At 52.2% G+C, this 529257-nt stretch overlaps 6 protein-coding genes and 1 long non-coding RNA gene across 29 annotated transcripts; 3 read left to right on the plus strand and 4 right to left on the minus strand.

The window, feature by feature from the left end:
- Positions 1-25087: 25087 nt before the first annotated feature.
- LOC307175035 (alpha-1,3-mannosyl-glycoprotein 4-beta-N-acetylglucosaminyltransferase-like protein MGAT4E) lies at positions 25088-29894 on the minus strand (the record flags this gene model as incomplete). The annotated part of the gene is given in 7 exon segments (XM_079899809.1): positions 25088-26471; positions 26473-26517; positions 26519-26685; positions 26688-26786; positions 26789-27352; positions 29486-29538; positions 29818-29894. Coding segments are annotated over 7 exon segments (1500 nt in total). The 3' UTR covers positions 25088-25976.
- A 7897-nt stretch (positions 29895-37791) lies between these two features.
- On the plus strand, positions 37792-116762 carry KDM5B (lysine demethylase 5B). The gene is made up of 27 exons (XM_079933806.1): positions 37792-38139; positions 62530-62607; positions 63960-64082; positions 64737-64907; positions 80413-80547; positions 82327-82423; positions 83761-83870; positions 85400-85558; positions 86037-86156; positions 88218-88376; positions 89024-89205; positions 90480-90642; positions 92675-92794; positions 93769-93963; positions 97431-97612; positions 97727-97851; positions 98735-98885; positions 99017-99131; positions 99553-99908; positions 101143-101281; positions 103427-103606; positions 104277-104435; positions 107947-108432; positions 110013-110124; positions 110803-110957; positions 112178-112498; positions 112958-116762. The coding sequence occupies exons 1-27, from the start codon at positions 37951-37953 to the stop codon at positions 113093-113095; spliced, it is 4620 nt and encodes a 1539-aa protein (XP_079789932.1). The 5' UTR covers positions 37792-37950; the 3' UTR covers positions 113096-116762.
- Positions 116763-125425: 8663 nt separating this feature from the next.
- On the plus strand, positions 125426-209017 carry SYT2 (synaptotagmin 2). 6 transcript variants are annotated; one of them, XM_079900018.1, is made up of 9 exons: positions 172949-173787; positions 203529-203722; positions 204585-204751; positions 205625-205741; positions 205981-206148; positions 206320-206487; positions 207283-207400; positions 208111-208244; positions 208794-209017. In XM_079900018.1, the coding sequence occupies exons 2-9, from the start codon at positions 203545-203547 to the stop codon at positions 208998-209000; spliced, it is 1257 nt and encodes a 418-aa protein (XP_079756144.1). In that variant the 5' UTR covers positions 172949-173787; positions 203529-203544; the 3' UTR covers positions 209001-209017. The 6 variants fall into 6 exon arrangements, with proteins under 6 accessions (XP_079756143.1, XP_079756144.1, XP_079756141.1 ...); XM_079900017.1 differs by lacking the exons at positions 172949-173787; positions 208111-208244; positions 208794-209017 and adding an exon at positions 125426-125607 and having other exon boundaries at positions 207283-207898; XM_079900015.1 differs by lacking the exons at positions 208111-208244; positions 208794-209017 and having other exon boundaries at positions 207283-207898.
- A 1023-nt stretch (positions 209018-210040) lies between these two features.
- Positions 210041-218412, minus strand: LOC307175188. The gene is made up of 5 exons (XR_013824262.1): positions 213972-218412; positions 212075-212876; positions 211127-211265; positions 210353-210581; positions 210041-210174 (listed from the first exon to the last, which is right to left on the minus strand). It is a non-coding gene; the product is annotated as an uncharacterized lncRNA (long non-coding RNA).
- An 87-nt stretch (positions 218413-218499) lies between these two features.
- On the minus strand, positions 218500-411400 carry PPP1R12B (protein phosphatase 1 regulatory subunit 12B). Of its 15 annotated transcripts, none has more exons than XM_079934558.1 (24): positions 411012-411400; positions 361245-361375; positions 356544-356662; positions 350121-350280; positions 348809-348953; positions 347705-347779; positions 345801-345880; positions 345042-345139; positions 340238-340350; positions 337450-337650; positions 336392-336474; positions 335289-335414; positions 329407-329589; positions 306355-306445; positions 297227-297430; positions 293401-293590; positions 293202-293314; positions 292178-292219; positions 235200-235216; positions 231931-232060; positions 230987-231091; positions 228667-228720; positions 227982-228032; positions 218500-220169 (listed from the first exon to the last, which is right to left on the minus strand). In XM_079934558.1, exons 1-24 carry the CDS (start codon positions 411300-411302, stop codon positions 220083-220085), a joined length of 2889 nt encoding a protein of 962 aa, XP_079790684.1. In that variant the 5' UTR covers positions 411303-411400; the 3' UTR covers positions 218500-220082. The 15 variants fall into 15 exon arrangements, 13 of the variants coding, with proteins under 13 accessions (XP_079790684.1, XP_079790683.1, XP_079790677.1 ...); XM_079934557.1 differs by having other exon boundaries at positions 228667-228717; positions 344946-345139; XM_079934551.1 differs by having other exon boundaries at positions 344946-345139.
- A 4500-nt stretch (positions 411401-415900) lies between these two features.
- Positions 415901-424351, plus strand: UBE2T (ubiquitin conjugating enzyme E2 T). 2 transcript variants are annotated; one of them, XM_079923202.1, is made up of 8 exons: positions 415901-415927; positions 420795-420965; positions 421532-421601; positions 422643-422748; positions 422860-422958; positions 423093-423170; positions 423517-423595; positions 423752-423826. In XM_079923202.1, exons 2-8 carry the CDS (start codon positions 420857-420859, stop codon positions 423754-423756), a joined length of 546 nt encoding a protein of 181 aa, XP_079779328.1. In that variant the 5' UTR covers positions 415901-415927; positions 420795-420856; the 3' UTR covers positions 423757-423826. The 2 variants fall into 2 exon arrangements, with proteins under 2 accessions (XP_079779328.1, XP_079779327.1); XM_079923201.1 differs by lacking the exon at positions 423517-423595 and having other exon boundaries at positions 423752-424351.
- An 8396-nt stretch (positions 424352-432747) lies between these two features.
- LGR6 (leucine rich repeat containing G protein-coupled receptor 6) lies at positions 432748-527545 on the minus strand (the record flags this gene model as incomplete). 3 transcript variants are annotated; one of them, XM_079935877.1, is made up of 18 exons in its annotated part: positions 527194-527545; positions 503639-503710; positions 501313-501384; positions 497839-497910; positions 468303-468518; positions 463820-463891; positions 448947-449015; positions 447115-447186; positions 446883-446954; positions 445947-446015; positions 444976-445047; positions 444068-444133; positions 443104-443175; positions 442286-442357; positions 440981-441106; positions 440054-440214; positions 436815-436895; positions 432748-434003 (listed from the first exon to the last, which is right to left on the minus strand). In XM_079935877.1, the coding sequence occupies exons 1-18, from the start codon at positions 527391-527393 to the stop codon at positions 432748-432750; spliced, it is 2892 nt and encodes a 963-aa protein (XP_079792003.1). In that variant the 5' UTR covers positions 527394-527545. The 3 variants fall into 3 exon arrangements, with proteins under 3 accessions (XP_079792003.1, XP_079792002.1, XP_079792001.1); XM_079935876.1 differs by lacking the exon at positions 527194-527545 and adding an exon at positions 508452-508622; XM_079935875.1 differs by lacking the exon at positions 527194-527545 and adding an exon at positions 507135-507798.
- Positions 527546-529257: the final 1712 nt, after the last annotated feature.

Genomic DNA, 529257 nt, shown 5'->3' on the forward strand with positions numbered 1-529257 from the left:
GTGGACCAGGCGGCCTGCCTTCACTTCGGGTTGGTGCCCTCGGTCCTTTGCCCCCGGAAGCAGGGCGAGGCAGGGTGGGGAGTAGAAAGTTTCTAAGATGGATTGCAGCTCAGCCTCAAAAATCTCAGCCCTTGAAATTGGATTAAGGTGATCCCAAGTGGTCGTTGCCCCAGGCCTTTGGCATGAGCAAACAAAAACCCTCTCTAGAGGAAGATGTCACCATCCTAAACTTCAAATTCTTTCTGCAAACAATTTTGCTAAGACAATATACTGAATATAATAAAATGTAACCAAGCATATGAGACAAGATGATAAAACCAGTAAAACAAAAGGCCATGGGAACAGGCCCACTGAGGCTGGGGAAACAGGAGCTTTCAGAGGTAGACGGTAAAGTAACTGCTTACTCTGCAAAGGAGATACCAGACGTGTGAGAAAAAAAAAAAAGTGAATTCTAGAATCTAAAAAAATCCAAAACCAGAAGTGAGAATTCACCGGAAGGTTTTAATAGAAGATTAGACACAGCTGGAGAGAGAACTAGGCAACTGGGAGCTGCCAGTAGATTTGCAAGCCCACAACGCAAGACCTCATACGGCGTTACCCAGAGAAGTTGAAGGAAAACAAGCAAATTCACAGGGCCAGAAAACCACAGCCCAGATCCATTCAAGCTGACATCTGATTTATTGAGATTCGAGAGCCTGTGAATTAAGGATGGTTTTTGCCTACATAAAATTCTCAGTTTTGCCTCTTAGCCCACAAAGCCTAAAATATTTATCTGGTCCTTAAAGAAAAATTTTGCCAATTCGTGACTAATTGTAAAGATGTTGACTTTTCCCCAAACTGATGTATATAAATTTAATAAAATCCCAATCAAAAACCCAACAGGTTTTGTGTGTGTGAAATTCAACAAACTGATTCTAAAAGTTATATGTAAGGGGACTTCCCTGATGATCCAGTGACTAAGACCCCGAGCTCCCAATGCAGGGGACCCAGGTTTGATCCCGGGTCAGGGAAATAGATCCCACATGCATGCCACAACTAAAGATCCCGCACTCAGCGATGGAGATCCCGAGTGCTGCAACTAAGACCTGGCACAGCCAAATAAATAGATAAATATCTTTTTAAATAAAGTAATAAAATAAAATAAAAGTTATATGTAAGTGCAGAGGACTAAGACTAGCCAAGACGGTCAAGGAGAAAAAGCAGATGCGAGAGTTTCTCCTTTGGAGAGACAACCAGACGGGAGAGTTTCTCCTTTGGAGAGACAACCAGACGGGAGAGTTTCTCTTTGGGGAGACAACCAGACGGGAGAGTTTCTCCTTTGGGGAGACAACCAGACGGGAGAGTTTCTCCTTTGGGGAGACAACCAGATGGGAGAGTTTCTCCTTTGAAGAGACACCACAGTTTGTCACAAGGGTAAAACAAAATCTCCCAGAAACAGCACCATGCATATGGATACTTGATTTATGACAAAGATGGGGGTCGTGATCTGGAAGGGCAGGGTCAGGAGGGCTTCTGCAAGGTTGGTAACGTTCTAGTTTTTAAATATCTGCATAGTGGTTATGTCATAAATTAAGCTGTACATCTTTTGTGTGCTTTTCTGAACACGTTATATTTTCATAATAAAAAGATTTTTAAAAGAAAGTAACTAATGGTCCTATACAGAGCCCACTTTTGTAAGCAATTCAGTCATTTGAAAGCAGGAACCACCTGCACAGCCTTGTCACTGGCTCAAGAATGATGAGCCTGGGCATGGCCCTGGTGTCTCCCTGGTACCCTGATTGTTCACCAAGAGGATAATCTTGTTCCCACAAAGACTCTCCCTCTTCCTTTGCCCCTCCCCTGCCCAGGCTCACCGTGTTTGTCATTTCAGTTACATGTCATTTTGTTGCTACGTGATGGGGGAGCATGGGGCAGGGGTGCCGAGAGGAAAAGGATGCAGACTTGTCAGGATTCTTCAGATGGCTTGAAAACTAGAGTTGACCGTGGGCCTTCCCCTCCAACCTTGGGAGTATTTTAAATTCCTGGAGCTGAGATGACTGTGTGTGTGTGTGGGGAGTGTGTGAGAAGAAATCAAGGAACCTCATCTTACATGGAGTGGGGAGGCCGGAAGGGGGGCCTTTCACGCTCGTGCCTGCATCACCAGCAGGAAGAGGGAAGATAAGATGTTGCTTTTTTCCCTCTGGTACAAGGGAGGGCATTTTTCACATAGGCAGATTATCTCCTGCTTAAAAAAAAAGGGAAGGAAAGTCCCTCCCTGCCCAGTGGTGGTCCCACTCTGACCACCCCTGGCAGCCAATGAGAAGCCTCACAGCCTCGGACCCCTGTTCTTCCCCTGTGTCCTGTTCAGAACACATGTCCCCAAGCTCCTTCTAAACCTGGTGAAAGCACGTCCCTCCGCGCTCTCCCAGCTTACCTGCGATTCACCACAGCTTGCCTGTCCCAAGTCTAAATTCTCTGCCATTCCTGAGTAAACCCATTTTGCTGGTAAAATAACTGCCTCTTTTATTTTTCAGGTTAACAGGAGATATAGAGAAAGGGAGGAGGAAAAGTCAGAAATAAAAGTCTAAACTTGGAAATAGTCTAGATAGTAGAAATAAATCCAAATACCTTGTAAAAAGGACTAATTTTAATTGGTGTGATGTAAAGAAGCATGGTGTCAAGGGGGCGGTGTCATTTCCACAAGTAACACTGAGGATGTCACTGTTTCAAATGTATTTATAATCCCTGGGTCGGAGGGGCTCTATCCAGTTGGGGGATGGAAGGACTGTAACTGGGTGACTCTGCCAGCGGGTGGGATGAATGCCAAAGAGGCAAAGGCAGAGACGATGGTGTTGAGTTCATGGCCAGGCAGCTTCACTCTGATCATTGAAGTGCCCACCTTCAGCAGGACACCCCGTGAAAATTGTTTTGTTCAAGGCAGTGACAGGCAATAGGTTACATCTGAGCTTTGTACACGTGAGGTTTCAAAGCACTCACTTGAATGTCCACCCACACATTCTCCCCTTATCCCTTGACCGGAACATCCACTTTAGCGTTGGCAGCCTCAGAAAACCCCACAGTTGAGACCAAATGACACTTTTCAGAGTTCCAGGTTCAGCTGGGCACCCTGGACTTAAGCCACCTGAGACACCTGGGCATTTAGTTTTTTGGGTTTTTTTAAATTAATTAATTTATTTATTTTTGGCTGCATTGGGTCTTCGTTGCTACAAGCGGGCTTTCTCTAGTTGTGGCGAGTGGGGGCTACTCTTCATTGCGGTGCGCGGGCTTCTCATTGCGGTGGCTTCTCTTGTTGCGGAGCATGGGCTCTGGGCGCACAGGCTTCAGTAGTTGTGGCACGTGGGCTCAGTAGTTGTGGCTTGAGGGCTCTAGAGCTCAGGCTCAGTAGTTGTGGCACACGGGCTTAGCTGCTCCGTGGCACGTGGGATCTTCCCAGGCCAGGGCTCAAACCCATGTCCCCTGCATTGGCAGGCGGATTCTTAACCACTGCATCACCAGGGAAGCCTGGGCATTTATTTTTTTTATTTTTATTTTATTCTTTTTGTGGTACGTGGGCCTCTCACTGTTGTGGCCTCTCCCGTTGCAGAGCACAGGCTCGGGACGCGCAGGCTCAGTGGCCACGGCTCACGGGCCTAGCCACTCCGCGGCGTGTGGGATCTTCCCGGACCGGGGCACGAACCCGTGTTCCCTGCATCGGCAGGCGGACTCTCAACCACTGCGCCACCAGGGAAGCCCCCTGGGCATTTAGTTTTAAAATATTTCAGGATACTTTCAAATGACATGGCTAGTGTCTTGTGGGTAAACAGGTGCAGGAATCCAGGGGCACTGGTGGGTGACCCTAACTTTGTCTTCCTGAGCTCTACCAGCAGGAAGTCATTACCGCTGCAGGTTTTCCAAGGCAAGAATCCAAGCCTCCAAGCCCGACCCACATACACTGGGTGCAGTCACCTGTCCACAGGAGATGACAGGTGCGTGAGGTCCTTTGGACGGCGCTGCACAATGGTGAGGGTATCATTGCGGGGGCCCCAATCATCTTTTAAAACCAGACAACAGGGCTTCCCTGGTGGCGCAGTGGTTGAGAGTCCGCCTGCCGATGCAGGGAACACGGGTTCGTGCCCCGGTCCAGGAAGATCCCACATGCCGCGGAGCGGCTGGGCCCGTGAGCCATGGCCGCTGAGCCTGCGCGTCCGGAGCCTGTGCTCCGCAACGGGAGAGGCCACAGCAGTGAGAGGCCCGCGTACCGCAAAACAAACAAACAAACAGAAAAAAAAAAAAAAAAAAAACAGACGACAGCCAGCCTCTCACACTACAAGATGGACCAGCGAGTTTCACTTAGGTATTTAGAAGTAAAACTTCATCTCAGAGGTCCCTCAGTTGACAGCTTGGGGAGAGGGAAAACGTGTGTATGCCCTTCATCATGGAAAAATACGAAACCACTACTGGGGGAAAAAAAAGTACATCTGTGTACTGTCTAAAATGCTTCTCTGATCACATGACTCCTCTGATCAAAACCCCTCACTGGGGACTTCCCTGGCGATCCAGCGGTTAAGACACCGCGCTTCTAATACAGAGGGCGAGGGTTCGATCCCTGGTCAGGGCACTGTGATCCCACATGCAGCGTGGCCGCAGCCAGAAAAAAACCCCCAAAAACCTCAATGGCGCCCCATCGCCGGTGCAATGATGTGCATACTCTCCCGACTAGCATCCAAGGCCCTTTCCATCTCCAGCCACGAGTCCTCTTGCATCTGCCTCAGGCAGCCTGGACCCCTCGCCCTTTGGGGGACTGAAGTCACCTGAACTGGAGCAGGGGCCCCAGTCAAAGGGCAGGTAAGGTTTTTTTTTTTTTTTTTTTTAATTAATTGATTTTTGGCTGCGTTGGGTCCTCGTTGCTGCGCAGGGGCTTTCTCTAGCTGTGGCGAGCGGGGGCTACCCTTCGTTGCTGTGCAGGGGCTTCTCATGTTGCCAAGAAGGGCTCTAGGCGCGCGGACTCAGTAGTTGTGGTGCGCGGGCTCTAGAGCGCAGGCTCAGTAGTTCTGGCACACGGGCTTAGTTGCTCCGCTGCATGTGGGAATCATGCCGGACCAGGGCTCGAACTCATGTCCCCTGCATTGGCAGGCCTATTCTTAACCACTGCGCCACCAGGGAAGCCCCCAAGGGCAGGTAAGTTTCAGTCACCAGCACCTGCGATGCTCTCCCCACAGCTGTCTGCCACCCCTCCCCCAGCCACATTCTGTCCCGCCTTCGAACCTCCCCGCACCTGGTTCTCATCACAGCATCTCTCCCTCTCTGGTGGTTGCGCACCTCAAGTCTGCACCACCCTCCGGTTACGCACTTTTCCGACAGGTCTGCGGTGTTACCCTAAGATAAAAACGGAACGAAGGCTCTGGCCAGCGCTTCAAGCTCTCAGCCCGGCACACAGGCCACCGGGGAAGTGGGTCGAGCTGGCCAGAGGGACTCGACGCTCGCGGCTTTCCCTCCCTTGGGCTACAACCTGCCCAGTGACCGGCGGGGCGGGGCTCTTTCATAATCGGCCGCCCAATAGCGGCGCGAGGGGGCCTCGTGTGGGCGGGCAGCGCGAGAGCGCGGGGTAGGGGCGGCAAGGCGGCCGCTGCGGGGAGGTAGACCCCTCTAGGCAGCCGGTGCCTGGGTTGGGGGCGCCGCTCGGGGTAGCGCGTCTGCTTTGAGGTTCTCGGAGTCCGCGGTGCGGGGCTGGGCACCGTCGGGCGTCCGCAGCGACTGCACGCTGCGCGGAAAGGCGTGTGGCGTGGGACGCACGCGCCGAGGAGCCCGGGCGCAGCGGCGGGAGTTCGCAGGACCTCTCCGCCCCCGGGTGGGCGGGGCTCCCGCGGGCTGTCCAGTTCCGAGCCGGCTCTTCTGCACTCCGGCCCGAGGTCAGAGGCGCCCGACCTTTGGCCCAGCTAACCAGGGTGTTCCCGGCGGCCCTCTCTCCGCCGTCGGTGCCCAGGACGCGAAGTCCCTCCGTGGAACGAAGAGCCCGGGTGTCTCCCCGGGTCCCGGCGCCTCTCGGGAACCTGTGATCCCACCCCGTGCCGAGCCCCTGCCAGGGCCCTGAGGCCGTCCTGAGGGAGCTCCTAACTAAACGGTTGAACGGCTGCGGGTGTAGACGATCCGACCAGCTCCAGCGGGCTGCGCGCAGGACCAGAAGCGGGAGTCCGCCGGGCTCCGGACTCGCTGGAGTGAGGAGAGCTGACATGGGGGGTGAGTCTTCTGCCTCCGCGGTGACCCCCGGGCAGTCCTCATCTGGATTAGCTCTTCTGCACTGCAGGGGACCGCGACAGGTGTCCAGAGTAGGGGCACAGCCCCCAAAAGAGGACCGTGTGGGCGAGCTTTCAAACCGGCTTCACTCCGGAGCCTCTGCCTCTGTTAGCCCACGGCCCTGAACTCAACCCTCTGCCCCTCGGGGTGTAGGGGTCACAGGGTGCCGGCGTGGAGACCCCTCTCCGAGGGACCCGGGGCTAGAAGCACGCAGGGCTCTGGGCCTCCCCAGCCGCTCCGACCCAGCAGACAGGGAGGGGGGCCAGGGGGTGCTGCTTGGTGTCGGTTTTCTCTAGTTCCTGCCCCTGGAGACCTCAAGCCCTGAGCGCATGAAGAGAAAACGAGGGCCTTAAAGCAGGGAGGGGGGCCTGGAAAGGGAGTCCAGTCTCTGGGTTTCAGACTAGGTAACGCACTAAGAGGCGTCAGACTCCTGGAGAATCTCAGGCCCCCCTCCTCTCCCCACGCCCTGCTCGGATTCCCCCGCCCCTACCTCCACCCGGGGGCGGGGCCAGGCGGGCAGTGCCAGCCCGAGGGCGCCATGCCCAGGCACACGGCCTGGGGACCTAAGAGGCCCCTCACCACCCTGGCCAGCCCCGCACAAAGCTGCCTCCTCTGTGGACCTGGAGCCTGGAAACTCTCTCCTACCCTCAGACTCTTGAGCATAGCGTGGCCGAAGGAGAACATTCCCAGGGGCCCCTGCTCGGCCTGAACTGAGGCGGCCCTGGTAGGATGTGCCGCCAGCTCCCGGGGTCCTGGCCGTCTCCCTTCTGCATCTGGATCCTCCTCAGTTTCCTGTTCGTGGAAAACCCTCCCCGTCTTTCTAAAGACATGTTGTAGGTGTTAAGCTGTGGCCTGGGCTTTCTACATTAGCCTGTGTTCTTATCCCAATCAAAAGTCAAGTGAGGGGCTTCCCTGGTGGCGCAGTGGTTGAGAGTCCGCCTGCCGATGCAGGGGACGCGGGTTCGTGCCCCGGTCCGGGAAGATCCCACATGCCGCGGAGCGGCTGGGCCCGTGAGCCATGGCCGCTGAGCCTGCGCGTCCGGAGCCTGTGCTCCGCAACGGGAGAGGCCACAACAGTGAGAGGCCCGCATACGGTAAAAAAAAAAAAAAGTCAAGTGAGATCTCCCTAAACACCCCGATTCCTCACCAAGCAGGATGAGGTGTCTGTGATCTGAGGGACGGCTGGTACGGGACCTCTGAGTCCCCCTCCCTGCCCAGGCAGGAGGCAGGACTGGCTGAGAAGTGGGCCTCGGGTCCCTCACGCCCTGTGGTGGGCTCCACCTGGGGGCTTAGCCGCACAGTCCTCGTGCCCCGTGTCCTTGTGGGGGATGGACCTCGCTTCGCCTCTGGATGGGGTAAAAATTGGCATTTACAGGCACCCACCCTGAGCCGCTGGCATCTTGTGAGGAAGATGCAGCCAGCAACTCTGCCCAAGGCCACCGCACACAGGGAAGGAGATGCTCCAGCCAGTGCTGGACCAACTGGACATTGGTGAGTGGACCATGTGCCCTGGGCACCTGCAGGAGATCAGCATGTCTGGAGCCTCCTCTCTGGCCCAGGAGGCTGGATGCATGTGGAAGCAGAGGAACCACAGGATGTGGGCTGTGGCCGGTGCCAGTGGCATCCACATGCTTCCTCTGGCCTGTCTGTCCACTCAGCTTCCCCTGGGGCTGCTGTGTGTCCCGGGTGTGGATCAGGGACAGAAGCCTGAGCTGCCAGCCCTGCCCTGAGACTGTGGACGCAGGCCGTGCCGGCTGGCTCCTGGCTTTGCCGTCTGACTGTCTGATCCGAGCCTCCTTTGAACTCTGGTCCGTGTCTAGCCCAGCAGGTGGGAGGAATTGGCCGTGATGCTCTGCTTGTTCTTAGACTCCTGAGCAGGGCTTTCCAGGTGGGAGGGGCTCCTGCTTACCTTCTAGCCCATTCTCCAGGTCACCCCATCCCCTGGCCGAGGCCTGGAGAGCCAGGGGTGAGGCCGGCTGGGAGCCAGCAGTTGGTACTGGACCTTTAGAGGCATGTCCAGATACTGTCTGCTGCTTGGTGACCTGAGGACATAACACACCCCTAGGCTTAGATCTTTCTTAAAAGGAGAATTTTCTTTTTTTTAGTCAACAGCTTGCATAAAACCTGCTTTTTCTTTCTTTCCTTTTGCTTTTCTTTTTTAAAATTTATGTTTACTGATATACAATAGGCAACGTTCTATTAGTTTCAGGTGCACAACATAATGACTTGGTACGTGTATGTATTGTGAGTAAATGGAGAATTTTTATACCGTCACTACTGTGTGTCTGCTGTAGATTGGTGCTCTTCTAGTCCAGGGGGCACCAAGGGCGCTTGTTAAACCTGCAGGTTCCTGGGTTCCCATCTGAGGCGGGGCCTGGGAATCTGCATGCTCTACAAGGTACCCCACCCCCACTCTACCGCAGCAGGGTGGGTGGCCAAGCTCTGACGACATGCCCTCTGTCCCCCAGCCCTCATCTCCCCTACCTCACCTCCCCCATCACACACACACGCACACACACACACACACACACACACGGCACGGCCTTCCACGTCGTATGTCTCCCCAGGACTCCAAGCCCCTGTGGGCATTCTCTTGTCACCTCTGGACAGGTGAAGCAGCACAGCTCACCTGTGAGAGAGAGGGATGGGGATTTCTATATCTTCTCTGGCTTGTTCTCTAGGTCCATACATTTGTCGTATTGCTCACTGCACATATAGTAAAGCATATGTACTTAAGTGTAAAGTATGCTTCAAAGTCTTGTTTTTGACATACAGAAGTGGACGCAGTTGTATTAGGTCACAGTAGTTTTCTAGACAGAAAAGGGCCCTGTCTGGAGAAGAGGGCTGGGCAGGTGATGTGCCGTCTGCATCCTTACGGTGTTGCTCCCGCCTTGAATGGACCGGGGCACTGGCTTCAGGGTTTCCTGTTTCCTGACAGCTCTGGGGGCGCTCAGGCCCCGAGTCCCTGCTGGTGGCAGTGGCTTTCTGCTGACAGGGCAGGAGGTCCAAGTTGAAGTTTGCTACTTACCGGCCCCCAAGTGTCTACAGCAGTTGTAGAACCCTTCCAGCTCCATCCCAAGCACCCAGACTCTGTCCTCATGGTGGGCAGTGAGATCATTCATGATGCCCTGACCTGGACACCGAGTTCCCCACCTACACCAGCCTCAACTGGCTCATCTCTGCCTCCCTGCTTTGAGGATGGCCTGACCTGGACCTCACGGAGCTCCAGGTGCCTCTGGTCACTGACTCACCCGTTGTCTTGGCTGCAGAGGCCGACTGGAGGAGCTCTCAGTGTCCGAGATCTCCAGTGCCTGCTTTGAACCCTCCAGCCAGAGGGTCGAGTGCGGCCCCCGCCATGGCAGATCCACAGTGGAGACCCGGTGCCCAGGATGGGACCTGCCGTGGCTATGGTCAAGGGCAGGCACCTGTCCGGCTGGGCTGGTGTCCCACGGCTTTCAAGGCAAGTGGGAACGAAGGGAGGGATTGGCGGCGGCCTGTGGACCCCCTGAGCGGGGCAGGTCCTGCAGAGCTGGAGGCATGAAAACAAACACACTAGGGATGGGAGAGTCCTGCAAATTCAGCTTCAGAGGCTGTCTTTCACTTAACACATCCCACCGTGTCTGGAACCCAGGTCTTTGGCCTGTGCCACAGGGTCGAATCTATCTGAAAGTTTGCCTTTGTGAAAGGAAAAGTGTTTCGTGCCTGTTAGCCTGGCATAGAGGCACCCCCGGGCCTGCCAATCAGGCTGGGACGAGGGCCTCACCGGTCACATGCCGGGGACACACCCGCTCACTGTGGCTCCCACAGGGGCTGGGGCGGGGCAGGGCGGCCGTGGGGGTAACAGAAAGGCCTCCCTTCAGATAACAGACAACACAGGGTCAGAGGTCTAAGAACACGTCTCTTCCTTTTGAGTAATTGGTTTCCCCTCCACCCTCTCGTCAGTTCACAGTCCCGGAGGGAACCTGGCGTTAAGAGCTGGTGCAAGTTTTATGGGTTTTCTTCCAGGGTGAGACTCTAGCAGCTGTGGCGTTTAGGAAACAGGCAGCTTTGCCACCCTGTTACCCTGCTGCCCGCGTGAGCATATGAAGGGAGGGCAGGCAGGGCTCCTGATCACAAAGGTAATAATGAAGAGGTGTCTGTAGCTCAGCACGAGGGCAGCAGGGCAGCGTGTCTGGGAGGCTGCACGTTCGGAAAGCTGTGGCTTCTCGGGGCGGAGCAGCTGCCCTCAGGAAGTAGCACCCTTGCCGTCCTCAGACGCTTTGAGGGGAAGATGCCCTTTTTTCAAAAAAATTTTTTTATTGAAGTATAGTTGATTCACAAGGTTGTGTTAATTTATGCTGTACAGCAAGATGATTCAATTATACATATATCTATCCTTTTTCCGATTCTTTTCCCATATAGGTCATTACAGAGTGTTGACTGCAGTTCCCTGTGCTATACAGTAGGACCTTGTTGTTTATCTGTTTTATATACAGTAGTGTGTATCTGTTAATCCCAAACTCCTAATTTATCCCTTCCCCACCTTTCCCCTTTTGTAACCATGAGTTTGTTTTCTATGTCTGTGAGTCTGTTTCCGTTTCGCAGATAAGTTCATCTGCGTCGTATTTTAGATTTCACATGTAAGTGACAGCATATGGTATTTGTCTTTCTCTGTCTGACTTGCTTCACTCAGTATGATAATCTCTAGGTCCATCCACGTTGCTGCAAATGGCATCATTTCATTCTTTTTTTATGGCTGAGTAATATTCCCTTGTGTGTATGTACCACATGAAGTTGCCCTTTTTTTTTTTTTTTTTTTTTTTTTGCGGTACGCGGGCCTCTTACTGTTGTGGCCTCTCCCGTTGTGGAGCACAGGCTCCGGACGCACAGGCTCAGCGGCCATGGCTCACGGGCGCAGCCGCTCCGCGGCATGTGGGATCTTCCCGGACCGGGGCACGAACCCGTGTCCCCTGCATCGGCAGGCAGACTCTCAACCACTGCGCCACCAGGGAAGCCCGAAGTTGCCCTTTTTTAAAACACATTTCCTGAATAGGAAATGTATTTATATATTCTGAACAGAGCAGTGTTTAAAGTAGGTTAAGTTTAGATCCAATTGGAGATTGTCACAAGGTTTTATATTTTTTAAACTATTAATTTTCTAAACTACAGGAAAGTGGTGAGACTAGTGTAATTAATGCCCATATACCCACTACCTGGATTCAGTATGAGTCTACTGTGTTTATTTTGCTCTGCTGACCCACTTAAACTCACTGATAGCTATTACATAACACACAAATCTGTTTTTTGTGACTCATGAAACTAATAATACTTCCCCAAATAATACCTAATCAGTATTCAAACTTTCCCAGTTGCCACAAAATTTGAGTCAGTTTTTCAAAGTCAGCATATAATCGAGGACCAAGTGTTGTATTTATTTGTGTCTTAAATTTTTTGCCATAAAGCAGCCACCCTTTTTCTGGACTGTGATTTTGAAAGGGACTCGTCTCACCGTCTTGAATGCCCCACGTTCTGGAGTTCTGTTCCCTGGTGGTGGGCAGCACGTTGCTCTGTGCCTCCGTTTCTTGCAGGCTGGCAGACCAACAGCAGGTGACCGCCCTTCCCAGTTATAAGAACCCTTATACAGACAACTTCCAGGGAACACAGACGCAGGCACTAGTGCTACTTGCTGGTTCTCCTTAGCTCGACATCAGCCACCAGCCCCGTGGTGGCGCCGGGAGACAGCGGAGTGGGGGGGGGGGTCTGCATGGTCGGCTGAGGCCCCAGCCACGCCCCCCCCGGTGCCCAGTGTGTGGGTGCCAGGGGGGAGGACAGGAGTCCCCTGAGGACCTGGCCGCCTTGGAAGACCGTGAAGAGGGGCACAGGGTGGGAGGATGGCGAGGACGAGAGTGAGGACCCGGATGTTAAGCCGTCTCTCCGCACTTCTGCATCCTCCGTCCGCTGTTCCCACGCCCCGGGCGGGTGGAACTGTGATGCGGGATTCCGCCGGGCACTGGGCCGTCTCCAACCTTCCAACGCCCTTGCCCTCCTTCCAAGGTAGCGCAGGGTGGCCTCCGCCCGCAGCGGCGCCCGTGGTCCCGGGTGAGCCCCACGGGTGTTAGGACCGGCCTCAAGGAAAGGTGAGCCGCGCCGCCTAGGGGCTCCGGCTGGAGCTGCTGCGGGTGCGCCTGCCCGGGAGCCGAGGGAGAGCGTCTCAGTCCCTGGGCCCAGGAGATTGTCCCCGCGAGGGCAGCGGAGGCCGAGGCCCTGTGCACTCGCAGGCCGGTCCGCGAGCGTCTTACCACGGCTCCACCCGACACCTTGTTAAGGCACGGCGTCCAAGAACCAGGATTCCAAAAGACGAGCCCCTGAAATGATTTACGAAGTGCCCATGAGCCTCTTACGCGAGGAGGTCTATAGCTTTTATTCTCAACGAGGTCCCCAAAGAGAAAGGAACTACTTTTCTAGGGTCTGTGGTCCGAGAGATCAGTGTGTTGTCAGTGCAAGGGCACGGCAGGAGGCAAGGGCTGGGCGACGCCCTGCCAGCGCAGCCCGGGGTCCAGGCGGCCTGAGAGGCCCCTTCGGCAAGGGGCGCGGGGTCCCGTGCTCTCGGCCTGGGGCTCCCTGCTCTGATTTTTGGACACCCACTTCTGGCCTATAGCTCAGGATGTGTGTCTGCGCCAGTGAGCCCTGGGGCTGCCTAGGAATGTCACTGGAGGCCTTGCCTTGGGTTCAGGGGACGAGATACTAGCGTTAACCTAGGAACTGACGCCAGCATCTGTGAGCCCTGCCTGATGGACCCCTGGGAGGGGTTTGCTGAGAGGATGGTGCCCAGCCCCACCCCGTGACCCCCACGGGGCCCGCACGTGCGTGTCATGGGGGCTGTCAGTCCCAGGCTGTGGCTCTGGCCCCCCAGCTTCCTCTGTCCCCACAGGTCTGCGGGCAGAGGTCTGACAGTCCCCGCTTGACCAGGCCCTCAGCCTATTCTACTGGTTTGTCTTAATCTTAAAAAGCCCAGCTCTGGCCCTGGCCTGGGTCTTCCTTACCTGCACCCCTTTCTTCCATTTTAGGGAACAGAGTCTCCCTTGCTAGAGGTGTTAACTTTTTTTTTTTTTTTATCTTTGGCTGCGATGGGTCTTCGTTGCTGCACGCAGGCTCTCTCTTGTTGTGGTGAGCGGGGGCTACTCTTCTCTGCTGTGCAGAGGCTTCTCATTGTGGTGGCTTCTCTTGTTGTGGAGCACGTGCTCTAGGTGCGTGGGCTTCAGTAGTTGTGGCGTGTGGGCTCAGTAGCTGTGGCTCGCGGGCTCTAGAACGCAGGCTCAGTAGTTGTGGCGCACGGGCTTAGTTGCTCCTCAGCATGTGGGATCTTCCCGGATCAGGGCTCGAACCCTTGTCCCCTGCCTTGGCAGGCGGATTCTTAACCACTGTGGCACCAGGGAAGCCCCTAGAGCTGTTAACTTTCTACTTAAGAACCTTTTAACCTCCTGGTTCCTCTAGGACCCTGGGGGCTGGGATTGGAGGGGCAGTTAAGGAGCAAGAGGAAAGGGGGGTGGTCAGAGAAACCTTCCCCGGGGACGCGTCTAGGATCTGGGTCTATGTTGGGTGGGTCCATCCAGCCTGCTCTGCTGGAATCTTACCTGGACACCAACAGCCGACATTCTCTCTCCTCTCTTCCTTTCTCTGCTTTTTCCCTTGCTGGGCACATGAATTCATACATGTCAATGTTAGCAGGCCTTCTGTTTGTTCAAAGCACCAAGGAGCGCGACCACCCCTCATCACACAGGAGCCCAGGCAACGGGAAGGAGGAAAGGCCAGGGAGGGTCAGACACGTCACCCTGCACCGAGCCCCTCCCCCCAGCCCCCGCGTGCGGTCCCGTACCAGATAGTGAGTCAGTCACTGGTGGGCAGAGCAAGCCGCGTGACTCACCTGGATAAAGTCCCAGCTGCCGTCTCCTCTCGTGGCCCTAAACTGGAATAGATGTGAGTCATGCTCTTTTCCCACCTCCCATCCTTTTCAAAGTCTTTAAATAAGCAGGGAGGATCTTTGTTAAATCTGTGCTGGACCCCACCTCCAAGACCCAGCTGGAGCCAAGTCCCTCGGTCCCCAGGGAGAGCCTTGCCCGGGTTCCTTTCAAAGTAGGGAGCCCTTGGCAGGGTGAGGATGGAAGGAGAAAGCATTGCCTTCGGAGTTGTGGCCCGAACTGGAGATACCTGAAGCCAGTAGGTGCTCTGCCTAACGCGTGAGCGTGAAGTGACCGCTTCCCCGGCGGGGCTGGGATTTTCTCAAAGCTGCTGTTACTGGGCTGCAGTTGGAGCTCTAGGACCGCGGTCCTGGCCACAGCAGAGGTCCGAACCCAGGAGGCTTCCTGCAGGCACCACCACCTCCCCTGACCCGGTCCCCCGGGGGAAGCTGGTGGTTCTCCTGCTGATGGCGCAGGGCAGAAGACGACAGGGAATTAGCCCCATACCTGCGGGAAGGCTAGAGCACCTGGCCCGTAGCCCAGGCAAAAGTGCAAATTCCTGCGCTCGGAGACCCTATGGATGGGGCGGGAGGCGGTTCCTCTCCGTGGTGCCCGGTTTCAGGCTGGCTCCGCACCTGAGCTGTGCCCGGGTGCCTGAGACCAGAGCCTTTAGATCTGACCCCTCTCAGGGGTAAGTTTGTCTTCTGTCGGACGCGTTAACAGGTTTCCGCACGTATAAGGTGAAAGACAGGCTCCCGGGTGGAACTGATCCTTTGTGAAGCTTTTAACAGTCTTCCTAGTCTCATTTCCCCGCCTCCTCCCCCGGGACAGCTGCGATGTGAGAACCTGCTGGCTCTGTCCATCCTTAGAGCTCCGACGAATTGCATGAGAACTGTGTGGATGAGCCTGGAGGGCACGGGGGGCCCCGGCCCAGCCCAGGGGAGGCTTCCGGGAGCCGGGTGCTGAAGGTGGCAGAGGCGGGTGTAGGAAAAGGTGCGGGAAATGTGGTCACACTTATGCTCAGGTGATGCTGAGTCGTTTGTAGCTGAAACTCGAGGTGGAGGAAGAGGCAGCTAGAGAAAAGCTTACAGAGCTAGATGACCTTGGTTTTGCATTTCTTTCTCAAATATTTATCGAGCATTTCTACGTGCCATGGATTTTTCTAGACGCTATAGGGAACCAGTGGGGAACAAAGGAGTTTAACTTCCTCCTGTATGAAATCTTCAGGTGCCGCACTTGGGAAGAACCTGTCCTCAGGACAGTGGTTCTCAGCCTGCGGTGAAGCCGCGAGATGTTTTAGGTTGTCACCCTGTGGTAGGTAGAGACCAGGGGCGCTGTTCTACACCCTACAAAGCACAGGACAGGTCCCCACCACAAGAATGACCCCTCCCCCAAATGTCATTAGTGCTGAGCTGGGAAGACCTAGCCTCAAAGGATGGCTTGGTGTTTGCAGGAGGGGAGCTTTCGGGGTGGGCAGGTCTCCACGCACGGGCGGTGAAGGGACAGAGGCAGCTGTAGTGACCAAGGTGGTGAATAGGCTTCACTCGGAGCAGTGAGGTGGGGGAGGGAGGGGCTGGGGTCACGGCACTTGGTGGCCAGATGACGTGTCACGTGGAGCGGAGCGTGGTTGACTTTAGATTCCTGCCTCGGCCCTCACGCGATGCTGTCCCTGCCATGTGGTTGCATCTGGATTTGGAGATGGATTCAGCTCTGGACGTTGTATGACTCCCCTGAGGCTGCCGTAACAGAGTCCCACAGGCTGGGAGCCTTCAACCACAGAAGTTAATTTTCTCACCATTCTGGGGGCTGGACGTCCACCATCAAGGTGTCAGCAGGGTTGGATTCTTCTGAGGCCTTTCTCCTCGCTTCACAGACAGCCGTCTTCCTCCTGCGTCTTCCCTCTGTGCCTACGTCCTAATTCTCTCTTCTGTAAGGACACCAGTCATACAGGGCTCACCCGATGACCTGTTTGTCCTCATCACCTCTTTAAAGGTTCTGTCTCCAAACGGTCCCATTCTGAGGTGCTGGGGCCAGGACTTCAGGGGCATAGTTCAGCCCCTAGTAGCTCGTTCAGCTCGAGGTGCCCAGGGGCTGCTCTGGAGCCTGAGGTCAGGACGAGGTCAGCTGTGGGGAGTGTGGAAGGACAGAGGGGACAGTCAGGGTGTGGCTGTCCACAGCGGGAGAGACGCCCAGCCACGAGAGGAGAGCCACGGACGGCTAGAGCACAGGATGTGTTCTGGTGCAGAGTACGAGGCTCAAAGACGCGGTGACAGCTGGGTGCTTGGACAGGTGCGTCTGAAGGTGGGAAGTTGGACTTCCTGGGAGAAAAATTCATTTTATTTATTCACATGAATGCAAGACACGAGTCAGACAGTCTTCAAGACTTTCGATCTTCTTGGGGGAGGGGAAGAAACACCTGCAGCGAGATGACCCCCCCAGCACCCTCAGGGCCCATGACGTCAGCTCCTCAAGCAGTCCACGTGGCCCTACCCCCCGAACCCTGGGGCCTCAACACAGCCACTACCAAGGGGTCCCTGGCACAGGGGCTGCGACACCTGCCGTTGGAGTCTAAGCTTAGGAGGGAAGAAACAAAGTCAGGGGAGGAAGCTCTGTGAACAGGCCACAGTACAATGTGACTGTGAACCTGGGCAGACAGTCCCCGTGGGGTTGACTGAATGGGTTTTCAAGGCTGCATAGGAGTTGACCAGGCCGATTGGAAGGAATGAGGCAGAGGGCACAGCCTGACATCTCAGAACTACACCCAGCTTTCCCTGGAGGAGCAGGGCAGAGTGGTGAAAAAAGGTGAAAACTACGGAGCAGGCAGTTCACGGGAGAGGGACCCCTGCCCAGACAGGAGCCCCCTGGTGAGGAATGAGAGCCCCGGAGGCAGGGCCTAGTTGCGGCGAGCGGGGGCTACTCTTCTTTGCGGTGCGCGGGCTTCTCATTGCAGTGGCTTCTCTTGTTGCGGAGCACAGGCTTCAGTAGTTGTGGCACACGGGCTCAGTAGTTGTGGCTTGTGGGCTCAGTAGCTATGGCTCGCGGGCTCTAGAGCACAGGCTCAGTAGCTGTGGCGCACGGGCTGTGGAGCACAGGCTCAGTAATTGTGGTGCACGGGCTTAGTTGCTCCGCGGCATGTGGGATCTTCCCGGACCAGGGCTCGAACCCATGTCCCCTGCATTGGCAGGCGGATTCTTAACCACTGCGCCACCAGGGTCCCTGTGTGGGTGCATCCCACGAGGCACGTGGCCAGCTCGGAGCCAGGTGAAAGGTCTCGGGGCAAGGTGAGGGGGAGCTGTGGTGCTCGGCTGTGGGCAGAGAAGGGCAGTGACCCCACCTGAGACCTCAGGAGTGCAGGAGTTAAGGTTCAAGGGGCGGTCATAAAGGTTGGTCCTCCCTGTGTCCCTGACACCTCAGCCCCACCTCACCGTGAGGCCAGCTCATCGCCTGGGGAGATGCAGCTGGTGACCTAAAACCTGCTCAGAAGGACCCGGCAGGACCCAGCCGAGGGGCGTTGTGGGCCCCCCTGGGGTTTCCTCCCCTCTGCACCCCCGTCCTCGGGAAGAAAGCCCGGTGAGTGTGCTGCTGGGAGGAGGAAGTCTTTCCTCGGGTCTCTCCTCCTCTGTAAACTGAGGGGTGTGGACTAGATCTCCAGCTGAGGACACCCCTGTGTCTCTCTGGACGAGGATGCAGAACCCAGGCAACGGGGGAGAAGTTGAAGGAGGGCTCGTCTGCGGTTCTTCCCAGCAAGTCCAGGCCACTGCCGGCCTCTCCCGGGAGGGGCGGCTTTCCTGCCCTCGGAAGGGCAGCAGGCGAGTCCCACGCGGGATTTCATGCAGCAGCAGCTAGTGGGGAGGCGGCAGACCCTGGCCCGTTTGGCCGTCTTCTTCTAGAGAGCAGCTCGGGGGCAAGAGGCCCCACCCCTGGTGGCCGGGCCCCTCGGTGTGGATTTTATTAGCCCTGAGCACAAGTCACATCTACTTGTTGCGTTTAAGGCTCTGCAGAGGTGTGAGGGGCCGCGTGGGAATCCAGCAGTGTTACTCGTGCTTGAGAGCACACACTCTGAGGCCGGACTGGCCAGATGTGAGTCCCAGCTTTGCTGCTCAAGAACCGCGTGTGGCCCCTGTCCAGTCGCTGGGCCTCAGTTTCCCATCTATAAACTGAGACCGAAACAGTAGGACCCGCGGCTGAGGGCTGTGGGGAGGATTAAATGCCTAGAACAGCACCTGGGGCACCTCGAGGGTCCCCGGCGTTGGCTGTGGTCAGCGTGGCCGTCAGCAGAAGCCCGCCCCCAACCCCCGGGACTGATCTGAGGGGTCACCTTCCATCGGTGCTCTGCACACAATGAGCCTCTGTTCTGATTCCAAGGACTCCCTTCTTTGTGCTTCCCTGTAGCTCTTCCTTTCCCCCAAATTAAGCGCTTTTGAAGACACTTGCTGTCTGGTTAATTATCCCGACTTGTGCAGCCGAGGCCTCTCGCCAGCCGTGCTCAGTGTCCGGAGCCGCGCGACTGGCCCCGAGCGTCCGGGCTCATGGCACGAAGTGGCTCCCGGCCCCTCCCGCTCGCGCTCTCACCACCAGACACGCCGCCCGCCCCCGAGCTCCCAGCAGCTTGGACGTAGGTCAGAGGGGCCATTCATTAGGTACAGGCAGAGCTCTGTCCTCATTCCCAGCCACTCCGCCAGCAATGAGACCCGAGTACTTTATCGGAGTGATGGGCCGGCGCTGGTTCCTGGCAGAGGGGCCTCCGACAGAAGGAATGCGCATTAGTGACCAGGCTGCGGGCCTGAGGCTCGTGGCACTCGTCTCACGCCTTGTGACAAGCCACCCCAAATCTGGTGCCGGGCAACCACCACCGCGTATTCGCTCAGGACTGTGTGAGCGGGCAGGGCTTGTGGAGGTGGCCGCCGCCCCCCTGCCCCCCAGGTAGGGTGGGCGGGGCCACCTCCACTAAGGTGGCTGGACCGTGGCGTGGCCTGGGCCTCCCTCCCTCTGCCAAGCCTCTGGGTCCAGGGCCCCCCCCTCCAGCAGGGGGACACTTTGTTCACGGACGGCCGCTTCCAGGGGGTGCACGGAAACCAGGGGGACTCGAAGGACCCAGGCCCAAGGCCCAGGTTCAGCGGGACGTGTTACACGCCGAACACCATCCCCCCTCCCCGCGGCCAAACCGCATGCTGAGGTCCTAACCCTCAGTTCCTCAGGACCTGAACGTCACTGGAAGTAGGGTCTCTGCGGATGTAACTGGAGGAGGGTGGACCCCGAATCCGACCTGACTGGTGTCCATATGTAAGGGGGAGTTTGGACACAGACACGTACAAAGGAGAAGGTCCGTGAAGATTGGAGTTATGCGCCCCCCGTTACCAGATTCTAGGAAAGAGGCCTGACAACCCCTCGACCTTGGAATTCCAGCCCCCAGAACTGTCAGACAATGAGTTTCTGTTGTGTAAGCCACCCGGTTTGTGGTGCTTCGTGACCACAGCCCAGCAAGCTAATACCGAAGGGGAATGACGGCCACGCTTGATGGGAGGGGTGCCCTCCGCGTCCAGGCTGGGGCACTGCGGTGGCTGTGTTTGCAGACCCCCTGCTGCCCCCCGAGGGCTTGCCGGTGGCCGTGGGGAAGCCGTCCCTCCTTCTCATCCTAGAGAAGACGTGCTTCTTCATTATCCAGCTTTAAAACTTTGTGCCTCCCTGAGGGTTCTTTCGCCTGGATCAGAATCTCCTGGAGGGCTTGTCCACACAGACTGCTGGTCCCACCGCCAACAACTGTCCGACCCAGCAGGTGGGGGCCTGACGCTCTGCCCTTCTGCCAGGTTCTCTCAGGAGCACACGGGGAGCGGCCTGGAGGGCCTGGCGTCAGGGTCACTGGGGCTCGCCTGGCGTGGTGTCCAGGCTCTGGTGTTGAGAGAGCTGAGCTGGGGGACAAGCGCTGCTCCCGGGGCCCCAGACCACGAGGGGCCTGCGCAACGGGACCAGGTCAGGGCACACCTTTTTAGAAAAACTTTCCTCAGTGACACACACAGCCCAAGCAAGACAGAGCTTTAATAAAACAAAGAGAAAAGTGTTGCCGGGAGTTCCCTGGTGGTCTGGTGGTTAGGACGCGGTGCTCTCACTGCCGAGGGCCCAGGTTTGATCCCTGGTGGGGGAACTAAGATCCTGCAAGCCACGTGGCAAGTGTTCCTGACTCCCCGAGGTTACAGACCTGACTGCCCTGCAAGTCCCTGTGTCCTCCTCCCAACACTCTGGACCTGCCTCCGGTCCCAGCCACCAACAGTTACAGGCCAAGAGAGGGCGGCGCTCACTCCTCGAAGCCAAGAAGAGGGTCCCTGCCTCGGACGCGGCCTCGCAGGGGCCCCATGTGGGCACCGGGCCGCGCCCTTCCCACTGCGTCAGTGCCTTGTGGGCCAGGATCAGAGTCACCTGAACCGACCCTGGCCTGACAGGGCCAGCGTGTGGGTGGGAAGGAGCCCCGAGGACGCCGATGGACTCTAAGGGAAACGGATCCATCGTGCTGACACACTGCCGAGGTGCTGGACGGCCTGACACGCAGGCAGTGATTGCGTCCCTCGAGGTTTCAGCTCCTTGGGGAAGTGGCATTCCTGTTCCTCAGGTGCGGAAACTGACTTCCAGCCAGGACAGGCCCTGCTCCTAGGTTGGCAGGGAGGGGAGGGAAAGCCTGGAGGTTGGCCGACGGGGCTAACCTGGCAGTGGGACCTGACGCGGTGTGTCTCTTGAGACTGACCCTTCACACGTGCCGCCTTCATTTTCTCCCTCCGCAGCCCTGAATGTCTTCGTCCTACAGATGAGACCACTTGGGATCACGGAGGTCCAGACCCCACCCCATGCTCCTGCCCCACAAGGGAGCTGCCCCAGTGCCCGGGGAGCAGGGAGCCCTGGCTGCCCTGTCTGTCAGCCCTCTGGGTGACGGTACTGCTTCCAGGGACCCAACCAGATCCTAAAGCAGCCCAACCAGAAAGAGGAGGTGCGTGCCCTGAGGCCTTTTGGTGGGAAGTCTGCCCCTCCCCGCCCACCTGGGGTCAGGCAGGCAACACAGTGGAAACTCCTACCTGCCTGGGCCTGCTGAGGCTCCCAGGAGGGAGGGAAGGAGCTCAGACCTGTAGTAGGAGTCCCGGGATGCGCCAGCAGGGAGCCCCCCAGACACTGCCTGGGAGTGAGTGGAGGCCTGGGGTCCTCCTTCGTGGGGGTGGGGGGAGGGCTGGGGGCTCTACACGCTGAGCCTTGGCACCCAGAGTGAACGGGCAGACAAGCTGATGCACCTGGGGGTCTGGCACCTGCCTCACAGGTTTGATTCCCTTTAACCCTCGTGCCAACGCCGTGTGGCGGGTGGAATCCTCCGTCAGAATGGGGAGACGGCTCCGAGGGGTTAACGACGTTTTAAGATCTCTCAGCTCAGAAGCGGAGCTGGGACTAAAACCCAGGTTTGGTGACAACAAAGCCTCCGTCCGGGTTTTCCATTGAGGCTGGTTAACCCGTGGATAGAGCCCAAGGCTTCAGGAGAAGGGAAAGTTTGCACAGGTGCCTGGCACCCCTTGGGTACTCAGTAAAGGTTTGGATGAATGAAAAGCTGGAAGCAAAGGGTTGCCGCTGGGTCCTGGACTGGGGCCGGCGTGGGGGAATGGAGGCAGTGGGCTCTCCCCGGCTCCCTGGTGATGGGTGTCCAGGCCTCCCCAGTCTCACCGGGAAGCCAGGTCCTGTCCTGCCGGGCCAGCACTTGGGAGCAGGAGCCCAGCTCCCAAGACACAGAGGCAATCCATGAGGACGCAAAGCAGAGGATGTGGCAGGCGTGGAGGGAGGGACTGACCTGAGGGGAGCCCGACAGGCTGCTGAGGGACCACTCGGAGGGCGTGGGGGGCTGGTGGGAACTTTGATTCCTCCCCACCCGCACCGAAGCCCCACCTAACGACCAAGATCCCCAAGAAGTGGGGAGCTTGCTGTGAAAATTAGCAGAAGCCTCAATGAAAAGAGAGTCAGGAGGCCATCAGGGGATTGCAAAGCCCAGGAGAAGAGAGCCTGAGCGGAGCACGGGCTCTAGGCATGTGGGCTTCAGTAGTTGCAGCCTGCGGGCTCAGTAGTTGTGGCTCGTGGGCTCTAGAGCGCAGGCTCACTGGCTGTGGCGCACGGACTTCGTTGCTCCACGGCATGTGGGATCTTCCCGGACTAGGGCTCGAACCTGTGTCCCCTGCATTGGCAGGCAGATTCTTAACCACTGCGCCACCAGGGAAGTCCCTTCTCTGCCCCTTTAATGCAGTATTTCACTTGTCTCTCTCTCTGGACTAGAAGCTCTTCAAGGCCAGAGTCCACAGGCTTTTACTCTGTCCCTGGGCCCGGGGCCTGACATGTAGTGGTCAGTCAGGAAAAGTTTGGACATGAGGCTAAGCGGCAGGCCTAGACTGGGGTGGATGGGAAAGTAGGAGCTTACAGCAGTTGAAGCACTTTGATGGGAGAATGAGCAAGGTTGAGTAAAAGCATTTTAAATAAGCAATTCCAGGGGATTCTGATGCAAGTGGTTCATAGACCATTTTTTCAAAGCACTGTTTTAGGATTTTGAGTTTATGTATGTAAGGTAACCATTGCCAGAAACACATACAAGCTAAAGAATTTGGTGTCAGACGTGCTGGGCTGAGGTGACAGTTAAACCCAAGTGGAGAGTGTCGTCATCAGCTGGACACGGGACTCGGAGGCTCAGATTGGACACCCCAGAGGGTGCTGTCGACGTGGGCGGTGCCTCAAAGTTCATTCAGGTAAGGCTCTGACCGTGATTGAAAGTCATCAAAGAAAGAAGATACGGACAGAGTGAAAGACCTCGGAATTTTCCCACATTTGGGGATGGCGGAGATGGAGACCACGACTAGTCAGAGAGGTAGGTGGAAAAACAGGTTAGTTTATGATTGATTGGTGAGAAGAAAGCTGAGGGCTGGAAGGAGGAAGGGGAGGGAGTGCCTGTCCCGAGCCAAGTTCTCATCGGCTGCCTATCCTGACCCCCTGGCTGCCCCACCGGGATGCCTGGGGTGACCCCCCAAAGCACGAACAGTCACTCCGCTCTCCTGCTCAGAACTGCTCCGTGATTCTCTGTTGCCACCAGGGTGTTCTAAACCCTTTCATTTGCTTCTACAGCTTTTAAACAAACAGCTGCCTTACTGAGATATAATTCACATACCCTAAAATTCACTCTTCTTGAAGTATACAATTCGATAGTTTGTAGTATATTCGCAGAGTGCAACCATTACCACAATCAATTTTAGCACATTTTCATCACCCCCATATGAGTCCCTTTGGACCTGCTTATTGTGAACATTTCATACAAGCGGAATCATATACTATGTGACCTTTTGTGACTGATTTCTTTCACGTAGCCCAGTGTTTTGAAGGTTTGTGCGTGTTGTAGCGTGTATCAGTATTCCATTCCTTTTTGTAGCTGAGTAGTATTTCATTTTCATCATCTGATGTACCACATTTTGTTTATTCATCCATCAGTTGCTGGACATGTGGATTGTTTCCACATGTTGGTTATTATAATGCTGCTATGACCATTCATGTGTAAGTCTTTGTGTGGATATATGTGTTCATTTTTTCATTCATTTTCATTCCTACAGACCTAGGAGTGGAATTGCTGGATCATATGGTAACTCTATCTAACATTTTGAGGATTGTTCAGTGGTTTTCCAAAGTGGCTGCCCCATTTTACAACCCCACCATCATGTATGAGGCTCCAATTTCTCCACACCTCGCCAACACTTATTTTCTGTTAGTTATTTATTTATTTTGGCTGCATTGGGTCTTCGTTGCTGTGCGCGGGCTTTCTCTAGTTGCGGCGAGCAGGGGCTACTCTTCACTGCGGTGCACGAGTTTCTCATTGCGGTGGCTTCTCTTGTTGCAGAGCATGGGCTCTAGGTGCACGGGCTTCAATAGTTGTGGCACGTGGGCTCAGTAGTTGTGGCTCGCAGGCTCAGTAGTTGTGGCGCACGGGCTTAGTTGCTCCGCAGCATGTGGGATCTTCCTGGGCCAGGGCTTGAACCCGTGTCCCCTGCGTTGGCAGGTGGATTCTTAATCACTGTGCCACCCGAGAAGCCCTTATTTTCTGTTTTTTAAATAGCTGTCCTAGTGAGTGTGAAGTGTTATTTCACCGTGGTTTTGATTTGCATTTCCCTAATGACTAATGATGAGTGTCTTTTCACCTGCTTATTGGCCATTTTTGTATCTTCTTTGGAGACATGTCTATTCAGATCCTTTGCCCATTTTTAATTGGGTTATTTGTCTTTTTATTATTGTGTGTAAGCTTGCTTTATATATTCTGGACACCAGTCTCTCATCAGACATATGATTTACAAATAATTTCTTCCATTCTGTGGGTTGTCTTTTCACTTTATTGATAGTGTCCTATGAACCACAAAAATTTTAAATTTTGATGAAGTCCAATTTATCTATTCTTTGATGGCTTGTGCTTTTGGTGTCATACCTAATAATCTATTGCCTAATCCAAGGTCACAACGATTTACACCTGTGTTTTCTTCTAAGCGTTTTATAGCTTTTAGCTCTTACAACTAGGTCTGTGATCCATTCTGAGTTCACTTTTAATACAATGTGAGGTAGGAGTCACACTTCCTTCCTTTGCACATGGGTATTCAGCTGTTCCACCACCACGTGTTGAAAAGACTATTCTTTCCCCCACTGAACTGTCCATGGTCCTTTGTAAGCAGGTCTTTTCTTAGTCCTGTGGCCTCATCTTCTGTCCCACCACTACTCCAGCTTGCCCTCCATCGCCAGCCCCACTAAATGATTTTTTTCCCCAAACGAGCCAGGTTTCTTATCACCTCTGGCCCACTTCTCTACATGCTGTTTCTTTTACTGGAAAATTTCCCTGACCTTCTTTCCTCATCACCTGGCTATCTTCCCCAATTATCTGGCAGGTCTAGGCTTACACGTCTTCCAAAAAGCCTTTCCTAAGCTCCCAATAAAGTTTCAACACAGGTCTGTACTCCCCCAAGGACCCTGTACTTCTTAACCCCAAGAGGAGCTTTTTTGTCCCTGGCACACAGTGGGGATTCAGTCATTCTGATGAATGGATGAAGCCCAGAAGTCAAGGAAGAAGACTGATTTGTACTGTGTACCTGCTGCAGCGAGTGAAGGAGAATGAGATCTGAAAACAAAAATGCCACTAGGTTTTGACTATTTTTGTCTTTACAGAGAGGAGTTTCAGCAGCGCTGGGATGCAGAAGCCAGAATGCAGAATGCGGAGGAGAAAGTGAAGCTTCGGTTACAAGCTGTTTGTGCCCGAGTTCGTTTGTGAGGGAAGAAGGGAACTAGATTGGCGCCACGGAACAGCTTAAAAGGACAGAGTCAGGGGCTTAGTTTTATTGGTACGCGTCCATCTGCTGCATTCCAGAGCCTCAGAGAGTTCGACTTCTGATGAGAGGCCCTTCCTTGGCTTCTTATGATGGAAATTCCAGGGCCTGGCCATGATTTCCCCTCCTGCTACCCCTCACCCCTGGCCTCTAACTGTGTGCGAACACACACACCAACACCCTGTATTTGTGCTGATCTCAGCATCCCAGGGATAGATTCTGGGAATGACCAAGGCCTTGTCCCAAACTAGGCTAAGCTATGTCCAGCCCAGAAAAAGACAACCTATAAGAGTCACTTGTTTGGGTAGGAAAAGGAAGGAACAGGTCTAACATCTCGGTGGCACCAGAAGAATGACCACGTCTTCCCTCTCTGCCCCTCATTCCCTGGCATCCCCACCCCGCCCCCGGGTCACTCAGATAGGCTAGAATGACAGAGCTGCAAGACTTTAAGTTTTCTTCGCCTTATTGAGTTATCTTCCTCCTGAGCGGCCCCCATGTCCCCGGCATGTTCCTCCCAGAGGTCGATGTGCCGGATGCTGAGCCCACCCACCTGGTTAGCGTTCGCCACCAGCCTCACGCAGCTCACCTCGTGCCCCACGCTCTGTGGAACTACCTCCTGATCCGGCTGCCCTTCCAGGAGGTGGCCCAGCAAGGCGAGGCTGGTGCAGCGCTGCGGTGTCCCCTCGGGCTCGTAGCCCAGCTCCACCTGCCCCTTCTCCAGGGCGTGCTTGCCATCCACGATGGTGCCCGGCAGCACCTGCACCCTCCTCAGGTCCGCTGGGTGGTTCAGGATGACAGTCAGGTGGTTCCCTGCGCTGTGGGCCCAAAAGAAGGACTCGTCCAGACTGTAGGCCTGCCAGGGGAAATGGACCTCAAAAACCTTCATGTCTGTGAACACGGCTCCTGGTGGGTTGCCAGGGGCTTAGGGGCTCTTTTTCTGCGTGCCCGAGGCCTTCTGGCCGTGTCGTTCGGCGCATGGTAGGGGACTCGGTGGTAGAACAGGAACGGTCTGCAGAGGATCGGCTCCTTCTGGGCCAGGAGGGTGCGGAAGTGAGGGAGGAGCCTGGCGAGGGGCTTCTCCCCGTAGAAGAGGAGGAGGAAGTGGGCCAGCACCGGGGGTCCCCGCTGCGGAAGAGCCTGCCCTGGAAGCCCAGGTTGGAGAACTCCAGGAGCGCCCAGGGCTGGGACCCCAGGGTGTCCGCTTTCCACTGAACGTGGTGATGAAGTTGGGGGCGCACAAGGTGCCGTCCTCCAGCAGCAGGAAGTACTCCGAGAGCTTCGCGGCGCAGCTCATGAGGAAGGCGTGGTCCGTGGTCCGCTGGGAGTAGGGCTCCTGGCGAGAGGCCCCGCCCCGACGCCGCCCTCGTGGGGATGGGCCTCCGGCGGGGCGGGAATCGGCGCTGCCCCGCCGAGACCTGTGGGCCGAAGAGGCTGGAAATGCGGAGGCCGGCCTCCCTGAGCCAGGCCAGGCCAGGCCAGCGCCCGCCAGGTGGGCAGCAGTGTGTACGGGAGGCCGCTGCGGTCCGACCGGGGCCTCGAGCAGGTGCCGACCGTCAGCCACGCTGGGGCGGCCAGCTGCGCGGTCAGCGTGCAGGCGGGCCGAGTGGATGCTCTGTGGCACCAGCAGATGCTCTTCCCGCAGATGCTCGTCCCGCCCTCGCTGCTCGGCTATTTCCCACCCCAGGGGGCGGTTCAGATCCTCGCTACGCAAAGCGTGGGCGTTAGTCCAGCAACATCGCCCCGTTTGGAAGCTTATTAGACGTGCAGAATCTACTGAAGCAGAGTCTGCATTTTAACAAGGTCGCCAGGTGCCTGAGCTGGGGTGCTGCGTCCTCACGGGCCTCTGAGGCTTCTTTGAACTGGAATTTTGTGGCACATGGTTTAAGTACTCAATAAATATTAGCTTTTTTTTTTTTAATTTTTGTCTGTGCCACTCCGCTTGTGGAATCTTAGTTCCCCCACCAGGGATCAAATCTGTACCCTCGTCAGTGAACGCGCCGGGTCCTAACCACTGGACCGCCAGGGAACTGCCAATATTAGCAATTTTTATAGTCATTATCATTCCTTTTGGTTTTACCCAGCTCATCTTCCCAAAGCTCTCCTTTAAAGAAGATCTACTAGAAAAAGCCCTTCTCCTGGGAGTCAGGAGTCCAAGACTATTGTCTCAGCTCTGCCACTGACCATGTGGCCTCCAGCGGGTCCCTGTACCCCTGAGCTTAACACTGGGTGAACTGGACACGTGGCCTGAAGGCCCCCTCGCCCCCCAGGGTTCTCTCACGCCGTGATCCCACCCTCCTGGAGCGGCCGCGTTACCTCTTCCCTCCTTCCCCCTCCACACAAAGGCCTTGGCAGGGAGAGGACTGTCTGCCGGGCCCGATGCCCCCCACCTTCCCCCCTTCTTCCCTCTGAGCCCCTTCTTCTCCTGATGCTTCTTCCCCCCTGGGGAGCCCACTCCCCTCCTCGGAACGCACTCTTCTTTCTCTGCTGGATTTTTTCCAAATATTTGAAGGTGAGATTCTGCCAGTCTTCTAGTGGTTCCAGATCCTTCCTTCTCCTATAACGGCCCTCCTGCAGCCTGGGCAGAGGCAACTCCTGGTCCTCCTTTCATAAAAAGAACAGGGTTTAACCTCTACTGGTTTCCCATGAGCCTTTCCAGGGAAATAGCAGGTCAGTCTCCCCAGGGCAAGCCTAGCACATTCTCAGGATGTCTGACCACCGGCCAGAGTACCCAGGGCTCAAGCAGTATTTGCTGTCTTCCTTGCCTTAACAGATATGGGGGGGAACGCGGGCCTCTCACTGTTGTGGCCTCTCTCGTTGCGGAGCACAGGCTCCGGACGCGCAGGCTCAGTGACCATGGCTCACGGGCCCAGCCGCTCCGCGGCATGTGGGATCCTCCCGGACCGGGGCACGAACCCGCGTCCCCTGCATGGGCAGGCGGACTCTCAACCACTGCCCCACCAGGGAAGCCCCCCCTACTTTTTTAAACAAAAGTCAAACAATTTATTAAAATAGCTGAACTTGAAGTGTTGCTAAGTGCTAAGCAATTTGGTGCCTTTCTTACTTCTTGTAAAGGGCGTCCTTAATTTATCCCAATCCTTAATCTCATTCACAGACCTTGATTAGAACATGATTCTGGGACTTCCCTGGTGGCGCAGTGGTTAAGAATCCATCTGCCAATGCAGGGGACACAGGTTCGAGCCCTGGTCCGGGAAGATCCCACATGCCGCGGAGCAACTAAGCCCGTGCACCACAACTACTGAGCCCACGCCCTAGAGCCCATGCTCCGCAACAAAAAAAGAACATGATTCTGTTAACTCAGAGTAAAAAAAAAAATCCTTTTGTGAGTGGTGGGCTGCTGGAATTCAGGCTGGCTCAGACTCAAAAGCACTTGTGGGCTGCTTTTTCCCTGTTAGTGTCTTTTCTCCGGAGAGAATGTGATTTTCTGATTGTTTCTAAATGATCAGAGGAAAGGCTCTGATATACCTTGTCGCCCACTCTTGGTCATTTGTCTGCCTAGTCAGGACACAAAAGGAAAGAAATCGTAGTAATTTCTATGCTCCCAAGGCTATACTATTCTCTAATTTCCCCATTTGCAATTTGCATGGTTCCCTGCCAGTTTAGTATTTTGGTAGAGGTTACCATGCTTCCCTCCCTTAACCATTTAGCCTTTTGATAAGAGTTACAAAAACAGTACTTATATATGGTGGGAAGGCTTAAACTTTCCTTACCTGGTTTCCTTAAGTCAGATAGGTCATTCAGATACAAACCACTACATGTAACAGAAATAGGCTTCTTTTTTCTAGAACATAAATACATGGACACAAATACTGACTGAATAAAAGGCTCTACAACTACAGCCGGAGGAGTTCACCCTCAAGGGAACAGCCCTGTCCCCTCTGCCCCTCCTGTGCGGTTTACCTGTCACACCAGCGGGAGCGCTGCCCTCGCCGAGCCCTGAGTTTGACAGGCTCCTGGGAGACCAGGAGAGAGAGAAAGAGGAGTTGGGGTGCTGAGGACCCGCACAGCGACTGGGCCCCTCCCCCCAGCTCTCCAGCCTTGAGCTAAGCTCCTCTGTGACGTTGCTCTGTGTCCTGCCACCTGTCCCATCATCAGGGCTACACTCGGCCAGGACTTACCTGTGGGCGGTGCTTACCTGAGAAGCACGGAACTGCCCCCCAGCACGCCCTCCCTCTGCCCCATCCCTCCCGCCCTCGGTGGTTGGCTGGCTGCCGACTCTCATTCCCTCTCACCTTCTGACTTTGTCACCCCTGCAGTTACCCTTTTTCACTTCTGCGACGTTGCCACTTCTCCCGGTCTCCTGGACCATTCCCGTCACTGTAAAAAGGACGTCTGCTATCTTCCGGTGGGTAAAAAAAGCAAAAAGCAAATCCCTCCCTGAATTCATGTTCTCTCCAAATCCTGCCCCGTCCCTCTGCAGCCCTCAAGAGCAACACCCCTGGAAAGCTGTGTCGTCATCATCAGTCTCACTTCGCCGCCATTTCCTCCTGCATCTCACTCAGCCCCTTCCTCCCTGAGACACCCTTCCCGCGCAGCGCTCGCCAGCCTGGCCTTCCTTCCCTGGTTCTTTCCCTGGCTTCTCCTCTTCCCAGCCAGTGACTGTCGAGCGTCCCAGGTTCTGACCCAGTCCCGTGGCTTTAAGTGCTGTGTACATTACAGGCGTGTGCATACACGTGTGTACATACATACACATATAAGGTGTGTGCATATCTACATATATCCTTTCATATATACGTGCACGCGCACACACACAGACGCGCACACACACATGCACACACTGAGAACTCCTAGGGCTGATCTTACCTCCAGCTTTGGCCTCTGTCCTGAGCTCCAAATTACCCGACTCTTCACCACCTCCTTTTGGATTACAGGTATCTCAATTTTAACAGAGCCAAATAGAATTATAGACTCTTCCTATTTCCCAAATCTCTTCCTCCCCAAGTTTTCCCCATCTCAGTAAATAGCACCACCATTTTTCCAGCTACTCATGGGAAAAATCCTCAATGCCTCTCTCTCCTTAACACTCCACGTTCCATCTACTCAGTCCTGTTATCTTTTCCTCCAAAATGCATCCGGAATACGACCCTTTCTCTCCATCTCTGCTGCTACAACCCGAGTCCACACCACCATCATCTGCTGCCTGGACCACTGCCACCACCCAACTGGTCCCTCCTCTCCACCCGTGTTCTCCTGCAACCTTCCCTCCACGCGGCAAAGAGGTCTTTTACACTGTAGACCGAGTGATATCCCTTCGCGAACTCCAGACCACAGCCTCCTGGGTCCTGCCTGACTGGCCATGTGTCTCTTTGACTCCATCTCCCGTTCCTCCCCACTCCCCGCCCCTCCTCCCCCTTGGGGGAGGGGGCATCCCTCGGACAAACCAAGGTGTTTCTCAACTCAGGCCTTTGCATTTGCTCTTCTTCTTAGAACTTTCCTCTGGAGACTTTCCGAGAGCCGACCCCTCCCAATACCCACATCGGAGCTCAGACGTTCTTTCTCCGGCCTCCAGTCATCGTGGCTAAAGTCGCCTCCTGCCACCTCTCCCGTCCTCCCGTTGCGCTACCACGCCTTCTATTTTCTTAGCATTTCTTGCTACCAGAAGCTATCCTCCTTGTGTGTGTCGCTGTCTGTCTCTATCCACTAGGCTGATGGCCCGGCCTTTGTTTTGCCCAATGCCACATCCACAGCACTTCGCACGGCACCTGGCCCAGAGAGCGAGCTCAACAGGTGTGTATTAAGTCACTAGTTATCGGGATGACGCGATACGGTGAGTGGTCATCTCCCTCTTCCACACACATGTGCTAGGTGCCAGGGACACAGCAGTGCCAGGAGGACCGGGCAGTACAACAGAGGAGGGCAATACGTGTGCGATGGTTAAGAGCTCAGATTCTCGACGTAGACCCCGACTCGGGCCAGAATGTGCTTCTGCTAAACTTCCTGGCCAGGTGACCTTGGCCGAATGACTCAGTCTTTCTGAGCCCCAGTTCCTCATCTAGAAACTAAAGATAACGATGGCTACTCTCAGGTGTTCTTATGAGGATGAGAAGAAATCCTCCACAGGAAAATGCCCAGCATACGGCAAACACTCAATAAATGTCAGCACTTTTGTGCTAACAATGACTGTTTTTCGAACACGGAGACCAGCGATGCCTTCCTTTCTGTCATATTTGAGACGCCCATCTCCCTTTATTCCTAAATCCCCACCCAAATTTTTACTTTTAGACTCTTAAACAGACGCACAGCACTTTGAGAACACTTCTGCATCTTGGCACCTCATTCGCACTCCTCTGAGGGCCTTAGAGGGGGCAAACAGTGGAGGAAGAGGGGAAAATAGGTATTTTTTAATTGAAGCACAGTGGATGTAAAATGAAAATAAATACTAAACAAGCCCTGGCAGGTCCCTCGGCAGCAGCGCAGATCGGGGTGAGCCGTCTGAGATGCTGTGCCTGTTGCCATGGTGTGTCCCAGGTGTGGGCTCCAGACTTTGCTGCAAGTTAGAGCTCTCCTTCCAGCCTAGAAGCATGAACTTGAGCCCCGGCAGGGAGGTGGGGAGCTGGGCAGGAGCTCACTTCTAGCCCTCAGCATCTCTCTCTGGTGCTCCCTTGGTAACCATTGTTCTCCCTGAAGGTCAGCAAACTCATCATCCCACCAGCCTCTCCAGGGAGGTGGCTCCACGCAGAACACACTCGGACCACAAGCATGTCTGGTTGGGCCACACACTGTTTTTTAGAAATTTGGTTGAAGATTGAACATCTAAAAATCAGGAGAGATTGCATAAATAATTGGACTTCTGGCTTCTCTGGAAAATTGCAACTTGCTGCCACCATGGCCTGAGCAGTGATGGCCCCGGTCGCCGGACGTGCATTCTCTTCTTCAGAGTCCACCTGGCTGGTTTCTCTCATTTATTTCTGTCCCCTGAAGGCATTTGAGTCTTTGGCCTTTGCTCTAAGTCAGGTCTTGGGAGACTTGAAGACTATGCTAGGTCCTGGTCTTATACTGGGCACCTGAAAAGATGGGGCACAAAGTGACCCCTTGAGTTGAAGGGCTGTGGGCAGAGGTAGGAGGGAAATGAATAGAAGATTGCAGCCAAGTGAATGATAAACAGTACAAAACAGACTGAAGAGATAAGCAATAGGGATTGATCTTGTATGTGATGTGGACAGCGTTCTGGAGGATGTAGGGAAGACATGGCAAGGAGCAATGGCCAAACCTTGAGGTGAGGTGGGTGTGAAGAAACTACTGCAGCTACATCTTCTTGAAAGCTAGCAAACAACAGGAAAAACTAGCCTCCAAGCAGCATTTCTCCAACTGAGGGTCAGAATCCATAACAGGTTACAAAGCCAACCTCATGAGTCTCAACCGGCACGTGCGTCACTGTATAAGGGCAAGTATTGTTTTGTGAATCCGTTAGAATGTAAGTGAAGGTATTATAGATGACAGTCCAGAAAGTGTGAAACCAGCGTGGCTTAGAGGGGAGAGAATGGACACATGTTGGCAGCTGCAGGGCCAGCTGGTGGTCAGATTTGGGGTGGGGTTTCCATGTTCTCTTTCCTCAGCTTGGTGTTTAGGGAAGATCACAGGCTCCAGTGTTCCCATTCCAGTCCTAGCTCTGTTGTTACCTGTGTGATTTTGCCTGATAAACTCTTCTGAGTCTCAGTTTCTCCATTTGAAAAATGGCGACAGTATCACCCATCTACTTCACGGGGTTGGTATGTCCCATAGACTATGAATTACTCCCCAGCCACTGGTGTGGTCCTATTCCTGGTCGCACAGTATCTCTAGGTGCGCAGATAGCATCCCTTCCTGCCAGCGGAGAGAAGAAAGGGACTCAGCGTTAGGATTTTGTGTCAGACCCTGTGCCGGACATGTGACAGGATTTGGTTGAACGCTGGATTTCAAACGAGCACGGTGGATTCGGGAGTGCTCTGGGAAGTTCAGATATAATTAGTGTAGAAGTCCTTTTATTCCTGTTGCAAGACTTTCATCCTGGATGCAGAGAATTTCAAACATTCCAACCATCCAAGGCCCTAGAGCATGCTGAGAGGGGTCCTCAGTCCAGAGACCTTCCTTAGGGGTGACGGTGGCGGCTGCAGTGTGAACAAGGAACTTGAGTTCTTCTCTCTGCCTCTCACCTTTTCCCAGCAGAGTCCAGAACCTCCAAAGTGGCCCAACCTGAATGGGAGGAAACACCCCGAAGGGAGTGTGGGTAACGCTGCTACCCTGCCCCAGCCCTATGGGCAGGGCTGGCGGCACCAGGACTGAGGCTCCCTGGGGAGGGACCCACACACCCAGGTAAACCAAAGTCCTGATCCTGGATCCCTTTGGGCTGAGCCAGAGAGAAGGGGTCCCATGACTGGAGAGGAAGAGAGGATGCTCCCAGGGACAGAAGCCCAGGGATGAGACCCTTGTCTCCGTGGGAGCTGATCTGCAAGGGCAGCCCCCATAGCTGCGGCTGGGGCAGAACCGGGAGCACAGAAGTCCCACCAAAGAGACGTGCAGCAGAGCAGGAGGGGTTGCTGGTTCCAGGGAAATAAGCAGGGCGGGGGAGCTGGGGAATGTCAGGGGCGCATCCCAGTGCGTGCCCCCCCCCCCCCCACTGATCTGTTGTGAGACCTCTTCCTGCTTACCCTGGGCAACCAGATTCTTCTCCTTGTCCGGTCCAAAACTCCATCCTCGGCCAGACAGAGCCACAGACACTAAAGGCCATTTCCCTTCCCCTTCAACAAACGTGTGGAGCTCCTACCACGTGCCTGGTCCCGGGCTGGAGGCCGTGACTCCCTCCCTGCAGCGGTTTACAATCCGGTGGAGACCCTTGCCTGTGTACGGCACGAGGGCAGGGATGGCAGTGGAAAAAGACAAATGCCTGGTTAAAGGAACAGGAATAGAGAGACGCCGTGGGAGTGCACAAAATAAAGCAAAACACAGAGACCACCAAGGCGGCAGCTCATCCTGAGATCTCAAGGTCTGTGGGTCTGTCTCCACAGGGGACATCTGACACCAAGCATTCGGGCCCCAAAAGGGGTGGGAGAGGACGACAGTGGACTAGAGGGAGGGGCCGAGCTGGATCGTGAGGAGGCTAAGGAAAGGCCTGTGCGTCGGTGAAATTAGAGGAAAGGAGAGGAGAGAGGAGGTCCAGCAGCGTTGGGGAGGGATGAGCGCTGTGCAAAGGACGCTCGCAGAGACCGGGGGCCGCGCGGAGGGCAGACGCACGCCCACCCGGCGCGCCAGGAAAGCAGCCGGAGGCGGCGGCGGCCTCGGGGCGGGAGGTGCCCTCCACGTGCGCTACGTGCCGCGCGGGCCGCCCCCTTCGCGGCCGCCGGGGAGCCGGCCTCCCCACTCCTGGAGCCCAGTCCGGAGGTGGGCGCGGGACCAGGTCGCCCCCCCAGTTTGCGAGTCTGCGGCGCCCGGAAGGAACGCGGGGGCGCCCCATCACCGGGCGGCCGGCCCGGGGTGCAGGATGCAGAGCCAGGGGCGCGGGCCGGGTGGGGTCGGGCAGGCTGTTCGGGAGGCCTGGGGGCTGAGCGGGCAGGAGGAGGATAGAGACCCCAGGGACGTGTGCGAGGCTCCGGGGCCGCACACAGGCGGCGGCTGGAGACGGAGCCCGGCGGGGCGGGGTGTCGTCCCGGGTGAGGAGGGGTTCCTGGACACGTGGCACCCGGACAGGGCTCGGTTACGCTCCGGCCGCCGGGACTGCCACCCACCGGCCGCGGCACCGGACGCGGCCGCGACGCCGGCCCGCCCCTGCCTCGCGGCCAGCTGCCTAGAGACCCGGACCTCCGACCGAGAGCGCAGCACAGCCACTGGGGCGCCCTGCGGCCGCTGAGCAGACAATGAGGCGCGTGCCCCGCCCCCAAGCGCCGCGCCGGCCGGCCAATCAGCGCCCACGCCGGCCGGCCAATCGGCGCGCGCGGCCGGGCTCTTTAAAAAAAGAAGGACCGGCGCGGCGCCGCTGTCAGCTGGGTGGATCCCTCCGCGCATGTAAACACACATCATAAAGGGCCGGGAGCGTCTCCGCCTCCCCGCGGGAGGAGCGGCCGCGGGCGCAGCGCCTTTTTTCCGAGCAGCTCTATGGTCCCCTCGCCGCCCGGCGGCCGACCCTCTCTCAGCGTCACGACGCGTCCGCGGGGAGCCGACAGCCGCTGCGCCGTCAGGAGCCACGAAATCCCGTGGCTGGGGTTGCTACCGGAAGTTGGGGACGCGAGGCCGGGAGGGGCGGGGGCGGCCCGCGGGCAGCTGGGGACTGGAGAGTTTTCCGTGGGTTCGCTGTCCTGCATCACGGTCGTAATCCGTACGTGTCTAGAGTTTTCCTCAAAGTTATGCCTAGCTGGCTTGGCGGATGCCAATGCTAAGTGTGAAAATAGTCTTAACGTTGCTCCTAGGAAAGAGCACATGACAGGAAATCAAGTCTAGCGAGACCCTCTAAAGCACAGACCGCCCAAGGCAAAGAGCAACAACGAGGATTTTTTCTCCCTAGCGTTTTACTGTGAAAAAATTTGAAAGATTCAGCAAAGTTAAAACCATCTTTTGCAGCCGACTCCTCTATCCCCCGCACCTAGATTCTAACTTGCTATCTCATATCCTTCTTACACCGATGACTTTTTCTCTACTAGGATGCCAGCTGCCCTTGGCCTCAGTCTCCATTGTCATGGCTTAGGTAGGTCCCAAAGCCCTAGACAAATAAGGCCTGCCTTCTCCAAGGACCTTTCGGTTTACTTAAGAGTTTACTGAAGAGGAGCTTTCTCCCCTCGCCGGCCTTTTAGTCGAAGAATCCTCAAGGATGAGATCTGTTTACTCCAGGTGAATCTAAAAGCAGGGCTAGAACTCTGTTGACACCTACCTACGAAGGAGGCCCTGGCAAACGGTCCTTCCATGGGTTTGGCTGCTTTCTGGATAAAAGAGGCCTTTTTAAATGTTGAAGTCCTACTTTTTGAGTTCTCTCCCCTTTTCTGGGGAAGGATATTACCTGACCCCCCCCCCCAGCATGTGTCAAAATTGTTCTTACCTCTTAAAGTGCCTTCATGATCTGATCTGCAAAATGGGGGTAATAGCAGTGCCTCCCAAGCGGGGTGGGAGTGAAGCTTCAAGGAGCGAATATACCACTACACACAAGGCATTTACAAGGATGTCTTACACACAGTAAGCATCAGATAAAGAAGGGCTCTCATTCAGGCTAATCACTCCCAGATTTACATCTCCACTTCTGATCTCTCCCCTTCTGATTTACACGCTGAGCCTGTTGGGTATCTCCAACTGTCCCAGACACCTCAGACTCAACATCGCCAGAAGTGGACCCACGAGCTCCCTCCCCAGACTGACTTCTTGTTCCCCAGCGATGCCAGTGGCCGCACCCACTCAGGCATGTACCTATACCCCTGAATCGCTCCTCCCCAATTTGTCACTTTTATGCCCTCCATTTGCATTCCTCCCTCCTAATGAATAGCACACTGCCTTAATTTAGGCCCCATCATTCCTCATCTGGATTATTTCAAGGCTCCCGCTCTTCTCATATCCAGCTTCGCCGTGTATTGCTCGCGGACCACACTTCCCTGCAACACCCTACCTTCCAATAAGTGAAGTCTCCACCACTTGTTAACCTAGGAATTTGGGCAAATTTCTTAATCAACCTATGCCTCTCTGTCGTTATTTGTAAAATGGAAACGAGTACCTGCCTCGTAGGGTTGCTGTGTATATTAAAGATTAATCATGAAAGCACGTGGCACAGGGCCTAGGAGATGAAGTGATCAGAGTGTTAGTTTATTATCCTCCTAACTGTTGTCTCACCTACAGGCTGTTGTCACGTTCAAGCTCTTCCCTCTACCTGGAAAAGCCTCCTCCGTCCCCGACACCCTGCGCCCCTCGGGGTCTGACCAGGTGTCCTTGCACTTCCACCACGGCGCTTCCCACGGGGCGGGACGGGACGGAGCGTACACCCGTGGGCCCGGCTTTTCCCCCAGACCTGTAACTTCCCGAGGGAGGGAAGGGGCTCTGGCACGTAGTCAGTGGTCAGTGGGTGCCGGCTGGGCTGGACCGTGAGGACGAGCTCCGTCCCCCGGGGGCCGCCCCGCCCGGCCCGGGGGCGGGCGCTCAGCACGGGCCGGGTGGGGGTGGGGTGGGACTCCTTTTCCTCGCCGTGGCGGCGGAGGCGCACGGCGTGGCTGGCGCGGCGCGGCGTCGTCGGTCGGTGTCGGAGTCGGAGTCGGAGTCGGAGGAGCCGGAGTCTGAGGAACCGGATCCGAGGCTGAGGAGAAGGAGGAGAAGAGGAGAAGGAAGAGGAGGAGAAGAAGAAGGAGAAGGATTAGGAGGAAGGCCAAGGAACCGGAGGAGGCCAAGAACCGTCGCTCAGCCGCGTCCGCGGCGCCGCGAGGATGGAGGCCCCCGGCCCGCGCCCCGCGCCGGCCCTCGGCGGCCCCGGCCCGCTGGGCGAGTTCCTGCCGCCGCCCGAGTGCCCGGTCTTCGAGCCCAGCTGGGAGGAGTTCGCCGACCCTTTCGCCTTCATCCACAAGATTCGGCCCATAGCCGAGCAGACAGGAATCTGCAAGGTGCGGCCGCCGCCGGTGAGTCTCGAGCGGGGCTCGCGGCCGGCCGGCGGGCGGCTGGGCCTCTGCGCGGGGAGAGGGGACAGCGGACGGAGCGCGGCCGGGGTTCGTATCCGGACGGAGAGGCGGCAGCACCACCACCGGCACCGGGGTCGTGGCCGTGCGCCGGAGCCCGCGGGGCGGAGGGCGGGCTGGCGCGGAGGCCCCCGGGCGCGGGTGCGGCGGGTGCGGGGCGCCGGGGGTGCGGGGTGCGCGCCCCGCGAGTTGTCGCGAGGAGGAAAGTTTTCAATATGGCGGCGGAGCCCCTGGTCCTTTGTGTGGAGGAGGCGGCGGCGGCCCGGGCGGCTTCACCTGGCGCCCCACCCTCCGGCCCCGGACCCCCCGCCCCGGCCCGGACCCCTGGCGGGCCCCCCGGGCCGGGGACTAGGCGGGGCGACGGAGCCAGACGGGGGCACCGCGGGCCGGGCCGAGCGGACGTGCTGAGGGGGCGTGAGCGTGGGGTTCGGGGGGCGGCCGCCCAGAGGCTCCCCGGCCCCCGCCCCGAGAGCTGCACGCGGCGGGCGGTGTCAGCCCCGAAGGCGGAGGCCGCCCCGCGTCCCGACCCGGAGCGGAGGCCCCAGCGCAGCCCCCTGCCCGGGTGGGCGTGAGGGTGGGTGTTCCCGAAACGGTCACCAACGGCTGCAACGTCGGCGGAGAAGCCCTGCCGGCCCCTGCCCCCTCCCCTCCTCCTTTCCTCCCCTCCCCCCTCCCCTCCTCTCCCGTCACTTCCCCTCCCCCTCCCCCAGCCCCCGGCCGCAAACTCCGGACCCCTGGGCTGTGCCCACCTTTCGGACCGGCCGAGGCGGCCTCAGCAGTTGGATGGGCCGGGACCGTTGGCCGGAGGTTTAACTGCTTTTCCGACAGTTTGAGAAGCTTCTCCCCGCTCCGCCCCCGCTCCCTCGGAGGAAGCCCCCCCTCCCGCCCCTTTCTTTCTTAGGCTTGTTCTTTGTAATGACGTTGGAGTTGAGGGGTTCTGTGCGTAACCGCTCAGCCTGGAGAGCTGTGTCGAGGGAGATCCCGACTGAGTCTGTCTGATCCCAAGTCCCCCCTCCCCCCGAATTGAAATGCGGACTCTATATTGGAGTTTTTCTTGGACTAGTTTGAAATGGAGGTGAAATACCTGTCTCCGGGGATAACTGGTCAGTTAGGATGGGGGAGATGATTGAGAATAGATGCCTTTCTCTCAAGAAGTAGACAAGGTTGATTGTCGTTGCTCAAGGGAAGTGCGTGTCGGTTGGAGCGCAGAGGCCTGCAGAAGTTGTGCGGTGATTGGGGCCAGGGTTTTAGTTGTGGAAGAATAGGGCATGGACAGGTAGCAGCGGAGCTTTGTGTCAGCGTTAGGGACGGGGACTGTGAATAGTCCGCGTTCGCATCCATGGGCGTCCGTTCTGAAACTAGGCAACTTGAGCAAGTTCTCGGTAGCCCAAGTGTGCAGTCGGTTCCTGGGGGGGAGTTGTCCTCCATGTTGGTATTGTGGTGCACTAGGGCTGGGGTAAACCCTTTATCTACTTTCTTTTCCTATTCCTTTTGTCGGGTTCTTTTCCTAGAAAGATAGTGTTGCTCTGGTTAGGTCTGGCTACTCATTTCAGCATCTTGGCCAGAATATTAATGGTAAGCTCTGCAAAATGTGTGATCTTTCTGCCTTTCCCCATTCTGAATGTCAGACAGACGTGATGGCCACCATTTTGTATTGAGAGTGGTACTTACTACAGCCGAGGAAGGGTATTAAAGAGGCACAAATAAATAATCCACAAACATAACCAGTGCTCTGTTTTGGAGACCTCCTTTGTGTGGAGGAGGCTTCTTCCTCCTTTGTTTAACAAACTCCTGTGCCAATTGGAAAGAGTTTGGGAGTATTTCTAGTTGATATAACCGCAAAAAGGGAAACCTTTCCAGAAGTTGTAGCTCTTGAAGAAGGGTCTTGTTGGAACAAAGGGATCTTAAGAGATGGAGATGTAAACAAGTCTTTGTTTTAGAAACCGTTTTCTTTTAGAAAGCTAACTGTGAACAAGTGGTTTCATATAGTTGAAATAAAGCAACAACAAACCAAGAGATAAGAAATATTTTCCATGGCGATAGCTATATAATGCCCGTGTTTCTAGATGATTTGTTACCACTAAGTTTTTGGAATACAAGTGACTGTATTAAAATGGGGATTGGGTTTATTGGTATTTTATTTCTTGGAGATAAGGGAAAGAATTACAAAGCATTTCTATTTCCTTTTGTCCTTAACTTTGCATCTTTAATTAATGGTACTTAACGTAGCTTCAATTTATAGCTGCTTCTTAGTGATGGTCCTAAACTGCTTTGCTACTGAAACTTGAGGTTCACAGAAATTTGTTAATGAAAATATAGTAAGATAAGTATGATAAAAGGTAATAAAATCAAGAAGATGTTATTCAGATCCTGAGTTATAAGTTTAAAGAGGGTAGTAAACAAACCTATTTTCAAATTACATCAAGTATGTAGGATAACTAGGCTTGTTTCCTGGACTTTTTTTTTTTCCAATTTACAATTAATCTGACTTCTGGTTTGTTACCTTTAGATGCAAATTTTCATTTCCTTCTTGATGTACTTAGATTTCTTTTTAAGGACAAATTTTCCATGTTACTTTGTGGTATCTGCAGATGATTAATTTTAGGGGTATAACTATTAGGCAAAAATAGTGGACTGCTCAGTAAATACTTTTCTCAGTCTCTTGAGTTTGATAGGAATATATTTGATGGCTTCAGTAATTTACTCTGTTGCTCTCAAACATGTAACATTTGGCCATAGATAGGCAGATTCCACAAATTTCTTCTCTGGAGGTGTCCAGACGTTAGAGATTTAAGTCAAACCCCAGATGGCACAATAGACACATTTTTCAACTTTAACTTCCTGTGGTCATTAATTTGATCCCTTAGGCTTCATAGCCAAAGTGTAAAACTTTCAAATGTTCTAATACAGTCAGTGTCTTAATCCAGTCAGTGTCTTTGATTGAGCCTGTTGGTTCCGCCCTTAGAACATGAAGGAACTTAAATATACTTCTCTTTGTACGGGGGGGGGGGGGGGGGGGGGGGGGGCGGTGTGAGTGATACAGAGCTCTTTTACTCTCATTCCAGCCTATCATTCTCCCTAATGTTACGTTTGCTTGACTGTGGCCTAATCCTCTCTGTTGTTTTTCCAGTTTCTTTGGTGTCATGAAATTTTTCTCTAGTTGTGATTCCTTGCCACCGTAAACCTTTTAATATTTGGGGGAAAAGCTTATCAATAGAAATATCCTTGAGCAAAGGAAGAACTTATAATTACTTTTTTAAAATAACAGTTTTGTTCAGACATAATATATTTACCATATAATTCATCAATTTAAAGTGTGCAATTCAGTAGTTTTTAGTATTTTCATGGAGTTTTACAACCATCATCACAATCAGTGTGTTAGAACATGTTTATCACCCGCAAAAGAAACCCTGTACCCAATTGTAACTAGTTTTTAAAGAGAAATTTAGAACTATACCTCTCAAAAGAAGAACTTTTTTTTCTCACTTGGTAGGAGGCTGGATTAAGTCCTGCAGTTTTAGTTTAAGTGCGTCTGCCTTAAAGTAAAAACAAACTTCATTTGTTGTAGCCTTTGAATGGGTGATTGGCTAAATTTGACTTTGCCAGTGGTAGATTGGTCACACTCACAGACATCCATCTAGCTGTAACTCTTAGTGAACTAATCAACAAGTTAATAATAGACTCTTAGAATGGAATGTGAGTGATATTGCAAATATATGAGACAGCTTTAGGTTTACATCCCCACCCCCACTGGCAAAGTTTCCTTTCCTGTGGTTGTAGGATTTGTTTTTAAACATGCAGTCTAAACCTTTTCTAAAGAGCAGAATGACTAGAGAATTGCCTTTGAAGAGTCTTAATAAATGTTCTGATTTAAAGCTGGGGTGTTGAGTTCATTATTGAGAGACACTGATAAGGAAAATTAGAGAAAATGATCAACCCTCGGTTTCATTCTTTGTCTCTAAGGTCCTTAATTTTTTTTATTTCCGATTGACAGATCAGTAGTAAACTCATTTACTTATTTGTTTAATTTGGGAGACAATAACAAAGTTCAGGATGCTTACAATACTTTAATATAGGCAGACAGAAATCTGCCAGTGAGAGAATTTTCTTTTAGAAAGGCAAAAATATCATTGTGAACTATTCAATTTAAAATAAAAACAAAAAGGAATCTGGTTTATGTGCTGTAAATGGGAGCTTTTTGCAGGCTTTGGTAACCTCTCGTTGTTTTAATTGGGCCACATTAAAGTTTGGTTGTAGAAAAGGATAGAGGGAGACCTCATGCCCCCAAATGAAAGTGCTGATTAATTAGGTTCCTGGATTTAGGTTCCACGAAGCCTACTTGTGTATCTCTTGGCAAAGGCCATCTATGGGTTTAAAAACCAGTAACCTGGAAAGACCTTGCTTTCCTCATTGTACAGTCCTTGCATTGAGCTGGTGGTGTGATTTTTCCTTTCTAAGAGAATTAGATATTCTTTGGAGATTATGCTAATATACCTGTTTTATGTGTAGAAGATCACTGCAGTCTCAAAAAAAATTTTTTTAATAATGTGGAATAAATGTTGGGAACTGAAGGACTGACTATACTTTCAGAAAGTTCTAAGTTTGGGTCCCTTGAAGAGGAATCATCAGAAGCACACCAGTGAGTCTCTTTGGGGTGAGTGGGTCCGTGCCATATCACTGGGCCACTCTCATTTACTTTCGATTACTTAGGGTTTGAGAAACTAATAACTGGATTTTAAAATCTGAGTTGTGAGAAACTTGTCTAAGACATGAGAACTGTATGCAGCTTAACAAGGATTTCTTAAGTATTTATCAACTGCTGTGTCCTAGCATGGGATTAAAGAGAAAAATGAGACATTACCTTTGTACACCTAAAACAAATTCTTCTAAAAATGCTTTTTCTGTCATTAAATATTAGATGAGTTCAGTGGTGACTTCGCTTTTTCAGTCTCCAAGTTTATGAAGACTAATGGGGAGAAGCCGCCTCTAGGGCAGTGGGACATTTCTGTTTCGTAACTGTAAGATGGAAGAATTTGACTAAATGTATTCTTCCCTTTTAAAATTTTTTTTTAAACATTCAGAATTTTAATTGTAGACCATTCCTCTTAAAGCATTATTGCCATATTATGCCTTTGGACATGGCCTAGAGTCATCCCATCTGTTCCTCTGTTTTATTTCTTTTAATCATTTAAGTTTTCTTTCTGGACTTAAGACCAGTTACTTTGCTCTGCTAGAGGCTTCATTTCCAGGGTATAAATGACATTTTTTAAATTATGAAAATAATTCAAGCATACACAAAAGTGTAGAGAATATAGTCCCTTTACGTATTTTCCTGGGTGTAAGAGGACGGAAAGCAGAGCAGCAGTGTTGGAATTGAGAGCAAACTAGTGACCTCAGGTGTAGAGAACAACTTGGCTTAGCTTTTGTCTTATTCAGGGTGAGTGAGATTTGGGCAATTAGGAATGAGGTTTCTAGCCTTTAGTGAGAGATGGCCACTCTTTGCCTAATCAGGATGGGGATTGGATTTCTCAGTCTTTCCAGGGCCTTTGTTGCTTTGTGACACGTTTGTTGGAGCCTGTGTGGGAACCTGACCGCTGTCAGGCCAGCTCCTGGATGCAGAGGCGTGGTGGTCAGAGGTGGTGGTTGGAGGTGGTGCCTGTCGCTCCCTTTTCTGCCCTTGGTCCATTTTCCTGTCTGACGTCATCTCAGCAGCATAGAGCTGGGAGTCGGGGGTGACCAAGAAGTAGAACGAAGTCCCTTCTGGAAAAGGAGTTTGAAGGAAATGAGAGTCAAAGGGTCTAATGAGTGGCTGGTCAGGATGTCATTAGGTTCACTTTACTCTGAAGATGGTGGTTCCACTTCCAGCCTCGATGATGCAGTTCCTGTTTCAGCAGAATTGCTGATGAACACTTAGGTAGCCTCAGATGTTCAAAAGAAGTGAGTTAAAAGTCAAGCCATTGAAAAATATTTTCTATAAATAACCCCTTAACGTCTAAGCACTCTCCTCCCCAAAATAATAACTTCATTTTTCAGGAACTAAGTTAAACATCACTAGGCAGAAGGTGACATAATAAACAGGTTTTTTTTAAACTTGTTGATTCCATTTCATTTGGAAATGTTATTTTACAACTGATGTAAATTTTAAGAAATATTTTGCAGGGATAAAAATAAGCTTTATCAAGGGGAGTGTATGTGGATTTTTATTTTTTCTATTACGTAAAAGAAGGAGTCAGTGTTTCTAAATTTTTTTAAATGAGTGGGTAGAGTCTTGAATCTAATACCATCATGACCTTGGACAAAGTTATTTTTTTCCAGTGTATGCCTTCTTATCTGCTATAAGGAGATCTGACACTGACTTAGAGCTGTTGTCCAGATTAATTGATGGATTGCAAGGAGCTTAAATTCCAAAGCTTTTACTTGCTCGCTGCTAAGAAGGGTCTGGGGACAGATTTAGAGAGACGAGGGTTAGTGCCAAATACATATCCCTCACTTCTCCTACAGTGAAGGGATTTTTAAAAGTGAAACTTGAAAAGTCAGAAGCCCAACATCAAAACTAGAATATACAAAGTGTAAATTCTTCTGTTGGTTAAGATGAAGCTTTTCTGTACCTGGATGTTCTTTTAAATTAGTTGAAATAAAAAAGTTTTTTCAGGTAGAGCTGTTACAAATTATTTCAGAAATTTTGCAGTGTATGTGTGTTATACAGGCAGGAGGTTGGTAAGCTTTAAGAAGTGTTTAAAATTATTTAATTTTCCCTAGTGTGGGAAGGCTGTGATGCTGTGGAAGCCCTGCAGATGGAGAGTATTATATTTTGTCTAACATAATTTAAATAGTCCCAATTCTTGCCTGAAGGGTTAGTAGATTGAGTCTTTAATAAGTTGCTTGTAAAGTGAGGAGAAAAGTAGAAGAGGTGTCAGGGAAAAGGTTTATTTTGGTCTTCAGGACAGAGCCCGATTATATTTTATTCTTTTACTAAGAAGTAGGCAGACTTTTTTTTTTTTAAATCTAATTAGAGTTTCTATATGATCATACAGATTTGGATTCACCGTGGGGTTTTTTTGGTTTTTTTTTTGCGGTACGCGGGCGTCTCTCGGCTGTGGCCTCTCCCGTTGCGGAGCACAGGCTCCGGACGCGCAGGCTCAGCGGCCATGGCTCACGGGCCCAGCCGCTCCGCGGCATGTGGGATCTTCCTGGACCGGGGCACGACCCTGTGTCCCCTGCATCGGCAGGCGGACTCTCAACCACTGCACCACCAGGGAAGCCCCACCGTGTTTTTTTGTTCAAATATGTTATGGGATCTCATAACATTGCTTCTTAGGTGGACCCGTATATATTGTATTTCTACTATTGTGGCTTTTTTGTTTTTGTCTTGAATCAAGCAATTCACTCAATACGGTTTTCTGCATGTGTTAAAACACTGTCTAGTGGTGTACGTACGAAGTTTTAAAATCTTTAAATGTTGAAAGTGTTTGTTTAATTGCGAGCACATAGCTAGGCTGAGCTTCTCTTCCCAGCTATGTTCCTTGTGTGGCCCTAGGCAGATTTTTGTGCATTCCTACATTAATTCTTGCCACCTCAGAGCTTGATCAGATTGTAGTGTTAGAGAACTAAGTTTAAACCTGAGTGTGTTTTTAGCAGTTGGCTGAAGCTTTTGTTAAGGATGCGTTCCTATGAGGCATACAGATACCTGAACATGGCCATCTACTCCACTGCTAACTCCAGAGACAAAGGACAAATCCTGTCAAAACCACATAATTTCAAGGTCTTTAAGGCAAGATCCTCCCAATTTTCTGTGCGGTTGTACCAACTCATCATTTGGTGATATTTAAACCAGATGGGAACATGTCACCCTTGCCAGGCTTTAACTTGGACGGGGAGAGTGAGGATCTCTTAGGATTTGTACACTGGTGTCTTTTCATTTGTGGGACAGGGGGTGAGGCCATGGAGATGAGCAAGGTCTAGAAAGAATTTTGGGACTATAACCTCCATTTTGTAAAATTCCAGATATTCCAAGCTTTTTCCTCTCCCAGAGAGGCTCTTATGCAATATTTTGGACAAATTGAGAACAGCCACCAGATTTTCCAGCGGAAGGCTGGCTTCGGGGATTTGTGTAGGGTGTGAGTTTGGGGTTTTTAAAGATTGTACTTAATGGCAGCCCATTCTGCCATTCTTTCTATAAGTACTTTTTTTTTCTACTGCTAACCTTGTGGCTTTTCCTGTCTTCCAAGTGTAAAATACATCCTTGACTTATGTTAATAGATAATTGCTCATCAGATTTTTTTTTGAGGGGAACAGGGTTTAAAGTTTGATTTAGGATCCAAGGTAATTTGTTTTTGGCGGTTGGTATTAGCTAGCAAGGACGTGAAAACTTGCAGAGAATAGGGATTTCATGGAAAAATCGTGGAGCAGGAATCCAAACATTTGGCTTCTGATGAGTGTTCCATTATCTTCATGTTATCCTTGAGCTTCCAGCCTTGAGGTTGGAATTTCAAGGTTTTATTCCATTAACCTGCCTCTTTTTGTTTGTTTTAATAAATTTATTTATTTATTTATTTTTGGCTGCCTTGTGCTGTGCGTGGGCTTTCTCTGGTTGTGGCGAGCATGGCTACTCTTATGTGTGCAGGCTTCTCATTTTGGTGGCTTCTCTTGTTGCGGAGCACGGGCTCTAGGCGCGTGGGCTTCAGTAGCTGTGGCATGTGGGCTCAGTAGTTGTGGCTCACGGGCTCTAGAGTGCAGGCTCAGTAGTTGTGGCACACAGGCTTAGTTGCTCCGTGGCATGTGGTATCTTCCCAGACCAGGGCTCGAACCTGTGCCCACTGCATTGGCAGGCAGATTCTTAACCACTGCGCCACCAGGGAAGCCCTAACCTGCCTTTTAAAATGAGGATAATTCTGGCCCTGCTTTACATGATGAGGCATAAAGAGGTAAGTAAACATGCTCAAGGTCACCTGACTGCTAAGTGGAGGAGCCTGATAAGAGCCCACACAGTACTCTTAACCATTATTTATATTGCCTATATCCACATGAAATTGGGATTACATGAGACGGCAGATGAAAAATTATGAATCTTTTTATTCTTTTTTTTTAAATTGAAGTGTAGTTGATTTACAGTATTGTGTTAGTTTCAGGTGTACAGCAAAGTAGTTCAGTTATATATATGCTTTTTCATATAATTTTCCATTATAGGTTATTGCAGGCTATTGAATATTGCTCCCTGTGTTATGCAGTAAACCCTTGTTGCTTATCTATTTTATGTATAGTAGTTTGTATCTGTTGATCCCATACTCCTAGTTTATCCCTCCCCAACCCTCCCTTTCCCCCTTGGTGCCCCTAAGTTTGTTTTCTCTGTCTGTGCGTCTGTTTCTGTGTTGTACATAGATTCATTGCTGTTATCTTTTAGATTTCACATATAACTGATATCATGTATTTGTCTTTGATTTACTTCACTCAGTATGATAATTTCTAGGTCCATCCATGTTGCTGCAAATGGCATCATTTCGTTCTTTTTTATGGCTGAGTAATAATCCATTGTATATATGTACCACATCTTTATCCATTCATCTGTTGATGGACACTTAGGTTGCTTCCGTGTCTTGGCGGTTGTTAATAGTGCTGCTATGAACATTGGGGTGCATGTAGCTTTTCAAAGTGTGGTTTTCTCCAGATACAGGCCCAGGAGTGGGATTGCTGGATCCTATGGTAACTCTGTTTTTAGTTTTTAAGGAACGTCCATACTGTTCTCCATAGTGGCTGCACCAAGTTACATTCCTACCAGCAGCGTAGGAGGGTTCCCTTTTCCCTTTTGTTAACTTAGTTCTTGCTGCTAAGGTAGGATTTTTTTCCCCCGCCTGTGCTGTGCGGCTTGCAGGATCTTAGTTTCCCGACCAGGGACTGAACTGAACCCGGGCCCATGGCATTGAAAGAGCCGAGTCCTAACCACTGGACTGCCAGTGAATTCCAAGGACAATTTTATAGATAAAGTTCAGTATTCTTCTTTCTAATATGTGGTGGGCAGTGGCTCCTTTCGTAGATCCCAGAAATTAGCTGGGCTTTTGGGGAAGGAGAGTGTGATCTTCCTTTCCTTCTTTCTGGTTATCCTAACGCACTGAAGGAAAATCAGTACTAGAAAGCTGCCCTTATGTGATAACAAAGTACAGTACCATTTTATTTTGTCTGCTATAGTTGCCTGTAAAATGTAATTATAAAATTTTAAGTAAACCGTGTGTCCTTATTTTTTAACTAAACAATGTGTATGAGCTTGGCCATTCCATATACTTTTGGTTGGTTGGCTCATTTGTGTGGAAACTCCTGGCTCATCAGCTTCAGTGACCACTTAGCTTCAATTGGTAGAATATGGAAGAAGCTCCTTTGGCCGTTGGAAAGCTCAGCTAGGTTTGAGAACTACTAGTTTAGGTAATTCCCTGATGAGGTTTAGGCAGCTGTTAATATAAGGAATTTTCTTACCTGTTGACTTTGAATTAATAGAAATTCTCAGCTCCACTACAAGAAACTAAGGAATCCTTTCCGTCAGCTCTGGTGAATGAAGAAATGGATTGGGTCCTTGGGGTTGGTTATGGGTTCAATTTAGTACATTTATTGATATGTCAGTAAGTGCCAGGAATTGTGTGAAGGTTCTGCAGTTTACAACTTTGACTTAAAGGAACTCATAATCTGCTGGTGAGAAAGATCAGTAATTAGATTATATAGTAGGATGTATGCAAGTAATGGAAACTGCATATAGAATGGTTGAAGATAATAGGGTTGGGGGAATATGGAGGTGGGTGGAGTATGGGGAGAGGGGGCTGCCTGGGGGCATCTGGGAAAGCATTGGGTTAGGGAGGAAATAGGAGTGTAGAATGAGAGTGAGGGTCATGAGAACTCGCAGAAACACCAACATTTAAGGAATAAAGAGGATCTAGTTGGAGGCCGCAGGAAATGTGCAGGGAAGCCAAGGAGAGAAAAAAGCTGGTTTGTTGAGCCTGTATTTCAGACTTACATGACTTTTTGGTGATGATTTTCTTAAGTCTCAACTGTAGACACAGCTGTAAAATCCTCTATTTAAAATCTGGGAAAGTAGGTAATAGAAGAGTTTTTATAGTGTGTCCCATTGATACCAGGCAGCCATTCAAATGAGGACCAGTTTTATCAGGCTGGAACTTCCTCATATTTTAGGTTAAAGTGGGTCATCTTTTAAGTCAAATTGATTATTATTATTTTTGGCCGTGCCGCATGGCTTGCAGGATCTTAGTTCCCCCACCAGGGATTGAACCTGGGCCCTGGCAATGAAAGCGCAGAGTCCTAACCACTGGACCTCCAGGGGATTCCCCAAATTGATTATTAAATGTGGCAATAAATGTGAAAGAAATAAGATAGTGCTCTCTCTAAAACAGTAACACTGAGATACATTATAAATTTATTTTAAGAGTTTTGGACATGAGATTTATTTATCTACCATCCTAAATTGAGCTTGCCTGTGTAATAGTACACCCTTTTATCTTTCATACAGGAGATCTAGCCTTGAAGCATGGTCAGAATTAGAGTATACTGAATAGACTATCAGGTTGTCCTTGTGTAAATATTAGATGATCTGCAGTGGGATAAACAGAGCCGCTTCCTAGCAATTCCAGTTCAGGTTCAAGCTTCAGTCTTTTACTTCAGATATGGCTATTAGGGATCATATGTGTTCTAAAATTATTTCCACTTTTATTGCTAGACGTATAGTTAATATATCTTAATTGCAGCAGGACTGAAGAGCTGTTAAATATTTGCTTTTAGTGAAATGTATGGCTTACTATTTGTTTCTTTTTTGTTTGTTTTTTTAGTGCAGTTGCAAATGTGTCTTGAGATGGAACATCAAACAAAACAAAGATTTAGTATCTTCTCTGAGGCTCAGGCTGATTTTTAGTGTCACTACTGTCCCTTTCCTGACTCTGATTTTGAATCTCCAGGAGTGACCACCAGTTTGTAAAGTACTAAAGGTGTAGGGCAGCAAGTGTTTACAGATCTAATGAGGCCTTAAAGTTAGGGTGTGGGATGTTTAACTTTCCCTGCCCTTGGTGCCCAGGTGGGTTTGGGTGTTGCTGAGTGAAGGTTGAGGGGGCAGAGTTCAACCTTGTTCCTAAACCCCTTCCCCGACAAATCTTTTTTTTTTTTTTTTGACAAATCATTTTTAAAAAAAAATATTTATTTATTTTTGGCTGCATTGGGTCTTCTTTGCTGCGCGCAGGCTTTCTCCAGTTGTGGCAAGCGGGGCCTACTCTTTGTTGTGGTGCTCAGGCTTCTCGTTGCGGTGGCTTCTCTTGTTGTGGAGCATGGGCTCTAGGCATGCGGCCTTCAGTAGCTGTGGCATGTGGGCTCAGTAGTTGTGGCTCTTGGGCTCTAGAGCGCAGGTTCAGTAGTTGTGGCACACGGGTTTAGTTGCTTCGTGGCATGTGGGATCTTCCTGGACCAGGGCTCAAACCCATGTTCCCTGCATTGGCAGGCAGATTCTTAACCACTGCGCCACCAAGGAAGCCTGACAAATCATTTCTTGAACCTTTCTGAAGTATGTAATCTTTTCTTAACTTTAGCAGTCTCAGTTTTCTGTCAGAAAACTGCCTTTTCCTCACTGGGATCCTAGGTATGAAAGAAAACAATCAAAACTACTTACTAACTAATTTCCTTGCAGGGGGGGAACCGTGGCACTGTAGCTACTTGATCATAATATGGTTTGGTGTAGGCATATTGAAGTAACGTTTGCACCAGTTATAATTGCTGTAAGGGAGAAGGATCTGAAATTTCTTCTGGACTCGTTCAGTGACCATAAGATGTCTGTGAATGGCCTGAAATGAATAATGCTTTCCTGTTAACTTTTCATGATTGACCATCATGTTGTCAGCCCATTTCAGTGGAAGATGATTTGTTCTAGGGATTTAGCTTTCTTAGAATCCTTCCTTGTGAATTTTATAATTTTTTTAAAAAATAAATTTATTTATATATTTATTTGGCTGCATTGGGTCTTCGTTGCTGCGTGCAGGCTTTCTCTTGTGGCGAGCAGGGGCTACTCTTCATTGTGGTGCGTGGGCTTCTCATTGCGATGGCTTCTCTTGTTGCAGAGCACGGGCTCTAGGTGCGTGGTCTTCAGTAGTTGTGGCACGAGGGCTCAGTAGTTGTGGCTTGCAGGCTCTAAAGCGCAGGCTCAGTAGTTGTGGCGCACTGGTTTAGTTGCTCCGTGGCATGTGGGCTCTTCCTGGCCCAGGGCTGGAATCCGTGTCGCCTGCATTGGCAGGTGGATTTTTAACCACTGTGCCACTAGGGAAGCCCCCTCTGTGAATTTAAAAGGATACTTCCCTTATAGGCTTGATGAGACTTTTGGGATGTGCAAAAGTCTGTATGAATCACTCCAGGTAACTTTGGTAGCTATCTATTAAGGACATTTTGGAAGAGTAAGATGGCCTCCATGTGATCTAGTTATTCCCTCTTACTGTTTATAAACCAGATTATACTTAGCTTGTTCGTACAGAGGGGCCGGGGAGGAAACTATTTCTTTGAGGTTTGAGAAGCAGTATCAATGGGAGGACTGTTTTATATCAATGTTTTCATATGGCTTTAACAATAATAAATTTAAGTAATTTAGAGGCCGTATAAATACAGATTATCATTTCCAAGATTTATTAAAAGTGGTGGAAAAGGAACTTATTGGGACTAATGCTTAATAAGTAAACACCATGACATGCCTCTTATGTATTTATTTATTTATTTATTTTTGGCCATGCTGGGTCATAGTTGCAGCACGTGGGATCTTTCATTGCAGCATGTGGGTTTAATTGCCCCACGGCATGTGGGGTCTTAGTTCCCCAACCAGGGATCGAACCCACATCCTTTGCATTGGAAGACGGATTCTTAACTACTGGACCACCAGGGAAGTCCCGACATGTCTCTTTTTTACTGGTGTATTTTCATTTACTAATAGATGGTCCATAGAAACAATGCTTTGCCTTCCCAAATACTTAATATTCAGAAATTAAAACACTCTTTTAAACAAGAAGTTGTGTAAAACTGAAAACTGGCTCTTACCAAGCCCCACCTATAGGAGTTAAAACTTTAACAAATGTTCTTATTCCTGGTACTTATTATCTTAGTACAACTATCAAAAGTCCGTGTATGTTTGCAAATGATTGCATTGGTATTTTCAGGTTCTTTTTGGTGGTAGGACTTTAGGGAAGAATGGGTTGCCATATGCTTTTCTAAAAACGTTGGCATTACACAAGCAGGTCAAGAAATCATTGTTAGTGAATGGAGAAAACACTTGAAGTGGCCGCTTTTAAAATCTGTGTGGACAGAGTTCTCTGGAGGGGCAGATTGGATGGGGAACCCTGTAGGGGTCTGTTAGTTGTTTCCAAGGTTTGGGCTGAGGACTTTTGGAGAGTTCACAGGACCTTTTCAGCAGGTCCGCGGGAACTTCCTCTTTTCAACAAAATGTTTATCTGTGACCAGCTTATCTTCATATATTTTAACCAAAACAACATATACAACAACTGATTGACAGCAGAAGATATGAAACTCCAGCTTATTTCTATTAAGCCAGACATTAAAGAGATTTGCAAAATAAAACTCTTCTCACCAATTCTTTGCTTATTATTAAATGAATTTTTTTAAATGTCTTTTAATTTCTAATGCAATAAAAATGAATGGATAGAACCCATCTGAAGTAAAACTCTTCGAAGCCGTCAATTTTTAAGAGTTTAAAGGGGACCTAAGGCCAAAAATTTGAGAGTTGCAGTACTAAAAAAGGAACTTAACTTCTGCAAAGGCTTGAATAGGAATAAATCTAGGACCTATGCATAAGCAGTTTCTCTTTGTGCTCAACCTTTGAAGAGGATATTATAACACCAGTAGAGGGTTTGGTAAAAACTTCCCTTATTCACCTATCTGTTGCTTCTGTGAAGTGAAAATTTTAAAGTGTTTTCAAAACGGCAAACAGTAAGTTTTTCCACATAGCCAGTAACAACTGAACTGTCGAAGTGGGCCTTTATGGTCTCATTTTGTCAAGTTTAAATTTTTTTATATTAAAGATATGATTGTGTTTCATTTTTTGAGAGCGCTCTATTGGAATCAGAAGAGTTTGGAACACAAAAGATAAAAATTGATCCAAATGATTGACTTTTTATTTTGAACTGTTTTAGATATACAGAAAAATTGAGAAGATAGTTGAGTTCCCATATACTTCTCACCTCATTTCCCAGTTTCTTACCATTCTGCATTATCAGTATGACACGTTTATTATAATCAGTGAACCACTGTTGTTATTAACCCAAGTCCATGAACTTACACAGATGAACTCAGGTTTTACCTAACGTCCTCTTCTGTTCCAGGATCTCATTCAGGACACCACATTGCGTTTGGTTGTCAGGGCTCTTTAGGCTCTTCTTAGCTGTGGCAGTTTCTCAGATTTCTTGGTTTTGATGACCTTGACCGTTTTGAGGAGGACTGACTGGGTATATGGGCAAATTTTTTTCTTTTTTTTAAAGGGACATTTATTCTTGCAGTCTTTTCTGTTGGCTGTGGAATGATTTAAACACTAAAGCTGTGGGAGTTTTTGTATTACACTTAACTAAAGTAAACCCTGTGCTACAGTATGAACCTTGCTTGATACAGTTGCCCGTATCTAAATAAGGAGCATGATGTGTTTTTTTGTGTGTGTGTGTTTTTTTTTGTTGTTGTTGTTTTTTTTTGCGGTACACGGGCCTCTCACTGTTGTGGCCTCTCCCGTTGTGGAGCACGGGCTCCGGACGCGCAGGCTCAGCGGCCATGGCTCACGGGCCCAGCCACTCCGCGGCATGTGGGATCTTCCTGGACCAGGGCACGAACCCATGTCCCCTGCATCGGCAGGCGGACCCTCAACCAGTGCGCCACCAGGGAAGCCCGCATGATGTGTTTTTACTAAAACATTGTTCTCTTTGTTTCCAAATTCTTGTCACCGGGTTTCCTTCATTGGCAAATTTTTAGCAGAGCTTTTTTGATTTTATATTTTTTAATCTTTAGCTTTACAGAGACATTTAAAATTAATTAGACTTTTTACTTGTTCAGTAACATTTATTGAACATCCATAGCACTGTTCTAGGAAGGTAGTTTTCATTTTAGATTCTTCCTTAATAACCATTTTTACACTTCTCTATAGAGGCAGAACACGCCATCATTAATAAAAGGCAGTCTCAGGCAGGCATCTGCAATCACTGTGATCATGTTGATTTCTTTTTTCCTGTAACTGCAGTATGTAAAATGTGACCCTGAATGGAGCTGAAACAAGCTTCCTAGAAGGTATAGATATTTTGTTTATAATGAATAACATTGGAAAGTAAAGGAAATAGCCTAAATGTCAAATACTAAGAAATTTTTTAAGTATCAATACAATGAAATGTTAATGTTCCCAGTATAGTAATAAGTAGAAGGCAATATAATTTTTTTTGGTTTGAAATTATGAAGATAAGCATTTTGGAAAAAATACTGGAAGGACGTGTAACAAAATGTAACAGGTTTTTCTCTGAGATTTTGGCTCATTTTTTCTTCCTTATATGTTTTTTCTGCAATTTCATCAGTAAGCGTTACTTTTGTATTAGGAAAAAAGTATCAGGAAGTTTTATGTAGTGGATATACAGGAAATGGCTTGGTCAATATAAAATACTGATATGGGACCGTATGTAGGCTTGCCCACTAGAGTGTTGTTTTTTGTGTTACAGAAGCTGAATTCCATTGCCACCCTAGCAGCTCCTCTCTTGGCAGATCCATGCCTCTACCCTTGGATTAATAAACCTAAGACAATCTTATAGGAAGCTCTCTCTTTTTTTTTTTTTTTTTTTTTTTTTGCGGTACAATGGCCTCTCACTGTTGGGGCCCCTCCCGTTGCGGAGCACAGGCTCCAGACGTGCAGGCTCAGCAGCCATGGCTCACGGGCCTAGCCGCTCCGCGGCATGTGGGATCTTCCCGGACCGGGGCACGATCCCGTGTCCCCTGCATCGGCAGGTGGACTCTCAACCACTGCGCCACTAGGGAAGCCCTCTTTTTTCTTCCTTTTTTTTTTTGGCCACACCACGCGGCATGTGGGATCTTATTTCCCCGACCAGGGATTGAACCTGGGCGTAGAGTCCTAACCACTGGACTGCCAGGGAATCCCCTAGGAAGCTCTTTAAGCATGGAAATATGACAGTACATTCTCTGACTTTAAAAAGCAAGATGCATGTATCTCAATGCTGGAAAAAGAGTACAGCAAAAAAATAGATTAATGGACCTTGAGTAGTATATATTAATGAATTCTATCTTATACAGATTTATAATGAAGATTAGAGAATCAAAACCACTGTGTTAAACATAACCAATCAAAAACAAAAACAAGGTTGCAGTAGGTTTCCTGGAAACTACAAAGCTTTGCAACATGAACATTCCCTAATCATTGTCTTTTTTTTTTTTTTACCATTTACTTTGTAAATGCCAGGCACCTGTCTAAAGGCTTTGCCCCTATTATTTTATTTAAGCCTCCTGGTTTCCCCTTTTTACATGTACGTAAGGCACAGGAAGATGAACCTAGTTCAGACCCACACAGTAGAGTCAGGATTTGAACCCAGGCAATGTGACTGAGAGCCTACCCTCTTTAACATCTGTTCTACTGTACAGGAGGTGGTAAAGGGCACCACTGTGCCTTAAAACTCAGCACTGAAGAAATGACAGATGAGGATGATACAGGGGAGCCCTTTTTTGTTTTTGCTTTTAATTTTATATGTTTATTCTGATTTTATTGAGTTAAATGTATAAAATAGCAATGTGTACACAGAGGGATTTAATACATAATATATATAATTATCTTTAAAAAGTCAGGATGCAAGTTAAAACAAAAAGTTATTTTCTCTCCCAAATATACTGTTATTTCTTTTTTAAAAAATGTTGCTTTTGGGCTTCCCTGGTGGCACAGTGGTTGAGAATCTGCCTGCCAATGCAGGGGACACGGGTTCGAGCCCTGGTCTGGGACGATCCCATATGCCGCGGAGCAACTGGGCCTGTGAGCCACAACTACTGAGCCTGTGCATCTGGAGCCTGTGCTCCGCAACAAGAGAGGCCGTGACAGTGAGAGGCCCGCGCACTGTGATGAAGAATGGCCCCCGCTCGCCGCAACTAGAGAAAGCCCGCACGCAGCAACGAAGACCCAACACAACCAAAAATAAATAAATAAATAAATTTAATTAAAAAAATGTTGCTTTCTTCTTTTTTTAAAGGGAACTTTATTATATATTTATTTATTTTTGGCTACATTGGGTCTTTGTTGCTGTGCGCGGGCTTTCTTCAGTTGCGGTGAGCGGGGGCTACTCTTCCTTGCGGTGCGCGGGCTTCTCATTGCGGTGGCTTCTCATTGCAGAGCATAGGCTCTAGGCGCGTGGGCTTCAGTAGTTGTGCAGGCTTTGGTAGTTGTGGCATGCAGGCTCGCAGGCTCTTGAGCACAGGCTCAGTAGTTGTGGTGCACGGGCTTAGTTGCTCCCCGGCATGTGGGATCTTCCCGGACCAGGGCTTGAACCCTTGTCCCCTGCATTGGCAGGCTGATTCTTAACCACTGCGCTGCCAGGGAAGCTCTCTTCTTTTTTAAAGGTTATACTCCATTTATAGTTATTGTAAAATGTTTGCTTTATTTAGGGGAACTCTTTAACCTGTGTTGAAATTGCTATGATGAAAAGTGCTGGTTGGCCACTAGATGCTAACTAGAGTTAGGCTGAAAGGATGGGGTCCTTAAAGGTAAACTTCAGAGGTCAGTTGCTCCTTGAAAGTTGAGGTTGCATTCACTTCTTGTTAGAGGAAAATTACATTTCAGTGGTCAGAACTTAATGTCATGTAATACTTGTTATTTTTGCTTTATAATAAAACAAACTTTACATTTGTAATTTCAGTTCTTACCATAGTCCTGAAAGTAGCTATTGTTCGTACTTTACAGATGGAAAAGTTGAGATTCCTGAAGTGGTGGTAAGAGAAACGAATCGCAGATTCTGGTCTTATGACTTTCAGTGCGTTGCTCTTTTTTTTTTGGTCCTATACTAATCGCCTGCTTACCTTCTGAGGAACAAGTGTCTTATCCATTATTAATATGCTTGGTTAAGTAAAAAGAGAAGGGATTGAAAGAAAGTGGGTTGGGGTAGTGAGATAAGAACCTGAAGGTGCAAAATTTTTAAAGGAAAGCCGGACATATTCTCAGGACCTTTGTTTGGTTACAGACCCCTTTGAGACCCTGGTGAAAGCTGTGAGCCTTCCCAGAAAAATCCACATACACTCAGTTCTGTTTACAATTTAAATGCCTAGGCTTTAGGGTATAAAAGTGTGGTTCCATAGTCTAAAAAGGAAATCCTCAAAATAAAGTGTTTTTACTAGTGGCTCACTGAGGACCGGAGATCTTAAACAGGCTTTGAACAAATTGGTGGCTAATTAAAGCTGCTTGGGGCCAAGTCTGCCCGGAGGGAAGTAAGAAGCGGCACTAGCATTCTATTTACCTTTTTGGGAAGACTTGGAACGAGGCCTTTTGTATTGCAGAGCTTTCCTGACAGACACCGCCTTCAGTGTTGTCAGGAGCCGCATAGGTGCCTGGGGGTTCGTAAACAGTACGTCTGATCTTGTCATTTATAAGTGGGAATTTATACTGATTATGCTGTGCCGTGTACTACCTCTTCCATTTGTGCAGGTGTCTTAAGGATATCTTACTGACAGACCATTTAATTGATGAGAAAGTAGTCTTTTAAATTGTATTTCATATATGTGTTACTGAAATCTTTATTAAGGTTGATAAATCTTAGGCTCAACAGAAAGCTTTTCTAACTTGCCTTAAAATACTAAGATAAATTCTTTGTTTGGATCCTTAAAAGTTTCCCCGAAGTTCTGTGGTAATGTTGATAACACAGAAACTATAAGAACCTGTATTAACAACACTGAGTTTACCTCTGCTGGCATTGGATTAAAATCCTGTGAGTGCATTTATTCAGTGATGACTGGGTTTGATAGAATATACGCAATTAGAAAAATGCTTTGGTTCTTAATTCATGTTGTTATTTGTAAACTAACCAGAATGTGCTTTTGAGGCTGATTTTTAATTGGTTTTGTCTGCAGGGAATCAGAGAACTAACTTGTAGTGAGCTCTGTAGAGGGTATACTTTCTTGTTTTGCTGATCATTAGGTCTTAAAATGATGTCAGCCTCTAGAAAGATTAAAACAGTATTCCAGTATGTTAAGTATGTGGATGCTAACAGTGGATCATTTACAGAGTGAATTTTCATGGTGTTTTTGAAAAATCTTTAGCATTCGATGAAAGTTATTTTCATACTGGCCAATTTTATAATTTCAAACATTTCTCTCAGTTAAATGTGTGGTAACTTACTTTTGCTTGGTTAGTGCTAGGACTAAGGAAAATGTTTACCTGGTGTTTCTCAGGCCTCTCTGAGGGTTTTTAAGCGTCGATGGCCTACTTAACTGCTTTCCCAAGGAATATGTTTTTTAATGCTCAGGAAAATAATTGAGCTTTTAAATAATATAGCTGTACTTTTATTCTGAAAGGGTTAAAATAAAACCATTTTAAAGTTTTTAAAGGAAATTAAGATGAATTTTAGCAGGGAATTTACGTGGAACTCCTTGCAGTCTATTATCTTGTTTGTATGGAAATGCTGTTTTTTTTTTTTTAAAAAATTATTAATTAATTAATTAATTTTTGGCTGCATTGGGTCTTCGTTGCTGAGTGTGGGCTTTCTCTAGTTGCGGTGAGCAGGGGCTACTCTTAGTGGCGGTGTGCGGGCTTCTCACCGTGGTGGCTTCTCTTGTTGTGGAGCGTGGGCTCTAGATGTGCGGGCTTCAGGAGTTGTGGCATGCGGTCTCAGTAGTTGTGGCTTGTGGGCTCTAGCGTGCAGTCTCAGTAGTTGTGGCGCACGGGCTTAGTTGCTCCACAGCATGTGGGATCTTCCTGGACCAGGGCTCAAACGCATGTCCCCTGCATTGGCAGGCGGATTCTTAACTTGTGCGCCACCAGGGAAGCCCTGGAAATGCTATTTTTATGTTAGGAAAAAAATGATTTTATGAACCATTTTATTGGTAGAGGCTAAAAGTTTTGGTTAGATTACATGATATCCCTTTTAGATACTTAAGTGTCAAACCAAAAATTATCACGTTTCTAAATGGAGATTTTCATTATTTATTTGACTACTTAATTTGTTTTTTTGACTACTTAATTTGAGGATTATATTCCTGTTTGAAATTTTTCACTTCTTAGAGGCTTTAATATGGTCTCTTTCCTTCTCTGATGACTTTTTTTTGTTGTTACCTCTTTATTTACTTTTTTTTTTTTTTTTTTTTTTTACGGTACGTGGGCCTCTCACTGTTGTGGCCTCTCCCGTTGCGGAGCACAGGCTCCGGACGCGCAGGCTCAGCGGCCATGGCTCACGGGGCCCAGCCGCTCCGCGGCATGTGGGATCTTCACGGACCGGGGCACGAACCCGTGTCCCCTGCATCGGCAGGCGGACTCTCAACCACTGCGCCACCAGGGAAGCCCTGATGGCTTTTTTTTTTTAATTAAAAATCTTTTTATTGAAATTAGTTGATTTACAGTGTTGTGTAAATGGCTTTTTTCTGCATGTAGAAGTCATGGCCCAAAGAGGCCAGACTTTGCCAAGAATATCTTTGTTCTAATATGACAGTGAGCATTGCAAATAATATGTAATCGTTTTATTGGAGTAGAGCTTTACAGCTGACAAAGTCTCAAAACCGAATGACATTTATTCCATTTTCTCTCATTCTTTGTAACCAGAGGAGGAGACAATTTGCAGTGATCTGTGTTTAATGAAGGAATGATCTACTGACACAGTTTTAGTTTTAAACGTATTATACCCACTGTGTGAACTTCCTTAGTGACAGATACATAGTGTTTTCACTTTGATGTTTGATTTTTAGGATTTATTTTATTTGAAAATGGGTTCAGGCTAAAACAAGTATAAATTAAATAACGTACATACATACAAAGACACAGCTCACCTTAATTTATAAAACTTTAATATGTAGACTTAAGATGAGATTAATTTTTGTATCGTATTTTGGGAGTAGAAGGCATATTTGATTCATTGGAGGATATCATTATACATTACTCATAAATCTTAATCTATAAAAATTGCAGGTCATTTGGACAGTATGTTAATCATTTACTTGTATATTCTGACACATTGTCTTTGGTATATTTTTGGTCTAACCTTCAACCCAGATCAATTCATTTCAGAAAGCCTACAGCTTCTATAAAGTATTAGAGAGCAAAGCTCTGAGCAATATCAAGTCTTCCATTAGCCTGCCACAGAATATTAAGAAGTGATGGGATTTCCTTCTGCTACGTTGTATTATGTATAATTAAACACATTGCTTTCTTTATCTTTAGTTATCAAGGTAAACAAAAATCACTGTAATCATTTTGACCCAGGATGGCGTAGGTAGTATTTTTTTAAGTTTATTAGCAGTACAGTATATCTTTAACTGGCATTTAAACATTAGCCATAGTCTTTGTTGAAGAGGCTGTATGACAGCATTAGGCACTTGAAGTCCTGATCTGTCATTGACTTCTTAAACAGTATTGCCATTTTTTCTTTTCTTTTTTTTCTTCCTATTCTTTTTTGGGGTGGTAGTAAATAGCTTTGTACCAATTTGTAATCCGCTTTTTTCCTTTGAAAAACAATTGTAAAATTTACTTTTTAACATAACATTTAATCAGGCATTGCTGGTGGGCATTTTTACTTAAGTGTTTGTATCACAAAAACAAAACCTGTTTTACTTTTAAACTAAAAGCAGTGATAAACTCCAGCAGTATAAATTTGCAGTAAATAACCTCTTTCCCCCTTCCTATTACAACAGTCTTTAAAATTTACATATGTTAACACAAATTTCCATGTTTCAGTTTTTTACTCATCCACTGTTGGCTATCTTTCCATGTTTATAACATCTAGGTATTCTTTATTACTGCTGTAGAGTATTTTATTGTTATTTACAGATGTACCAACATTTGTATTAACTTGTTCTCTTACTCTAAAATAATTTATTATTTAATAGGTATTACTTAGTGTATTTAATATATTTCCGATCGTATTTAAGATGGGTAAGGAAGCAAAAGAAAAATCACCTATAATCCTACCAAAGACAAACCGCTGTTAACCATTTTGCTGTCTCTTTCCAGTGTTTTATTTTTCTATTGCACAGCCTGTTTTTCTTTCTTTCATAAAATATATATAAGGAAAATTTTCAGTGTCAATAGAGCTATATAACAGCATGAACGTTTTTGTCTTAAAAAATTATGTTGAAATATTAAAATACTGAATAATATAAAATATACCATTGTAACCATTTTAAGGGTGCATGCAATTCAGTAACATTAAATACATTCACAGTGTTGTACAACCATCACCACTGTCCGTCTCCAGAACCTTTTCATTATTCCAAACTGAAACTCTACCTATTAACACAGCATAATTTTTATGCCTTTAAACTATTCTCTTATCATGAACATTTAAGTTGTTTCCAGTTTTCTCCACTTACAGACAACAGTCCATACACATTCTCCTTCCTGTCTGTTTTCTCCTGATAGCAATTCTTCCAAGAACCTGTATCAGTAGATATGTTAAGGGTGATTCTTAAAATTGGTTTTGGATGTCAGTTTTTTTCTTTTCCCCCCACAGAAGAACTTATCCTCAACTTTATAATAAAAGTTAATGTAGGGCTTCCCTGGTGGCGCAGTGGTTGAGGGTCCACCTGCCGGTGCGGGGGACGCGGGTTCGTGTCCCGGTTCTGGAGGATCCCACGTGCCGCGGAGCGGCTGGGCCCGTGAGCCGTGGCCGCTGGGCCTGCGCGTCCAGAGCCTGTGCTCTGCAGCGGGAGGGGCCGCAGCAGTGAGAGGCCCGCGTACCACAAAAAAAAAAAAAAGTTAATGTAACTGGGTTACATATATTAAAATACAGTCTGTAGATAATTTGACATTAATATAGCTATTTTGTAGGAGGAGAGATACTTATGGAATAGAGGAGTCAAAGTCTTTTTTTGCCTGAGTTGATGATTTTTCAACGGCAGTTGAGGCTCAGTGACGTTGTTGGTTGGAGGAGTGCTAGGCGGGGTGTGTGCAGAATGTGTCATTTGGAGAAGGATTGTCATACATATTCTGCTGTTCTGGTGGAAAAAGAGTTAAGAAACTACTGCCCTGTGTTCTGACTCATTAGAGATAACATGCTTTACTTAACCAGGGTTTTAACTTTAAAACCATTTTTTAAATGTCAGAATTATAAATTTTTCTAATGAAAACCTTTGCTTCTCCACTAGGATTGGCAGCCACCATTTGCATGTGATGTTGACAAACTTCATTTTACCCCACGTATCCAGAGGCTGAATGAATTGGAGGTAATGTCTTAACTACAATGCTGGTTGCCTGTATTCCAGCGGGGGCTTCTTTGAAAGAGGCTGTGTCACAAATCTAGTGGTTTCAGTGAAGCGAAAACATGGCTAGTAACTGATAATCATGGTAAAACAAATGGCGATAAGCCTTTGCAACCAACCCAGTTTCATTAAAAACACTGATTTTTGTCAGTAATTGCCAGCCTATTAATTAATAAATGCATTTAAATCCTTCTCAATCTAGGTGACAACCAATAGAGTTTAGGTTTTGAAAGGCATGTGCTTTCAGAACCATTTAATGGAAAAGATTCTCCAGCTCTGATATTCTTCCAAAATACATGTCTTCAGTTAGATTTAATAACACACTTCACTTTTCCTAGGAGGAGTGAATAGCACAGGGGATTCTCTAGAGAAGAGGTAGTATTTCTTCTTTAGTCTGTGGGCGACTTAAGCCCTAAAGTGCTGGGTGAATAAGGCTTGGGTATTGATAGCATAGAGGTTCATTGTTTATATGAATGTTTTGCTAATCTGATTTTCATATTGAACCATGTTTTGTTTTTCTATACTAAACCAAACATTCTTAACTTAAATGGCACATATGCCCACTGGAATTCTGTGGGCATTGGCAGTAGTAGCATCTAGTGTATGTATTTTCAAGTATTTCAATGTATTTTCATGTTGAGCTTGAAAAATGGGGAGGTGGGTATTAACTTTGACGTGGTTGGGAATTTCTGAATATTGATCTCAATTTTGGTCTTGTGCAAGATAAAAGTCTTAAAACTGTCTGACTTAATTTCACAATGAGAGGAAAGAAAAATGACAAAATTTTAAAAAATGACTTGTAGGTGACATTAATAATCTGTTAAGGGAATAACATTTAAGAAAGTTTCTGGTTTTCTGTTATCTTTAAGTTATCAGGACTTTAAAGATAAGTGGTTGTGTTGTAAATCTGCTTTTAGATTTGTGTTTGAGCAAATCAGAAAATTTGTATTCTTAGAGAACAAGACTTTAAAATACCCAAACTGTAAAAGGACGAAAGGGGCATATAGAATCTTACTTATGATACTCCATAAATAAAGCACCTCTCAGGTCGCCTATTTATGTTACGAGAGGACTTACTGAGTGTGTAACTACTACTTACCTGGCACATGGTAGGGGCTGAATTAAATTTTTGTTGAGTTAACGTATAATTATTTAACCAGTTTTATTCTGTATATTTTGGGGAAGTTTCCCCTATTGAATTCATAAGTGGTATTGCACTTAAATAGTCTAAGGATGAAAATATCACATGCACAGGTAATAGACAGGAGCTTTATAATAAGCTAGGTAAAAGTAAAACTCAGTTCTTTGTCATTTAGGCTCAAACTCGTGTAAAATTAAATTTCTTGGACCAGATTGCAAAGTACTGGGAATTACAGGGAAGTACTCTGAAAATTCCACATGTGGAGAGGAAGATCTTGGACTTGTTTCAGCTTAATAAGGTAAAAGCCTAATGACCATCTTTCTCATTGAATAATTTTTCTGACAGCATGAATTTGATCTTCTTTGCCTTAAAATAAGAAACTTACTGCTTGAAATATGTAAAATAAATTCTTCATTTAGTTTTGTGATTAAATTGATCTCTGCTTGTCTGGTCTGAAAGCCTTATCTCGTGAAATATTTTGCTGCCACCTGTTTTTTGGTAATTTTTAAACTTCGTAATGGTCCTCTTAGATATTCCTGTCTGTTTTATTGTAGACAAGACAACAGAGGCTTTCAGTGTCCAAGTTGACCAACTGAAAAGGCTGAGTTATAATTCTATATCTTAAAGTTCATTTCAGTCTAAAGCCTGCATTATTTCCACCAGACATGCTGCCGTTCTTGCTACTCCTCAGTTTACTAGAACCTTTTCTTTATCAGAGATTTCATTGCTAATTTAATTCTTCCTCATGGAAAATCTTGGCTGCTTTGGGGAACTGAGAAGTAGCTTTTGGAGGGGTACAAAAAGTTTATGGAATATGCTGTTAAAAGCAGTGTTTAAAATTTCTAGTTTAAAATTAATAGTGCATATATATATATATATTTTACTTGGAAAATGTATTTTTAAAAGATGACCACAGCCAAAAACTAATTTCCTTTGCGGTTTTATTTAACAGTTAGTTGCAGAGGAAGGTGGATTTGCAGTTGTTTGCAAGGATAGAAAATGGACCAAAATTGCCACCAAGATGGGGTTTGCTCCTGGCAAAGCTGTGGGCTCCCATATCAGAGGGCATTATGAGCGAATTCTCAACCCCTACAACTTATTCCTGTCTGGAGACAGTTTGAGGGTGAGTGGGGCTAGCCTTAACCTGTTTTATTTCACTGCTTATTGGCACATGGTCTTTGGGAGGAATGAAAAAGCCTTGATTATGGGTGGAAGACTTGCTTGGAAGACTTTTGTTTTATGGATTTTTTTCCTTTAGTTCTGTTTTGAGAGCAACCATACTAAGAAGGTTTGGAGTGAATAAGGTTACAGAGGAAATATTCTTTTGTTATCAAAAACTGAAATCTGTATTAACTTTGCTATAGATGTTCCTTTCTTACAGCAGTTGGTTATTACCTACTTGTTGCGGCTTATGCTTTTGCATTCGCTTACTGTTTAAAGTGTATTCCTGGTTGTCACATGAAAACACAACATGTGAAATAACTTGCCTGCCTGCTCTCTTTTGCAAGCTGAGGTCTCTGAGGTCTCCAAGGAGATTTTCATAGAATGTTGACATTGGTAGAGAGTAGGGGACTCAGTAATGCTGGACAGCTCATGGAGCCCTCTGCTAATAGTTCGTATGTAACTGTGTTTGTTTCCTTACAAAGGTGGTATTTGCCAAATTATTCAGATAAAAACATTTGTTCTAATTAAAAGCAAAACAATATTATAAAAACTTCCCACGTATTTTAGGCCCTGGTAGAAAGCAGAATGTCATAATTGTTTACACCCTTTGAAATATTCTACACTAGAGCAGTGAGCCCTGTAATTTTAGAAATTGTTACTGTGCTATAGAGAGGGAGGAAGATCACAGCATAGTTTCCGAGGGTAAACCTGCTAATCAAAACTCTGTCTTGATACAGACATACCATCTGGAATGCTTAAATCCTATAGGTTTTCGTAGCATTGTGTTTTTCTTTTCTCTCTCCCTTGATTCCAGGTGGGCTTTCTTCTTAGCCTAGAAAATGTGACTAATACTCAGAAACTTGTTTAAAGAAATGTGCACTGTGTGAATGTTTAGTGAACCCATGGATGAAATTGTTTAAAATGTTGTATATGGAGCCTTTATGTCTCTGTTTTATAGTCAGATCTACATACAGTTGCCCACAATAGATTTTCTCCTTTGAACCTTCTTATCTCGGTGTAGAAGTTAGAAGAATAAAGGGAGAGAGAGAGTCTCTCTGCTTTATGGGTTTAGAAATAGCTCGTCTGTATACTTAGAGAGGCCCTAAGTTTCATAGTTGAAAAGTGGGTAAGCATTTATACAATCATAGTCTGAAACGAACATGTATTCAAAGATACCGTTTACAAACATTACATCTACAACACAGATAAATATCTGTTGAAGGGCCTACTGATACATGTTCACTGTGGAAAGTATAAAAACAAAGGAAAGTATGATGAAAATAAATCCCTTCTAATCCTCTCATCTGTTTTTTCTTTCAAGGCTATTTTTATGCACATATACACAATTTGGAAGTGTATTCTTTACATATACAGTATTTTTCCTGCTTAACGTGTCACTGTATATTTTTGAAGATACAGGTCTTTTGGTTTTTTTTTTTCAATTTATTTATTTTTGGCTGTGTTGGGTCTTCGTTGCTGCGTGCAGGCTTTCTCTAGTTGTGAAGAGCTGGGGCTACTCTTCGTTGAGGTACTCAGGCTTCTGGTTGCGGTGGCTTCTCTTTTGCAGAGCATGGGCTCTAGGCATTCGGGCTTCAGTAGTGGCAGCACACGGGCTCAGTAGTTGTGGCTCGCAGGCTCTAGAGGGCAGACTCAGTAGTTGTGATGCACGGGCTTAGTTGCTCCACAGCATGTGGGATCTTCCCAGACCAGGGCTCGAACCCGTGTTCCCTGCATTGGCAGGCGGATTCTTAACCATTGTACCACCAGGGAAGCCTGAAGATACAGATTTTAATGACTCTGTGTCATTCCATTTTTATACCCAGAACTTGATTTGATTTCTCCTGTTGCTGAATTCTTTTTTTCTTTTTGGAATTTTATTTTATTTTTTATACAGTAGGTTCTCATTAGTTATCTATTTTATACATATTAGTGTATATATGTCAATCCTAATCTCCCAGTTCATCCCACCACCATCACCCTATCCCGCCACTTTCCCCCCTTGGTGTCCATACGTTTGTTCTCTACATCTGTATCTCAATTTCTGCCCTGCAAACTGGTTCATCCGTACCATTTTTCTAGGTTCCACATATATGCGTTAATATATGATATTTGTTTTTCTCTTTCTGACTCACTTCACTCTGTACGACAGTCTCTAGATCCATCCACGTCTCTACAAATGACCCAATTTCACTCCTTTTTATGGCTGGGTAATACTCCATTGTATATATGTACAACATCTTCTTTATCCATTCGTCTGTCAATGGGCATTTAGTTTGCTTCCATGACCTGGCTATTGTAAATAGTGCTACAATGAACATTGGGGTGTAATGAACATAGGGGTCTTTTTGAATTATGGTTTTCTCTGGGTATATGCCCAGTAGTGGGATTGCTGGGTAGTATGGTGATTCTGTTTTTAGTTTTTTAAGGAACCTCCATACTGTTCTACATAGTGGCTGTATCAATTTACTTTCCCACAGCAGTGCAAGAGGGTTCCCTTTTCTCCACACCCTCTCCAGCATTTGTTATTTGTAGATTTTCTGATGATGCCCATTCTTAACTGGTGTGAGGTGATAACCACATTGTAATTATGATTTGCATTTCTCTAATAATTAGTGATGTTGAGCAGTTTTTATGTGCTTCTTGGCCATCTGTATGTCTTCTTTGGAGAAATGTCTATTTAGGTCCTCTGCCCATTTTTGGATTGGGTTGTTTGCTTTTTTAATATTGAGCTGCAAGAGCTGTTTATATATTTTGGAGATTAATCCTTTGTCCGTTGATTCGTTTGCAAATATTTTCTCCCATTCTGAGGGTTGTCTTTTTGTCTTGTTTGTAGTTTCCTTTGCTGTGCAAAAGCTTTTAAGTTTCATTAGGTCCCATTTGTTTCTTTTTGTTTTTATTTCCATTACTCTAGGAGGTGGATCACAAAAGATCTTGCTGTGATTTATGTCAAAGAGTGTTCCTCCTGTGTTTTCCTCTATGAGTTTTATAGTGTCTGGTCTTACATTTAGGTCTCTAATCCATTTTGAGTTTATTTTTGTGTACGGTGTTAGGGAGTGTTCTAATTTCATTCTTTTACATGTAGCTGTCCAGTTTTCCCAGCACCACTTATTGAAGAAACTGTCTTTTCTCCATTGTATATTCTTGCCTCCTTTGTCATAGATTAGTTAACCATAGGTGCATGTCTTTATCTCTGGGCTTTCTATCCTATTCCATTGATCTGTATTTCTGTTTTTATGCCAGTACCATATTGTCTTGATTACTGTAGCTTTGTAGTGTAGTCTGAAGTCAGGGAGTCTGATTCCTCCAGCTGCGTTTTTTCCCCTCAAGACTGCTTTGGCTATTCGGGGTCTTTTGTGTCTACATACAGATTTTAAGATTTTTTCTTCTAGCTGCGTAAAAACTGCCATTGGTAATTTGATAGGTATTGCATTGAATCTGTAGATTGCTTTGGGTAGTATAGTCATTTTTACAGTATCGTTTCTTCCAATCCAAGAACATGGTATATCTCTCCATCTGTTTGTGTCATCTTTTTTTTTTTTTTTTTTTTTTTGCGGTACGCAGGCCTCTCACTGTTGTGGCCTCTCCCGTTGCGGAGCACAGGCTCCGGATGCGCAGGCTCAGCGGCCATGGCTCACGGGCCCAGCCACTCCGTGGCCCGTGGGATCTTCCCGGACCGGGACACAAACCCGTGTCCCCTGCATCGGCAGGCGGACTCTCAACTACTGCGCCACCAGGGAAGCCCTGTTTGTGTCATCTTTGATTTCTTTCATCAGTGTCTTACAGTTTTCTGAATGCAGGTCTTTTACCTCCTTAGGAAGGTTTATTCCTAGGTATTTTATTCTTTTTGTTACAGTGGTAAATGGGATTGTTTCCTTAATTTCTCTTCCTGATCTTTCGTTGTTAATGTATAGGAATGCAAGAGATTTCTGTGTACTTATTTTGTATCCTGCAACTTTACCAAATTCATTGATTAGCTCTAGTAGTTTTCTGGTGGCATTTTTAGGATTCTCTATGTATAGTATCATGTCATCTGCAAACAGTGACAGTTTTACTTCTTCTTTTCCAATTTGTATTCCTTTTATTTCTTTTTCTTCTCTGATTGCCGTGGCTAGGACTTCCAAAACGATGTTGAATAATAGTGGTGAGAGTGGGCATCCTTGTCTTGTTTCTGATCTTAGAGGAAATGCTTTCAGTTTTTCACCATTGAGAATGATGTTTGCTCTGGGTTTGTCACATATGGCCTTTATTATGTTGAGGTAGGTTCCCTCTGTGCCCACTTTCTGGAGAATTTTTATCATAAATGGGTGTTGAATTTTGTCAAAAGCTTTTTCTGTATCTATTGAGATGATCATATGGTTTTTCTTCTTTAGTTGGTTAATATGGTGTATCACATTGATTGACTTGTGTATACTGAAGAATCCTTGCATCCCTGGGATAAATCCCACTTGATCATGGTGTGTGATCCTTTTATTTTTTAATTTTTTTCCCAACTTCATTCATTTATTCTTTTATTCAGTGGTTGAACAAATATTTATTAAACATATATGTATGAAGACCCTGTTAAATAGTTTAAGCACTCTGGGGTGAATAGAGGCATCAACAGATACAATTCTGTCTTTATACAAGTTACAGTCCAAAGGGATGATTGTGCAATAACCAAACCATACAAATACATAATTACCAGCTGTGAGATCTTGTACCAGTTACTCAAGCATACTAAGGTTTAATTTCCTCATCTGTAAAATGTGTCATTAATAGTGTCAACATTATAGTGTTTTGTAGGGAAATGAAATGATAAAATGCATATAAGATACAACACAGTGCCTGACATATAGGTAGTGAAAACTACCTGTAAGTTTTCAACGAACAGTCACTATAGCATTCTGCATGTGAACACTAATTGAGAGTAAAGATATGGGACAAATTTTCCTTTTCTAATTCTTGTAAGGCCACATATCACGCATCCAGAGGAGCGCTGGGGACCCTCGTGGAGCCTTGTGTGAAAGATGGTGTTCTTCAGTTCACCTGCTCTTCCTGACTTTTATTCTTTTATTTTCTGTTGTTTTTTTTTTCACACACCACACTGTATTTTATTTTTACAAGAGATATATCAACTGATACCAAGCATTGTAAATGGATGACCACAACAGGAGTAACAGTGATTGCAATTACCAAACACGAAACACACTCACACTATGTCATAATATTGACATTCAGTTCAGGAATCCTCCACTGTAACAGCTCCTTTACTTTGCTGTGAAAATTGATTTGTATATTTTTTGTCTCTGAGTCCTTGTGGGATTTTTTTTTTTATTCAAACAGAAAGTCATAAAAATTATAATCATCCTCATCAGTTCACTCAGTCCCATGTAATTAATTGTTTTTTCATATTGATCTTTTGTTAGCACTTTTATGAATTCATCAGTTTTCCGTTAGAGTTCTGAAAATGCTTATTCATTCAGTTCAGCAGTATAGTCAGTTACCAGAAACCTGTACTTGTCAGTCTCTTCCATGAATTCCTTGAAGGTGAAACCCTTTTATAGGAACATTTTTGCAAAAGCATCAGAGTACACCCAGAACTGTCTGTAAATGACAAAAGACTTAAAAATGACCACGGTTAAAGATTTGATGAAAGTTCATAATAATGCAATTGACAAGGAAATTTAGTTATTTGTGAGATGAACATTTTAAAGTAGTAACTAGAATTATGACTTATAACATTATACCAGAACATACAAGATTTTTAGAAATTTCATGTAATGTCTGAAACATTTATATTAACATATTTCCATACAAATAACCCAAAGAAAGTTTAGTATAAGTTGTTTCCTGTTTGTTTGTTTGTTTTCTTATACTGCAGGTTCTTATTAGTCATCAACTTTATACACATCAATGTATACATGTCAATCCCAATTGCCCAATTCAGCACACCACCATCCCCACCCCACTGTGGTTTTCCCCCCTTGGTGTCCATACGTTTGTTCTCTGCATCTGTGTCTCAACTTCTGCCCTGCAAACCGGTTCATCTGTACCATTTTTCTAGGTTCCACATACATGTGTTAATATATGGTATTTGTTTTTCTCTAACTGACTTACTTCACTCTGTATGACAGTCTCTAGGTCCATCCACGTCTCAACAAATGACTCAATTTCCTTTTTTTGGCTGAGTAATATTCCATTGTATATATGTACCACAACTTCTTTATCCATTCATCTGTCGATGGGCATTTAGGTTGCTTCCATGACCTGGCTATTGTAAATAGTGCTGCAGTGAACATTGGGGTGCATGTGTCTCTGTTTTTTTTTTTTCTGTATGCGGGCCTCTCACTGTTGTGGCCTCTCCCGTTGAGGAGCACAGGCTCCAGACGCGCAGGCTCAGCGGCCATGGCTCACGGGCCCAGCCGCTCTGCGGCACGTGGGATCTTCCTGGACCAGGGCACGAACCCGTATCCCCTGCGTCGGCAGGCGGACTCTCAACCAGTGCGCCACCAGGGAAGCCTGCATGTGTCTTTTTGAATTATGGTTTTCTCTGGGTATATGCCCAGTAGTGGGATTGCTGGATCATATGGTAATTTTATTTTTAGTTTTTTAAGGAACCTCCATACTGTTCTCCAGAGTGGCTGTATCAGTTTACATTCCAACCAACAGTGCAAGAGGGTTCCCTTTTCTCCACACCCTCTCCAGCATTTGTTGTTTGTAGATTTTCTGATGATGCCCATTCTAACTGGTTTGAGGTGATAACCTCATTGTAATTTTGATTTGCATTTCTCTAATAATTAGTGATGTTGAGCAGCTTTTCATGTGCTTCTTGGCCATCTGTATGTCTTCTTTGGAGAAATGTCTATTTAGGTCCTCTGCCCATTTTTGGATTGGGTTGTTTGTTTCTTTAATATTGAGCTGCATGAGCTGTTTATATACTTTGAGATTAATCCTTTGTCCGTTGATTCATTTGCAAATATTTCTCCCATTCTGAGGGCTGTCTTTTCGTCTTGTTTATGGTTTCCTTTGCTGTGCAAAAGCTTTTAAGTTTCATTAGGTCCCATTTGTTTCTTTTTGTTTTTATTTCCATTACTCTAGGAGGTGGATCACAAAAGATCTTGCTGTGATTTATGTCAAAGAGTGTTCTTCTATGTTTTCCTTTAAGAGTTTTATAGTATCTGGTCTTACATTTAGGTCTCTAATCCATTTTGAGTTTATTTTTGTGTATGGTGTTAGGGAGTGTTCTAATTTCATTCTTTTACATGTAGCTGTCCAGTTTTCCCATCACCACTTATTGAAGAGACTGTCTTTTCTCCATTATATATCTTTGCCTCCTTTGTCATAGATTAGTTGACCATGGGTGTGTGGGTTTATCTCTGGGCGCTCTATCTTGTTCCATTGATCTATGTTTCTGTTTTTGTGCTAGTACCATATTGTCTTGATTACTGTAGCTTTGTAGTATAGTCTGAAGTCAGGGAAACTGATTCCTCCAGCTCCATTTTTTTCCCTCAGGACTGCTTTGGCTATTCGAGGTCTTTTGTGTCTCCATACAAATTTTAAGATGATTTGTCTAGTTGCGTAAAAAATGCCGTTGGTAACTTGATAGGGATTTCATTGAATCTACTTTTGCAAAGCAAAGTAGATTGCTTTGGGTAGTATAGTCATTTTCACAATATTGATTCTTCCAATCCAGGAACATGGTATATCTCTCCATCTCTTGGTATCATCTTTAATTTCTTTGATCAATGTCTTATAGTTTTCTGCATACAGATCTTTTGTCTCCCTAGGTAGGTTTATTCCTAGGTATTTTATTCTTTTTGTTGCAGTGGTAAATGGGAGTGTTTCCTTAATTCCTCTTTCTGGTCTTTCGTAGTTAATGTATAGGAATGCAAGAAATTTCTGTGCAAAACCAAATTCATTGATTAGCTCTAGTAGTTTTCTGGTGGCATTTCAGGATTCTCTATGTATAGTATCATGTCATCTGCAAACAGTGACAGTTTTACTTCTTCTTTTCCAATTTGTATTCCTTTTATTTCTTTTTCTTCTCTGATTGCCGTGGCTAGGACTTCCAAAACGATGTTGAATAATAGTGGTGAGAGTGGGCATCCTTGTCTCGTTCCTGATCTTAGAGGAAATGCTTTCAGTTTTTCATCATTGAGAATGATGTTTGCTGTGGGTTTGTTGTATATGGCCTTTATTATGTTGAGGTAGGTTCCCTCTTTGCCCACGTCCTGGAGAGTTTTTATCATAAATGAGTGTTGAGTTTTGTCAGAAGCTTTTTCTGCATCTATTGAGATGATCATATGGTTTTTCTTCTTTAGTTGGTTAATATGGTGTATCACATTGATTGATTTGCGTATACTGAAGAATCCTTGCGTCCCTGGGATAAATCCCACTTGATCATGGTGTATGATCCTTTTAATGTGTTGTTGGATTCTGTTTGCTAGTATTTTGTTGAGGATTTTTGCATCGATATTCATCAGTGATATTGGTCTGTAATTTTCTTTTTTTGTAGTATCTTTGTCTGGTTTTGGTATCAGGGTGATGGTGGCCTCATAGAATGAGTTTGGGAGTGTTCATTCCTCTGCAATATTTTGGAAGAGTTTGAGAAGGATGGATGATAGCTCTTCTCAAAATGTTTGATAGAATTCACCTGTGAAGCCATCTGGTCCTGGACTTTTGTTTGTTGGAAGATTTTTAATCACAGTTTCAATTTCGTTACTTGTGATTGGTCTGTTCATATTTTCTGTTTCTTCCTGGTTCAGTATTGGAAGGTTATACCTTTCTAAGAATTTGTCCATTTCTTCCAGGTTGTCCATTTTATTGGCATAGAGTTGCTTGTAGTAGTCTCTTAGGATGCTTTGTATTTCTGCGGTGTCTGTTGTAACTTCTCCTTTTCATTTCTAATTTTATTGATTTGAGTCCTCTCCCTCTTTTTCTTGATGAGTCTGGCTAATGGTTTATCAATTTTGTTTATCTTCTCAAAGAACAAGCTTTTAGTTTTATTGATCTTTGCTGTTGTTTTCTTTATTTCTATTTCATTTATTTCTGCTCTGATCTGTATGATTTCTTTTCTTCTGCTAACTTTGGGTTTTGTTTGTTCTTCTTTCTCTAATTCTTTAGATGTAAGCTTAGATTGTTTATTTGAGATTTTTCTTGTTTCTTGAGGTAGGCTTGTATTGCTATAAACTTCCCTCTTAGAACTGCTTTTGCTGCATCCCATAGGTTTTGGATCCTCATGTTTTCATTGTCATTTGTCTCTAGGTATTTTGTGATGTCCTCTTTGATTTCTTCAGTGATCTCTTGGTTATTTAGTAACGTATTATTTAGCCTCCATGTGTTTGTGTTTTTTACATCTTTTCCCCCTGTAATTGATTTTTTTAAAAAACAAATTTATTTATTTTATTTATTTAATTCTGGCTGCATTGGGTCTTCGTTGCTGGGCACGGGCTTTCTCTAGTTGCAGAGAGCTGGGGTTACTCTTCCTTGTGGTGCGTGGGCTTCTCACTGTGGTGGCTTCTCTTGTTGCAGAGCACAGGCTTTAGGCGTAAGCTTCAGTAGTTGTGGCGCGCAGCCTCAGTAGTTGTGGCTCGCGGGATCTAGAGTGCAGGCTCATTAGTTGTGGCGCACGGGATTAGTTGCTCTGTGGCATGTGGGATCTTCCTGGCCAGGGCTCGAACCCATGTCCCCTGCATTGGCAGGCAGATTCTTAACCACTGTGCCACCAGGGAAACCCGCCTCTAATTGATTTCTAATCTCATAGCATTGTGGTCGGAAAACATGCTTGATATGATTTCAATTTTCTTAAATTTACCGAGCTTGATTTGTGACCCAAGATGTGACCTATCCTGGAGAATGTTCTGTGTGCACCTGAGAAGAAAGTGTAATCTGCTGTTTTGGGATGGAATGTCCTATAAATACCAATTAAATCTATCTGGTCTATTGTGTCAATTCAAGCTTGTGTTTTCTTAGTAACTTTTTGTCTGGATGATCTGTCCATTGGTGTAAGTAAGGTGTTAAAAGTCCCCCACTATTACTGTGTTACTGTTGATATCCTCTTTTTTTAAAAATTTTTTTATTTTTTTTTTTAAGTTATTTATTTATTTATTTTGGGCTGTGTTGGGTCTTTGTTGCTGTGCGCAGGCAACGAAGTTGTGGTGAGCAGGGGCTGCTCTTTGTTGAGGTGTGCATGCTTATTGCAGTGGCTTCTCTTGTTGCGGAGCACAAGCTCTAGGCGTGAGAGCTTCAGTAGTTGTGGCTCACGGGCTCTAGAGTGCAGGGTCAGTAGTTGTGGTGCATGGGCTTAGTTGCTCCGCGGCATGTGGGATCTTCCGGACCAGGGCTCGAACCCGTGTCCCCTGCATTGGCAGGCGGATTCTTGACCACTGTGCCACCGGGGAAGTCCCTCCATTTCCTCTGTTATAGCTGTTAGCAGTTGTCTTATGCATTGAGGTGCTCCTATGCTGGGTGCATATATATTTATAATTGTTATATCTTCTTGGATTGATCCCTTGATCATTATGTAGTGTCCCTCCTTGTCTCTTATAACATTCTTTATTTGAAAGTCTATTTTATCTGATATGAGTATTGCTACTCCACTTTTCTTTTGATTTCCATTTGCCTGGAATATCTTTTTCCATCTGCTCACTTTCAGTCTGTATGTGTCCCTAGGTCTGAAGTGGGTCTCTTGTAGACAGCATATATATGGGTCTTGTTTTTGTATCCATTCAGCAAGCCTGTGTTTTTTGGTTGGAGCACTTAATCCATTAACGTTTAAGGTAATTATCGATATGTATGTTCCTGTTACCATTTTCTTAATTGTTATGGGTTTGTTTTTGTAGGTCCTTTTCTTCTCTTGTGTTTCCCACTTAGAGTAGTTCCTTTAGCATTTGTTGTAGAGCTGGTTTGGTGGTGCTGAATTCTCTTAGCATTTGCTTGTCTGTAAAACTTTTGATTTCTCTGTCAAATCTGAATGAGATCCTTGGCAGGTAAAGTAATCTTGGTTTTATGTTCTTCCCTTTCATCACTTTAAATATATCATGCCACTCCCTTCTGGCTGGTAGAGTTTCTGCTGAGGCATCACCTGTTAACCGTTCCCTTGTATGTTTTTTGTCATTTTTTCCTTGTTGCTTTCAATAATTTTTCTTTGCCTTTAATTTTTGTCAATTTGATTACTATGTGCCTCGGCGTGTTTCTCCTTGGGTTTATCCTGCCTGGGACTCGCTGCACTTCCTGGACTTGGGTGGCTATTTCCTTTCCCATGTCAGGGAATTTTTTGACTACAATCTCTTCAAATGTTTCTTGGGTCCCTTCTCTCTCTCTTCTCCTTCTGGGACCCCCTATAATGCAAATGTTGGTGCGATTAATGTTGTCCTAGAGGTCTCTTAGGCTGTCTTCATTTCTTTCCATTCTTTTTTCTTCATTCTGTTCCACAGCAGTGAATTCCACCATTCTGTTTTCCAGGTCATTTATCCATTCTTCTGCCTCAGTTATTCTGATATTGATTCCTTCTAGTGTATTTTTCATTTCAGTTATTGTATTGTTCATCTCTGTTTGTTCTTTAATTCTTCTAGGTGTTTGTTCTTTAATTCTTCTAGGTCTTTGTTAAACATTTCTTGCATCTTCTTGATCTTTGCCTCCATTCTTTTTCCAAGGTCCTGGATCATCTTCACTATCATTATTCTGAATTCTTTTTTCTGGAAGGTTGCCTATCTCCACTTCATTTAATTGTTTTTCTGCGGTTTTATTAGTTCCTTCATCTGGTACAAAGTACTCTGCCTTTTCATTTTGTTGATCCTTCTGTGAATGTCTCTTCTTGCTGAATTATTTGTGCATAAATTTTTATGCCCATTTCTGATTTTTGAAAATAATCCTTAGAGGAAAGGAGAATTAAAATACATATTTTTTTTAAAAAAGAATGGAAAACAGCAATGAGACACCACTACACACCATTAGAATGACCGATATTCAGAACATGACAACACCAAATGCTGGCGAGGATGTGGAGCAACAGGAACGTTTTTCCATTGCTGGTCGAATACAAAATGGAACTGCCACTTTGGAAGACAGTTGGACAATTTCTTAGAAAACTAATAAACGTGCTTTTATCATACAATGCAGCAATCACACTCCTTGGTATTTACCCAAAGGAGTTGCAAACTTATATCCACACAGAAACCTGCACCTGGATATTTGTAGCAGGTTTGTTATTCATAATTGTCAAAAGTTGGAAGTAAGCAAGATGTCCTTTAGTAGGTGAATGGATAAACAAATTATGGTACAGCCAGATGATGGAGGCTAAAAAACAATGAGCTGTCAAGTCATGAGAGGACAAGAAGGAACCTTAAGTGCATTTTTTTTTTTTAGGATTTATTTATTTGTTTTATTTATTTTTGGCTGCGTTGGGTCTTAGTTGTGGCATGCGGAATCCTTCGTTGTGGTGCGTGGGCTTCCCTCTAGTTGTGGTGTGCAGGTTTTTTTCTCTTCTCTAGTTGTGGCATGTGGGCTCTAGAGCACGTGGGCTCTGTAGTTTGTGGCCCGCAGGCTCTAGTTGAGGTGTGTGAGCTCAGGAGTTGTGGCGCATGGGCTTAGTTGCCCCGCAGCATGTGGGATCTTGGTTCCCTGACCACTGATTGAGCCCGCGTTCCCTGCATTGTAAGGTGGATTCTTTACCACTGGACCATCAGGGAAGTCCCAAGTGCATATTTTTATGAAAGTTAAAGAAGCCAATGTGAAAGGACTGCATGTACTGTATGATTCCAACTCAGTGGTATTCTGGAAAAGAACTATGGAGACGGTAAAAAGATCAGTGGTTGCAAGGGGCTGAGGGCAGGAGTGTAAGATGAATAGGCAGAGCACAGAGGATTGATAGGGCAGTGAAAGTACTCTAGATGATCCTCCACCTTTGTCCAAACTCATAGAATGTACAGCACCAAGAGTGAATCCTGATGTGTGAACTGTGGACTTTGGGTGATGTGTGAATGTAGGTTCATCAGTTGTAGCTAATCAGTTGCTACATCAGTTGTAGCAAATTCTACTACTCTGGTGGGGGATGTTGATGATGGGAGAGGCTGTACATGTGTGGGGACAGCTGGTGTATGGTAAATCTAGGTACCTTCCTCTCAACTAGGCTGTAAACCTAAAACTGCTCTTAAAGAATAAACCCGTAATAAAGGGGGCAGGGGTAGAGTGCACAATGAAGGAACTGTTGCAAAAGGGTAAACTTAGGCCTAAAGTAAGTTTCGGGAAACTTGAGAGAAGTTGTGTGGTGATGTGCTGGATAACGGGACAGAAGCCTCAGTCTTGTATCCCTGTGTTTTCTAAATGTCTTAAGGGATTGCTCTGCCCCTGTAGGGTGATGTCATTACGGTGTGATGATATAAATCACCTCTAAATTCCAGTTTCTCAAACAAAGGTTTAAGAGTTGGCATGCGATAGCATTAAATATAAAACAAACACATCAAGTGTATGTTTTGAATCCTGGTTTCAAACAAAATAATCTCTTCATATATATTCTAAAGAGCTTCTGAGCTTGATTTTATCTTAGTTCTTCAAAGTCCTTATACAGCCAGGCAGGCCATGGATTACAGAACCATTTAGACTAGTGGGAGATGAGAACCACATATATAACATCTGAATTTCTGACCATCCACTTAATAAAATGTCTGTGATTCAGCTCAGTTCATATCTCCACAATCACACATACTTTCAGGTCTCAATAGAAAGTGTATATAATACACGAAGGAGGTTAATTTAGATGGAGGACAGGTTTTTTTCCCATCTGCATGTTTTCATTGAACATACTCTAAACGCTCAATTGAGGACTTGTTGTGGAGTGGGCAGTGATATTCCATACTAGTGGAGTTGACGTTTCTAGATCAGATCAGTGTGTAGGTTTAATTAGAAGGAGCAGAATATTTAATATTATAGGTTGTGCTCCCAGTGGTAGATTCGTTCTTGTTTAGAGTATCAAGAAATCTATTCTAGTATTTTTTTAATAGTACCTATTACTTAAATGTCAGAAATAGATTGTGTTAGATGGTTGCTCTGTATTTTCTTTTGTCCTTCTCCCCATTCTCTGGATTCTTTCTGCAAATGTCAGGAGGAAGGAGCCAAGCATGTTAGTGACACTGCATGGTTGTAATGGTGCTCGCAGAGCCAAGAGTTGTAGAAGGTTATAGTTTCAGTGTATCTTATTACAAGTATGGATAATACAGTAGACCTTCAGTGGTTACATTTTGGAGCCTGCTTTTAAAAATGCTTCCTGTGGCATTTGTAGGACCTCTTATAAAGGAGTGGTATTTACTTGAAATTCATATTAGATTCAGTGGTAATATTTTGTGGTCACTGTGTTTTGTTGTATTGGCATTAAATACTCTTTTTCGGTGAGCTTAGAATCAAACTAAAAAGAAAAATCAAAGCAAGAAGAGATTCTTGTATGATCAGAACCAAAGTTATTGCTGTGGGCTATCAACCTTTTTCTTGTGAGTTAGACTTTGTAGGAATATATTGAAGAAAAGGAAAGCTTTAATAAGGGATAATAGTCACATGATCTGTTTTCTCAATTCAAATGATATCTTTTTGATAATAGAAGGTTGCTAATTATGTTTAAACCTACAGGATTGTAAAATTTAGAAAAATTACTGGATTCCATATTTTATTACTGTAAACATTTTAAAAATGAGATATTCTGATTATGGAAAGCTATTTGGGGAACATACAGGGGGCCTTTCTAGCAGTTTGGGCCTTCACTTAATTTACAGTTGCAAGCAGGGATAATTGTTGGCTCATGGAGACTGCCTCGAGCCTGCTGTGGCCTGTTGTAACCTGATGAGGTGATAGCAACAATTAAATGAATTGAAGCAACACCATTCACCTCCTGAAAAAAAGTCAAGCTGTTAATATAACTATATGTGTGTGTATATGGTTGGTAACTGCAGACTTGTCTTTGTGTTTATTTAGATTTTAAAAATTGCACACCTGTTATGTATTTCCATAAATCATTGTAAAATATACCCTGCAAAAATCCAGTGAAATTCTCTTAAGATTAAAAAAGGGGGAAGGGACTTCCCTGGTGGCGCCGTGGTTAAGAATCCTCCTGCCAATGCAGAGGACACAGGTTCGAGCCCTGCTCTGGGAAGATCCCACATGCTGCAGAGCAACTAAGCCTGTGCGCCACAACTACTGAGGCTTCACTCTAGAGCCCGCGAGCCACAACTACTGAGCCTGCGAGCCACAGCTACTGAGCCCGCGTGCCACAACTGCTGAAGCCCACGCGCCCAGAGCCTGTGCTCCTCAACAAGAGAAGCCACCGCAATGAGAAGCCCGCATACCGCAATGAAGAGTAGCCCCCGCTCACCGCAACTAGAGAAAGCCCATGCGCAGCAACGAAGACCTAACACAGCCAAAATTAAAAATAAATAAATTTATTTTTTTAAAAAAGGGGTGGGGGAGAATTCATCAGTACAGTTGTGTTTTATTTCCAGTGTCTGCAGAAGCCAAACCTGACCACAGACACAAAGGACAAGGAGTACAAACCCCATGATATTCCCCAGAGGCAGTCTGTGCAGCCCTTGGAAACGTGTCCCCCAGCTCGACGAGCAAAACGCATGAGAGCGGAGGTGAGAGCCTCGTGAGGTTGATCAGACAGGCCTCAAGTCCCGGTGCTAACGTGTGTCTGACCCTGGATTTCTCTCATGCACGTGCTCTTCATAGATTGAACTTTACTAACCTCACAGAGGGATGCTGTTTATACTCTGGCTTTTACACTTGGGGGAATTGCACTGTCAGAGGGGTGAGGAATTGAAATCTTTCTAGGTTTTTGCTGCCTGGACAGTCAGCTGCTGCATGGTTAATGGTCAGAGGCTAGGAAGAATAGGTGAATAGGCGTTCATTGTGACCCTTGTGATGTTGGGCAAGATTTATTGGGAATTAAGGTTAGTAGGAGTGAAGTTGGAGATTTTTGCTGAAAAGTACTGTTTTTGAGAGGTTACGAAGAAGGTAGTGAAAGCGATTTTTCTCAGACTTCCTGAAGAGGAGTATGGAATCTGTGGCAAACATTTATGCTAAGCCAGAAAATATTCAGGGAGCAAGGGGGCTGGTGATGTAACACACAGATAACATGAGAGTGAAGCCTGAGGGAAGATGAGGAGTGAAAGACTTAAGAAAGACAAGTTGCTCTTAGATTTTTCTGCTCTGAGAGGTTTCTCCTGGAAAGGGAGAAGAGTGTTCTCCCAGTTACCTTGTTCCCACACAGAGCTGGGTAGGTTTCGGGTTCCTTGATGGACATATGAGTATGAAGAGTCAGTGATTAATATATTAGGAACAGTTTAGAACTGGGAAGCCTCATGGCATTAGTTAGGTTTCTGAATCAGTAGTTGGGTTATTTAATAATTATTGGTGAGGATGAAAAAATTCAGCCATTTTGGTTTCTGAGGAAATGGATAAATAAGAGAATTACTTTTCACTTAGGTAAGTTGGAGATATGAAAAAATTTAGCGACTCCATTTTTTTGAAGTGAGAATCCCTCAGAATAGGAACATATATGGTTATTTGAAGCCCACAAGCAGGCTGCAGGTTTATTCATCTTAAAGTCAGTTCTTGTTTGAGCACATCTTGATCTTTAAATGTGTAAGACATGCCCAGTGCTGTGGATGCCTAGGTCTGTCTTGATGACACATCATGGTGATGGTATGGCCCTGGAAGAAATCGTGTTAGCAGTAGATACCCTGATTGTGCATGAGTGAACACAGGCACAGTTCCACAATGTCACTTGTGTCCCAGAGCAGACAAGGCTTTGCTTATCAACCAGTATGAGCACTTCGTGGACACCAGGTACTGAGACTGGCTCACAGGCTCTCACTGATGAGGGAGCCGTGACTCAGCGGTGTTAGGGGAGCAGTTTGTAGTGACAGTTCACTACAAGAATTAATAGAAACTTGTTGTGGAAGCTGAGTTTTCCTTGAATGCTGTCATACTTTGGAAGAGCCAGCAAACTCTTCTAGGCTGATGAAATTACGTTATTTATGTAACTGTTCAGGATTTGGCTAAGTTTTGTAAGTTGTGAGTAGATGAGAACTGAGGGGCTTCTAGTAGGAAATACACACTGTTCCCAATTTGGGTGGTAACACTTCCTATAAGTCATCCCTGATCCTTTGACTTTTTCCTAAATTTTTGACCTGTTGAAGTGGAGAATACTCCTAACTTCTAAGTTTCCTCATTCATTCCTTAAGTAATAATAATATTAAGGGTGGAATCTCTGCTCTAAGGGAGAGAGTTTTGAATGTCCTGTTAATAGAGAGAATTTATAAGATTATAGGCACTTTGTGATTCCAATTGGATTTTAGAAGATTTCTGTCTTTTTAAAGGAAATATTCATGCATATGACAAATTTTTTTAAGGCCATGAATATTAAAATAGAACCAGAAGAGACAGCAGAAGCCAGAACTCATAACCTGAGACGTCGAATGGGATGTCCAGCTCCAAAGTGTGAAAATGGTAAGAAAGTTCATCCATGAATAGGAAGGAAGAGTGAATAAGTAAAAACAATCATTCATCTGGTAGTTAAGAAAATATTGGAGCAACTTTACATACTAGTCACTGGGTTGTGCCTTGAGAAATAAAATCTTATTAATATCCTTGTTTTCATAATTAGATGACTGGAAAGAGAGATAAACAAATGAATATATGCATATTAGAAATGTGATTGAATTTCTCAACTGTAACTAGTTGCTTTTGAGGTGGCCAAAAAGTTCATTCGGTCAGTGAATATGTTGTTCCATGCAGTTCTTGGTGAAAATGAAAAATGTGTCTTATTTTTACTTAAAACCAAGCAAACTTTTTGGCCAACCCAATACTTTGAAATTTGGTTCAGTAGCATTAATTGTAAAGAAGTGATTTGTGAGAAGCATAGGTGCCTTTGACTGAATATCTGATAGGCTTGTTTCAGGCATGGCAGGCAGGCAGGCTTTCTTAATCTGAGTTTTAATTGACAGATGCTCGCCTGGTCACTGCTTGATGTCAGCCACTGAAAGGTAGGTTTGACACTGTCTTGAGAGAAATTCTATATAGGCAGGCACTTAGTAATGAAGAAGTAGTTATTGAAATGGGCTTTTCTTAGTGACTGGTGAGTTAGTGGGAAAGGCAGCACAATGTAATGGAACGTAGATGGAGTTGTAAAAATACAGATCTGAATCTGAATCCTGGCTCAGCCACTAACTAGTTGTATGACCTTAGAGATACTTCTTGACTTCTTTTAATGTCAGTTTTCTTGTCTTTGAAACAGATTGGTTGCAAAGGGGTATATGATTGATATAATAACAATTGATGGAAAGCATTTAGCGCAATACCTTCCGCAGAATAGCTCATTAATTGATAGCTAGTGTTTTAGAAAATTCTCAGTCTTTGAAACCAGGAAGCTAGCGAGGCTAGTAATCTTAGATCATGGAGGGATAATCTGTAACGTGGAGGGGGTGCTGTTGGTGAACGGTCAGTGTCTTATGGTCAAGATCAAGAGGAATTTGCTTTCACCAGCATATGTTATGTCTTAGTCTTTAGAAGAGCATATCTTCGGCTCCCAATTTGAAAGCATACAGACCTGAGCAACATCTGGTATCATATCTTGTGCTTGTATCTTGGAATTTGAATGGTGTGAGAGTTATACGTCACCCTAAAGTAGGCAGCACGGAGCTCCTGAACGTAGTAACTCTGGGTGCTGCTGCGCTGGAGCGAGCAGAGAACTGTGTCCGGGGCACCCCAGCAGCAGGAGGGATGAGCACGGGAGGGAGCTGACGGGACAGAGCAGAGGGAGTGCTGACCTGGACTGCCTCCTACAGAGAAAGACGGGAAAAGCAGCCTCAAGCAAGAACCTGCTGAGAGGAAGGAGTGTATTACAGAGAGCGAGAAGGAGAAACCCAGGAGTCGAGCGAAAAAAACCACCAGTGCTGTGAGTCGACATCTTTAAACACTTTTACAGCCCGGTTTATACTTAGTGCCTTACCTGGGACTGCTGGCTCAGTGTCTCACAATGAAGAGACCTTTAGAGGTGGTTTGTAGTATCAGTTTATAAACAGGGAAACACAGATGCGTCGTGAAATCAGTAGTAACAGCTGGGGGCGTTGACAGCCATTTTTCTGGAGGACGTTCAGTTTAGCACTGAATATTGGTGAGCTCAATCCTATGGAGAATTGTCGATAACCGACTAGCCCACCTCCAAGCGAGCTGAAGGTAGATCAGAAATCAAGATGATGTTTTCCAACTTTACAGCAAGGAAGGATAAGGGAAGGAGTGCGCAGGTAGGAGGGAGGCTAGGGCCTAGCAGGGTCAGAGGCCTGGGGAGCTGTTCACTCAGGTGGAAACAAAAAGCCAAGCTCTCTTCCTCAGCCCCCTTCTGAGCACCTGGGAGCAGCTTGATGACAGTGCTTTTGATCTTGGAATTGGAAGTTATTCCAATTAAATGTTCTGTTCATAAATATCATCTCCCTCTGCCCCAGCACAGAAACAAACAAAGCAGTCAGAAAGCTAGCAGAGCCCAGGTTTCTATTTGCTACAACAAAAAAGTCTGCTCCGACTGCCATAATGAAATATCACAGACCGAGTGGCTCAAACAAGCGAAGTTTATTTTCCCACGGTTCTGGAGGCTACAAGTCTGAGATCAAGGTGTTTGAAGACTTGGGTTTTTCCTGAGGCCTCTGTCCTTGGCTTGTAGATGGTCATGTCCCTGTGTCCTCATGGTTTTCCTCTGTGTGTGTCTGTGTCCTAGTCTCTTCTTACAAGGACACCAGTCATACTGGATTAGGGCCCACCCATATGACCTTTTTAACGACCTCTTTTAAGACCCTGTCTTCAAATACAGTCACATTCTGAGGTACTGGGGGTTAGGACTTCAACATAGGAATTTTGGGGAAACATGATACAACGCATAGTAGGTAATGACTGTGTAGTTTTATTACTGTGTATTTGGGGGAACTTCTTAACTATCACTAATTAGAATGTAAAATGGTAATTTAATGTGGTTAGTTAACTTCAGTTTTGCCATGTTAAAAGGAAACTAAGTTTTGTAAAAACTGTAAAATCTTTGCCTTTTAACATGGCAAAATTGAACTTTTCCTTTATTAGTTCTGTTTTTGGTTAGGTGGATAATTTATTGCCTAACATGTTATTCTTCTAGAAGACTATCTTTCTGTAAGCTACTAAAAGCTGGATATTTAAGTAACAAACTTTAATTAAAACACACAATTGAGAAATCTTGGAGATCACTCTTCAGAGTTGGGAATGCATGAGATATTTTGAAATATCCCATAATAGAAGGTGAAACATTTTTATTTAACATGTCCCTTATAGAGGGTGAAACATTTTCACTTGCAGCATATTGGAGAGACTAGATTATGCCTCAGATCCATTTCATTCCTAGAGTTTCACAGAATCAAACAGCAGCTCATGCCCCTGTGTTCTGTGCCCATTTTCATGCTGCAGGTTGACCTGTATGTCTGCCTCTTGTGTGGCAGTGGCAACGATGAGGACCGGCTTCTCTTGTGTGATGGGTGTGATGACAGTTACCACACCTTCTGCCTGATCCCGCCGCTCCATGATGTTCCCAAGGGAGACTGGAGGTGTCCTAAGTGTTTGGCTCAGGTCAGAATTAATAGCAGAGGTGGCATTAGAAAATTTCCTTAAGAAGGTGTTTTCTTCACCTTCCGGTTTTAGATTTGGCAATTGATAATAAGGAGTATCATGACAAAAATTGGGGTGGGCCTGAATAGGAAAGAGGTCTTGGAAGTGAGCTACACAGCAGCTATGCAGCAAGCTGAGAGTCAGAAAAACATTTTAATAACTACATTTTTAAAAATTTCATTTAAAAAAAGCATTGCATGCTCTTTGCAAAAATTCTTAGGCACTGAACAACTTAAAAAATAGATAATTTCATAGTCCATAGATAATCACTGTTAATATTTCGATGTATATTCATCCAAGTGGAAATTGCACAAATGGAATTACACAAGTAATTTTAGTAAACATATATAATTTCTCATATATACATATATATGTGAACCAAAAGTAAATATACATATAAATAAATATCTTTCCTTTTTCTTTCTTTGTGTTTTGACAGGAGTGCAGTAAGCCACAAGAAGCATTTGGCTTTGAACAGGCAGCCAGGGACTATACCCTCCGTACTTTCGGGGAAATGGCAGATGCGTTCAAATCTGATTACTTCAACATGCCAGTCCATGTATGTACATATATAACTGCTTCAATTTAGGATTTTAATAACTTTTGGGGAAAGGTATATCTGAAGACGTTTGAGTTGGCCCTTATCTCTGATAGTCAGTCATTGTCTTGCACAATGAAACCTTTAATTTGTTCGGTAGTATTAACATTCCACAGTACTTCAAAATGCATTCTAATTTTTCATTTGATTAAAGATAGGCTTTTTGAGACAAATCATATAACGACAGTAACAGAATACCAATGAAAGGAAATCACCAGCAATCCTTTCAGCTCAACAAATAAAATTCAAAGAAAACTTTGCAAAATTTATTGAATGACTCCTGTGTGCCAATCCATGTGCTGTGCCCTGGGGGCACATTTACCTCTTGTTATGTTGTCATAAGTTAGCACTGTAAACTTTAGGATTTTATATTTATTTATTTATTTGGCTTCGTCGGGTCTTAGTTGCAGTGCATGGGCTCTTTGGAGCACGGGGCTCTCTCTAGTTGTGGCACGCGGGCTTAGTTGCTCTGCGGCATGTGGGATTTTAGTTCCCCGACCAGGGATCGAACCCACGTCCCCTGCATTGGAAGGCAGATTCTTAACCACTGGACCGCCAGGGAAGTCCCTAAACGTTAGTATTTTAAATTCTCCTTTATTCCCTTAGAAGCATAAGCATGCTTCATTCAGCATTTACTATTCCATCAAATGAGTACACTAAAATGAATGGTTTCCTACCATACTTCTGGATATTTAAGCTGTTTTTCCTCACTACCAACAAAGTGCTATAGCAGACATTGTATGCATCTCCTTTTGGGGGGGGCGGGGGCTGTGTTGGGTCTTCATTGCTGCGCGTGAGCTTTCTGTAGTTGCGGCGAACAGGCACTATTCTTTTTTACGGTGCATGGGCCTTGCGTTGTGGTGGCTTCTCTCGTTGAGGAGCACAGGCTCTAGGCTTCAGTAGTTGCGGCACGTGGGCCCTAGGGCACACGGGCTATAGTAGCTGTGACGCGAGGGCTCTAGAGCGCAGGCTCAGTAGTTGTGGCACACAGGCTTAGTTGCTCCACGGCATGTGGGATCTTCCCGGACCAGGGATCCGGGAACCAGTCGGGATCTGGTTGTTGAGCCCACCTGTGTCCCCTGCATTGGCAGACGGATTCTTAACCACTGCGCCACCAGGGAAGTCCTGTATGCGTCTATTTAATTGGATTATTTTCTTAATATTTATCCATTTTTTTCCCATCTAATAGCTGTATCATTTACGGGACCATAGCAGTGTATGAGTGAACCTGCTTTGCCTCACATCACTAACATTAACTGTTAAGTTACTTAAAATGTCCCCTTATTTAACAGACTTATAAATTCAAGTAATATTCCCTTTGAATTTTCAGTTCTTTTTACCCCTCCTGCATTACATATTATTTCCCCATATGTTCGCTTAACCAGTCCTGGTGCCTCTTGTATTTGTGGTTGGCTTTTTGCACTTTGAGGGACAGGCCTCTGGCCTCGTATCAGATTAGTGCAGATCCTAAGCACTCAGCCTGGCCAGCCCTTTACACTCGGGCCTGCAGCCGCAGAGTTGTTGCACCCTGCCTTTTCCTGGTGACTGCCCACACTACTCTCCGCAAGGTCTAGTGGAAAGAGTGAGAGGGTGGACTCAGGTGATGTGTTTGAACGCATTTCAGAGGATAAAGCATTGTTCAAATACAGCTAAGCTAACTACTGTTACTAAACAGAAGTCAACCAGGTTGTATATTAGATTCCTCAAAACAGAAAAACATCTCCAGTTCTTAAATCTTAGCACTTTGCTTTCCTTGAGTCCTTTTACAGTAGTGGCCAGGTTGTTGATAGAGGAACATGAATTCTTAGTCAGCTCTTGGTTATAAAATTCCTTTTAGAAAATGAGGTTCATGTCTGAGTTGTCGGAGGCCAGTTGAGGAACACTTGGGACGTCATGTACAATTCTTCCTCAGGCTGCTATCCTGGGATTCCTGTCACTTAGCCTGTCTAGTCAGATTGGTCACCGGCAGTTTGTGAGTGTCTGAGGAGAGTCACTCTCTTTACTTCCTTGTTTTGTATGCAGATGGTTCCCACAGAATTGGTTGAGAAAGAATTTTGGCGACTGGTGAGCACTATTGAAGAGGATGTTACCGTGGAATATGGAGCTGATATCGCCTCGAAGGAGTTCGGCAGTGGCTTCCCGGTTAGAGACGGGAAAGTGAAGCTTTCGCCTGAGGAGGAGGTAGGTGTGGCTGTGAGCATGTGGACTTGCGGGGGCGCCGGCGGGACGGGCAGGGGGCGCCTTTAGAGCGAGCCCACTGTTGATCCAGAGGTCATCACGCTGGGCTAGTAGCAGCTGTGCTACAACACGTATGTCACTTGGAACTTGAGATAGTCATGGAAATTTGTTGGTTGGCTTGAAGTAATTTATGATACTTTCAGCAAATCCTTAATTACCAGATTTTTAATGATTTCAAGAATAGCAGAAAGAACCCATAGAAGAATTCTAGTCCCAACTAGATGATAAGGGAGAATCACTTACCTCCCTTCAACTTCCGATTCTGTAACTTTGGTTGCTCGTTCTGAAGAAAATCTGAGGGATTGGAACCAGATACACACACATAATATAGACACACACACACAGACACACACACACAAGTCCATTTATGTAAAGCGCAGAGCTGGGCAGAAGTAATCTATGGGCATCCAGGAGGTAAGCATAGTGGCCCCCCCCCGCCGCCATTCTTTTTATTTTGAAGGAGACTTTTCAGCTTGCTTTTTGAAACCAGCAGAGTTCCAAAATGTTAGCATGATAAAGAATTTAAGTATAAAGTATAAACCTTTATTTATACTTTATTTATAATGTCAAGATATTCTCCTTATTTTTAGGAATATCTTGACAGTGGCTGGAATTTGAACAACATGCCAGTGATGGAGCAGTCTGTCCTCGCTCACATCACCGCTGACATATGCGGCATGAAGCTTCCTTGGTTGTACGTGGGAATGTGCTTTTCTTCCTTCTGTTGGCATATTGAAGACCACTGGAGCTATTCCATTAACTACCTGCACTGGTAAGGGGTTCCAGAGAACCTACAGATGGTATGCACGCTGAGTTGGAAAACTTACCCACCTCTTAGTTGTGACACATCTCTTAACTGAGTCTGAAGAGTGATGAGGTTTTTTTTACCATAGGTTTTTTTTTTTATTTTATTACTATGGGGCAGGTATCCTAACAATTTAAGACAAAGGTTCTTAAGAATCCATAGGAAATCCATGAAACCCTGCACTTGCACATGAGTTTTCAAGTATAACAGGCTTCTGGGGAGAAGATAAGACAGCTTTTCACTAATTGTCAAAGAAGTCTTTACTCGCAGAAAGGTTAGAAAGCACCAAGTTGCTTTTACTGCGGAAACCCCTTCCCGTTCTGTGGGCTTGGTGGCCCAGATAGCCCTTTGGGCGAGGAGTGGGGCATGGGGCGTGTGGGTCCTCCAGGACCTCGGGACTGACTGCTCCTGACGGCCTGCTGAGTTCTAGCATCACTGTGCACCGTAGGTAGAATGCGCCCCATCCGCGCGTGTCTGTGTGTGTGTGTGTGTGGTGGGCTGGGGCGGATATTTGGGCTTTCTAAGCTTTTATTTCACATCTGTTTCCCTCCCCTCCATTTCCCTTGCTTTCTGAGTACAAAAATATTTGAAGATCTGTAACTCACTTAAATTCCCACACAGGGAATTTGAGGATGTACCACAAGAAAGAGGGAGCTGGCCTTTTACGCGCCGAGAGTCAGTCCTGCTTCCCCAGGCAATTGCTCCCAGCTGTGAAATGATGTTTACCATACCTCACAGGGATGTTACAGATTAATTGGTTGACAGTTAAATGTGCTTTGAAGAGGAGCTCTTTAGAAATGCTAATCGCCTTAGAGTTTGGTTTAACTCGCTGTCAGGGCGGAGAGTTGCCATCCCTTGCTAGTTGCTGTAGGAAATTGTGGTGACCACATACCCTGTAGCTAACATAATACCTTATATTCTTAGAAATGCTAGATATCTACATTTTCTGAAGGGTCAAGGGTCAGGGAAAATGGGAGGGAAAAGAGGGACCTCAGATGGGAAGTCTCATGTTTAAACTTTATCCTTGAAGAGGGAAAATGTATTACATATGTTCAGATCATATTTCTGGTGATACTTCTTCAGTTTGAACATTGCCTTACAAAGCAGGATCTAAAAAATAGGAACTGGTTAACCATCTTGTTTGCATTGGTGTTCGCTGGTTGATTTTGTGTATGAGTTGAAGAAGCTACTGAAATTTCATGTAAATTTTGAGATTGATCTGCTTTTACAATCTATTTTAGGGGTGAGCCAAAGACCTGGTATGGAGTCCCAGGGTACGCTGCCGAGCAGCTGGAGACGGTGATGAAAAGGCTGGCCCCGGAGCTCTTCATCTCCCAGCCCGACCTCCTCCACCAGCTCGTCACCATCATGAACCCCAATACCCTGATGACTCACGAAGTGCCTGTATGTTTTGGGTCAATCCTCCTGCCACCCAGGCTTAACTCCCCACTTCTCTTTTTCCCTGTTGCTCACGTTTTTATGAAGCTGATTTGGCTGTGTAGAAACAGCTGTTTGGTGTCATTTAGTACAATATTGCATTAAGCCAGTGGGACTGGATCCTCAGACACCATAGAAAGCTGAGTTGTTGCAGCTGATGACTAGATTGCTGAGCAGCCTTACTTTGCAATAGTGACTGTGAGGCTGTCTCTTCCTTTCCTTTCTGGTGTTCAGTTCAGAGTACATTCACAGGTTGTACACCATCACCATTCCTGCTTTCTAAACTATAACTTTTGTTTATAACTTCAGACCTTCAACACAGCAAAACAAAAACCGTAAAAAATAAGTGTTGTTAGTATAAATTAGTTTACTCTGAAAATGGCTAGGTTCTGTTATTGATATAATTAGATCTAAACTCTTGTGTCAGAATCCTTCATACTCCATCCCCACTTTAGAAAATAACTCATTGAATTTACATGGTGACATGCTTGGTGGATCTTACATTCTCCCTGCTGCCCCTAATTAAGCTTAAGAGAAAATTTATTTCAGTGTCTTGAGCTTGGATTTCAGGGTTCCCACTCTAGACTGAAAGATGCTATTGGTGCTTTTTCCTATGAGGTTTTTCTACGAAGTAACAGTTATTTTTGCTTAGTGGCTTCCTTTCGGAGGAAACTCTGAAGGCATTTTGGGAGGCCAGATTGAGATGTATGAAGTTGAAGAATCCATCTTAGTTAGCTCAACCAAATGTAAATGATACATTTACAATGTTAAGAGGAATTCTTGATCTTGCGACCTTCATTTTATGCTTTTGGGTTCACAGGCCAGTAAATGGGGGCAGATGGAAAGGAATTTTCTTTGAGGGATCATAAAATATTCATGGGCCAAAGCTTAGAAAATAGTCATCAAAATACCACCATCTCCTCGTTGTTGGCATTTTCCATCTTGACCCCCCCCCACCCCCGCCCTACGTTGATGGGTCTTTCTGATCTGTTATGAGTCGCTGGCTTTAGAAGAGACCTCTCGCCCTGTTCTTTAATAGTTGAGCAAACCACGTGGGGCTAGACTCTGGACCTAGAGAGGTAGGTGAATGAACTCGTGCATTCGGGAACTCACAGTGTAAGGGAAAGACAGCGTTTACACAGATCACGGAAGAGTCGTGTGGTTTGACAGTGGTGTTGACTCGGGGGCTGAGCCATTAACTCTGAAAGGGCTGGAAAGGGCTCCTAATGGCGTTTGAACCAAGGCGTGGGCTCTGAAGGGGAGTTCGTGTGGCAGAGAGTTGAGGAGGAGGCCCTCCCGTTGGAGGGCTGGAGGGCTGTGCTCCTGTCGCTGTTGCCGACTGCAGACTTGGCCTGTCAGAGCCCGGAAGGGCGTGTTCCAGCACAGGGCGGAGCCTCAGCCCGAGTTGCACGGCCTTGTGGCCTGGGTGCTGCTTGAGAATTGGCATTTCCAACAAGTTCCCAGTTGCTGTTGCTGCTTTTGGAATGGGAACTACATTTTGGAGAACCGCTGGTGGAGAGATATGTATTGAAAAGACATCTAATATTATTACTATTATGTAGTAGTTCGTTCAGTCTGAGGATTTTGTGCCTAGAGCAATATAGGTGTTTTTCGGGTAGAGGGAAAAGGGGAATTGCTGGTGGGAGGTAAGTTTGAGGCCCAAATGAAGAAGATCTCTGTGTGGAATGAGATCCTTGAAATAGAGTGGAATTTCTTCAGTTGGTGGTAGGAGATCCTATTTCAGTATGATAATATTTGGAAAGATGTGTCCTGATCCTGGATGTAGCCAGATTTTTGTGGTGTAAGCTGTTTTCTCTTGAGATACTTTTCAACCTGGCAGTCTGGGGAACTACTCCATCTTGTGGCAGAAATGAATATCTTTAGGTAATATTCAGCCATACTTTTTTCCCTACCCTTTCTGGAGAATCATCTGATAGTCTATGTCTAGATTGTCTTTCGTGAGGATGTCGCTGAAAATCTCCAATTTCTGTCTCCTTAGGTTTACCGAACTAATCAGTGTGCTGGGGAGTTTGTGATCACATTTCCAAGAGCCTACCACAGCGGTTTCAATCAAGGTTTTAATTTCGCTGAGGCCGTTAACTTCTGCACTGTCGATTGGGTGTGTAATTAGGACCTAGCAAGCCTTTTCACATTTACTGTTTTTCCTGCAGAAATGGTATAGAATGCTTAGAAACTGTCATGTGTCTAGTTGCTTAAACCAGTTGCTGCTGAAATGGCAGGTCAGCCAGCTGTGTACCTTCCCAGCAGGAGAGGCCCTGGCCCTGCAGTGTCAGCCAAGACCTGGTGAAGAGTCTGCTGAGCGACGTTTTGGCTGAAGCTTAGTATCTCATTGCAAACTGATAACAACCAGTTCCAGTCTTAAGACTGTACTTTATGCAGCACTGGCTTAAATTATCCAAACACAGTAAATTTTAATGACATTTGATTTCAGGTAGTTGTAAAGTGGAGTTTTTATATTAGTATTAATACTTTTCATTTGCCTAAGAACTACCTAGTTTAAGTGGGTGTGGTGTTAAATCTAATAAATTATGACCTTCAGTGCCTTTTTTTTTTTTTTAATAATACTGGGTTGGCCAAAAAGTTCCTTCAGGTTTTTCCGTAACATGTCAGGGAAAAACCCAAATGAACTTTTTGGCCAACCCAAAATAGTTGGCCCAATAAAATAATACCCAGTAGTAATACCTACATCTATAATTATTTTCTGTTCTGTAGTTTTTAGAGCATTATTGTTCCCTGAAGTAGATTAACCACACCAGTTCCACACAGTTGTTTCAGGAAATGTGTAAATTCATATTTCCAATTAGATTCTACATTGTTGTAGACATTACTGCATTATTAATACATTGGGTTTTTAAACCAGATTTTAATCAATGTACCTAATTTGCGAGATCCTTGAGGTGCAAAGATTTTAAAAGGTCCAAGGCTTGTTAGAGTCTAGTTTTAGGATTGATATATGATATCAATATATGACCCAAGATGTGATATTTGGTAATTGATAATAAAGGTCAGGAGTCTTTGGAAACAGGAAGGAGAGAGATGAATGTCACGTGTCCTCCCTGTCTTTTGGCGCAGCTGCCCTTAGGCCGACAGTGCGTAGAGCATTACCGCCTGCTGCACCGCTACTGTGTATTTTCCCACGACGAGATGATTTGCAAGATGGCCTCCAAGGCGGACGTACTAGACGTTGTAGTGGCATCAACTGTTCAGAAAGACATGGCCATTATGATTGAGGACGAGAAGGCTCTAAGGGAAACTGTTCGTAAATTGGTAAGGTTTCTGGAACCCCAACTGCATGTCACTGGGTGTTACTTAGTAAAGTTCTTATGCACTTTGAAACCATTTTAAGGAAACTTTTCCTTCATTTCCTTTAAGACCATTCTAATAGATGTATATTGACGTCTCATTGTGCTTTTACTTTTCATTTTTCTAATGGCTAATGATATATTGAACATCTTATCATGTATTTATTTACTACTTGCATATGTATCTCTTTGGTGAAGTGTCTGCTCACATGTCTTGCTCTACCCCTTTTTCATTGGATTGTTGGGAGACTTCTCTTTATTCTAGACACCAGTCCTTTATCAGATAAATGTTCTGCAAGTATTTTCTTCCAGCTAGTGGCTTGTCTTTTCATTCTCTTAGCAGTGTCTTTCAAAGAGCAGAAGTTTTTCATTTTGATGAAGTTCAGTTTATCAGTGTTTTCTTTTATGGATCTTTCTTGGTGTGTCCTTCTTAAGAAATCTTTGCCTAACCAAAGGTTTTCTCATGTGTAGTCATCTAGATTTTCTAGGTTTAGATTTTACATTTAAGTGTTTAATCCTCTTAAGTAATTTTTGTTTATGGCAAGGTGTGGGTTGAGATCATTGTTTTTGCATATGGCTGTCTAACTGTTCCAGCAACATTTCTTGAAAAGACTCCTTTTTCCATTGAATTGCCCTGGCACCTTTGTTGAAAATTAATTCACACATGTGTGGAGCTACTTCTGGACTCTGTTCTAGTCTGTTAGTCTGTGCATTTGTCCTATTGCTAATACCATATGGTCTTGATTACTGTAACTTTCTAATAAGTTTTGAAATGAGGTAGTGTGAGTCCTCCAACTTTGTTCCTTTTAAAAATTGTTTTGCCTATTTTAGTTCCTTTGCTTTTCCATATAAAGTTTAGAATCAGCTTACTGATTTCTATCAAAAAGCCTGTTGGCGTTTTGATTGGAACTGCATTAAACCTATGGATAGTTTGGGGGAGAATTGACATCTTAACAATACGGAGTCTTCCAATCCATGGACATAGTCTATCCCCTCATTTATTTAGGTGTTCTTGATTTCTTTCAGTATTTTGTAGACTGCAGCACACAGATTTTACACATATTTTCTTGGATTTGTAATTAGGTATTTCTTATTCTTTGGTACTATTATGAATGGTACTTTAAAATTTTTTTTGATTTCCAATTGTTTATTGCTAGTATTTAAAAATACAATTGAGGGCTTCCCTGGTGGCGCAGTGGTTGAGAGTCCGCCTGCCGATGCAGGGGATGTGGGTTTGTGCCCCGGTCCGGGAGGATCCCACATGCCGCAGAGCGGCTGGGCCCGTGAGCCATGGCCGCTGAGCCTGTGCATCCAGGGCCTGTGCTCTGCGACGGGAGAGGCCACAACAGATACAGTTGACTTTCCAAAATTGACTCTGTATCCTACCTCCTTGCTAAATCCAGTAGTTTTTTGTAGATTCTTTTGGGACAGTCATATCCACAAATAGTCACATTGATTTTTTTTTTCTTCTTTTATGTGCCTCTTTAGAATGTTGGCTCCGTGGAGCTCACCTTGAACCAACAGCTCACCTTCCCCTGATATTGTACAATTGGGAAAACAATGCCCAGAGGGTTTAAGCGTCTTACCAAGGTCTTTGGAACTTTGAGCACGCATAATTTTTTTCCCAGATGTAGAAATTTACAAATTGAAATTGGGTGAACTGGGGCTTCCCTGGTGGCGCAGTGGTTGAGAGTCCGCCTGCCGATGCAAGGGACACAGGTTCGTGCCCTGGTCCTGGAAGATCCCACATGCCGCAGCGGCTGGGCCCGTGAGCCATGGCCACTGAGCCTGCGCATCCGGAGCCTGTGCTCCACAACGGGAGAGGCCCGCATACTGCAAAAAAAAAAAAAAAAAAAGAAAAATTGGGTGAACTAATATGATTCATTCTCAACCAAAATCCATGGAGTTGATCCTTAATCTTTAAACAAAATTTTAGCCATCTGCATCACAAAGTCCTTTTTAACGACTAATTCCAGATTTAAACCAAAATTCTTTTGTTAGGTTTTCCTTACTTTACTGATTAGCAGGAAGTGAAATGGTCAAAAGGTTGAAATACAGAATAAAAGAGTAAAACAAAGGAGCCTTGATGGTTTATAAACTGACTTAATCAGACTCTGGCATTCTCAGAGTTAGATCTGGATCCAGTTCCAGATAAGGAGAGAAAGTGGTACAAGTTTGATTTTTCCATAACAAAAGGTATATCCTAGAAGGGCTAGATGTCAGGTGGTACAAAGTACAGTAGAAACTTCCTGATTCGGGCTTCCCTGGTGGCGCAGTGGTTGAGAGTCCGCCTGCCGATGCAGGGGACGCGGGTTCGTGCCCCGGTCTGGGAAGATCCCACACGCCACGGAGCAGCTGGGCCCGTGAGCCATGGCCGCTGAGCCTGCGCGTCCAGAGCCTGTGCTCCGCAACGGGAGAGGCCACAACAGTGAGAGGCCCGCGTACTGCAAAAAAAAAAAAAAAAAAAAAGAAACTTCCTGGTTCAAGACCTCATTTATCTTGACAGTATCAATTGGGAAATTCCTTGTTACGATTACAGTCTCTGTTGCACAGATTGTCGAACCTTTTCCAAGAACTTTCCATATAAGAGGCTAATAGACCACTCAGCGTCTTCACATTGACAGTTCCTGCACGGTAGTCTTTTTTACCTGCCCCATCTTCTTTCCTTTCATTTATATTTGTTCTTTTTGTGGATTCTCCAGCAACATTACTCTGAAGCCCTGTATAGCATGTTCGCTGTAGTAGAAAGTATATGCATTTCTTTTGCTCTTATCTAGACCCAAAATATGGACAAGGCCAATTTGGAGTAGAATAAACAGCTAATCTCCGTAGTTTTATGGGCCTGTTAATAACTGTTCTCATACTCAGATCAAAATGGCCAAACATAAGGACCTACCGTGTCCAGAAGGGGTTCTCCCTAGATGGGTGAAATAGATTAACTTGCCCACATTTGCTAGGTCCACACACATTTTTTAAAATTTATTTATTTTTGGCTGTGTTGAGTCTTTGTTGCTGTGCGCGGGCTTTTCTCTAGTTGCGGCGAGTGGGGGCTACTCTTCGTTGTGGTGCATGTACTTCTCACTGCGGTGGCTTCTCTTGTTGCGGAGCACGGGCTCTAGGCGCGCGGGCTTCAGTAGTTGTGGCTCGCAGGCTCAGTAGTTGTGGCTCCCAGACTTAGTTGCTCCGCGGCGTGTGGCATCTTCCCGGACCAGGGACGAACCCATGTCCCCTGCATTGGCGGGCGGATTCTTAACCACTGCGCCACCAGGGAATTCCCCCACACATTTTTAATCACGCACTCTCTACTCTCTACTTTGGTAAGGCTCTTTTTTTTTTTTTTTTTAATTTAAGCTCAACTATTACATGTTTGTCTTGGGGGCTGATGGATTGTATTATCCTTTGGAGATCTCTAAAGTACACACTTTATTCTAGGGAGTAATTGATTCAGAAAGAATGGATTTTGAGCTGTTGCCAGATGATGAGCGTCAGTGTGTAAAATGCAAAACCACATGCTTCATGTCTGCCATCTCCTGTTCTTGTAAACCTGGCCTGCTTGTTTGCCTGCATCATGTAAAGGAATTATGTTCCTGTCCTTCTTATAAATATAAACTGCGGTGAGTAGGAAGAATGATTTTTTTTCTATGGAAAACACTAAATCCTTAGTGTAAAACATCTGATTTCCTCCAAACCCCCATATCTCAGAGCTAAGCCTGCTATTCTGTTTCCAGGTATAGATACACTCTGGATGATCTCTACCCCATGATGAATGCACTGAAGCTTCGAGCAGAATCTTACAACGAATGGGCCTTGAATGTGAACGAAGCTTTGGAGGCGAAGATTAATAAGAAGAAAAGTATGTGGTATATAGAAAGTGTGACTTAGTGATTGGCAAATTGGGACTGATTGTAACATAGCCAACTTAAAGTTATCAGCAAATGGATTACTTGAAGCAGCCTGACTTAGCCCATCTGTCCAGCCAGGTTTGGACATTTAGCAGAGGTTTTAAAGCCAAGAGTGAATGAGGCATATGTCCTTACATCAAAGTGAAGTCTTGATACATGCGTTTTGCAGGATCGTGTATTTAACAAATATCGTATTGTTACCAAATAACCTTTACACCTCTTTGTCTCAGAAATAAAAGTATTTCACATTTTATATGGACCTTTAGAAAAGGTTTTTGTTTGTTTTGCTTGTTTTTGAACTAGATCTCAGGACAAAGACAGCATATCATTAAATTAAGAGTCTGTGAAATGCTGGTTTATTACTTCTTAGTTCTAGTCAAAGTCTCTGTCTCTTGTTATTACATTTGAAAGTTACTGCTTCCCTTCAAAGCGTTTTCATTTGCTTTCCTTTCTGTCGCTCAGCAGGTGACTCTTCCCTCTCCTGTTTAGGGGTGGGTGCAGGTCACTGTCTCTGAGCCCACCAGTTCCCTGCCAGGTGCAGAGTAAAATGCAGGAGGAAAAGGTGGTTCCAGCCACAAGAAGAATTGCATTTGCTCTGTTTTGACAAGGCAGGGGTTCTTTGTTTCTTAAACATTTTCACATTGAAGGGCAGCTCTAGGCACTTTTTAAAGTATTCCACTCTCAGCCAAAAAAAAAAGAATAAATTTATTAGAGGTAAAGCATTGCAAATATCCATAGGTAAGAACTGATCAAATCGAACCTCCCCCTCTATATTTCATACCAGTATTTCATACATAATGATCACAGAAAAGGTGATCTTTTCTTTATTCCTAGGCCTCGTCAGCTTTAAGGCTTTGATTGAGGAATCTGAGATGAAGAAATTCCCGGACAACGATCTTTTACGTCACCTCCGCTTAGTGACACAGGACGCGGAGAAATGTGCCTCTGTCGCCCAGCAGCTGCTTAACGGCAAGAGGCAGACGAGGTGGGCACTGTGCACGCCCTGGCTTGGGCTCTTTGGCAGCCTGTTGTGGCTGGTTTTACCCATGACATTGGAGTCTGGGGCTGGTGGGGAACCTGCTCTCATGCAGTCTCCTTGGGCCTTTGTCTGTCTAGGTATCGATCTGGTGGAGGGAAATCCCACAATCAGTTGACAGTGAATGAGCTCCGACAGTTCGTGAGCCAGCTGCACGCCCTGCCCTGTGTCCTCAGTCAGACGCCACTGCTGAAGGTACCTGGATGGGGAGGTGGGGGTGCCCGCCTTCCTGTGTTTTGTACACAAGCCCAGGTCACATGATCAAGTTGTCTTCCCCTGTGGTTAATTTGTACATTTATTTGCAAATGCTTTTAGTAACCCGTTGAGTGGTACGTGTATATAAAGAGATTGTAACAGGCCTGCAGAGGAGAGAGAAGGTTGGAAATTTTTACCTTTCACAGTGACCACCAGCTACTATAGTTGGTACAAGTCTCTCTTAGAGTCACTTGTGTAACTGTCAGTTGGCTTATGTATTCATTACCTTGTTTACCTGTATTGTTGCTAGAATCAAGTGAAATGGCAGAGGGTCATGTTGAACATGCACTGAAGATTCTGAGTTTTCAAGAAGCCAGTTACTGAAAATATTGTTTTGATGCAACAATCTGTGTTTTTTAAGGATCTCTTGAATCGTGTAGAAGATTTCCAACAGCATAGCCAGAAATTGCTCTCTGAAGAGATGCCCAGTGCCGCTGAGCTGCAAGACTTGCTAGACGTCAGCTTTGAATTTGATGTTGAGCTTCCCCAGCTTGCTGAGATGCGTGTCCGGCTGGAGCAGGCCCATTGGCTGGAGGAGGTGCAGCAGGCTTGCCTAGACCCCAGCTCCCTCACCTTAGATGATATGAGACGTCTCATAGACCTGGGGGTGGGTCTGGCCCCATATTCAGCTGTGGAGAAGGCTATGGCACGGCTTCAAGAACTGCTCACGGTATCAGAGCACTGGGATGACAAAGCCAGGAGTCTCCTCAAGGCCAGGTAAACAAGCACGCCCATGCCTCTGCCCGGGGAAGGCTGGCACTGCGTCCGTCCAGGAGCACGGAGCATGGGGAGTAGGGCGGCATGTGGGCACAGTAACTGAGCTGTGTGTGCAGAAATAGCTGAGCTGTTCGGAGCTGCTTTGGAGCTTGGGCAAAAGAATATTAATTTCTTTCCTTGCGTAACCGATTGTGAAATGAATGGTTCAAATGGAAATACCTTTTCTAGAGTTGGTTTAATGAAATTTCCCTGGACCTTGAGGATAACATCTTTGAGAGAAGAAAGCATTTACAAATAAGTGGAACTGTTTAAACCCACAGTTAATGAAAAAGATCCCAAGGAGTCTTAAAGAGAAACATCTGAGAGTCAGTGTGCACTGTCTTTAAGATGAAAATGGGGCCGTAATTCTCCACATTAGTGCTGTTGCTTTGTGACCTTATCTATACGCGAGAGATGGGTTGGATTCAAGCTAACCATCTGAGGGGAGAAGATGATTCCCTCCCTATTCTTGCTTTCTGTCTGACAGATCTTTACTATTCCAACTCACAAGATAAAGTACAAGAAATACCTAGGTTCCAGACGTTATTTTGTAATCCTAAAATAGTGGTCATTGAGCAGAGAGTACAAAAGTTTTGGGTTCTGTGCTTTTGGTATGTTGATATCCTGGAGATTTTTCATTTTCTTAGTGAAGCTGTGTGAGTCTTGATAGCGTATCTAGTTTAACATAACGTAAATTATCCCTAAGTTATCTTTTGCAAGTGGAAGTTTATGGTTATTCCAATGTCAAATCAGAAATAAGTAGAACTTAAATGCTTCACTGAGTTATTTGCTATTCTGAATTTCCTTTGAAGTGATTTTTCTTTTTTGTGGCAAGCGGGGGCTATTCTTCGTTGAGGTGCGCGGGCTTCTCATTGCAGTGGCTTCTCTTGTTGCAAAGCATGGGCTCTAGGCGCACGAGCTTCCGTAGCTGTGGCGTGCAGTCTCAGTAGTTGTGGCTCACGGGCTCTAGAGCACAGGCTCAGTAGTTGTGGCGCAGGAGCTTTGTTGCTCTGCAGCATGTGGGATCTTCCTAGACCAGGGCTCGAACCCATGTCCCCTGCATTGGCAGGTGGATTCTTAACCACTGTGCCACCAGGGAAGTCCCTGAAGTGATTTTCCTATTTTCTCTGGTAAGTAAACCACGAGAAAAGTGAGCCACAGTGTAAAAGCTGAGTAGTGTCATTTGCTTTTGTAGGCCTCGGCATTCATTGAACAGCCTTGCTACGGTGGTTAAGGAGATCGAGGAGATCCCCGCGTACCTGCCCAATGGTGCGGCTCTGAAAGACTCTGTGCAGAGAGCCAGAGACTGGCTTCAGGACGTAGAGGCCCTGCAGGTAGGTTTACAAAACATCCTGTGTGTGTAAGTGCATCTGTAAAGAGCAGTAATGTAAACACTTGCAAAGGGGAATATGTTGGATCTCACTACACAGGTTCAGTGTTTGGGTTGGCCGGATTACTGATTCTCTTCAACCTTGTGTAGATGCACTTAACCCACCCCATCTACTGTCCTGACTAGTTGACTCAGTATTTAAAGCTTAGGTAATTTAACCAACCTTTTCTGGGAGCTTGGGACCCTCCCATAACAGACTTAATTACTTGGTTGGGGTTGAAGAAAAAGAGCTAAAAATGAAGTTGTGGGAGAAACACAGTTTCTAACGTCTGACAAGTACAGCTATCTCTTGCTGGCTTGCCAACTACTTGGAGTTTACATAATGAAGAGTAGCAGATTCAGTGAGTCTTGATACATGATTACATGGCCAAACTAGGCCCTCAGGCCCAGGACTTTCACCAAGTAATGACTTAAATGTGCTCCATACCTACAAAAGCAGTGAGATGAGCACGTTCTAAAGTAACTGTCCAAAGTAATCAGCACTGAGTGTCTGTGCCCCTGTGCTAGATGTTGTACTTGCTAAGACTTACTTATAAGTTAAAATAGAAAATTAAATTCACTTGTAACATTATTAAGGTATAGACAGAATATATTCTATGTTCTTCCCAATTTTCAGCTGGATAACTTCATTTGAAAAGTGGTTGGTGGGAGTGTCTTCCTTTTTCTAACGATCATAAACCAGTGGGTCTTACGGGCCTATTGAGAAAAAAGATCTTGGAATTATTTAATGGGATAGGTTTTTAAAATTTTAATTTATATTGTTCTTGAGGCTCAAATTCTGTTTTGTTGAAGCCATCAGATTCTAGGAATAAAATACCATCTGGTCTTCTGAATATCTATGTAATTTTAAGTGGTGCTAATTAACCAATTGCTAATGAGAAATGCCAAACAGGACAGTTTTAGCCACGTGTTTTCAACAAAACATCTGGACATCTATTCTTGTTAATAGGGAAGAGAAGATACATTGTTTGATAAATATTACATAATTAAGGGGTGACCCCAGCCCGCCAAAGAAAAAACCAAGGAAAGTGTTTGCTGTGTACATAAACTTCCCCAGTGAGGTTTTTGATGCAGGCTCTTGTCTGTGGTTGTTGGAACTGTAGCGGGTACAGTCACGGTCCCCCCTTCCACTCATGGTTGCTGGCAGCCAGAAGGTGAGGTCATGACGACGAGGAGAGGTGAGCATATGAAATCAGAAGCAAGGACACATGTCTGGGTGGGTTTGCTCCCTTCATGTGCTGTAATGTATGCACTACTTAGTACGGTGTTTGCAACAATGTCCATAAGGACGAAAAGCAAGTTTTGCTCCATTCCTGAAATAATAGCCTGGTCTTTCCTTGCGTCATATATTTAAGGACTAGTAGAGAGGTGTGACCAACAACAAGGAACCTCTTCGTGTTTAGTGGATTATTTATTTTAAAAGGTCATCCAGTATTCTGCTGTTCACTTAGGGAGTACTCCATATGTTTCTAAATGGAATACCATAGGCATAGCATATAATTTGTGAGTCACCTTTTTACGCATCCAGCAGAATACCTATGCCCTTACAGTTTCAATCCTGTGAGAATAAATAGAAGGCCCCCAGGTGATTCTTAATGAATAATAAAGTTGGAGAGCCAGTGGGCTTTCACAACTCATTTTTTGTTTCCTCAGTAATCTATACTGAGTTACTGTAATTCATCATTGGTGAGTGAATTGGAGTAAAATATTTGTTTTGTTGCTTTTCTTTCTCTAAGTCAGTATGGAAATCCTTTGAGTTATTACAAATTTACATTTCTGTTGAATTTTTTTCACACCATCCATAGGGACCAAAATGACAAGTGAATTGACAAGGGCATAAACAGTCTGAACAAAGGGAGCACAGTATATGCCAGGTCCAAAGTTGTATCCATGGGCCCAGCACAAAGTAGGTTCTTCCTTGTCGAGTGGAAGAACCCACACTGCTCCACCTCCACCACCATCGGTCAGCTGGCAGGTTTTGTCAGCACCCGTCCGTGAATTTAATATGTTGAAATCATGGGGTAGGCCCGGTCCGACTGGTACTTTTCCCACTTACATAGAAGTAATTTTTTTCGCCTTGATTTGTTAGGCTGGAGGACGTGTGCCAGTGTTAGACACACTGATAGAGCTTGTTACACGAGGACGATCTATCCCGGTGCATCTGAATTCTTTACCGAGACTGGAGTCACTAGTAGCTGAGGTTCACGTTTGGAAAGAATGTGCTGCTAATACATTCCTGACTGCGAATTCGTCCTATTCTCTCTTGGAGGTAAGTTTGCAGTTAGCCCCCCTACAAGACCTTGGGTCCCCTAGCCTGGCAAAACATGTAGTCCCTCACACACAGAGGTGGCATCACTGACTGATCTATGCTCTAGGAGTTACTTTTCTCAGCCAGGGAGATTCTTCTAAGTTTCTACTGAAACTTTCAATTGAAACTTAGAAGAATCTTAAAATGTTTTCTGCATATGTTTAGGGATAGCATTCACTGTCTAAGGAAGAAATTTTCCTCCTTGAAGTTCCTCAGTTTGTTGAAATTGGACGTTTAACCTTGGCCATGCTTCACCACTTGCTTTTAACAAGCTCAATAAACGATCTCATCCACCTCTCAAAGTACTATAGTTGCACTTCTTGTGTTTTTTTGTAAGCTGATGCTGGTCACACATTATGACTGGGATCATTCTGTATCACATTTTTTTACTTACTGTTTGATTGAATCTGGAATCAAAGTCTGTCTTTTTGTGAGATTTCCTTCTTTCTTTCCTCCCTCTCTTCCTTTCTTCCTTCCTTTGTAGAAGAGAGTTTCTGGCTTCAGGGAGGCATGTTACACAGAAAATACTAAGAAGCTCACATCCTTCCCACTCCTTAGGCTTTTATTTGGTGACTTCCTAATGCTTCATCTGAAATCCATTTTACCAGCGGTGGTGCTTTGTCCACATTAGGTGCTGTGTCCTCGATGTGATATTGGCCTTTTGGGATTGAAGAGGAAGCAGAGAAAGTTAAAGGAGCCCTTGCCAAGTGGCAAGAAGAGAAGCCCCAGAGTAGAGAGTCTGAGTGACCTGGAGAGAGCTCTGACTGAAAGCAGAGAGACTGCTTCAGCTGTACGTACTGGGGTTTTTCCTCCTCTTTTCTCCATGGGGGAGGATAATTTCTAACTCTTCTCTTACTTACTGGTCATATTGGGAAGGCAAGTAGAAGAATAACTTTAAAAGTACTCTGTTTTACCAAAACGACTTTGGGAGAATTGTCATTTGTAAAAGTTTTGAATGGAAGGTGCATAGAGGTGCAGAGGATTCAGGGAAGGCCTCCCAGATTCAGAAATAGTCTTTCCAGTGCCCAAGGCTTGGTCCAGGGATGCAGACTCAGGACACCCAGGCTAACGGATATGTGAACTGCAATGCCAACTTACTAGTTTACAACAAGAAATACACCTAAAAGGGTACTGGATACTTGAGTCTGACCTGCATTTAGCATAAGCCCTGTTGATTCAGAGATTGTATCATCTTCAGGAAGGTGAAGCAGTATCTAGCTAATGTTTAGTGAGCAGAGTATCAGAACAGAAGAAGATAGCTATGTGATCTGGATGCTTTTTGAAAATTAAAAAAAAATTTTTTTTTAATTGAGCTATAGTTGATCTGTAATATTATATTAGTTTCAGGTGTATAGTACAATGGTTCAGTATATGTATATATTGCAGAATGAGCACTGTAAATCTAGTTAATACCCATCACTACACATGGTTGCAGTTTTTTTTTCTTGTGATGAGAAGTTTTAAGATCTACTCTCTTGGCAACTTTCAAATATATAACATAGTATTAATGACTATAGTCAAACCATGCTGTACATCACATCCTCAGGACTTATTTTGACCTTTTGATCCTCTTCACCCATCTCCCCCACCAGTTGCCTTTGGCAACTGCCAGTCTGCTCTCTGTATCTGTGGGGTTGTTTTTGTTTTGTTTTGTTTTGTTTTTGTAGATTCCACATATAAGTGAGATCATGCAGTACTTGTCTTTCTCTGACTTATTTCACTTAGCATGATGGTCTCAGAGTTCATGTTCTTGCAAATGGCAGGATTTTCTTCTTTTCTGTGGCTGATAATATTCCATTGTATATACATACCACATTTTCTTTATCCATTCATCCATCAGTGGACATGTAGGTTGTTTCCATATCTTGGCTATTGTGAATAATGCTGCACTGGACATGGGGGTACAGATAATCTTTTCAAGTTAGTGTTTTCGTTGCCTTTAGATGTATACCCAGAAGTGGAATTGCTGGGTCATATGGTAGTTCTATTTTTAGTTTTTAAGGACCCTCCATAGTGTTTTCCACAGTGGCTGCGCCAGTTTACATTCCCACCAATGGTGCATGAGGGTTCCCTTGTTTCCACATCCTGACCAACACTTGTTATTTCTTGTCTTGTTGATGACAGTCATTTTAACAGGTGTGAGGTGATAATCAGTGTGGTTTTGATTTGCATATCCCTGATGATTAGTGATGTTGAGCATCTTATCACATACCTGTTGTCCATCTGTATATCTGCTTTGGAAAAATGTCTACTGGATCCTCTGCCCATTTTAATTGGATTTTTGTTTTTAGTAGTGGTGATGCTGTCTTGTTTGTTCTATTGAGATGTATGAGTTCTTCATTGATTTGGGGTATTGACCCCTATCAAATTATAATTTGCCAATATTTTCTGCCATCCTGTAAGTTGTCTTTTCATTTTGCTGATGATTTCCTTCCCTGTGCAGAAGCTTTTTGGTTTGATGAAGTCAGACTTTCAGGATGGTTTTGAAGGCACAAAGCATTGTCCATCCCAGAGCAGGAACATAGCTGCTACTGGGCCTGGGCTCGTCCTTGGTCCAGGCACCTTCTTTATGGTCTGATCCTTCGTAGCTGCCTGACCTCTCTTGTGATTGACATGGGATTGCCCTGATGTGTTTGTGTATTTTGACACAGACTTTCTTTGGCATGTTTGTCCCTTACTTCAGGCTCTAATCAGATGCGGCTGCCTGAGCATAATTCTGGTGTTTTCAAGGTGCTACTTTCCACTGTTATGTGGTTCGTTTTTGTAAAGACACTGTCTTGATCTTTGCTTGTCTGGTCTTGCTGATCTAGTCTGTGAACCTCTGTACATTACCTGTTGATCACTTTGTGATCACATAACCCGTATATGCTGCCTGTACATTGTTTTTAGCTAGAAAAATAAGTAGGTTTCTTAAATATACCAAAGGTTTGTTAGGTGGTTTACTGCTAGATCTGTTTCTTCCCTAATCCATCATTCATACATTTTCTTCTCTCATCCAGAAGAGTCGATCTGGCCTTAGGACTCAGCTTCCTCTTCTGGTGAATCGGGATGGATCTGGTGGTGGCTGGATCCGATCATCGAGAATGGTTTAACTATGACAAATTAACGTTTTAAGGACTTGCTTATAGGAATAGACTTGGGAAGGGAATGGTTCCTGCAGCCTGTAGTTTTTATTTCTAAAGGGGAAGGCTCAGTTTTAAAGGCCTATGTTTACCCCCTGTTGCTCTGTATTTCTCCTTCAGTGAAGTATTAGGATTTTGGTGGTCCAGCCTTCCGCTGTGGAAGATGGATGTGTTAAGTTCGAGGGGGTAGTGACTAACTCTGACATAGCTAGTGATTTGAATTGGTCACCCTTAGGCAGCTTTTACTTCATGGTGCGAGGTGAATAAGTCTGTAATGCCTGGACTGGTTTATGTAGTGGGCGCCTGGTCTGTCCACGTAGAAGTCCCTTGTGTGGACAGCTTGCACGTACTGGTCAGAAACATGTTCAGTGTCACTTCAGCTTTTTGTTGTGAAGCTGATTATGTTTGTGTTTTCAAGTCGCTTATACAGATAAACTGAACTCAGAACTTTGCTGAGACATGGCTCTCGTTTTAACAGAGAGAAAAGACTTTATAATGAGTATACTTGCCACTTTCTGCAGGAAAGCGGCTTGCTTTTATCTCTGCCCTAGTGATCTTACAGCGTGTGAGTGTGTGTGTGTGCATGTGTGTAAGGGAAGTCTGGTGAAGTGGTTCTGTTTCTTTCGTGAGGGACCCAGCTTCACTACACACAGTTCCGGTGTCCAGCACACATGTAAGGTGTAATGTTAAAGGCAGTAAGAGGCACAGGTTACTACGGCTGTTTAACAGACTTTCTCATCTAAAGTGCCCTTCTGGAAGAACTCAAAAGCTACTGGAACTGAAAACAAATCGAAAACCTCAGAAATTAGTACACCCAGACTGTGAAAAGCCTGTATCTTTCAAGAGAGGTACATTTTCTAAGAGAGAAATGTGTGAGGAATTTGGACTTGGAAGAATGGTGTGTGTTAGGTAGCTGCTCACACTGAGGGTTTGCTGGGTGCCAGTCAGAGCGTCTGTCACACAGCCCGTGTCATCGTCGTGGCGGCCCTGTGAGGTGGGCACTGTTACCGACTCTATACGTCTGGAAATTTAGCCACAGTGGGATGTTGTTGCCCACCTGACTTAGTGAGGCAGGCAGAGTCTACTCTGGAGCCCGGTGTTCTTAGCCACCAGGACCCTAGTTTTAGGGGAAGGCTGAGTTCTCTGTGACATTGTCCCTGATTGTTTTCTCCTTTCTAGATGGCAACGCTTGGGGAAGCCCGCTTACGAGAAATGGAAGCCTTGCAGTCTCTCAGACAAGCCAATGAGGGGAAATTGCTGTCGCCAGTCCAGGATGTGGAGATGAAGGTCTGCCTGTGTCAGAAGGCCCCAGCTGCCCCCATGATCCAGTGTGAACTCTGCAGGGATGCTTTCCACACCGGCTGTGTGGCAGTACCCAGTATTGCGCAGGGCCCCCGGATCTGGCTGTGTCCCCATTGTCGGAGGTCAGAGAAACCTCCATTAGAGAAAATTCTGCCCCTGCTGGCCTCCCTCCAGCGTATCCGAGTTCGCCTTCCCGAGGGAGATGCGCTGCGGTATATGATTGAAAGAACCGTGAACTGGCAGCACAGAGCCCGACAGCTGCTCTCGTCAGGTAACCTCCAGCCCACGCAGGAGCGGACGGGCTCAGGACTGTTATGTGGCAGACGGCAGGCCGCAGCAGGACAGGCGCCAGAGACAAGCAAGGTGAGCCGCAACGCTCCTTCGCTGGTTATCGGACTCAGCTCTGTGCCTTCTTCCGGAGCCGGTAGCTCTGGTGGTGCCGCCGGTACCAGCGCCCGCTTTACCTTCGAGGGTTGCGCGCACCTGCCGCGTTGCCTCAGTTCCCTCTGCTCCTGATAGCCGGGCACGCGTCCTGTGGAGCAGATTTCACCTCTTCGTATGCGCGTGGGATTTTTCCATTGATGTGTGGGAACCAGATGTGTTTCTTTGTTTTTGTTTTCGTCTTTTTTTGCGGTACACGGGCCTCTCGCTGTTGTGGCCTCTCCCGTTGCGGAGCACAGGCTCCGGACGCGCAGGCTCAGCAGCCATGGCTCACGGGCCCAGCCGTTCTGCGGCATGCGGGATCTTCCCGGACCAGGGCACGAACCTGCGTCCCCTGCATCTGCAGGCGGACTCTCAACCACTGCACCACCAGGGAAGCCCCAGATGTATTTTTAATATACGTGTATTTTAAAATTCTTTGCTTGGCTGTTTTTTTCCTGCTTCCTCTCGTGTAAGTCACCGAGGAGAAAGGGAAAGTGCCTCCTCCTGCCTCTGGTTGCCTTTTGAGGAAGAAGAGCTTTTGATGTGTCTTGAGTGTTAGTAAGTTGCTTCAGAGCAGAGGCGGTGGGTTTCATACCATCTGTGGTCTTTCTGCCAAAGCCAGATTCCCCTGAGTGTCACTGGGACGGCCGGGCTTCTGTCTTCTTCCGTGGGAGACAAGGAGTGCAGCCAGGCAGGCAGTACTCAGGCCTCTCATAATGTTAACCTGGTGACTTCCAAGTCTGGCAGATTCTCTTGCAGATACTACGCGTCCCTTGTGCTGCACCAGCAGAGATGTGTGAAGTGTAGGAGTTGAAGGTCATACAGATTAGGGACAAGGACAGAAGATTGGTCTCTGTTTTATTTGTTTCCTTGTCTTTTTAAGTTCTCCCCAGGCTTCTGAAATACAGTGCCTGGCACTTAGCAAACGATGTGTTACATTTCTGTCTCATAGTTGAGTTGTGGGTATTTGGGCAGCCTACGCTGGAGACATTTGTGTTCCTTACACACGATGTGCTAGGAGTTCACCTATGTTAATAAAAGGGAAAGGCACAGCTGTTATTTACTTAGTAATTTGTGGTCAAAGGACTGTTTCTCCCAGCTCCTCTCATAAGCTCTGGTGAAGGTGGTGACGTGGGTGTGAATGCTTTCTGGCAGTTCCTCAGTTGGTTTACCCAGAGCGGGTACACGTCTGTGTCAGTCGGGTTATAATCTTCAGAAGGAGGATTACCTAGAGATTAAAAGGCTGTGTGATCTGTTGCCACGCAGAGAAAATGACTTATTTCCCAGTGGTGCTCTTCACCTCTGCAGTCAGTCCAGGTACAACCAGGAAGACCAAAGGCTTGGTGGATATGAGTTGGTTTGGCCAAATCTGAGATGCCAGGAGACTTCTTTCAGTTTGGGAAAATCAAACCTTTCTCTTTGCTGGTTGCTGCCTGATAACCCAAGCTACTTCTCTTGGGGTGGTGGGAGTGGCTTCAGCCCTGGAGAAGCCTCACTGTGCGATGTTCTCCTTCCGCCAGCTATCTCAGCCTCCTGCCTCCACGTCCTTCTCCTTGCCCGGTGCCTGGGACGGCAGAACCTCATATTTACACTCTCCCTTCTCTGCTGGATGGAGCTGTATCCCCCTCCATGGTCTGTATTTATTATTATCATCACCATTATTATTGTTATGATTTTGAGGGCTGAAGAGTAAAAAGTGATGGTGCAGTAGGTTTTTGTTGCAGATAAACTAGGAACCATTAAAAAGGATTTTATCCTCATATGTAGGATATGGATTACTATGTATTTGCAAGGTAGGAGAAGAATCGTAGTTAAAGGCTCATAAATGCAAAAGAAACAGAAAGGAAGTCTTTATATCCGTTGCTTTCAGGGATGAAAGGGTTCGTCCCATGCCATCTGATAATTAAACACCAAGCATCTTGGTCATCAGATGCTAAGCCATGGGTTCCCTTGTTGCTTCATTACTTAGGAGACTTGAGGGGGCTCTAGAGACCCTGCCTCCTTCCTCCTGTCCTTCCCTGAGGGCAACTCTCCCCCATGAGTTGTGCCTGGAACCTTGGGCCCACTCAGAGTGCCCAGGCCCTGGCTCTTCTGTGCTTCTGTGAAAGCAGAGGTATCTCCCTCCTGCATCAGCGGGAGTCCTCCTAGTCACTGATGGACTTACACAGTCCAGTTTGGGCCTGCTATGCTGTGGCTCTGGGCCTGTGGAGGGAACCTCACTTGAAGGGAAAGGGTGGTAATGGGAGCGGTGGTCTTCCTCCACTCATGTCTCAGGTGGGTGTCACCGTGATCTGGTCTTGTCTCCGACAGGTCTAAGCCCAGAAGTGAGTGAGCTGTTGATGGAGGCCCAGCTGCTCCAGGTGTCCCTTCCTGAAATTCAGGAGCTCTACCAGATGCTACTCGCAAAGCCCAGCCCCGCGCAGCAAGCTGACCGCAGCTCTCCAGTGAGACCCAGCAGTGAGAAGGTGGGCGTCGGGGTCTGGGCGGCAGCGTGCTTCGGAGTGTCATCATCCTTCAATAGCTCGGGGACGAGATGCTGTCTTTGGTCCAGGAAAGGATGCAGACCCACCTGCCCCACAGCCCTGCTCCAACGGCTGTCACTGAGCACTTTGGGCTCACAACCTGGATTTTGATGCTGGTTTTTAAGCCACTGTGTGAAATTGTGTTTTCTTTTTAGCAAGGTGTGCTTCTCATCATTTCCATGTGATAATAGCTAGAAGCAGGATTATTTTTCTTCAGTAAGAGAATTACTGTAGAGATGAAAATGTAATTATAGCTGGAAAGGCCTTTGGGATAAAGCCTTCATTCTTGGAGTCAACATGTAACAAATGCTTTAACTCTTCTAAACCAAACCCAGCAGCTGGTGTGAGGACCAGGTGACTAGACCAAGGGTACCCTTTTTTTGTTTGTTTGTTTTTTGGGTATTTTTTGGCCACACCACACGGCATACGGAATCTTTAGTTCTCTGACTAGGGATTGAACCCATGCCCCCTGCAGTGGAAGCAAGGAGTCTTAACCACTGGACCGCCAGGGAAGTCCCAAGGGTGCCCGTTTTGAGTGCTGAATTACTTGAAGGGGATAACTAATAATGTCCTGTTTCTTAGCAGCGTAAGATGCTGCTGCTGCTGCTTCCTGTGAGTGAACTTGCTGACCTGTAACATTTAATGCCCCTGAGAATGTAGTCAGATAGGGAGGAATCTCACTGAAAACAGCATGAGGGCAGACGCTGGCATTTAGGATTTGTTTTTCATTATGACACCAAATAGCGTAGCACTGTTATCAGTTGTGTTCAGTTAATGCACCATCCTCCTATAAGGGGTGGAGATGTGCATAAAGAAGCAAGGTATTGCCTTGGTTCCTTAGCTGTCTGTGGGTTAACACCTAGATAGAAAACACTCTGTGGACGTCAGGGACTTCCTCGTGGGTTTGGCCAAAAGAATGTGGCACCTCCCCTCTCCCGGAGCTGGTTGGCTAATTTGAAACGAATTGTGTCTGTGACATTTCTGTTTTCCAGTGTTGCTTTGGTAGACTAAACAGTGAAGTTAGGTGGTCCTGTAGGATGTGAAGGGGGGGGCGGTGCAGCACGTGTCGGTGTCGATGGGGAGCACCCGCTTCTCGTGCAGCCGGTTCTTGGCATCACTGGTTTTGGCGAGGGGCTAAATGGAGTTTGCCATCTTCCACCCAGAGTGACGGCTGCCGTGGGAAGCGAGACGGAGTCAGCGGCCTCGAGAGCAAACTGAAGAGACGCCTGGAAAGAGAAGGTCTCTCCAGTGAGCGGTGGGATCGAGTCGCCAAAACGCGGACCCCTAAAAAGAAGAGGATCAAACTGAGCCACCGCAAGGACACGAACAGTTTCAAGTTAGAGCGGGCACGTGGCCATGAGCTGGTCCCTTCTGCCGACACTCAGTCCCTGCCCGCAGACGCGTCCTGCTCGGAGCACGAGGACTCTGGGGACGAGGACGCCGTCTGCCCGGCCGTGAGCTGCCTGCAGCCGGAGGGAGACGAGGTCAGTGAGGTTTGGGCCGCGGAGGACGTGCGTTCCCTTAACTCAGAAACCCTGTAAGCTGCAGCTCGCCTGGCCGGGTCTCTCCTGCTTACCTGCCTTGAGCCCATCTGAGTGGATTGCTCACCCTCCCCCACTGGTACCTCTGCTCTCACATCGCTCCTGGGTCTTCTCCCTTTTCTTGAAGAAACTCTTCCTCTGCCCTTTTTCCTTTTCCTGCTCCTCCAGCTTTCACCGCCCAGCGCTAAGAAGGTGGGAGGGATGCTGCTGCCACGCCCTTTGCTTCCTTGTCACAGGGCGGCGCTGTCTTAGCCCCAGAGCAGTCACCACTTGAAGACTGGCTTTGACTCGGTCGCTTGGGCTGCTGTGCCCGAGGTCCCAGTGCTGGGGCAGTTGCCTGCCTGGTGTCTGTCGGGCCTGTTCTCCCCCTGAAAACCCCGTCTCCCTGCTCTCTGTAACCAGGTGGACTGGGTCCAGTGTGATGGCAGCTGCAATCGGTGGTTCCATCAGGTCTGTGTTGGCGTCTGTCCCGAGACGGCCGAGGAGGAGGACTACGTGTGCGCGTGCTGTGCGGCGCCGGGCGCGCCAGGCCGGAGCTAGAGCAACGGACCCTGACTGTAACTCAGGACCCGGCCAGAGGACTCCTCCAGGGTCGCAGCAAAGCTGCAGGCCTGGCACTCAAACCAGCCTGTGAACGGTGCTATTTCTATTCCTTACGGGATCATTTTTCCAGAACTCTTTGAAAAAAAGAAAAAAACGACTAAAAAAATTTTTTGACACTTTTTGTATTTTTTTCCTTAAGAGCCGTTTGTGATTGTTGAGGTTTGAAATGCTGACTGTTTTTTGCAGGGGTTCCCACCAATGTGGAAGGATTGGAGCTTGCACCTTTCATGTACAGCATTAAAATCTTACCTCTTTCTGGGATTTACCGGCTTAAGAGTCCAACTCAGTTTCAGTGCCCAGAAGAGCACCAGAAATTCCAGTAAATCCTCATTTGAGGAATTTCTCTCTTGTTTACTCTGTTACCATATTGGGGAGCTTAAGTTTTTCACTTTCGGGGGTCTTGTTTGTTTCTTTTATCCACTTTTCTTTTTTCCTGGTAGACTAGGTTTATTTATCTAAGCAATAACTTCCATGTTGGTTTCAGTGGCTGGAATTAAAACAAAACAAACTTCCAAACAGTGTGTTGGTGCTTTAGCATCTGGTTGATGTCAGAACGCAAACGTCTAGTTTCTAGTGTCACTGGTGACCTAGTGACATAGAAAAGAGGCTGCTCTGTAAGTACCTGCCACAGCTGTATTTTGGCTTTCTCCTTGCTCCTTCCCTCCTCGCCTGTTTTTTTGGTAGCTTGTATCAAATGTTGCAGTTTATATTGTGGAATAAATCCTTGGTCCTAATATAACACTAAATGCTGGTTATTTAGAGCCATTAGCCTACATCTGCTTCTGCCCCTCCACCTGTGGGCTTTGAAGAGCGGCGGGGTTGCTTGCTTTTGCCTCTGCCCAGCCAGGCTACAGTAGCGGTGGCTGGTAGCCTGCAGACATTAGGGGATTCTTTTGTATCCTGCTCTGTTCGGTGGGCCATATGCCTCCAGTCCCCACTCACAAAGACCCCTCTTTCCTCCCGTCTTCAAGGAATAGAACCTGTCTTAAAAGCCATGCTATTTTTAAATAAGCTTTCTCAGAATGTTGGCAAATCATTCCAGTCCTCAGATCGGCCCTCCTCGTGGGAATGATGTCTTTATTATATTTGAATTGACAGGGAAACTTAGTTTAGGGTTGAGATGTCAGAAGGGGAGATGTAAGGAGAGTGCACCCTCACACAGAGCTAGGAGGGTGTGGGTCGAGGAAACACTTCTGAACACCCAGGCTCTGCCCTCTCACTTTCCTTGCTATATCTCGCTCTCTCTCTCACTGTTGTTACTGGTCATGGATGGCTCACAGCCTTTCTCTGCCTTTTCTTTTAAAGGACTCTGTTCTGCAGTGGAGAAGACATTCTGGTGAACAGACTCTTGCTTGCTGTTTGCTATCCTGTTGCTAATAATACCTGTTTTCCCTCCATTATATAGCCATAAACCTGAAGATGGGTAGAAACAGTGGGTCTTTAATAAAACAACAAAAACAGCAGTTTGTGATGTAGCAGAGATTTAAATGTGTACTGCCCCCTTTTATGCAATTCAGATAATTAAACCTCTTTAAGAATGACTTTGAATCGTCTGCAGTTTTCCCAGAGTTGTCATATTTCTCCTTGTCTGATGGGCTTCTGGGGCCAGTGGAGAAGAGCAATCTCCAGAGTCTGATCTGGAGTGGCAGGGGTTTTGGCCTTTGTTTTTTCATTGACGTGTAGTTGATTCACAACGTTGTGCCAATCTCTGCTGGTTTCTGGCCTTTTTAAGCACCCCGATTCTTAGACTCCCCGACATTGGGGCACGATGCTGACTCTCCCAGTTCCACGGAGAACATAAGGTTAAAGGGGACTTTGCTCCTGGAATAAAGCCTTTGCCTGTAGGGAGGGAGCTTCTGCCCATCTGTTGTGCACCTCCCCTGCCCCACGAGCTTTTCTTCTTCACCTGGAGGGTCCCTGACAGTAGCACCCTTGTGCTGAAGAGTCTCTGCCCCGGTTGGGGGGGGTGGGCAGGAGTGTGTGTATGTAAACCACCTCCCACCCAGGTGGGGCCATGGTCTGTTACACACGTCGATACTGAAGTTAAAGGCCTGTCACGTGCCAACAGTTATCCTGCTAGTGAATGATGACGGCTCTCCTGGAGCCTCCATCCTACCTGCACGCCAGCACGATGTGGAAACACGGACCCCCGATGGACGCCTTCTGTGAGGGACCCACCGAGACCCCGGAGTGGGGTGTGTTATCTACAAACCGTGCTTGTGCGTGTGAGCTGTGAGGCTGACCTGTACCCTCGTGGAAGCACGAGGCAACACGTGCGAGACGGTACCACACGCAAGCTGACACTGTTCCGTCCCGGGTCTTGCAGCTGCGTGAGGTGTGAGGAAGAAAGGGCTGAGTGAGATTGGAGCCTAAGCCAGGAGGGCACGTGGGTGAAGAATCTGGTGCCCCCACCTCAGTGCCGTGACTGCTGTGTTTGTTTTTCCTCCCAAATCAGGCTGTAGGATTTCTCACCGAGCGCAAAGGGCTTGCCTGTGTGTCGCCTCTGTCCTGCAGGAAGCCTGGGATTTGGACGCGCTGTAAAAGGAAGGTCTGCTGCTTTACCGCTTCGTTTCAGCATCCTGGGAGGAGGGGCTTGTTTACCCCTCTCAGAGCGAATCTGAAGCCAGAGATGCCACCTGAGGTTGTGGCAGTTGGTAGAAACCTGCTTTGTTCTGCCTGCACGCTCTAGTAACGAGAGGCAGAGGTGTTCATGAGACTTGAGGTCTTCAGTGGAAGCATGGGTCCCTGGGCAGGGGTAAGCCTGCGGACAGGATGGGTGTCTCCTGGAGGGCTGAAGCCCGGCCCCCCTGTCCCTCTGGTTGGGCTCTCATCATGAGCCCCGCCGCTCCTTTAATCTCACCGCCCTCTCAAATGGAGACCCGCTTTCGGCTTGCACCAGGCCTTCGTGCCTGTGGGTGTTTTTCTGGGCTCAGCCCCACCTGGGGTTCCTGCCACGTGACACAGACTGGGGTGGACTGTCGATGCCACGTACCTGGGACAGGAGGCGGAATGGCACAGCAGGGATTTTAACCGTCGTTGCGTGTTGTTGTTCAGTACCTGTGCCTAGTCTGTGCTGCGCGTTGGCCTCTGTTAGAATGGTCCTTCCTCGGCGTAAAGATGCAGAGAACACAGTTCCTTTCTGCTGAACTTCACCTGCTGGGAGGAAGAGCCGAGGAAAAGGATGAAGAGCCCGGTGCCTTTCCTTGAGCACCGGGGCGATGGCTCCCATCTTCCACCCTCTCCAGCCCAGCACATGGATCCTTTGAGGCCCTCAACTTCTCTGGGCGGTTCCGTGGGACAGAGAAGCTGCCTGGACCTCGTATGAAGTCGTACCATTATAAATCCACTTCCAAAGCATAATGAGTCCATCTGTAAAGTGTACCTTTCACTTCTTCCAAATTTTTGTAAACATTTTCGTGTTTCAAGATTGCTTACATAGGAATACATCTTCACCTTTTTATCAGTTAGGATGGAACCTTTAGATGGTGACCCAGCTCCCTCTTCTGTTCTGGGCTACTTGTACTAGGATGAAGGGTGGCGAGCGATGTGCTCTTAACTTTCAGGAGGACCCGCTGCGTTGGATGGAAGAATGGGATTGCGAGGTCGTTGGAGCTGCTGCAGGTGAGTGGAGGCCAAAGGACTCTTCTTTCTGTTTCCCTTGAATGGGAGCACAGAGAAATTTTAAATGGCCTTTATCAGGGAACAATGTTATTTGCTCTGTTGAAAAGAAATGCCCAAGACACCCTCTCCCCGCAAGGAAATGTGGGGCTCCTGCAAGCTCCCCTAGCCGGATGTTGGGGTCGGGGGGAGTGCGGGTTCAAAAGCACTGGCTCCTGTCTGCCGGTGATCCTGGTAGGAACATACACAGGAGGAGGCCCCTTCTGCATAGGGCCGGAACAGGTCGTTGGACAGTTCATCAAAGAGTCAGTTAACAGATGAAAAAAGATATGCTTACCTAAGTTGTATGTCCATCCACTTAAACTAAAATTGAGAAAAATTAGTTTGGAGAGGCAAGGGCTTTTCTTTACAGTAATCACATGCATTGTGTATGATTTTTCAGTTTCGGCTTCCTTTAAAATGGATAAAGAATTTAGACATTGTGAAGGAATTTGACTTTAGAATTCAAGATACTTATGTTCTCCAATCTTTTGTTAGAGTTTTCACCTGTACCTAATTTAACAGCAACTTTTTAAAGCAACTCAATCTAGTTTTTATAAAAACAGCTCTTCACACTCATAGGTTTATGTAATAATCAAAACATAATGGCTACAACAGACTGACTCGTGGGCAACTAGGAACAGGTGAGACCGGAAGAGGGCCGACTTCGGGCCAGGGAAGACCCGAGCCGGGAAGAAGCTGCCGTTGGCCAGTCGGGCATCTGCTGTGTTCACAGCTACCTGGTCCAGCTCTTGCAAGACTTCATAAGCTCCTGGGAGATAGCTCGGTGTCCTCTGGGCGGGGCCGTCCTGACCTGCTGGCAGGGTGCGGCCCACCGGGGCTTCTGTTCTCAGCGCGGGTGTCGAGCATCCCTGTCTCACGGGTGTGAGAGCGGAGGGGCGGCAGTCCTAGGAGCGTGGGCTTTGGAATTGGATGAGCCTGGTCTGGCTCTATGCCTACTCTAAGTGAGAGCCAGCCTCGGGGCTCTCAAAGATCGGAGCGTGCTGCCCGGGGCCGGCGAGCCTGTTGCACCCCTCTGACCGTGCCCCACTGTTTTCTGTTCCTAGACAGCAGGGACTAGAGGGGGCAAGTGTGATGATCTAGGTCACTGCCATCGATGAGTCATCTGTGCCTTTGTGGCCCTGGTTGTGAGGGGCTTTTACGTTACAGAGATGCCTTGAAATCTAGCCGCCCCCCAAATTCCTCACTAAGTTTCCTTTTCCCCACAGATATCAAGGACAGCGGTGTGTCTGTGATGGTGCTTGCCTTACTGTGCCTCTGCGTGTTCCCCGTGAGGCCAGGGTCTGTTGGGCACGGGCCTCCCAACCTTGTTGTGCTCGAGACATTGACTAGCTGAGGTCGTAGTGGACGTGGGTGCCCAGCCCGTTTCCTGCTCTCTTCATTCCCACCCCCACCCCCCGCCCTCCAAGAAACTTCTCAAGGAGGGAGAGTGAGCAAGTTAGAGGGCACTTGTTGCTGCATGAAGGGCAAGCAGTTCCCAGAAAGCAGAGCAGACGGAGGCGGGAATGAGGCAGCGTGCCTGGGAACGGGGCTCTCGGCTCAGCGAGACCCTATCGCAGCCCAAGGCTCTGCCCCTGGAGCCCTGCTCGTGGGTGCGGGCGGAGGTTTCCCTGGTCGGATCGGCCAGGAGAGGAGCAGAGTGGGCTCAGGCAGTCTCTGGCCGCCTTAGACGTTACCAAGGCTCCAGCCCTGCCTCGCATGCCCCCTTCCCCAACTTCAGTCTTCGGGAAATGGGGAGGGAGGGATTGGGGACCGAGGCCCTCGGTGCAGGGATCACAGTTTACAGGATGACCACAGGGAAAGGCTGGGCCGGCAGAGGACTGAGCTGTGCTGACTGGGAGCCTCCCAGCTGGTTCCGGACTCCAGAGCCCCGAGCAAGCATCGTGGGGGTGTGGCCTGAGCAGGACTGCGGGGGCACTCATGAGCCGGACCCCAAGCCTGTGTCCTAGAAATAACGCAGCCAGGCCTTCCCACTGTGCCGAGACCAATGCACGGCACAGCGCTTTACGGCGGCCGGGTGCCGTTCTTAAGGCTTTACCCCCGCTCCGGAGCTGACATTCCCCCTTGGGTGTGCGGCCATGGCCGGAATTTTGATGGCAAATTGTGCCCTTAATCCTGAGCTTCAGAATTGGAAATAGGGAGCAGGTGGGTATCAGTCGAGGGAGGGACGTCCAGGTTCCTGAGGAGATTGTGCCTCCGGCCCGGCTTTTCTGTCCTAGCCTGAGTTCATGGCAATCACAGTTCTGGCCGACGACCGCAGTCTCTGAATGCGCCGACACAGTCGGGTGGCCCTCAGGACAATCCTGCAGGAGCGTCTCGCGAGCGGCAGAGGGCAGCAGAGGGCCGGCGCCGGGCCGCTTTCCTAACAGGTCCCTGAGCCGGGCCTCTGCGGCCCCTGCTGGAGCCCTGCCTGGGCCTCTCCGTCCTGCCTCTACGCCAGCGGCTGCAACGTGGAGCATCTTAGAGGTTCTGCTCCGTTTAGGGGAGACTGAGTCGTGGACTTCAGATGGGCAGTCAGGCCTTCTACCCAAGCTGCTGCTGGTCCCAGTTCTGTGCCCCGCGCGAATCTTGTAGATTCGGGGCCCACAGAACGTGGTTGCCGTCCCCGAGCACCTCAAGTCCAGTGGGGGAGGGGCCTGTGTAAACAGATCTTTGGGATTTCTTGCTCTCATGGGCGTCACAACTGTGACGGGGTCAGAGAAGAGCTGCCCTTGGGTTATCTCACTACAAACTGGCCGTGTGGCCATGCTGAGGATGAAGGCCTGGCCCACTTGACTCCCTTCCCCGCCCCCCCACCCCTGACCCAATTGCCACCCAGTTCCCACCTAAGGGAATCAGAGATGCTGACTGCACGTTGTTCTGGGGAAGGGGCAGGCCTTGCCTCCGAGTGGGACCCTTGGGTACAAACTCTGCTCATGTGAGTAGAGAAAACACCTTCAAGGACGCCCGGTGTGGCCAGAACAAGATGTATGTGTGGGGCGAGCAACGACGAGAAATAATAAAAGCCGACACTTCATACATGCTGGGCACTCTCTGAAAGCCTTGCATAAAGTGACTCAATCTCCGCAGCCTCCCAATGAGGTCAGTACTCTCGTACCCATTTCACAGATGGGCAACTGGATTTCAGAGAGGTTAAGACTGAAGGCCATCTAGCTGGTATAGAGGAGCCAGCATTCAAACCCAGACAGTCTGATTCAAGAGTCTGAACCCGTACAAACAAGATGGAAGGCCTCTGTGTATCCTTGAGCCTAGCGTTTGGGATGTGTGGCTCCCCAGAGCAATAAAGAATTCCTAAAAACTCCACAGCAAAGTTTCTGATGCCCTTAAAGGCTGTGGGTTTTCTTCCACCACCAGTAGGGTGCAGCTCACAGAAGCCTTACTTTTAGAGAACTGAGTGACCTTTTGTTTTTCGCCTTAAACTTGTTTGGCTAATTCAAGTTGGAAATGCATTTCAGCTGCCTCGTTAAGGTCTGGGTATCGGCTGCTTCAGGATGCAGGCCTGGGTTCCGGCACCCTGCCCTTAGGGGCTCCTGGGGTGGGCAGAGGCACATCACTTGGGATGGAGGCCAGGCATAGCCGTTGAGATCCTGGCAACGAGAGCAAGTCAGCGCCAGGGAACAAGGCCTTTAGCGATGGGAGGGCCGTGGCTTCCAGGTGACTGGCCTGACTGGCCCGGCCTGAAGCAAGGGCTCTGTGGTAGCAGGGCCTTATCTGGGCAGAAGTCCACAGTCAACACCCGCAGCCCAGATAAAGGACCCATCAGGCCGTGCCGCTTGTGAGCACACACGCACGCACACATACACACACACGAGAATGACATAAGAGTGACGTACTCCCTGGCTCCGATGGAGCCCCTTCTGGGCCGGGTGTTTGGACCCCCTCCATTGATCTTCCCCTCATTCGCATGAAGTGAACTCACTTGCTAAGGACCCAGGCCTGTGGGAGGCAAGCTGAGATTTGAACCCAGGCGGCTGGGCTTCAGAACCCAAACTGGCCGGCAACACACATGCGGCCCCCTTTGATAAGCCAGCAGGGGAGGGGACCAGCCTGGGCCTCCAACCACCTGACATGAGTGGCTTTTCTAAACCACAAACTTGACCAGGTTCCTCCTGTGTGTAGACGCCTTCAGTGGTCTCCGTTCTCTTCTGAAGAAAAGCCTAACAGCCTGGTGTAGAGCCCAACCACCGTGGTCTTGCCCTCGCGTCTGACCTTGCACAACCCCCCAGTCCCAGCACACGTGGCCCCGGTGGGGCTATTTTCCTGTCCCTAAAGCATCAGAACAGTAGTTGCCTGTTGTCAAGGTCCTGCTCAGGGTTTCTGAAGTCTTTTCTCAGTGGTGACAGCACTGCCTCGGTAGGTGCTGGAGTCTCCATCTGACAGACTCGGGGGCTGAGCTTCAGAGAGTTAGGAGACGCGCCCCTGGCCATGCGGCTTCCTGTCCGACCCCCCAGTTTAACTGTCCACCTGACCCACTGCTGCCATCTGGCCTGGAGGCACTGGAAAGTCACTTGGTCAGTCACTGCGGGACCCTTGCCGTCCCCCTGGGGGTCTCTCTCGGGTTCCAGTTGGTGCACGTGGCTTCCACCGTCTTCTCTAAGGAGGCCATGAGCCCTGGGCGGCGTGCAAGTGTTGGCCTCCGTGCCGCCAGCCCCTGGCGGGTGCCTGATAGACAACATCCTCAGTGATGGGAGAGCTCTGACTGGACAAGATGAGGCACGCGAATGAGGCTGAAGTCGAGGTTTTGCTCCAGATTTGCACCCGAGGCCCGGAGAAGCGTGGCTGGTGGCCCTGGGACACCGAAGCCGGCCCTGTGTCCATCGAGGCCTCTCCCCCTGCTGTCCTCTCCTCTAGCTTCCGGTGCTCACCTCGCCGGGCCCCACCAGGCCGCTCTGAGACACGACCTCAACACAGAGAGAGTTCATGGACGCGGGCATGGTAAAGGGCCCGGGTGAGTTATTCAGAAAATGTCTCAACTGATTTGCTTTTCACCCCCTCGATGGTCAGTGTCCTGAGAGCCATGGTTGCCCTTGGGAAAGAGGAGTCGTCCTGCCCGCTGTGGTTTCCAGCTCGGAGCACGTGCCCTGCACACGCCGGGGGGCATGCCCCTCTGTGCAGAGCCCCTCCTGCATTTCTGGATTCACTGGAAGAGGGCCGGGGGGTCTGGGGAAGGGGCAGCCTAGTCCAGGAGAAATCTCTCCTCTCCTGGGGGAGTGAGAACCCGGGCTCAGAGGATTTACCTGGGACACAGGACTGACTGGAGCTTCACCGAGGAAGGAGGAAATACAGTGATAAAATCCGGTGTTTAAAATTATTACTCCCTTTGACTCTGAGAAAGAAGAGAAATCACGTTCACTTTCAGCCAAGTTAGGGGATGGAAGAATGTGAAAAGAGGAAGGCCCCATGATGTTCACTAGGTCCTTCGATCTGATGAGAATCTGAGATCGTTATCTTTGTGACTTAGTTTCTTCTCTATGCCAGGTATGGTCCTGAAAACCGTAAGATGCCCCCTCTCTGGCAGTGTGAAATTAGAGATGAGAAGGCCTCCTCCACCCTCCCCATTCTGTAGTATTTAAAAGTTTCATTGGACTCACTTTTAAAAATTGTTTTTATTTTGTTCATTGCATGGGGAATAAACAATTATAGTTCACTTAATCAGCTTCCTGGAGGAGTTGGCCTTCACCGGCTTTTTTGGGTTTTTGGGGTTTTTTAAATTAAAATGTAAGATATGTGAATTGTATGATATTTAACTTTATCCATGTTTCATTTTTTGGCCCCATCTAATGAGTTAATGTCTTCTGTATTAAAAGCATTTTTATGCAATAGCTAAAATTAAGTGGACTTTAGTGTGATATATGTTGATGTAAGTAAATTCAAAATACATTTAAGCTTGGTATGTCTACGAAATCAGATTAGATGAAGGTCGCCAAGACCTGAGTGGCAGGAATTGCACAGAAGTGTTAGAAGCCTCCACTCTCTTACAAGCAGGAAAGCAGGTGTCTCAGTGGAGAGCTTCACCAAGGTCTGCCGAATTGTCAGGAACAATGCAAACTGCTCCCGAGAGTGACAGGATGGGCGGGGCGGGCGGGGGTGCCGCGGGAGGATGGGAAGGGCAGGGTTGGGAGCGGTTTATGTTGGGAGGGGTGTGACGGGAGCTGCCCAGGCCCTGCGGTGTTATGGCGGCTGTGGCTGTGTTCTATCTGCTCTGATGGCAACAGCAGAGCTTTGACAGCTTCGTGAGGACAAAGACATCACCAGAACAGAGGGCGGGAGCAATCCAAGTGCCAGCAGACCTGTAAGAGAAGGAGATGGGCAAAAATGGGATTATTTAAGCAGATCAGCGGCCGGTGGACATTGGGGCAGGGAGTCTGGGTCCCCGGGGAGAGCCTTGATGGGGGAGATGCTGCTCTTCCCTCTGTGCCCTGTCTCCGACCTGGGAACAACCAGAAATGAAACAGCAGGAAGCTCTTGTCCAGTAGAAAGTGGAGAAGCCACGTAACCGGGGGCTTATGGGCTCTTTCTCCCTGGAGAACTCTCAAAACTAGGCAGCCCTCCCCATCTTCATGGGTTCAAATGGTACTGCACGGAGACAGAGGGATTGCCTTGGTGGCCTAGTTGAGCAGCAGTTCAGAGACGGTGGTCTAGGACGACCACGGACTCTTCTTTCAAAGGATAAACAGTTGAAAAGGAAGTATCTAATAACTGGCGGGTGGGTGGTGGACGTCCCTCCCACCCTTTCCTTTTCTAGCCCCTGAGCCCCGGGGAGTGGACGCCAGGGGTGCTGAGCTCCCAGTCAGGTTTGTGGCCGACACTGCTGGTCCTGATGAAGTAAAAGAACATGGAGGCCGTGGCCAGGGACACCACATTTTTCGTGTAACTAGATTGACCATAGCCTTGACTCTCTAAATAGTCTGGGAGGCAGGCTGGCTCCCTCTGCCCCTAGGTCCCCGGGCTCATTTAACAGATGCGGGGCCAGCAGGCGACACAGGTTTTGAGTGGAGTGGTGGGCGGCAAGGCGGCCCAGTTGGCCTGGCCGAGTTCTGTGGCGGAAGACCGCAGCCCTCTCTCTGGCCTGCGTCCTGCAGATTCACCATCAGCTGGGAAGAGCAGGAAGGAGTGACCTGAGCCTTTTAGGGAAGCAGCGGGGTCCTGGGACGCACTGGCTGAGGTGGGTAGCCTGATGACACCCTCCCTCGTGGCCGCGGATTCAGACTCCACTCCCGGCTTCGTCCTCTGCCCCTTGCCCGGTGAGTGGGGGTGACCTCCAGGCCTTGGGCGGGCACAGCTTCAGTTTCATTTAGGATCCCCCAGGCCTTCCATCCCCTTGAGGCAAGCTGGCTGGGATGGCCTCCATGTTCTACCTCGTATTATCGGCCAAGTGATCTGGAAAAGCCCTGCTTCTCTCCCCGCCTCCCCCCTCCCCTCTCCACGAAGCTTACCTTCTCTTTGCTTCCCGCCTACTGCGGTATTCCATCCCTCACTCAGTAAGTATGTACTGAGGACTGACGTCAGGTCAGGCGCATTCTGGCGGGAACCTCTCTGGGCATCCCTGGGAGAGGCAGGTGCCCGCAGTCCTGTTGTAAAGTTGACTGGAAATGAGCTCGTGAATATTCAGATAGTCGCACCGTGCTGCCAGGAGCTCCTGGCGCGGGCTCCTTCCCGCTGCCCGGGAAGGAAGAGCTCCACTTGGCGCTTGCCACCCCTGCCCCTTCTATCCACCACGGACAGTCCGCGGCTCCTTGGCCAAAGTACCATCGCGGGCCGTTTCCTCCCTGCGAACCGCCCTCGTACCCACCTAGAGGGCTGTCCTTGGCACTGAGAGGCCAGCGCGTGTGGAAACCCCTGTCATGTGGTGAATGGTCATCCGCACTCCCTCTGGGTCCTCCTCCTGCCCACCCTCCCCGTTCTCTCACCTGCCCCAGGCACCTTTAACTTCTCCCAAGCATCCTCCCCTTCCTCCCCAACCCTTTAGGCTCAGAAGCCCCTCCCTCCAGGTGACAACTGCAGGTAGAGGTGGCCTTACGAAGAGGAGGAGGAGGACGGCGAGGAGTGGGGCTTAGAGATCCCAAATGGCTACGGGGCTCCTGAAGCCAATAATGGAGCCTCGAGCTGCAGTGGGCTGGGGAGGCTGGGGCGAAGGAGCTGGCCCTACGGAGACAGCCCATCTCGGGCGGGGACTACGAGACCCGGTTCCGGTTCGACTCTCCCTGACCCTGAGCAGCAGCCGTGACCTTGAGCAGGAAGTGGGGAGGGGGCGGGCTCAGAGGGACTCCCCGAAGGGGTACCCGGGTCTGCTCAGAGCAGGCCCGCCCCTGCACCTCCTCCAGACCGCCCCGCTCCTCCTCGTTCTCCGCCCCTCCTCCCGGACTCCGCCCCTCCTCCCGGACTCCTCCCCCTCCTGTCAGGTCTGCCCCTCCTCCCGGGCTCCGCCCCCTCCTGTCAGGTCTCCACCTCCTCCCCGGACCCCGCCCCCTCCTCCTGGTCCCCTCTCCCCCCTCCTCCCCTTCCCTTCCCCCTCCTCTGGGACCCCGCCCCCTCCTCCGACCCCGCCCCCAGCCTCCTCCCCGCACTGCAGCGCGCACCACGGGTCGCGCGCCTCCCTGGCAGCGGCGCAGGCTGCAAGCTCAGCAAGTCTTGCGGCAAAGACACTCGGGCCGAGTTGGGGCCGGGGCGCAGCGGGACTCCGGGCCGGGAGCGGACGCCCCCTCGGCCGTCGTCTGCAGCCCGCCGCGCCTCACTTCGGGGATCCGGGTCTCTCCTGGCTGGCCACCCCGGTGAGTCGTACCCCCGCGCCGTGGGGGGCACCGGCCTCCGCCTCCGAAGTTTCTGCTACTGAGGCGAGGGGCCTCGGGTGGGGTCTGCTCCCGTCGGTGGGTGGGGTCGGGGAACTTTGAGGCCAAGGGGGCCTGGCGCCCGCCCCGTCCTTTGGGGGGAGTTTGCACGCGTCCGGATGAAGCTTCGTTTGGGGAGCTGGACCCGAGCGGCGAGCAGTCGGCTGCGCTGCCGGTTTGGGGCGGGAGGAGGGGGCAGGTTTCTGCCCTGGGCACCCCGGGGCGAGCTGCAGGGCAAAGGGGCGGCAGACGTCCCTTGAACCCCCGGCCTCTGCGCCCCCCGCCCTTCCCGCGTCTCCGGGACACCCTCACTCGCGTCTCGCCCACCCCTGCCGCCTGAGCGGTCTCCAACGGAGGTTCTCTTGCCCCCGCCTCAAGATTCGGGGACCGCCGGCCCCGCCGTCGTGGGGGAGGGGGGCGGGCGGGGAGCGTCCTAGAGCTCCGGGAGGCGGAGACCCTGGATGGGGAGAAGGCGAGGAGGCAAAGTACGGGGATTGTCTGGAAGTGAGGGTCCGGAGGAGCTGGGACAAGGGCCGCGAAAGGGATGGAGGCGCCCCTCACCTCCTCCAAATCTCATGACTCAGCAGACCTAGGACGTCCCGTCCCACGGCAGCCCTCCGCCCCCGCTGGGCGCCCAGACCCACCCGCCTCCTGGGCTCCTTCATTTACTCTCCCGCTTGGGGTTCCCCCTTCCCCTGCCTCTATTCCCTCCCCGTCTCAGGACACCGGGTGCTTATTTTTTAACTAAAAAGATAGGTGATTTATCGTTTCTCCTTCCCCCTTTTCATTCCCACATTCCACAGGTGCCTCCAGGACACCCCCAGCCCATGGTGTGTGTGTGTGAGGGGGGCCGCCAAAGCCCCATCTCTCCCCTCTGCAGCATCCTCCCCCCGCCGCTGTTAGGGTAGAGGATTAAGTACTCACTGCTGCTTTCTCCTGTGGTGGCCGAGAGAAAGCGGCACAAGGACAGAGGAGGCGGCGGCCCAGAAGGGGACACTGCAGTGGGGAGAGAGGGCTGCCCAGATTGGAGTGGGGTGGGCTCAAGGCCCAGGAAGTCCTTAGGATCCAGGGCTACCCAGAAAGACGGGAGGGTGGGCTAGGGTCTGACCTGGAGAGCCCCCTCCCCCCTCCCCCCACCCCACCCCTGCTTCGGCCCTGGGGGGAGGCTCCCATGTATAATAGATGGTCCTCGACCCACCCATCCAGCTCCCCATAACCTGGGCACTTCATCAGAGGGTGTGACCGTAAGAACAGGGCAGCCTTAATCCTCCCAAGTCATCTCCCCCTGCTTAGGTCCGACAAGTCCAGTCTCCAGGCTGCTAGAAGCATCTCTGTTACCACCAGAGAAGCCAAAGAGCCGTGCCCAGTGCCCCTGCAACCCAGGCACAGGGGCCGGTGGGAGGGGCAGGGCAGCTCTGATGCAGTGGGACGTGCCTGGCGTCCTGGTGAGCAGCGGCCTGGCAGGCACTGCAAGCTGCGGCCTGTGTCTGGGCTCTGGGGGTGAGTCAGCGCCAGGGGTCCTGGCCCGGCACGCTGCAGCCTGGCCCAGAGAACCTGGCCCCAGCCCTTCTCCTCTCCACGGCCCCAGGGAATGACCAGTGCTACCTGGGTCCTCACCCCAGGCTCCGCGCTGCGGGTGAACTTCCCCTGCCCTGCTGGCTCTTGGACAGATGACCCTGGGGGGCCCGGCTTTTTCTGGGCACCTCTTGGGCTTGAGGCTCGGCCCCTCCCCTCCCTGCCTTGTCCAAGGAGGAGCTGACGCAGAGGTAAGCGTTCCACTTCTAGCCTCACGTGGACCGGGCCCTCCTTCCCCGGGAAGTAGAGCCCAGCCTGCTGTACTGAGAGTCTGTTTTGTTCCGCAGTCCAGGACTTTTTTCCAGGCAACAGTTTTTAGGTGGGGGGGATTATGCAAATACAATTTTCATTTTTTCAGCTTTGGGACCTGATACCCACCGATCAGGACCAGGGAAAGAGAAAGGTGTTAGTGTTTGTAAACATTGCCCTTTCCCTACAGAAGAGCTTGCAACTGGCTTCATCTCATAACTGGTGTTGGTTTTATCCCTGGGCAAAGCGCGCCCCTAGTTGCAGACCTGGCAGGGGCAGGGAGACCCTTTCTGGAGCTGGGCCAGGCTCTCCTGACTTTGTACTGCAGCCGGAGGGCATCCTCCCTTTCACCCTCAGGCGGCTTCCAGGCAGATGCCACAGGGCTGTCCCTGGCACAGCAGAGACCTGCAGAAGCCTCTTCCCTGTCCTCTCCAAGCCAATCAATATTCCCCAGCCCCAGGCAAGTGCGACCTCTACTGGCCCCTCTGTCTCCCGCTGGGCGCTCAGCTGGGTCCCCTCAGGTAGAGGGCAGCAGGTGTGTGGGCTGGGAGCGGGTGTGGGGACGGTGGGGATGGGGGGGGGAGGAGGCTGGGGCTCCTGGGCTGGGACAGTGGGACTCGCCGCCCCCTCCCTGGACAGAGCGTCCTCACGGGTGGTCCAAGGCTGTAGATGAGGAGGGACTGTTTCACCTGGCGCTGCGGTTGGGTAGTTGGACTTTCATGATGTAGGTTCTAGCTGAAGCTGGGCTCACTTTTCTTGAGCTGGACAACACAGGGTCCAGGGTGATGGGGACACTCTTTCAGAACCAGAATGGCAGCCAGAAGGAATAGTAGCAGGTGCTCACTCAGTACGGGGGCGGTGTGGTTGACATAGGAGGCAGCGAAGCATAGAGGCTGGGAGCCCTGCAGGCCTGGGTTCAAATCTCCTGGCCACTAATTACAGAGTGTGACTTTATGAATTCAACAAGTGCTTGTTGGTGAGCCCTGCTATGTGCCAGGCTCTGTTCTAGTCACTGTGGATGCCACGGTGAGCACAGCAGATGGAATCCCTGGCATTTTGGATTTTGCGTTCCTTGGGGCCCGAGGCAAGTTACTTAGCTGCTCTGAGCATCACTCAGCCGTTAGTTTCTGAGAGTCAGCGATCTGCCAGGGGCTATGCTAGGCAATGGAGATTCAGTGGGAACGAAACAGACCTGCTTCCTGTCTTCATGGCACTTACGGTCTAGTGAGTAACACAATTAAACAGATAATTACATAGGTAATTAATCACGGCTGTGACAGGTGTTAGGCGCTCGTACAGGATGCTTGGAGAGCACATAATGGGCTAACCTGACCAGGTCTGGTGAGCTCCATCCATAAAACAGAGGTGGTAACACTCACTCCACAGTAACTGGTAACTGTTAACATAGCCCGCTGGACAGATAAAATTCTAAATTCTCCACGTGAACAATCACTGCACAGACAGCGGGTTGATATCCGTCATCCACTCGGTCAGAGGAGCTGGGGTCCAGTCCTGCGCTCTCAGTGAGGAGGAAGCCCGCGCGGAGCTACGGGGCTTCCTGGAGGAGTGTCACAGTGGATGTTTATTTGAGGCCGGGTGGTGACTGGAGCCAGATCGCCTGGGTTCCCTCGGGCTCTGCCACTCACCCCGACTGTGGGCAAGTTAACCAAACTCTGTTTCTCAGTCTCCCCATCAGTAGAATAGAGATAAAACTCACACGTGTGACACAGGTTCTTGGTGAGGATCCAATGAATTAATTCCAGGAACGTGCTTGGAGCAGTGCACAGCGCCGGGAGCACCGTGGAAGCGCTTTTATCATTATTGTGTTGCCTCCTAGCGCTTAGATGGCTCCTTCTGGGTTCCGCAGCTGGACTGGGCACTTCCCCCTTGGCTTTTCTTAAAAACTCAAGGGAAGGAGCAGCTATAGCTTCCTTGGGCGCTCTTCCAGCGTTTCATCCATCTGACTTGCAGGTAGCTATTTATGCCTCCCCAGCCGTGTCTTACCAAAGCTTAATTTTGGGGAAGAATGTGTCCCAGAATTCTTCATTTTCATCCCTGCAACTGAGAGTTCAGGGTAGCGGCCAGAGTGATGGGTAGATTTGGATCCTGGCCAGTCATTGTGAGTCCGGACTGCAGGGAGCCCCTGGCCACCAGGCCCTCCCCGAAAGACGTCTGAACTTCAGCCAGGGGTCCAAAGTTACACACCAAGGAGGATCCCCAAACGCATGGGACGCAGAGGTGTCCTGAAAGCCCCCTCTCCGGATACTCACCACCAGAGTTCCTCACCTATCTGGCCGTGGGACCTTCTGACCGAACACCAGGGTCCGGAGGTTGGATGCTAGGTCCCTTCCAGACCTGGCCGCTTAGGAAGGTGGGGTACGAGTTGCCGGGGCCATTATAATGGTTACTGAACCTCAGAGGGTTTGGTGCTACTGGGCAGCCCCCAGATTGGGGGTCGGGCAAAAGGAGAAGAAGGAGCCTGACTGCCGTTTTGAAGTCAGGACAGACTCATCTCTGGCTACTTGTCTGGGGCCTTGGAGCTCAGCGTTCACCGTGGGCAGAGCCACAGTGGCCGGCGTGGCCGGGGGGACACGGAGCTGGGTGCCGACCCGCTGCTTTATCAAGCCCTCCTCTCCCTCAGTCCATCCCCTGTGACGAAGCCTTTGCATCTCTCGTCACTGCGGTCCTCAGAACAGCCATCCCTGTCCCGTTTCACCATGAGGAGGCAAAGGCCCAGGGAAGTTATCTGACTTGTTCAGAATCTCACACCACCGAGGGGCGTCCTGGGGGCTCTCCTCCCCTCCCTGCCCCTTCCCACCAACTCCGCCTGTGGAGCCCTCGACAAACACGCTCATGGGTCCTCAGGGATGAGGCCATTCATACTCTGAGCACGAGCAACAGATGTTTACCAGATGAGGGGGTGCCCCCTTGGCAAAGTTGAGTCGGCCTCCTTTGCTGGTGCTGGGTTTTCGTGGGACTTGCCATGGGGCTTGGGCAACCTCAGGAGCGCCTGCCCTGAAGGGGGCGGGGGGAGCCGTGGTGGGTGCGCCAGAGAGACGGTGGGGCCCCGGCCTCAGTAGCCTCGTCTGAGTGGGATGCTGCCTTGGCACCAGAAGCCTCCGCAAGGTCCAAATTCTCTAATTGCAGGTTTCCTCTGCCTCCCAGCAGCAGCAGGACATAGGCCTGTGTACACGTGTGTGTATACACGTGTGTGCACGCATACGTGTGTGCGCATGCATGTTGGGGGCCGTGGGGACCGACTGGATAGAGAGGGGCTCCTTGGAAAGCAGAGGGAAATGGGATCTAGTTGGTGTCTGACTGCTCGTCCTTCACGTGCGGGCTTGAGAAGGCAGGATCCTCGAGGAACTCACAGCCCTGCTCCGGCCTGGCCGGCGAGGGTGGCTAGAGCCACCCACAGGCTCTGCTTTGCTCCCTTCCTTCCACTCCCAGTGCAGATGGGCTAAGACCTACTCCTAAAAGGTGCCAGCGCAGAAGGGAGCAGCGTGGGAGCGCCTCCGCGGGGCAGGGCGTGGCACCTGGGGGCTGGGCCTCCAGGCGCTCCTGGCCCAGGACAGCTGCCCCCCAAGGCCGGGTTTCCTCTGACTGTGGAGCCCTCTGTGCCCTCCACCAAGAAGCTGGGAAGCCTGAACCCCATCGCTGGGCACCCCGGGACCGGGCTAGGACCGTGGCCGGGCATGGGGAGGCTCCCCTGAGGTCTTTGTGGGGACCAGGCGCCTCTGAGTGGGACAGGGCGTCCTCAGCCCACGGAGCGCCCTAGCAGGGCTTCCCATAACTGGGCTGATGCTGTGGCCCTGGAATTTAGCACTTAGGGAATATTGCAATTAGAGCATAATTCACCCATGCCACGCACTTAGTACCGAGGATAGCGGCTGTAACTGTGAGCCTGGCGCTAGGGGGATGGGAGCAGAGATGAACGGAGGAGTGGGAGGGGCTCTGAGACTGAGGATGGGGGGCCGGAGGCACTTAACCCTCCCCACAGCCCAGCAGAGGCAGGGGGACGGAGGCCAAGTCACGGAAGCACACCCCAGGCTCCTCCTGCATGCCCTTTAGCTCAGGCTGCCCGGCAGGGGCAGGGGGGTGACAGCGGCAGCTGGTCGCTGGGGAGGCGGGGGGCAGATGGCCCTGCACCCAGCTTCCTGCTCGGTGTGGAGAAAGAGCAGACTTGGCACCGACTGCGGCGGGTGTGCGAGCGAGAGGGGCTGCCTTGCACCTTCAACTCTCAGCCCCTGTCTTCCGCTTTCTCCTTGTAGCCCCTTCCTCACGCCCGCTCCTAGGTTCGGGCTCCTCTGAAGCGCAGATGCTGTGCTGTCGGCCCCAGGTGGGGTGGGCACGCGTGTGTGGCCTGGGGCCCGTGGGGCTGCCTGTCTGTCCCCTCCCGGAGCAGAGGTGACATCCCCAGGTCAGCCTTGGACTGCAAGGACCCTCCCCGAGGGCGGGAAGGTGTGCGTGGAGTGTCTCCTCCTGACCTTGACTCTGGTCTGAACTGATGGCCCCGAGTCTCGGGCGTGTCCTTCTTTTGGAAAGTGACCGAGGGAGCAACTTTCCTGCTGTTTGCAAAAATGAAGCCCTTTGTGACCTTTGTGACCTCCTGTGTGTGTTTGCACAAAAGCCAGCACACCGTCCTGCATCTCTGTCCTCCTGGGGCTGCCTGGCTCCCCCTTCACTGTCAGCTGTGGTCCCTTGTGCCCACTGACGTGAGCCCACCTCAGGCCCAGTGATGGGGTCAGAGGTCAGAGGCCAGGCCCTTGGGTTCCCTGTACGCACCTGGAGGGAGGGGTGCAGGGAGGGTAAACAAGAACCTGGGGGCCGAGTGCTTGGGCTCCCAGGAAGGAGGGCTGGGGGCTGACACCCAGCCCCACCACCAGGACCCAAGGAAGGTGGAGGTGTGGCCGGCTCGCTGTGAGCAGAAAGCGCGGGGTTAAGTGACGAGAGGGGACAGGGCTGGCTCTCCCAGTGTGACTCTCCCACGGGGAGGAAAAGGCATCCCTTTAATGAGGCTGCCCTGGCCCTGCAGGGAGGGAGCACAGATCCATCCTGGCCCTGTGAGGGGAGCACAGCTAAGATTGGATTAGCTTTTTGATGCTGGGACCTGGGTGCTGCTGGGGGCAGGGAGGGGACAGGGCCCAGCCCGTGGTCGGCAGCCGCCCTGAGGTCTGAGGCTTCCTGGGGAGACCCGGGCCCACCCTCAGCCAAGCAGGGCTCCCGCTGGAGGAGCAGCAGGGGCGCCCAGGGGTCACGGTGACAGAAGCCAGGTCCCCCCCCTGCAGAGGCTGGGAGGCGTCCCCAGGCTCCCCCCAGGGGTAGGTGGCGAGCGGGGGTGCAGGGGGGTATGGGAAGGCAGATCCAGCGCCGTGGTCTCCGGGGTGGGAAGGACAGGAAGTCTTGCTGTCTGTTCCACGGCTTCCGGGCTCTGGCTCTGAGAGGCTGGGGTCAGATCATCCCGGGAGGGTGAGCAGAGGGCGGGGAGGCCTGGAGGCTGCTGGAAGGGCTGCCTCGGGCAAGGGTAGGTGTCTGCACCCGCGCACTGGGCCGTGTGGGGCCCCACGTCCTGCTCTTCGCGGCCACACCAGGTGAGTGACGCGCTGGCACGTGGCTGCTTCTGACTCAGCCATCCTGGGCTACCCCCGCCGTAGTCCAGGAGTGGGGAAAGACCAAGACAGGAAAAGATGGGTTCCGCCAGCCCCGGATGAGAAGGGTCACTGGAGTAGTTGGTCCTTTCCTGAGGAGGGTGGTGGGCGTTCAGACCCTGGCCGTGTCCCGTGGGGTCTTCCAGCTGCAGCGGGAGTTCTTTGCTCTCCAGCTCTCCTCCCCTCCGGCTCATCCTCCTTGTACCCAGGAGCTGACGGTGGGCCCTGGGCTGGCACTAGTGGGCAGAGAACTCAAGAGTGACTGGAGGTGCTCAGAGGATGGCAGGGCCTCCCTAGGGCGGGTTGGGACTCCCAGGACTCTCAGTTCTGGGGCCCTGGGCTCTGGCCCTTAATGAACGAGAGAGATCCGAAGCGGCCCCCTTTCCAGAGAGCAGTTCCTTCTTGTCTGGGGTTTGCGGCACTTCCGGGCATGTGGCTCAGGGTAGGAAGGAGCCACGATTTCACACAAACACTCAAGGCACACCTGCTGTGCACACACGGCTGGCAGCCTGCCCGTGGGCACGGGTTCCTCTCTCTCACATCCTTTGGAAATTGAGGACGAAATTGACCCTGAGGCCGTATGTCCAGGCTGCAGCTCCTCCTGGAGGGCGTCGCTCAGGGGCTGCAGGGGCTTGGTGCGGGGTGGGTGAGATGATGTGTCTGCGTCAGGACCTGGCGCCCTGCCCCGGTGACAGAGGTGTTTGGGGAAGGATGAGGGGGGAAAGGCACGTACAAAAGCGTGTAGACTCATTCCCTCCTTCCAGCAGCTTGAAGCCTCGCCTGCAGCAGGGGCCTCTCAAACCAGCTCCCAGTGTCAAGCATCCTTTCTGTGCTTGAGTTCTCCAGGGAAGGAAAGTCACGACGTTGCCTGTCCTCCGTCCTCAGTGTTGGAGCTGGTAGAGAAGCAGGGCCCCCGGCCTCACAGCCCCTCCCTGTGTGTCCCTGGCCAGGCCTGCAGCCCCTCCAGCCTCCCACTCACTCGTTCATTCCACCCACGAGCAGGCACTCTGCTGGAACAGAGCCTACGGGTCCCTGCCCTCGCGGCCCTTACAGTCTGAGGAGGCAGGACAGTAAACAAAAGATGGGGGGAGGTGTCAGGTCCTCTTGGAAATGAGTTTTTGAGCATGAACTGTCCCTAGTTCTTGTCTCTTGATGACACATATGGCTAACTGTGCAGTTGTCACACTCAGTCACATGGAGCCCAATCACACCTTTGCTCTCTTGTCCTGCTGTAATAGAAATATGGCTTCTGAGAAGTGTATTAGTTGCTGGTGATGTGATTGCTGGGGTGGGGGGGGGGCTGGGCTTGGGGGTTAAGGGAGGCCAGGGTGTTTCACGTTTCAGACCCAGAAACAAGGGTGGGAGATAGGCTCCTCCAGGGCTTCTCCTCAGGGGACCCTGGGGCAGTGCTGTCCCTGGAAATGGGAGGATCAGATGCGCTCTCGAGGGGCCTTTGTGTCCTTGGACTTTTTTGTTGTCGTTACCCGTGGCCACAGGTTCTCCGTGTGTATGTGGGTCGGGGGGGTCCGTGCCCCACTTCCAACGAGGGAGACTCTCCACATCTTTAAAAATGATTCACGATGTCAGAAAGGCAATAGGATTAACCTAAAGTGTGAAGTATTTCAAGTGGATGCAAGAGGAGTTTCTGAACAATAAATGTTGTTAGACATTGTGACAGAAGACCGAGCAGGTGGTGAGTCCTCCCTCCCAGAGGAGAGTCTGGGCCAGGGTAGGTTCAGGAGAGGGTAGACTGACCACCACAACTGCCTCCCTCCTAGGGTCTGTGTGGGGAGAGCTACGTGCCGGTGTCACCGTGTTCAGTGGGTGCATCTCAGTGTGTGTGTGGGGAGAACAGCGTTGGGCGAGAGGGGCTTAGCAGGGTGAAAGCCCCCTTCATCCGTGCCGTGACGCTATCTCCAGGGTAAGGGGTGGTGTGCGTGGGTGTGTGTGTGTCTGTGTGTGTGTGTGTCTGTGTGTGGACTCAGGAGACTTCAGTTGTGAGAGTCAAACCTGCAGGAGAACTCGCAGATGCTCCCACCACCTGTTCTGCCCATTTAAATCCAGGAGGCTGTGCATGAAACGGCTCTTTTGTATGTGGTCCATTCACACATGCGGAATGTTTGCCCTGCAACAGGCCACCATCACTCAGCCTCAGTAGTGAAGGGACAGTGGAGAACCAGGTCCCTGAGGAATACAGCTTCTCGGTTTTTCAGCAAGGACTCCAGGCTGGGGCTCAGGATAGACTCAGCCCCTTCTTTTCAACACAACCCTGATGTTGTTCCAAATGTTCCCAACGAGTCTCAGGGTTTATGCTAGAAACACATAAACCTAATCTGAAGTTACTTTGCCACCAACAGAGGACGGGTGGACAGTGCATTAATGTTTTGACACTCTGCCCACTAGACTCCAAGGACCGCACCCCAGAAGGGTCACGGTCACGGTTCTGGACTTTGGACGTGTGACATTGAAAGATCCTGACACCTGACCTCCAGCTTCTTGGCAGGACCCTTCAGAATCCCCCCACACCCTTGAAAGGTTCTCCTGTTGCATATCCTCCACATTTCTCTTGTGAATTCCTTCTTTGAAAGTTTCCCCTTGGGAACCCTGGGACTCACCAGATCAGTCCTGTTTTCTCACTTTTAACTCCTCTGAACGGACCATATCTCAGCATCTCCGCTCAGGTGCGCACGCCCAGTTCAGGTGACGAGCAGAGGTGGGTGTTGGAGTGCTGCGCTTCCCCGTTCCCATGCTCTGGGACATCTGCCTGTTTATCCCCCCTCCTTGCAGAAGGATGGACCCGCCCCCGGCGCCCGCAATGCCAAGGCCCGCGCGGCGCGGGGCGGCGGCGGTTCAGCACCACGGACAGAGCCCCGCGCGCCTCAGTTGATGGAGGGTCCCGGCTGCGTCCTAACCTTCGGCGGAGACAGAGGCGGGGGCGAGGGGACAACCAGTGTGGTGGATACTGTTCCCTCCCTTTGAGACCGTGGCCGAGCCGCCTTTTCCCCCTGGGTCCCACTTCTTACGATAAGATGGGGGCACGGGCTCCAAGCACCTCTGCCGTGAGCCCGTGTCTGGGACTCCTTTAGCAGGAGGCCTTCAGGAGCAGTTTCACGCGCGTGGCCTGGGTTGGGACGGTTAGCTTGTGGGCGTTAGGGACACACGACACACGACCTCAGGCCCTGGAATCCGGCTGCGGCCTCCCAGTGTCAGCGACTCGGTCCCTCTGGCCCTTATCCTGACGCCTCACTGCCCACTCCTCTCGTGCGGACACCAGCCTGGGCTGGTGGGAGGGGCAGGCTTTTGCGGGGACCCAGCAGGAAGCGAGGCTGGGGTGGGCCTCCCTGGAGCGGGGGCTGCACCAGGATTCGAGACTGGTGGGTCAGAGCGGGCGTGAGGGCTGAGCTGGGGGCCGCCTGCAGACGGGGTGGGGCGTGGCCGGGTAGGAGGGGGCGGGACCAGCTGCCGGGGCAGGTGGGCAGGGGCTGGCGGCTCTCCAGAGCTCTAAGGGCCCTGTAGCTGGGCAGCGCTGCTTTCCGGCCTCTCGATTCATCTGAACAGGCTCATTCCTCTGCTTCCAGAGCTCAGGATGCCCTGAAGGTGGAGGAGGTCTCTTCCGCCTCTGTTCCTTCCCTTTCTCTCCTTCCCCACCCACAGCTCCACCTGGACCACCACATACCTTCCAAAATGGATAATCCACGCCCTCCCGTGTCCCTGTCTAGTGCACATGTCCAGGGCAGAAGGTGTAACTGTCATCCCTTGAGTCATGAGAGGCAGGCAGCCCAGGTGCCACCCTCCTCATGGGGTCACTAGGACCCTCCAGGGCTCGCCTAACAAAAGGGAGAATCCACGCAATAGTCCGGTTACCTGCTGTCTCCCCTTTGGTGCCTTTCCCTGCAAACTCCGCTCAGATATGCCAGTGCCTCCTTGGTGTCCCTGCCACCCAGGCCTCCCCTCCCCTGCGCCCCCCGGGCTGTATTTGGGGCAGTGCTTCCTCGTGCCATTCATAACACCGGGTGGACGGCTGCCTTCCTTACCTGTGGGCAGAACCAGGTCCGGGAGTAGGGCAGGGCAGGGACAGTGAGGCAGATCCTGGCAGAGAAGACAGCTGGGTGCACGCATGGGTACAGTGTTCTTGTGGGCGGGGGCCCTGGGGGAGCAAGCTGGGCGCCTCGGCCTCACTGCTGCGAGCTCCAGGCTCTGGTCCAAAGGAGAACTGATTCCCCGTCTCATCTCCTGCTGGGCCAGTGAACAGCAGCTGATCCACAAAGACTGACCATGACCCACTCTTAGGAAGGCGGTCAGCAAGGACTTGCGCTGTGCTGGGTGTAAACTAGTGTCGTGTTTGGCGCCTGGCCCTTGGAAGATGCCGAGTAAATGTTTACTGGGCGAATGCTGACGGGAGGGCCTTGTCCGCGGGTGGGTTCAGTGGTTGCGCTGTTGGAGGGCCCTGCAGCACTGCTGGCTCGGTCCTGAGGGCCTGTCCTTTTTGACTTTTATTTTATTTATTTTTTAAAGATCTTTTTTTTGATGTGGACCATTTTTAAAGTCTTTATTGAGTCTGTTACAATATCACTTCTGTTTTATGTTTCGGTTTTTGGCCGCGAGGCATGTGGGATCTCAGCGCCACCCCCTCCTCCACCGACCAGGGATCGAACCCGCACCCCCTGCATTGGAAGGCGCAGTCCCAACCACTGGACCAGCAGGGAAGTCCCTCCTCTTTGACTTTTGGAGTCCAGGATCCTGTGACCTCTCCTTGCGGAAAGGAGACCTTCAGGATGGGGCCGGGGCTGGGCTGGCAGTGGGCGTCTTTCTGGGGACACGGAGCCTGGGACCTTTTGTGCAGGCACCTCTGCCACCAGACATGCCTGTCAACCTTGACAGAGAGCAGGTCTCTCTGCTTCTTGGTTCTTGGAAATCCTTGCTGTGAGGCTCCTGTGTGCCGGCCTTAGCTTGGCCTGTGACGTGCTGGCCATGTGTTCAGCGGGGTGATAGCCATCTGACTATCGTGTACACGTTCCAGAGGTGGGCGCTCGTGAGACCCCGGGTGGGCGGGGCGGGGGGGGGCGGGATGGGAGAGGTGATCGACTGCCTTTGGGGGAGTGGAGGTAGGGTGGCGGTGGGACCCGCTCCAGCGGCTCCCGGGCTGCGTGCCTGGCTCTGGCCCTGACATGGATGAATAATTGATGGTGACTGATGGACCACTGCTCCTGTATGAAAGACTGAGCGGGGCTGGAGCAGGCTGGGGTAATCAGATGTTTCCCGCTGCCCTCCTGGGACGTGTGGGACTCCTGGCTTTCCCTGACTCTCAGAGCCCTGGGGTGGGGGGTTCTTCCACGGGGGGAACGGGGTTTTGTGCAAGGGGGCCGGTGGGGCAGCCTTCTCAGGGTGAACTTTGCGGGGGAGGGGCAGGGCCCAGAGTCCTTAATTCTGGGGACAGGACTTGCCTGCTTTGTGGGGTGTCTCTGCTGCCCAGTGTTTGGAATGTCAGTGAACTGGCGGGCAGCGGGGCAGGGGGCAGGCAGGCAGCCCCTGGGGTGTCTGCGAGGCAGTGGGACACTGAGGGTGGACAGTCCTGGAGAATGGCCTTCTCTACAGATGAGGAAGGACACTCAGAGGATTTAAGTGATTTGCCTAAGGTCATATGGCTGGTGGGTAGTAAATGATGTCATTGGGATCCCGGGATAGAATTACAGCCACAGCGACTGAGAAGGCTGGCTGGTCCCTGTGGGGGATGGGAGGATGGGAGTGTGTGTGTGTGTGTGTGTGTGCGCGCGTGTGTGTGTGTGTGTGTGTGTGTGTGCGTCGGGCAGAGTCTGCTGTGCTCGGGGTGTGTGCTCAGGGGTCGGCACCAGCCTCCTCCCCCCGCCCCCCCCCCCCCCCCCCCCCCCCCCCCCGCCCCGCCGCTGCTGATCAGCTCTGCAGGGTGCACAGTACAGCAGAGACCGTGTTTAGGGAGGAGACTGGGCCAGGATTTGCGCGGGGCCTGGCTCCATGGTGGGGATGAGGGAGAGCCTTCCCCGGCGGAGCCTCCACGGCCCCCCGCTCTGTCGGTGTGGGGTCGGCCCCCTTGGAGCTGCTCCCATGAGCGTTTAACCCTCCACGGAGTTGCAGGCCACAACCAGGGCCTGCACACCCTGACTCCCCGTTTGATCTTCCCTGCGTCGCGCTGTCCCGGCTCTCCCATCACTGCCGGAGGCGGGCGAGGGCTGCCTGCGGACACTGCTTCAGGCGCAAAGACTAACTCGGCCCACACTCGCCAGTTCTGAAATACTCTGAGAGATGGGCCGGTTCCTCTGGCCATCTGTTTCCATGTCCTGCAAGCTCCTTCCGTGGTCGAGAAGTTTTTCCCGGGCTCCAGCCCGCGCCCCCCTGTTGCAGCCGCCTGGGTCTGCACTTCCCCCACCCCCCGCAAGCTCTCCTGTAACGTGGCGGGCAGGGGAGACCGTGAGTGATGCTTGCTCGGCAGAGAGGAACATGTGATTGGGGATTTGGGTGCAGAGCCAGATCCCTCGGTAGCTCTCTCATTGCCAGCCTGACGCACGTCTGCCCTTGCTACCTGGGCGCCGTCCAGAAGAAGGTCTCCCAGGACTGTGCCCTGCTTGTGCCTGTGTCCTCCGTCAGGGTGGGCAGAGTGTTTTAGTGACAGGGTCCTCCTCGCTGGTGCCAGGGGTGGAGGAGGAGGGTGCAGGCAGTGCATCAGCCCACTTTACAGACGGGGCGACCGAGACTCACAGCAGCGTGGCCGGAGTTCACGATGCAGGTGGGGGGGGGTGGACGCACGTTGGTGTTGTGCCCTGAAGTCCAGCCCGGGGTCCGAGGGGTGACGGGGACCAGAGGCTGTGGCCACGAGCTCTTGCCCACGATGGCATCTCTGTTGTCCCAGCCTCTGCCGCGGCAGGAGGGGCACTGACTGACCGGCGGCCGTCTGGGGCGCTGTCCCCCCTCCGTGAATGTGCCCTCAGGGTTGTGATGGCTGAAGAGACGGCCGTTCTCCTTATTTCAGCTTCAGTTCAGTGTCTGGTGCAAAGGACTTGGCAAATAGGAAGGCACGGGAGTGGGAAGAAAGCATAGCTTTGATGTCTCAGGTTCCCAAAGGGAAGAATTAATGGCATGGAAGAGGAGCTATTCTTTAAAAACAAGCCAGCGAGGCTGTTTCTCAGAGGTGAGCCCTTCCTGTCTGTGCAGGCAGGCCGGGATGTCACCACCCTCAGGCTCTCTCTCCAGTGTCCGGTGGGGGGCCCCCCTCACAGCCCCCTTCTCTGCCCACCAGTCACTCAGCCCCCAGTCCAGCTGCAGGCCCACAAGCCGCCCAGCGGGGCCGCGCTCTGAGCTCCTCTCTGCTCCAGGCAGGAGGGCGTGACGGGGCGGCATCTCACACCCGGCACGTGCGGGACTGCGGGGGCCGGGGACCTTCTCGAGGACACGCAGCCGGCGGGCGGGCTCCTTGCCAGCCTCGCTCATTCGTGTGGCCAACGTTTTAGTGGGGACTCGGCAGGGGGCAGGCGCTGCGTGTGTGGAGGTGTCAGACACGGTCCCTGCCCCGCGCCACGTCAGGACGGTGTGTCGAGATGAACTCCTACGGTAAAGTGGTGAAAGGAGGGGCTGTCAGTTCTGCCCAAGGAAGTCAGGAAGGCGTCCTGAAGGAGAGCCGGAGGGGGTCACGGAACGAAGACTGCAGGGGCTGGGGGCGCAGCTGGGCCGCGTGCGGGGCCGGGGAGTGGCTGGGGGGTGTGCGAGCGGAGGGCCAGGGCCGGCGGTCAGGGCTGGTGGGCCTCCGCCTGCCCCGCCCGGCAGAGTGTCGGGAATGGGTTTCAGGGTAACTTGTCCTCGGCCTCGTGGGGGACCTGGTAGTGGGGAGCCCCTGCCCCAGACCTTGGCTCCTCTTTCTTTGGCCGTTGGAGACCCAGGTGGCAGGGACTCCACCCTCGAGAAGGAGAGAAGTTGTCTGTTTTCCCTGAGACCCTGTCTGTCCGAGGTTAGCATGGGAGGTGGGGTGACAAGGAGAAGCCAGGCTGAAGCAGGAGGGCGAGAAGCGAGGACCCGGGGAGCACGTGCTAACGGGGACCACGGCCACGTCCCCCGAGCTGGTCCTCTCTCCGGCCCCAGGGGCACCCGGCACTCGCCTCGGACCCCGTGAGACTGTTTCCCGATGACCTCATTCCCTCACCTGACCTGCAGGGAGCATGCTTTCTGCCACGAGCCTGTTTCCCTAGGTGGTGGAGCTGGGAAACGTGCGTTCATTTTTCCCCTGAGCTGTGACAGGCGATAGGAAATTTGCCCTGGAATGTGCTTCAGTGTGGACTGAAATAAAACACCTGGTGCATTTTGCAACAGAGCATTAAAAAGGAGAAACGCAGGCCCCTCACCCAGACACCAGCTTCCAAGGGTACGTTTCCCCGAACTTTCCTCTCTCCCTCACGTGGCATCCCTGCCTGCGGGTGAGGTGGGGCAGTGGGGTGAAGTACATGGGAAAGACTGTGGATGTTTAAGAAAGGCTGATTCCAGAGGGCCCTCGGGGGCAGAGACACCGGGGGACCTGGGCCTCGAATTTCCAGAATGATGGCGGCATTGGGAGTATGGAAGCATGGGGTGCTGAATGCCTGGACCTGGATAGGTGGGCGCCGGTGACTCCCCGTGTCGCTGGTGGATTAATCGCTAGTGGACTTCCTGTTGGCGTGAGCAGCGGCGGTGAGGATGGGGGTCTGGGGTGGAGGGGGTCACTAGTGAGATCAGTCTCTCTCAACACGTACCCCCAGCCCCACCTCTCATAACCTCTAGACACACTTTGCCCAGAGAGTGAGTGATGCCACCAGGTGAGCAGAAACGGCTCTATTCTTGTTTACTTCACGCTTTAGGAGGTAAAAGTGCTGTTTGTCCCACAGTTACTTCCTGGACAGGCGGTTTGCTGGGAGAGGGTGGGATCCCAGGAGCCGATGGCGCCAGGGCTCTGTGTCCCTCCTGTGCAGGCTGGGCCCCTGGGCACCGCCCCCAGCCCCCAGCCCACTGCTGCGTTAACGCGGCAGGTCACCCCCCCCCAACCAAGTGCTCTTTCCTGGAGGGTGTCAGGGCTGGAGGGAGGGGTCCAGCTAAGATGCTGGGAGCCGGAGAGGGAGTTGGAGGCTCTGCCACACGTGTGAAGAAACGTGTGACGCTCAGGAGGGGCCGTACGTCCAGGGCCGGGGGACGCCGGAGAGAAGGTGCCCCGGACAAGCTTCTGCACGTGCTCTCCTTTGAGAGACGTTTGCCTGACCTACAACATCAGTCCAGGAGAGCGCACAGACTGCCAGCCCGGTTGGGTCACAAACGGAACACGCCTGCGCCACCTGCAGCCGGACCAGGGGACAGAGCATCCCCGGCGCCCCACGGTGGGCAGGGATTCCGGGCATCTCCCCAGCCTCACTCTGGCACCATCGACTAGTTCTGCCTGGTTTTGATCTGGAATAACGCGGCCCCCAACGCCCTCACCTGTGACGGTCTTCTTTCACGCAGAGCTTCGCCTGCGACATTCACGGTCTCGCTGCCCGTCATCCGGTTTATTTCTTCACACGGCAGAGTCGTGTTTCGTCGTGACCATGCACCTCCACTTACCCGTCTGTCTACTGTTGATGACCTTTAGGTAGTTTCCAGTCTGGTGCTGTCATTAACCTGCTTTCTATGTTTTTAAAAAACATTTATTTATTTCTTATTTATTTGTCTTTGGCTGCGTTGGGTCTTCGGTGCTGTGCACGGGCTTTCTCTAGTTGCGGTGCGTGGGCTTCTCATCGCGGTGGCTTCTGTTGTTGCGGAGCACGGGCTCTAGGTGCCTGGGCTTCAGTAGTTGTGGCGTGTGGGCTCACGGGCTTGGTTGCATTTGCGGCATGTGGGATCTTCCCGGACCAGGGCTCGAACCTGTGTCCCCTGCATTGGCAGGAGGATTCTTAACCACTGCGCCACCAGGGGAGTCCCTCAGTATCTTGTAACAACCTATAACCTGAATTTAGAAGGGAAAACTCAACACTGCCGAATGATATCCCAGTTTCACAGGGTAGCTCCCTTGACTTTGTAATGAGCAGTATTTTCATTCATCATTATTATGGTGACTCATTTTCTCATCTAATAGATGATGGCTCTCTCATCGCCTTCATAAACGTTGATAAATTTGTTTCAGTATTATCATCAGTACTTACTCTTGTAAAAGTCTGTTCGGCAGTTCTAAAGGAAGCACATTCTGCTGGAACACGTGGTCCTTCACGCTCGGGAGCCCCCACTGCAGAGGCCCTCCTTTCCGCGTGCTGCGGCTCCCCTTCCGCGCAGGCGCTAAGCAGAGGCCCCGCCCAGGCCCCGCCGGCCAAGGCCTTTTTCTGGCTGCGTGGGTCCTGAGCCTGGGCCCCGCCCCACGCTCAAAGCGCTTGCTATGCTTTTGATAAATGCCTTCCTCTTGGTGCGACCCGGCTGTGTGCGTCTTGTGTTTCATGGGCGGTTATGCATTTTCCCCGAATACTCTTGCCAGTTTCTCCTCCTGTCCCGCATTCTTGCCAACCCTTGGTGTCTTCGATTCAGCCGTCTTCGGGTGGGTGTGTGTGGTCTCTCCTTTGATTTGCTGGTGACTGAGCGGTGGAGCCCCTTTCCACGCACTTGCTGGCCTTCCTTGGAGTGCCTCTTGCCCCCCCAAGTCTTCTCCTCGTTTCGCTACGGGGTCACCTGTCTTTTCCTTACTGATTCGTGGACGGCGTCCCTACGTCTCCTGAAGGCGGGGGCTGTGATCCTTCACGTGTGCTTTTCTTCCTGAGGCGGAAGGGCTGGGAAGTCCGGAGGCCAGGATCTGCCTGGTTACTTGAGTTTTCCCTGGTTCCTGCCCTCGCCTGCTGGGTCAGGTTCCTGCCTGTCCTGTGTGTGGGCTGGTCCCTGCTCGCCGGTCTTCCCCCCCACCTGCCCCCCGTTGAACCGTGGGGGTCCGCTGAGGCCACCCAGACCCGCCCCCCGCAGGCTTTCCCACTTCTGGGCCGTCGCTCACTAGGAGCCGTTTTGGGTTTGCACATCCCCGCCCCACCTTCAAGGCTCAGACGAAAGCCCGCTTCTCCTTGAAGCCTTTTCTAACGCTGACACAGCTCCCTCGGCCCTTCCTGTCTGTTTGCGTCCTTTAGCAGCTCACCCTCTTCTGCCGTGACCCCTGTGGCTGTGTGTCGCACTGTTTGACTTTCTGTACTTGCGCCCAGTCTCCCGAGTTGGTGGTGCCTCTCTGGGAGCCTGTTTGGGCCGGGAAGGGTGGGGCAGCCGGAGTCAGGCCACAGGGCAGCTTCTGCTCCTCCTGCCCTCCCTGTGCGTGCCCCCAGGTAGCCAGCACGCCCTGCTTGTCACCTACTGTGCGCCAGCTCTGTGCGAGCGGCCGGGCTGATGCAGCGGGAAGTGGTTCCTGCCCTGCACGGGGGCCGTCTCAGTGGGGAGATGGGATGGGGGCCCAGAGAGCCAGGGCGTGGTGTCAGAGCCTGAGGGGCCCCCCGGCTGCAGCCCCTGCCGCGTCAGGGATGCTGCACCCAGAAGGCCCCTGGTTGGCTGGTCGATGGGCCGCTGACGAGGGCACCATCTGAGATGTGACCCTTCAGCCAGGCTCACAGCTGCCCTCCAGAAAGCTCGGCACCAAGGACCCCACTTCCCACTCCACGGCAGGCAGTGCTAGGAGATGGGGCGTAGCTCAGCCCTCACGTTGCCCACCGCTGGACGGAAGCAGTCCCCCAATCAGCCACCTGAGGCCTGCCGTCCATACCCGAGGTCAGGGTGGCATCCCTGCCCCCGCTCTGGGGAGGGCCCATCCTGCTCTGGGGACCCTACCCCGGCTTTGCCCTCGTGGCCAAGGTCCTGTGGTCTGGTCTGAAGCCCTGGAGGCTGATGGGCTCTCGGTGGGGCCTCCACTCGACATCCCGGGTGGACCGTGGGGTCCCCCTGTGGAGGGTGGGCACATCTCTGGCTCCCGCCCCAGGGCCCTTCCTCTAACTCCCCGGGGCCGCAGGGCCTGAGGGAGGGTCCATGGCCTTGGAGTCAGGCCAGTGGGTGGGTGGCAACAAGGGAAGTCGGGCCCGATGCTCGGCCATGGCCAGGGGCACGTGTGTGCGTGTGTGGCCAGGGACGTGTATGTGGGACGCGGTCCCCAGGCACCGGCTGGACGGCGTGGCCGTGGCCCTGGCCTTGTGGCACAGGAGCGCCGTGAAACGCTACCTTTGCGAGGGCTCTCCTCCTGCCCCTCAGAGCGCCCTGCAGCCTGGGGCCCCCAGCGGGCACACAGCCCTGGATGCCGCCCCTCCGTCCACCTGCCCCTGTGGCTCGTCCATCCTCAGGATCACTTGGTGGACGGCACCAGGCGTGTCTGACGTGGGCAGCGCTGAGACTGGGGTGTGGGATTTGGGTACGCCCCCACGGGACGCACCCCTCGGTTCCAGCAGTGACACCTCGTCGCCACTGGCTCCGCAGGTTCGTTGACCCCAGAGGTACGTCCCCAGCGCCGAGTGTCCAAGGGGCGGAGCCATGTGTTCTGCTCTCGTGTTTCAGCAACAGTCACACGACGGCCCACATTAATCAGAATCCTCTGGATTTTCAGGTTTGATTTTAGGAAGCTCTGTATTTAGCCAAAATGTATGGAGCCCCATATGTTCATGCTGGATTCTGAGACACGGGAAAAAGGGCCACCGCGCTGCTCTCAGGAGCCCGTATCCTGGGCAACGGCGTGAGACGAGGTTCAGGTCGTGCTGAGGACACTCTGACTGGAGCTGACCTTGAAGGAGGAGTAGGGGTCACCTGAGGAATCGGGGCGTCCTGGGCGGAGGGAGCCCCGCAAGAGAAAGCAGGGAGGCGTGAGCTGCACGCAAGCTTGCAGGAGGCGACGTGAGGGCTGGGAGTTGGGTGTTACCCATCGAGGATGATGACGGGTGAGGTGGGCCCAGATGTGCGTGTTAGTAAGTTTTCTCTGGCAGAGACGTGCTTCCTGGTTAAAGGCGAGCGGCAGGGAGACGGGGTGGGGGGTGTGGCGGTAATGGGATCCAGGTGAGGAGCGGTGAGGGCCTGGGCCTCTGGGGGTGTGCCTGCACTGGGGGCTGATTAGGAGAATAATGCCCCAGACCTGGTAGCGGGAGAGGGGAGGAGAAGGCCGGAGGTGAGCCCCGAGCCCCGGACCAGGCGATGCCGAGAGCTGAGCCAGAAACGGAGGGGGAAGGTGGACGCGACTTGAGGGGTGGGGAAGAGCTTGGCTCTGGCCATCGGATGTGGGAGGGGGCGTGGGAGGGGGCGCGGGAGGGGACGCGGGAGGGGACGCGGGAGGGGGTGCGGGAGGGGTGCGGGAGGGGGCGCGGGGTCTTCACTGTTGGGGCATCTCGGGAGCGGGGCAGGGAGGGAAGGAGAAGGGGTGTAGGTGTCAGCCCCAGGAGGACAGGCCGAGGGGGGCAGGGTGCAGGAGGGCAGGAGACGGGTGCTGCGCCACAGCAAGGACGGGGGTAACGGGCAGCTGAGGTCAGAGGAGAACTACTACTTCGGAGGCCGCCAGGCCGCCGGCGCCAGGGGTCGGGTTAGCGTGCAGATGGGCGGGGCGCGCGTGGGCGCGCGTGTGAATTCATGGATGGGATGCGCTTGAGCGCGTGCGCACGGAGGAGGTGGGGCCCGGGCCGGGCAGGAGAGAGCCTGGGGAGAGCGGGGAGCGGGCTGGGGGACGGTGCAGGTGGCGGCTCAGGAGAGAGGGGCTCGGGCAGAGAGGACGCCGGAGATGGCGATGCCGTGACGAGGCGGGTCCGGGGAGCCTCAGAACGGAAGGAAAGAGGGGAGAAGGGGTGCAGACACGTCGGGAGGAACAGTCTCTGCCTCCCAGTCACGGACCCTAAATCCGGATTCACGCGGTCACAGAATCAGTCTTCACCGGCTACCATATTAAAAGAAATTTAGAAAATTAAAATAGCAGGGAAATATAACAAACATCCATTTTCACAGAATGAATGTTTCGTCAGTTTTTTTCCATATTTTAAAAACAACACAAATAATATACCCATGCTCTCTTCCTTCACAAGAATGTGCGGATGGACGGAAAGCATCCTGGGTAAGGCACAGTCCCCGCTGGAGCGTCCCCTCCGGTCCTGTCCCTGTGACCGCCCACGGAGCGTGGCGGGCTGGCCTTGGTATCAGTTACAGCAGAGGACCTGCTAATACTGGGGAGATGCCAGGTAACAAACCGCCCTGATTCCGTGGCTCCGGCGACAGCAGTGACTGCCTTGCTGAGACTCTGACACCTGCGCGGGGACGGGACGGCCCAGAGGGTCCACTTCGCACGGCTTCATCACGTGTGGCGAGTTGGCGCTGCCGTCCGCTGGAGGTGGGTGACCTCCGTCCCTCTCCGGGCGATGGTGGCTGGGTTCCGAGGGCAGGTGTACCGGGAGACCAAGGTGGAAACGCACTTCGTTATCTAACCGTCGCCGTGTAGCGTCACTTCCGCGTGATCTGTCGGTCACAAATCCACCCTGTTTCGAGGGGAGGACAGAGGCCTCTCTCAGTGTGGAAGTCACGTGGAAAGAGGAGGTTGATGGGAGACGGGCTGCCGGCTGTGTGTCCACAGCCTTTACCCAAATAGCGTTTTGTAGTCCGTGTTCTTCGTCTGCTTGCTTCTCCTGCTTAGCATCCCGTCATGGGGTTCAGAACTGAGCTGACTCCTTTATGCCTGTCAAGTCTAGTTCAGGTCCAGGCAGCCAGGAAGAGCGATTTAGCAGCAAATCCATGAATTTGGCTTCAGCTTAGCCTTTTATCATTAAGGCCAAATGCGAGCCTAGTGAAAAGCTTTTTTTTTTTTTAACAATTTTTAAAATTTTATTTATTTATTTTTGGCTGTGTTGGGTCTTCATTGCTGCGCGCGGGCTTTCTCTAGTTGTGGCGAGCGGGGGCTGCTCTTCGTTGCGGTGCAAGGGCTTCTCATCGCGATGGCTTCTTTAGCTGCAGAGCACTGGCTCTAGGCGCGCGGGCTTCAGGAGTTGTGGCTCGCGGGCTCTAGAGCGCAGGCTCAGTAGCTGTGGCGCACGGGCTTAGTTGCTCCGCGGCATGTGGGATCTTCCCGGACCAGGGCTCGAACCCGCGTCCCCTGCATTGGCAGGCGGATTCTTAGCCACTGCGCCACCAGGGAAGCCCAAAGCTTCTGTTTTGATGAGAGCTGTTATATCCAAAAAGCTGAGCCTGGTTGTCTGGTATGAAACGCAAGATTCATGCCACTTGTTTAAAGCATTAGTCTCAGTAAGAAAAGGCCGAGAGAAACGTAATCAGTCGATATGAGTTGAGGGAGGGTCTGTGTGCCAGGACTTGGAAGGTGGAAAAAAAATATAAGGCAGGTTCTCGCCCTGGAGAAACCAGCAACCCGTCGGGAGAGACACACCACCATGGGGGTGGCGAGAGCTTGTCAGCTGAGTGGCGCTCAGAGCGGGTGGGCCAGGTGGGCTTCGGGAGGGATGTTCTGGGCCCCCCGGGCCACAGGATTCTCATCCGGCCTCCCTCCTGTCCCCAGAGCCTCGAAGTGCGTATTGGGTGCAGGGGGTGGGACTTGAGTGGACTCTGCATGTGGGGAGGGGGAGGGGCCCCGGCTGGGTCACGGCTGGAGCAGGGCAGGTCGCCTGTCTGGCTGCAGGGGTGGGAGGGGCAGAGGCCCCTGAGGGACTGGTCCTTGGGGTCTGGGGTCCCGTCTGTGAAGGAGGCCGAGGCACTGCCCAGCACGGCCCGTGACGGGGTGGGACTGCAGAGTGTCTGGACAGGGCGAGAGTGACCCCTGCTGAAGCCAGGCCCGGTGACAGGCGGCCCGAACCTCAGCCTAGTAGCCCTCACCCGGCCCTGTCGGTGCCCTTCGGCTGTGTCAGCCCGGCCGACTGCGCAGAGGCCGGAGAGGAATCCTGGGGGTCAGAACGTGTTTCATCAGGACCACAGTCCTCCTGCTTGGCGCTCAGACCCCGGCGAGTGGACGCGCACACGTGAGGGTCAGGCAGTGCCCAGTGTCCTTCTGCACCCGCTGTGCCCGCAGCCCAGGAGCCCCTGTGCAACCACGTCTCGGGCCGGCATCCAGAGCCTCGCGTGATTTCACGTCCGGTCGTGTCCCTGTCCGTGAGCTCAGTGGGAGCTGGGCCTGCCGCAAGTCCCCACCGTCGGCTGGAGCGTCTGGTGGGTGCCCCGGAGAGTCTGTTGAATGAATGACTGAACTGAAATGTGTGGCAACACGGCTCATTCTCATTCACATGCCCCACAAGCACGGTGTTCACTGCCTCTTACTTTCCCCAACGTGTGTTGTGTGGTCTCACGTACAGAGTCCTGGGGGTTGGCGATAAACAGGCAGCAGCTCTCTGTGCAGCCCGCATCCGTGGGAGACGGGACAGTCAGGAAAACCTCGGACGGGCTGAGTGCGCCGAAGAAAGCGAGACGGGCAGGGACGGGGCTCCAAGCTGAAGGCCGGGCCCCCAAATCCCTGCGCTGACCCCCAACCTACACCGGGCCTCTGCAGGTGGTGAGGCCCTGGGGGTTGGGCCCCGTGCTGGGGTCAGTGACTTTATGAGAAGGGAGCCCTGGAGCCCCCCACCCCATCCTCACGTGAGGATACTCAGGAGACGCTGGCTGTGAACCAGGACGCGGGTCCTCACCAGACGCAGAATCTGCCGGGGCCTTGACCTTGGACATCCAGCCTCCAGCCTGTGAGAAATCAGTGCTGTTGACTAGCCGCCGTCTGGGGTGTCTTGTTACAGCAGCCGGGGAGACTGAGACCCCGGGGTGGTCACAGGGCCTCAGGGGGCCCTGAGAGCGACAGGTGGTGCCGTGGGACCAGAGCAGCACGTGCAGGGCAACGCGACGGGGCCGAGCTCAGCTTGGAGGGCAGGGCTGGACCGTGGAAGGCCTTGGGAGATGGGGATTTCAGACTAGGAGATGGGATTTGGGAGATGCGATTTCAGACTAGGAGCTGTGGGAGAGGTTTGGACAGAGGCAGGATGATCTGGTCGACGGTGGGTCGTACGGCCGCCAGGTGCACAGGTAAGGACTTGCGCAGTGGTGGCGGCACGTGCACTCAGCCTGCAAGCTCGGCTCCTGTATTTACACAGAATACAGATAACACGGTCCATGGACTTCTGCGTCCTTCCACACAGGTGTCCCTGTGCTCGGCAGGCCAGCTGACGCCGGGCCCGTGCGTAATTAAATCCACCTGGGTGCCCGCACGCCGGCCCGCCCCCTCGGGACGGCAGAGCAGCGTCGTGGCCGCGTGAACGTGTCCCCACGTCACCCCACCCTGCGCCACCGCCCAGTACCCGAGCCGCCCATCCAGGCTTCTAATGGCAAACGTGCTCGGAGCTCGAGGAGGAGCCGTCCTCTCTGTTGGCCTGAATGTGCTGAATAAACCTCCCCCCCTCGAATAAATCTTGTACGGATGTAGAAAATGCATTACCGGCTGAGAGACTGGAGGTGGCTGGAGACGGTGGTGGGAACAGAGCAGTAAATCTTCGAGGGGCGGCCGGCATCTGGGCTCCCTGCTTACCCAAGAGCGGGGCAGGGGCCAGGCGTGTGGCGACACGGCTCCCTTGAGGTCACCCCAGGGCGGACGGCTGGAGCCGACGTGTCCCAGCGTGAGGGTAGGTCTTCTTGACACAGAAACAGCCACGTCATTCGATGCTAGTCGAGTCCAGACTCACTGCAGACTGCTCTTGGAGTACGTGGACAAGATGATCTGGTTTTTGGTTTGTTTGGGCCTCATTTAGGCACAGATTACTCATTCTTTCCTGGAAGGTAACTGAGGTTTCAGGCCCATGATTTTGTATGATCGTTTGGGCCGTCGTCACCCGCTTTTCTTTTAAATTTAATTTATTTGTTTGTTTTTGGCTGCATTGAGTCTTCGTTGCTGCGTGCAGGCTTTCTCTAGTTGCGGCGAGTGGGGGCTACTCTTCGTTGCGGTGCGCGGGCTTCTCATTGCGGTGGCTTCTCTTGTTGCAGAGCACGGGCTCTAGGCGCGCGGGCTTCAGGAGCTGTGGCTCGTGGGCTCTAGAGCGCAGGCTCAGTAGTTGTGGCTCATGGGCTTAGTTGCTCCGCGGCATGTGGGATCTTCCCGGACCAGGGATCCAACCCGTGTCCCCTGAATTGGCAGGCAGATTCTTAACCACTGTGCCACCAGGGACATCCTCATCACCCGCTTTTTAACTTATGCGTTCCAGCCCTGAAGCTGTTGGGCCACACAGGCCTGTCCTGGAGGCTGTCCTGCTCTCTGTTCTCCGTCAGTTGCTAAGCCAGCCTGAGAAGCACCTTCCCCCTTTCCAGAGGTTTGTTACAATGATCAGGGACCCAGGCCCACCACCTGCCGTCGGGGGACCCTTACGTTTGTTTCTGGTCCCAGGTTTTCTTTGCTCTTTTTAACTCTGCCCACCCCACCCACAGGCCTGGGTGTCCATCAGGGACAGGGTCTCGTCAGCTCTGTCCCAGCAGCTCCTGGACATCAGGGGGCACCTGCCTCTCTCCCACTCTACGCCTGGTCTTTTGGTCTCTGTTTTTAGAACTCTCTTCTTTGTTTTCTCTCTGATATGTCTAGATGCACATTTATTTTATTTTTTCTACTTGGGATTTGCTGGGGTTCTTGAATCTGTGCGCTGATGTCTTTTCTCAGCCCTGAGTATCCTTTTCGACCTTTCTGCCCCGTCATCTGTCTTTCCTCGCTCTAACTCCAGTGACGTCTACGTCTTCTTCACAGTCTTTTACCCTTCCTAGGGCGTTTGCGAGTTTTCGCCGCTGTGCGCCACGCCTTCTTCTGAGCTGTCTCCCAGTTCATTAGTTTCCTCCTGAGCTGCGTCAGACCTGCAGTGAGCTCTGTGCACCGGGTTTTATTGTATTTATGAGTTACAGCCTTCGTATTTAGGGTCGGCACCTGCGAATCCTGACCCCCTGGCACCCCTGTGGCTCTCGGTCACCTGTCCTTCCTGACAGCCTGCACTCAAGGCTTCTGTTTCCTTCTGCGCCTCATCTTCAGTTTTCTGCTGAGCATCGAGTGTGACAAATCGTTTGCTCTCTTCCCCCAGAGAGGATTTTTGTGTGCTTCAGCAGGTGCTGGGGGCATTCCTCAAGCAGGCACCTTAATTCAAGTTCAAGGCTTGGGTTTCCATCACCAGAGGGTGAAAGGTCAGAGCAGAGGTCCGTCTGGTCCATTCTGAAAAGCACATCCGTGATGAGGCGTTTTTATCAAAGTCCCTGCCGGGTGGGCCCCACCCCAGGGAGGCTGCTCAGCTGATTTTCCTGCCCGACGGTGGACGGACGCTCTCAGGACAAAAGTGCCTTTACCTCTGGACTCCCGCAGCCAGATTTCAGCTCAGTGTCTCCTTCTTATCTTGTTGCATCTTGGATACTTTTAAGATGATTGTTGTGTTACATCACACTTCTCCTAGCTGCCTTCGAGGAGGGTTGATCTTAGCTGCCTAGTTTCCCTTTACTGAGAGGGGGTCCCTCTGTTTTGTCCTGCACGCACACGGCTGCCTCGGCCTGAGGCACACCGGGCTGGCATCTGGAGCTGGGGGTTTGTTGCAGACGCTGCTCTTCAGCTCGGAGCTTCTGGTCCTTGTTCTCCCCAAAACCTCTTTCAGGTTTTCTTCAAGAGTCGGAGGAAGACCACGTTGCGCTCGCTCCGGCTGAGGGCTGGCCCGGCCGTGGAAGCCGCGGGGAAGTGAGGGGGCGGCACCCCTGGGCTGTGCTGCACTGGCTGCTTCTCTAGACCAGCCAGTGGCCCGTGGGTGTGACCTGTCACTAGTCCTGACTGGACTCGCCTCGGCCAGCACTGCCCACGCGAGCAGATGGTGGGGAGGCCTCGGTGTGGCGCGTGTGGACCCAGGCGGGGAGCAAGGGCGTGTGTGGACCAGCCTGTTGCACCAGTGGCTGCGTGACCTCTTCAGGGCCTGTGTTGAGCAAAGATGAGGGAGCTGGACAAACCGTGATGAATTTCAATGCAGAGCCGCGACCCAGGGCCGCCGGCTGTGCCCCCCTTCACCCTGCTTCCTTGACAGCTGCGTCCAAACCGGAGACGCCAGGGGGTTAAGGCACCAGCACATCCCACCCACACTGTTCAAGGCAGACGAGGCCGTTTGGCCGGTAGAAATGCTCCCGGCTCGAGAGTGCAGTAATTAGTCCTGGCAGGAACTTCATTGATCTCCATTTAGTGGCTGGTGTAGTTGCCCCGCCCCCCGCCTGACCCCTTCCTTCTACTCGTAAATGGCTCGGGAAGAATGTCCTTCCTGAGATGGCAGCTGGGGATCTGGGGGGTCTGCGGATCTTCAGCTACGGGGGTCTCAGGAACCTAACCCCAGTGTCAGCCAGAAGCTCCCTGGTGTCAAAGGAAACTTGGCCAAAGAGCTTTTCTGTTCCCTGCAACCCGCCCGCCTGGGTCTGGGGGTAAGGGCGCCCCTGGGCCCCCTCTGTCTGCCCGCAGAGCCCCAAGGTGGGGTCGTGCAGGGGACGTGCCAAGCTGCAGGGGCTGTGTTCTAAGTCCAGGCTCACATGGAGCCCTGAAAGCCCTGGCTGTGACCCCGGCTCCCGGTGCCAGGCTGGCCCCTGGGCCTCCGTCCTCCTGGGCTGCTCGGCTGTAGGCCCCTCGCCGAGCCCGCGCGCTGCATTCCCTGGAGCCCCTCCCACGGCTGCGGGGAAGTGTCACCAGGCCACAGCGGGGCCTGGCTCGCGCCCTGACCTGACAGGCAGGGGCTCCCGGTGACGCAGAGCCACGCCCGTGAGACCCGGTCCTGGGGGGCTTCACGGGGGGCGGTGCCGTCCTTCGACCTTCCCCCAGGTCAGGGGCACCTCTGAACCCTGTGACCCTTACAGTGACTCCACCTGTGACGTCTGTGTCGCCTCCACTCCCAGCCGATGGAGCACAGACCAGACAGAGGTTCGGTGCGACCCAGGTGCCGTTGCTGCACTTGTGTGAGACGCGCCATGAACTTTAGAAACACTTTCACAGGTACGATTACCTGTTTACCCCACACACCACATCTGAGAGTTTTAGACCACGTTAGGAAGAAGATTCAAAGCGCATGCGAGGAGTTTCAGCCACAGTTCCTGTGCGTGTCTGAGTGTACCGTGCACGTATGAGTCAGGAGGCGTGCGCGTGGCGTTTGCTTACACGTGTCCGTGGGTACGACTGCACTGTTGCTGGACCCTCAGGGCACTGCGTCCCGGGGGGCCCGAGACCCTGGCCTCTGATCTGCTCCCGCTGAGCTGTCCACCCCGTTCGTGGCGTCGGGGCCCTGACAGCGAGGGGAGGGTCCTGCTGTGCGCTCAGGTCATTACCTCGTGGGGCTTCTTGGGAAACCAGAATGCACTAAAGTGTCAGTGCCTCTCTCGGGCCAGACCCGACACACACACACACACACACACACACACACACACACACACACACACACACACACACACACACACACGCTGTGCTGGTCGCCTGCTGCCCTGAGACCCACTCCCCACCTGCCCTCTTCTCGGCCTTGAAGGCAGGGAACTACATCTCCCAGGCTCCTTTGCCAACTGGAACCTGGGCAGGTTCAGCTCAAAGGTAGGCGCTGGCAAGGCTGGAGGCTGAGGCTGGAGGCTAAGGCTGGAGGGCGGGGGGAGGCCCCTCTCCCTTTGCTCAGGAGGCCGCTCCGGCAGCCACCTGGGTGTCCTCTGTGGCTCTAGTTCCTAACAGGTGGTCCAGACTCTGGCCCTCATCGTCCCCTCCCCGCCCCCTGCCCCTGCCGCCATCCCTCTGCCAGCTGGAGAAGCTGTGCTTTCCTACTAGCGCCTCCCTCTGGGGGAGAGTTTCCCTGCTTGGCTCCTGCCCCCACACTGTCCCTCCTCTTGGTATTAAACGTGAGACATAAAGTAGACGCAGGTTCCCAGGGAGGCCTGAGCCATCGGGCCGCTCCGCGGGCGTCAGTCTGCCCCAGTTTCCTGGATGGGAAGTTCTCTGGGTGAAGAGAATTTTACCATTTCCCCTAGCAGCTTGGATTAGATTCTGCTGAAACAGCCAGTGAAGCTGTCAGATCCCTGGGGAAATTTAAGTTAAATGAATTGTTTGGCATCGTAAGGACCAGGGACCAGATAACCTTTTTTTCCTGTTGAGAGCTGCTGACAAAACTGACTTATTTTAGTGAGCTCTTTGAAGAAACACATTGGTGTCCCATTTATCTGCTTCTTGAATTAGGAATTGTGACCACGAAATTCTACTGAATAAGCACAACGAGTAATAAAAATATAAATGTTGGACTGATGACCAATTAATGTGGAAAAACAGAACAAGGGATGGTGTGATGGGTGTGAAGACAGACGGGAAGGGAGATAGAGCGAAGGGGGGGTGGGGGGAACGTGCTTGGAGGCCGTAATGAGCGGAAAGGAGAGAAATGAAGGAAGACGTGACGTGTGATGTTGTCAGGCCCCTGCTGATACCAGTCAAGACGCCCCATCTGGACACCTTTGGGGACGTTTCACTCTCTGGCTGTGGGTGCGGACTCCACCTGAAGGCCTGTGATATGGGTCCCCAAACAGTTCCACCGGCCCGAGGCAGAGCAGGCTCTCCTTACGCAGCGCAGCCTGGGGAGTGCTGGTCTCCAGTTCACTGAGGGCAGGACGGGCTCTGGGGCCCAGGAGAGCCTGGCTGGATTGTTGCTCCCACCCCCGCAGAAGGCGGGCTCTCCCTGGCCTGTGGGTTCCTGCTGCTGCCCGGTGCTAGCCATTCGTCCAGCGCCCGGCCTGAGAACATTTCTAAAACCCCATCACCGCCCTACCACCCTGTGAGCCAGCGCTGCTGCTGGGCAAGTTGCGTCCACTCCTAAACACTGATTAAATGCTTGTTCTGTGCCAGGCCCTGGGGGTAGGAAGAGGACTAGTGTCAGTCCTGCAGCTCAGGGGCTCCCAGTCTGGGTGGGGGATGCATTCAAGGACAGAGGTAAGTGAGGAGCCCGGAGCCGGGAAATGTGAGGGGGAGTGGGCGCAGCAGGGGACGCACCCACCCACACAAGTGTCTCTGAACTGCGTCCGAAAAGTTACATCCCACCCAGGGAAGCAGAAGAAGGAGACGGCAGGTGCAAAGGCCTAGAGGTGAAAGAGAGCCTGCGTCTAGGATTTACAAGATGTTGAGGAAGCCGCAGTGTGGAGGGCACACAGCTGTGGCTGGGCCGGTGGTGCTGGGAAGGAGAGTTGGGGTGAACATGAGATGAGTGGGTCATGGCAGAAATCTAACCTGCAGCCAATGGAGCCTCGAGATCCAACCATCAGTTTATAAGAACTATGCGACAGGGACTTCCCCGGTGGTGCAGTGGTTAAGAATCCGCCTGCCAGTGCAGGGGACACGGGTTGGAGCCCTAGTCCGGGAAGATCCCACATGCCATGGAGCAACTAAGCCCCTGTGCCAGAACTACTGAGCCTGTGCTCTAGAGCCCGCGAGCCACAACTACTGAGCCCGTGTGCCACAACTACTGAAGCCCACGTGCCTAGAGCCCGTGCTCTGCAACAAGAGAAGCCACCATGATGAGAAGCCCGCACACCGGGCTTCTCACATGATGAGAAGCCGCACAACGAAGAGTAGCCCCCGCTCTCTGCAACTAGGGAAAGCCTGTGTGTAGCAATGAAGACCCAATGCAGCCAAAAAACTAAATAAAATTATAAAAAGAGCTATATGACAAAGCTACGGTAATCAAAACGTTATGGCACAGGCATAAAAACAGACACACAGATCAATGGAGCAGAATAGAGCCCAGATATAAATCCACATGCATGTGGTCAATTAGTTTACAACAAAGGAGCCAAGAGTATACAAAGGGGGGAGGACAGTCTCTTCAATAAATGGTGTTGGGAAAACTGAACCCTTATCTTACACCGTATACTGAAGTCAACTCAAAATAGACTTGAACATAAGACCTGAAACCTAGAAGAAAATATAGGAGTTAGAAAAAAAGCGCAAAATTTGAGATAATCAGGGAAGTTTGAATGTGGATTGGGTGTTAATACTATTAAAGAACCTTACTGTGCTAGGTGTGATAATGGCCAGATAGTCATAAAAAGATATATATATTTTTTTAATTTTTTAATTTTATATTGGAGTGTAGTTGATTAACAGTGTTGTGTTAGTTTCAGGTGTGCAACAAAGTGATTCAGTTATACATGTATCTATTCTTTTTCAAAGTCTTTTCCCATTTAGGTTATTAGAGGATATTGAGCAGAGTTCCCTGTGCTATACAGTAGGTCCTTGTTGGTTATCTATTTTAAAGATAACAGTGTGTACGTGTCAATCCCAAACTCCCAGTCTATCCCTCCACCCCACCCTTCCCCCCGGTAACCATAGTTCGTTGAGAGAGATATTTTTTAAAAAGGCCTTTTAGTTATACCGAAGTATTTATGGAAAAAAATAACATGATATCTGGACTCACTTTAAAATACTCCAGGAAAAAAAAAAAACAAAAAAAACAAAGCATGAGGGATCTAGGCAAACAAGATTGGAAAATGTTCATAAATGTTGGAGCTGGGGGCCAAGCACAGGAGGCCGTTCTTTTTGCTTCTGCATGAGTTTGATGATGTCTGTAATAAAATGTCTTTGTGAGACGTTGCCTGAGTTTTGAAGCAGAGCAGACAGAAGCCCGAGGTGCCGTGAATGGGCTCTGGGAATCCTGAAGGAGGAGCCCGTTTGGAGGCAAAGCTGGGGCGCTCGATGGGGAGAATTGTTCTTCTTGCCAAGGGTGATGCCCCTTGTCCTGGAGCAGAAGGATGCCTGAGTTCTGTCTCTCGGTGACCGTGAAGGGTACCCCCCATGCTGGGCTGGGACCTCGACCCCATCCCTTGCCCCACATCCCATATCCTCAGTCTCAGGAAGGAAAACTTCAGGGCATAGGACCTGAGATGATGCTGAGGAGGGTGGCGCAGGAGCCTGGTTCTGTAGAAGGAAGGAAAGTGTTCACTGCACTCTCACCGCAGGCAGGTGCTCCCGTGCATAGGGGGATTTAATTTTCATAATAACCCTGGAAGTATTTCCATTTCCACTAGGGCAAAACCCAAGACAGCCAGAGATAAGCCGAGAGAGGTTAAGCAACTCGCGCAGGTCCACACAGTGACTCGGGTGGAGGACAGGCTCTCCGGGGACTCGGAGCCTCTGCTGCTGCCCCTTCTCTGGGAAGGAACGAGCCACGTGTCCCTCCACCCCATCACACAGACCTGCTGACCCTGTGCACTTATGTGGACCGTCTGTGTACCTTCTGTTTACTCCTCCAACCTTATTAAATGGCTGTTACTGACCCTCTCACAGATGACGATCTGGGGCTCAGAGTGGTGACCTGACTTGCCGCGTCTCCTCAGATGGTCAGTGGCTGAGCCAGCGGTCGAAACAAGCGGTGTGTGATGCCCAAGCTGCGTCTGTCATCTCCGTGCACAGTGTCTCCAGTGACCTGGCACCTGCCCAGAGAAGCTGGGGGCACCACCGGTCCATGTCCTGGGGCAGCCTGGCTGTCCTGTCCCTGAGTGGGTGAAGGGCAGCCCTTGGCCCTGACGTGCCCTTGAAGGGCTGCTCTGAACATCGCTGCTAACCTGAGGGTGTGAACTTTCTGGCGCCTTGCGTGCAGAGCCCTCCCCGAGGCAGGCCCAGGTCCACGGAGGGGGTCAGGAAGCCTTAGGGAGCAGCGAGGCCTCGGAGGCAGGAGGAAGACACCGGAACCTGAGGATCTGGGCCTGGCCCCAAATCTGCCGCCAGCCTTTTGCCACTCCCTGTGCCTGGGTGCCCTTCCCATGCCATGTGCTGGTGTGTTTCCCGTTCTCCCTAAGCCTTCGCCCGGAGCCCTGGCCCCTCTCTGTCCTCGGTGCACTTCCTGTGCTGTACCTGCTCTCCCTAAGCCTTCGCCTGGAGCCCTGGCCCCTCTCTGTCCTCAGTGCACTTCCTGTGCTGTACCTGCTCTCCCTAAGCCTTCGCCCGGAGCCCTGGCCCCTCTCTGTCCTCAGTGCACTTCCTGTGCTGTACCTGCTCTCCCTGAGCCTTCGCCCGGAGCCCTGGCCCCTCTCTGTTCTCAGTGCACTTCCTGTGCTGTACCTGCTCTCCCTAAGCCTTCGCCCGGAGCCCTGGCCCCTCCCTGTTCTCAGTGCACTTCCTGTCTTGTACCTGCTCTCCCTGAGCCTTCGCCCGGAGCCCTGGCCCCTCTCTGTCCTCAGTGCACGTCCTGTGCTGTACCTGCTCTCCCTAAGCCTTCGCCCGGAGCCCTGGCCCCTCTCTGTCCTCAGTGCACTTCCTGTGCTGTATTTTGGCAGTTGTGCTGATCATGTCTTGGTCATCCTCGTGTGTCCGATGCCCAGCACGGCCTCGGTACCTGATAGACTCTCAAGGTGTTGGGCGAATGAATGAATGAGGGGTGAATGGAGGAAATGGACTAGATTGTGACCGACCCAGAGCAAATCAGGCCCCGCTCGGAGCCTGTCGCCCTTCTGCAGGATGAGGGGGTTGGGTGCTTTCTGAGCTCCACGGCGTGGGTGGGGGAGTGGCCTGCGCCTGCAGCCTGTTCTGGGAGCGGAGGCTGGATGCGGGGCAACAGGAAGAATCGAGGCCATGGCCGAGCTCCCCTGCCTGGCGGATCCAGGGAGCGCCCGTGTTTGGGGGAATTGGCCCGTCCTCACGTAATTATAAGGCATAGAATTATGTAAAGGGACAGGGCTGGATCGGAGGAAAAAGTACTTTGTACCTGGCAGTGACGGTGAGTGCGCTGGGGTGGGCCATCCCCCTCTCCAGACAGCTTCTCCTCCTGGCAAGCAGGGGCAGCCCAGGGGGCCCATTCTTGCCGCCTCCTGGGCGGGGTGGGGGGCAGTCAGCCTGAGCCTGCCCTTGGGTTTGGAGCTGAGGGTCCCCGAGGGCATGTGGCTTCTAAGGACCATCACTTCCTTGGCCTTTTTCTGACAAGGGGGGCTTTGCACATGTCAACCTTGGCCCCTAGTGTCGTGACTTGTGGAGAGTAGGCTCGCAGAAGTGTTGAATGAATGAGTGAATGAGTGACCAAATGAATGAGTGAATGAATGAGTGAGTGAATGAATGAATGATTGAGTGAATGAGTGAGCAAATGAATGAGGAGAATGAACGAGTCCACGTGTCAGTGAATAAAGAATTACGCGGGCCATGAGGGTGAGGGGTATTTTTGGCCCACGGTCTGACCCCCAGCCCTAGAAAAAGTCTGGAGCCGGGGGGCGGGGGGGGCTCGTGAGTCCCTGACTCGAGGAACGTGGGTGCAAAGGGATGGGACGCAGCAGGAAGAACAAAGCGCTGGGGACTCTCTGCGGAGAGGAGCCAGACTGCGGTGGGCTGGGGACAGGGCCAGGGCTTGGACGTGGTGAGGACCTGGGCTCGCGCCCGCACGCGCCCACACCCGCGGGCTGGGGACCATCTTGTCCTCTGCTTCTCAAAATGTCATAATCCCCCGGGTGCCTGAACTCAACCTACTGAATGGGGATCTCTGGGGCCGGGCCTGGGGATCTGCACTTCACGGAGCTTCCAGGAGAGTTTAATGCACGTGAAAACCTGGCAGGCGTTTGCCTGAGCTGCTGAGGTGGGGCGTCCAGGGGTATCTGCAGTACACAGGAGGCATGACTTGCTGAGGGCACAGGTGCGCTCGGCCTTTTACCCCTCGCAGCAGCCCGTGACTGTGGCTGATTCCATCCCCTTACAGGTGGGGAAACCGGGGCTCTGGGGTCAGTGAACTTGCCCTGGGACCCACGGTCAGAAGGCAGAGGAGGTGGGAACCACCGTCCAGGCTCGTCAGCATTACTCTGCCTACGGGGTTCCCTCTGACTCCCGGTGGGTGTCCCCCGACGGCTGGCCCGACCCCCTTCCTGTCCCGAGCTCGGGGCAGAGAGCTGTCACTTGCGTCCACAGCCTGTGCCCTGGTGGAAACACCTTGCAGAGGGCAGTGTCTCCCAGGCAGAGAGCTGGCTTGTTTTCATTTAAAGACCTACTGCCCCTCAGGGCCTAGAGGCACCTCCTGCCAGACCCTGGGAGGCTGGTGGCAGCAGGGAGAGGCTCTGACCTCCTAGCCCGGAGCTCTGCGTCACCGGCTGTCACCTGGGTGGCAGATGGCAGACTGGCAGTGCCTCTCCCTGGGCTGTGCCCAGATTGGCCTGGCTGCCCCCGAGCTAGAGCCATCTGTGCCTGAGAGACCTGCCGTCAGAGGAGAAGGGCAGACGGGACCTTGCAGCCCCTCCCGGTCGTGGGGAGAGAGCTCAGGGCACCGAGAGCTTTACCTGCCCCCCGGGGGGTGCCACTCACCCAGCCATGGGCAGCGGCCGGAACCACAGGTCTTCCCCCGGCCCTTTCCTTCTGCTGCTCTCCGTCTCCCTGGGGCCGCTGGGGAGAAGGCAGGGTCTTCCCGTTCCACTGGCCCTGGTTTGGGTTTGTTTCTGTAGGTGACTGAACCCATCACCTTTTTAATTGGGAAGGCAGAGCTGGATTGAAAAGTTCCCTTAAAATGAAACCCAAGAACAGGAGGAGAACAGAGAGGCAGAGTGTGTGCAGAAAGTGTGTCATGTAGTGGGCAAGGGGAGGCGTCCCTTCCCCCCAGAGAACCTTGCAGCAGATTTGCTATTTGACACAACAAAGGGAGACGTTGTCACCCCCCCCCCAAAAAAAGCTCATTCAGAGCGAGAGAAGGAGGGTGGGGTGGTGGGAGGGGGTCGAGCCCCCTGGATCTGAGGCGTCTCTGCATGTGTGATGGAGCCCAAGCCAGAGGCCTGGGGTCGGCGCTAAGAGGTGCTGCAGTCCGTGATCCCTGAGGTTCCCCTGGCTGCGCCCCAGGCCCCTCCTACTTCTTCCACAGAGCCCAGGGCAGAGCTGCTTGCCCGAGGGGGGGCAGGAGCGGCTGCCAGGTCCCGGAATCAGAAGGGCTGATGCGTCCCCAGGCAGCATGGCCACCCCTTTCTGGAAGCACTTGGCTGCATTTTCCGTGGGAAATGAGGACTTTTAGGAGAAAAAAAAAACTAACGAAAAAGCATAGCACTGCATTGCAGAGCCGATGCGACAGTGTGGGCTGCTCCTGCCTCAGGCTCGCCCTCCTGTCCTCGTGCAGCTCCAGGGGCCTCCTGGCCCTGAGGGCCGGGGCAGGACCCGAGGGACAGAATTGGAGTGTGCAGAGTGGGGAACGGGGGCGGGCCTGGGCGGGGGGTGGCTCCCGGGGCTCTGGCCTCCGCCGCCTTCATCCCAACACCCATGGGTCCCCATCCTCGAGGGCGCTTTTATTTTTTGTTAATTAATTAATTAATTTATTTTTGGCTGTGCTGGGTCTTCGTTGCTGTGCGAGGGCTTTCTCCAGTTGCGGCGAGAGGGGGCCACTCTTCATCGCGGTGCGCACGCCTCTCACTGTCGCGGCCTCTCTTGTTGCGGAGCACAGGCTCCAGACGCGCAGGCTCAGTGGTTGTGGCTCATGGGCTTAGTTGCTCCGCGGCATGTGGGATTCTCCCGGACCAGGGCTCGAACCCATGTCCCCTGCATTAGCAGGCAGATTCTCAACCACTGCGCCACCAGGGAAGCCCCCTCGAGGGTGCTTTTAGCTGAAGCCTGTCCCTTTAGCTGAATCACCTTGCTCACCATTTCTCCCCTCCAAAAGGGGCCAGGCAGCCTCGGTCATTCACCCACTGCCAGCCCCCCCGAACCCCTCAGAACTGTCGGGGCTAAAGGGCCCACGCCGCCATCTAGGCTCAGCTTTTGGGGCCCACAGGGGTCCGAGGCCCCCAGCGGGGACATGCCCTGACGGGGTCAGTCAGTGAAGGGGGCAGAGCTGGTCCCAAGCAGAGCCCAGGCTGGTGCAGGATGTGGCTGGGGACGCACTGGTTGGCCGTTCCAGGTGGCCAGTGGGTGGGGCAGCTGGGCTCCGACGCCACATATGGGGTCAGCACGATTGGCATCGCCCCAGCTTCCCTGGAGCCCTGTGCTCCCCACCCTCCAGAGGCAGAACCCACCCTCAGCTGCTGGCCCGGCCCGGCTTCCAGACCAGCTTCTGGTCTGGCCCCAGGGAAGGGGCGGGCCTGGGGCACCTCCCACCTGCCGCCCCGGGATCCTGTGTGGGGTGGAGAGGCGAGCGGGGACCCACCAGGGTTTCCCGGTCCCTGCGTTGACTGCCTGCTCCCTCCCTAACTCCTCCCCAGGGCCCCGTGGTACCCCAGCCCCCAGACAGAGGGAGGCCCGGGAAGCAGGCTCTGGGCCTTCCTGCAGGGAAGAGACTCCTGGGTGCAGAAAGATGCCCTCCAGTCCTGGGCGCCTCTTGTGGTCCCCTAAGACCTGGGACACGCCTCCTGTGCAGTGGGTCTGGACTAGCTCCGCTCAAGCCTGGGCCTGATGCACCACTGACCGTAAAGAGATTGGCCCTGCCTCCATCTAACCTTGATTTTGGGCGAGTTGGCTCTTGTTTAGGGTGGGTTGTACCTCTCTGTACATCCCGTTTCAAGAAGGACACAGACATACTGGGTCTTGTCCAGAAGAGTTTGGCCAGGATGTGAGAGGCAAAGGAAGACACTGGAACGGGAGTGAACCTGACCAGACACAGGTGTCCAGGGAGGCCCGGCAGCTGTTCTCAGAGAGGCAGGATGCCCGTCTCCTGGACGGCTGGACTGACCAGCAGAGGAAGCCACAGCGAGACAGATTTCAGTTAAGATAAGGAATCCACTCTAATAGCGCTTAACGATGTGAGAAGTGGGCCACTGGCTGCCAGCATTGTGTGAGCAGAGGCTGGTCCATCGGGATGCGAGCACGTCGGGAGTAGGTCGGAATGGAGGTGGTGGCTGGCTCCTGCCCCCCCCGCTCTGGGCACGGGCCGTTCTTCTGGGGAAGCAGCCCTGGAAGTGAGAAGGCGTCCAACACTGATACCGGGCAGGGCTTTGCTTCTCTGAGCCCCAGCGTCCTGCTCCGGAAACAAGGGCAGGGATGTCTGCCTCCTGAGGGCCGAGAGGGACGTGGAAAGACAGCACGAAGCTGGCGGGAGCCCCCACCCCGTGCCTCAGCTGACAGCGATGTTTCCTCGTCACCGACGGCTCGTGGGCACTTGGTCAGCTGTTGGTTTAACAACAGATAAAGGAAACGGGACCTAAGTGAGTCCGAGATGGAGAAGCTGAACAGGACAGCCTTGTGAAACGGGGTGCGTGTCCCTCTAGAAGGGTCGCCGCCTGGGGGGCCCAGGCCCCTCAGCTTCAACCCCCTCCTCTAAGTGGATGAGTCACAGCAGGTCCTCAGCCCGGACCCCTCCTTTGAAGCCCGCCTGCACCCACCTGCACATTCAGAGTCTCCACTTGGATGCCTCACAGGTGACCCAACACCCACCTCATGCTCTCACCCACCTGCCCACGCCTGGGCCGGCTCCAGGTTTCCCGTCCCGCCCGTGAGTGCCCCCCCCCCACCCCGCGCCTCTACATCCAACCCTTCACTCTCTTCCTCCGACATCCCGTCACCCGGTCCGGCCACGGCCGCCTCTTTCCCGGGTCCTGCAGAAGCTGCTCACTCTGCCAGGTTAATTTCTGGGTAGCCTTCAAGCCTCAGTGCAGGCGCTGCTTCCTCCAGGAAGCTGTCCTTGATCTCCCTGAGAAGTCCCTCTAATAGCCCTATAGCACCATCCCACTCTCCGTCACAGTTCTGACCTTAGCGAAGGTCTGCCGTGTGTGTCTGTGGTCGTACGATCAGTGCCAGGTCCCTAAGTGGACTGAACGCCCCATGAGGGCACCCAGAACCCAGCTTCCTGGGCTTCCGGATCAGAACCAGAAGAGGAGAAAATCCACAGAGGTGGCACCGCGGAGGCCCGGTGAGGTCTGGCTCTCCTGGAGCAGCGCTGCCTTAGCACCAGTCTGCCCCCCGCTCTGGAGACTGAAGCACGAGTTTGCTGGGGGTGCGCTTGGCCTGTCCCAGTCTCCGCACCCGGCCTGATCTCTTTGTCACCCCACGTGAGGTTAAGGGTCAAGGCTCATGACGCCCCACCAGGTGCCGGGATCTGTGCTGCCTCAGGGGGTTACGGTCTGAGCCAGTGGGGTGGTGCAGGAAGGTGTGCAGTGCTGGACGCGTGTGCACAGGACCGTCAGGGGGCAGCGACGGCGTCTGGGCCGCGAGGGGAGCCAGACAGTGAGAGTCAAGGCGGGGAGTGGGCACTGGGAGGCTGTGTGGCGGAAGGTTCAGGAGAGTCGGCGCTGGGCGCGGGGCCGCAGGAGCTGGGAACGGTGCTTCGGGTGGGTGCAGCCGGAAGGGGTGACACCAAGGTCCTCGGGGCAGCAGCACGGAGGTGTGAGGCCGTCGTGCCGTCAGGAGGTGCGCACCTCCCGCAGATGCTGGCGGGGGGCTGACTGCATCACCGGCTTGGGAGGAAGCCCCAGGCACCGCGGAGCTGGGAGGTGTGGCAGTGCGCGTGCGTCCAAGGCCAGCTCGAGCCGCAGGCACTGTGCTTCCTGTGTGTTTCCCTCGGGGAACCGGCCACGGATGTTCCTTCAGGAGAAGAACCTGGAGCTCAGCGTCTCGTTCATTCGAGCCCCACCGGGAACATGAGGCAGGCCCGGCTCTGCAGTCGAGGTCTTTCCATGGAGGGGTGGGTCTGCGGCGGGGGCTGGCGGTCCTTCTTGCCAGCTCCTTGGGTGACTCTGGTGGACGGAGAGGCGGAGGACCCCTGCGCTGCAGCGAGCTCCCGCCGTCCCACCGTGGGGGAGACTCCTGTCACCACGCACTTCGTGCACTGTGCTCGCGGAGGCCGAAGGCACAGAAGACAGCCTGAGCGTCAGCGTTGGTCTGGGACCATGTCCCGCGGAAGCCAGACGCCAGCAACTGAGGGAGACGTGGGAGATGGAGCTGAGGGGCTGTGTGGTGGGTCCTGGGGGGGCAGCGGAGACGGGGGCTGGAGCCCTCGCGTGTGCACGGCCCCAGCGCTCCATGCTCTGCCGTCACCACCACGCTGACACACGCCTGCTTCTCCCCACAAGCCAGGCGGGGGGCGCGGAGGGGAGGCACCCCTTCCCCAGCATCGGCTACACCAGCTCAGCTGAGGGCCAGGGCCAGCGAGCAACAGGCAGACCCGCAGGTAGGTCAGGGCCAGGGCGTTGGGTCGGCTGAGACTCTGCTGTTGCCCTTTCTCAGGAGCTACAGAGATCTCTTTCTGCTCCGATGCTGCCACAGCCCAGCAGCCTCTCACCCAGGGCCCCAGGTCTGACGCGCCTGGAGGGGCAGCTCTGTGCCTTACAGGCTCTTAGTGGGCAGAGACCTCGCCGGCATCTGTGCACTCTCGAAGGGGAGGGGCTGTCAGCTCAGTGTCTTCTCTGGTCGACCGTGATGTGCTGTCTGGTACCTGAGTGTCTGCTGGTCACTTCAGACGCAGTGGGGGGTACGGTGGCTGCAGTCCACACTCGTGCCTTGGGAGGGACGCTGCTCTGTGCTCTTTCCTCAGGGTTGGAATCTCTCAGATGGGGTGTGGTGGGAAGGCAGGATGCAGGTGTAATAACTGATTTATCTTTTCCTTAAAGTAGATAATGGCTGATTTGTCAATACAGCTTTCCTTTGGGGGAAAACCCCCAGAAAAAACAAACAAAAAAACAACCGCTCTCCCGGCTGAGGTCGGTGGGGATGGACCCCACTTCAGACTCCACAGTCAGCTTGCGTGGCTTAGTAAAGATGTGCCTTAACTTTCCAATTCTGTAAAATGGGTAGAACGATATGTGGCTAGAAACTCGCACCCGAGACCTTTAGGAAAGAGAAAGGAGATGGTTTGGGGACATTTCACAGCTGCTCAGACCTGAGATAGAAGCTATTAGAGAAAGAAGCACTGAGGTGGTGAGAACTGACCAGCCTGAGTCCAAGTCTGGGACCAAAGCTGGTTGCTGTCCCTTGTTAGGTTACTAACATCTTCAGAGCGTTTCTCCATGTTCTATGAATCAGTGTGTTCCAAAGGCACATCTCCCGTCCAAACCCCCTTCCTGAGGTCCAGGCCACGTTTCCAAGCGCCTCCTGGATATTTCCTCCTGAATCTGGCCCTGCTCCCCACGTGGACTCCCAGCTCGTACCTCCCTAGACCCCTGCCCACCGTGCCCCTGCTTGTAATGAACGACCTCATTCCCCTTCCAGTCACCAGCCAGACCCAGGAGCCGTCCGACCCCCGTGTCCCCTCACCCCATCCAGTTGCCCAGCGTGGGGTCTCCCCCTTAGCCTGGCGGGGTCGTCTCCCCTGACCCAACAGCCCTGCTGCCTGTGTGGGTCAAAGCTGGTCCCTTCAGCCCAGCCGGGCCACACGAGTTTTCCTGTCTCCCAGTGCACATAAAGTTATGTTTACACCATCCTGTGGCCTCTTCAGTGTGTGGTGGCAGGATGTCTGAAAACACAACGTGCATACTGTAATTTAAAAATACTTTGTTGGTAAAAATGCTAACCATCACCTGAGCCTTCAGCTACTCTCGTAGGAACATCAAAGACCACTGCTCACAGATCATAAGTACAACACTAATGAAAAAGGTTGAAATATTCTGAGAATTACCAGATGTGACACAGAGACACAGAGTGAGCAAAGGCTGTTGGAAAAAAGACACCGATGGGCTCGCTCGTCTCGGGGGCTGCACGGACCTTCTGTTAGTGAAAACGCAGAGTCTGCGAAGCACAGTAAAGGGAGAGGGCCTGTGTGTGAACCCCCCCCCCCTCCCCCGGCTCTGCCCGGTGCCTCCATGCTTGTCAGCACTCGGTGCCCGCGCCCTGGCTGAGCACCTCCCCTTCCCAGGGAGTTCCCATGGCTCCGCCCCCTCGAGGCACCCTCCTCCCGGTCCAGGCCTCCAGGTGGACAGCTGCCCTGAGCCCGTGTCCCTTGCTCCATCCTGATGCAGACCCTCACGGGCAGGGGTTGTGTCCCAGCTCTGTCGGACTGCTGTTTACACACCCCCAGTCACAGGAGTCAGTTATCCTGGCTTCCCGAACTCTCTGGGAAGATCCTCCGAGCTCAGACCCAATTCCTTTTCCTCTTGGGGGTCTCTCCCAAACTCGGTGGCCTGCATGTCTGGCCTGAGTCCGGAGAGACCTTGGAATCGCTCCCATGCCTGGGAGAAGCCTGTGTGGGAGTGGCCTTTTGCGCAGCGGGGGCTGGAACTGGGTTTATGGCCGCCGGTGGTCCTGGGCAGGGGGAGTGGCCTTTTGCGAAGGGGGGGCTGGAACTGGGTTTATGGCCGCCGGTGGTCCTGGGCAGGGGGAGTGGCCTTTTGCGAAGGGGGGGCTGGAAATGGGTTTATGGCCGCCGGTGGTCCTGGGCAGGGGGAGTGGCCTTCTGCGCAGCGGGGGCTGGAACTGGGCTTATGGCCGCCGGTGGTCCTGGGCAGGGGGACCTGAACCCTGGCTCTGGCACTTCCCAGCTACGGGAACTGGGCAAATCCTTTGCATTTTTGAGCTTCGGTTTTCTCAGCTGTGAGCTGGGGACAAACACCCGTTTTATAAGGTAGCTGTAAGGATTAGGTAGGACCCAAGTGCCCACACCCCGTCCAGCTTACAGTTAGGAATGAGGGGCCTAATATCGATCAGCGAAGCAGGTGGCGGAGGCGGGCAGGGTGCAGCCTCTGAGCAGAACATCAGAGCTCATACCCTGCGTCTTCTGCTCCCTTGCTGTGCGACCTTGGGCAGGTTGCCGTGTGACCTCTGTCTGCCTCTGTAAAATGGGAATAAGAAACATTAAGCACACACTCGGTGTGTCTCCTGTCATCACCATCTCAGAACCCGAACCTGTCCACCTGCTCCTCCAGGAAACCTCCCCACCCCCGCCGGCCTCACCTGGCCAGCGTCCCAGGAGCCTCCGCAGGCTGCCCGGCGGGGCGCCTCTCTGCTGGGCGGCCGCTTGTCCACTTGCGGCTGGGCTGTCTCGTGCCCCCCGAGACATTCTCACTCTTTCAGAGAGCGAATGAGAACACTCAGGGGTGAAATGCTCCTTTCGGGGGTAGGTATCCCAGCAGGTGGCCGGGGCCCTGCCCTGCTTCCCAGGTCACCGGGTCAGAGGAGGTCAAGGGCCAGCCACTCTCCCCCTGCTGTCGGGCCCCTCCCTCGGGCCCTCAAGCCCTGTCGTGGGGTCTGGCTCACTGTCAGCTGCATTCCTTCTCTCTGACCATTTCTTCATCCGAGACCCCCATTTAACGGGTGGCAGATACGCCACCCCTGCCTGGAGCCCAGCTGTAGACGCAGTTTGTTTCCCCAGGTGCCGCTCGTTAGCCCCACATCAAGTGGATGCAAATAAATTCTCGGATCAGGGGTGTCAGCAGACTCCTCAGGTTTGACGTGGCCCATCCTGCACCCCTTGTGTCACGACATATGAACCGCCTGGCACGTGGAAAGGCACTCGGTAAACAGGAGCTGCTTTTCTGTCTACCCATCTGTAGAGATAATATAAAAAAGAGCTAACACTTACTGGGCACCCGTCACATCCCAGACACTGTTCTAAGTTTTTTAATGTGTTTTTACTCATGCAATATTCACAGTGATTGTATGAGGCACAAACAATTTTTGTCCTCATTTTACAGAGGAGGCACAGAGAGGTTAAGTAACCTGCCTAAAGTCACACAGCTGCTAAGCGGCAGAGCCAGGGTTCACTCCCAACGTCTGGCTGCGGAGCCTATGTTCTTAACCCCGACAGCATCCACCATGTGGCCGGGACGGCAGTGAGGGTCCCGTCCTTCAAAGTCTGTGGTCCCAGACTGCTGCTTAGATTGTCCAGTGAAGCCCAGGGGGAGGAAGGGAGGAGGGAGGGGGAGGGCCACCGTTAGCACGAGTGGTGGTTACGGCGGTGACTGCAGGATTTAGAAGCTCTTTGCAGAAACCCATTTGATATAATTCTGGAAGGAAGAGCTGAGGATCATTACTTTGTCTGGACAGGTTTGAAGTGGGGAGGAACTCGGTCAAGAGGCTTTAGAGAGGCCTCTTCTCCCTTCCCTCCCTCCTCCCTCTCCCCTCACTGAGCTGGCCGGGCTGGGGATTGGGGGAAGTTTCTAGCCAGGCCACCGTGGCTACTTCCCCAGGGGACCAGCTGTGGGGTGTCAGGCCGTAGGGCTGGGGAAGGGCCGTCCACCTCCCTGGCAGCGGCCTTCACGAAGGCCCAGATCAGACAGAAAGGAGGACATGGAAGGGCAACAGGAAGCCAACCCAGGGAGACGGCCAAGGCCCCTGGGGCCCCCTCCTGACTGCCCCCACCCGATCCTGCAGGGCTGGCCTCAGCCCAGGTCTGGGGCAGCTCGGGGGTCTCTGCAGAGGAGGCGCCAAAGGACCCCTCCAGAGGCTGGGGACGCGGATTTCACTGGACGTGGCTTTCGGGGAGATGCTGACGCAGAGTGTGACAGAGGCCACCCTGCCTCCCGGCTCTGCCACCGGGGCTCCACACCCGGGCTGTGCTGGCACCCGAGGCCAATGCAGGGAGAAAGCAGAGAACCCGGCTGCCAGCACTGGAGAGGCCAGGCCTGGGCGGGGAAGGAAGGAGTGGCTGCAGCCGCTCTCCGCTCATCCCGGAAGCCGGGGGCCGACGTTAGGGTTCAGGAGCCGCTAAGTGAGAGGGGGCTGGGGGTCAAGGAGAGCAGATATATTTGGTCCCTGGGGAGAAGGCTGGCAGTAGAGCGACGTGTCCACCCTCTGTTCCTTCTTTACCAGCAGAAGCTGACACCGTGCGCCAGCCACGGCATCGCGCTGGTCTCTGTACGTACATCACTCCTTGAATCCCCACAGTAACTCTGATTTAGAATTAGAGTTAGAATCCCTGTGGTGCAGGTGAGAAACCGAGGCTTAGAGAGGTTGCCCAAGATCACACAGCATCCGAGCGGCAGTGCCAGGATTCCAGCCTCAGAACCGCTAAGATTTATTGAGGTCCTTCCCACCTGGAGCTCACGGTCTGGGGACGGGGAGATAAGAACAAGAACAGGCGACAGGTGCTGCAGAGGAGAAGCATGGTGCAGGGGAGGAGGCGTCGGGGAAAGACTGGCAGGATGAAGGGGGTGGTGGGTGACAGTGTGGGTGGAGGGGACAGCGTGGCCAGAGGTTCTGTGTGTGGCAGGAAAGAGCACAGCCCTTTAAGGACCTGCAAGGGGATCAGTGCAGCTGGAGCACAGAAGGCAAGCGTGGCAGTGCCAGGTGAGGCTGGGGGCTGGGTAAGGGCCACATCTAGTGACGTGCACCGGAAGCCGACGGGGGAAGACAGGGTAGCAGGGGCAATGGCGGGGGGGAGGTAAGGAGCCCCCGGGAGGAAGAGGCGCAGCTATAGCTGTGCACTAGCCTGTGTGGACCAGGGGAGGGCCAGTATGTGGGGTCACGGGACCCGACTCCGTGCCTCACTCGGCACGGAGACAGGACCTTGGGAAGCCTTTGGGCACTTCCTGTGCCACAGTGGAGGGAAAACCTGTCCCGTCCTTGCCTCGCTGCCTCTGGGATTGTTGAAAAGACTCAAGTGAAATCAAGGCTGTAAGCCGTTTTCACCGCCGCCCCCCCACGCCCCGGGAGAGGGGTCCTCTGGTGCTTGAGAGGCTCCAAGCTGCCTCTTTTCAAGGGGCCTCGGTGCTCCCACCTCCCCGTCTAGATCCCGGCCCTGCCTGTGCACATGTCACCTGACCCTTCAGAACCCCAGCCCCCAGCAGAAGGGTGCAGTGGAGGGAGCGCAAACCTCAAACACAGGTACCCTCCGGAGGAGCAGACAGCCCTGCCCAAATGCTTTGTTTTCCCATCATGAGACCATTTTATCAATTCTTGGACCATTTTACTGGAGGCAGCTTTGAGTGAGGCTCAGGGATCTTTTGATCCATTTTACCAGAGGGAGCCATGAGGGCCATTTCATCCATCCCCCTGCACCCAGCAGCATGATTGTCCAATCATTAAGCCACAGGCTTTCTAATCAAGCAGGATGGCATCCTGGGACCCTGGGCATCAGGAAATCCCAGTGTCCGACCTGAGTCCAGCGGCAAAAGATGCTTTTGTGGGATTTCAAAGGAGAAGCATTTCCTTCTCCAGGGAGAAGCAGAAGAGGGACAGCCAGGTGACAGGTCCCCCCTCAGTGTGGGAGACCCGCAGCTGGGGTGTGGGGTGTGGAGAGGTGGGGGGAACCCCCTGGTGTCCTCCTGCGGAACAGCTGACCTTGAGCCCTTGACCCTCAGGAGGAATGGTGAGGGGTCAGCAGCACTGACTAGAGGGTCTCGGGCATCAGTCCTGTCCCCCTCTTCCCGCCCACGTGCCCCTCAGCCAGGTATGCGGGTGGCACACGCCCTCTGCCACGCTGGCAGCCTGGAAACGCCGAGTCAGCGTTTTCTGCAGACCAGGGTCCGTGCCTGGCTGGCTCTAAAGGGAGGCTGCAGCCCAGCGAGAGCAGCGGTGCCGCCGCCGCACTGCAGTGGCCCGGCTCCCAGCGATGTGGCTGGCGGGCTGGGGACGCAGGGAGGAGGGAGACAAGGGGGGTTGCAGGTACCAGGAATTCCAGGGGTTCCTTGCTCTGACTCCGCGGAGATGAGGAGCCCCGAAGCCTGAGTAAGGCCTCCCCCAACACACAGGATTTGGGGGTGTCACTTCCTGGGTCGAACCCCAAACTTGATCCAGGATTCTGAGTATGCAGACCGGGAGCAACCGGGGAGGAGCTGCTGAGAGCGGAGGGGAGGGGGGAAGGTGGGGATGGGGGCCGCCTGGCGCCAGCGTTAAGTGCTGCGCGGCTGAACTGGGGTCCTGAGATCTGGGCGGTGGGCGCTGAGGGCCCAGTGTGGGGTTCAGGAGTGAGACCAAGGCACAGAGGCGACCCCGGGCTGGCGTCCTCCCTGCCCGTCCCGCCTTGTGGGTGTGGGGAGTACCTGCCTCTGTTCAGGGGGCCCAGGCCTCGCCTCCTCGAGAGGGAGAAGCGGTGGGTTCTCATGAGGGAGCCGGTCCGGGATCCTGTGCCCCAGGCGCTTCCTCCTCCCCCGCAGGGCCCCTCCGCCCGCGTTCTCTCCTCCCCGAGACGCGGGGGGCGCGGGGGGGAGAGCCCTGGGCACCAGTCGGGACTCCGTGCTCGGACGGGTGCGGGGGTGCTGGGCCGGGGCTGTCGGGGCTCTTGGGCCCGACGCCCCGCCTCCCCCGCCCCTTTTGTCTCCACCGCTCCTCTTCGCCTCCCTCCCTTTTCTTTTCTTCCTCGACTCAGGAAAACCTTCATCCGTAGCCCCCGAAGCAAATCGGCTCCCTCCCACCCGTTAGCTGGTTCCCGATCGCGGGGAGGCCCCCCGCCCGCCGTCCTTCCCAGCCAATCCCCAAGCCCGTGGGTGGCGGGGTGCTGGGGGGAGTGTCGCAGGGGGCGCGCGGCGGGCGGGAGCGCCTCCGCAGCGACGGGCTCCCCGAGGGGCTCTGGGGTCGCGCGGCCGGCCCCGCTCACCGCAAACTTCTCCCCCTCCCCGCCCGCGCCCCCGCCTCCTGCCAGCCACCGCCCCGGCCCGAGAGGGGGCAGGATCGCGGGGCGGGGACCTGCGCTACGGCCGGCGGGGGTCGCCCTCGGAGGCTCGGCCCGCGCCGCGTGCTGGCGGATGTGAGGAGCATCTGATTGGCCGGCGGGCGCGGGGCAGGTGTTACTACTGCGGCGCGCGAGGGAGCGGGCGGGCGGAGCGGAGCCGCAGCGGCCGGGCACCGGGAAGGCGGAGAGGGGCCTGGACTCCGGGAGCGCGGCGTCCTGCCCGCTGCCCTCGCCGAGAGCTCGGGCTCACCGCGCCGGAACGTCCCCGGGTAAGAGCGGCCGGGCGGGGCGGCCGGGGCCGGGGGCGCGGGCGGATGCAGGCGCCCACCTGGGACGCCCGGACTCTGGGCTCGGCGCTCGCGGCGGATGAACCGGGTGCGGGACGGGGCTCCGGGAGTCCGCTTGCGCCGGAATTACCCTGATGGTCCCTGGGGAGGTGTCCTGAATTATCCCAGGAGCCCCTTTCCGAGAGCCGCGGGAAGGGCGCCGCGGGGGGCGGATGGAGTGGGTGCGCGTTGGAGAGTGAGTGCGGGCGCGGGACCCCCGCGGAGACGGTGAGGGAGCGGGGCGCGCCGGGGACCTGGCGGAGCACGGAGCTCGCTTCCTTTCCGCGACCCCCGCCAGGCCGCGGCCGTCCGGGCGGGGGATGGGCGGCGGCGTCTTCCGCCCCTTCCTCTCCACGAAACTTTTTAATGCACGAGCCAGCGCGCTGCCCGGTACATCGGGGGAAGCAAGGACCCCAGGATCCTGGCAAGCGGCGGAGCTTGGAGAGACCAAGGAGGGGGTGGGGAAGGAGCAGCAGGGCAGTAGGAGAGCAGGCTCTACTCATTCTGCTGTGTGACCTTGGACGAGCTGCTGCACATCTCTGATCTCCGGGTGATGGGGTGCGTGGTGCCCCAGTGGGGAGCGGGGACGTGTGGGGGCAGGGCAGTGGGTGAACAAGCCCACGGGCGCACCTGCCGGGCCTGGGCGCTTAGAAATGAGTCGTCTTTGTTCTCCCACCTGTCTGCGGCAGCTCAGCGCTCCCTTCCTGAGGGCGGCGGGGGTGGGGGGTGCGGTGTGGAGCTGCGCTCGCAGCGTGCCTGGGGGGAGTCGGGAAGCTTCCATACCAACCCCGCCTATGACCTTGGACGGCTCACTTATCCCTCTGGGCCTCAGTATCCTCATCTGGAAAATGGGGGTTTGGAGTTCATGGTGTCTGAAGTCCCCCTCAGTCCTGGCCCGCCCGCAGGTGAGGTGAGCTCAGCACATCCCTTCTGTGACCTAGCCTCTGGGGAAACTGTAGCTCCCTTCTCCAACAAGGCAGCAGGGCTGTGAGACTCAGAATCTCCCACACTGCCCACCCTCTTTGTAGGGGCAAGGCCTCTCCTGGAGAAAAGTCCCAGTGCTGGACAGGAGGCCTGTGGGTTCAGGGGGTGTCAGGGGCCTCCCAAGGTCACGCTTGTGTCCAGGATGAGGTGGAGGTTCTGAAAGGTCTGCACCGTGATGGCCCGTAGCACCCCTCCGTGCACCTCGCTGCCCTTGCCGGGAGAGTCTAACCTGACGCCTCCTGGGGGTGCCTCTGGCTCTGCTCCAGTCGAGATGCGCAGTAGCTTCTCACTGAGCCTCAGGGTGCTGTGGTGAGGGTCCTGGTTTAAGATAGGAGGCCTGAGTCTGATTCCAGGTGCTGCCTCCCATTTGTGTGACCTTGTGTGACCTCGGGCAAGCCCGTTTCTTGCTCTCCTCGCCTATACATGGAAGGGGTTGAACTAGGTGGCTCCCCGGGACCCTCCCAGCCCTGCAGTCCTGTGGCTGCAGTTCTGGGCTGGAGTCTGATCGTAAGAAGTGGGCTTGGCTGGGTGGTGGGGCAGGTGGCCCTGGAATTCCCAGTGCACATCTGTCTGCAGAGTGGAGACAGCTGGAGAGAATTACTCGGTACGAGTGGGCCACTCGGTATGAGTGCGCGCCCCCGCCATGCGTCCTCGGGAAGCCCGGGCTCACTGGTTAGTGGCTGCGTGACCTTGAGCAAGTTACTCTGTGTCTCTGAGCTTCAGTTAGTTGTCGGACAAAATGGTAACAGCTGTGGTGTTTTAGGTTGGCGTGAGAAGTAAATGAGAAACACATGTACGACGCTTAGTCCCGTGCGGAGCCTTCCAAGTCCCGAGCCCGCAGCTACTGCCAATGAGAAATATGAAGACCTGCGGGGAGCGGGGCCAGAGGCCGGAGGTGGGGGTGGGGATGGACTGGCGGTGTGATCTCCCTGCAGCTTCCAGAGCGTCTCTGCAGAATGGCGACAGCGGCGCTGCCTGCCTCTCCCTGTCTCTGTCTCTGTCTCTGTCTCGGATCATTCGCGTGATTCTGCAGCAGAAACTTCACGGGAAAGAAAGAAAATGCTTGACTGCCCTGTAATGTCGCCTCTTTTCTGCTGGTTCCCCCGGCCCCACCTCCTGCCACACCTCCCATCCCTTCTGCGGTTACAAGATGGGCTTCACTCCATCCACCCCCGCCCCCAGCCTTGGAGGAAGGAGCCGACTGGAGCCGAGAGGGGGTGAGGCTGGCCCCCTGGACTGACAGCCAGAGCTCATCTGCACCCAGGGCTGCAGCGGGAGAGTGGCAGAGGCACCGGCCCTGCCTGGGGGCGCTCTCGGGACCCTGGGGTGTCAACACGGGTGCGCTGGTGGGTGAGTCGTGGGGTTCCCATGGACTTGCCGTGTGACCTTAGGCAAGTCGCACCCCTTGGGCCCCTGTTTTCTCAACTGCAAAGTAAAAGGTTGGTTTAGATGCTCGAAGGGCCTTCTTGCCTGTGACCGTGTGGGGTCTGCCTTTGCTGAGGCTGGGGGCGGGGTGTGTGGGAGGTTTGCGGAGTCACGCGGGCACTGCCTCTCACCACCCCTCTGTTAAGGTCCTGCGACAGCCTGCGAGGAGATGATGACATCTCCTCAGCAAGAATGCTGGGGCTTAAGAGCAAAGGCTTTGCAGACAGACAGGTTCAAACTCCTGTCTTGGCTCTTTCCATACTAGCTGTGTGAATTGGGGCAAATTACTTGACGTAACTGAGGCTCAGTTACGTCATCTGTGAAATGGGAACAATGTTACCTACTTCTTAGGATTCTTCTGAAGATTACACGGGAATAATTAATGTAAAACTTCTGGGATGTGGGGAGTTCTTAGTGTGCATTGAGTGCTGCACGAGGAATGGGCTTTTTGAGGTTCTGCGTCATCACAGAGGGGACTCAGGCTAGCGGAAGGGCGGGGTGGAGCCCACCGTCCCGCAGGTGTTGCCATGCGCAGTGCTGAGGAGCCCCACCTTCCACCATCCTGCTCTCACTCGACTCTGCCTGGGGCTTCAGGAGCTGCTTCTCGTCACAGGGCCTTGGGGGGCAGGGGCTGCCGGCGGAGGCCAGTCTGCAGAGAGGAACTGGGAGGCTGACAGAAGCCCCTGGTGACAAGAATACAAGGCAGAGGCCCGACAGCCTCCGCTCAAGGTTAGTGGTGAGGAAAGGGCTGGCAAATAGGGCCTTGGAGAAAAGGCATCACCGCCCACGGGCCACGTGAGGTGAGTGGACCCCAGCCTGGGGCGCCGGAAGGGACCCTGGGGGTCATCTCATTCAGTCTCTGACTTTGATGGTGGGGAAGCTGGGCTCAAAGAGGGGGAGTATCTTGCCCAGTATCACACGGCATCCGAGCACCAGGGACGGGGCTGCACCCGCCCTGTGGACGCTCAGTCCGGTTCCCTTTCCACTCTCCCCGTGAACCACGGAGCAGTTACCTTCCATCTCTTCTAAAATCAGAGCACAGGGTCAGGGGCCTTGACTGAAGCGGAAAGGATGTGAGATCATCAAATCCAACATTCCCAGGTCGCCGGTTAGAACACTGAGGCCCAAGAGAATGCAAGGGTCGGCCTGAGGTCGCCCAGAGCCAGAGACGCATATGCTCTGAGGCCCGAGGTCTGCCAGTGACACCAGCTGCTCCTCTGCTTCTCTTGGGCCTGACAGGCTGCACGGCAGCAGGACAGCCAGACGTGGAAAAACAAACCCCACGGGCTTGGGCAAGGGAGAGAGGACAGAAAGGCAGAAACACTACTTCCAAGACCCAGATTTCCTCTCTTGGCTTTGTCTCTTGGCCTGGCTCTGCCGGCCCTTCTGAGCTGTTCCGTGACAGCCTCCCCGCCCTGTAGAGAGGAGACAATAGCCAGCCCGCTGGCCTCGGTACCATCCGTGACACGAGTGCAAGAAAGTCAATATTTGCCCAGTGGCAAAGGAAGGGAAATCTCGTCCGATTTGGGACGAGAGTGAGGGGAGTGATTCTGCAAGGCGAGGTCGCGGCGCCCGGGGCCTGCGGCGTCAGCACTCGGCTTCTAAGGCAGCCTTTGGACCCACCGTGTTAAATCACCCTTTGTGTGTGTCTCGGAGAGCCTGCACCCCGCCCGCAGCCTGACCCCCGATACATTTCCCTGACTGCTTGCAGCTGGCGCCCGCCCCCCCCCCCCACCCCCGCCGGCTCCCTGGAGGAATGGACTCCTGCAGAAAGGCCTCGGAGCAGATGGCCCCCCCAGAGCGGGGCTCAGGCTCGCTCCTTATCTGGCCCCTGAGCCCAGGGAAAGATGTGGAAAAAGCCCTTGTGGGGTCAGGAGAGGCTGTGCCTGATTTTTTTGTCCTGCCTTTGTTTTGTTATCTTTTTGTTTTCCTTCTCTGCATCCTGCTTGCTTGTTCTGTGTCCTGAAGTTGGGGAAGGGCCTGCGGGGGAGGAGGGCCAGAGCCCGGAGCCTTTCCTCCACGGAAATGCAGTTCTTGAACCCACGGCAGCTGCCGGCTGCTACGGTGGCTTTTGTGGTCGCCTGGGATCGCACCTTCACAGGTTAACGAAGGGAGCTTTGGGAAGCAGAACGCGTACGGCGCGAGGCCCTGGGGCCCGCACTGGGCGCGGGAGGGGCTGCGTGCTGTGGGAATCCGCCAGGCGGGAGGCTGTGGGTGGATCCACCAAGCCCCCTTCCTCTCTTGGGAATGCTCTGGCTGTGCTGCCTGCCCCAGAGGGGCCACGCCACGTTCCTGGTGGTAAGGGCTGCCGCCCAAGGCTAACCCCGGTCCCCGGGCCCCCAGACGATCACAGGGCTGGCGGTCCCCGGAGACCGGAGAGCTAGGGCGATCGATGTCCCACGTGGACCTGGGGCAGCGGCAGGGAGACTGAGGGAGGGCCCCCGCCTTCCTCCCGCCTTCCCCACAGCCAGCCCTGCGACCTGGTCCGATCAGCCGTCCGGCAGCAGCAGGGGCAGCCTGCAACCTGTCTGCCGGGACCCCTAGTGCACAGCCCTGGGCGAGAGCGCAGCGCAGAGCGGACTCCCTGCGTCTTCCGGGGCCCTGGCCCGTCGGGGTGGGGTGTGAGGGCCTGGCACGTCACAGGTGCCTGGCACCGCCACCCAGGCGCCAGGCGTCTTGTCCGGATCCCACCTCCTGCAGGGCTGTAACTAAGTTACTGAAACACTGGTCGCCTCAGTTTCCTCATCTTTAAAGTGGAAATGAAATAGTGTGTACGCCGTACGGTAGATGAGGATTCAGCGTGTTAATATTTATGTGAAGCTCTGAGAACGGTGAGAGTATGAAGATTTCGCTGTTGTTATTGTGGTGCTTCTTCAAACCGGAGGGACACTTGGTAGATAGAGAAGCAGCGTGGGAGCCTGGAGGGGGGGGCGGTGAGGCAAGGCGGTGACGGTATTTGGCCAGAAGGACCTGGCATCCAGTGATTTCGCTGTGCAGTTACCGCGCGTGGCCCCGGGCAAGCTGCGTCTTCCTGCCCCTGGACCTCAGTTGTCCCCTCTGAAAGGTGGAGAAGGGTGACCGCCTCCCTCGCGTCCCCCAGGGTGCCCTGGATGACGGTCTGAGGCGCTGCCCTCCTCCCGTCTCACCTCTGACCCAGGCGGGCTTCCTGGTGGAGGCTCTGGCCGGTTGCGCTGTCTACAAACAGCCCCAGCCCCAGTGCGGCGCTCTCCCCACAAGGGCACGCGGGTGCTGGGTGGCTCCGGGCTGAGCCCGCCCTCTCCCAGCGTCTGCACCTCCTCGGTCGGCATGCTCCGGGCAGGAGTGTTTCTGGACGTGGTCCCCGGTTGTACAAGCAGAGAGTTGGGGGCACGTCTCCTTCGAGCTGGGACACCAGGTTGGTGACCCTGAGATGGGCGGGGGGCCCTTCCTCCTCCCCCGCGGCCAGGCTGCGTGCAGTGCCAGGAGGCGGGGGTGGGGCAGACGGTGGCTCGAGGCAGGTCCAGGGCCCTGGTGGACGGCACCCTTGTCCCCTCCCTCGCCTGCCGCCTTCCCTCCTGCCTGCTGACGGTATTGGGCAGGTGATTAGGCCAAGAGCCTCTGCTGAGGACGGGAAGTGACAGGCTGCAGGCGCCCAGGCCACCAGCTGAGTGGCGCCCACTGCCCCGTAGCCCTCTGGCTGGTCATCAGGGTGAGGGGCAGGTATGGAGAGGAGAGGCTCCTTTAAGTCTTCGGAGCTACTCAGGGCCTTGGAAATGTCGCCTCCTCAAAGCCTCTTCCCAAATATCATTTTCCCGGAGCCCTGACCTTGCTTTGCCAAGGTCACCTCCAGGGTCACCTCAAAAGCGAGCACAGCCCCCAGAGCCCACTGCGTTTCGTCCGCCCCCCCACCCCGGCTTCCTAAAGAAGGTGTGGGGCTTTGGCTGGAGTGTAGGGTCCTGGTCGGGTGCCTGTCTCCTCTGACCTTGGCCATGACCTTAGATCCCATGGAAAGTCCTCCCTCAGGAAGCTGGAGGTGTGATGAGAGAGCTGGGAAGACTTCCTGAGGGGTTCCGTGGGAGAGGAGTGAAGGCTTTTCCCAAGGTGTTTGGGAGTCAGGCTGGATTCGGGCTCGGGAGAAGCTTCCGGAAAGAGCCCCAGACTCGGAGTTCAGTACCACAGAGTCCAGAGTCAGACCCTATAGCCGCCTGCCCAGGCTGCGGGCCGATGCTCGAGCTCTCTGAACCCATCACCCTCCTCAAAACTGTGGTCGAAGCCCCTTACCTTACAGGGGTTGGTAGATTTTTTACTTTTAAAAACGGCCTTGCTGGGATCTAATTTACCTACTGTACGGGCCACTCAGCCGCAGCGCACAGTTCAGTGGGTCTCGTGCAGTTACGGTCGCGCATCCACCACCACCACCCAACTTCAGAACGTTTCTCACCCAAAAAAAAAGGGTAAACGTTAGTGGTCACTCCTGTTCTCCTTTTCCCCAACCTCCAGCCAACGGATAATTTGTCTTGCGTCTCTGTCAGTCTGTCTCCCTGGACGTTTCACGTAAATAGAATCGTTCATTACGTGGTCTTTTGTGACTTGCTTCTTTCACTTGCATATATTTTCAAGGTCCAACCACATCGTCTCATGTATCAGTCCTTCATTCCTTTGAATGGCTGAATAATACTCGGTTGCAGGGAGAGACCGCAGTGTACTTATCCATGCATCTGTTAATGGGCGTTTTGGTTGGTTTTTGAGTGTTGTCAATGCTGGTGCTGTGACCATTCGTGTAAAGGTTTTTGACAGGACAAATGTTTTTCTCTTGGGTACATACCTAGGAGTGGGATTGCTGGGTCAAATGGTATCTAGTCTGCTCTCTGCATCCGTGGGTTCTCCTCCACACCTGAAGATTCAACCAGCTGTAGATTGAAAATATTTGAAAAACATTCCAGACAGTTCCACAAAGCAAAATTTGAATTTGCCACATGCCAGCAACTCTTTGCATAGTATTTACATTGTATTAGGTATCATCAGTAATCTAGAGAGGAGTTGAAGCCTGCCGGAGGATGCGCTAGGTTATACACGAACACAGCCCTGGTTTATATAAGGGACTTGAGCGTCCTTGCATTTTGAGGGGTCCTGGAAACCACTTTCCATGGAGACTGAGGACAACAGTACTTAAAAAAAAATTTATTTATATTTTTATTTATTTATTTAGTTGCTCCGGGTCTTAGTTGAGGCAGGCAGGCTTCTTAGTTGCAGCATGCGGACTCTTAGTTGCAGCATGCGTGTGGGATCTAGTTCCCTGACCAGGGATCGAACCCGGGCCCCCTGCATTGGGAGTGCGGAGTCTCACCCACTGCGCCACCAGGAAAGTCCCAACGGCACTTATTTTTAAAGCTGCTGTTTACTGACCCTGTTCTGAGTACTGTATGTGGACAGCCTCCTTCAGTTATCACAGTTCTCTGTGAAGCAGGTACTATTATTATTCCCATTTTATAGCATAAGGAACCTGGCGCTCAGAGGTTCCAAGGATACTTGCTGGGGAGCCAGGCTTGAACCCGACACGCTGGCCTGAGTGCGATGCTGTGGGAGTGTTCCCTGCCCACCACGTGGCTCTCCTGGGAGGTGGCCAGACCCCTGCATCCTCTGTCCCCGGGTGCAGTTTTAGGGGCTCCTGTGTCCCCCCAGTATGGAAAGCCTCCCACATGCTCTTAAGAGGCAGAGAGGACCTTCCACCTGGGGTCGGGGCGAGGGAGGCATCCCAGCTCTGACTCCCCTCCTGACTTGGGAAGAGATTTCCCTTCTCTGGGCCTCATTTCCTGCTGTGCAGCAGGGGCTGGGGTACCAGATCCCGGGCTTCCTTCCAGGTCTTACCTCCCGTGGAGATTCTGCGCAGTCTTCCCAGCAATGCTTCTCCCACCTAGTGTGCCGACCAGCCAGGTGGGGGCTGAGTGCGGGGGCGGGAGGAGGGGGCACCCCAGCCGCCTTCTGAGGCTCGGCCCTCCTTCCTGGGCTGGGCCCGTTTGTGGGAAGGTGCTGTGCACACGGTAGGTGCCCAGTGTGTGCTGGCCGACTCCGAGTCAGCCGGCCACGTCTGGCGACACCGGGAGAGGCAGCAGCGGCCGCTGTGCATCTTCCTTCTGCATGTCCGCGTCCTGCAGCCTTTCCCGGCCCTCCCTCCGCTCCGCATTCCCACTTCCAGAACCTGCTGGTCAGAGCTCCTCCTGGATCCAGGCCAGAGCTCCTCCTGGATCCAGGCGCTGTGTCCCGAGCCTTTAACCCGGAGAGGGACCAGCGGCGCCTCTGGGGAAATGCCTTCTGCGAGCTGGCAGGTGGCGGTGAAGGGTGCCAGTGGCGGTCTCCTCCAGAAGCCTGCGCGCCGGATGGAGAGGATGGGCTTCTGTGGCGGCCCAGACCCGGGGGACCACCGGAGTGTCTCTGGGCAGGCGGCTGGCGTGTCCCTGGGTCTCGGCTCTTTCCCTGCCTGAGGCCGGGGCAGTCCTGCAGGCCTGGCCTGCCTGCCCCGCAGCTCTTTCCACTGAGTGTGTCCAGTCTCCAGGGTGGCCTTTCCCGCCTGTAGTTGCTGAGCTCCCCCCCCACGCCGCGCCTGTGCCTCCCACTGTTTTTAAGCTCCGTGGGCCCTTTGTTCTTTTTTTTGGCCGCCACCCAGCTTGCAGGATTTTAGCTCCCCGACCAGGGATCGAACCCGGGCCACGGCAGTGAGAGCGCTGGGTCCTAACCACTGGACCGCCTGCCTGCCCCGATGCGCTCCGACACTCACCTTTCCCCTCACGCACTCAGGGGGCTGGGCCAGGGCTCCCTTTTCTCCTGCCCGCACCCCCTCCACCGTCCCTCCATTGGCAGGAGCCCGGCTGGTCCCCATCTAGTCCAGACTCCGCCCTGTCTTGTGGCCCGCTCCCCACGGGGTGGCAACACGAGACGGAGCCCAGGCCCCAGGGCAGCCACCACCCTACCCTGACCCCTGTTCAAAACCCAGAGATGGCACAGTTCAGACCACCAAGTCAGTAAATGGTGTCATCAGGCTTTATCGGGCATGTGAGGACCGGCTGTGAACTGGGAGCGTTCAAATTCAAAGACTGGCGGGAAGCTCGGGCGGGATGCCCCAGGGTGGCGCATCTGGTGCCGGGAGAGCGCTCACCCTTCACCGTGGTCGCCCATTGCAGCAAGGTTTCCAGACACCAGGGGACTGGTCGAAAGTGACAGCAGGCACACGGCAGTACAGACAGGCACACAAAGTTTTTGGGTTGTCTGTGCATCTGAAAGTTACGTTTACACCAGACTGCAGCCTTTTAAGTGCGCAATAGCGTCATCTCTGTAAAAACAACATACGTGCCTTGATTACAAAACACTTTATTGCTAGAAGATGCCCAAACACCTGCCCTCGTAGCATCAGAGATCACTGCTCGCGAATCCCCTCAGCAAATATAATAACGAAAGTTTGGAATATTGTGCAAATTCGCAAAATGTGACACAGACACAAGCGAGCAAGGCTTTCAGGAAAATGGTGCTGCTGGACGCGCTCCGCGTGGGGCTGCAACGACCTTCGGTTTGTGAAACGCACGCTATCTGCGAAGCACAGTAGGGTGCCGTGTGTCTTTGTCTCCTGCGGCCTTTAGGGCGATGGCTTGTTTCTTTTATGATTGTCAGAGGCATTTACAAGAAGTAACCTGGGTTAAGGTTTGCTTATGTTCATGAAATAAGCTAGATTTACTTTTGCTTACGTGGCTTAAATGGTTTTGTCTGCTCAGGGAATTTCTGAAGTCTAGTTTCTGTTTTGTATTTAATTTTAACACCGCCAGGCTGTCCCTGCAAGAGTAGTGATGTTATAAAGAGAACCGTTGGGCTCCCCAAAAACTGGGTGGCAGCTTCCTCCTGAGGACAAGCTGCTTGGGGAACCGGCCACTTGGCAGTAGGGGTGGGATGGAGGTGTCAGGGATTTAGAGATGTGAAGGGTTAGAAAGGGGGCCTTGAAATTCATCTAGGCCAACACTGTGTCGCTCCCTGGCTCATGCCAGTAGTGGTCTATCCTCAGCTTGAATACCCCCAATGACAGGGCACTCATTACCTTACAAAACCAACGTCCCGTCAGGATTTCGGCAAGTGCTGGGGCAGAGGTTCTCCCCTCACTCTGAGCCTGAATCTGTGCTCCCGCACCGTGAAGCGGGGGGCCTCTGGGGAAGGTCAGGCCCCCAGCCCTTGGTGCTGCTGGAGTTGCAGGAGAAGCAGAGGAGGCCGCAGGGCAGCGTCTGGGCCGGGAGAGGCGTGGTGGGATCCTTCCCTCCACGGGGACCTTGCTCGGGGAAGGGGCCACCACGAAGAGCGAGATGCTGTTAGGAGAGACCGCGTTGGGTGCCTGGAGCGTGTGGGACAGAAAGCTAGAAATACGGAAACGGCAGACACCCCAGGTCACCAGCTCCAGGGACGCAGTCTGATGGGGGCCACGGCCAGGACTCGGCGATGGCGGGGGCTTCACCTAGTCGGGCCTGCCCTGCTGACCCCCCCGGTTGACTGGGAGCCAGGCCGCGCCTCCCTGACCCTGTGACCTGGGGCAAGTCTCTGCCCCCTGCTGGGTCTCGTGGCCTCGGCCACGGGTGTGCCGTGTGTGGACCCTTGGAGGCGGCGCGGTGGCCGAGCTCTGTGGGGGGCAGTGTTCCCAGCAGTCGCAGGGAGGGGATAGTCCTCCGCCCACCTCCCTTCCCCTCCTCTGCCCGGGCAGGGGGCTGCGGCCCCGTGGCCTTCAGTCCCAGCTGGGCCAGGGCAGTCTCTTCCGCGTGCTTGCAGGTGGCAGGGTAGAGGACGTTCCCGTGAGCGTGCACCTGGAGGCCTCCGTGTCCTGGCCCAGGGGGCTCTGAGCAGCGCGTCCCAGCGGGCGGGGGCAGCGTCCTGCTGTGTCCTCCCCACGTGGGTCAGCTGTCCCCCCTGCCTCCGGGGGTGGTGGCTCTGAGCCCTCCCATCTTGTTCTGTAGTTGTCAATGGCCGTCCCTGCCAGGTCTGTCTCTGGCCTGGAACTGGTCAGCCCCTTCCACGCCTCCCAAACATCCCGACTCTGCGCCTCTTCCAGGAAGCCTCCCGGGTGGTGCTGCTGGTCTCGCTGCCTTTGCCCCATGGTCCCTCAGCCGGAGCCCCTGGCACCACGGGGGCAGCAGGGCTGGGGTGGACCAGACCGGGCTGGGGTGCCGGCCATGCCCCCCAGCTCACGGCTCTTTCTCTCCTGCACGTTCTGTCCTCTTCTGATCGAGGTGCACAGAGTGCACGACTGAGGGGTCCGCACTCCTGTGCAGACACCCAAGACGCCCGGAGGCCCCCACGTCCCCTCCCATCACTGCTCTCCACGCTCGCCTGTCACTGCAGCTGAGGTCTCGTTTCCGCAGCCCCCCCACCCCAGTTCTCCTCTCCCTCGCACCTCCTTTATGGGCCCTGGTACCCAAAGCCCATCCCCGGCTTCCTTCTCCCCGTGACTGTGCTCCTAGTCCCCTTGGCACCTGTGCCAGGGACTTCCAGGGCGTCAGCTGCCGTGCCCCCCGCTCCCAAGCCACACACCTGCCCGCCGGCTGCTGGGCTACACCACCTGGCGGGTTGCTGGCGCGGCGAGGGTTCAGGGGGGATGTCCGGGGCGTCTGGGCGGCCTGGCCTCACCGCGTGCGGTCCTGTCATCTGAGGGTGGACTGGGGCCTAGAGAAGGAGCCGACTCTGCTGCTTCCCTGGGGAGGGTGGGGTCGGACCCCTCCACCCACCCAAAACAACTTGAAAGCTTGAGCAGGCAAGACAGAGCCGGACGGCACGAGTGTCTGGGCAGCTGGAGGTGGGGGAGGGGGGTGGAAGACTTCGCAGTGTCTGGACACAGGTGGGGAACAGCTGGGACAGGGCGACGGCTCAGGAGAGAGGACCTGGCCCAGAGCGGGGCCCCGGAGGGCGGCCGGGCTGGGGCTGGGGCTTCACTGGGAGAGGCCCAGTGTGAGCTTGCCCCGGGCCGTGGCGTGGTGGTCGGGAGAGGCCTTTCTGGCCCTCCCGCTGGGCCGTCTGGGCTGCGGGGCTGACCTCCCGTCCTCGGGGACACTGCTTCCTAGGTTTGCATCCACAGAGTTCTTAGTCGGGACTTTCCAATTGGGATTCTGCTGCATCTTTCCCCTCCTCCGGCCTGTTGGCATTCTGAGGACACGTCTGGCCGTCCTGGTCCCCAGGTCAGGCAGGAGGAAGCTGGCTTCTTCAGGGAGGATAATCGTGTCCTGGGATTCGCACGAGACGGTGAGCTGTCAGGGGTATTGGCGGAAACAGGCATCTCTGTGTGAAGAGTGAAGGGCATGTCTTTTTTTTTTTTTAATTAATTATTTTTATTTTTGGCTGCGTTGGGTCTTTGTTGCTGCGCACGGGCTTTCTCTAGTTGTGGCGAGCGGGGGCTACTCTGTTGCGGTGCGTGGGCTTCTCGTTGCGGTGGCCTCTCGTTGCGGAGCATGGGCTGTAGGCGCACGGGCTTCAGTAGTTGTGGCTCAAGGGCTCAGTAGTTGTGGCTCGTGGGCTCTAGAGCACAGGCTCAGTCGTTGTGGCGCACGGGCTTAGTTGCTCCGCGGCATGTGGGATCTTCCCATACCAGGACTCGAACCCGTGTCCCCTGCACTGGCAGGCAGATTCTCAACCACTGCGCCACCAGGGAAGCCTTGGGCATGTCTTTTCCCCAGGGCCCACCAGGCGTCTGGGAGGAAGGAGGCCCTCGTGGAAATGGGGGGGACAGACTGCATCCTCCTCACTGACTCCCCGCCCCACCGAGGGCAGACAGGGCTCCTGGCTCAGCCCCCGTGCTCAGCCTGGTTGCTCATCTCTGAAGTGGGCACCAAGCACTGACCTCACGGGGCTGAGCGTGGAGAGAAACGCAACGTGGCCCTCGTGGGGCCTCCCCCTGCCCCCGCCCCGTCCTCCCACAGTGGGACCTGCTGGCTGGGGAAGGAGCCCTGGCGGGGGGGGGGGGCTGGGAGCTCAGCGTCCACGCCCTCAGGGAGGCCTCCATCGTGGGGAAGAGGCCCTCCTGCTGCGTGCCCACCAAGGCCTGAGTCTGGATCTGTGGAGCTGCTGAGGGGCTGGCCGCTCAGCAGGGAGCCTGCAGGCACCTGGGGGAGTGAGTGAGAGTGAGGGTCAGGTGGAGGTTGGATTTCCAAACAGTCAGACGTCCAGGGGTCCTTCTCAAGGCTGGACAGGGCAGACGCCGCCACCCTAGGTAATCAGGGAGGTGGTGCTCACGCCTCAACCCCCCGACTCTCTGGAGGCTCTGAGCTGCCCTGCCCCTCCCCAGGAGCGCTTGCTTATCTTCCTCCTGTTGGGCCATCCGGGACCACAGGCCCGCCCGCCCAGACCGTGGCCGCTCGGCCCCAGGGTGCGTGGGTCTGGCCTTGACGGGCCTGCCTCTGCTGCGGGTCTCCCTCTTCTCCCTGAAGCAGGATGGTGGTTGCGGAGGGGAGAGGGCAGCGCCCGGTGGACCCCACCTTCTCAGTTACCTGCTGCCAGGCCCAGGGGGCTGCTCACACGAGAGGCTGCCACACGGGCAGGAGTGACCAGCCTGAGGAGTGGGCAGAGCTGAGAGGGAGGGGCGCCGGCCTCAAACTCCCACCTGCCCCTCCCAGCTCCCCTGCTTCCTGGACAGAGCCGCCTGGGCTGCTGGGCCGCACCTGCCCCCTCGCTCTGGGGACACAGGGTCAGACGATGCGCATGTGTGACGCAGGGGACTGAGGAAAGGCACGCGTGTGTCCTGGGGTCCACTTTGCACCCAACGCACACGCGGCTTCATCTCAGCGGCTGCCCCGGGGACGGTCGCCTGCCCTGCGCGGAGCTGAGGGATCAGCTCTGAGACAGAGCCCGCCTCCGGGGCTGCCCGGCTGGGATGGTCTGGTTCCACGGTCCCCTCACTCCCCACCTCGTGCTGCCCACAGAGGTGACGTCGTCAAGCCCGGGGCCCCTGGGAGGAGGGATGCCGCTCTGCAGAGGGTGGAGGGAAGGGGGCAGGTCTCCTGGCACCTTCGGAGGCAGAGGCCCCTTCGCCCGAGAGGCGGGCCAGAGGCGACAGTGACGCCAGCGGATGCGGGTGGCCCGCGGCTCTCCCAGCCCCCAGGCGCTGTGGTTGTGCCATGTGACCACCCAGGGGCTCCCTCATCAGGGTGTAGCCTCTCGCCCCAGGGCGCCTCATGTTCCCACGTTCGGCCATATAACACGCATCACAGGGTGTTCACACGTCACGCGTGGTGTCACACACGTGCCTCTCCGGTTCGCCTGCTGAGGCCCCTCCCAGGTGGCCCTGGGGCCTCCGTCCTCCTGTGTGACCTGCGGTCCCGCCGTGTGTGTATGCGTGTTTGGGGGGTAGGGGATGGCGCCCAGGCTCCACCGGATGTGGAGGCCCCGCCTGCCAGGCTCCACGCGGGCGATCCGTGAGGGGATCGGCGGTCTTCTCAGAGCCTGTCACCCCCGTCACCCCTGCCCGCTGCTCTTCCCCCCCCACGGCATGCACACACACTGTACACACCCCCACACACCACACACACACTGTACACACACCACACACACACTTCACACACCCCACACACACTGTACACACCCCCACACCACACACACACTGTACACACCCCCCACACACCACACACACACTGTACACACACCACACACCACACACACACTGTACACACACCACACACACACTGTACACACCCCCCACACACCACACACACACTGTACACACACCACACACCACACACACACTGTACACACCCCCCCACACCACACACACAGTGTACACACCCCCACACCACACACACACTGTACACACCCCCCCACACCACACACACACACTGTACACACCCCCCACACCACACACACAGTGTACACACCCCCACCACACACACAGTGTACACACACCACACAGTACACACCCACACACACCACACACACATTATACACACACCACACACACACTGTACACCCCCACACACACCGCACACACACTGTACACACCCCCCCACACCACACACACACTGTACACACCCCCCCACACCACACACACACTGTACACCCCCCCCACACCACACACACACTGTACACCCCCCGCACACCACACACACTGTACACACCACAGACACGTACCACATACCACACACCACACATACACACACATGCCATATGCACACGACACAGACACACCTCACACACACACACACCTCACAAACACACACACTCTCTTATGCTCACATTAAAAGGCATTTGCTTTCAGCCCAAACCCTCGTCCCAGCTCCTTTGGGGGGGCCGTGTGTAGCAGACCTTGTGTGTCAGAGCCCGTAACGTTTAGCCAGGAAGACACTGTGTCCATTTTTAATGGTTTTCACTGAACACGTCATTGTGCATCTGGAGGAAGGATAATGGGCCGTGGGGCTGCGGTCCTGTGCGCAGGGCGGGTTTGTGCCGTTGGGTTATCACTGCTCAGTCGGGGAGTGGGGCTGCCCCTCCTGCCCGCGTACACAGCACGAGGTCGGGTGCCCCTGGGCCCCTGACACTCGGGGGGCCATACCAGGCCCAGCCTTGCTCCCCGCTCCTTCCCACAACCTGCATCCGGCAGCCTGTGGTCCTCGTGTCCACGGACCCCCCTCAGTCACCCTTCGTGGTCCACCCTTCCCCACCTGCTCGCTGAGACCCTGAGGCCCATGAGGGCGCCTGTGGGTTTGGGAGACACTGCGGGTGCTGGGTGGGGTCGGGCTGTGGTCCTGCCGGGCCCTGATGGGGTGTCCCCGCCCCCTGCCCCCTGTGCCCGAGATAGTGGCTGTGGTGCACCTGGAGGGGCGTGCAGCCCTTCCCCGTGTGATGTTTCACACATGGGTTCTGGACCGCGTGGTGTGCAGGGTTCCCCGGGCTCTCGGGGTCCGGGTTCTGCTCATCTGTGATTTGTGAATCCTGCACCCAGATTCCAGGTCCAGGGAGAACAGCCCGTGGCAGATGTGTGGGCCTCACGGGAGCTTTCTCCTCTGACCATCCTCACTTACGGGCGTGCAGGCGGAGGCCTGGGATTTGCTCATCTCAGCCTGGATGCGGGGGAAGGCAATGGCGCGTGGCTGGAGCCGGAAAGATTGAAGTGAGACGCTGGGAGGGACTTCCCAAGGCTGGGGCCCTGGGGCCGGTGCAGAGCACACTCTGCTTCTCCACGCGGGCAGTGGCCTGGCTCCAGGTACAGGTGTCCACGGCCGACCCAGGCAAGCACGCGAGGAACTCACAGAAATGGGCAAGTTATTTTCAAAGTGAGCTAGAAAATTAATTCATTCAAATTTTAGTCTCCACCTCCTAGGACCAAATGTTGGACTGAAGCATGGGTCCAGAAAAATAAAGACAAACTTATCCTTAAGTATCAACCTTCTTAGCCGCTGGCTTCAGCGAGACGCGTCTTGTTGGTTAACCAGTTTCCATCTCATTCCTTTGGCTTCTGCGAATACAGTGTCAGCAAAGATGGAATCTCCTCAGCTCTCCGTTATCCGTATCGATGGAAGCCGGGCCTGAGTGCGTGGGGTGTGTGTGTGCATGTTGGGGGGGGTGTCAGGGTGTGGGCACCTGTGCCCTTGGCAGGGGTGTGGGGGTAGAACTTTCTCGTCTCCCACATGGGGTCAGGCTCCATTTAGGGGTCGTGCTCCTCTGGGAGCACGCGGAGGGGCCCAGAAGCAGCAGGTGGGCGTCAGCGCGAGGGGAGGGGGAGGGGGAGATGGGCGCCTCCCGCGGCTCCCTCTGATCCGGATCCAGGGCCTGGGCCCCTTGAGGGTCTGGCCGAGGCGACCGTCCCTTTGCTTTCGCTCGGGGACACTCAGGAGAGGTTCCTTGTGGGGTCAGGGTGGGGAGCGGGGCTGCGGCCCCTCGTGGGACCGACTCCCGGGGGAGATGCAGGATCCGAGGGCCTGAGATAGACGGTCAGAGAGCCGAGTGGCCACCTTGGAGAGATGGACTGGACAGACAGACGGATGGGGCCCTGTTCCTGCCGCGGAGGTGGGGGGGCTGGAGGCTTAGGCCGTGGGGGATTGAGGCCCAACCTTCACGCTGACTCAGCTGTCTGAGCAGAACAGCCTCGTCGCGGGAGGGGCTGAGGCCGCGCCCCCCCCCCCCCACCCCCAGGAGGGCAGGTGAGGACGGTCCAGGCCGGCACAGCCCCGGGGGCTTATTTTCCTTCCAACACGCAGCCTTGGGCCCGCACTTCCCCTGGCCCGACCCTCGGATCTCGGGGTCTCAGGGCCTCGTTTTGCGGAGCGCGGCCCTAACCACCTGCCTCGGGGTGGGCGGCCCCATTTCCTCCCTCCCTCTCTCCCTCCCGCCGAGTGGCTGGCGGAGGGGGGGCGCTGTGGCAGGTGACCCGAGGCTTCACCAGCCCCACCCCGTCCCCTCTCCTGCGCATGCGCTCTCTGCGGGTATCGCTGGCTAATGCTCCAGTTCAGGCTTCACGCTTCCTGCGCGGGAGCCGCGGGAGACAGCTTCACCCGTCACCCTCAATCCTGGAGCCGTGCCCAGGACTGCGGCCTGAGCCCCCGGGGAGGACCACTTCCCCTCGTCCCGCTGTGCTCCTGGGGCTGCGGGTCCAGCGCCGCCCCCGGCAGCGCGTGCTGTGTGCCCTTGGACAGGTTACTTCACCTCTCTGGGCCTCTTCCCCACAGGGGTCTTGAGAACTGCGGTCGAGCATCTTTGCTTCCTTAGCTTCTGGTGGAATAAGCGGGGGTGAAACCCCCACCCCTAGGCTTATCCGGAGGGAACGTGAAGCCTCGGTTCTTTGCTGGAGAAATGGCCGGTGCTTTCCCAAACATTCCTCACTGGGTAGGGCTGACCCCATCTTGCCGCTCCTGACGGGGAACCCTCTGCCCCTCAGAGGCGCCGGAGGCACAGTGTGCAAGGGCTGGGGCTGCTTCTCTCTCTTTAGGGTTTGAGCTGGACCCTGGAGGCTGTGAAGGAAGCCTCGTGGTGCTGGGGAAGGGCCGGCAGCTCGTCCAGCCCCTCGCGGGGCCACAGCCCGCGCAGCCGGGAACAGGCCTAAGGCCCCGCCGGTCAGGACGCTCGGATGGCCCAGCTGGGATGGCCCAGCCCCGCCGCTCCCAGGGGTGCACCCCCCCCCCGTCACGACAGGCTCCCCAGGCCCGTTGCCCCCCTGCTGGGGTGGCGCCCCTGGACCCGCCCGGGGGCCGTGGGGGCAGCCGAGCCCTGCCCACCCTGTGACGCGAGGGTCTGTGCTGCTGGCTCGCTCCTGCCCGCCCCACACGCGTCTGCCGAGTGCCCATCGCATGCCAGACGGCGAGACACCTGCCAGGGCAGGGCCGCAACGTTTTCCCCCGAGGGCCAGAGAGGAAACATCTCAGGCTCGGCCGCACACCTCGGTGGCAACTACTCCGCTCTGTTGCAGCGGGAAGGCCGCCAGAGAGGCCACGGCCTGGGCCCGCGTGCCGAGCCCCAGGGACGGTTCTTCCCGGGAAGCAGCCGCGCCGGGTGTGGTTCACGCAGCCGAGCGCCGGCCGGGCAGGCGAGCGCAGCCTCTGCTCAGGCCGCCGCAGGCTGTGTGCGGGGAGAGGCCGGGTCTCGGGCCGGCGGAGCAAGGGAAGCCGTTTGAGCCGAGCGGAGAAAAGCAGTCACTCAGCGACGGTGGGCGGAGGCGCCGGGTGGCGATGGAGATGGGGGCGAGGGCGCCGGACACAGACGACGGGCCTGAAGGCCACCTTCACGGGCAGCTGCGGTCCCCGGGGCGGCGTCTAAAGGTGGCAGGATGAGATTCACGTTCTAGAAGGTTGCTTTGGGGGCAGGGTGGGTGCGGGGCCGAGTGCGGGGAAGGTCGCGGGGTCACCGAGGCCTGGCAGAGAAGAGGCTTGAGGCAAACGGAGGAGTCGGAGCTGTGGCCGAAACCAGGGTGCGGGGCCGGTCGGGTGGCCATCGCGGGCCGTACGGCGCGACAGGCACGCAAGTGTCCGCGGGGTCTGGTGACCTCTCCTCACAGCCGCGTGGTGGGGTGAGGGGGCGAGCCCAGGGGGGACGGAGGGGGGAACCGGAGGTGGGCGTGAAAAGGAACACGGGTCAGACGGTCCCCTTCAAACGCGAGAAGGTCCTTGGCTGGGCAGGGGTCGCCGCTGGCCTGGGCGGGTGGGTTTTGTGAAGTCCCGCGAGGCCCACCCGCCCCCCACCCCCCGCGGCAGCCAGGCCCTCGTGGAGGGCGGGGCCGGCAGGCTCTCGGGCGAACCCCACCCACCCGCCCGTGGGGGCCCCACCCCCTGACCGGATCACCCGGAGGCCCCGCCCTCCGTCACACTGAGCCTTAGATCCACACGTGAGTTTGAGGGTCGCGGGCACTCAGTCCGAGCCGGGCAGTTTCAGGGCTGGTGTTTCGCCGGTGAGTCTCACAACAAGACAGAGAAACAGGGTGCAGGGACCTGGGAGGACGTGAGCCGAGGGGCTAAGGGCCCCTCCGAGGCCAAGGAGGTTTCGGGGGGCGTCCAGACTGGGGGCCGGCGTTTGCCGGGTGAGTTTGTGGCCCACGCAGAGAGCAGAGGTGAGGGAAGGGCAGTGAGTAGGAGCCGGGCCCAGGCCAGCGGGGCCCTTTTTCTGAGTGTGAACAGAAGCCCTGGGGGCTTCACGTGGATCAGCCCGGCTGCCGTGTGGGGATTAGACTGAGTGGAGGACTGTGGAAGCTTCCAGAACGTAGCTGTTGTTCCTGGCTGAACTGGAGGACGTGGTGAGTGGAGGAGGGAGTTTGCAGATGCTCCGGCTGGGCGGAGAGGGCAGGAGGGGCTGAGGACCCCAAGGCTTTGGGCGGGGCCCGGCGCTGCCCCCGCCCCGCCTCCGCCGGCATCTGGCTTCTCAGGGTGTGTGTTGTTCCCCTACTCTTTGGGCAGCTGTGTCCCAGGCCCCAGGCCCTGGGATCCACGGATGTGCGGCCCCTGCTCCCTCCCAGCAGCTGTCAACTCCCCACCCCCGCCGCGAACCCCCGGGAACGTTGTCTGATCTTTCATAAGAACTTGGGGATGACAAGACATTCATTTTGGCTGTTTTTGACGCTTTTCCCCTTCCCTCTGGAGCCAGGCTCCTTTCCAGCCTCTTTTACTCACTTCAGTCTAAGTGAAATTTCCAAAATGTAAATGTGAACACATTACCCGCATCCTTAGACTCCTTGCTGTGGCTGTAAGGTTGTGCGCCTGGTCCTGCGGGCTCACCTGCACCCGTGCCCCCTCCGTGTGGCCATGCTGGGCTTCCTCAGGCTCTGGGCTCCCCGTGATGCTGCCCCCACCCCTGGGCCTTTGCATGTGCTGCTGCTGCCTTTCCTCTTTGCCTGGAGGCCCCCCATTCCACCACCAGTTGCTCAGGAAAGCATTCCTGCTCTCCCAGATTAGGTCAGGTACACCCCAGGACAGACTCACACCAGCAAGGGTCTCTCCTTTGTGCATTTCTCACAGTTACAGTTTTACATTCATTTGTGCGCAGTTATGTAGCATCCAGCTTATAAGTCCCGCATGGGAAGTGGGATGGGGGTTCAATCAGTTTGTTTTTTTTTTTTTTGGCTGCGTTGGGTCTTCGTTGCTGTGCACGGGCTTTCTCTAGTTGCGGTGAGCGGGGGCTCCTCTTCGTTGCAGTGCGCGGGCTTCTCATTGCGGTGGCTTCTCTTGTTGCGGAGCACAGGCTCTAGGCGCCCAGGCTTCAGTAGTTGTGGCACGCGGGCTCAGTAGCTGTGGCTCGCGGGCTCAGTAGTTGTGGCACGCGGGCTCAGTAGTTGCGGCACGCGGGCTCAGTAGCTCCGAGGCATGCATGTGGGATCTTCCCGGACCAGGGCTTGAACCCGTGTCTCCTGCATTGGCAGGCGGATTCTTAACCACTGCTCCACCAGGGAAGCACTCAATCAGTTATTTGTTGAATGAATGAATGAATAAATACCTCCCCCATTGTTCTCTCTGCTCTGTACCTGGCGTTCCTACCCTCTCTGGGTCCACATCATCTCTGGCTGGACTGTGAACTCACCCCTTGCGGGCCCCCTGCCCCAGCCTCACCCCCTCTGCTCCCCGTGGAGCTGTCGTTGCCCTTTAAACAGATCAGGCCACTCCTGTTGGGGACGTGAGTCCGTCCGAGCCCCTTTTCCTGGACCTCAAGGCCCCTGGGATGGGCTCTCCAGCTGACGTCCTGGTCTGTGGGGCCCCCTGAGCCCGTCGCACACGCAGCACCGTCTGCCCTGGTCGATTCTTTTGTTTCATGATTCATGTCACTCGTCCTGTGGATTTGGGAAAAGGTTCACGTCCAGTAGGGGTCCCTCTGCTGTGCCGAGGCCACTCAGGCCCTTCGAAGGGGCTCCTGGATTCAGATCTGACCACAGTTATCGAACATCATCTCCGTGCCAGACACAATCAAATTTATTCTTTTAATTTTCACAACAGTTTTGAAAAGTGGGTATTATTTTCTGCCATTTTTATATGAGGAAATCGAGTTGAGAATGGGATTTGTTTGGAGTCATCTGGCAAGCGGTAAGCATCCCGGGATCACAGTCTGCCTCTCTCTGCCGGGCTGCCTCTTGCCCACCACAGAATCCAGAACCAACGACCATGCGGGCTGAGTCTGACGAAAGCCTGCAGCTAACGTTGTACTTGGTGGAGAAAGACTGAAGACTCTCTGAAGATCAGGAAAGAGAAGGATTCCCCCTCTCACAACTTCTATAACACTGCACGGAGGTTCTTACCATGGCAGTTAGGGAAGAAAAAGAAAGAAAAGGCATCTGGATTGGAAAGAAAGGTGTGAAATTATCTCACTTTGCATGATCTTGTAGATGGAGAGTCCTAGGGAAGACACACCACACGCACGTTCCACACACACACACCACACGGTATCAGAACTAGTAAGCCAGTTCAGCATATGGCAGGACATGAGATCAATCCACGAAAATCTACTGCATTCATATCTGTGAGCAGTGAACAATCTGAAATGAAATGAAGAAAGCAGTTCTGTCTACAGCAGCATCAAAGAGAATCAAATATCTAGAAATAAATTTAACAAAGTGTAAGACTTTATTTATCCTGGGAACTGCAAAACAGTGTTGCAAGAATTTAAAGAAGAGCGTAAAGGGAAAGACATTTGAATATTACGTTGCTAAGATAGCAGCACTCCGCAGATTGGCCCACAGATTCAGCGCAATCCCTATCAAAATCCCAGGTGGCTTTTACAGAAATAAACAAGCTGATCTTTTTAAATTTTTTTTAAATTTTTATTTTATTTATTTATTTATTTATTTATTTTTGTGGTACGCAGGCCTCTCACTACTGTGGCCTCTCCCATTGCGGAGCACAGGCTCCGGACGCGCAGGCTCAGCGGCCATGGCTCACGGGCCCAGCTGCTCCGCGGCATGTGGGATCTTCCCGGACCGGGGCACGAACCCGCGTCCCCTGCATCGGCAGGCGGACTCTCAACCACTGCGCCACCAGGGAAGCCCCAAGCTGATCTTTTTTTTAAAAAAAAAAAAAAAAAAGCTGAACTTAAAATTCATATGGAAATGCAAGAGACCCAGAATAGGCAAAATAATCTTCATGAAAGAACAAATTTGGAAGACTCACGCTGCCTGATATAAAAACTTAACTACAAAGCTGCAGTGATTAAGACAGTGTGGTATTAGCATAAGGATAGACATAGATTAATGCAATAGAGAATCCAGAAATAATCCCTCACATTTATGGTTGGTTAATATTTTACAAGGGTATGAAGACAGTTTGGTGGGGAATAACAGTCTTTGCAACAAATGGAGATCCATACACAAAATGCATTCACGACAGTGAACTCCAAGTGGATAACTTGAATGTAGGAGCTAAAACTACTAGGCTCCTCTAAGAAAATATGGGAGTAGATCTTTGTGCCCTTGGGTTATGTGATGATTTCTTAGATATGACACCAAAAGCACAGGCAAGAAAAGAAACAGGTAAATTGGGCATCATCAAAACTGAAAACTTTTGTGCTTCAAAGGATACCATCAAGGGACTTGCCTGGTGGCGTAGTGGTTGGGAGTCCGCCTGCCGATGCAGGGGACACGGGTTCGAGCCCAGGTCTGGGAAGATCCCACATGCCGCGGAGCAACTAAGCCCATGAGCCACAACTACTGAGCCCGTGTGCCACAACTACTGAGCCCGTGTGCCTAGATTGGCAATGAGAAGCCACCGCAGTGAAAAGCCTACGCACTGCAATGAAGAGTAGACCCCAACTAGAGAAAGCCTATGCGCAGTGGCGAGGACCCAATGCATCCAAAAATATATTATAAAGAAAAAAAGGACACCATTAAAAAAGTGAAAAGATAACCGTAGAATGGGAGAAAATATTTGCAAAACATACATGACAAGGAACTGGTATCCAGAATATGCAAAGAACTCATACAACTCCATAATAAAGAGACAAATATTCAATTAAAACATGGACAAAGGATTTGAACAGACATTTCTCCAAAGGAGACATACAAATGGCCAATAAACACAGGAAGAGATGCTTGACATCATTAGTCATCAGAGAAATTGCAAATCAAAGCCACAGTGAGATGCCACTTCACCTCTACTAGGACGGCTATAAACAAAAAGACATGTAATAACAAGTACTGTCCAGGATGTGGAGAACTTGGAACGCTCATACAATGCTGGTGGGAATGTAAATCAGTGCAGCTGCTGTTTAAAAAATTTTTTTTTGAAGTATAGGTGATTTACAATGTTGTGTTAATTTCTGCTGTACAGCAAAGTGATTCAGTTATACACATACATATATTCTTTTTCATATTCTTTTCCATTATCGTTTGTCACAGGATATTGAATATAGTTCCCTGTGCTCTACAGTAGGACCTTGTTGCTTATCCAGCCTATGGATAATAGCTTACATCTGCTAATCCCAAACTCCCAGTTCTTCCCTCCCCCTCCCTCCCTCCCACTTGGCAACCACAAGTCTGTTTTCTGTGTCTGTGAGTCTATTTCTCTTTCGTAGATAGGTTCATTTGTGGCATATTTCAGATTCCACATATTGGTGATGTCATATGGTATTTGTCTTTCTCTTTCTGACTGACTTTGCTTAATATGATAATCTCTAGGTCCAACCATGTTGTTGCAAATGGCATCATTTCATTCTTTTTTATGGCTGAGTAATATTCCATTGTGTGTATATGTGTGCGTATATGTATATGTAGGAATGTTGGGGTGCATGTATCTGTTGAATTATAGTTTTGTCTGGATATATGCCCAGGAGTGGGATTGCTGGATCATATGGTGACTCTATTTTTAGTTTAAGGAACCTCCACACTGTTCTCCATAGTGGCTCAGTGCAGCCACTTTGGAACATAGTTTGGTAGTCCTTTAAAATGTCAAATGTAGTTACCATATGACCCAGAAATTCCACTCCTAGGTATTTACCCAAGAGAAATGAAAACATGTCCAAAAACGTGCACAGAGACGTTCATTGCAGCATTATTCTTATAGCCAAAAAGTGGAAATAACCCGTGTCCATAAATTGATGAATGGATAAATAAAATGTGTTACCTACGCAGTGGAATATTACTCAACCATAGAGAGGAATGAAGTGCTGACACCTGCTACGACATGGATGACCCTTGAGAACACTACGCTCTGTGGGAGAAGCTGAACACCAAGGCCACCTATCATGTGATTTCATTTGTATGAAAAGTCAGAATAGGGGAATCTGTACAGATAGGTCAGTGGTTGCCTGGGGCTGGGAGGAGGGTGGGAATGGGGAGTGACTGGTAATGAAGTAGGGCTTCTTTTTGGTGGAAATGGTCTAAAATTAGATTGTGGTGATGGTTGCACAACCCTGTAAGTATACTAAAAACCACCAAACTGAACACGTTAAATGAGTGAATTGAATGGATGTGAATTGCGTCTCAAGCCTCCTTAGAGTCGGGCGGCTGAATCCTGGTCAGTGAGGTGGGGGCGAGGGAGATGGGGCTGAGCCCCCGAGGCCCGGCGGGCTCCACCTTCCCTTTCGAGATGGATTTTAGGATCAAGGCTAGTTTACCCAGCCCGTAACAAGAGCTTACTAAACTGCTCGGCGAGTGTGAGCGGGGAGAATGCGCCTGCGTCGCCCTGTGGTCGGGGCGGCTTGTGCCGGCCGTGCTGGCTCCCGGGCAAGGGCTCGGGTTCTTAGAGCAGGGCTGGAGCTTCAGGGCCCCTAAAACTTGCCCTCAGAAGAGCTCTGCGTGTAGGGAGAAGCACAGTGCGAAAAGCCTCGCTTTTACCTTTGCTGTTTGCATCCTGCTGTGTGTTTGATGCTTCTAGGAGATGTGCTTTTTGTCCCATGACCTGGAGCACCTCAGGTGTGCGCTGCTGTCCAGACACCCCCTGGGCACCGACTGTGCGCCGGGCAGAGGGATGCTCGTGTTGCCTGCGTCTGACCTCACAGGGCCTGTGGAGGAGGCTTGTACCCGCATTTTGAGAAGCAGAAATAGCTCGGTGGGGAGGGGAGGGTTGGGGGAGCAGAGTTTAAAAACTCGTAAGAACGTTACCTTAAATGAAGACCATCACGATAATACTTTTACCAGCAGGAGCTTGCAAACCATCTAAGCATCAAATACAGCACTACCGCGCAGCAGGGCATTATTTAGCTACTTGATAACAAAGGGTTTTTTTGGTTTTTTTTTTTGCGGTACGCGGGCCTCTCACTGTTGTGGCCTCTCCCGTTGCGGAGCACAGGCTCCGGACGCGCAGGCTCAGCGGCCATGGCTCACGGGCCCAGCCGCTCCGCGGCATGTGGGATCTTCCCGGACCGGGGCACGAACCCGCGTCCCCTGCATCGGCAGGCGGACTCTCAACCACTGCGCCACCAGGGAAGCCCACAAAGGAAGTTTTTAATGATAAAGGAGAATGCTTGTGACAAAATTTTATGTGAAAAAAGGGCAGAATACCAAATTACATATAGTATGATCGCAACATGTAAAACACCCTCAGAGAAAAATACCGTTAGAAGCTTCTCCAAGGACGCTAACCTGTGTTATCTCTGGAAGGTAGGATCCTGGGGAATGTCTCCCTTAGTCTCCTTCCCTCCCCCGTAAACCTGGATGGCTTTTGTTATTAATGGGCAGCCCTGGTTTGAGTAGGAAGTTGATGTGCCGCTGTGTAGAGGGGGCAGGGCTGGCAAGGGACCCCGACACCCCGGGGAGGAAGGGGCTGCGGGGGTGGACTTGGGTGCCATCTTCCTGGAGGAGAGATTGAAACCCACCCTGGGTGGGTGCGGAGGGAGCATGAGGCACGGAGGTGAGGAGGGTGGGGGTGCCGGGCGCTGTCACGCAGGGAGGAGGCGGCTCGAGAGTCCTCGCTGCGCCCGCGCTCCTTCCTGGGTGGAGTGCTTGGGTGCAGCCCGACGCAGGAGAGCCGCGTGCTTTGCAGGCTCTCGGCTCAGGTGACTGGTTCGAACCTCAATTCCAGGACTTGTGAGCTAAGTGGCGGGGGCTGCCTAGGCCCTGGGCCTCTGTTTTTGCATCTGTGAAACGGGCTGGTGCGTGAGTCTGGGGAGAAGCGGCTGGTGGCCCTGTGGTTGCTGCTTCACGGTGTTGCTACTGCTGGAAGTGCCCTGGGACTTAAAGGGATTACGACTAATACAGTCTTTTTAAATTTTTATTGTTATTTATTTATTTTTAAACAGGGACTCATATATATATATATATATATATATTTAATTTTATTTATTTTTAGCTGCGTTGGGTCTTCGTTGCTGCGTGCGGGCTCTGTCTAGTTGCAGCGAGCGGGGGCTACTCTTCATTGCCGTACGCGGGCTTCTCATTTCAGTGGCTTCTCTTTGTTGCGGAGCACGGGCTCTAGGCGCACGGACTTCAGTAATTGTGGCTCGTGGGCTTAGTTGCTCCACGGCATGTGGGATCTTCCTGGACCAGGGCTCGAATCTGTGTCCCCTGCATTGGCAGGCGGATTCTTAACCACTGCGCCACCAGGGAAGTCCCAGCTAATACAGTCTTTTTTCTAAAATTAATTTTTATTGGAGTAGAGTTGATTTACAATGTTGTGTTAGTTTCTGCTGTACAGCAGAGTGAATCTGTTATAAATATACATAATCCACTCTTTTTAGATTCTTCTCCCGTATAGGTCGTTACAGAGTATTGAGCAGAGTTCCCTGTGCTATACAGTAGGTTATTATTAGTTATCTATTTTATATATAGTAGCGTATATATATCAATCACAACCTCCCAATTCATCCCAGCCCCCCTCCCACCCTATTAGCCATAAGTTCGTTTGCTACATTTGTGACTCTATTTCTGTTCTGTAAATATGTTCATTTGTACCATTTCTTAAGAGTCCACATATAAGTGATATCATATGATACTTGTCTTTCTCTGTCTGGCTTCACTCAGTATGACAATCTCTAGGTCCATCCACGTTGCTGTGAATGGCATTATTTTGGTTTTTTATGGCTGAGTAATATTCCATTGTATATATGTACCACATCTTCTTTATCCATTCATCTGTTGATGGACATTTAGGTTGCTTCCATGTCTTGGCTATTGTAAAGAATGCTGCAGTGAACATTGGGGTGCAGGTATCATTTCAAATTATGATTTTCTCCAGGTATATGCCCAGTAGTGGGATTGCTGGGTCATATGGTAGTTCTATTTTTAGTTTTTTAAGGAACCTCCACACTGTTCTCCATAGTGGCTGTATCAATTGACATTCCCACCAGCAGTGTAGGAGGGTTTCCTTCTCTCAACACCCTCTCCAGCATTATGGTTTGTAGATTTTTTGATGATGGCCATTCTGACCTGTGTGAGGTGATAGCTCATTGTAGTTTTGATTTGCATTTCTCTAATAATTAGTGATGTTGAGCATCTTTTCATGTGTTTGTTGGCCATCTGTATGCCTTTGCAGAAATGTCTATTTAGATCTTAACCCCATTTTTTGGTTGGGTTATTTGTTTTTTTGATATTGAGCTGCATGAGCTGTTTGTATATTTTGGAGATTAATCCCTTGTTGGTTGCTTCATTTGCAAATATTTTCTCCCATTCTCTGGGTTGTCTTTTTGTTTTGTTTATGGTTTCCTGTGCTGTGCAAAAGCTTTAAAGTTTAATTAGGTCCCATTTTTATTTTCATTCCTCTAGGAGGTGGATCAAAAAAAATATTGCTGCGATTTATGTCAAAGAGTGTTCTGCCTATGTTTTCTGCCGAGAGTTTTAAGGTACCCAGTCTTACATTTAGGTCTTTAATCCATTTTGAGTTTATTTTTGTGTATGGTGTTAGAGAATGTTCTAATTTCATTCTTTTACGTGTAGCTGTCCAGTTTTCCCAGCACCACTTATTGAAGAGACTGTCTTTTCTCCTTGCCTCCTTTGTCATAGATTTATTTACCACAGGTGTGTGGGTTTATTTCTGGGTTCTCTATTCTGTTCCATTGATCTGTATTTCTGTTTTTGTGCCAGTACCATACTGTCTTGATTACTGTAGCTTTGTAGTATAGTCTGAAGTAAGGGAGCCTGATTCCTCCAGCTCCGTTTTTCTTTCTCAAGATTGCTTTGGCTATTTGGGGTCTTTTGTGTTTCCATACAAATTGTGAAATTTTTTGTTCTATTTCTGTGAACAGTGCTATTGGTAATTTGACTGGGATTGTATTGAATCTGTAGATTGCTTTGGGTAGTATGGTCATTTTGACAATATTGATTCTTCCCATCCAAGAACATTCTATAACTCTCATCTATTTGTGTCATCTTTGATTTCTTTCATCAGTGTCTTACAGTTTTCTGAGTGCAGATCTTTTGCCTCCTTAGGTAGGTTTATTCCTAGGTATTTTATTCTTTTTGATGCTGTGGTAAATAGGATTGTCTCCTTGATTTCTCTTTCTGATCTTTCATTGTTAGTATATAGGAATGCAAGAGATTTCTGTGTATTTGTTTTGTACCCTGCTACTTTACCAAATTCATCGAGCTCTAGTCGTTTTCTGGTTGCATCGTTAGGGTTTTCTATGTATAGTATCATGTCATCTGCAGACAAGGACAGTGTTACTGCTTCTTTCCCAATTTGTATTCCTTTTATTTCTTTTCCTTCTCTGATTGCCGTGGCTAGGACTTCCAAAACGATGTTGAATAATAGTGGCGAGAGTGGACATCCTTGTCTCGTTCCTGATCTTAGAGGAAATGCTTTAATTTTTTCACCATTGAGAATGATGTTGGCTGTGGGTTTGTTGTAATGGCCTTTATTCATAAACAGTCTTTAGCTTTTGGAAGAGCCTCTCCTGGCCCGTGGGCAGAGCCGTCTGCACTCGGGCCCGCGGGATGCTCATCCTATCCCCTTCACCCATAGCCGTCCCTCTGCCACCATGAGGAACATCTTCAAGAGGAACCAGGAGCCCATGGTGGCTCCCACCACCACCACCACCACCACGCCTGCTGAGCCCCTGGACAACTCCACCGAGAGTGGAGGCGCCAGGGAGGGCAAGGGGGACCTGTTTGCCACGTTGAAGGACCGATTCTTCAATGAGATGGTCAAGCTCCCTCGTGAGTATCGATCTGTATGCAGCTTGGGGGCGAGGGTGGGGGGGTGCACCATGGGGGTGTGACAGCTGCGATCTTTCCTAATGTTTGTTTGGACTCGAGGCTGGATTATTTGGGGATCCCCTTCAGGAATGGGGGGCAGTGTGGTCTGGCACTAATGAAGGGAACAAGGGGGTTTATGTGCCCTACCCTCCAGGGGGGATAAACGTTCTTATACTTAGAAATCTGTCAAAAGATGGAACCAAAAGAAGATAAAAAATTATGAAACAGAAATCACTATTCAAGTTTTCCAGTCATACTTTAAAACCACTTTATTTTGCAAGACAGAAAATAAAACCCCCTACTGCTTCCTGGATTTCTGGTAAAGGCTGTGGGGAGAAACCCGAGGTCCGGATTCGGGGAGCAGCCCCACTGGTGGGAGGCGGTGCTTCAGCACCTCGGAGAGCAGCCCCGGCCAGCCCGCGGCCCGCCCCTCCCCGCACTTCCCCAAACCCGCGGGCCCTCTGAGCCCGGCCTCCTGGAGCAGGCTCAGCCCTCTCAGGACTGCGCCTGAGGGCCGGGCCTTCCTACCCCACCGGGGTCTGATGAGGACCCTCCCATCCTTCGTGTAAGCCGCAGTTCCAAGGGTCACAGTCGTTAGATCTCAGCAGAGCCCAGATGGGGGCCCCGTGGTATGCGCCTGGCTGCTGTCCCTGTCACAGGCTGTCCCCGCTGGGGCGGCAGAAAGGGGAGGGCACCGAAGTATGCAACTTAACGTGGGTTTACAACGCGGGGTGCGGCAGCAGGGCCGGGCCCCGACCCAGCTTTCTATCCCTGAGGGGTCGGGGCTGCCAGAGCGCCGCTGACCCCATCTCCCTGTGGGCAGTGCCCCCCTGGGCGCTGGGCGCCATCGCGGTGCTCCTGGGCCTTCTGCTCCTCACCTGCTGCTTCTGCATCTGCAAGAAGTGCTGCTGGAAGAAGAAGAAGAACAAGAAGGAGAAGGGCAAGGGCGCCAAGAACGCCATGAACATGAAGGACATGAAGGGTGGCCAGGTAGGCGGGGCCGGGCGACCAGAGGCCCCTCGATGCTCTCCAGGTGGGAAGAGCTCGCTCAGGTCAGCAGGGACTGTCCTTGACGGACCCGAAAGGAGGCCGTTGGGACAAAATGCTGGGAAGAGAGACCCCCCCGCCCACCAGGAAGCCACCATCATGTGACCCGGTTTCCCACCGGCAGGGCTGCTGGACCATGTCCTCATTGTGGGGCCCTGTGGGTCCGTCTCTCGTCCACAAGGACGTGGCTCTTCTCCCCATCTTTCAGGGAGCAGCCTGGAAGACGCCCTGATGTACCTGTGTCTCCTTTTAAGTTTGCAGAGGCCCCGGGCGCCTCACTTTCCCCATGTTTGTTCTGGGAGGAATTTCTTGCTCAAGGAATCAGTGTGGAGGGAGGAAGGAGGGCTGATCTCAGGAGGTCAGCCAGGGGCCGTGGCCTTTGAGTTTGCGCGTGCACGTGCACACGTGTGTGAGAGCGTGTGTGAGCACGCACGTGGACGTGCGTGTGCGTGTGAGCCTGTGGGGGCCCCGGCCCTGCCATGCGGCTGGTCTGAGCTGCAGGATTTTCTTACCACTCTCTCCCTTCTCCTCCCACCTGTGGACTCGCCTGGCCTGGACGCCCGGCCTGCACGCCTGGTACGTGCTGCCCACGTGGTGGCCTGAGCTGGGGGCGGGGCAGGGGTCACAGGGAGGCTCCGCCACTCAAGAAGCCGCGTGGCATCTGGGCCGTGCTGGCCCCGCAGGGACAGGGCCGGGCTGGGGGCTGAGGGGAAGCGGGGCCCGACGGAGCCCCTCCAGCTCTGGGTTGGGGTCTGCACGGGGGCAGGCACCCCGCCTTTTCTCCCCTGACCCTCCCTCCCCTCCTCAGCCCCCCAGGACGATGACGACGCCGAGACGGGCCTGACGGAGGGCGAGGGCGAGGGTGAGGCCGAGGAGCCGGAGAACCTGGGGAAGCTGCAGTTCTCCCTGGACTACGACTTCCAGGCCAACCAGGTGTGCGGGGCGGGGGCGGCCCCCAGGGCTCCACGGGGCGGGCACCCCGGCTGTAGGGAAGAAGGGCTGTGCTACCCGCCGTCCACGTGCCGCCCTCCTCGGGCAGACCAGTCACCTCGCGGCGACCGTCTCCCCCGTGTTACTCCGATTCCCCGGGGAGGGAGATGGAGGCCGACTTCCTGTCCGGCACCCACCTGCCCGCCCCCTCGGGGCTGACCCGGCGCCCACTCACTCCACAGCTCACCGTGGGCGTCCTGCAGGCCGCGGAGCTGCCCGCCCTGGACATGGGCGGCACCTCGGACCCTTATGTCAAGGTCTTCCTCCTTCCAGACAAGAAGAAGAAATATGAGACCAAAGTCCATCGGAAGACGCTGAACCCTGCCTTCAACGAGACTTTCACCTTCAAGGTGACAGGCTGGCCCGCTGCGGACCTTCCCCTGGTCCTGGGCTGTGGCTGAGGCCCAGAACCAGCTCGGCCTGGACCCGAGCCCGGGTGTCCGCAGACTTGGCAGGTGTCCTGCAGGGCCCCCAGAGGCCCCGAGCTGCCCTGACCCCTCCATCCTGCCTGTGCCCTGCAGGTGCCCTACCAGGAGCTGGGGGGCAAGACCCTGGTGATGGCCATCTACGACTTTGACCGCTTCTCCAAACACGACATCATCGGGGAGGTGAAGGTGCCCATGAACACCGTGGACCTGGGGCAGCCCATCGAGGAGTGGAGGGACCTGCAGGGCGGAGAGAAGGAGGAGGTGAGGGCAGGAGAGCTTGGCGGGTCCGCCCCACGCCCCCGGCTCTGTGTCTGCAGACGAGGGGGCACCTCGGGGACAGGACGCGTCACTCGTGTTTCTTCCGTGGCTTTGGGGCCACTTAGGGCCGGCGACCCACCTGGGGACCAAATTCACCCACAGGGAGAGCCCACATTGTTCTAGAGGATTCTCAGCAAGGGGGGGCCTGTCTTCCTAGAAACTGCCACAGCACGCACGCACTCATTCGCCACATATTTATTGAGCACCTACTGTGTACCAAAGCCCCCATTTAGCCCCCATCCCTTCCCAGCACCAGCCGGGCGTGTTGGCCGAGTCCATGCAGGTCGCCCGGAGGAAGGGTCAGCACCCTGACCGGGCTGTGGGTGAGGCGGCCAGCCTGGGCCCCGAGGCCCGCCTCTGAGAAGCCTCGACTGTGCCGTGGCGCCGGCCGAGCTCTCGGGCCCAGGAGCCCCCTCTTGCTAGTCACGAGGTCCTTGCCCTGTGACGCTAACACAAGGAAAGGGATGCCGAGGGCTTGGAGGACCGCAGCTCGCTCTGCAAGTGGGATGGCTGTGATCAGGAAGGGGGGCTCCCCGCATCCCCTGTTCGTCCCCCTCCGCCACCTGCCAGGCTGGGGAGGGGCCCCGGCAAACCCCACGCCGCCAGCAGCCTGTCCTCGGCACTGCAGTGTCCACCTGTCACGGCCAGGGCTGTGCCACCCCTGGCCGAGGCCCCGAGGGGGTCAGCTGTGCTGGACACAGGCACTGCTGCGCTGACCGCGTCCCCTTCCCCCGACAGCCGGAGAAGCTGGGTGACATCTGCACCTCGTTGCGCTACGTGCCCACGGCTGGGAAGCTCACCGTCTGCATCCTGGAGGCCAAGAACCTCAAGAAGATGGACGTGGGTGGCCTTTCAGGTGTGTGCGTGGCTTCTGGCCGCCATCGGGGGCACCTGCCAGCCGGTCGCGGCCCAGAGCCCTCGACCTGGATAGCAGGCCTCAGATGCGCGGGACACACAGGCTGTCTGAGCGGCTTTGGGTCCTCAGGGCAGGACGGGGCGGGGAGCCCCGCTGAGAGCTGCCTTTCTGCTGCTCTCCCTGTGGGCTCTGGAGGGAAGGGGTCAGGGACGTCACCCCCAGGTGAGGCAGGGACAGGGAGGGCAGGCGGTGGGAGGGCTCGGCCTGACGTGGGCCCTTCTACCGGGGGTGGGGGAGATGGGGGTGGCCCTGCCTTGGAAGGGGCTCTGGGCGGGGCTGGGGGGTGCGACTGCCCGGCCTCCTGAACTGCTCAGGTTCCCGCCAGCCCAGCTCTGTCCCTGAGCCCCCGTGTGACCTCGGGCAGACGGGTGCCCTTCTCTGGGCCTCGTTGCTCATTGACAAGGTCGGGAGGATGGGATGGGGTGGGTCGCTGACGTGCCCCCTGCCCAGGACGGACACCACCAAGTGGCCCCCTGGCTCCTCACTGAGCGCCGGCCCGTCCCAGCAGAGCCCCGAGCTCCAGGTGGCCACAGCCATGGCGGGTCCCAGAGGTGAAGCCTCTGGCCGCCCTGGCCCGGAAGCTGGCTCTGCCGTCCCTGGGCTGGCGGGCCGGGCACGTGCTCAGGGCCTCGCCGGCTGCCTCCGCACAGACCCCTACGTGAAGATCCACCTGATGCAGAACGGCAAGAGGCTCAAGAAGAAGAAGACGACAGTGAAGAAGAAGACCCTGAACCCGTACTTCAACGAGTCCTTCAGCTTCGAGATCCCCTTCGAGCAGATCCAGGTGCTGGGCTGGCAGGGGTGGACGGGGGGCGGGTGGCCTCCCCCACTGACTGCTACAGACGGCCGGCCGGCCCTGCCCGGCACTTCCCAGCCCGCCCCTTTTCTGGGGAGGTGAGCGGGAGCTGCTCACAGACACCTCCTTTTGGCCGCGAGGTGGTGGCAGGGCGTGTGTGTGGGGAGGCTGCAGCCGCTGAGGCGGTGGACGCCCACCTGCCCCTGCTGCCCCTCCACCCCCCAGTCCAGGTCACTTCCTCCGTGAAGCCTGCCCTAACTCACCAGCCGGACGTCACTCCCTCTGAGGTCCCGAGGTGCCTCCTGCTGGCCTCTCGGGTGTGACCTTTGTCACCTTGCGAGGATGCGTCTGCCCTTCTGCTCCCAGGCGCTCAGCACGCTGCCGGGGGCCTGTGTTCAGTCGTTGGTAGAAGCGAAGAATGCGTCAGAGGCACGGGCCCCACCTCTGTGTGCCTGCCCGCCCAGTTAGAGCTGGGGAGGGAGGGGCCGGCCGCCGGGCCCTTCTCCTGCCCACTGCCCTTCCCTTTGCCCCCTGCAGAAGGTCCAGGTGGTGGTCACCGTGCTGGATTACGACAAGCTGGGCAAGAACGAAGCCATCGGCAAGATCTTCGTGGGCAGCAGCGCCACGGGCACGGAGCTGCGGCACTGGTCCGACATGCTGGCCAACCCCCGCCGGCCCATCGCCCAGTGGCACTCACTGAAGCCCGAGGAGGAGGTGGACGCGCTGCTGGGCAAGAACAAGTAGGGGCCGCGGCCAGAGCCGCTGCTGCCTCAGCTGGGCAGCCCTCGAGGCGTCCCTGCCCACCCGTGTGCGGCCGTGCCCTCGCTCCTCTGCCCTCGTCCTCTTTCTAAAGACCCCCTCCCTCCAACGGCGGCTGAGGAGGGCCCCTCGGAGGTGAGAGAAGCCTGGCCCGTCGTCGCCCCGGGAGCTTCCTCGCTGCATGCCCGCCACCCCCCTCCTCCAAAGCTCCGCCCAGCCCTTACCCCGAGGGAGGCTCTCGGCAGAAAGCGGTGGCGTTTTCTGAGCGTTCCGGACCAACGCAGTGGCAGCACCGCCTGACTCCTGACGGAAGGCAGCCAGCGGCCAGGGATCGTGCGTGTGCGCGCATCCCCTGTGCTCGTGCAGGGCCGCGGACAGGGTGCCTTGTGGGAGCAGAGGGCTTAGAACCCTGCTCAGACTGGGGAACTCCCACGCTGTGTGGGAGTGGCTGTTTGTTTGGGAGGCGAGACGGGGAGACTGGACTGTGCAGAGCCAGGACCAAAGCCCGGTGCCGGCGTGGACCTCCTCCTGCTGCCGGGGGCTTCCCGGGACACCACAGACCTGAGCTATAGGCTAGACTGGCTGGACTTGAACGGGGACTGTCCATCCCGCGACCTCACCTTGCTGACGGGTGATGTCAAACCGCAAAGAAACAGAAGACCCGCTTCCCAGAAAGGCCAAAATGAAACTGCCGGGCCTTTGCCCTTGCGGTGGGAGACCCAGATGTCGGCTCCCTTTCTAGGACGGAAGCCAGCAGTCACTGGCATCTCTTCCCCTCCCGCCCGTGCTTCTCCCTTAATCAAAGTGGAGCTGCGCTGTCTGAAGACACGGTATCCGTTCAGGGCCAGAGGAGGGCTTGAAAAAGAAGGTTTACAGGTTCTTAGCTCCCCTGAGGCCCAGGTAAGGAGGGGAGGGTAGTGGACAGCTAGCTGAGTTTTCCCAGGGGTCCTGCGGGGAGGCCCCGCCCAGCACTCCCGAGGGACTTGCTGTGAATCCCGAGGAGCAGGGCGGCCATTCCGAGCGGTGGCGGAGGACGTGGGCCGGGTTCTGCCCCGCGGTCACTGTGCTCGTTCCCCGCTCACCTCGTGTCCCCAGCATCGATAAAAAGCCATATATACGTTAGTCCACTGTGCACCGAGTCTCCTTCCAAACCTGCAGCCTGGGCAGGAGCATGCGGCCCCCCTCAGCCGCCCTCGTCTCTGCAGCTGCAGGCCCCGGCCCTCTCCTCTCCTCGGCCCAGAACACTCAAGGCTTCCCAGACCCGGAGCTGCGCCTCTTTCCCAGCACCCGTGGCAGCACCTCCCACCCCGTCGAGCCCCCCTGGCGTCTGCGGGCACCTGAGGCAGAGGGACGTCTCTTTCACTGTCAGAAAGGAGCAGGCATGTGTTCCTGCCCGGCTGCGTTTCCCGGCCGGGCAGGTGGTGAGAAGCCGTCTCCTCCAGGAGCAGCAGCTGGGCAGTGGGGCTCAGGCTTGCCCGTGGCCCTTGGTCCTCAGGAAGTCATTCTTCACTTGATGCCGAGAAGCTGGGACCTGACGAAGACTGTGGGCTGGTCCTAGGGCCCGGGCTGTAGGACAAGAGTGAGGCTTCAGGCCCGGGGGACCACAGGGGGCTGTCCCGGCCTGGATGCCCCCCTGCAGAGCTATGGGATCTGGTGCTTCCTCAGGGCCCCCTCCCCCCAGCCTCCCCCGGGGCCCACAGAGCTGACTTCTCACCCTCCACCTTCACTCTCCCGCCCCTTCCCGACCACCTTCCACCATCTGGGATTCTCGTCCACCCTCCTGAGCCCAGGACTCGCCTCTCTCCCGGCGGGAAGGGGAGAGGCTCCGCAGCACGTCTGCTGCTCTGGGGGTCCTGGGCCCGGAGACGCGGCTGGATTACGGCTCTGGGCCCACCTCGAGTGGGTAGCCTCAGGGGCAGGGAGGTTGAGTGTGGGCACCAGTGCGGAGCCAAGGGGACGCGGGAGGGGAGCAGTGTGCTCCTGGGTTCTGGCCGGTCCTGGCTGGGCCCCTGCCTCAGAGGAGCCGTCTGAGCAGAAGGCCTCTACCGGGCCCACAAACTAGGTGGGGAAACAACACTGGTCCCAAGTGTCCTGCACCTGAGGGTCCTTACCCAGTCCACAGAGCACCTTCACTGCCACCAGGCTCGTTTCTGGCGTGTCGGCATCCTGCCCTGAGTGGGACAGAACTAAGGTTGGCTACGAGGGGTTCTGGAGGCCTCCAGGCTGTGCGTTTTCACTCCCAAAGTAAGTCTATTGCAGAGAGGAAAGTAGAAGAGGCGATTTTTACAAAGGGACTGAAACCATGAAAAACGAAACCCAGTGCCACCCAGAAAATGGAGGTGAGGCCAGAAAGCTCTGTTTCCTCCTTTCTCCTTGAATAATCATTCCAGAGTGGAACCAACTCCGCCAGGGCTCTGGGCACGTTTCCGGACTTTGGCCGCGCAAGCTGAGGGCTGGGGGAAGCTGGGGGAAGCCCCCGATGATGAGCGACCGGTGCCGGGCCGGATGGGAAGTGACGTTCCGGGTCGCTCGGCTGGGGGAAGGGACAGCAGGGATGCACGCAGCCTCAGGCCTGGTCTTTTTACTTCCCAGGAACCATATGTAGCTTGTGCTTCTAGAATCGGTTTGAGATGGTCTTGCTGGCCCAGGGCTTCAGTGAGGGGTGGGGGTGGGGGTGGGGTCGCTGCAGGTCCCCCACTAGCCCTGCAGTGGGAGGTGGTGGGTGAGCGAACTGGGGGGGCCGCCCCTGGGGTTGGGGAGGGAGGGCGTCCCGCCCCCCACGTGTCTGGCTTCTGTTTCCCTCAGCCCCACAGAGAGGCTGTCCCTGGGTCTCCCTCCACTCCATCCCCCTTCCTGCCTCAGAGCTCTGGTTCTGCCCTGGGTGGTGGCAGACAGGGGAGGGTCCCCAGGCCTGATCGTGGTGACCCTCAGCCCCCCAACATGGTTGCCAGATTTGGCGAATAAAAATGCAGGGCACCAAGTTAAATTTGAATTTCAGATAAACAACCAATAATTTCAAAGTGTAAGTCAGTCCCTCCTAGGCGCTGTTTGGGACTCACCCGAAACTCAGGCTGCCCCGCCGTCCATGCTCTGTCTGGCAGGCCAGTCCTGCGACCACTGCTGCCTCGCTCTCACCCCGAGCCTCGGGGCAGGGACAGGTCACCAGGACTCTACCCATTCTTCGAGCTGCAATACTGGGAAGGGGGACACTGTGACTTGAAGACACAAGAATATATTTTTTAAGCGACAACAAGAACCTTCTGAAGCCATTTGAGCCTCACGGAGAGGGTGGTCACCTGTGAACACGACCCCAGTCTCATCCCACCAAGATGCATGTCTCAACTCTGTGTAAATAACCGCATGGCAATGCTGAGTGCCCCCAGCCCCGTTTTACACAACTTGAACTGCTCCTTCGACTCTGTGTGTAAAGTCCTTCCCCTCGCCCTCCCGGCCCCCCTGCCCTGCCACGCGCCGGGGGGGAGTTGGCCTCTGGCCCAGGTCTGACCAGGGGACCGTGGGCAGAGCTGACCCTCGGCGCCCTGCGTCCAGCCCTGTGCCCTGTGTGTGTGTGTGGTGTGCCCCCTCCTCCCACTCTCTGAATTCACTGAAAAGCCATACAGGGGCCTCTGCGGGGCCATCCTCCCAGGGCTCCCCTCAGGACACTCGTGAAGGGCTCACCCATCGTCACCTCTGCTCCCAGCCCCACGTTGCGAGGACGGATGGTGTCCAGGTCTCCCAGTGGGGCCCCAGCAGATGCCCCCGCTGGCCCGGCTCCCTCACCTGGTGTTGCGGTCCGACTCCACGTGGGGGGGTGGATGGGCCATGGGGGTACCCCGTGCAGGCGACGAGGGTTCTCAGGAGCTGTTGGTGGCCGGGTCTGTGGTCAGGTCCCCGATGCCGCCCGGGTGGACAACCAGCCCTGCTCACGTGACACTGGGGGCTTGGGGGGCCAAGGGTGGCAGTGGGGAGGGACCCTGGGGGCTGGAGAGCACAGTAGGCCAAGCTCCCCCGCATGCTCTCTCCTGCGGCTGGGCGGCTCTGGCTACGAGGGACCCTCGCCAGCGCCCCGGCCCAGCCCCGGCCAGGTGTCCCATGGGAGGGCGGGAGGTAGAAGGGGGCCCCAGGTCCCGAGCCATCTCGCTGAACCAGGAGGGACAGTAGCCGCAGGCCCCGGTGCAGAGGAACGCCACGCACGAGAGCGACCCCTCCGGCCAGCCCTGATGGGAGGAGGGGGAAATGCAGGGGGTCTGACAGGAGCGCCGCCGAGGCCGCAGGTGGGCAGGCGGGCCCTGTGCGCTACGAGCCAGGCCCCTTGTGCTGGGGGGGTGGCGGGAGCCGGGGGTGCATAGGGCCCCCCTCAGCCATCGGGACCCCAGGACCCCTTCCGAGAAGCCAGACGTTCTGCCCTGGCGCTTCCTCTCCGAGGGCGGGATCCGCTGCTTCTGATATCCTGGGGTCTGAAGACTGCAAGAGCATGGCGGGCAGGCCCCAGGCCCCCTGGCACGCGCAGCCCCACCAGGACCCCTGCCTTCGCCGTCCCAGGAAGGACCCATGTCCAGCACCCACCCCCCCGCCCCGTGGACTCTGTTCTTGTCTCATCTCTTGTCAACATGTTCTTTTGTAATAAGCGGCATCTCCTTATTAAAGGAATGAGCTGAAAGCACGCTGGGGGCGGTCTCTGGTGGTTCCTGCTGGGCTGGGGAGCAGGAGCCGCCCCAGGGTCCGCGCGGGAGGTGAGGCTGGGGACACGGCTCTTCCCTCGGGGGCTGGAGGAACCAGAAGGCCAGGCCAGGTCCGGCTGGGCGGTGGGCGCGTGGGCCCTCAGGACAGCTGCTGGGGTGGACTAGACCCCCGGCTCCCCACTGCCAGCAGAGCCGGGCTCGGGGCGCGGCCACCGTCTGGCCCTGGGGTGGGGTCAGAGGAGGGACGGTTCCTACAAGCCCTCGGTTAGCTCACCGCAGCCGACTTCTTCAGACGTCTGTGACTCCTGAGGCCGAGGACGGGGCTTCAGGATTTTCTGGAAAGAGACGGTAGGGCAGCACCGCCCCCAGACCTGGAAGGGTGACCCGTCCTCACTGCGATCTGGGGGCCGTCTCCGCAGGGAGGTCCCCGCAGCCCCTCTGCCGCAGGTGGAGCGGGGCGTCCGGCTCAGGGCCAAGCTCCAGGGACGAGAAGGCAGAGCCTGTAAGGTTGGCCTGGCAGGGGCTGGGAATGAGGGGGGCAAGGCCAGCTCAGCACGAGGGCTGGGGAGTCTTCAGGAGGGAAGGGCCGGGCCTCACCGCCTCCAGGCGATGCCCAGTCTCCGCTGACTGCCCGGGCCCAGCGGGCACCCAGAGGAGCCCTCACTCCAGACCTGATCCTTTGCCTCCGATTTGGGCCGCAGGCCAGCAGCCGGGTGGCCGCAGGGGAGAAGACGCCTCCCTCCCTCACCTCCGCGACCTCCAGCTCGGTGACGGGGCCTCCGCTGGGTGTGAATGGGTCTGAGCAAACCAGATGGGGTGCACTAGGACGGACGGAGGGCCCGACCCTGGCCCCCCTGCCAGCGGCCGAGCACCTTAGCCTCCAGTGACCCCCACCAGCTGCCTTTAGAGTTCGGAGCCATGGAGCGGTTCCGGCTGCCCTGAACTGAGCGGTGGCCCTGCAGAGACAGTGCTGCACAGAGCAGCGGTCAGAGACCCCGGGAACCCAAGGAAGCCACCTTCTCAGGGCCCCGGCCGCCCGGGGTGAGAGCACCAGTGCCCACCCCCGAGGCTGGGAGCCCCCCAGGCTCCTCCTTGGCCCCCGTGGCCGTCCCTGGGACAGAGGCCCCCAGTGGCAAGGATGGTGACATGAAACTACCACAGGCTGGCCCTATGTAAGGTTCTATAAACCCCATTTCCTAAACTGTGGAGACAGTCACAAAGTTAAAACACAATTTACTTATTTATAAATACTGTTGTGTTTACAGGCATCATGTAGATGTGGATATTATTATTCCCAAACTTTCAAACACAGAATACTTAATAATACTATATAATAACCAGTAAAACAAGATCATTCATCTCAGAGTTGAAAGGCCACTCAGAATTGCATAAAAATACATTCAGCTCACAAAGCGCATCTGGGTCCCTCCCTAAACCCCTATCCCCACCACGTGTATTTACAACGGAGCCGACTTCAAACGGTCCCTCTGGTGCTTTCTTGGAGGGGAAGTCAGGTGGGGGTAAGGTGAACAGAGACAAAATGCTACCCCTGGAATGGGGGTGTGGAGACCCCAGGGAGGGTCTCACAGCTCTTTCCACCGATCAAGACAGAGGCAAAGGGAACGGAGGGGGACGAGGGGGGACCACGGCGCTGCAGCCTGAGTCAGACTCCCCCATGGCGGGACATGGGGACACAGTCTCACCCTCCCCCACCTGGGGGCCAGCCTGACAGCAGCCCCAGCCTTTCAGGGGTGCAAGGGGACCCCCACCCCTGTGGCCCACCTCCTGCTGTCTTGGCTTGAGCCCCTCGCCTTTCCCTCCGAGCCCCCTCCCCAGAAGAGCGCGGTATGGAGAGAGGACGCAGGTCAGGCTCAGAGGCCAGCCTAGCACCCCACGTCCAGGACCTGCCCCCATCCCGAGTCCTGCTTCTGTGAGACCATCGAGGCTTCAACGAGGCCCCCGGGGCCCTGCCTTTCCTGAACCCGCTCCTGCAAGGCAACAGCAGATGAGCCACTGTCCCAGACGCACCGACACTGCCTGGTGCCCTCCTGAGGACTCACTCAGTCTCTAGCTGCGCAGACGAGGCCAGGCTGCCCATGGGCCCCGCCCAGGCTAGGGCCAAACCTCACCTTCGAGGGGGAAGTGGCACAGCCAGTCAGCTTTGCAACCGGAAGAGTCAGGGCTGATTCGTGGACAATCTCTCCTCTAAAGCACCACCAGCTCCAAGTGAGAAAAGCAAAAAATTAATGGGGAGGAAGATGAGAGTAGGCGGGAGGGTGAAAGGTGTGTTTATTTTGCAAAGACAGGAGCATCGTGAGGTCACCTTAAAGGGCCACCCAGGAAAAGTTTACTGGGAGCATTAGGGGAAAATCTGGAGAAGTAACAGAAAAGGTCACTCTGGCAGATTCCCAGTCCCAAATGATAAGCAGATTAATTGGAGAAGCTCAGAGAGAAGCCCTCTGGGGAATGGAGGGGGGAAGCAAAAGATATGAGTTAACAGAGTAACACGCTTGGATGAAACTGGGTGATGAGACTGCATTTTGAAATCTCCATGTAGCAAACACGCGTGTGCACACAGGCTAGAAGCAAGAGTGACCCCCAGAGCTCGAAACCTCCTAAGGCAGCATCAGGCCAACCCTCAGCCGTGTCTGTCTCTACATGTGCTTCCCAAGGAGGGGCTCCCAGGACCCCTCCTCAACCTGACGTCCGACCACGACCCTCACAGGAGGGGCTGCATCGCCTGCTACGCGGCCACCGGCCGGTCCAGATTCTCCCGAGCCCACCTCACCCCCAAGCAGCTGTGACAACGACGGTTCCCGGGGCCGCAGTGAAGCTGATCTACTGCCCAATCTAATCAGAGCACAAGCGATCAGTGGCCATCCTTGACACAGCCTACACACCCATCCAGGGGGCCGAGCAAAGCTGAGGGATGCGGGCCCCAGACCCTGGCCCTCCCCCTCCTCCCCGGGGGCTACTCGGTCCTGCAGCCTTTAGTGTGAACTCCCTGCAGCCCTGCTCAGGGGAGGGACCTCGGCTTGCGACAGCCCCACAAAACTAAAGGCTGGGGTTTCCTCGAGGAAGGCCCTCTGGTGCTTAAGGCAGAGCTGAGACTGAGTGGCCGGTGGGGAGAAACACAGCGGGTCTGCCGTCTGGACGCCAGGAGCCGGGCCCCTCCCATGAGAACCACTCATCCAGAGGCCGTGTTTCCACCCCCGCGGGTTTGCATATTCTCACCAGGCCATCAGGAGGGACGGCCACTACCCTCCAGACTGAATTCACTTTCCCACCTTGACACACTCTTAAACCATCTGAATGAGAAGAAAAGAATTTTTGAAGTTAGAGCAAAAACTCTGAGCGAGAAATGTTCTGGTCTCCCTAGGAATCAACAAACCACAGACTCTCAAGCCAAGAAGGGGTCCTGAGGACCACCGACCCAGCCCCCTTTCACAGATGGCCGCACGGCGGGTCAGGGCAGGCGCTGGCCCTGGGCCCCGACGCCCGGTCCTTTCAGCGGCCTCGTTCTGCCGCCACAGCTGCCTTCCTACAAGGTCAGGAGACACACCCTCCGAGGTGCTGAAACCTGCCTTAAAACTCAGTAATGGGGACCACGCTCTGTACTTGTAACTGGGCCCCGACAGGGGCAGGACCACCTATGACCGCTGGCCGCCACGTCCAGAGTCAGGGGTGGTGCTGGAGGCCAGGACGCCAGCGCTCACCCAGTGGATGGAACCAGGGGCCCACTCCCTACTGGCCCAGCTGCTGAGTCCCCGAGGTTTTCCCTTCGGAGGCACACGGTGGCCTGGAAGCTGGGAAGCCCCTCTGTCTGTGTCCGTCTGGGTGCGAGAGGCCTGCTCCAGGGCCAGAAACCTGGAGACGGAGACGAGCTGCTCCCCTCCACGCTGGCAGTTCACACACACCTTGGTGGGGTCCACAGGCTTGGAAGTGGGATTCCAGCTGCCTTTTGCCCCGAGTGGCACTAACATGCACACGATTTGCTCAGCGCAGGGAAGCAGAGGAGCTGACGCCCTGCAAGTGGGCCGAGGAGACAGGCCAGGGCGCATCCTTCCTTCAGACCCTTCCAAGGCCCAGCCTGGGGCCTCAGGCACGAGGGGGAGAAGCAGTGAGGCTTCAGCCAGAGACTCAGACGCTCAGAGGCTGGTTGTCACTCCCAGAGGTGCGGCCTGTCCAGAAAACGGCTGGCCAAGGCCGACGAGGCCCTCCCCCCAGCGCTGACCACCCATCCAGGCACCGCGGTGACAGGGCGCAACCCCAGAGGTAGCGAGGGGGCCCCTGACCATCACCTCGCGGACCAGCACAGCCTGGAAAGAGACCAGATTCAGAGTCTGTCTCACAGACTTAGTTGCATAAGAGAGAGAGCGCCTGAGATCACGGGCTGGTCCACACCACGGGCTCTAGCCACAGAGCCTGGCTTCCTGAGTGGAGAGGCCTGACACAGAAGGGCTGGAGGGAGGCGCGGGACACAGCCCGACCGGGTTCCGAGAGCCGCCCGCGCCCCCGAAAGGCACAGACGGAGCGGAGGGCGTGCTGCGACCCCTCTGCCTGGTCTGCCTGATGCAAGAGAGTCCAGGTGACGTCCTAATAACTCAGTTTCCTTTTCCAGTCCTGGCCCAGCACCCAGGGTGTGCCGGAGAGCCAGGGTCAAGGCCAAGGCCTCGTGCCTGCTCCCCTCCCCCAGAACAAAGGAAACGCTACAGTGGAAGATATGAAACTTCACTCTCAGCATCCCCCCCACGCAACCCCCCCGGCCCCGACGACACAAATCACCCCCGCCCAGGCGTCGCTCCTCGCAGGAAATGGCCGGACACGGAAGGTTTTGCACACTCTGAGAAAGGCGTTTTGCCCCAGGAGACAAAGCTCCTATCCCGAACTGGGACCTTGATCATGGCTCTGGGTTAAAGAGCATGTGACGTTTCTGAGGGCCATGGAAGGGGCTGGAAAGAAAGAGAAACTAGACAGAGGTAGCGTATGTTGAGAACGGACCGCTACACACTAAATGTCTCCGGCAACCCCAAAGCGACCTGCACACTCAAACCAGCCGAGGGATAAAGCGCCTACAAAAAGCAAACACTTAAGTGTTAATACTGGGGCATCATCAAGAACTCATGACCCAATTCTGTGCTGAACCCAGGGAGCCACCTGTCCAGGTTTTCGTCCAGAGAAGGACAGCCAAGACGCGGCAGGTGGGAAAAGCAGGGCACGTGGGGACCGACTTCCAGGCCCAGGGCAGCGTCAGCACCTCGGGGGTCCCCAGCCGCAGGTACAGCAGGGCTGTCACGTTACAGGGGGACCCTCAGGAAGACCTCAACTCTCATCCAAGCCGCCCAGCTTTCGAGCGATCAAGGCGCAGCCGCCAGAGGCTCCCTGACGGCGGGGTGGGGTCCCTGGGACACAGCCTTGGCCACCAGGTCTCGCCACTCCGAGTCCAGACTCGTTCCTCCTGCTGGCTTCCGAGCAAACAATCGTCTCTCCCCTGGGCACGCCCCAGATGCCATCAAGCCCACCACGCTCACAGCACAAGGCATGAGGGGGGGGCCTCAGACGCCCCCACGCCTCCTCACAGCGGCGCCACTTCTCTTCAGGAGAGGAGACCAGGTCAAAGGGAGGTGGGGCAGGCGGGTGTTCTAGCAGAGAAACGCTGCGTGGGGAGGACGGCGGGGAGCTGAGCCCGGCCTGGCCGGGGAGAGGCCGGCGGTACCACTGCCCGGGCACACCGCTGGGGTCGGTGCTCTGTCCCAGCGCCCACCTCCCGGGGCACGCGCCCCGGGGCGGACGGAGGAAGGAAAGTAAAAGGGCAGAAAGGGAAGAGGCAAGCCCGGTCACCTGAGCCCTGGGGAGAGGGCCAGACACGGAGGGAACGGGCGTTAAGACCAGTCAGGTGCCACTGGGTTGCTGGTAGAAAAAATTCCACCACCACCGGCGGGAGTTAGAGAAAAGTCAGTTCCTGAGAGGCAAGGACAAGCAGGGGCCCCAACGTGGAGTCACTGTCAACTTGGATCTAGTGGCGGCAGCTCCAGAGGCCTCCCCATGTGTGTCCCACATCAGAGCGCATGGTGGTGGCAGCAGGGCTGGGGCCTGGACCAAGTGCTACGTGGACCAGAGGCCCGGCAGCCGGAGGCCGGGTCCACGGCTGGCCTGGCGACCCCCAGGCCTCCACCAGACGGCTCTAACGGTTGAGGGATCGCAGTCGCGCTTTGATGAAAACTGTCTGAACCCCAGCGGCGGGGGCCGGAGGAGGGGACACGGAGGGTGCAGAGGCGGCAACTGGACGACGGCCAGAGAAAGGTCCTCGTGGCTCCTCTTGGCCGGAGGGCGCCGGCGGGGGGAGAGGCGGGGCCAGCGCCGTCCCGGGAAGCCAGCGCCTGGCCTACTTGGACAGCTTGCTGATGACCCTGATGAGGGCGCCGTTCTCGTCCTTCAGCCTCTGGTTGTCGGATTTCAGTTCTGTCAGGACCTGCCGGCGGAAGGGAAAGGCGAGTCAGTCTGGCTGGTGACGGGGACCAAGTGCCCTTCTTCCTGCTCACGGGCTGGTGACGGTACCGCGCGGGGCCACAGCCCCCCCGCGCACACAGCAGGAACAGCCCCTTCCCCGCGTGCCACCCTCTCCTTCTCCTGAACCAGTAACCATTCCAGGGTTTCCTCCCCGGAACTCACCTCTGGTTCGGAGAAACCAGGGCAGCGCCATGTGTGCTGGGGACACAGGGAAGGGTCAGAAGAGGTGATGGGGTGAAGGGAAGGAAGGCGGGAACGCGTGGTGGGGGGCACAGCTCGGCTTTCCCATCACACCCCCAAGACGACTTAGGGTCTTGCTTCTGGTGCCGTGTGCCGGAACCCACTGAGTCAACCCCCAACACCCAGGAGCCCTAACCTAACCTAACCATCTCCCACAGCAGAGCCCTAACACCCAGCCCCCCAACACCCAGGAGCCCGAGCATGCCCTCAGGGGGCTGGGGCTCTGCTGTGGGAGATGGGGGTGGAGACGTCTGTTCTCCCAGCCCGGCCTCCCCGGACCGTCACACTGTGTCGCGCAACTCGCGAAGCGAGGGAGCAGCGGCCCCGAGCCCAGGCTGGGAAAGTGGGGGGTGTCTGACAGCCCCGACGGGTCCCGATGAGGGCACGGCTGGTGTGCGAGCCTTGCTGGCGGCAAGAGAGAGTCAGGTCAGAGGGAAAGTGCTTCTTCACTGTGAAGGCGACACAAATCCACACCCACATTTGTCTGGGGCGAGTGTCCTCTGGTCAGTCATTCAAACCTACAGGCCCCTCCATGTTCCCAGGGCTACTTCCAGTTCTGGCTCTGCTGTTAGCACCCAGGGGTCAGTCAGATCCCCGTAAAGAAAGGAACCGTTCCCTCAGCCTCTCACGGAAGATGCAGGTTAAGTCGCAGAGGGAGACCTAACCTCGTGTGCACAGACCACAGACACACGAGGCACTGGTATGGAGGGAACAGAACATCGGAGCACCAGGACGGCCTCAGGGTCTGTGACGCAGCCATCCTCAGGTCCACAGACGAGGGCCCGAGTCCAGCATCACTAGCGCAGCACGGCACAGCTCCTCACTGACTGCAGAGCTCACCCCTTCCCCGCAGACGCGGTCGCGGGCCGGAAGCCGCGACCGTCACCCGTGAGCTGTGCCGCTTGCGGCACGCCGCTCTCCTCTCTGGCTTTCCAGTTTGTACCTAAAGAAGCCATCCCCGCCCTCGTCCCTCACAAAGAGGGGCTCCGTGGGGGCCACAGCTGTGACAGCATGCAGTTAGAGGGCGTTAATCCAGGAAATACCAGAGCAGGCCTGTCCTCTGACCTCTGACCTGACACCGTCGGAGCCTGGCCGGCCTCCTTCTTCTGCCTCCACCCCTTGGCCTCAACTGCCCAGACACTCAAGCCAAGAGGCTCGCAGCAGCCCGCGGGCGTGGCCTCCCTCCTCTTCCCCTGCCACGTGCCCTCCCAGGGCACCCCGGGGCCGGCAGCCTGGGCGCCAGCAAGACTCTCAGGCCGTGTTCCCACGACGGGAGCCCCGGGTGGGAAGAAGCTCTACATGGGGACAGGCCGTGTGTCACCGCTGGCAGCTCGTCAGGTTGGATCTGAACCGCTCCCCTTTAAAAGCATGTACAAACGCACCCTCGAGCCTCGGAGATTTATGTCCCCGTTGAGACTCAACTCTTTGGGAAAAACTTGGCCAAGGCACTTTCCCAGCTGCCCGAGCTCCCGCGGCCAGCTCCAGGGAGCGCCAGGAAGGAAGAGAGGGGCGCGGAGGAAGCGTGAGGAAGGCGGGCTCAGGAGGGAGAGGAGGAGGCGGAGGGGGTTCTTGGAGCCGCATGTGAGCACGGGCCAATTACGCACGGACACCCGTGGAGGCGCCGTGCACGACGAGCTTGCGCAGCTTCCCCGCTTCTAAGTGCCCGGTTTGCCGCAGTCTGACAGGAAGGACAAAGAGAACGAAGCAGCTCCTCTCCAACGTCACCTCTTCCAACCTTGGGTGAGGAGCGTGCGGCGCGGGGTCCCGACGCTGCAGCGGCCCCGGGGGGAGGCCGGCCCTCCCGAGCGCCCGTCGGTGGGGACGGCAGCTCCTCCTGGAAGGGGCTGGGTGGCGAAGGCCCAGGTCCAAAGCTGCGTGGTCTCTGAGCAACGCCCACCTCTCAAGGGCCCACAGACACGGCGACGCGCACACAACGGCCCGGCTCCGGGAAGACGGCGCTTGTGGATGCTGGAACCCGACCCCACGGAATCCCCACGCGCCTTCTGTGGGTTTCTCCGTGACCCGGGCGGGCCTCTCTGCGTGGCTCTGCTGAGGAGTCGGCACTGAGGGGCCGCAGGCTGCCCCCTCGCCCCACGCCAGGGCTGCCAGGCGGTGGGTGCGCAGCCGGCCCGGAGCCTGATGTCCTTGGCCTGCCCGCCCCGTACCCTCCAAGTGACCTCGGGCAAGTTACTTCTTCTGTGACTTGGTTTTTCCCATAGGAAAAGTGACTGTTATGGGGAATAAATGAGAAAGGGCGAGTACAGGGCTCAGCACAGGCCCTCAGACGACAGCCGCCTCCAGGGTCACCAGCCCTCCTGATCTCACGCTCTCCCCACCAGGAGGAAACCGAGAAAACCGGGCCATCTTCCGGGGGCCCCGTCCGCCCCAGGTCAAAGCTGGCTCATCTCCTGGCGTGAAGCTTGGCCCTGACGTGCTGTCACGAGGAGGGCCGGCAGGCTGCTCGGGGCCGCGGGCCACCTCCCTCTCAAGTTTCTGTGTCACAGCGTCTCCAGCAGGATATCCGCTCCACCCGACAGTAATTCGGGTGCTTCAGATCTAGTGGGTACTAGTTGCCAGCTACTGACCCCGAAGACACAGCAAACGGGCACAAAGAAGAACAGGCCTGCTCAGGACTAATCGGATTGTTGCTACAAATTAAAAACTCGTATCAGAGAGTGAGACCGCTCAGCAGTGAGGACCCCTCACGCCGCCGCGGTGAGAAAACGAGCCACACCTGCGAGCCTGTCTGCAGACCCACATCCAGGGACAGGCGTCAAGTGCAGAAGATGCATTTTCTGGTTCTCCGGTGAAGACGAGCCCCCGCTCCCCTGCCGCCTCCTCGGCAAGCCCCCTGCTGGCAGTGGGGCTGGGGGTTTGGCCGTGGGAGGGCACATCCCCAGGCCCAGATCTGTGACAAGGAGGAGGGCAACACCCACCAAGAAGGGAGAGGGATGGAAAGACCCAGCAGGGGGTGGACGGAGCGGGGCTGGGTCAGTGCCCCCCCAGCGCTCGTTCTTGTCAGGTCCTGGGGCCGCGGTTCTCAGCCCAGCTGCACAACAGAACCAGCAGGGGAGCTCTGAACAGACACCCGGGCCTTTGCCTCTGAGGGATGCCTGGCACAACTGTGCTCAAGTTGACCCCCAGGTGTCTGGAATGTGTGGCCCCTGCCCTTGGTCACCGTCACCCCAGGCACAACCCGACTGCTCCAGGGACTAGGCTGCACTTGGATTGCTGTTGATCGAGACCCTGACCTCCCCCCAGAAACGTGTGCGCGTCCACACACAAGCAGGCGTGGACCCGTCTGGCTGAGTGACCTGCGCTCCGTCTCTAGGGGAAGAGTCTCACCAAACCAACGGCAGCCCAGGCCAGGCCCCGGCCCTGGGTTGCCCCGGCCCATGCCGCCTCTGCAGACCACCGACCTTCACAGGAACCCGCGTGCAGGCTCTGGGGGCCGAGCGCAGAGCCCGGGACCAACAACAAGAGGGAACGTGCCTGGAGTGGAGGAGGGGAGGAGGGGGCAGGCCTAGAGCCCCTGGGGGTCCGAGCCCTCGATGGCCTCCGAGAGTCTGGCCACAACCCGGGTCAGGGCCCTGTTCTCGGCCTGCAGCTGCTCGTTCATCTGCTTCAAGGTCTGAATCTGTTTTAGCTGGTGGAGGTTCTGCAGAGAGTGAGACACGAGGGACAGACAAGCAGACAGAGACAAGACGGACCAGAGGAGAGAAAAGTGGGACAAAGAAATCACGTTGACATTTTGTTGACGTTTTGTTTTTGCTTTTAGTTCGCATGCAAGAAGGGAAAGGAGAGAGGCCAGAGGAATGGTGGGGGGGGGGGGGCGCGCGGCCCAGGGCGCCCGGAGCTTCTCCCAAGTCCAGCTGCTGCCCTGCTCTCCGCTCCTCTCCTCCGCACCCCCATACTTGGCCCCCTACTCCCACTTGTTTTCTTTCTGTGTCTTTCTATTACCTCATTTATTTCTCATTTAAAAAAATGGAACGAGGCAAAGAAGAGAGGGCCTGTTGTTGAAGTGTTTTCTGTGGGAGGCGCACCTACAGAAGACCCTCTACCTTTCCTGGAAGTATCATCGCCAGGCCTCCTCTGCTGCCCGGATGCCTGTTCCAGGATCAAGAACTGCCCACCTGCCCCCACCTGCTCCGGGAGGGTATGCACCAGGGAACCCATGGCAGATTATACTGTCTCTGCCCGGGTCACAGAGAGGCTGGGAGCTACTTAAAGCTGCCACAGACAGCCTCCTGCGTGGAATCACAGCTCTGCACAAAGGTGGAGGGCATCGTGTCCAACGAAAATGGACCGGTGACCGATACCCTTGCCAGTCCAGCTGTTAGCATGTGTTGCAAATGGAACAGAACAACCCGCCCAAAGCCATGATTCCCAATCCCCGTGTCCCACGAAGGATCTAAAGCCGGCAATAAACTGAGTCCTATCCAGGCCTGCTTCCTGTCACTAGTCCTTCCTAAGAGTTCTCTGACCCTGAAGCTGAGGCCACAAGCTCTGGGAGAGAGAACGGTCTTGTCATGCGAACGGGGCTTCACAGACAGAGATGACAATCCTGTGGGCTGTGGTGACTACAGACAGGTCGCCGGGCACCAGAGGAAGTCTCTCCTGCCCACGTGGACAGGAAGGACAGAAATGAAAGATGGGAGGAGTTATAGCTGTTTGGGAGTGAAAGAAGCAAGAAAATGAAAGGCAGCATGAAGATGAAAACAGTGAAAAGGAAAAACAAGCAGAGACAAACGGCTGCATCTCTCTCCCCGCAGAGGCAGCATCGCCACCGTGGGAAAAGGGAGGGTAGCCACACAGTTCTGAGCAGCCTGCAGCGGCCGGGAGAGGACAGAGAAGGTCGTGGGGCAGCCTGCGGGACCAAATTTAAGAACCAATGGAGAGTCCCTGACTCTCACCCTTCTTTGGGTCGACACTGGACCGAAGCTTTCAAGGCAGTCACGGTCCTTACGTGAAGCGGTCCTTGCCTCCTGGTAATTAACGTTAAACTAGGAGGACGATTCCGGTGAACTTGTGCACAGGCAGGCAGAGGGGGAAGAATGTGGCCATAAAGGCAGGAAGCTGCCGTGGGAGCGAGGCTGAGAACAAGGCGTGGTGGGGAGGCGGTGGGAGGGCACAGAGCAGGGTGGCCGGGCAGGCTGCCAGGGCAAGGAGATTGAAAAATCCGAGAGCAATCTCATCTCAATCTCCTCCCATGCGCGGGCCTGGGGCAAGGGGAGGAGGCGCCACGGGAAAGCTCTCCGCCCGACGTAGGCATGCTGACCCGCACGCCTGGCGGAGGCTGGGACGCGACCCCGCTCCAGCCCAGCCCGCGTGCGCTTCTCCTGGGGAGAGTCCATAAACACCTACCTTCCCAAGTAAAGACCAGAAAGGCGCAGCCTGTGTCACCACCACGGAGCCCCACACCCCACGCGCGAGCCCACCTTACGGCTCCCGGAGGCGGGGAACAGGCCCGAGTCCCTCTCTGTCCCTGAGCGCCCGGCTCCTCAGGGCTCACTGGAGGCCACAGCCCCTGCTCCCTGTGGGCCACTCCCGGAGGGGCTGAGCATCTGTACAAACTGGACCAGCTCCACTCGCCCTCAGCTCAACCGGGCCCGGGTGCGGCCAGCACCTGTGCTGCGGCCGGCTACCGAGTGCCCACGCGTGTCCCCACGACTGCTGTCTGCGTGCAGGGCCCGAGAGCTGACCAAGCAACCCGAGCCTCCTGCAGCCAGCACGCCAGCTTCACGATGCTTGAGCCTGTACGTCTGAAGCCTCTGTCCCCAAAGAGGGTCCAGGTCGGCTGGCGGGCGGCTGGCACGGCCCCCCCAGTCCCCGGGTGGAGCGGGGCTGTCTGCTCACCTGGCCGGGCTTCGAGCTGAGCGAACGTGCTCAGGGCTGAGCCGGCAGGAGCTTCTCCCCCAGGGGTCTGCGACTAGCAATGCAGAACAAGGGCAGCTGACTCATGAAGAAATTTTTTAACTAAAAGAAGATTGGCTTTCAATCAGTATACCTACTGGTATGGGGCCTAGACGGTCATGGCCGGGCTCCGCCTGAATTTGAGGTGGGCCAGCACACGACCCGGGGCTGAGCGGGGCACGAGCTTCCATGTACCTGACCTCCATTGAGGAAAGAAAAGGACTCACGACCTCGTTCATGAAATCTCAGCCCGAGAGGCTGATGAGACAGAGAGAAAGACGCACCTGCCCCAGCCCATGGCCCCAAGGGTGCCTGGCGCCTCTGTACTCAGAGAGGGAATCGGGGGTGGGGGGGAACCCAGCTGCTCCCCCTCGGCTTGCAATCGGCCCTCGTGTGGGGCTGAATGGATGAGAAGGCACCTCCCGGCTGGAGGGTACGAGGCGGCCTGGGCCCTCAAGGACCCTACAAGGCAACAGCTCGGGCCTTATTCACGCTCCTGATCAGCGTTTGGGCCATTTCTTAATGAGCATCCTGTTAGTTGCCAACAGATAGTACAACACAAGGTCTTCAAAAATGGAGGAGCCCCTGCACAACCGTGAGCTGTGGACCTGCCATTCAGACCTGTCCAGCCTGCGAACGTGCTCTGAGTGGCAGGTGAGGTGGGCCTAGAGAAACCAGCAGCTGGAGAAGCAAAACCACCAGCTATTTTTGCTTCTGGCTGTTCTCGAGACGTAGGCGGCACTGCCTGACACCGCGTGTGGGCGTCCCGGCACGTCCAGGATGGGGAGCGTGGAGCGCGCACAGGGCTTGCCCCTCCCGCGTGCAGCAGCCACGCAGACCAACAGGATTCCGGGCATTTGACCTTGTTGAGCCCTGAGCAACTTTTTTCAGTAAAGAACCAACCTTCTCAGGCCATGGGAGCAATAAACGTCTCTCGCAGAGGGCTCCTGGCCTGAGGGCTCTGCTCACACTTCCAGGAGCCAGAGGCATGTGTTTCACGGGGGAAGATCCGCCGAGGGAGGAAAGCAGCCAAGTGGCACCCAGCCACCGCGGCGGCCCCACGCGCTGCAGCCCTGAGGCCCGGGTCCATGCACTCCCACATGCACTCCCTCTCCCCTCCCCTGGGCAGCGCGAGTGCGGCTCCCAGGACGCGCTGCCCGATGGTCACCGTCCCCGGGGAGGGAGATGTGGCTGAATATTCCAGGGGCAAGGGCGGGGCAGGAGACCAACAGCAGAACCAGCCTGCCCTCCATGGAGGACTGGCTCCACCCGCGTGCCTTCCTGGCTCCGCTTCCCAGGCTCTCCCCCAGGGCCAGGAGCTGAGGACCTGGCTTCGGACTTTCACCCGTCCCTCCCTCGGGATGAAGCTGCTGCTGAGAAAACCTTACGAGTTCCGCTCAGGTCTGCCTCCAGCCTGATGCACGACATCCCCTTACACCAAAGGCCACGTCTGTCCCCAGAGGGGCTGTGAGGGGCCCCAGGGGCGCCGGGCGAGCTGAGAGCCAGGGTAGGGGCCGCGCACAGGCTCGCCTCGTCCTCACCATGCCCGCACCCGTCACGGGCTGCCCTGACCCGCCCGCAGGCCTGGGTGCAGGCACACGGCAAGCGCGCCTCTCCATACCTTCATCTCCTCCTCCATCTCCGACATCTTCCGCTCCAAGGCTCGCCTCTCCTGTTCAACACAACCAAACTGCTGAACATCTGACAGATTTGGAAAGGAGTCAAAACCCTGCCCCCCACCCCACCCCCAACTTATCCGGACCCCAAAGCCATGGGGATAAAACTTAGCTGCTTTCCAAATTAAACACAACCGGGGGAGATGGGAACCCATTACATGCCCAGGGTCAAGTCAAAGCTAGGGTTCATCGATAAATCTGAGTTTTCCCAACCCGAGAATGTCAACCCCAGAAAGACACTCTGAGAGGGGTCAGCGGGGGTCAGCAGTTGGCCCGGAGCTGCCCCACCTCGGTCAGGGCCAGCAGGATGTCTGCTCTTCTTAGGGCTGGAGTCCTGAGACCTCGACCTGGGGCAGAGGGTCCTGCTGAAGCTCCCCCTCTGTTCAAAGGGACGGGAAGGGTCCAGAGGCCCGGACCACACGCCGTGGCAGGCGAGCCTGCGCAGTTCCGCTTTCCCAGGGCGACGCAGACGGCCCCCTGAGGACCCTCCCGCCCCGAGCTCTCAGGAGACCGAAGCACCAGCAACCGAACTGCTCTCCAGAGTCAGGCAGAGAGGAGAGACGCCCCCCGGGATGGGATGCGCAGGCGCCCGCCTCCTTCAGACGGTGTCCTCCCCCCACGCACACGCACCCGCTTCTCCATCTCCAGCACCGACGACCGGTCGGCAGTCTTGTCTTGTTTCTGCTGGTGCAAACGGAAGGAACACATTGTTACTGGAGTGTCTCAGGGCCAGAGGGCCCGTCTAGTCCAGCCCCACCGGGCGCCCCGACATGTGGCCCAACCCACGGGTCCTGATGTCACAGAGACGAAGTCGCCGCCCTTCCGAGTTCACAGAATCCCCACCGGGAGTGGAGGCAGCAGCAGTGCTCCCAGGAGTGTGACACGGTCACAAGTGCAGAGGCGTTACCACACACACACCCCCCCCCCACACACACACACTTCAAGGCCAACCATCTTCTCCCCCCTCACCGCCCCTCCCTCACCTCTTTCTCGAATCTCAGGCCCAGAGGAAATGAAAGTGCCTTTCCTCCTGTAAAGCCTGAGCGCCAGGCACTCTTCTGAGTGACCCCTTCCCGCTCTGCTCCTTCTGTTTTGGGGACCGAGGCTGTGATTTTCAGGGAGGACGGGCTGCCAGAGCCTCTCAGGGGTCCATTCACGGGACCTGCCCTGCTTTGAACAGAACTTTCACTGTTTTATCCCCTGGGCTTCCAGGTGAGATTAGAACTTTATTCTGGATCACCTTCTACTTTTAACATAAATTTTGAGAGGAGCTAAAAACATTTAGCCGCCACAGCTACAAAGCAGAGAACAGCTTCAGGGAACGACTCTTAAAAAGGGCAGGGAAGTGACCCCTGAGTCCCTTTTGGGCAGAATTTCTTACAATCAATAGATAGTTAATGACGACAGAGTGACTACTTTATGCCTAGTACCAGGCATGGAAACATTTAATAAGTACAGAAATTACGCTGGTCTTACTGAGGAGGTTTCTTTTTCAAAAAATTAAGGACTAGCTGGAACTGGCAGTAAACTGGGATTTCTGGCTCCAGTCCTGGGCTCTCACCATCTGCTCTGAAGGTCACAGCCGCGGCCTGTCTGTACCACAAGCCTCTCTTCCCTAAGCCTGAGCAGCGTAGAAGCCGTGCCGATTTCACTACTTGGTTCACCTACACAAAGAGAACTTAACTAGTTCTCTTCGACAAAGAACTTATTTTGTTTTGCCCTGTCTTAACCCTAACCCCTCCGAGTTCGGATGGACCTTTCATGGGAACACGCCGTGTGTGCACGTGCTAACTGTTTCCACACGGATGTGTGGCGTCGACAGGCCTCCCCTCCACTGTCCTGCCGAACGGTCCAATTTTGGTAAAGAGCAGAGGCTTGGTCTGTAGCACCACCGTTTCTTCTGAATTCTAGTAACTTGTATTTGGCAAAACTCAGTATATTCCAACACACCCAGCAAAGCAGGTGGCTAGAAAGTCAATGCTCTTCCCCAGCGGCTAAAAGGCTGAGGTTATTTTCAATGCCCTCTGTGCAATCTGTGTCCCCGGCTCGCAACTCCAAAGCCGAGACCCCAAAGCTCAAAGGATGCACTGTTGGGGCTTCTGCAGAGGAGGGAGCGGGGCGGGCGGGCCGTGGCTCCTGGCAGGACCAGCCCGTGCTGGTTCAGGACCAAGTTGGCCCCGGCCGCCACAACCAGGCGGGGCCCTTCCACGATGACAATGACGGACGGGCAGCTCCCAGGACAGGCCCACTCTGCGCTGGCCGAGCCCTTCAGGAAAGCGCAGCCCCTCGGGCGCCAGCACCCCTGCCTGCCCGGGGGTGTTGGGAAGGCACTGGCCCGAGCCCCACATGCTCACTGCCGTCGATCCCAGCGCTTTCGTCTCTGCTTTTGGATCCCACCCTGGGGTGGAACCGACAGCCAGCTCTGGTCTTCATCTGAGCTTCCCGGTGACAGTCCAAATTCTCATCCCCAGGCCTCCAGGCGGCTTCCTGCTGACCCAGCAATAACCCAAGACAGGGCTCGCGCCAGCCTTCAGTGAGGGTCTATCTCCCGGGCGATGAGTGCACCGCCCGCTCTGTGCCGCTAATTGAACCAGGCCTGGCAGCGAGAGGAAGAGCTTTATCTGGTTCCTTGTTCCGGCACGGGTGCTGCAGGACACAACCCAACGTCCCAATGACACCTTCGTCCCGGGTTTGCTGTGACCAAACCACGACCGACAAGGCAGGAGGCACACACTGCCCACGACCAAGCCCTGACGCTGGCCCACGCTCTCCGCTAAGAAATGCGCAGATGACCCGTAAGAGTAATTACCAGCACTCGGGGGCCAGGAACAGTCCACTGGACCATCAGTTTCCAATTTTAAGTTCAACGCGGTGCGAACCCCAAACCAAATCTCTGGGAGGGGGAGGGCTGACCTGATTACCTCGCCCCCTCCCCTCTCCCCCTCCTCACCTGGGCCATCTTCTCAAGCTTGGATTTCACGTCTGCCAGCTCGAGCTGGGCCTCCTGAAGTTTTGTCTTCAGTTTCTGGTTTTCGGTCAGGGCGCTCTCGTAGAGCTGGGGGAGGGAGAGGAGGGAGTCAGGTCCCCAGCCTGTGGGCGGAGCAGGAAGACAGAAGGGCCCAGGGACAGAGGATATTCAGCCAAGGGCTCTGGCTCTCCTGCCGCTGGAACCCTGAGGTCCCAGGTGCTGAGCACAAATGGTGCTCCACTGCCAACAGTGTTACTGCCCAGGAGGTGGGGTGGGGCAGGGAAGGCCGTCCACCACCTCCAGCAGGGAGGGCATGCGCATGGCTTAAAGACGTGGCTCCCACACAAAAGAGGCTTCCTTTTGGAGCCGCCCTCCTGTGTATCCATCTTAGCCAAGTTCTGTTCAACAAAACATTTTCTTAACAAAAAAGTTTTTTCCTGGCGTCTTAAGCACTTGAAAGGGCAGGTTTTTGAGCCGTCCCTGGAGCTGGGTTCTCTCCCTCAAGAACCAAAGGCAACCCACCATAAAATGATGGAAACCCCCCAAACCAGACTGTTACTATTTACCATTGCCGAGAAGTATCTGGTTGACGTTCACAGGACCTCATTAAAAGCACGTGTTTGTTAAAAATATCAGAGTCCATCAAGTGATTCTCCGGGCCCAGGCAACCAGCATTACTCTTATTTCCCTTTCCACAATTCCTAACCCTTACTTTTTCCTACACCTCTAAATATCTGACTTAGGCGCATTTTTACTGCACTGAGAGCAATACGTGAAGGGGTCTTCATTCAGCTGGTTGAGAGGGGGGTAAACGTGCTGGCCGTTAGCATCTGTCGCTGGAGCACCTTCCCTCCCGCCTCTCAGCAAGGAAGAGGCAGGAGGGTCGAGTGGAGGGGACCCCTGCGCGGGGACCCGGGAGCCCCCACCTTTCTGTAGTCCCTGCTGCTGTCTTCCCCCGCGCGGCTGCTCAGGGTGGCCAGGCGGGCCTCGCGGGCCTCCCGGCGGGCTCTGGCCGAGGCCCGCTCGCTGCTGGCGTCACTGCCTCCCAATTCCAACCTGTGGGAGACACAGTAAAGGTACAAGTGGCTTCCGAGAACGAAAAGGTGGAGGGAGGTGATGCTTAAGGGCGGTGGGCGCCTTTCCTAAGATGTGCTTGAGCGCTCTGGCCAGAACGGGCCCGGGCCTCCCCGCCTGCCGAGGGCACTGCTCGGGGGAGGAGGCCAGCACCCACCCAGCATGGAGCTGACTCGGGAGGTTGGTGGTGTGGCTGTGTGCCGACGGCAAGCGCAGAGCTTCTCAAATTAGCTTAGGGCCAAACAGCTTCCCTCAAGAGCATGCTTTTAAACGCAGAAGTTTCTGGGATCTCAGTGGCTCTTAGAAAATGGTTCCAATGAAGTGCCAATGAGCCAGAAACACACGGGCCTGGAGCTGCAAGCAGGGGTGGGTGAGGGTGGCAACCTGGGCTCAGCAGGCCGGCTGGACCCCCAGAGGTGTCGGGGGCGCCACCCGGTGCCGGGACAGCTCGCGTTGCACCCTCTCCTCTGGACGCCACACCTGTGACAGGACTTCATGTCTCGTAGCGACTGCACTTTCGGGGCGGACGGTGGCTTCGTCCCAGTACTGACTGGTCCATGAGTCAAGGGCCTCTCAGCTGACCTCCTGCTTAAGTGGACGGATGACTGGCACCCTGGTCCTTCACACTGGCTCCTAGCTTTCTGGCACTCTGCTCTTTCCAAGCTAAAAGGCGGCCCACGGAAGGGCCACGTGCAAACCAGCCCTCCAGGGCTCTACCCCTGAACCGGGCGGTGTGAAGAGCCCCAGCTGTGGAGCTTCCGCCCGCGTTCCTGTCCTGCAGGGGCCACGCGGGGGTGGGGGTGGGAGTGGACTAGGTACCAGAAGAGGCTGAGCAGGGGTGGGGGCAAAGCTGCTGATGACACCAAGGGCTGTCTTTTCCTCACAGAGGTGCTCAGTCCTACAACATTTTCTACTGCATTCTTTTCCTTCTCATAGTTAAAAAATCTTTTGTAAATAGAAATCTCTTTATTGACTTTCCTGATTGCAAAAGCAATACATGCATGTTGAACACTTTAAGCATTGGAACTAAAGTGTCTAAAATAGAAAGTGAAAGTCACCCCACGGTCCTGCCCAAGGAACAATCTCTACCAACAGTTCAGTTCATATCCTTGCAGGATGTTAAACAGGGATGTCAAAATAAATATTTCTGTAAATAAAACCAGAGAATACCTTCTGTGGTCTCTCCCCTATGCCTACGCACTCACGACTGCAGGCATCTCACCATGTAAGTAAAAACACATTTGCCTCGTTAAAAAAAAATGACTGCGTAGCCTTCCACCGTATGGCTGTGTGACAGTTTAATCCTCTATTGATAGACACATATTGTTTGAAATTCTTTAGCTACTGTAAATAATGCTACAATAAGACTTGTCTGTAAATCTTAGTGTATTTGTTATTTTCTTAGGATAAAATCTTAGCAGTGGAACTGTTTGGTCAAGAGATAAATAATAATTTAAATGCAGATATATATGTTACCATACTGCCCTCTAGAGAGGTTTAAAACTTTTCAATCCAATAGGAGAAATATCTTATTGTTGTTCATTTTAATGCTTTAAAATCATTATGGAGGTTCAATACCTTTGATTATTTACCTTAGTTTCTGAAGGGCCTATTCATAGCCTTTGTTAATCTTTGCCTCATTATATTGCAGGAGCATCCTACATACACGGGGGCTTTTAAAACTATCTAACATAGGTTGCAAAAAATGTTTTTCCCTACTTTCCTTTTTGTCTCTTTTAATAGCAGAGATTTTAAATTTTACGTAATTAGAATGATTCTTTCTCCACTGAGTTGGAAAGTCATACATGACTTTTGGGGGCTGTCGACTGTGTTCTAGAATCTCACTGTTTTAACTGCTACAGTTTTATAGCATATTTTGAAGTCTGCAGGGAAATTTATTTTCACAAATGGTCATTATAATGTAACAGAGTTCACAAGAAATTAACTGTAGCAAACAAAACACCACTCTCCACCAATTTTGCAAAGCGAATTTTCTGCTGGGTTAGTTGGAAATTATATTTATCCTAAGCTGGTGCTTGGTGAGAGGGCAAGCAAAGGAAGAATACATGCAAGTTTGTAAATTTTAAAATATATTAATAAGGTAGAACCAGCTCAATTATTAAACAAATTATGAAACTCATTTGCCCTATGGTATCCTGTAACTACATCTTCCCAATCTCCTCTTAATTTCGTCATCAGAGGAACAGTGGAAAATGGGAGATTCAAACTCTGGCTCCACATTCTCTATTATTTTATAATAATAAAATAACGCGAGCTTTTCTCTAGTTGCAGCGAGCAGAGGCTACTCTTCGCTGCAGCGCATAGGCTTCTCATTGCAGTGGCTTCTCTTGTTGTGGAGCATGGGCTCTAGGTGCGCAGGCTCAGTAGTTGTGGCTCACAGGCTCTAGAGCGCAGGCTCAGTAGCTGCGGCGCGTGGGCTCTAGAGCGCAGGCTCAGTAGTTGCGGCGCAGGGGCTTAGTTGCTCTGCAGCATGTGGGATCTTCCCAGACCAGGGCTTGAACCTGTGTCCCCTGCATTGGCAGGCAGATTCTTAACCACTGCGCCACCATGGAAGTCCCAGTCTCTATTATTTTATTTTATTCTTCAGCAAGATCAATTTTGTACCCTTAGGTACTAGGTGAAAAATTACAGAGGATCATTCCCCAAACTCTGATATGCTTAACTTTTCAGCAACTGCAAAGCAGGTCTTTGGTTCACTGGATAAACTATTCCTGGGCCCCATGTGGGTACAGGGAACAGTGTCAGGCTCCCTGAACCAGCCAGTCAGGCTGGCCTCTCCTCTGCCCTGAGTGCCCTTCTCTACTTCCATCCCGCCCCTGAGACGGCCTGTCCAGTCACCTGTACGCTACACGAAGGTGAGGACACTAATGTCTCCCTAGCCCTGGCTGGGGGGAGCGGGCACGGTGCTCAGGGAACCAACATGGAGGTGGGATGCAGCGTGACTGGACAGAGGGGCCCGTGCGGGGGCCGAAGGGAGCCGCTTGTGACTGTGGGGCTGTGGAAATGAGATGGGAGGATGGAGAGAGGCTGTTACACTAGGCAAAACCACGTGCAACCACACATGCGTCTACTCACGAGTGTGAGGCAGGCAAGGTCTTACCTAGAAAGTCGTTCATGCTGGAGAAACAAGAGACAAACAAAAAAATCAGCATTAGCAAGGGACTGACATTTATTATTTCCGTTTACAAATGTACTCTTCAAATCAGACATCTCAGCTTCACGGCTGAAGACAGGGGTGCAGCCTCACAGTGTGAGAAAAGGCTCCTCGGCTAAGCGCCCACGCCTGTGCCCATAACTTGCGAGACTTGAGGCTTTGGGAGCACATCTCATTAAACTGGAGTCCAGCAACGTGTGAAATGATCACCCGCCCTGCCACCTACCAAGCCGTCCTGTGTCCCAGGACTGCCTGGGCCTGTGTGACAGGCTGCCTCTCTGGATCTCAGCGTCCATTCTACCCACCTCCCTCCACTCACACCCTCGGCCCTGCCCGTGTGAACACGGTATCCATGGCTGTGAAGGTCCAGGACGGTCCCCACTTCCTCCCAGGTCCCTAGTGAAGGGAGAGGAGAGCGGGGGAAAGGCCCACACCCACCCCTAGGATGGTGGTAAAAAAACGAAAAGAGTAACAAAGTACTGAGATCTCAGAAGAAAGGAGTTTACAGATTTGACCTCTGGGCTCGGCTACCTATGGTCGCTGCAAACAACAATGATTATGCCTTTTACATTTATTTTTAATCACAGATGACCTTTACCCTCTATCTCCACTTTTTTATAAAAAGAACTGAGGCCAAAAAAAACCTCAATTGATTTAAATGTATTTTTTTTTCCCTCCTTTGAGGTGTTAAAGAATAACAAAATCCTCAAGGGCAGACAAAAGAAGGAAGACGAGAAACCAGGCCCGATTACCTAACAGAAGCAGCGAACCCCTGCTCCTCTGGCCGTCGCCTGGGGACACTGCTCTGTTGAAGGTCACACCGCGTGAGGGCCCCACATACCACACCCTGAAGCTGCCCAGGGGGGCAGAGCGCCAGCACTGCTGGCTGGAGGGACCAACCAGGTGACCTCGCTGCAAGGTGGCTTCTCCCCGTGGACTTCTGTCTTGAACCCGGGGCTTCCATTCATCAGTCCTCTCGTGGGCTTTTCCAAAACGTCCTCAGCCTAACCTCAGTCTGGAAAGTTCTCTCTCCACAGGCCTAGAGCTGGGCCTTCTTCCATGAATTGTAAAAAGTCCCCCAGGTGACCCATCATGCAGCCCAGGTTAAGCACCACTAACCATGGGCTTTTTAATGTGAAGACGTGTCCCATCTGAGGCGGAGGAATCGGTGAGAGACCGTGCGCTGTGTCTGTAACGTTCTCCTACACTGGAATCGGGCACCCTAAAACGTGTGAGTCTGGGATTCAGGAATTCTCCTGTCTCACATTTATAATATCCCATCAATCACTGCTTTTACCAACATTAACTAAGGGTTGTTTTTCTCTGACTTGAAGACTTTTGTCAAAAAAGAAACTAAATTTTAGCCACGTCTCAAGAATTACTTAATATATAAAAACGCTTCCAGTGTGCTCAGTGGTGCTGAGGTTTCCCCCGGTGGCCATGCCCACCTGCCAGCTCTGTGCTGAGAGCTGGCCTTGGGGGTGCCCGGGGGGCGTGGGGGGCATTCACAGCTCAGGGGGACTGCCCAATGGGACACGCCCCAGACCCGTGAGTAACTGAGGCCAGACTCCATCCCAGGCAACGCCAGGGGCCCTACTGAACTGAAGGACCGCGGAGAGCAGGGCCCGTAGGGGAGGCCCCGAGGAGGGGCAGCAGAGAAGCTGTGTGAGAGCAGTGCCGATGGGCCCGTCTGAGCAGCGCGGGGCAGACGGGGAGTCCGGGGGCCCCTTCCCGGCAGAAATGGACGAGAAGATGATGCTCGGGAAACGCGCACACACACACATCCAAGGTCTCCCCGCACCTCCCTCCCTGCGGCTTGGCCATGGCCTCACTCCCAGTGACGCCCTCAGGGCCTGCACTGCTCACCAAACACCCAGCCAACAGCTCAGCCTTCGGGAAGGGGCCTGCCAGCCTCAGCATCGGCTGGGCCTGGGAACCAGTCTCTGTTCTGACATCTAGACCAGTGACTCCTCAACGCCCTGCCAGCTCCGCCTCACTTCGCAGCTGTAAACGCACCACACTGGCTGCTGCTGGTTCGAGCAGCAAGTTAACTCAGGACCTGGGAGACCGGGGTGGGGCAGGGGGGGAACTGAGCTCACAGGCTCCCGTCCACTCTCCCGCGGCTTCTGGGCAGAATGGCCTTTCTCACGCTCCATCGCCCCCATGGGAGAGCCTCTGGGAGCCTCCCACGCCCTCCCCAGGCACGGAGAACGACCCCTTTACAACCTCGCCAGCTTGCCCCACGCCTTGGTCGTCTTCTCCCACAGAAACCCAAGCACACCTGTGCCCAGGGCGCAGACGGGGGCCTGGCGACGTGACCGACAGACGTGTCTGTTTACCAACTCGGTGGTGCCCAACTGTGGGATCTCACTTGAGGGTGCGGTAACATCCTCTCTGTAAGAATGTGATTCGTGGGGGGAGATTTTACTACATGTCCAGCTTTCAGTCTGCTGTGCCGACGCTGGCAGCGGCCTCTCTAAGTGAAGAGATCTTCCTTTCATTAAGGCAGGGAAATCTGGCTTCTCCCAGGCCTCAGTCTGAGCCATTCTGTAGTATCAAAGCGTACTGCTCATCTCCACTGACCGACTCCTATCAGAGCACCGGGTAACTAACCTTTCCCACTCGGGATGGCCTGGAAGTACTGCGGAGCTGCTGATGCCATCATCGCACCAGCGGAAGTTCTCACAGGGCAGCATCGCATGCAGTGACACTGAGTGGCCTCTACTGAGGAGGCTGATGCAAGATACAAACAGGCAAAAACTTAAAGACACAGAAAATAGGTTAGCACTGCCACGCAGCAATCAGAAAAAGCCCACGGGGTCCTGGCAGCCCCAGGCAAGCCCTCCCCAGAGGCCAGCCTGGAGGGCGGTGCGTCCTACGGGGGCTGCCCAAGAGCGGCACTCCTATCTCTACCTGCCAGGGGTAATTGAAAGCAAACAGGACAGTCTGCTGTTTGTTGTACTCTTCAGGCATGTAAGATGCGTGTTATCAAGTTCTTTGGGATGAACTTTCATCAGGTGTTGTGACGAGTAGACTGTCACCTGATCCAGGTGTCAGAGGAAACAGGGGTCCCTCCAAGCCCGCCCTCCATCCTTCTAGTACTCCCCCTCCGCGCCACCCCCCCAAATCCTGGAGCCCTCTGGAACCCTCGGGCTTTTTATCATTGCCTTCAAGGACTCGCCTTAGCCACGTCCCGAGAAGGTGACCTAACTCCTTAGAGAAGAGTGAGAGTCTCAGAAAACAAGATTTGGGGCCATAGAGGTAGCACGGTTGTAGGTTGTAGAGGTAGCACTGTTTGCCATGAAGCAAACAGTACCATTTCAAAGAAGGAAGACACCTGGGATTTCTGGAGGAGATGGTGTTCTCATCGTAACAGAAATTAGCCTGAGAAGACAGTTCTTGGAGGCCAGAGGGCAAGTGGGTTAAAAGTGTACGGGACCTGGGACTCAATCCCCAGCTTCTGGTAAAATGGCTTTGGTATTTAGATCATACTTCCAGAAACTACTGGTTTGCTTGGTTTCTTGATATCCTAGATAATCTGGTGTTTGACAAACAGTGGTTAGATTTAGGGAGAGAAAGTTTGGGTTTCTTGGGTAAAAGGAGCAGAGTGGCTGAACTGGTGGAGACTTAACTTCCATTTTCCCTCTTCCTCCTCCTGTCACTCAAACTGAGCACAGTTCACCATCACCCGGACACTGTGTCTCAGTCTGAAGAGCTGACTCCGTCCCTGCAGGGAAAGCACGGAGTGGGTCTGGAGAGCAGGGGGCGGGGCAGTGCGGGCTTGCCTACGTGGTCTCGCCGGGGCGGGGGGGCAGTAAAGGACAGCGTCAGAGGCTGGGGAAGGACATCGAAGACCCTCCAGAGCGGAGCCTGAGAGTCGGCCCCATGGGCAGCGACTGAGGAGAAGCCCCAGAACACAGGGCCTGGGGCCCCAGCCAATCTGCGCCCTTCGGAGGCCAGGAGCGGGGTTCCCCTCGCCTGTGTTCTGGGAAAGGCCCATCTCTCCCTGCAAGCTCCCCCCGTGGACGTGGGGCAGTGACTCTCACTCCACTCTCGAGCCGGGTCTGAACGGCGCATCTGCCCATGGTGACGCCGTTTATTTTAGGAGAGGCCCGAGCCTTCTACGCAGCCTACAGGTTAAGACCAACGTCCCGTGGCACGTGCTCTAGTCAGGACGTCTCAGGAGGACCTTCTGCTTGGAGACTGCTGCTCTGCCGCCACTGAAAACAAACGCCTGATGGCCACTGAGGCCGGGCTCTCTGGTGTGTCTGAGCTAGAGGCAAACGGCTCAGAGAAGGAATTACTTTCACAGCTTTTATGGCCCAACTGGGGGCCACAGACATTGTAAATGGGGCCTGCAGCAGCAGAGACTTTAGAAACCAAAGCGAACACAGAAAACAGAAAGTAAAAAGAAAGACGAGCCAGACGCACCATAATTTAAAAAATGCTCCAAAACCAAGAAGCAGGCTCCTTCCTCTCATACCTCCTGAATTCTCCCATAACAATCTCATGGGTTGGGGCCTGTTTCTAATAAAAGAACAGAGCGAAGAGCACCATGAATTCAGATGGAAACCCTGGGAAGGGACGGAACAGGGCTGGCTTTGATTTGTGAAATGTGGAGACTTCTCCGAACACCAGAGACTGGCTAGGAAACCCCCCACGAAAGCTTTTAACGTGAAGTTATCGGGAGTTCAGGAAGGCAGATAATTAAAACCAAACTCTTCTGACCAAGTTTAAAATAAAATCTTAGCTCTGGAAGCTGGGCCCAAGGGAAAGGAACGAACCACGTCACGTGGCCACACCGAGACCAAAATGGGCCTGACGCTGCAGCGATGGGAAAGCCTCCGGGTAAACCTCCTACTTCACTTCCGTGTTCCTGGGAGAGGCCCGAGCTCTGAGGAGCGTGGGTGCGGCTGCAGTGAGGACCTGCCGCAGACCTGGCCCAGACCTGGACGCTACCTGAGCTCTGGGGACAATCGTTCTACGACGTTTGGAGTTTGAGAATCCTTCCCTATACTCGTCTCAGACGCACTCAGGCTTCCTAAGCCTTCTGCCTGCAGGGAAGAGCACCCTCATAATGCAAATGATTGGGGCTCTCGGGGAACTTGGAAGGGCAGCCTAGTGGGCTCCAGCTCTGAAAAGGATCTTTCTGAGTCTTACCGTTCCAGTAATGTATCTGGGGATCCTGAACAATTTGGAGATACACGTGGGGGCGGGGGGGAATAAAAGCTTTCACGATTTACGCAGAGGTGTGACAGTAGGGCACAGTGATGCTGAGGCCTGCGTTAGGTGCTCTTCCCTGTATCTAAAAAATGAGTATTCCCTTAATATCACCAGACGTCCAACTATATTCATTTTCTCTTGCTGCTGCCCTACCATCAGCCTGGCTGTGCCCTGCTCAGGTTCTCACGGGCAGAACTGGGTGTCTGCTGGCTGGGCTCTCACCTGGAGGCCCGGGGGAGAACCGCTGCCTGTGGCCGCCGGGGCTGCCGCTGCTCCTGGAGGCCCCCGTGTCCTTCCCCACTTCACGCAGTGACACGGGGGCTCCTTTCCACACTCCTCTGCCATCAGCCAAGAAAGCTCTCTGCGGGCAGGGCTGGTGACTGGATCAGGCCCACGTCTCATAAGGTCGGTGATGCCCGCAACAGGCCGAGGGAGGGCCACCTCATCACATACACGGGCCCTGGAGCCCAGGCCGGGGCATCGAAACGAGCCAGTTTAGAAAGTCCCGCTTTAAAAAGACATGGTCTAGTTTACCTGTAACATCCTCAGTGGAAGGAACATCCACAGTACACGGCCAGTCAGCTGCAGCTGGGCGATTACAGACATTCTGAATCAGAACAATGCTGAAAGCACGACTGGTGCTGGGCAAGTGTACACCCACCCAGCAGCCGTGTGTGCCAGAGGACACCTCCAAGCCAGATTCTAACAGCATTAAAAGTATTAACTTACAGCTAACTTCATCTTCCTTTACTCCTCGATTTGTCTTTACCAAGTACTTAATACATACGGGGAAAAAAAAACAAAACAGGAAAGTCAAGAAATACGGTACTTATAATCCCGTTTCCACTGTAAATATTTCTGAAGAACCTCACTGCCAGATTGTAACAACCCTACCAATTTAATACTGCACGTAGAAAGGAGATGATTGAATGCTACTGCACATATTCTGGTCCATCTCATTGTATTTCAAATGGTAGAAAGAGACCCATCTTCTGCTATATCTATAGACCACGCTGCCCAAACATTACTGGAATTCTACAGCTCTTATTTTCTATGCAGGCCTGTACCTGTTCTTTATGGATATTCCCAGCTTCTGAATAAGTACAATGTACTTACTGTAGAAGGAAATATCGGAATGTACTAAAGTTTCCCTGAAATACCCAAGGCAAGCCCTTCGTGTTTAAAGGCCATCTGTAAAGCCCTATGATCCGTAAGCACACTTGCAGGCTGCGGCGTCTTCTCCAGGCAGCTTTCACACGCCAGGTGACGGTGACCAAGGACGACGAGCTGCTCTAACGCGTGTGGCTCTAGCCAGGGGTCACGTCACTCACACTGAACACACACTTTCACTTAGTCTCAGGTCTGCACTGGCGTGCACGGTGCACAAAGTTGCAGTAGCCCCTGACATCGCGCAGACGATTCCAAGTGCGGCCTGAGCGTGGCCCCCGGGGCTGTGAGGCTCTGCAGGGTAGTGGGTCCCGCCATCCCGTTAGGGCCATCGTCATGCCTCCTCAGCATCAAGCCTTCCAGGCCCACAGCCTGGGAAGAGGTGGATTTGTCACCTGGGAAATATCACCGTCCAGCAGCCTATGTGGGTAGCAGTTATTTTAATTTTATTCAGACTAGGTTGTGAATCAAAACCCTTGCCAAGGGGTTAGTGAGACTCTCCAGACCTCACCTCTTAAGAGGAAACAGATACTCAGGACCTAAGTAGCGTAAGGAAAAACTTTTTCTGCTAAGTAAATTCCACAAAAGGTTAGGGACTTCCTTTGTTCTTAGCTTTCTCTCTCTGTTCCCACAGAAACCAAAATATTAACTCACATATTTTAGAGCTGTCGACACACTAGCAAACTGCAACAAGTGGGGATCTGAAGAGCCTCGAGAACACCTGTGGCTATTAGCCCTCACCACAGAAACAGGATTTCACAGTGCACGGCCGACCCCCTCCAGGGGGCCGCACAGGCCAGGAGTAGAGACCAGACCAGGGTCGGCAGTGCATCCCTTCCCTGTGAGGGAGGGGGCCTCAGACAGTGTCCTCTGGGCTCAGATCCCCTCTCTGGTGGGGGAAAGTTGAGCACATCCACACAACAGTGACAGTCATCACCTGAGTGCAGTCAGACACTAGGCTGTCTGGTACACACAGCAGATAAAAAGGGGTTGCCAGAAAAGAAAGACCGACGCTGTCTGGAGGTTTCTGGTAAGGCTTCCTGGAAGGACGACCCTATGAAAAGCATCAGCCTGGAGTCAGAAACAGGGTGGTCGTGAAGAATGACACTGTTCCGCATGACCTGTCCTGTGAGAAATCGGGCACTAGCTGGGACCTCGTCAGTAGCCCAAGTGCTACTGGCAGCTCTGAAAGGTAAAGGACCGAAGCTGTCTTTGATTCGGCCACTGAATTTGACCTTTTATACCCCCTATGGACCTTGAGTCTTCAGACGCACCAGGTTCTTTGGATTTAGGGGCTAAACTGCACTCCCAGAGCAGAACTGGTGCTGTACAGTACAGGCCTTAGGGACAGGAGACACGTGTGCAGGGCGCTTGATTTTTGGCAGGTGAAAGATCCCTTAGATAAGAGAAATCTCAGAAATTCAGGCTCTTCTAATTCAGAACTTGTTATAATGTAACAGGTCCTGAATTGAAGCATACCTTTGTACCATCTGCTTAGAAATTATTTTATAAGTAAGTTAATAGCATAAAAAGATAAGATAAATGACCTTACCTAACGGATCTGTTTATGAGTACTTATAAAAATGGCTTTAGAGAACTATTTACTAATACACTCGCTAAAAATGATTTTAGGTGACAACCTTCAAGGGTAGAGCAGATCTTTTCTCCTTAGCAACAGTTCTAATGTAGACACTTAGAAGTAACAAAACTATACCTACTTTTAAATGTTGCAAAATTCTGACTTTATCTAAATTGATTTGTCTCTTTCTAAATTATTCTGTGAACTTTCTCCTTCTTTACAATAGGTTTATTATCGCCATCTCTCTTTTCAAAACAGATTGAATGGTCAGGGATATTAGCAATAACTCAGGAGCTATTTCACGGAGACGCAGTGGTTCCCTGGACCGCTACACAGCTTAGCGCTGCCGGCTCCAGCATCTGCTGGTACATGGGCTCAGACAACTGCTAACTTCCCTCTGCCTCAGCGTCCTCACGGGTAAAGCCGGGGGAATGGTACCCGGCGCGTAAGGTTATCAGCAGGATGAAGTGAGAGTCGCGTGCCTGCCACGGCACCTAGCACAGGTGATGCTCTATAAATACCAGTTCCCACTGCCCACTCCTCTCTGCTGGGGCCTGCTGGCTGCCAGAGGAATCAGCTCAAGCCAAGTCTTCCACTCAAGTCAAGGGTTTTGACTGTCTGTAGATTTTGATTATCCAGGCTAGTTCCTACTTACCCTTTCTAACCCACAGGCATTTAAGGCTATTATTCTACTGTCCACATAGTTATACTCTCTCCCAGATAACCAACCACGGGAGGTCGATTCTGGAAGTCCACAGGAGCTGTGACGCTCTGACACAAAGACGCTGCTTTCACAAGGAAGCAGGCGGAGGTCAAAGTCTAGACACGCTTCCATGTCTTTACCCCGTCAGCTCGCCGGCAGGACTCCTGTACTGTCGCCCAAGGAGGAGGCTGCGCTTTGGGCTGGGATGAGGCCTAACCCCGGGTGTGGACAGCTGCCACCCCCTGAGTGACACACAGTCAGGACCAGAAACGAAAACAGCAGAAGGCAGCTGGAAGCCAGCCCGAGCCGCTCCCTCCAGCTCCTGATTCTAACCACCAGCTCCCCCACATATTACGAGGCTGAGGAGGAGGGAGAAGCGATGCTGCATAACCTGGGAACTGCTCGAGTGGGAAACGCTCTCCCCGGTGGCGCCGCCGGCTGTACTGAAAACGAGGACCCCAACCTCTTGACCCAACTGACCCTCCATCTCTGGATTCTCTGGGGCTGCAGCTCATCACTGGAACATCAAGTTGACCACAATACCTGGAGACAGACAAGACTCAAGGCCTCCTGTCGTCCCTCATGTGACCCCGTGGTGACTGGAGAGGAAAAGGCCACGCGCGGGAAGAGCCTTCTAACCTCTTGCTGTTACTCCCCAAGGCTTTATGCCCAGCTCGGTCCGTACGTGACATCTGCTCCTTGGTTTTAATCATAAATATCAGTATTTTCAGCCCATTATTTTCTTCCAAGCTTTGGACCAACTACTTTCTGGTGTCAGTACCGAACCTCCCGAAGTCCCTCTAACTCAGCACATCCCAGCATGAGGCGCCTCTGCACTCGGCACCCTCTGCTTCCTGCCCTGCCCGTTGAGCCGTGTCCTGCCGGTTTCTACCGAGTGGCCCAAACCAAAGGCCTGAGAGTCGCCCTGGCCCCTGCCCGCTCATGGGCTCACCCCGCCCCAGTCCACTTCGAAACAGCTGGAAGGTCCTCCAACCACCGGACAGCGCCTCCGTCCAGGCCCTCACTTCTCACCAGAGGACCGACCTTACCCCCAGGCCCGCCGACAGTCCAGCCTTCAGCTGCCGGAGCGATTTCTCTAACAAGCAAACAGCTCTGATCACAGCAACTTGACCCCAACTTTTCAGTCCTTCACCCACAGGCCAGCTCTCCCAGCCCTCGGAACGACATGCCAAGTCCAACACGAACCGGCCCCTGCGAGTCTCCAGCTGAACTTCTGATCACACCCCTCCTTCACCCTCCGAATTATACCTCCTGTCCCAGCCACACCGACCTGCAGCTCTCAGAGTAGTACTCTACTTCCTCTCGTCTTTTTTCCACCTTGGTCATGCACTGCTTGCTTTCACTGTCCGTTCAACAGCCTTATGCATCTCCCGCTTGACCGGCCTCCTAAAACAAAGCACCTGGGCCCAATACCTTCATTAGAAGATTCACTTCCCCTTGTTATAATCCTGGAGTTCCCTTCTCATCTCCCCAGCTAGACTGCTGGCTCCCTGAGGGCAGGGACTGTGTCTTTCATCTCTCGATTCCAGATCTAGTACAGGCCTACTTACGTAGCAGACGCTCATGGAACGTTAATCGTGGGAGGATTCAGAACAGGGTAGGTGGCCTTGGTGTTCATCTGCCATGGAACCAGTCTCTGGTGAACGAGCCTCTCGTCCGTGGCTGACCCAGCCCAGCGTCCACCTAGGATTCACGGAACCGTTCCCGGTGGGGAACTGCTTTCACTCCTACAGGTTCCACTACATTGCTTAGGAAGATTCCTTGAGAAAGAGTTACTGCTTACTGACTTTTCTTGAGTGGAATTTAAAAAACCCAACCCAACCCAACCCAACCCAATACACTAGTGGTTTTAATTAGAGAGAAAAAAAATGGTTAACAGCTTGCACCCTTAGTTAGTATTATTCACCCAGACAAACGCTTCTCGTCCCCGGACAACGGATTATAAAGGAATAAAACATGGATTCCAGATTGGAAGCACAAGAGCAGGAGGAGACGAACAAAGGATAAAGGAACAGCCTAAAAGCTGTTGGGTGTTGGCCACAGGAGAGCACAAAGGAGGCAAAGACACGGACTCCACACCAGGGCCTAGAAGGGAGGAGCACCCGTGGGTGAGCTCTTGAGGGCAGCGATCCTGTCCCCTGACTTTCTACCAAATGTACCCTCATTAGTTTGTAGAGCTGGTTATAAAACAAAACAAGCTGGTAAATTTTCCCCTTTATTTACATTAACAGCTGGGGTGAAAAATATTATGTAAACTCTGTGTATTTTCTCTTGAGATGAAAGTCCTAAAGGAATAACAATCCAGGTTACATGGGAAAAATGCTACTGATCTTGGTTTATAGATGCAGGCCAAATTCTGTTATCATAAATACCAACCAATTCAAAGAAAATCTGTCTATTTAAAAGATTCCCAGGGTTCAGCTGATGTCCCACTTACTTCAAAACTGTTCAGTACAACAAACATCAACTAAGCACTACAAGTTGGACATTCTTAAGTAGTCTGTTATCTTTTCGATATGCCCTGTATTGAAGAATGTTTTGTTAAATTAGCAAATAATAATTTGAGAAGACTGACCAGTAATTACCTGGCTCTTGCTTTCAAGATGATTTTAAGATGCTAAACCATCTAAATTGACTAGTTTTTAAGTTAACAGAATTTATAAACTTGAGACCCAATAATATTCACAGTGATTAAGAAGCAAGAAGGAGCTAGAGGTGTCTAACATGTTTGTAGTGCAGAATTATTATTTTTTTTATGTTGGAAAATTACATCAAAAGGAAGCTTTTATACAGACGTGTGAGCTTGGCACCTCGTGGAGTGGCTCACGGTGTGAGGAGAGGCTGAGCCTTCAACGCTGCACCAATAGATACTGGCATGGCGCCCATCAGTAACGAGGGTGACCGCAAGCTGTTCCGCTTCCCCTGAGAAATCAGAGGCGAGCAGGTTTGTCGCTCAGGGAGCACCCCCTCCCCCCCGCCCCCCAATTTTTAGAGATAAAGAGACATTGGACTAGTGTGAACCTAGTGTGAAAGTCAAAAGAATTGTTTAAAAAAAGTATTTCACTCTCAGGGTCAGCAGAGACCAGAGCAGCTTTAGTGGGTTATGAGGGGTGGGTGGTGGACATCCTCCTTACGGAGGGAGGGGTGGATTTAAAAACGATGTTGAATAGTATAATCTCGTGTTCAGAGAATGACAAATGTTTGTTATTTTTAAACTAGAAACTAGAGAAAGTAAACAAAATCCTTGGCTGGTGAGGACACGTACTGTCTTCTCATGTAAGTGATTATTTCATTAGGGAGGATATTAGTTGCACAATCTCTAGGCAAACATTAGGTTATCACATTATTTAAAAACGGTCATAGTTTTACCACGTACAGAAACACTGAATTACATAATATTAAAAGTATCAGATGCTGCTGGGAGTTTAAAGGCATGAGAAGACAGTTTCGGTTTTCCAATTACTGAAAAATCATCCTACCGCTTGTTTTCTCAAGTTAGAAATAACCCGTATGAGCTGCAGTTTACAGGCTGCCCTTTCTGCTTCCTGAACATCTAACAGCAAGGTGTCCAGCAGCCATTATTTTAAAATTCCCTTCGAGGACGCTTTCCTTACATGGAAGCATTTACTGCTTAGCCCTTTTGACAACACTACTTCTCTTGGTGTGTGCTTTGACCCTGAGGATTACAGAGCCGGCTCCGGCAGCTACAGCTCCTCAGCCGCGCGTGGCCTCTGACAGGACCGGCGCGAGCAGGGGTCCCCCAGGTTCCGTGAGGACGGAGAGAGCTGTTCCCAGCAGACGCACCCCAGCACGTGTGCTGCAAGAGGCCCAGGCGCTTCTGCCCCTAAGGGGGCTCCCAGGCCCCTGTGGTGTGGCTCCCTGTCTGCAGACACAGCCCCCCCATTTCAGCTTCCTGCATCCCCACCACGTCCAGAGCTGCCCAAGCTCTTAACTGTCGGCTTTGACCCTGGCGTGTCCTTAACCTTCAAATATATTTGATGTGAGCTCCGGTGCTGCTGACGAGGAGGGTGGGACCGGATTCTGCCCTCGCTGATGAGGACGCTACGGAAGGAGCCTCTCCTCTGCGTCCCTCCGTGTCCTCACCTGTGACACGGGGACGGCAACACCCGCCTTGTAGGTGCCTGAGGATTACTCGAGGCGGTGAAAGTCTCAGGCCTGGAATGTGTTAGGTATTTTGGATAGAATGCTTGTGTTTTTATTGGCATTAGATGCTCAGAAGTGTGCCCCAGCCTGCCCTGCAGTGACATCTGTATCACACAGTGCAGGTATAACCCCGCATCTGTCCTGAAGCAGCATCAGGAGGCAGGTAAGACACCACCACCACCCGACGCCCAGACCAGCTCTCAGAGAGCACGCGAACCCGCCAGCACACGAGATGAGACGAGACGAGACTGGACTCCTAGGAGGTACATCTTGGTTCTGTAACCCATTCCGAGGGTCAGCAGCCCCTGAATTAGCCCGTGTGTCTGCCACTCTCTCCAACACTACAGTGGAGTGTGAACGGTCTCTGCAGCACAGGCCCAGGCTGTCTGGACTCCGGGAGCTACAGACGGAGCTGAGGTGACGGCGGAAACCCGCGGACACGGGCACTGAACCTGGGAAGCAGCCCGTCACGCAAGCCACCAGTTTCAGTTCCTATAATCCAAATCCTCAAGTTCTCTCCCACTGCGGCCTCCGTCTAAAAAGTCGGGGGTAGGGGGAGCGGTGGCATGAGGACTGGGCCGAGAAGAAAGCAGCAGCCCCTCTAGAGAGGACACGGGTTCACCCAGGAAGGGAAAGGGGGGCATCCCTGCTCCAGGAGCCAGGGCTACGGGGCTGAACGAGGCTGACAAGGGCTCCTCACACCACGAGGCACCCCCGGTGCCGCCGAGGGGGAAGGGAACCAGGGCCCGCTCTGTCCTGGGGACCCAGCTTGGCGGCTGTGTGCACGGCGGGGGCGCGCTCCCCCGGTGAGAGCAGCCCAGGCCACGTGCAAAGAGGCTGCCACACCCACGACGGCGATATACACACACGGGAGAGACCCTGTGGTCATTTACACTGGGAGACAGACACTGAACATGGTATCAAGCCACTCAGAAGAGCCCAGGGCTTCTTCAGGCTTCCTCTCCAAATAAGGAAGCTGTGACCAACCTGCTCCCCGGCAGAGACGCTCTCGCTAACTACGGAGGGGCTGCCACCTCACCCCGCGCGCCCAGCAGGGCCCTCGGCAGCACGGCGGGCTTCTGCCGGCTTCCCACGGGGGACACCTGAATCCACGTGCAATCCACGTCCACAGAAACACGCACTAGATAGACAGGCTGGACCTGCCTGGGGCGTTGCAAACACCCCCAGAGCCGGCTGTCTACAGCCGGGAGGTACTTCTTTGGCTTTTTAAGCGCAGAGGTTCCTGACGGTCACGGAGGAGTAGGACCCCAGTGCCCAGAACGCCTGCCCACCCTGTTCTCTCTTTATCACTCACAGACACACAGGATCACAAAGACGCCCCCGCACGTACACGCCTGCACAAATGCACGTGCAGAACCTGCACACGCAGAGCCTACACGTGCCTGAGGTCACTGAACGTGGTTCCGCAGCCACTGGGAGCTGCTTCTCCTGAAACACCGTATTGACCCATAAAACACAGGAAAGGCACTGACTAAACACAGCCGCGTAAATCAGAGAAAGCCCGTAAGACACGGTAAGGAGGCCTCTACACTCTTCCTGTCAGGCGTTTCACAAGTGACGCTGAAAAGCTGGAAGGCAGAAGCTGTGTCATGCATTCAAGTCCACTTTCACCTAAGAGGCCGTTAAGAATCAGGAACAGGAACCTCCTGCAGAACAGCTCCTGGTGGGGCCTCCGTCTCCCTGGCTGCTTCCACACGCCCTGAATCCCCTCTGCCCTGACCGACCCCCGGGGCCCGGCCTCACAGCCCGCCCCCAACAGACCGCAGACGGAGGGAGGGCCGCTTACTCGGAGCGTCCTGGCCGTCAGGGAGGGCGAGCCCGGGGGCGAGTCCGACTGAGGCGTCCTGCTCCGAGCGAGGTCCTTGCCTCGGCCGTGCAGGGAGGACATGGCCTCTTGGCGGCAGAGCCGGTCGGGCACCCCCAGATCGCGCCTTCGAGCTGAACTGAATCAAGGGTAGAAGCCACCCAGTCAATGAGTCCACAGTCACATGGGGGCCGAGGCGTGTCTCAATCCAGCTCCAGCACAGGCGCTGGGCTGGGCTCTGCTGCCGACCCAGCCCGGCCCCAGTCTTCCCGAAGGGCGCCGCTCACGGAGGTCTGTGCCCCACAGAACCTGGGTCCAGGTTCCGAGACAGCAGGTCACGCCCCGGAGGAGACGACCTCAGATCCCCCGGAGGACGAGCCTGCGAACAGCTCCTGTCTCTTCATCCGGAGGGAAGACACGCAAATCCTCTGGACACCATGCTGCCTCCCCGGAGCCGGGCTCCAGGGCTGAACGGGGTCTGGAAGTGCCCCTGTGACCAACCGCCGTGATAAACGCAACTTAAACAACTTAAAAACAAAAACCAAAGAACAACACATAAATAAGGTACTAAGAGTTTAGGAGAAGGAAGCAGTCTCAGGAAGCCAGAGGAGGCTGCTTTCACATATAAACACGCAGCCCCACACGCTCCCGCCCTCCGACTCTGACATTCCAAATCCTATTCGCTCAGCGAGGAATGCTGGACACCGGCCAAGGGCAAAGATGCACTTTCCACTCAGAATTCGGGTTGCCACTTGCAGGAGAAGAGGAAAGCCCGCCGGCCTCTGGGAATTCAGGGGGGCCCCCTGGGGGCTCAGGGACAAAGCCACCACCCCTGGCACCCACCCCCTCGGCCGGCTTCTCAGGCGCTCCGCCACGTGGGAGAGCGGGGACTTTTCCACGTCTGGGTCCCTAAGTAACAAAGCCCAGACAGACACAGCAGTCAAAGCACCTTCAGCCCTTTTATGTCCAAGTTTAACGACACGTCATTCCTGCCGCCCCCTGAGGAAGCCGCAAGTTGAAACTCCGGCCACGGCAGAGGAAGCTCTCCGTACACAAGAGACCTGGACGGCAGAGCCTCTGAGTACAGTGCTTAGCTGAGTTTTACAAAATGCCATAATCGGGAGGATTGAGATGGGGCCGGGGGCCAGGCGAGGGGAGAGAGAGGAGGGTCAGAAATAAGGAGAGAACAGAGACAGGGGAACTGACTGCACGACCGCAGAGAACGTCAAGAGTTAAAAAGAATGGAATTTATTTGCTTGGTGTCGAAGGATTTTGGATTTGGCCTTGAAACATCTCAAGTTTAATCTTTTGCACTCTGTGTCATCACTACCCTATCCAACACTTCTAGGCCAAATGCTTTCTAAGCAGATGGGTTTATCCCCAAAGTAACAACTCACTTCTCTCTGGGATCTTGGAAACTCTATCCTGCCCTCCTTTCCCCACATGAAATTGATACCTTTTTCCTTCATATCTTCCCAGTAAGCCACTCTTTTCCCTCCAACTGTCTTGATATCTTCTTTATTCTTATGACCAATTTGTGAAACTGAATCAAGGGAAATGGGGTTGGTCTGAAGAACACAGGTTGAAAAGTTTATAAAGGGGTCCTGATTCACCTCTAATCTAAAAAACTCCTTAGGAGGACTGATGAATTCTACCACAAACCACAATTGTACTGTGTCTAAAAGGCCAGTTATCTTGGGCGTTCAGATCTATCAATCTTATGTTCTAAATCCTACGTATGGGGCATTCCCTGGTGGTCCAGTGGATAGGACTTGGTGCACTTGCTGCCGAGGGCCTGGGTTCGATCCCTGGTCGGGGAACTAAGACCCTGCTTGCTGCGTGGTGTGGTCGAATTAAAAAACATACAATAAAAACCCTACTTTGTAGCCACTCCCATCTGTAAGAGTGAGTTTTTCTCTATTAGACCCCTTCACTTAGAAAAGAAATACTGATGTAACATTCCCACAGCAAGACTGGCTCCGGGAAGGCTGGGGTGAGAAGGACGAGAACCCGGTTCACTCCCCAGACCCCTCAAGCAGATGGCAGGAACAATTCTGACGAGCAGTTTCCGGGCTGTCTCTGTGAGGCACGTGCAGTGATTTCATTCCTCGTGGGCAACGGGGGAAGGAATGTAACAGCCTGTTTAGCACTGCTCTTTGTTTCTCTTCACCTCTTACGTCTGCTTCTCGGCGGCACTGACAACGGCAAAGCCCTTCAAGTTGTACAGAGTGTTTTAGCGTGCACAGTCTCACCTGGTGCTCTCACCTGTGCTGAAACGCACTGTCATCTTACAGGCGAGGGGACAAGCTCTCAGGGGCCGTGGGCCTGGGCAGAAGACACACAGCCGGTAAGAGGGCACAGAACACAACGGCCCCTCGAAGGCTCTGAAAAGACCGGCCAATTCAGATCCTTCATCAGGGAGATGCTGCCTATTTGAGACACTCACAGGAACACGTCCGAAACTGAGGAACGGAGAAAAATTCTCCAGGAAGTTACACCTAAGCTCTTTCTTTTGTTCACTTGTTCTTTTATATATTTATAGCCTTTTTCTCCAACAGGCACTTGTTGTTTCCTTTCTTACTGAAGAGACATTAACTCCCCTGAGAACATCAAAGTGGCCTTCACATCCCCGTGAAGGTGAATGTGAGTGGGAGTGTCTGTGGTCACAGTCTTGCGTCTTCTGGTTATGTCATAATCTAGTTTTCAGGTAGGACCGTGTTTCCAGTACCATTCCCACGTCAGGGAACCCGAGATGAAAACAATGTGCATTTTCCTCCACACTGGCCTGGCACAGAGTATAACATTCTGACCCGGGCACACACATCACAGCCGGGGAGGCTGCTTAATCAGACAAGCAGCACGGAGGAATAGCAAAGGATAACAAAGAATCACCCTCTTCTTTTCTTCCCCAACTGAGGGTCTGGTATATTCTTTCTAAAGTGAAGGTCTAGTAACCAAGGAGCCTGGTAAACGACCTCTCCAGAGTGAGAGCTACGCAAACAGCCAACTGTTTGGAAAATAACCTATTTCCGACAGGCAGGAGAGAACGTTGGGTTCATGTTTTATCTCTTCCAGGTAAGGGAGAGAAAAAAGTTCCTAAACTTTAGGAGGTTCTTTGTTATAACTGAATGAAGAGTTCCAGGCAGACAGCTCAACAGAATCTCCAATAAACATAAGACCCAGCAGACACAGGGGTTCTCCCAAAGTCTCCTCCAGTGGGGTCTTCTTAGTATAGAAATTAATGAGCCAGTTGAGTAATTTCTAACTTTTCCTCTTATATTTTAAATCAAGAAAGTTAAATGTTATGGTTTAAGAGTGATGATGTTTGGTAAAATGTCCCCCAGTGAGGACCCCCAAAGCATCAGTACACCAGCACACTGCCCTGTGGTTCGGGAAGGGTGTGGGCTTTGAGGTCAGGTAGCCTGCGTGGAAATCCAACCCCTACTTAACTGTCTGACGTGATCAAAATGCTTTACCCTCACTGAATCTTATACGGCTCACTTCAAAAACTGTAAAATAATGCCTGTCTTGCAGTTATTCTATAATTTAGGCCTAATGTCTATGCAGTGCCGAGCACATGGATGTGCTCAATACAGGGCATTTATCACCAAAGTGCTGACCAACACGCACACGCATCCAGAAAACACACGCAAGGATCTAAATGAAAATCTGAAACTAAGAGCTCAGATTACTGTTAGTAAACAGCTACTGAATGAAGACAGAATCTCCTTTCCAAATGCTTTAGGGAAGAACCTACCTTGTTCCCTCCTTCCCAATCCTCTTTCTTGGAAGGCAATGCCCTAGTGTAAGGGAAGGTGCAGCCATGAGGCAGGAGCCTGGTCTAGTCAGGGGCCTGAAGACAGTGGGGCTTAGGGCTGGGGTTAGGGGTTAGGGCTGGGGTTAGGTTTCGGGGTTAGGAAGCAACAGGCTCCGCACTGGTGGAGGAGCCTTTGCACAGCCAGTGGCCAGACCACTTTCTAAATGGCACTCTCCGCTAACGGCAATGGGGTTCCCTGGAGAAATGGCTGTTGATTCCAGAGCTGGGGGAGGAAAGCAAATAAGCCTGGGTCTCTTGTGTCAGGAAGAAGAAAAGCACTCAGACGAGGATGGGGGCGTGACAGAAGGACAGAAGGACACACAGACCTGCTTAAGACGCCAAACCTGGGACAGTCAGATCATCAAAATAAATAAGAGTAACAAGTAAAAACCCACTGAGGGAGGGCTTCCCTGGTGGCGCAGTGGTTGGGAATCTGCCTGTCAAGGCAGGGGACTCGGGTTCGACCCCTGGTCTGGGACGATCCCACATGCTGCGGAGCAACTAGGCCTGTGAGCCACAACTACTGAGCCTGCGCTCCGCAACAAGAGAGGCCGCGACAGTGAGAGGCCCGCGCACCGTGAGTGGCCCCGCTCGCTGCAACTGGAGAATGCCCTCACACAGAAATGAAGACCCAACACAGCCAAAAATAAATTAAAAAAAAAACAAACCCACTGAGGGAAACAGGAATTCATAAGCACACTCTAATACAAATAAAGGAATGACAAAACAGAGGAGGAGAGAAAGCTCTTCCTTACACTAGAATGCCTACCAATGAATGTAAAAGGAGTAATCAAATTAGATAAAAATCCCCATTTGGGAAATGTCACTGGAAAATCAGTTCAAGAAAGAAACATCAATGGATACCAAAACTAGTGGGTAAAAGCAGGATGAGAAGCTGGATTTTGCGTAATCTCAAAGTATCACCTCATAAAATGCTAATCACTAAGGAAGAAAATGGGACTTTCCTATGGCAACACCGTCCTAACCAAGGGACTCAGGGTCAGCGCCCCCAGGAGTGGACAGACTGTCAGGGCAGAAAGAGAAGAGCCAAGTGTCACTTCTGAGACGTTGTGTAAAACATGCAGAAACAGGCCAGCTTCTGAGGCAAAGCGGCCCACACCCAGGAGTACACGCAGGCCTCTCTCCTTATAAATGGCAACGTCGTGAGAACCAAGGAGAGAGGAAGGTCAGACTGGATCCTTCTGCCATGAAGGGTGTTACTGGGACAACTGGTGATGTTTTAATGTGGTCTCTGGGTGAAGGGTTTACAGTTCTTTGTACTATTCTTGAAATACTGCTACAGATTTGAAATTGTTTCAAAGTAAAAAGTTAAAACAACCCACTTCTCTCATCATACTAGGGTATGAGCCGTGTGAATGAGATAACTTCTTTTAACCCCAGAGGACTTCGGAGAGACGGGTCTCGTCACAGAGGGATTCGGCCAAAGGCTCAGCAGAGAACCGGGCTTGTGAGCGGATGCAGGTGTCATCCCGCAAGCAGAGCAGCTCCGCGTGCGCTCCGGAGTGGACGGGCGCTCCCGGCACACGACTCCTTCCGTGCCTCCTGGCTCGCGGTCAAACAGCTCAAAAGACAAGACTGCAGCCAGTGCAAGTCCTCTCCAGTGAGAAGGGCACAGCGGTTCCTAGTCCCCGAGTTACCAAACAGGCAAAGGATGCGTGCTCTGAACCAGATTCCTCCCAGTGCCACACTGCTGGGTCAGGAGAATCTGAAGTCACTACTACAGAAGTCACTACTACAGAAGTCACTACTCTTTAAACAAAATTTGGGGTCTGACAGACAAATACCATCACAAGTCAGGAGAGAAAGCTTTTTTATTATGGTGGCTACAGTTCCCAGAATCGCCGGTGTGTCAGACGGTCAGCATTTCACCACACAGACACTCAGGCCATCCCCGCGGACCCCGCACGTGCCCTGTGGCCGAGGGCACAAATGGAGACTCCTCGCATGTCCTGGAAGGGCTTCAGCAGAGGAACCAGCACAGCCCTTCCAGCGTCTCGAGAAAGGAACATCTGGGATTCCAATTCACTTTTTCCTAAATGAAGGACGTGATTCCCCGCCTTCCCCAGTGAGCTGACAATTCCAGACCGACTGTGTCCATCACCAGAGGAAGAGCAGACGGCAGCTGCCCCTGTCTTCAGAATCTGTGAGCAGATTACATTTGGGGCATCAAACGCGACAGGATTATTACACCCACAGAGAACATTTTAGTTATGCTGCTTGCTGTACTTGCCACTCAACAGAGACCACTAGCCTGCAGAAGGGGTCCTGATATTTCCCCAGACTAGATCAAAGTGCTAAATATATATATATTTAAAAACCTTCATCTAGTAAAGATTTTGAGTAAGACAGAGACGGAAGAGTATTTAAGGGAGGAGAGAAGCTGACGGCACAGGTGAAACAACAGACAGGCTAGAAAGAATGTTCCCTCTTTGGTTCACGGACAAACTCATTTTTTAATTCCTGAGGGCAGAACATACAGATATAAATGTGTGTGCATAGGAAGAGGGTGGGTATACCGGCAAAACTGTATATCAAATACGAACAACTGCTAAAAATAATCCTCATAATTCGATTGTAAAACCCAAAGAGACTTCACTTTATCGTGCTACATGTAACCTCTCGGAATTGGTCACTTTCAAAATTAAAGTTATCTGAAAGTAGCTTCACAATCTCACATGGTCCCCATCTACATCTTTCAAGTTCTTTTGTTACAAAGAAGAACACAGGACTGCAGAATAAAGTTCTGGAGTGCTCTGGCCAAGGGGGTCAGAAAAGAGCCTCTCTGTTAGCACTTGTGAGCATTGCAGCTGAGCCTAAGCATGAGACATTTAAGTCAATAAACAAATGTTGTAAGACTTTAGCCAGAAGTGTAAGGCCTAGATTTTCCTGGAGGTCCCTAACCTGAAACCCAATCATCTAGAACTGCAATCTTTCAAGTTTTTTTTTTTGGGGGGGGGCACAAAGCCAACAGAATGCGTTATCATTGCCCATTTCTTCAGATACAGAAGGGGAGGAAAGTTCCTTCTGGAAGGTGAGCGTGGCTTCCAACAAGGTCTTCAAGGCCCCAAGGGAGTTTGTCAAAAGTTTGGCAGACATTACCCAGTATTTCAAAAATTTTGCTGCTGCTTCCTGCAAATCAACTTTTTGGGGGTAACTAGGTTATAAACTTCTGAGAAGACACAATACACAATATTTTAGTTTAGATTTAGGGAAGAAGGTAATGAGTCAAGTATTAACAAGTAAGAACTATAAATAGTTCAAGATTCCTGTTCCTCCTTTTGGAACTAAGAGTTTGCAATAGAACAATCATTTTCAGGCCTATTTATGAAATATAAGGGCCAAATAAAACATTTGTATTTTTAACCGTCAACTCACCCTTTCCTTCCTTCAACCCATCAAACACTATTGAGCGCTAACTCAACAAACTTACTAAACAAACAAGCTCTTTTCATTTAAAGGAGACCGTGGGCAGCACACAGCCCAGTCAGGAGAAGCTCCACGGGCTTATCCTGCTGTTTTCATTCCCGGGCACCTAGAGGGGCACGAGCTCCGTGGGGGGAAGGGATGAGGGAGGAGCTCTGAAGGAAGCAGCAAGTTCTCTGCCACTCGTCCCCGTCTCTTCCCACGTCCCCATCTTAATCCTCAGCCTTAATCTGCGTGAGGTGAAGCTCTCCCCTCCTCCGGGGGTGGGGGGGGGACAGTGGCGACAACTCACCTCAAGCGACTCTTGCACAGACGCTCCTGAGTGAGGAGGACGTATCTGGGGCCTCACCACAAAACTAACCTCCTATCCTCAACTGCTCCTTTGAAACGAATCCTTCCCGAGAGAAGAGTCAGTCTTCATTCCACACATAAGGACACGCAGAGCAAAGAAGCCATGCAGTCCTTTCCGCTAAATGAAGGGCTTTGGACATGTGCCCTTTATGAAAAACCAACACAAGCTAAAAATCAGAGCGACAAAGCGCATCCGCTACAAGGACGCGAGGGCCCTGAGGCCGAGGCAGGAGCGGGGAGGCGCTGCGCGCTGCCTGGCAGGAGCCAACCTTCGCCACGCGCTCCCACTCTCGCACACTTGAACAGTCACGTCCCACTGTCATCAACGTTTAAATCCCAGAAACCCACTTCAGGGTAAGGGATTATACAGGCCTCTTAAGAAAATCTTTCTGCAAGCCTGTCCTAGAACTGGTTTATGGGTTTAGTTTTGCAATTAAATTTAAATTTAGCAACAGCTAAAAAAGGCAAAACAGAAGTGGAAAGCTACCCCCTTTTCATGTGAGTAACTCACAGCAGCTTTTCCCCGCTGCCACTTTTCTTCGGCCACACCGGACAGAACAGCAGGAGAGTCAGAAGGGGCGGCGCAGAACCTCAGCAGAGGCTCTCAAGGGTGGAGGTGGGAGTGGAGGCAAGACCTCCGCAGGGTCCCCTGGAAGTATGTGGGGACACGGTGCCCAGGACGACGGGCGCGTGCGGTCAGCGCCCAGTAGGGCAGGGTCGGGAATGCCGACGTCAGACTATGTTCCAGACAGGCCGGCACAATAAAGAAGTTCTCCGCCAGAATGCTCACGGTGCCTCGACGACAAAAACACGCTTGAACTGATCAGAAACGCTAACAGGGCAACTTAAAATCTTCAGCTTAAAAAGTAGCCAAGAGGGCTCTCTACAGGTTACATGGCTGCTTAAACACGGGATGAATAGAGAACAAGAGTATGACTTATCTGAAACTTCTGTTAAAGCTATAACTCTTCAGTAAAGTTCAGAGCTATTCCATAAAGTTGTTTATCTCAATAAGTTGTTATAAAAAGTCAAGGAGAAAGATGCTGAATAATACCACATTTTTAGAGTACCATATAATATTTAATTACATTTTAGAGTAACGTTTAAAAGAAACCCGTTTAACGCGTGCAGATATCTGTGATATTTAGATTGTGCTTATAATCAGTATGTCAGGCAAAACATACTACCATCGAGTGGCAGTGTACCTAAAATTTAGGCTCAAGTGTTTGGATGAAGACGAAACCGACAACTTAAAAGTTATAAAATCAGAGAAGCACAACGAGTTATGAGGGGCAGCAGCCTACACAAATAAACTTTAAAAACAAACGTCCAGAAATTCTACTTTAAGTTCAAGTTTCCTGTCATCAACTGGATCTATTTTTTAAATACTTTGGTCATTTTTCTTTTCTTTTTTTTTTTTTTTTTTTTGCGGTACGCGGGCCTCTCACCGTTGTGGCCTCTCCCGTTGCGGAGCACAGGCTCCGGACGCGCAGGCTCAGCGGCCATGGCTCACAGGCCCAGCCGCTCCGCGGCATGTGGGACCTTCCCGGACTGGGGCACGAATCCGCGTCCCCTGCATCGGCAGGCGGACTCTCAACCACTGCGCCACCAGGGAAGCCCGGTCATTTTCTTTAAAGCCTGTAATTTTGGCTGAATGCTCCACCAAGGGGTAAGGAAAAACAATTATTTCTCATTATTAGCAATGGCAGAGTTTTAAGGGAAAAGGTCCTTCCTAAGAAAAACGATTTACGCATCCGGTTCGTGGAGAAACGTGAATGTTTCAACCGGTCCTCACAGTTGTGGCCTTATTGTTGGTCCAGAACTAAGCCTGCTCCATTCATCTGGGTTTACTGAGAAGACTCCCTCCTTAGCATTAAAAATGTATAGAAACTCAACACCTGTTTTCCCTGTAACAGCGCAGATCCTGGAGAAGCCGAAGGACCTTCCTGGCCCCAGAGAACCGCATGCAGGCTTCCTGCCTCAGATGCCACTGATGCCTATGGTGTGACTGCCTGTCCAAATGCTTTGTGAGTCGTCTGGGGCGTCTCTATGTGCTTTACGTCCACGCTCTCAGTTAAAAGTGCTTTAAAACAGCTGAAGATGGACGATGCCGTTGCACCATTAGGGTTAGTTTCCAATCCTCTCATTTCTCTTATGCTCGAATTATTTTCTTCTGTGCCAAATGAATCCTCCAAATACCCCATTTTTCCTTTTTCTCTTTCTCATTTCCACTGGACAACAGTTTGCTCCTTCACTAGGGTTCTGCAGGGGAGGTTTAAGCTTTGGTTCTGGCTAAAAAATATAGCCGTGACTCAGAAGATGACATAAAAGTTTCTCCCTGTGCCTAAGACACTGGAGATACCCCCCAAAAGTGAATCATTAGAGAGGAAAACTTGAAAGAAAAAGCCTTTCACAGAGAACTAGTTTTGTCCAGATTACGTCTGCCAATGGCAGGTAAGGAACAGTCTGTGTCCTATGTAGTAGGAAGTGCACTTCACCCCCTACCGTGATGTCACCTGGTAGCACAGCTGGTGCTCTGCCGTGGGGGAGAGCGGGGGTGGGGGGGCGGCGGGAACAACTCACGGGGCACCTAAACCGACGGCCCTGTCAGCTCTGTCCCCCCATGGCAAGGCCCACGCATTCCACCCAGACACGCCCCTCAGAAGCAGACAGCGCTGCAAGGTGCGGCGCTGCACGTGCGTCCCCCCAAGAAACACATTCGTGTGTGCGGCGAACGGGACCAGTGTGCGGACCAAACTGACACGGCCGTGGGTGCCTGGTGTTCAGCGCAGGACACAGGAGAGAACCACGCTCCGTGCTGACGGAGCACACACTGCGTCTAGGGGCACAGAGGGTCCAGCAGAGCAGACGTCTGGGTGTCCCGGGCGCTGTCCTTGGCCCTCAGCGTGACGCATGTAATGTGACACGGGGGCTGGTCAAGCGGGATGCTGATAATGGTGGTCCTGGAGTCAATCTCTGTACAGTGCTGTTAGCACATGTTTACACAAACTAAAATGCCCCACCCTCTCCACGCCCCAGACCACTGGTGACCCCGCTGTCTCACAAACGTGCGCTTGGTCCTAACACAGATAGAGTGACAGTATCCACAACCCATCACTAAACCTGGGATCACAGTTCCGAGGGCAAAGCGAGACTGCTCGAGTCCTCAGGGGGTCACGAGGCCAACGTCCACAGGGGGACCCTTGGGCCGCCAGGCATGACTGGCCAGGCGCCTTCACTGTCCGGTGCTGCCTGGCCTCGGGACGCGCGGACTCTGGCTTGTGGTCCCACCTCAGGCCTCAGCAGCGCTCGCTGTGGCTGAACAACTTGGAGGCAAGACGATTTCGTGTGGCTTCTGAAACGGTTGGTAAAGGACAAATCTCCTTGATGCGCGTTCCTTGAAGGTCTGGTAAGATCTCCCCTCAAATTGGTTCGGGCCTGGTGCCTTTGGCCCAGGGTTGGAGGGTGGTGGTTAAAGTATTATCCAATTTCCTTTAATGGTTACTGGGCTTTTCTGTTTCCCTATTTCTTCTTGAGTAATTTTGATATTTTATATTTTCCCAGAAAAGTATCTGCTTAAGTTTTCATGCCTACTGTCATAATGCTGTTCAGAAGCAGGTCTTACGATTAAACTGTTTTCTAATGCTGTCCCCCTTTCCTTTCCTGATACTGTTCATACCCACTGCCCACCCCACCCCCTCCCCCCATCAGCTTGTCAAAGGTGTATTCTATCCTACAAGTTTTTTCAAAGAATCAGCTTCTGGTTTTACCAATCATCTCTGCGGCTATTTTGTTTCGGGTTCGTTCATTCTGCTCCTTATTTCATCCTTTCTACTTTATTTGGGCGTACTCTGTTCTCTTCCCAGCATCTCGAGTTTGAAAGCTTGGCTTATTTGTTTTCATTCTTTCTTATTTTCAAATATTTTCAACTATATCTCTGCATTTAAGGGTATAGCTTTCTCTCTTTTAACTACTCCTACAAGATCTAATGTGAAGTAATCTCATTCTAAATATTTTCTAATTCTCATTATAATTATCTCCTTAACCCGTGTAGTATTCAGAAGGGAGTTTTTGTTTCCAAAATACTCTTTTCTTGTCCCACCATCTCTATGATCTCGAGTTTGCCCCCATGCCTCTGTCTCCTGCTCCCTTGGGAGCGGCCCCGAGCTGCCCTCCCTGTGAGGGACGGTCCACTGTCTCAGGCCCTCCATGTGCCCCACTCCCCCCTCACCTGGTGTGAGTGCAGAGGTCCACTGTTATGCGACTCTTCCCCCGCTCTCCCGGCACTGCTCGCAGCTAGACCACGACCTCATTTAAACTAGACTTTCTGCCTACTCTGCCACTGTAACTGCGTCACTGAAAGTGGCTGGGAGAAAAATACACAACCGCGCTCACCAGTCTCATTGTAAATTCACTCCCTTGAACCTGGGTGGACTGCACGCTGCCAGGAGCACAGACACCCCCGGGCCACGCGCCTTCCTGGGCAGCGATCTCACCCACTTCGGCGCATTCTTCCCTGGCTGCTGGTCCCCTTTCGATTTCACTCAGACAAGAACCCCGAGGCCACGTTTACCCACAGTCGCCGGGCCCTCCCCTGCTGCACCTGCCCACGGGCTTGGCGTACTGGTCTGGAGTCGCATCGCAGCTCGGACCCCGCCCCTCGCGGACAGCACTCCACCAGGGCTCTGTGCTTCCTTCCGCCCAGGTCACCATTCTGCTCTGTCCTCGTTTGCTCTCTCCCCACTCATTCCCATCAGCAAGCACGCAGCTACGCCCCCCGTCGCCAAAGCACCCTTCTCTGGACCCCGTCTCCCCTGGAGCTGTCACTCCATGTCTCTGCCCCCTCTGCTGAAAATCTTGTTTTTAAAAAATGACTCTTCTGAGTGTTTCTAACTCCTCTCCCCCCACTGCGTCTGAAAACCACTGCGATCGGCCTTTCTGTCCCACAACGCCACCAGAACTAGTCTTACCAAGGTCCCCGCTGACCTCCACGTTGACACTCACTGGTCAGTCCTTCGTCTTCATCAGCTCGACTCATCAGGAACACTTAATACCATGGTAACCGCTTCCTTCTCCGTACGTTCCTTTCATTGACACTGGAAAGGACACTGCCGCTTCCTGGGTCTCCTCCTGCCCACTGGCTGGTACCCCCGGTTCCCCCGGAGTGGGGAGTGGGCCAGGCTCAGTCCTTGGCCCTCTCTTGTCTAAACTGCCTTTCCATCACCTCACAGTCTCATGGTTTTAAATATCATCCAACCGCTCCACAGATCCCACATATCTGACTGTCCAATCTTCCAGATGGATGTCTACAGAGACCTCAAACTCAACAGATCCCACCCTGAATTCCTGCTTTTCCTCCCCAACCCGTTTCAGCTGCAGACTTCCCATGTCAGCTGATGGCAACTCTATCCTTCCAACTGCTCAGGCCAAAGACCTTGGGGTCAGCCAAGACTGCTCTTTCCCTGACATACTGTACATCCAGAATATTTTTTTCCCCACTGAGGTATATAGTTCATGTACCATATAAGTTTCCAGTGTACAGCACAGCGATTTACAAATTTAAAGGTTACATTCCATTTATAGTTATAATAAAATATTGGCTATATTCCCTGTGCTGTACAATATATCCTTGTACCTTATTTTACACATAGTAGTTTGCACCTCTTAATCCCCTACCCCAATATTCCCCTCCCCCTTCCCTCGCCCCACTGGTAACCACTAGTTTGTTCTCTGTATCTATGAGATGATAGATCATGTATCTAGAGATAGATAGATAGATGATAGATACAGTGATATCTTTTCTTTGTCTGACTTATTTCACTTAGCATAATGCCTTCCAGTCCATCTATGTTGTTGTAAATGGCAAAATTTCATTCTTTTCTGTGGCTGAGTAATATTCCATTGCATATATGTACCACATCTTCTTTATCCACTCATCTGTTGACAGACACTGATGTGGCTTCCATATGTTGGCAATTGTAAAAAATGTTGTTATGATAACTGGGGTGCATTACCTTTTCAAATTAGTGTTTTTGTTTTCTTTAGATGTATACCCAGGAGCAAAGTTGCTGGGTCATATGGTAGTTCTACTTTTAGTATTTTGAGGAAACTCCATACTGTTTTCCACATTGGTTGTACCAATTTACATTGCCATGAACAGTGCAGGGTGGTTCCCTTTTCTCCAGATCCTCACCGACATTTGTTATTTGTGTTCTTTTCGATGACAGCCATTCTGACAGGTGTGAGGTGATATCTCATTGTGGTTTTAGTTTGCCTTTTCCTGATGATTAATGATGTTGAGCATCTTTTCATGTACCTGTTGGCCACTTGTATGTCTTCTTTGGAAAAATGTCTATTCAGGTCTTCTGCACGTTTTTTAATTGGGTTGTTTTTATGATGTTGAGTTGTATGAGCTGTTTATGTATTTTGGATATTAACCCCTTATCAGTCGTATCACTTGCCAAGTATTTTCTCCCATTCAGTAGGTTGTCTTTTGTCAAGAGTTTCGTTTGCTGTGCAAAACGAAAGTTTTAAGTTTAATTAGGTCCCATTTGTTTATTTTGGCTTTTGTTTCCTTTGCCTTAGGAGATAGATTGAGAGAAATATTGCTGTGGTTTATGTCAAACAGTGTTCCACCTATGTGTTCTCCTGAGAATTTTATGGTTTCCAGTCTTACATTTAGGTCTTTGATCCATTTTGAGTTTATTTTTGCATATGGTGTGAGAAAATGTTCTAACTTCATTGTTTTACATGTCGCCATGAAGTTTTCCAAGCACCACTTATTGAAGAGACTGTCTTTTCTCTGTTGTATATTCTTGCCTCCTTTGTCATAGATTAACTGTCCATAAGTGTGTGGGTTTATTTCTGGGCTTTCCATTCTGTTCCATTGATCTCCATGTCTGTTTTTGTGCCAGTACCAGACTGTTTTGATTACTGTAGCTTTGTAGTAAACTCTGAAGTGAGGGAGCGTGATTCCTCCAGCTCTGTTCTTCTTTCTCAAGATTATTTTGGCTATTTGGGGTCTTTTGTGTTTCCATACAAATTTAAAAATTACTTGCTCTAGTTCTGTGTCGTCGGTATTTTGATAGGGATTATATCAAATCTCTAGGTTGCCTTGGGTAGTATGGTCATTTTAACAATATTCTTCCAATTCGTAAACACGGTATATCTTTCCATCTGTTTGTGTCATCTTCAGTTTCTTTCACAAGCGTCTTATAGTTTTCAGAGTGCTGGTCTTTTGCCTCCTTAGATAGGTTTGTTCTTTTTGATGTGATGGTAAATGGGACTGTTTCCTTAATTTCTCTCTCTGGTATTTTGTTGTTAGTGTAGAGTAATGCAATGGATTTCTGTGCATTAATTTTGTATCCTGCAACCTTACCAAATTCATTGATTAGTTCTAGTAGTTTTCTGGTTGTGTCTTTAGGATTTTCTACGTAGAGTAACACATCATCTGCAAAGACTAACAGTTTTACTTCCTTTCCAATTTGGATTCCTTTTATTTCTCATTCTTCTCTGATTGCTATAGCTAGGACTTCCAATACTATGTTGAATAAAAGTGGCAAGAGTGGACATCCTTGTCTCGTTCTTGATCTTAGAGGAAATGCTTTCAGCTTTCCACCACTGAGTATGATGTCAGCAGTGGGCTTGTCATATATGGCCTTTATTATGTTGAGGTATGTTTCCTTTATCCCTACTTTCTGGAGAGTTTTTTTTTTTTATCATAAATGGATGTTGAATGTTGTCAAAAGCTTTCTGGGCGTCTACTGAGATGATCATATGGTTTTTATTCTTCAGTTTGTTAGTGTGGTGTATCACATTGATTGATTTGCAGATACTGAACCATCCTTGCATGCCTGGAATGAGTCCTACTTGATCATGGTGTATGATCCTTTTAGTGTACTGTTGGATTCAATAGGGGAGAAGAAGTGGAGGTGGGACAGGACCAGCGCCCCTGAAGGGCAGCTGGGGGAGGGCAGGGGCTCCCATGCCCAGAGGGGTAACGAACAGGGGAGACAGTCCAGAGGGCGGAGGATCAGAAGGGAACATAGCCAGCATTTCCCCTGCCCACTTGGGCCCTGGGGAGGCTGCTGAGGTCCTGGACCTGATGCTCTGCCCACCGAGACCCCCTCCAGCCATGTGGGTCCTGAGGGAGTGAGAGGGAGGGGGAAGGAAAAGTAAAGGCCAGATGGACAGGACCGGCGCCCCTCAGGGGTGGCTTGGAGAGGGGAGGGGTTCACACACCTGATGGGGCCTACCCACAGTTCGGGGATCAATGGGGACAGGGGGAGACCCTTGGGAGAGTGGAGGAATGTAAGGGAGCGTGGCCAGCGGTTCCCCTGCCCACTTGGGCCCCGGGGGAGCCTGCTGAAATCCCAGGCCTAATCCTCCGCCCTCGGGGCTCCCTCTGGTCATGCTGAGCCTAAGCCCTGCCCCACACCCTTGCCCAGGGCCCTACCTCTACACACCACACTCCCAGACCCCCTCCAACCATGCTGGGCCTAAACTTCGCCCACACACCCCCAACCCAGGGCCTACCTCTTAACTCCCAAACTCCGCACACACTCCAAGGCAATCAGAAGCCCCCCTCAGGTTGTGCTGCCTTTCCCCACCATGCAGGTCCTAAGCCTAGGCCCCGCCCCATACTTAAATGTTGCTCCCGCCTAAGGCCCGCCCCCACCCTAAACCCCGCCTCTGCCTAAGCTCTGCCCCCTCAAAGCCAAGGCCTTTTCTGGTCTTTTTTTTTTTTTAATAGATTGTGGCTCTGTTTCACCTTGGTGTTGTTGATTCTTTTATATTTTTCTTTTTTCTAATAAACAGTTTATCTTTCTAATTTTATTTCATTCCTTATACTTTGTTATTGTTCTGCTTTTTTTCTTTTCTTTTTTCTGTTGTGGATCTGTTTTACCTTGTTGGAATTGTTTCACTTATTATTTTTCCTAATATATTTTTTTATTTTTCTAAGTTTATTTTATTTCTTATTCTTTGTTATTGTACTACTCCTTTTTTTTTTTTTTTTTCTCTTTTCTTTTGCCACGCTGCCCGGCTTGCGGGATCTTGGTTCCCAGGCCGGGACTTGGGCCTGAGCTCCTATGGTGGGAGCGCTGAGTCCAAACCACTGGACTAACAGAGAAGCTCAGACCCCAGGGAATATTAATTGGAGTGAGGTCTCCTGGAGGTCCTCATCTCAGCACCAAGGCCAAGCTCTGCCCAATTGCCTGCAAACTCCAGTGTGGGTGGGACGTCTCAGGCCAAATAACCAGTAAGACAGGAATACAGCCCCACCCATCAAAAAAAAAAATGAGACGACAAAAAAATATGTTACAGATGAAGGAGCAAGGTAAAAACCTACAAGACCAAATAAATGAATAGGAAATATGCAACCTACCTGAATAAGAATTCAGAGTAATGATAGTAAAGACGATTCAAAATCTCGGAAATAGAATGGAGGCACGGATCAAGAAAATACAAGAAATGTTTAACAAGGACCCAGAAGAACTAAAGAACCAACAAACAGAGATGAATAATACAATAACTGAAATGAAAAATACACTAGAAGGAATCAACAGCACAATACCTGAGGCAGAAGAACGAATAATTGAGCTGGAAGATGGAATGGTGGAAGTAACTGCCGAGGAGCAGAATAAAGACAAAAGAATGAAAAGAACTGAGGACAGTCTCAGAGACCTCTGGGGCAACACTAAAGGCACCAACATTCGAATTATAGGGGTCCCAGAAGAAGAAGAGAAAGAGAAAGGGTCTGAGAAAATATTTGAAGAGATTATAGTCAAAAACTTCCCTAACATGGGAAAGGAAATAGCCACCCAAGTCCAGGAAGCACAGAAGAGTCCCATACAGGATAAACCCTAGGAGAAACACGCCAAGACACATACTGATAGAACTAACAAATATTAAATTCAAAGAACAAATATTAAAAGCAGCAAGGGAAAAGCAACAAATAACATACAAGGGAATCCCCATAAGGTTATCAGTTGATTTTTCAGCAGAAACGCTGCAGGCCAGAAGGGAGTGGCAGGATATATTTAAAGTGATGAAAGGGAAGAAACTACAACAACCAAGATTACTCTACCCAGCAAGGATCTCATTCAGATTCGATGGAGAAATTAAAACTTTTACAGACAAGCAAACGTTAAGAGAATTAAGCACCACCAAACCAGCTTTACAACAAATGCTAAAGGAACCTTTCTACACAAGAAACACAAGAGAAGAAAAAGACCCACAAAAACAAACCCAAATCAATTGAGAAAATGGTAACAGGAACATACATATTGATAACCACCTTGAAGTTAAATGGATTAAATGCTCCAACCAAAAGGCACAGACTGGCTGAATGGATACAAAAACAAGACCCCTATATATGCCGTCTGCAAGAGACCCACTTCAGACCTAGGGACACATAGACTGAAAGTGAGGGGATGGGAAAAGATATTGTATCAAAAGGAAATCACAAGAAAGCTGGAGTAGCAATACCCATATCAAATAAAATAGACTTTAAAATAAAGACTGTTACAAGAGATAAGGAAGGACACTACATAATGATCAAGGGATCAATCCAAGAAGAAAACATAACAATTGTAAGTATTTATGCACCCAACACAGGAGCACCTCAATACATAAGGCAAATGCTAACAGCCATAAAAAGGGAAATCGACAGTAACACAATAATAGTGGGAGACTTCAACACTCCACTTACACCAATGGACAGATCATCCAGACAGAAAATAAATAAGGAAACACAAGCTTTAAATGACACAACAGACCAGATGGACTTAACTGATATTTACAGGACATTCCACCCGAAAGCAGAAGAATACACTTTCTTCTCAAGTGCACACAGAACATTCTCCAGGACAGATCACATCTTGGGTCACAAATCAAACCTTGGAAAATTTAAGAAAATTGAAATCATATCAAGCATCTTTTCTGATCAAAACGCTATGAGATTAGAAATCAATTACAGGAAAAAAACTGTAAAAAAACACAAACACATGGAGGCTAAGCAGTGTGCTGCTAAATAACCAAGAGATCCCTGAAGAAATCAAAGAAGAAATAAAAAAATACCTAGAAACAAATGACAATGAAAACACGATGATCCCAAACCTATGGGACGCAGCAAAAACAGTTCTAAGAGGGAAGTTTATAGCAATCCAAGCTCACCTCAAGAAACAAGAAAAATCTCAAATAAACAATCTAACCTTACACCTAAAGCAACTAGAAAAAGAAGAACAAAGAAAACCTGAAGTTAGTAGAAGGAAAGAAACCATAAAGATCAGAGCAGAAATAAATGAAACAGAAAAGAAAACAACAGCAAAGATCAATAAAATTAAAAGTTGGTTCTTTGAGAAGATAAACAAAATTAGATAAGCCTTTAGCAAGACTCATCAAGAAAAAAAGGGAGAGGAGTCAAATCAATAAAATTAGAAATTAAAAAGGAAAAATCACAACTCTTACTGCAGAAATACAAAGGATCGTAAGAGACTTCTACAAGCAACTATATGACAATAAAATGGACAACCTGGAAGAAATGGACAAATTCTTAGAAAAGTACAACCATCCAAGACTGAACCAGGAAGAAACCGAAAATATGAACAGACCAATCACAAGTAATGAAATTGAAACTGTGATTAAAAATATCTTCCAACAAACAAAAGTCCAGGACCTGATGGCTTCACAGGCGAATTCTATCAAACATTTGGAGAAGAGCTAACACCTATCCTTCTCAAACTCTTCCAAAAAACTACAGAGGAGGGAACACTCCAAACTTGTTCTATGAGGCCACCATCACCCTGATATCAAAACCAGACAAAGATACTACAAAAAATGAAAATTACAGACCAATACCACTGATGAACATAGATGCAAAAATCCTCAACAAAATACTAGCAAACAGAATCCAACAGCACATTAAAAAGACCATACACCATGATCAAGTGGGATTTATCCCAGGGATATAAGGATTCTTCAATATATGCAAATCAATCAATGTGATACACCATATTAACAAATTAAAGAAAAACCATATGATCATCTCAACAGATGCAGAAAAAGCTTTCGACAAAATTCAACACCCATTTATGATGAAAACTCTCCAGAAAGTGGGCATAGAGGGAACCTACCTCAACATAATAAAGGCCATATACGACAAACCCACAGCAAACATCATTCTCAATGGTGAAAAACTGAAAGCATTTCCTCTAAGATCAGGAACAAGACAAGGTTGGCCACTCTCACCACTATTATTCAACATAGTTTTGGAAGTCCTAGCCACGGCAACCAGAGAAGAAAAAGAATAAAAGGAATACAAATTGGAAAAGAAGAAGAAAAACTGTCACTGTTCGCAGATGACATGATAATATATACAGAAAATCCCAAAGATGAAAGCAGAAAACTACTAGAACTAATCAATGAATTTGGTAAGGTTGCAGGATACAAAATTAATGCACAGAAATCTCTTGCATTCCTCTACACTAACAACAAAATACCAGAAAGAGAAATTAAGGAAATAATACCATTTACCATGGCAACAAAAAAAATAAAGTACTTAGGAATAAACCTACCTAAGGACGCAAAAGACCTGTACTCAGAAAACTACAAAACACTGATGAAAGAAATCAAAGATGACACAAACAGATGGAGAGATATACCATGCTCCTGGATTGGAAGAATCAATAAGGTGCAAATGACTACACTACCCAAAACAATCTACAGGTTCAATGCAATCCCTATCAAATTACCAATGGCATTTTTCACAGAATTAGAACAAAAAATTTTACAATTTGTATGGAGGCCCAATAGACCCCGAATAGCCAAAGCAATCTTGAGAAAGAAAAACGGAGCTGGAGGGATCACATTCTCTAACTTCAGACTATACTACAAAGCTACAGTAAACAAGACAATATGGTACTGGCACAAAAACAGAAATATAGATCAATGGAACAGGATAGAAAGCCCAGAGATAAACCCACACACCTATGGTCACCTAATCTATGACAAAGGAGGCAAGAATATACAATGGAGAAAAGACAGCCTCTTCAGTAAATAGTGCTGGGAAAACTGGACTACATGTAAATGAATGAAATTAGAACACTACCTGACACCATACACAAAAATAAACTCAAAATGGATTAAAGACCTAAATGTAAGACCGGACACTATAAAACTCTTAGAGAAAAACATAGGAAAAACACTCTTTGACATAAATCACAGCAAGATCTTTTATGACCCACCTCCTAGAGTAATGAAAATTAAAAACAAATAAGCAAATGGGACCTAACTAAACTTAAAAACTTTTGCACAGCAAAGGAAACCATAAACAAGATGAAAAGACAACCCACAGAATGGGAGAAAATATTTGCTAACGAAGCAATGGACAAAGGATTGGTCAAAATATACAAAAAGCTCATGCAGCTCAGTATCAAAAAAACCCAAACAACCCCATCAAAATATGGGCGGGAGACCTAAACAGACATTTCACCAAGGAAGACATACAGATGGCCAAGAGGCACATGAAAAGACGCTCAACATCACTAACTATTAGAGAAATGCAAATCAAAACTACAATGACGTATCACCCCACACCGGTCAGAATGGCCATCATCAAAAAAATCTACAAACAATAAATGCTAGAGAGGGTGTGGAGAAAAGGGAACCCTCTTGGGCTGTTGGTGGGTAAACTGATACAGCCACTATGGAGAAGAGTATGGAGATTCCTTAAAAAACTAAGACTAGAACTACCATATGATCCAGCTATCCCACTACTGGGCATATACCCTGAGAAAACCATAATTCAAAAAGACACATGTACCCCAATGTTCATTGCAGCACTGTTCACAATAGCCAGGACATGGAAACAACCTAAATGTCCATCAACAGATGAATGGATAAAGAAGATGTGGTACATATAATGGAGTATTACTCAGCCATAAAAATAAATGAATTTGGGTCATTTGTAGAGACGTGGATGGACCTAGACTCTGTCATACAGAGTGAAGTCAGAAAGAGAAAAACAAATATCGTATATTAACGCATATATGTGGAATGTAGGAAAATGGTACAGATGAACATATCTTCAGGGGAGGAATAGAAACACGGACGTAGAGAACGGACGTGTGGAGGGAAGGGGGAAGGGGAGGGTGGGATGAATTGGAAGATTAGTTTTGACATAAATACACTACCATGTGTAAGACAGATAGCTAGTGGGAACCTGCTGCATAGCACAGGGAGCTCAGATTGGTGCTCTGTGAAGACCTAGGTGGGTGGGATGGGTGGGGGGAGGTCCAAGAGGGAGGGATAGATGTATATATAGAGCTGATTCACTTCACTGTACAGCAGAAACTAACGCAACATTGTAAAGCAATTATACTCCAATAAAAAAAAATAAAATAACTGATTCAATTTCATTACTGGTAATTGGTCTGTTCATATTTTCTACTTCTTTTTAATTCAGTCTTAGGAGTTTGAACATTTCTAGGAATTTTTCCATTTCTTCCAGGTTGTCTCTTTTATTGGTATATAGTTGTTCGTAGCAGTCTCTTAGGATCCTTTGTATTTCTGTGGTGTCAGCTGTAACTTCTCCTTTTTCATTTCTGATTTTATTGATTTAGGCCCTGTTTTTTTCTTCATGAGTCTGGCTAAAGGTTTATAAATTTTGTTTATCTTTTCAAAGAATTAGTTCTTAATTTCACTGATCCTTTCTTTCTTTCTTTTTTTTTTTTTTTGGTCTCTATTTCATTTTATTTCTGCTCTGATCTTTATGATTTCTTTCCTTCTACTAACTTCGGGCTTTGTTCTTTTTCTAGCTCCTTTAGGTTAGGGTTGTTTATCTGAGATATTTGTTTCCTGAGGCAGGCTTGCATTGCTATAAACTTTCCTCTTAGAACTGTTTTTACTGCGTCCCACAGGTTTTGGATTGTCGTGTTTTCCTCACGTCCAGAATCTTATCAACTCTCAACTCCTATCCTGCTACCATGTGTTCCAAGCCCCCATCATTTCCTGCCTGAATTACTGTAACGGTCCGGCAGCTTCTGCTCTTGTCTCAAGTCTAATCTCAATACAGCAGCTAGAGGGATTACCTTAAAACGTAAGTCAGACCATGCCATTCCTCTACTCAAATTCCTGCAATGGCTCCTCATTTCATGCAGAGTAAATGAAAAAGGCCTACAACACCCTACACCCACATGATCTGATTCTCTTTCGTATTACTCTCCTCCCCAGCTTCTTCTATGGCCTTTGCTCTAGCTGATGCCTCTGCCTGGAATACTCTTCCTCCAGATAGCTTTATGGCTAACTCACTCAGCTTCTTCAATTCTTTGCCCCAATCTCAGCCTGCCAATGAGATTTACTCAGACACCCTATTTGATAATACAGCCTGTCCTCTCTCCACCCAATCCCTCACTGTGGCTGCTGTCCACTGCTTGCCTGCTCCTGATACCCCGGGAGAAGATAAGCGTCACGAGTCCAGGCTCTTTGTCTGTTTTGTTGACTAATGCACTCCACATGCCTAGAACGGTGTATGGCAAACACTGGGCACTCAAGAAATATTTGATGAATGAATGAGAGAATGCTGAGTTTTAATTTAGTGTGGTCCTCATGATACACATGCCATGTGTGCTCTGTATTTATTGGATCAAGTTGGTTAATTATGGCGTTCAAATCCTTTATGTCCTTTAACTATTTTTGTCTGTTTGATATAGTTTCTGAGAGAGGTGTGTTAAAATCTGAAACTCTGATTGTGGATATACTATTTCTTTGTGTTATTCTGACAGCTTTTGTTTTATAAATCTTGAGACTATATTTTCAGTGTCTCCAGTCCATTACTTTATAACTTCTTTGGGATTGTTCCTTTTTCACAATCAAGAAATATCTTCCTGTCATTTGATGTCTTTTGCTTAAAATTATCTTTTTTTTTTTTTTTTGCGGTACGCGGGCCTCTCACTGTGTGGCCTCTCCCGTTGCGGAGCACAGGCTCTGGACGCGCAGGCTCAGCGGCCATGGCTCACGGGCGCAGCCGCTCTGCGGCATGTGGGATCCTCCCGGACCGGGGCACGAACCCGCGTCCCCTGCATCGGCAGGCGGACTCTCAACCACTGCGCCACCAGGGAAGCCCTTAAAATTATCTTTGATGGCTATTAATGTTGCCAGATCAGCTTCCTCTTGGTGAGTATTTGCATATATTCTCCCCACCCGCCCCATACTTTTATCTTTTACTGCTAAGTACAACTTTGAAGAGAGCTTATAGTAGAATAATCCAACCTGAGTGCCTCTGGCTTTATAGGTAAATTCATGTTCATCGTGACTACTTACACATTTTATTTTGTATTTCCTATTTTCCCCTTTTCTTCTTTTCATCCCCTTTCCTGTTTTCCATTGGGTGGAGTGAATGAATCTTCAACTTACCTGTTTTTCCTCTACTGATTTAGGAGCTGTACCTTCTAATTCTGTATGACTTTAGTGGTTATTCCTACACAGTAATTTAACACTTATTTAAGTATTTTTTTTTCTTTAAAAGTGTGTAAAGTTAATCAGTATCTTTTCTGCTGAAAACAAGAACCACAGGACAGTTTTACACCTTTAACACCACATTATTTCTAGAATTCTAGATCCAGTGTTTTAAACATTAAAGAAAGATAGCTTTATTACCGTATTCAACACTTTGTTTCTTGTATTTCACTTCTTTCTGCATTTATTTTTCTTTTTGCTGAAGAACATTCCTTAGTTCTTTCATCAGTTGGGGTTTGCGGGTTGAGCAGTTAGCCCCTGTGTGTCTGAAAACGCCTTTATTTTACACCTGCTGTGTAAATAAATCACTGCATAGAGCTGTAGGTTCGTAATTGTTTTCCCACAGCACTTTGAAGACACTGTCCTGTTTTCTGGTATCTACCATTGCCAGTTTGACTACCATCCGTTTGTGAATTACCCTTATCACTAATGGCTTTTACTTTTGAAATAATAGCAGTTCAGCTCCCCTAACCTCACCAGTCTGTAAACATTAGCAAATATATCCAAAGTTCAAACTCAAAATCAACTGTAGTGGAGGAATATTCCTGCCATTTGGAAACTGTGTGGATTGAAAGAAATAACGGGTATACTGGAACGTGAGGTACGGAGGGAAGGTGACTTTAAAAAGGTACTAAGCTGGGGGCAGCAGCAGCCTCTGCTGTAAAGCTCGTGTATGAACTCTACCCCTAGTTCCCATACTTGAGTCAACGGGCACGAGAAGAGGGCGCTCTCCCCACCCGGGAGCAAGGGCAGCCAGCCCCTGCGCCGGGGCACACCCAGCCCTGCAGGAGGACAGCGGGTCTGGGGGCTCAGGGCTTGCACTCTCTGACACCCAGTCCTTGCACAGCTCAGGTGAAGCCATGCCCCCTTGGGGGCCCAGGTGCTTAATCTATAGAATAAGGGAGCTGGGCTAGAACAGTTTGTAAAGTGCCTTCCAGAAAGAGCTTTCTGAGACCTCCACAGTTTGCTGGCGTATAAGCATGCTGAGTCAGTAGGTTGCCAGGTGAAGGGAGAGGGCCAAGCACTCCTGGAATGAGCCTCACCAGACGCAGGGATCTGTCTGTCTGACCACCACTCTGCAAAGCACACCTGCTGGTGCCTGGTGCGGGGTGTAGACGCAATCTAAGCTTCAAACAGAACATAGCAAGCCAGCCCAGACAAAACAGAACCTCCCCCCGCCCAAGCCCCAGACACGTCCGTCCCTGAGAGCTGAGAAGACACGAAAGTCAATCTCCAGCTGAGCAGCTCCAAGTGCCGGAGGAGCACAAGCAGGCAGCACGGCGCGGCTGTACCCAGGAGGTGAGCACGCAGGCCCTGAGCACCACCGAGTCAGGCCTGGGCGCGGCGGCCCGCGAGCAGGTGAGCGGACGAGCAGACGTGGAGAGAAGGAGCGGGGCGGGGGGAGGCGGGGGGAGGAGTGAAGCTGGGTTCAGGGGTACATTTCACAGCTTCTCAGAACTGTGACTGTATGTGAGCTGTTCAACTTCAGCGCACGGCGCCAGAAACCACGCTGATCCTGACGTTACGGGGTGGCCCTCAGCCCCCCAGTCCCAGGCAGTGTTCAGATAACACCCCAGAGGGCTTCCCAAACACACAGGCCCTGAGAGGCCCCTGGCTGCCTGCGCCCCGATCCCCCCGCGGTACTCCACGCAGCGGAAACAGGCGACAGTCAGAGAGCGGGATACAGCTCATGACGGCAGCCTACACTCCACTTTGCTTCACTTTCAAGCCTCTACTTTCTGAAAGTTTGTGCTGCCAAAGCATTTAGGAAAAAAAATTACACAAGCAACAGGGGCTCATCAAAGAAGATTCAGAAAATAAAGATGAGTAGAAAAGAGTCGGTCATACTCTGTCCCACCACAGGAACACAGCCACCGCCAACGCACGGTGGCCGTCCTCGGTCTCTGACCCTCACACGTGTGCTCACGTAACAGGTGTACCTGTGGGTCCAGCTCATTCGATGACACTTCATCATGAGCATTTATCCAGGGCGTGACACTGCCTTTGCAACTCATTTCCAAACCGCTGCCTCCTACTCTAGTCTGTTCCGAGGAAACACCCTAAAGCGCTGGCCGTCAGGGGATGGAAAGCAAGCTGTGAGTCACAGCATCCGCTGTGTGCGCGAATCATCATTTACTTAACTGCTGCCAGAATACTGGACATTTAGGTTGTTCCCGCTTTTTCCACTATTATAAATCGCCAAGTGGACTCGTTCTGTTCAACAGCACCAAACACACACCTCCCATATAACAGGCACTCGAGTATTTACTGAATGGACAAATGTTTAGAGAGCCACATATATATAACACACCCTGTGGTTCAAATCTCTGTACATAAAGCTTTTTTTTTTTTCCTTTTTCATATTCAGGACTATTTCCTAGAGATAGACTTCCAAAAATGAAAATTCTGGATCAGCTCAGGGCCTTTGATACCTTGGCAATTTGCTTTCCAAAAAGGAAGTATTAATTTGCATTCCCAACATGAAATACGAGGAGACCCATCTCACTCTCCTCCCACCTAAACTGGCCATTACCTTTTCAACATCTTTTCCTATTTTGGTCGGTGAAAAATAAAATCCTACTTCCTGATGCTCATTTATAGCTTTGAATACTAGTGAGGTTACATACTCCTCCTTAACTTTCTTAACCAGTCTATGTTGAAATAGTTTTCTAATAATCATTACTATCCAAATCAAATTTACCCCTTTAAGGTCAGCTGTAGGTTGCGGTGGAACAACATCGTTGCCAGGAAGTCAAGGCCAGCAGACGAGCTCTTTAAAGGGCTACGGAACACACCACAGGAGCAGCTCCTCAGAGCACCGCGCTGCTGTGGACCAGAGGCGGCGAGGCTGGAGTCAGCCCAGCCCCTGACCCTCCCCAGGGTGCACCGTTAGCGGCTCTGCTTTGCCTGTGGCACCCTTCTGGGGAGATGATGCAACTGAGGACGGGGAGAAGCGGGGGCTGGGAGGAAGCTTTCTGCTTTGAGGAAACCCTCTTAGATGAACCAGAACCTCTTAGGGCTGTTCTCCACAGCTGCGCTCTATAAAAGCTTCTGGGTGTGGCGTAAGCAGAACTCTCTCAATCCTGGATTGGGCTTTCTCTCTGAAAGCATCCTGTAAACGAGTAAGCTAAACACAAAAAAGGCAGAAGCACGTCAGAGAAAACAAGCTGGGAGCCTGACGGTGCCAGACAGCCGCCCCCCGCCGACGGATCAATAACCAACCCCTGCCTCACAGCTGGCGTCAACTGTGGAAAGAGCTCCTCCGAGGCAGAGACACTCTGCTTTTCATTCCCTCGGAACATCCACGTGGGAGCGGGCGGCCAGGAGACAGCAGCAATGCACAGTAAGGAGTGTTGGGGGAGCAGTCGGGGGAAGCATAAAATCGGGCCGTCACCACAGTTGGCCAAGTGATAGGAAGATTAGATCTATTTGAACTCTTCCAGCCTTTAGGAAGATTTTGTTTTTTTAATTGAAGTAGAATTCATTCACAATGTTGTGTTAGTTTCAGGTGTACAACAAAGTGATTCAGTTACATATATATTCTTTTTCATTCTTTTCCATTATGTTTTATCACAGGATATTGAATATACATGCCTGTGCTATAAAGTAGGACCTTGTTGCTTATCCATATTATATATAATAGTTTGCATCTGCTAACCCCAAACTCCCAATCCTTCCCTCACCAACCCCTCCCCCTTGGCAACCACAAGTCTGTTCTCTATGTCCGTGAGTCTGTTTCTGTTTTGTAGATGAGTTCATTGGTGTCGTATTTTAGATTCCACAGATAAGTGATATCATATGGTATCTGTCTTTGTCTGACTTACTTCACTTAGTATGATAATCTCTAGGTCCATCCATGTTGCTACAAATGGCATCATTTCAAGCCTTTTTATGGCTGAGTAATATTCCATTGTATATATGTACCACGTCTTCTCTACCCATTCCTCTGTTGTTGGACATTTAGGTTGTTTCCATGTCCTGGCTATTGTGAAGAGTGCTGCTATGAACGTTGGGGTGCATGTAGAAGATTTTTTTAATCAGCAAACTATTTTGGAGCTTTGCCCCCAGAGCAAATGGCTACGAACCAGACACTATTAACCCCAGAAAACTCATCACACGCCCTGCACGCAGTCAGTCACGGAGTAGATGCCGCTGCCCCAGGGCCTGTCCCCGCCCCCAAACTGCCCTCCCGAGCCAGCAATGCCTGCCAGTCACCAGGCCCGGGGCCTCCGAGCGCACCCTCTGTGGGCAGCAGAGTCCTGTGACGTGGCCGAGGCAGGCGTGGGGGCACTTGCTCCCCTTCCCTGCTTCTGGCAGCGGAGCTCCCATTTCCCGTGGGGAAGCTGTTCCGTGCAGCGGCCCGTCTCCTGCCCCGCCCCTGCCACCAGCGCAGCTGCTGCAGCGCCGTGGCCAGCGCCACCATGCTCACCGCGCTGGCTGTGGTCACTCAGCACTCACAGGCGGCTCCACAGGCGGCAGCGCGTCTGAAGAGACGGCCTAGGTGATGGGCGCCCTCGCTTCCCCCAGCCCCGCACCTCCCCACACTCAGCCGACACATCCAATCGCGTGTGGGACGCTTCCCTTCCAGCTCAGCACGACCGAAAGCAAAATCGTCACCTGCGCCCCAAACACGCTCTTCCTCCCGAATTCCCAGCCTCACTCCAGCACGCGGCACACACAGTCACCAAGTCAGAAATGTGAACGACACCAACTGAGCTGTTCTACAAGTTTTCAGAGAAAACATACCTAAACACTAGATCTTGAGGGTAAAATAATGAAGAAGAAACAGACCACAACTTTAAGGATTTTACTTTAATTGGCAAATACAATCTAATAATGATAATCACCGTGTATTAAAGGTAAATTCAAGATACTGAGAAGACTCTAGTCCAGTCGGAGGAGGGATCAAAGCTTGGAGGAGGTGGAGCTTAGCCTAAAACATGAATGTGCACTAAAAAGGGAGGGGGAGTCGGAGAAAGAGGCAATAAAGCAAGAAGAGCATTCCAAGGAATGGGAATAAAGAAGCTCAAAGACGGGGGGAAGGAGACACGTGTAGGACCATTATACTAGTAGCTTTCATTTATTAAAAGCTTGGCACTACCTAAAGTAAAAAACATTTGTACTGCTGTTCCTTACATTAAGCCTGTGAGACAGGAACAGTGATCTCATTTTGCAGATTAAAGCACTGTCAGAGTTCCGAGAAGTTAAACGACTTTTCCAAGGCCATACAGCCAATAAGAGGTGGAACTGGCTCTGAACGTAGGTCTCTGGCTCCAAAGCCAGCACCGTCTCCCCTGCCCCTGCATCTTCCCAGCCACCCCACACTCCCGCGATGCTCCCGCCCCACAGCCAGGAAGACAGTGAGTCCTGCCGACTTCTCCCGTTCAGTCCACGCGAAGCACTAGAGACCTATTTCGTTATCTTTCATCTGGATTCTAACAGGCTCTGATTGCTCTGTACATATAAAGTGTGTATGTGACAAAAAGGCAGATCAGAGCTACTTCGTTTTCCCACCATGAGATCCACCAACTTATCTGTACACGTTCTTCCATTACAATCGGAGAAATACTCTGGGTCTTGTCCAGGGCCAGCCCTGGAATAATCTGGAACGTAGCCACAGGCCCTTTTGTGCTAACTGTGCCCTTTTCCTGAGCAGTCTCACCCAGTCCTCGGGCACTAAATCCCCGTCCTAAGGCAGTGACTCCAGATCCGTCGCACGTCTTCCACAACCACCAGGTTCCTCGGTTCAACGGCCTGTTAGGTGTCTCGATGGGGGCGTCTAACAGGACCGGCTCCTGCCCCTCAGGATGTGAGCATGCCTGCTGTCATACTCCTGCATCCCCGAGGCGCGCAGCCCAACACATGGCGGGCACCCAATCAGTGCGTGCCTTCTGCAGGGAGGCAAGGAGTGGAGGCTGGCTCTGAGCTGTGCCCCAGGGAGTCCTAGGCTTTATGACGGCCTCCCTGGGATGCTAGCAACCCCTAAACGTTCACGTACCTCAAGGACAGTGTCTGTGAAACCTGCCCGTTGGGATTCCCCTGGAGGCTTGTATGATGCAGGCTCCCAGGCTTTCCACCCTCCACCAATTCGGAATCGCGCGGGGAGAGGCTCGAAAATCCATGTCCTAAACAAATGACCGCACTGGTTCTTCCTGACCAGCTTGAGGACGACGACGGCAGAAGCTCTACCTGTTACCTTCACCCGTCATCACTGAGAACCGCTCAGCTCGCTGGGCGCCAGTACCCAAGCCTGCCCAGAGCTCCGAGTCAAGCACGCCAGAAATAATCTCGCAGGTGCCCGAACGGTATTTCACTGTTTTATTCCTGAGCACCAAAGGTCACCAGCGACCCAAGAGACTTCTTGGACAACAGGCACACGTTAGGTAGACCCGTATTCTCAAGAGAAGGTCTGGTTTTGCTCACTTGGCACAAAATTAATTGTGCTAACCTATCATCAGCTCCCACATCTGACAGGAGTCTTTACTGTGACAGATCACTGTCAGCTTTCATCACTTTTTTCCCTAAAATTGTTGAAGGATCAAAATTTCATTAGCTTCTTTCTAAAAATCCACTCCTTTTAAATATCATTTCAAGTAAAAGCAGGGTCAAAGCTTTGAAGATTTATGTCAACCCCTCTGCAAATCCGCCCCCCCGCCCGCAATTCTTCCTGCATATATTCTGCAGACTGAAAGTTAACAAGGCAAAAGACAATAAATTCCAGAATCTACTCCTGAGGAATTCAAATGATAACCAGCCGTTAGAGTGACTGACAGCAAGCAACGACCTTTGGACAGGCACCCTCCTAAGAACCTGTGAGCCTCAGGCGCCAACTCGGCTGTGGTCAGAGCCTACAAGGAGCTGCACTTCTCACGTGGCAAGCGACTGCCTGCGTCCAGCCGTGCCTGTAGGTCCCTGGGAGGTAGGAAGGGACGGCTCAGGTGAGAAACGCCGATAAGGGACAGACCGGGAACCCACCATCTCAGACTTTCTCCTCAGAAGGTAAAGACCTGTAACAGAGCAGAGAAACTCCATGTGGACGATACAGAAGACAGACACTCTCCCTCCTGGGCTCCTCCTTCGGGAAGCTTGGCCACGTTTCCTGCAGTGGGACCAAAATCCACCAGTGCCTTTCCGGCTGAGGACAGACGACACGGACGCCTCGCAACAGGTGACTCCCCTGCCCACGAGCCGTCAGTCGTGCTCCAGAGTCAGCAAGATGCGGCATTACCAAAGGAGTGCTTGGATGGGGGACAGTGGGCGCTTGGAGCCACGCTGACGTCAGCAAACTCCTTCTGAGCCGGGAACCTAGAGCAGAGGCTGCCAAACCGGGGCCTGGCCCGGAGGCCGAGTGCAGCCCACCAGCCTGCTTGTGCATAAAGTTTTATTGGAACACAGCCGCGCCCATTCATGACGCACTGTCCACGGCTGCTTTCCCACTGGACAGCAGAGCCGAGCAGGCGCGACAGACCCTGTGGCCGGCAAAGCAGAACACGCTGACGGTCAGGCCCTTCACATAAAGCGTCTGCTGAGCCCTGACCTAGAGCGGTAGGTGCCGAGACCAGGACTAGGCTGGCCGCCCCTCCGCACCCACTGCTGAAGAATAGGCCCGGACACCTGCCCGCCGCCTCCCCCCAGGGCGCAGAATGTGGACCCTCCACAGCAGCCGGGCACTCGGGGAAAGGGAGACCGCAGCACTCGGTGATGACAGCCCCGTGACCGCCACCTTGGTGAAGTACTTCTGAAAGTCCCTCAGCGCCAGGCAAAGCCCCATCTTGACGCATGAACTGTTTCACTTGGTTAAACGAGATCCAAACATGTTATTTTCCTCTTAAAATGCTTCTATAACCTGAAAAATATTTCAGGAATATAACCGGAGCTATAAGCTCCAAGACCATACTAAGTATTTTCATTTGAGCTATTAATTGGCTAAAGGGCTTTTTAAAAGTCCCTTCTCTCTTCTCAGTAGCCAATAACGTTGGCATAATTCACAGTGTAAGAGTTTGGGTTGTAAGAAGACAAAAAATGTTAAAAGCACAGGAAAGCATGCACTGCTAAGGCACACCTGTGGGAACATTTGTGTACCTTACAGGGTTACGTTTGGATAGAATATTATGGTTTTTCATGGAAGAAATTCATGTCCCTAAATGCCTGCTCTCTGATTCTTGAGCTTGCCTGACCGAAGACGGAGCTGGAGAAAATGAAGACTGGTAAACTGTGACCATTCACCCCACCACCCTACCCCTCCGGTCCTCCCACAACAACACCGGGAAAGGCGACATCTATCAGTGCCTCAAGCTCAACATTCCTGCTGGGGCAGATCTATAAACACTTCGCTCACTGAGAAAGAGCTGCAAATCCCACACTAAGCTTTCCACCTCGATCATGGGGCTAGAACGCTGGCATTAGCTAAGCTTAAGCCATGGTTAAAGCTCTCCAGCCACACCATCAACAGGAGAAATGAAGACTCCTGTAACTAAGGTAACCCCCAGACTGCACTGAAAGGGAAGCAATTATCCCTGGAGGCTCTCCACGATCAAAGCCAGCACAGACTGAGTGCTCTGAAGACAACCTCACAGGAAGCTGCCGCCACGGTAATGATGGGGTCCCAGGAGTGCTCAGGGCGGGAACGATCCTCCTCTGGTCTTGGAAAAAAAAACTCTTAGGAAACATACCGGCAGGAGATTCACCGTAACGTCAAACATTATCTCTTTTGAGTGAATGACTTAGACAACTTTTTCTTATTCTTTATAGCGGTATGAATCTCCTTTTATAACAAATATCTTCTACCCACCCCCGCCCCGACTTTGACTATCCTGAAATGAAATTCTTAGATGTAAAACTCAGCTAAAATCACAAAAATCAATAATTAAACACGAAGAAGAAACAAACAGAAAATCATTTATAATGAAACACGTATTTCAATGTGTAAACCTGGGGGCCAGTAATACTGGGAGGTGCCATGGAGCAGCCGGAGGCGTGGACCCCCCCACAGGACTGTCACGAAGGGGTGTGCTGTGCGATGACGTCATCGTGCAGGAGGCACTGCTGCCAGGCGTGAGCAAAACCAAGGTGCAATTTCTCCTCAGCTGACACGGTGGTTGGATATTTAGAACCTCCCTCTGCCAAAAAATGTGAGTTCATACATAAAATCAACTTGGGTTTTGAACTCGGATAACAGAAAGGCTTTTATCTCTGACTGTCCAGGGAGACGGTGAGAAGCCCAGCTGCGGGACAACTGTCTGTTTTACGGGACACACAAGGGTGTCTGGCTTCCCTGGCCCCTGACCACGAAACGCATCCACAACGTCAGCCATCGCGGTGACCCCTAAAAGGACAGCCTCCTCTAGAAATACTCTCTACACTTTTCTGTACTTCGTATATTTTCTATAATGAAACGCATTGCCTTTGTAATCATGAAAGACAAGTTCCAGCAGAGTTTCAAGCTCACTGGCATCCCTCCAACAAAGAGACATAAGGTTACAGGTCACTAACAAAAACGGATACCTTAAAGGCAGTCGGAGAAGGAAGAGAATGGAATAAAAGGCAAGGTCAAGAGGTTAACTGTCCTACCCTCAGCAGTTGATAAAGTTCACATCTTTGTATAAGACATTGAGCAAAGCTCAAACAGATACCTTGAAGGTCAATTTATTCTATCTTAAAAACGATTTCTGACTGAAGCAGAATTCACTGATGACGTGGGACAGTGGGTCCAAAAATTACCGGGTCTGAAAGGAATACATGTGTATTTTGATTACTGAGATTTGCTTGGCAATGGCATGACCCAAAATTAATAGAGTCCTTAAAAGGAAGGAAGATGCCAAAGGAAACTTTGTTCTCAAGATGGTTTATACAGCTTGGCTACAGCAAGGCACAAGTATGACCCATATATAGCAAATCCCAGCAGCTGTAGTATTTTAAGAACGACGGTTGCAAAGCAAGAGCAAGTGTGCAGTGAAAGGAGAGGCCGTCCAGTGAGCGTGGAGTCACAGCTGGAGAAGCCCCCTCACGCAGCCTGGACAGAAGGCGCTTCCCAGTCTCTCCACCCGCACCCCCGGCCCCCCGTCGTCACTGCTGGGACCCCGACGGCCTGCGCGGAGAGTCTGCCGAGCCCTGGGGGCTGTTCATGACGGCCCTCTCATTAAATCTATTCCTATGAGCATTATCATCAAATTTCCCGGGCTTCCCCAGCCCGCTCATTCTAGGGACACGCTAACCACCCCTTCCTCCTCCTCTTCTTATCTGGCTGAAGATAAAGAAGCTGAGGGAGGAAAATCTATATTTTACTATCTTTTCACTCGATTAAAAGGAAGAGTGGCTTGCTTAAAAACAAAGATTATGGTGGCTTTACGGTACACTGTGAAAACTACTACTTTACTACAGAAATAAGCAACTCCACCCGAGAGCTTACCTACCGCGTCTTTAAACTTAGACTGTTGGTTCTATCTCAACAGCACAGGCTTGTCTGGGACATACTTTACCATATTAGGCAATCAGGCCCCAGAGAGAAGGGAAAGCAAAACAGTCCTAGGCTTTTACCTAAAAGGAGAATGGCGAAGACACTGCCCAGCGGTGGAGCGGACAGAAAATCGCTGGACGCCCTCCAGCAGATAAAGGGGCTTCACAAGGTTAAGTAACAAGTTCAAAATCTTGCTTGACAGAGGGGTGAAGATCCAGCAAACAGCCAGACGCAAGACTGTGAAAACTCAGAGCAAGTAGGAAAAAGGGCCGTTATTTACTCGAAGAAAGAGAGTGGGGGGAGTGGTGAAGATCTGTGGGAACACATGCAGAAAAACAGAAACGGGAGGGTGTTTAGGCAGAAGGCTTAAAGCCTGCTTGAGGACACAGAGATGTGCAGGGGCTTGTTCTCCTCAGGCCTTCAAAGGGCTCCAAGCAAACTAGGAAACACTGAGTTCTCGGTCCTTCCTTCTCTACTCATTTCTGTCCCTGCCTCAGCAACTGCTTCTAAGATTTATTTCTCAAAACTCATCAGGTTCATTTTCAGAGCACAAGCACACGCTGGAGCCTGAGCTACTTCTCTGACTCTTCAAAGAATCCATTCTTTATGGATAAATTAATAACTTAACTTCAAAATCACATGATTCTGAGGTCAGTGAGAGTATTCCAAAAGCCATTCTCTCATCCAGATTTAGGAACCTACAGATTTGGAAAATAATTTGAGTGGCTGTTACTCATCTCTAACTATTTAAATGCATTAACTCATTTTCATTTTACAACTCTAAGAGGTAGACACTATTATTATCCCCACTTTACAGATGAGGAAACTGAAGCATCTCGTCCAAAGCAGTTCAGCGGTCAAGGTGGGGTTGCCCCGGGAGCCCAGCTCCTGGGTCTGCACGCCTAGCCTGTTGTGACAGTACATCACCCAACATACACAACAGACAGACTCAGGAGAATGCGGTGCAAAGCCCTAGACACAGCTGTGCTCCCTCTCTCTGGGCCTCCTCAGCTGCGATCTCTAAAATGAGAAGTTTAGGGAATTCCCTGGTGGTCCAGTGGTTAGAACTTGGCGCTCTCACTGCCGTGGCTTGGGTTCAATCCCTGGTCGGGGACCTGAGATCCTGCAAGGTATGTGATGTGGGAGGGGGACGGGAGGGAGGGGAGGGAGGGGAGGGAGGGGAGGGGAGGGAAGGGGAGGGCAGAAGTTTAGAGCTGCTTTCGGTTCTAAAACCCCAAGCCTACGACCGCCATTGTAGGCAGCACAGGGATAAACCAGAGTTTGGTACAGATGAGCAGCACCTAGAAATGAGGTTTTCAAGGAAAGCCTCTCCTTAAGTGAAATGGAGCGCTAGTTATTCAAAGATGCAATCAACTGAGGGAAGTCAGGTAAGGCAAAGGGAACCAAAAGCTGAGTCAGCTTAAAAGATCATTTGTAGATACAGTTAATCGGTAGAATTCCTCTCCTGTAACAAAAAGTCTTATGACATTCCTGGTCTTCAGAGACCTCCAGACAAGGTCTGCAGAGAGGCAGTAATTTCTGTTTCAGAAGCTGTCAGGGGAGCTCCAGGAACTGGCTCTCCTCCACAACTACATGGCTCTTCCACAAACAGGCCAGGCAGCTTTCACGGGGAACAGCCCTGCACCAGTTGAGAAAAGCAGGTGAAATAATACGCAAACTACCTGCTGTTCTGTGTGAGCGTGCTTTGTTTGCCTGACTTTGTTCTGGAAAAGGGGGAAACTGCAGTCACATTCTCAGAGCCAAGTGCTCTGACTTGCCCGTTTCCTGGGCGTCTCTGTCTACACTTGCACTCTTGGTGAGCTGCTCCGATGTCATGGTTCCCGAGACAACCTGCATGTTTGCATCCAGTCTGTACCTCCAACTCCGCCCCTGACATTTCCCTGTGGACGGCGGTCAGACACATCAAATCCAGGGCTTCTAGAGCCAAACCCAAAGGCCTGCCCTTCCAGAGTCCTCTCCATCTCAGTTCATGAAAACTCCACCCTCTCAGGCACTTGAGCCAAAAGCTTTGGTGCCAACCTTGACCCCCCTCTGTTCTTCTCACCGTATACCCAATCCCGCAGAAGTCTTGCTGATTCTAAGTCTGAAATACGCTGTGCATATGAAAACTTCTCAGCATCTTCACCACCCGCGATCACCTGGCCCAAACCCCTCGTCAGTCCTGGGTTAGGGTGACATAGAGGGTCTTCTCCAAACAGCAGGCGGAGTCCCCCCAGAATGTGACTCCTGCCCCTCTGCTGCGCAGAGCTCTACACGGGCTCGCACGCCCTGGCACCAACCGCCGGGCTCTGCCGCGGGCTCTCATGCCCACGCCGTCTCCTCACAGGTCCTGCCTGTCCTCCTGCCTCACGGCCCCGCAGGTTCTGTTCCCTCTGCCTGCGCACATCCACGGGGCTCCCCACTCACTCCCTTCACGCTGGGCTCCAGTGCTGCCTTCGCGCCAAGGCCGACACCGACCCCCCCTTAGATGCTCAGCGCCCCCCGCCCTGCACTCCCCGCTCCTGAGTCCTGGAGCCACTCCACACGGCTTTTCATCTTCCACACACCGTTTGCTTGGCACGTTCATTTTACTCGCTGCCCGCCTGCTTCACCAGAATGGAGACTCTACGAGAACAGGGCTTTCTGTTCACTGCTGCACCCCTGCCCACAGGCACCTGGAAGTACTTGTTCAGTGAATACACGAGAAGCTTATAAAAGAGAAGGCAGGACAAAATGGGAAATGCATTTAGTGGCTTTTGGTATTAGAGATACTTCTGGGGCCAAATGGCTCCCAAAGCAAGTTTTATTTTCTGTTAAAGCTTAGTTTAAAACCAAGCTTTGCTGGCAAATTTCACTTTGAGCCTCTCTTTGATTTAGTTTGAAAGTCTTAACGTTTAATCACTTATATCTTCTGCACACTTGACCAAGGTCTCTCCCGACTAGCTGCTACCGGTTATCTACGGCCGGTATCTGAACAACCTACTGGTCAATGCTTCCTTAACAGTGTCTCTTATAACCAAGGCCTCTTGCAGGAGGGTTAGCCACCAGACCACAGGCTCCACTCTGGACTGGACGCTACACTGCTGACTTTGAAGGTAAAGTGTCGTGATTCTGTTCAGACTGATGCCACCGGATTTGCCTAAAAGCAATAGGGATTCTAGAGGGAGAAGCATTTTCCTATTTGAAGGATGGACAGACATAAGTACCCACCTACTTATGTACCCTCTCTCCATAAGTACCCTCCCACCTGGCAGGAGAAGGCTGACCCTCTACCACTGAACCTGAAACTCTCAGGAGGCTTTCGAGGTGTCCTTCAAGAAGACCTTCCTTTACTCAAGGAGGCGAGATGCCACTAGCAGCTCAATTCAAACATGTAACCTGCTCAGTAAAAAACAAATGTAAGAATGGGGGCAGGGGGGAGTAAGCGGTACAATCTACTGGGTAAAAAATAAGCGACAAGGACACATTGCATAACATGCAGAATATAGCCAATATTCTATAATAACTATAAATGGAGTATAACCGTTAAAAACTGTGAACCACTATATTGTACACCTGCAACTTACAGAATACTGTATGTTAACTATACTTTAAGAAAAAAAAAAAAAAACTTGGAACTTTTAGACTCACCCTCCATCTTCTGGGGGGAAGGTAAAGGGAGTGGAGATTGAGTTAATAATGAATTATGCCCATGTTGAAGCCTCCATAAAAATCCCTAAACTATGAGGTCTGGAGAACTCCTGGGTTGGTGTAATATCCACATGCCGGGCGGGTGGTACAACCACCTCCATGGGGACAAAGCTTCTGACCTTGGGACACATCCACACCTCACCTGATGGACCTCTTCATCTGACTGCTCACCTGCATCCCTTAAAAAAAAGGATGGGGAATGGAGGGCGATGTGAGGTCGGCCCCACCACAGTCCCATAAAGGCTCCCTGACACGGGGCACAGGGCGCTCACCTAGAGCTTTCACGTCCCCAAGTACTTCCTAACTGCCCTGGGCCTGTTCTCTTAACTGTAAAACGAGGTTCCTAACCCAAGTTTCTTCTAAGTTCCTTCCCAATTCTAAGATGCCCAAATTTGGGAGGCGGGTAACTTCACTGCATTGAACTGGGCTGGTCAACAATTCCTTTAAAACAAAAGCAATCCGTCTCCTGTTCAGCTTCCTTAGACACCATTCTGCTTGTTCACCATCTTTTCTTCTGACGACTTGCTCCCTCTAGTGATAAATTCAATCATATATCAGAACTGGCCTGGGCAACAGTCTGCTTCAGAGGACAAGAACACGTAGAGGAAACTCAGCGTTAAGCAGAATGAAGGCAGGCCAAAGACGCAAGTGAAGAGAGGACGAGAAGAGTCCAAGGGCCAGCAGCACTGCAGTGTGCCCGTGACTGCTCCAGCGCCTGTGCCTCACGAGCAGTGCAGGGGGCGGCACTTCTGACTGCGGTACCTCCTTCCTCACGTCAAATCCAGACTCAGTTTCTTTTTCACTTAGCAAGATACAGGCTATATTAGGACTTCTGGAGACGGTCGGTCACCCGTCTAACGCAGACAACCACGCACATCTGCTCTAAGCACATGGGCTAAGCGGCTGCTAAGACATGAAGCCCCGTGCTCATTGTCGGTTTTCCGGCGGGGATGGTTTTGATTAAAAGCACGCACTGTGCAGGGCCCCGACCAAGCCCCCAGCCTTCTCAGCGTCCCTTGTGTCACCAACAAAGAAATGCATGACTAGCCTCCTTCCTCCCTCCCAGACTGCATGACAAACATCAGGGCCGTTCCTGGCCATCAACCTTACCTGTATACAAATGTTGGTTACATTTTTCTAGCTTAGGTCCACAAAAAGAAATAAATTTCCACGATGTCTACAGAGATTAAGGTTAAACAACAGAAAGGTTTTCTTAGCCATGCTCTTGTTACTGATATATGGGTGAGAGGCTGAAGAATCTTCGAGAAGAGGAGAGCATCTGTGCACATGTGGAATCATTTTAGTTCCAACTCTGCTGGAGACAGAGTTTCCTTTCTACCCTTAAAGTGAAGTATTATCACCGACTGATTCCACGTACGCGAGGCTCAAGAACAGGCAACACTGCTCTATGCTGGCGGCACTCGGAAGAGCGGCTGCCTCTCAGGACAGGGGATGGGGGACGAGGGAACTTTTCAAGGTGACGGAAAAGTTCTGCATCTTGACTTGAGTGGTGGCTACACCACTGATTACAACTGTCAAAACTCATCCAACAGTACACTTTAGGTCTGTGCAGTTCACTGACTGTAAATCTATCCCAATTTAAAATAACAGATGTCAGAGTCTTGGGAAGAGTTAACTTAAAAAACAGTAGATTCCTGGAGTGGGAGAGCGATTGTGACACAGTCCTGACCATCTTGAGGTTAGATTTCCACAATTTACAGGGACAGGCCTGTTGTTCTGTGGGCCCGTATGGATCCCGGCATCACGCTGCCAAGACTGGACGAGCGCTCGGGAGAGAACCAGTCAGAGCTGCGCTAACACAGGCCGGGGTCAGGATGCTGCCGCCCCTGGGCACCGTGGTGGGCAGGAGACATGCCGGGCATGCTGTGAGTGCTGGCGCACCTGCACACACTCAGTTCCCATTAGAGAGAGGACTGGCCCTTCATTCCTCTCTGAAGACTCACGCTGGCGTCTGCTGGACATGCGGTGAACACTGGCAGATGCCTCGAGCAATGGGATGAGTGGACCATTTTTCAGTCTGACAAATGACTCTATGTCAAATCTCACCAATCAGAAAATCTTTTCTGTAATGGTCGTTCAGTGAACTTCTCTGGGAAGCATGGCATCAGAGGCAGCTTCGTGGCCCTTGCCTGGTGCGCCAGGCAGGGACTTTTCACACCAAGTAGCTTAGAAACGTGCAGGCAAAGATTTTCACTGACAGAGACAGTGGCCAACACCAAGCTCTCCTGTGTAACTCCCTCCGTGGAGCTCACCGGCCTCTATGACCCTCTATGGGTGACGGGCCACTTCAGTGCTCTGTAGTCAGCACCCGGGATCTCTCGTTAGGGGTTTTCTAATATAGTTCCCCACAGAGGCTCTCCTGCGTTCACTCTTCATCCCCTGAAGCCTCCCCAAGCCCCTGTGGAATGAAGTCACTGTCGTGTGCACACCCCCCCTGCCCCGGGGAGCCTCCACGCGGCATCTGCACCCAACGTCCACTCCTCCCCGTGAGGCAGCCCCGGCTGCAGCTGCACGCAGGCAGCTCTCACCACGCCACCATGGGCACTGCTTTCTGGAGGCCCCTGCTGACTGTTTAGGATCTCGACCAAAATACAGGCAGGTCAATGACATAATATAGCATTTCTACTTCCTCTGCTAAAAACAAATTAGTTTTCATTTTCGGTATGAGTTATTAAACATATTCTGAGAACATACTGTCACACAACTGTAGGGTAGAAAAAAGGCCATCTTCTTACATAATTCCCAATAGAAATGTACATGGAGTCTCAATTCATTTAGTCAAAACCAAATCCCTTCCTTCTTGAAAAATGGTACTAGGGACTTCCCTGGTGGTCCAGTGGTTACAACTCGGCGCTTTCACTGCCGTGGCCTGGTTTGATCCCTGGTCAGGGAACTAAGATTCTGCAACCTGTGTAGTGAGGCCAAATAAACAAACAAACCAAAACGAAACAAAACAAAACAAAAACCAAAGAAAAATGGTACTAATGGCACTAGAAAAGCATTAACTTTCTATCACATGTGAGTGGCTTACGGGAACCTGGAGCTTCAGGAAAGCTGGCCTGGGGTGCCCACAGCAGAGAAGAGCTGGGTGCCAGGCCTTAAGGGGTCTGGTTACACAAGAGCCAAGGAGCTAAACCTTATTTCAAAGTCAAATGTAAGTGATTTCTGGACTGTTTACACTATTCACTCTTGTGTTTCTCTCTGTTAGCGTGGAGAGGAGGTAGATCCATGAGAAACAGTATCACTCTTCACTTTTCTTCCCAAGATTTCAAAGTACTTTATACCATCCAATAGCACAACAGAGAAAAAGAGCCCGAACTGTGTTAGAACCTGGCAGGAGGCACTGAAAAATGCAGGAAACTCGTTCAAGAACATGGGCATTGTTACACCATTTAAGAAAACGGGGGACTTCCCTGGTGGCGCAGTGGTTAAGAATCTGCCTGCCAACGCAGGGGACATGGGTTCCATCCCTGGTCCAGGAAGATCCCACATGCCACGGGGCAATTGAGCCCAGGCACCACAGCTACTGAGCCTGCGCTCTAGAGCCCACGAGCCACAACTACTGAGCCCGCGTGCCACAACTACTGAAGCCCGTGCACCTAGAGCCTGTGCTCCACAACAAGAGAAGCCACCTCAATGAGAAGCTTGCGCACCGCGACGAAGAGTAGCCCCCGCTCGCCGCAACTAGAGAAAGCCTGCGCACAGCAACGAAGACCCAACGCGGCCAAAAATAAAATAAATAAACCAATTTAAAGAAAAAGGAAAGAAAACAGTATACCAGCGAGCACCCGTCCCATCTTGCAGAGGAGCGTCCACCTCCAAACTCTCCCTAGACCCAAGTCTGCACAGAGCCTGCTCTTCCTTCTGTTAACTGTGTGCACGCGAGCAGGGATGAGCCCTACGGGGACGCTGAGCCCCACGGTGGCAGCCTCACTGCTGGTTGCTTACCCATGCTGCTTTCACCTCTTCCGAGACATCAGTTTCATCTTCCTGGAAAGGGAGAAAGAAAAAAGACAAGAGGATCACGGTCACAGGCACCCCTGGAGGCAACAAGGTCAGCCCCATCAATTATGCACCTGGGCAGTGAGGGCTGACGGCCAAGGGCACTGTCACTGCTGCTTTTAGCAGCACCTCAGGAGCACCACTTGCTGTCAAAGAATCCAATGAATCTGGCAGGAAAAGGAGAATCTTTAAGACAGACGGATCTCACTTGGGCTTTGTCAGTAGCTGTCAGCCCATTTGGTCCTATAATAATCAAACACTTTCGTCTAGTAGTCTCTAACAGGCGACCATCATTGTCTCATGTCTTGTCTCACTGAATGGTCCATCTAATTCCAAATGAGTCACTAGTGACCAGGGACCTGATCTTGGCCACCTGACTGTTAAATGCCAGTGACAAGGCTGAGTGAGCAGGGTACAGACCAGAGGGGAAGGAAAGAACTGAGTGTATGCTCGTCATCAGGAGGCACAGCAGCCCCTGTCTCCGTTTAAAAGCCAAAGTCAAGCTGTTTTATAGCACTTGTTCCTTTTTTTCTCCAAAAGAGTAAACCTGAGTCTGATGAAATTCTGAAATTCTCGAGATTCTGGCAGTGCCCCTGAAATACTTGGTTAGCACCTGCACACACACGACGCTGAGGTACTGCTGACTCACCACGGGACTCTCAGGGGCCGCTGGGGGGCTGCTAAGTCTGAGCGGCTTACGCACTTGTTGTATTTGTTTGCACGGCTGCTGTAAATTCCCCGCTTATTTGCTGCCTGCCTCCCGTGTGCTCGGCACTGTCCTAGGCCCTGGGCGTCCCAGCCAGAACATTCCTAATGAGTCCCACACTAGTGGAGTCTTTCTTCGGCTGCTCTTTTTCTCAATCTGCACGATTCAGGGCCCCGTGTGGAACTCTTCCTTTTGAGCCCGACACACAGGACGGCGGGCAACCCAGCGTAATGCGAGATGTCCCAGCACAGACAGCCCACTTACATCCTTCGTCCAGAAGTTGATGCCTGTGCCTCTTCGTCGCTCCTTGGGCCGCCTCCTCTCACGAATGGACAGCCTGTTAGATGACTGATCACCCAAATCTGCTTCTTCGCCCTCTGGTCAGAGAGAAAACAAAGCATGGATCTTAAGAACCTGGGGCACGTGCACTGGAGGAGGGTGCGGTTTCTGAAGCTCGACCTACCGTTTTTGTCCATTTCCTTTGCCCCTGCAGGGCTGGCGGGGGGCTCTGAACTCTCTGAATCAGGGGCTGAAGACCTACCCGTCCGGAGCAGGTAGGAACTGGTGTAGAGGGAGGGTCTCGGGGCAGGAGGTGACACTGGTGTCATGGGTTTGTCTGGCTGAGCCGGAATCCTCAGGCGACGATACACAGGCTGGAACAATCCACATGATGAGATGTCAGAGGTCAAGTCTAACCAAAGGGTAAGGACAGCACGTTTATTAAAAATGGGCTTTTCTATATCAAGAGGCTTATAAGTAATTAGCCAGATAGGAAAGAGTTCTAGACGCCTGCTCTGAAGATGCTACAGGCTGACAGCAGTCCAGGACAGCTCTTCCTAAACTGATCAAAGGGCACTAGGGGGCACCAACCCTGGTAATAAAAATTCCTTTGATTGTGCACCGCAAATAGGAAGGATGATGGCCTTTTTAAGATGGCGCACTGAAAGGTAAGGTTTACGTAGGAAACGAAGAAGCTCAGGAATGTGAAGAAACAATGCAGGAGTTATCTGAAGACAGACCAAATCTGAGCGTTCTACCAACCTGCCATCACTAGGCTTACTGACACTTCTGAAAAATTCCCGCTTTCTGAGACTTCCCTGGCGGGCCAGCGGTTAAGACCACGTGCTTCTACTGCAGCGGGCACAGGTTTGATCCCTAGTTGGGGAACTAAGATCCCGCATGCCACACCCCCAAACCCCAAATAAATAAAAATTAAAAAAAAAAAATTCCCACTTTCCCTTTTGAACTTTTTTTTTCCTTGAGAGTTAGGACAGACACAGCTTGACAATAAACCTTAATGTGGCTTGTTGAACATGCAGAGATAAAGAAATTCTTACTACATGCAGAGACTGTATAAATTTGTTTATAAATTATAGAGACAGAAGCAATAAAATATAGTCAGCTTGGGAGTCTGAGAGAACATGGCTCCAATTCCAGCTTGAAGGAGCTGTGTGACCTTAAGTACGTGACTTGAGTTTTGATCTCTGCTTCCTCATGTATAAAACAGGGATAATAATATCTTCCTCAGAGAGGGCTGTGAGGATTAAATGAGAATGTATGTTATGTGCTTACAATGGTTTCTAGTATGTAATAAGTACTCAAAAAATAGCCAATAAAACAAAGGAAACGAACAACAGAACCTCGGTTAGTTTATGCAGCCTAGCCATTCAAAGTTAGAGCAAGAAGACTTTCTTCTCCCGTAATTATGTTGACCATAAAGTTTATCATCCCAGCTAGGACATTTCTGAGAGTGAAAAGGAACAGTACTGATAATTACCCAGAGATAAAAGCTGTCACTGGAACAATCTTAGGTAAACCAGGAGTTACGATCACCTTAAATATAACCCTATAACTCTGACTATCAACTGCAATTGAGAAATGGACCGTAAGTCAAAACGTCTACCCCAAAGTGACAGCTTGTGGCCGAGAATAAGGGTGCTCTGTGAGTGCTTGGGTCTGCAGAAGTTTGTAGAACAACGTACTAGTGGTGAGGAGGGCAAGCTGCGGAGCCAACGCCTTGCTCCACCTCTGCTTTTTTTTCCTAGTAAAATCTTTTATTTTATAATACTGTACCATCAAATTAAAAGTCAAAATAAGCGTTCACCCAACTGCCTAAATGGTTATTACATATACGTATATATTTGGTTGAAAAGGGAGAGAGAAAAGAGGACTTTGAAGGCTAAAATAAACAAATGGGACCTAATGAAACTTAAAAGCTTTTGCACAGCAAAGGAAACCATAAATAAGACCAAAAGACAACTCTCAGAATGGGAGAAAATATTTGCAAATGAAGCAACTGACAAAGGATTAATCTCCAAAATTTGCAAGCAGCTCATGCAACTCAATAACAAAAAAGCAAACAACCAAATCCAAAAATGGGCAGAAGACCTAAATAGACATTTCTCCAAAGAAGATATACAGACTGCCAACAAACACATGAAAGAATGCTCAACATCATTAATCATCAGAGAAATGCAAATCAAAACTACAATGAGATATCATCTCACACCAGTCAGAATGGCCATCATCAAAAAATTTACAAACACTAAATGCTGGAGAGGGTGTGGAGAAAAGGGAACCCTCTTGCACTGTTGGTGGGAATGTAAATTGGTACAGCCACTATAGAGAACAGTATGGAGGTTCCTTAAAAAACTACAAATAGAACGACCATATGACCCAGCAATCCCACTACTGGGCATATACCCTGAGAAAACCATAATTCAAAAAGAGTCATGTACCAAAATGTTCATTGCAGCTCTATTTACAATAGCCAGGATATGGATGCAACCTAATTGTCCATCAACAGATGAATGGATAAAGAAGATGTGGCACATATATACAATGGAATATTACTCAGCCATAAAAGGAAACGAAATTGAGTTATTTGTAGTGAGGTGGATGGACCTAGAGTCTGTCATACAGAGTGAAGTAAGTCAGAAAGAAAGACAAATACCGTATGCTAACACATATATATGGAATCTAAAAAAAAAAAAGTCATGAAGAACCTAGGGGTAAGACAGGAATAAAGACACAGACCTACTAGAGAATGGACTTGAGGATATGGGGAGGGGGAAGGGTAAGCTGTGACAAAGCGAGAGAGAGGCATGGACATATACACACTACCAAATGTAAAATAGATAGCCAGTGGGAAGCAGCCGCATAGCACAGGGAGATCAGCTCGGTGCTGTGTGACCACCTAGAGGGGTGGGATAGGGAGGGTGGGAAGGAGGGAGATGCAAGAGGGAAGAGATATGGGAACATATGTATATGTATAACTGATTCACTTTGTTATAAAGCAGAAACTAACACACCATTGTAAAGCAATTATACTCCAATAAAGATGCAAAAAAAAAAAGAATGAAAAAAAAAAGTACATCATCATCATCGTAGTAGTTAAGATTTGCTGAACACTTAATGTGTCAAGCACTATACATGTATTACCTCACAAGGAGTACCCTCTATTATAAGCTCTGTTTTTACAAATTAGGAAACTATGTAAAACAAGGTTAAATAAATTACCCAAAGCCATACAGCTAGTTAGTAAGGATACTGCGGTTTGAACCCAAATAGTCTAACACCAGAACATACACAGATAGGCAGACACACACACAAATCAATATTATTATTATTTTCGTCGCGTGGCTTGTGGGATCTTAGTTCCCTGACGAGGTATCGAACCTGGGCGGCCAGCAGTGAAGGCGCCAATTCCTAACCACTGGACCGCCAGGGAAGTCCTTGACCTCTTCCTAGCCGTGCAAAATGCTGGGCAGGTTACTTAACCTCTCTGTCACGCCACTGACTCATATTTTAAGAAGGAATAATAATACTTACCTCAGAGGGTTGTTGTGAGGATTAAACAATTTAATACACATGTTGAAATTGTTAAAATTGTGCCTGGCATAAACTAAATAATAAATGCTTATACTTCTATTTGCATTTTTTTTATACCAAGATCTCTCTTTTCAGAATAGAAAGACACATTTAGTTAACCAAAAGTATGGTGGTAATCATTTCACAACGTGTACACACATCAAATCATGTTGTAACATTACATGTCCATTACATCTCAATAAAACTGGAAAAAAGCGCATTAGTTAACTCCCAGAGGAAAAAATTGATCACTTAAGGACTAACATCCTCTGAATTCTTTCAGTTACACAGGTCTGCCAACTAAAGATGGACGTAAATAGCGTGTTCTATGAGGCGTCCCCTGCAGAGTAGGACAGTTCTGGAATTATCAGTGGGGAAGAGACCCCCCCAGCCACCTGCTTTCAGCACAGAGAGCTCACCTGATCCTCCAGACTCCGGTCCCAGGGCTGGCGGCTCTCCCCAGCTTCCTCTGCAGGGGCTGCCAGGGGCTCATGCTTCTGGGCGCTGCCGTTGAGCCCTCTGGGGCCCACGGGCTTCGGGCTGGGCTGTTCCTGAGCCTGACGCTCTGCCCTCGACCGGCTGAACGTCCTTTCTGCTTCCTGGAGATCCGTCAGGGTTACACCCTGGGAAAATACCACAAGGTCAGAGAGGTTTCACCCTAACCATGGAATAACGCCCCGTGAATGAGCAGGGAAACTCCGTAAAGATCTAATGGTACCGAATTCCAAATGAAGCTCCCGAAATGTGTGAGGCCGCTTCAAGCAATATACGCTGAAAACAAACACCTCAGTACGCAGAGGCCCCAGGCCTGAGCCTAGATACACTTCAAACACAATACTTGAGCGTTTCCTGCTTGAGTTCCAGAAACAGGGCAGCACTGATGCCCGCCCGCTGCTTCCACACCCATGGTTCTTACATCTCCACCTGGACGCTCCCGACCCCCCAAGAGCACGCAGCCACCAACAGAGACTGTCCAGCAGATACAAGGAAAACTTAAGTTTACGCACAGAAAGAAGAACCAGGTTCAAAATGGTGACAATTCAGAGCCAGGCTAGAGCCACCACCAAAACCAAAAACCAAACCCACACAAACAAACACAAAGCCAACCCTGAGGGAGCCGCCAAGATGCCAGAGCAGGAAGACCCTGAGCTCGCCTCTTCCCAGGGCACCAGGATAACTATGCACAGAACAACTGCTGCCCAGGCCCGACCAGAAGAGATCGTCTACAGCTACAGACGTACGAAAGAACCACCACAAGACGGGCAGGAGAGGCGACCCGCAAACGCTGTGGAGGTTCTCCCCCAGGAGCGAGCGGGCTGGTCTGAGCCCCAGCCTGGGGGAGACAAGCCCCCAGAACGTCTGGGTTTGAAGGCCAGCAGGGCTTCCTTTCAGGAGTCCCAGAGGGCTGTGTGGGGATAGAGACCCCACTCTTACAGGGCACACACAAAATCTCACGTGCTCCACAACCCAGGGCAGAAGCAGTCATTTCAAAGGAGCCTGGGTCAGACCCACCTGCTGATCTTGGAGAGTCTCCCGGAGAGGCAGGCCTGTGATGCTGGGGACACAGACGCTGGCAGCAGCCACTCTGGGGAGCTGGTTCAACCGCAAGGACACTGGTGCAGGCAGGCACCATCGTGGAGTCCTCCCTCTAGCTTATTACCCTCAGGACCCAGCCCCGCTCATAGCCAACAGAACACAGGCACCAGGAATGGGACGGCCTCAGGCTAAGCAACTAACTAGGCAGGGACACAGGCCCACCCACCAGCAGACAGGCTGCCTTATGATCCCCTGGACACAGCCCTGCCCACCAGAGGGCCCAGGACCCAGCCCCACACACCAGTGCACAGGCACTAGACCCGGGACCACCAGAGACCTACAGCCAGAGACCCTGGGACCCAGGTCCACCGACCAGTGGGCAGACACCAGCCCCAGAAACCCCTGGGCCCTGGCCCTGCCCACCAGTAAGCCTCCTCTAGCCTTCAGACCAGCCTCACACGCCAACGGGTGGACACCACACCAATGGGTGGACACCAGCCCCAGGACCATCACAGCCCACAGCCTGCCGTGGGAGGACCCAGTCCATCCACCAGCAGGTCAGCACCAGCCCTGGGGCCAGCTGGGCCCCAGCCCTGCCCACCAGCAGGCCAACACAAGCTTCAGAACACACTGGACCCCACAGCTAGCTGTATCACGAGCCAGCCCCAACGATCAGCAGTCTGACACCAGCTCTGGACCCTGGGGCCCTGCAGCCAGACCCCCAGGACCCGGCTCTGCCCACCAGCAGGCCAGCACTAGCCCCAGGACGTAGCTTCACTCACCAGTGAAGAGAGCGGGCCACAGCCCCACTGACTCTACTCCCAGTGAGCCAGCACCAGCCCTGGGGGCCCCCTGGGTTCCACAGTTGGCCACCTCATGACCTGGTCACGGCAACCAGCAGCCTCCACACAAGGCAGGGCCTGGCAACCAACCAGCCCACCCACACAGTCAGCCCACCACAACAGAGTGACCCACGCAGCCCACAGAGGGGGCACCCCTAGAGCACACAGCTCTGCTGACCAGAGAGGAGTGCACTGCTGGGACGTACAGGACGCCTCCTACAGAAGGCCACTTCCCCAAGGTCAAGAAATGTAACCAACCAGATACATGGAAACACAATGTTATAAACAGCAAGTTAGGCAAAATGAGGCGACAGAAGAACATGTTCCAAATGAAAGAACAAGATAAAACCGCAGAAGAACAACTAAGTGAAGTGGAGACAGGCAATCTACCTGAGAAAAAGTTCAAGGTTATGATCGTAAAGATGATCAAAGAACTTAGGAAAGAATGAACAGAGTGAGAAGTTGTAAGTTTTTAACAAACAGTTGGACAATACAAAGAACAACCAAACAGAGACAAAGAATACAATAACCGAAATGAAAAATGCACTAGAAGGAATCAACAGTATACTAAATGATACAGAGGAACAGACCAGTGAGCTGGAAGACAGAACAGTGGAGATCACTGGCACCGAACAGAAAAAATATATACATATAAATAAATGAGGACACTTTAAGAGACCTCTACGATGACATCAAATGCACTAACAGTCACATCACAGAGGTCCCAAAAGGAGAAGAGAGAGAGAGAAAGGGTCACAGAACGTATTTGAAGACATAACAGTTGAAAATTTCCCTAACCTGAGAAGGGAAACAGACATCCAGGTCCAGGAAGCACAGAGTCCCAAACAGGATCAATCCAAAGAGGACCACACCAAGACATATTGGAATTAAAATGGCAAAAGTTAAAGACAGATTATTAAAAGCAGCAAGGGAAAAGCAGCATGTTATATACAAGGGAGCTCCCATAAAGCTATCAGCTGACTTTTCAGCAGAAACTCTGCAGGCCAGAAGGGAGTGGCACGATATAATTAGACTGATGAAAAGGAAAAGCCTACAACCAAGAATGCTCTACCCAGCAAGGCTCTCATTCAGAGTTGATGGAGAAAGCAAAAGCTTTACACACAAGCAAAAGCTAAAAGAGTTCAGCACCAACAAACCAGCTTTATAAGAAACGTTAAAGGTATTTCTCTAAGCAAAAGAAAGGAAAAAGAAAAAAAAAAGAAAACAAAAAAAGATCACAACTAGAAACATGAAAATTATGAAAGGAAAAATCTCACTGGTAAAGGCAAATATACAGTAAAGGCAATAAATCAACCAAGTACAAACCTACTAGAAAGGTTAAAAGACAAAGTAGTAAAATCAACTATATCCACAATAAGAAGTTAAGGGATACACAAAATAAAGGATATAAAATATGATGTCAAAAACAGTAATCATGGGGGGAGAGAAGGAAAAATGCAGGGTTATTAAAATGTTATTTGAAATTAAAGAGATCAGCGACTTGAAATAATTGTGTGTGTGTGTGTGTGTGTGTGTATACACACACATATACTGCTGTACGCAAACTTCATGGTAATTACAAACCAAAAAGTCTATAATAGATACATACACATAAAAGGGAAGGAAATCCAAACATAACACTAAAGAGGGTCATCAAATCACAAGGGAAGAGAACAAAAGAGGAAAGGAACAAAAAAGGACTAAAAAAACAATCTCGAAACAGTAACAAAATGGCAATAAGTACATACATATCAATAACTACTTTATATGAAATGGATTAAATGCTGCAATCAAAAGATGGAGTGGCTGAAAGGATACAAAAACAAGACCCATATATTGGGGCTGGCCAAAAAGTTCGTTCGGTTTTTCTGTAAGATGTTATGGAAAAACCCAAACTTTTTGGCCCACCCAATATACGCTGCCTACAAGAGACACACTTCAGATCTAAAGACACACACAGACTGAAAGTGAGGGAATGGAAAAAGGTATTCCATACAAATGGAAATGAAAAGAAAGCTGGGTAGCAATATTTATAACAGAAAAATAGACTTTAAAATAGAAACTGTTGGGACTTCCCTGGTGGCACAGTGGTTTAGAATCCACCTGCCAGGGTGGGAGACGTGGGCTCGATCCCTGATCTGGGAAGATCCCACATGCCGTGGAGCAACTAATCCCATGTGCCACAACTACCGAGCCTGCGCTCTAGAGCCCGCGTGCCGCAACTACTGAGCCCACGTGTTGCAACTACTGAAGCCCATGCGCCTAGAGCCCGAGCTCCAAAATAAGAGAAGCCACCGCAATGAGAAGCCCACACACTGCAACGAAGAGTAGCCCCCGCTCGCTGCAACTAGAGAAAGCCTGTGCACAGCAATGAAGACCCAACGCGGCCATAAATAAATAAATAAATAGACAAACAAACAAATAATAAAAATAAAATAAAATAAAGACTGTTACAAGAGACAAAGAAGGACAGTACATAATAATCAAGGGATGAATCCAAGAAGATATGACAATTGAAAATATATTTGCACCCAACATAGGAGCACCTAAATGAATAAAGCAAATATTAATAGACATAAAGGGAGAAATCAACAGTAACACAAAAATAGTAGGGGACTTTAACACCCCACTTACATCAATGGGCAGATCATCCACACAAAAGATCAGTAAGGAAACTCTGGCTTTAAATGGCACATCAGACCAGATGGACTTAATAGAGAGAGAGAATATTCCATCCAAAAGCAGCAGAATACACATTCTTTTCAAAGGCATATTCTCCAGGATACATCTGTGCTGTATCATGGAACAAGTCACAGTGCATTTGAGAAGGCTGCAATCATATCAAGCATCTTTTCCAACCACAAGGCTATGAGACTAGAGATCAACTACAAGAGTAAAAACCACAGAGAACACAAACATGTGTGGCCCAAACAAAATGCTACTAAACAACCAATGGATCACTGAAAAAATCAAAGAAGATTTCAAAATATACCTGGAGACAAATGAAATGAAAACACAGTGTTCCAAGATCTTCGGGATGCTGCAAAGCAATTCTAAGAGGGACGTTTATAGCAATACAGCCCTCTCAGGAAACAAGAAAAATCTCAAATAAACAACCTAACCTTAACCTAAAGGAATCAGAAAAAGAAGAATAAACAACACCCAAAGTTAGTAGAATTTCTCCTAGGAGAACACATAGGCAGAACACTCTTTGACATAAATCACAGCAATATTTTTTTGGATCTGCCTCCTACGGCAAGGAAACAAAAACAAAAATAAGCAAATGGGACCTAATGAAACTTAAAAGTTTTTGCACAGTAAAGGAAACCATCAACAAAACGAAAAGACAAATGGGAAAGACTGAATGGGAGAAAATATTTGCAAATGATATGACTAATAAGGGGTTAATCTCCAAAATATATAAACAGCTCATACAACTCAATATCAAAAAAACAAACAAGCCAATTTAAAAATGGGCTGAAGACCTGAATAGACATTTTTCCAAAGAAGACATACAGATGGCCAACAGGTACATGAAAAGATGCTCAACATCACTCATCATCAGGGAAATGCAAATCAAAACCACAGTGAGATGTCACCTCACACCTGTCAGAATGGCTGTCATCAGAAAGACCATAAATGACACATGTTGGTGAGAATGCAGAGAAAAGGGAACCCTAGTACACTGCTGATGGGAGTGTACACTGGTGCAGCCACCGTGGAAAACAGTATAGAGGACCCTCAGTAAACTAGAAATAGAACTAAAATAAACTAAAAATAGAACTAAAAATAGTATGATCCAGCAATTCCACTCCTGGGCATATATCTGAAAAAACCAAAAACACTAATTCGAAAAGACACATGCACCCCAATATTCACGGCAGCATGATTTACAACTGCCAAGATATGGAAGCCATCTAGCTGTCTATCAACAGATGCATGGATACAGAAGACGTGAGACACACACAGACACACACATATATACACACACTCCACATATGCATACATACGTATATGGAGTATTAGCCACTGGCATGAAATTTTGCCATTTGCAACAACATGGATGGACCTGGAGTGTATCATGCTGAGTGAAAAAAGTCAGAGGACAAATACTGTAAGACATCACTTCTATGTGGAATCTAAAAAATAAAATCAACTAGTGAATATAACAAAAAAGACACAGACTCACAGATATAGAGAAAAAACCAGTGGTTGCCAGAGGGAGAGGGAAGGGGGAGGGAAATACTGGGGCAGGGGATTAAGAGGTATAACTTATTATGCATAAAATAAGCTACAAGGATATATTTACAACACAGGGAGTACAGCCAATATTTTATAACTATAAATGGCATATAATCTTTTTTTTTTTTTTTTTTTTTTTTTTGCGGTACGCGGGCCTCTCACTGCTGTGGCCTCTCCCATTGCGGAGCACAGGCTCCGGACGCGCAGGCTCAGCGGCCATGGCTCACGGGCCCAGCCACTCCGCGGCATGTGGGATCTTCCTGGACCGAGGCACGAACCTGTGTCCCCTGCATCGGCAGGCGGACTCTCAACCACTGCGCCACCAGGGAAGCCCTAGCATATAATCTTAAAAAATTTTATTCAGTATGATGTACACGTGAAGCTAACAATATTGTAAACCAACTATACCTCCATTTTAAAAATTTTTAAAAAAACCCCACAAGCCCTGAACTAGCTTTTCTCTAACATAATTTTGTAACTGTAGGAATCACACAGAGACATTCCACCAATTAAAATTTTCCCCAGGCTCATAGGAGCAGTAGTACAGAAAAAAAGGAAAGAATGAGGAGACATCTGCAGGACAAGGGGGAAAAGGGTTAGGAAGACAGTGAGTTGATTCTTAACTCAAGTAGTCATATGCTCATGTCCTCAGAAGAGGGAAGTTCCAAAGCCGGAAGGCAACTATTAGCTATTTTGTTCACTCATTCTCTTAATAAAAAGTTACTGCGTTCTTAAGTACTGGAACTACAAAGACAAATCAAATGATTCCTGTACTCAAGAACCATAATCTAATGGAAAAGACATAAGAAAACAGATGAGTGTAATGGAAAGTAAGTATTAAGACAGAAACACATGATCCAGCCTATTCTATTTCTGGGTCTACACCCAAAAGAACTAAAAGCAGGATCTGAGGAGATGTTTGCACTCTGATGTTCACAGCAGCCAAAAGGTGGAAGCAACCTAAGCGTCCATCAGTGGATGACGGATGAACCAAATGGGGTCTCAACATACAACAAAGCATTATTCAGCCTTACAAAGGAAGGCAGTTCTGACATGTGCTGCCACGTGGATGAGCCCTGAAGACATTACACTGAGTGAAACGAGCCAGTCACAAAAAAGACAAAAACTGTGTGATTCCACTCGCATGAGCTACCTAGAGTCAAGGTCATAGAGATAAAAAGTAGAGCGGTGTTGCCAGAAGCTGTGGGGAGAGAGGTTCCGTCTGGGGAGACGAAAGCTGTTCTGGAGATGGTGGTGCCGATGACTGCACAGTGACATGAATGCATTTAATGCCGATGAATCGTATGCTTAGAAATGGCTAGAGTATTAAGTTGTATGTTACGTATCGCCTGCCACAGTAAACCAAACCAAAACAAACGCTTGTCTGGCCCTCGTGGGGGTTACATCCTCTGGGGAAACAAACCACCATGAAGCACAAGCAGTAACAGCTGTGGCAATGACTATCCAGGACGGCACCTGCCCGACCCTGGAGGGTCAGGAACGACACAAGGGCACTCGGGGGCTACGCATAGGTCCCTCTCTCAGTCCTCAGCTCTCCTGCTTGGCGTCTGTAGCATCTGAAGCTGCGGCGCTTCCCCTCTTCACTGGAGACTGCCGTTCACTCCCTCGGGTACCATCTCCTGGCTGACCCCTCAGCCCTCTGACTGCTCCTCGGTTCTGCTGCCTGGCTCATCCTCCTCTGCCTCCTTGACGCCCAATCACAGCCTCCCTCAACTGTTGCTGCCACATGCCTGTCATCTCCAGCTCAGCTAAGGAACAGCTTCCCACGGGCCTCCAGGCTTCACAGACCACTCCCAGCAGTTCTCTGCACAGCGACTTTTGCAAGATATAACGTAGATCATATCTTCCTTACTTCAAAGCTTCCCCGAGGGACTCCTCTTTTTTCTAACATCATTATTGAAACACAATCCACATAAGATCCGCCCTTTTAAAGAGTACAACTGGCTGTTTTCTAGTATATTCACAGAGCTGTGCAAAATCCCCATCTAATTTCAGGACATTTCATCACCCCAGAAGGAAAGTAACCCCACACCCTTAGTGGTCACTTCCCATTCCTCCCTCTCTCCAGCCCCCAGCAAATACTAATCCACTTTCTATTTCTCTGGATTTGCCTATTCTGGACATGTTCATACAAATGGAATCATGCCAGGTTTCTTTCACGCAGCATAACTTTTTCTTAAGGTTCATCCACACTGCAGCATTGGCATGCGTCAGGACTTCATTTCTTTTTATTCCCAAATCAATGGAAATTTGTGAGGGTTTTTTCCAGTTTTGTTAGCTGCTTCATTTATTTGGTCTGTGCAATGGCGCCGCTTGGGCCCACTGCCCAACACTCGCTGGGGCACCACCAGCCACAGAACTCTGACCTTGACGCTGCAGGGAGCCCAGGGCTCAGCCCTCCAGCGAACCTGCACACTCCACACGTAATCTTGGTCTATACAGCAAGTTAACTCTGGCCAGAGATGACACTGAATTTGGGTCTCTGGCTCCTGTGAATAATGCTGTTATAAATATCTGTGCAGGACTTTTCTGTAGAAGCCTGCTTTATTTCTCTTGAGTACACACCCAGGAGCAACATGGCTGGGTCCCGTGGTAACTCTATGGTTAACACTCTGAGATTGTGCCAGACTGTTCTCCTGCAGGAATTAAGGTGTGGGCCTTAAGCACACGTGGAATGATCAGTCTTAGGGAGGGAAGGAGAGAAACCTGCTCTGCGCCTGAAGAACAGAAGCGAGAGCGGGTGTATGGAGCTATGAATTCATTTGATTCTATATAGTGTAAAATTTAACAGGAAAGCTTTCACTGAAATGGCTGGAATAAGGCACACATTTTATCACGGTTTAATTGTACTTCCAGTGGAAAGGCACACAGACAAAAAAGGACTTAAACACGGAGGTCACACTCACTTGGGTAGACCTGCGAGTCTGCCGAGCTTGTCTGGAGCGCGCTTTCCGTAACGACTCTGCTTCCTCGTCCCGTACGGGAGTCAGATACGACCTGCGGGGAAGAAGGGTCACAGCAGAGGTAAGGCCCTGGGGGCAGCAGGTGCGTCTGCACACCGAGGGGGTTTCTGTGAGCCAAGGTGAAGTGAGGCCGACTCAACCCGACAGCCTATCGGTGAACATTACATAAGCCAAGACATCATCTGTAAACATATCAGTGTTCGTGCAGAATCACACCACCTGTAACTGTAAGATGAGAACTTTCTTTCCTCTTTCCCATCCTTAGACTTTTTATTTCGTTTCCTGCCTTCGCGCTCTGGCTAGCACTGATGACAGTCGTTTCCCTGCTTCGCTCCTGCCTTCAGAGAGACAGCTTCTGGCCAAGACCCTGCAGACTCTGCTCCTCAGGTGAAGGCAACTCCTTCCCCGCCCATGGGAGTGCACTAGGAGGGGCTTGCTGTTATTTGTTTCTTCGTTTTATCATTAGTGTGTGAACTTTATCATAGGCTTTTCTTCCCTGTATACTGAGATTATCATTTCCTTCTTTCTTCTGTTAATATGCAGAATTACACTGAACAAGTTTCGAATGATAAAACCACCCTAAATGCTTGGGATAAGCTCAACTTAATCATGATGTATCACCATTTACAGAGACTTACTTTTTATATAGATTCAGTATTATTTACTTTAGGATTCCTCCATCCGTGTTCATGCAAGAAACTGGCCTGTAATTTTCCCTTATAACAACCCAGCCAGTCTTGAAATTAAAGTTATGAAAGTTGGGAAGTGTTTTCTCCTTGTCTATTTTCTTTGAGAATCTGTGTAAGACTGGGGTCATTTCCTCCTTAAATAATTGGAAGGGTTCACCAATAGAGTCATCTGGGTTTAGAGTGTTCTTTATGGGAAGGTTTTAAATAAGGGTTGCAATTTCTTTAATAGAATTAGGCCTATTCAGATGTTCTGTTTTGGTAATATTTGTTTTTCAAGGAATCTTATCTACATTTTCATATTCAGTACCACAAAACGGTTCATAATATCCTAAAAATACATTTTAATTGTCACTGTAATACAAGCATATCTCAGAGATACTGCAAGGTCAGTTCCAGACCACCACAGTAAAGTGAATCTTGCAATAAAGTCAGTCATGTGAAACTTTTGGTTGTCCAGTACATATAAAAATTATGTTTACGCTATACTGTAGTAAGTGTGCAATAGCATATCTTTAAAAAACAAGGTACATACTTTAATTTAAAAATATTGCTAAAAATGCTAGCCATCATCTGAGCCTTCAGCAAGCTGTAATCTTTTTGCTGGTGGAGGGTCTTGCCTTGATGTTGCTGGCGACTCGCTGGTCAGGATGGTGGTTGCTGAGGGCTGGGGTGGCCGTGGCGATGTCTTGAAAGAAGACAGCAGTGACGTTTGCCTCACTGACTGACTCTTCCCTTCATGAATGATTTCTCTGTAGCCTGTGATGCTGGCTGATACCATTTTACCCACAGTAGAACTTCTTTCAAGACTGGAGTCAATCCTCTCAAATCCTGCCCCTGCTTTATCAACTAAGTTATGTCATATTCTAAATCCTCTGTTGTCATCTTAATAACCTTCACAGTATCTTCACCAGGAGTAGAGTCCATTGCAAAAAAACACTTTCTTTTTTTCTTTAAATTTTATTTTTTTAATTGGAGTATAGCTGATTTACAACGTGTGTTAGTTTCAAGTGTATAGCAAAGTGATTCAGTTACACATATACATATATCTATCCTTTTTCAGATTCTTTCCCCTTATAGGTTATTACAAAATATTGAGTAGAGTTCCCTGTGCTACACAGTAGTCCTTATTGTTTATCTGTTTTATGTGTAGTAGTGTGTACATGTTGATCCCAAACTCCTAATTTACTCCTACCCTTCCCCTTCGGTAACCATAAGTTTGTTTTCTATGTCTGTGAGTCTATTTCTGTTTTGTATATAAGTTCATTTGTATCTTTTATTTATTTATTTTTTTAAGATTCCACATACAAGTGATATCACGTGGTATTTGTCTTTGTCTAGCTTACTTCACCTAGTATGATAACCTCTAGGTCCACCCACGTTGCTGCGAATGGCATTATTTCATTCTTATTTTATGGCTGAGTGATATTCCATTGTATACGTGTACCACATCTTCTTTATCCAGTCATCTGTGGATAGACATTTAGGCTGTTTCTATGTCTTCACTACTGTAACTAGTGCTATGAATAAGAAACCACTTTCTTTGGTCACCCATAAGAAGCAACTCCTCATCCTTCAAGTTGTATCATGAGATTGCAGCAATTCTGTCACATCTTTAGGCCCCCATTTCTAATACTATTTCTCTTGCTTTCTCCACCAAATCTGCAGTTACCTCCTCCACTGGAGTCTTGAACCCCTCGAGGTCATCCATGAGGGCTGGAATCTACTTTTTCCAAATTCCTGTTAAGGTGGATATTCTGATCTCTTCCCATGAATCACAAATGTTCTTAATGGCGTCTAGAATGGTGATTCCTTTCCAGAGGGTTTTCAATTGACTTTGCCTAGATCCATCAGAGGAGTCACCAATCTATGGCACCTATAGCCTGATGAAACATATTTCTTTTTTCATAAATTTATTTATTTATTTTTGGCTGCACTGGGTCTTCGTTGCTGCGCGCGGGCTTTCTCCAGTTGCGGCGAGCGGGGGCTACTCTTCGCTGCGGTGCGCGGGCTTCTCATTGCAGTGGCTTCTCTTTGTTGCAGAGCACGGGCTCTAGGCACGCAGGCTTCAGTAGTTGTGGCAAAAGGGCTCAGTAGTTGTGTCTTGCAGGCTCTAGAGCACAGGCTCAGTAGTTGTGGCACGCAGGCTTAGTTGCTCCGCGGCATGTGGGATCTTCCCGGACCAGGGATCCAACCCGTGTCGCCTGCATTGGCAGGTGGATTCTTACCCACTGCACCACCAGGGAAGTCCCCAAAATGTATTTCTTAAACAATAAGGCTTGACAGTTACTCCTTGACCCACAGGCTGCAGGACGGATGTTGTGTTTGCAGCATGAAAGCCACATGAGTCTCATTGCCCATCTCCATCAGAGCTCTTGGCTGAACCCAGGTGCACTGTTAATGAGCAGTCATATTTTGAATCTCTTTTTTTCCGAGTAAGTCACAACAGTGGGCTTAAAATATTCAGTAAACCATGTTGTAAACAGATGTGCTGTCATCCAGGCTTTGTTGTCCATTTACAGAGCACAGGCAGAGCAGATGTAGCATAATTCTTAAGGGCCCTAGGATTTTCGGAATGGTAAATGAGCATTGGCTTCAACTGAAAGTCACCAGCTGCACTAGCCCCTAACAGGAGAGTCAGCCTGTCCTTTGAAGCCAGGCACTGACGTCCCCTCTCTAACTGTGGAAGTCCTGGATGGCATCTTCTTCCAACAGAAGGCTGTTTAACCTACACTGAAAATCTCTTGTTTAGTGCAGCCACTTTCAGGAATTATCTTAGCTGGATCTCCTGGATAACTTGCTGCAGCTTCTACATCAGCACCTGCTGCTTCACCTTGCACTTTTATGTTATTGAGAATGCATCTTTCCTTAAACCTCATGAATCAACCTCTGCTAAGCTTCAAGTTTTTCTTCTGCAGCTTCCCCACTGCTTTCAGCCTTCATGGAACTGAAGAGAGTTAGGGCCTTGCTCTGGATGAGGCTTTGTTGTTTCTGGTTTGATCTTCTATCCAGACCACTCAGACTTTCTCCATATCAGCGATAAGGCTGTTTCGCTTTCTTATCATTTGTGTGTTCACCGAAGTAGCGCTTTTAATTCCCTTCAAGAACTCTTCCTTTGTGTTTCCAGCTTGGCTGTTTGGTGCAAGAGGCCCAGCTTTAGGCCTATCTTGGCTTTCCACATGCCTTCCTCACTAAGGGTAATAATTTCTAGTTTTTGATTTAAAGTGAGAGATGTGCAACTCTTCCTTTCACTTGAATACTTAGAGACCCTTGTAGAGTTATTAAGTGGTACTTTCTTCAACGTTAGTCGCAATGTGGAATCTGAAATGATGTTAACAGAATTTTCATATTCTGTTACGCCGAAATCCAGTGGTCTATCTCGTACTTCGGATGGAATGTCTTACCCAGGCGTGTCTTTCGTAAAATCTCCCAAATGGTGGCACATTTCATTAGGCAATAGTAATTTTAAAAATCACATTCTTCAACATACGGTTTCAGCTCCTTAACATCAGTCTTGGCAATGATTTTTTGGATTTGACACCAAAACCAAAAATGAACAAGTGGGACTTCATCAAGCTTTTTGCTTCTGCACAGCAAAGAAAATCAGCAACAAAACAATAAGGCAACCTACTGAATGGGAGAAAATATTTGCAAGTCACATATCTGATAAGGGGTTCATAGCCAAACTAGATAAAGAACTCATACAACTCAAAAGAAAACAAACAACCTGATTAAAAAAGGGACAGAGGATCTGAACAGACTTTTTCCAAAGAAGGTACAACACAGATGGCCAACAGGCACATGAAAAGATGCTCAACATCACTCACATCAGGGAAATGCAAATCAAACCGCAGTGAGATGTCACCTCACACCTGTCAGAATGGCTATTAGGTAAGAAATGACAAGTGCTGGTGAGGGTGTGGAGAAAAGGGAGCTCTCATGCACTGCTGGTGGGAATGTAAACTGGTGCAGCCACTCTGGAGAACAGTATGAAGGTTCCTCGAAAAATTAAAAATAGAGCCACCATATGAAGTTCCACTTCTGGGTGTTTATCTGAAGGAAACCAAATCACAGTCTCCATCTGTGCTAAATCTGCAGCCCAGTGTTCACAGCAGGACTACTCACCATGGCCAAGATACGGAGACAACCGAAGCGTCTACCGGCAGATGAACGGATAAAGAAAATGTGGCGTATATGTGTGTGTGTACACACGCGCACGTGCGCACATGTACATACATAATGGAACGTTATTCAGTCATAGAAAGAGGAAATCTTGCCATTTGCAACAACATGGATGGGCCTTGAGGGCATTATGCTAAGAGAAACAGAGAAAGACAAATACTGTACGATCCCATTTGTATGTGGAATCCAAAAAACTGAATTCATAGGTACAGAGAACAGACTGGTGGTTGCCAGAGGTGGGGGGTGGGCGAAGTGGGTGGAGGTGGCCAAAAGGTACAAACTTCCAGTTATAAGATAAATAAGTCCTGGGAATGTATGCACAGCAAGGTAACTACAGTTAACAACACTAATGTATTCAAAAGCTGCCCAGAGAGCAGATCTCAAAAGTGCTCGTCACAAGGAAAATACGTGTGGTGACAGATGTTAACTAAATTTATCGTGGTAATCATTTTGTAATATGCTTACCAAATCATTATGTTGTATACTAAAAAAGATTGTTTTATTTAAATTATATCAATAAAAAATAATAAAAGTTAAAAAAAAACCCACATTTTCTAATATTATCTTTGGTCTCAGAACAGTCTTTCCACATTGGGAAGCAGTCAACATATCACCCACAGTGACAGGTACAAGTTTTCCAAAGTTCTAATTTCTGCTTTAAATGTTACAATTGGCAACCAACACTCAGAATGACAGGTTCGCTTTGTTCATTTTCAAGAGAATGTCGGCCACACGCCCACGTCTGAATAACCAGTCTGAGCAGCCACTTTTCAGGAAGAAGTGGTGCTCAGGAGAAGCAGCCAGCCCTCCTTTCTCCTTCTCGAACTACAGGTACACTTCTATTACAACTCGCTGGCCACCCTCCAATTATTTACTACACTTTTCCTGTACTTTCTATTCTCCTCTCTCTCTGGGTTTCATTCTGGGTGTTTTCCACTGTCCAATCTAATTAGTTCACAAATCCTCTCTTCAGCTGCTTTACTACAATTGAATTTCTTAATTATTTTATTTTTCAGTTCTAGCATTTCCATCTTTCCAAAGAGAGGGCAGTTCTCTATTGAAATTCCCTATCTTGTCTTCTATTTTCTTGAACATATTAACTGTAATTTACTATGATTATTTTAAAGTCCACATCTGATAATAATCGATATCTGGGTCTGTTCCTAGTGTCTGTATTTTCTCTTAGTCTTTTGTAAATCAGTCTTATTAGGCAGTCTGTCTGGTAATTTTTGAATTAATGCCAGAATTTTTAATGAAAAAATGTAGTAATAATTTGCAGCTCTGGAAGATGTTGTCATCCTCCAGAGAGGATATTCTTTTCTCCGGCTTAGTTAGGCTAAGAAACTGGTTCTCAAACTTTCATTGCATCAGAATCACTTGGAAGGCTTGTGAAATACAAATCTCATGAGGTTCTCCCCTCATAAGTCCTGATTTAGCAGGTGTGGAGGGGGTCTGGGAATCTGCATTTCTGATTAGTTCTCAGGTGATGCTGCTGATGTGGAGACCACACTGTGAAAACCATGGGGTAAGGCAAAGCCCCTTCACCCACTTTGAGCCTGAGCCACCTGGAAGCTGGGCTTCAGTCTTTACAGAGCTGGCCATGTCTGGTAAGCCCCTTCTGCTGGAAGGCAGCCCTTTGATCGTCCCAGGGGAAGTCTGGGGTGTCCACTGGGGCCCGTTTCTGAACTCTAATTTCTGTTCCCTAAGCACTGAGAGATGGCTGGGAACCTCGCCCAGCTTCTCAGCCTTGTAGCCACGGCCTCACTGGTCAGCCAGCACCTTGGGGGACAAGCACAGCCGGGTGCTGGGCTCTCCTCCTATGCTTTCCTTCTCTCTGGGATCTGGGTCCCTCAAGTCCTCACTTCCTTACCGTCTCTCCAATGCCTTCAAAGACTTTGTTTTCTTATGCTTATCCAGCTTTTCTGCTTATTCTCAGTGGGAGAGTCTGTCTATCACAAGATATGCCATAGCCTGAAACAGAAGTGCCCAACCAGGCTATATGTTAAGAGATTTTTTTCCTCCACATGGATTAGTAAACTGGAATTGCCATACATGTCTCAATCCACTGTGAGTTCGGAATGTGTGCCTCTTTCCTTAATAGATTCCTCTTCTCTGGGTGAAGTGGAAAAACCTGAGTCCCCAAACTTGCAAAGCTGTGGACCAGCCTTGGAGTCGGTGAGCACACCGAGGACGAACCCCTCAGGAAATGCTGCCTGGGTTACCAGCCGGCATCCTCACCCACCACCTCCACCTGCAAACACACAGAGCACCCCACTGCACCACTTCTTGGCTGCTGTCTCTTCTCTGCGTCCCCGACAGACGCCACAGTGACGTCGCAAGTCTCTGACTGGCTTATCGCACTGCCTGCTCCGGCAAGTTTTACGGAATGAGAGAGACGGAGCTGGTAAAAACAGGTCTGCGGGTGAAATCGAGGGCCTTTTGCCTCACTTGGAGTCCTAAATATTTGAAATCATACACGCTTCTCCCGGAAAAAATTGGAAAACAGATCAACACGTGAAAATAAAAATAAGCTGAATTCCACCACATGAAGATAAGCCCATTTTTATTCTACTACACGTATGCCTAGATTTTTGTCTAGGTATGTATGTTCTATACCTATATATAGTATATTATAGTCTATTTTTAATGAAGATTATGTATATTACTTTGTAACCTGTGTCAATATATGAAACTTTTACTAAGTTGTAAGAAAAAAAATCTATAAAAACAAAACCCAGAAAACCCCAGTACTTGAGTTTTAAATGTTTTTGAGGAGGGAAGGAACATTTTCATTCACTTTCGTTTACCCAGGTATGGATTCCAAATTCACAAAAGTGATGCACCTTAACATACGGTTTCCTGGGGGACACACTGAGTCTTCAGTAGAGCCTGAGCCCTTGTACCTTCTAAACCCAGACAGGGGAGAAAACTGTAGTCCTGGAGCCAAACCTGGCTGCCACATTCTGTAAATCAAGTTTTACCAACGACAGCAGCAGAGTTTAATATTTGCTATGGAGGCAAAATGGCCTGCAAAACCTAAAATGTATGTTACCTGGCCGTTTACAGACAAAACTTGGCAACGCCCGTGCCAGACCCACCCACACCCAGCACACCACCTGGGCCTCGTGAGTCTGCGCACCACACGGCTCTTCACTGCCCTGAAAAGACGATGGTCTCGGCCCACAGGGTCCTGCAACGGAAGCACAGTGGCTTCACAGCTATCCCTGCTCTGGCCTCCAGATAAAACTAGGCTAACATCCGCCATGCAGTGACAGAGGAAGGGATTCCGATGCTGAAGTCTTCTAATCACCACACCTGTCTGCTCTGTTTCCTAGAGGGCAGGAAGCGTTTTTCTTTGTATTTGCTATGACTCTGAGGTTACATGATCAGTGGAATTCAAACACTTAGCAGGGAATTTAAGCATGACTAGACAAAAATAATTTGTTCTCTGCCTCTCAAGTTCACAGTGCTCCTTTACATACTACACAGCGGCTAATTTTATCTTAAGAAACTGTGCAAAATGCCTAGAGCAAATCATCAATGAACATCAAGAAAACCATCATCATCATAATAAAGGACCTAGACTATCTTCTGACAAGTACAGTGTGGAGATAAAGTATCCTGACATGGGAATCAGACGGCCTAGGTTTGAACCCTGGCTCCTCAACTTCCTTGCTAGCTGACCCCGGATAAAACATTTAAGCACTCTAAACCCAAGTGTCTTGTGCAGCAAAGGTATTAACAGCTGCAACAGGATTATGAGCAGAAATCAGCAGGGCTGCTGTGAGGACCAGGCGCAAGTGTTCAGGACGGCCTGGCTGTTACTCTCGCATCACCACCACTCCTGCTGCATTGTTTCCATCCCCACGTTAATAGCTCCGCGTGGTGATTTGGGAAAGAAAGAAAGGTGCTCTAATATCCATCCCAACTAGTCAAATAAAGAGTTCCCCTTAATTATTTTCCCAGAAATGGATAATTCATTGGGAAGCGGTCTTAATGCCCATGAAAATATTCTCCATGCAGGTTTGAAGGGCTAAGTAAAATAAAGCTACTTTAACTAGAAGAATGAAAGGAAAATAACCAAGAAGATTTCCAGGGAGAGTACAAAGCTGTTTTCCCCAGAATGATGAGAGGATAATCTCTCATCCAGAACCCACTAACAGGAAACTGGTTTTTGGAATAGCTTTAGAGAGTCCTACATTTAAAATCTGTGAAGACGGAATGGTACTTAAGGGTTAACTTCAAACGGGGCAGGAACCAAGTTGAGTGCATGTCTTTATAGCACTCAGGATGCTGCGGTCCTTAATTACCGAATGTCTACTGGTCCTCTACCAGGGCCTGTCACTCCTCGGACTACATCCTGTGTATGAGGTGGCACAGGCACAGGTACATTTCAGGGAGGTGAGAAGGAACTTCCTAAAGATCAACCTGGAAGCACGCAGGGACAGCTACAGGGCAGGGGGATGAGCCAGAGAAGAAAAGAGCACGGACCTGCGGCTAAAGATTTTGTGAGTTTGAGGAGTCACATGATCTAATTTCAAGACTTCAGGCAGAGAGGATAAAATCATTCCCATTTTACAGAAGAGCTGACTGAGGCCCAAGGAAACACTAAAGTACCCACCCAAGGTCACAGCGTTGTCAGGTGAGACCTAAAGGGAGTAGGACTGGTCGCCTGGCTCCAGCACAGCTTTTCTGACATCACACCACACGAAAACGGGCTCTTCACCTAGCGCCACGGCACCCCAGCTGTGTGGATTCGTGCAGCAAGACATTTCTTTTTCCAAATCTACCAATACCAGGAGGGGAGTATTGTCTTATGTTAGGCTTCTCTTAGTGTCCCCTGATGTTTTCCAAAGTCTGCCATCATCAACACTCTATCTTGGAAAAGGATGCTTTCATATCTCCAGAGGTTGCCATTCACGTGCAGTACGGCCATCCCGGACAAGCTGGAAGGGACAGGTGACAAGAGGGACCAAATTCTCCTGCAGAGGACGCAGCCCACACGGCGGCCAGGCGTTAGTGGTTTACCTCGCCGTTTCTAACTAGGAATGGGTGTTCCTGGGTTCTAGTGTCAGCTTAGCCATTAACTAACAAGAAAGGCTCTTTCTTGCCTTTTAGGGTCAGAGGGAAGGGAGTGGTTTGGTTTATTTGTTTACACCCTTGTTCTAAAGAGGACCTGGGAACTAAAGGAAATGCATACCTGCAGCAATACTTTAAACAGATGAAGAAATGTACGGGAAAGGAAAAGAATGGCCAGATACGGCTGCCGGAAGTCAGGCGCCGATGTACATGTGGTGTCGGGAAGCTCCGCAGGGAGGCCCGAGTGATGCAGGGGCGGCAGAGCAGCAACGGCAGCTCAGGAGGGTCCTGGGAGGAGAAGAGGAGGAAGCCCAGGAAGCCCCAGACGCCTGCCTGCCGAGGCGGAAGGGCTGGAAGAGCGCAGAGCAGGGGTGGCGGGGAAGAACGGAGGGGCAGGGAAGACTGGAACCAGAGGTCGTGGAAGACACAGGCTCCAGAAGGCAATGGCCCACGACCAAGGGCACGGAGGGTCCGCGGTGCAGGCGCCGGACAGGCGAGGGGGCAGGGCTCCGATTCGGCGGGCTGGAGAGGGGGCGGGAGGTGGGGGACAGAGTGGGGTCAGAGCCCTCCCTCGAGAGCGACAGGGAGAAGGTGGCGGGACAGGCACGTGGGCGGGTGCACCTCTGTCCCCGTCCCCGGTGAGCTCTTGCTGCTCCGTCTGGGAAACACTGTGCGCCCCGGCTCTGGGATCCTTCCCAAGGGAAACTCCCTGCACTCAGCACGGAATGCTGGACCAGCCTGATGGCCGACAGGACGATGCCTCAGTTGGTTTCCAAAAGCCCGGATTCCCCATTCGGATTCCAGAGAGGACGGAAAGCTTTCAATTTACTTTGTTTTCAGAAGTGGTTTCTCCCAAGACAGATACCCACTTCCTTCAAAGAACAAAACATCAAGAGAGCCTAACCCCTGTGCCCACAGTGCCAGCGGACGGTATCCCACGGCCCAGGGGAGACCGGCTCCTCGGACACGGACCGGTGGGGTCAGAACACGTGGGCTGTGAAGTCCCAAAGACCCGGTTTTGAATCCTGGCTTTGCCACTTACTGGCTCTGATTGTGGGCAGGGCCCGTCATCTGAGCCTTTTCTTATATGTATTAAAGAAAATAATATTATTCGTCTCACAAAGCTATGAGGATTAAATGCATCTAGGGAGTTCTGGCGTACGGTAACCACGCAGAACACTAATTCTCTAACCCACTCTAAACCTTTCGCATGTTTGGGGCCACCTGAGATGCCGCCACAGCCCCCCGTCTCACAGGACCCGCCTTCTCCTCCAAGAGCGCAGTACGCCACCTACACAGTCTGCCCTCGAGGGTCTACCCCCCACGCGGCCTCATGGTTTCCAAGGCGTGTACCTGGCGTCCTCAGTCTCGAGGGCACAAGGTAGGCAGGCCTCTCTCGTGTCGTACCTGCAGTTCTTGCACAGCGCTGAATGCGCGAACAGCAGGACAGCCACCTCCTAACTCCACACGGACCGATTCAGAAGTTAAAAGGCAACCTCGACGCATAAGCTGTGCACTCAGCTGGAGAGCAAACCAGGGCTCTTGCCTCGCAGCCCGGGGGGCTGTCACCTGTGCCTGCTGCTCTCACGTGAAGGAACCTCCACCTGCCAGGACACACCTTCTCTGCCTACATTAGAACACCTGAAGTGGAATGGGGCTGGTGTGCTTACCGGCACACGGAGCCAGACACAGAATGGGGTCCTGGGGAGCCAGCCTTCTGCGAAGTGGATCAACAGACGTGCCTCTGCTGCCCCCCTCTGGACACCAGGATCACTACACAGCGGCTTGCTCATCCCCACCCGTTTACCCGACACCTTGCTGAGCAAGTGGACTCTGTGGTATAAAGAAAACCCAGCAGAAAGAGCACCTCCCGGAGCTCCCGATGCAGGGGTGTCAGCTGGACCAGCCCTAAGGACAGGGCCACAGAAGAACACTGGCAAGAGAACCCTGGCTTCAGCCTGGGGTTGGGGGAACAGGAAGCCGGCAGGGGGGTGAACCTCAGGAGCTCCTACGGTACGAGCAGAACTCTGCTCAGCAGAGAAGGTGGCAGAAGGCTGTCCCAGAAAGAAGGGTCAGCGTGGACATCAAACACTTTCAGGGAACACAAAGTGGCACGATCGCCAAAGGCACACAACACAGGAAGGAGAGGAGGAGCAGGGAGAGAAGAGCCCAGCTCTGGCGGCTGGGCAGCGGTCCAGCAGGCAGTCTCCCCGTGGGGCTGCGATGACAGCCAGCAGCAGGGGCTCCTAAATGCCTGACTCAGCCCCATTTTGAACTGTCTACAATCTGGTCCTCTGAGCAACCAAGATCAATGAGGAAACTTCTTACATGTATGGGAAAACATTTATTACCATTAAGATTCAACCTGATTGGGACTTCCCTGGTGGCTCAGTGGTTAAGAATCCGCCTGCCAAGGCAGGGGACATGGGTTCGAACCCTGGTCTGGGAAGATCCCACATGCCGTGGACCAACTAAGCCCGTGCGCCAAAACTCCTGAGCCTGAGCTCTAGAGCCCTCGAGCCACAACTACTGAGCACCCGTTCCACAACTACTGAGCCCGCGCGCCTAGCACCCGTGCTCCGCAGTGAGAAGCCCACGCACCGCGAAGAAGAGTAGCCCCTGCTCGCCACAACTAGAGAAAGCCCCTGCACGGCAACGAAGACCCAATGCAGCCAAAAATAATAATAAAATTAAAAATAAAGTATGAAAAAAATGAAATAGAAAAAGATTCAATCTGACTGTACAGTTTGTAGTAAGCAAAGTGCTTTTACCCAGACCTCAATGAGTTAGTCTCTTCATTTTATCATTTCCTGTTCAAAGGCCAACTCAAGGAGCGATCTATGCCTTCACATACCTAAACCAGCTTCTCTCTGTAATTGCCCTAAATATCTGACATTTTTTCCATCTTATTTACTTAAAATATATACTATGTAATACTTAAGCTATAAAGGATATAAACAATACAACCACCACCTGTGTACTACTATCCAACTTAAGTATAACATTACTGATACCAGTTTCCCCTTAAAAAGAGATGCATGGGGGCTTCTCTGGTGGTGCAGTGGTTGAGAGTCCGCCTGCCGATGCAGGGGACACGGGTTCGTGCCCCGGACCGGGAAGATCCCACATGCCGCCGAGCGGCTGGGCCCGTGAGCCACGGCCGCTGAGCCTGCGCATCCGGAGCCTGTGCTCCGCAACGGGAGAGGCCACAACAGTGAGAGGCCCACGTACGGCAAAAAAAAAAAAAAGAGATGCATGTTTCTACTTCCTGAAATTCTTAACCGTCCTCTGCCACTCTAATCTCTTGGATGGGATCCTTAAGTCAGCGCACATGTTTAAATCAATTAGGAATAGGAAGAAAAACCAGAATAGTTCCCAACTGGTTATTCCAAACACTGCATCTTATTCTTACCATCCCCCACCCCAACCATAGCACCCAAATGGTGTGCGCTACCAGCCAGCTTCCCAAAGAACCACCAGAGAGATGAGGGTGGAGGGCAGAAAGGCGCTCTCGGCCATCAGAGTTGCCAAGCAGATACTCACCTGCGGCTCCTGCCCCTCCAGGCCCAGTGCTCACTGGAGCCCAGCTCGGCACACCAGTCGGCCCGCAAACCCAGAACACAAAGATCAACTTCCTGCGCCTCCCATTTCCATAAAACCGGGAACGGCAAGGACTCCACTGCCAGATCAAACCATCACAGGTGAGAGGTCAAGCGCCTCACACACATCAGCCACACACCCATGCAGCAGCTTTCGCAGAAGCCCAATTTGTTGAAAAAGTGCCCACTCCTCCGGCTGTCCTTCCCTAGTAAACACTAGAGCTCGTTTTGTGAGGTGGTCACAAGCGACCATCTTCTTCCAACATGGGAAAATCACCTGGTATGGGGGGGGCTTGAGTGAGGACACAAAATTTTGGTCCCTCCCACATGTCACCAACACTCACAGCTCTGAAAAAAGAACCACTTTATCAAAAGGAGATTAACTGTAAACACATGGCTGATAAGAGCTTTGAGCAGCAGGTGTCCGGTGACTTCTGGCTGTACTCTGAAGTGGCTGGGAGCTGGGGCAGAGCTGCCAGAGGCTCTGTGGCTTCCTGGCTGCCTTTGGAATGCGTGTGTCCTGTGGCCGGGGTGGGGGGGGGGGGGCGGGGGGCTTTTTTTTTTTTTTTTTGCAGTATGCGGGCCTCTCACTGTTGTGGCCTCTCCCGTCGCGAAGCACAGGCTCCGGACGCGCAGGCTCAGTGGCCATGGCTCACGGGCCCAGCCGCTCCGCGGCATGTGGGATCCTCCCAGACCGGGGCACGAACCCGTGTTCCCTGCCTTGGCAGGCGGAGTCTCAACCACTGCGCCACCAGGGAAGCCCCGGGGCGGGGGAGGGGGCATTTTTAAGCCGCCACTCCTGAACTGTTAGGTGGTGTGCTGAGGAACTGTGTGACAAACGCCACTGTCTCTGGAAATGAAGAGGGTTCATGTCTCAGTAGCTGTGTTTAGCAACAGAAATACAAAAAAAGATAATAAGCCTTCTAAATTCCAGGCCCTTCCATCTTACTGTAGTAACTCTCAGCAGGCACCAACCAGGTCTTCTTGTCCAGAACCGCTGAGTGGGGCGAAATGGTCCGAGTGTTATTTTTAAACAGCTTTACTGAGATATAGTTCACATCCCCATTTAAGTGTACCATTCAGTGGCTTTCAGTATATTCACAGTTATGCAATTATCACCATAATCAATTTTAAAACATTTTGATCACCCCAAAAAGAGATCCCACATGCAGTATAGTCACTTCGCACTTGGTGTTTTTAAATACAGACGAACAGCATCTTTCCCGCTGGCTAACTAGTGCCATCAGATCTGGCCCGTCATCAACTTCAGGCGCACCAGCACTTTACCCCTGAGAAAGGGAAGCGGTGCCAATCAGGTGTCAATCACACATGCTCTTTTGTCACCATTTAAAAGTTACTTAATTTAATAGTTATTGAAAGGGATCTTTCAGACTTATTTAGACATATTTAGTACCAGCAATGCACATAACCCAGTAGAAGTAACGTGAGCACTGATGACCAAATTCATACACGTGTGGGGATGACAACTGGCAATGATGAGATGTCCCAACAGCGGAGCTTGTGAGACGTGAAAAAAGCGGCCCCCAGAATCAACAACACCCAACGCTGCACGACATGGCATGTGCTCGGTGACAGAACAGCAAAAACTGTCTTCCTAACTATAGCAAGAAAGGAGTCAAGCAAGCGTAATCTTTAACAGCTAATGAGCTAACATAATACTAATCATACAAGCAACCCAGAAACCCCCAGCATGGCAATACTTAAGAGAATGTACCGACTGCTACATACATTTCACTCTCTTCCTGTTCCTAGTTAGGAAGAGAGAGAACTATTTATACCAGCAGAGAAAAGCCTGGTAAGTTCAGCACTGCTGCGGTCTCTTAGGGAAAGAAAACACTCGTTTCAGAACAAGAACTGAGAGAGGCTGGAGGAGCTTGGGAACCTCTTCTCTAGAACACCTCCTTGAATTGACAACTGCCTGACTTTAGCTTGGAGACAGGGAGATGAGTCAAACAACTTTAAAAAACCATGACTCAGTGTTTAATTACTTGGTTTAAATTTCTGACATTCCAAAGATGATGCCAAATTAATCTGCTGACAGCTTCACTTAGTGGAATAACTACCCAGCTTATAAAGACCCCAAAGGATTCAAGAAGGTCGACACATGTGGTATATATGACTCGGCCGTAAAGAGACCAAACAAAGCAAGTCGCATGTGAGCTATTTGGGAAAGACAAATAACTTTAGCTTCTTGTAGAGAAAAACCGTTTTGGCCATTTCTACGAGAAAAGAAAGGGCACCAATAAAAAAGAAGGTGTAAAATTCAGGGCTGGGGCGAGAGGATCAAAGGCGGGAGCCCGCAGACTCCAACATTAGCCCCAGGAGTTGTTGACACTGTTGACACTGTTGCTAAGGAAAACCTGGGGCTTTCGGAATGAAGGCAGCCACCACGCCCTGCGACAGCTGCTGCCTGCCCTGACACCCTGTCGCCTTCTGCCAGTTGCATGCCATGTGCCCTCTCCACCCTGTCGTCCGCCAGCCCAGTCAACCCCTTCACAATCGGAGGACGCTGGTGGTTTCTACCGTCCTCAGGAGCAACCCCAAAATGGGATGCAGTGATCAGAGTGCCATGAAGGCAGAGGCTGCCGTGCTCCAGGCACTGATGGAGACGGACTGGCCCCTGGACCAAAACTTTTTAATCCAAAAGAAGAAATGGTTAGTGAGTTCAATGCGAAGGAAAAAGAGGCCTGAGTTATGGTCTCCACTGTGCCTGACTCAAGGTGTGATATCAGGCAAATCACTCCATGCTCTTAGGGCCTCGGCATTTCCATCTGCAAAACAGGGGCATAACGCCTCTTCCTTTCCATCAGGTAAAAGGAACACACTGGTCACAGGGGAGCTTTTCAGAAAAAAAAAAAAAAAAACAAAGAAAAAGAAACAAAATTTTAAAAAGGAACTTTGTAAATCCAAGATTGTGCCCTTCTCAAAAGTAATGAACTTTCAGAGGTCCTGCCCTGAGCTTACGTAACAAAATCACACATTACCTAGAATCCTGCATAAATTATCCTGACTCGCTTGACTCCTGTGTCTACTCTTCAATGACTGTGGCCACCTTCACAGACTTACATCATAATAGAGACTGTTGTCCACAGGATTAATTTTTTTTCAAGCTCATCTGCCCCCCCACCCCCATTACAATGGCGATTCTTCATCACTCTGGAACTTTGGAAAATACAGGAAAAAAATAAAAATAAAATAAAAATTACCCATCATCCCTCAGAAAAGTCTAGTGTTCACCTTTCCGTGTTGATCACTTTTCCGTGTTGATCACGGTTTGGTACCATAATGACCACTGTATCCAGCCCTGCCTCCTGATGCGTCTGTAATCATATGTGTAGTTCACAGGCTGAGTGAAGGGCCCCCCACTCCCGGAGAGCCGCACCCCACCCCCGGACAGTGCTACACGCGCCCACTCCCCCCTCTTCGAACAAACCCGGCTCAGAAAAGGAAAGTCAGGTGCGCCGGTTCCATGGGAAGACCCACATGCCAATGCACGAGCTCTAGTTACCCCGCAAACAGGGATTCTTTCTGAGATGACTTTTCTGCTGGTCAGGGCTTGCTATGGCCAGTTTCAAGACCCATTTGCCTGACGCTAATTGTTTCCAACGGGACCTGTCAACACAGGCTCCAGGCCTCCATTTCCCAGCAAGAGCCAAAATGCTTCCACAAGGAGCCGGTTACAGAGCAAGCTGCGGCTTCACGAGAAGAATTAGTACCCAGCATGCTCTTTCAGAAGGGAAATTTAGCTGTTTTCAAAACATGTGCTTGTTTTCTTTCAGCGTGTGTTTGTCTGAAGGAGAAACTGAATTAAACGGCTTTAATTCTGTAAAGGCTTAAATGACGTTTTATTCGATCAAGCCATTCCCCGGCTGAAAGCACTCCAGTCCACAGCTCTGAGAGCGGAAGTTCAAGTTTCTCAGCACAGCACAGACAGAAACTACACCATGTGGTTCCTGCCCACCTCTCTCTAGCGCCACAATTTCCAAAGTATTCCCAATGGAGTACCAGTCAGGTTTCTGTGAAAAAACAAAACTAATCGATGGACACAGAAATTTGGCAACTGTGCAAATTCTAACCAGCCCCACGCCCTGGAGAGGAGCGATCCCCAGGTTTTGGAGCAACCTGTGTTTACCTGTGTTTAAAAATTTCTCAGGTCCCTCTAAAATACCACCCTCCTGTTACGACCAGCCTCTCAAAACTCAAGCCCAGGCACCTCCTCTGCAGCCCCTTCCCTGCCCCTCTACTCCAGACCCGCTCTGTTCCCACATCGGACACTGTGCTGCAGCTTCTGAGCTGCCTTCCACACGGACACGCTCTAGCTTTTCCCTGACCTTGGATCTGTAACGCCCCTGCACCGGGCACACGGCAGCCTCTCCCTAGACGGCTGTTAGATGCCTTACACACGCAGGTTCCCGTAGCAGCTCTCTACCAGATACCTCAGTGCGTCTGCAACATCTTCTGTCTCAACAGCTACTCCTGATGCACTTACCTCACTGCTCCTCTAGATGCTCGCTCTAGCTTTAGTACAGCTGGTCACTTCTAACTATTGTTACTGTGAAATCAAGTTCATATCTTATGGCAAGACAAGAACAATTCAAACATAAGCACATCTGCTCTGCCCTCTGGCCCCACTCTCCTCCTTACTGTGCAGGGCGTATCTGCACTTTACATCGACCAAACCTCCGTCGGCAGGAACACCTGCTCAGCCACGAAGAGCAGTGTTCTCCCAGCAGCAACGAGACAGCGCCTTAGAGATAACCTTCCTTCTTGATGGGGCCACGATGACGCTCAGACGTGGCTTGTGTGACCTGTCAATAAGACGTCATTTCGCGTACAGCCTTGTGTCTCAAGAACTTATGCTACTGTGCCGTGACCTCTAACGGGAGGAACGGTTCTTGGAGCTCGCTGAGATGTTCTTCCGGGTTATAACCCTCAAATCTGGCTCAAATAAAATGCTCCGCTTCTTTCTGAGATCAACTGACTAATCTTTGTCGACATCACCGACTGAAGTCACGGTCTGAGGTTGCTGTCTGCCGCTCGTCTGCATCCTGAGCATCTAGACCCTGCCCGGGAGCTCTCCCTCATGGTGCCTCTCCCTCTCCAGTGTTCACAGTGTTCTGTGAGTTTGTCTCTGGTGGGGACTGCTGTACAGAAATCCCTTGGGCCCCAGGTTGAAGATGTGTTTATCTTCAAGGTATCTTTGGATTTGTTTGTGCCATGATGGCCCCCAAATTTTAAGAGTACAGACCTACTTCCTATGTTAAATTCTTGGCTTGGGATTTCCAAACTATATGGGTAGTAAAAATATCCCACAAAAGATTTTTCTGACAACAAAGACTACTGTATAACACAGGAAACTGTATTCAATATCTTGTAATAACCTATACTGGAGAAGAATCTCAGAAAGAATATATAAACATATTCTTTAAAAAATATAGGGCTTCCCTGGTGGCGCAGTGGTTGGGGGTCCGCCTGCCGATGCAGGGGACACGGGTTCGTGCCCCGGTACGGGAAGATCCCACATGCTGCGGAGCGGCTGGGCCCGTGAGCCGTGGCCGCTGAGCCTGCACGTCCGGAGGCTGTGCTCCACAACGGGAGAGGCCACAGCAGTGAGAGGCCCGCGTACCGCAAAAAACCAAAAAAAACCAAAATATATATATATATACAGTCTTTTTTTTTTTAGGTAAGAAGTGGATTGATTGACTGATTGATTAATTTTGGGGTTGTGTTCGGTTTTTGTTGCTGCGCACGGGCTTTCTCTAGTTGCGGCGAGCGGGGCCTACTCTTCGTTGCGGCGCGTGGGCTTCTCATTGTGGTGGCTTCTCTTGTTGCGGAGCACGGGCTCTAGGCACGTGGGCTTCAGTAGCTTTGGCATGCAGGTTCAGTAGCTGTGGCTCACAGGTTCTAGAGCACAGGCTCAGTCGTTGTGGCGCATGGGCTCAGCTGCTCCGTGGCATGTGGGATCTTCCCGGACCAGGGCTCAAACCCGTGTCCCCTGCATTGGCAGGCGGATTCTTAACCACCGTGCCACCAGGGAGGTCCCTATATATATTCTTAAGAAAAAAACCTGCCTGGACTCTTGACACATCTTTGGACCGTGGGCAAAGAACTGGGCAGCCCTTTGAGAATTCCAGCTCTACTCAGGTTCTTGGTGGTGGATCCAAGCCTAGCCAGGTCCACAGCCACGCGTCCTACATCCACCCACGGCGCTAAACCAGAGCCTCCAGGCTCCAGGTCTCATTCCACCCTGGGCCACTCAGACCATTCTGGCTTCTGGGGTCTCTTCATTTTTGTCAGCTGGGAGTTCTCTTTCATTCTTCTGAACTGAGCCACCCTTTCGTCTGTTTATAATAGGAACAGGGCCCTGTGGGCCTGTCTGCCGTGCTGCTGGAACCACCTCCTAAACAAACGTTGAGCACATTCACTCTTTTCCGTCTCCTCCAACGACTACCTCAGTGCCAGCTACTGGTCTTCTTCACGCTCGCTCCTCTGCAGGGGTGTCCTAACTGGTCATCTCACATCCATTCCTGTCCATTCTTCCCCTGTCCACTTCATATGTACTACTGCAACCAGAGTTTAAAAGGCAGAATTTTTTAAAATGTAAGTCACATCAACTTTTTTTTTTGTCTCAAACCTTCTACCGACAGATGACCCAGAAATTCTACTCCTACGTACACACCCAAGAGAAATGAAAACATATGTTCACACAAAAACTTGTACATGAATGTTTATAATAACATTCTTCAAATAGCTGAAAGGTGGAGACAACCCAAATGTCCCCCACCCCATGAATGGCACACAAAATGCAGTATATCCACGTAACGAAACAGTATCCGGCCATGAAAAGAATAAAGTACTGATGCACGCCACAACACAGATGACTCTTGAAAACACGCTGCTGAGGGAAAGGAGCCAGTCACAGAAGACCACATACTGATTCCATTTGGATGAAATCTCCAGAGCACGCAACTTGACAGAAGCAGAAAGTAGAGGAGTGGTTGCTTAGGCCTCGGGGGCAGGGGGAGACGGGGTGGCGACAGCTGAAGGCTACGGGCTTTCTTTTTAAGGTGATGAAAATGCTCTAAAATTGACTGTGGTGATGGCTGCGTTGAACTGGTGAATTACATGCTGTGTGAAGCACATCTCTGCAAAGCGGTTCAAAAAACTCTTCCGGTGGCTCACCATGGTTCTCGGCACATAAACCCACAACCTCCTCGCTGGGGGTGAGCTGCATCACGGAGCCCTGCCTGCGCCACGGGCCTCACCGCAGACGGCTCTGTCCCTCACTCGCTACACTCCAGCCACCATGTCTCCTTCCAGCGTCTCCGAAGGATCGAGCACCGTCCCCCGCCTTGGTGTCTCTGCGGTGGCTGTCTGCTCTGCCTGGAACGCCCGCCCCTCCCCCTCCCCTGGCTGTTATCTGCCCTGCAGTTCTCACTCGGGCATCACACCCCAAGGGGGACTTTCTCTGACCCCACCCCCCCAGCCCGAGAAGGCGAGTCTACAGTAGGCGGATCTTCTGTAAAGCACCACGCACAGCATCTATCACAAGTGTAATCACCCTCGTTCCTCTTCACTAGCGTATACACTTCGCAGCGGCTCAGACCATACTCATCAGCTCATGGCTGTGCGGTCTGGGCTTGTCACAGTACTTGGCAACAGCAGGTGCTCAGCAAATTCTGGAAGGAATAAACGCTGCTACAGATCAACTGACTGAGTCCAACAGCTCTTTATCTAATACGCTCCCAGCTATTTATCTTGTGCCAGCTATTTATTTTATTATCTAATAATTATTATTTATCTAACGAATATCTATACCTATTTTGTGCCATCCCTAAAGTGCACTCATCTTGATATACCACATTCATATTACAATTCATTACTATCTTGACCCAATTCTTTTATTCTTACATTTGCTGCTCCTTGAGGAAAGACATCCTAGTTCTATAAAACATGTGGCACACGGCTGGTACTCAATAAATATTTGTGGCTTGAATAAAACTTCTAAAACAAAAATCACAATCTGTAACAGGTTACTGATCACAGGTTATAAAATGCCCAGAAGACAGCAATCGTTTCTCTAGATTTCTCTAAATAATGGTTCATGCAACTAAATATTTAATAATGCAGTTTGATAAAGAACCCGGTTTACGCATCCTTCCAGGGACCATGATCTTAATGATGAATTTAACTCATTTCACTTGTCTCGGCTCAGAAGGAGTTTTTAAAGGGAGTTTTTTCCCCAGCTAATGAAAGATTGCTTTCGCATTTAGTTTCTAGATGAAACTAACAGTATCTAAGTAACGTCTGAGCTATGAAATACATAGACATTAAATATTGAAGATTGATTTATTAAAACTTTCCTGGCTGTAAGCCTATTAAAAGATGACAACTGTTAGCTCTGCAATCTCTTAGCCCAGAAAATGGAATTTCTTCAAGTTGTACGTAAAGAAATGAAAAAAGAAAGGGAGGAAAGGAAGAAAAACACTCTTTTTCAACTTAACATCTTCCTTCTGTTTCTTCGCAAGATGCAAGTCTTAGAGCTATCTTTATGATAAACGAATGTCTAAAAAGTTTAACTCATTGTACCTTGTAGCTGAAACGACACGCTGCCTTGTTACACATATAGACACTCGGAAATATACACCTCCTTCCTTTGGATATTCAAAATAAAATGAAGTCAAAGTGAAATCTAAATTTTGGTAAGATTTGACCTCTTTTTCTAGTCTTAAAAAAGGGATAATTATGGCTTCAGTCTTTATGTAGATCTGAAACTCCCAAATGGAATGCATTCTATTTTTACCACTTCTTCTAGTGGAAGAAAATGGCCTGCTCTCCTTGGTCACACCTTCCATTGTCTCAGAAGGTTCTCTCAGCTCCTGCCTTAGATCTCTCTGAGGTCCGCTCACGGCTGCTCCCACCATCCCTCCAAGGAGCCTGCAGAACAGTTGGCCACCATCCCTCTACAGTATCATCATGTGCCATCCACTTCCTTTTCTGGTATTCGTCTCAGATTCATCAAAACTGCACATCCTAGCTCCGTTTCTCTGAGCCTTTTATCGTATCACTGCTCTTCTCTGCTGCCAGCAGTCGTCGTGGACCACCAGAGCCAAACCAAAGACACTTCTCTCTGCTCAGCTGCTCCGTCACAAAAGGGGGAAACAGTGCCTGACAGCCATCTCTCTCGTAAGACAAACAGAAAGAAGAAATGCCCACAGATCCATAACAGAAGAAGTACCTACGTTAAATAATCAGAAAGAATTAAGATCTCCACCAAAAATCTCCCAGAGGCAAAAGAGAAAACCCACGCTGTAACATGAAGACTCGTTTTCACAGAAGTATGTGCGGCTGGGGAAAACACTTCACGCCCACCCCGCTACCTACTACCTCAAAGCAGAACCCCACAAGTGACATCAGTCGTAACACACCTCCTCCTCTCCCTGGCTTCCACAGAGGAGTCCGTTCCAGGAGTGGAGAGCAGAGCGGCAGCTGTAACCCCATTGGCAGTGCTAGGTGGGGGGCGATTCGTGATCACACAGAGCGGGGTGCCGCAAGAGACACCGTCTACTGTTCTCTCCGCTGCGGAGTCAGCCTGGGATTTGTAAGGAGGCCTGAAATCAAAAGGACACAAGCAGAAAGAGAACGGTCAGGCACGCACACAACGCAGTGGTAGAGACAGAGCTTCGAGGTGGGTTTACCCAGAGAATCTTCTCGCTCAGAATTTGTCTGGGGTTGGTCTGCTTTCTTAATTCTGAGCTCTTAAATCTTAGAACAGTGATTACGCTTTCCGTCTGGTATCTTCTGCCCAAGCAGTTATGTTTTACGGAAAATATTTTTTACTTGAGATTAGAAAAAAATTGTTTTTTGATTAGCTATGGCACAAGGCAAGATAGTGACACATGCGAGAGAGCTCTGAATGAGTCCTGAGCACCATCTGGTCTCCACACACACACAACAGACACTGAAGTCACTTACGATCACGTCACTGCCCTTCAGTCCCGGGCAGTGAGTGCCTGTGGTGGCCTCACAGCGGACGGCCGTCCTCCTGGATCACCCAGATACACTCGACAGACACTCCGCAACCTCACCTAGCTTAGCAACTGCTCTCTTTCCACGGAACCAAATGCCTGATTGTCCGTATTCGTAACTGCAGACAGGAGAGACTGAAACCAAAACTAACAGGATTCTACACGCAACCTTAACTACAGACTTTCCAACAGCAAGCTGTACAATTACATTCATTTACATGAAAACAAGACCTTTGTTTCTTAACAAAGAGTTGAGATCAACCATTGGCTTTCCACCCAAAAAGCTATCATTTGTGATGTCACAGCTTGTTGCTGGGGTAACAGAGATCCAAAATTGATACTCACAAAGATGGAGAAAGAAATGAAAATAATGAATGCTAAAAATCTGGGTTTTTTTTCACCTACTTAGAATTACCAGAATGCTTATAAGGAGCTATAAGCTCATTTTCAAATAATCACATTATTATAATAAGCTTGAAAGAATTAATCAGATCATAAAAACCTAAATATGGTACCTAGATGCCAGTATAAAATTAGAACAGTTTTGAAGTGGTATCTAAAAAATACAAGCCACTTCTCCAGAAGCAATTAATAGCTCAGAAAAAAGGTGAAATTTCACATTCATTTTTTTATTTAAAAAATGAAGGCAAATAATTCCTCAGACTTACAAGATGTATGAGCCTATAGGAAGCACTAACAAAATCAGCCAGGAACAAAGCTATAAAATCATTACACTTATCGAAACCTTACATGGAATTCCTTTTAGCTTAATAACATGCTTCGGTCTCTGCAATTTCTTATGCTGGAGAAATGCCAAGGATTTTATTTGTCAAATTACAGAATAGGATTCTTACTATTATTTTGAAGTATATAATTTTACAAGGAGGTTGTTAGGATCCGAACAGAAGAAGTTCCAGAGCAGGGATCGGAGGCTCTGAGTGTAACCTCTCCGATCTCTTCCCTGTAAAATGGGGATAATGCTGCCTTGAACTGCAGGGATCTTGTGATGGTTAAATCAAATGTCTGTGGAACACTCAGTATAGTGCCCACAATAAAAGATAAACTCAGTGGAAAGAAAATAGTGAAAAAGCAAAGAGCCCCCAAACGCACAAATCCAGGCTCCAATCCTGCCGCGGTTGTTCCTTCCTGGCCGAGTGACCTCGGGCAGATCATCATATTTTTGGTCTCAGCTTCCTCATCCATAAAATGAGGATAATGTCCCATACACTGGAGGGCTCTTTAGGACCACATGTAACACAGCCAGCTGCCTCACCCATGTTCATGTCCCTTTCCCTCCTTACTAACAGGACCCTATTATTCAAGGCATCAATGTGCCTAGCTAAAAATCCACACTTTTCAAAGTCTCCCTGGCCGCTAGAGGTGGCCAGGGAGACACGAGCAGAAGATCAGTGCGTCTGGGGAAATTCTCAGTTCAGAGGCATTCCCTCTTCGCATACTTCCCCCTTTCCTCCTCCTCCCTGCCTAGAATACAGCCATGATGGCTAGAACGCTAGCAGCTATTTTGGACCATTAGGCAACCCATGGAAATGGAAGCCACAATCTAAACATTGTGAAGCGGAAAGACAGAAGGAACACAGAGCCTTTGGTGGCTCTGGGGCTATGTGCCAGCACTGCCTATTTCTGGACTGTCTTAACTGAGAGAAAAAAAATAAACCTTTAAAATAAACCTAGTCAGTATCATTTGGATACACTGTTATGTGTGAGTAAAGCAAGTCCTGATGTAATTCTGTACAGTACGAGCCCCATGCCTGGCACACGCTGGGGTTCAACAAAGGGTGGCCATTACCATTCTTTCCCAGGCCTCGCTCTGAATTAATCAGTAGCCTCTCTGTGCTTCAGTGTCTCCATCTGTGGGGCTAACGTTAACCATGCCTGTGCAAATGGATTGTTATGGGGCCTAGTAAATGTATAAATAATCATACAGTATTGTTAGAAGCAGTCCATCATAAGCCACCCCACCTGGCCAAACAAATGAGCCCCACTTTTGTCAGGAAAAGAAACCCAGTGGCCAGTTGGGCACCACCACCAGCCGTGTCCTTGCTGCAACACTGGCCTCGATGACATTTTTCATTTTTTTGGTGGCAGCTGTAGAAACAAGACCCAGTGGAGGAGCCCCTGTGCTGCACCCAAAGGAAAATATCTCTGACCACATTCACAACCACAGCTGAAGTTCTGCCCCAGGTTCACATGACACTCTGCCCGTGCCACCCCTCAGATGAGCTAGAAACCAAGGTGTCAGCCGGCAACAGAGTGGAGACAAACACACATCTCCTCCTTCCCACAGTGGGTGCCGCAAAACACTCACTGCTGGAGATTCTCAGAAGGGGGCTGTAGGAGGCTTCTGGGACAAGAATTAGCGTCCCTTTCGATTTGGGTTGAATGCCATCTTCCAAGAAGAGTAAACAGAAGAGATTCCTCCTGATACTTCCTGGGAAATTAGTATAAATGACATGTGGGCTGTTTGTAACATGCGATTTAGCACAATAGCTGGGGCCCTTACGTTGTAACCCAGCTGCGAGAGCTACCAGGAGGCAAGGCCTAAGCATGCCCTACGGTTACCTGACGAGCAGCTGCTGCCTGGCCGACACAGGTCAGAGCAAAAGCGTCCTCACTGACTCAGGGACACTCTCCAGGAGTCCGGAGTCTCCTGGCTGGAGCCTCCAGATGTGACTCCAGCGGCCCCCAGCAGCCTTACCTGCGTGGTGCACAGATGCAGCAGTGTCTGCACTGAGTGGAGCGGGGGAGCAGGCGGCGGGCTGCCACCTGCCGCCCCAGAGCTGGAGGAACCAATGGTAATGAGTGAGGCAGCAGGAGGTGGGTTGTGATTGGCTGAGAGGTAGGGGCTTGAGGGGCCACTACGTCCACCACAGGACGCACTGCAAAACAGCACACGGTCACTTCCTTCAGGACACGCTGCTCGCCCCCCTCCCAGCACCACCTCCCCACCCAGACTACGCGCTTAAAGGAGGTGGATGGAGAGAGGGCACGACAGCTGGGAAGCGGAGGGGCCCAGCCCAGCTCGAGCAGGGCCCCGGCAGCACGCAGGCCTCTGTCCATCACCCCACAGAGGGGAGGCGCGGGGAGGAGGAGAGATGAAGAGCAACAGAAAGGAGGGAGCCGAGCGCACGGGTGGAGTGGGGCTGGGGGAGGGGAAGACGGGCGGCAGAGGCAGCGCGCTGGAAAGAACAACTCCAACACCCCCGACAAAGTCACGCAACCCCAGCTGCTTCCCGGAGACAGAAGCAACACTGCAAAAGCTAAAGTGAGCCCGAGAATCTGCAGAGGGTTTGGAGCAGAGACTCAGGATTAAAGAGTAGAGAAGAGGACAGAGGCCAAAACGCCTTGGGAGGATTTCAAGGTTTAGGTCTAGCAAGTAATACTGTACAGGCAACAGAGGACAGCCTTCCCCTGTCTCAGCTGAAGAAAGGTAGGAACCATCTCAACTGCGGCAAAAAATTATTTGGATTAGAATTTTTTTAAAAACTTCTTGACTATAATAGTAATGAAACACTTGAGGCGGGGGTGACCCAAAAAAGCCAGGAAGACTTCTTCGACAAAAGATGCATTTTACTGGGCTGTTATAAAAGGAATTTCTGCCTAAAAAATAAGGAGACTGAAAATGGAAAGTTTCTGAGGTTTGGCATAGTCCAAGAATGACAAATGTCTATCCACACTTTCTGTTTGAAACAGTGATTGTATATGATTCTTTCCTTGTGAAAGATCATAAAATAAGATTTGTAAAATAAAAAAGTGCTTTAGGATTACAGAAGAAAAGCTTTGGAAGTCCAAGGTATAGAGCAAGCTGTAGATATTTTCTCAAACATGCTCACATAATTAAGCACGCTTCCCACCCTAAAGAGAAGTGTCCCCTCTCCTCTGTTCACCATGATTATGCCAAACGACATCTGTGAAACCAAACACTACTCACTCCATCCATCTGCTGATGACTTGGATCCAGAAAGCCACCAACCCTACCACAAAATAACACCAGGCCTGAACATTAAAGATGAAGATGCCACCTTCATCTTTCCTAAGTTCTAGAACATTCTTTTCTTAGAGAAGTTTTCTTGGTCCTGGTTTCAGCTTGGATCCAGCTACAACGAGTAATAAGTTATCTATTCAGACTAAGGCCTCACCCTCGAAGGCAAATAGGCAACAGCCTCATTAAAGCCAAAAACACTGAGGCTGTAGGACGAAGCTTCAGTGGCATCAATGAATTGTACCTGCTCCCTTTCAAAGCTGAGCCCTCTCTCACAGGACGTATCTGCAGAACTGAAGGGCGTTAAAAGGTGACAGTGGCTGTTTGATTTATGGCACAGTCTCCACATTCCGACATTAACTGGTTGACGAGATTATTCCTATCAAGTGAAAATAGGTTTTGATTCCAAACACATAGTCTGTGGCCAAAGCCTGTGCCTAGCTAGGGTAGCCAAGAATCACCTAAAAACCTACTGATGAAAGCTGTGGCATGATGAGGCAGTTGGAGGGGTTTGGTTGAGAGAGTACAAGTGAAGAAAGAATTCAGAGGAAGCAATGAGAATCAGATTCCTTCACATCAGCAGCGAAGTTCAAATGGAAATATTAATTAAGTGTGTCTTATAGCTTAATGGCTCTGGCAAAGGTGCCTTGCTTGCTGGCTGGTACATGGCAAAGAAGATAACTGCAGAAAGGGGTATACAGATGAGAAAAGGGGAAGGAAACCCAGGTACCTTCTCTGCACCAGACTTGCGAGTTTCATATCTTGATGGATCTGAGGGCCATTAAAGTCATAAAAAAAAAAAAAACAACTCAAGTCCCTAAATTAACAGGCTTCAATATGAAATTTTTTTTAATGCAATTAACATCTGTCCCCATCCTGCCCCCGCTACACCCTACAGGCCCCTCCCTGCCTCCCCCCAAAGCGTGACTTGAGCTGAGGAAGGAGAGCTGGCTACCGGGCAAGGGCGACTTAAATTCAGTCCTGCTCAGAGTCTACCCGAAGTCATATCTGGCTGAAGATTTTACAGGACTGAAAGGACGGAGTATATATTCAGATCTGTCTGTGGGGAGAACTTGGAATTAGCTTACTCTGATTCAGTTAGGGAAAGAAATTAACTTTGATTTAAAATTACTTAAGATGTCACTCCCAAGAAATCTAAGAGCAATTCAGTTCTTGATTCGTTTCTGTGGTGCTAACTGGGTATAAAAAGGCATGCAATTTACTGCCCATCTGCCCACGGCCAGAGTGAAGGAAACCACCTCCCAGCCTTGGAGCCTGGTACCTTTTCAGGTAGGTTGTCACGTAGGTGGAAGGGGCGGTCGTCTGCAGAGATTCACTCCCCTCCGCTTCGTCCCTCCGCAGCTGGCGGGCGGGGGGGCCACTCCGCACCAGGTGAGCAGCCGACTCTCTGTGGATGCAGGACGGACACAAAACAAAACACTGGCCCCGCCCTCTGCCCAGGGCACGGCATAAACTGGGAGGGGGGGCCGGGCAGGCGGAGTGCATGTGGCTGCAGAGACAGCAACGGGGCCCTTTTCAAGAGACAGGTGTTCATACACCTGTCTCCCCGCACAGATGGGGGACTGGTTAAGGCTTCGTGTCTGCCTCCTTTTAGCAACTTCAAAGCCAACCCATCTCAGTAGGTACCAACTGCTTGTGGTGCGGATCTGGAGCCCTTTCGTAAGGAGGGGCCACTTCGTTCCTCAGTTAGAAAGCCTGGCAGGTCAGCCCGGTGTGGGCCGCTCAAAGCAAGCAGAGGCGGGACGGGGGAGGCAGAGAGGACGTGCGCGCAAGTGAAGGAGCCTCCTCAGCTTCCTACACGGGCGACGCCCAGGAGTGGCCCTGGCACCTCTTCCTAACCACAGCTGGTAACCCGGGGAGGTCCCCCAGGGCAGTTCTTCCGAAGCTTTAACGCGCCTTTCAACCACCGAGGGGACTTTGTGCAAGCGCCCATCTACTTCAGCAGGTCTGGGCGGGACTGAGACTCTGCACTGCTAACGGCTTCCAGTGGCCCCGGTGCTGCTGGCTGGAGGACCGCACCTTGAGAAGCAAGGCTCTAGCCCAGGCTCTGCTCTGAGATGCAGCGATACCTCAACATTCCCATATTCATTTTAACTGATGAGGAAGACTTTACTTACAAATTAGAAGTTTATCAATTCAATTAAATAACCACATTTTTAGTGTTCCCCAGGGGACAGGCCCTGTCCTGGCACGAGGAGCGCCTGAGCCTCCGGTGGACACAGACCCCACGTGCACAGAGCCAGCTGTGGACTAAAGCGAACCCACACGGGAGGGTCGAGCTGATGGTCCAGCACCGGCAAGGCGCGGGCGGAGGGCTAGGGCTCCAGGGTGGGAGGGCGGCCGTGGGGCCCCGGTGCGGAGTACCTGTTCTCCTTCTCCTCCAGGTCGCTGGCGGCGCTCAGCCTCCGCGGCCCCAGTGCGCTGAAAGAGCTTCTGCTTTCTCGCTCCTGTAAAATCAAAACAAGGAACGCACAGGGAAGGCAGAGTTCTGACACAGAGGAAAACATTTTGGGTAAAAAAGCAGAACTTAATATACCTATATAATCTTACTTCCAGATTCAATACCAATTCCAGTTTGAGTGGTATTAAAAAAGGTTAGCATTCAAAGGCTCATTCCCAACTCTCCTCCATTAAAAACCAACATGTAGGGAAACAGTTCTCCTGGGAAAAGCCAGGGCCATCAAACAGGAAAGAGCAGCACCTATCACACCAAGCAGCAGCCCTACAAAGACAGGGAGCTTCTGAAGGGCCACAGACAGCAACTGCACTCTCGAGTTCTTCTCCTCGAAATGCAGCCTCAGGTACAAATGGGCCCCAGAGCTCATCCAGCCCACACACCTCGGGCCCGAGTGTCTCCGGAAACCCAGGACCGAGCGAGGGGTCTGTGGTTAAAGGAGACCCAGCCCCAGAGAGGTGCACCAAGCGAGCCCTGTGAACTCTGGAACCAGAGTGAAGACGCAGAAACGTGCTCCTTCTGGATGAACAGTAGATGAGAAGGTAGCCGGATCATACATCAATTAATGAACAAATGAGACACTAAGATTTGTTCTTCTAAGTGCTACTCTGCCTGAGCCTCATTAGGATTGAAAGCCCAACCAAGGAACTCTGCTTCTAAACATAAAAAGATAAATACTGTTACTGGTTCAGAGGAGCCTTTTAGGCCGTATCCAAATCTTCATGCTTCTGACCCAGTTTTTTGCCCCAGGTAAGGAGGGTAAGGAAGAATGAACAGAAGGTATATGCCAAAAGGAAAAGGGGTCTCTTTCTTTCTTGGCCAAGCAAGTAATAGCAAGCAAAGAGCTACATGATTAATCAACATGCCTGTCTCCTTTTAAAGACTCTGTACTTCCAGCATCAAATTAGGGACTAGAAAATGTTTTCCTTTGTTCCCGAGGTTGCACTGTCACAGAGGGAAACTGCACCTTTTCTCTGGTGTCCAGCACAGTGGAGATGCGGGGGCTGGAGGCCGAGCGGTGGATGGACGCGCCCCGGTCCCGCAGGGCCTCCCTGGACCTGGCCGCCTCGCCCAGCACGTTCTGGCTGCCGGTCTTCCTGAGGCCCAGCCTCCACGAAGACGGAGACTCATCTCTGGGCTCTTCCGGCTTGTTGAAAAGGCCAGAGAACTACGAGGGACGAAGCAAAGGAAAGGAAGGTCCTGTTGGGTCTTTCCGTCCCCAGCTGAGCTCCGTGGGGCGATGTGGAGCGGAGCAGGGAGACGCATGCGGCAGGCCAGGCCCGCGCAGGGCTCCCTTTCTCCTGGGCCAGAGACAGCCTAAGAAGCTCCCACCTGGCAGAGCTGCTCGAGGAGTACGACAGCAGGCTGAGTGCTGACCCAGGCCTGGTGACACGCCCCCTCCTGTCCGCTGTGTGCCTGGGGACAGGACACCTCACCTCTCCAGGCCTCAACATGCCCATCTGCAACCCTGGCAAAGAGCTTACCCCTCTTATAACACGTGGACACTGGGAAACACAGGGCGGGCCAAGGTGTCGCTATGTTTCAAGGTCCTGTGATGAGACTGCGGCAAGCTGATGGAAGGTAACACGCACACAGATGCTAAAGGCCACTCCACTCAAATTCTAACTGCTTATTTCAAGACAATGGTTTATTTGACCGAGGGCAGCAGTTCTAAGCATTTCAGATTTCAGCGAGCAGCAAAATTAAAAAAGAAAAAAAATGGTACAAGTCACAGAGTTGCCAGTTTTTAAATTTTGCCAGAACAGCTTTCAGAAATGGATTACCATTTCCGGTACCATCATTTCATTAAAAAAAAGAGAAAGAGAGAAGTAATTTTAACATTAGAAAAGAAGGCTTCATGGAAAGCTTCCATTGTCCTTAACCATCTCATCCTGCTATAAACCACAGAAAACATCACAGACTAGTGTCAGCCTGAAGACCAGGCTGGGGCACATCTGGTCTACAGACCAGCAGCCGTGGGCCTCTTCCTGGGCCGTGGGGGCCTCTGCTAGATGCGTCGGTCTTTCTCCAGAACCAGGCCACCTCTACCGCCTGGCACAGTGAAAGCGCAGTAGAAATGTAAAACCATGCTTAGCTTTTTCTTTTACCCGACCGTCTGAATGGACAGATTTACGTACTCCTTCCAGCTTCAGAGAATCGACCCCGTCAGGTCTTTCTAAGCCACCCTGGTTCTGAGGGGAGAAATGTTTCCCAGCATTCTTTTAGCAAAGTAGAATAAGTATGGGTGTGCGTTTGTATCTTTTTTAATTTAGGACTTTTCCTCTTAAAAAAGCAGGCGATTTAGTCACGCGCAGAAGGGGAGTGCGCAGGACTGAGAGACTGGACGCTCCCGGGAGCCAGCACGCAGCTGAGCCTCTGCTGCCTTGTCTCCACAAGGACACCAGGATGCCACCTGCACGTTCACGAGGCTCTGGGAAGATCAGTAAGTTAGCATCTGCAGAAGTACAGAGCTGTCCAAGAGCTGCACGCCAAAGAGCTCGGGCCCGTTCTCCTCAACATCGATCCCACACGCTGCGGAGCCGCGGCATCACCGGCGAGGAGCCGGCAGCTTCTGAGCGGCCTGAGGAGGCTGCCGGAGGCACTCACGTATTTCAACAAGTGCTTTCAACCTCTGCTCTCCATTCATCATCGACTATAAGGACTTAACTCAGGGAAGTAAAATGGAACACGAGAAGTAAAAAAAGAAGAGCAGTCATCAGAACAATCGAGGCTGGATGCTGGCTATCTTCCCAGCCCAACTGAGCTTCACATACGCTCTCCTCAACTTCAGATACGAAGAAAACAGGCAACTGACAACACTTCCTTGGTCCCAGGTTACTAGGGCCTGTGTCATCTAAACACACTGTAGCCAAATTTGTTTGGTGATGGCTTTATACTTTTTTAAAATATACTGTGGGCAAAGTCATGGACACAAACATCGTGTCCATTCCTCCAAATCCACGTACTGAAGCCCTAACCCCCAGTGTGATTATACTTGGAGACCAGGTGGTTGTCTGAGAGCCAGGAAGAGCGCCCTCACCATGAACTGAACCTGCCAGCACCTTGATCTTGGAGTTCCAGCCTCCAGACCGTGAGACATAAGTTTCTATTTAAAGCCACCCTGTTTGTGGTATTTTGTTATGGCAGCTGAGCTGACTAAGGCAGGAATATAAAGATGTGGTACATATATACAACAGAGTATTACTCAGCCATAAAAAAGAGTGAAATCATGCCATTTGCAGCAACATGGATGGACCTAGAGATGATCACACTAAGTGAAGTGAGTCAGACAGAGAAAGACAAATACCACATGATATCACTCATATGTGGAATCTAAAAAAAAGGATACAAATGAGCTTATTTATGAAACGGAAATAGACTCACAGACATAGAAAACAAACTTATGGTTACCAAAGGGGAAAGGAGGGGGGGATAAATTAGGAGTTTGGGATTAACAGATACACACCACTATATACAAAATAGATAAACAACATGGACCTACTGTACCGTACAGCATAGGGAACTCTACTAAGTACTTTGTAATAACCTATAAAGGAAAAAAAATGTGAAAAAAAAAAGATATATATGTATGTATAACCAAATCACTTTGCTGTATACCTGAAACTAACCCAACATCGTAAATCAACTATACTCAATTTAAAGAAAAAAAAAAGCATGAATGTACCTTTAGGGCCTTTCTAACTGTACGTTACCGCAACAGTGGGAACTATCCAAACGAATTCCAAACTACTCACTCTCCTGGCTGAAGAGGTGGAGGAGATGATCTGCGCTGGTGCTGGTGTCTGCTCGGCGGCACTGCTCTTACTTTCGGAGTTGGAACGGTTGACGATGGCTCCCGGCTTTTTATCTGTTATTTAAGACAAGAGAAGCAACAAGTACAAGTATGAAAACCTTATCTGTGTGTATGTGTACTTTTCAGCTAACAGAAAGGGTTCACCCATTATCAAAACAGATCATTAGGGCCATGTAATGCTGGGATTCAAACTACTATGAAACCTCTGGCAACCACTGTCTCTTATAAGAAAACAGACTCAAGTGGAATTCCTGTCTTGACAGGTGCCAATTCTAATCCCCACATGTATAGCTGACACTATATGTCATATATAAAATTCATCAGTGAGTACACAGTAAGAATCTACTCTGTTTGGAGGGTTGGGCAGGAAAAGCCAGAGAAGGTATAAGATAGACCTTGCTTTCTAGGCAGTTACAAAAAGAAGAGACGTAAGACGTAAAATAATCATGGTAACAACACAAGGTCAAAGACGTCCGGTGCTGAACTGGTTGATTTAAATCAGCAAGTGCTCCGGGGGTTCAGAGAAGAGGCAGATCGTCTGAGGGAGGGAACGTAGGGAAGACGCCGTGGGGGAAGCCGGAGGGCACAGAGCAGCAGGAGGAAGGGCCAGGAAGTCACAACACCCACGTCCGCTGGTCAGGAAAGAGGCAGCCACCAAGTGACAAGGGCTCTTGGGGTCACAACAGGAAGTAAAGCCAGAGGGTCGTGTAGGACACTGCGGTGACATAAGCGGGAGGGGTCCCTCACGGGGCGCTGATAGAAGTCCCGTCTGCCTGCGTCCAGCGGCTGCTGGGCCTTTGGTCCCTGGACTCCAGAAACACAGCCCCAGGGTAACCCACTAATGAACTACGGGACAGTTTTAAGCCACATCCTAGATGTGGGACACTGGGCAAGTTACTTAGCATATTTGAACTTCGATTTTCTCACTGATAAATCAGGGACTCAAATTCTTGTCTTGTGAGTTGCTGTACAGATTAGAGATAAAATGTTTTTAAATTGCATAACTCAATATTAAGTCCCTAGAAAACAGTTTATTATTATTAACGTCACTGTCTTTGTGGCTACTGTGAATACTCAAGGCAGTCTTTGAATACAGTCGGAACGTCTCTACCCCCAGGAAATGGACCTCACTGCCAAACCTCACTGACACTGTCACAGGCTGACTCCTGGTGAGTCCACACCCTTTGCAGTACCCCTCATACTGACTCCGGGCTTGGCCCTGTGACTTCCTGTGGCCCCTGGGACATCAGCAAACGGGACACAGCAGAGGCCTGGAGAGTGCGCGGAGCTCGCCCCCTCTGATGATGGCTGGAATTCAGCTGCCGTGTGAAGCAGGGGCTGGCCTGCCTGATGACGAGACACACGGCCCATTTGCCCCAGACGTCCCGGCAAGCCACCAGGAAGGGAGAAGGCCACCCCTCAGCCACGCACCAACTCGCCACACTCGTGAGAGTGCCGGCACCGCCACACGGACAACAGAGCAGCCGCCCCGGCAGGGCCCTTCCCAAACTACCAACCTGTGACACTGGGTGTGTACAGAGTTGTGCTACCTGCCACTAAGTTTTGGGATGGCTTGTTATGCAGCAGTAGATAAGCAACACGTCAAATAAGTAAAAGAAAGGGAAAAACAAATCCAAGTCAAACTGCTTACATTTACCTCAAAATATCATTAACATTCCTTACAACTACGTTTGTACGTAACACACATGGAAACTGTCATTTTATGAGGCTGTACCTGTGGAGGTTTAAAAAGAGGAGACATGCACTCAACAAGGGCCTGCTCAGCGTGCGCACGCGTGCCAGGCGGCACCTGGAGGTTCAGGCACCACCTGCTCCCCACGCCCCCGCCAGGCTGTGCCGAGCACCTGCCCTGCACAAGGCCCGGCGCTGGGCACCAGGAAGGACGCGAAGGTCAGCAGGACACACGCTGTGTCCCAGCGCCCCGCAGCTCGCTGGTGGGGAGAGCAGAGCAGACGAAGAGGAGAACCGAGGTAACACGAACGCTAAGTAGTCCAAGCAACACAAAGGCTCCAACCACAGCTACAGGAGTCAGAAGAGGGGAGGAAACCTCGTAGCTGTGACGACAGGGCTTCGCAAAGGACGCTGCTTTGAGCCAGGCTCTGAGTCAGGAGTAAAATGTCCACAGACAGAAGTGCGCAGGGAAGCCCACAGCCGCCGCCAGCTTCTGAGACTGACCCGCTGGAGCCTCGGTCTCCTCCTCGCTCCTGCCCGGCCTTCCCGACGCAGAAACACACATCCCCTGGGGCCACACCTCCTCCACCGACTCTATCTCACCTCCCAGATTCCGTATGTAGCTCTTTTCTGACGACCCCTCCCCTGGGGAGATCCTGCCCTTGCCCCCAGCGTGAGCTTTCTGCCCCTGCTACTCTGAGGAGCCCAGATCAAAGTCGGGGGCTCGGGCACTGCACCCACAGCTGTGAGCCGCAAGTCACCTCGCCTGCGGTGTCACTCTCCCATTCTAAAAAGTGGAGGCAATAATACACCACCTCAGAGTGTGGGTGCAAGGATTAAATAAAAACGTGTTGAGTGTGTCGAAATTCAAAAGCTGTATATAGGGACTACCCTGGTGGCACAGTGGATAAGACTCTGCACTCCCAATGCAGGGGGTCCAGGTTCAATCCCCGGTCAGGGAACTAGATCCCGCATGCTGCAACTAAGAGTTCACGTGCCACAGCCCGTGTGCTGCACCTAAGGAGCCCGCCCACCACAACTAAGACATGGCGCAACCAAATAAATAAATAAATAAGCACTGCATAAATGTGAAGCGTTACTATGTTCTGTGAGAACCGTCCCATGTGTAGATGTATTTCTGATGTATTTGTGGGAGGAGGTGAGCTCTGTGTCTTTCTATTCCGCCTCCTTGATCTCCACCCTAAAGTGTCACAATAAACCCCCAAACTCAATGCAGTGTTTTGGACTAGTGAACATCATTGGCTGCATTTCTCTCTCTCACGTGACATGGGCTTTACTCATGTACACGCCTTCCTATCCCCCTACATCCCCGAGATACATTCAACAAAACGTTCAGTGGATGCGGCTGCCTGTCACGTGCCAGGTGCAGTGCTGAGACCTGGGAGTGACACGCTTGCAATTCCCAGCCCAAGGGCGCTGCAACCGAGAGGAATGAGCAGTGCTGGGGGCCACACGGCGGGGGGGGGGGGGGGGGGGGGGGGGAAGAGCACAGGGAGGGGTCCCTCCTCTGCAGGTTCCTGCACAGGAAAAACCTAGAGAAGGACTCTGCAATCTGGCAGACCCTACAGCTTCTGATGGAAATCATGCAATAAACATCTGATGGCCAGGAACAAGTTCTACAGCACGAATAACTGTTCAGGGGTAGAACACTCAGGCTTGTCTGGGAACTCCAGCGATCCAGCTTGGATAGCACACATCCGCACTTACAGACAACACTGGAAAGGTCAGCTGGAGCTAGACTATGAGAGGTCTTGAAGGCCGGGCCACAGGGCTTGGGACTTACTCTGCAGGCAGAGTCAGGAAGGTGGTCATGGAAGGTTTCTGAACAGGAGTGCAGCATCATCAAGGGGTGCGGGGTGTTTCACCCCGATAGCAACGTGGAGCTGGGCTGCAGGGAACAAGAGACCTGAGGCCTGGGGACGCATCGTGGGTAATTTCAGTAGCCCAGGCAGTGCCCTCCCACTCCGCCAACACCTTGGTAGCTAACATAGTGATCCGGCACCGAACAAGTCTAGATGCTCATTCCAGACAATACTGGAAGCCTAAGACATGTAAGCACTCAGTACACAATACCAATATTACAAAGATGAACACACACGGATTTTGACAGACACTACACTGGCATTTCCAGCGCCAGCTGTGCCTGCTTAGGAACAGCAATTCAAGACTTAGTGAACAAAAGGTCGTCTCCTCCACTACAAACCTAGCTGGGCCCGTCTGTTCTACACAAGCAAAGGGTCTCTAACTTCCTCTGAGAGACGGAGACACGGACAAAGGCAGTGCTCTCCTGCAACTGAGAGAAACCACGTCAGTGAAGGCAGACCCACTTTACAAGAGCTGGGGCCCAGCAACCGAAAGAGCTGAGCATCTTCGTGATGGGCAGCCGGCGAGGGCAGAGTCAGAGGGAAACACAGACTTTACTGTTGACATAAACTGAATGTGGACTCTTCCCTCTAACTTGGTCCTCTCACTGAAGACACTGCATCTTCCCGTGGACACCAGTCTGAAGAAATAACATGCCGGTGACTGCAGGACATGGGCGGGTGAAATCTGAGTTTATCACGAGCTCCCAGTTACCCACGAGGACTACTCTGCGGCAGGGGAACCTCTACTCAGCAAAGCCCCGTGTGTCTCTTTCCTAAGTGTTGGCCTTACTGTGTATCAAAACCTCAGGCTAATGTACAGCCTGGCACTCTGACCATGCCCAGCACCCAACTCTCACCGCCGGGGCTCCTGTCTCGCCATATAACAAACGTAAGGAGCGCCATGTGATGTATATCATCGATAAGAGTCATAAGGGTAAATACGATTTTGTTCCTTCTTCAATCCCCAAATCAGGAATTGAAGGAGTGCCACATAATGGGAAGGAAAAAGAAAAAGACGTGGAGGTTCTGTTTAGGGAATCGGTTCCACCTGAGGGCCCTGGCATCACCTGCCTTGTGACAAGCAGTGACCCCCCGTGCTCTGCAGACAGAGGGTCTCGGCATCACCCGCCTCCTTCTCGGTTTCTGACTCAGAAGCCTCATCTTCACCTTCGTCCTCGTCTGAGCTGGAGCTGCTGGATTCTTTGTTCTCATCCTCCATTTCTTGGGGCTTTGGTGTCTCCTCCTCATAGAGCATCTTCTCTTTGCTAAATTAAAGACGACAATTTGAGCGCAATTGGGAAAGGACACACCGTTTCCTACGCTCACTGGGGATCCGGTATGAGGACAAGCCCATGAAGCTCTGTGCGGAAGCAGTAACAGAGGTGTATTCAAACCCTCCTTTACGTCCGTATTCTTCTGAATCCTGGGTTTTCTGCTGACTACGGGTTGGTACTGGATTTGAGAGTGTGATAGAAGATCCAGCAAGTTTAACACACAGGAACAGGGGGGCTGTGCATCTTCATGATGAGTGAGCAGGTAAGTACTTTTTAATCATTTAACAAATGTTTCCTGAGTGCTTCTCACACGCCAGGGCCATTCCAGGCGACAGTATGGTGTAAACAGAACAGACACGGCCCCTGAGCTCAGACCTTCTAGGTAGGGAAGGAGTTGGGACTAAGAACCCTTCAGCCAGGAAAAAAGCAATGCACACAGTCTCCGTTAATTCACAAATTTAAAACACGCCCACCCACTCTCAGTGTCCCCCCCCCCAAGTCAATGCCACTCACCTCCTTGCCCCTCAAACATTCCCACGTGTTTAAAGATCATTTGGCTACAAACACGGGGTCTCTTCACTGGATAAATTCTCAAGCTAAACGTGTCACACTCAGCAGGGCTCATCACATTTCTCAAACCCAAATATCTTACTTCTTAAAGAGTCTACCGTGCAACTTGCTGTTCAGGTCCGACTCAATGAGCTTATTCCGTGTCTCTTTTTCACTTCGAAGCTGGAAATTGAGAAAACAGAACAAAGGGAAGATGTTGACTATTGGTAAAAAATCAGCAGCCACGAGAAAAACTAAAATGGCCCCTGTTACCGGACCAACACCAAAGGGGGGGAGAGGACTGGGGAGAAGGGAGACACATCAGCTGTGTGCTGCGTCTCCTTGGAAGATAATGACAGAGGAAGATTCTCATTCAATAAGAGGAAATCCACAGCGTTAGAGCTTCAATGAAAACTGCCCCATCAAATATCCAAACCCAATCGTCCCAAAAAGCCTAGGTGTAAAGGATAAAATGCCAGAAGTACCTCTGAAAGAACTCTTCATGATCCGTATACTGAATTACGTTGGCAACGGTTCTAAAGAAGAAGCAGGTGCCAAATGGGAAATAAGCCCTTGGAAAAAACTGTCCGGTACTTGCTCTAGACAAAATGTACTTAAATGCCTGGACCCCAAAGTTATGCAGGGGGCAAAGGCAGGCACCATTCCCAGTAGCATAGAAATGTTATTTAGTGAGGATATTACTCATGTACAAAGACCGAACCATGCTGGGTAAAGGATACACGAGAACTCTCTACTATTTCCACAACGTCTTTGTAAGCTTCAAAATTATTTCAGAATAAAAAATTTAAAAAGCAACAAACACCTAACCATACAAATGATCATCTTATATTAGGAAGGCTGCTGCTGCCCAGAAATCGATTCCAGCTGCTCATCAGAGGGGACAACTGAACCGCAAGCTGCGTCTGCGCTCTGGGTCTGCAGCTTTCCCAGCCAGCCCTGAAGAAATGAGCGTCTCCACTCCCCAGTCCAGACGGTGCTGAGCACAGGGGAGGGCAGGACAGCTGATCTGTCCCGTCACTGAACCACACGGGTCTTTCATTCAGAACTGCTCTCAGCTTCTCACATTCTCCTGAACTCGAGCTCATGTGCCCTGAGCCACAGCCCACGCAAAGGAAAACACAAGGAAAGCTAGTGATTTTTTTCTGTCCTACTCTGCTTAAACAGGAGATTCTCAAGGCCCTAATGTGACTGACTTTATCCTCCTCACCTAACTCCTCCTCTCTCTTTCAGGTAGAGTGTGACTCACTCCCTGTTCACTCGAGTATTGGCAGGGTTTTCCACCCTGCAGTCTGGACGAGGGTACCATGCTTACATGGTCCTCCTGTGCTGCACGAAGCAGAAGGGCACAGACAACCAAACCATCAAAGATCTAGAAGAAGAGGGAGAAGAGGACTGAATTTTGGATATTTGATGAACGGAATAAATATGAAGCACTGACCAAGCACTGTCCAATGCCAAATGTTTTCGTTTTTGTGGGTTTGTTTGCTTTTTAAGAAATATATCCCTCCCTGTAATCAATTTTCTTTCAACAAAGAAGTCCTTTCAGTCAGTAAGGAAAAGTTATGAGGTGTCCTCTACCCCTATTTGCAAAAACTTCTGACTTGAACACACCACGCTCATTTTCTAGAGCTCGAGGGTAACTAGAGTCGTCGTCGCCATCATGTTTGCCTTTCAGCTGCTTGAAGGCTCTAAGATAAGGAGGAGATAGCAAGCGAACTTTAGCAACAACAGTTTCTGGTATATTTTCTTCTAACAGACTCTGCGGATATTTCTGGAGGGAACCACTGCCATTGCTGGAATGCAGGGACGTCCAACTCCACTCTCAGCGGACAAACTACAGCTGGTATATTTTCTTCTAACAGACTCTGCGGATATTTCTGGAGGGAACCACTGCCATTGCTGGAATGCAGGGACGTCCAACTCCACTCTCAGCGGACAAACTACAGCTGGTGTGGCCTGTGGCGTGGACTGTCCCCCCAGACTCACCACGCTCTGCTTCTTCTGCAGCATCTCCAGGTGCTCCACGAGGCCCTCGTCAGCCACATCAAACGGTGTCTGGCCCTGGCAGAGAAAAGGGGCGCCATGACCAATTGGAAGCAGACGCAGCGATCACGGGACTTTATCAGAGAACTAGTGGATGTCCACTGTATGCCTCTGACTCCAGTGACAGCTGCTTCACTGACTAGTCTACTCGACACCGTGGTAATACCTTCATCTATCCCAGAGGAAACACAACAAGAAACAGCAAACCCTAAAATACAGGGCTTTATATTTTGTAAAGCTGTATGGAGGAAATCACCACATTATTTCTAATGTTTATTGCCTCTTGGCAAATGACCAACTGAAATCTCTACTTGTACCTATTCTAAAATGCTCTTGATTGCTATGATAAATTCAACAAAGGGCTCTTAGAAGCCTCAGAAGGAGGTCCAGGGTACGGGTGCACTAAAGACTAAGTCCCAGGAATCACCTCCCTTTAAGTGAGAGAAGGGTTGTCTCTTAGGAAACAGCGCAGTTAAGGACCCTAACCCATAATGTGAGAATGAACCCTGGGTCAGGAGAGATGGGAGGTAGATAAGAACATCTACGAAGTAAAACGCCATGTCTCTGGATTCCTAGAAAACCAGCAGATGTAGGGATAGAAGTTGCAGGACTTCTGTATCGCTTCAAGCGCGGCTGAAGAAGACTTTCAGCCAAACTGCAGGATCTCATCGTTACAACGTTTTTTAACAACTGGATGTGACTAGGGCTCAGCTATTAAGTCTTTGAATTAAAAGTAAAACCAAAGTATTTCACAGTTCACCACAGATAGTGGCCTTGGGCTTCCCCACTGCTCATTTCTGGAACGGGGAAAAATCTTTTTTTTTTTTTTCCTGTGTGTTTGCTTTAGGGGCTTCAGCATAAACAGACGCAGCAGAGCGGCTCAGTGGAGCTTGATGTTACAAAGCCAACGTGTCTGCGTGGATAACGGGGCGGGAAGAAGAACTACAGCTACCAGGGATGCCCAAGCCTGGACAGCAAGCCTGGTCACTTAGCAGGGACTTGAAGCCTTTTGTTCCCGAGCCCCGTTAGAGGGTGACGCTCACTAACCAGTTTGCTCCTGACGTCCATGTCACAGAGGGCTTCTGCCAGGATGGAGCACGCCTCCTTCACCCCCCAGTGTGCGGCGGCATGGAGCGGGGTCCAGCCGTCGCGGTCCTGGACATTGAGCTCATAGCCAGCCTGAGTCAAAAGTCTGAGGAGAAACCCCAAACCAGCCATTACGTGCTCGGTGGCAGAGCTCTGTGCCACACCAGCGGCCACCCAGCTGGCGTTTCAGGCCCTGCCCTGCGCCGCCACCCGGCCGCTACGGCCCAGCTCGGCGCCAGCTACTGCCTGAGAGCCGCCACGGGTAAGCTTCAACCACCCTCGGCCAGAGGCCGCGGTGCTCCGTGGCACACCCATGTCCCACCACGCAGGCACCTGAGGCCAGCCAGCGCCTAGCTCAGCTCCGTCAGGGGGTGCTGTCAGCTTTCCAGCGCAGGAAGCAGCTGTCGGACACCTGATTCTCTCACTCTCTCACTAGCTCTCTGGCTGGTCTTCCCCGGACACCACGCTCGCAACTCCGACTCCACGGGAGCATGTGCAGGGGCCGCTCGCTAACGCTAAGGCTACAGCCCAGCTGTGTGCGTGGAGGACAGCGTGACTCTTGAGGCCCTGGCGGCACCGGGCGGACGCAGGCGGCCTACATCGTGGGACTCCAGACGCCGTCCAAGAAACGAGCACGTGAACATGCTGCCAGGCAGAAAGGTGCACCGACACTCACCACACAGACTAGGAAGCTCGTACTGGGTGGAACACGAGGCAGTGAGAGCATCTGGTGACAAGACACATGCGGTGCCACCAGCAGCCCAGGTACTGGGCAAGCCCAGGAGCAGAGCCACACAAAGCGGGGAAGGATGTAAAGGGAAAGGGGAACAGGCAGAGAAGAGCCCAGATTCCTCGTGTACGTGTGACCATCCTACTCCAGCTGGACGCTGCACACTCGAGACCTGTGTCATTAATCTAACGAGTCAAAGAGGACCAAAAGGATGGCGAGTCTGCTCTGTGCTGTGTGTCACCAGAAGGGGAGGTGCCAGGGGTGCTAACGATGAACTGTGGAGCTGGAGGCGACCATGCAAGGTCCCCTTAGGCCAGTCCAGCTCAACTCTGCCTCACATCAGACCCGTCAGGAGAAGCTAGAGGGCGGTGTGGCGGGAGGAGGGAGGGGAAGAGTACCAGCAAACACAGAAGGAGAGACTGCGCGGCCCAGGAGGGAAGCAGCAAAGAAACGCAGCACAGCTGAAGACCTAATCCATCCCGCGTCCAAACCAACTCCTCTTCTCCCGGTCTGTGCAGCCCAGACCACGTGCGTGGACGTTACCTGAGCACCTCATAGTAGCCCTTGGCGGCAGCCACGTGGAGGGCAGTGGCCCCTGAGCGCGCCTGCCTCACATCCTGTATTTTCCCGCTGTTGAGCCACTGGCGGGCGTCCTGCAGCATCTGCTGTTCCTCTGCCTTCCTCGACTGCTCGAGATCGACCCCTGCAGAAACCAGATCCAGAGAGCCAGCATCATCAAAGGTCCCTTAGATTCAAAACGCATCCTAAATACAACCACTAACGGCAGTTAGTCATCAAGTGGGGTCGTCTTCAGATTTATCTTCATTTAGAAGAGCCATGACATTTACAGACTCATCAGTAGTTTTATCAGGGTTAAATCACCAGGTTAAATAGTACTTGATGGCAGATCCATTAAGGGACCATACTTAACAGTGTTTTCAGTTTTAAGAACATAAAAACCAAAGGGAATATTATTTTATATTATAGTATTTGTACAAAGTACACATTTCAAAGTCCTTTTACATGTTATACCATTTTAGCTTCCCCACAATCCTTTGAGGTAAATATAATAGATACTGCTATCCCCACTTAACAGATGAGGAAATAAACATACAAAGGTCACGTGCCTCACTCAAGGCCACAGAACACATCAGAGCTGTCACCAGAACGCTGATATCCTAGGTCCCCGTCTTCTCCTCTTTTCCACTCACTACACCTTAGGATTGGTATCAAAAATCTTAGTTTCAGGTATAATATACTTAAAAAAATTAACTACCTCTGAAGTTCATTCCCCTGTGTAGGGAAATACACGGACTGAAGCTATACGCCCCAGAGCCGAGGAGAGGTGATGCACAGTGAAACGTCCAAGGGAATGTGGATTTTGTTTCCCTTTAAAACATTATGGAGGAAATCCCAGGGTGCCTCCCTTTAGCCAACAACTCTCTAACCTCTGTGTCAGTGAAAAGGAGCTGGGGTGGGGTATTCCCTGTTGCATAAAATAATGACCTGTTCCTAGGACAAACACCCCCGCCCAAGGAGTCTCACACTCATTGGCAGGCTTTACCTGTGCATGGTCTGCTCCCCTCCCTCTCAGTTCTTGAATGGGACCCTGGGAACTACCTGAGGATTATCTGTCTGATTTGAGGAGATGGATGGGGGGAAGAGGTAACTGATTTATTTTATTTCTTCTTTTTTTTTTTTTTTACAGCTTTATTGAGATTTAATTGACATATAACTTCGTATAAGTTAAAGGTGTACAACACCTATATACCGCATGATTACCACAGCAGTTATTAAATACCTCCATCACCTCACATAATTACCATTTCTTTTTTGTGGTGAGAACATTTAAGATCTCTTGGCAACTTTCCAGTATATAATACACTGTTGTTAACTATGGTCACCTGCTGTACATTAGATCCCCAGAACTTGTCCATCTTATAACTGGAAGTTGGTGCCCTTTGACCAACATCTCCCCCACTCCCCAGCCCTTGCAAACCCCCTCTCTGCTGTTTCTATGAGTTCTGCATTTTTAGATTCACATACCAGCAATATCATACAGTATCTGTCTTTCTCTGTCTGACTTATTTCACTTAGCATGATGCCCTCAAGGTCCATGCACGTTATCATATATAGCAGGACTTCCTTCTTTCTCGTGGCTGAATACTATTCTATTAGCTACAGTATAAATAGATATATATACACATACCACGTCTTCTTCATCCATTCATGCATACACTGACACTCAGGTTGTTTCCTATCTCAGCTACTGTGAATAATGCTGCATTGAACACGGGAGTGCAGATATCTCTTTGAAATTCTGATTTCATTTCCTTTGGATATACACTCAGAAGTGGAATTGCTGGATCATATGGTAGTTCTATTTTTAATTTTTTAAGGACCCTCCATACAGTTTTCCACAGTGGCTGCACCGATTTACATTCCCACCAGCAGTGTGGGAGGGCTCCCTTTTCTCCACACCCTCGCCAACACTTGTTATTTCTTGTCTTTTTTTTTTTGCAGTACATGGGCCTCTCACTGCTGTGGCCTCTCCCGTTGCGGAGCACAGGCTCCAGACGCGCAGGCTCAGCGGCCATGGCTCACGGGCCCAGCCGCTCCGCAGCATATGGGATCCTCCTGGACCGGGGCACGAACCCGTGTCCCCTGCATCAGCAGGCGGACTCTCAACCACTGTGCCAGCAGGGAAGCCCTGTTTCTTGTCTTTTTGATAATAGCCATTCTAACAGGTGTGAGGTGATTGCCCAATAAGGTTTTGAGTTGGACTTCTCTGATGATTAGTGACGTTGAGCATCTTTTCATGTGCCTGTTGGCCATTAAATGTATGTCTTCTTTGGAAAAATTTCTATTCAGCTCTTCTGCTTTTTTAATTGGATTGTTTGGTTTTTTGCTATTGAGTTGTATGAGTTCCCTATATATTTTGGATATTGACCTCTTATCAGATATGTGACTTGCAAATATTTTCTCCCATTCCATAGGTTGCCTTTTCATTGTGTTGATTGTTCCTTTTGCTGTGCAGAAGTTTTTAGTTTGATGTAGAGCCACTTATTTATTTTTGCTTTTGTTCCTTGTGCTTTTGGTGTAATATCCAAAAAAATCATTGTCAAGACCAACGTCAAGAAGGTTTTCTCATAGGAGTTTCATAGTTTCAGAATTTGACTCCATTTTGAGTTAATTTTTGTGAGCATGAAAATAAGGGTCCAATGTCCTTCTTCTGCATGTGATTATCCAGTTTTCCCAACACCATTTATTGAAGAGACTATCTTTTTCCCATTGAGTCCTCCTGGCTCTCTTGTTCAAATATCAGTTGACCGTATATGTGAGGGCTTGTTTCTGGGCTCTGCAGTCTGTTCCATTGGTCTATGTGTCTACTTTTCTGCCAGTACCATACTGTTTTGATTACTATAGTCTGTAATCAGGAAATGTGATGCCTCCAGCTTTGCCTTCTTTCTTTGGCTATTCAGGGTCTTTTGTGATACCAAGTTTTAGGACTGTTTTTCTATTTCTGCAAAAAATGCCACAGGAATTTTGATAGAAATTGCATTGAATCTATATATGGCTTTGGGTTGTATGAATGTTTTAACCATATTAATTCTTCCAATCCATGAACATAGGATATCTTTCCATTTGTGTTTTCTTCAGTTTCTTTCATCAGAGTCTTACAGTTTTCAGCATACAGATCTTTCACCTCCTTAAATTTATTCCTAAGTATTTTATTGTTTTTGATGCCATTGTAAATGGAAATGTATTTTTTACTTCTTTTTCAGATAGGTTGTCATTATTGTATAGAAACGCAACTGATCTCTGTATACTGATTTTGTATTCTACAACTTTACCAAATTTGTTGATTAATTCTAAGTGTTTTCTGTTTGAGTCTTTAGGATTTTCTATACATGAGATCGTATCATCTGTAAACAAAGACAACTTTACTCCTTGCTTTCTGATTTGAATGCCTTTTATTTCTTTTTCTTGCCTGGATAGGACTTCCAGTACTATGTCGAACAGGAGTGGTGAGAGTGGGCACCTTTGTCTTATTCCTGATCTTAGAGGAAAAGCTTTCAAACTTTCACCACTGAGTATAACGTTAACTGTGGGCTTGTCGTATGTGGCCTTTATTATGTTGAGGGACATGCCTCCTACAATCAGTTTGTTGAGAATTTTTATCACAAAAGGATGTTGTATTTTGTCAAATGCTTTTCCTGCATCTGTTGAGATGATCATATAATTTTTATCTTTCATTCTACTAATTGGTATATCACTTTTATAGATTTGCATATGTTGAGCCATCCTTGCATCCCAGGGATAAATCCCATTTGATCATGGTGTGTGATCCTTTTATTGTGCTGCTAAATTCAGGTTGCTAATATTGTGTTGAGAATCTTTGCATCTATATTCATTGGGAATATTGGCCTAGAGTTTTCTTTTCCTGTAGTGTACCTATCTGGCTTTGTTATCAGGGTAATGCTGGTCTTGTAAAAAGAGTTTGAAAGTGTTCTTTCCATTTCAATTTTTGGGGAAGAGTTTGAGAAGGACTGGTATTAATTCTTCTTTAAATGTTTGGTAGTATTCACCAGGGAAACCATCTGGTCCTGGGTTTTTCTTGTTGTTTGATTACTGATTCAATCTCCTTATTTGTTATTGATCCATTCAGATTTTCTATTTCTTCCTGATTCAGTCTTGGTAAGTTGCACGTTTCTGAGGATTTACCCGTTTCTTCTAGGTTATCCAATTTGTTTGCACACAATTGTTCACAGTAATCTCTTATGATCCTGTGTATTCCTATGGTATCTGTTGTAATGTCTTCATTTCTCATTTTATTTATTTGAGTCTTCTTTCTTTTTCTTAGTCTAGCTAAAGGTTTGTCAATTTGTTTATTTTTTCAAAAAACATAAAAGCTCTTAGTTTCATTCATATTTTCTATTGTTTTTCTGGTCTCTTATTTCAATTATTTCTGCTCTGATCTTTGTCATTTTCTTCCTTCTGTGAATTTTGGGCTTAACTTGTCCTTCTTTTTCTAGTTCCTAGAGGTGTAAAGTTAGGTTATTTGAGATCTTTCTTTTTTCCTAAGGCATGCATTTATCGCTATAAACTTCCCTCTTAGAACTGCTTTTGCTACCTCCCACAAGTTTTGGTAATGTTGTGTTTCATTTTCGTTTGTTTCAAGATATTTTTGGATTTTTCTTTTGGTTTCTTCTTTGACCCGCTGGTTGTTCAGTAGCATGCTGTTTAACCTCCACAGTCTGTGAATTTTCCAGTTTTCCTCCTGCTGTTGATTTCTAGTTTCATACCACTGTGGTCAGAAAATATACCTGGTATGATTTCAGTCTTCTTAAATTTGCCAAGACGTGTACTGTGGCCTGTCATATGACCTATTCTGGAGAATGTTCTGTGTGCCCTTGGCAAGGAGGTTTGTTCTGCTGTTGGATGGAATGTTCTGTATGTCTACTCGGTCCATTTGGTCTAAAGGATAGTTTAAGTCCAGCGTTTCTTTGTTGATTTTCTGCCTGGATGATCTATCCATTGTTGAAAGCAGGATACTATCATTGTATTATTGTCTATTTCCCCCTTCAGCTCTGTCAGTATCTGCTTAATATATTTAGGTGTTCCGATGCTGGGTGCACATGTATTGTATTCACAATTATTACATCCTCTCGATGAACTGAAAGGGGTATAACTGATCTGGAACAGACCAGAATTCCACACACAAAGAGTTAACAGTGCTGCAAAGGTAAGCATACATATGAATGCCTCTTCCAACAGAGTATACTCCTTAATGGAAGAGTCAGAAATTAAAATCAAAACTACTATTAAAAATCCAGTTTATTTTTAAGAAGTCACTTGTAAATTGTAACACCAATCTGAGGAGATAAGGCTGAGTGGCACTTGATGGTAAATTAGGCATAAAGTTCTTCATTTCAATATGACACAAAAACTATACACAGTATTCATACAAGTATTTTCTGCCCTAGAACATCATTATTTTAAGGCAGGGGTCAGCATACGTTCTATTTAGGGCCAGATATTAAATAAATGTTTTCAGCGTTGCAGGCCATTTGGCCTGTCACAGCTATTCAGCTCTGCTGTAGGAGTGCAAATGCAGCTTTGGATAACATGTGAGCAAACGGATATGGCCAGGACTGGCCCTGACTGTTCTAAAGCATCATGTCAGAAAAGGTCACTGGAGAGAAATCTTTTGGACTCAACTGCAGATTGTGGGTAAAGTGGTTTAACAGAAAGACTACACATCACTATAAACCATGTCCACAGAGTTTTGTGGTGGTTCTAGCAAACGCCCTAAGACCTGTCCTCCCTGCTAACTAACGAGTGTTATTTGCTACTTTTTTAACTAAAAGAACCCAAAGACCTCCAGTAGCAGAATCCTGACCTAGTCTCTGAAATGGATTCTTCTGAAAATATAAAATAAGTTCTTTCAGAGTTTATTCTTCTAAGTTAGCTTCCTTACCGTGACAAACTACCAAAATAATTTTCATGATTAGTATGGTTAAAGATCATTTCAGAGGTTGCAATATATACCTCAACCAGCACCACTTTCAGCTCTCATCAAGAGAAAAGATGCAAAGTCATAAGCAGAATTTGGCCAGTACTCAAAGGGACACTGTATCTCATCCTTTCTTTAGACTTCACAGTGTGGAGCAAAGTCCACACCGTGTACACAGAGTAAGACACGCTCATGCCCCTCCTCAGTCTAACCTGCATCATCAAACAACAGTCAGGTCGCCTAACTGCACAATGGGTACACAGTCCCAGAATGGAAAAAACAAGGAAGGACTCGCCCTCCTTTTGGCATCTGGCCTATTCTTGTGTGAGTATTAAGAGGGTATGTGATGTGGGTAATGATGACTAACGCTGTGCGGGTAGACCCAACCTTCCTATCACACTACAGCGCACGGCCCTGCACAGCAGAGCCTCACCTACCCCCTAGCTTACCTTGCTTCTTCACTTGCTGCAGAAGAAGATCCTTCATGGCAGGCTCTTCTGCGAGGTCAGAGGGGACTTCCCCTTCACTGTTCACAACACCCACGCTGGCTCCATGGTTAATGAAATACCTGTGCAGACAAGATCCAGAATCAAGGTTCTCTCTCCAGTCTAACATCAGCTTACACTCCTATCCCTGGGGTTCAATGCAGAGCACGGCCTCTGTTCTGGAGTTTTTAATGTGGTCCCAGATAAGGTATTCCACTGTTAATTTCTAACTCCACTAGCCTTCAATAATTAGGATCAAAAGCTTCCCTATTTCTTGGTAAGAACAATGCCTACAAGCGGGATTTCCTTCACACTCATGTTCCTAACCCCCACCCTCTCATTCCCAGTGGACAGCAAGAGACTCTCTAAATATCACAAGGAAGACATGCAGCCCTAAAGCTCACCCACCATCCCTGGGGTCCAAACACAGGCTCCCAAAAGGACTTACTACACCTGTAATATTGAGAATGAGAGTTCCCAGAAGACACGTAAAGAAGTAATTCTCACAGAAACTTTCCCAATGCCACATTAAGAGTATATTAAGTAGTGTTGGGGCATGAAAACAGAAAAATAAAGGACGAATTAAAATTTTCATCAATCTGCCTAAATTACGCCTTCATAGAACTCTCCCTTCAACCAGCCAGGTATATGAAATCTACACTCTAAGAAGAAACTAAATTACTGAGGAAACAAATTGTTCTATTCTAAATGATTAAATTCTATATTGAAATATAATACTTGATCCTAAAGAAGAAAGGTCTGACAATTTTAATACCTTACATAGATCCTTTTTGATTTTCAAAGTACTTTCACGTAAAATTATATAATGAGTCTTAAACAATTTTATGAAGTAGGCAAGGTGGGTACTATTAGGGGGCAAATGGCAGAGGTTATGCCCCAGTCTTTTGAATTCAAGTCTAGTTCACCTTGGCACTAAATCAAGTTACTTTTGGGCCAGTGAGAATCCCAATTATGCTGGGAGCTCTATCAAATATAAGTATTTAAAGGAGAAAGAAAAACTGTTTAAATTAAACTTCAACGAATCAACAATTCAGTAAGCATGTACTGGTCCCCTCCTGCGTTTAAAGGTACCACATTTTAGACACTGTAGAAGATCTTAAGAGGATAATCAACGCATGGCCACTGTATTCAAGGAGGCAGAGGAGAATCAACAAAGATTACATCAAGACCACGTTTTTGCTTTCTCATTGCCTAGTACCTAGTATAAATAGAGCTTCAATAACTGTTTTTAACTTACAGATTGATTCCACATATATGAACTCATCTCATTTTCAGCTTTCCCCATCTTTCCCTCACAGACTCAGACAGAAACAAACTCTTTCTCCTCCAAGGCTAACCTGCTCCACGTGTTTTCTTAATTGTACTGAGGCCCAGTCCTCTGTCCATCTGTTGCCCCTCATTTCCCTAATCAAGAGCTCCTCTCTTTTGGTTTCTCCCCTTCAGGACAAAGAGGATGTTCAACTACACCTCCCCAACCCTGAAAAATCAAAATGCAAGTAATATACACAGTAAGCACTCGATAAATGCTTTCTGGATGGAACTGTACCCTCTGCTCCAATCAAACTCGATGCCTCACTGAACCCAGACACACCCCACTGTCGCCCGGTCTCTCCCACAGATTGAGTAGTTTCTCCCAACTGATGAAACACCCTCCCCTTCTCCTTTCCCTGCTAGAAACGTTTCATATCTTTCAAGGTCCACTGAAAATGCCTTTGCCTGTTCTCACCAACCACACATTCCCTCTCCTTCCGTGAACTCAGTCCTCCCCAGCACTAAGTCCGCGCTCCTGTCGTGACACACGCGGGTCTCGATGCAGCTGCCCCACCAGGCTGGAAGCTACTTCAGGGCAACAGCTGTGCCCTTCTCATGGCTATCACTGCCATGAGGTCTGACGTGCTCTTTCCTCTCTTGGCAACCCACAAATACTACGTGAAATAAATAAAACATCTTAGCCACTCTGCTCTGACACCCATTCCATTCTTTACTGGATCAGGCACAATGTCACTTGGGCATACAGGCCCCTGCTTTTCCCTTTTCTGACAAGTTCTTAGACCCATGATCAGGAAGACTCATTTCTAGAAAGTAATCTGGTTCAGAAAGAGATTCTTCTTAGGTAAGGCTACCTTCCTAAACCATTTTAAGGGTGAGAAGGAAACAGGAAAAACCTCTCTAGCTTCACACTTTTACCTGAACAAGAATCCATACCAACCTATGAGGTACGATTTTTTAATTTATTATTATTTTTTTATCTTTGGCCGCACCATGCAGCGTGTGGGATCTTAGTTCCCTGACCAGGGATCAAACCTGGGTCCCCAGGGGCTTCCCTGGTGGCTCAGTGGTTGGGGGTCCACCTGCCGATGCAGGGGACACGGGTTCGTGCCCCGGTCCGGGAAGATCCCACATGCCGCGGAGCGGCTGGGCCCGTGAGCCATGGCCGCTGAGCCCGCACGTCCGGAGCCTGTGCTCCGCAACGGGAGAGGCCACAACAGCAAGAGGCCCGCGTACCGCCAAAAAAAAGATACAAAAAGAAAAATGACAAAATGATCAAATGCTAATCGTATCTGAAACACTGTTCAGAGGCCCTGAGGTGAGCCAACCAAAATGAGTAGCATAAGCAACGGGGTTCTTTCGTTGTCCAGAAAATGCTGCTGCACAGATGAGCATGTAAAGATGGTCAAGTGGATACCGTCTAAGGGTGACGCACAGCAGGAGGTAAGGAGGGCCGTTCCCACCACCCCACCACAAAGGGGGTCTGGTCCAGCTCATCTTTCCTGGCCAGACTTTCATGTCTGACTAGTAATCACCTGTATGGAAACAGTAACTCTCATCAATTCATTTCACTCAAGGTAATATTTATTTGGGCAAGAGACACTTAAATTGTGAACTTATTTCCAAAGGAACTATGTTCATCCACAAAGATGAGATAAAGAAACCACCGTGAAAAAGCATTTACAATCATCCTCTGTACTCAGTTTCACAAAAGGAAGAAAAAAGAGCCTCCGTGGATCACGCCAACACGAGGGGCCCTAATTCCAAGCGTGAGCTCTGCCTGTTACCTTCCAATGGAGAAAAGTGAAATCCTTGAATTGATGAGATTTGATAGCTCAAAATCACAAACAAGCCACCTGAACAAATAATCAAATATCAATGATGAGGGACTAACATGTTCTATAAATGTTTCTTAGATACAGTTTTCAAGTGAAAATGGAAACCTCTGAGGAAGCCACCTTAACTCCTCAGCATCGGAACGTTGGTGAATGGGTTAGGCTGAGAATCAGAGCCCTCCCGTGAGACCCTGCGAAGGGGCAGCCCGGCGAGAGGAGGCGACTGATTCACGGAACCAGAACGGAGACAGGATAAAACCGCGCTGCTGACTCCTGCTGGCGGTGGGGCCAGTCCAGCCACCCGCTTTTTAGAACAAGAAGCCCAGTCAACACCAGTGCTTCGGCCTGATCTTTCTCTGCCTCTGACCCTGCCGTTGTCTGACTTCCCCCACTGGGCACCCTCCCCCAGGACACCCGGGCAAAGCAGTTTCTGTGGGAGGCCATTCCCAGGCCTCTGCAGAGCTGTTTGCTGAACAGATGAAATGTAACGGAGCTCTAATCCTACTGAAAGTGGCCTTAAGACAAGCAACTGCATCTTCAGAGGACCACAGCATATCATGATTTTATTTAGAGAACTTGCCTTAGCAATCTACACTTACTCTCATGTAGAATACACTCAATTGCCTCATTTTAAAGATGTTTTAAGTGCCAACGTCTCTTTCTATTTAAAAATAACCTCCCTGACCACTCCTTCATTCAACAGACATCTACTTAGTGCCCCTTCCAGCCCAGACACTATGTGGTTGGGATTCTTCTGCCCAGGGAGGGGCCCCGGCTGTGCTGGAGGCTGGTCTCAATGAGGGGAGGGCTGGGCTGGGGGTGGGGGGGTGTGCGTGCCCCTCCCACCCTTCCTTTGCTCGGACGCTTGTCTCTCACTCTTCTGCTATTACCTACGTGAATTCTGTGACCAGCAGCCAGGCATTCTCCACCTTCATTTGTATTAAGCATTGCTTTTTTAAAAAAAAAAACAATAAAACAGGTTTACAAAAAAGTCCAGAAAAATTCTCCAGGCCTGCCCACGTGTCCAGCTATAGTTGCTCAAAAAGTCAACCCAGGGCTTCCCTGGTGGCGCAGTGGTTGAGAGTCCGCCTGCCGATGCAGGGGACGCGGGTACGTACCCCAGTCCGGGAAGATCCCACATGCCGCAGAGCGGCTGCGCCCGTGAGCCATGGCCACTGAGCCTGCGCGTCCGGAGCCTGAGCTCCGCAACGGGAGAGGCCACGGCAGTGAGAGGCCCGCGTACCGCAAAAAAAAAAAAAAAGTCAACCCAGACAGTGCAACAGACAGAAGCCACCTCTGCATATCCCAACAAATATGAATTACCTGAAAACAGAAGCAAACACAAAATTTCAACTAAAAAAACTACAGATTTAGCAGCTATGTAAAACACAGCATCAATTATTCCTTAAAAATAATTCAATCTCCTGCTTTTATAATTTGCGGTAAAGAGAAATTACTACTATTTATGAAATTCAAATCCTTCAGAGTGGAAGAGGAACGAAGGCCGTCCCACAAGCGCCCCACCGGCACAGACACTCACTCCGCGATGTTGAGGTGGCCACAGGACGCTGCTGCGTGGAGGGGCGTCCAGCCCTCGCTGTCCTGCTGGTTCACACTGGCTCCGTTCTCCACCAGAAACTTCACCATGTCCACATTTTCATCAATACAAGCCTGAAAAGAAAAGTCCATCCATTTACTCAGCAAGTGCTTACTGAGTTCTACACCACGCCAGACGCTGCTCTGGGCACGGACAATGCAGCAGCGCTGATGAAACACTAATTTCCATTTCTTGCATCCTGACGCAAGTGTCCAGAGCGTGACTTCTCAGCTTTGTGATCTTATGCAAATCCCTGAATTCTTCCCATGCCTCAGTATCTCAGCTGTGAAACAGGCATAATGATATTTAATCTTACTTAGTGTGCTGTTAGGGTTAAACGAGGAAAGTGACTTCTAAAACTATAAATGGGTGAGCTGTTTCATCATTATAAAAAAAAGAGGGAATGTTAGGAACCACTAATTTGCCCATGAATTTTAAAGGAAAACAGTCACATAGGATCAAATGCAACTTTCTCAGTGGGAAGTTGCAGTTTATCTTCTAGGGTTGCTAAACTATCCCCACTTTGGTGAGAAAGGGTGCAGTGATCCTTCAAACAGAAGAAATGTATTTTCTTTTCACCTATCTTCTGAATAGCCGCAGACAATATGGCAAAGTATGTTTGCAGTTGTGATTGGCTGGGCATCCTTAGCTGCCCAACTCACAGCAACAATGAGAAGGCAGAGAGGCTTTCTGCATAAAGCCTTCCGGCCTACCAGAAGCCCAAAAGGAACAGTCACAAACAGCAGCGAGGCCTGCCAAGACCCAAAGCCCATCTAGACTATCGACAGAGTAAAAGGAGGCAAAAAGCCCACACCGGTAAGAGTGACCATCATCAAGGCTGCGGTGGATCCAAAACAGCTGAGACAATTCAGGACCAGAAACAAATGAGAGTCCTCTTTCTAAAACTTGTCTCTTAACCCCCTCCTTTTCAAAAAGAACAAAGGTTAAAGCTTTAGCTGAGAAACAATTATCTGGATCAAAATGATTTTTTTTTTTTTTTTTTTCCGGTACGCGGGCCTCTCACTGCTGTGGCCTCTCCCGTTGCGGAGCACAGGCTCCAGATGCGCAGGCTCAGCGGCCGTGGCTCACGGGCCCAGCCGCTCCGCGGCATGTGGGATCTTCCCGGACCGGGGCACGAACCCGCGTCCCCTGCATCGGCAGGCGGACTCTCAACCACTGCGCCACCAGGGAAGCCCCAAAATGATTTTTATAATGATATTAATACATGATTTGCCTTTTCTGCTGTGTTGACATTTGCACTAACAATGCAAAGACATGGTGGGGAGAACTCCTGGAGCCTTTGCACAAGTCAAGGGAGGCACCAGAGGGTGCGGGTGCTGACTGTACTCTTCCTGGCCACATGCTCTCAAGCAAAACAAAACCCAAAAAAGGCCAGTTTCACTCAAGAGTGACCTTGATGAAGCAGTGAACATTATTAATTTTATTAAACTGTAAGCGTTCGTAATACTGTGTGTGACAAAACAGCAGGCGCACATAAAGCCCTTCTCCACGGAACAAAGCACAGCACCCTCCCTAAGCAAAAAGCTCCTGCGCATCTGTTTGAGTTGCAAGATCGACGAGCAGCTTTTCCACAGATGCTGTTTTTCCTCAAAAGAGCAACCGACAGGTAAATTACAATGATTAAGACTTGAAAATGAACAAGGTGAGCCCGTCACTTCAAAGAAAAAAACCTAATATTTGTTGCCAATGATAAAATTTGACCATCCAATTAAAATCAGAATTTTGGGAAACATACCCACTACCATGAGCTTGACAGCTTCCTAATACTCAGTTTTCTGATGCGGTCAATGGGATTATCAACAAATGTGGTCTTCTGATATTATAGACTGAAACGTATTAACATCTGGAAGATGTGCATAACTCAATGAACCCATATTTTCCACATAATCAGATGCATGGTGTGAGAAAATCATGCATGGGTAAAAGATTCATTCAAAATACAAGTTAGACCACCGGATTTTAATATCTCAAAGTAAGAAAAGTCCACTGACATGGTTTCAGATTCCACACTGCAACTAACATTTAAGAAACTACTATATACTTACTGGCGTTTCAGTATACTGCCAAGAAGAATACCCACAGTTGTCTGGACAGACTATTAAAATATTCCTCCCTTTTCCAAATAGACATCCATGTGAAGCCAGATGTTCTTTATGTACTTTAATCAAAACAATGTATCATACACAAGACTGAATGCAGACACTAAGAGATTTGTAAAAATGTAAAACAATGCCACTCTTCTCACGCCACCATGTCAGTGGACTTTTCTGACTTTGCTTTTGTTTTTGAAAGTATATAGCTCTTTCCAATTAAAATATGTGATTTATATGAACATGTAATGGGTTATTGCTATTTTAAATGAATTAATAATAATATTAATAATATTTTCAAGATTTTTCAGTAATATATAACAATACTTATGAACGAAAGCTCTTTGGGGTCCTGAGTAAGTTTTTAGCGTGTACAGGATTCCTTAGATGAAACAGTTTGAGAACTGATGTCGTCAGTGAAATATACCAAGGGATATTTTATGGTGATAATGAGCGACAGTTTAAACAGCGAAAGGTTTTACTGTGGGAAGAATTCAGGCCAGAATTCAGAGGGTAACTACTCCACTTAAGGAGCACCTATCCTACCAAGAGGACTTCAGGAAACCCCTCCAGATAAACCGCGTGTCAATCCCGCTTAGAAACAAAGGATGGATGAAAAGCGGTTGATGCAATCTAGAGGATATTTGATTAGGCGACCTTGGTTACAAAATGACATCTTCACTCATTTCCCCCAAACCATTTGATACTCTTTTTACGATTAGTGAGATTAGCTAAACATCTCAACCTAGATTTGATTTGATGTCACATAATATATTCCTCCAACCCGATCTTTTGAGGCCAGACGACTTTTATAGCCAGTATTCACGACAGTCTCTTTTTCAACAAGCAGCTCCAAAAATTACATTTCTTCTATGATGTTTTCTTAGGTTGATCAATTGCGACAAGCTTTCCCCATTTATACTTCTTTACCAGGTAAAATATTTCATAACTATTCATAACATTATAAACTATTTCATAATTATGATTATCACTAAATCTCTCATATACTGTATGTCTGCCAGTCTATAATCCCACCGGGCAAGATTTAACCAACCCCTTGCAGAGTACCTCACTAAAAACTATTAACACTTTAACTGTGAGGATGGAAGAGGGCATTTAAAAAAAGTTTTTTTTGAATTAATTTATTTTTGGTTGTGTTGGGTCTTCGCTGCTATGCGCGGGCTTTCGCTAGTCGTGTCAAGTGGTGGCTACTCTTGGTTGCGGAGCGCGGGCTTCTTATTGCGGTGGCTTCTCTTGTTGCGGAGCACGGGTTCTAGGTGCCCGGGCTTCAGTAGTTGTGGCTCGTGGGCTCTAGAGCGCAGGCTCAGTAGTTGTGGTGCACGGGCTTCGTTGCTCCGCGGCATGTGGGATCTTCCCGGACCAGGGATCGAACCCGTTTCCCCTGTACTGGCAGGCAGATTCTTAACCACTGCACCACCAGGGAAGTCCGAGGGCACTTTTCAAAACGGTGCTGAAGTCCAAGGAGAAGAAAGTGGTTTAGAGGGTAAGTACTCTCTCTGCCCATGTAGTCATAAACTCCTGTGTCAGGAAGGTCAAACGTGCCATCTTGACCTGTGTTAAGCAGCTGGGTCAGCTGCTCCTTGCTTGGCTGCAAATGTATTTGGCTCTGAAAGAACAGCCTGAACACTTAGCCAATGGCCACACCACCATTAGGCAGAATTTTGGAAGCCAGTGTTTTCAAGATGATTCTTCACCCTTTGCAGATGATGGCATCCAAATTCCTGAGGCTAAAATAACCCCAGCTAGTCCAGGTATCAAACAGGAGAAAACCTGTCTTTTCTCTTTCCTCCCCTCTTACGTATCTCCCTTCCTTTTCTTAATCTCCTTCACCCATCATAACTTTAGTTCTCTTCCTTTTCAGTTTCATAATTTCTGTCTATGAATCTTGAATCCTTGATACAGTATTTTTATAAGCATTGACACTGTGAGGATGTCCGAGACAATAACAACAAAAAGCTGGCCTAATCTGCGACGTAATCTGACAAAGCATCAATCTCCAAAGAATCATTTCAGAGAAAATAAAGCAGGACAACTGTTAGGTGATTCCCAACACCCTCCACAGAGTGCAGGACAGTGTATCGTGAGAAGCATCAGCTTTGGAGCCAGGCGGACCTGGGCTCGTGCCCCAGCCCTGCCAGCGTGCAGAGTCTTGAGCGAGGATACAACCTGAGCGCCAGTGGCTCACCTGGAGCACGGGAATGCTGCCCACCCCGCAGGCCTTAGTGAGGGTGTAGGAGATGAGCCCTTGGCAGAGCGCGTGGCACTGCTGTTGTCAAGCCCACTGCCCTCCAGCTCCAGCGCCCTTTGGGAGGAAGGCAGCTCGGTTGCAAACGTCTTTGAACGAGCAAGCTTCGGGAGCCTGTTTGTTAATCTGCCTTCAGGAAATTCCCTCCAGGGCCCAGGATCCTGCGGGTTCCTAAGGTCAGGAGCCATAGGACTCAAACAGTACGTCCACAGTTAACTAAAGAGGATCGTCGTCGGCAGACCCGCCAACAGATTTGTAGGACAGTCACTCTCATGACATATCTTGGAGTGACCGATCTCTGTTCTTTGTTTTTGTTTTTTTCCCCTCCAGAAGAAAGAATATGACTAAAGTCATGGAGGAGAGACAAACAGTCCCTGAAAACCTTCTCAACTAAACAATGACTAAATTTAGACGCCCTCTGCCCACTCTGCCTGCAGCTGTGCTGCTGACTCATGGGGACTAGGCCGGCAGGATGAGCAGACTCGCCATCTACGAAAGCCGCGCCCGGGCCGTGGCCCCCAGCGCTGCGCCTCCACACAGGGCTGCGGGAGCCTTCCCCACACACAGGTCTTTCCTTTTCTTGAACAGGCAAAGAAGGCTAAACAGCTTTCTGCTGTTACTTTTGACATCAGTGGGAAAGCTCTTCTTTGCATTTAACCCTATTCTTTCTGCTGTGGCTTATGTCCATTTCTTTATATTTTCCTTCCCTAAAGACAAGCAGAATATTACTAAAGTAACAACTTGTTCTAAGCTCCTTGAGAGAAAGAGATATTATTTAATTATTAGCCCAGAAAGCTATCAGAAAAATTGCCAGGTAATAATTTAAAGCTTCCTAAAGTCAGCATGTCACAGTTCCCTGGCAATGAGAAGCTACCTCCAAGGAAAATCCTTGATTTTAGCGGTAAAATGGGCAAGAGTACCACAGTCCCTCTACTGTACCTAATACTGCTCTCTCTCCAGCAAGGGCTGATGGTTGACCAGTGCCAGAGCTAATCTGGGAGTGCAGGGGCCGCCTTACAAAACAAAGCCTCCTCCGTTCCCAAAATAGCCTGCAACTGTCACCGCCACCAAGCGCCACCGGTCCAAGCGCTGACCTTGCTGCCGTGTCTCGGGACACTGCTCAGACTACCTGCCTGGGCCCAGAACGGCGTCTCCCCAACAAAGGCCCGTCCACCCCAGCACAGGGGACATGCTGACGCTGGCCTTGGGGCAGCGGGACGCCTATTTGTTTGGATTTTTCAGCCCACGCTTGCCTTGATTTCCACAAATCAGGCTGACAAAAGCGCTGGGAGATGACGATGCTCGTAATACATCCCCACTGCATACCTTTAACTATTTTGTCCTTTACAATCCCCAACTTTTATAATTCAATAACAATAATTTACATATAGTGTATATAACTCAAAGTTTGTATTATTCCCAAAATTATATAATTTCAACTTTACGCTGAAAACCCTAACTGCCTGGAGATAACAGCAAAGAGCCTAATGTCGTTCACAAAAATATTTATCAGCCAAACACCCTGAATCACCTATATGAAATTCTCAAGTCATTGCTAGCAAAGCTAGAATGTAAATTCCACAAGGGCAGGAATCTTTGACTATTTGTTCACTGATATATCCCAAATACCTAGAGCAGCACTGGGCACCTAGTAGGACACCAAAAGATGTCTGCTGAATACAAAGAACGAATGGCCAAAGGCACAGAAAGTCACATTTTCTATACGTTCTGTTGATTCTCGGTTATCTGGACTCACCAAAGGCTTCTCTCCAGACTAATCCCACCAAAATCATGCGGCACATCCAAGTACGGGCTGGGGCTACACTGAGGACGCTGTATATTGATGCCTCCCATACATTCTGTTGTGTTCACAGATCTCCGTTCCTTTGATGCGGTGTGTTGAACAGTGGCCCCAAAAAGATATGTCCATGTCCTAACCCCTGGAACTGGAGAGTGTGACCTGACTTGGAAAAGGGGTCTTTGCAGGTGTAATGAGGTTAAGGTCTTGAGGTGAGACCCTAAGTCCAATGACAAGTGTCCAACTAAGAGGCAGGCAGGCAGGCAGGGGGAGATCTGACAAAGGCAGAAGAGGAGGTGGCAGTGTGCCCACGGGGACAGAGACTGGAGTGATGTGGCCACAAGGAACGCCGACCGTCACCAGGAGCTAGGAGAGGCAAAGAACAGGTTTCTGCCCTGGAGCCTCCAGAGGCAGTGTGGTCCCATCAACACCCTGATTTCAGACTTCTGGCCTCCAGAGCTGTGAGACAATAGATTTCTGTTGTTTTAAGCCACGAAGTTCCTGGTGATGTGTTACAGAAGCCGCAGGAAACTAATATGACTGGCGCGGAACAGGAAGTCAGAACCTAGAGAGCCTGCCACGTCCTCACACCCTGGTACTAACAAAAGTCACAGCAGCGGGTCACCCTTCTTTGCCAGATGAAAGCTGGTCAAAAAATTAATTATACCACTTCTTAAGATACAGCTGCATTTAACAGAAGGTTTTAGAAGGTTTTTCGATCAATTTTCAGCCCAAAGAGCAACTGCCCTGGAAGAGCTGACCAAGTGCTTGCGTTAGGCACGCTGCTGCAGGTGCTCTGGCCGAGGACTGGAGCTGACACTCGGGGGGGGCAGTGAGTGAGCGGACTCACTCATTCATGGTGAGTCCACTGTGGACACAGCGTGTCTGAGCTCAAAGTCCCCTTGCTCCAGCAGGGCAGCCTCACCGTGTGACAAGAATTCAGACGAACAGATTCAAGGTGATAAAGAAGTCAGTACATCTGGAAATCTCAACCATCAGCAGATCAGCACGAGAAGGCTTTACCTTACTGTAGTTCATACCGCCTGACCCAGTGCTTGAGTCAAACCTTCCATTCCGCCCGTGATACAGTGTAACCACTACTGAAGTGAGAATCATAACAGCAGTCTGCTCCGACAGGCAGGTGACCCAGCCACTGTCAGCTCTGTGTGAGACTCACAGCCCCACTGGCATGGACAGTTTGGCTCCCAGATGGTGAGAACTATATTTGATTATGTACTCAGTGGTCAGGCAGGCTCTGGACACAGATCTGAGGCCTTTCAGGAGAGAGAGCCAACACAGACATCAGAAGGAAAGAATTTTCCATGGAGTGTACACTAAGATTCTTGTTCTCGATAAACTGGCATGCTATCCCCAGACTGTAAGTGTTCATAATTTGGGACCAGAGAACACCTTCCTTCAGTTAAGAGCAAGTATTATACTGTCTAAGGGTTGGCCGTATTCAGATTTCAAAAATATGTTCATTCTGGGTTCTAATAGGACATCCTCAAAGTGCCGCAAGCCCTAACCCTTCTAATAACGTTTCCCTCAACCTTCCCCGTGCATTTAAATGAAGAAAAGCCCATTAAGTTCTCTTACAGGTATCACCTTGGCAACTTCTGTACTATAAAGGCTATATACAGCTGACCTAACTTTTGTCATCAAGGCAGGTTTTTGAAAAGTCAAGAAGAAGAAAGAAGATGAAGAAAGGGCCCAGGAAATGAAAGCTGCATCTTCTCAAAGCCCATGGTTATTCTCAAACAGAAGTTTTATAGTTCCAGTCTCCAAATCTCTATCTGTCACTCATTGATAATCTTAATATTGAGGAACAATAAATGAGGCCTAATAATTGTGGTAAATTCCAAGCATGAGTTTCTCTCAGATCAAAAGAGTATATATGGCTAAATCAGCCTGACACTTGTATAGCAATAAGAAAGCCCTTGGAGAGATTATCTTCTTACAGATTGTGCACATAAGGGCTGAGGCTTACCAAGTCATGAAATGACTCACCTTAACAGACTAGATCAAAAGAGGTTCCCTGGGAAAAGTAGACTATATCAAAGCTGTAGAAGGAAGGAAGGAACGTGGCAGCTGGAACAGTCCGCATTACGACTTCGCATTCTACAGATGCAGAAACTAGCCCAGAAAAGTTAAATGAATTATAAGGTCACATACTCAGTTGTGGAATCACCTAAGTTTTCTACCTACTAATTTAGAGGCACCCAAAACAGTATTCATGGGCCATGCTCAAGATACCACTTGGCCCATGGAACTTTTTTTTTTTCTGGCTGCGCTGTGTGACATGAGGGATCTTAGCTCCCCAACCAGGGATCGAACCTGTGCCCCCTGCATTGGGTGTGGGGAGTCTTCACCACTGGACAGACAAGGAAGCCGTGTGTGTGTGTGTGTGTGTGTGTGTGTGTGTGTGTGTGTGTGTGTGTGTGTGTGTGTGTGTGTGTGTGTGTGTGTGTGTGTGATGGAACATTTTTAATACCTGACACTATCTTCCTAAAAATGACGTTGCTTTAGCATATACAGGGTAAACTGACATTAGTCTAGCTCTGCAATAATTTCATATGAGGAATGTGGCCAACTGGTTGATGTGAGTTGGTCACTCCTGACTAGACTAAATGCAAAACACAAAGATCCCATTTAAAGTGCCTGGGTTACCACTCTGTTTATTAGCATGAGGCTAGATTAGAAACCTCCCTCACAGCTTGGCTACCTGTCCTAACCGCAGCCCAAGGTCCACCCTGCTGCCAGTTGGCATGTAAACTGCTGTCCCATGGAGAGCGATTTTTCTGTTTAACTCCAGATCACTCTGTGCCCATAAACAAGTATTTCACAAGCCACAAGAGTATGGTCTGAAAGCAAGGGCACGGGCAATGTTCCACGCTGTCAAGTAAGCCTCAAAAAAGGCAGGCAGGCAATTCTGGGACCTGAGCTGGCTAAGGAGTAAAAGCCACAAAGAAATTACAGGAAGGTCAGACTCTCAAAGTATAAATCAGTACAGCAAATTTTATTCCTAAAAGAAGACATTAAGCAAGAAGTGATTATTTTCCCAGCATTTTCATCCAGAGTTTTGCATAGGCAAAGCTACTAATATATTAGTCTGTGTCATGTCTTCCCATGGGCAGGGTCCTACACTGCAGAGGCAGCAGGGAACGCAATCACACAACCCTACCAGGTACAGTGCGGTAGTCTACAGTGCGGACTATGGAATTAAGACTGCCTGGTCAAACCCTGGGACGACCAATCAGTAGCTCTGTGTTCTTGAAACAAGTGGTCTCTGTATGCTTCCATTCCCTCATCTGCAAAATTATCGTACCAATCACAGTACCTACATCATGGGTCACAGATGAGCTAAGGTACACAAAAGCACTTAGTGCCCAGTATATAGTTTGATGCTATGGAAGTGTTAGCTGCTACTGTGACTATTAACAGTATATTATTATTTTTGTTTAGTCTCTAAGAGCACAAGGGCAAAAATTATATACTTCATTTAAAATAAACACAAATATAGTATAAACTCTATGTAAGTTCCAATAGATGCCAACAGGCCACAGAAGTCAGGTTCTGTTAGTAAGAAAGAGAAGAAGTAAACGAGAGGCGGGACTAGAGGAAAGGAAGGACGACAAGCCAGGACTGGAAGAACAGCTCACAAGGGGGCTCCGGGCCCGCAGACCGGGTTGTACAAACGTAACAGAGTCGCTGCTGTAGAGGCCCATCAGGTCTGCTGTTAGCACAGGCAGAAAATCTGAGAAGACAGATTTAAGTTGCAGACCTGACACTGACACATCACCAAAGAACAGGTTAAGACTTTATCTTAGTGACGTGTCCCTTGAGCGTGAAGCACTTCTCATTCATTCACGTAACAAACATTTACTGAGGCCTATACTATGCCAGACATAGTGCTTAGGAAGAGAGGCAGGAATCAAAAATGAGTAAGACTTTACCATTTAGTGGTAGAAAAAGTCATTTAAATGATACATGCAAGAGGAATCATACTCTAACATAAAATAAGAGACATGTACAGTGTTAGAGCTCAGAGTACGATGTCACTAACTTTGTCTGGGGGTGACGGGGAGCACCTCCCAAATGGATATTATTCACCCACGTCATAAAGGACGAGGCATCGCCAGCTGAAAGCGCAGGGATGAAGAGAATCAGAAGAAAGGGAACAGGACATACAAAGATCCAGAGGAGAGGAAAAAAAGTTTTTTGGAATGGTGAGAAGTTTGGCCTGTTTGTACTCAGTCGGGGGGCGGGGCATACATGAAAATCTGAACAGGGCTTCCATCTGCCAGACTGAAGAGTTTGAACTTGACCCTGCAGGCTAATGGGACATGGAAGGAGGAGAGGCTGGTAGGGGAAACTGGCAGCAATGAAGGCCCCGTATCCCCCTATAAAGACTTTAACCTTATCCTGAAGGCAGCAGGGAGGGCCTGAGGTTTTGAAGCCAGGGGGTGAGACCATCAAAACTGTCCGAGAGGGCTTCCCTGGTGGCACAGTGGTTGAGAGTCCGCCTGCCGATGCAGGGGACACAGGTTCGTGCCCTGGTCCGGGAAGATCCCACATGCCGTGGAGCAGCGGGGCCCGTGAGCCATGGCCGCTGAGCCTGCACGTCCGGAGCCTGTGCTCCGCAACGGGAGAGGCTACAACAGTGAGAGGCCCGCGTACCGCAAAAAAAGAAAAAAAAACTGTCCGAGAGTGAGAACTGCAGTGGGAACATGAAGCCTGACCCGCCGGCAGGAAAAACTCCCGACGGAGACATCTCTTGGGAACCACAACCGAGGCCAGGGAGGGTGAAGTCCTGAAGGAACGTACTGTCGGTGGAGACAGAGAAGGGATGGGTCTGAGGAGCGCTCCTGAGGCGGAAGGGACAGGGTGGCCTGTCAGAGCGCCAAAGGTGAAAAGGGGTGACACAGGCTTTTAGGAGCTTAGGACCCTGCGTGGACTGTGACACCACTGAGCCAAAACAGGGATTCTAAGCAAGTCTTAGAAGTCTTTTCTGTGCCTGATTCCCAGGCAGCGCTAATTTCTCTCAAGGCCTCAGTGACTGCCACGTGCAGCGGGTACTGCCTGCTGCCCTTCCCCTCTGACACCACCCCCAAGCGAGCCCAGGAAAACCAAGGCCAAGAAGCCTGACCTCCCCGGCCCCGCAGCTAAGCCCCAGCTGGGTCAGTGTCAGGAGCGCTGTGGCCCGGCCCTGGCAAAGCATTATTGAACAGCAGCCCACAGAGCTGGGGAGCTGAGGTTACGGATCAGATCTCAGCTGCAGCTGAAATCTCTCTAAAGTCACATGTTAGTGACAACAGCGGTGACTCTACAACCAAGAGAACACCTCCAATTTTTTCTCTAAAGTTTAAATCTCTGGGATAGGAAAGGAGTTGGTAAATTAAAAGCATTTTGTTGGGCCATGTGGCATTATAAAAAAAAGATTTTTCACATTAAAAATTCCAGTTTGAGGCGTTTAGAAAACAAGAACACTTGGCCATGCTGGGGCCAGATTCCCACAAAGCGACGAGCGTTTGGAGCCGAGCAGCAGTTGCCGTCTCCGGGCAGAGCGTGAGCTCCTGACGCCCCGCCATCCCCACTGGGTTCCACCCTGCCCGCTACGTGCCCTAGCCGCTCTCCCCAGGTACTGTATCATGAAAACATTCAAACATACAGAGAAGTTCAAAGAACTTCAACTTCCTCCCAGCCTGTAGCCCACCACGAACCCTGCACTACACTTGCTGTACCACACACCCACCCCTGACCGACTCAGACCTTTGCCACAACTCCCCGAAACCCTTCACCGTGCATATCATTAACTAGCGCTCAATGCGTGCACACAGCCTTATTTTTCTTTTGAAGTAGATTCTGCACATGGGGAAAGCACACACCTTATGTGCTTCACTCACTGGGTCTAGACAAACGTCTGCACTCGTGAGGCCCATCGCTGTAGGTGTCTGAGCTGCATCCCTGAGGCATCTGACCCCTGACACAGAGGACTGCTTTCCAACTTGCTCTGACCTCTGCACCTCGGCCTATGGCCAAGGAAACGCTGGCTACGAGCAGAATCATAGTTGATCTTTCTTAAGGCAGCATCTTGTTTCTGCTGGGCCTTAACAGACCAACTCTGGGTATAATCAATTTTTGTTGTTGTTGTTTTATTTATTAGAAGTATTGTATTTTTTACAATTGAAGTATAGTAGGGAGTTCCTTGGTGCTGTAGTGGTTAGGACTTAGTGCTTTCACTGTCGTAACCCAGGTTCAATCCCTGGTTGGGGGAACTGAGACTCCACAAGCTGCACAACGGGGCCTAAATAAATGAATACATAGATACATACATAAATTGAAGTGGAGCTGATTTACACTGCTGTGTTAGTTCCCTGGTTTACAGCCAAGTGACTCAGTTATACATATATATATTTATATATATATTATTTTTCAAATTCTTTTCCATCGTGGTTTATTACAGGATATTGAATATAGTTCCCTGTGGTATACAGTAGGACCTTGTTGTTTATCTATATTATATATATTAGTCTGTGTATGTTAATTCCAAACTCCTAATTTATCCCTCCCCCCCTCCCCTTTGGTAACCATAAGTTTGTCTTCTATGTCCGTGAGTCTATTTCTGTTTTGTAAATAAGTTCATCTGTATCATCTTTTTTAGATTCCACATATAAGTGGTATCATATATTTGTCTTTGGCTTACTTAGTATGACAATCTTTAGGTCCATCCATGTTGCTGCAAATGGCATTATTTCATTCTTTTTTATGGCTGAGGAATATTCTCGTGTGTGTGTGTATGTGTACACCACACCTTGTTGATGGACCTTTAGGTTGTTTCCATGTCTTGGCTATTGTAAACACTGTTGCTATGAACATTGGCATGCATGTAACTTTTTGAATTAAGAGTTTTCTCCAGATATATGCCCAGGAGCGGGACTGCTGGATCATATGGCAACTCTGTTTTTAGTTTTTTAAGGATAATCAATTTTGCTGATAATATAAATTCACTATTGGGGCTCAAAGAGAAGGTAATAGCGGTTAAGACTTTAGAAATCGAAATAACTTTTTTTTTTTTCCTGAAAGCATCAATCTAAATAATTTAAGAAACACGGCCTATAGTCCAACTCTCAGACTGCTAAGTCCTGGAGGTAAGGCAGTGGAATGAATAGTACAAATCAATAAATAACACAAACATCCCTTGAGGTCACACACACGGAAGAGTTAGACTCCACCCTCTCTGACTAGCTTAGTGGTATTGCCAAGGTAACAAGGAGAGCTTCTGTTTTTTACTTGTTAAGAGAAGGCATTACTAAGCCCAGGAAAAGATCAGGAATAGCAAAAAGAAACCTCATGTTCCAGAGGTAGAATAATGCACAAGTGAAAACCTGAAAAATGATTAAAAATTTACTTAAGTTGAAGACATAGCCCAGCTATGCAATGGCATCCCTTTACGGAAATAAAAATGAGAATTGTCCCTGTCTCCTTTCACGGCAAGTGCTTACTTATCTGTAATCAAACCCCAGGCTCCTGAAGCACTTGGCGGGCAGTGCACCCAGGATTAGGCAACCCTCGCCAAGGTCGGGTAGGTCAGCTGCTGCTGCAGACGTGTTGAAGGTGAAGGGCAGCGTGGGCTCTTTCAACGGTCTCCATCACCTCATTCGTGGACAGGCCGAGCCCAAGCGTGAGCACGGGCACATTCAGGACAGAGGTGGAGGGCACATTTCAGAACAGAAGGGGGGGCAGCACAAGGTACGACACAAGCAGAAGATGCAACACAAATGCCAGAGCCCAGCCCGATCTCTCCACAGCGAAGTTTCCGAGCTGTAAGAGAGCAAGCACCAAACTGTACCCTCCTCCGACCGCAGGGTTGATGGGAGGACATAAGAGATAACAAATACGAAAGTAGATGTTTAAAGAGGTTAGTACGGAAATCCAAGTACTGCTGTTAACACACGGGCTTTGTGTGATTTTATAAAACAAAATGCATTATGAGGCAGTCTGGTGCATTGATTTAGAGCAGGGGATGGCAAACCTTCTCTGTAAAGAGCCCGAGAGTAAGTATTTTAGGCTTTGCAGGCCATATAGTCTCCACAAACACTCAACTCTGCCTGCAGTGTGAAAACAGCCATGGACAATACCAATGAGGGTAGCTGTGCTCCACGAAAATTTTATGGCTACTGAAATTTAGATTCCATATAAATTTCACATCACAAAATATTGTTCTTCTTTTTCTTTTTTCAACCAATTAAAAATGCAAAATCCATTTTCAGCTTGTAGGATGTACAAATCCAGAAAGTGGGCTGGATCTGGCCTGTGGGCTCTAGTTTGCTGACACCCAATTTAGAGCACTGGCCAGAAAGCTTGAGTTCAAATGCCAGCTGTGAAATTTAATGGCTCTAAGGCCCTAGGTAAGTTCCTTCTCTCTGTCTGGGCTACCTTACCTTTAAAAGAAGAAGAACAGCAGTATTTTTCTCACAGTGTTGCTATGAGGACTACCTGACTTCATATGTGTACAGAGGTTGGAACGGGACCAGTCAATGTACCCGCTCACACATGTTGCTACCAGCTATTATACGCCGTTACCATGATGAGTCTCCAAACGTGCCACATTTCCACACACATCTGCACACGCGTTTCCTCTGCCTGGAATGTCTTCCCTGCTTAGAGCTTCTATGTGGTCTCAGTGACCTAGTCCACACATCACCTCCTCTATGAAGCCCGCCTCGCTGTCCCTCCCATCCTAGCAGACTCAGTTACCACCGCCCACGTCTCCAAGCGCCTTGCATCTTATTGTACTTATCGCTGACTGTCAACTTGCCCACCAGGCTAAACTCCTTCCAAGGAGACTGTGACTTACTCAGTGTATCCCCAGGCCTTAGAATAGCACTCTACACACAGAAAGCATTCAATACACATTTGCTTAATGGTACCAGTAACTATTTAGAATGTAACCTAACACATCAAGTTTAACTAGGATAGAAATCTGCTGGTTATAGGACAAATGTGTGACTTTAACTAAATACGAAAACAATTTCTAATATCCTATTTTAATACAGTCCGTCATGTTAACATTCATCCCCAGGCACGTCCAGTGAGCACACAGGGTGTCCTGGCACCGCTAGCCGGGAGCAGAAGTGTCAGAGTCCACACGGTGACGATCACAGTACCAGCTTTTAGTCATTCAGAGGTTCATCTCCCACCTCAATCTACACAACGTGATCTGTGTTTGGTACCAGGGGAGAGAGTGGGTTGAACAACGAACTCTGAAATGGCACCAGCGTAGCACTGCATATGGCAAGGAGCAAGAAGGAAAGGGGGAGCCCTTTTCTGATCCTACTCTTAAACTCGTAAGCAAATAGTGATCGAAAGGCGTCTCCAAGGCCACTGAGAGAGGGATGCTTTCTGAGCTCGTCAGCACCCTAAGGGAAACCCAAGCACCACCATGCCACGCCCAGCAGGCCTGGGGAATCTGCCCCTCTGCCCAGACCTCTGCCAGGCAAGCTATGTGCCGCACCAGACACAACACTGCTCTGACGGAAGCACCCTTGTCCCCGGGAATACTGGGCCGCCCAGTGCGCCTGACCGTCTCTTAAAGAAGTCAGAACTGTTTTGGAAGAACAGGTTGGTGGGGGAGGGACTTCAAAGTAACTAAATGATGAACATTTCCTGAAAGGCAATTTAATGTCATCAAAATCAGTCAAATGTTGTAACAACTATGAAAAGAGTCCAGTGAAGACCCAGATCACCATCTACCAGGTGACACTAACATGATGACACACGGAGTAGAAGACTTTCATCTTCTAAGTTGACGTCACATTTCAAAAATCCCAGCTTGTTGCTATGGAAATGACATTACAATTTGTTTGCCCTTGGTTTTTGTGTTTTTGCTTTTTCTGGTGTGTGTATGTGCGTGTCTGTGTTTATATGTATGTGTGAATGTGGTGTGTGTGTGTGTATGTGTGTCTCTGTGTCTAGGTCTGTGTGTGTGTGTGTGTGTGTGTGTGTGTGTGTGTGTGTGTAATGTGTATGTAGGGGGGTGTCTCTGTGTGTGTATGCGTGTATATGTATGTGTAGGTGTGGGTGTGGGTGTGATGTACCGACTTAGAATTGTCAGTTTCTCCAGAGGTCTCTTTCCTTCTTTTAGGCCATGAGATCATATCCTATGAAAATCTGCTGAATTTAAGGAACAGGAAACAACATACAGAAGATATTTCTGTTAGGACTATGCTGAATTCTTGTCATTGTCATTGTTATTACTATTATTATCCATATCATCTTCTTCAGTGCCTGGAAATGGCTATTCATGTATGGTGTCTGAACATTGCTCAATGTGGACACTCTGATGATTACTAATTCTTAACAAGGTAATTCTAGACCCATCATATCAACAACTTTTTTATTCCAATAATATATTACTGTAATAAAGCTGATCAACAGGATTGGGTTTTATTGTGTTTTAGAGCCAGATTAATTTCAGTGGAATAATAAGATATAAGTAAATTATAATATAATGCCCTTCATTTTACCAAAATATTCAATATTTAAATATATTCCCAGGGGTCTTCTTAACAGTCCTCTAAGGAAGGGGAAGGTTGGCAAATAATGTTAACAATGGTGACAGCAGCCAATATTTTTTGAGGACTATTTGAAGCTGGGCATGTGGACAAGAGATGGGAAGAGAATGGAGTGAAAAGAAGACCTAGCACCAAGCTTCGAGCCATTCTAGGGTGCACACCTTGAGTCTGGAGTCTTAGACCACTCAGCCATCCTGACGTGCTGGCTGAGACATTCTAGCCTCTAAAAACCATGTAGAAAAGGACACGCAAGCAAGGAAGGTGCAGCCAGAGAAGAAAAGAGAGAAACACTGATCACGGAAGCCACAGAATCAAAAGGCGTCAAGAAGGAAGGAGAGAGTGCTTGATGCTGCTGAGCATCAGGTGAAACAAAGAACAGAAATGTCGGCATCAGGCGCACCCACCGGCCTCAGATGCCCTCAGCACGGAGTGCTTCAACGCAGCAACGAGGCAGAGGTGTGACAGGAATGGAATGACGAGTGAGTGGAAAGGAAAGCACGGATAAGCCTTGGAAAATACAGCTAAGAAAGGGAGGGAAGAGACAGGGTGACAACTAGAGGCTGGGGAGAGGCTGGGCGGGGGGGCGTTATTGTACAATGGAAGAGGCCAGCATGGTTAATGTCATTTGGAAGGGTCAAAATAAAAGGAAAAGGTTGAAGAAAGACTGAACAGTGTTTGGTTGTGGAGAAAGGTTCTAAAACGAAGATGGAAGGATTAGATGGAAGAAACACCTTTGCCACTGCAACAGGAGGGAAGGAACAGAGAATGCTGTAGACAAAGGCAGAGTGGTTTGGAGGTGAAAAGGTAAAGAAATTCTCATCTAATTTCTCTGTTTTCTATCTTATCTGTGAAACAGCAGTAATAACCATAACAGTAATGGAAGTGGTGGTGGGAGTAATCATAATACTGTTTATCATATTAAATATTAATCTATTTAATTAATATATTTAGTCAATATATTATAAAATGTACTAGTAATTAAATATTTAATATAATGATTTGAGTTTATATAATTATATTTTATATAATGAACAGAATAGTAATTATTCTAATTAATAAATAGTAATATCAAACAATATTAACCAGTAAATTTTTTAGTACTATGGGTTAAGCACTGTCCCATACATTAATTCATTTAATCCTCCTAGAAAGCTTTTAAGGAGGATATTATTATTATTCTCATTCCTTAAAGGTTAGACAGCTTGCCCAAGGTCACAGGCTGAAAACGAAGATGACAGCATTCAAGCCCATCCGTCTGCCCCTGGGCCTCCTCACTGAACCAGCTCTCAGCCCTGTGCCCCAACAGCCCCGCGTCAAAGCTCTTTCAAGAGCTCTACTTGGGGCAGCGCTGGAGACGAAAGCCAGGTGGGAGATTCTGTGCTAGGAGGCAGAGCAGTAGGAGGCGGCATCAGCTGTGGAAGAGAGAGGACGAAGCCCAGTGGTGAGAAGGGCAGGAAAGCAGAGAGGTGTGAAATGATCTTTTCAGGGAAGGCGTGGTGAGCTGACCAGAGAAAACATAACAGCATTTCCAGACAATGGTAAGGACCTGTTTGAACTTGGTGACCATAAATGTAAAGTGGTAAAAATCTGTACTATTTTGTGAGTTTTCCACCGCTTCGGTGGAACCAAAGAGAAATCAGAGACTTGGGTTCATCCAGAGTTAGGACATTACCAGATAAATTCAAACATTTCAGAGATAAAGGAGTTTAGGATTCAGGGAAAGCATTACAGAGTGCACACAGAATCTAAGCAAGATAAGGGAAGCTGACGTGAGGAGAGATGGGGGAGGAACTGGGAGTCCCAATAAGAACTAGGTTATAATGGGAGTGACTGAGTCAGCAGCTACCGTGATGGTCAAAAAGCCAGGCGCTTAGGGGAAGAGCAGTCTAGGTGAGAACCGTGTTGGGGGTGACTGGAAGTGGGTGACAGAGCAAGGCGGAGGGATAAGTCACCCAAAACGAGGAAGTTAATAAGAGGCCAGAGTGTCCGATGGTCTGACAGTAACTAGATGGAAGTTATGAGTTGTCTTTGATGAATAAGGGGTGAGAAGATGGCACAGCTCAATGGCATGCGAAATCAAAAGAGCAGAAAGTGTTTTATTGTTACAAGAGGTACTGAAAGTAATGCTCAGGAAGTGATAATGGGGAGGAACATGGCTACCAATCCTCCTCCCTGATCCTGAGTTAGGTGAGATATGAGAATAAAATCACTTGATGGGGCTTAAGTCTATGTCAGCAGTGTTCCTAACTCCCAGCCCAAGGGTCTATCCACTACCAGCTTATACTATAGCCTTTTTCTTCCAACTGATTTTTTTTAAGTAATCCAGTAACATAAGAGTATATTTTTATTGTAAGAATAAGAAAAAATGAAAACTATCTACAGTTTGGTGTATATCCTTCTAAAATGTTGTCTAAACAGTTATATACTTCTATATGGACAGATTTTTCTCTTTTAGGATTTTTTAAAGCATAAATAGGGACATATTATATGTATTTCTGTGTACTTTTCTTTCACAATATTTTTATAGACCTTCCATGTTAATACAGGTCTATGCAGGTCTACCTCTTTTGTTCACAACTGCAAAAGATTGTCACGCTATGAATACATAATTTATTTAACCATTCCCCTATTTATATAAATTTAGGTTTGTTCTAATTTTTTCTCACTAAAACAACAAATCAAAGAACATTTCTGTACAAACATCTTTCAGCACGTGTGCCAATATAAGGGAAGAAAACTTGGGAGCCAAATAATTTGCATATATTTTTATAAATTCTGCCAAACTGCCTTCTGAAAAGGCTTTAACATTCACAAGACAGTGTTTTAAGAGTGCCCAGTGTCTCAACTCCATACCAGAACCCACATTTGACAGAACCAATTTTTAAATTTCTATTAAAGCTTTGACCAAAAATAATGTTTCGATTTGCATTTTTCTGATTAATAATGAAAGTGGGCAGTTTCTCATTTTTTTCAACAGCTTTACTGAAACACAATTCACATACCATACAACACACCCATTTAAAGTACATAATTCAATGGTATGCTTACTTTTCAGCGTTTTGTTTTTTTAAGTATAGTCACAGATAAGTGAATCCATCACCACGGTCAATTATAAAAAGTTTTTGTCATCTCAAAAAGAAAGTCCATAGCCTTTAGTTGTCACCCCTCTACCTCCGAGCTTCCTTCCCCTCAGCCCTAAGTAATGAATAATCTACTTTCTATCTCCATAGATTTTCCTATTCTGGGCCTTCATATGAATGGAATCATACAATACGCAGACTACTGAGCCTACGTGCCACAACTACTGAAGCCCGCATGCCTAGAGCCCGTGCTCCGCAACAAGAGAAGCCACTGCAATGAGAAGCCCGCGCATGGCAACAAAGAGTAGCCCCCACTCACCGCAACTAGAGAAAGCCCGCGTGCAGCAACGAAGACCCAACGCAGCTAAAAATAAAATAATTTTTAAAAAAAATCAGTTGATCATAGATAGATGATAGTTGATTCTGAACTCTCAATTCTCCTCCATGGACCTATATGTCTATCTTTGCGCCAATATCACACTGTCCTGATTACCACTGCTCTGTAGTGAATTTTCAAATCACGAAGTGTGAGTCCTCCTACCTTCTGTTCAAGACCGTTCTGGCTATTCTGGGTCCCTGGCAATTCCATATGGATCTTATGTCATATGTTTGTTAACCATACAAATAGCTGCCCATTTGCAGCCTTTCTTCATTTTTCTTTTGGATGGTTAAATTCTTAAAAATTGCTTGTATGAACTCAAATTCAAAAAGATACACACATCGCCATGTTCATAGCAGGACTATTCACAATAGCCAAGACATGGAAACAATCTAAATGTCCATCAACAGATGAATGGATAAAGAAGATGTGGTACATATATACAATGGAATATTACTCAGCCATAAAAAAAGAACAAAATGATGCCATTTGTAGCAACATGGATGGACCTAGAGATTATCATACTAAGTGAAGTACGTCAGAAAGAGAAAGACAAATACCATATGGTATCACTAATCTGTGGAATCTGAAATATGACACAAATGAACCTATCTATGAAACAGAAACAGACTCACAGACACAGAGAACTTGTGGTTCCCAAGGAGGAGGGGGTTGGGGGAGGGATGGAATAGGAGACTGGGGTTAGCAAATGTAAGCTATTATATACAGAATGGATAAACAACAAGGTACTACTGCATACCACAGGGAACTTACTATATTAAATATACTATGATAAACCATAATGGAAAAGAAAAGAATATATACATATATGTATAACTGAATCACTTTGCTATACAGCAGAAATTAACACAACATTGTTAATCAACTATACATCAATTTAATTAAACAAATAAATTTTAAAAATAAAAAAATTGCTTGTATGAAGAATTCATTTCTCTTGATATTAATCCTTTGATCATAAACCTTTTTCCTAATCTGTCATCTGTCTTTCAAATTTTTTTATGATGTCTTTTGTCATATGGAAGTTCTGAGTTTCATTTTGCTCAGGAAGCCCTTTCTCTCCCACCCCTTCTTTCCTAGTTATAAAAATATTCACCTGTATTTCCTTCTTAAAAACAATTTTATATATATGCACGTGTGCGTGTGCGCACACACACACACACACACGCACGGTTCTTTGATTCTTTGGAAGTTATTTTTGTGGATGGTGAGAATTAGGGGCTCTAATTTTTCCCCCCAAGTAAAGAACCAACTGTCCCAACACCATTGATAAATCAGTCCATTTTTGTCCTATTAATTTGAAATGCCACCTTTATCAAAATTAAATTCCCATTTGTACTTAAGTCTGTTTCTGGAATCTCTATTTCTTTCACTGATCTATAATATTTATTCCCGTATCAGTACTATAGGATTTCAATTACTTTACTATAGGTACTATGTTTCGGCATCTGGCAGGGCAAGACCCACCTCATTGGGCTTTGGGGAATTTTCCTGGCTATTTCTGAAGACATTCTGATTGACTCTTCCAGATAAACTTCAGAATTATCTTGCCAAATTTTCATGGAAATTTTGATTACGACATGCCAAAGTCTTTATTTAATTAAGAATTAAGCAGAAAGAAACCTTTATCTTTTTGAGACCAAGTTTCACCTTTCTTGCTCTGAACATTTTTTAAAAACTCAATGAGACAGCCTACATAAATAGTACTAGCCCACCCTACTTCCCAGAGCACCAGCTAATTTTACTTGTTAATGTGCCACACTGACATGGTTAACAGTTCTTAAGGCTGAAAGACAATTCAAGGTCTTAAAGTAATTTAAAGTATCTGTTTTCAAAGGCTATGGTGAAGGCCAAGAGCAAAGTCATTTTTCCAGGTTAGCCGAGAGGGCAGTGGAAAGACCAGAGCAAATGCCAAAAAGCTTCTGACAGAAAATTGACAACTGCGTGCAAACACAAACATCATCAGCTCCACTTTCTCAGTCAACAGACTGTTTGAACTGGCCTTGAATGTCTCCTAAAACATTCTTCTCCCTGGACTCCTATGTCGCTTCTTTATGCCTTTTCATTTAAAAAAAAAAAAAAAAAGGATGCCATGAAAAGTTGTGTAATTCCATTCTTCTAATTGCAGTTTAGAAAAGGGCTTAGGCAAAGATATGCCTAGATATGTTCTCGTGAAAATGGCCCTCTTGAACAGTATATTATAAAAAACAAATGGCAGTAAGATAAATATATCACCCTTAAAAAACCAAAAAAGTGTCAAGGTGTTTGATACAACAGCACTTAAGCCAATCCTTAATTATTCAGTGCCTTAAGTTTGCCAACAAAGAGAGTCAATGGAACATACTAAATACACAGGAACCCATTAAAGTATTCATTTATAGGTACATTTCTGAAAATAATACTCAAAATAACAGGTCTTAAGACACTCATAGATCTCATAGCCACAGAGTTCTCCCTATTGCAAAACTCCCTCTCCCCCTATTGCTACAGTCCCTTCCTCCCTTGCAAAAATCATTTTGAATAGTCTCTCCTTACTTAAAAAAAAAAAAAAAAAGCAGCTCTTGGAATAATCATTTAAACCATCACAATACTAACCAGAGGAAAAAGTGGCAATTATTATGATTGAAATAGAAAATACATTTAAAGGATCCAAGGGTTTTTTCCCCAGATGTTCAGTCAGAATTAAAAAACAAAAACACCTAGTGCAACGTATAAAACTTCTTCCACTAAGAAGCCACAGGGAACAAAGAGCTGCTACTGCATGAAATACCTGCTGAGGGAGCACGGCCGCGGGAGAAGATGTACAGGGTTGAGATGAGATGCAAACGGAGCTGCGCAAACATGAATTGTTGAGACCCGGTTGTCTGGTGCGAAGCTAGGAAGGTTTTCTGCAACAGACGTGTCCAGTCCCCTCTTGATTTCCATAAAGCTTATGTGAAGTTAGTCACGCACAAGCCCCAAACATCAAGCAATATGCTACCTGGGCTTTGATATTTTACAACTAATCACTAAGAATTCTATGCAGCACTGCTGGCATTGTCTGAGAACACCAAGTAATCGATTTGGGAACCATATCAGTTTTGGCCTGAGAAGTCAATGATATAGAGAACCTGACAACAGCTGGTGCAGATGAGAATGTGGAGCAACAGAGACTTTCAAAGGCAGCTGGGAGCAGTGTAAATTGGTGCAGCCAATAACCCGGAACAGTGCTATCCAGTAAAGGTGCACAAACATCTGATCTTTCACATAAATCCCAGAAAAATCTGTACACACAGAACCGTGTACAAGAAAGTTCACGTAGCATTATGAGTTTTTAAACTGTTTTTACAACTTCACTGAGATGTAATTCACAGACCATAAAATCCACCTGTTTAAAGCTTACAATTCAGTGCTTTTTAGTATATTCACAGAGCTGTGCAACATCCCCATTTACTTCTCAACATTTCATCACCCCAAAAAGAAACCCCACATCCTCAGTAGTCACCATTCCTCTCTCTCTCCAGCCCCCGGCAAATACTAATCTACCTTCTGTTTCTGGATTTGCCTGTTCTGGACAGTTCATACAAATGGAATCAATACATGGCCTTTTGCATCTGGTTTCCTGGTCTTAACATGTTTTCATGATTCATCCACATGTACCACATATCAGGATTTCATTACTTTTTACGGCCAAATAATACTCCATTGTGTAAATACACCATACTTTGTGTATCCATTCATCAGTGATGGACATTTGACTTGGTTCACTTTTCGGCTATTATGGATAATGCCACTATGAACATTCATGTACAAGTTTTTATTTGGACATGTGTTTTTAATTACCTTGGATATATGCCTAGGAGAACTGCTGGGTCATATCGTCACTCTATGTTTAACACTTTGAGAACTACCAGACTTTTTTTCAAAGTGGCTGTACCATTTTACAATCCCACCAGCAAAGCATGCGGCTTCAGTTTCTTCTTAACCTCACCAATATTTGTTATTGGCCACCTTTTTCATTAAAACCATCCAAGTGGGTGTGAAGTAATATCTCTGTGGGGTTTTTTTTTTTTTTTTTTTGATGTGGACCATTTTTAAAGTCTTTGTTGAATTTGTTACAATATTGCTTCTGTTTTATGTTTTGGTTTTTTGGCCATGAGGCATGTGGGATCTTAGCTCCCAGGCCAATTTGTTACAATATTGCTTCTGTTTTATGTTTTGGTTTTTTGGCCACGAGGCATGTGGGATCTTAATGTCCCTGACCAGGGATCCAACCCACACCCCCTGCATTGGAAGGCAAAGTCTTAACCACTGGACCGCCAGGGAAGTCCCTATCTCTGTGGGTTTTGATTTGCATTTCAACATTATGTTTAATAGCAAAACAAAACAAAAAACACACATTATTTTGAAAACAACTTACATGTCCATCAACAAGAAAAGTAAATAAATTTTAGTATAATCATATGCTGGTCTACCATGTGACTATCAACATGAAGATGAATTAACTAGTGCTATGTGAATCAACACAGACGAATCTTACAAATGTAATATCAAAACTGCAAAAGCACGTAGCAAAAGGATGTGTAGAATATGATGCCATTTATATAACTTAAAAAATATGTAAAACAATATTATAAATTATTTGGGGATACATTTATATGAGGTAAAAATATAAAGACATATTTAACTATATCGTTAATAGTTTATTTCTTAAGCTGGTTGGTGGCTACGTGGGTATTTGTTATATTATTTTCTCTAATGTTTGAAAGAGTTTATTAAAAATAGTAAGTTGGGTTTCCCTGGTGACGCAGTGGTTGAGAATCTGCCTGCCTAATGCAGGGGACATGGTTTCGAACCCTGGTCTGGGAGGATCCCACATGCCGCAGAGCAACTAGGCCCGTGAGCCACAACTACTGAGCCTGCGCGTCTGGAGCCTGTGCTCCGCAACAAGAGAGGCCGCGATAGTGAGAGTCCCGCGCACTGTGATGAAAGAGTGGCCCCCGCTTGCCACAACCGGAGAATGTCCTCGCACAGAAACGAAGACCCAACACAGCAAAAAATAAATTAATTAATAAACTCCTACCCCCAACATCTTAAAAAAAGGTCTGGCTATTACATCTGGCCCTTCTGCATGCTTTACAATGCTAGCAAATATACAACCAAAGTTAAAGCTCAGGATACAATTGAACATAGATGATATCTCCTAAGACTTCTCAGTTTAATGAGAAAGAATCTTAAAAAGCAACAGGGCGAGCTTCCCTGGTGGCGCAGTGGTTGAGAGTCTGCCTGCCGATGCAGGGGACATGGGTTCGTGCCCCGGTCCGGGAGGATCCCACATGCCGCGGAGCGGCTGGGCCCGTGAGCCAGCCTGCGTGTCCGGAACCTGTGCTCTGCAACGGGAGAGGCCACCGCTGGATAGCTCTCCAAAAAAAAAAAAAAGAAAGAAACAATCTATGTATACATCAATAAAAGATAGCATCTATGAATAAGATAAAAAACAGGGCTAGTCATTAGTAAAGCAACTAATTGCTTTACAAATTCTAATGCTATCAGTGCAATCCAATTACCCTAAGTGACCATGTGAGACCCTGATAAAAGTGAAACAGTGACTTTCAAAGACTAAATAATAGATACTTCAGGCCTTAGGCCTTCAAGTGTTAGAACAGAGCAAATGTGACTCAAATATGAAGAATTCATATTCAAAAGGAATACACATAATCATTTCTTTGGAGAAGTAAGAGGTCTTAAAAGGGATGCATTCAAGTTCAGGGAAATAATCAGGACAGGAGAAATCTTGGAATAAGTCAGTAACCACGCAGGCTACAGCAAAGCAGAGAGAATGCCTCTACTGACACCATGAAGAGAAGACCAGGAAGGACAGAACCAAGGGACAGGGAGGGTTTGAGAGCATAAAGCTTCAGCGCCCTGCTGTCAGGGGAAGAAGTGGGTGTATCCACTCTCCAGGTGGATAGAAACAAGTACAGTTATCCAAAATTCCATTATGTTCACAGAAACTATTTGAAACACATTTTCCTCCTTATTTACAGGTCACATCAAAACCACTTGATACATCTCTCCACTGGGGCCACAGTAGCCCTAGGCTGGAAACACTAGGTAAGTAATGAAACTACTTCGCCCCCACCTGACCTTCCACCTTCCACAGTGTGACTCTGAAAACGACTTGACAGACAGCCTGCAAAGCTCGAAGGCTCTGTGTCTCCAAATCTTGATTGTTTGGTAGTTGAGCAGAATATACAATAATTAAATTTATGCATTTGGATGCTGACTTAGAGTCGAGTCAGAAGCTAATTTTTTTTTTCCCATCGTTTAAAGCGAAGCATCTTGGGAAATCCCTGGCAGTCCAGTAGTGAAGACATGGCGCGTGCACTGCGGTGGCCCAGGTTCAATCCTTGGTCGGGGAACTAAGATCTGCCAAGCCACGCAGCCAATAAATAAATTAATTAATTGATTAATTAAAAATGAAACATCTTGGGACTTCCCTTGTGGCGCAGTGGTTAAGAATCCGCCTGCCAATGCAGGGGAAACAGGTTCGATCCCTGCTCCGGGAAGATCCCACATGCCGCGGAGCAACTAAGCCCGTGCGCCACAACTACTGAGCCCACGCTCTACAGCCCGCGAGCCACAGCTACTGAGCCCGAGTGCCACAACTACTGAAGTCCATGCGCCTAGAGCCCATGCTCCGCAACAAGAGAGGCCACCGCGATGAGAGGCCTGCGCACCGCAACGAAGAGTAGCCCCTGCTTGCCGCCACTAGAGAAAGCCCCACGCGCAGCAACGAAGACCCAATGCAGCCAAAAATAAATAAATAAAAAATAAATTTTTAAAAAAATGAAACATCTCATATTTTTATTTATCTTTTTTTGGGGGGGCTGTGTCGGGTCTTAGTTGGGGGGCGTGAGGGATCTTTCGTTGTGGCGTGCAGGCTTAGTTGCCCCGCGGCACGTGGGATCTTAGTTCCCCAACCGGGATTGAACCCGCGTCCCCTGCATTGAAAGACGGATTCTTGGGCTTCCCTGGTGGCGCAGTGGTTGGGAGTCCGCCTGCCGATGCAGGGGACACGGGTTCGTGCCCCGGTCTGGGAGGATCCCACATGCCGCAGAGAGGCTGGGCCCGTGAGCCATGGCCGCTGAGCCTGCCTGTCCGGAGCCTGTGCTCCGCAACAGGAGAGGCCACGGCAGTGAGAGGCTCACGTACTGCAAAAAAAAAAAAAAAAAGACGGATTCTTAACCGCTGTACCACCAGGGAAGTCCCGAAACATCTTTTATTTTAGCAGTAACAAATAAGATCTGAGAAAGCCACAATCCAGGCAATAAGTAATCGTTGGCATTCATGCCTAATTAAATTGTGTTAAGATGGGGCTAAACAGATGCAAAATAGGAATGTTCTGGAGGCACTACTAGAAACTATTAAAAGCAGGATAAGGTAGACATGGGCCTCCTCATCTTTGGCCAACAACAGTAACCATGAAAAGGCAACATCCAGTCAAGGCTTCCAATCAAGATGTGGTCAGGCTTCCAAGCACACGACCCCCAGGGGGTCTGGGAGGGAGGTGGCATTCCATCACCCGGCTCTTCGTGAATGAGACCCCACAGGAAAGGATGGGACACTTCCCTCTGGTGAAGGTGTTCAGAGAAAGTAGGTAAGATGTTCTCACTCCAGCTAAACTTTTCTCCCATGATTTAGTTGCTTCCCCAAGTATCCCGTCAGAAAAACATGATTTCTAAGACTGCGGAGTCCCTCTGCCTTCACATCAGCTTAACAATCTATTCCAAATAGCTGAGAAGGTCCTACAACTTTTTTGAAAATTCAGTTTAGAAAACTGGGGTCTAACTTTATCTAACCTACAGCTAGCTGGACTTTACATCCTTAGGGAATAAGGAAAAATACAGACCTGAGGCCCTGTAGTGACCAAGGACTTGGGGGATAGTGATACTTACATACTAGTCTTATCTCCTCTGAGAGATGGAGATAACTGACCAGAACATAATAGGAAGAAGACTCAATTCTAAACCTCATCAGAGGGACCTCCCTGGCGGTCTAATGGTTAGGTCTCGGTGCTTTCACTGCCGGGGCCGGTTTGACCCCTGGGTCAGGGAACTAAGATCCTGCAAGCCACACAGCACAGCAAAACAAAACAAAACAAAAACCACATCAGAAAATCAAGTTTTTTACGATTTTGACTTTTCTGTTTTTCTATTTTAGATGCAAATGCACATCCAAGTTCTCTGCAGCACATGATGTTCCTTGTTACCAAGAATCGTGCCCGACAAGCAACAGATGCTCAATAAACACACATCTAAGTAAATGCCTAGATGAATGAGCGACTGAACAACCCCCCTCTCCTTCTTCAGCTTCCGCAATGTACTAACTGGCGCCCGGCTGCCCCTCTGACAGCTCTTTCTCTTCCTTTCCTCAATATGCAAATTCCCCAAGGGTAGCCCCGGGTCTTCTGCTCTCCCCGACACTGAGAGAGCCCATCTTCTTCCAGAACCTTCCCAGGCACTGATTCATTTTTTTCAAGCAGTGTGCTGGGCACTAAGGAGAAAGGATGGTTGAGACGCGCTCTGCGGGCAGGGGCTCGTGGCCTAGCACGAGACAAGGCAAGGATGAATCTGTGGGAGACACTGTCACATGCGGCTGCTAAGCCACATCAAGAGCAAGATGCTATGAGAGCAAGAAGGAAGGACACATTCCGACAGGGTTGATGTCACAGAGGAAGTGACATCTGAGCGGAGCCCTGAAGGATTAGGAGGGTTTTACAGGTGTAGAAGGGCAGGGGGGCAACTAGGCAGAGAGAAAAGTGCGAGCAAAAGTTCAGGAGGAGTGGGCGGGCGGGCGGGGGACGGCGAGGGATAACCCTGCAGGTCTGTGAGTGTGGCTGGGGAGCAGAGGGAGAGAAACTGGTGAGACAGGCTGGAAACAGTTTAGATGCCACGTTGTTAGCCTTCTTACCTGCGTTCCAAGGGTTTCAAAACGCAAAGCTGCATCAGAATTGCCTGGGATGCATGGTAAAAATATAGATTACTGGGCTGTGCCCCAGAGCTACCGAATTGGAATTTCCAAAGGTAGGGCCCAGGCATCCGTATTTTAATGAACACTATGGTATATAGTTAGATTTAGCAACCACTGATAATGTTTTAAATTAAAGTTGCATTATTAGATTGGTATTTTAAAGATAACTCTGAAGGTACTACTAAAATGGACTGTGAATGTGCGAAATTAGAAAAAGGCAGACCTACAGCACACTACAGTAATGATGCGCTCATTTATTCCACAAGCACTCACTCAGAAAACATGCGCCTACAGCTCACAGGAGAGAGGACAGCCTGAACAGGGTCCCAACAGTGTGAACGGAGACATTTAAAAGACAGAACTGGCAAGTCCTGATGATTCAGCAGATCACAGGGGAAGGCGGAGAGAGAGCAAATCCCAGTTTCCGTCAGTGACTCCCAATATGGATAAGCACAGAATAAAGGGTCCCTGGGTCCTACCCCAGACCTACCGAGTGAAGGGCTTTGGAGGGTTGCGCTCAGGAGTTTCTGTCTTCAACACGTGCCCCTGATGATTCTCGTGCGGTCAGTCAGGCAGCAACGTGGGACAGACAACTGGGAACCGATGTCTTAGATGATAATTTCCTCCCCCGAGGACAAGACAGGAGGAACAAGTTTGTGACTGGCATGAAAACAGTTTTGCTCTGGAAATACCAAGACTAAGATAAACCTGAGTAACACATCTAGATCATGATGTCTAGTGGACAGTTAGAAATATAAATCTGGAGTCCAGAAAAAAGATCAACTAGACAGAGGTCAGGGTTGGACAGATCTGGACACCATTCGTGCATAAGCTACGGATGAGGCCCTGGGAGAGTGGGTAAGGTTACAAATGGAGAAATGATGGATGGAAAAGTGGCTGAGAATGGACATCTGGGAACACAGTGGGCAGTGGAGGGTTAGAGTAAAGGAAGTGCAGGAGGCTGGTTCAGGAGGTTAGAGAAGGGCTGGGAAAGCAATGCTTCAGAAGCCAAAGGACAAGAGTTTTCACTGATAAAAGGAATCATGTGGACAAAATATTATAAAATGGTCCAAAAGGAAAGAAACTAAGAAGAATGATAAGGTGAGGCCTTTAGGAAGTCTGTGGTAACCTTTAAGAAAGCAGTCTCAGTAGAATGGCAGGAATTAAACTAGAAGAGCAGTTATACACCACTTCTTAAAGAGAATTTGAGGACAAAGGAAAAAAAGATGAATCAGTGGCTTGAAAAAGAGAGAAAGTTCTTTTGGAGGCCATTTTTATTTTTAAGAATGGAGACAACTTGAGGTGTTTTAAAGAAAAGAAGGAGACAGGAAGGGAGAGGCGCGTGGGGCACACGAGAAGAGACGGTGGACCGAGTACATTCCAGATGAGGCAGGGAGGGTGGTACCAGCCTCTAAAAGGAGGCTGGAAGGAGGAATGACAACAGAGAGGGTCTGGAGGGACAGACAGGGGCACTGAACATGTCTTTGTTGTTGTTGTTGAGTAAATGATGATTATGTCACCATTCTTATTAGGAAAGAAAGTGAAGATGTGGCTGGAGCACGAAAATGAGACGCGGCGTCCCTGGGGATGATGAAAACGCTGGCAGGTGGTAACGAAGGCCCAGAGGAAGGCCTTTCACTTCGTTTACCCGATACATATATAAGCACTCTTGGTGGCAGGCAGCGTTCTGAGCACTTCACATACATTAACTCAATTACTCCTCGTAACAGCTCCATGAGTTTGAAAGGCTCATCATCCTCATTCTACCTACGGAGAAACAGGCACAAAGGCTTTAGGGGACTTGGCTAAGCTCGAAAGTGGCAGGACCAGGACTGAAATCCGCACGGTCTGGCCCCAGAGTCCCGCTCTTGACTACTCTGCTGCTTCTTCAATACAACACCCACATGTCTGTAATGCAGCCAAGAGGAAATGGGATCAACCTCATCTTGCGCTCTGAGGAGCTTAGGAAAGCGGGGCCAGGAGGAGGCAGCGTAAGTGCTGTGAAGAGCGCACACTACAGGAAGTTGGGGTCACTTATGAAAGGGTGGCTGTGATAACAGTGGACTTCCCACCAGTCCAGCGGTTCCGACTTCAAAATACGCCTCAGCCCCTAAACTCCTCTCCGAATTCCAAGTGTTCAATGCACCTTAGTGGTCTGGCATCTCACAATCCTCCCTCAAGCTGTAAACGCCTGAAGCTAAGCTCTGCTTCTGCCCCGCATCAGCTTCCTCGTGCCTTCCCCGTGTCTGTCACAGCACAGTGTAGAGAAAAAGCTGCACCAGAGGGGACTTCCTCACCATTTCCCCCAGCACCTAGTTCAGTATCTGGCACACAATGGATGCTTAATAAATATTTGTTGAATTTCAGTTTATTCTCCCAATCTTAAAATTGTCTCCGATTTTGGCTTCACCTGCTTTCTACATCCAGTAAGTCTCAACATCCTGTGTTTTGCCTACATGCCTACTCATACCTTACTGTTCTCTTAACCCCTTTTCACTATTGCTGTAGAAGCTATTCTAATAAGCTACTGTGCATCTTAATTTTTGCTTCTCCATTCTCAATCCAATACAATCTTACCGAATTAATCATTTAAAATACTATCCTTCTCACATTGATCTTCTGCTCTAAAATATTCAGTCTCTTTATTCAAAAAGCAGTAATGAGATGCCCAACCTGCCAGAAACTGTGCCCTTTCCAATTGAAAGTAACCCCTATTTCCTCAGAACACCCCCACTAATGGTCTATTCATTCCAGTCACCCCATCTTAAACAGCTAGTCATTATTTTCTCATGCAATAATGCCTCATCTCACCCAAAGGCATACAAGTTCTTGAGGGAGGAGGACGTTTCTTTCACTCTTTCCCCTACTGGACGTGCAGCACGTGCGGGGCACAGAGCAGCAGCGCCCAGCATTCAGAAAGAGAACAGACACATCGTCCTTGATGGATTCTGGTTTGGTCCGTTATCCTATTTTATTATTTAATCTTTATATTATATTGAAAAAACTTTAATGATTCTTTCCATATTACTCTACTACATACAACAACTTCCAGGGTAATTTTTATGTCAAATAAAAATAAAGACTAATTTTACTTAATTCACATATAATTTCTAAAAGGATGCAAGTCTTTTATCTTTACGTACAAGACCGAATTTACATTCCAATCCCCAAACTGTACTAAAAAAACATCTGTTTTATTCTTATTACAACTCTGATATTTGTACCAATTCATTCAATTTAGAGTTTGCTTCAAGCTGATATAAAAGCTGTAGTACTTCTGATACAGCAAATCGTCTGAGCTTTGCAAACACTTTCTATATCAGAGACACTCCTAACAGCTGCACTTCTCATGTCGACATACTGCTTGTAGGTCAAGGCTCTAAATGCTGCAATATTTTCAGCATCTAAAATCCTGCTTTATGCTCTCCTCCTTGCTCTGCTGGTCTTTAAAATCCGTAAGAACATGATATCCAATTCCTAATTATCTCTAAGACCTAACCAAGCAAAGTTTAACAAAACAAAAAATATCTAAAATAAGAATCAATTATTAAGAAAGAAAATCATATACTTTGCAGCAAAGAAAGTTATAAATAGGAACCCAAATTCCAATTCTGATTATTCTCATTAAATTAGTCTCTGGAACAACTCACTGCCCCTCCCTTGCCACCACCAGCTTCTTCTCATGAATTCATTCACTGAATAAATAGTTATTCCCAATGTCTAAAATTGAATAGATATTATGGTGGATGCAGCTAACATAATGGTGAATAAGTTAGGCACAGTCCCTGGCCTCTCAGAGCTTACAGTCTAGTTAGGGGAAGACAGACAATTAAATGAGAAACTATAAGACTATATGTCAAGTGCCATGACAGGTAAGCTATAAGATACCAAGGGAAAGCATAGGAGAAGCACCTAACATGGGAAAACAGAGTATGGGTAAGCCACGGGGTGGCGGGGGGAATTAGAAGCAACGATGTTGAATCTGAGACCTGAAAGATGGGCAGGCAAAGAGGAGAGACAATAAGGTTGGGAAAGGGGAGACAAGAGAACACACCATAACTGAGGGAATGAAAGACAATCAATGTAGCTGCAGCACAGAATCCAAAGTTGGAAATGGTGAGAAGGAGACTAGAGAACAGGGCAATGCCAACCACTTAACAGTTTTAAGGGAAGTATGCAATGTTCAGCAACTCTTGGCTGAAGTATAGGAAACAGAGGAAACGAGGAGAAGCGGGGAAACCACTCAGCAGACTATTTCTATTACCCAGGTGAGAGATAAAGGCTTGAACTAAAGTAATGAAAAAGAGACCAAATGAAAGCAGACAGACTCAAGAGACATGTAGGAGATGAATCCGCAGGACCTGATGGCTGGAAGCTCACGAGAGGACCATGTCTGTTTTGTTCCCTGCGCACCCTCAGGCCTAATAAGCACCTAACACACAATAACTGTGAACAAGCGAATCAAGAAAAATAAGGAGCCACAGATGTTACCCAGGTTTCGCATAACAGCTGGGTAGAGGGAGGTGCCATTTACTGAGAGAGGAAACACAGGAACCCATGAATATGCTGGGTTTGAGGTACCTGTGAGCCATCCAAGGACAGACAACGAGAATGCAGGTGGATGGCCCTTACAAAGCTGAGGAGAAAAACAGATCTTCCTGGAAATGTTAAATCACGGCAGCCTCAGTGGCTCAGCTAAACTACAGTTGATAACTGGCACTTTTCTGGGGGGAAAAGGCACTTTTTTTCTGGCTGTGTTGGGTCTTCGTTGCTGCACGCGGGCTTTCTCTAGTTGCGGCGAACGGGGGCTACTCTTCGTTGTGGTGCGCGGGCTTCTTACCGTGGTGGCTTCTCTTGTTGCGGAGCCCGTGCTCTAGGCGCACAGGCTTCAGTAGTTGTGGCTCGCAGGCTCTACAGCACAGGCTCAGTAGTTGTGGCACACGGACTTAGTTGCTCCGTGGCACGTGGGATCTTCCCGGACCAGGGCTCGAACCTGTGTCCCCTGCATTAGCAGGCAGATTCTTAACCACTGCGCCACCAGGGAAGCCCAGAGGCACTTTTAAAGCATACTATGTGTGACATGACTCAAATACCTTTTAAACTTCCCAGGGTTATTAACTAATGGCTCTAACATCAAAGATATCAAAAAATTAATATTCATTCCTGATCTTAGAACAGTTAGCAAATAATCTTTCATTTCTTGACCAAGGTGATGGTAACTCAGGCCTTTGCTTTATAAAAATCCATTGACTATATATTTTTGTTTTACATATACTTTTCTGTATGTGTATTAAATTTTGCAATAAAAAAGGTTTTTAAAAACCTTAACTAGAAATAAATTGCTTAACCAAAAGAAGCTATTAAAAACAAAGTAAACATCATATTTAATGGAGACATATGACAGACATCCTAAATAAAGAAAGACAACAGATGGAAGATGCCTTCCATCACTATTATTATTCAACACTCTTTGAGGTTCTGGTCAAAAAATGCAGACCAGAAAAGGAAAGGTTTAAACTTTAGAGTTTTTGCAACAAATGGTGCTGAGGCACCTGGACATCTGCATGCAAAAGAATGAAGTTGGAGCTCTACCTCACACCATATGAAAAACTAACTCAGAATGGATCAAAGACCAAAATGTAGTAACTAAAACTATAAAACTCTTAGAAGAAAATATAGATGTGAATATTTGTGACCTTGGATTAGTCAATCACTTCTTAGATATGATATTAAAAGCACAAACAACAAAAGAAAAAAACAAATGAATCCGCCTGCCAGGGACTTCCCTAGTGGCGCAGTGGTTGAGAGTCCGCCTGCCAATGCAGGGGACGCAGGTTCAATGCCCCGGTCTGGGAAGATCCCACATGCCGCGGAGCAACTAGGCCCGTGTGTCACAACTACTGAGCCTGCGCTCTAGAGCCCACGAGCCACAAGTACTGAGCCCACGTGCCACAACTACTGAAGCCCACGCGCCTAGAGCCTGTGCTCCACAACAAGACAAGACACCGCAATGAGAAGCCTGCACACTGCAACTAAGAGTGGCCCCTGCTCCCCACGACTAGAGAAGGCCCACACACAGCAGTGAAGACCCAATGCGGCCAAAAATAAATAAATAAATTTTTAAAAAAGCAGCTTAAACTGGTTAGATAATATGAGGAAAACGCCATTCAGAACATCAATAAAACAACACAATACTGTCTGGGCAAACATGCCATCATTATGTAAGATGTTAACACTAGGGGCAGCTGGGTGACGGGTATACAAGCTCTCTCTGAACTAGCTTTGCAACTTTTCTGTAACTCTAAAATCACTCTAAAATAAAAGGTTTATTTAAAGAAAAAGATAAGAACATGACAAAACAAGCCACAGGGAGAAAAATATTTATAATGCATATCAAAACAAGGACTTATATCCAGAAAATATAAAGAATGTCTACAAATCAATAAAAAGACAAAAAATGTTTTTAAGTGCCAAAGATTTGAACTAGACACTTCTCTCTCTCTCTCTCTCCCCAAATGACCAAAAAATACTGAGAAGGTATTCAACATTATTAGTCACTAAATGCAAATTAAAACCACAATGAGATAACCATACACAAATACTAGAATGACTAATATTCAATGACTAAACAACAACAACAAAAGACTGACATTATCAAAAATTAACAAGGATGCAGAGCAAACAGAACTCTCATTCATGGCTAGGACAGTGTAAAATGCTACAACCACACTGGAAAACTGCACGCCATTTTACAACTCTAGGACCCAGCAATTTCATTCCTATGTATTTGCCCAAGAGAAATGAAAACATATGTCTATGAAAAGACTTACAGAACAACATTCATAACAGCTTTATTCATAATGGACACCAACAAAAGAGGAAATAACCCAAATGTCAATCAACAGGAGGATAAGCAAATTGTGGAATAGTCACACAATGGAATACTACTCAGCCATACAAAGGAATGGATAAACCTCAAACACATGTTCAGTTGAAGAAACCAAACATAAAACAGTACACACAATATAATCCATTTTAAGAACAGTCAAGACTAATGCAGAATGATAGAAATCCTAACTATGATTCCCTGGGGAAGGGAGGTTCGAGAGGAACTTCCAAGGATGATGAAAATGTCCTGTTTCTTGATCTGGGTGATGGGCACGTGGTTGTATACACTCTCAAAACCCATCAATTACAGACTTAATATCTATGCATTTTTACTACAAGTAAAATATACCTCAATTTTTAAAAATGAGAAAGTGAGGACAGTTCATCTATCATTTTTAGATAGGATGGCCAGGAAATGCTTCACTACAAAGGTGACATTTGAATAAAGACTCTGCGGAAGTCTAAAGAAAAAAAAAAAGCCAGCCATGGGGATATCTGACGTAAGAGGATTCCAGGCAGAAGGAACAAGAGATGCAAGGCCTTTTAGGGAGAGCAGCAACTGGGGTTCCCGAGAAACAGGGAGGCCAGGGTGGCTGCAGTGGCAGCCAGTGTGACAGAACAAGGGGGAGACAAGTTCCGAGGGATAACAGGGGATGAGCTCACACAGTGCCCGGTGGGTCACAGTAAGGCCTCGTTAAATACCGTGGTCTTCGTCTTAGGACTGATGGAACTTCACCAAGTGCCTCCTAAGAATCAGGCACTGAGTTCAGATAGCGTAACACAAAGCTTAGGTAAGTAGCAAAACCAGGATTACAACCCAGGTATATCCGATTCCAAAGCTCATAATCTTAATCATTTTGTGTACTAATGGTGTACTAATGAATTGTTTTTTCTTTTATATAATTTCATTTTAATGTTATGTTGCTTAGCAGTAAATATACAGATGAATAAGTCAAATGGGAAACCAATACTTAAAAGAACTCTTAGATTCATTTTCTTGGAATGTGAATAATTATCCCATGATGTTTCTATTATATTGAAGTTTTTTAAAGAGAAATACAACCATATGGTATCATCCTTCTTCAAAAGTTCAAAAGGAGTTAGAGAACATTCTGCTTTTTCTTGAAGTTATCTTGCAAACAACCACATTTTCAGAGACAGAGAAGAATATCAGGCAGAAATCTGACTTGTTTTATAAATAAAACATTTCATCATATTTTATTTCTGTTCCGTGCTTACGGTACTCTTTCAGCTGCTTTCCAGGCCTCAGATTGCTCATTTGTAAAAATGACAAAGGTGGATAAGATGTTGTCCTCTAAGGTTCTTTCTGCTATGGTGTCCTGAAACTTGATAATCCTATAACAAAACAATATATATGGCCAGTCCTGCAACTCTGCATTAAAGTGCCCCTCTAACAAGTCTTTTCCCCTAGTGGTAGCCCCCAGAGCTGAAGCCATTACTGACTCTTACCCCTGAGCCAGTGAGGCCAAAGGGAGCTGCAGAGCTAGGAAATCCACAGAAGAGACAGCAAAATGATTAATGATTCGGAAACTGATCTTAAATAAAGGGATGGGTATTAGATCAGAATAAAGAAGACTGGATCAGAGAAGGCTGATTATCTAAAAATATACAAAGGCAAATTGTAGATAATGATCAACACTCTCTCTGCACTTTTCCTATGAACAGGGTAATAGGAAATGGAGTCAACGCTTAACAGGAGCAATATGGACTAGACTGTGTGTTTAAACCTGTGAGTTTCCCAATCCCTGAGGGCAGGGACTATGCCATCTTTGTATCCCAGCATCTACTATAGGATCTGGCATCTAAGAAGTACTCAATAAATACTTGGCCAAAAAAAACCCCAAAAAAACTTAATAAAGGATCATTTAAATTTTTAAAGATCCAAACCACAGAAGTGCGTTATGGAGACAGAACGGGAAATTTCTCTTCTTTTGATATTTTAAAGAAAAAAGAAAAAGAAGATACAGTAATAGCCTTCGTAACAATAATGTAGATACTGACTTATGCTTCAAAGTTATTTCCCATTCAAAACCCTTGAGCCTTGGTGATCCTGTCGGGGACGGGCGTTAGCAAAGAAAGAGCTTAAGCAAGGCACACAGCGTCTCCTTGCACCTGACAACTGGTGCCAACCATGACCATGAGTCCATGCCTGCCACAAATACCCACTGAGCACTGAGAGTCCCAGCAGGAAGACTCTCCTGACGCCAGTCCTGTGCCCAGCGCGGCAGTCGGGAGACGCGAATGGATGGGCCTTTTCACCTGGCCCCTGTGCTGCGGGAGCTCTCCAGCAGGGAAGAAGGCTCTCAGCAGATGAACAGCAGCTTGGTGACCCTTCAGAACCATTTCCATCACCCCTGGTGATTTACAGTGAGATGAGTCATTCTTCTGACCTCATTTTCCATGCTATTTACCGTCAAGAGGGGACAATCTAAACATGCCTCAATACGAGAGGCATGATCACAAAACTGTGAAGCTGCATCCAAAGGACCCAAACATAATGTGTTTGGCACTTTAGAGCCACATCTCATAGCTAGGCCAGCCGACTTTTAAAATGAATGAATGAAAGAATAAAAATAACTAACTAAAAAAAGACACCTGGAAAAATGCTGCAGAGAAGCAGAAAGAGAGTAAACCTGCTTCCCATGAAATGCCCCATATAAATAAAACACAGTCTGTAAAACAATACACCCTGCTGTGAAATTCCCATTCAACTAGAAGGGCAGACCTCTCCTTGCCGACCAACCCAGTCTCCATTTGAATGTTCCAAATGTCACTTCCATTTTCAAAGATGAGCGCATCATCTGCCCACAGCTGACTGATACACCCAGAATGGACACTCCTCTCTTCCCGCCTCCCCCGTTATAAGGCAGGGCCCTGGGAAGGAAGTCTCTCTTCTCCCCGTACAGCCAATTTACTCTACTTTTTAGTTTTCTTTGGATCCTTTCCTTCGAAGTTTTCTTTTATGATAAAGCTCAAGGGCTGGTGGTGACATTGGGGGGCAAGAAACCACAGTACTGAACCAGAACTTTGAACAGTATATCAAAATAGGGGGAACTTCAGCTAAGAGTTAATGAAACAGATTTGAAAAGGCGATAAAGTTTACCCCATGGTCATCGTCACTGACAAAGCTTTACACACGAAGGCACTGATCTATATTTGCCGAGCCCCACGTCAAGCCGTGCAACAGTCAATACACTACACTGACCTGTATGAGCCACTTTATTCACAAGGTTCACAATTTACACGCTTTGAACCGATATTTGGTATCCCGAGTAGAAGGTCAACACAGGGAGATGTGATGATGATTAGAAGAATGTATTGATTAATAGAATTCAGGTCTAGTCAAGGCTGGCTTGAAACTTCAAAATTCTGTTTAGGCCACCAATGGCCACTAAACCACAAAGAGATAACTTGATATTAGGTACCTCCTGACAGAAGTATATACCACCACCTATGATGTACTCTTGCCAAAAAATTCAAATCTGAATCAGATCAAATCTCTGGATCTTATCATCAGTTTATAGAAAATACAGGAGACAAAGGAACATGTTAACATTATAAGCATGCAGTCAGCAGAATCAAGATTGTGGGAAACTCTACAGTACAAATAATTCAGTTTTTCAACAAATAAAATGCAGAGGAAAAAAAACGAGGAGGAAACTATAGATTAAGAGAGTCTTAAGGTACCTATGAACCAATGCAGACCTTATTTGAATAAACCAACAGTAAAAAAAAAAAAATTCATGAACCACCAGGGAAATTTAAACACTACTGAATACCAGGTGTGTTAATGAAATTGTAATTGTTTTTATTTAAATTCCTATCTCTTACAAATACATATTTACAAATAAAATTATGTGATAATTAGGATTGGCTGTAAAATAATCCAGTATATTGGGGATGGGGAGCGAAGGATCTAAAAATGAAACAAGACTGGGAATGAGTTGACAACTTTTGAGAATTCATTATACTATTCTATTTTTGTATTTTGAAATATTCCATAATTTAAAAGTTTAAAAACGAAAAGAAAGTAGGTCACTAGACCAAAAATTCATATGTAAAAGCTAGGTTTTTCCAGATATATCACGGATATTCAGAGCGTGGCACTGTAAAATATTTTCCGAAAATTGCATTAGAACATGATTCCAACAGATTGCCACAGTATTATGATGTTTAAGTATACTAAGAACTAAATCTTTTCTAAATTCTTACATAAACCCATTCCATAAGTACAATGTAGTACAACACTGCATCAGAAACTACATACAGATCAATTTTCAATATTGAAAACTAAGGCTTCAGTTTTCCAATTAACTTGACTTACGAAACAAATACACACTCTGCGTGCCTGATAAAACTTCAAGCCCCCCAAATTTACTCAAACTGGTTACAATCTAAAATCTAAGAAACATTTTTAAATTATACTTCAAAAGCAGAAAAAGAAATAAATTCAAAGCCAGAAAGAGTCAACAATTTGAGCGAGCTTTGTTTAGTAACCCAAATGTGTTTTCAATTCTTTGCCTTATACAAAACTCTGGGTCGAGATCGTTTATCTGGATTTATTGAACCACTAAAGATTAATTAAAGATCTCAAACTTCCCTCTTCCACCATCTTTAGGAAAACAGGATCATTTTCATCCTCAAGTACAGATGAAAACAGTTGCAAATGCTGATGAATGTAATACTCCCCTCCAACCTCCAAAAGCCAGAATGCTAAAATAGAAAATCACTACATGGAACTTCCCTGGTGGTGCAGTGGTTGGGAATCCACCTGCCAATGCAGGGGACACAAGGTTCGAGCCCTGGTCCAGGAAGATCCCACATGCAGCCGAGCAACTAAGCCCCGTGTGCCACAACTACTGAGCCCATGTGCCACAACTACTGAAGCCCGCGCCTAGAGCCCATGCTCTGCAACAAGAGAAGCCACGGCAATGAGAAGCCCGCACACCGCAAGGAAGAGTACCCCTCGCTCACCCCAACTAGAGAAAGCCCGTGTGCAGCAACGAAGACCCAATGCAGCCAAAAATGAAAGAAAGAAAGAGAAAGAAAGAAAGAAAGAAAGAGAAAGGAAGGAAGAAAGGAAATCACTACATTGCCAATTTCCTATTATAAATGATAACAGTAACAAGGTATTCTGGAGAGCATTCCCCAAATTCTATTTAGATTCTAAGATGTATCAATTGCTATGTAACAAGCAGCACAGAGTCCGGCACATCTATTCATTCAGTAAATGAATGTGAAAGAATAAACAGCAGGTGAAACAGTTTGCTGGCACTAACCTCCCTGTCACGGCTCCACTAAGGCTGCCTTCCAGTGACAGTGCTAATGAGTGGGAAATGGGCCAAAGCAGAACTGGGAAATAAAATAACCTAAACTAGCTAGTCAGCCCTTCAGTAACAGGAATGCAACCTTCCTGCCTCTAGTGCCAGGTTTAATAACCTAAAATATTCGTAACTCATAAATTATGAAACCTCTTGAACTAACCGGAAACCAGCCTTTTAGGAGTCTTCTCATATACTTTGGGCCCTAATTTACAGCTGTAATCACACTGATGGTAGATCTTTTTTTTTTCCCCTTCCAAAAGTCAACAGAAAGACTAACAAGTTATCCCTAATAGTAAAAATGTCATATAATCTCCATGAATAGTCCTCAAAACACCTTCCCACTGAAACTGCTCTTTCAAAAATTATAAACGACCAAATCTAAGTTTTTTTCAGGCCTCTTCCTCCATTTCCTTTTACATTATTGACCATTCATTCCTAAAACTCCTCAGTATCACTGTGCTTTCTCGGTTCTCCTTTGCATTAGTTTCCTCTTGCTGCTGCAACAAATGATCATAAACTCAGTGCCTTAAAAGTACATGTATTCACCGTCTCACAGATCTGGAGGTCAGAAGTCTAAAGTCAGTCTCACCGGAGGGGCCAGCTCCTTCTGGAGGCTCTGAGGGAGGACTCTGTCCCCGCGCCCTTTTCAGCTGCGCGAGGCTGCCCGCCCGCCTTGTCTCTTGGCCCTTTCCTCAACGGCTCCAGCCTCATTTCTGCCATCACATCTCCTACTACTGACCGTTCTGCCTCCTTTCACAAAGACCCTTCAGATGACATTGGGCTCATCTGGATAATCCAGGCAAATCTTCCCAGCGCGAGATCCTAAATTTAGTTACATTTGCAAAGGCCCTGTTACCAGGTAAGGTAAGAGCCACAGGTCCTGAGGATTAGGTCCTGACGGGCATCACTCCACCTACCACCTACCCTACAGCTCTAACCGGAACTTCTGCCTCCTCTGCTGCCACCGCATTGTGCTTTTTGCTCTCCTCTTTCATATTTTACCCCATCCTCTTCACACTCATCCCTTCAACTCTCACCTTTATGCTAATATCCAAGTCTCTCATTTTAAATGTGAGAGAACCGGAGCCTAGATGGGAGGTGATGACGGGCCTTGAATCACACAGATGTCGACAGGATATTTCTATGTGGATGTCTTCAGAGCAGCTCAGTCCAATGCGGGACTGAATCCTATTCCTGTCTGAATAACACAAGTCTCTCAGACTCAGGCTAGAACTGTATTACTTTTCTCTTCTCTATTCTCTTCTCTTCTCTTCTCTATTCTCTTCTCTATTCTCTTCTCTATTCTCTCAGCTGGTTCCTTCATCTCTGTCCCTCCATCCATTCTGAAATCCAATTACAGCTTCCTATTCCTAAAACACTGCTATGGTTGGGTTACCTCTCCTGCTCAAACCCACCGTTCTCTACTAAGGATTGCATCCCCCCCATCCCCACCCCTCCCGACACGTCCATCGGGACTCCCCTGCGCCCTCTGCCTACACACCACACCCATTCCTGCCTCTCACCCTGAACTGCCTTCCTCTGTCCCTCCACTTAGGAGTGAATCATAGAATGTACCCCTCTAAAAGGAATTGTTTTTTTATTTATCTATCTCCAAACCAGACTGAGTTCCTTGACGGCAGAAACTGTGCCTATCAGCAAACATATACAGTAGTTCCCCCTCCTTAGCCCTGGTTTCACTTTCCTCAGTCACCTGTCGTCAGAAAATACCAAATGGAAAATTCCAGAAATAAGCAATCCCTAAGTTTTAAATTGACTGCCGTTCAGAATAGCTGATGAACTCTCCCGTCCACCCGCTCCGCCCCACCCTGTCCAGAACACCCAGTCTGCATACACTGCCCACCCGTCAGTAAGGAAATAACAGTACCATGGACCCTTGAACAGCAGGGGTTTGAACTGTGCAGGTCCACTTATAGGCAGATGTTTTCAATAAACATGTACTACAGCACTGGACGATACCCAGGTGGTTGGATCCACAGATGTGGAGCCCTGGCAATGCAGGACCGGCTGTAAAGACACACACAGGCTTTCTCTCGCAGGGGCAGCACTCCAACCCACCCGGGGTACGTACATACAGGGTTCCACACTGCACGCGGTTCCAGGTGTCCACTGGGGATCTGAGCTTAAATAAATTCCAGCTCTGCAATTCATTACCTGTGTGACCCTGGACAGTGTCTCAGTTTCCCCATCTCTGTAAAATCCAGACAATGATAAAGTACATATCTCGTGAGTTCTTCTGAGTATTACTGACAAGTTAACATATCAGAAGAACACAGAACAGTCCCTGGCTCAGAGTAAATAGCATCATAAATAGTGGGAGCTATGATCAGTACTTTTACCACCTACTGCTGCTGCCACTACGACTACTACTAGTATTATAACTGTCATTGGAAATGACTCACCACTACATGACTATTAATATGGCTTAAAAAAAATAACACAAAGTACTGGTAAGGACGGGAAGCAACCAGAACTCAGACACTGCTGTTTGGAAGCAAAATGGTGGGGCCACTTTGGGAAACAGCTTGGCAGCTTCCTTTAAAGTTAAACGTTCATTACCACGTGATGCAGTTGCCCCACTCCTAGGAATATAACCAAGAGAAATGAAAAATTATGTTCACACAAAAATGTGTATGCAAATGTTTATGGTGGCTTTATTCATTATTACCAGAAACTGTAAATAACCTCAACGTCCTTCAACTGGTGAGCGGATAAACAAACTGTGGTCCATCCATACGTTTCGGAACATCTCTCGGCAATAAAGACCAATGCGCTACAGACACAACAACATGGTGAACCTCAACACATGACAGCAAACGAAAGCAGCCAGATTCAAAAGGCTCCATACTGTACGATCCGTCTACATGGCATCGTGGCTACAGGAACAGGAAACTGAGGAAGGGCTGCCAAGGGCTGGGGGCGGGAGGAGGAGCCGGCCGCGAGCACAGAGCAACCCTGGGCGCAACGAACGTGCTCCGTATCATGACTGTGGTGGGTACACAGCTGTGTGCACTTGTCAGAACTCTACATTTGTAAAAGGTGAATTTTACTGTATATAAAGTACACTTTAATTTAAAAATATAAAAATAAGCAGGGACTCAATTTTAATTTACCAATAAGACCTGTCCAGCCCTCTACCTTTAGCAGAACTGTGCGCCATCTACACACAAACTACAGCTTGGCTATTGGAAAATACTCAATGAGAAGATTCCAAAGCCCAAACGATAGTATATAGCTACTCTACAGGACTTTAAGAATGGGGAACAAAAATTTGGCTAAGGAACAAATACAAGTCACTTGCATCTGTACTCCCCCAACCCCCCCCCCAAAAAAAACCACCATCAAAATAAACCTAATTTCCAAATCTGGCTTTGAGTTCCATTATGGCACGGCAACTTGAGACAAATACTCATAAGGCAAGTGGCCAGGTGGCCAACATGTTCTGAAGGCCTCCTATTAACCAATGTGAAGAGGTAAACTACCAAAATGACTCAGGATGACTGTTCTAGATCCACAATAAGAAAGACGCCAACAGGTTTTCTTAATCCCAGATTACCTTGTGCCCCTAACACTAAGCAAAATTCACCAATATACAGGATAAGTCCCTTCACACATGGAACTATAAGACAAGTAAATAATGAACTTGGAATAAAAGAGAAAAGATTAAGAATACTAGTTTTATTCTAGTTATAAAATAAACAAGTCATCGGAAACAGACTCACAGACTTAGAGAATGAACTTATGGTCACCAGGGAGGAAGGGTGGGGGAAGGGATAGTTAGGGAGCTTGGGACTGACATGTACTCACTGCTATACTTAAAGTGGATAACCCACAGGGACTTACTGAATAGCACAGGGAACTCTGCTCAATATTATGTGACAAGTTAAATGGGAAAAGAATTTGAAAAAGGAGTGGATACATGTATATGTATAACTGAATCACTCTGCTGTACACCTGAAACTATCACAACATTGTTAATCAACTATTCTCCAAAACAAAATAAAAAGTTAAATAAATAAATAAATCACAGGGATGTAATGTACTGCAAGGTGATTACACTCAATAACATTGTAGTGCATATTTGAAAGTCGCCAAGAAAGTGTATCTTAAAATTTCTCATCACAAGGGAAAAAAAACTAACTTTGCATGGTGACTAGATTTATTACCGTGATCATTCCACAGTGCACACAAATATTGAAGCAAATGCTGTGCACCTGAAACTAATATAATGTTAAATGTCAATTACACCCCAATTAAAAAAAGCATACAAGTTTTATCTTATAAGTCGGCACACATACATACTATTTGGAATTGAATTGAACATGTAATCATCTTAGTGTTCTTCTGTCTCACTCTGAATATAAACTGCTCTGTCTTTCTTCCTTCCCTCATCTATCCCTACCTCCACCTCTCTTCCAGGGAAATAGATAATTTTCATTTCCCTGACGATACAGGGTCAGATTGAGGCAGCTCTAGAATGACAGAGGCTGCTAGGAGTTGAATTCCAGTCTGGGGTGACCCTGAGGGTCCAAACGTTGACTCTAAGACTGTTACAAAACCAACCTGAATTCTGAGTCAAGCACAGTATCATTCTAGTCTCCTAGGTATCCCTCCAAATGAAGACTGATCAGCCTGACCTAGTGTTAAGATACACGTGTACTGACATAGGTGCCCTCCCCACACCCGCATAAACATATGTGCCAATGTAATACACTCTGAAGGAAGAGCGGGCATCATTTTAACAAGTCCCAGAAAACCTCCTTTCCAAAGGCAAGCACTTGCCTCTCAGTACCCTGATAATTTGGTAGATACAGTTCTAAGAGCCTGTACCTGGACCTACAGTACCCAAGATCATAATGCTAAGGAAACAAGATAGGTGCTAATAATCGACCTTACAAAATAAATAAACAAATAAAAGGAAAATTTTAAAAGCACCAGCCCACACAGAATTATTAGCCCACATTTCATGCCCCGTAATATACACACATAAATAAAACGGGAATTCCTCTGTGAGCAAACATGTGCTTCCAAGGGTTACATAATCAGATTAACGCCCTTTTCATTGACGGCTCTACATACACACCAAATCTTAATTTATTTGCCCAAGTTTGGTTAGACTGCATCAGTTTCCAAGGCTTTCATCAGAGTAGGCCTAATCTTTGAGACATTTCTTATCCCAGTCTATTTCAAGCATTATTAATAGGCCCCCTGGAGCTTATCTTTGACTCAAGCACCTCGTGGCAGAAGGAAAGGCTGCCAAGAAAGAAAGGTCTCTAAGTCAAAAGGAGCATCAAGGCGCCACAACCTGAAGTGCAAAACATCTATTGTAACCTTGTGGGCGAAGAAAACTCATCCCCCCAACATCTTCTGGGAGTTTCTTCCAATGTGCCCAGGTAATAGTCCACAGCTGGTCAGGAGGCTGCGGCCAAAACAAGAGAGATTGGAAGCAGTCATCCTGAGAGCTCACATCACACTTGTACAGCAGGGGGGTATTTTAACTAAGTAATTCATGTAAGTGTACCACTCTCCGCTTCACGGGACAAGCAGTCATTCACTCGATGGCTGTTCAGCCTCTGGCGGCTCCAGCCTCACATTTTGAAAATAATCTTGTATGTATCTTCAGAGTTCTTCAGACATGGGAGAAACATACTGTAACTCTGCAGAAACTGACTTGTAAAAGGATTCCTGAGCCAATATAAGCCCCTGTCTTGATTCAAGCAAAGGGACGGTCTCTCAACATAAGGTTTGCTTGATCTCACATCTTCAAGCAGCTTAATCTTTAGCTGAATTTCCTAGTATTGAGTATACCTGGTCAACTCAACTCACCACCAGCCCTGTAAATAGGGAGGAATGCCATAGTGCACCGGCAGGTGTTTCAAAGAAAATTCCACAGCTGTCATCTCTTCCTCTCCTATTTCAGGAGATTGCGGAATGTGAAAGAATATTAACTGAGAGAAGTTGCACTTCACAATCTGGGGTGGTAATTAAGAGAGAAAGAAAGACACTAAGGGGACCAGTCTCAGGAAAAGGGGTCAGAAAACTGCTTTCCTGGTGTGGGAAGGAGACCTACCAGGAGTAACCTCAAAGTAGGTGCTTTTCTCAGAGCATTGTTTTTTGTTTTTTTGTTTTTTCTCAGAGCATTGTTAAAATGTGTGTGGTAAGGGCCAGGCTCAGCTGGCAGAGTCACCTTAAAAGAAACAGGGCTACTGAGTTATACTCAGAAAACTGTGCTTCAATAAAGAACACGTGGAGACTAGAAACAGGTTTCTACTCCTCTAGCCTCTAGGACCCCTTCAAGTGTTTTCTTTCAGAATCTAGACCTCAATCTCATCATCCCAAATACATCTGAAAACTAAAAATTCATCCTCTCAAAGGGCTCAGAAATTTAAAATAATGCACGTGGCTCTCTTGAAACAGAGAAGGACCCTATGGTCTATGCCCCCCATGTCCTCAGCCTGCCTTTTGTCTGTGGAATAACTTTAGTCAAAGAATAAGTTTAATCAGAGAAGTGAGAAAATGCAGAAACAAAGGAAAACAGTCAAAGGAGACCTAATAATAATAGTTTAGTCCTTAAGCATGGTCAAGGACCTTCAGTCCCTCCTCAAGGGCTACAGATAATATTCTGAGCCATATCCTGTGAGCTGTTTACTTTGTAGATAGTGAAACCCCCGCCAGCTGGAAGAAGTTAACTACATGATGACCAGGCTGTAGTCATGACCTAAGCTGCCACAGTTCTGAGAACCAGCCTCAAGAAATGGGAACAAACCGACCCTGGAACTGAAGCCTAACTGTACTTAAAAACAATCAAGATGACGCTGATCAGACCACCGATGACCAATTTCAAGATGACCGTCAGAGCTGACTGTGCTGTTTCTGCATGTAGCCCCCTCCCTCTGCCTATACATCCCTGAAACTCCCCCGTAAAAGCTCTTGGCCACTGATTGTAGGTGGGGGGAGTCGGCCTTTAGGCAGGCGTCCACCCTCTGCCCCACCCCCCCTCCACTTGCTGGCATCCAAAGTAAACCAAACTTTCCTTTCCACCAAACTTGCCTCTTTATTGGCTTGCGAGCAGCCGGACCCCACTTTCGGTTACACTCTTTTGCGTCCATCTTATTTATATTCAGCTCCTTATTAGGTGAGATATACAGCTCTGGAGCTTAAATCTGAAAAATCCATGCCTAAGTGCAACTTCTCGCCCCTGTAGTCTCGCACAAGCAACCATTTTCTAAGCTTCAGATTCCTCAACTGTAAAACGGTTATTATAACAACACTACCTGCCACACCTACTTCAAAGGATCACTGCTGAGATTACATGCAGTAAGACATATAAAATAATTTTTTAAAAGCAAAGGACTACACAAATGTTGGTTGCTACCTTAGGTGGGGCACTGTTAAGAGCATGAAGAAATGCATATAACAGGGTGAAAAGAAGGTTCTTTTATCTGAAAAAAAAAAAAGGACTGCAAACATGGTGAGGACGAATTTTAAGGTACTGGCTAATGTGTTCAGGGAAGTGGTATGACGCGAACTTTATTATTTATAAGCGGATTCTCATGCCAACACATCCACTTTGCACAGACAGCAGAAGGAAAACAAGAGATTAAGAGTGGGTGTCCAGCTCTCGGCTCACCGAAATAACTGATGGAGTTCCACGTGGAGAGGGAGGGTGGAGTTAGTCATGACAGCCACACAGAACATGGTTGCATAAGAGGGGGAAAGTGAAGGTGTTCGTACCAAGCACAGAACTAACTGTCAAGTTACCCACAGTCCACAGATTACAGCCCGATCCGGGGCGTGTCATTTCCACAGGGGGCTTTAGGGGAAAAGAAAGAAAGAAAGACTATTCCACGAGCATCAAGCAAACCAGGTGATTCCGCAGGTTGGTTCTCCGCCGGCGCGGGTAACGCTGGCGGGGAGAGCGTGAGGTCGGGGGCTCGCGAGTTGGGCCCGCGGGACACGGAAGCTGCCTTCGAACCATCGCAAACCAGAGGACGCGGCGCGGACCCAGACCCGCCAGCCCCGGCCCGACCCCGGACTCGCTCCCGGGAGAACGGAAAGCCGGCTTCCGAGAGGGAACCGGGCAGGCGGCGCGGGCGCGCACCGGGGGACACCGCGCCGACTGGGGGCGGCGGGATGCGGACACTGCCGGGCGGCGGGGACCCCTGCCACGGGGGGGGGGGGGCGGAAGGCGGCTCGGCCACCGGCCCCGTGCGCTCACCTGGTGCAGGGCGGTCAGGCCGTCCACGTTGGCCGTGTCCACGTCGGCGCCCCGGGCCAGGAGCCGCCTCACCTCGTCGGTGTCCCCGCTAGAGCAGGCGGCCAGGAACACGGCGCCGTCCTCGAAGCGGACCCGCGGGCCCCCGCGCTGAGCCTGCGGCGGCAGCTCCGCGCCCGGCCGGTCGGCGGGCTCCTGCTCCGTCAGCGAGCCCCGCCAGCGCCGCAGCTGCTCGGCCCGCCGTGCCCGCGCCGACTCGGCCCGCTTCCCGCCCAGGTGCTCCATCTCCGCCATCGCCGCCACTGCTGCGGGCCGCCGCCGCAGCCGCCGCCAAGCGTCTCAGCCGGGAGCGGAGGGCGGAGACCCGCGCGCGGCCATCTTTACTGCTCCGCTGCCCGCGCCGCCCGCACTCCTTCGCGGCCTCAGCACGCAGGCGCGGCGAAGCCCCGGTTGCATCACGGGACTTTGTAGTAGGAGATCCGCGCGCCCCCCTTCCCCCGGGCGCACCCGCGCCCAAAGGGAACTACAAGTCCCTGGATGCATCGGGAAAGAGGCGCGGCCCGGGGGGGGGGGCTCCCTGCTTGGCCGCGGACGCGCGGGGTCACCTCTGCCCCGAAGCGGGAGCTGTCCCCCGCCCGAGGCACCTCCGCGGGCTTGTTGGGAGTCGTAGTTTATTCTTGTTCTGACTTACAGCTAATCTCGGCTCCCTAACTATCACGTCAGTCTTTTGAAGTGGAAAAGGGGTCGGTAATTATCCCTACTTTCTATTGGGGAAAACTGGACGGAAAGTACCCGAAACTCTCAAAACCGTGTCCTGGTTGTAAATGCAGAGCTTTATTAACGTTGTAATTTAGAACGCATTAACAGGTGGCCCTAAAGAGATCCTGGGATTGATGCTCGCAGGTGTAGTGGGAAGCGCATTCAAGTTCAGATCTCCTCCCAACAAGTTACTTGACTTCTCCGACCCTGATTTGTAAGATGGGAATAATAATACCTTAGGGAATTCCCTGGAGGTCCAGAGGTTAGGACTCGGCGCTTTCACGGCTGGGTGCGCCGGTTCAATCCCTGCTCGGGAACTAAAATCCCACAAGACCCGGCGCGGCCAAAAAATTAAAAAAAAAAAAAAAAAAACTCACAGGGTGGTCGTGTGGAGCGGATAAGATAATACATGCAAGGATATCTAGTACTATCTCTGTGCGTATACCGGTTCACAATAAATATTAATTTCCCTTCTGTCTCTCTCCTCCTCTTCTACCCTTTACACGGATCTTAAGTTTACTTGGGAGGCATATGTGGGACATATATCCCGTCTTCCATGATTTTTTTCCCAAAGCTACAAAAAAATACTATGGTGCAAACACAATATTGTAAGTCAACTATAGTTCAATTAAAAAAAAATACCATGCACGTCCTAAATTCCTAAGGCAGCACGCAGGCCATTTTCATATTCACAGTGAACTTGGTTATTAAAACCTGTCAGGTTGACTCAGTAACTTTAACTCCCCAGGGCTTCAGCCCTGGACAAAACATAACTGTTTTCCATTATGATAGAGAACATATACAATTATTAGGTTCTTTGAACTTTCCTGTATGGTTCAAGTTTTTCATTTAAAAAAATGTTGCAAAAATGATCAGGTCGTTGTAAAGGGAAACTTTACTATGTTCTATCATGTGCCTCAATTTCCCCTGAGACAAGCCAAGAATCAAATGAAAAAGGGACATATAAATGTAAATTATTATGTCTAATAATACTACGTCTATCCATATATGCCTTAATTAGGTATCCTTGAATTCTTTATAAATACTAATTAAGTCATACATCTTTGAGAACTGTGAAGAACAATGTGCATAAAAAGATGTAATACTGTATACTTTATATAGCCATATTTTCCTTACATTAATTGAGTCACCATAGAACTTCTCATGCCTCATCATCTATTGGAATTAAAAATTCTGTATGAGGTTTACTTTGTAACTTGTCAGCATGGAACCTCTTCGTATTCCAACTCAGCCTCTTGCTGATAATTAAAATTGTTCACAAGCTCTCAAATAGAACTGTCCCTATAGAATAAAAGAAATATTGATATTAAACCAGATAGGAAATAATACTTAGCTAGGAACCTAACCCTCTTCAAGAAACCATTATTAGCTGAACTCTGCTAGTCTGGCAAGGAAACAAGAAAGTAAGAGAAGGGCAAGTTTTCAAATTTCAGCAAATTGCTGAAATCTCAGGAAACAGATCTCTGACAGCAATCCACGTGCACCATTTTAACATTACGATCCTGGTACACAATATCGGCTCAAAAAAAGTATGTATAATTGGACCATATATTTTACATACTGGTTTTCTAATAAGGATTTTTAAACTAGGGTAAAATTTTCATAGATCGATAATGTTATACTTCTTCTGGCTGTATTCTTTTCGCATTCAGAATCAGGAAAGAAGAAACATCTGGTTCCAGTTGTAAAAATAAGCTAAAATTGGCCAAGTCCAAGTCAAATCCATACTTTCCCAAGAGGTATGAACTTACATCTCAATAGGAAGAATTCAGTCTCAATACTAGGAAGTTCCAGGTAGTACTTCCTTACTGTATCTATTTTACTTGCTTTTTTCCTGAGGTAGTAAGAAAATGATACCCTCTTTGGAGATTTTAAAGAAAAATGTAAGTAGTTAAGTTCCTTACATAATTTAAGTGCAAACCTACCTGGAAGGAGATGAATCTTCCAGCTATGTGCTTACGGAATTCAGTGATAATTATTATAATCTAATTAATTTAACTAGCTCAGCCAAAAAAAAGTTATGCCACCAAAAATAAAACAACAAATCAATCTGTGTATAATGATTTGAAAAGCTTTTCAAAATTAAAATCATCTAAGTTTTTTTTCTGAAACGTCTTCCCCCAAGCAGGGCTCTCTGAGAGTAAACTTAAACAATAAATTTATACAATTGTTTACTACCATTAAACAAACATGAGAGTTTAGATTTCCTAAATATTCTAAAGAAAAAAATATTTTATATGCAAGTGAATAAAATCCTGACAAATAATCCTGTGTATAAGTAAAACATAATTTTTATACTTTTTTCTTCCAGTTTTACTGAGATATAATTGACATACAGCACTGTATAAGTTTAAGGTGTGCGGCATGATGATCTGACTTACATACATCATGAGATGATGACCACGGTAAGCTTGGTGAATAGCCATCATCTCATATAGATAACAAAATAAAAGAAAAAGCTATATTTTGTGATGTGAACTCCTAGGATTTACTCTCTTAACTGTCATATATAACATACAGCAGTGTTAACTATATTTATCACATTGGACATTATATCTCTAGTACTTATTTATCTTATAACTGGAATCTGTATCTTTTGACCACCTCCATCCAATTCCCCTGCCTGCGGTAAACCACAAATCTGTTCTCTTTGTCTTAAGATTTGTTTGTTTGTTGAAGTATAATTAACCTATAAACTATGTCAGTTCCTGGTGCACAACATAGTGATTTGGTATTTTTACACATTACAAAACCATCACCACAATTTTTGAACTTTTAAATGTACTAAGTGCACCAGCTATGATGCACATACTCTGTTGTATAAAGTGAGGAAACTTTTATTAAATAATAATTTCCCATACACTTAAAACATGAACTACAAATTAGAATACTCCATTCTTTAAAGCAATGACACCGGTTCAGCTTATGAAAACCTTTCAGCGTGGCCTCTGTTCCCACCAGTTAACATACCTCCCTCTGGTGGACAAACAGAGACTGTACATTTAGCCCATGGAGTTCTTTCTGTTTTTCTTTTTTCTTTTATCCAATTCTTTCGGTTTGGCTTCCAAAACTACAGGTCTTTGCTTGTTTTATCATACTATCTCTCCTTTCCACCAGACTCAACATAGTGCCTGGTTTTTCTAAGAGACATTTTTAAGACTCGATTCTCAGAAAACCACCCGAGAAAGTAATCAATTTCAGCTCCGAAGACAGAACTGTAATTGTGACACAGTTACAGTTGGGGTGGAAAATAAGAGAAGACATTGAAGAAATTAAAATAGAAAATATCAGTACTAAAATAAGCAGCCAACTCCAGAATTAAGACAGAAAACACTTCCCCACAATGAGTAAATGCTAACAGTAGGTGCGAACCCGACAGCTAACTGGACAGTAACAGGATTCCTTTCTGGTTCGCAGCTCCCCTCGTGGCTCACTCCCAAAGCCGACGTGAGGCCCCGGGAGCGCCGCGGACCGTCCTAGAGAGCGCGGGTCTGCGGGGCAGAGAGGACGCCCCACGCAGCGATCACCGGGAGCCACAGCTACCGAACGCAGATCCGGGCTGAACGCACAAATCCCGCAGCGGTCGGACTGTACCGGTCCGCAGGTTTAGGAGGATCGGCCGCCCCTCCCGCGGCCGGAGCAGGAGGCGAGGGTCGGTGAGGCCTCCGGCCGGCAGTGCAGTCCAAACACGACGAACGCTCCTCGCGCGGGAAGCCAGGGCCGCCGGGCCGCGCGCCCCAAGTCGGAACCCGGCTCGAACCCCCAGCCCCTCAGATTCCGTTGAATTGCCGGAGCGCCCTCCGCGGGTATGACTGTCCTGGAGCGGCAGCCCCTCCGCGTGAAAGACCTTGACCGCAGCCCCTTCTCCAGATCAGATTCTCCCGGTTCCTCCTACCACGCCCATCGCTCGGACAGAAGGAGCCAGTCCCGAGCCAGTTCCCGCGCGCCGCGCCCCTGTTCAAAGCGCGTGGGCGTGGCCCGCTCGGAGCCTAGCCAATCGGAATCCGCACTCCTCCCGGGAGGCGCTCCGGACCAATCACACCCTCGCGGGCGGGAGGCGGGGAGACGCAACTGTCGAGCTCGCGCAGGCGTGGTGCAGGCTGGTCGGCGCCTCTGCACTGCGAGGGGCGTCAGCGCAGGTGAGAGAGCGGGTGCTCCGGCTCTTCTGCCGAGAGGCCGCCCGTGGGGGTCTGCGGGGTGGGGGTGGGGGGCGGCTTTCTGCCTGTCGGGGGACCTTCCTCTTCTCCGACTATCGGCTGTGGAACGGAGGCTCTGGATGTCTTGACAGCCGTGGAGGGCGCGCGCCGCCGGCCTGTCACCCTGTCCTCCGGCCGCCCCAGCCATCTCGCTGCCACCACCACGCCCCAGCGGCCGCCCCCTCCCAGCCCCCGGGCCTCCCCCATCCCTTCCAGGCATGCCCCTCCCCCCGGCCGTCCCGCCCCCTCCTCCCTCTCCCGTAGACATTCTCCCTGCCGGCCCCCCACCCCCGCCTCCTCCCTGCTCCCTCAGACGTACCCCTGCCCCCCCCACACGCTGTGACTTTTGCATATTTGTTTTATTGTCATTGAATCCCAGTGTCTACTCACTGAGAAAAAGTGGTAAGGATTAGTATATAAAAATAGTGGTTAATTACCTAGTAAAGTAACTGGTTCCAGAGATGATGGTCTTAAAGGTGTGGCTGAGGAAATTTAGAATAATTTACATGAATGACTGTTGTAGTGTAATTGATTCTATTTAACATATTAATTTGCCTGTAGTATTACTAATTCTGTTTAAATATTTCTGAGTGTGTCAATTGTGGAGGAGCAACAGCCCTGGAGATTAGAAGAACCAAAGAATGCTTTGTCTTTGCACCCCAGTTCAGGAGAGTACCTTGACCCAACCAATACACAAACTTAGTCACCTTTAAACATATGGTTAAGATAGATGCCTCAGTTTAAGTTTATGATTATCATAAGTTGCTATCGTCCTCCTAACTACAATCTATGACCACCGGGTAATCTTCTGATTATAATTAGTTTTCCAAGTAGGAATAACTTAGGGAGAGAATATGTGGAGTTAAAAATTTTACTGTAGTTTTACAAATTAATAAATTGACCTTTTAATTAATGTTTAAGTCTTTGTGAGTGAGCTTGGCATGAATTAGTACATCTAAGCCCTATCAAATCTAGGTTTACTGCCAAGTTGAAGTTTTAGACTACAAAACTGAGAACCAGATCCTGAAATGTGACCTTTTCCACATATAAGTGAGTGAGGTCATACAGTATTTGTCTTTGACTCATTTCACTTAGTATAATGCCTTCAAGGTCCATTCATCTTGCTGCAAATGGTAGGATTTCCTCTTTTTTATGGCTGAATAGTATTCTATTGTGTATACATACCACAACTTTAGCTGTTCATCCATTGATGGATGTTGTTTCTGAGTCTTGGCTATTGTTAATAACACTTAGAACATGAGGATGCAGATATCTTTTCAAGTTAGAGTTGTTTCCTTTGGATGTATTCCCAGAAGTGGAATTGGTGAATCACTTTCTTTCTTTTCATTGCAGAATGATATTCCATTGTATGGACATTCCCCATTTTGTTTATCCATTCTTCAGTTGACAGAGGTTTGGATTGTTTCCATTTTTTGGCTATTATGAATAATGCTCCTGTGACCATTCATGTACAGATTTTTAAGTAGATACGTTTTCAGTTCTCTTGATTATATACCTAGGAGTAGAATTACAGGGTTATAAGTTACTCCTTGTTAACTGTTTTGAGGAACTGGCAGACTGTTTTCCAAAGCAGCTCCATCGTTTTGCATTTCCACCAGCAACATATGAGGATTTGTGTCTCCACATCCCTCACCAACACTTAGATGCTGTCTTTTTGGTTATAGTTATCTTAGTGGCTGTGAAGTTACAGCTTGTTGTGGTTTTGATTTGCATTTCCCTAGTGACTAATGATGTTGGGCATCTTTTCACGTGCTTATTGAATTATTTGTGTATCTTCTTTGGAGAAATATCTATTCAGATCCTTTGTCCATTTTTTAATCAGGTTGTCTTTTCATTATTATTTATATGTTCTGGATACAAATAAGTTCCTTATCAAGTGTATGATTTGTAAATGTTTTCTCTCCTACTGTGTATCGTCTTCTCACTTTCTTTTTCTGGCTGTGCTGGGTCTTTGTTGCTGCACGGGCTTTCTCTAGTTGCGGAGAGCAGGGGCTACTCTTTGTTGCCTTGCGTGGGCTTCTCATTGCAGTGGCTTCTCTTGTTGCGGTGTGCATGAGCTTCAGTAGTTGTGGCGCACAGGCTTAGTTGCTCCACAGCATGTGGGATCTTCCCAGACCAGGGTTCGAACCCACGTCCCCTGCATTCTTAACCACTGCGCCACCAGGGAAGTCCCTCACTTTCTTCCTTCATGATGTTCTTGAAGCACAAAAGCTTTTAAGTTTGATGAAATTCAGTTTATTTTTTCTTTTGTCTCTTGTGCTCTTGGTGTCATATGAAAGAAGACTTTGCACAACGCAAGGTCGCAAAGATTTACTCTTATGTTTAATTATTTTTCCATTTTATCTCCTTAATTTTTGCCAGATATAGAATTCTAAGTCAACAGTTTTCTCTTTCCATATTTTAAAGATGTGGTTCCACTGTCCTCTGGCATGCATTGTCTCTGAGGAGACATTTGCTGCCTTTTTACATTTGTTCCTCTGTACATAATATGACTTTTTTTTCCTCCTCATGCTTTTTAAACTTTTTATCACTGGTTTTCTGCAGTTTAATAAGGCTGTGTCTTGGTGTTTTCTTCATGTTTCTTATGCTTGTGGCTCCATGAGCATTCTGAATTAGAAATCAATAGTAAATACAACTCTGAAGCTCTTCATGTTTGAAAACTGAGAAATCTGTTTCTAAATAAATTAAAGAAACCGTAATGGAAATTAGAAAATTTGAGAATAGAGGAATAAACATTCTACATATCAGAACTTTGTAATGCACTGGTACTTAGGAAGCAATGTATAGCATTATATGTCAGAATTGAAAAGATAACTCTATACAAATAAATGTAAAACAATGCAATAGATAAATTTGTAGAAAAACTTAACTTGCCAAAATTGACTCAAGAAGAAATACAAAGCTTAAATAATGCTGTAATATTTAAAGAAATTGGATTTGTAGTTTAAAATCTTCTCACATTGAAAACGCCATTACCAGGTATCATTCTGTCAGACATCTTAGAAACAGATAATCGCCCAGACTCTTCTATAGGATGTCAAACTAACTCATTTCAGGAGGCCAGCTTAACTTTGATAACTGATGACGAAATTAGGAAGGAAAATTATAGGCCAGTTTTACCCATAAGCAATAGTGTTGAAAGTTTTTCCTCTAAGGTTAGGAATAGGATAAGAATACCAGCTGTCAGCTCTTTTCTTCAGCATTGTACTGGAAGTTATAGCCAGAACAGAAGACAGGAAAAAGGTTAGAAGGGAAGAACTGATTATTCATGGATGATATATGTAGAATTACCAACCGCAGACCGCCTCCCAAATAGGTTCATCATTAGCATTAGTAAGTTTTGGTTTAAAATCTACTGTATTTACATATATCAATAAGAAGTGGGGAGAAAATAGAGTTTTAAAAAAGATAAAAATATAAAGTACTTAGGAATGAATCTAACAAAAGGTAAACTCTTTACAGAGAAAATTATAAAACTATTGAAGAGTGTCCAGAAAGACCTGAACACAGCATGCTCGTGAATTGTAGGCTCACTGCCATAAAGACGTCAGTTCTCCCAGAATTGATCTATGCAGTCAGCGGAATTCCAGTCCAAATCACAGCAGCTTTCTGTGTGTGTGTGTGTGTATTTGTAGACTTTTTAAACTGTTCTAAAATTCATATGGGAGAGCAGAGGACTAAGAAATAACCAAGGCCTTCCTGAAAATAAAGAACAAGGGGGAAGAACTCACCTTCCCATATACCAGGTCTTACTAATAATAAGCTACAATTAAAGCAGTGGGGTATTGGCTGAAAGAGAATACAGTTGACCAACGAAACAAGTTCGATAATCCCAAAACAGGGCCATCCGTACATGCATGGAAATTTATGCCAGCATCAGCAGGGAGGGGATGGACTTTTCAATAAGTGGGACTAGGACACTTGGCTTTTCACATGAGGGAAATAATTCAGACTTGGACCCCTACTCACACTATACACACAAACTGATTGCTAGTGGATCAAAGACTTAAATGTGAAAGTGTCTAAGTTTGGGGGTAAGGAAAATTTTAATACACAAAAGTGTAAATATTAATGTAATTGATTACATTAATATTATGTATTTGTCAAAAATGTCATGAATGAAGTGTAGAGACGGCAGCAGACGGGGAGGTGGTGTTTGACTCACCTGTGTAGCCAGAGGTAGCCAGAGGGGGGAGTAGGGCTGAGAAGTGGGGAGGGGCTTGTTTTCGATGAGAGAGATGTTGAGCATGTTTGAATGTTGATGGGAAGAAGGAAGGAAGATTGGAAATACTAAAGAAAGATGAAATTGACGGAGTGGACTCTGAAGGGTTGAGAAATACGTGGGTTCCAAACTACGTGGAGAAAACCCCAGACCTTGAAGCATTAGTTTATAAACCTCTCGTTGGAGTGATGACTGTCCCCCGTCACTGCCCTTGCTCTCCCCCCACAGCTAGTACTTGACCGTCCATTTCTCTGCTGGGCACCTCAGGACGCAGTGGTGAGCAAAGCTAGACCCAGGCTCTGCCTCAGTAGTTAATTATTATCAGTGGAGACAGACGTTAATATAAAGCATCTAGAGTTTTTGTAGAAATTTTTGCATTGTTTTATGCTTTATTTTTTTAGATGTGTTTGCTTGAATAGATAACTAGAAGGAAATAGAAAAAACTCAGACTTCCTTCTCAGAATAGAGATTAACATGAGGAGTTTGTCCTTCAGTGAATTGCAACCGTGTGCTAAAAACTGGGGTCACTGTTACTGACCCTTTCGTGGGTGCCCCTTTTCTCCACAGGGATCCCAGCCAGTGTTGAGTGCGGCGCCGGGAACCGTGTGTGGGTGATTCTCCCTGGGGTCATGCAGAGAGCATCCCGTCTGAAGAGAGAGCTGAGCCTGCTGGCCGCGGAGCCGCCCCCGGGCATCACATGCTGGCAGGATGGGGACCGAATGGAAGATCTGCGAGCTCGTAGGTTTCGCACCAGGCGTGACGGGTCACGACCCTGTCAAAGGTCGTGCTGAAGTTTGAACACCTGTGTGTTCTAAAGTAGGGGACAATTGCAAGGTCAAAGTGCCCAGCCATCTTTCTACCTAATTTGTTTACATTTATAAAAGGTTTCCATGACATTTTTTCTTTGGCCTTTGATTCCATCTTTTACTGATTTGTAAGCCAAGATCTGGGTATCAGCTTTGAAGCAGTGTTAGTACCAAAGCTCACCTTCTCAAATATCTGTGAGGCCAGATGGGAAACATAAGTGTTCAGAATGCTGCGTTCCAGCCAGAGCAGAACTGCAGGTTGTATGTGATCTGAGGCCAGCGTTGTCCACCTTCTGTTTCGATCTCCTGTGTATTCTTTGATTGACACCAACTTTGGGTACACTGGTACATTGCATGGGGACTTGTTAAGCCCTGAGAGAGTTTCTGTCCCAGACCCAGCTGTTCCGTTAGGACCAGACTTCATTAGGTCCATGGGGTGTGGTAATTCAGATCATCTGATTACCTCTTGACGTTTTGTTCTTTTTTTTTTTTTTAAAGAGATATTAGGTGGAGCAGACACACCTTATGAAAAAGGTGTTTTCAAGCTGGAAGTTAACATTCCTGAGAGGTCAGTGTGAAAACTATATCCTAAATTTCCAGGGTAAAGCGCAGTTACCGGAAGACAGAGCAGTGTCGTAGGGTGTTGAATGCAGGAGTTCAAGTACCTGGATTTTAATCCTCGTCCTACCATGACTTAATGTGACCTTGGGCAAGTCATTTCATGTCTCTGGAGTTCGATTTCTTTTTCTTAACACGGAGCTGGATCACATCTAGGCCTCACCCCCACCCCACCCCCTGCCCGTCACTGTAGTAAACTATACATAAAATTGACCGTCTAAACCGTTTTTAAGCACACGGTTCAGTGGCGTTAAATGCACTCACACTGTCATCCAGCCGTCCCCCTCATGCATCTCCAGAACTTCTTCGTCTTCCCAACCTGAACCCCCGCATCCATTAAACACTGGCTCCCACGGCACCTGGCAGCCACCCTTCTCTCTGCCTCTGTGTTAAGGCCCCTTTTAATCCAGGTCTCCTGTAGGGCTGTCATCAGGGGAGTGGTAGCTGTAGTGTAGTTTGTGATTTGTAGATACCTGTTCACCAGGCCAGGCTTGTTACAGGTCCTGAGAGAAGCAGCTCAGTAATCACGGGGGGCGTCAGTTCTGAGACCGATGGGGATTTTCCAAATGCAGTGTATAAATCAAAATTGGATCCTGTTTTTCAACACCCATCTGTAAAAAAAAAAAAAAAAAAAAAAAAAGGGAAAATTGAGGAAATCTGAGTAGTAGATGATACTGGAAAATAATTTTTATATTTTATTCATAGGTATACTGATAGTTTTGCAGCTCTATAGGAGAGGGACCTTATTCTTAGGAGAGACATGCTGAAGTATTTAGAGGGTGAAGGGGCTTGATCCAGGTGGTGGGTATAAGAGGGTTCTCAGTACTATTATTTCAACTTTTCTACTGTTCATAAATTTTTGTAATAAAAATTTGGCAAGAGCAAAGGTTTGCCTCTCAAAGGCTGTCGTCCTAATTAGTCACCAGCAGCTGTTTATAATGTAAGAAGCAGTATTTCAGTAAAATTTCCATACTCTCCTGTGCTTTCAAAGGTACCCATTTGAACCTCCTCAGATCCGATTTCTGACTCCCATCTACCATCCCAACATCGATTCCGCTGGAAGGATTTGTTTAGATGTTCTCAAGTTGCCGCCAAAAGTGAGTGGTGGGAGCAGGGCCAGCCCTCTCGCCTGCCGTGGCCCTCGGCTCTAAAACTTGTGTTAGAGAAGCACGTTCTTAGGGCCGCTGTCTGTCTGCCTGTCTGCCTAGGGCGCCTGGAGACCGTCCCTCAACATCGCGACCCTGCTGACTTCTGTTCAGCAGCTCATGGCCGAGCCCAACCCCGATGACCCGCTCATGGCCGACATCGTAAGCGCCCCCGGCCCCCCCGCTCGCGGCCTGCTTTCCCCACGCCCTGCTCTCCGTTGGGGAGGCTCGCGTAGCGCCTGCAGCTTGGTTACCAAGTCCCTCCTCTCTCCACTGACTCTCTGCTTCCATCTCAGTCCTCAGAGTTTAAATACAACAAGCCCGTCTTCCTCAGGAATGCCAGGCAGTGGACAGAGAAGCACGCGAGACAGAAGGTGGGGTGTCTGTACAGCTCTGATTGCACTCCTGTTGTTGCTCTGTTAAGCGTGAGTGTGTCCCTGTGTGTGTAAGTGTCTATTAGACTTGCCAGGTTCGTACTGGACACTAGGATGGCCGGTTGATCTTCTCCTACCGCAGCCTTCTACATAATTATTCAGCAGATAGCTCAACCGGCTGGAGGGTTTCCCAGCACCCACGACACCACAGGGCAGCCGAGGTCTCCTGTTTAGGCCAGAAGGAGCTCTTTGCAGGAGAGGGGAGGGGCGGGAGGAGAAATGGACGTGGAGGAAGGGAGAAGGAGAGACGTCCCCGTTTTACGTCCATAGTTCCCTCATTTAACAGAAGGCGGAGTTCAGGAGCAGGGATGAGCACACGGGGGTTTCGCTGGGCTGCCCCGCACTTCAGACTGAGCCACGAAGCGGTTAGTGTCACTTGTGAGAAGAAGTAAAAATTAAACAGTACAGAGGATTGGGGAAGCTGGTTTCGGAGAGAATGTCCTATCCAGGGGGCAGCAGAGAAGGACCTGGGAGAACAGTCGGTGTGAACCTTGTGCTCTGCCCCGCCTGCTCCTTTCTAGGCTGATGAAGAAGAGACGCCTGATAACCCCCCGGAGGCGGGTGACTCAGAAGGGCACAGCGAAGCACAGAAGAGGAAAGCCAGGCCCCTGGGCGGCGTAGAAAAGAAATTCTGCCCTGACGTTTAGGGTGGGGTTTGTCCTGGCCCGTCTCAGTTAATAGGTTCTTTGCCAGCATGGTCCAATTTGCTTCCGTTTCTGGAATGTTTTTCTTTGTATTTGATGACATTATCGTTTTTATATCCTGTGAAACAGACCTTGTGTATTTATATGTTCTGCTCTACATTGATTCTCTGAGTGCAGTTTGTTTTATTTAGCTCATACATATGTGTCCCCAAACTTGTAAACCTGGAAAATAAATAATCATCTAGTGTTGAGTGTGTGTTTATCCTGAATGTGTGCCTGGGAGCAGACCGGCCAGAGAGCGATACAGTAAGAATGTGAAAGTATCTGGAATTGTCGCCCTTCATTTTGCCCACTCACCAGCATCACTCGGGGCACTGGACGATGGACGTGGGGGTCAAATAGCCTCAGAGACAGTGCGGTGGCCGTCACGCTTCCGGGATTCTAGGTGTTCAGAAGTCCTAAACACAGTGTGGGGATAAGGTGATTACCCTTCTGTTAACGTTTCTCGCAGTGTGCACTTTCTGTGACTTAACTTACGTGGCTGTGGTATAACTTTCGTTTGTTCAACAAATAGCGACTGAACACCTGCTGTGTGCCGAGTGTTTTAGAATAATATAATGGTGAGAAAATCAGGCATGGGGTTAACCAGATAGTCGTACAGATTTACATGGATTTTCACAGTCCTTTCTGTCTCTAGCTTTATTTCACGGCAAGTGCTAAGGTGCAAGCTCGAATCCCTGCTCGTGACTTCACGGTACACTTGGGCCTGTGCTTATCATTCCGTTTAGATGACGGAGAAAACAGATTTGGGCAGAAGTCGGCTGAAGTGGAACGAGGTGCCGAGTGAGAGCAGTTGGGGCTGCCTAGGCAGAGAAGGAGACTGTCACGTCCCACCTATATCCCAGGCTGGTGGTCCTGTGCCAGGCTGGGCACCGTGCACGCAGAGTGCATGCAGTGAGCAAGCAGTTTCCCTTCATCCGCTGCGGAACCGCCCTGCGCTCGGCAGTGGCCTGCCTTAGAGCACGAGTGGTAGCGACAGACGACAGCGTCAACCGAAAATGTAAATTTCCTCTGTGTCCCCCCCCACCCCACTTCATAAATTTCCAACTTCTACATAATTCTTGAACCCATTTCTCAAAATCAGCTACCGTTCTCTTGTTAAAGCCTAGGAATTAATTTTGTTCCAGGCTTGTCTCCTATACTTGGGCACATTTAAGTCAGATTTGGGGTTTCTAAATGCAATTAGTGTATCAGCCAGGATGCTTGCAGCTGTGAGATCCAACTGGCTGGTGATAATACCCGGGAAGTTCTCTGCCCTATTTACCGGGAGTTGGGGCCAGGGCGGGCGTCTGGACTGGTGGTTCAGAGGCTGTGTCTCTCGTACCTGCCATCCGTCCTCACTGTCCCCTCCTTCAGCTTCTTCCCCTCCTGGAGTGACCACCAGCAGCCCTCAGGGTCGTGTGTTTCTTGTTCACATCCAGCGGCAGTGGAAAAGCCAGCCACTGTGGCAGGGAGACACCAAGTGCTGATGGTGTCGATGGGGGTACAGGCCAGGTGTGAAGCGGGATGGCCTTAGGGGTCGTTGTGGGAAAGGACAAGCCCCCTCGACAGCTGGCCACCACCAGGTCTCTCACCTGCACTGCCATCACGGCCGGTACCTTGTCCCCTGGCCTCCAGCCTGGACCCTCTGCGGTCCATGCTCCTCACAGCAGCAAGAACAAATTCAGATGATGAAAGAGCCAGACTGCATCTCCTCCTAAAACCCTCCAGTGCCTTCCCTCAGCCTCCCCTCCCCGCACACCCTCCGCTCTGTACACCACACTGAGCCGCACTGGCCCCCTCCAGTCTCAGCACGCCAGCCCCTCCGGCCTGTGCCGTCCCCGACTCTACCTGACTACCTGGATGGTCTCAGCCCACACAGCTGCCTTGGGATGCCCTTGTCCGGCCCCTCGGAAGGAGCCGTGGCCATTACCTGGTGTACCTCATGGCCCTGTACCCGTCTGCCAGTGTGTCCACTCCAAGTGCTGGGACATAGTGGCCACAAGGGCCTTGGCACTGATTGCAAGAAATACCAAAGCCAGGAGTCATTAATTAGAAGCCATCCCTCCATCTCCGGGTTAACAAGTACACGGGACTTGGGCAGAGAAGAGAAGTGAGAAGAGGGAGATGAGGAAGCCCAGCCCCGCCCGCAGCCCAGGGAAGGATGGAAAAGCATCAGAAGCGTGAACACAGGTCCAGGAGACCCTGGCCGGCCCAGGCCCCCAGAGCCCTGCTCTCCACGCTTTGGTTTTGTCCTGTAGAAGCGGGGGACAGTTGTGGGGGCTGACCGGGGTGCTGCACCCAGAGCGCCGAGCACGGGGCCGACCCCGCGAGCTTAGCAGGGGCTGGGGGCGGGGACGACAGGCCAGCCACATAAGGCCTCAAAGCGCTGCTTGCCGGGACAGGCAAGCTACGCCGTTCCCCCGAGTCGTAGAGGAGATGACGTGACTGATCCCAGAGACACTGCGGATTCCAAGTATCCTCTCCTGCTGCCCCCGCGGCTCCCCAAAATCTAAGTAAGAACAGATTTACCACCCACCATGCAGGCTGAGACTAGGTCTTTACCCTTCGGCTGCGGCGGGAATTCGGCACAGACAAAGCTCCTTTCCCAGCCAAGTTATTTTTCCATCAGCCAGCAGCTCCCCGAGGTTGCCCTGTTTAGGTTGGGGCAGCCTGGGGGAGGGAAGGACAGGGGCGCGCTGCCCCCGGGCTGACTGGCCGCTGGGAGGCTTGGATCCCACACAGGGAGCCCGGACAGCTGTGACAGGTGGGGTGGTGGGCGCAGGTCTCTGTGCCCAGAAGCTACGCCTGCACTTTCTCCTTCTGTCCAGTCAGCATGGCTCCTGCCGGGGCCACCGAGCGCCCATCCGCCCCAGCTCTCAGCCTCCATCAGGTGACAGGTCCCCTCGGTTTCTCCCCCTCGTGGGCTTGCCTCTCCCCCGACCCCACCTCCCACTGGGCCGGACCTCCGTCCTCCCACCCATCGCTGCCTCCCTTTAAGCAGGACCTTGCAGCTCGGCTTTGGAGAAAGGCCTGCTGAGCCGCTTTCCCCCAGACACCCCCAGCAGAGGCAGCTGCCCTGGGGGTGAGCTTTAGTCTTGGGGTTCTCCCCAGACCCGGAGGTATGTTTGAGACCCCCTGCACACGTCCTCTCTGGGGAGCCCCCAGCTTCCCCCTGCTGACAGCTCACCAGCCACCTTGGCCCGTGCCAGGGGACACTCCTCTCTCATGGCCCAGGGTCCCCGGCACAGTCACCCGTGGACCCCTGCGAACCCACAGCCTTCCTGCCGGGCTCCAAGCCCAGGTTGCCAGCCTTCTTCTTAGGAGCGGCTCCTCCGGGGACCCTTCCTCTTCCGTGTCAAGTGTGCTCAAGGCTGAGCCGGAAGACAGCTCAGAGCCCCAGTTTCTCGTTGCTTTTTGGATTAAGTAATAACATCTAACATCTCTCAAGTACTTACTAGGTGTCATGAACTAAGCTAAGCTCTTTACATGAAAAATCTCCTTTAATCTTTTCAATAACCTTCAGAGCTTAGGTACCGTTGTCATTTCCATGTTTCTGATAATGAGACAGAGAAGTCAAGTAAAACTCAGGACTGCGGGCTGTCAACAGAAGGTCTGGGAGTTGAACCCAGGCTGGACCAACTCCACAACCTCACGTACCAACTACACAGACACTGTTCTGCCTTTTGTGCCTCTGCCCCTCGGCCCCGGGCAGTGCTGCCACCTGACGGTCCTGTGATTCTGTAGCCTCCTGTGAGCTCCCAGGGGAGATCCTGCAGGGGTCAGGTTCAGGGAGGAAGCCAGGAGGCTGGTCTCCTGCCCCTCCGCCCTCACCCTCCTCCACCCCTCCCCCTCTGCCCCGCGGACCCCCTCCCAGCACCACTCTCCCCACCTGACAGCCCACCCCGCCCACCCTCCTTGCCTGTCCAAAGCCCATTCACGGCTGCCCTCTTCCCCCAGGGGTTGCTAAGAGGTGAGTGGGTTTACTCCAGGCTTTGGGCGGGGGGTGTTGAGAGAGGGGTCTCCTCTAGCCGAGCGACAGATCGCACACTCGCACCCGAGCAAAGGAGTCATCGCTTCACAAACCGAGGGGTCCAGTCATGCTTTCCCCAGGTCCCTGGGAGCCCCGGAGATGGGAGCCCGTCCTCGGACCCAACGCGGTGGCAGAGAGAGAATAAGCCGAGAAGCCGGAGTCACGGCCACCACTGGACCCGGAGCCGAGACCCCTGCAAGCCGCATGCATTAGGGGGCGGTGGGAGCAGTTGCTGAAGTGGAAGCAATGTTCCCAGAAGGAGGAAAGCGGCCACTGGGCCAGAGCAACAGGCATCCCAGGCACAGGCCCACCCCAAGGAGAAAGAAGCCACAGGGCGGAACTTCAGCCACTGTGGTCCCCCGGAGGGCTGCTCCCCAGACAGAGGGGCGGGCACGCGGTGGCCCTCGGTCTCACCGCTGAGGCGTCTGCGGCTCTGCCTCCTCCTGACGAGGCTGTGACAACAGACCCGAGGCTGAGTGTCAGGGTGGCCCTTTTCAGGGACGGGCTGGCTTAGCTCCCATCCCCCTGCCAGGCGGCCCCTTGACAGTAGGGTCTGCTTACATGTACTCGTTTATTTTGATTCATTTATTCTTTTATATATGAGATACTTTACTGGGTTTTTTTTTGTTCTTTTTTTTTTTGCGGTACGCGGGCCTCTCACCGCTGTGGCCTCTCCCGTTGCGGCTCCGGACGCGCAGGCTCAGCGGCCACGGCTCACGGGCCCAACGGCTCCGCAGCATGTGGGATCTTCCCGGACCGGGGCACGAACTCGTGTCCCCTGCATCGGCAGGCGGACTCTCAACCACTGCACCACCAGGGAAGCCCCACCTTTTTTAAAAAAAATCTTTTGGCTGTGCCCAGCGGCATGTGGGATCTTAGTTCCCCGACCAGGGATCGAACCCGGCCCCCTGCGGCGGAAGCTCACTGTCTTAACCACTGGACCGCCAGGGATGTCCCGGCACTTTTTATAAATTATTTTAAAATTCTTTTAACAGTGTTTGAGTTGGAGATTATTATTCCAACTTTCTACATGGGGAAGATGATTAACCTGACAAAATTCAGTCAACTAGTAGGTGGTTTAGCTGGGATTAAACTCTAGCAGGGCCCCCCAGACACATCAGTCCACACACTGCCCTTCAGGGGACCAGGGTAGGGGCCTGGCCTGAGTGGTCAACCTATGATTTGGCCTGGTGGAGAGAAGGATACCCGGCTAGTCGGATTCTCACTCAACCTCTCAGGACGTTGCCTCGGAAACCCCAAGAGAAAACAAGGCCACCAGCCCAGGAGCTGAAGCGAGGGATGCAGGGTGGGGCCTCGAGGGAGAGCAGGGCTCACAGGGAGGCCCCTGGAAGCAGAATTTATGAATAACACAGACTATTCCTCAAAAGGAGCTACGAGGTCAAGAGAAGATGTCGTGACTTGTAAGTGGCCTTTGACCCCACAGTTCCACTTCTGGGAAGGTACCTCACGGGTCTACGACAAGTGCAGTGAAGGACACACCATCCCAGTCTGAAGAGAGGGTGGGGGAGAAGATTCCCAGGGCAGAAAGCAGGCTGAGACGGTCAGCCAAGGACAGAAGGGTTCGCAGTGTCAGGAAGGGTCCAGGGTGCTCAGAGTCTGAGGATAGAAACCCCATGGCTCGGGCGTTCTCTCTAACCCAGTGCCAGGTGCACAAAGGCACTTAAATCTGGGTGGGCAGGGTGACCCCCCCTAGGCTGTGCCCCGACGCCCCAGAGCCCAGGGCACAGGGCACCCTCCTCTCTCAGAACAGCCCCCACCCCATGCCCACAGACCCACCAAAGAGAAGAGGAGAGGGGCCGGGGACCCGGGGGCTTCACTTCACTGGTGCTTTTTTTTTTTTTTTTGCTGTATGTGGGCCTCTCACTGTTATGGCCTCTCCTGTTGCGGAGCACAGGCTCCGGACGCACAGCTCAGCGGCCACGGCTCACGGGCCCAGCCGCTCCGCGGCATGCGGGATCTTCCCGGACCAGGGCACGAACCCGCGTCCCCTGCATCGGCAGGCGGACTCTCAACCACTGCGCCACCAGGGAAGCCCACTGGTGCTTCTTTATCAGAAGGATCCGATCAATATTCACAGCTCGGCGAGCCCGGGGCCCACCCGGGCGGGGTGCACCAGCACAGAGGCCAGAATGGGTCAGGGGTCCCACGGCCGGCGCCGTCCTCACCTACTCGGGCCTGCGGGGAACCGTCGTCAGTCATCCCCACTCCCCAACCCTGGACGGGCAAAGCTGGGAAGGAGGCTCGAAGCTCGAGGTGGAGGGGGCACGGCAAAGGGAAGGCCCCGCCTGAGGCTCTGTAACCGCGGCCTCACACCCAGCCCTGAGCTGGGTTTCCTCACGGTGTGGACAGAGCCGCTCAGGACCCTCTGCTGCAGGTGGTCCGGGGAGGCGGGTGGGCACCGTGGGTGTTCCACAGCAGCACTGTCAGAGGCCAGGGTGGCGGGAACCAGCATCTTCACCACCACGGCCCCGGGACGGACTCTTCCCCGTGGGCACCATCTTGGAATATGTCATCAATCCAAGACAAAGGCATCTACATGCATTGAATTATTTGGCTTTTGATGTTGAGTTTAATCGATGATATACCTATCTTCATAATCTTCTACTGATCACAGCGGAGAGAACCAAGGATTGACGCAGACTTGCAGGAAAGCCAGGCGAACACGAAGAGACTTTACTTCGCCTCTCGTGTTGGGTGAATGTACAACATCTACGAGGCTTTTGAATAGTAAAAAGAGTTCCAGGCAAACACCTCTCCTCCAACCAAAAGGTGGAGCCCTGGCCAATGCCCAGCTGGTTAGGAACAGAACACAGACAGCGGTGGGGCTGCCCTCGAGCTTGCAGCCCTGAAGCCCCAGCCCCTCCTCGTAGGAGAGGCCAATGCAGGTACGGGTCCCACGACTCCTGGGCTCCAACACAGGGCCGTCCTCCCCCTGGCCCACCCAGCAACAGCTCTGACTCCGAGGGGACGGTGGCCACACAGGGAGGGGCCTGGACGACCTCCCAGAAGTCGAGGCTCCCGAAATCACACCCCCTTTGCTGTCCATCCCTGGGGCGTCTCGGAGAACTCCTTTCTCACATAAGAGTCACTGCTTCTCAGCACCAGAGCAGAGCAACCTGCTTCCACGAGAGGCCCCTGATCAACCCCGGGAGGTGCAGGGACCGGGGTTCTCACGTCACCAGCTGACAAATGAATCCACCACCACCGAGCGCCTGCCGGGGCTGGCCCTGTGCCTGGGCCCTGGGGCTCTTCTGTGGCACCAGGGCAGCACGTCTGGTTTCAGAGCCTGGCCTCTGACTTAGAATGAGATTGAAAATGTGCCGGTTCCACCGTGGTCCCCACCTCATCCCTCCACCCCAGCTGGTGGCTTTGGCGACTCCTGTGAGAATTTCCACTTCGGGGGGAGGGCAGGGAGACAGACACTGGGCCGCAGGCCATGTAACTATCAATAGAAGGACCTTCCCAGGTCGTCCTAGGAGCGGAGGCCCTAGGGGGCTGGCTCAGGACCACGACAGCACTCGGGGAGTGCTGGGTCCTGCTGGGTCCCGGATTCCGACTCCCATCCCGACGTGGCAGACATCGGGGTGCCCTGGACAGGTCTCACCCTCTCCCGAGCCCTGGCTCTCACTCCTCATCCTGTATTTGGGGGCAGGGAGGGGTGCCCTGGTAAAAAGTAAGGGAGGGAGGCCACGGCGGGAAAGGCAGAAGGTCCCAGCCAATCTGGGGCACCCAGGAGTCCCAGGCCTGGGTGACACTTCCTGCAACCCAACATGCAACACAAACATCCCCCCAGGCGCTGGCCAGGGGCTCCCTGTGCCCCCTAGAGGGCAGGGCCTGGGGGCACACAGGGAGGGGCCAGGCTTGGGGCAGAAGATGGCAGATGGCGAACCACAGGAACCACAGGAAGGCAGCCGGCAGCCAGGGACCCTCCATCGTATGAGGGCGGAAGCTTCTCTGGTGGCTGGGAGCCCTTCCACCTGCCCGGTGCCGGGGTCTGAGGCTGGAACACAGGGCAGCAGCCCGCTCCCCACTCTTTTCAGGGCAGGACAACAGAGACAAGAAGGCCACATCTGGTTGACAGGGTCCAGCTCCCAGGACCGGGCTTTTAAGACTGGTGGCCTCTTGTGATGTCACCAGGTGGTGCAAAAGGGGGCCCCTGGGAGAGACGAGGGCTGGTCTGTGAGGTGCTAGTAGATATTCCACGAAAACCCAAGCGGCAAACCAAAACCTATTGTTCAATAGTTTGGGGAACTGGCTTAAAGCAAGTTCAACAGATCTCACTGCTGTGGGATTCTCCTGCCTCTTTGCCACACTGACGTGCACCCTGAATCTCTAAGAAACGGGCACAATGTCCTATTTTCAGAAACTTGTTTTCACGGGAGTCTTTTGAGCGGCATATTCAGGACCAGCGGGGCACAGAGCACGTGTGCATCCAGTCCCGGAGCAAGGGGAGAAGCCCTGGCGGCCCCTCCTTGGCCCCTGTGCGGTCCCCTGCCCGTCGCACCTGATCCTGGGCCACTCGGGCCCCCGCCCCCGTCACTGTCCTCTGCTCCCCTCATTTACCTTAAGCGGACAAACGTCCAGACCTCTGGTCCTCAGCCTCAGACGCGACAGGGAAGAGGCCAGAGCAGGGCCGAGGGGAACCCAGGCCAAGTACACACGGTGGTGGCCTGGGAGAGCGCGGGCCGGGGGCGGGGCCATCTGGTGGGGTTTATTTTACAAGCAGCGTCCTTCACGGAGGGGGCGGGAGGGGAGGGGCGTAGGGGAACGGAGAGGACGTTTACAAGTGTGAGGCAGAGGCAGAGCCAGACGCCTGGAAGGCCCCCGCCCCCGCCCGGCCCGCCCCCGCTGGCACGGCCCCCTCGGCCCCCCGCGGCTGTCCGCCATCCACGGCGGGTGGCCGGTTCCCAAAGCGGGTTCCCTCTGGCTCCGCAAAGTGGCTGCCCTCCGGCCGGGAGCCCCCGGGCTGCTGGCAGGGGGCGAGGGTCACGGAGGTGAAGCCGTAGGTCTCCAGCCCGGGGGGCCGGCCCGCCTCGGAGGCCTCCAGGATGAGCTCCACGTCCGAGAAGGCCACCAGGGCCTGGGTGGAGTCGCAGGAGCTCGGCTCCAGCTGGCCGGCGGCCGCCAGGGCAAGAGGCCCCGGGACCCCCAGGCAGGGCCGGAGCCGCCGCAGGTCCTCCCGGAAGTGGGGGCTGAAGAGCAGGTAGAGCAGGGGGTTGAGGCAGGCGGGCAGGGGCAGCGCCAGAAGCAGCACGGACTTGACGGCCTCGGGGGTGACGGGGACGAGGCCCAGCGCGGACGCCAGGCTCAGGAAGGCCACGGGGCAGTAGAGGAGCCCGTCAGCGAAGGTGAGACGGGCCACGTGGCGCACGGCGGCGCAGTCCCACACGGCCTCCAGCTCGGCCCCGGGCAGCTCGCAGGACAGCCTGACGTAGGCTGCGGCCACTGCCAGGAAGCAGGAGGCGTTCAGCATCGCCAGCGCCGCGGCGAAGCCCAGGGCGGCCGGCCGGCCATCGGGCGGGGCGTACGGCAGGCAGAGCGGGGAGGCCCCGTACTCACCCACGGAGGCCAGTGGCAGGGCGGCCGCCAGCCCCGCCAGCGCCAGGCAGCCCAGGGCCCCCGCGTGCAAGCTGCCCGGGGCCGGCGCCTTCCCACGGGCCCGCACGCAGGCCACGGCCACGCTGCAGTGCACGGCGGCCAGGGTCAGCAGCAGCATGGAGGCCTCGGAGCCCAGCACGGCCAGGAAGCCCACGGCCCGGCAGCCCGGGCCCGACTCCCAGCGGGCGCCGTACTCCGCGAACCGGCCGAAGGTCAGCGCGTCCACCGAGGCGAGAAGGCCGCAGGAGAGGCCGGTCAGGGTGTTGGCCCCTGCGATGGCGCCCACCACGAACTTGAATGGGGGCAGGGGGCCGGGCCCGGCCGCGGACAGGCTCAGCAGCACCAGCCCGTTGCAGAGCACGGAGAGCAGCACAGCGGCCCACACGGCCAGGCGGACGCCCCAGCTCTCGAAGAGGTGCTCGCATGGCTTGAAGGGGCCTGCGGGAGAGAGGACCACACTCTAGCCTGGGGCCGCGGGGCGGACACGGCCTCATCCATCTGCAGGGCAGCCCTGCAGGCCACCAGGAGGCTCCTGGTGGGTCTGGGAGAGGAGCAGAGGGGACACAGAAGGAGGGCTTCCTCCACGAGCTGCAGGGGGTGGACGCCAGCCCAGGACACGGAGGCAGAGACACGTGAGAAACGCACACGTGGTACAGACTAAGGCAGCACGGACCAGCCTTGGGGAAACATCAGGCAGAGCAGCCTTCCCCACGGAGCAGAGTCCAGAGCAAGGAAGAGACAGGCTGGCCTGGAGGAGCGGCCAGGGCAGCAGCCCTAGGGACAGGCTGGGGCCAACCCGCAGAGCGGCACCCAGGACCCTGCCACGAGGAGCCTGGCCAGGTGGGCTCTCCCTGGTTCCTCGGCCACATTTAATGCTCACGACTGGGTCAGTGTTGGGGGCAAAGCCTACTGAGAACATCAGAGGGCAGGTGGCCCCTGGGGTTTTCCCGTCTGGTTCTGCACTGGATGGCGGACAGCCTGGCGCTGTCCATCTCTCTCCCCAGGCCCTGTCCTCAAACCACCTTGTAACTTTGGACCTTTGTTCCTTCATCTATCCTGACCTGGACTCCTGTTCTTCCATGTGCGGCTAGGCGGCCTGGGCACTGGAGAGGATTTGTGACAGCTCTTTTTTAAACACTTTTTTTTCTGATTACCAAATAATAGATGTCAATGGTAGAAAAATTGGAAAATGTAACGTGGATTGAAACTGCTTATGATTGCTCCTCAGAGAAACTCATCATTTTGCTGTTTTCTATCAGTTTTAAGAAATACATATATCCACATAGATTTTTTTTAACTAAATTGGGACTTTACTGTAGATAGTTCTCATTCTCTCTCTTTTAAAAAAATCTATTTATTTGGCTGAGTTGGGTCTTCGTTGTGGTGCGCGAGCTTCTCATTGCGGTGGCTTCTCTTGTTGCGGAGCACGGGCTCTCGGTGTGCAGGTTTCAGTAGTTGTGGCTCGTGGGCTCTAGAGCGCAGGCTCAGTAGTTGCAGCGCACGGGCTTAGTTGCTCCGCGGCATGTGGGATCTTCCCGGACGAGGGACTGAACCCTTGTCGCCTGCATTGGCAGGTGGATTCTTAACCACTGCACCACAGGGAAGTCCCATAGTTTCTTATTCTCTTTTTTAAGTTAAAGTTTTATCATGCACGCTTTCCCATATTGTTACATTACTGAAAAACACGTTTTAGGTGTCTGTGCAGTGAATATGGGCACACCGGAACTTATTTGGCCATTTGTATGTGCTATTGTAAAAGTGAGTGCAAGTTGGATTTTGTCTTTTGGAGCTTCCCCTTTTACGTCATCGCTGCTGATCACCGGTTTTCAGAGGCCGCGTGAACACGCACCTGTGCCTCCAGGTGCGCTGCTGCGCTTGTCGCTGCGGGCACTAGAGGGCGCGCTACAGCCGCGAAGCGCGGGGCGCGTGTGCTGCGGCGCCTGGGCGGGGCTGGAGAGCCGGTGAGAGGGACGCTATCCGCTGCCTTCCACTCGTCCGATGCTTCCCGGCCCGGCTCCCGTGGCCGCTGCTGCCTCCGGGGTGGCCTGGGGCTTCACGCTAAACACAGAGGCTGGGCTGGACCAAAGGGGAATTTTCTTTGTTTCCTGACAGCAAGATGGATTTAGCGGAGACTGAAGGAGGCTTCCTCAGCCGTTAAGGAGCGGACAGTGCTGGAAGGAGCCCCCAGGGACACCCGGTGTTTTAGGCCCGGGAGAGCTTTACCTACGAGAGGCGGCACCCCTCCTGGGATGGAGTGGGGAGGGATGCAGAAGGGGGCCTTGCAGGGTGCTGCCCTGCTCGAACTCTGCGGGTCTCAGACGAGCCAGCCCCGCACCCGCCGCCTGAGCAGTGGGGTCTCTTCGCTGAGAGAAAGTTCCTCCTGGCTGTATCACCTCTGGCGACTCGTAAATGTCGCTTTGACTCCCCTCCCCTCCCCGGCTCCCGCTGCCCCCAAGCAGCCACCGAAGGGGGGCGACAGCCCCTTCCCCGGGAATGACAGAAGAGGCTGAACTCGCGGAAGAGCGGGGGCTCCTGCAGCGGAGCAGGACGCTGTGGTCCTCCCCACACCCATGTCCTCCTTCTGCCTCTTGTCGCTTTTAACCAAAGTAAGTTTAATTAGAGAAGTGAGAAAACGCAGAAGCAAAGGAAAGAGTCAAAGGACTAAATAATAATAGTCATTGAGCAAAGTCAAGGGCCTTCAGTCCGTCCTCAGGGCTGTAGATAATATTCTGAGCCATGTCCTTTGAGCTGTTTTATAGATGCTGAAACCCGCCCCCGCCAGCTGGAAGAAGTTAACTACATGATGACCAGGCTGTAGCCATGACCTAAGCTGCCACAGTTCTGAGAACCAGCCTCAAGAAATGGGAACAAACCGACCCTGGAATTGAAGCCTAACTGTACTTAAAACAATCAAGATGATGCTGATCAGACCACCGATGACCAGTTTCAAGATGACCGTCAGAGCTGACTGTGCTGTCTCTGCATGTAGCCCCCTCCCTCTGCCTGTACATCCCTGAAACTCCCCCGTAAAAGCTCTTGGCCACTGATTGTCGGTGGGGGGAGTCGGCCGTTGGACATGAGTCCACCCTCCCCCTCCCAGGTTGCCAGCCTCCAAAGTAAAGCAAACTTTCCTTTCCACCGACCTTGTCTCTCGAGTATTGGCTTTCAAAAGGCGAGCAGCTGGACCCCACTTTCCGTAACGCTCCTTCCCCAGTCCCTGCCCTCCCCACCCCGAGGCACCCCTCTCACCTGGAACAGGGCTGCACTGGACAGTGGGGTGCGGCCTGGGGTCCTCCACCTCCAGCTGGAGCTCGTCTGGGTCCACATCATCTGAGGGGAGACCAGAAACCGGCTCAGACCCTGGTCTTGGTGTGGGTCAAGCCCCACCTTTCTCCAAAACCCCACCCCTCTGAGATGTTGTCCCGACTCGTCTGCTGGGCACGGGGCCTCCCAGCGGCCCTGCACAGGTGTGTCTACCCTCGGGGGCAAACCTCTGGTCAGCTCCCTGTTATCCGCCTGTGGCCCTCAGACACCGAGTGCCCCCATGTCCTCCCGGGCAGCTGCACAGAGTCAGGGGAGGCTGCCCTGCTGGTGGGGGCCCTCCACACGGGCCAGCCCACCGCTGTGACCCCGTGTCCGGCTGGGAGCCCTGCATACTGCAAAGGACAGAGCAGCGAGCGGGATGCGCTCGGAGGAGGTGGACCAGGGACGGTGACGACAGCCGAGCTGCTGGGGGTGTTGGACTCAGAAAAGGCAGGGTGAGGGGAGGAAGGCCGTCCTCAAAGAGCTGCCGGCCTGCAGGCATCACTACACCCCGACGTGCTGATGGTCCCAGGCAGCAGAACCAGCATCAACAGACGTGTCACAGAAGGAGGCAAATCATGATCCAGAGGGAGAAGTTCTGGTTCTTCCTACACAAAGAAGCTCCCACCATCAGAGGTCACGTGTGCTGACCACAGAACCCTGTTGCTGGGCGTTGGGCACAGGCGGGGGGGCATGTGGGGTGGACGAGACGCGGCCCTGCTGTCGAGGAGCCGCGGGCACGCACGCTGCCCCCACGAGGAGGTCACCTGGCGCCAGGGCTGGGGCTCCCCCAGCTCTCATCCTCCAGGCCCCGCGCCTACGGAGTCCTCACCGACCCTCCCCACAGCTGCAGGAGGCAGGCAGCCCCGGGCATCATCGGACACGTGAGGAAAGCGAAGACCTCGCCTTGGGTCTCACAGCCAGTGAGCGACAGAGCGGAAGTCAGACTGAGACTCGCTGGGCCGCAGAGCCAAGGTGGGGGGACGGGGAGACGGTTGGGGGAGCTTTACAGATGCACACGGTGTGCGTAACTGGAGAGACTGGAGCAGGAAGTCTCCAGTGTGAGAAGGCGCTTCTCTACTGCGTTAGCAGGTGGACTAGATCATCTTTAACCACCCTTCCAATTCTAAGTCTAGGCTCTGCGATTCTGTTCGTCTGAGAAAGGCAAATCCCTTGTTAAAGAAACTCCAAAACGTGATTGAATCAAATGGCATTATTTTCCTTATTCGCTCTTGTGCTGTTCCTTAAACCAGGGCCTGCAATCTCCACGGGGGTGGACATCTCAGGGCCCATAAATTCTTTAAGGATATTGAAATGATAAATGATAACTAAACCAGTTTATAGTTTATAAAGACGAAACTCTCTTTTGCAGCGATAATTCATCATTGGAAGATCCCCCTCGAGGCTTGCGGGATCTTAGTTCCCCGACCAGGGATTGAACCCCGGCAGTGAGAGTGCAGAGTCCTAACCACGGAACCGCCAGGGAGTTCCTGGAAAGTTTCTGGAGTTGGGTTGGGGTAAGCGGGTAGTTTCTGGAGTTGGGTTGGGGTAGGCGGGGGAAACTGCCTCTCCTGGAAGGTTAGGGAGCCGGGCCAGTGGGCTCTCCACCGTGTACAGGCCAGGCCCAGGCAGGCGACCGTTTGTCACACTTGTCCCCGCCTTCAGCTCACATGTCTGCTTCCTGCGTGGAGCCTTCCTCCCACTTAAAGGGTAAACAGTTCAGTTGGGAGCTTTCCCTGGAGGCAGGGAGGCCCTGTGGAGCTGCCCATGGCCTGGGCACTGTTGGGTGGGCAGGGGGCCGGGCTGTGCCCACAGCCTAGCATTCCATCCCTCGCCACCTTTCCTGCTCTGTAGAACGGAGCTCAGCAGTGCTTGGAAGTCAAAATGCACGGATGAGATGCAAGAGCTGAGGCCCGTGGACTCCGTCTGAGGCTGTAAGGTCACAGCCAAAGTGCTGAGGACCGCTCTTCACCGAGGGGGATGTGGGATATGGCTGTAGCCGCGGCCCTGGCCCCCTCCTACGCTCAGCAGCTCCTCAGGAAGTGGGGCCCGGCCCTGGTGCCGTTACGGCAATGGCCGCCCACCAGCCCGATGCCCTGTGGTTCTCCCAGACTCTGGCCTGGTGGAGTTTCACTTTCAGGAAGGAAGGTTTCCACTCCTTCCATCCCTGCGGAGTGGACGGCAGACACCCAGACCGCCCCAGGGAAGCTGCTGCCCCTGCCGGGCCTCACACTCTCCCGGGAGGGCTCCAGTCCCCTTCGCCTGCCCACGGTGGTCTCCTGGGCTCCCAGCTATACTCCTGCGTGTCCGGCCAGAGGCCCCTCCCTGAGTAGCCACCGTGGACGGAGGGCACACGCGTCTGTCTGCGGGATCTTCAATGCTCCCGACGGCCTGTGGGGCGCGAACGCCGCTCCCAGCTTACGGATAAGAAACGGAGGCTCCGCAAGGCCTTGTCCGCGGTGACCCGACCCGTGAGTGGTCTGGAGGAGTTAGAACCTGGGTCCGTCTACACTGGCGTGAATGTTCTTACGTGTTTAGATCTGATCTTCCCGAGTCGGGGCCCTTTCCCCTCCCTCCTAATTCTGCCTGTGCTCTGCAACAGGGGGCAGGCCATGAAGACCTTCTCTCTGCCCTTCACCAGAGACCCCAGCCCGTAGGTGTTCCCCTCTGGCCTCCCCGAGAGGCCCCCGGGCGCCAGGGCCTCTGAAGCCCCTGGTGAGACAGCAGGGCAGACGGCGGGGGCAGCAGTGACCCCCCAGCTGCTCCTTTTGGCTCTGAGACACAGCGTGAAGGGACTCTTTTCCAGAAGCAGGTTTAATTGATTTAGCCTGACCCCGCCTGGCTCGGGCTGATTGGAAAGCGCTGTCTGCTCTGAGGACGCCCGCTGCAGGGCTCGCGTGGCGGGGCGGGGGGCGCCGTGGAGGAGCTGCGGCCCACGAGGCCCACCAGGACAGGGCTGTCACGTGAGCCACGGCCTGGGGCGCGCCCTGGGGGCCACAGAGGGCTTGGCAGGTGGGAGGCGTGCCTGCCGTCAAGGTCAGCGCCGCCCTTGTGTCCCCCGGGCCTGGGGGACAGGCGTGAACAGGGGCCGCCCCTCCCTGGGCCCCAGGCAGCCCCTGCCGGCTCCCCTCGGGGTCCTGCGCCTCCTCCCTCCCGGCCCCCCCACGGCCCCCCGGGTCACTCACAGTGGCTCTCGGCGGCGTCGGCAGGGAGGCCCAGGGGCCTTTTGGGAGCGTCGCGGACGTCAGGGTGAGGGCCCTGGGGCGCCCGTCGGCCCAAGGCCTTGAAGACGCCGCGGCACACGCCGTAGGAACAGCACTGGTAGGCGTAGGGCACCTCCAGGGCCCTGGGGGGGGGGGGGGGGCGGGACACAGCCACCTTAGCCACGGCCGGCCGGGGCTCCGGCAGCCCGCAGCCGCCCACTGCCCCCGAGCGCCCTGCTGGTGGCCTCCCGGGCTTCTTCCTCAGGCCCGCAGCCGCCCGCTGCCCCCGAGCGCTCTGAGTGCCGTCCAGCCTCGTCCTCCCCCATCTACAGGCCTGAGCCAGGCTCCGACGGGGAGCAGCTGGGCCACGCAGCCTGAGAGCTCCGCCCCTCCGGGCGGCCCTCCTCTTCCGTTAGCGAGGAGACAGGGCTCTCCTGGCCCGTCTTCACCCTCGCCCTCCGCGAGGCCTGCGCCCCGTGCCTCTGGGCACGTCAGAGCTGGGTCGGCGCCCTGCGGGTCAGGCTGGACCCCCATTGCTTTGCAGCAGAGCGTGGGCCACACGGGCCGAAGGAGGCCTGGGGTCCTCGGCACCAGCAAGGGCTGAGCGGCTGTTTTCTACTCATCAGCACCCTGGGCTCGGCCCTGATTCCAGGCCCGGAAGCTGCCCAAGCAGGGGGGGGGCCTTCCCACCATCTTAGCTCTGTCCTCGCCGGGGTCCCTTAGGGCTGGGACTGGGAGAGGGAAACGCTACGCGGGGATGAGGGGGAAGGGGCCCTCCCCACTCAGTCTGGCCAGACCCTGGGCCTCCAGGCTTTTCTCGGGGTGAGGCCCTGGGCTCTCTCCTGTCCCTCCCGGCCTGGCCACCGCCCTGAGGCAGACCTCTGTAGGTGTGGGGACGGGAAGCCTCACCTCAGTCTGGGGAAGCTGTCCTTGGGGAAGGCCTGGGACAGAGCCCAGTTCCCTTTGAGCTTCAGATGCACCAGGCCCCCAAGCCCGGCCAGGGGCAGTGTGGTCAGCTGGTTGTCCGTCAGGTCCCTAGGACAATGGATGGTCAGGTCACTGGCAGTCAGGGGGTGGCTGGAGGCAGACTGTGCTGAAGGCGTGGCCAGTGTGCCCGGGATGGGAGCCAGAGGAGAGGAGGGAAGGAAGGCTCAGAGGAAGGAGCACGGATGCCGGGCAGAGGCGGCAGGGTTGCCAGAGCTCCGTCGTCCCCCACTCGTGGGACCTCGGGGGCCGACTACACGGGGCTGTTGGAGGTGACGCCACGCCGTCCCAGCTCCTGGGTAACACAGCCGCTCGGCCACAGCTGCTGGGCCCCGTCTGAGTCCCACCGGAGTCCCTGTCTAGCCCACCAGGGCATCCGCCTGCTGTGCCGGCCCCTGGCCCCCTGCTCTTCTGAGGACGCGGGGGCCAGAGCTGGGACTGAACAGCGCGGCTGTCTGGCCGCACGCAGGGGTTCGGTCGCCCGTTCTGTTTCAGGGCCAGCTTAGTAGCCAGAGGTGAAGATGTGCATGGCTCCCCCTGGAGAAATATCAGAAGAAGCCAGGCCTCCAAACCAGACAGTGCGGCCACAGACCGGCAGCGTGGAAACGGCCTGGGCTGGACGTCAGGGAACCGGGCCCCGTCACCAGCTCCCCGTGAAGCCGAGGCGTGTCGCAGGTCTGCCCGAGCCTCAGCGGCCTCATCTTTCAAAGGGATAAAAATACCCATCCGACCGCTGTGGCGGGAGCAGAGCGAACAGGCGGGAAGCAGCGGTGAGAGTGTGGCCTGAGCCCAGAGAGCAGGGCTGTGAGCGCCGGGGTCTCGGCCCCTTGAGTGAGCACCACCTCCGCAGGCCGGGGAGCACCTAAGAGGCGAGGGGCAGGGCTGCACGGCCTCCGGCAGACGAGCCTTCAGGACACAGTGGAGAACACGCACCACTGTGCGCGGCGGCCCCACACGCTCCCCGTTCCCGCCCCGGTGGCTTCGGGGCCTGGCTGCCCGGGGGCTGAGGCTGCGCGTGGCGCCGCAGAGCTCGTAGGGGTGGCTCCGGCTCATCAGGCCCCACGTCTGTCCAGGGGGCTGGGAACGCGGTTAGGCTGGAGCCACGTCCCCAGCACGTGTGGCCGACACCCACGCGTGTCCCACCCCAGGCCGGGCCCTCCTGCCCCCGCTGGGCAGCCCACAGGCCCACGGTGCTCCAGCACCCAGGAGGAGAGGGCAGTGGACACTCACAGCTTGACCAGGGAGCGCAGGGTCGCGAAGGCCTCGGGGTGGATGGACCGGATGGCGTTCCAGCTCAGGTCCCTATGGGCAGAGGACGTGACAGGAGGGTACAGTGACACATGGAGGACCCGTCGTTCTTACCCTGGGTCACCAACACATGTGCCATGGTGTGGGCATGCAGGGAGGCTGCCCGCTGGGGGTCCTCACGGGGTGCAGGCGTGCAGGGAGGGGCCCCACTGGGGGTCCTCATGGGGCACAGGTGTGCAGGGAGGGCCCCCCGGGTGCTGGGGTTCCCTAGGGGGTGCAGGCATGCAGGGAGGGCCCCCCGGGTGCTGGGGTTCCCCATGGGGTGCAGGCGTGCAGGGAGGGCCCCCCGGGTGCTGGGGGTCCTCACGGGGTCCAGGCATGTAGGGAGGGCTCCCCTGGGTGCTGGGGGTCCTTACAGGGCGCAGGCGTGCAGGGAGGGCCTCCCAGGTGCTGGGGGTCCCCACGGGGTCCAGGCGTGCAGGGAGGGCCCCCCGGGTGCTGGGGTTCCCCATGGGGTGCAGGCGTGCAGGGAGGGCCCCCCGGGTGCTGGGGGTCCTCACGGGGCGCAGGCGTGCAGGGAGGGCCCCCCCGGGTGCTGGGGGTCCCCACGGGGTCCAGGCGTGCAGGGAGGGGCCCCCTGGGTGCTGGGGTCCCCACGGGGTGCAGGCGTGCAGGGAGGGCCCCCCCGGGTGCTGGGGGTCCCCACGGGGTCCAGGCGTGCAGGGAGGGCTCCCCCAGGTGCTGGGGGTCCTCACGGGGCGCAGGCGTGCAGGGAGGGCCCCCCTACCCTAGGTACTCACAGGGCCTGCAGGGAGGTCAGCTGGTGGAAGGTGTCAGCTCTGATTTCCCAGATGCGGTTGTGCTGGAGGCCACTAGGGCAGCGAGAGAGGCTGGATGAGCCCAGAGGCCCAGACACTGCCCCCAACCCCGACCCCACCACTGGGAGGAAGAAAGGACCCAGCCCGCAGAATCACCAGAATTAAAGGGAGCATGGGGGATGTGGCTGCCTTGGGTAAGTGGTCAGGAGACAAAGCTACAAAGCCGTCCCTTGGCCCCAAAGGGAGTGAGCTTCCAGGGTTCCCACTGGCCCTGGCTCCCAGCCCAGCTGGCCTCACTCCTCGGGCCCTCCAGACCCTAGTCCAGCAGCAGAATGCAGCCCAGCCCCTGGCGGCCCCAGACGGGCCCAAGCTGGGAGGCAGAGCTCAACAGACTGGCGTCTGAGTGGGAGATGGACCCTGGGCCTCGGCAAAGGTGCAGACCCTCCTTCCTTCAGTGTCAAGGCACCAGGACAGGCCCTCACGTCCCCGACCCTGCCTGGTCCCGGGGCCCAGACACGGAGGGCCAGAGGCCCTGTCACTTGGGGAAGCAGGAGCTGGGTGAAGGGAGCTCGGAGAATCTGTGAAGTGGTTTCGGTCCCCGTGGAACCTGCAGCCCAGGTTTCCCTCCCGGACACGACTGTGCACGTGCGTGTGTGCTTATGGAAACCGAGAGCCTGGGCACTTCCAGTCCCCCACGGCCACCCCATGTCCAGCCCACCTGCCCCTCCGCTGGCCCTAATCACTGTCACGTTTCCTGCTGCCTTGACCCCCAAGGAGCCGCCTCGAGACCCCTTTTGGGCACCATCTCCTGGGCTGTCACTGCGAGTCATGGCCTGTCCCGGCCTCTGCCGAGCTCCCAGCCCTGACCTCAGGGTCAGCAAGCCCAGGGCGGGGAAGGTCAGAGTGCTTGCTGACCCCGCCCTCAGGCCCAGTGCCCCACACTCACATTTCCTCCAGCTTCTGACACCCGTGCAGGCTGGGCAGCCCCTCGATCTGGTTGTGAGACAGCTCCCTGGGGAGAGGGGGCCGGGCTGGTGAGGGGAGCTGGGCCTCAGGGACACGGCTGTGGACCTCCTCACCCCGGGCACTTCCCTCCAGCTCCCCGCTGGGCCCCTCCTCTCTGCGGGGCCCGAATGGGGCTGCCTCATCCATGTGAAGGCCCAGGGGACCCTGGGAGGGCCCCGGGGGTCAGGAAGCAGGAGGTGAGAGGCGCACAACAGGGCCACACTGGGACGAGCCAGCTGGCCAAGGCTACCCAGGCGGTACCACTGTCACAGTACGGAGCCGACGCCCCTAGGGATCCCCCGGCCCAAGCCCCCATCCAGCTGAGGCACAGAGGGGACAGGACCTGCCCACGGACACACAGCCTGTCGGTGGCAGGCTAGACACCCGTCCAGGGCTGGTCGTGCACATCTTGAGCCAGGGGCTGTGGTCCGTGGTGAGCACCTCAGACCCGAGTGAGACTCAGGGGAGAGGAAACTCCCTACTCCTCACGGGACACGTAAGATCCTCTGTGGGCCCTGTGTAGACTCGGGTAGCCTATTAGAGCCACTCTGGGGGGACCTACGATGTGCCGGGCGCTTCCAACCCTCCTAAATGAGCCCACATTTTGCAGATGAGACACCGGAGCTCAGAGACACAAAGCGGGAGCTGGGGTCCACTGGCCGGAAGTGGCAGAGCTCGGCCTCAGCCCCGGCCCTGACTTCGAAGACCGAGGCTTTTCCCCGAATGGAGAGGGCAGCCCAGTCCCTCTCGGGCAGGTCTCAGCCCAGGCTGCCTCTCTCCAGGAAGAGAGTGGCCAGGGGACGGAGGCCAGAGGGGCCTTGCCGGCGGGAGGGCGCGGGAGGCACTCACAGGACACGGAGCCCGGGCAGCTGCTGGCACATCCCCGGGGGCAGCCGCCGGAGGCCCGCACGGGTCAGGGTCCTGTGGGGAGAACGGAACGGGGCTGGCACCGACCTGGGCCCTGCCATCCCCGGCCCCTCCCCGTGCCTCCCCTCTGGCCTGACGCTGACGTGGGAGCACAGAGCTGACAAAAGAGAAGTGGGGGGCACGGGGCAGGGGACTGCGGGGAGAGAGGAGGAGGTGGGTTGGGGTGGACAGAGGGGCACGGCCGGGCACCGCCTGGCAGGCGGTCCTGCAGCCAGCCCCTCCCGCCCTCCCCTTCGTGTCCCCCCCCCGTCTCCTGGTGTCACCAGCAACACAGGGGCCGGACCCTGTTCTGCTCCCTGTAGGGGAGGGGGCCATGCGCAGGCCGTGGATGGAAACTCCAGCCCCACTGGGGCCCTGGGAACCAAGCCCAGAGCCCGTGCCCTGTGCCTGGGGCAGAGAGGATGCCGGGGCGTCCGGGGCGGGGCAGTGGGATGCGAGCAGGCTGCAGGGCGGCGGCCTCGGGACAGGGTGCTCTGGGGAGGGCGTGAGGCCGAGGTCACCCTCGGGGAACTACTACTTCCCTCGTGGAAGATCTTCCAGCTCTGGGTGTTCGCGGGACCCTTCTGTTCACTCTCTTATGGTGAATCGAGGGCCTGCTACGCTCTCCCCCCTCCCCCCCCAGGACAAAGTGGCAACCAGGAGGCACAGGAGGTGGCTGTCACAGCCCTCCTGCCGCTCCCGGGTCCTCCGTGCACCTCAGCTTGTGGTTAGGATCGCCGAGAAACCCCAGGCTGGGAAAGTGGGGGAGAGCAGCACCCCCCCCCGAACCACCTGCCAGCCCGGTGGGAGCGGCCATGGGCCCCTCGGGGCCAGGCTAGAAGGCCAGATAACGGGGACCAGACTCTGGGGGCTCTGGGGGGCGACGGGGGATTGGGGGGCCAGTGTCCACTCACAGGACCTCCAGACTGGTGGTGCCTTTGAGATCTGGGAACCCCTGGATGTCCGTGGCACCATTCAGAGATCTGGAGATAGAGCACCAGGTGCTGAAGGGGGTTCAGCCCTCAGGGACCCCCCCACACAGGGACCCCATCTTCTGGGGACACCGTCCTTCCCCGACCTCCCTCCGGTGATCCCAGTTGCTCAGGCCCTGGTGGGGGCTGGACGCCTAGCAGGGTCCAAGCTGCCATTTCCTAGGTCAGCTCCACCCAGCCTGGCCCGGACAGAGCCAGTCACCTGGCCCCCAGCCACCTGGCCACCCAGCCACCCAGGCCCAGTGCGCACAAAACACAGGCAGGGACCGTGGGACTCGCCCCGTTTGAAAGGCAACGGCTTGAGTGCTTCCGGAAAGGTGTTTGTCTGCTGGGGTTGCTCGTTGGAGCCGGGAAGCGGGTCTCCCCTAAGTGTCACCTGCCGGGGCTTCCCCCAGTGGTCACCCCACCTCGGGGGACCACGCGGGCCTGCACGCAACAGGAGCCCAGCAGGATGGGTGCCGCCGGATCCTGAGGAGGACCCTGGGCTCGGGCCTGAGCGGGAGAGCCTGGGGTCCAGCGATGAAACATACGCATGGCGCCAGCCTCAGGGGTGAGAGTGGGGCGCACAGGAAGGTGGAGCTTGCGCCCCAAAAGACTCAGGGGCGTCCCTGTGCTGCTGCGTGTAGAGCGCCACCTGCAGGAGGTTTTCTGAAGACGTTGCACTTGGGATGGGAATTGACAGAGCAGGAGAGACAGGATGCCTTTGGGTGGCCAAGAGTCCCAGGGTGTGGCTCCGGGGGCCCCGGAGAACCAGAACCTTGTCGGGTTGTTGCTCCTTCAGCTATGTGAGCAGGACCCTGACTTGGCGGGACTGGCGGGCGGGGTGGTGCCAGGGGGCAGGGGGAGGCACCAACTCACAGGGTGTGCAGCCTGGGCAGGTACTGGAACGCCGACCTCCCCACGAACTGGATCGGGTTGTCATAAAAGTGTCTGCAGGAAAGACACCGAAGCCCTTCATTCTCCCTCCCGGCTGCACCGAGGCAGGTGTCTGCTCTCCCCTCTCCGCGGAGACCAGCACGCAGGGAGCCCCTCTCCAGTTCCGCCTGCCAACCCCGTCCTCCCCCAACATGCGTCAGGAGCAAGGACTCACATCGTCTGCAGCAGAGGGTTCCCCAGGAAGGCCTTCTCGGGGATGGCCTTGATGTTGTTGTTATGGAAACCCCTGGGGGATGACATGGGCGTCAGAAGGATGCAGAGAGCCCGTGGACGGGGACAGGGGACCCCAGGACGCTCTCCAACAGCCGGACAGGAAGGCCATGGGCCCAAAGGGACATGAGCCTGGGGACCCCGGTTCCACATCTGCCTGTGACTTTCCCTCTTTGCTCAATGACCCGTGGAAAGGAGAGAGGGTGAGCCTGGGCTGAGGGCACTGTGAGAGCCACTCAGGGGAACAGGCTGGGCCCACACCCCAAGGAGGGCAGAACCCTGGAGGCCCCTAGGGGGGAGCTGAGGCTGCATGGGAGGAGGGAGCGCAGAAACAGGGGCCCCTGGAGGAGAAGTGGTCCCCAGATGGAGCCAGGCTTGGCTTCAAGGCCCTGAACTGAGAAGCGGAGCCCCGGGGGGGAGCAGGGGGCGCAGGGGGGACGCCCGTGACCGTGGAGGAGAAAAGGGGGCGAGGCCCCCCCGGGCGTCCAGGCTCTAGAAGGGGAGGACAGTTCCAAGTAAATGCTGGACCAGAAGGCACAATCCACGCTGAGCAGCCCCCTCTGCCGTCCTTTTTTCACCAGAGACCCCTGGTTTCTGAGTGTCTTCCTGGCCTCTGGGACCCATCCTCCCTCCTCTCGTCACTTCCACGCTCATTCACGAAATTCACCTGCAGCCGACGCCCACCCAGCCTGCTTCGTTCGGTCAATGTTCCTGTGTGAGTTTGCTCGTGGCACATGTCTGATCACTGGCTTCGTGGCCGGGGTTGAGCTGAGCTCCGAGGGATTCAGAAGTTTACGAGACAGGAGCCTCTGTCCTCAAGCTGCTTCTCCCAATAGACGTGGACAGACACGCCCCACGCGTGTGCCTTCCTGCTGCTGCCACCCCAGGGCTCTGCTCTCTCCCCCCAGCTTACATCTCCTGCTCCCAGGCCTCTGCACGCCCTGCTCCGGCCACGCCCTACAGACCCAGCAAATCTTCTCCCCACCTCCCCCCCCCCACACCCCACTCCAGGGGAAAGGCAGGCCTTGGTGATTCGCTGGCAGTGGGGGGCGTGCAGCCGCTCCTCACGCGGACCCTCCCCTGCGCGGGTCCAGCTCCCCACCCGCTTCGCTTCCCGGTGTTCACACTGTCAGCCGCTGGACCAGGCGAGGGGGAGGCATGGGGTTGGTGCTAAGGGCCCCGGTGGCCGTGAGAACAGATGCAGTGCTGCCTGGAGGTTTGGGCTCTGGTCGTAAACTTCCGCTGCCTTAACCGGTCCCGCTCAGCACCGCGCAGAGCCCGTCCTGCTACACGGCGGCCCCTCCTCCCCGAAGGCTGTCTCCCCACCGGCTCAGCACTCCTCTGCGTACTCACTGCCCCGCCAGGTCCTCATCTCCACTGGTCCTCCTCCCCCACTGTCGCCTAAGGCCCGTCCACCCTCTAAGGCTGACCTCAGACACGAGAGCCCACAGCGCTCTTCCTGTGCTCTCTGGACACCCAGACCGTTTCAGCTAAGATGACATGATCTAGGGTCGGAGTTACATGCCGACCCTGAGCTGCTCTGTCCTGCCCCTGTACGCTGCATCCTCGACAGGCCTGAAGCCCTAGGGGACGGCTGGTGTCTGTCTCACCCCTGGTTTGCATTTTAGAATAAAACGAGCAGTGGCCGTCGGGGGGTGGGGCAGAGCCAGCTCCGAGGCCTGTGACTGCTGACCCGGGAGGTCGGGACCTCGGGAGGTGAGGGCGTGGGGTGCCCTTGGGCATAGGGGACTCCCCAAACCCCACAGAGGAGCTTACAGTTCCTGCAGGCGGCCCAGCGTCCGGATGGCCACGGGGAACTCGTGCAGCTGGTTGTAATTCAGGTCTCTGGAAAGAAGGCAGGACAGTCGCTGGAGGGCAGTCCCCAGGGCGCGTCAGAGGCTCCGGGAAACGGACGCTGGCTCTGGGCTGGCTGGAGAGAGGGGCTGGCAGCCTGCTGGGCCCAGGGCCAACGTCCGGAACACACTTTGAGCTGTTCCTCTCCCATCGCTGCCCCCAGACCTCGGCGGGGGCCTTCCCGGCCACAGACCTGTTTTGAGGGGACACTTAGGGGTGGATAATGGAAACAACTCTCTCCGAACAGCCCCCTGGGCTGAGGAGAGCATCTCAAGCCTTTGGAGACACCAGTGGATGGGGAGGGGGCCTGGGGAGGAGGGGGCAATTTTTAACACCGTGTCACCGCCACAAGGGATTCTGGAAGCTTCCTCAGGTGACCATCTTGGCTATCTGAGGCCCCTGCTCTCTTCTTTTGCAAAAATGGACAGGACATCTTACCTTCTGGTGGTGGCGTGACAGCTAATCTTTATTTTCTCTCACCCTTTTCTGCATTTCCCCCTTTTATTTAAACAGTGAACATATATCACGTGTATAATCAGAAAACATTGGAGGGACTTCCCTGGTGGTCCAGTGGTTAAGACTCCGCACTCCCAATGCAGAGGGCCCGGGTTCGATTCCTGGTCAGGGAACTAGATCCCACGTGCATGCCGCAACTTAGGAGCCCGCCTGCCGCAACTAAGACCCGGCGCAACCAAAGAAAGAAGGCGAGAGAGAGAGAGAAAAAACATTGGAAATGATGTTGAAAAGCGATAGCAACCCAGGTTGTCGAGGGGAGAGGGAAACAGCGTTCCAATAAACCCTCAGTGGGCATTTAAACGTGCACAACGTTTTAGGCAAAATTTGACAGAATCTTTTCAAATGAGAAGGTTCACACTGAGTCACTCCACTTCCACGAATTCAACCCACAGAAAAGTCTGCAGCCAGGGGTGCAGATGTTTGTAAAAGGAGGCTTGTGGCAGCAGTGCCAGGCGTTGTGCCCTTCACGGCGATGCGGCTAAGGGCGGGAGGAGACATGCAAGCGACCAAGAGCAAAGCTGATCGTCCTCGAGGAGACTGAGAACCCAGCTCCCACACGGCGGGGAAGCCCCGCCGGAAGAGGGGTGCGCATTTTGAGGAGTGGAGACTGGGGGGGGCGAGCGCGACAGGGACTTTTAGAGGATGTCCCCCCGCCCCACCAAGAGACTTCAGGACGGATGTCGGCTTTCAAAGCTGTAAAGCTGGCTTCTCTCTCACTCAGTAGCCAGTGCCTCGGCCCTACGTAGGATGCGCCCTGATCTGGGGATGCCATCCTGGCACCTCTACAAGCCGGTGGCTGGGAGCCAGGCTGGGACCTGGGCCCCTTTGCTGCAGTGCTGGCACCTGGACACATCTCTCCTCGAGCCACAAAATACAAAGAAACTGTGTGGGACTAAAATTAACCGTGTGCGTGCACAGCTGGGGCAAATCCTCGACAAAAGATGCGAAGAGACCAAAAAACCCAAGTGCCACCTCTGAAGAGCCTGGAGCAGAAGCAGAGGGTCGGGAGCAGAGCAGGGGACTGCGCCTGCCCCCGGCACACACACCACCTAAGGGGCGGGCACCCCTCTGGCCTGACCTCGGTACTCACCCCTAGCCTCACCCCACAAAAGGAGGAAGCTCGCCCCCCTTTCAGAGAGCGGGCCAGCAAGGGAACCTGTTGTTTGTTCTCGATCCCCCCTGCTGCAGCAGAGGCCCCAGTAAAGCCTGGCCTCAGTTTCTTGTCTGGCCTCTGATCAATTTCTATTGATAAAGGAGGCCAAGAACCCTGGTCGGTAACAGCTGGAGCACAGGGCCCCCGCTCTGGCAGGGGAGGGATGCCTCTGGAGCCCCCAGGATGACCCCAGCCCACCTTTTCGGACTTTGAAAGCCACCCTTGCCCTGACAGCGTTCACGAGGCCATCCAGCGCCAGGACAGGGCCACGGGGAGGCCCTTTAATCAGTGACTTGCAGGTTTTGTGGTAAGTACAGGTCAACACAGAGACGATGACAGATTCCTCTACACGGCAGGGTCGTGACACCTAACAGTCCACAGGGAGAGACAGGCGCCTGGCCCAGGGGCCAGAGGGGCAGTGACCGTCGAGCTGGGTAATTGGCCCCTGACACACACACACACACAGACACAACTCCCGGGGTCCGCTCAGACTTCCCTGGTGACCTCGGGTAACCCCTGGTCTGCTCTGCTCTGCCCTGTCCTTTAGGCAACCAGACACCTTCCCCTCCTGTGTGCACACCTGGACTCGCTCAGAGAGGCCCCCGGGGCCGCATGAGGGGAAGGTGAGCCGAGGGCAGGGGGTTTGCAACGCACCTTCCTGAGGCCAGAGGTGCTGCAGGAGTTTGCAGATTCCTGGGGTTCTACAAGGAGCGGCAGAAGGCGCCTGGAAAATCAGGCGGAGAGGGCTGGGGATGGAGGCAGCGGCGGGGTAGGTGAATTGTTTTTCTGACCTTTGATTGTGCAAACGATTCACCCTCCCGTCTCAACGTCTCCAAATCCAGAGCCCCCTTCAACCTGGCTCAGTCCATTCAGGAACACTCCTCTGCTGCCCCAGGAGAACTAGACTTCCCACAAGTAACATGGGAGCGTCTTCCCTCAGAAGTCTTACTACTGCAGCCTCATCTTCAATGCAAAGGCCCACCGGGTCTGGCCCCAGAGCTCTTGCTCACAATTTCATCTGCCTGGGACACTCCAGGCGTCGGCACAGCTACTCCCTCCCTTCCCTCAGGCCTCTTCAGGAGGCCCCCCCTGACCCGCTGGGCGCCGTTCCCTTGCCCTGTGTGGTCGATCGGAGGTGGCCCCGGGTCCCATCATTTGGCAGCATAAGTGAATCAAATCTTCACATCGCACACCTTCAACTTACACAACGTCGTCTGGTCGATGACAGCTCAATCAGGCTGCCCGGAAACGTGGCCCGAGTCCCCTGCAGCCTCGCCATCCCGGCTCCTGGGCAGAACGGGGTGGAAGTGACGTGGGGCCGCCCCGTCCTGAGTCACAAGAGCCCTCACAGCCTCCGCCTCCTCTGGGAGGGCCCTCCGCACATGTGAGAGCCCGGCTGGCCTCCCGCAGGACGAGGGCCGCGTGGAGAGGGCGGGTGGCCGGCACCGAGGCCCCACGCGCCCCGGCGGAGCCCCGGCGGAAGGCAGCTTTGTGACGGGCCCGCGGGACAGCTCGGCAGAAGAGCGACCCGCACACAGGTTCACGAGAAATCGCAAATGTTGTTTTCAGCCACTGAGCTTGAAGGTGACCGCTATGCGGCGATAACAACGAGATACCCTGCTTGCTTTGTCCTCATGGAACACATTGACATCCGACAGATATCTGTTTACTTTCTTCCCACCAAACTGGCATGAAAGTTCCTTGAAAATAGAAACTTTGCTGTTTTCTAATTGAAACCCCACAAGGGTCCTGGCACAGAGCAGCCGCTCAGCGAACACTGTTGTCTGAGTAAGTGAGTCAGCGAAAGGTCTAGACAAGTTGATTAATGAGAAACATCAATGGACTCTTACAGGAATCTGGAGTATTTGCGGGGACAGCCTTAAGATGCCGAGGCTGATGTCGAGAGGCATCAGACAGTCCTGAGCGGTACCCTCAGGGTTGCCCGGGGCCAGCGAGCCTGGGACAGGTCTCCTGGGACCTCGCCGTCGTCGAGCCCTTACGTACTTCACTGGACTCACATCCAGCAGCCAAACCGACTGGTTCCAGCCCTCCTCGACAGTTTCTGGTCAGGAATCTTACCAGGGACAGCCTGACAGACAGTGGGCATGTGAACTAAAAGGCTATTCTTGTAGAAAAATGTGGGAGAATAAAAATGGTGCAAATGTCAAGAAGAACGCTGCAAACCACATGCCAAAGAGGTAGCCTGATTTTTTCCAACTGGAGGTCTACACAGATTCAAGGGTAACTGCCGCGCCCTGCTTCACCCGGGCCGCGTAGATGCCACCTCTGTGCCACCTCCGGTCTAACGGCCCAGGAGCATCCCCGGGCCACGTAGATGTCACCTCTGTGTCACCTCCGGTCTAACGGCCCAGGAGCGCCCCCGCAACCCTCTCTGCCCCCGAGGAATTCAGTTCAGGGCGACGGGGGTTTGTTGCTGTCCCCAAACACACAGAGAATTCCACTGGGTGGAGCGGGCGGTGCAGAGACGCATGGGAGACACCCCGTCTGGACGGCGGGAAGAGCGGCTGCGCAGGATGTGGCGGGTCCCACAAACCCAACACCAGGGCCTGTGGAGACGGAGATGCACGTGGCTGAGACAGGGCTCCACGGGGATGCGGCCCCTGGACCAGGTGCAGGCAGCAGGAGGGATATCAGGGCAGAGAGCATGGTCTGCGGGAGGCGAGGGGTGGGCTTTGGAGAACAAGCAACGCAGTCGGGTTGAGCAGAGGGCACTGTTTCCAGGTGAGGCGGGGGGCAGGGGCCGTGCGCTCCCCGGCCTGAGCCCTGGCTCCAGGTCGTCCCTGGGACAACCTCTGCGGCACCCAGCATCCACCCCAACGACCTCTTGTCCTGCAGCTGCCTCGCCGGGAGCTGCTCCCGTTACACCCTTGTCACAGTCGAGGGAAGTGAGCACAGGAATTAAGGAAGGTTCCTGACCGCACCCAGCCGTTAACTGGCCAAGGCGGAGAGCACCGTGTCCCCCAAACCCACCCTCTTCTCTCTCTGCAGCCACGCTGCCCGTGCCACAGCCCCTAGCCCTGTCGGCCACGTAAATGTGTGACACGTGAGAAAAAGTAAAAGTTCAGCTACCCCGGCCACACTTCAGCTGCTTGGTCACGACGTGCGGCTAGTGGCTGAGGTGTCAGAAGCACAGATGGAACCTTCCCACCATCCGGAAGTGCGGCCCTCTGTAACGGGGCACAGCCAGGTGCGGCATCTTCCCGGCTCCCTGCGGTAGGCCTGGCCACGGCACTGGTCCTCAGAAGACGGGCAGCGGTAACGCCTGCCACCTCGAGAGCAGGGCCTACAAGGCAGCCAGACTGCCCCCTCCACGGCCTCGTCGCCCTTCTGCCAGCTAGATGCCAAGCACAATGAGGCCCTGGGGATGGAAGGACCCCAAGACGCCAGATCCCTGAGTCACCACACGGAGGAGGGCCACCTGCCGAGGAAAAGCACCTCCTGGGGCTGCTACACGATCCAGAAACCTGCGCTACGGTTCATGCTTTGGTCTACTGGGGACAGCAATTTAGATATCATTCCACTGACCTGGCATCACACCCGGCCTCGAACCGGAGTCTGAAGCCCCCACTCAGCTACTACACACCTGCCAGAAAGATGCTTCTAAAATGCAAAGCTGACGCTGTCATCCTTCGGAACCCTCAGAAAAGGCTTCTCACGGCTCACAGAACAGCGTTCGGGTGCCTTCCTGGGCTCCAACGCCTTGGGCGATCTTTCAGCTCCACCTGCCGTCTCACCCGCGTGGAGCCTCACCCCCTCCTGCGTTTAGCTGTGGCTCTTCTGCCCTCAGCCCGATGCCCTCTCCCCACATCCTCAGCTGTCAAAGCCCTAGTCATCCTTTGAATCCCACCCAGTCCCTGCGGTCAGGACGACTTACTCGCTCTTCCAGAACCGTCCTGGTGTTTTCTCCAGAAACGGGGTCAGGGTGAGACGGGTGACGACGCTGGTGGTGGTGACAATAACGATGATGACAGTAATAGTAATCACTGTGTAACAGTCACGTCCTAGATGACTTACTATCGTCATTCATCTCATTCCCACGCCAGCCCTTTGAGGCGGGTACTGTTATCACCTCCATTCTGCAGGAGATCAACTGAGGCACAGAGGGAGACCATCCCCGGACCACGATTCTAGGAAAGGAGTCGCCAGGATTGTAGCCCCAGCTGTTGGCGTCCAGAACGGGGTGGTCCGGGTACATACTGTCTCCCACGTGAGACGGGAAGCCTGTTGGCACCAGGAAGCAAATGGATCCCCTTGTGGATTTCCCCGAACCCAGGCACCGGCCACGTGCATGAAGGTCCACTGTCAGGATGATGGTCTGAGCACCCTGCGGCTGGCCACGTGGGGCTGCGTCTCGGCCCTCGGGTCAGGCTCTGACCTGCAGGCTTCTGGGGACGGCAGGGAAGGCCTCCCCTGGCACGAGTCTGATTCTTCCGTCGCAGGTGATTTACGATGCCCTAAACTTCAGCTGGAAAACGCATCCGTGGCTGTAGAGCCTATTATGTTTAATGACCCAGAATCAGCCGGAAGCCCAGGAAGAGTGAATTGTTCTGTCTGCAGCTGGGAAGGGCTGAGGTTAAAGAGAACCCGTTCCCAGCTCCAGCCAGAACTCGCTCTGGAAGCGCAGTTGTCTGTGGCTAATCCTCCTCGTCTGCTCAGCTGTCCCAGCCACATCCAGCCGGGACCGATGGCGTCGTCAGCAAATGTAGCTAGGAAGGCGCCCCCAGCTCTGTGATGCTCCAGGACCCGCAGCCCCGGTTTCTCCTTCCATCGGGCTGTGAGGAAAACAGCCACTCCTGGGAACCCCGGGAGCCTCGCTGTGTATTCGGAGCACAGAGCTGGCAGGATTTTACTGTCTTCTCGTCCAGCCCCGTCTTTCTATTGATCGGGAAACTGAGGCTCGGAGAGAAGTGGCAGATCTCTGCCCGTCAGAGCCAGGCCCTGAAGCCAATCCTGCTGGCTCCCGGGCTAACATGGGCTCCGTGCTATGCAGAGCGAGTCCCACTGGGCTCCAGGTAGCAGGGCCAATGGCAAGGTTTTGGGGAGACTGGGAGAGACGGTGAGTGGAGGGGGAGTCAGGTTTCCCCGGACGCTCACAGGCAGGTCGAGGCAGGTGACTCTGAGCTGGAGGCTGGGGTCTTCTGTGAGTTCTCTGCTTTGGAGTGAGCGGAAAAGCTCCTGCCGTCTGGGACCAGCAGCGTCACCCTGGACCAGTCACTGAACTTTGCTGTTTGCTCCCTCACCTGTAACTCGGACGCCCACCGCACAAGGCACTCTGTTCACCTGGTCCAGAGCCCGCACGGGGGGTGCTCACACGACGCGATCCTCTCCGTCTTCCTTTTCCTGGACACGAGGCGCAGAACAGACGGCGCACCCACAAGCTGGCCTCTGCTTCCCACAGCCGTCAAGGAAGATTACTGTCATTAACTGGGTTTCCACTTCCACTTCTATTCTCAAGGCTCATGTCTGTGTTTATCACCAGATCACAGGGAAAGGCATGTGGAGGAATGCGGGGGCCCAGCTCCCACGCGAAACACAAACCCCAGACGGTCGGAGCCACTTTTACCTACCCAGGCTGGTAGGGAAGGCGGCTAAGCGCGGTGAGCACACTACCAGTCCTAACTGCTGAGCCCGGGCCCCAAGGCTGACTCCGCACACTCGGGGCAGATGTCCTGGTGAGCCAGGAGCCAACAAAACTCATAGCACTGCTGTACTGTCTAAACAGCCTGCCGACCAGGCCACCCATTAACGAATGCAGCCATTAGTAAAGCTGTCCTCAGTTTCTTTGGAGAGACAGGCATGCCCTCCTTCCCCTTCCCTCTACCCACACCCTCTTCTTTGCCGGAAAGAAGCCCCAGAAAGTCCCTGATGCAGCAGCGTGGCTGATTTTAACGCAGCTGCTGGTCCTGACACTGAGACTACAAGCTGCCTGCCCTCAGGAGGCGCCGGGGATCGGAGAACCCTGGACTGGGAGGGAAGTGAGAGGGAAAGTCCAACCCGCCCGGGGTCATCCCTGGCGTCCCGGTGGCCAGGGCTCTGCCTCTGCCTCGATCCCCTTGCACTGGCAGCCGCTGTCGGGCTGCCCTGAGAATGAAGTTGCCGTCCTCATCCTGGGCTAGAGCATCCCCTTCGCTTCCCGCTTGGCCCCCACCCCATCCGCCGGACGACCACCCATGTGTAACCTAAGTCACGCTCCGCCTCCGGTCCTCCCAAGTTCTTTGGGTCGCGGTTTGTAGACATTTCACATTCTCACCACCCTGCCCAGAAAAGCCTGTCACTCTAAGATATGATACTCAGAGCAGGACCGGGTCCTGTAGAAGTGGGTGGGTGCCCGTGGGCAGCACCGCCTCACCTGGACAACCTGGATGCTGGGCCCATCCGTGCAGGACACCGGAGGCTCTGAGGCGCTCCTGGTCACAGCAGAATGCAGCTGGCCTAAAGGCGGGACCCCGAGGTCCGGACCACAGGGCTTGTGGGAAGGGGACCTCGCGTCAGGCAGGGATGAGGGACGTGGGCATTTCTCCACGTTAGAGAGCTTGGGGCACCTGGGCTACCTCCTGGGCTGTCTGATTCGGCGAGAGGTCTGGGTACGGGTGACCAGAGCTGAGAAGGACCTTGTGGATGAGATGGTCCCTCGCTCCCACAGCTCAGAGGGAGAAGCTGAAGCTCAGGGAAATGGATTTTCCAGGGGCCACAAGCCCATTCGTCTGTTCACCAAATACCTGCCAGGCGTCCTCCCTGTGCCAGGCGCTGCGGGTACAAGAGTGGACAGAGCGGGGGACAGACCACGGATGACGTCGATCAACGAATAACGAAGACTCAGACTGTGGAGAAAACTAAACAGGAAAAGGAGAATGCCGGGAAGGAGTTGCAAAACGGTGGTGGAGGAGGACCTCCCTAGAGAGGTGACATCTGAGCAAAGTCTTGCAGGAGGCAGATCACTGTGGAAGGAACATTCCAGACACAGGAGGCAGCCAGGGTAGGGCTTGGGAGGCGAGACATACCCGGCGTCGGCAAGGGCGAGGCCGGTGGGAGCGGGACTCGTCACCCGAGGCCAGAGTCGGACGGGGAGACACTGAGCGTTTGGACAGAAGAGTAACAGGATCGGATTTGTGTTTCAAGTCCCGGTGGCTGTCGCGCGGGACGCAGACTGCAGAGTGACGAGGATGAGACCATGGCAACAACTGGGGACAGACTCGGGCGGCCTGGGGACAGGGGCGGGCGTCAAGCGCTCAGACCGTCCCAGTGAGCTGAAGACGGAGCTTGGATGCGGGACGTGACAGGAGAGCACTTGCGTCACGCAAGGTCCAGCAAAGCTGCCTCCGCAGAGCTGGGGACACTTCTGGTGGGGGGGCTCCATGGGCGACTCCGCTGGCATGTCAGTCAGCACCCAAGTGAGCGTGGCAGGAAGGCCTGTGGACGTGGAAGTCTGGGGTCCAGAAGCCATAACCTCCGTGCTGGAGGCATCGGCAAATCCACGGGACGGAAGAGAGTGGGGCCTGCGGAGGATGCAGAGGGACAGGAGCTGAGCCTTGGGGTCACCGGGGTCAGGAGTTAGGGTGCTGGGGGCAGACACGCCGGAATTAGTGGTAAGTTAAGAGGCGCTCGGGACTCCCGGCCTGGAGCCCCGTAGTCTCTGTGATGAGGGCTACGTCTTTCTTGTTCATAAATGTTCCCCCGGAGCCCACAGTGGGGGCCTGGCACATACTGGACACCCAGTAATATTCACGGAACCGGTGAACTAAAGAAACAGAAGAAGGAGGGTGGCTACCCTCGATGCCTGCCGGTGCCTTCTGCCCACGGGCCCTGGGGGCCAGACCTCAACTTCCTAGTTTCCTCTCCACGGCATCCACCCGGGAACCTGCTGCCCCGTGGTTCCGGGCCCTCCACCCGCATTGCACACCAGCTGGCCCGGAGGCTGGGGGAGCAGGACCTTCAGAGCCAGCGGGGAGCAGTGATAAGCGCAGTGACCTTGACTGCCCAGAGAGAGGTTGCAGGGGGATCTGCCCTGTTGGGGACGACTATAACAGCCGTCCTGGTTAGGACGCAGAGCAGACCCATCCGGAGCTCAGTTTTCTGCCTGTTAGAAGTCATTAATGGTTCTGCGGGAAAAGCCAGAAAAAAAAGTTCTATATGGAATAATAAATTCTTCCATAAGCCACAAACCCCCACTAATTTGCAGTTAATAAACCCACAAATGTAAGAGGATTAAAAACTGGCGAGGAAAGAGATCCTCAACTCCTACAAGGTTGGCCTCAAGCGGCCGCGGGCCTGACGGGCTGACGTCGGGCCAGAGGCAGGAAACCCTGGGCGCCAGCCAGCGGGCAGCTGGAGTGGATCGACCTGCAGCCCCAAACAGACACGTCCGAGTCCTGAGCCCGGGAATCTATGAACGTGACCTCGTTTGGAAGAAGGGTCTCTGCAGATATAATTAAGTTGAGGATCTTCTCAAGATGGCTGGTTTACTGGGGTGGGCCGTGGAGCCAGTGGCAAGGTCCTTATAAGAAGAGGATGCTCGGAGAGGCCGTGTGAAGCAGAGGCAGAGACTGGAGGAAGCACTGACCGGCCCAGGGACACCAGGGGCCTCGGCAGCCACCAGACGGCAAGAGGGGCACCAGGCAGGTTCCACCACAGCCGCTCAGAAGGAACCAACCCCTCCCACACCTTGACCCTGGGCTCCCGGCCTCCAGAGTTACGGGAGAATACATTTCTGTTTTGTTTTGTTTTTTGAAAGCCACAAAGTCTGTGGTAACTCGTGATGGCAGCCACAGGAAACTGATACAGTGGCTGTGCCCTGACTGACCAGGAATTCCTGTCCACCCTGCAGAGGAGGTGACCACAGCTCGGGCCACCGTGAGATGACACCCGCGGACAACACTCTCCCTGCTGCCTTCTGACACGGCGCTGTGGAAAAGAAGGGAATGAGGGAGAGAGGGAGGAAGGAAAAGAACATTAATGACCTAAGGGGGAGGAAAGGCACATTGCTGTCTGTCCATCATTAAATGGGACGACAGGCTGGAGAGGCCAGCGTAAGTTAAGCACCCACAGGGCTCCAGGGCTGTGAATTTCACTACACGAACTGTAAAATATCGCCCCCATTTCCCACGTGTGGAAACTGAGGCTCCTGAGAGCTCAGGTGACTTGCACGTGTCACACGCCTGTGGCAGAGCCGGGGTCTGAATCCAGGTCCACCAACTCAAGTCCAGTCCCTGGAAGGACCTCCGTGGAAAGCTGCCTGGTTGTCCATCCCTGGCCTAAAGCTGACCGTCGCGCCCAGGATTGGGAGGTGGCGGGACGCTTTCGGGGCCCAGTCAAAGCCGGTTTAGAGCAGAATCTGTTGGCCTGGGTGGTTTCAGTGAGGCGGAGACAGAGGGACACGCTGCAGCCTTGGCTGCCGGTGAAGTAAAAATGTTCCGCAGAAGCAGACCCCTGGGGTGTCTGCACCAGAGGAGGTGTTACATGGAATGTGCAGTTTGGGATCATAAGGCAGAATCTTCTGACCCCCGTCCCGTCCTGCAGGCCTCCCAGACCTCTGCTGGATGCTGGTCCTGATCTAGCGAGGGAGCTATAGCCTGGAGGTTTCTGTTCCTGCCGGGGCCCCAGGCTCCCCTCTGAAGCGGGGAGGTCCAGCCAGCCCGGGGGCTCGGTCAGTCTGATTTGTTTAATGAGGTTATAAGGCGGCCCAGAAGCCATCACCCAGGCCGGAGGGAGGTAAGGCGCTGTGTCCCCAGACGCCTCCTAGCCCAGCCCCTCTGTTCTAGCTGAATTGCAAACCCCAAATCCCCAGATCTGGGGGGCTGGTACGGGGCGGTGCTCAGGCTGTAATTATGTTTGTTGGGCCTTTTCTTTTCTTTTTGCACAATTTTATTCGCAACTGTAGCTGGGTCTTCCAGGACCATCCGTGACAGTTTTGAACAGCATCCCGTGGTCTCCAAGCGTGATTTCCAAACACTGACCTCAGGGCCCGGGGCGCCTGGCTGGATCCCTGAGACCTCCCCGGAGAAACCTCCCAGGGTTGCTCTGGGTCACGCTTTCTCTTATTTCTCAGCCCAGGTACCTGGGAAGTCCCGTAACTGGTCTGAGTTCACGGGAGCTGGCACTAAATGAGCCATGTATCAGGAGGCCAGAGGCTTGGGTTCCACCATCACTTACAAACTGTAGAAACTTGGGCATCTCACCCCAAATCTCTGGATTTGGTCTGATCTGGAAGGTGGAGGAAACAGTACTTGGCAGGCAGGGCGCTGGCCCACCTCTGATTCCAAATTTCCCGCAGGGGCTGGGCATCCTCATTGTGGGAGCAGAAAGGAGGTGTGGGTACAGGATAGAGGCTGTCCTGTCTGCCTCCAGCTGGGCTTTCCTGCAGGGTCTGAACTGGTGAGGGCAGCGCGGTGGGGGGTGGGGGGGGACGGCAGCCGAGTTCCCACAAGCCTCTCCCAGCGGGAGGCCTGCACCCACCCACCGCCGGGAGCCTGCGTGCTTTGCTCTGCTCAGCGGGAGGGCGGGACAGCAGCCCGAGCCCCGGCCCCGCCCCTGTCCTGATCACCTGGGTGTGTGGGCTGTTTGGGAGTAAAAGAGCGACGCAGATGCATGTTCACCTCAGTTACTCCTCCTGCAGGTGAGGGGGTGAAGCCTCCGGCTGTGGTTGACCCAGCTGGCACGTGCTGGCACGTGTAGAACCGGGCGTGGGACCCAGGCAGCCTAGCCTTCAGAGCAGAGGTCACAACAGAAGCCGCGTGGCCATGGGTGTCCCCATGCTATGCTGCGGCCCCGCGTGACCCTGTGTGTGTGTGCCTGCACCTGGCCCCTCCTCCCCAGGTGGAAGGGTCAGGCCACAGATGGAGCCAAACCACAGCTCGGGCAGGAGGGTTTGATGAGAAGAGTCTAAGTGCAGAGATGCCGTCCCAGGGAGACTTGCCCTTCCAGAGAGACGCGCACACAAAGCTCCAGGGTAACCGCGGGGCTGCAGAGCAGGCCAGTTATGCAACAAGTCAAGGCTGGGCTACCTAACCTTCCCCCTTTCGTTCCCCCATTTCGTTCTCCCAGCCACTCCCCCCTCTGCATGTGGCTGCCCCTCCGGCCCCCCCAGTGAGCTCTGGGCGATCGAGGATAAGAATGCACTCTCCCCCTTTTCACTGGGAGATCCAAAGTTGGAAGAAGAACTCAGCCCTCAGGGGTGGGGCGGGAGGGTGCTGAGATCAAGGCCCCGGAGGAGGAGGGGGTGGGGCGCGGCTGGTCCCCATGGGGTGCCGTCTCCGGGAGAGCTCTGCACAGGGCTCTCCTTTAATCCAGCGTCACCGAGGGTGGGGAATTGCACATTGGGTCCCGTGGCGGGGAGACTGGGTGTTACTGCCCCCAGGTGGCTGAGGCCGGGCTGCAGGCTTTGTCCCCCACCCCCACCCCACCCCGCGGTGCAGGTCTCTCAGCCTTGGCCTTCCCGGCTGTGAAGTGGATGCAGGCCCTGGGCTTTGTGCAGTGAGCCAAGCACTGCCGCGGAGGAAAGGTGAGTGGGCGCCAGCGGCTCCGGCTCTGAAGCTCAGCCAGTGCCAGCCGAGCCCAACGCCCTGCGCTGCCACCCAGGGCTCCCTGAGGAAAAATCAAGCAGCGCGCCCCGACCGTGAAGAAACAGCGCTAGTCGAGGTGCCAACCCACACCCAGCGTGTGCCCCCTCCCCAGCCGACTTCCCGACAGAGCTAACAGCCCCACCCGGCCCCGGGCAGCTGCACTGGCCTCCCTGCTGCTCTCTGGGCGCCAGGCAGCTCCAAACCTGCCCCAGCGCTCCGTATCCCCCAGGGAGGGCGGCTGCAGCCCAGGCCTCGAGGGGGTGCTGGCCACCCCCACATCCGGGGCCCCAGGCACCCAGCACACGGCAGGCTTGCACAGGTCACATGTGGCACAGAGACTGGGCACTGGCTGGGGGTTCGGTGGGTTTTCTCGGTTAACCCCCCAGGTGTGCTCTGTCCCCACGGAGGGTAACTCCGGGCGGCCCCGCCAGCTCCCCAGAGATCCATTTCCCAGCATGTGACCGAGCCGCCTAGACTGTCCCGTTTAACTGTCTGGCTGCCCGTGACAGCTGGCGGGGGGCGAGGGGGCACGCAGCCCAAGCCACGTGCAGTGGCAAGGAGATGCCCAGCTTTCCTGACCCCAGGCTGGGCCCCCCAGCCCACCGGGCATCGGGTTGAAGGTGGAGAGGCTGAAAGATCTGTGCCCCATCCAGGGAGCCCAGGACAGCCCGGAGCTGTGGTCCCCACCTCCTGTCCGCTTCCCTCTGTGGCCACAAAGGCAGACAGCCCGGCCCCCGGCGCAGAGGCCCCAGCCCAGCCCCCCTTCTCAGGTCACAGCTTGTCTCCCACATTTTCTCCTCTGCCGCTTCAGATGCTTGCAAACCCCTCCCCTCAGGAATGCCACTTCGTGTGCTGGGGGGAGGCGAGAGGCCAGCACCGTGCGTTGGGGGCTCACCCTTGCTGGCCTGGGGTCCTGCTCTGCCCCATGCCCTCCCAGGCCTGCAGCCGGCGCTAAGGTGCGGCCCCTCCCCTCCCGTGGGCCGGCTGTTGGCTCCAGGGGGGTGCATCCCGCCCGCTCTGCGGGGGCCGCGGGACCGCAGAGGAGGTGCTGAGGGCTTGGGTGCCTTCTGACCGCAGCTGAATTCCAGGATGATGGTGGGTAAATAATGTGGCTTTTCCAGAGTCCACAGCTTGGGCACTGAACGGGCGCCTCCTGCCAGGCTTTCCGCGAGTTAGAGCAGCCGGAGACCCTCCCCCCCCCCCCCCGCGTCAGCAGCCGCTCTCCCACGGTGGGGGGGGCTGGGGGTCACTGCTGCCAAGCCAGCCCCGCCCCACCCCGAGCCCTCCACTTCCAGGCTTAGTATCCTCACTCTCCCCGCAGTTCCATCTCTGTCTAAGATCTCATTGCCTTGGTCTCTCTGCGGGCAGGGCCACCCTGAACTCCCAGGGGGCACAGCCCACGCCCTGAAGGAGGGCGGAACCCACTGCGAGCGACACTCCAGAGAAAGGCCACGCCCCGGCACCCCAGTCCTGCCGCTTCCCCTCCGCCACCCCATGCCAGGACTGCCGTCCCCAGCAGGAGAGACCCCCCCCACCCCGGCACTCACAGAGTCTCCAGGTTGTGCAGCCCCTCGAAGCTGTGGGTCCCCAGATGCTCGATGTGGTTGTTATGGAGATGCCTGTGTGGGAGGAGAGGCGGGTCAGGACAGGTGCGCGCCGCATCGGGCTGGGGCGGGGAAGCAGAAGCGCTTGTGGGGGAGGCATGGACAGTGACCCCAGAGGGTCAGCCTTTGTCTCCAGGGACAAACCGACGGGCCAAGATGGACTTCGGAAGCCACAGTCTCCAAGGCTGGAGTGGCCAGGGGCTACGCCGTTCAGACTTCCGATCGAAGGAGAAAACCGGAGGCATTCCACAGGCCGAGGTGAAGCAGGCTCCCACCAGGCTCCCACCAGGCTTGAGGGGAGAGGCCCGATGTTGGGGCCCCAGTTGGGGCTTCCTCTACGGGACCCACAGCCGCCTGGGTCAGGGGCCAGACACAACTGGGGGAGCCGGCAGCAAACCACTGCAGACAGCGTGTCACTAAAGGGGAGCTTTCCGTTACAGCCGGAGTGAGCTGTGGGCCAGCTCGGAGATGGAGACGGGTGACAGAATATTCTTCTCCCAATTCCTAGTGAGATGAGCAAAAACAGCAGAGACAGGCCCCCTGCCCCACCCCAAATACTACCAGCAGCAGCAGAGCAAGGGCAGAGACATAACGTAAATAAACAGCAAAGACCGTGGCCAAGGAAGCGTCCTCATCAGAAACTGAACTGGTGAGTTCAGGATCCTGAGGATTCTCCCTGCAGCCCCCAAATCTGAAGAGAGGCGGCTGTGGATGTCCTTTTCCCTCCCCACTGCTGGCTTCCCAGGGAAGAGGGGAAGGGAAAGTAAAATGAAGGCTCCGGGCTCCTCATGCATTGAGGAAATGACCTGAAGCCCAAGGGAATTCCCGCGTGGAGGGAGCGAACTCCTGCATTTACCACAACCTGACCCTGCTGAGGGACCACCCTACCTGCACCGGCGCACCTGGGCACCCACAGGCGGGTGGGCCCTCATTTACCCACCGCTCCGGCCCACAAACTACAGCCTTGGGGCAGAGCCGAGGGGGCCGAGGTGATGCAGCTGTCCCAGCAGAAGCCAGAAAGTGAAATCACATGGCAATTGTGCAAACATACAACAGGAAGAGCAGAAGAGAGATGCCGGGGCCCGGTGAAGTCCCAAGCCTAGAAGAAAACGTAACGGATGCACGAGCAGCAAGACATTATCAGAGCTGCCTTCTGCTGCAAAACCACCCAGCAAAACATTTCAAACACAGCGTTTCTAAGTGAAAGCAAAAATGACATTGTAGAGAAAGGAAATGAATTGAGGACCAAAAATACATCAGTAAAAAACCAGTCAGTAGGGCTTCCCTGCTGGCGCAGTGGTCAAGAATCCGCCTGCCAATGCAGGGGCCACAGGTGGGCTCAGCGACCGGATCCCAACTGGTTCCCAGATCCCTGGTCCAGGAAGATCCCACATGCCGTGGAGCAATGAAGCCCACGTGCCACATCTACTGATTCTGTGCTCTAGAGCCCACGAGCCAAAACTACCGAGCCCGTGCACCACAACTACTGAGCCCACGTGCCACAACTACTGAAGCCCACGCGCCTAGAGCCCGTGCTCCGCAACAAGAGAAGCCGCCGCAATTAGAAGCCCACGCACAGCAACAAAGAGTAGCTCCCGCTCGCCGCAACTAGAAAAAGCCCGCGCCCAGCAACAAAAACCCAACACGGCCAAAAATAAATAAATAAAATAATAATAATAATGAAAAGCTACTCAATAAGTTTGAGACAAGGAACAGTATAGACGCTGCTGGCAGTGGAATGGGTGTCAGAGAAAAAGCCTGAGCTAAAATGGTGAGCTTGGCTGCATGAGAGCGAAAGGCTAAAACAGCTGGAAACTAATCGATGTGAGTTAACACTGGGCTATTGATGTCTCTGAGGGCCAGGATCCAGACGTGAGACAAAGCCGTATTCAAAACGCAACACAAAAGAAAACTCTCTACAATGAAGAATGAAATCCCGCAGGTCAAAGCATACATTGTTTCAGGAAAACTGGAGGCAGAAAATTCCACACTGTGTCATATTCTAGTGAAGCTATTAAAGTTCAAGGATTAGAAGACATCTTCAGGAAGGAAAAGGAAATCACGTACATGGGGAAGAAATCAGACTGGCCTCCAAGACGTTCAGATGGCAACAGGCAGACCCCATCCTACATGGTGCGCAGGGCCGGGGGTCCTGAGAGAAGGGGGTCCTTCCCCACCTGCTCCATGCCCAGGAGGCAGACAGACCCACCACAGGGGCTTGGGTTTGAAGAGAGAACACAGCCCCGGCCTCTGGGAACGAGCCCCTCCCCCGCATGCTTCCTTCGCTGTCACCAAACTCCCCTTTCCCGCACCTTCCGCTGAAGCTCATCTCCGTCCCCACCCCATCCCCCAGCCCCGCCAGCGCCTCTGGTCCACAGCGTCTCAGCTTCTGACCGTGCAGCCCAGGCCTACAGACGACGACTGGGTCACCCCAGGCGTCCCGAGCGCCTTCTGCAGGCCAGCCTGTTGGGGCTTATGGTCCAGAGGAAGAGATGAGACCCCACACAGGACAGCACTGCTGTCCAGTTCAGCGCCCCTCGGTCCCCGCAGGGCCGCGCAGAGCAGCCTGACCAAGGCCCAGAGTTCGAGATGAAACGAAGGCCCTCTCCACCCGCTGGTTGCCTCACGCCTCCGGCCACACCCCCGTCCACCCACCTTCTTGACTCTGCCCCTGCGCTTTCCTGCAGCTCAGCCCTAGGTCCTGGACGGCTTTCTCCAGCCCACTCTGCCCTGCAAGGTCACCGGCCATGGCAGCCTATGTCCCCCGTCCCAGGGCCAGAGGACCTGAAGGGCAGGGGCAATGTTTCTGGGCCTTCTCCTCTCTCAGCATCGTGGGCCCCTGGGCCCCTCCCCTCCTGTGCCCTGTGGGACCCCCGGCCCCTCCTGGATCCGCGGTAGCCGAACTCCCCCACTCGCGCCCCCGATCTTGGCCTCCCACCCTGTGAAAACCTCAAGTCGGATGGATTCTTCCTTCGCAACGTCCCTCAGGGCCACGCCTGATTCCTCCCTAAGCTGGACTTTGCCTCCTAGATCCAGTCTCCCCTGTTCCCGCCCGTTCTTCAAACCAGACTCCCAACCCCCTTCTCGCCTCCAGCCTCCCCTGCCCCATGCAGGCCACAGCCGGACTCCTGCTCTGACTCTGCGCCCGCAGACGCACCTGCCCGGCCTTCTCTCCGGCCTCACTGGCACGCTCGCCTCAGCCAGCAGCCCGACGCCCCCGGGTCTTTGCTGACACCTGCTTGGAGCCCTTGCTCTTCACCTGCCTACTCTAAGCCAACTTTCCGGCCCAGCAGGCCCCCACTTCCCTCCTCCAGCTGCTTTGGCCGCCCTGAGCCCCGAGACGAGCCTGACTCAGCGTCCGGTCCCCTCGGCCTGAGTTAAGGACTCAGCGCTGCTGTCCTTCCCACCAGCACCCTGCTACTGGGACTGGCCCGCCAGCCTCTGAGGCAGCGGCCGGCTCTCCACCCCTGCACTCTGCAGGGCCCCCACGGGGCTCCGTACACCCCCCGCTGCTCGCTCGTCAGGGGCCCATCGTGAGGCCCGCGTTTTTCCAGTAGTCTTGTCTCTCAGAGACCTGACGCCGTTTATTCCCAGGGACCATCACGATGTCACGGGGCATCACCAAAGCTGCAATCAGCCGCCCCGTTCTGTTCCGCCGCAGTCAGTACCCCTCACTGGCGCCCACAAGGAGGACCGTGTGGCCGTGCTGACAGCGGATGTGGTTCAGGAAGATGCTGGTCCCGCTTCTCCAGTCTCCCAGGACAGAGAAGTAGACAAACTCATGCCTCGTCCGCTCCCTGGTTTGGAAAATCATACCAGATTTCCAAGAGCAGGGGAGGCCTTACGTCCCCACGGCAATTAGGATGTGACCCAAAGCAATTACACGTGACCTCCAAGCCCTTGGCAATTACCCTGTGAACTTTGCACTCCAAAGTTCCCCGGGGGGATGGTGGGGGGAGGACAGAGTTAACCCCGGGCTCCAGTTCCTGCCAGAGATGCTACCTCCCAGGGAATTACCCGTCGGGGCTCTGCTGTCTAATTACAGCGCTGGCTTCTCTCTCCTTCTCCAGGCCTGGGGATGAGGTGAGCTTATCCCACCCCTGTGCCAAAGCACAAGACTGCATCCACCCATTGCCCGACTGTCAAACATGGTGGAAATCATTCAGGAGATTCTGGGCATGCATTCCCATTAGTGCGGTATAGTTACAATATTTGCACATAATAGCAGAGGGAATCGCGGCTTAATTCCTCTCTTCCAGCCTCTCAGAGCACTTCTTCTGTCGCCTGGCCTCACAATGGCCCCACAGGGTCAACAGGAGATGGTCATCCTCACGTCAGGAGGGGAAACGCAGACCAGAAGGTTCGGAAACCTCAGGGACACAGCCAAGAGCGAAGCCGTGCGGGTGGGGGGAGGGGCAGCACTCACAGCACCACGAGGCTGGACAGGTTCCGGAAGGCGTAGTCGGGGATGTGGCCTATTCGGTTCAGGGCCAGGGTCACGGCCTGCAGGGCGCGGAGATTGCCGAGGGCCCTGACGGGGATCTCGGTGAGCGCGTTGTCGTCCAGCCACAGGTGGCGGAGGGAGGACAGCCCCTCGAAGCTCCTGTCCGGGACCAGGGAGATGAGGTTGGCATCGAGGCGCCTGGTGGAGAGAGGGGAGGGTCAGTGCTGGGCCAGTGCAGCCTCCGAGGTGCCTGGGAATAAGGGACCCCGGGGTTCACCTCGGCTCCAAGCCGCAGCTCTTGGCCCTTTCCGCCCTGCATTCCCGTCGGTGACGCAAGACTGGACCCACAGCCCAGTTGTGGACAACAGCGTTCCCCCTGCCACGCTCAAGTTCCTCATCTGTGCTGCGGCTCCCTGCTCTGGGGACGCTGTTCTCCCCAGCCCCGTCCACTCTGAGGCCGGATAACAGAGATGTTCCCACCACGGACACGGGGACAGCTCCTCCCTGGACGTGGCCAAAGGAAACGCTTCCTCAAAACCACAGGCCGCTCCCTACTGCTCGGCCCTGGAGACCCTGCTCCCCGGCTCAGGGGCCCGGGTGTTGGACGGGGCTCCCTTCTTGGCTGATGGCCTACGGGAGGCTCCTGGATGTCAGAACAGGCAGACGGGTGGTGGACGGTCCAGTCTGTCCACAGCCAGAGGGTCCACGGTGGCAGAGGACTTCTGGTGTGAGGTCTCGACACTCTTGGCGGCCAGCAGGACAAGGAGACAGCCCGCGCCAGCTTTTCACAGCCGTGCCCCAGCCACGATGTCCCTGACCAATGCGCCTCCTGGTCCAGGGCTCGGGCTGAAGCCCCATCACCCCATGCAGCTGGTCCCACAGGGACGAGACAAGCTGGCCTGTGGCCGTGGATCTGCCCCTGGACTTTGTTGTCTTGAGGGGCTTTGCACTGAGGCCTGGTCCTCCGTGCGGGCAGATGGCACCTACGTCACGGAAACGCCAGCCCTCAACCACACAGGCCCGAAGGCCCCGTCACGCTGACCCTAAGGAAGACTGGGCGGTGGCGGAGGTGCCTTTCTTCCGTCCCAGCAGCACGAGCCCACGTGTCGACAGCCGGCAGTGCTTCTGTCTGTTCCCTGAGCCGTTTCACCAGTGTCCCTCCCAGCCCTGGGAGAAACCCCCAGGCTCACCAGCAGGGGAGCTGTGGGTGAACAGGCAGACACAGGAGCCTTGGATGGGAGAGCAAACCGACCAGGACAGGCCCCGAAAGCTGCAACTAGGAAAGATCTCCACCCACATCAGACCTGACCTGACGGCCACAGACCCTTCGGTGAGTGCCTGTCACTCGGTCACTGTCGTCAGACCCTCGATGGTCTGACTGTGCTGGTGACCTGGGGACCACAGGTGGGAACAGGCTCCAGGAGCCTTCCCAGGATGGCCTGGCTCGGAAGGCCAGGGTGGGGCCTGGAATCTCTTTCTAAAGAGTGCCCTAGATGTCTCTATGTACAGACAGTTTGCAAAGTGCTGGATAAGCATCGGCTACGAAGAGGACGAAGAGGACGGTGTCCCCGCCCTTCACAGCTCAGTGGGAAGGTCGGAAGACGTTCCAGCGCAGTGTGATGGCTGGGGAGGCGTTGGGAGTGGCCTCCAGGTGGAGGTGATGTTACGTGGAGACCTGGCCGAAGAGGAGGAATCAGCCAGTGGAGGAGGGCGGTGTGTGGGAAAGAGAGCATCTTGCAGGGGACCCAAGCAGCCAGGCCCAGGCGGGGCTTCAGGAAGGGCAAGGGGAAGCCGGAGGGAGCAGGGCAGGTGCAGCCGGCGAGGCAGGCAGGGCTGGAGCTTGAGGGCCCTGCCAGCGATTCTGTGTTGTGTCAGGGAAACGGGGAGCCAGGGAGGGTCGTAAACAAAGAAGGACGTGGCCAGGTTTCTGGTGTTGAGGAGGGGCCAGCCTGGAGGCGGGCAGATGGGCGAAAAGACAGGTGCTCTGCACAAGCACCTCGCCCAGAGAAGGACAGGCACGTCCGTGGGAGCTCGAGGGGTGAAAGGACCACTGCAGGGTCCAGACCCCAAAGGGTCCTCTCCTGAAGGAGCCCCTGCTGCCCTGACCGGGGATGTCACGGTGCCGGCCTGGCAAGCCCCCTGGCACGGGGACCGCCCCCGGCAGTTCTAGGAGCCTTCAGCATGCCCAGCAAAGTGCCCCGCACGGGACGCCCCTTCACCTCACGCCCCTGCCCAGCGCGCCACCACAGACCGTCGGAGGCGGCGCCTGAGGCGTCATCCTCATACAGTCGGAGGCCCCGTTCACCAAGCGTGCACTTGCTATGTTCCGGGGCACTGTATGTATCAAGTCATTTAATTTCACAGCCTGTGAGGTTCACATTTTGCAAATGAGAACAGTGAGGCACAGAGGGGTTAAGTTACTTGCGCCAGGTCACATGTCTAGGAAGCGGTGAAGCTGGGATTCAGGCTCAGGCAATCCAGCTGCAGATAACACACCTCTAACCGTCATGCCGTACCGCCAGCACGCTCCCGCGTCCACACGCCTCGCCGATCCCTGTACCAACCTGGAGCTCCTCCCTCTGCCCCATTCACCGTCTCCCGCACCCCGCACCCACACACCGCCTCTCCACCCCATCGAGCAGGCTTGGCCACACCGGCTCCGTCATCGCCCCCCCCCCCGCAGCGCCCGCCCCTGGCCCCGGGCATCAGTGGTGCAGCAGATCGTCCTCTGGCAGTGTGGTCCACAGACCCTAAGCTCAGCACCACCGAGGAGCTGGTCGGAAAGGCAGAGTCTGAGGCCCCGTCCCAGACTTTCTGCGTCAGAACCTGAATTCCAACCTGACTCCCAGGTCATCGGTTGGGTCATAAGCACATTAATGTCTCCCAAGCACCGAGCCAGGCCTTCCAGAGCTTCTGACGCTCTGGTCGGCAGCAGGGACAGCTGGACGGGAGAGGGAGCCTGAAAGGGGAGCCAGACGTTTCGTCCTGTGGTCAGTGCTCGGCTGGCCCTGGGGCCTTGCTCTGCGGTTCAGTCACCCATCACTCCAGGCCCCGGGCTCCAGCACCTGCTCCTGGGTACGTCATCTCCCACACCCTCCACGACACACCGTTCACAGACAGCAGTGTCCTCAAATAAACAGGGGAGCGACTCCCCAGCCTGGGGTTGGCCGAGGGGACCCGGACAGACCTTCCTACCGGGCGTGGTCTTGCTCTGACACCCGTTCCACCGTGGTGAGGCTCTCACCCTCACCTCGCTCCCGTCCACAGAGACCCCAGCAGATGCCCGGAGGCTCTTCATGGGCCTGGGGAGACCCCCAGTGGGGCAGCACCTTGGTCCCAGCTTTCCCAGAGACCGTGGGCAGGAAGCTGAGCCCTGAGTCCCACTTAGACCACATAGACCGCAGCTGCACAACCGGCCTTAAGGAAGGTAGGATTTAGGCCCGGACAGTGGCGGGCGGGGCTCATGAATGAGGGCCTCAGGCAGGGGACACAGGGCCAGTGTGGGTGCGAAGCGGGCACGGCTTCATCCTCCCTTAGGAGGTCAAATCCATAAGCCCCCCTCCCCGTGGGACACGGGGGCTCGCGCAGGGCTGCAGCCTGGCTCTCGGCCGCTGCCTTTCCAGGGAGCCTGGGTCCCCGAGGCAGGGGTGCTCCCCCTCCAGGGACAATCGTGACCCCGCAGCGTCATCGCTCCCACTTACGAGCCCTCGTCCTAGGCCAGGTCGGTACCAGGCGTGTGATCCGCATCCTGGCAGCAATGCCATGAGGGGCTCTGAGCGTGCGTTTCACAGAGGGACCAAGGTCGCTAGAGAGCTGGGGTTCCACCCAGGTGTCTGAGCCCAAATCCACGTGCCTCACCCCCCGTGACACCAGTCCTGGGGGCGGGAGGAGGGTGAGGACCTGAGCGCCCGGGGAAGCGTCCCGCTGAAGGACAGAGGACAGAGGCGGGTAGCGGGACGCGAGCCGGGACTGGGGCCGGGCAGGGGGGCGGCCTTCACTCGGTGAGCTTGGCGTCCGGGGGCTGCCTCTGTGCGCGTACGTGTGAGCACACACGTGTGCCCTCACACACGCCTGTGCCCGCTTTCACAGGTCACCACGGCCCTGATTAGTCCTGCTGCTGCGCTGGGTGCAGCCCAGGGGCAGGAGGGCTGAGAAGGGCCACCTCTCCCTGGTCGGCCCTCCCATTCACAGGGAAGGGCTGGGCTGGACCAAGGAGAACACCCCGCCTCCGTCCACAGCTCACAAGCTTCAGGCCGTAGGCAGGGGGGCAGGGGGGCAGTGGGGGCTGGGGTAGGCTGAGAGCAGAGGAAGTGTCTGCAGCACCTCCCACCCTGCCCCGATGCTTGGGGACAGGGACGTGCCGAAGGGGGAATCCAGCAAACTGGCAAGTGTTGGAGCTGGGACAGTCGCGGGCGAGGTCGGTCAGGCCTGAGCCTGCGTCTGGGCGGGCCTGGCACAGGTGGGCTCGGTGTGGGCCGCGGACCCAAGGCAGCAGGGCTGGATTTCCCACACAGTAATCCATGTTGCCCACTTAGAGTTGCATTTCGGGTAAATAACAAATCGTTTTTTGTATAAGCAGGTCCCATGCAGTATTTGGGACAATGCCCGGTTAAATCTGAATTTCCAGTAAACAGGAATAACTTTGTAGAGTAAGTAGGTCCTGTGCAGTGTCTGTACCTTATGCGGCAGCTCTCACCCTGGGGGTCCTGTGAGCAGGGACTTGGCTAGCAGCCGGGTCTCCTCACAAATCCCTCATTTAACCTGTTGGGCTGGTCTCCTCAGCCGTACACGCTGACTCCCCGCCCATCCGAGACCACTCGGAGGTGAAATGCACACAAAACGCAGGCTCAGAGGCTGCCCCCAGCTGCCTCTCTAACAGGGAGGCTGTGCAGAGGGGCTGGGGGCCCGGGAGGAGCTCGGCACCTGGCGACCTCAGGTCCTCCTGAGGTCAGAGCCCCCTTGGAGGAGGGTCCCCAAGGCGCCCAGAGAGGAGTGCGGAGGGGCCGAGGGGAAAAAGAGCGGCACCGGCTTCCACTCCCCCTCCCCTCTCCTGTGTGGGGCGGCCCCCTGCCCCCAGCAACCTCTAGCCTCTAGGAACCCTCCTGCGGACCCTGCCCAGCCCTGGCAGGCCAGGTGTCCTCCAAGCAGCCCCCACCCCTCAGCCTGGGTTCCGGCTCCCGGTCCCGTGCTCGAGGGTGGGCGGGGCGCCCCCTGCTCTGGGGAGGGGTCAGCTGAGGAGCTGGTCCAGCTCTCTGGCAGGGAGGAAGACGGCAGTTAGGCCACGGAGCCCTGGAGTAAAGCCAACAGCCCGAGCTCCCACGGGGGCTGGGCTCCGCTCCCCGGGAGGCTGCCGGCCAGCAGGCACCTCACCGGCCAGTCCGGGCCTGCCTGGGCTCTGGGGAAGCCGCGGAGCCTCTCCAGAGCCAAGCGGCTCCCCGTGCTCCCCCAGGAGGCCAGGAGGGAGGGCTGGGCCCCTGCTCTCCAAGCCCCGCAGGCGCAGGCAGAGGCCTGGTCCCGCTGACAGAAGGGGAGGGAGGAGAGACCCCAGCTGGGAGCCCGTGGCAGCAGAAGAGATGGAGCTGGGACCCTGCTCACCGACAGTGACAGAGACCGGAAGAGCGGGGGTGCAGACGCAGACCCTGTTCCCTAGGGGCTTGAAGGAGCCTCCCGCCCCACTCAGCTCACCAGAAGGGCCAGGAGCCCAGAGAAGGAGGGGGAAATGCCCGAAGCGGGGAAGCGGCAGGGCTGGACTCGAGCGTAGGGCTTCTTTCCAGCAGCCTGGGTCCCTATAAGGACGGCACCTCTCTGACCTGCAGAAGGCACACTCCCATTTGGAGACCAAGGTCGCTTACAGCCCGCAGAGCACTAGGGTGACCGAACAGACCCTCCTTGCAAGTTCTTTCTCTAACCCTTCCTACGTCCTACCAGATCTTAGTCAAACTCAAGACAGAGGGACAGATTCGCGGCTCCTAGTGGGCCATCAGCTGATCCACTTGTTGTCACCAGGTATCCATTCAAAAGGCATCAGGCAGGGTACCTGCTCTCTGAGCGCAGTCCCCAGGGAGGGTCCCCTGGTCTGTTCTGCTCCAGTGGCTGCAGGGTCTCTCCAACTTTGAGCCACGCCACGTGGAGGTCCAGCGGTTGTAGGACACAGCCCTTAGGAGCGGAGAGGGACTGACACCCCTGAGGCCCAGCGGGCCCAGCAGAAAAGACGAAAAAGTGAAAGAAGGTGAAAATAGAAAGAAAGCAGCCACTTTGGACCCAGTGACCCTGTGCACGAGGCAGCCGTTGACACCGGGGGGCCACCGTGAAGGTGAGGGCTCGGGGACAGACTGGCACCTGCTGAGCCGCAAGGACGTGCCTGGGCCTCCCGCAGGCAGTGGGCCCCAGTCTCCCACGTCAACACCGCTGCCAGTGCCGACCTCCAGCCTCCAGCCTCAGAGGGAGGGCATGGGGCTCCCAGGGGGCAGGCTTGCCGGAAGGGCTCCACCACCTGGGCACCAAGCAGACACGACCGGCTGTCGCCCAGGTATCTCTACACATGGACACTCTCACCGCTCCCTGGGAGACCGCAGCCTGCACGCCTCCCCCCACCAGAGAAGGCCTGTGCGCTCTCCCAGGGCTCTCACAAAGCCACTACCGCAGCCCCCCAACCACCAGGCTCCCAGATGCCCCTCATCGCAGGAGTCTCAGTTCAGCCAGTATCAGTCCTTAGCCCTCGATTCCATCGGAGTGGATGAACTTCAATCCCGATGGACTGAGACCTTCCATCCCATGGAGTGCACGGAACACACCAAGCGCTCATCAGCGCCGACGGCTAGGCAGCCCTGGGCTCGGCTCTGGGTTCCATCGTGAGCTGCACACAGCCCCTCTCTGGAGAAGCTCTTAGACTACTTATTATTTAATGAAGCAACACAAAAACGTCAGCCAGCGTCTCCTGAGAGCTAGTCGCCACCAGGCGCGCTAGCGTTTCACATACACTTGCACGTTGAATCTCCACCCCAGCCCTGTGGAGCTGGAAGCTCGTACTTCTCACCTTGCCTGCAGGAAAGTGGGCTCAGAGGTGAAACCGTGGGTCTGACTCCAAAGCCTGTGGCTCCAAACCCACGGCTGGTACTTGGTCAAGTGAGCCCCTGGAAAACACTCTGCAGCTGGGACCCGCCCTCTGCCTGTGGGAAATCCAGTCAGGCCTCACAGAGGAGGTGACATTTGAGCTGGTTCCCAGGGGAGGAGTTTTCTGAAGGGCGAGGGGGCGGGGCCTCTGGTCCCCTCTGAGACAGCACTTCCGGATGATGCCGGCTGCCGCCTCCTGCCTCCGGGGCACCTGCGGCTCTTGACCACCTGAAGGGAGGCTGGTGCCCCTGAGGAACGGAGCCTCTATGTTTATTTCATTTTAATTGACACACATGCCTAGCGTTCCGTAGAGGCTTCAGGCAGCCAACCCCACCCCCGTGGCCCACAAGCATTTCAGGACGATTAGAATTTTACCACTTGGACACAATTCCTTTTTTAAAGAATGGAAGTTGCCGATAGTGTTTTTAGAAATCTGGCAGACATTATTAGGTAGCCTTTTAATTTCAATGGCGATTATAGCTTTCTGAGAGAAACTTCTGGAACTGGGACACAGACTTGGAATGCAGGGAGCTTTGGGCAGAAGGATGGGAAGGATGCTCAGTGTAGGTGGGAGGAAGGCCAAGGCCAGCTCTGGACTTTTGACCATTACCACGCTTTTCTCTGATCAGACGGGAAGACCCCTGGGGGCATGGGCTGTGTCCTCTCCCTGCAACTTGCCAAGTGGGCATTCAATCTGTGTGGCTTTTGTTTGTCTTCACCGAGTTTTGAGCGCTTCCGGCACTGTTCATAGGACTGCCTACCGAGAAGAGACCAGTCACAGGGTGAGAGCTGAAAGGGACCCCCGCAACCAAAGAGGAAAGGGGTCAAGGACGGTCAAGGTCACAGAGCAAAGGGAGGGCAGAGCCAAAGAAGGCGGTGGGCCTGGAGCCAGTTTCCCTTCCCTCCTGCCCTGGTCCACTGGGGAGCACACGGCACTCACCCTTCTCTGCCCCACAGACAGGGCCCGGTTTAGCCTCCCAGAGACCCCAAGGGGGACGGCCACTCCTGCCCCGCGTCATGGCCAAGGTCTCATGAAGAGCTGGGGTCCCACTGCTCGGCCTCCCAGGGTGTGCACGACACTGAGTCCAGAAATGAAAACTCTTGGGGGTTGGAACCCCGAGCACCCCAGCGGGAGGAAGCGTCCTAAAGTGACAGACAGCGTCGGGGGGGCAGAGCGGACGCTGACGTCTAGGCCCCCAGAAGCTTAAAGTCGAGCTTTGCTGCAGGGGCGGGGGTGGGCGTACAGGAGACGGAGCCTTAATTAATCTCTGTGTCCCCCCTCAGCGGAGGGGAGGGTTAGGGCCACACCGCTCACCGCCTCTCCCCACACAGGAAAGTCTGCGTCTGTCCGAGGACTCTGGTTTCATTAGCTCTGATTTATGTCACCTAATGAGATCCTTCCCCTCTCGCTGTCAGCCTCTCAGCAGATCAAAGGGAGGATATTAAGACAAAGCCGATTCCAACCGGTCCTCTGAGCTCTGCTCATGCCGGAGCCACCCTTCCCCTCCACCCACCAGGAGAGTGATGGATGGGTGAGAACCCCAGGAGCAGAGAGAGCTTCCTTTGTGCACATCAAAGGTGACACCTGAGCCTTCCTCCAGGCTATTCCGCGTGTTTAATCGGCAGCAACACATAAGAATAATTACCTGCCCTCCGTGGGGGAGGCAGGGAGGAGCCTCTGTGAGCAGCCTTTACCAGCTTCCCGAGGACACAGAAGGCCAGCCCTGTGGGTGACAGCCCCAGAATCCGGGGTGGGGACTCCGAAAGGCACCCATCCACGCCCCCGCCTCCCGCCGCCGGATTCCAGACAGCAGGCTGGCTTCCGTGGGCCTTCCTGGGCCGTCTGAGGCATGGCTGCCTGGGGCCAGGGCGCCTGCCCTCGGCAAGGAGCGCTATGGCTGCTGGGGGAGGAGGCAGACGACCCGTCCAGGGAGGTGCAGAGATGTCCGAGGTTCCGGGAACACGTGCAACACCCCAGTGTCCTAAAGGCCATCCCACCAGACTCTGCAGCAGCAGGTGCCGCGGAAAAGCGTGCCGTGGGGGATGGAGAGAAGACGCCGGTTCTGCGCCCCTAACCCAGGGTCCGGTCGTCCCTCCTGCCGAGGGCCCCTGGCTCCCCGTGGACCAGTGTGGGAGCCGGGAGGCCACAGCTGCGGGGGGTCAGTCCTTTCCCCCCAGCCCCTACCTCCCGCCCCTCCACCGACCCCTGTCCGTCCACCCATCCACTCAGAACCACCCCCACGTTCTGGGCTCGTCCGTCTTCCTCCTGCTCCGTCACCTACGGCTTCCGGCCAACCCCCAACTCTTTAGCTTGGGCTTCAAGAGCCCGTCCCCGGAATGACTCTCGCATCAGCCTCGTTTCTCAGAAGGGCCCCCCGTTCTCCACCTCATCTGGGAAGTATGACTCTCTCTCTCCCCCCACTTCCTGTCCCGAGTTCATGGTTTATTCACCTCTGCACCTCCGTAAAGGTCGGTGCCCTTCCTTGCACTAGGCCCCCCTCCTCCCCCTCGGGGGCCCCCGACGCCCGTCACCTGCTCGGGCCTCACGGATTGACCCGTGAGCACCCTGCACCTCCACCCGCGCTGAAGCCCTCGACACGGGAGACTAGCCATAGGCCTCTCCCCTGGCCCAGGAGACAGGTCAGACACTCCAGTAGTTCCCAGTTAAAACAGGAAAATGTAACCACCTTCCCACTACGACACCTATGGAGACACTGAAAAAGACGAAACCTTAGACCTTGACCAGAAGCAACACTTAACTAGAATCTGACATCTCTGCTGGCCCTGAGGCCAGTGGAACTGAGGAAAACAGTCAGGAATGAGTGGTTTTCATCTGTTTTGCTCTGTGAAACAGAGGAGCCCCCAGCCTTAGACGGAAGGCGGAAGGCACGTCCCCCCTTCCCCGTTTCTTCGGAATCGCGTTCCAGAAAACTGCACAGCCGCCTCCCCTGACTGTGTGAGTGACGCGTTTCCAGGCAGCCAGGGCTCCAGCCCCGCCCCCGGCACCCCAATCCCCACCCCTGTGTCCACTCAGAGACCCCGATTCCCGAAAACAACACGGCAGGAGGGAGGGGCGGGGGGGGTGGCACCTGCATCCTGGGAGGCCAGGGCCACCGCGCAGGAGGACAGCCTGAGTCAGGCATCTTGAGACAAAGCAGTTCTGGCCGTGGCTCCACTGTGGCATCCCTTGCGGAGCCGGTAAACCTCTGGTGCGTGGGCCGGACCCAGAACCCCTGAGTCGTCGGTTCAGGGTGGAGCCTAAGCATAGCATCGTTTAACATTTCCTCTGGTGCGTCTAAGGTTCAGCCCGGGAGCAAACCTTCACACCATGCAGTCCTCGGTGCAGTGAATCAGAGAACCACCCGCTGGGTGAGGTGGAGGCTTCCACGCGGGACACCAGAGCTACGAGCCCCTGATTGGGTGTTGAGAACGGCCTGGGGGTCACACACACCGACCTGCTTCCCATCCGTGTATCTGAGAAGCTGACTGAAACAGCCCTGGACGATGGAGAGCCAAACCGTGGGGAATCCACATTGCCTCCTGGTGACAAACACCACGTCCCGATGAGATGCTGTCTCCTTAAAGATCAGGGGAAGCAGGACTCAAAGGGACATTCGTAAACCCACTGTCACAGCACGAGGAAAGCAGCCAAAAGGTGGAAGCCATCCAACCGTCCATCACCGGGTGACAGGTAAACAAAACGTGTACATACACACAGTGGACTATTATTCAGCCCTCAGAAGGAAGGAGATTCTGACACCTGCCACCACGTGGATGAACCTGGAGGACACGATGCTGAGTGAAACAAGCCAGACACCAAAGGACAAATACTGCGCGATTCCACTCACATGAGGTCCCTGGAGTAACAAATTCACAGAGACAGAAAGAGGAAGGGTGGGGGCCAGGGGCTGGGTGGGGGGCTGGGAGTGAGCGCTTAACAGGTGCAGAGTTTCAGTTTTGCAGGACGGACGGAGGTCTGGGGATGGATGGGGGGCACGGTGACACAGTGACGTGATGCACTTAATGCCACTCAACTGCACACTTGACTATGGTTAAGACGGAACATTTTATGTTATATAGGTTTAACCACGTTTTTTTATTTTTTGTTTTAAATATTTATTGGCGTATAGCTGATTTACAATGTTGTGTTCGTTTCAGGTGTACGGCAAAGTGAATCAGTTATACGTATACATACCTCCACTCTTTTGTAGATTCTTTTCCCATATAGGTCATTACAGAGTATTGAGTAGAGTTCCCTGTGCTACACAGCAGGTCCTTGTTAGTTACCTATTTCATATATAGTAGTGTGTATATGTCGATCCCAATCTCCCAATTTATCCCCCCCTTACCCCCCGGTATCCATAAGTTTGTTTTCTACATCTGTGACTCTATTTCTGTTTTGTAAATAAGTTCATTTGTACCACAGTATTGATAGTTTGTGTATAACCACATCTTTTTAAATAAAATTTTTTTAAAGAGAAAGGAAGAAGTTTAAAGCAACAATTTTTTTAAATTCTGAAGAACATGAACATGTAATAGCATCCGGAAACCCAGGAAAAGATCAAATCTCTAAAAATAACTTATTACTAGACTGAGAATAAAAACATTCTCAATAAGGTACAGGAAATGATGACGTCGGTGAACAGGAACAGACACGCATAGGAGAGAAAAGGCGGAGGCGCAGAACAACAGCACAAAACGGGGAAAAGGAAGGTAAACTTCAAAGGCGAACTGAAATGTGAGTGGAGCTGGGTGGGCAGGGAAGGTGCAGGAAGGGCAAGTTGAAAGAGCAAAATTGGAACACGCGTCCCAGGTGAGAGTGAGCGGAGCCAGCACCGCAGAGAGTTAAGCGGCCGTGAGAACAGGATGGGACGCTGCCCCTGACGTCGAACACAGGTCAGAACAACGAGACCAAAGTCGTGAAAACAGAGATCAGCCGAGCAGGAGAGAGGATTAAATCTGAACTTGAGAACTGCAGGTATTCAGAAGATTAACCCACAGCGCACGGAGCAGAAGCACAGCACAGCTATGATTTTTAAAAATTCTTTGAAGCTGAAGAGAATGTATTTTATAAATGTTTATTGTGTGCCAGGCAAACTGAAGGAAGAGTGATTCCTACCCAGACACATTCTGGCTAAACTTTAAATTGTAAAGATAAAGGGGAAAACTTCCATAAGCATTCATAAGGAAGACACACGCTCTTCTCTGAGGAGAAAACGATGAGGACAACCTCCGAAGTTTCTGGCACACCACATGCCGCGGGAAAAACTGAGCTACATCGACAGGATTCTGAGAAAAATACATAATGATCCATGAATCTTATATCCAGTTATTTTGACAATTATATGTGAAGTCCACAAAAATATATTCTCAAATATGTAAGGGATCAGAAAATGCACTGAATGGGATTTTTTTGGGGGCCGGAGTTAGGTGTAGCCTCATAAAATAAAACTAAAGGCCATGTTATAAAACAAATAGATGAGCAAAATATAACAGAAAAATGGACGGGAACTTTCCTTATCAAACATTAAAATACCAAAAAAGAAAAAACAAAACAAAACCCCAAACATTAAAATACCTAATTAAACAACCATGTGAGCTTATAAATAAGTACAGCAAGATTGTAGGATTCAAGATCAATACACAAAAATCAACTGTACTTCTACACACCTGCAGTGACCAATCCCAAAGTGAAATTGAGAAAACAATTCATCTTTAGCAAGTGGTGTTGGGAAAGCTGGACAGCCGCATGTAAATCAGTGAAGTTAGAACTCTCCCTTACACCATACACAAAAATAAACTCAAAATGGCTTAAAGACTTAAATCTAAGACATGATACCATAAAACTCCTAGAAGAGAACACAGGCAAAACATTCTCTGACATACACCGGACCAATGTTTGCTTAGGCCAATCTCCCAAGGTAATTGAAATAAAAGCAAAAATAAACAAATGGGACCTAATCAAACGCACAAGCTGTTGCACAGTGAAGGAAACCATGAACAAAACAAAAGGACAATTTACAGACTGGGAGAGAACATTTGCAAACGATGCAGTCCACAGGGGCTTAAATTCCAAAATATACAAAGAGCTCATACAACTCCATAACAAAACAACAAACAACCCAATCAAAAAATGGGCAGACATTTCTCCAAAGAAGGCATACAGATGGCCAACAGGACGTAAAAAGATGCTCAACATCGCTAATTATTAGAGCAGCAGTTCCCAACATTTTTGGCACCAGCGACCAGTTTCATGGAAGACAATTTTTCCACGGATCGGGGGGATGGTCCAGGTGGTAATATGGGCGATGGGGAGCAGTGGGCAGCGGCAGATGAAGTTTCACTGACTCGCCCACCGCTCACCTCCTACTGTGCGGTCCAGTTCCTAACAGGCCACAGACCGGTACTGGTCCGTGGCCCTGGGGGTCGGGGACCCCTGTATTAGAGAAATGCAAATCAAAACTACAATGACGTATCACCTCACACCAGTCAGAATGGCCATCATTAAAACGTCTGCAAACAATAAATGCTGGAGAGGGTGTGGAGAAAAGGGAGCCCTCCTACACTGTTGGTGGGAATGTAAATTGGTACAGCCACTGTGGAGAACAGTATGGAGGTTCCTCAAAAAACTAAAAATAGATCTACCATATGATCCAGCAATCCCACTCCTGGGTATATACCTGGACAAAACCCTAATTCGAAAAGATACATGCGCCCCTATGTTCACAGCAGCACTATTCACAATAGCCAAGACATGGAAGCAACCTAAGTGTCCATCAACAGATGAATGGATAGAGAAGATGTGGTACATATACACAAGGGAATATTACTCAGCCATAAAAAAGAACGAAATAATGCCATTTGCAGCAACATGGATGGACCCAGAGATTATCATACTAAGTGAAGTAAGTCAGAGACAAATATCATATGATATCACTTATATGTGGAATCTAAAATATGATACAAATGAACTTATTTACAAAACAGAAACAGACTCACAGACATAGAAAACAAACTTATGGTTACCAACGGGGAAAGGAGTTGGGGATAAATTAGGAGTTTGGGATTAACATATACACACTACTATATATAAAATAGATACACAATAAGGACCTACTGTATAGCACAGGGAACTATATTCAATATCTTGTAATAACCTATTATGAAAAAGAATACATATACGCATATATATAACAATCATTTGCTGTACACAAGAAACTAATACAACATTGTAAATCAACTATACTTCAATAAAAAAGAAAACAATTCAATTTTCAATAACATCAACGCAAATAGGAACAAATTTAATAAAAAGTACAAAGTCTATACTTTGAAAACCATAAAACATTGTTGAAAGAAATTAAAGAATATCTAAATAAATGGAAAGACATATTCATGGACTGTTAAAATGGCAACCCTCCCCAAACTGATCTATAGATTCAACACAACTGCTATCAAACTCCCAGTGGCCCCCTTTTTCTTTTCAGAAATTGCCAAGCAAATCCTAAAAATCCATGTGGAAATGCAAGGGAGACAGAATAGTTAAAACAATCATGAAACAGAAAAACAAAGTTGGATGACTCCCACTTTCTGATTTCAAAACTTACTACAAAACTACAGTCATCAAAACTGGACGGTGTAGGGACTTCCCTGGTGGCGCAGTGGTTAAGACTCCGAGCTCCAGGGGCCTGGGCTCAATCCCTGGTCAGGGAACTAGATCTCACATGCATGCCGGAACCAAGGAGCACGACTGCCGCAACTAAGACCCGGTGTAACCAAAAAATAAATTAATTAATTAATAAAAAAAAAAGAAAAAGACTGGATGGTCTATAAGGATAGACGTATAGGTCAACTGAATAGAACTGAGAATCCAGAAATACATTCATACATTTATGGAAAACTGATTACAAACAAGGATGCTAAGACAATTCAATGGGTGAAAGAACAGTCTTTTCAAAAAACAGCCTTTGGGGTGATGAAATGGTTTGTTGAACTCTCCATCTGCGTGCAGAAGAATGAAATTGGACCTCTATCTCACACCTTATACCAAATGGACTCAAAACAGATCAAGGGCCCAAAACTATAAAACTCTTAGAGGAAAACGTAGCTATAAATCTGCCTGACCTTGGATTAGGCAACAGTTTCTTCAACAAAACAACAAAAGAACGAAGAAAAAAAAAAAGAAAGAAAACACAGATAAATTGGACTTCATCAAAATTAAAACTTTTGTTCTTTAAAGGACACTATCAAGAAAATGAAAAGACAAGACTCAGAATGGGAGAGAAGATATTTGCACATCATACGTCCGGTAAGGGACTTGTATCTGGAATATTTAAAGAACTGTTACAAATCAACAACAGAAAAAGACAATCCAGTTTTAAAATAGGCAAAGGATCAGAACAGAGATTTCTCCAAACAAGATAAACAAATGGCCAATAAGCACATGAGAAGATGCTCAACACCATTAGTCGCTAGCATGTGTAAATCAAAAGCACGACGAGACACCACTTCACACCCACGAGGAAACTATAATTACAAAGACAGTAAGTACCAAGTGTGGACACGGACATAGGGACATTGCTGGCGGGAAGGTGAGATGCTGCAGCCACCTTGGAAGATAGTTTGACAGGTCTCCAAACAGCCGTCCATAGAGTTACCATGTGACCCAGCAATTTCACTCCTGGTTATACACCCGAGAGAACTGAAAACACATCCACACAAATGTTCACAGCAGCATTACTCACAATAACCAAAAAGTGAAAACAACCTAACATCTACCAACTGGTAACAGGTAAACAGATCGTGGTCTATCCACACAGTGGAATATTATTCAGCCATCAAAAGGAGTGAAGTACCGATAGATCCGCGAATACACACCTGGGCAAATGTTGACAACATGCTAAGTGAAAGAAGCCGGACACAAAAAGCTACGTTTTGTACGATTCCATTTATAGGAAATGTCCGGAACAGGCAAAGGCAGAGAGACAGAAGGTAGATTAGAGGTCTCAGGGGCTGGGGTGTGGGGAGCGGAGATGGGGAGTGACAGCTCACGGGGATGGGTTTCTTTTGGGGAGATGAGAATGTGCTGGACTTAGAGAGTGCTAATGGCTGCACAAGTTTGTAAACATGCTAAAAACACTCAACTGTCTACTTTTAAAGGGTGAATCTTACGCTGTGAGTTACATCTCAAATTTTAAAAGTACTTAAAGCTAAAACAATGACCCCAGTGCTAGGTTACTACAGTCTCGAAGGAACAATAAAACAGGCCCCAACACAATTTGTAAAGATTTAACATATCATGAAGGAAGCGTGTGTTTGTGAGGGTATGTGGTTTCAGAGAGAAATGCAGACATGTTAACAAGCATCGTGTCTGGGAGGTAGAACTGTGGGTGATTTCTATTTTCTTTTTATTTTCTGTATTTTCTAAATTCTCTACAATGAGTCAGAACAAAAACAAACATGTTTTTTAAAAACAAACTGTGTCAGTGTATAATTAAGTCCCAGGCTCTGTTGCGCTCGGCTGGGGATGGCGCCTGTGTGGGGTGGGGCTCGGGGAGGGGAGGATTGGGGGGGAGCAGGAGAAGCCTCATTCTCTGCGGCCACTGCTGGGGTCCAGGCTCTGCCCTGCACGGCCTCCTCCAGGCTGCCAGCCAGGCCTGCACCAAGGCTGCCTCCTCCAGGTCCAGCACTGCCCCCAGCCCCCCAGTTCACAGTCACTTCTCTGCCCAGACTGCTCCCCTCCCGGCAGGGCTGCCCTTTTCTCTCTGCTGCTCACCTTTCATTCTACCTTCGAAGCCCAGCTCGGGTGCTTCTCCTTGTGGGGCTCTGCTGCTCCTCCAGCCAGGAGGGACCCTGGCATCGTGAAGGTCCTGCTCATCTCAGAAGCCGGCTGCCAGGCCCCCGAGAGCAGCAGCTCTGTGACTCAGTGTATCCTAACGGCCACAGACCCAGAGGCCGGGGGTTCTCTAAAGCCCTAAAAGCTTTGGGCATTGATTTCGAGGCATTTTATGTGCGATGACAGTGTGTCCTTTGGGCCCTTGCTCTTGGTTCCAGGTAGATTCATGGCTACGCTGCCAGCCCAGCGATGCCCCTTTTGACTTTGGACCAAACCAAAGGCCGTGTTGTCTGGAAACTATGACAAGATTGACGCAGAAAAGCTCCCGGTTCCCATTTTATGAAGACCTTAGTTTGGACCAACTGGAGATTATCGTGGCCGCGGAGGATGAATTTGGGTTTGCAAGTCCTGATACGGATGTGGAAAAGTTAACATGTCCACAAGAAGCTGCAGGTCACACTGCAGATCAGAAAGATGTACACGAACAAAGTATCAGACCTCTTCTCCGCTGAGAGAGGACAGAGGGTCCTGGGAGCGTCTGGACACGAGAACACATTGGTATTTAAATTCCCCAGGTGTTTTGCCCTTTAAAAGTAAAGCTATGAAAAAGGAGAGACAAAAAGAGAAGAAACTAGCCATCAAACTCCTCACCTATGCAGAAGACTGGAAGGACCTGCACTTCAGATGAGCTCAGATTCAAACCCCAGCTTGTACGCTCGTGGCTGCACGGACCTGCTGTGACCATGTCCTAACCTCCCCCTGACGGTCACTCGCTGAAGCTGGTGTCTGACTGGCCTGGTGCGCGTGCTGACCGCCATGGAGGGAAAGCGGTGAGGGCCTCACACTCACTCCGCAAAGGGGCGACCGGCCCCTCAGGAGGACCCCACCTGGTTCTGCAGCAAAGCCTGATGGGGGTGAAGGCCCACCGCTCCAGCCCCCACGGTCCCAGGGTCCCTCCCGTGGAGTCTGCCGGCCCCATGGGTCAGTCTAATAATAAGCCTCATCACAGCAACGCCCTGCGCGTGCACTTGGGACCCTCCCGGCAGAACACGGAGCATCTCAGGAAGCTTCAGAGCAGTCATTTTATCATCCCCGGTTCGCAGCTTACAGAACCACGGCTCAGGATGTGCAGACAACTTTCACCTAGAAAGAGGTGGAACTGGCTTCCAAAGACAAGCAGCAGCGATTTCAGAGAAAGACCCTGGAATCACACACACCCCTCGCAGCTGAAAGGACACGGAGCCTGCGGGAGCCCCCAGCCCAGACCACCCAGGGTCAGCAGATACGTGAGGTCTGGCCACTGGCCACGCCCCCCGAGCCTCACCTCCCTTCTCCCTCTGACTCCCAGACTCCAAGTGGCTGGGGCAGTCAGATCCAGGACACCGGTGAGGTCTCACCAGGGAGAGATGGGCCAAGAAGGGTCCCGTCTGCCTGGGTTGGCATGGACCAACCTTTCTCAGAACTCTCCAGACTTGCCATAAGGTCACCACTTAGCATCCCATCCCCACCACATGCCGCCCTGACCCCCACTCTGAAACAGATCTGTAGATAATACCTAAAGGGCATTTACTATGTCTGCACCCACACCCTGCCCTCCCCACCGATCTTAATTCTGATTATGTTCTCCTCCAGCCCCGGCAGTCAGTAGCAGTTGGCAGGCTCCAGGTCAGCACCAGCAAAGACAAGAGAGCTCTGCCTGGATCCTTCCTGCTCTGCTCTGCTCGGGCCAGGGCCTCCCCTCCTGCCGTCCTGGTTGTGAGAACTGAGGATGCCTGGTTCTGGTACTCAGTGTACTCAGCAGGCTCAGAGTCAGATGGAATCAGTCTAGGAGGACTTCCTGGAGGAGGTGTGTTGCATTGATTCAAGCAGTAGAGAGGCAAATCCTGGCAGAAAGGAAGAGGAAAAGCATCCTAGCCTGAGGAACAGCTCCAGCCAAGGCTTGGAGGTAGGCGAGGACAGGTTTGGGGAGCTAGGGACACGATGGGGTAAGTGACCTGGCTGGAGCGGGTAGAGAGCAGGTATAGGCACACCGACGTGAAAGCAGGTGTAACTCATAGCAAGACTTGTCCTGCTGGCCCTGAGGTCTGTGGTTTCTGGTCAGAGGAGCAGTATTATGAAAGTGGTGCTATCCAATGACTTGGGGGAGCCTTGGGCCCACCCTCACCTGGCCCCTCCGACCCATTCAGCCCCAGCAAGCAGCAGGACTAAGAATTGGGGAGACAGCTGGCTTCCAGCACCGCCACGCCCGGCCCCCAGGCATGCTCTCCCCCTCCGTTTCCCCCCACTCCAGATGTTCGGAGGGAGGGTTTTACCGCAGGCGCAGGTTAGTAGATGTGCAGCTGAGGGGCCGGTTAACAGGGCCAGAGAAGCACGCTGGGGCTGGGGCTGGGGCCGGGGCTGGGGCCGAGGCAGCTGCGGCGGCCCAGAAGGCCTGGGGGCTCCCTGAGAAGGCCTGCAGCCCCAGCTGAGGAGCACGAAGGAAGGGGACTGGGAGAGGGGGTCCAGCCTCCTGGCTCCCAGCTGAGATGCATCGCGTCCAGACTCTTCATCCCCACCCCCGCCCCACCCTGAGCTCCGGAAATTATGACCCTCCTGGCCCAGCCGCTTCATAGAGTAAGGCCCACGTTGCCCACAGGGGCAGGGACCATCCCTAAGTGACAGGTAATCCTAAACAATGTTATTCTTGGCTTTGGAAGGCATTGCATGGCTTTTTTAAAAAAAAAATAACAAGTTTATTACCCACCTCTGTTTTATCTGGGCAGATCCAGGCGCTAACGTGCAGACCCTGACAGCACGCGGCCAGGGCCCGTGGCAGCGTCCACGCCAGCCTGCGACCGTGCTCTGCTGGCTCTGCCCGGGGCTGCTGTCATTCCCTGACTCCCTTCCAAGCTCGGCCTGCCCTCCGCCTCCCCCGACAGGGCCAGTGGAGGGCAGGAAGGCCCCCAGGACGCCCTCCTTCCTCGAATGCCTGGGTGTTCTGAGGAAGCTTCCAGAGGAAGGCGGGAGCAGCAAGTGTTGGCAGAAAGACGGTCCACTTAAGAAGCAGACACACCTGAGTCTAAATTCCAGCTCCCGTTCTTACCCCGGTTCATCGCTGGCCGGGCTGCCTCACCTCTCTGCCCCGTTCTGCATTCATTTGTTTATACGTTTATAAGCAAAGATGCCTGAGCGCGTGCATGGGCCAGGCACGGTACCAGCGGCGGGGAGTCCTGAGTAAAAGGAGGGACAGTGTCCACCCTCATGAAACTCAGAGGGGACGGAGAAAGGAAGAAAGAGGATGAAGCAGGCGAGCGGGACGCTCTGGCAGTGCGGGGTGGCGGGGCCCTGCGGAGTGAATGTCGGGGCAGAAAAGGCTTCCTGCGGGCTGCACGGCCCCCCCGAAGCCCGGGCAGGGGAGCAGGACACACTTGCTCAGTGGGTCTGCCAGCGGTGGCAGGTGGCAGCTCAGCAAGGAGCTTTGTCCTCAGGGTGTCGGGAGCCACGGGGATTTTAAGCGGTGTGTGTGTGTGTGTGTGTGTGTGTGTGTGTGACACGATCAGGTTTGTGTTTTAAGGTCCGTCAGACTCAGAGTGGGGAAGATCGGGATGAGTCCAGCACGAAGTGGGGGACCGGCTGGGAGGCTGCTGCACCCCAGGCAGGGGCGATGGCGGACAGTGATGGCCGCCAAGTCATGGATCAGGAAAGTAAGTGACGACACAGAGGCTGGGGCTGGAACGCCCTCAGGAGGGGCGTCAGGGGTGTTCAGCTCGAGGTCGTCTTGGCCACCCACGCGAGACTCCACCAGCAGCCCACGCAGCAGCCCAGGCTGCAGGCGCGGGCTCGAGAGGGACGAGGAAAGAGCCCCCAGGATTCTGACATCGATAGGGTGGCACGGCTGGGGGCCTGCAGAGAAGACTGAGGAGAGGCCCGTCAGGTAGAGGGAGCTGAGACCCCGTGAGACAAGGGCTGGGCAGGGCCGGCTGGGCTTAGCGAAGATCTGGACCTTGGTGAGAACCACTGCGAGGGACCGGGAGACGCAGAGGCCAGCCTGGAGGTGACAAACGGAACAACGTGCGCACTGTGAAGGGGGATCGGTGGCTGGAGAGGCCTTGGAGCAGAGCGTCCGAGATGGCACCAGAGCCCAGGGCCCTGCAGTCTGCGGAGGCACTGGGTGGTACCATCACCTGGAGATGCTCAGAGTAAGCCCCTTCCCACTTCCCCTCCCTCTGCTCCCGCCCTCTCTCTGCCTCTCCTCCCAGTCTCGGCCCAAACTGCGGTGCCTCGGCTCCGAGGAGCGGGATGGGCCAAGGTCACCTCCAGTCCCAGACAGGTGCTGTGTTCCGGCGCGGGGCATCAGGGTGGGGCGCCCTGAAGAAGTCTCCGGAGGGCGGGCGCGGGAGGAGCCGGGAGCCAGACCTGCCCTTTCTCTCGGGGAGACATGGTTCTGTGAGGGGCTGTCCTCTCCAGGGCTGCCAGGGCCCCTCGAGACTCACCCAGCTGCAGACAGCGCGGCACCCCCGCCCTCCCCACCACCCAGACCCCTCCCGAGGGCCATGGAGTCCTCCAGACCAGGTCCCGCCGGAGCGGACGGTGTTATTTCGGGGCAGGCGGGGGGAGGAGTTGGCTCCAAGTCCAAACACGTGTAGCGGCCGGTGAGGGGGCGCCGCCACTTTGGCCAGAGTCCCGGGGGGGCCACATTCCAGAACCACTGATCTTAGCGCCATCTGGCCAGAGAGGTCACAGAGGCTCGTAAAATGATGGTCCCCTTTCAGAAAGGAGCGAAAAAGCATCTGCAGGCCTGCCCCCATCTCGCTGGTGACGCCAGGAGAGTCCCCACCCCTGCCTGGACCCGGTGACCCGCCGCCTCCCCCTGGTACTCTGAGGCCCTGCGCCTGGGCGGGCAGCCTCCACCCTGCGGCCTCTGCGGCGGCCCAAGCAGGAGCCCAGGCACCTGTGGCCTTTTCCGGCTGGTGTGCAGACTCCCACACACCGGCGAGCGGCTGGCCACCACCTGGGCGCCAAAGGCCAGAAACAGGTGGACGATTACTCACAGACTCTCAAAAAAGATCGCCCCTTCCCAGCCCCTGACCAGTCTTCTCTCCTCAGATGGACGGACAGACGGACGGCTGCATGGCCGGGGAGTGAGGGCAGGGGAGCCCCCAGTGGTAGGCTGGCGGCCAGCACACAGACGCTGTCCCCACCTCTTCCTGGCTGGGATCTGGCCACCCCTCACCTCCCTCTGGGCTCTAAGGCTTCAGTGGGATGGAATTCTGAAACGAGGTGGTGAGCTCCCAGCAAACTGTTTACCAATTCTGTGATCAACTCCCTGAACCTTCATTCCTCATCTGTAAAATGGGGACCATGGGACGTCCCACAGAGATGTGTCCCCAGGAATGAGTGAGGTGACATCTGCTGAGCATTAGCCTAGATCCTGGTACCACAGTGGGCGTTCAACAAACCAGAACCACAAGTGTGATTGTCATTACATACACTGGGCTTCACCATGTCCATCAGCTCTGCTTCACTTGTCTACACTGACTTTACATCACATTCACCTGCCCTGACTTTTCTGTCTCAGAAGCTTAAGTCCATGGTGTATGGGTGGGGATGGGGGTCTAGGTGTGCGATATTCCCACGTCAAAGCACGAGCTGCTGAAAGGCAGGGCCCTTGTTTTACTGTTGAGCTCAGGCATTTCAGGCTTGAATAAGCAAGTGAACAGATGGATGGAAGGATGGACGGAAGGATGGACGGATGGATGGACGGATGCATGGATGGATGGGTGGGTGGATGGATGGATGGATGGGTGGAAGGATGGACGGAAGGATGGATGGATGCATGGATGGATGGGTGGACGGATGCATGGATGGATGGGTGGACGGATGCATGGATGGATGGATGGATGGACGGATGGATGGATGGATGGGTGGATGGACGGATGCATGGATGGAAGGATGGATGGATGCATGGATGGAAGGGTGGACGGATGGCTGGATGGATGGGTGGACGGATGCATGGATGGAAGGATGGACGGATGGATGGATGGATGGATGGACGGGTGGACGGATGCATGGATGGAAGGATGGACGGATGCATGGATGGATGGGTGGACGGATGCATGGATGGATGGGTGGACGGATGCATGGATGGATGGGTGGACGGATGCATGGATGGAAGGATGGACGGATGGATGGATGGATGGGTGGACGGATGCATGGATGGATGGGTGGACGGATGCATGGATGGAAGGATGGACGGATGGATGGATGGATGGATGGACGGGTGGACGGATGCATGGATGGAAGGATGGACGGATGCATGGATGGATGGGTGGACGGATGCATGGATGGATGGGTGGACGGATGCATGGATGGAAGGATGGACGGATGCGTGGATGGATGGATGGATGGATGGATGGATGGATGGATGGATGGGTGGATGCAGGGAGGGAGGAAGGGGAGATGGATGTATGGATGGATGGATGGACGGACAGGTGGACACCAGGGGTTGGAGCTCCTCTGCCCTCCACACATACCCAGAACCCAGGCCAGATCTCCACACTGGCATAAGCTGCTCAAGAAGAGGCACTACTGCAGGAGGGAGGAACCTTGCCTCGGTCATCTCCCCATGGGGGGGTCACCCCACTTCTTGGCTCTGCCCGGGGCCCATGTGCGCCTAATCTCAGTCTGAGTGGCCAGCTCCCACCCCCGCCCTGGGCGCCCCTGCCTCTCCCAGGTCTCTCAGGCCTAGGCCTGTCGGTGGTCCACGGGGCTGAGGAGACCCACAAGGGCCGAGGGCCACGCTGCTCCTTGGTGGGCCAGCTTGGGCCAACTCTCTCCCAGACCAGCATTTATGGCTGAAAGAACGCTCACAGGATCCCAGGGCCCAGCCCACGCGGACACTCTCCTAGTTCTCCAGGAGCCAAATTACCCGTGTTGAGACCTTCGTCACACGCAGGGGGCTGCCCGCGTGCCCGCCCACCCACCCACCTCGAACCAGCCTCTGACCCAGACGCATGTAGTAATCAACTCCCGGAACCTTGGGGAGATCCAAATACAGTAGCATATAATCATGGGGCCCGAAATAGCCGTGCCAGGGAGGCCATGTGCCACCTCGTGGTCCCTGGGGACCCCTCGGTGGGCCCCACAGCACAGCCGGGCTTTGGGCTTTCTCTGGCCGGCAGGAAGTTGGGCGGCGCTGACCATATCCACTGGATCACCTGAGAGCTCAGGGCAGCTCGGGGGCTTGTCCATGGCAGACCGGGCATCGCCAGGGTCAGAGCCGCCCAGGCCTGGACCATGTCCCACCTCCCGCTGGTGCCAGGCCGTGCTGGGCAGACGCCGCCCCCCTGCCCGGCTGACTCATGGACCGCCACCCTGGCTGAGCCTCTGGTCTCCTTCTGACTCAACGCCCAGCTATCACCCTGCCACTCTCCACGGGACCCTCACCGGCCCTCTGTCCCCCTCACACCCCTGGCTGGGCTGGGTGGTGCCTCCCAAGAAGGTGCGTTGTCATCCTAACCCCCAGAACTTGTGGATGGAAGAACTGCATTTGGAAAAGAGTCTTTGCAGGTGTAACTAAGTTAGGGGTCTCAAGGTGAGATCACCTGGATCATTGGGGTGGCCCTAAAGCCAGTGACAAGTGTACTGTGAGAGACACAAGCAGAGAGGGGCCTCGTGAGGACGGGTGATGTGGCCACGAGGAACGCTGGGAGCTCACAGCCACGGGAGGAGGCTCTGAGGAGGACCCGCCCTGCTGACACCTTCGTCTTGGCCTGCGGCCTCCAGACCGTGCAAGCGTCCGAGTCTGCTATTTGAGGCCGCCCAGGGGGGCTGGGGGGTCCTTTCGTCCATAACTGGCTCTTACTCTTCTACGGGCATCAGAATCCACTGGGGTGGGGGGCTCGTGGAAACGCGATTGCGGGCCGCACCTTCAGAGGTTCTGATTCAGCAGGTGCGGGTGGGGCCTGGGAGGCCACGTCTGACAGGTTCCCAGGAGACGCTGGCGCCGGTGCCCAGGGCCCCCGCCCGGAGAACTACTGCTTGACACGGTCCCTCCAGGCGGTGTGAGCCATTCTCTGCCTGGGCCCCTGCCCCGAAGACACCGTCCTTGGCCCCGTGATGCCCTCCTCCTTCCCCCGGCGCTCAGAGGTCTGAGAAAACGCTTCCCCGAGGGACCCCCTCCCATGCACAGCCGGTTCCGCCTCTACCCCAGTGGGAAGCTGCAGCCAGGCTCCCCCAAGCGCTGTCGGTCAGTGGGCTGTAGTGCACAGGCTGCTCCTCGCATGGCTGGGTCGGAAGCGCTGTTTCTGGCGACTGGGTACTAAGGCTCTTCACGAGTCAATGGTTATCAGGCACAAGCAGCCTCACGGCCTCTCCTGAGGAGCGTCTGGGGGTCTGACCAGCACCAGGGGTCTCTAGGGATCCACGGCGATACCAGAGTGTCAGCAGCCTGGGCTACCCTGGCAACCAACACTGTCCATGTGCCAGGGACCGAACGTCTGTGTCCCCTGAAATTCGTATGTTGAAGACCTCACCCTCTTTCATACGATGGAATTAGGAGGCGAGGCATTTGGGAGGAATTAGAGCCCTCACGAGTCAGGAGAAGGTTTCTTTCTGCCCATCTCTGCTCCCCCAACGCGAGGGCACCGTCTGCAGCTCGGAAGAGGCCCTCGCTCACCAGAGCTCCACCACGGCCCCGATCGCAGCCTGCCAGCCTCCAGCTGCTAGAAATAAACAACTCCTGAGCCACCCACCTACGGCACTCTGTTACATCGGCCCAACCGGCCCCACCCAACCCCGGAATCCCAGGGTGCAGACACACGCAGGCCAAACCAGCGTCCGTGGGCATCCTCCAGTGGGGCGTACGCTGCAAGGCCAGCCCTGGGAGGAGATGCACTGGAGACACCATGGTCCCAGAGCCCCCGACGGCCCAGTGCCCAGGGCTCATCGTCTGCCCACTCAGTGCCCTCAGCATGGCCCTGGGGGGTGGCTGAGTGTCACGGTATGTGCGTGGACCCTGGGCCAGGCTGCCTGAGCTTTGACCCCGGCTCTGCTACGTACTGTCTGTGTCCCTTCCACCGAGTCCCTGCACCAGCTGTGCCTCAGTTTGCTCATCTGTGACGTGGGGTGACGAGGTTAGCGGTCTAACCATCCCACGGAGCCCCAAGGTGAAGTGAGGTGTGAGTACCAGCGGCTCACACACGGAAGGGGCCATAAGTGCTGGTCATCACTGGTCTGGGGGAAAGCTGTGCCTCAGAGGAGGGTCAGAGATACGGAACAAGGGGGATCTGCTCAGAAGCCCCCCAGGAAGACCCGCGATCCCTGTCCTCCAAGAGCCTGTGCGCTGGGTGGCATGGCTGGGCCACTTTCCTCCTCGCCCCACAGGCAGAAGACGCGCGTGTTTGCAGAGGGACCACCCACTGTGCCAGCCCCCAGAGACCAAGCGTGCAGCCGTCACAGGTGACTCGGGCACGGGCGCCCCTCCCCCTCCCTCCCCCAGCACAGGCCCCGGTGTGTCTCAGACCGGGCTGCGCTGCTTCTGACGGGGGTCTCGGGCTAGAGTCCGCACCGCCCTGGACGCGTTTCCCCGGCTCGGCAGAGAGCGGCGGTGTCACGGGGCTGCCCTTGTGGTGACGTGCTCCTCCCAGCGTGTCCAGGATGGGACTGTTTTCTGTTTTCTCCCCTAATTTAATCCTGCCACTGGGCCTTTCTGATTCCTCTCAGGCCCCACCCGGACCAGGCCTGAGGTCTTTCTGGGCTGTTTCTCTGCTCTTCCATGGACTCCCCTGCCACCCCCGGCCCTGCCTCACCCCCACCCAGTTTCTCTTTTCCCCCAGGCTCCTGTGGCTGCCGTGGTTTCTCTTGGCCGTGGCTCTAGCCTGGTGTGACACGTCCGGCACAGCACCCTCGCCCTCCCACAGCGGTCGGGGAGGAAGCAAGTGTATGCAGGGGCCGGGGGGGTGATGGGGGGGCCAAAGAGCCTGGGTGCTACATCGGGCTGCGTGCCTGGGCCCATCCCCTGACCGCTCCCCACACCCAAACCCGCTTCCTGTCCTGTGCACCACGGGACAGAACCTCCATGGACATTCCAGGAATGTCCGTGGGAGTTTGTCCAGGGGAGGCGAGGAACAGCCTTCCCTGGGGACCTGGGTCCCGGGGGCCTGGCTGCCATGGACCTGCCGCCCCAGGTGCCAGCTCTGACCGCGGGAGGCCCTGAGCCGGTCGGAGCCTCTGTTCCCTCATCTGATGACAGAGACGGCCACTGTCACAGGGGCGCGTGAGGATGGAACCGGATCACGTGGGTGTGACGCCGCACGTGGTGCCGGCACGCAGGGCACTCGACGGAGGCCATTCCCCCCGCTCCGCTCAGCCCGGCAGTCTGGGCCTGCTACTCCTGACCCCTCCTGGAGGGAGGGGCCTGAGTCAGCTGGACAGCGTGTCACTTTGATGTAACACCCACCAAACAGAAGCTTCAGGTAGGGGGACGCCCCCCCCCCCCCAGCACATGCACACACACGTGCGCACACACACACACAGGCACATGCACACTCTGATGTCCTGCAGGCAGAGTGACCCGCGCTCCAACTTATCCCAGATGCCTGGTCACCCCACCAGGTACCAGGCAGGTACCACAAACCCAACATGTCCAAAGGGGCCTCGGCGTCCCCCTTGCCCTGTGCCCTCCCTGGCGCATCCCCTGGGATTCACGACTCACCACTCGTTCAACACGTTCTCACTAAGTCCCCACCGCGGGCCAGGCTGTAGCTGACCGGCCCCTCTGTCCACCCAGGTGTCCAGGCCAGAGAGCTGGCAGTCAATACGACTCTTCCTGTCCCTGGGCGCCCGCGTCCGGTCAACACCACCATCCCCAGGAGTGACAGTGGTAGCAGTAGCTCCTTTCTGTCCTATCGAGGGACACAGACCCTTTCACCACCTCCCTTTTACTGAAAAACGAGAAGCACACAGGCCAGGCCACTGCAGGCCTTACAGGGAGTGAATGGAGGAGCTGAGATTTGAACCCAGGCAGTCTGAGCCCAGAGCCCTGACAACCAGGCTTCTTGATATTCCCAGAGCCAGTCCGCTGCTCCTTTAGCCACTGCCCCCGCCTTTCCTCCGGCCCCGTCACGTTCCCTTGGCATAGGAGCCCGGCACCAGCTCCCCGCCTCCAGGCTGTCCTCCTTGACTGCCGCCAGGGTGATCTGCGGTGATGCAAACTCCGGCTGAAGGTCCTGTTGATGGCTCCCCAGGGCCCTGAGCATGAAGCCGGGATCCTGGGCAAGGTCCTCCTCATCCCTCGTGGATTCTGGATCTCGTTCGCTCCTGCCCTTCCACCAGCCCCCAGCCCCCCCACAGCCAGCCAAGCTTGCCCCCGTGCACACTCTCCACGGCCCACTCAGCTCCTTCTTCTCTCCCAGCCTCTGCACGTGCTGTTCCCTCTGTCTGGAATGTCCTTTCCTGCCCCTTCACCCGCTTGACACTTACTAATCCTTCGAGAGGCAAAAAACTCGGCTTTTGCCTCCGCAGCAAAGCCTCAAAAACGTGTGAAATGAACGGGCGGGAAACAAGCTAAATGAACTACATAACAGCTGTATCCCGCACGGCACAGCTGCCCCAGGTCCTCCCCACATCCGCTGCGTACTTGCTCTTCGTGAAACCCCCTGAGGTGTCGGGGGCGGGGGGGGGGCAACCGCCCCCCATGGGGAGGCGGGCAGCTGGGCACAGAGACGGTCAGAGACCAGCGGTTCAGACCAGAGCCAGCCGGCCCGCCGCCAGCGGTGTCTTCACAGGACTGCAAGAGGCAACGCCCTCTCGGCGGCCTCAGACCCGGGGGGCCCTGGGCCTGTGTCCCCATCCCCACCCTGACCCCCCGGGCAGCAGGGGGCACGGCCACGGAGGGAGCTGGCCGTCTAGTCTCCCGGCCGCAGGGCCTCCGTGTCTCAGATAGTGCAGGAAGTGCCTGTGTGGCCCAAGCGTGTAAAAGACAAGACCCTCAGAGTCCCCAAGCACGCAGAAGACGCAAGTCACAGGGAAAACATTAACGTCTAAGTAAGTGTGGAGACGTCCAGTGGAAGTCTTTTCCCCCGTGGAAACCTCTTTGATGCTCTGGACGACATCCCTTCTGGACGCCCCTAGTGGACAGGACAGGAACTGCAGCGTTCCATGGAGGGCTGGATGGGTCACGGGGGCCAGTGAGTCTGGGACGCGGGGAGACGTCTGTCTGAGTTCGAACGCTCCCCCGCTACCGAAGCCCCAGGGTCAGAGCAGGTGAGCTCCTTCCTGACAAGACAGACCCTTCCTGACGCTTCTTTAGGGCAGCAACCTCCAATGCCCACCCAGACTCCACGGCAGAAGGCCAGACATCCCAGGACGGCGGCCCCAGGGGCCCCACCCAGGGAGGTCCCATCCCCACAGTCCTCCACAGGATCTGGGTGCCTTCCTGCCCCGAGATACACACGCACTCGTACACATGACATATGACGATGAGAGCCCCCTGAAGAAACAAAAGCCAGGAGCGCACTGTCGGGACGGGGGGTGGGGGGTGCAGGGAGGAAGGGGTGCCCAGGCCCGCCCCCAGCCCCACCTCCGACTCACAGAGACTGCAGGCTCTGCAGTTCCCACAGCGCCTCGGCGGGGATCCCTCCCAGCAGGTTGTTCTGCAGCATCCTGTGAGGGGAAGAGGCGGCTTGAAGGACTCCCTCCCGCCCACCTGCCTGCCCGCCACGCTGGAGCCCAGCCTCAGAGTCCAGAGTCCTGTCCCACCCCTCCCTGGCTGGAGGTCCAGGGCGCTGTGCACGGGGCTGGGAGAGTGCCCTAGAGGGACTTTGGGGAAAAGGCCGGGGAGCGGAACGCGGGATCCTCTGGCCGTCTGCTCTGGAAGGACGTGGGCAAATGCACGATTTCCTCCCCAGGCCTCAGTTTCTCCGTCTGCAGCCGAGAGGCCGGGTTTTCTTCGGGGAAGGGGAGGATGCACAGGGCCCAGGCAAGTCTGTCCTTGTGGTGTGTGTGTCTATAGAGACAACTTGAGGCACCCAGATCGGAGTGTCAGCACCATCTGGTGACGCCATGACACATGACCCCACAAAAGCAGGGACATGCCAGCCGGGGGCACGATCCGCTAGGGAGGCTGCCCTCCTGGACCCGCGGGGCAGTGAGTCAGAGAGCGAGAAGGGGAGAAACTGGGGTCTGGGGCCTCCAGGTGGCACTGCTGACCCCAGCGAACCCTGGCCACCAGAGCTGTGCTCAGAAAATTGTGAGGAGGCCACTCCAGGGCCTCGGGGAGTCCCTGAAGCCTCAGGGCCCTGGGCAAGGGTCCTGCTCGCCCGGCCCTAAGGGAGGACCTGGGTGGCCGCTGCCACTGGAACGTCCTTCCCTGCTGGCCTCTGGAGAGGAGGGGGGGCACGTGGGGCGGGCCCTCCAGGGGGTCAGGGAAGAGCCGGGGGCAGGAAAGAAGGAAGTTGCCCCACCCTGACCCGCACACCCGTCGGGCCCTCCTGGGCCACGTACAGCCCCAGGAACAGCACCTATTGCAGGATAGGCTGCTCTGGAACTGGGAGGGACCTCCAGGGAGACCTACTGTGTGCCAGGCATGCCGTCCACCCTCCCTCTAGGCATTACCCCATGCAGGAGCTCTGGCCACATCTGCCCCTCACCTGCCCCGACGGGCACAGGGCAGGTGCCCTCAGAGGTCCAGGCATCTCTCTACACACCTGGGTCAGAAAGAACTGTGGCTTCCCTGATGACAGCTCTGGTGGGGGGGCGAGTGGGGGCAGTGTGTCTGGGCTCTCAGCCTCAGGACTCTGCAGGACAGGGATCCCCACCTACAGTCGCGGGAAAAGACACGGGGCAGGGGCTGACCCTCTTGACCCAAGCCTGGCCAGAGGCTTGGAGAACCAGCGCAGGAAGTCAGGGACCCTAGGAGTAAGACTTCCAGGTCAGGTGTGGGGCTGGGCGGGAGGGACAGGGGAGGGGTTCTGCCACAGCCGCTCAGAAAGGATCAGAGAGGGAACCCCCTTTTTTGGTCCTTTGCCTCCGGAAGGGCAAGGGGGAGGCAGAGTGCCCTGCAGGGACAGCCGGGCCTCACCCACCAGAAGAAGATGAAGTTCAGATAGGGGCCCCTGGAGCAGCTAAAGTGACCGCCTCCCAGCACAAAAAGAGGTTATCGTGCTGACAGCGGGCTTTACTGCTCTATTTTTCTCGCAGGTCTGAAAACAAGTAGGGAAGGCACTGCAGAAGGAGAAACCGTGGCGGACGCCAGGAGGTACTTCTTGCCCAGATGCAAGTGGAATCCCTGCTGTGAAGACGCTGAGTAGGCGGGCACCATCCCCCGAGACCACCCACCCATCCCTGAAGCAGAGAAGCGGACACGAAGGCTTTGGGGAACTGGGGTGTCCTCGGGGGGGCAGTTGGGGGTCAGTGGCGATGGGAATGGACTGCCTGGCTGCCCTCCTCTCCAGCCGCAGCCTCTCCTGCCGCCCGACCCGCTAGGCCGCACGGTGTCCAGGGGGCGGGGCTGCGGCTTCCGGGAGGCTTTGATTAATTGCCTGACGCAGGCGAAGAAGAAAGAGGCTCGACCCTAAGCTGGGGGCTTAGGAACGGGACGCAAGTCTCACATCTTCTGAAAGCCCAGCAGACAGATCCCCCGCTCACCAATCCGGCTGCAGGTCTGGGCCTGCCGCGGGGCACGGATATGCCACCACGCAGGCCGCCTGGGCCACGTCTGGCTCCGGGGCCCTCCCCACCCTCGGGGAAGCGATGCTGGTGGGAGCGGGACAGACAGACGGAGAGAAGAGGCAGGAAGGACTGAGGGCCGGCAGGATGGGAGAGCAGGGTCTGCAGCAGAGCGGAAGGAGGAGGGACAGGGGACAGAGGAAGAGCGCCCAAGGGCAGAGAGGGAGTAGGGCAGCACGAGAGGCCAGAGCCCTGGAGCCAGAGGCCAGCAGTGCCGGAGTCAGACAACGTGGAGAAAGGAGAACGCTTGGAGGTGGTCTGGGGGCTGCTGACAGGCTGGAAGCCTGAAGCTCACGGGCCAAGTGGGCAGGGCCACCGCCAGCCCATTGACAACTTGGAGCAAATTAGAAAGATACTCCTTTCTAGATGGAAGGAGCCCCAAGGCTGGCACAGGGCTAGATTTCAGCCCCTTCTCACCCCTCAGGCGATGGTCTTGTGCAGTGAACAACCCGCTCAACTGTACAAAGAAGACCTGCCGGTCAAGTTGGGGCTGAGGGGGCAGGAGAGCGTGGGAGTGGCTCACCATTTTAGGGGAATTTCAGATGCTCCAGGATCAGCCCCCAGGCTCCTCCTCTTCTTCCCAAGCCAGTCCCTGTGGTGACGAGCCCTCCCGAGGAGCCTCTCTGATCCACCCTCAGACCCCCCGCATCCCCTTCTCCCACCTCCTTTCACCCACACTCATCACAAGAGCAGGAGTGGGGCCCGGGGAGGACAGTCGCAGTTGCGACAAGGTGAGCTGTGGACTGGGGTTGGGGAGAGGGTGCCGTAGCGTCCCCTTTTGTCCAATGGGCTGTGGGCTCAATGGAAGAGAATAACACGAGGTCCTTTTCATTTCTCACTTTCCTTTTGCTTCAGGGACAGAGACGCCTAGGAACTGGAGAACGGGACATGTTTGCAGAGAGAATGGGACCCAGTGCTGTAGCCAGAGACCAAGGCTGGGGCTCGAGAGGAAGGAGGTCCAGAGGAAAACAGCGGAGATTCCTCCTCTCCAGAAACTGTCCTAACCGCCCAGCCTGAGAGTTCCGGGGGGGCACGTGGGTCTGAATCTGACCTTGACCCTCAAAGACCTGTGCTAACGGGCACTATTCACGTCACAGAAAGGAGAGGAGGTCACTTCCCTACATGTGGCCTAAGCATCAGGTGCTGTTATATGTTTGTTTACAAATCACAGAGTTTGTTACAGACAGGGTGAGAGCAAAGACATGGACATCATTAAAATGAAAAGTGAAGATAAGGAAATGAGCAGGCCAGTGGCAAACCAAGACACAGGTTAGAAAGCTTCCATCTGCCCAGAGTTCTCCAGGCTGCACCTCCATGTAAAGTGGGACTTAGACTTACAGGATTTTCAGGCTGTGGAGACCAGAGAACGCCTGTCCCGGGATGTGCGAGAGGCGGTTTCCAGAGAGACGCCTGCAAGTCAGAGAGAAGGGCCGGTGGGTGATGCTGGCAGGGAGCCAGGCAGGGTGGTGGCCCTGGGTCAGCATCCTGGGACGTGGGAGGGAGGCTGCTGGTGTAACTGCACTGCCAACGGCACCATGACCCTGCAGGGGGCCCACTAGGACCCCCAGCCTTCAGAGGAGGAAACCGAGGCTCGGGTCACAGAGGGTGCCTGGTGTCTCCCTGGACCTGATTACCACTAGGCCCACGTCCACCACGTCCATCCACAGCGCTGACCTGCTTACCCACCATCCCCCTACGTTGTCTCCCGTCACCACTGGAGTTAGATCAGACGGGTGTGTCTGGGTCTCCCTGTGCGCTCAACTACACAGACAACCCCACTAGTCCAGGGGGCAGGGAACAGGGTGTTGCAATTAGTCTAACCCTGCGGTCTAATTAAGCGCTTCCACGTTTGTCATGCGTGACCCTCAACTCTGAAAGGAGCGAACAGGAAGGAATACGCTGACGCTGACGGGCGTCCTCAGTGCTCAGCCTGGCGGAGCAGTCTGCTGAGGGCGGGGCAGAGTCTGCTGAGGGCGGGGCAGGGTCTGCTGAGGGCGGGGCAGGGTCTGCTGAGGGCGGAGCAGAGGCTCTCAGGCATCACTGGGCGCATCAGTTCTCACTGAGAGGCCTGCCAACTGCCGATGCGGAAATCGTGCTGACACAGCTCAGAAGCTATTTTAAAAAATATATCTCTACTAGGGGACTTGCCTGGCAGTCAGGTGATTAGTACTCTGTGCTTCCACTGCAGGGGCCGCAGGTTCGATCCCTGGTCGGGGAACTAAGATCCCTCATGCAGCATGGTACGACCAATAAACACACACACACACGCGCACACACACACACACTGAGTCTTGTTATTTGACATGTGTTGTTAAAAAAAAAACACATGGAAAGGCATCGTGACCTTTGGGGTAACTAGCTTGGGTACTCTAGGTGGGCGTCTTGCCTCTGAAACAGGCCCAGCCCCTCAGGGAGTGGGGCATGGAGGGCCGGCAGCCCACAGGGCTCAGGCTGTGCCCGGATCGCCAGCCCGGCTCCTAGGCCTTTGCCCTGCTTTTCATTCCCACCAAGCTGGGCCCCGCCACCTTGACGGCCCCTCTGCTGCCTCTCACTCTGTCCCTTCCTTTGAGAACAGCCTTCAAATTCCTCCTTGGAAGGCGTCCCCACCCACCCTGCCCACTCGCTGACGTGGCGAGCCCAGGTGCCCACACCAGGCGCCCTCTCGTCTGCTCCGGGCAGACCGAGTGCACCCTTGGGGGGCCGTGCCTAGGGCCAGGGTGAGGAGGGCTGTGCAGGAGCGGGTCAGGGCCAGGAGCCCCCAGTCTGAGAGTTTAAGCAAAGCTGGTAGAGCCCCGGGATCAGTGGTGACGCCCAGACAAGAACCAGCAGGCTGGGGGTCGGGTGAGGAGGGGGGCAGGGCTGGGAGCAGGTGTCCTGGCTGCCTGCAGGGGACAGCGGGCACTCTGGCCAAGGAGATGACTCTCTCACGTGAGGCCAGCCTGCAGGGCTCCAGGCCGTGGGGAAGGATCAACCAGGGAGGACTTCCTGAAGGAAGTGGGCCTTGTGTTGGCCCTGACGGAATGGAGAGAGAGATGGTGGGCCTGCCGGGCTGGAGGGGCAACCTGCTCAGATACAGGAGGGCTCCAGGGATGGGCAGTGGGACAGGCCTCCCTGGAGCAAAGCTGGCCGGGGGGGCTTGGGCCAGGTAAGGGAGGGTCCTCGAAGCAGCTCCTTTGGATCGTGGGGAGCCGGAGAAGGCCGTGGAGCTGGTGAGAGGCACCCTGAGGTGGGCAGAGTGTGTCAGAGAGGAGGTAGGTGATCTGTCCTTAGGGGCTGCGGCCGGCTCAGGGGAGGGGACATCAGGGCAGCAGCAACAGCAGGGATAGGTACGGGGGACCTTCAGAGGAAGAACCACCAGGACCTGGGGAGCAGCCGGCGGCCGGACACAGGGGGCAAGGGCAGGTCAAGGACGACCCCAGGGAGAGAAGCAGCGTTGACAGAAAGCCGGTCGGCTTCAGCTGGGGAGAGGCTGGATGTGCGAGCTCCTCTGTCCCCACCGCCCCCCTCGGGCCCACACCTGGGCAGGTGGGGCTGACCCCGCTCAGAACAGCTCCCCAAGGCCATTTCCACTGGCTCCACCCGTCCCCCTGGGGACCCCCGGTTCCCTGTGTCAGAGGTCACAGTGCCCGCCTCCAGCCCCCCACCGCCCCCCCCATCTACTCACAACTCCTCCAGGAAGCGCAGGTTGAGGAAGAGGCCAGGCCGGAGCTCCGTGAGGTTGTTCATGCTCAGGTCTCTGCGGGAGAGAAGGCAGCGGGCAGGCTGTGAGCTGCGTCCTCCCCGGGCCGTGCTCCCCGTGGCTCCCCCTGCGCCTCCCTCCTCCCCCCTCCCTCCACGGGACGGGCTGTGACGAGGGCCACAGAGGAAGCCGGCCCCGTCGGGGACAGGCCAGAGAAAACTTCAGAGGATGTCAGAGCAGGACAGGGCCAATCAGCACGCAGGATCCCTCACGGACGTTCTACCCGAGACCACCGCCATCCCGCGGGCTCCTGGAATCAGCCCCAGACTCACCAGGGGTTGCCTTGTACTCAGTCCCTGAGCCCGCGGGATTCCACAGCCCTCTGAGGCCTGCAGTCTCTCTCCTGTTGTCTCTCCCAGAACCCCACCAGGCTCCTCCTACTTTTCTCCAACCAGAGGGCCTGGCCCCTGGTACAGCCCTGAGGAGTCCCACCTTAGCCCAGTCTCGCCTTCCCACATTATCTGAGAGACGCTGAGGGTGGTTTCTGTGTCACTGCCCTCCAAGATACCCTGCACACAAAGGAATCACAATACTGTGACTGTGTAACAGCCGGCGTTTACTGGAGGCCCACTTTGTGTCAGGCACAGGCTAACCTTTATCCAAATACAGTAAGTCCGCTACACACGAACCTTCAAAGATGTGAACGTGCGTTCGCATGTCCAGTCACATAAGTTAGTTCACGCGTCTGGCGTACATTGTCACGTGTGTGCAGCCTCTGTAAGTGGTTGCGCTTTTGTGTACTTTGCAGTACTGTATAGAGTACAGTAGTACAGTACCTTTATTTCAAGCCCAGGATGTCTGAAAGCAAGCATAAAAGCAGCGGTGATGTAGCTGGGACTGCTCAGAAGCGGCAAGCAATAATGATGGAAACAGAAGTGAAAGTAACTGAGAGAGTGGAGCGAGGCAAAAAGATGTTAGACATCGCTCATTCTCATAACATGACTCATTCTATCGTCACGAATCTAAAGAACAAGGACAAGATCGTGGAACATGTGGAGTCTGCTGTGCCGACGATGTTGACAAAATACTGAAGAAGCATGGAAACGTGATGGAGGAGAGGGAGAAACTTCTCAGTGTGCAGATGCAGGATCAACGTCAGCGCTGAGTCCTGCTCAGCTTAATGCTGATTCAAGAGAAAGCTAAAAGCCTTCATGAAGACCTGAAGAAGAAACACGGCAAAGAATCAGAGGGCAAACCTTTTAATGCCAGCCATGGCTGGTTTCATCGGTTCAAGGCTAGAGCCAACCTTCACAACGTAGAAGTAAGTGGAGAGGCAGCAAGTGCAGATAGGGTAGCTGTCCGGGAACTGCGTGAAACACTTTGAGAAATTATTGATGATGGTGTGTATTTACCCAGCCAGGATTTTAATGTGGATGAGACACAACTGTACTGGAAGAGGATGCCGGACCGAAGTTACATCAGTAAGGAGGAAACGTTGATGCCGGGCTGTAAAGCAGCAAAGGACAGGCTAACTGTTGTTTGGTGAACTGAAGCTGAAGCCTCTTAGTTTATCACTCAGAGAACCCGGGAACCCTTAAACACAAAGCCAAGGGCTCTCTTCCTGTTGCGTGGAAGCATAACCCCAAATCCTGGATTACACAGGCCATTTCCCAGGACTGATTTTTCCACCAGTTTATCCCAGATGTAGAGAAATACTGCTTGGAGAAGCACGTCCCAACAAAACATTCTTTTGCTGCTCGACAATGCTCTGGGCCACTGCCCATCCATGGATGACTTTCATCCCAACGTCAAAGTAGTGCATCTGCCACCGAATACTACGTTGCTCATCCAACCTATGGACCAGGGAGTTAGAGCGACTTGCAAGAAATATTATTTACGTCACACTTTCTGTCAGGCAGTAAAGGTAACTGACAAATCAGGAACAACCTAGGGACAACTTTGGAAGGACTATAACATCTACAAGACCATAAAAACATTGACTTTGCATGGTGTGAGGGTATGGCGGTCACCATGAATGGGGTTTGGAAGAACCCTTGCCCACAGTTTGTTCATGATTTTTGTGGATTTGAGAAGGTAGATCAGAAGTCCGAAGAGGTCTTCAGCAACGTAGTGACCCTCAGCGAGAAGCTGGAGCTAGATCTGCAAGAGGACGACTTCACTGAACTCCTTGCTGTGCAACATGAGGAGCTTACTAATGAAGACGTGATGGAATTGGAGGCCCAGAGAAAGGATGAAGAGGGACAGGAGGAAGAAGAAGTAACTGAGGAACTGGAGAGATTCACGACGCAGAAAATGGCAGGGGGTTTTCTTTATTCGAGGAGGCACTGTTAGTTTATGAGGCACAGGACCTGAACCTAGAATGGTACCCAAAGGTGGCAGCAGCCGTTCAGAATGCAATCCAGTGCTACCTTGTCATCTGTGATGAGGAAAAAAGAGCTACTACCCAGACATCACTGGATCGTTTTTTCAAGAGGGTGGAAAGAATTGAATCCAGCAAGGAGCCAGCACCTGTGCCACCAACGTCAGGCGTGAGTGAAATGGCAGCTTGCCCTCCGTCTCCTGTTGCTGATGTTGCTTCAGCTCTACCATCTCCCACCTCCTCTCCCTCCTCCAGTCAGTAACTGTTCCTGCCTGTTCCCTCGATGCCAGCCTCGTATACCAGCTGTTGTACTGTAATATTGTCCTTTTCAAGGTACTATACTGTAAGATTAAAAATGTCTTCTTTATTTTTTGTGTTTGGTTTTTATGTATTGTTTGTGTGTAAAGTGTTATAAACCTACTACAGTACAGTACTCTATAGCCAGTGTGTAAGTCGGGTACCTAGACTAACTTTGTTGGACTTACAGACAAATAGGATTTACAGACGCGCTCTCGGAACTGAACTCGTTCGTGTGGAGGGGACTTACTCTAATCCCAGTTAATTCTCACAACAACCCCAAGGTGGATTCCAATGTTACCTCCACTTTACACTCAAGAAAGCAAAGAGGAAAATGCTGAACATTTCTAATTTGAGTAAGATTAAATCTATTTTCAAGGGGGAAAAAAAAAAAGAAAGAAAGCAAGCAAAGAGGAAAAGAGCGCTGAGGCCAACTCTCTCCTTGGTTTACCTGCCAGACCTCGGGCTCTTTCTTAATCACTATGACCCTTGGTTTCTTCATCCATAAAAATGGTTGAACACCACCAAACTCCTAGGGCCCTCGTAAGGATTAAATGAGCCAGGGCTTACAGACTGCCTAACAGGGCACACACATCAGTCCTGTCCCTCGGTGACCTGTGGGCAAGCGTCGCAGCCCAGCAGGCCTGGGGCAGGCAGAAGGCGTGACCTTAGCCTGCTGGTCCTGCCCTGCCCCAGCGTTTTCCTCCCAGTCTGCGCCGGGGAGCAGTGACGCTCGGGCTGCACGTGTGCGGCTCATACACTTGGGATCCCTCCCGTCTCAGACTCCTAACAGCTGCTTCTCACCTCTGCCAACTCCCCCCAGCCTGAGGGCACAGGGTGGACCCAGACCGGCCCACCGTGTGGCCGGGCACCACCCGCGGGGCTTCCTGCAGCTCCCTCCTCCCCAGGGGTGCACGTTGCCTGCAAACCCCAGGGTCTCCATTTTCCACAAGAAACGCGTGTGACGTGTGTGCTGGAGATAGGGTGGGGGTCAGGGGTTCGGGGCCCAGCTCCAACCTATGAAAAGGCTGTTTAGGCTCCGGTGTTTTACCTCCAGTGAAGCCTGGCCTCTGGACGCTACATGCTCTGAGGAAGGAAGCCAGCGGGGGCAGGTAGAGCCGAGGAACCGGCAGGCTCCCGTCCGGCTCCACATGAGGACCGAGGGGCCGTCCCGGGCCGGGCCATTCCCGGCCTGCCCGTCCAGAAGGAGGGCCGGGCGAGCTGTGGCTGCTTGGCTGGCGGCCGCAGAGCCGCAAGCACGCTGGACGGTGGCGGGAGGGGACGGTGAGGCCACGGGAGCTCAGGCCGCAGACCCTCCTGCCCGGCCCCGGGCCCGGGCCCGATCGGCCCGGCAGGAAGGCGTGAGGATCCACAAAAGCAGGTACCTCTGAACACGTACCCCGAGCATCTCTGGACGTGTCTCCACAGGCGCTCGCGGGCATGTGACTCAGACCCCGTCACTCAGCCGTCGCCCCGGGGACTGCACCTCAGAGCCTCTGATGTGGCTCCATGCCCCCCCCGCCCCCCCCCCCGACGAGCAGCCTCATTGTTCTCCTTGGGGAGGAGGGGGCCTGCACCCCGCCCGCCCGCATCCCGCCCGGGACAGCGCCCAGCCCAGCTGCAGGGCTCCGTGAGGGGCAGGAGGGGGGTCCGTCGGCACTGCAGGAAAAGGCTGGGGCTGGCACCAACGAAAGGGGGGCGGAGGAAGACGCGGAGCCGCGGAGGGAGACGCAGCGGCGGCTCCAGGCCCGGCCGCCGGCCTTGGGGACCAGGGGGCCGGCACGCGGGCCTCAGGAGGAACCTGCCCTCGGGAGCTCTGACCCGGGAGTCCGGTGAAGGTGGCGGTCCTGGGAGAGGTCACCCCGGGCGCCCAGCCGTCCTCGCCCGGACCAAGGCAGGGAGAGGGGCGCGGGCCGTGCGAACGTCTAAGCACTGCGGCTGTCAGGACTCGTGAGGCCCTGCAGCTCCTGTCTAGTGAGGCACCGGACATGCATGCGTGTCGCGGGAGGGCACGTGTGTGTGTTTGTACACGTGCAAGTTTGGGTTGTATTCATGAAAATCACAAGCATTCTCCAAGTATCCACATGTTATCAAGATAGAATCTCTCTGGGAGAAACTCACCCGGCTCGCGCCCGCAGGTGGAACTCTTTTCGGCTGTGACCTTGGGCGAGCGAGGCTCCGTCCCTGGCCGGGAGGGCGCGAGCTGCTCGGGGGGCTGTGTGGGGCCCAGCTTGTGGGTGAGCTGGACACCGAGGCCTGGCCTCAAACGCTGCCCCACCGCTGCCGCCCTGTGAGCGCTGCCAACGCGCGCACGGACGCGCACGCACGCACGTACACGGAGCGCGCGCACGCACGCACACGGACGCGCACGCACACACACGGACGCGCGCACGCAAGCACAGGCACACAAGTGCTCTCCGGGACGGGCTTTGTGGGTGCCTGACCTACACAGTTACACAGAGAGGCCCACTCGGAACGGCGCGCTTGCTTTAAGTCTGAACACTTCTGGACGCGAGGCACCATGTTTCATGGTGGGCACTGCCCGCTGCATCTCTCAACTCAACTGCAGGGGCGAGAGGCTGGGTTGCAGCCCCACCCCGAGGCCTCTTCCCAGCAGCCCTTGGGGCACGCAGAGGGGCTCTGTGTGCTGGGCCGGACACAGCCATGGGCAGGGAGACAGAGAGGATCAATGAGCGAGGCTGGCAGCCCGAGCACAGGAAGCGTTCTCAGAGCTCGACCCTGTGTAGCAAGTGGACCACCAAGGAAGCCAGGAGAGGCGGCGTCGCCGTGGAGACCAGGAAGATGCTGGGGAACTGAGGGGCAGAGAGCAGCAGGACCCAAACCTGGACGGGGTGGGGGGTAGTAGGAGACCCGCCCCCAGGGCCGTCTGGCTGACACCCAAGGGCCCTGGGGGATTTGTTCTGTTTGCATTTTTCCTATAAACGGGAGAAACAGCAGAAGGCAAAGCCCCTGGGTCCTGCTGGGTGGGCCTGGGAGGACTGTCCCCACCGGTTGGAAGAGACACCAGGAAGCAGGGCCCATCTCTGCAGGCAAGTAAAGAGCGGCCAGAGTGACCGGGAGATGAGCCCCTGTCCCCAGGGTGGCTGTGCCCCAAGGCCGCCTCTGTGAGGCCCTCCCAGCCCCGCCCCCCCCCCCCCCCCCCCCCCCGGCCCGGCAGAGCTGAGCATCGTCCTGCGTCCTACGCGGTTTTGTTCAAGCTCCCGCGGGGCATTAGCTGGGCTCCTGCTGTGTGCCTGGTGCTGCCCTGCCTCCATCACCACCCAGCACAGCACTGATGAGCCCGTGGGCCTGGCCCTGACGCGTGACACCTCCCAGCCTCTGTCTTCGCATCTGTGAAATAGGGATCACGATGTACTTGCCTCACAGGGGTTGGAGTGAGAATTACATGAGTCATTAAACTGTACGAGTTAGTAAAATAAACTCGGGGTTCGCTCAGCATGCCTTCTTACTAATGCCCTCACCAACTGAATTATGATCAGGACACAACGCCCCATGTGGCCAGGAGCTCCCTCCAGGCAAGGACTTATCTCAGTGCCCTCTGCAGCCTCCAGGCCTGGGGGTACCTGGCACACAGGGGCTGCACTACATACCGAGTGAGTGACCACAGCCTTGCCCGGCCTCTGTGCCCGTGGCTGGCAGCCCTGGCACTAGACGACACTGGCTGACCTCCTGTGTCACTAAGAGGCAGGTGACAGGAGAGAGGGCTCGGATCTGAGGTCAGGGGCCTGGTCCAGTCAGACCCACGTCACCCTCCCTTCCAGCCCCCCAGATTGCTGGTTTCCTTTCTGACGGGCGGCTGTGGGCTCCGAGTGCCGGGCTGGGGGGACACGGACGGCGTGGGGCCAGCCCCAGGCCCAAGTTCGCAGTGTTCCTGGGGAGGGTTTATCACAGAGCGACGAACCCCGCATTTGTACCCTGTTCCCTGGTCACCAACTGCTCCCGCTGCCACTCTCCCCGTTGGGTTCTAAACTGTCTGTCCGGACTCAGAAGGGCGAGAGTAGAGAGACATGGCCTTGGGGGCAGAAAGAGGGGTACGTGGGACACAGGCGGGTCTGGAACGGAAGGCGCCGAAGACGGGGGGCTCGCCGTGCACACGGGGCTGGCCGAGCACCTTGGGGCTTCTGCACCCCTGCCCGCTCCGCAGCGCTGGGAGCATCTGCCACCCAGAACCCCTGCACTTCCAGACGCCCCTGAATGGCTTCTGTGCTCCTTCAGTCAAGAGGGGAGACAGTCACAGAGGGGGACCCAGCCCCCGAGGCCCCACGCCAGCTGGTGGAATGGGGGCTAGAACTGTGTCTCCTGAAACCAGCGCCTGGACAGCGCGTCTTCCTCCGTCAGCTGACTCCTCATCAGGGGGACTGGTACTGGCTGTCTTCTTGGAGGCTCCTAACTGGTCGACACAGAGTCCTCTCAGATTTCTGCAATTTTCACAAACTTCCCAACAAAGGAGTGGCTCCAGCCAGGGCAAAAGCATCCACCGTCACACACACAACAGCCAACCTCAGGCTCACAGGCCTTGCACAAAGCCCTGTGTGAGAACAGCACTGTAGTTTTCAATTGAAGGGCTACTGCTTGGTGCTGCCGTGTCTCGGCTCCCCTGTTTGTAAGGACATCTCCACCCTGGCCGCGGGGGTGGGCCGGAGGGCTTGAGAAGGAAGCAGGCGGCGTGGGGGATGGGAAGACAGACGCCGACGGGGAGGGCTGGCACCTGACTCGGGGGTCACTGGGGTCCCCGTGGTTTCTAAGCCAAGACCAGGCTTGTGCAGGTCAGAGGGAACCAGGGAGAGACGGGAAACCCAGAGCGCCATCAGGTGCCCCGGCCATTCAGGCGGGCAGGGGCACAGAGCAAGGGAAGGCGACATTCCTAAACGTCCCGTGACAGGGGAAAGGCAGGGCATTTTAGCCCTGGGCTGTAAGACCACAGGAGACAGGGAATGTGGCTCCCGGTGTCCTGACACCCCATCTATGGATTTGTCTCCTCAAGCTGACGGCGGTGAAAGGAGACCAAGGCCAGGAGAGACGCCTCACACTCAAGGATGCTGCACTCGGGAGACGGAGGTTTGGCACCAACTTCAGGCCAAACCCTTGTTTCCACCTTCTGCTTCTTGGGAAAGGGAAAGTGCCAGCTGGAACACCAGGTCGAGGGTGTGGGTGCCCGGGTGGGGGGAGGGAGGGCAGCCTCGGAGGCGCAGAGGGTCCCGGGCCTGCCCTGACCCTCAACCCTGCAAGGGAACCCCTTTGTTGGGGAGCCGGCCGCCTCAGCCTAAGGGGACTTTGCTGCTCTGCCAGGCAAAGTGGCCAAGCTGGGGTGGTCCCAGAGCCCCCGCCCTGATCAGAGGTGTTTCCCCTGCCCCGGTGGTCGGTCCTAACCCTCCGAGCCACGCTGTGCAGGCCGGCCCTCCACCGAGCCCGGAGCAGGCGAAGACACCGCAGAGCGAAGATGGGACAGGCTGCCTGTGTGTCTGCTTCCCCTGCGTGGGTCCCTGCTGCCTGCCCAGCCGAGCCCCCCACACGGAGAGGCCGGAGGGTGGTCCTGGGCCCAGTCAGGGCTGCTGTGTGCAGCCCATGAGCACAACGGGCCAGAGGCTCTGGGAGCCGCACGGCTGGCTCCGCCCCTCTCCTCTGGAGACGGTCCAGACCTTCACTGCCCGCACCGACTGTTCACATTTCAAGTCACTGAAAGTAAATCAGAGTAAAAATTCGGTTCCTCGGCTGCGCTGGCCACGTGGCTACGAAGTGCGTGTCCTCGGGCGTGTCTTTGGTGTCCTATCAGCGGCCCCCGGAACGGCCCTGCAGTTGGCCTGGACCCTTTCCTTCCCGGCTCTGCCGCCTGCCAGCTGTGTGACACGGGGCAAGTGACTTCGCGTCCCTCTGCCGCGGCTCCTCCCCGGTAAAAGCACTTTGCCAGCATCCGGCACGCGGTGACCAACCCGCCGCCAGGGCTGCTGCTCACCGTGGCCCAGCTCGCATGCCTCCACCCTCCGGCCTCTCACGCCACTGCCCAGCCGTGTGTCATTCAACCAGCATTTATTAGGCACCTACTGAACACAGGCACTGTGCCAGGTGCTGAGCCGCCGGGTCCAATAATGCGGGGTCCCTGCCCTCCGAGCCCAGTCAGGTGGGACAGTGACAAAAGTGGGCGGTGACAAGGGCTGGGCCCACTGACCTCTGTCCTCTGCGGGCTCCGCAGAGACTGTCATCTCCCGGCGGGGCTGGTCCCCACACGGCGGCCCTGGCTGGGATCAACCTGGAGCCGAGGGTCCAAAGCAACTGCTCCGGGACTCGGTCCCGCAAGCTCAGTGCCCTCCACTCACCGGCGTCCTTTCAGCCCTGCCCTGACCTCTGCTCCTCTGCCTCGGGGTGTGGAGATGCAAGGGCAGGAGTTCTGTCCTCCCCGTGGGCCTGGAGCCCCTCAGAGAGGAGGGCGGGGACGTCCCAGGGGATCAGAGCTCCCCAGGGCGCCCAGGAGCAGGGAGCAGGGGCCACGGCCGGAGGACCGCGGCAGCCCTGGGGTGGGAGGGAGCGCGCTTTGTGTGTGGAGCTGCCCGCAGCCAGCCCTGGCCCTGTTTGTTTGGCGGAAGCTCTGTCCTGCGGCCTTTATTTCACCAGATAAAGAGGCGGGTGTGCCTGGGGGGAAAACGGGAGCGGGCCCTCTATTCAGAGGCGCCCACCACCCAGCTGGAAGCCTTCCTCTCACCTCAGGACCCCTTGCCCCCTTCTCATCCGGGCAGCTGCCCTCGCCCAGCCGCCACCCTCGCCCAGCCTCGCCCATCACGGTCAGATGGTGCTCTCGACTCTCAGCTTGAATCTAGCAGGAAAGAGTGGACGCTGGACGTTCAGAGCATCTAAGAGCCACCTTTGCTGGGACGGACGCGTTGTACAGAGCGGCTCAGGAGAGCAAGGCCCCTCCGAGGCCACCGTGCCGGGTCCGGCCCCCTCCGCCTGGGTGCCTCCTGTCGGCTCTAGCTCATCCTTGGCCTCATTTAGTCTAATCCTTTTATCAGGCCGGGAGTGAAGCCTTCTTTATTCCCTTTTAAGTGAAGAAAGGGAGACTTGGGAATATCGAGTTACTGCCCGTCTAGTCACAGTAAGTGGCAGAGCCAACCCTGCGGGGCTGGTTCTGTTGAGCCCAGCTGGGTCCCAGCCCGCCCGAGGCTGAAAGGCGTGGCAGTGGGGTGGCAGCTTGGGAACAAAGGAGGGGATTAGGGGGAGAGAGGAGGTTCTCTGTGTCCTGCTCCCCCCCCCCCGCCCCCTTGCCAGGACCGGTGGGACTTTCCGGAGCCCGCCCCCTCCTCCAGGTTCACCTGGTCGGGCGCACCCTGCTCTCTCCGCCCAGGGAGGTCCCGCCTGCCTGCGGGAGCCTCACCTGTCCCTCCTATCGGCCCCTGAGGCCCCGATGCCCGGTCCCGGGGCGTTTCCTGCCACATTCTGCACTGCTGGTCACATGCCCACCACCTTCGTCCTCCCCTGTGGCGGGCACTCCGACCACCCGCCCTCTTCCCCAGCCCCACCCGTCTGGTTCGTGCACAAGCACTTCTCCACTGGCATCCCCGCCCAGGGAGAAGTCCTGCCTGAGGTCCAGCCCTGCCTCCTCGTGCTGTGGTTGCACTGACCTTCTCCCCGGGTGAAGTAGTTTGTGGGCTCTGGGGCCAGACTGCCAGGTCTGACCTTGGCCCGACCGCTTCCCAGATGCTTGATATCAGCTCTGTGCCTTGGCTTCTGCACCTACAGATGTTATTCAGTAGCCCCTCTTCAGGGAATTGCTATGCAGGGGGTCAGCCCTGCCCACTGGGCATGCAGCATCCCGCCCTCACCAGCATCCACCCCAGGACCTTCATCTGGAGAAGCAGCTCTGCGAGGTTCCATCAGAGAGGGGACAGGAAGGGCATTCTGGGTCAGCCCTGCCCTTAGGAGACACCAGCTGCTGCTTCTCTCCGCAGCCTCCGAAGTGTGCCACCTACCTCAGCCCCGATCTTCTCGTCTTTGATCTTCTGATCTCTGGCCAGGGTCCCCAGCCAAAGGCATTCCTGTCTCCTGGCCTCCTCCAAGGAGAGGCAAAGGGCTGGGTGCCTCCCGGTCCCCTGGGCTCCCTCCTCCCTGTGCTGTGGGCGTAACCAGGACTCCCACAGAGGCCCTGGGACCAGGACATAGCCCGGTCCCTTTGGGGGGTGTCTGAGGGGAGAAGGGTCTCAGGGATGGGCCGCCACTGGGCGTGGTGCCCTGGGCCGGACACCGCTGGAAGGTGCCTCAGCTTAGGTCATGCTCCTAGCACCCAGGTGCAGAGCCGAGCCCAGCACGGGAGGTGTGTGTCCCCGTGCGCACACAGGGGAGGCGGCACACCCTGCCCTCAGGAGGCCAGTCTGAGGACACCTCCAGACCACAGGCACAGCCGGACAGAGCCCAGGACGTTAGTGTGGGAGGAATGCCATCTGCCTGAGGACCAGGACAGTCAGGGAGGGCTTCCTGGGGCAGGGCCAGGAGGGACAGGGTAGGCCTGAGAAAGCGGCTTGACGGAGAGTTTTGCAAAGGGCGGGCCTGGGCTGGGCTGCTTAGGGCCGCAGCGAGAGATGCTGCAGTGGGCCGAGCGGTGGCCCTCAGAGAGATGTCCTCATCCCCGGGACCTGTGCGCCTGACCTGACTTGGAAAGGGTCTTTGCAGTGAATTCACTGAAAGATCTTAACATGGAGGAGCTTCTGGGTGGGCCCTGAATCCAGTGACAAGTGCCCCCAGAAGAGACACAGAGACGCACGCAGAGCAGGCAGTGAGAGGTGACTGGTGCCGGTTGGAGTGAGGCGGCCACGAGCCCGGGAGCGGGCAGCCCAGGAGCTAGAGGAGGCTGTGGTGCATGAGGCCCCGCGGACACCTGAATTCCACAAGAGTCATTCCTGCCGTTTTAAACCACCTGGTTTGTGGTGCTCTGTTACAGGAACCACTGGCAGTGATGCAGGGAGCACGGACCACAGGCCCCTCCCACACCTGCCCCAGCCCCGCCCCAGGAAACGCATTCGCAACCCCGAGCTGCCTCTAGGATCCACTGTGACCCCAAGATTCCACCCCTGGGTGTCCGTGCTCACCAGACACCCATCCAGATCTGCTCGCGGCAGCCCCACCTGTAAAGCCCCAAACCGGAGGGCCTGTCCGCACGGCCCGCGTCCTCCCGCAGTGAGGAACCGGGCAGCAGTGGGAGTAGCATGGATGGATTTCAAACATGGCGAGGGGGAGGGGCAGACACAGCAGTGCTCCATCCCCGTGAGGTCTAAACACAGGCGAAAGGTGCCGGGGCTGCTGAAGCCAGGGCTGGGGCTGCCCCAGGGCGTGTGGTGACGGGGGTGGGTGGGGGGGGTAGACCGGGAGAGGCGGTCGTTGCTGTTTCTTGGCCTGGGTGCTGGTTGCGCAAGTGTACTCAGCTTGTGGAAATTTACCAGGACACACTTGCCACGTGTACTCTCTTCTTAAATAAAAATGAGTTTAAAAAGTTAGGGGCCGGGGGGTGGGGGGGCACTCATTCTGAAAGTCCTCTGTGAACCTGGTGTCGCTAAGGGCTCCCTCTGGATTCCCTGGTTCTACTTCCCAGCCTTTACCTTGTGGGACTGAAATTGGATGTGTGTTTCCGTGTGGCTTTTCACCTCACTCATCTGTGTATCCCCTGGCATACAGTAGGTGCTCAATAAACACCTGCTGAGATGTGCTGCACAGCAGGGCACGGTGTTCTCAGACTCACCCCAGAGGTCCCTGGCCATCGATCCCAGCGCCCCGGGTCATCCCAGGATCCAGTAGGACACACCCTCCCCACTGCTGCCCCCTCCCCTGTGCCTGTCCCCACCCAGCATGTGCAGGGCTGTACCTTCTGACCCACCAGCCTGAAATCTCGCCAGACACAGACTCGGACCTTCAGAGGCAGACACACAGTGCAGACTCTAGGACCAAAAGCCTCGGGTCCCTAGAGCACTCTCTCCATGCAAGCCTGCATGCCTTTCTTTGTCTTAGCTTGTTGGAAACTGGATGGAAACCTTCAAAAGAGGTTTTCTTTTTAAAGAAATGGTAAAGAGAATGACTAGGAAAGGCGAAAGCTTCTAAGTGGCAGGGTTTACGGAGCAGACGTCTCACTACCATGAAACCCAAACCGGCCAATTGGCAGCTTAAGTCTCGGCTCTGTCCTCGCCGCAGCCGTCTGGGTGGACGCCCCACCTCGGGCCTGCCGTAGAGCCAGGCCAGCACGGCCCCAGGTGTGAGGGCTGCCCTCCCACGCAGCCTGTCTCTCAGGGGAGCGCATCTGCTCTCGGCCACCACGCCTCCCGCTGCCACCATTCACTTGTGCATTCGCTGCTTCACTCATCCCAGCAGTGTGTTTGAGCACCACGTGCAAGTGTGACACCAGCCCTGCTTGGCTGGGGCCACCAGCCTGGGTGGGAAACAGACGAGGGAACAGGAGTTAGACCCAGGGGGGCTGCGTCCTAGGGCAGAACCGGGAATTTTCCCGGAGAAAGGGAAGTCTCAGTCGGCCCCTCGTATCCTAAATCAAGCTCACGCTTCCCGGGCTGCAGGCTTCTTGCCTGAAGCCATTTCTTAACCACATCCTTGCAGTAAATCACAGTGATAGTCACGGGGCGCCACCTAAGTACAAATTAGGTAAAAGCAAAATCCCGGGCGGGGCGGGGCAGGGGTGCAGGGAGTGGCTGGCCAGCTGACGGTCTGACTTATTCCAAGGAGAACCTGGAGGTTGGTGCCGGGCACACTTTAAAATGCAGATGTGGCCCCAGCAGGTCTGGGGTGGGGTCTGAGCTTTTGCACTCCAGGTGCGTCCCCAGAGGAGGAAGGCTGCTGGTCTGGTGGGGACCACGCGTTGAGTAAAAGGCTTTAGGATATCCAAGGCACTAGATGGGATAAGTCGCCTGTACTCAACCCCGCCTCGTCCCAGCCCCGGGATCTCAGGTCTCGCTGGGGGACGCTGCGCCTCTCGGGGACCGGGGCCCCTCCCTCACCTCGGCCTCACTCGCACCCCTCCTCCCACTCCGTCCCCTCTGCTTCTACAGTCTCCTGGGACGCAGAACTACCAACCCAGCAGGAGACAGGCCCAGAGACCAGAGGACTTGTCCACAAGCTCTCAGCAAGCTGGGGGCAAAGAAAGAACTGGAGGTCGGGGCGTCCTGGTTCCAATCCCACTGAGCAGAGAGGCGCCCAAAACTGCAGCCGAAACCAGAGGAGGGCCCCGTGGACACCCCCGTTCTTCCCGACCGTGCAGCCCTGAATGTACACGCCAGAGAAAACCGCCGCCGCGGGGGGGACCCGGGAGGGGAGGGGCCGAGCTGGCAGGGGTCTGCAGGGTGGCGGCAGGGTGGGGGGACGCGCACAGCCACTTACTGAGTCCTTGTCTCCCCCTCGTTTGTGGTGGAGAATTCTCAGTGTAATACCAGTGCCCAGCACAGCCGGGCGCTACTAAGTACACACTTAATAAACTGTGGCATAAATAAGACCACGCCAAGTGGCTACCGTGTGTCAGACACCCTTCCAAGCGCTTCCACGTATTAACTCGTTCACCGTCACCCGACCCCACCCCGTTCGCGCGGAGGCCTTGCCCACTGGAGCCCGACAGCTGGCCGGTTCACAGAAGCGGGGGTGTGCGGGGCTCCCCCAAGCACGGCAGCCCGTGGTTCCCGCCCGGCAGACGCCACTCGCAGGCCAAGGAACCCCCCCGCAGTGATGCCCACTCGAGTGTGTCTGGACAGGGGCTGCCTCCACGCACAGCGTCCCTCAGAAGGGGCGCCCGCCCCACCCTCCAGCCTGTCCTGCCCGAGGTCATGGTTCATCGTGACCCTGGGGACAGAAGCAGTCAGGATCCAGGGCACAAGCACGGAGGACGGGACTCCCTTAATTTACCAACACCTGGGATGGGAGGCAGGTCGAGACCCTCATTCCACAAACAAGGGCGAGAGCAGCGCAAAATAAGAATGAGGCCCTTGTTCAACAGCCATTCAGACCTTTGTGGTGGCGACAGCAGAGCGCGAGCCCAGGGTGGCTCCTAAGGGGGGAAGGCGCACGTCCGCCCACCCGGGGGCCAGCCTGGCTGAGGGGCGGCCCAGGCCCCCAGCTCACCGGCGCTGGGTGGTCACTGTGCTGGGAGAACAGCTCCTGAGTCTGCCCCAAGGAGCCTGAGGGCCGACGGCCTGTCCCCATTCCCTCCGGCTTTTGTCCTTGACAATGGTCCTGCCAGCCTCCTGATCAGCGTCCACCACAAAGGCGGGGGATTGGCTTACGGCCCTCCTGCCTCGGGGCTCACAGCCCCAGACACTCGATCCACCTCTAGGTCCCCAACACCCACCCGGCGGCCCCAGACCTGAGCCGGGGCAGGGGAGGATGAGGGCAGGTCCTGTAAGCACCACTCATGCCCCGTGCAGGGCGCCCCCTGCGGGTGGAGACCCAAGCCGGGTGGGGGCGTGTGTCTGTGTGTGAGTGCGTGTGTGTGTGTCTATGTGTGAGTCTGTGTGTATGTATGTGTGCGTGTGTCTGTCTCTATGTGTCTGTGTGTGAGTCTATGTCTGTGTCTGTGTCTCTGTGTGTGTGTGTGTGTGTGTGTGTGTGTGTGTGTGTGTGTGTGTGTGAAGGGAGGTGTGATGTCCTGAGGAGAAGCACGCCAGGAGTGAAGTCCTGCCTGTCTGAAGGGGGAGGCCTGGCCCCTCCCTGAGACCCACCCCCTATATGAGAGACATCAAGAGCCTAAATCAATGAGGCAGGTGGACAGACGGACAAACAGATGGGCACCCCCTGAGCAGACGTGGGCAGCAACGCAGCCTGGTAGTTCTCAGGAAGGGAACACACCCCCAGTGTCAGCTCTCCGTCCCCCAAGCAGGGCCTGCTTGACACAAGCTTCCTTGGGGGAGGCGGGGGAGACGACCGCCTGCCTTGCAGTGACTCCCCCAGGTCCTGCACGGGGGCGGCGGCCAGGCATGGGCTTGGCCCCTCCGTCCCCGCCCCTCGCCACTCCTGCTCTGGACCTGCCTGCCACAGCCTCACCCCCCCACAGGCTGTACGACGTGTGCCCTGATCTCACCTCCCCCGAGTGCCCCTGCCTCATCTGAGCGGGGAGCAGTCCGGCCCCACGAGGCTGGAGGCAGAGAAAGCCTTCAGGTCGGAGTCTGGGCAGACGGGGAGGCTCAGTCCCCATCCGTGAATGAACGAGTAAGTGAAGGTTCGCTTCCACCACAGCCGGGGGTGGGGGCGGGCAAGGGCTTTACCTCTAAGCAGTGGCCAGTGGGCCGGGGCTGGGGGCTGCAGCCCAAGTGAGAGACGTCGGCAGGATGCGCACAGGTGCTCACGGCACCTGGGGCTCAGCCCCCGGGACGTCCCTGCCCACTGAGCCTACTGCCCTGCGTGCGAGGAGCGTGAAGCAGATCTGGACTCACACAGGTCACCTGGGGAGGCTTCTGTCCCTCCTACAGGAAGTGTAAGAGGGCCTTGGTGGTGGCTGTCTTTGATGCTTCCAGGAGCCAAGGGTAACTCGGGTTGGGGGGCAGGGGGTGATCCAAACTTGCAAATCGCTCAGGGCATTGGAATAAACCTTGACGTTCCTGGTGCCCATAGGCCCCTAAGAAAGCAATGCACTGGGCTGGGGTGTAGACGGGGACGGTGGACCCCCTCTGCACCTCCGCTCCCCGTCCCTCCAGGAGGCCATATGCCTCGGCTCTGAGCCTGGGACCAAGTCCAAATCCCTGACACCCTGCCCGCCGCGCCGTCTGGACACCCCCAGGGCCGCCCACCTCCTCCAGCACCCCAAAGGCCAAAGGGGAGGGGAGAGGCCGGGGGCTTGTTCCAGATCTGACTCTCTGGTCTCGCTCCCAGCAAAGCCCCGGCCACAGAGTTGCGGGAGGACCAGGGCACTGCAGGTCTGCCTCAGCTTCTCACCCCAGTGCCCCCAGGAGGCCGGTGGGCGACGGCACTGAGCTGGGCCACTCCCCCCATCCACGGGAGCGAAGGAGATGGAGGCCAAGGACAGGGGTACACCACGCTTTCCCACCACAGCAGGGCCTCCGCGTGTGCGTGTGCCAGGGGCCCCCAGCCTGGCCGGATGCTGCCTGGAGAGGCTGGACGATTTACCCCAGCTGCCGAACGCCTTGAATTGCTGTCGTTTTTTTTTCTTTTTTTAATGTTCCCTGAGGAGAAAGAGGCAGAAAGCCCTGCTCTGGAAGGTCCTGCCTCGGGAGGGACAGACGAGGCCATGGACAGAAGGCCAGCTGCCCTTCCCTCTCCCAGGCTCGTGCCCTCTCCCCGCAGAGGGCCTGCCCTGCCCACGACCGACCTGTGCGAATCTCCCGTCCACCAGGGCTCAGGCTAGGCCTCTCCCCTCCACCCCCAGGGCCTTCCCGCAGCTGGTCCCCCAGACACACCCCCGCGTCCACCAGCTCCGGAGGCCACAGCGGGCAGGAGGGATAGGGGCCACCACTGACTCTTCCTGAGAAAAGAAAGAAACAGGCTCTAAGGGGCTGCTCCAGCATCCCTGATCTGCCCCACGAGGCAGCGTGCATGTGGTTAGGAGGCGGCAGCGGCTGAAATCCCAGCGTCAGCAAGCACCGGCTGGCGGCCTTCGAGGGCTCCTGAGCAAGGGGCTTGGTCTCCTCACCTGTAACGTGGGGATGAAGCTGGTGTGTCCCTCAGGGGTTTACACGCTTAAATGGAGGCGGTAAATGCCGACTGTTACCCTGACAGGTTAAGGCAGCGCCACCAGGGTGATGGCAGCTGCCCAGGTACATCCGCGGGGCTCCAAACATGGGCCTTCCCAAGATCTAGTGTTTTCCCGAAGAAACTTCCGAACTTCCTGGGAAAGTGCAACCAGGAAGGCATTTCCACCACCCGCTGGAGCAGAGCGGGGAGACGGAAAGCCCGGCGCGAGCTGCTTCCCCGGCCCCAGCCCCAGGCTCTACACCTCACAGGTACTCAGAGGGGACCCCGATTCCCAGGCCGTGGAGAGCTCGGGGTACGAGCCCCCCTTGCTGGCTCTGAGGAGGAAGCAGGTAGCAGCAGGAAATGGGACCCAAAGGAGACCTCGGCTCCCGAGGCTCTGGGCGCAGGGCAGCCGGGGGCAGCCCCCGCCTGCCGCCGCCGCCAGCACTCCCGGGGCCCACGCTGGCAGGGCTCTGGGGGGCGCAGAGCCAACCCCGAGCTCCCCTCCTCACCGTGTCCTTCTGCTGCTTCCAAAATAACTCTCTGCTCTCTGCCCAAGTTTGTTCTCCCATGTCTGAGGCGGGAAAAGAGGCCTGAGTTTCTAGAAATTGGGGACCACCCCTTTACCAAGGGGCTAGTCAGCACAGAGGGGCCCCTACAGTTCTGAGAGCCCCCAAGTCAGCAAATCCGTCTCAGTTTGGCTCCAGGAACTTGTCTTTTCCAACGTGGGGGCCGAGGGTTGGAAATTTCTCCCGCACTCCTGTCCCTTGTACCTTCCCAAGGGGCCCAGCGCCCTGCTCCTAAGGTCACACAGCCGTTAGGGTCCTTGCAGCCCCTCAGGGCGTGTCCCAGGGCAGAAAGGAGCCAGATGCCTCGGCCGTGCACACCTAGCTTTCCTTGTGCTGCACCGGAGAACCGGCTCTTTCCACGGAACTCGGCTTCTGGGGAGAAGCTGGACTCTCCAGACAGGAGTCACCTGGAAGTCCAGACTTTTCCTCTTGGAAGAGTCCTCACAGGTGCCAGGCTGGCCCATCTCTTCCAGGGAACCCTGTGAGAATGGTCACTTCCTCCATCGCCCCGCCCCCGTCCCCACCCCCGCCTGTCCCCATCAGGAACCCAAGAGCAGAATGGGCTCCAGGGAAGGTCATTTCCCTGAAGGTCAGTGGGAGGGGGCTTGATTAGTAAGGAAGGAGGGAGGGAGGGAGGGAGGGAAGAAAGAAGGAAGGGGGCTTCCCTGGTGGCGCAGTGGTTAAGAATCCGTCTGCCAAGGCAGGGGACACAGGTTTGAGCCCTGGTTTGGGAAGATCCCACATGCCGCAGAGCAACTAAGCCCCCTGCACCACAACTACTGAGCCTGCGCTCTAGAGCCTGTGTGCCACAACTACTGAGCCCGTGTGCCACAACTACTGAAGCCAGCACGCCTAGAGCCTGTGCTCCGCAACAGGGGAAGCCACCACGGTGAGAGGCCCACGCACCGCCACCGCAACGAAGAGTAGCCCCCGCTCGCCGCAGCTAGAGAGAGCCCACATGCAGCAACAAAGACGCAATGCAGCCAAAAATAGATAAATAATAAAATAAAGTAAGTAAATTTTTAAGAAGGAAGGGAGGAGGGAGGGAGGGAGGGAAGGGGGAGGGGAAGGAGTGAAGGGAAGGGAGGGGGAAGGGGGGAATGGGGAAGGGAGGGGAAGGGGGAGGGGGAATGGGGAGGGACGGGGAGGGAAGAAGGGGGGAAGGGGAGGGAGGGGGGAGGAAAGGCAGCCCAATGGGGCTCCAGAACTTAGACTCTGTCTCCCTAAGTCTGCGCCCGTCACAGGCATTTCTGTCACCCTTCCCGGGCCTCAGTGGGTCCTTTGCAGTGGAGCGTTGAGGAAAACAGCGCCCATGGTCAACGTTTTAAAGCAGACACAAGGCTTTGCCCCTTTGTCCCGTGGCTCCTCCTACCGCCCTTCCCAGTGAATGCTGTCGGCGTTTCCATTCTCAACATGAAAAAAGACAAACTTTGGAGCGAGTGAGTAGCGGCCAGAGGACGCACAGCCCATAAACCGAAGTGCTAAGACTGGAGCCCAGGGCTTCGGCAGGGCCTCCGTCGGGCACCCGGCACCGCGCCCGCCCTGCCTGCTGCCTGGTGGGCACGGTCCACGCGGAAGCCGTCGGGTCGAGCCCTCGGAAGGGGAGAGGCGGGGCTGGCTGGGCGGGCTGGGCGACTTTGCTCTGAGCCGGGCTTTCTTCTCCTCTGCCCGCCGCCCACCCACTGAGCCCGCAACGCCGCTGCTGGAGCCCAGAGGTTTCCTTTTTCTTTCGCCCGGGGCTGCTTCCTGCCTTTCTTTTGAACTGGGGTGTTGGCTCCCTGACACGCTCGCCCTCCTCCAGCGACCCCCCCACCGGGCCTGCCCCTTGATGGGCCAACTCCGCCCCCCACCCCGGCTCTGCTTCATAGAAAGGCTGGCACCCAGTCCTTAGGGGACCCTCCTCCTGGAGCGGCTCCCCGCTCTCCCCGGGGGAGGTCCTGCGCCAGGACAGGAGGCTCAGAGCCCATCTCCCCTGCGTCTCCGGCCCTGTTTCTCAACAAAACCTGTGCGCATTGTGGTCTGGAAATGTTCTGGCACGGGCTGAGGGTTAGAACTCAAACCCCGAGTTTGTGGGGTGGGGAGAAGCTCAGGCTCTTAGAATCTATTAGAAAAGGACACGGAGGCCTAGCCCGGAAAGGGCGGCCTCCGAGGTCCAGAATGAGAAGAGGCCCATGGATCTCCCAGACGCAGCCCGCAAGGCCGCCATCCTCCCTGGAGCCACATGTTTCTCTGCTTCTTCAGACGACAGGCCCTGCAGGGACCAGCCGCTGCGCTGGGGAGCGGGCTGGGGTATCCCACCCGTTGCTGCCTCATCCCCCTCAAAGCTCTGCGTCCGCACCGGCCAGGAGAAAACTAAAACCTCTCCAGGCCCCAGAGAGCTCCTCTCGGCTCCCCGCAGCCACTCTCTCCTCTCTCATCCCCCAACACACAGATGCGCCCATCCCGCACTTCCTCCTCCAGGAAGACCTCCCTGACTAACACTTCTTGGCCCCAGTCACCCTAATAACAACACCACTAACACTGGGCTCTTCCCAAGGGCCGGACACTGTGCCAAACCCTTTACAAACATCGTCTCAGTGAATTCAGACAACAGCCCTGTGAGGCAGGCATGAGCTCCATTTACAGATGAGGAAACTGGCCCAGGTCACCAGCTTGTGAGGACTGCGGTCCTGCTCTGCCGTGACCAGCACCTGTGCTGGGACCCCCGCTCTCCCCAGCGCCCTGCCTCCGTCTCATCACCCCCAGGCAGCGATGAGTAGGATGGAAACTATCCAGAATCTACACACACGCTGCGTCTGACCTTTCATCGAGGTCAGCGGTCGTCACAGCAGCCTTACAGGGAGTAAGGTCCCAAGGAGGCAGTAAGCTGCCTGACGGCGGTTGCGGAGCGGGGGCCCCCCTTCGTCCCGGCGGCAGAAGGTGATGGAAATGCGTGCTGAGGGGTCAGTGCAAGCGAACGAGCCTCAGGCCTTCTACAAGCAGCTCGGCCCCCCACTCACTTCCTGTCTCTGCTCAACTCTGGGGGCAAAGGAGGGACTCAGAATACTACCCAGATTCTCCAAGTCAGGGACAGCCCTGGGTATTGCCAACAACACGTGTATATCTATCCCCTCGCTGTGCGGACGTGGGACGGGATAGAGCGAGGGCCGCCCCACCTTCCGGGTGCCCCAGAGCCGGGGGTCCGTGTCTCCCAGGTGAGTTCCAGGGAGGACATCCAAACCCTCATGAGTCCCCACGAGCCTCACTGAGACCACGGGTTGGAGAGACGCCAAGGCCTGTGGGTGTTTGGCGTCGGTCCCTTCAACACAATCAGCCGGGCGTCCGACCCTGAGGGAGCGTCGTCTTTGCAGGTGAGGGCAGAGCAGAGACGCAGTGGGACCAAGAGAGCGGGGCAGCGGTGGGCAGCTCTTTGCACGGGCTGGGTGTCTCCTGGAGCCCCGAGTTCCCTGGTGCCCCCTACGGCTCCGTCTCTGGCACCTTCTGAAGGTCTTCAAGGGTGCCCTCTGACCGGCCGCCCCCTGTACATCCACGTGTTCTCATCTGACCTTTCACCTTCTCCTCCACGTCCTCCCACCCCATCCCCAGTGTTCACAGCTGGCTGGACCCCGAGCCCCATCCGGAGCAGCCAGGCACTGACTGAGGCCAGCACCCCGCGGTCGCCTCCCCTCGTCCCACCACAGCCTGTTCCCTTGGGCTCTGCGCTCACCCCGGGTGCCATTTCCTCCCGCGTGAGGGTTCAGGCACTGCTCGTATGTGTCACGCACTGTGCCGGGGAGTTTACATGACACGTCGCCTCACCTAGCCTGCCCACCACCCACTTGTCCCCACGTACAGACGAAGACCCCGAGGCTCAGAGGACTCGGGTGACTCCGTCAGGGGCAGAGCTAGGAGGGGCCAGGGCTTGGGTGGCCCAGACGAGAGGCCCTGCGGGCCCCAGCAGCCAATGAAAGTGTGGGCCGTCCTTGGCCGGAGCTGGGCCACTTGGGGCTGGACTGGCGTATCCTCACTTTGCTGAGGAGGGAAGGGGGCGGCCCTCACGCCCACCCTTCCACGGTGCGTTTGCACCTGGGCCACTCTCCAGAGAGGCAGAGAAAGGAGGCCCACCGCCCTGCAGAGACACTCCACTCACCACCCAGACAAGACCCTGCGTGGCCAAGGGGGACCCTGCGTGTCTTCCCCTCCCTCCAACATTCCAGGGCCTGCTGCTAAGGTCCCCAGGCCACGTGAGACCCTCCCTCCTACCCTGGGATGCACAGGCTGAGTCCTGGGAGAGAGGGGCTTTCTCAGGCCCCAGGGAGACTCAGGGTCGGCTCAGAAAACCCCAAATGCAGACATGACAGTGCCAGGGGAACAGCGACGAGACGGTGGGGGCAACCCTCCAGCAGCGTGGATTCTGACGGCGACACTGTCCTCTTTTCCCCAAGTCCTCCTGAGAAAGGATGGGTCTGGGGAAGGAGGTGGGACCAGTGAGCCCCTCAGCCTGGAAAAGGGAACTTTCTCCTGCTTCCCCAGAGAAAGGCTCCACAGAAGTCATTTCCAAATTCTTTTCAGCCACAGAACCCTGTCTTCAAATGAGCCAACGTCCTACCCGCTTCACCCACACACATGTAAAACGGCTGAAGGGGAGCTGCCCTGGTCCCATTTAGTTCAACAAATACTTGCCTGACTCTACAAACGAGCTCCTGTTTCCTCAGAGCCCCCAGGCCCTGGAGCCCAAAGCCACAGAGCTCCGGGACCCCACCTCCAGGACAGATGGCCCAGACTCTCCTCCTCCGAGAAGAGGTCATGGAGGCCCAGGCGGGGCTGAGCCAGGAAGCCTTCCTCTCCCCAGAGCAGGGGGGAGGCAGGTGGTCTGGAGTGTGTGCTCACTCCCTCCTCCTGCCCAGGTGGCCAGGCCAGAGCCCCCAGCCCTCAAGCCCTGAGGGGCAGCTGCCCCCAGTAGGGTCCACTTCACACACCATCTCACCCCGACTCAGACTCTAAAAACAGCTCTTTGGTTTTCAGCTTGGCACTGCCCACAAATTAGTGTCTCCAACACGGCCTCTTGGGACGTGACTTCAGGGAGGCCCCTGGGGAGCCAGAGGCCTCAGTGGAGGGAGATGGAGCCAGCAGGGACATCTTGGAGGAGACGAGGGTGGCTTAGTCCCCTCTCCTGGCTTCTGGGACCCCCACCAAGGCCACCCAGCTCGAGTGACTGCTCTGCTCTCCTTGCCCCGGCTGGGGACAATCTTTCCCCCCACGGGGCCCCTCCCCTCTCCTCCACTGAGCCCCGGCCACCGTCCTGAGCGCTGCTCTGCAGGAGAAGAAACCGGCAAGAGGAGAAGGGGCGGCAGTCTGGGCCCCTCTGCTCAGGGCCCGGAGACCCACCTCTCACCTAGCCTGGGCTTGCGCCATTAGGCTCCGAGACAGGGGCCAGCTGGGAACCGGTCGGGGAAGCCCAGCCTCACCACTCGCCTGGCCTTCAGCCTGGGACTGTTCTCCCCGCCACGGCCCCGCAGTCCAGGACAGGGCAGAAGATGCCTGGGCCTCAGGGCTCCAGCTGCGCAGGTGCCCTAGACTGAGGCCGGCCCGGCCAGCGCGCAGCCAGGCGGGCTCAGGGAGAAGCGCGTGGTACTCACAGGTAAGCCGTCAGGGGGTCCAGGTCCCCCGGCACCGCCGAGAGCCCGCGCTCAGAGCAGTCGGCCGACAGCATGATGCCGTCCTCGTGGCAGCGGCAGGGGGCCGGGCAGGCGGGCCTCGGGCCAGGCTGGGGGGCGCACGGGGAGGCGCAGAGTGCGGCGCAGAGCCAGAGGGCGCGGAGCCCGGGTGCGCTGGGCATCGCGGCGGCCGGGAGGGCGGCGGGCACCGGTGGCGCACAGTCAGAGAGGAGCAGGCATCGCTTCGCGGTCTTCACTCCTGGGTTTCACGGGTTGGGCTTGGCAGGGGAGGGCGGAGCCAGGGAACTTTCTCGCCTCTCGCTCCCCTTCCCTCCTTCCCTCCGAGCTGGCAGGAATTTCATCCAGGAAAGAAAAAAGCCAACAACCCGGAGAGCGGAGAGCGGGTCCTGCAGGCGTTTGGGCTGCGGGCTCAGGACCCCGTGCCAGAGCGGACAGCCTCGGGGCCACAGGGGATCGGAGGAGGGCCCCGGAAGCACCTTGTTTGTTCGAGGCCACCCACTTGGGGGGGGAGCAGCCCCAGAAGTACAACTCGGGGTCACCCGCCGCATCCTGGCTCCTGGGGAGGGGAGCGAGGGGTTGTCGCGCCAGGTGGGCCGTGAAGGGCCGGAGCCGCGGGGCGGGTGGAGGTCGGGTGGCTACAGGAGGAGCCTTCCAGCCGAGCCCCAGGCCCCCCACTAGAGAAGGTGTGACGTCCACTCACAAAGCGTCTTGCACGCGGCCCCAGTCAGGTAGGAGCCCGGGAGCCCTGGACCCTGCTCCCGGGATGGAGCCAGGCGCCCGGCTGGGGGACGCGCCCACCTGGCGGTCCGGGCCGGCCTGAGTCGGCAGTCTGGCGCCACCTGGAGGCCAGTCCGGCAGCTGCAGCTCCACCAGCCTGAGGCTGGAAGGGCCAGGCGGGAGGCTTGAGGGCGAGAGACGGTGGCTGAAGCTGGGCTCATCCCGGCGCCGGGCCAAGCCCAGGGTGGAGTGAGAGCCGGCCGCGTCTCCTGACCTTACTCTCCCCACACGGTCCATCCTGAGTGTACAGCGGCAGCCTGAAAGCCTCAGCGCAGCCAGTGGCCCTTCATCCAGGACCGTCACCCCCCCAGGGCCACTCATCACCCCCTCCCATTCTCTGCTACTGCTCTCACCTCCCGGGCCCCAGGGGCTGCACGGCTGGGCCAGGAAGGCGGAAACCAACCGTTGGCCTCTGGGGTGTGGGGCTCGGCCCTGATGTAGATGAGCCCCCAGGAAGGCCTGGGTGGTCCTTGTGCACAGAGGGCCGGAGAGACCACAGGGGTGCTTCCCACTCGGCCGTGTTCCCGGCCTCACTCCCCACTCGCTGCGGCCCTCCTGCTCCTTTGCAGCTCTGGTGCGGGGGCCCTGCTGCCCCCTCAGCATGGCGGGGCCCGGGCCCAGTGCGAGGCTCCAGCCCGCCGACTGGAGGGTCGTCATGGGCCAACCCCGACTCCTGGGAACGAGTGTGCAGAGGGTGTGACCCAGCCCAGGGAGGCCCAGGTGAGCGGGGAGGCTGCCCTGCTCCAGCTTCTGCTGCACAGGCCGCGAGGGCCCTCCTGACCTCTGACCCCTCGCCTTTCACGAGGCGCTCTGGGCGGCCAAGGAGAGCCCTGCCCCTCCCCGATTCGGGGTCTGACTCCTTTCGGGGCGTCCTGCTCTGGTTTGTGCAGGCTTTCTGTGTCCCCCAGGCCCTCTACCGGGAGCAGTTGGGGCCCCGCCGCTGGCGCCAGCCGTCCAGGGCCTCCTGGTTGATGAGGGGACGGATGGGCCCTGGTGAGGCCGCGGGTGATGGTGTCGCCACGGTGAGCACTCCTGCCCTCCTTTCTGCTTCTCCTCCTGGTTTTCCCTCCCCAGACTCCCGCACTGTGGTGGAGCGAAGGAGGCAGAGAAAACCCAGCCGCTCTGGCCACGCAGCAGTGAGCCCCCCCACGCCTGCCGCCGGCGGCGGGAAATGGGAAGGCCGGGTTGTGGGGGGGGGGTGGCCAGGGCCAGGTCGGTCCTGCTGTGCACAGGGCAGCGGCTGTGCCC

Source organism: Stenella coeruleoalba (genome assembly GCF_951394435.1).
Source record: "Stenella coeruleoalba genome assembly, chromosome: 1".
Classification (NCBI taxonomy): Eukaryota; Metazoa; Chordata; class Mammalia; order Artiodactyla; family Delphinidae; genus Stenella; species Stenella coeruleoalba.

Coding starts and splice junctions, on each gene's coding strand:
- KDM5B (XM_079933806.1), top strand. CDS start 37,951: ATGGAGGCCCCCGGCCCGCGCCCCGCGCCGGCCCTCGGCGGCCCCGGC. Junction 64,083..64,736: donor ACTTGTTTCAGCTTAATAAG/GTAAAAGCCTAA, acceptor TTTATTTAACAG/TTAGTTGCAGAGGAAGGTGG. Junction 101,282..103,426: donor AGGACGTAGAGGCCCTGCAG/GTAGGTTTACAA, acceptor TTGATTTGTTAG/GCTGGAGGACGTGTGCCAGT.
- SYT2 (XM_079900013.1), top strand. CDS start 204,377: ATGGGGGCCCCGTGGTATGCGCCTGGCTGCTGTCCCTGTCACAGGCTG. Junction 205,742..205,980: donor ACGACTTCCAGGCCAACCAG/GTGTGCGGGGCG, acceptor CTCACTCCACAG/CTCACCGTGGGCGTCCTGCA. Junction 206,149..206,319: donor ACGAGACTTTCACCTTCAAG/GTGACAGGCTGG, acceptor TGTGCCCTGCAG/GTGCCCTACCAGGAGCTGGG.
- PPP1R12B (XM_079934551.1), bottom strand. CDS start 411,302: ATGGCGGAGATGGAGCACCTGGGCGGGAAGCGGGCCGAGTCGGCGCGG. Junction 336,475..337,449: donor TGCTGGACACCAGAGAAAAG/GTGCAGTTTCCC, acceptor TTGATTTTACAG/GAGCGAGAAAGCAGAAGCTC. Junction 329,590..335,288: donor GTGACAACCTACCTGAAAAG/GTACCAGGCTCC, acceptor TTTTGATTTCAG/GCCTCCTTACAAATCCCAGG.
- UBE2T (XM_079923201.1), top strand. CDS start 420,857: ATGCAGAGAGCATCCCGTCTGAAGAGAGAGCTGAGCCTGCTGGCCGCG. Junction 422,749..422,859: donor TTCTCAAGTTGCCGCCAAAA/GTGAGTGGTGGG, acceptor CTGTCTGCCTAG/GGCGCCTGGAGACCGTCCCT. Junction 423,171..423,751: donor AGAAGCACGCGAGACAGAAG/GTGGGGTGTCTG, acceptor GCTCCTTTCTAG/GCTGATGAAGAAGAGACGCC.